The sequence below is a fragment of the Suncus etruscus genome, chromosome 7 (genome assembly GCF_024139225.1).
Source record: "Suncus etruscus isolate mSunEtr1 chromosome 7, mSunEtr1.pri.cur, whole genome shotgun sequence".
NCBI lineage: Eukaryota > Metazoa > Chordata > Mammalia > Eulipotyphla > Soricidae > Suncus > Suncus etruscus.
Genome location: NC_064854.1, coordinates 70,547,352 through 71,124,067, shown reverse-complemented (window position 1 = coordinate 71,124,067; position 576,716 = coordinate 70,547,352). Strand labels below are relative to the sequence as shown.

General features: G+C 35.5%; 2 protein-coding genes and 1 non-coding gene across 3 annotated transcripts; 1 reads left to right on the top strand and 2 right to left on the bottom strand.

Moving 5' to 3' along the window:
• Window positions 1-9,786: 9,786 nt before the first annotated feature.
• LOC126013799 (cysteine-rich PDZ-binding protein-like) lies at window positions 9,787-10,092 on the bottom strand. Its single transcript, XM_049777002.1, has one exon. The coding sequence runs from the start codon at window positions 10,090-10,092 to the stop codon at window positions 9,787-9,789; it is 306 nt and encodes a 101-aa protein (XP_049632959.1).
• A 41,942-nt stretch (window positions 10,093-52,034) lies between these two features.
• Window positions 52,035-52,137, bottom strand: LOC126015036 (U6 spliceosomal RNA). Its single transcript, XR_007497942.1, has one exon. It is a non-coding gene; the product is annotated as a U6 spliceosomal RNA (small nuclear RNA).
• A 59,999-nt stretch (window positions 52,138-112,136) lies between these two features.
• Window positions 112,137-545,483, top strand: COL19A1 (collagen type XIX alpha 1 chain). The gene is made up of 51 exons (XM_049777641.1): window positions 112,137-112,152; window positions 112,328-112,402; window positions 112,997-113,093; window positions 152,733-152,856; window positions 157,163-157,438; window positions 162,059-162,139; window positions 165,483-165,605; window positions 166,850-166,912; window positions 204,627-204,671; window positions 206,964-207,008; window positions 254,835-254,888; window positions 267,039-267,092; window positions 268,640-268,675; window positions 321,022-321,075; window positions 388,765-388,818; window positions 422,002-422,055; window positions 433,595-433,603; window positions 447,379-447,423; window positions 455,908-455,970; window positions 460,851-460,886; window positions 462,476-462,511; window positions 462,603-462,656; window positions 463,276-463,329; window positions 465,494-465,547; window positions 466,304-466,393; window positions 467,647-467,691; window positions 467,812-467,889; window positions 469,841-469,876; window positions 470,346-470,399; window positions 470,495-470,548; window positions 472,012-472,053; window positions 479,041-479,145; window positions 479,235-479,288; window positions 479,698-479,751; window positions 491,938-491,991; window positions 493,558-493,611; window positions 495,989-496,033; window positions 497,865-497,915; window positions 498,003-498,047; window positions 500,216-500,242; window positions 505,824-505,877; window positions 511,728-511,772; window positions 516,757-516,801; window positions 516,895-516,957; window positions 522,768-522,803; window positions 522,926-522,970; window positions 525,503-525,673; window positions 528,477-528,543; window positions 541,483-541,611; window positions 544,921-544,998; window positions 545,183-545,483. The coding sequence occupies exons 1-51, from the start codon at window positions 112,137-112,139 to the stop codon at window positions 545,308-545,310; spliced, it is 3,351 nt and encodes a 1,116-aa protein (XP_049633598.1). The 3' UTR covers window positions 545,311-545,483.
• The last annotated feature ends 31,233 nt before the right edge of the window (window positions 545,484-576,716 follow it).

Below are 576,716 nucleotides of genomic sequence, written 5' to 3'. Positions count from 1 at the left end.
TTTTAAATATTATAAGTTATATAAATTCTAAGTATTAAAATTTTGAATGTTGATATAGGTTTTTTATTTTTAAGTGAACCTTTTTTGGGGGGTAGGTAATATGGGACCACACTTGGCAGTGCTCAGGGCTTACTCCTGGCTTTAGGCTCAGAGATCATATTTGGTAGGCCTCAGGAGATCATAGGTAGTACAAGGGATTGAACTAGGAAGAACTGTGTGTAAGATAAGCATCTTAATATCGGTACTGTTTCTCCAGTATCTCAATGTGGACCCTTTCAAAGATTTTTGTCAGATTTTGAGCAATAACTTCATTGTAGTTAATGAAAAAATTTTAAAATTTGAGTCCCTCTCTCCTAAAAGTTAGAATTTCTTTTTTTATTTTCTACAAATGCAATATCCTGTTTTTTTTTTACAAAGGCAATTAATAGTAAATTGGTAAATTTGAATATTCATTCTTAAAATGCTTCTTTCAAAAGCTTCTTTCCTCTTTCAGTTATTTTTAGCTAGGTAAATATTCACAGTAAACTCAACTAGAGGACTATTTTACCTAATAGGGTAGTTGACTCTAAATGATACACATATCATTAACTAAAATGGATATTGTAAACTCTAACTGCAGGAAAACTGAAGATAATAAGAGTATTATCTGTTTTAAAATATTTTCAGAAAACCAGCAGCTGGACCATAGTACAGTAGATTATGAATATGCCTTGAATATGTTTAACCCAGGTTTATTCCCCTGCATTGCATATGGTCTCCCATGCCCCCATGCACTACCAGGAGGTATATCTGGGTGTAGATCCAGGAGTAACCCCTGAGCACAGCTGGATGTAGCCAAAACCTTTTTCATAGTTTTTTTAATGAAGATTAAAAGTGCTCAAAAGTTAAAACTTTAAGTTAAATGAAAGCTTGCATATTTTATAATATATTAATTTTACTAAAATTTTGATTGCTTCAAAAATACACTTGAGTTCATTATACAAGTTTATATATATTAAAAATTTATAACTTTCGTTAATAATCTTGGGAAAAATTTTCATAATGAAAATGTTAACATATATCAAGTATATATACTTGATATATTATTTAATTTATTCTTACCTATAGATAAATTACTTTCTATAAAAAGAAATAGATCAAATGATCCATAGCTGTTATAATTAATATTTATTTCATTAAATATGAAATCAATGATATAATTTATAGTCAATAAAAAATTAAAAGCACTAAAAATAACTTTTCTTCAATCTATAGAAAATAGATGGATGGAATGCAGTTCTAGTGTCCAAAACTAGATGGTGCTCTACCGTTGTTAGTGCTTTAAGTCAATTCTTATTATATGTTCTTATTATTATAATTACTGTTCCTTGTTTTTGTATGGAGAATGAAGTATTTCATAATTTAATTAAGAATTATTTTCAGGGCCCGGAGAGATAGCACAGCGGCGTTTGCTTTGCAAGCAGCCGATCCAGGACCAAAGGTGGTTGGTTCGAATTTCGGTGTCCCATATGGTCCCCCGTGCCTGCCAGGAGCTATTTCTGAGCAGACAGCCAGGAGTAACCCCTGAGCAACGCTGGGTGTGGCCCAAAAACAAAACAAAACAAAAAAAGAATTATTTTCAGACTCGAATCCTCTTCTTCCATGAAATTTTATGGAGATATGAGATTTACTTTTCTACTGTCTATTGTTTTAATTACTTCTTGAGCTAATCTAAAGCTCACCTATAAAATTATATAAGGCAAATTCGTGGGCACAGTGGGTAAGGAGTTTGCTTTGCATGCATCTAACCCAAATTCAATCTCTGGAATCCTACAAGATCCCCTGAGCACTGCCAAGAGTTATTTCTGAGCTCAGAAGTAACCCCTGAGCACTGCTGGATGTGACTCTCAAACCAAAAGCCAAAACAAAAAAAGAAAAATTTATATTAGATAAGAGACATATATCTTAGAAGAAAATTAAGGTAAATAGTGTTATAAAATAAAATAGTTAACTATAATTAATGGTATTGAAGCAGGTAGGGAGAAAGAAAGTACATCACATCCCTTATTCCCCATCGCCTGGCAATAAATTCTTCCTTGGATATTATGAAAGATTTTGGAATGCAATAAAACCAAATGAAGGGATTTGAAGGAATTACTCATTTTAAGATAAGAACTTTATCTGGTGCCACTGCAGGATCAGAGAAGACTGGATTCCCAACCAAGAGAAGCACCAGGCAGGAATGAAGACCTGGAAAGGAATATCAAAGTGGAACAGTAACTACCTACAGGCAACTAAACTCTTGCCTGGGTAGAAAGACCCCCATAGGGCAGGTTGAGAGAAACTCTATAAAAAGTTAACATAGAACAATGGAGTGGCACACATACGTTCCTTGGGACCATATACATGAAGCCCACATGTACAAGTCATGTGCATGTCCTCTCTTGAGAAGTATACTTTTCTAGTTTTGTGACGTATTGTGTACTACTAGGACTCTCACTCTCGTCACCTCTTTGGATAAACCTATGCTCTCTCTTTAGCATGTTACTCTCTCTCTCTCTCTCTCTCTCTCTCTCTCTCTCTCTCTCTCTCTCTCTCTCTCCCTCCCTCCCTCCCTTTCATCCTGTTCCTTTCCTCCTTCATTACCTCAAGTAAAATCTGTTTTTACTTCTCTGTTCACTTCCTCCTGAAATTTTTTTATGGAAGGGAAGGTGACTGTCTGAAAGGCCTGGCTAGATAAAGTTTAAGACTGACTTTTTTTTCTTTGTCAGAACAAGGCCTACAGTCCTAGATCTGAGGTGGGAAGGGAGCAAACAATAGATTCTCTTCTCTAACTTTTCTCTTGTAGCTGTAGCTTCCCCCTTTTTCACATAGGTCACCCCAAAGAACTGCCTCAGCATCACTATTTTACATGTAAAGAATCTGACATACAGACAGTAACTGTTCAAAGTCAGTAAATGGTAGATTAAGAGTTTTGTCACAACTTTATTCACACAAATAAGGGTATGTTGCAATTATGATTTGGTCAACAAGGAAAATGGGCATAACTTTTCTGGTATCTTTCTCCAGTGAAAATTGCATAAAATAATTTTTTTTTAGTTATTTGGTTCAGACCAATCAATGGTTAGGGTTTGCTCCTAGCCTTGTACTTAGGGTCATATCTGATAATGCTTGAGGGTCCATGCAGTACTGAGGATTAAACAAGAGTTCATCTATGCAAGAAAGAGAATTAAACTCTGACTATGTCTAACTACAAATATTTGTCTAAATGAAATGTAAATAAAATGTGTGTTTAGTGTAACAATATGTAGAAGAAATGCTATTGAGCTCAAGATAAGACCTAGACTTTCTGCTCATAGATGTAAAGATTTTTAAAATTGCCCCTTCACACTTATTTCTTTTCTGCTCACCCTTTTGCTCATTTCCACTGAAGTACTATAGTCATGTAAATGGAGGTTTTAAGTATATGTTGTTCAATGTTTTGTGTATTAGAAAAATCTCTAGTTTGACACTAATTTCTGACATCTGATATACCATAATTCAGAACTTTAGCACAGTCTATGTTATCTCAGTTATGTTCAGAAGGGCTTATTTAATGACTATTAAATTATTAGCATGAACATTCTCCTAGCCAACTTCTCCTTTTTTTAATCTCAAATTCATCACTTTATAATTCATTTTACAATAGATATTTTATAGTTTCATAAACTTTTCTCAACACTTGATTAGAGTATATCATATAATTGAAAATGAGATGTATGCTGAAATGGAAAGTTATTGTAAATATGCAACTTTTTTCATCAGAGGTATAATTTTTAGTAATTTTTTCTATGGTAGGTGTAATTCCATTAGCCTGATGGATTATAATCTATTTTTACTTCCCTTTTTAATTAGACAGATCTAAAATAGAATCTTAGAGTGAGATTCAGTAAGCAACTTTGTCTAGGGAAGTTGTCATTAAGTATGTTTACTTGATTTCTGGTCATCTTAGGTATCATGCTCAAGCTTTATTCCTTATGAAATACTAAAAGTCATAACTCATTTACTCTAATAACTTTCATCCTACCTCTATGAGATATATTTTTGACATTTTAAAGGTCCAAATTCTGCATAAAGAAATTAATGATCTGGGGCTGGTGAGGTGGCGCTAGAGGTAAGGTGTCTGCCTTGCAAGCGCTAGTCAAGGAAGGACCACGGTTCGATCCCCTGGTGTCCCATATGGTCCCCCAAAGTCAGGGGAAGTTTCTGAGTGCTTAGCCAGGAGTAACCCCTGAGCATCAAACGGGTGTGGCCCAAAAAACCAAAAAAAAAAAAAAAACCAAAAAAAAAAAAAAAAAAAGAAAGAAATTAATGATTAGCTAAGAGATATTTTTCCAGGACCCACAGCTAATAAGAACCATGAAATTGAATTTCAAAATTAGGTCTAACTCTAAAGTGGTACTGATAAATAATTATTGAACACTCATTGTGTGCTAGGCTTTGACTCTAAGTATTTTACATTAAGAAACAAACCTCATAACTGTTCTTTGCTCTAAGTATAATTTGTTCCTACTTTACAGATGAGTAAACCAAGGCAACGAGATGATAAATTATTTATCAAACTTTGAACTGTTTTTGAGTGGCAGAACCAGCTTAGAAACTCAAGCTGAACTCTACCATTATATATATACTCTGATGTATGACATTATAGTTTTGATTACAATTATAGCATTTCACAGAGATATTGTGAAAATTTAGGAAATAAAATGTATATGACTCTGTAATTTATAAGGAATAAAAATCAACTGTGGTGACAAAGTTTGGGATCAGACAAAAGCACATCTGAATTATTTTACTGAGACAAAATTCTATCAAACAAAAACTTGAATGAACATATAAATGAAGACAAAAATTCTATTTTAGTCTTTATTTTAAAAAAATAGTTTACCCACCAAGACATTTTTGACATGCTGCCTATTTGTAAATCCAAGGGATTTATCATGAATTAAAAATATTTTCTGTTCAGATTTTAAAAATTTAAAGTTTTCATTTAGATGTTTATTTTAGTTGCACTTGACATCGTTTCCATGCGTCACTGCAACATTAACAACATTTTTACATCAGTCTTTCTTGGACATTTAGTTCTGATTAAATGCAATTCTGAATTCCTAGGCCAATCTTACAGTGGAAAACTCTTTTATTTTTGCCCTGGGTAAATAGTTTATGTCCATTTATAACTCAAAGCTGCCTGGGAAATAGGGTGATTATCCAGTGAATCTGATTAATGTAAACAACCAAAGTTGGTAATAAAGGTTAAAATAACTCTGAAAAATTAAACATTTATTGCCTAGTTTATGTGGATTATTTGGATCATTGTCTGTCTTCAGTACTTAATTTAGTCTATAGATGGAGTTTAGAGGCTTCTAATAAATTACTTTAAGAAAATCATCCATTTTTTGTATTCTTAGATGGCTGCTGTGCTGATATGTCATTTATAGCTTGTCTACATAAATGTTGTTGGCTATTGTGTTTTATGAATAATATGCTTTCCAACATAGCCCATCAAGTATTAACAGGTGGAAAAAACACTTATTTCACATTTGAATTTAACTGAAAATTTCTCTAATTTCTGCTGTAACTTTAAACTATTTTTATGAATATATTTTGTTAATATATATTAGTATTTCTTGAGACATGATACAGATTTAGTAGAATGTATCATTTAAATATAGTAAGGGTTTCAAAGAAGGGATAGGAAAAGAAGAGCCCGAGAGATAAGATAGTACAGGAGGTAGGGCACTCGCTTTGCATACTGCTCACCTAATTCCATCACAGCCACACCATATAATAGTCTAAACCATGATTAATCACTGAACTCAGAGCCAGAAATAAGCACTGCTGTGAGTGGCTTTGAAATAAACAAAAAACTATATAAACATCTATTAAAAGTAGCAGCCATAATTAAGTTTCCTTCCTAGCTTTACCTTAAAAATGAAGATATCTATACAATAGATTACTATGCAGCTGTTAATAAAAATGAACTTGGGGGGCCGGGCGGTGGCGCTGGAGGTAAGGTGCCTGCCTTGCCTGCGCTAGCCTAGGACGGACCGCGGTTCGATCCCCCGGCGTCCCATATGGTCCCCCAAGAAGCCAGGAGCAACTTCTGAGCGCATAGCCAGGAGTAACCCCTGAGCGTCACAGGGTGTGGCCCAAAAACCAAAAAAAAAAAAAATGAACTTGGGGCTCCAGTGCTGGTACAGCGATACAGTATTTGCCTCGCACATGGTGGACCTAGGACAGACTTTGGTTTGATCCCCTGGCATCCTGTATAATCTTCCAAGCCAGAGCGATTTCTGAGCTCATAGTCAGGAGTAATCCCTGAACATCACTAGGTGTGGCCCCAAACAAATGAACAAAAAAAAAAATGAAGTTATAAAATTTTCTTATACCTGGATGGATATGAAGATTATTATGCTGAGTGAAATGAGTCAGAGGGAAAGAGATATGCAGAATAATTTTATTTATTTTCTATATATAAGAAAAAAATGCTATAATATCCAGATATAATAGAGATGAGGTCCAGGAGGACCACTTCGTAATAGAAAGCTCATATAAAGAGCACTGCTGGGGTTGGCAAACAAACAAACAAAAAGGGAAAAGGAGATCCAGTAATATTCTTGATGTTCTGTTTTGTGTGCTATAGCTAGTGATGATCTGTGGCCATATTGAATAATTTCAGAGAGTTTCTTAAATTGCATCCCTAAACTAAGAGAGAAATTTGGTAGGGGCTTCTTCTTGTGATGCCCAGGAGTAAAAGATTTGAGCACAGGGGTGATCACTGGTGGTGTGTACTCACATAATATGTGTCAAAGTCAGATGTATGCAAGTTGAGTGAATTAACCCCTGTACTACAAGAGACAATTAAAAACACTGGATGCTTTTGTTGATAATTAGGAAGTTTTTCCATTGTGATGATTTAATATCTATTTTGTGATTTTTCTAATTATATTAAATTTATTTTTATTTAATTTGTTAAATAATTTCTTTAAGCACATGGCTACAGAAATGTTCTTAGTTGGGTTTCAATCATTAAAAGTACCCTACCCTTCACTAGTGTAAATTTCCTGCCACCAATGTTCCGCATTTTACTCTTCTTCCACCGTCTGCCTGTCTTTGGAACAGGAATTCTACTTCTCTATCTCATTATCATTGTGATGGTAGTTGTCATACTGTTAATGTTCAAATTACACTGTGCTAAGCTTCATATCATGGGTTGGTTCTTTTGGCACTCATCCCTATTATCTCTGGATATTATTATTATACTTTCTTTTACTTAGTTTCTGCAAATAAGTAAAATTATTATGTCTATCCCACTCTCTCTGATTCATTTCACTCAGTTTATTAATCCCCAATTCCATCTATTTATAGGCAGATTTCATAACTTCATTTTTCCTAACAGCTTCATAATAGTCCATTGTGTAGATGTACCAATGTTTCATTAACCACTCATCTGCTTTGGAGCACCTGGGTATTTTCCTAGAGTCTGACTAATGTAAACAGCACTGCAGTGAACATAGGAGTGCACAGTAAGTTTTAGTATTTTGTGTTCCTAGGTTAAATCCCTAGGAGTGGTATTTGCTGGATTATATGGGAGCTCAATTTATAGGTTGTTTTTGTTTGTTTGTTTTTGTTTTTTGAGGAATATCCAGACTGTTTTCCAGAAAGGCTGGGCTTGCTGGCATTCCTACCAGTAGTGAAAGTAGTGAATGAGAGTTCCTTTCTACCCACATAGACACCTGCATCAGTTATTCTTTTTTGTGATGTATGCCAGTCTCTGTGCATGAGATGATACCTCATTGTTGTTTTGATTTGATCTCCATGATTATTAAGGATGTGGAGCATTTTTTCATGTGCTTTCTGGACATCTATATTTCTTCTTTGGGGAAGATTCCATTCCTCTCTTCTTCTCATTTTTGGATGGGGCTAGATGTTTTTTATCTTTTTCAGTTCTGTCAGAAACTGGATGTGTGTGGGCCATTTTCTAAATACTCTAGATTATTCTATTGAGGTGAGAATTTGTCTTATTCCAATAACATGGTATTTTAATAATAACTATTACTTTGTATTACAATTTTAAATTGGGAAAAATGATGCCCATCCTCTATTTCCTAAGAGTTGCTTTAGCTATAGGAGGGCATTTATTGCTCAAAATGATTTTCAGGAGTCTTTGCTCCAATTCTGTGAAGAATATTATGAGTATTGTTAGAGAGATAGCATTAAATCTGTACAGTGCTTTGGGAAGTACTACCATTTTAATCATGTTAATCCTCCCATTCCCTAAAATGTTTCCTATTTCCTTGTGTCCTCTTTTATTTCTTGAAGCAGTCTTTTGTAGTTTTCATTGAATAGGTCCTTCACTTCTTTAGTAATGTTGACTGCAAGGTATTTGAATTTCCATGGTACTATTGTGAATGGGATTATTTTAAATAGTCTCTATCATTATTTGTATAGAGTAAGACTATTGATTTTTGATTGGTAATTTTTGTAGCCTGCCACTTTTTATAAAAATCTATTGTTTCTAGAAGCTTTTTGGTAAAGTATTTAGGATTTTCTAAATATAGTATCATGTAATCTGCAAACAGTGAAGCTCAACTTCTTCCTTTCCTATCTGGATACATTTGATATATTTTTCTTACCTAATTGTTATGGCAAATACTTCCAGTAGTATGGGGAATAGGGGTGACATCTTTGTCTTGTGACAGATTAAGAGGAAACGCTTTCAGCTTTCTTCATTGCATATATTTGCAGTGGCTTGTGGTATATGTCATTGATATACTGAGAAAAGTTCCTTTTATTCACATCTTGTTGAGCATTTTTATCATGAACAGGAGTTGGACATTATGAAATACTTCTATGCATTTATTGATATGGTCATATAGTTTTTATTTTTTATTTTGTTGATATGGTGTATTTTGTTGATTGACTTGGGTATGTTAACTATCCTTACATCACTGGAATGAATCCTACTTGGTCATAGTGTATGGCCTTCTTGTTGAAACTTTGGACCCTATTTTGTAGAGATCTTTGCATTTGTGTCCCACAAGGTTATTGGTCTGAAGTTCTCTCTCTTTTTTATTTTTTGGCATCTCTGCTTCTGGTATCAGGGTCATATTAGCTCTGTAAAAACTATTTGGGAGTGTTTTCTGTTTATTCAATTTCCTGGAAGAGGCTGAAAAGAATTGGTAGCAGCTCTTCTTCACAGGGTTGTTTACTAGTGTTTTATCTCCAGGTATTAAATTATTTTCTCTGTGTCTGTTTGTAACTCATTTATAATTTCAATTCTGGCATCTGAGAAGGTAGTTCGTACCATTTTATCCTTTTGATTTTATGGAGGTATGGCTATGCATGTTGTCTATCTTGAAGAATGACCCATGTGCACTGGAAGAGAATGTGTACTCAGTTTTCTGGGGCTGGAGAGTCATATATATGTCATATATTTTTTATCTGCTCTCTTTCATTTCTCCCTTCAGAGACAGTATTTTTTGTTAGGTTTGTTAGGTTGCCTGGTTTACCTATATAGGTGTGACAGGGTGGTGTTTAAGTTTCCCACTTTTATTGTGCTGCAATTGATACCTTTCTTCAAATATATCAGCAATTATTTTAAGTATTTTGCTGGGTATGTATTGGGTATGTATTTATTTAGGAGTGTGATTCTTCCTGTTTTCATATTCCTTGTTTATTATGAAATGTTTATCTCTATACCTTCTAATCTTTTTAAGTCTAAAGTTTGCATCATCTGATAGTATGGCTACTCCAGCCTTTTCAATACTAGATGGATGTTTGCTTGTAGTTTTTGGTATCCAAAACCTTTTTTCCACACATTGCACAGTTGCCCTTCTTGTATGCACAGCCCTGGCAGTAATGAGAGCCAGGCTGGTGAACTGAACTTTTACAAATTCTGCAGGTGGAAAACTTGTTCTTTCCATATGGATCAAACCTTGCCTTTTTTGAAGTCAAAGTTTTATTCTCTTTCAGCTTTCTTCCACCACATTCCATGGTATTGCGAGCACCATCCTTCCATGTATCCGGGGTAATGACTATGCCAATTTCCTTCTCACACTTCTCACAAAACATCGTCCCATCCAGAGGCCAACTCGGTTGGGGGATACCTGCGCATCGCACTCCAGCCTTTGTAAGGGCATTGTTTACTTGCATGATTTTCTCCAACCCTTGACTTTGAGTCTATATTTGTTCTGACTATTGATTCATATGTGTTTCTTGTAGAAAACAGAACGTTAGAGTCAGATTTTTTGATGAATTTTCCCACTCTGTGTGTCTTATCTGGTGAATTTAGTCCAGTGATGTTGAGAGAGATGATAGTCATGGGATTTAGTGTCACATTTATGTAGACGTATGGAGTGCCTATTGGTCTGTCTTTTCTTAATGTAGAATTTCCAGTTTGTATTTTAAAATATGTTTTGATATGTAAAGTTTCTGAGCTTTTGTTTATCCATGAATAATTGGATTCTTGCTTAAACCTAAATGCTAGACTGACTGGGTAAAATACTCTTGACAAACCATACATTGAATGAGACAAACTCATTCATTAAGTTTTGTCGTTATATCCCACCATTATTTTTGGGCCTTGAGTTTTGTTTTGAGCAATCATCTGTCAATTTCCTTTGTATACAATTTCCCTTTTTAATCTTGCACCCTCATTATTACTTCCTTATTTGTGGTATCCATCATGTGGCTATGATATGTCTTGGGGTGCTTTCCTTTGATCATTTTTAGCTGGTACTCTTTGGGCATGCAGGATTTGCTTGCATGCACTATTTTGTTCTGGGAGTTTCTCTGCAATGATATCCTTGACTGTTAATTCTTCTTAGACATTTTATTCCTAGGATCTTATATTGTTTCAATTGAGCTTATCTTCTATTTTTGTCTGTTCACATACTTTGAAGATATTTTCATTGTCTGATTAGGTTTTTTTTTTAAGGCTCTTTTCCAATTTCTTCTCTTGTATGGAGTTGTTATGTATCTACTCTTCCAGTTCACTCCTTTTGTCCTTTTTCATGGGTACACTCTCAAACAGTTTCTGTGAAGATACTATCACTCTAGTACCTAAAGCAGACCACCAAAAAATTTACAGGTCATTATCATTGATGAACATAAATGCAAAGACCCTCAACAATATAGTAGTAAATTTAACCTAAAGTTTCATCAAAAAGGTCATACAGCTTAACCATGCAGGAATCATCCCAGAGATGCAGGGTGGTTTAACATACGGAAGTAAGTAAACATAATTACACCATATCATTAAAAGAAAAAAAAATAGAAATCACATGATCGTAGCAATAGATGGAGAGAAAACATTTGAGAAGTTCTAGCACCCATAAAAACTTTCAACAAGATGGGAATTGAAGGCACATTACTCAATATAGTCAAATACATTTACAAACAGGCCAAGGTAAGCAGTATACACAATGGGAATAAAAACCTGAAAATATTTTCTCTAATATAAGTCACAAGACAAGGTTTCCCACTCTCACCTTTTCTATTCCGTATAGCACTAGAAGTACTATCTAGAGCAATTAGGCAAGAAAAAGTCATCAAGGGCTTCCAGATAAGAAAGGAAAAAGTGAGGGGCCAATGTGATAGCATAGCCAGTAGGGCCTTTGCCTTACACACAGTCAACTCAGATGGACCTAGGTTCAATTCCTGGCATCTACGGCAATATGGTCCCCATAGCCTGCCAAGGGCAATTTTTGAGTGCAGAGCTAGGAGTAATCTCTGAGTGCCAGTGGGTGTGGCCCAAAAAATCAAAAAGAAAAAAAAGGAAGTCAAACTCTCACTGCATTATACTCTATTTAGAAAATCCTAGACTCTCCAAAAGTGCTTCTAGAAACGTACATTTGACAACTAAAGAGGCAGGATACAAAATTAATATGCAAAAATTCCATGGCTTTTCATATACAAATATTAATAGAGAAGAAATAATTATTAAAAAACAATCCCATTTACAAATGTGCCTCAGAAAATCAAGTTAAGTAAAATGATGAAGGACATATACAAAGTAAATTTTAAAAAATCAAAGCAATTTCTTTTGTCTAGACATGAATGGATATGGGGAGTACATATTATGCTGAGCAAAATGAGTCAGAGAGAGAGAAGTAGATATAGAGTGATCCTACTCATTTGTGGTATATAAAAAAAGGAAAAAAATAGTCTTATCCAGAGATAATAGAGATAAGGGCCAGGTGGACCAATCTGGGTAGGAAGATTGCCACAGATAACAGAAGATTGCAGTTAGGGAATAAAAGAGAATACTGTGACAATACTAGTTGGAACTGATCACTGGACAAAAATCTGGGTGATAAAATTAGATAAAGTGATTTCTATGAAAATATATAAAAGAAAATTCAAAGGAAGAAAGAGGGATAAAGAGAGAGAGGAGAAAATATTTGCCACAGAAGGCAAGAATGAAGTCATGAGGTTAGATTAAGGGAACTGGGGACATTGGTGACCAGAAATGTGCACAGGTGTTGTACATTGTATTACTAAAACTCAATTATGAACATCTTTGGAACTGTAAAAGAACTATTATTAACAATCTCGTAAACCACAGTGTTTAAATATGTAATTTTTAAAGTTTATTCACAATAGCAAAATGGCCATGTTTTCTTGGGAAGGTGATTTACCTAAATGTATTTGTGGTAACTGCTAATTTAGCATGTTATTGCCTCACTAGAACATAAGGTAATTTCACAAATTATTCTCAAAATTTAAAACTCCCTACTTTATTTATGTTGAATTGCCAACCTTCCCCAAAAGGGAAGGGGGTCTCTTCTCAGAGTATTTCTTTTTTTTTTTTTTTTAATTTTTATTTGACCAAAGTGCATTACAAATCTTTCACTGAATCATTTATGGTACAAAGTGACAATGAATGAGGGGCATTCCCACCACCAGTGCTGTCCTCCCTCTACCCCTGTTCTTGACATGTGTCCCATATCTCCCTCCTTTACACCCCAGAATGCTAGTGCAACTGGTCTCCACTTTACAGCTTGTTGTAGATTGAGCAAACATTCCACCGTCATTGGAGATAAAAAGGATAAGAAAAAAGGGAGAAAAAAATTAGGTAACAACTACCAAAAAAAGAAAGAAGAGAGAGAGAAAAAAAAAAAGAAAAATGGAAGTAAAAAAGAAAAAAATGCACCTGGCAAATAAAAATAAATAACCAAATAATAACACAAGAGTGAAAAAGAAAGAGAAAAGTGGAAGAAAAAAGAGAAAGAAAATAAAGTTAAAAACTAATCAAAACAAAACAAGAAAAAGTAGGGGTGCTGGAGTGGCAGGGTTTGGAGTTCCCCCCAATTTTTTTTCTAGAAAAAAATTTCTCATAGGGCAAATTCTTAACATTAAGACTGGTTTTCAAATGTTAATGTGTATTAAAATCATCCAGAGAAGTTGTTAAAAATCTATTATTCGATCTACTTCCAGAGTCTATAATTCAGAAAATATGGGGTAATATAAGAAAATAATTTACTTTCCTAGACTAGCGGGTATTACAACCAGCAGTAAAAGAGTCTCTTTCTGCATCCATGCCACCACAGATGTTCTTGTTCTCTGTGATGTATTTCGGTCTTTGTGAGAATATATCTCTGAGATATCATCTGTGATATCTGTTATTGTTGTTTTGATTTACATCTTCCAGGTGATTAGTGATTAAAAGTATTTTTAATGTGCCTTTTGGTCAGTTGTATTTCCTCTTTGGCAAAATATTTATTTATTTGCATTTTTGGATGAGGTTATATTTTGGGGGGGGGTTTACTTGTGTCTTGTATATCTTAGACATTAACCCCTCATCATATGGCTAAATAGTTTCTCCCATTCTGTGGGTAGTCTTTGTATCCTAATTACCATTTCCTTTGAGTTGCAGAAGCTTCTTAGTTTAATGCAGTGCTTCTCAATTATTTTCTGTCATGCCCCCCCCCCCAGGAAGAAAACACTTTACATGTTCCCCGCGCGACTGTAAATAGTATCTTTATTTAAAAAATTTTTAACCTGCAAAACAAAAATATATAAAATAATTTGAACTGATTTTTTAATCAGAGGTGATGTCTGGATTAATGGCTACAATGAGCACATTTTGCAATGCATAGCTTTTCGAAACGGGGTTTGAAACAGGGCACAGCAACTCTCAGCTCCAGAGATATACAAAGACATAAACATGGGGCTTAGCTTGTTATGACAGTGTTTGCCCAGATCAAACGTACCCTCCTTTAAGGAGCCTCGAGCGCCCCTGGGGGGCAAGCCCCACGATTTGAGAAGCACTGGTTTAATGCATTCACATTTGCTTATCTTTGCTTCCACTTGCTTGGTCAGTGGTGTTTTATCCTTGAAGATGCCTTTTTCTTCAATGTCTTGGAGTATTCTGCCTATTTTTTCCTCTATGTATCTTATGGTTTCAAGATTAATATCAAGGTTGTTAATACATTTTGATTTGACTTTTCTGCTTGGGAAAACTGGTTAGCTACATGCAAAAAAGTGAATTCAGAGCACTATTTAACACCACCCTTCACCCATGAATATTTCCTGCCACCGAAGTTTCCCTTTCTCTCCAACCCACCCCTGCCTGCCACTGGGGAAGGCATGAAATACTTTACTTTATATTGCTTATTTACAAATAAAGTTGTAATGGAATTATTAAAAAATAAAACCCTTCAGCAAAAGAAAATTGTGTGAAAATTATTATATCTTACAATGGAGAATTAAGACAGAAGGTTTACTTAGTTGTTTGTTACTGGGCGATTGGTCTGTTATTGGTCTTATTTCTTAACCTTATAGTCTTAACTTTATTGTTAAGAAATGGTGGTTTCTATGCTACTTTGATATCTAATATGGTATGTTCCTACTATTTTAGTTGTATTGAACATTTTTAATGTATTTCTCAGGAATTCCAAGTTCTTTAGCGGACATGACAGTGTCTGTAGAATATATCCATAGTTTCCAGGTCTTTTGAAAGTACCAAAGGGCAAGGGTTGGGAGATGGCTGCTTATATTCACTTTGAGAAAACTTTATATTTCTCTGCCCCAATTCTGGTATACCTGGAGTTTTGGACAGTTAGGTATCTCTACAGAAATCAATGCTATTTGTTGGGCCTTTGGTATGACAGTGAATGTGCATTGTTGGAGCAGATGCAAAGTCTTTGCAGAGTGGGGACTTATTATGTCCTTCATTTCCAGCTAGAAGCTGATATACCAAATATACTATCAAAGATATTATCCATTCCTCATCAAATTTCTTGTCAAATATTAGTTGATCATGTAAACAGGATTTTTTCTGGCTCTGTATTCTGTTACATTTATTTATGGTTATCATATGCTGATATATTAATTTATACTGTTATTAATATGGGTTGAAATAGGGAAGTGTGATATACCCAGCTTTGATCTTTCTCAGAATTAATTTTCTACTTGAGACCCCTATTGGGTTTAATCTAAACTCTAAAATTTTATTCTTATTTCTGTGAAAAATGGCATTGAAATTTTTGGACTCTCAAGAAATGACAGGTGTGATATTTATTCTGAATTTGGTTTCATAAAAGTCATTCATTGTAATATTCTTTATATGTTGCTAATATTTGTTAGTTATTTTATAGATTATATTCTTTGGAGTCCTTTATTTTGCTTTTATGTCACAAATACCTCCTCTGTTTTTATTTTCAATATTTTCATGAGGTGGCACTTCGCTCTTGATAGTTCAATTTTTTTTATTCTCTACATATTTACTTGTATCAATAAAACTGGTGTCAATTATAAATGAAACAGAACTTGTCTATAGCCAAATCGTTTTTTGTTTCACATATTGATGGGACTAACTTTTTTTAATCATTCTCCCAATGCTAAAGGAAAGAATGTAAGAAATGATCAATAAAATAGAATCTTGAGATAGATTTTGTTTGTTTGTTTTGGGGGGACACATCCTGTGACGCTCAGGGGGTTACTCCTGGCTCTATGATCAGAAATTACTCCTGACTCTCCCAGGACCATATGGGATGCCAGGGGATCGAACAGTGATCTGTACTGGGTCAGCCGCTTCTAAGGCAAATTCCCTACTGCTGCGCCATCGCTCCAGCCCCTTGAGATAGATTTTCTAAATAGACTTTGTCTGCTTATATACTTACATTTCCTTCCTTCCTTCCTTCCTTCCTTCCTTCCTTCCTTCCTTCCTTCCTTCCTTCCTTCCTTCCTTCCTTCCTTCCTTCCTTCCTTCCTTCCTTCCTTCCTTCCTTCCTTCCTTCCTTCCTTCCTTCCTTCCTTCCTCCTCCAAAACGTCCCTCCCTCTCCTTTTTCTTCTTTCTTTCTTTCTTTCTTTCTTTCTTTCTTTCTATCTTCCTTTCTTTCTTTCTTTCTCTCTTTCTTTCTTTATTTCTTTCTTTCTTTCTTTCTTTTTCTTTCTTTCTTTTTTTTTTCTTTCTTTCTCTTTTTTCTTCTTTTTTTCTTCCTTTCTTCTTCCTTCTTTCTTTCTTTCTTTCTTTCTTTCTTCCTTCTTCTTTCTTTCTTTCTTCTTCTTCTTCTTTTCTTTTCTTTCTTTTCTTCTTTCTTCTCTTTTCTTCTTTCTTTCTTTCTTTCTTTCTTTCTTTCTTTTCTTTCTTTCTTCTCTTTCTTTTTTCTTTCTTATCTTTCTTTCCTTTCTTTCTTTCTTTCCTTCTCTCTTCTTCTTTTTTCTTTCTTTCTTCTTCTTTCTTTCTTTCTTTCTTTCTTTCTTTCTTTTCCTTCCTTCCTTCCTCCTTCCTCCTTCCTTCCTTCCTTTCCTTCCTTCCTCCTTCTTCTTTCTTCTTCTTCTTCTTTCTTTCTTTCTTTCTTTTCTTTCTTTTTTCTTTCTTTCTTTCTTTCTTTTCTTCTTCTTTCTTTTCTTTCTTTCTTTCTTTCTTTCTTTCTTTCTTTTCTTTCTTTCCTTTCTTTCTTTCTTTTCTTTCTTTCCTTCTTCTCTTCTTCCTTTTTCTCTTTTCTTTTCTTTCTTTCTTTCTTTCTCTTTTTCTCTTTCTTTTCTTTCTTTCTTTCTTTCTTTCTCTTTCTTTCTTTCTCTTTCTTTTTCTTTTCTTTCTTTCTTTCTTTCTTTCTTTCTTTCTTTCTTCTTTCTTTCTTTTTCTTTATTTCTTTATTTCTTTCTTTCTTTCTCTCTCTCTCTATTTCTTTCTTTCTTTCTTTCTTTCTTTCTTTCTTTCTTTCTTTCTTTCTTTCTTTCTTTCTCTATTTCTTTCTTTCTTCTTTCAAATTCTTTATTTACACTTTATAAAAATATCTTTAAGCACCATGTTTGTAGTTGGACATTAATTATACAAAATAACATCCCCCTTCATCAATGCAACCTTCTCACCACCAATGCCCTCCATTTCCCTCCTCCCTCACCCCTTGACTGTATTCGAGACAAGCACATTTGACAGAGATTACACTGAATGTATAGATAGCTTTGGGTAGGATATTTTTTGTAGCTTTATTTGTATAGTGCTTTGTAGTTTTATTTGGATATGTCTTTCTTTTCTTTAGTTAAGTTGATTTTAACTTGCTTTTTTTGCTATTTGTTTATTTATTTATTTTTATTCAAGTGTTGTCCTTAAACCACGTGCTTTATTACCTTCAAGTTTTTTTAATAATGTAAGAATGATTCAAGTGACCTTCGAAATAGCTATAAAAGCAAGTTAGCTGCTGAAATAGTCAATCTAAAAATAATTTTTTGAAATTAGTTGTTAGAGAAAATGACACATGTTTTAGAACATTTAGCTTTTTAGTTAATCGCCAGAATAATAAAGCATGACATTTAATGTAATGCCAGAGCTCTAATTATTTTCTATGGTGATCAGAGCCACTCCCTACACACCAGTTGACACACATCTACTAAATAGTCCCTAAAGAAATGCGCACTTTGTTTTTCCAGAGTCTCTTCTTATATTGTACTTTTAGCTCAGTTTAAAACCCTTTTTACTCCCCTACCCCAATATATATATATATATTTTTTTTTTTTTTTTTGTGAACAGCAGATGGTGCTCAGTAATGCTCAGTAATGCTAGAGAGAGGGTTAGGTACCTAAATACATATTTTACCATGGGTTGTTGTGCTTGATTTAGTAAAGTAGCTGATGAATATTTACAAGAGCAATGAGCCAATACATAGTCTACATTAAATTTTAAAAACGTGTTTGACAAAAAATAGATAGAGATTCAGCAAGTTGAATACTTGTTGAATTCGAATTAAAATGTTAATTAAAAAGGAAAATACAAAGAAGTTATAAAAGATCACAATTATTTAATCACTTACTAAAAAACAGGTGTTGAATCTGTTAGTTGCAATAACTGAAATGTTAAAGATAAAAAACCCAAGTGAAGCTCAAAAAGCATAAAAAACTGAGTTAAATTTGCCTTACCTATACTTTCTTAAATCGAATATTTAATACCTGCATCACTTAGTACAGAAAAAAAGATAAAATGAAGGGTACTAATGTATATTAACAAGAATAGAGAAGAAAAATGAAGCATTAGCATAGAGCATATCTTTTAGAATTGCTTTCCTCAGATCTTTAGTCCTCTGTGTAGTTGTACTGTACAATGTATAAAATAATACTATTTATTCTATTGTTAAAACAAAAGTAACAAATCATGCAAATGCTCAGGTGTACATATAGTCTAACACCTTAAGCTAGGAATCTAAGACACTGAAAATTTATATAGTTTATCCAATGTCAATGACTTGTAAATGACATTGTGAACTTGGCTGGACTCCTTATTCCCTGTTCACTTTTTTTGTTTTTGTTTTTGGGTCACACTCAGCAGCACTCAGGGGTCACTTCTGGCTCCATGCTCAGAAATTGCTCCTGGCAGGCATGGGGGACCCTATGGGATGCTGGGATTCAAACCAGTGTCATTCTGCTTGAAAGGCAAACTCCTTACCTCCATCCTCTCTCCAGCCCCTTCACTTTTCTTGATACAAACTACTTTCTTTTACAAATATTCTAAAAGACACGGGCATGTTAGAATTCTCATTCTTGAGAATGACACAAAATGACTTATTTTCATATTTTTATTTACTGAAAACTGGAAAGAAAGTTTGAAATGTTTGGTAATCAACAATATGCATAAAATGCCAGGCAAGACTGTGGTTTTCTATGGCAGCACATGCCTCTAATAGTTGGTGTGGTACAATCTGCCATATATCTTGGTTGAAAACTTGTTAAAACCTACACTACAGGAAAAGCATCCCTGTATAAAACCAACATATATAAGTGCTGCTCTACAAATAATAAAATAAAAATAATTTCAAAAGCCAGAGTAATACACAGTAAGTAGGGTGTTTGCTTTGCATGTGGCAGACCTGGTTCAATATCTGGTATTCCATATGATTTCCTAAGCCTGCCAAGATTAATTTATTTTTTTTGACCTTTATGTAATTTTTATTTTTTTATTTAAACAACTTTATTTCATACATGATTGTGTTTGGGTTTCAGTCATGTATAGAACACCACCCATCACCAGTGCAACGTTCCCATCACCAATGTCCCAAATCTCCCTCCTCCTCACCCAACCCCTGCCTGTACTCTAGACAGGCTTTCTATTTCCCTCTTACATTGTCATTATTAAGATAGTTCAAAATATAGTTATTTCTCTAACTAAACTCATCCCTGTTTTATGGTGAGCTTCATGAGGTGAGCTGTAACTTCCAGCTTTTTTCTCTTTTGTGTTTGAAAGTTATTATTGCAAGAATGTCTTTCATTTTCTTAAAACCCATAGATGAGTGAGACCATTCTGCATATTTTTCTCTCTCTCTGACTTATTTCACTCAGCTTAATAAATTCCATGTCCATCCATATATAGGAAAATTTCATCACTTCATCTCTCCTGACAGCTGCATAATATTCCATTGTGTATATGTACCATGGTTTCTTTAGTCATTCATCTGTTTAAGGGTATCTTGGCTGTTTCCAGAGTCTTGCTATGGTAAATAGTGCTGCAATGAATATAGGTGTAAGGAAGGGATTTTTGTATTGTATATTTGTGTTCCTAGAGTATATTCATAGGAGGGTATAGCTGGATAGTATGGGAGCTCGATTTCCAGTTTTTGGAGGAATCTCCATATTGCTTGCCATAAAGGTTGAACTAGACGGCATTCCCACTAGCAGTGGATAAGAGTTCCTTTTTTCTCTCCACATCCCCGCCAACACTGCTTGTTCTCATTCTTTGTGATGTGTGCCAATCTCTGGGGTTTGAGGTGGTACCTCAAAGTTGTTTTGATTTGCATCTCCCTGGTGATTAGTGATGTGGAGCATTTTTTTCATGTGTCTTTTGGCCATTTGTATTTCTTCTTTGTCAAAGTGTCTGTCCATTTCTTCTCCCCATTTTTTGATGGGATTATATCTTTTTTTCTTGTAAAGTTCTGTCAGTGCCTTGTATATTTTGGAGATTAGCCCCTTATCTGATGGGTATTGGGTGAATAGTTTCTCCCACTCAGTGGGGGGCTCTTGTATCTTGGGCGCTATTTCTTTCGAGGGGCAGAAGCTTCTCAGTTTAATATATTCCCATCTGTTAATCTCTGCTTTCACTTGCTTGGAGAGTGCAGTTTCCTCTTTGAAGTTGTCTTTAGTCTCAATGTCCTGGTGTTTTTACCTATGTGTTGTTATATATATCTTATGGTTTTGGGTCTGATATTGAGGTCTTTCATTTATTTGGATTTAACCTTCATACATGATGTTAGCTGGGGGTCTAAGTTCAATTTTTTGCAAGTGTCTAGCCAGTTGTGCCAACACCACTTGTTGAAGAGGCTTTCTTTGCTCCATTTAGGATTTCTTGCTCCTTTATAAAAAATTAGGTGATTGTATGTCTGGGGAATATTCTCTGAGAATTCAAGCCTATTCCACTGATCTGAGGGCCTGTCTTTATTTCAATACCATGCTGTTTTGATAAGTACTGCTTTGTAGTAGAGTTTAAGTTGGGGAAAGTAATTTCTCCCATATTTTTCCCCAATGATTTCTTTAGCTATTATAGGGTATTTATTGTTCCAAAAGAATTTCAAAAGTGCCTGATCCACTTCTTTGAGGAATGTCATGGGAATCTTTAGAGGGATCGCATTAAATCTGTACAATGCTTTGGGGAGTATTGCCATTTTAATCCTGCCAATCCACGAGCAGCGTATGTGCTTCCATTTTCGCGTGTCCTCTCTTATTTCTTGGAGCAAAGTTTTATAGGTTTCCTTGTATAGGTCCTTCACATTTTTACTCAAGTTGATTCCAAGATATTTGAGTTTGTGTGGCACTATTGTGAATGGGGTTGTTTTCTTAATGTCCATTTCTTCCTTATTACTATTGGTGTATAGAAAGGCCATTGATTTTTGTGTATTAATTTGGTAGCCTGCCACCTTGCTATATGAGTCAATTGTTTCTGGAAGCTTTTTCGTAGAGAATTTTGGTTTTTCTAGGTAGAGTATCATGTCATCTGCAAACAGCGAGAGTTTGACTTCTTCCTTTCCTATCTGGATTATCTTGATATCTTTTTCTTGCCTAATCACTATAGCAAGTAATTCCAGTGCTATAGAATGGTGAGAGAGCACAGTCTTGACTTGTGCCAGAATTTAGAGGAAAGGCTTTCAGTTTTTCTACATTGAGGACAATATTTACCTCTTGCTTGTGGTAGACCGCCTTAACTATATTGAGAAAGGTTCCTTCTATTCCCATCTTGCTGAGAGTTTTGATCAAGAATGGGTGTTGGACCTTATCAAATGCTTTCTCTGCGTCTATTGATATGATCATGTGATTTTTATTTTTCTTGCTGTTGATGTTGTGGATTATGTTGATAGATTTATGGATGTTAAACCATCCTTGCATTCCTGGGATGAAACCTACTTGATTGTAGTGGATGATCTTCTTAATGAGGCATTGAATCCTCTTTGCCAGGATTTTGTTGAGGATGTTTGCATTTATATTCATCAGCGATATTGGTCTGTAATTTTCATTTTGGTATCGTCTCTGTCTGGTTTAGGTGTCAAGGTGATGTTGGCTTCATAAAAGCTATTTAGAAGTGTTCCTGTTTTGTTTTGTTTTGTTTTTTTTTTTTTTTTTTTTTTTTGATTTCATGAAAGAATCTTGCCAGGATTGGTAAAAGTTCCCCTTGAAAGGTTTGAAAGATCAACAGACGAATGGCTAAAGAAACTGTGGTACATATACACAATGGAATATTATGCAGCTGTCAGGAGAGATGAAGTCATGAAATTTTCTTATACATGGATGTACACGGAATCTATTATGCTGAGTGAAATAAGTCAGAGAGAGAGAGAGAAAAACGCAGAATGGTCTCACTCATCTATGGATTTTAAGAAAAATGAAAGACACCCTTGTAATAATAATTTTCAGACACAAAAGAGAAAAGAGCTGGAAGTTCCAGCTCACCTCAGGAAGCTCACCACAAAGAGTGATGAGTTTAGTTAGAGAAATAACTACATTTTGAACTGTCCTAATAACGAGAATGTATGAGGAAAATGGAGAGCCTGTCTAGAGTACAGGTGGGGGTCGGGTGGGGAGGAGGGAGACTTGGGACATTGTTGATGGGAATGTTGCACTGGTGATGGGTGGTGATCTTTACATGACTAAACCCAAACACAATCATGTATGTAATCAAGGTGTTTAAATAAATTAAAAAAAAGAAAGGTTTGAAAGAATTCATTAGTAAGTCCATCTGGGCCTAGACTTTTGTTTTTGGGCAGACATTTGATTACTGTCTTAATTTCCTCAATATTGATGGGTGTGTTTCGATATGCTATATCCTCTTCATTCAACTGAGGATTATTATAAGAGTCCAAAAATTTATCTGTTTCTTCCAGGTTTTCATTTTTAGTGGCATAGAGTTTCTCAAAGTAGTTTCTGATTACTCTATGGATCTTTAGCATATCAGTAGTGATCTCTCCTTTTTCATTCCTAATACGAGTTATCAAGTTTCTCTCTCTCTTTCTTTGTTAGTTTTGCCAGTGATCTATCAATATTGTTTATTTGTTCAAAGAACCAACTTCTGCTTTTGTAGGCCTTTTGGATTGTTTCTCGGGTTTCCACTTAATTGATATCTGCTCTCAGCTTTGTTATTTCCTCTGTCTCCCTATTTTTGGTTCCTTTTGTTGAGTACTTTCTAATTCTACAAGTTGCATCATTAAGCTATTCAGGTATGCCCTTTCTTCTTTCCTGATGTGTGCTTGCAAAGCTGTAAATTTTCCTCTCAGTACTGCGTTTGCTGTGTCCCACAGGTTCTGATTGTTTGTGTCTCCATTGTCATTTGTTTCTAGGAAAGTTTTGATTTCCTTTTTGATTTCATCTCGGACCCACTGATTATTCAGTATTAGGCTGTTTAACTTCCAGGTATTAAATTTTTTCTTCTGTGTTCCTTTGTAGTTCACATATAATTTCAGGGCCTTGTGTCAGCGAAGGTAGCCTGCATAATTTCTATCCTCTTGATATTATGGAGGTATGTTTTATGTGCTAGCATATAGTCTATCCTGGAGAATGTCCCATGTACATTAGAGAAGAATGTATATCCAGGCTTCTGTGGGTGTAGTGTCCTTTATATATGTACTAGGCCTCTTTCTTCCATTTCTCTTTTCAGGTCTAGTATATCCTTGTTGGGTCTCAGTCTGGTTGACCTGTCAAATGTTGACAATGCCGTGTTAAGGTCTCCCACAATTATTGTGTTGTTATTGATATTATTTTTCAGATTTGTCAACAATTGTATTAAATATTTTGTTGGCCCCTCATTCAGTGCATTTATGTTTAGGAGAGTGATTTCTTCCTGCTGTACATATCCCTTGATTAATACAAAATGTCCATCTTTGTTCTTTACTACTTTCCTAAATATAAACTTTGCATCATCTGATATTAGTATGGCCACTCCAGCTTTTTTATGAGTGTTGTTTGCTTGGATGATTTTCCTCTAGCCTTTTATTTTGAATCTTTGTTTGTTCTATGATTCAGGTGCGTTTCTTGTAGGCAGTGGACAGTTGGATTGAGTTTTTTGATCCATTTAGCCACTCTGTGTCTCTTAACTGATGCATTTAGTCCATTGACATTGAGAGAAAGAATTGTCCTGGGAGTTAGTGCCATCTTTATATAGAAGTTTGGTTATCTGTTGGTGAGTCTTGTCTTAAAGTAGGCTGTTCAGTTTTTCTTTTAAGAATGGTTGAGTCTATTAAGTTTCTGAGCTGATGTTTGTCTGTGAAACCATGTATTGTTCCTTCAAACCTGAAAGTGAATTTTGCTGGGTGCAATATTCTTGGCAAAGCATTTATTTAATTGAGTTTTGTCACTATGTCCCACCACTGCTTTCTGGCCTTGAGTGTTTCTGGTAACAGGTCTGCAGTAATTCTCAAGGATGTTCCCTTGATTGTAATTTCTCTTTTTGATCTTGTTGCTTTCAGAATTCTGTCTCTATCTATGGGATTTGTCATTGTGACTAGGATGTGTCTTGGGGTGTTTTTTCTGGTGTCTCTTTTAGTTGGTACTTTTTGGGCATGCAGGATTTAATCGCATGTATTCTTTAGCTCTGGTAGTTTCTCTTTAATTATGTTCTTGACCATCGATTCTTCCTGGAGATTATCTTCCTGGGTCTCTGGGATTCCAATGTTTCTTACGTTGTTTCTGTTGAGCTTATCATAGACTTCTATTTTCATCTTTTCCCATATGTTGAGTAATTTTTCCATTGTTTGATCATTTGCTTTAAGGATTTTTTTCCAATTTCTTCTACTGTATGGAATTGTTATTCATTTCATCTTCCAGTGTACTAATTCTATCCTCAGCTGCTATTAACCTGTGGCAAAGCTCAACCATGTTTTTCTTCAATTCATCTACTGAATTTTTCAGACCTGTTATTTGAACTGAAATTTCAGTTTGGAGTTTTCTGATTTCTATCTTCATATTCCCTTGATTCTTTTTAGTGTTCTCTTCTATACTTTCTTTGAGTTCTTTGAACATCTTCTATATTGCGACTCTAAACTCCTTATCTGAGAGAGACTGACTAGTTGGTTGGTCATATTCAAGTCATCAGAGTTGCCATTGTCATTCTCTATGTTTGGCGCTGGCCTGCATTGTTTCCCCATCGTCACACTTGTATTGTGGGTTTTTCTACGTGTTGTGGTTGTATTCATTGGCTATATGTTGTGCACGGCCGGGAAGCGAAGCTGCGAGGCTGTGCTCCTCTGGCTCCACCCTTTCTGGGCTTGTAAACTGACCTCCAGAGAAGGCTCCAGGGAAGGTGAGCCATCCTCAGATGAGCCACACACAGGATGAAATCAAGCTGCAAATGGAGCACAGCATAGAATACAGGCAGATAGCGGTGCTGGCATCTGAGTTCCAGCAGAATTCAGCAGTTTCCCCTTTCTGGGCTTGTAAACTCGCCTCTAGGGAAGGCTCCAGGGAAGGTGAGCTGTCCGCAAATGAGCCACTCACTGGATGAAATCAGGCCAAAAATGGAGCACAGCACAGAATACAGGCAGATAGGGGTGCTGGCACCTGAGTTCCAGCAGAGTTCAGAGGCTTCCCCTTTCCAGGTTTGTAAGTTCACCTCCAGGGAAGGCGAGCCATCTGCAGATGAGCCACACACTGGATGAAATCAGGCCGAAAATGGAGCACAGCCCAGAAGACAGGCAGATAGTGGTGCTGGCATCTTTGTTCTAGCAAAGTTCAGTGGCTTCCCCTTTCTGGGCTTGTAATTTCACCTCCAGGGAATGCTCCCGGGGAGGTGAATCGTCTGCAGATGAGCCAGCCACACACAGGATGAAATCAGGCCAAAAATGGACCACAGTGCAGAAGCCAGGCAGATAGGGGTGCTGGCACCTGAGTTCCAGCAGAGTTCAGCGGCTTCCCCTTTCTGGGCTTTTAAGATCATCTCCAGGAAAGGCGAGCCGTCTGCAGATGAGCTACACACAGGATGAAATCAGGCCGAAAATGGAGCACAGCACAGAAGACAGGCAGATCATGGTGCTGGCATCTGAGTTCCAGCAGAGTGTAATTTTTTATTTTTGCAGTGCTGGAGATTGAACTCAGATTCTGTTGCTATGCCACTGCCAACATATTCAGTTCTTCTCACAAAATTCTTTAGCACAAAGAGGCTCCACTTCCACAAAAACATAATTAATCAGAAGATTCATGAGAGATTTAGATCAATTGAAATACAATCTCCAAAAGAACAAGAACAGACAGTGCATTCCAGAAGAAAGGAACTCTCATTCACTGCTATTGGTCCAGTGTTTCTTAAGGGTATTTGCTTCTCCTGGGTCCTTCCAGAAGCTGAAAATAGGCAGGCTTCTAGAGAGATAAAATCTTTATTTGCCCTGTCCACCACATATGTGGCCTATTATAACCATTTACGCTGGATATCTATTCAGCCCTGCATAGTACCTTCTTCCTTAGCCATTTCTTTATCTTGCTTTCTCTTCCATGCTGCATCCAGGCAAATTCCCAAGATTAATTTCTGAGCACAGAAATTACTAAATGCCCTGAGTAAACTTTTGAGGGTCACTGGGTGTGATCTTAGTACCCAGAAAAAATATTTTCAAAGAATTCAATAACAATTTAAAAATAGATTGAAGCTAATGTCAAGGAGATACACAGGGGTGTATTGTGTTAGTAGGCAAGGATTCTCAGACTCAAACTCTATGCTCTTACAAATAGTGTTCTGTAAGTGAAAGATAAAATTTTGGTATCATGAAAAAATGTGATAGACTTTTAAAAATGTTGTTAAAACATATTTAGACAAATGGATAAAGATTGATACTTTACACTTATGCTAAATTTGAACTAAAAACAAATTTAACTCAACATATTAAAATTACTTTATTTAAATATATGTATAAAATTTGTATATGTATAGGTGCCTTTTTCACAATTACAAAGTTATTCATGATAAATTTCAGTCATGTATTCACTTTACAACACCCTTCACCAGTGAACATTTCCCATCACTAATATCCCCAGTTTCCCTCCTGCCCCTCCCATTGTCTGCCTATAGGCAGATAGTTTACTTCTCATTCTCTCTTACTCTCTCTTTCTCTCTCTCTTCTTTTCTTTTGCCACTCCCAATTTTAGACACTGTGGAGTGCATCGTTACTGAGAAGTATGATGCCTATCACTTCATCTCTTTTCAGCATGTAATACTTGTCCAAAGTGATTATTTCCAAGTATTGTCACAATGGTTCCTTTTCTGCTCCCCCGCTATTTGTGGGAAGCTTTACACTATGGATTGGTCTTCCTGGCACTCATCTCTGTTGTCTTTGACATTAATAAAATACTATATATCCCCCTTATATCCCACAAATAAGAGAGATTAGTCTATGTCCATCCCTCTCCCTCTGACTCATTTCACTTAACATAATACTCTCCATATACACCCATGTATAAGCAAATTTCATGACTTTTTTTTTAACATCTGTGTAGTATACTACTATGTAGATGTACCCAGTTTCTTTACTCATTTGTTCTCAGACACTTGGGTTGTTTCTAGATTCTGACTATTGGGACTAGTACTATGATGAACAAAATGATAGGTTTGGATGGATTAACATAATTAAAATGTAAATGTATGTTCCAAAGCACTTCACAGATAGGTTTCATAGGTTATATCCCCCTTATATCCCACAAATAAGAGAGATTAGTCTATGTCCATCCCTCTCCCTCTGACTCATTTCACTTAACATAATACTCTCCATATACACCCATGTATAAGCAAATTTCATGACTTTTTTTTTAACATCTGTGTAGTATACTACTATGTAGATGTACCCAGTTTCTTTACTCATTTGTTCTCAGACACTTGGGTTGTTTCTAGATTCTGACTATTGGGACTAGTACTATGATGAACAAAATGATAGGTTTGGATGGATTAACATAATTAAAATGTAAATGTATGTTCCAAAGCACTTCACAGATAGGTTTCATAGGTTATATTCCTGCATAAGATAAGTTTCATAGCTAATATATCTAGGATAGAATTGCTGGGTAATATGAAAGTTCAATTTCTAGGTGTTTGCCTGATTTTTTTTTGTTTTTTTTTTTTTTGTTTTTTGTTTTTTTTTTTGTTTTTAGGAATATCTATATTCTCTTAAAAGTCTGAACCAGTAGACATTTCCATTGTCAGTGAATGAGTTCCTTTCTACCTGCAACTACACCAGCACTGCTTGTTCCTGTACTTTGTAAAATATACCAATTTCAGTGGTGTGAGAGGATATCTCATTGTTGTTTTGATATGCAACTCTCAGATGATTAATGATGTGTAGCATTTTTTCATGTGTCATTTGAACATCATATTTGTTTTTGAGAAAATGTCTATTAATTTTCTTTCTCCATTTTTAGATGGGTTTTTTTTTTTTTTTTGCTAAACTTTATCATTGCTTTGAACATCTTGGATATTAATCCTTTTATCAGATGGGTATTGTTGAATAGTTTCTCCCAATCTGTTGGTAGTCTTTGTATCCTAGTCACCATTTCCTTTGAGATGAGAAGCTTCTTAATTTAATACCATCCCATTTGTTTAATATTTGCTTCCACTTTCTTGATCAGGGTATTTCATCCTTAAAAATGCCTTTTGTTTCAATGGCATGGACTGTTCTGCCTACCTTTTCTTTATGTGTCTTATGGTTTCAGGTAGGGATATCAAGGTCTTTAAAACATTGACCTTTGTGCATAGAGTTGAGGTCTTAGTTCACTTTTATGCCTGTAGTTGACCAGTTTTCCCAGCACCACTTGTTGAAGAGGCTTTCCTTGCTCCACTTTGTATTTGTATTTTTGGCCCCTTTATCAAAGATTAATTATCATATACACGAGGGTCAGTCTCAGAATATGCAAGTCTATTCCATTAATCCGAGTATCTTTTTTTATCTGCATTCCATGCTGTTTTAATGACTACTGCTTTATATTGCAGCTTGAAGTTAGGAAAAGTGATGCCTCGTGTCTTCTTTTTCCCAAGGATAGCTTGAGCTATTTATGAAGATTTATTATTCCATATAAATTTTAGGATTGTTTGATCTATTTCTTTAAGAAAACTGTCATGAGAATCCTTAGAGAGACTGCATTAAATCTGTGCAGTGCTTTGGGACATACATTTACATTTTAATTATGTTAATTCTCCCAGTCTATGAGCTGGGAATATATTTCCACTTCCTAGTGTCCTCTTTTATTTATTAAAGCAATGTTTTGTAATTTTCTTTGTATAGGTTTTTCACCTCTTTAACTAAACTGACTTCAAGGTACTTGATTCTCTGAGATACAATTGTGAATGGGATTATTTCTAAGATTTTTTAAATTTTATTCATTATTTGTGTATAGCAAATTTTTGTGTATTAATTTTGTAGCCTGCTCTTTATTATAGAAGTTTTTTTTGTAGACTTCTTAGGCTTTTCTAGATACAGTATCTGCAAACAGTGAGAACTTGACTTCTTTCTTTCCTATCTGTATACATTTGCTATCTTTTTATAGCCAATTTCTATGGCAATTAATTCCAGTACTATGTTAAAAAAAAGTGGAACAAGGAAGGGGGGACTTGTATTGTGCCAGATCTTACAAGAAAGACTTTTAGTTTTTCCCATTGAGTATAATGCTTGCAATGGGTTTGTGGTACATAGCTTTGACAATATTGAGGAAAGTTTCTTCAATTCCCATTTTGTTGAGATTTTTTTTATCATGAATTAGTATTGGAAACTTGTCAAATGCTTTCTCTGCAACTAGTGATATAATCATATGATTTTTGTTTTTCTTTTGTTGATATAGTGTATTATATTGATTGATGTGCATATGTTAAACCATTCTTGCATTACCGTAATGAAGCCTACTTCATCATGGTGATTAATCTTAAGTTTTTGGATTTAATTTGATAATATTTTGTTGAGGGTCTTTGCATCCATGTTCATCAAGAATATTGGCCTATAAATCTTTTTCTCCCTTTTTTTTGTGTGGTTGTCTGTGTGCTTTTAGTGTCAGGATAATGTTAGCTTAACACTTTGGGAGTGTTGTTCTCTCTTCAGTTTCCTGGAAGTGCTTGAAAAGGATTATCAGTAAATCCTCTTTAATAGTTTGAAAGAATTCAGAAGCGAATCCATCTGGACCCGGGGTTTGGTTTTTGGGAAGCCTTTTCATTACCATTTTTATTTTCTCAATCATGATAAGTTTACTCAGGTATTCCAGATGAACTTGGTTCAAGCTTGGGAGATTATAAAATCCTCAAAGTAATCTCTGATTACCATTTGGATTTCTGCAGTATCTTGGTAGCATCCTCTTTTCACTTCTGATTCTGTATTATGTTTCTCTCTTTTGCTTGCTTTGTGAGTCTTAATAGTGGTTTATCGATCTTGTTCATTTTTTTAAAGAACCCATGCTTGCTTTTATTGATATTTTGAATTTTTTTTGAGTTTTTAGTTCATTGAATTCTGCTTTAAGTGTTATTATTTCCTTCTGCCTGCCTACTTTTGGCTCATTTGTTGATCCTTTTACCATTTTTTAATCTATGACTTTAAGTCATTTATGTAGGTCTTTTCTTCCTTCCTAATAAACAATTGCAAGGCTAAATTTTTCAATTTAACAACACTTTTTTCTTTATCCTACTAATATTTATATTTTATCACTTCATTCTCATTTGTTTAAACATAATAAGTGTTTTTGGCTGAAATATTCTTGAAGTGTTCATTTTGAGAGTTTTTCACTATATCCCACCATTGCCTTCAAACTTGAGGGTTGCTTGTGATAAATCTGCTGTGAATCTTTAGTAATCTTCTTTGTATATAATTTTCATTTTTGACCTTGTTGCTTTCAGTATTCTATCTCTATAGTTTTTATCTATAGTGCCTTTTTTTTTTTTTTTTTGGTGTTTGGGCCACATCCAGTGACACTCAGGGGTTACTTTTGGCTATGCTTTCAGAAATCGCTCCTGGCTCAGGAGACGATAAGGAACACTGAGGATCAATCCCTGGTCTGTCCTCTGTCAGACACATACAAGGTAAACGTCCTACCACTGTGCTATTGCTCTGGCCCCCTTTGGGTGCTTTATGAAGGTTTTCTTTTGCTGGTACTCTTCAAGCATCCAGAATATGAGTGTATGTATTATTCAACTCTGAGAATTTTTCAGCAATATTTATAACTATTGCTTCTTCACAGAATTTTTCTTCCTGGTCTTCTGGGATTACAATGATTCTTATGTTGTTTCTATTGAATTTATCCCAAAAGTCTGTTGTCTGTACAATTATTGTACATCTTATTTTATTTTATTTTATTTTAAGGTCTATTCCAATTCTTCTGTTTTATAAAGCATAATGCAGCTCATTTTCTAGCTCACTGATTCTGTCCTCAGGAGTTACTATTCTGCTATTTAGGCTTTCCACTGAGGTTTTCAATTCACCAACCAAGTTATTAGACTTGTTATTTCTGTTTGAAGTTTCTGATTACTACTTTCATCTCTGTTTGCCTCTTGTTGGCTGTCAATTCCATGGTTTCTTTGACTTATTTGAACACCCTTAAATTCCTCTCTAAAATATTGATGAAAATGGCTATATAAGTGACTAATGTTATTTGGGTATTCCAAATTCCATCTTCATTCATGGTGTTTTGTGGGTTCTCGGTTGCTTTTTCATTTGAACTTTATAATAGGTAGTGTTTTTTATGTGTTGTAGTAGGGTACTATTTTAGATGAAATTAACAGCCACTGAGTAGCCACTGAATAAATAGGAGTGTCTTATCTGGATTCACTCACCTCATTTTTGTCAAACCGGTGCTTTTTGTTTTGTTTTGTTTTATGGGCCACACCCGGTGGTGCTCAGGGGTTACTCCTGGCTGTGAAATCACTCCTGGAAGGCGTAGGGGACCATATATGATGCCAAGAATAGACCCCAGGTAGTTCCTGGGTCAGACGCATGCAAGGCAAATGCCCTATAGCTGTGCTATCTCCTGGTCTGAAAATGGTGGTTTTTGTCTAAGCACTGCTTATATCCTGTAGCCAGTTCTGCTGGTGTAGGTCAATAGACATTCTTTTTTCCTGGCCATCATCTTGTCTCTATTTATAACTTATTTAAAATCTTTATTTTCAATATTGTTCATATTATAATTGTTTTGACATTTTAATATTCCAACACATTTTTTCACCAATGTGAACTTCCCTCTACCACTGTCCAGTTTCCCACCACCTCCCCAAGCCTGCCTCCTTAGCAGGCACAAATTTACTTCATACTACTTGTTACAAAAAATATAGCAAAGAGAATTACCAGAAAATAGATCATTAAACATCAAATTGTGATTATTATATCTTACAATTGCATTCAGAAACTTATTGATTTTTTGCCCTTTATTTTTTGTTCTTTTATAAAAGATTAATTGATAGTATGTCTGGGGAACATTCTCTAAATACTCATCTAGTTCATTGATCTGAGGGTCTGCCTTTATTCCAAGACCATGCTATTTTAATGACTATTGCTTGAAAATACAAGTTAATGTTCGGGAAAGTGAAGTGATACCTCCCATTTTTTTCTCTAAGAGTTGCTTTAGCAATTTGTGGGTGTTTGTTCTTCCAGTAAATTTCAGGAGAGTTTGATCCACTTCTTTGAAGAATGTCATGGGTATTATTAAAGGGATTCAATGTTTTGAGAATTATATACCTACATTTCCTTGTCTTGTCTTTTATTTCTTGAAGCAGTGCTTTTTAAATTTCTTTGTATAGGTGCTTCACCTCTTTAGTTCAGTTGAATCCAAGGTATTTCACAAATGGCCAAAAGGCACATAAAAATGCTCCCCATCACTAATCATCAGGGAGATCCAAATCAAAACAATTAAGAGGTACCATCTCACTCCACAGAGATTGGCACACATCAGAAAGAATGAGAACAAGCAGTGCTGGCAGGGATGTGGAAAGAAAGGAACTCTTATTCACTGCTGGTGGGAATGCCATCTAGCCAACTTTTATGGAAAGCAGTATGGAGATTCCTCCAAAAACTGGAAATTGAGCTCCTGTATGATCCAACTATACCACTCTTAGGGATATACCCTAGAAACATGTGGGGAGCTGATAGAACCTAGAACAAAATGGTGTCTCAGAAGCCCCTGACCTTGTTGCCTACGTGACAAGAGGCACTCATGCCCTGATGACAAAGAAAATGGCCAACCTCAAAAGTTAAAGTTACACAGAGTAGCCCAACCACCACCCAGCCAGGAGAAAGTAACCAATGTAGAACAAATTGCCTTTGTGTTAGCAAAAGATTAATGTGTTTCTTTGGATGCTTTTGCCTTGACACTTTTTTACAGTTGATGTTTTATTTGTGCTTGCTGGGATAAAGTTGCAAGATCTTGCTTGACAACATTTTTTCATGACTTGTGCTTTCAGGGCCAACAAGATGTTCCTGGAAGATAATGTTTAACATTTTACATATGCTCAAGTCCCCCTTTTTACCCCTCCCTATCTCCTGCCTTTGGTTTACATAGATAGAGGTACAAAGAGTAAAAGCAAGTAGTGCCTTATTTGGAAGAAACCCTGTACTGAATGATCATTTGTACATTTAAAATATTTATAACCAATCAGCGAATGTCACAACCATGAAGCCCTTGTGCCCTGTACTGCCTATAAAAGCTAGCCACCCCTTGCAATAAACGCTTTTGAGCAGTGTGAGTTGTCTTAAGCCTCCTTCTTTCTAACCTCTCAATTTTACCTTACAGATCGGCTCTGCTTGAGAAGACCCACGAATTACTAGCGACCTCCATTCCCATACCCTTGTGGGTCGGGGGTCCCCCATCGGGGGTCGCACAAACACAAAAATACAATACAAAAATCACTTCCTTACACCTATATTAATTGCAGCACTATTTACCATAGCCATACTCTGGTAACAACCAAGTTACCCTTCAACATATGAATGTCTAAAGAAACTGTGATACATATACACAATGGAATATTATGCAACTGTCAGGAGAGATGAAGTCATAAAATTTTTCCAGACATGGATGTATATGGAATCTATTATGCTGAGTAAAATAAGTCAAAGCGAGAGAGAAAGATGCAGAGTAGTCTCACTCATATATGAGTTTTAAGAAAAATGAAATACATTCTTGCAATAATTTTCAGAGACAAAAGAGAGCTCACTTCATAAAGTTTACCACAAAGAGTGATGAGTGTAGTTAGAGAAATAACTACATTGAGAACTATCCTAACAATGAGAATGAATGAGGGAAGTAGAAAGCCTGTCTAGAGTACAGGTAGGGGTGGGGTGGGGAGGAGGAAGATTTGGGACATTGGTGATGGGAGTGTTGCACTGGTGAAGGGGGGTGCTCTATACATGACTGAAACCCAACCATAATCATGCTTTTAATCAAGATGTTTAAATAAAGATATTTAAAAAAGAATCCAAGGTATTTCAGTTTCTGTTTTACTCTTGTGAATATAATTGTTTTTGAATGCCTATTTCTTCTCTATCGTTATTTGTATATAAGAAGTCTATTAATTTTTGTATTCTAATTTTGTACATTGCCACTTTGCTATATAAATCTATTGTTTCTTGAAGCTTTTTGGTAAAGTCTGATACTCTGTTGAAGAGACTTTCCAGTGAGATTCTCATTTTACCTACCACATTTTCAGTCCTGGTACTTAGTTTGGAGTTTTCTCATTTATACTTTTATATATTTTTTATTTTCATTTATGATTCATTAAATTTGTACTGTGCTTTCTTTGAGTTCTTTGTGGATCCTCCATATTTCTTCTCTAAAATTTTTATCTGAGAGGATTAATAATGTGTTTGGCACTTTTGGGTCATCAGAGAGCTGCTGTCTTCATTCTCTATGTATTTTATAGGCCTGCATTGTTTCCCTGTTGTCATGTTTGTAGTGTGGTATTTTCTATGTGTTGTTCTGGGGCTCATTGACTAGAAAATGTTCAGCTCATCTCTTGTTCATAGACTCCACCCTTCTGAGCAATGTGGATCCTTACTTCATGGCAGGTCAGGATGGTATCTGTGCTAACATGTATGTGATTGACAGGGAGCAAGCTTCACTGTTTGGGGACACAATTAGCTCACCTTCATTGATGTGCATTCTGCAAGCTCTGCTCTTTGGGGTAATGTGGGTCCCAGCACCATGGGTAGATGTGTGTCTGGGTGCCTCCAGTGGATCAATATCTAATTGATATTTTTAAAGTCACAGTCAGTACATTGTGGACAAAATAAATAAATAAATAAATAAATAAATAAATAAATAAATAAATAAATAAATAAGAGTGAGAACAGAAGCTGCCTTCTCTGGAAGAAAGATCTTTTTTCAATTTTTTAATTATATATAATTTTTATTTTAATCATAGTGGCTTACATATCATTGACAATAACATTTTAGGTACATATTAACATAAAATCAGGGGAATTCCCATCACCGAATTGTTCTCCCTCCACCTCCGTTCCTGTCCTTCTTCCCATAATCTCTTCCCTTACCCCCAGCGCTGCTAGAATAAGTGGTCCCCTCTGTGCCTAGCTTACTACTTAGTGGTTTTTACACCTATTTGCTCTTGATACCTCCCTTATTCCCAATTGGAAGGCGGGACTAGATAGTTCAAGTTATGTGGTTTTGTTTGAAGAAGAGAAAAAGTGATAACCTGGAGAAAAAAAAAGAAAAAAGAATCAGATACTCCGGAAATGGGCGGAGTCCTTCTAGAGGCTTTCATCCTTGATTTGAGAGACGAAGGGGGAAAAGAAGGTGAAACACCACAACAGTACATAAAGAACTGTCAAATAAAATATCCAGTGAGCATTCCAAAACAAACAAACAAACAAAACAAAACAAAACAAAAGGGTAAGCACCATATAAAAGCCTTGGCATTGAGATAAAAAAATGTGGCAGAGTACATAAGAAAAGAAAAGTAGAAAATAAATAAATATAAATGGAGACATCCACTTCAATAGCCAAACCACAACAATGCAATCAACAAAAAAATAGATAACTAAATAATAATAAAAATTTGTTTTGTGCTTTTTTTCCCCTCCTGCAGATGCACAGTAAATATTGGGGTCATTCGAAAAGGAATTTCCTTTGCTAAGAGATACAGGGTTTCTCCACCCTTGAAGTATATTGTCATGGGATTAACTATAGACTCCTTTCAGATTCACTCTTCCCTTGGTGCTTTTGTGGTGTATGGAAGACTTCTGCTCCGTCCTGGGTGATAACATCAGACCTCTGTGTCTAGAGGTCTTGGTATCTGCACGAGTCAAGGAGTTGAACTTATGATTATGTCTTTCTTTGTGGGTCTAGAAGTTCTGTTTCCTTAGTGTCATTTTAATTCGTCTTCTGTGGTTGGCGGTCTTGGTCTTGGTCTTTGCGGTGATCCTAGGATGGGCCTGAGATAGCGTCTTTCGTTATGTTTCCAGAGATCCTCTTCCATTACAATAGTCTCAGACAGACCTCTGGAATGAGGGATCATAGTTGTTATGCAGGTTGTAGCTCACACCCTAGACTAGGGCTTTTTTATTGGTCCCAGGATACATACAGTCTGGCCATGGTTCTGTCAGCCAGTCATCTGTAAATCACGATCTTGGCATTTGGACAGACCAAATGGTGACAAGTCTTCTGATTTTATTTTATCGTTATCTGGTGAGGTAGGAGAACTTGCTCTTAGGTCAAGTTGTTCCCATTTTCCTCGTTGTCAGGGTATCATATTAGGGCTGGGACTTGTTGGTGTCCGAGCACTGTTAAGGATGTCCTGGTTGGGATTTGTTTTCTGTGGCTGTTGTGAAGAATTGTGTCATTTCTATATCTGTGGTCCAGGGTTCAAGGCTGGACAGTTGGTGTCTAATCACCTGGGGTCCAAGTTGGGTCCACATGACGTATTTTCAAGGTGGGAGTTACCCCTGTATTGTAAACAAGTATGAGTTCTTATCCCTAATAAATAAGAGCTCGTTTTTATACATAAGACTTCCCCTTTTTTTAGTGTGCCTTTGGAGGGAGAAATGGTGCTACATTATATTGCCGGTGCATTTGAGGGTGGAGAGAGAAGAAAACAAAAACATGTCACACACCTAAAAAAGAAAAAAATAGAAATAAAAAAATATGTGCTCAATATATATATATATATATATATATATATATATATATATATATATATATATATGACAAGAAAAATATTTTTTTAAGAAATGAAGTAAAAAATTAATTAAAGGAACAAGGTGATGCAAGAAAGTATCTTGCATTTGGGGAAAAGCAGGTAAAGAGGTAGTGTAATACAAGTCTTATACTTATGATGATAGTATAGGTTTCCCCATTGTCTTTTGAGATTTTCTTGTGGTGTGTGGGTTCCCGGGCACCTTTCCATCTCCCAACCTGACCTTCTTGAGATTGGCAAAAGATTTGCGGTAGGGAGGACTTGGGAAGAGTTCATTCATTGGGGAAATACTTGTAGAGCTAAGTCAGGTTTCAAGTAACAGTCTACATTAGGAAGGGTTGGTACGAAGGACCACGTAGCATGAGTCAGCAGGGGAGTTGGTTGCCTTTTCTTGAAGGGGGCGAGATGTGGATTTGACTGGTTGTCCCTTCGCATAGGTGCTGGGTACTGGTTCGCTGGGGAAGGAGGTCATTCTTGATGCCTAATGGAATAGGAACTGAGGGTGAAGAGTTTTAATGTGGGGAATCTGGATGGGATTGTGGGGTAAAAGGATAGTCAAATTTTCAAAGGGGTGAAAGGGGAAAGTATATGGAAGGGGAAGGAAAGAAGAGAGAATATAAATTAAAAAGAAAAGGAGAGAAAAAGAAAAAAAAGTAAAAAAAATAGTAGTGAGAAGAGTAGAAAAAAGAGCGAGGAAATGCTAGTTTGTTTGAGTGTTTTCAATGAGTAGGGCCTGTAATATAAGTCTATAGGTCACAGTTGCTGCTTCGGTGGTTCGGGTGGTCACGTGCTTCAAGTCCTAAATGAAGGTATTACCTAGGGATAAAGGGAACGTTTAAGAGTTTTATCGTGACATTCTCATGGTGCAAGCTGGGTATGGTATCTCGTGTGATTGAGCCCCGAGATGCAATCTTATTTTGTCCACCCTTTGTATCCAAGAACACCTGTAGACAGAAAAGCTGAGAGGTTATTTTAAGTATAGAAAGATTAAGGCATTAAAACATATTTTTATGGCATGCTTCCATTGGAGTCAGTGGTTTTCCATGGTATCCTTTGCCTGTAATCCTTTATAAGATCCCTAAAGGCTTATTATGGGCCTTTGTAGTAGAAGGCTGATTACTTAATGTTCTTTCTATGCTGCTGTTTCTGCTATAGCTGAGTTTTTTTTGTGGTATAGTGTGTAGTCAAGAGTTTGTGTTGTTCCTCTTTTCTGTGTTTTGGGCATGGCTCCCCGGTATATGTTGACTTTTACAGTGTTTGGGGTTTCTACCCTTTTAAACCCTGTTATTTGATTGCTGAATATTAATTGTATATAAGGTGTATGTTCTAAGTGCTTCAGAATAGTGCTATCATTTTGTGTTTATCTTTCATCTTCTGGCTTACTTCATTTCACATAATATGTTCTAGGTCCACTCATGTTGCTGCAAAGTCTGTGATTGTATCACTTCTGACTGCTATATAGTATTCCATTGTGTATAGATACCACATCTTAATGATCCATTCATCTGTTGTTGGACATTGAGGTTGGTTTCAAGACTTGACTATTATACTGAGTGCTGCAATAAATAGTGGGGTGCACACATACTTTGGAATGAATGTCCTTCCAACTTGGGGGTAGATACCTAGGAGAGCAATTGCTGGGTCAAATAGTAGCTCAATTCTGAGTACTTTGAGCACTCTCCAGATTGTTCTCCATAGGTGTTGGACTAGGGGGCATTCCCACCAGCAGTGGATGGGAGTGTCTTTCATGCCACATCCCCACCAACATAGATTGTTCCTATTATTTTTGATGTGAGCCATCCTCACTAGTGTAAGGTGGTACCTCATTGTTGTCTTTATTTGGATTTCCCTAATGATGAGTGAAGGTGAGCATGTTTACATGTGTTTGTTAGCCATCTTTTGGTTTTCCTCAGAGAAGTGTCTATTCATTTCATCTTCCCATTTTTTTATGGCTTTATTTGGTTTTGGGGGGCTCAGCTTTCTGAGTGTTTTGTATATTCTGGATATCTGATATGATGGGTGAAAAGATTTTTTTAACTGTCTTCTTGTGTTAAGTAGGGTTTCTTTTGCCATGCAGAAGCTTTTTAGTTTGATGTAGTCCCGTTTGTTTATGTTTGACACTAAAGTTCTTGCCATTGGTGCTCCATCTCGAAGACCTTTTTGATATGTAAGTCTTCAAGTGTTCTACCTATTTTCTTCTCTATAAACTTTATTGATTTGGGTCTAATTTCGAGGTCTTTGATCCATTTTGAGTTTATTTTTGTATAAGGAGTGAGGTTTGGATCAATTTTGAATTTCTTGCATGTGGTTTTCCAGTTCTACCAACACCATTTGTTGAAAAGACTTTCTTTGTCCCATTTTAAGTTCTTGGCTCTTTTGTCAAATATCAGTTGACTGTATATCTGGGGCTTATGTCTGGAAATCTGTTCTAACCCACTGGTCTGAGGCTCTGTCTTTGTACCAGTACCATGCTGTTTTGATCACTATGGCTTTATAGTATAGCTTCAGGTTAGGTAAGGAGACGCCACCCAGCTTCCTGTTTTTTAGTATGTGTTTGGCTATCCTGGCTCTTTTGTGGTTCCAGATAAATTTTATGATTGATTGTTCTAAGTCTTTAAAGAATGATGTCTGAATTTGGATGGGGATTGCATTAAATTTATGTAGGAGTTTGGGTAAGATGGTCATTTTGACTATGTTGTTTCTACCTACCCATGAGCATGGGATGTTCTTCCATTTCCCAAGATCCTCTTCAATTTCTTTCTGAAGTGTTTTGAAGTTTGCCAGGTATACGTCCTTCACTTCCCTGGTAAGGTTGACTCCAAGGTACTTGATGTTTTTTGATACTATTTTAAATGGAGTTGTATTCTTAATCTCTCTCTCTTCGTTATTTGTATAGAGAAATGCTACTGTCTTTTGTGTATTGACTTTGTAACCAGCCACTTTGCTGTATTGGTTTATTGTTTCTAGGAGTTTTCCATGTATAGCATCATGTCATCTGCAAAAAGAGATAATTTTAATTCCTCTTTCTCTATTTGAATTCCTATGATTCCCTTCTCTTGTCTGATTGCTATTGCTAGGACTTCTAAGACTATGTTGAATAAGAGTGGAGAGAGTGGACATCCTTGCCTAGTTTCTGATCTTAGTAGGAATGCTTTCAGTTTTTCACCATTAAGGATAATGTTAGCTGTGGGCTTTTCATAGATAGCTGTAACTATCTTGAGAAAGGTTCCTTCCAGACCTATTTTGCTTAGTGTTTTCAACATGAATGGGTGTTGAATTTTGTCAAATGCCTTCTCTGCATCTATTGATATGATCATGTGGTTTTTGTCTTTTTTATTATTGATGTGGTGTATGATGTTTATTGATTTGCATATGTTGAACCAGCCTTGCATCCCTGGGATGAAACCCAATTGGTCATGGTGTATAATCTTTTTGATGTAGTGCTGGATTCAGTTAGCTAAGATTTTGTTGAGTATTTTTGTGTCTATGTTCATTAGTGAGATTGGTCTGTAGTTTTCTTTTTTGGTGTTATCTTTGCCCTCTTTGGGAATCAGAGTGATATTGGCCTCATAAAAGTAATTGGGGGTGATTCCTATCTTTTCAATGGTTTGGAAGAGCCTGTGGATCAGTGGAATTAATTCTTCTTGGAATGTTTGATAAAATTCACCTGTAAAACCATCTGGGCCTGGACTTTTGTTCTTGGGGAATTTCTTAATTACTGTTTCAATTTCCTCCGACGTGATTGGCCTGTTTAGGCTTTCTAAGTCCTACTTTTTTAGTCTTGGAAGCTGGTATTTTTCCAAGAATCTATCACTTTCTTCTGGGTTCTCTAGCCTAACTGAGTATATTTGTTCATAATAAGTCCTCATGATGTGTTAGATTTCTTGGGGTTCTGTTGTAATCTCTCCCCTTTCATTTGTAATCCTGCTTATTTGGGTGTTTTCCCTCTTTTCTTTGGTGAGTCTTGCCAGTGGTTTGTCTATCTTGTTTATTCTTTCAAAAAACCAACTCCTGGTCTCATTGATTTTCTGTATTGTTTTCTTAGTTTCTATGTTGTTTATTTCTGCTCTGGTTTTTATTATTTCGTGTCTTCTGGTCGTGTTTGGGTTTCTTTGTTGCCGTTGTTCCAGCTTCTTAAAATGGTCCTTTAAGCTGCTAATTTTGTCGTTTTCCTCTTTCCTGACATAGGATTTTATTGCTATGAGTTTCCCCCTGATTACTGCTTTTGCTGTGTTCCACAAGTTTTGACAAGTTGTTTCTTCATTGTCGTTTGTCTCTAGGAATCTTTTTATTTCTTCCTTGAGTATCTCTTTGATTTAGCTGTTTTTGCGCAGCATGTTGTTTAATCTCCAGGTGTTGGATTTTCTTCATTGTTTCTTTTTACAGTCAATTTTGACTTCTTTTGCATAGTGGTCTGACAGGGTGCTTCTAATGATCCTTACCTTTGTGATTTTATGCAGATTTGTATCCTAAGGCATGGTCTATTCTGGAGAAGGTTCCATGTGGACTTGGGAAGAATGTGTATTCTGCTTTCTGGGGGTAGAGGGCCCTATATAAGTCTATGAGCCCTAGATCTTCTAATTTTTCATTTAGGGTTCTTATTTCTTTGTTAGTTTTCTGTCTGGTGGATCTGTCCATTGGTGATAGTGGAGTATTAAGGTCTCCCACTACTATCACATTTCCATTTACATGTTTCTCCAGTTTTGCAAATAGATGCCGTACATATTTTGCTGGCTCTGCATTAGATGCATAGATGTTAACCAGCATTAGCACTTCTTGGTCTAATGTTTCCCTGACCAGTAAGTAGTGGCCCTCTTTGTCTCTGATCACTTTTTTGAGGTTGAATGCAATTTGGTCTGATATAAGAATGGCCGTCCCTGCTTTTTTTTTTATTTCCATTGGACTGGATAATTGATTTCCATCCTTTATTCTAAGCCTGTGCCATCTTGTATTTTTAGGTGTGTTTCTTGTAGGCAGCACAAATCTGGTTTATGTTTTCTAATCCAGTTCTCTATTATGTGTCTTTAAATGGGAGAGTTTAGTCCATTAACATTTAATGAGATTATTGACAGAGAGGGCTGCTGTGCAGTTATATTGTTTAGGGTGGTTGTTACAATTGGGGGTTTGGATTGTATAATTCGTCTCTGAGTAGGTCATTTAGGGTCGGTTTTTGTTTGTGCAAACAGTACAAGTTTATTTTTGTTTGAGAATAATTTTAGTCTTCCCTCCCATATGAATGAGAGTTTTGCTGGATAGTGGACTCTAGGTTGAAAATTTCTTTCATTCAGTTGTTTAAATATGTCATTCCACTGTCTTTTGTTGAAGTATTTCATATGGGAGATCTGATTTGATTCTAATGTTCCTTCCTTTGTATGTAAGGGTTTTTTCTCTTTATTACTTTAAGTAGGTTGCTTTTCTCTTTGTTTCTTACCATTTGAATTACTATATGTCTTGGAGTTGGTTTGTTAGGGTCTATTTTGTTGGGGACTCTTAACCTCCTGGATTTGCTCAGATGTGTCTTTCCAGAGGGTGGGAAAATTTTCTGCTATTATCTCCCTGACTAATTGTTCTTCCCCTTTCCCTGTTTCCTCCCCTTCTGGTATACCTACAATTCTTAGATTGTTTCTTTTGTCTTTGTTCATTAAATACTGGATTTTTACTTTCAGTGCTTTTCCTTCTATTTCTTTGTTGGCTTCTTTGTTGTCTTTTGATTGCAGTTTATCTTTGAGTTGTACTATGTGATTCTTGAGCTGTGCGATTCTGCTCTCTGGCTTTCTATGGTTTTACATAGTTCATTTAATTCTGTTTGTATGGAGTCTTTCATATTTTGTAGGAGTTCTTGTTTAAATTGGTTCATTTGTTCATCTATTGATTTATTGTAGTTTCTGGCCAGTGTATCTTTCATTTCTTCTAGCATGGCTTGGAATTCTATTCTCATGGCTGCTTTTAGGTCTTCCTCTCTTGGGTCTGCGCGTTTTGGTGGACTTGAGAACTTGTTCTGATTTCTCTCCATCTCCTCTGTTGTTAATGTTTTCCTTGGTTTACCCATCTTTCTTTGCATTTATTGGCTTGGCTTGGAGTGCAGTGCCTTCAGGTTTCAGCCCGCTTATGCCACCTGTGGTGTGGGGCTGGGTCTCTTCTCGGGATGTGGCTCTACGTGAGTATGTTGGGTGATGTCGCTGAGTCTTGGACCTTCCCTCATCCTCAGTCCAGCCTGACCAATCACCACTCCCTTCAAGCCAGACAGTGCAGGTTCACTATCTGGCCTGTCCCTGTTCCCTTGAATGGCTGCTTTTCACCCTCCCTAGTTGGCAACCTCCTGAACCGACTCTGGCCTGTTTCAGGAGCTCAGGGTTCCCTAGAATGGCCACTTCCCCTCCCCCTGCCCTATTCGGAGACCTCCTGCACCCACTCAAGCCTGTTCCAGAAGCTCAAGGTTCCCTAGAATGGTTGCTTTCCACCCGCCCTAGTCAGCGACCTCCTGCACGCACTCTGGCCTGTTCCGGGAGCTCAAGGTTCCCTAGAATCTGGAAGAAAGATCTTATCTTATCTTACTTTGCCCTTTTATCCTAGAAAAATGTATTGAATTGGGGAATCAGAGGAGGTTCCCTACAACCTGACTGAGGAGACATAGTCAACTGGAAAAGTGAATACTGAGAAAGGCTAGACAACAAAATTAGTATAAAATGCTAACAGTAGGTAAACTGCTATAATTTATACATGTCTAATTGTGGCTTTAAAGCAATAGCTACATTCTTAAATGCCTAAATTGCACTGATTTTGTAATGCTTTAAATAAAATGATTTAGCAAGATAAACAAATGGAAATTAGTCTTTAATGGCTATCAGTTACCATACATCTATTGAATAGTATGAGATTAGCAGTACTTCTCTTCTCCAATGCCATTAAGTAATTCACCATTCTGTCTCACACATCCAAGTGCTGTCATTAAAAGAAATAGAAAGAAGAATTATATATTGATGCAAATTTATATATAATTATATATAAAATTTATTATAATATAATAAAATATAAGTATTAATAATATAAAATATAAATAAAATATAAAATAATAAAATAAAATATATTATAAAGTTTATATATATTATGTATATGATATATATTTTATATATTATATATTATATTTATATAATCCAAATTTTTTCTCTCCATGTAACTGAATGAATAATGAGCATCATTTTGCTAAATTTAGCACATCAACTCTACACTTTATTTTATTTATTTGCTTTTGGGGGGGTTCAAACCTTGTGGTATTCAGGGATCATTCTTGCTGATGCTCAGGTCATATAGGGTATTGGGCATAGAACACAAGTTGGCCAATTACAAGGCAAATGACGTACTTCATGTATTATGGCTCCAGCTCATCAACTCTACTTCTTATTGTGAGTGTATGTTTGAATATGTATGTGTGATCATGAAAAATAAATTAGTTTTAACTGTAGTCAACAGCTCTAATGTGCATAAGATATACCATATATACTCAAGTATAAGCTGACTGAGACTGAATCCCCTAATTTTACCCTAAAAACTGGAAAAACTTAGTGAATCAAGTATAAGTCAAGGTGGAAAATGCAGCAGCCACTGGTAAATTTCAAAAATAAAAATATATACCCAAAACAATTACAATGATTGAGAAATTAGTAGTTTAAATGTTTTTCAATATTTATTGCTAAGGAAAAATAATAACTTTAAAAATTTAAATAAATTGCAGAAAACCATAGCTTAACAGGTAATCAAGCTAAATCACAAAAGTTAAAATTCTTCAAAACTGGATTCCTCTTCCTCCTCATCTGTATGTCCAAACAGAATTTTAGCTGTATCTGATGTGAGGATATCAGCATAGACATTGTCATCATCACTGAGTTCACAGATATCATCATTACTGTTGTCAGTCTCATACAAAGCACAGCATATTGTGGGTAAAATAGTTCAGTGGCATATAATTCAGTTGAGCTGCTTACCTCTTCAGCTCAGCTGCTACTTGTAGACTGAAATGAAGCACCACCCCCTCCAGTAGATGGCAGAAGATGACAGGAGACTACTTGCATGTGATTTGGTGCACGTGCAAGAAATCAAATAATCTGTATGACCTGAGTATAAGTAGAGTTCAGATTTTGTGCCTTAAAACTCGGCTTATACTTGAGTATATAGGTAATTTATTTCATTATTTATATTGTCCACACATATAAACTTTACAATCCTGATTTATATATAAATAAATATATTTTAAAGTCAAATTTTATTATTTTAAAACATAACTTGCATTATTTCAAGATTATGTATTACATTGTTGATCATAACACTTTAGTTTCCAGATAACAGGAATGTAATTATTATTTTTTAAAAAATATTTTTATAATATCTTCATTTAAGCACCATGATTACAGACATGTTTGTAGCTGGGTTTCAGTTATAGAAAAAAGAACACTCCCCTTCACCAGTGCAACCATCCCACCACCAATGCCTTCCATCTCCCTCCTCCCCATCCCCTTCTTGTCTTCAAGATAGGCATTTTATTTCTGTCATGATAGTTGTTATTGTAGTTATTTCTCTAACTACACTCACCACTCTTTGTTGTAAACTTCATATTGTGGGCTGGTCCTTCCAGCCATCATCTTTATTGTCTCGGGTATTATTATAATATTGTCTCTTATTTTTTTTAAATCCCACAGATGTCTGTATTTATCTCTCTCCCTCTGACTTACTTCATTCTGCATATAAGTTTCCATGTCCATCAGCATATCTGGAGGTTTGGCTTATTTGTTGTCCTTACAAAGAGCTGTCATTTAATGTGAAGCTGGGCCATTGGCAAAACGGTGATTGTGAGTGTGGATGCTGCTGGAGTAACATAGGCAGGGCAGGGACATGGCCCACTTCCTCTCCTGAATTTGTTAACTTTCAGCTGTGAGGTCAGTGTTCCCATAAATTTTCATGGCTTGGTTTACATGATTTTAAAGAAAAAAATTGAGGCTATGGAGCTGGTTGCATGTAGATATCACCAGTGTTTGGAGAACCTATATGAAATATCTTTGGATACTAATTTTAGCTATTGATACTAGAATTAAATCAGTTAATTTACTCATAGGAATTTTCCTAAGACCCTTGTGCCATTATTAAAATTACTTATAAATAAATTTAAATGTTATTTCTAAATTTTCACCAATCACTACAGTTTTTTTTTTAAAAATATTAGCACATTTATTTATTTAATTAGTTTTAAAATATCCACAAAATAATCACAATTTTGGTACTTTGAGCAACAAAATATTTTTTTGCAAAATAAACTTTTGATAAGATAATTTTTGGCATAAAATCTATGACAATTATGCAGTGAAATGTGGTAAACTGCTGATACAATTGAAAATCATATTTTTATTTATTTGGGATCTGTGACCAATTCAGCAGTACTACAAGACAATTATTGTCATTGTTCTGGAAGTGTTCTTGATAGCTATGGGATTCATGTACCATCAGTGACCAAACAGGGCCACCCACATGCAAAGAATGTACTCCATTCACTTAATTTATTTCTGGATCTTTAATAAACATCTTTAAAATATTTAAAATCATTCAAAATATACCCTCCGATATTGTTAATAATATGAATAAAGGCAAAAATCTAATAAAGTTGCTCTTTATTCTAAGTAGGTTTAGTGAAGATTATAATTTTTTATAACTAAACCACCATGTAATGAAATAGAAACAGTGACTAGATAAGAAAGTAGAGGAAAAATTAGCAAATATAACAGATCCAGAATTAATATTCTATATTTAGTAGGTAGGTAAGCCTATTGAAAAATGGATAAATAATAGACAGGAAAAGTCAGTCAAATGTGTATTTTAGAGGAAATTTATATATTTTTTATATTTATGTATCTTCTTATTTGCAAATACTTTGTAAAAGAAAAAAAACAGGAACAGAGAGATAGTATAGCAGTTAGAGTCTTTCCTTGCTTTTAGCCAACTCTGGATTTGATCTCTGGCACCACAAATAGTTTTGAATCCAACCGTCACACATCAGGTGTGATCCAATGCCCTCAACCCCAATAAAAGAGAGAAAACCAAAAAGAAATTTGAAAAATGTTTATTTTTAATATTGAAGAATAAATTACATAAATGTTTATTAAATAAAATGCCTGTACAGAGATAGCATATCAAGTATTGCTGATAATATTTCAAATTTCAGTAAGTTAACAAGATATCCAGTCATGCAGAAATTTGGGGAACATAATTTAAGAAAATACTTCCAAATGTGCAAATCTCTAGGCTTGCAGATATCTTGTCCTTTAATAGTAAGAAAGAGGAAACCACTTAGACATCCCAAAGAAGAAAAACAGTTGATTGCATCTAACTATTGAATACTATGCAGGCTTTTTATGTATTAATTTTGTTTGGGGGGACCACATGTAAATGTGCTCTAGGATCACTTCTTAGGTTTACTGCCAGCTCAGCCTAATACAAGGCTAACGCAAGACCTTACTTGCTATGTAGGCCTTTTAAGTAAAGATTAGCAGAATCAAAACAAAGTCTATATCTAAAAAAAAAATTAAACAGATCATGTATGTAGCTATTATATATGCAACAAATATAAATTTTAATGATATTATATTGGTGGGAGTATAAGGCATTTTATTCTGTTTTTAAAGTACTCATGATGTAACCTCAAACATTTATTTATTTATTTTTTAGAAAATACTATTTTAATTTTATTATTGTTTGTTTGGGCGTCACATACAGAAGTACTCAGAATTCACTCCTGCAGGGCTTGAGATTACTTCAGAATAGGCCCAATAGGTGCAAAGCAAGCATTCAGTATCCTATTATTCCAGCCCTTTTAAATGGTGAAAAGGTGAAAGTTTACATAAACATACATATATAAAGAAAGCTTTATCTCAGATTTAAAGAAACCTGGATTCTTTTTTGGTAATGATATCAATGTTAGTAACCTACCACAAAATCAAACACTTTGAGTTTTTCACTTCAGACAACATCTAGCACTTCCTTCAAATACCTTTTTTTTGGGTTTTGGTTTTGGGGCCATGCCTTGCAGTGCTCAGGGATTACTCCTGGCTCTGCACTTGGGATTCACACTTAGTAGTGTTGGGAAGACCATATAGAATGCTGGGCATTGAACCCGGGCTGGCTGCATACAAGGTAAATGCCCTACCTGCTGTTCTATCTCTCTGGCTTCCTCAAATATCTTCTTTTTTTTTTTTAATTTTTTTTATTGTAAGAATTTATTCAAGAGACAAAATTGATTAACATAATGAAGTAAGCTAACATAACATAATATAGTGACATAACATATAATATAATATAATTGATATAATAATACATGTAAGTCAAAGAAAGTTTCTGATTAAAAACACAATTTTTTTCCATAATGGCTTACATGTCTTTCACAGTAATATTTTAGGAACATATTAACTTTGAGTCAGGGGAATACCCATCACCAACTATGTCCTCCCCCCATTCCAGTTCCCTTTCTACAACCCATATACCCCACCATCAATATCTTCTTTTAATTAAGAAAATGCATCACATAGTTTACAGTTGATAAAATACATCACATGATAGACATCGTTGATCATAATACATTTTTTCCAGATAAGTAAAAGCAAAGCTTTTTGGTTTTTTGTTTGTTTGTTTTGGTTTGGTTTGTTTTGGTTAGGATTTTGGGCCACACCAGGAGGGATTACTCCTGGCTATGCGCTCAGAAATCGCACCTGGCTTGGGGGATCATATGGGTCACTGGGAGATCGAACCATGGTCTGTTCTAGGTCAGCCGCCTGCAAGGCAATCGGCCTTCTGCTGCGCCACTGTTCCAGCCCCTAAAGCAAAGTTATTGGGAAAAAAAATAGAAAGAAAAAAGAGGAAGAAAAGTAGAAAAAAAGTACATTAGCAAGCACATTTGGGAAAATGATTGTATTTTCAATGAAGTTATTAACACAATGGCAGAAGGCTTAGTAAGCTCTTGTTGCTAGCTGTCCATTCTGTTAAATTGGGGTATTCCTTTAGGGATAACAGTAGCAAGCAAATGAAGTTGTCTAGAAATTCAAAGCACTATTACTGATACTCTGACTTTTAAGGGAGTGTACTCAGCTGCCAGGCCTCCTGGAAGAGGAAAGATATGAGGAGTGTGCCTGCACTCACTCCAAAACCCTTGATGAAATCAGCCTCCAAACCTGTGTATCTGAAGTGTAGTCAGATTAGTGTCCCCAAAGGAAACTGTAGGGTCAGTGGTGAGGTAAGGCTATTGGGGAAATGGTAATGCTGATAGAGGCAGAAAGTATGGCTTCTGCAAGACAGGGGCTTGGTCCACCTTGTCCTTACTTATCCTCCAGAGAAATGGCCAGCTTTCTGCTGCATGACAGATGTACCAATAATTTTTCACATCTTGGTTTACATGCAGTTTGATAAAAGAGTGAGTCTATGGAACTGGCCTTGTTCTAAACTGTTTTCATTTAATTTGTGATCTTCTGCCGTACAGAAGCTTCCAAATGATGTGATGTCAGTTTGTTTTATTGTTTTTTCTCCTATCCTGTAGAAATAGCATTCCCAAATACTCACTGAAATTAGTATTTTGACATATTTGTTTGTGTTTTAATCAGTAGTTTTTGTATTATTATTCTAGCTTTAAATTCAAGACTTTTATCCATTTTAAGTTTAAGTTTTGGACATACTATTAGTGGGCTAGTTTCATTTATTGCAAGTTGCTGTTGATCATTCACTATTTATTGAAGACTTTCTCTGCAGTATGATCTTGACTCATCTGTTATAAAATGAATTCCTCATAGATATATTGACTTATTTCTGGGTTCTGAATTCTATTAAATTGGTCTGCATGTCTATTTTTATTATAATTTTATAATATGTTGTTTACTATCAATTTGTAGCATAATTTTAATTTAGAACACAATTTATCCCCTTTTGTGAGTTCTAATTTTTATATTACTTTATTTAAACAAGGTAATTTATAAAGTTGATCATAATACAGTTGTTTTTGGGCATTAAATGTTCTAACACCAATCCTACCACCAGTGTAATACTCCTTACACCATTGTGCCTAGTTCCCCCCCAGAATGTTTATTTGACAAGAACAACATTATTTATTTTATATTTCTTATTGTAATTTATTGGTAACAGAATTATTGAAAGATACATCAGTAAGAGAAAATTTGTAAAAATTTTTATGTCTCACAATATGGTCATTAAGTCATTGTCTGAAGGTTTATTGAGCTGTTTGTTTATTGAGCCCTTTGTGTATTTTTGTTTATTAAACTTATTGTAGCCTACATTACTTTCCATCTAATTTAGTGTGTTCCTACTGGAGTATTAGTATTGAGAAAGTTGGAGGTGGCCAGCAACTCCAGAATCTGTGAAGCTGGTCTCATGTTACACAGAGGTAACTGTGGTAGGTGGGTATGGCTTCTGGTGATTTCTGAAGTGTCACGGTTGGGTGGAGGAAAATCTTCTCTGGGAGATGTCTTTTTCCTTGTTGTTGTTTATGTTTTGGGGCCACAACCAGCAGTGTTCAGGGGCTATTCCTAGCACTGCACTCATGAATCACTTCTGATAGGTTCAGGGGACTATAATGGGATACCAGGGATGGAACCCTGGTCAGTTGCAGTGCAGGGCAAGCCCCTGCCTTGCTATCACTCTGACCTCCAGATATCTTTTTTTTCTTAAATAAAGATTTCTTTGGTTATTTGAGGTATTTGCTTAGGTTCTACATAGATTTCAATAATATTTCTTCTATATCTTTGACAAATCCCATGAGATTTTAATAGGGATTTTACTAAATCTGTACTTTGCTTTGGGTAGTACAGTTATTTAACAATGTCAATTTTTCTGATCAATGAAATGGAATGTTTTTTATTTATTTGGTGTCTTATTTCCTTTATGTTTTTATAAGTAATCTATTTTGTTTTTAAGTTCAGTCTTGTTCATATGAAAAAGTGTGGAATTATTGCAGTGCAAAATAAAAAATACTGCAATTTACAATACTAAAAGTATACAACTTGCAATATTGAAATATTCCAGTTTTGGACATACTCCATGACTAATTGTTAAAAGAAAATGATACTATTCAATCTTCTCAGGTATAGCAGTTTGTTCTACAACTCTGAGGATTTTATGAATGGGAGCAGGTAAAATCCTTTTTCTGTTTAAAGATACAGCAGCTCAAAGTCACACCTGACATCCCCTGACATTGAAATTTCCAACTTGACAAATAATCTGAAAAGAGAAATTATGAGGTCACTACCTCATAATCTGGGGACAGAGTGACCTCTGCCAGGGCAACAGTCCCTTCAGTAAGCCTATGGGTCAGCCATTCCACCCCTATCATGCTCAGATAGGTGGGTTCTAGAGGGTGGGTGGGAAAGGGAACACTAGTCAATGACCCTGCTCACTGGGCAGGACTGAGCAGTCTAGGCAGCCTTACAAAAGAGCATTTCCCTCATCGGTCTTCTTTTTGTTGTTAGTCTACCATGATACCATAATGCTCATGATTATAAATTGTCTCTAGAAAAGGGTGTGCAAGACCCGCTGGATAATATTACATGGTATATATTTCCTATACAATGTTCATTACCATATCATGTATTTTCCAGAATACTCTATACACAATCTATTCCAGGTAGCCTTTCCCCAGTAAAGTAAAGATTACCCTCACCAAACAGGGTTGGACCAGACAATGGAAAACCTTTGCTGCCTTTAATTATTTCTTCTTTCTCTCTCTCCTTTTTTATTTTATGTTCCATTTCACCTGGGTCTGCTTTTCAACTGTAACCCATGAATTGATCACATGAGTGTATATGTTCACCATATCAATGGCAGTCTAATGTAATGAATATAATATCAATTTCATGGTATAGTCTCCCCATACAGTGCTCATTACCATGTCACTTGTTTTTTTTTTATTTTTTTTAAAATATGGAACACGTCACAAATTTGCATGTCATCCTTGCGCAGGGGCCATGCTAATCTTCTCTGTATTGTTCCAATTTTAGTATATGTGCTGCCAAAGCACACTTGGTTTTTTAGACTTAAAAACTCTGATTGTTCTTAAGAATTCTCCACACACAACTTAAGCTATGAAGCCTTTCTTCAGTCAAGTTCACCTTTACCAAACATGATAGGCCTAAAAGAATGTGGGGGGAGGGAAACCTTTTACAACAGACTTGCCAGCTTTACATTTATTTATTTATTTATTTATTTATTTATTTATTTATTTATTTATAGCTTCTCGTTAAGTGTTTTGTCTCATATCACCTGGGAAAGATTTTCAAATGTAATCCATGAATCTTTCCTCTGGCTGCTGATGTAGGTGCATGAGTGTGTGTGTTCTCCATGCCAATGTCAATCTAATCTCAGTCTGTAATAGAGTTAATGTCTATGTAGTACAGTGTTCTCCCCTCTATTATCAATAACCCTTCCTCTCCCCTTTTTTGTCTACTACCTTACAAACCCTTTTTGAGCCCTTCATGTTATTTCTCCACATTTAACCTTTTTTTTACTCTCAGTCCTTAGCTCCACACAAAGCAGAACATTCTCTCCAGCCCAGCCAGATGCCAATCAGCTCCCAAAGTGAAAAAGATAGATTCTCAGCATGAGAAGAAACCAACACCGTGTTTCTGTTGATTTGCTCTTGGTGGCCTTTCTTCCTTAACCTTCCTTCACTGTGGACTTTTGCTTGGTACCACATTTGGTTCTTGAGAAATCCATTGCTTGAGGACAGCCTGATATGGGACTGTTAGGAGTCACTTTCCCTAGACTCCACAAAACCAAATCACAGGTTGAAACTGCGCCCCCCCCCATCTTACCCCTGCTCCACCTATTTCAAAAGATTTAAAGAGGACATATAAATATTCTTTGAATATTTCTTTTAGATACATTCTTTTAGATACATAACCTTTTTCTAATACCTTCTTATGTAGCAGCAATTTCCTCTATCCTCGGAATCCATTCACTATGGAATACTATCAGTCTCTGTCTTTGTTCATGTAAAAGTTCATGTAAGCAAAAGGTTCTGGGACTGCTGGTCTTGACAACTAGGCCCCCCAAATGCACTAGGAACACCTGTGCCATTGTCCCTTTTTGCATAGGCACATTAAAATGAGAAAAGATAACAAATGCAAACAAGTTTTTATTTAAAAGAGATAGGAACACAAGATTTTTATACTGCAGTGGGACCTTATACTCTAAACATTTGGCATAGTGACTTGGCTTAGACTCTAGTTGATTGAACATTGACCACTTACCCCTAAACTATGGATACCACCTACGAAAACAAACATGGTTTTCTATACCAGAACCAGAAACATAAATTCTACCAAAGAAGGCCCTACAACCGCCATGGCACTGACTTACTCCAAAGACAGTTCTTATGTCACCCTGACAAATGGGCAACAGCAAAAGTCTGCTGTTAGGGCAGGATTCCCTGAAATGCTAACTGATGGTGAGATGGAACCAGAAGGCATTACATACCACCTGGACTTCAACATAGAACCTGTACAGAAACTAGGATCTATAATTACAGAAACCTGACAGCAACAACTGTGATGGTAAAGAGCTGATACTGGGACCACCAAGAATGACTATGGGTTTGGACAACCTAGTATGCCTGGAGTCTTGAGTTGGTCTTATGCCAAAATACTTTGGGGTGATATTTCTGTTTTTTTAGGCCAAAGTTCTTTCGAATTTCTTCCATATTTTTCTGTGCCTATGCAAACAACAACTTCAAATACACAAAAAATGTGTGTATCTCCCATCTCTAAAGAAAAAAATGGAGCACACTAAACTCTTCAGCTATTGAATTGACAATATTATTGGTGATACAATAATTTTCACAAAATGTAACTGCTAATGAACTCTCTCCTCTTCTTTTTCTGTCTTTTTTTTAATTCTCCATTTTATTTCTATTTTTCTTTAATAACTTTGCTTTCTGTCATCCTGAAACAAATGTATTATGATCAAGTATGTCAACTATGTGATGCATTTTCTCTAAATAAATTAAAAAAAAGAATGACTACATTGCACAATCATTGCCATATACACAATGTCCAAATTTTGGAAACTCTGGACTAATCTCATAGGATTTCATCATGTGCAAGATGATGAAAATTTTAAGTTCATTAGTTTTTGTTGTTTTGGGTCTATGCCCAGAAATGGTCAGGGCTCACTCTGGGCTCTTACTCTTATTTATTCTTACTCTGTACTCAGAGATCACTGCTGGTGAGATAAAAGGACCATATTGAATGTTGCAAACTGAACTCAAATTGGTCATGTGCGAGGAAACTACCCTACCCACTGTACTATCACTCCAGTCCTATACACCAGTTTTTGGATTTAAAACTTAGGAGTCTTCTTGGAACCAGAAAGGACAGGAGTTTCCCTCCTCTTTCTACTGATGGAAGCCATGGAAGTCACACCCACATCCCATAAGCACCACAATGTAAACAATGGCCCAGCATCAGAACTTCATGACTAATCTTAGAAGAGATGTAAGTCAAGCCAAGCCATTGAAACTCATTTGACCAATTCTACGGATCATGAATTTTCCAGAGTGCACAACTGTATATGCAGCTGTGTGATAACTTTAAATTCCACAATACTGACAGCCCAGTAGGAGCATATCAGATTAGATGACAGAAGGCTCAAAGAGCAAGAAACAGTTTGGTAAACCCTCATATAATGACTTAAATGACTACATTATTAGATATATCAATTTTCACAAATTTTATTTTACTGAAGTATATCTCATTTTATTGCAACAACAAAAAAATATTTTGTGCTAGCTAAGGGGACAGGCTTGGAGGTGGATGGGAAATTGGGGATAATGGTGTAGAAAAGGTCACGCTGGTGGTGGTTTTGATGTAAAGACATTGAAAGCCCACAAATCTTTGTAAACCATGGTGTTTTATGTGCCCAGCATGTTTCCACAGCACCACTCTGGGTGTTTTAATAAAGTTTAAAAAATATTAGCTTTCCCTCCAAGATGTGAAGAATTATTAAACAAAACAAAAATGTAAACAAAAATGTAACGAAACTAGTACTAGAAAATATAAAATAGCTAGTATTGTCCCATTGTTTGCTGTTTGACATTATAGGGTTTTTTGTCATTTACATAAAACAAAAACTAATGACTGTTAATATTACATTCACTACTGGTTCAGCCTTGTCACATTCCTAAGTAAATTTTCTACTTTTTTAGAAAATTGATTGTACATGTTAACTTAAATAATAAAATAATCCAAGATTCAAACAACTAGATAATTTTAATCATAATTTTTTATCTCAGTAAACAATTGAAGTTGATTCTATAGAAAACCTAAATAGACAATTGATACAAAAATTTTAATTTTAATTTGGCTCATTTCACCAGTTCATAAAACTTGGTATAATTTTTCATTTCTGTATATATTTAAATGTCTGTGTTCATAATTGTGTTTACAATTCATGAAAAGCAAAAATGTCTGTCACTTATTCTTCTAAAATACTATTCTTTCTTCCAGTCTCCAATCTCCTTTTCTTAATTTATCCAAGATTTTATGTGAGCCATCCAGGATTATAGAACTTCAGTTTACAAGGTCAAAGATAAAAAAGAACTTTTAATGTCAGACTTTCTTGTGGGAAAACAATTGGATTATTTATTTATTTATTTATTTATTTATTTATTTATTTATTTATTTATTTATTTTGGAGACCTGGTTGCCTTCATCTTTTCAGTCTTTAAGAAGCTGATACAACTTGTGTCACTTCATCTATTTGTCTATTTTCCTTCAGATGGGACAGCAAATTACTTGGGAAGGTTAATACTCAATTCTTAGTACTATATTATAATGGCTGACACTCTAATACAAATTGAAACACATTTCTCAACTTTCTAAAGAGTCTTCAATGACCAGTCTAACAACTGGTGTCCATCAGTAGGTGTAGAAAGGTCGGAAACTATTGGTCTATCACCATCTTAATTATAGCTGCCAATTTTTGAACCTGTATGCAGGAAGAGTACTGGTATTCAGGTGTAAAGAGTTTGAAGAGAGTTGCCCTAGAAGATAAGTATGTGAGAACCAAAAAAACCTTTATCTTTTTTTAAAAATAATTTTATTGTGATCAAAGTGAATTATGTCTTTCACAGTAATATTTAAGGTACATAGTGACAATAAATTAGGGCCATTCCCACCACCAGTGTTGTCCTCCGTCCACCCCTGTTCCCAGCATGCATCCCATACCTCCCTCCTTTGCCCCTTGCTAGTGTAAGAGGTCTCCTTTGTATATGTCTTGCTGTAGATTGCATATCAATTCTGGTGTTGTTGACCATGGGTTTGGTGCTTAAGTCTTAACATGTTTGATTTCCACTCAATGTTCATACAACTTGTTCTTGGTACCATCCACTTTATGAGGAAGAACCAGGTGATACAAGTTCTGTAGTTCTGTTGGAAAAGGAAAAGAGAGAAAGAAGAGAAAAAAGCACTGGGGGGGGGGGGGAATCCGTCTAGAGGCTATAACTGTCAGTTCATTAGAAGAAAGGAAAAAAAGGAAAAGCAAAATCCAAAAAAAGAAAACAAAAACAAAACAAGAAATGACAAAAAACACATCATCAGCAGCAGCAGCAAAAAAACAAAAAACAACAACAAAAAATCACCAAAACCACAAGCACAAGAAAGAAAAGAAAAGAAAAAAATGAAGGTCTGGTGTGGCAATGCTTTGTGTGTTTTTTTGTTTGTTTTTATTTCTTTTTGCATAGGCACAATAAATATTGGGAAGTTAGAAGGAATTCTGTTGAATTAGGAGGTACAGTTTCTCCACCCTTGAAGCTTACTGTCATGGGAGCAACTACAGATTCCATACACACTCTTCTTGAACACCAATGTCGTTTTATGATACCAGAAAACTTTCTGCTCAGTTGTGGATGACAAAATCAGTTCTCTGTAGCTAGAGATCTTGGTATTTCAACATATCTAGGATAGAGTCTTTTATTGTTTAAAATGGCACTGGGATCTAAGGAGATAGTTCAGAATCAGAAATGCATGTCTTATGTTCAGGGGTAAATTTTTCATGCTGGGGACTGCTTTCACCCCTCCCCCAGTTAGTGATTGTTTCAAGTGATTTTAAAAAGTATCTCTTTTGTCCTGATATAGTTTTTTCCCTGTGATTCTGTTTTCCACAACCACTACCTATAGTTTACTTTTAGTTGTGCTAAAGCCATCTCAAAAATGTGGTATTAATTTGTTTACTTCTTTTCTTTTCAAACTAATATTCTTCTAATATTAGCCAGTGCCATCTCCTATCTGGGTACAATAGTGTTCAGAATCAGTAATTTATATTTATTCTTGTTTTGATATAATTTTATGCACCAGAGAAAAATAAAACTGATATTTTTTTTAAACAAATCAGTTCATATCATTTCCTAGCTCAATCCCTCTAATTCATTCTAATTTTTTATAGTATAAAATGTAAACTCTTTACTGGAACCTTCAGGATCTGGCCCTATACTGCCTTCATCTTTTACCATAACCTCTTTGGCTCATATTCTCTTGGACATGGTCATAGTCTTTCTGCATTCAGCTCTTTAGAGACTCAGCTCTACCTTTCTACAGCTTTTGAATAACTTGTTCCTTCCTCTGATCTTTGCAGACTAGCTCCTTCTTGGAGTTTAGATCTAAGTTCTATTACTACCATCTGCTAGGGACCTCTATTTTATCTGTAATCATACTTCATGTTTTTCTTTAGTAACCTTTTGTCATCTTCATCAACACATTTCTGGAAAAAGATAAAAAAAAAGTTGTAAACTCTTCCACCACCACCACCACAACCATCACCACCACCACCACCACCACCACCACCACCACCACCACCACCACCACCACCACCACAACAACAACAACAAAAACAACAACAACAAAAGTTTAATTCCCAAAAGTCAGGTAAGAAAGGAAAAACATTTCTCTACCTTATCTTCCAAATGGCTTAATTGTTTTGTCATTCCAAATAAACAAGAGCTGCAAAGGAAAGAAAATATTCTGGAAGAAAAACAATTGAAGAACTGATCTAATCAATTGAAGAATTAATAAAGAACCTCTTCTTACCCCCTTGAGGATGATGTAGTTATCTTATTTGCTTTGGTGGCTAATGAAAATATTCACTTCTTTCTGAGATTTCTGAACATGGGAAACTTAACAGTAGTTCCTTGTACAGTCAGGCCATGTGGAAATTATAGTGCACAGTTTCTGAGGAAAAGGGTAGGCTTATAATACCCATTCTCTGCAACACTGAAGAAGAGATAGTGAAGGAGCTCTTCAATTCCCTTGATCCCAAATGGTTGGAATTAGCTAAAAGCTAGGGTATGGATAGCTGCACTAGAATTTCAAAAGGAACACGGATTCAGATGAGAATATGGGAGGGGCTGAACGAAGACTCCATTTGTGCATTCTTACTACAGAAAGTTACAAAAGTTTCTAAACGTTCTTAAAAACCAAAGTGCCCTTTGTAATTTTTCTTTAAAACTTCTATCAATGAATAGAAGTTAGACTCTCATGACTATGTGACTTCTTTAACAATAGAGTGTAGTAGAAATCAGTAGCTATGTGTGTCTAAAATTGGCATGGTGGAAGAAAAGAAGAAAGAGATGGGGAGAGAGGCAGAGAGAGGGAAGGAGGGAGGGAGAGATAGAGATGGAGAGAGGGAGAGAGAGACAGAGGGAAAGAAAGGGAGAGAGAGGGAGAGAGACAGTGAGAGGAGAGAGATAAAAAATGTCTGCTATAGAGGCAGATAGGGCTACAGGAAAACTGAGGACATTGGTGACAGAAAACGTGCACTGGGAAAGGGTGCTGTACATTGTATGATTAAAAATCACAAACAATTTTGTTACTGTGTATCTCATGATGATCCTATTAAATTATTTATTTAAAAATAATTCTTAAGAAAACAAAAAACCTTTATACATATATTCCTTTATACATATCTGACTTTGAAGTCCCTAATTCTGAATTTTATAGGTGAGAAAAAATATTTTGTAATAGTTTTAACAATTTAGACATTTAATTTCCATAGATATAATAGTAAAATAAGTTTACTACTTTTTTGATGGAAATTTGAGTTTTAGCTAACTTGTCATTGAAATATTGTATGTTCTCTGCTACTTTACTTCTATTGGCCTCATTTCAAAAAAAATTTAAAGATTATATATAAGAATAATGTATTAGATCAGTGGTCTCAAACTCACAGCCTGTGGGCCGCAAACTGCCCTCCATACAACATTTTGTGGCCCTGCCCTAGAGGAATCTTTTTTTGTTTTGTTTTGTTTTAGTTGTTTGGGTCACACTCCCCAATGTTCAAGGCTTACTACTGACTTTGCACTCAAGAATCACCCCGACTTTGCCTCCTGCAGCCCCCAGGTAAATTGAGTTTGAGACTCCTGTATTAGGTGGTTTGAATAATTAAAAAATAAGACAAAATTCAAGATCTCATAAGTATTCAAATCATGATTAGATGACTAGATGGAAATGCCTGGGTTGGAAGTAAATTGTCATTAAATAAGAGCAATCCATCAGATTGAAGAGATAGTGCAGTCAGTAAGATATTTGCTTTGTACACTGTTGACCAGGCTTTGATTCCTGGAATACCTTATGGTTTTCAGGTGTGAACCCTAAAACCAGGTCCTTAATGAAACTGAAAGTGTTCTGCATAGATAATATATTATTATTAAAATTAAGGAGAATGCCTTGTGCTTGGTTGACATGGATTTGTCCCCAGAGCTCTGCATGCTGCAGAGGCCCAAGGCTGCCAGGGCCCCTGGGGACCCTAGTGCCCACCTAGGGACACCAACATGTAGTGACAGCCTGCCTGGGACTGAGAAAAGAGAAGAGAGAAATTGAAACTAAGTAGACTTTGATGGAAATTCACCAGCCAGAAGTGACAGGAGAGGGCTTGGATTCAAAGAAAAAAGAAAAGGGAATAGATACAAAGCAGGCAGGATCTGATGCTTTATCTCTGGCCCCCACAGACCAGCAGGCCTGCTCTAGTCACCATCCTTAAAGCATGATCCTTAAGAACAGAACCAGAGTAAGGTATAAAGGTATAATTGCCTCAGGCTATTTCCTCTCACCTTGCCCCCTCTTTTTGACATACATAAAGAAACAAGGAAACAGAGGAGAGTAAGGTTGGGCTGTTTAGGGCCTCAAATTTCATGAAGAGGATTTGCTTCATTAGAAAACATGAAATTTCATGTTCCTAATCTAAATAAGAAAAAAATAAAATTGTTTTTGATTGTTGCTTAAAAAAATATTTAAAAAACTGGGGCCAGAGCTGCATAGTGAGTAAGGAGTTTGCCCTGCTTGCAGCTGACCTGGCTTCCATCCAAGCCTGCCAGGTGTAAACCCTTAGCATACACCACCTGGTGTGGCCCAAAAATGTGTGTGTGTGTGTGTGTGTGTGTGTGTGTGTTTATACTTGACATATATAACAGTAAATGTGTAATCTCACAAATAATTACTTGCTCAAATGTCCAATGAGTTTTTTAGTATTAGACTCCATAATGAGTTACAATTATATTCTGAATGCCACATACAAATACAAATTAAAAAGTAAAAGTACTGAAATGGTTCTTAGTTCACTGAAATTTTAAACCCTAATACTTCCTTATGTACATTTAATTTGCATTTCTTTGAACTCTCCCAAGTATTTTATATATACCTTTATTACTGCATTTTATATTTTTACTTTACATTATTATTATATATACATGTTTTTCTTTGTATGCTATACAGTGCTCACTTTAAAAAGGCTTTTAAAAGTGAGGGTTATATGAAAATTTTGATTGCATATACTTTCTAGTTAAACCACTGTTTAATTACTTTAAATTACGGACTAATTATCACCTGTAAGATTTGCTGAAAATAATTGAAAAACAGAATTTGAAGGCATAATTTTTAGCTCTCTTAACAACAGAGCTTTATTAATTTGCTACATATATATGGCATGACACTTGTTCGTTATATTTTTTATTCATAGCAATGCATATTAAGGTGTTTATATAATGCAGGAAAGCAAAAGGAAGAAATCAAAATATTCTATAATCTGAACTTAAGAAATAACCACAGTTACTGTTAAGAGAAGTGGATTGTGAAAACTATATGCTTTTTAAAGAACATCTAATACACATGGCTAATTTGCCTTTTAGAAAGACCAAATTATTTTGTGCTTCTTCTAGAGGTGTTGAGAATGCTTCTCATTTATGCTCACACTGCATATAGTCACTAATCGTAAATGAATCCTAACAAAATGCATAGGGGAAAATGGTTCCTTATAAATATGCATTTTTGTTATACTGATTAAATTGTTTCATTTTTATGTTTATTGCCCATTTGCATTTCCTTTATAAGTTTCCTTTTCACACTTTACCTATTTTTCAACTGGCATATTTTTCTCTCTATCTCTTTTCTAAAAATAAGTTTTGACTTGAATGTATATTAATAGATATTTCTCCTAATCAGGCATTTGTCTTTTACCATAGTTTCTTTCAGAGTCACCAATCCCTGGGAAGTGGAATAGAATCTAAAATAAGTGAAAGTCATATCTGTGAAACATATTTCTGTCATTTCTAAACTGTACAGATATTTAGGAACTAGAAAATTTCCAGGAAGGAAAATAAACACAAAACAATCAGTGAAATGTCATTTTCTTTATGAGAATTATATTCAGAAGCAATGATAAAAAATAACACTGAGCATTTAAAAATGACCCAACTTAATTTTGATGATTATAAAATCTTATTGCTAATTGAGTACATATTTTTACTTTAAGAATATCGTCCTAGTCTAAAAAGTAATAGACTAGGAAATACATGCTAGCAAGAATCACAAGTCAGATTCAGTAATTACCACTAACAGTAGGTCTGTTAATCTACTATTGATGCATTGAAATATTCCCATGGAATATACATGGAAACCATATATGGCCATGCCCATAATTTCAATCAAGATTGAGCATTCTTATGGGTTGGTAATAAGTTAGCATGGGGGCAATGCTGAAATTCTTTTCTTTTTTTTTGGTTTTTGGGCCATACCTAGTGACACTCAGGGGTTAGTCCTGGCTATGCACTCAGAAATCTCTCCTGGCTCGGGCACCATGTGGGATGCCAAAGATTGAACCCAGCTCCTGGCTCAGAGCACCATATGGAATGCCAGAAATTGAACCCAGGTCCGCCCTGGGTCAGCTGCATGCAAGGCAAATGCCCTATCGTTGTGTTATAGCTCCGGCCCCTGAAATTCTTTTTTTTCTTGGAAAATCAAAACTATTGAAGGAGGAGCAAAAGGGAAACTATTGAAGGAAAAAGAAAGTTAAATTATAAAATGGGGAGGAAAAAAGTAACATGACTGAGAATACATAAGTATAGATAAAGAGAGGAGGAAGGAAACTATATGACAGAAAAGACTGAGAAGTAAGGCTTAGAAAAAAAGTTTTTTTTTTTGTTTGTTTGGATTTTGGGCCACACCTGGTTGACATTCAAGGATTACTCCTGGCTCTGCTGTCAGAAATTGTTCCTGACTTGGGGCCCCTGGGAATCGAACCTCGGTCCTTCATAGGTCAGCCACGGGCAAAGGCAAATGCCCTACTGCTGTGCCACCGCTCTGGCCACAAATAAAGATAATTCTTTAAATTTATTGTGGTGCAACTATCGGAAATGTTATTTAAATAGCATTACAATTATGTAACTGGGGCATTATAAACATGGAACTTTTTTAATGCATTAAAAAAGTTTATGCCTCATGGCATAAAAATAGCTTAATGTGTCTTTCATGGTACTTAAGTGTTGATCGCAGTTTCTTTAATAACATTGTTTTTGAAGTAAGCACATGCAGATACAAACTTGGGCACCAGAAGCCGTGAGCACTGTTGGAATTAAAAGTCCTATATAAGAGCATATTATTTTTAGTTGTTCATTTACCAGCTAGAGCTTTAGGCACAAATCAATTTTAGTGAAAAATTGATCACTTATAATGGTATTTAGTTTAGTTAAGTGAAAAGTTTCTTGGGCCCAGGGGCGCTTTCTACCTAGTCATATTTTTAATTAACTAAGTCATTGAATAAACAGCCTAAACCAAAAGTTATACTAGTTTGTATGATCATAAAAGTAATTTAGATTTGAACTTCTTTCTGAAAGAAAAATAGTTATATTATTGACCTAGTGTATTGGTGTATCTAGGAATAAAGTAAGAAATAGACAATACTCAGACGTTTTATTTCTTCCCTTTTAATTTCTCCTCACTTTATAAGTAAGGGAAGTGGCAATTTGATACAGAATTTAATATAGATATAGGTAATTTGATATAAAAAACTGAGTTTGGCTATTAAAATATCAAAGTATCAAAAAATATCAAAAATGTTATGGCATTATTCACATTTCTTAAAAAGAATGCTGAAAAGAAGTTGTTTTACCTTGAAAAACAAAAATTAGAGGCAAAATTTCAGGCTTTCTGTGAAGTAGCTGAAGGCTATTTATAAAATGGTACCAATGAAATGTAAATAGGTGCTTTAATAGTCTCTCAGGGGAATAAAGCCTTTTTGTTTTTAGTTTAGTTTGAAAGTAATTAAAAAGTAAAAAAAGAAAAATCCAAACAGGACAACACTTTTTTAAAATTAGGGAATGATCACTGAAAACCTGACACAACTTTGATGAATCATGCTTTCAAATGGCCTCTTGAGCTGCCTGACTTGTAATAGCATTTCTCCTTGGCGACTTCCCATAGTCCACCAAAAATGAGTGATGAAAATAACATGGAAGGAAACACATCAGGAAGTTTAAAATCCTGACATGTAAATATAAATTGCATCACTTTAAATGCAAGGATCTAAAATGGCAGGTATTTTAATTACAATGAAAAGTTTAAAAATTACTAAAGAATTAACACTAGCGATACTTTCATTTCAATAAAAGCAACAGTGAGCTCCTGAAAATTTCTTTAACTTCTTAATTTTGTTGTCAGTTTAATTTTTCTTATATTTTGAAGCATGACTTCTAGTCTGTGAAGCTTATTTCTATAAATTGAGGTAACTTTTAAACTTAAATGATTTGCACTATTTTATTAATTTACCCTATCTCCCCAACCGTGAACTAAAACACATTAAACCAGTTTATCTGTTTTCTAATGCCTGGCTCACTCTTATGTATTTGCTAATGGTTTTGCTTTTCTTCCAAATACTTGTGTACAGAAATATACAGTAGGCCCAAGTTGAATTAAACATCTACACATGCGCCTATTCTATATGTACACATGTGAATAATTTGTACACACAAATACATCTCAAAGATGTATTTTTTTTCAAAAAAGATCCCAAAGAGTTTAAGTTTCATAGCACCAATCCAAAGAAAGATACCAGATTTAAAATCAATGAATGCTTTTTGAGAACTCAGAGAAGCCAGGCCACACAAATCTATTATGCTCAAGAGCACAAGTGGGACAGGATCTCTAGAAATATTTGATAGAAACTCCTGACATAGAGGCAACACACCAACCATTCATAATACCCCCCCTTTTTTTTTTAGCTTTAATTGTTCGATAGCCAATCATCTACCTGTGAACATCTGCCAGAGAACAATACTTGAAAGACCTTTGCTAATCACAAGTGAGAACCTCAAAGCACTTGCCTATGCTGCGGTCTTTCTATTTGTGAAAGTGCTAACAACACAGAAAGCTGAAAGGTAAGGTATCGTTCGAAGTTCAAGACGTCCTGGCTGTCTTGGAGGAAAACCTGGTCCTGAATTTGAGGAGTCCTGTCTCCCCAGTCCTCCGTCCTCCGAGAGGGGGAGGGTCACGTCGGGAGAGACTAATAAGGGCAGAGATGCGTCCCCCTTCCCCACTCGCAGGGAGCTCGCTCGGGCCACTCCTCGCGGTGCGGCAGCCCGGCCGGGACGCCTCTGCGCTCTCAGGGGCGCAAACCCAGACTCAAGGTAAGCTGCGGGGCTCTGCCGCCCGCCCCAACCCTCGACCTCCCGCACGCGAGTGGGGGACGTGTCTCCAGCTTCTGCCTCTGCGTGCAGCCGCTTTTCCAGCAAATGCGGAAACTTGTTTTCCTCCTCTGCCTGCGTTCGTTCGTTCGGACGGCTGGTTACTAACGCTCACCTGCCATCACGCATTCCCATGGGGAGCCTTCCGAAGGGCCCGCACACACAGAGGGGTCCAGTTTAAGGAGCTCGCGATCATCGAGTTCTGGCTCGTCCGCTCACGTCATGCAGGCTTCAGGCTTTAGACTCGAGTTCTAGGTGGGTGTTCTATGTGGAGGTCTGTAAAGCAGAACTGAGCACTGCTGATGCGGTCTGTGCGGATGCACGGACCTCCGAGATAGGAAGAAATCTAATCTAAGCCCCGCATGGAGAGACACAACAAATGAACTCAACATATATTCGGGCCGATTGGATATATCCATATATCCATATATATGTATATCCATATTATAGATATGATTTCATTGATGTCTGACACGACTCGCCTCCTTCTTCCCCCGCACGGAGAAGACAATTAAAGGGTTTAAACTGGGAGACCCGGGGTTACCTGTTAGGACCTGCAAGCGTTCCCCAACCCCCAACCCCCAATGCGGCGGGAGAGTGGGGATGGGATGGGGTGCGCTGGGAAAGGGGGACTGAGAGCGATGGGGTGCATGCAGCGGTGGGTGCGGGGGCCTCCCGGCTCTCCCCTCCTTCCTGGCCCCGAGCTGTCCCCCGCGCGCCCGGCCCTGCTCCCTAATTACCCTGCAGCACGCGCCGCGGGGCCGGACCACGCGCGCCGTGGTCCCTGCAGTCCACGCCGCCGCCGCCGTGCCAAATCCCGGTCCCGGCGCTCGGAAAACGCGGCCGCCACCCAGCTGCGGCCGACGGACTCGGGCGCCATGGGCTCCAGCTGGGGGAGAAGAGGGAGGCGCCTCCAGCCCGGCTAGGGCACTCGCTGCAGGGTCCCGAAGAAGTTTGTTGGCGGCTGACCAACAAAGCCCGGGGCTGGCGGGTTTATTCCGAGCAAGCGGGCTTGCAAGCAAAACCTGCCCGCTGCTGGTTCTGGCGGGAGGCGGGAAACTGGCTCAGGAACTGCGGGGCGACTCCAGATGCCAGGAGCCCAGGGGTTCTAGTTGGTGACTAGGGGGAGAAGAGCAGGGGAGCAGAACGTTTGGCCAGCCTGGGAGGAGATGAGCCCGGGGGATGGGGAGGATTCAAAGAGAAGGATCCAGAATCATGGAAAGGGAGAGAGGGATTTTGGAGGGGGGGGGGGTATTTTGGATACTCGGGGCTTCCATCTGGCTCTGAGCTCAGGGATCGTTCCAGGTCGACAATGTGCAATTTCTAGCCTAATGCAAAAGAGTTTTAATAGAACTATCCAGAAATTACAAAAGTATGTCATCATGAGACAGTTTGAGGTCCGGGAAAATGGAAGCAAAGGAAATCATTATCTTGTCTCCTATCAACAATTCTGAGACCACCGCTTCGTTCCAACTTCTGCCTGGAGATGAAGTCTTAGGAGACTCATAATGAAAGAATGTTCAGAGATTTAGGGAAACTTTCTTCAGTATTGTTGATGTAGGGGGTGAAATTAAACCAAGCAAAAGGTCTTCCCATTTTACCCCTAAGAAAAATAAATGCGAACGAATGGTACCATCCTCTTCTGACAAAACAAATCACCGTTGTTACTCTTTTTTTGGTCTCTCTCTCTCTCTCTCTCTCTCTCTCTCTCTCTCTCTCTCTCTCTCTCTCTCTCTCTCTCTCCCTCCCTCTCTGTCTCCCTCTCTCTCTCTCTCTCTCTCTCTCTCTCTCTCTCTCTCTCTCTCTCTCTCTCTCTCTCTCTCTCTCTCTCTCTCTCTCTCTTTTAACCACACCCGGCGATGGTCAGGGGCTACTCCTAGCTTTGCTCAGGACTCTTCCTGGCATGCTCAGGGGGCCATATGGGATGTTGGTGACCTAACTCAGGTCTAGTGCGTGCAAGGCAAGCGCCCTACCCGCTGTTCTATCGCTCCAGCCCCTTGTTACACTTTTTAAAAATGTATTTGTATAAATAAAATTTTAATTGAATCACCATGAGATGCAGTTACAAAGTTGTTCAGGACTGCGTTTCAATGATACAATGGCCAATATCTATCCGTTCACCATGTACATTTCCTGCCACCAGTGTCCCCAGTTTTCCTCCAACCCATTCTGTCTACAGACAACTCTCTTCTTTCACTCTCTCGCTCTCTCTGCTCTCTCTCTTCTAGCTCTCTCGCTATCTCTCTCTGCCTTCAGTTTCTTTCTCTTCAGAACTATGTTTTGGAATATCGTTATGAAGAGCTATCATGCATATCCCTTTCATCACCCAGTTCTTGTCTGGAATGATCATTTTCCACTATCATTGCCATAGTGGTCCCTTCTTGGTCCTAACTACACTCCCTTGCTATTTCTAGCAATTTTTTTTTTTTACCATGGACCAGTCTTCCTGGTCCTCATATCTTTTGTCTCTGGGTATTATTATCATGCTATATATTTTTATATACCACAAATGAATGTAATCATTCTATGTCTATTCACTATCCCTTTGACTCATTTTGCTCAGCATACTGCACTCCATATCTATATAAGCAAATTTCATGACTTCATTTTTCCTAACAGCTGCATATTATTCCATTGTGTAGATATGTCAGTTTCTTTATCCACTCATCTATTATAGGATATGTGAGTTGTCTCTAGATTCTGACTTTTGTGAATAGTCGTGCAATGAGCATAGAAATGCAGATTGCAAAATGTCTTTTCTGCATTGTGTTTTTATGTCCCCAGAATATATTCCAAGAAGTGATATTACCGGGTCATATGGAGTTCATAAGGTATTAAAAGCCCTGTCTTGAGGAAGGTTGACTTTTTGGGTAGGAATAAATTTCATTTCAAGAGTGAAAAGGAGGATGGAAACCTGAAGAAGGGGATTGGGGCAGGCAGAGTCATTCTCTTCTAAAGTCTAGAAGATGGAAAACATAATAATCAGTTTCTATTACTAAATGATGCTAAGAAATCTAATTGAATTTCCCTGGGGAAGGAGGCAGAAGGGGTTTGTATAAAGTACGAGGTGAAGTTGAATCTAAACAGGTTAGGGAAGAACTAAAAGGTGAAGAAAAATGAAGTGTGATTATTATCAGAGTTGGGGCAGGATCATTGATACAGATTCATTGTGATCTAAAGAAGATATCTAGAATAGATGGAATTTAAAATATTCTTCATAAATAGGATATTTTCATCTACTTTCTACTTTCTGATCCTCCCACTTAGTCTCTCCCACTGCAATTTGTTTTCCCCAAGCAGGCAGGAATGCCCAATGTTAATGGGTAGGGATATAAAGAAAGAAACCATGGTTGTATGGCTAATGGTGTTATAAATACAAATTCAACTGAAAGACTTATCAGTGCAAATAGATCATATACAGTATATATCCTGATATATTTATTTTTGTAGATTGGTGTACATGTAAATACATATTTTTTCCAACCTCCTTTCCAGGAGCAGTGGAAAGTAAGATGGAAAAGAAATAGAATGAATGAGATTGGTGTTGGATTATTTGAGGTAGGCCATATGAAGATGTATGTGTTAAGGAAGCAAAGAATAATAAAGCATCGCAGAAGAGAGCAAGTGGGCAAGCATTCCACGCAGAAGGAATGGCATGTGTGAAGGCTTAGAGGTGGGAGTGAATAGTCATGTGCCTGCTAAGACAGAGAATTCTAGCTAGGGTGAAACTTGAGATGAGAACAGATAGCATGTCAAAGAGATTGGAATGAAGAGGCTGAAATGCAAGGGTCTTCTTTGGCAGTTTTATTTGTGAGATAATTATGTGAGGAAGTTTGCATATAAAGATGGTGAAAGCAAGATGGGAATGGTAGGTCTCTTAACCATGCTTAGGTGTGAAGTTCAGAGGGTCTCTCTGAACTTTTTCATTTTTGAGATAAATTAGGGATATTTATATAGGATTTTAAGAATGTCTAGGGTAGAAAACTAATACAGCTATTCAAATGAAAACATGAGTTGATAAGATAAAAAAAATAAGCATAATAACTTAATGTTTAACTGATATTGCATTATTTGAAGAGATATTTCAGTGGAAACAGCAGATAATTGATTTCAGATAAAAATTGTGGGTTATTTGTGATAGCTGAAATTGATAAGAATATTTTAAAAGTTAAGAAAGTCAGAAATTGTTTAGAGAAGTAAACAATATCCTTGAGAATGGGGAGAAATGATTAAGCACACTCAAAGGAACTTGACATAGTGACACTAAAACAAGAATTAGTTTTGAAGTGACAGGAGAAATAGTATAGAACTTTTTAGTCATTATCAAATTTGGAGCAGAATAAACATTAAAAACAAGAGAATGTTTCCTATGACAAAAGAGCAATTTTAGTAGTGTGTTTCCTTTCTAAATAAATACAATCATGTCCACTGAGCTTTCTTTCCTTGTCTATAGGAAATCTTCATATACAGGTGATTCCTTCTCTGAGTTTGTATTTTAGTACTTTAGCTCTTATGAAAAATATATACTAGTACTTGTCTCCAAATCAGAGAGGGATTTTGCTTTTACACCTAAAGGTAAAAAATCTTGTTTTCAGTATTGGTTTTCTGGAGCCACTATAAAAGTGACACAACTCTGAGCATATAGAGGTCTAATTAGCTCTCTCCCTGAGAACTGTTTTATATGAGTTGTGTATTTTTCATATAATTCCTGTGTTTAACTATGGTCACACTACTTAGGCTTTTTTTAATTTATTTTTTATTTTTTTAAAATATTTTTATTTATTTAAACATCTTGATTACAAATGATTGTGATTAGGTTTCAGTCATGTAAAGAATACCCCTCATCTCCAGTGCAACATTCCCACCACCAATGTCCCAAATCTCCTTCCACCCCATCCCCCCACCTGTACTCTAGACAGGTTTTCCAGTTCCCTCATTCATTCTTTTTTTTTTAATATATATTTTAAGTAACATGATCATATTTGGGTTACAGTCATAACCAGAACACCCCTCTTCACCAGTGTAGCATAACCCCTTCCCCCTTCCCATCCCTCGCCTGTATTCAAGACAGGCATTCTATTACAATTGTTTTTAAGTTCAGTAAGTTGTATTTTTTTTCCTTAAAGAATAAAAGTAAAAAAAAGTAAAGGTGTGATAGTAGCAAGAGCTGTTGTTTGCATAGGTCCAAAAAAATGGGGAAAATGGAAAAAAGTCCTTGACCTGATTACTAAAAAGGCCTCACCTCAGTTTATTGGCATAAGATAGACTCTGGGTTCCAGGCAAACCAGACCGTCCAACTCCAGTCATTCTCAAGGTCCCGGTGAAACTTTTTCACACTTTAGCTGTTGTTGGTATCAGATTCTTATATTTAAAGACTCTGGATTCTGTGCATCTCTTTCATCGATGTCAGGCTGATGTGGAGCATCCTCTAGTTTCAGCATACCATGCATGCCCTGCATGCAGACTGTTGCTGAGTCGTCTGGGTGTTGGGAGCACTCTTTGGAGTAAGTCACTGACAAAGCAGTGGTAGGTCTTCCCTGGTAGAGGCTTGGATCCTGGTAATGTTGAAGACAATTGTGGTTATTTCCATAGATGGTATCCATTGTTCAGGTGTGTATGGGCGATGCCCATTCTTATGAGGCCTGAGCCAAATTATTATGCCAATGTTCAGGGTAAAAGGCCTAATTACATTACCAAATTTGTGTCCCCATCTCTATTAGATAAGAACTTGTTTGCATATGTATTATTTCCCCATTTTAATGTGCCTATGCAAAAGAGAAGCAATGCCACAAGATATTGTTGATGCATCTGGGGGGCTGTTACATTCCCCGTAACTTGGTACAAACATGAAATCTATACAGCGATACTCTTCTACCAGTATTGCTTATAAAACAGATCTCAAAGGGGGAAAATCAAACAATCAAATAACAAATCCAGTGGGCAAAATTGTCACTATATGAGGATATTCGAAAAGAGTTATAGATGTTAATGGAATACATCTGAGATATACAAAGAAGATACACGTGACCCTTTTATGTTTTAGAAATAGTCAAGAGGAAGGGGGTGTTTCTAAGACACCACTTTGGTCTGTGATTGGACAAACGAAGAGAGCATGGAGCCATGTCCTCCACTCGTTGTCTGCTGAAGCTCCTGACTCCCCGAGAGGCTTTTGCTTCTGAATTGCTGGAAGTTGACAGTTCAGCAGTCCCCTCCCAGCCCCTTGAATGAACAAGGAAACCTGGGGTCTCTTTTAAATTGCACCTCACTGGAACCCACTTGCTGGGACCCTGAGCAGGTGTCCAGGAATAACCATGGGACGGCGAGGAAGGAGAGAGAAGGCTGTGGGGGGCGACCGAGGCTGCATCTTCACCTTATCTTGGCCAAAAAGCCTTCAGCATGAAACCTTGCCATGACGCATTGCCTGCTGAAGCTTCAGACTCCACCCAAAAATTACTGTGAAAGATATGTAATCCACCTTGGCCAAAACAAAAATCATTAGTACAGAAAATGGTTAAATGTGTTGTAACAAGAGATGGGAGTGAGAGAGTAAAGGAATAAAAGGAGCACATGGACAATGTTCAGAAAATGACTAGCGGATGAAACACAATGCTATCCATATATTTCTTAAAATGTTCCGCGTGCCCGCGCAGTTTCGCAATGAACAGGTTTAATAAGGAAACTTCCCTGATAAGTATTAATGCCAGAACCTATTGTGACCCATGTCCCGCAGACCCCCTCCCCCAGACCCTCCCTTTGAGATGGGAGGGAAATGGGGCAAGACTAGGAACACCCACAAACTCCTCCAAGAGACCCACCTCGCTGGTTTGCCCCGCCATGTGGCCAGCAAAGCCCTGGAGTACCGGAGGAAGGAGGTACGGGGATACTGAGGTGACCCATGTCCCGCACCCCCTTCCTAGGCCTGGTTAAAGCAGCCTTTGGCACTACTTAGGTTTTTAAAACAATTTAAATGCGTAACACTGTAGTCTAAAAAGTCATAGAATTTTATATATGAACTATTCCAGTACCTCACCCAGGTTGGGGCTTCTTCCTCCATCAGCCACCTTCTCTACCTCTCTGGTAAGCTTACTACTGAAAACAAATTCCCAGTTTCTGTTGCTTTTGTGCATCTGTCATCTCCCTATTTTGTTTCTTTATATGCTGCACACGAGAGATATTTTATGCCTGTCCTTTTACTTTTGACTTCTCCTTCATGACTGACTTCACTTAGCATATTTTTCTCCACATCCATTATCCACATGACAGAAATTTTCATGATTTCATTTTTTATTACAACCGAGTAGTACTTAACTGTGTATATTTACTATGATTTCTTTATCCAATTATCTGATCATAGGCACTTGAGTTTCTTACCTAATTTTTGCTATTGTGAATAGTGCTGCAAAAATCTGAATAGAGTTATAGATTGATGATCACAAGTGGAATGTCTGGGTCATAGGGAAGCTCAATACATAGAGTTTTTGAGAAGTATCTATATTGTTTCCAAAAAAGGTTGGGCCATTTGACATTTATACCAGGTGTAAAATTAGGGCAACTTTTTCTCCTTATCTACATTCGCACTGACTTTTGTTCTTTATGATGTGTGGCAGTCTTACTGATGTGAGATGATACACCATTGTTGTTTTGATTTGAATTTCCCTGATGATGGAACAAAAAAATATTCATATGTATTTTGGCCATCCATATTTACTTTAGGTTTCATTTGATAACTTCTGGGCCTGGAAACACTAAAAATATTTTCTGTATGATTAATAGCAAATGAGTTTTCACTTTATACCATTTTTTGTAAAGACTACATAAAAATGTATTGGATAGTAGTGGGAGCTTTATTTCCTCTAAATTTTTTAAACATTGTATATAAACAGGCATATAAGTGTAGGGATTAGAGAGATAATACAGAGAATAAGATAGTACAAGGTTTATTCATGCAGCCAAGTTTTTTTTTGAATCCCTTGTGCTATATGGTCACTTGAGCCTTACTGATATGGCTTTGAAATGCCCTTCAATATCACTGGTATGGCCATAGACATACTGCAGCTCCTCCAAACCCCTATGCCCCAGTTTCAAGTTGGCAGCTCACTTAATCTTGAGCACTCCATGGGTTCCGTAGTACTTCACATCTTCTAACCCTTGCATTGAATCTCCTGACAAAATAGCCAAGAATCACCAGAAGGGAACTCTAAGCTCCTAAATATCATGGGGGAGGCCATCCCCACAATTTTGTTGATGTTGAATTTATATCTCAATTCTACTAGAATTTCAGCATATTACTTCTTTAATTTTAGATCAAATAGATTTGCCTTTAACCAGAAGTTCCTTACTTGATCTATACTTACTTGATCTACCACCACCTTTACAGAAAAAAAACACACACACACAAAACAAACAAACAAACAAAAAAACATCACTCAGTACTGCCTGAAAAATTGACTTTATTTAAACAAAACAAAAACATGAATCAGAAATTGTACTTCAGCTTTATGGGAGGCTAATAGCGCAAACACAAACTCAAAGTCAAATGTGGGAAGACAATCATTCAAGCAAATAACACCTTTAAAAAGGATGGTGAGCATAGCTGGTTAGAGATAGAAAATAGGGCTAGAATTTTAGAAAGCCAGTATTTCTTTTTTTTAATAATACATTTATTTAAACACTTTGATTATAAACATGATTGTGGTTGGGTCTCAATCATGTAAAGAACACCCCCCTTTACCAGTGCAACATTCCCATCATCAATGTCCCAAATCTCCCTCTTTCTTACCCCACCCTCACCTGTACTCTAGACCGGCTTTCTACTTCCCTCATTCATTCACATTGTTATGATAGTTATAAATGTAGTTGTTTCTCTAACTGCACTCATCACTCTTTGTGGTTAGCTTTATGTTGTGAGCTAGTCCTTCCAGTCCTCCTCTCTTTGTCTCTGAAAATTATTGTAAGACTGTTTTTTAATATTTTTAAAAACCCATAGATGAGTGAGATTATTTTGCATTTATCTCTCTCCTTCTGACTTAAAGCACTCAGCATAATAGATTCCATGTACATCCATGTATAGGAAAATTTCAAGATTTCATCTCTCCTGACAGAAGCATAATATTCTTATATTTCTTTAATTTTTTTTTATTTAAACACCTTGATTACATACATGATTGTGTTTGGGTTTCAGTCATGTAAAGAACACCACCCATCACCAGTGCAACATTCCCATCACCAATGTCCCAAGTCTCCCTCCTCCCCACCCAACCCCCGCCTGTACTCTAAACAGGCTCTCCATTTTCATCATACATTTTCATTATTAGGACAGTTCAAAATGTAGTTATTTCTCTAACTAAACTCATCACTCTTTGTGGTGAGTTTCCTGAGGTGAGCAGTAACTTCCAGCTCTTTTCTCTTTTGTGTCTGAAAATTATTATTGCAAGAATGTCTTTCATTTTTCTTAAAACCCATAGATGAGTGAGACACTCTGTGTTTCTCTCTCTCTCTCTCTCTGACTTATTTCACTCAGCATAATAGATTCCGTGTACATCCATGTATAGGAAAATTTCATGACTTCATCTCTCCTGACAGCTGCATAATATTCCATTGTGTATATGTACCACAGTTTCTTTAGCCATTTGTCTGTTGAAGGGCATCTTGGTTGTTTCCATAGTCTTGCTATGGTAAATAGTGCTGCAATGAATATATGTGTAAGGAAGGGTTTTTTTTTATTGAATTTTTGTGTTCCTAGGGTATATTCCTAGGAGTGGTATAGCTGGGTCATATGGGAGCTCAAATTCCAGTTTTTGGAGGAATCTCCATATTGCTTTCCATAAAGGTTGAAATAGACAGCATTCCCACAAGCAGTGGATAAGTGTTCTTTCTCTCCACATCCCCGCTAACACTGTTTATTCTCATTCTTTGTGATGTGTGCCATTCTCTGTGGTGTGAAGTGGTATCTCATCATTGTTTTGATTTGCATCTCCCTGATGATTAGTGATGTGGAGCACTTTTTCATGTGTCTTTTGGCCATTTGTATTTCTTCTTTGTCAAAGTGTCTGTTCATTTCTTCTCCCTATTTTTTGATGGGATTAGATGGTTTTTTTTTTTCTTGTAAAGTTCTGTCAGTGCCTTGTATATTTTGGAGATTAGCCCCTTATCTGATGGGTATTGGGTGAATAGTTTCTCCCACTCAGTGGGTGGCTCTTGTATCTTGGGCAATATTTCCTTTGAGGTGCAGAAGCTTCTCAGCTTAATATATTCCCATCTGTTAATCTCTGCTTTCACTTGTTTGGAAAGTGCAGTTTCCTCCTTGAAGATGCCTGTAGTCTCAATGTCCTGGAGTGTTTTGGCTATGTGTTGTTCTATATATATATTATGGTTATGGGTCTGATATAGAGGTCTTTAATCCATTTGAATTTTACCTTTGTACATGATGTTAGCTGGGGGTCTAAGTTCAATTCTTTGCAAGTGGCTATCCAGTTTTGCCAACACCACTTGTTGAAGAGGCTTTCCATGCTCCATTTACAATTTCCTGCTACTTTATCAAATATTAGGTGATTTTATGTCTGGGGAATATGTTCTGAGTATTCAAGCCTATTCCACTGATCTGAGGGCCTGTCCTTATTCTAATACCATGCTGTTTTGATAACTATTGCTTTGTAGTACAGTTTAAAGTTGGGGAAAGTAATTCCTCCCATATTCTTTTTCCCAATGATTGCTTTAGCTATTCTAGGGTGTTTATTATTCCAAACGAACTTCAAAAGTGCCTGATCCACTTCTTTGAAGAACGTTATGGGTATCTTTAGAGGGATCAAATTAAATCTGTATAATGCCTTGGGGAGTATTGCCATTTTGATTATGTTAATCCTGCCAATCCATGAGCATGGTATGCATTTCCATTTCCACGTGTCCTCTCTGATTTCTTGGAGCAGAGTTTTATAGTTTTCTTTGTATAGGTCCTTCACATTTTTAGTCAAGTTGATTCCAAGATATTTAAGTTCGTGTGGCACTATTGTGAATGGGGTTGTTTTCTTAATGTCGATTTCTTCCTTATTACTATTGGTGTATAGAAAGGCCATTGATTTTTGTGTGTTAATTTTGTAGCCTGCCACCTTGCTATTTGAGTCTATTGTTTCTAGAAGCTTTTTGGTAGAGTCTTTAGGGTTTTCTAAGTAGAGTATCATGTCATCTGCAAACAGTGAGAGCTTGATTTCTTCCTCTCCTATCAGGATTCCCTTGATATCTTTCTCTTCCCTAATCACTATAGCAAGTATTTCCAGTGCTATATTGAATAGGAGTGGTGAGCGAGGACAGCCTTGTCTTTTGCCAGAATATAGAGGGAAGGCTTTTAGTTTTTCTCCATTGAAGATAATATTTGTCACTGGCTTGTGGTAGATGGCCTTAACTATATTGAGAAAGGTTCCTTCCATTCCCATCTTGCTGAGAGTTTTTTATCAAGAATGGGTGTTGGACCTTATCAAATGCTTTCTCTGCATCTATTGATATGATCATGTGGATTTTTTTTGTTGTTGTTGTTGATGTTGTGTATTATGTTGATAGATTTAAGGATGTTAAATCATCCTTGCATTCCCGGGATGAAACCTACTTGATCATAGTGGATGATCTTCTTAATGAGGCATTGAATCCTATTTGCCATGATTTTGTTGAGGATATTTGCGTCTACATTCATCAGTGATATTGGTCTGTAATTTTCTTTTTTCGTAGCATCTCTGTCTGGTTTAGGTATCAAGGTGATTTTGGCTTCATAAAAGTTACTTGGAAGTGTTTCCGTTTGTTCAATTTCATGAAAGAGTCTTGCCAGGATTGGTAGTATTTCCTCTTGGAAAGTTTGAAAGAATTCACTAGTGAATCCATCTGGACCTGGGCTTCTGTATTTGGGCAGACATTTGATTTCCGTTTTAATTTCATCAATGGTGATGGGGGTGTTTAGATATGCTACATCCTCTTCCTTCAACCATGGAAGATTTTAAGAGTCCAAGAATTTATCCCTTTCTTCCAGGTTCTTCTTTTTAGTGGCGTAGAGTTTCTCAAAGTAGTTTCTGATTACCCTTTGAATCTCTGTCATATCAGTAGTGTTCTCTCCTTTTTCATTCCTAATACGAGTTATCAAGTTTCTCTCTGTCTCTTTTTTTGTTAGGTTTGCCAGTGGTCTATCAATCTTGTTTATTTTTTCAAAGAACCAACTTCTGCTCTCGTTGATCTTTCAGATTGATTTTGGGCTTCCAATTCATTGATTTCTGCTCTCAGCTTTGTTATTTCCTTCTGTCTTCCTATTTTTGGGTCCTTTCTAGTTCTATTAGCTGTGTCATTAAGCTACTCACGTAAGCTCCTTCTTCCTTCCTGATGTGTGCTTGCAAAGCTATAAATTTTCCTCTCAGTACTGCTTTTGCTGGGTCCCATAGGTTCTGATAGTTTGTGTCTTTATTGTCATTTGTTTCTAGGAAAGTTTTGATTTTCTCCTTGCTTTCATCTCGGACCCACTGGTTATTCAGTATGAGGCTGTTTAACTTCCAGGTGTTAAAGTGTTTCTTCTGAGTCCCTTTGGAATTCACAAATAATTTCAGAGCCTTGTGTTCAGCGAAGGTAGCCTGCAAAATTTCTATCCTCTTGATATTATGGAGGTATGTTATATGTGCCAGCATGTAGTCTATCCTGGAGAATGTCCCATGTACATTGGAGAAGAATGTGTATCCAGGTTTCTGGGCATGGAGTGTCCTATATATATCCACTAGGCCTCTTTCTTCCATTTCTCTCCTCAGGTCTAGTATATTCTTTTTGGGTTTCAGTCTGGTTGACCTATCCAGCATTGACAAAGCCGTGTTGAGGTCCACCACAATTATTGTGTTGTTATTGATATTATTTTTCAGATTTGTCAACAGTTGTATTAAATATTTTGCTGGCCCCTCATTCGGTGCATATACGTTTAGGAGAGTTATTTTTTCCTCTTCTACATACCCCTTGATTAATATAAAATGTCCGTCTTTGTCTCTTGCAACCTTCTTGAGTATAAAGTTTGCATTATCTAATATTAGTATGGCCACTCCAGCTTTTTTATGGGTGTTCTTTGCTTGGAAAATTTTTCTCCAGCCTTTTATTTTGAGTCTATTTTTGTTCTGACTATTCAGGTGCGTTTCTTGTAGGCAGCAGAAGGTTGGATTGAGTTTTTTGATCCATTTAGCCACTCTGTGTCTCTTAACTGGTGCATTTAGTCCATTGATGTTGAGAGAAAGAATTGTCCTCGGATTTAATGCCATCTTTATATCGAAATTTGGTGTGTCTTTCGGTTAGTCTTGTCTTAAATTAGGTCTTTCAGTTTTCTCTTAAGACTGGTTTTGTGTCTGTAAAGTTTCTGAGCTGTTTTTTTGTCTGTGAAGCCATGTATTCTTCCGTCAAACCGGAAAGTGAGTTTTGCTGGGTATAGTATTCTGGGTGAAGCATTCATTTCATTCAGTCTTGTCACAATATCCCACCACTGCTTTCTGGCATTGAGTGTTTCTGGGGAAAGGTCTGCTGTAAATCTCAGGGAAGCTTGCTTGAACATGATTTCCCCTTTTGCTTTTCCTGTTTTCAGAATTCTGTCTCTATCTGTGGGATTTGTCATTGTGACTAGGATGTGTCTTGGGGTGGTTTTTCTGGGGTCTCTTTTGGTTGGTACTCTTCGAGCATGCAGGATTTGATCACATATATTCTTTAGCTCTGGAAGTTTCTCTTTAATTATGTTCTTGACCGTTGATTCTTCCTGGAAATTTTCTTCCTGGGTCTCTGTGACTCCAATGATTCTTAAGTTGTTTCTGTTGATCTTATCATAGACTTCTATTTTTACTGTTCCCATTCTTTGACTAATTTTCCCATTGTCTGTTCATTTGCTTTAAGTTTTTTTTTCCAATTTCTCCTGCTGTATGGAATTGTTATATATCTCATCTTCCACAGCACCAAGTCTATTCTCAGCTTCTGATACCCTGCCCCAGAGCTTATCCATTTAGTCATTCACTTCATTTACTGAGTGTTTCAGGCCTGTTAGTTGACATGTTATTTCAGTTTGGAGTTTTGTGATTTCTGTCTTCATATTTTCTTGGTTCTTTTTAGTGTTCTGTTCAACTTGATCCATGGTTTTTTTGAGTTCTTTGAGGATCTTCCATATTGCTAGTCTAAATTCCTTATCTGAGAGGTTGATTAGTTGGTTGATCATTATCTGGTCATCAGAATTGTCATCTTCATTCTCTATGTCTGATGTTGGCGTGCATTGTTTCCCCATTGGCGCACTTGTATTGTGGGTTTTTCTACGTGTTGTGGTGGTATTCATTAGCTATATGATGCAGGCAGCATACTCCTCTGGCTCCGCCCTTTCTGGATGGGCCGACTTTCCTCTAAGGGAGGGGAGTCCTCCGTGGATGAAGCCTCACACAGCATCAAATCTTAGGCCTGAGCACACAGCAGAGAAGACAGTCCAGAGAGAGTTGCTTGCTTCTGTGATCCAGCACAGTTCTTAGTGTGATTTTTTTCTTCTTGTTGCGATGGTGTTCTTTTCTTAGAAAGAGTGCACAGCCAGGTAGTGAAGTGGAGCTAAATGCTCTGCTGGAGCCTCTTTTGGGCCCACTCCCAAGAGGTTCATGCAAGAGGACAGTAGACAGACACACACAGGCAGCACTCACAGTTTTTCACATTCGGGCCCCACTGGGCAGGTGTAGTTTCATGGATTTTCCCAGCCTGACATCACCAGCTGCATAATATTCTATTGTGTATATGTACCACAGTTTCTTTAGCCATTCATTTGTTGAAGGGAATTTTAGTTGTTTCCAGAGTCTGGCTATTGTAAATAGTGCTGCAATGAATATAGGTGTGAGGAAGTGATTTTTGTATTGTATTTTTGTGTTCCTAGGATATATCCCTAGGAGTGGTATAGCTGGATTGTATGGGAGCTCAATTTTTAGTTTTTGGAGGAATCTCCATATTGCTCTCCATAAAGTTTGGACTAGATGGCATTCCCACCCGGAGTGGATAAGAGTTCCTTTCTCTCCACATCCCTGCCAGCACTGCTTGTTCTCATTCTTTGTGATGTGCGCCAATTTCTGTGGTGTGAGATGGTACCTTATAGTTGTTTTGATTTGCATCTCCTTGATTATTAATGATGTGGAGCATTTTTTCATGTGCCTTTTGACCATTTGTATTTATTCTTTATCAAAGTGTCTGTCCATTTCTTTTCCCCATTTTTTGATGGGATTAGATTTTTTTTTTATAAATTTCTGTCAGTGTCTTGTATATTTTTGGATATTAGCTCCATATCTGATGGGTATTGAGTGAATAGTTTCTCCCACTCAATGGGTGGCTCTTATATTCTTGGCACTGTAGGAAGCCTGTATTTCTTTATTGCATGGAAGTGAGAAATTAGTTACACATAGGCTGTTTGAAAGAATTTTGTTTTTATTAATTTATTTTTGTCACCAAATTTTTCTTGCCAAAATGTTGCTAGATTTGGTGCTGGAACCAAGCCAGAGATTGGCTTTCATCCCTCAGATGGGAGAATGGTCTTTTATTTTTTTATAATATATTTATTTAAGCACCATGATTACAAATATGCTTATAGTTGGATTTCAGTTATAAAAAGAACACCCCCCTTCACCAATGCAACCACTGTACCACCAATGACCCTCATCACTATCTTCCTTTACCCGCCCCTAGTATTTAAGACAGGGATTCTATTTATCTCACTCACAACCATTGTCATAATAGTTGTTAGTGCAGTTATTTTCCTAACTGTACTCACCACTCTTTGTGGTAAGCTTCATATCGTGCACCGGTCCTTCTAGCCCTCATCTCTATTGTCTCTAAGTATTAATACATTACTATCTTTTATTTTTTTTTAAATCCCACAGATGAGTGAGACTATCTGTGTCTATCTTCTCCCTCTGGCTTATTTCACTCAGTGTAATAGTTTCCATGTCCATCCATTTAGAGAAAAATTTCAGACTTAAGTCTGAAAGATTTTAGAGTTCGCATAAACTCCAACAGTGTTATCTGCAAAGACCATCTGTTCTAGCATGCTAGCAATTAAGACTTTGATACTTTGTAGCCCTAGAAGTATCTTTCTTGTGCCAGTTAGAAACCTAATAGAGAAGAGCAATATAATGGAAAGTATATAGATAGGTATGTCTCACACCTTGATAGTAAACATCATACAAAGTCTTTCAATTCAATAGACCTTAAATTGAATCCCAGATTATACAATTTTCTTTATTGTCTTTATTATTTTATATTTGTAGAGTGGGCACCCAATGCTTGTCTTCAGCACCATCATTAGACCTTGGACAGAGAGTTCTTACTTTCCTTACTCTCACTTCTACATTTTAGAAGGCTCAATATGGCCTTGTTCTACATATGCACAGGGTTAGGAATACATATATTGTCTGAACTTTTCTTTTCTTTTCTTTTGTTTGTTTGTTTTTTTTGTTTGTTTTTTTGGGTTTTTGGGTCACACCCTGCGGTGTTCAGGGGTTACTCCTGGCTGTCTGCTCAGAAATAGTTCCTGGCAGGCACGGGGGACCATATGGGACATTGGGATTCAAACCAACCACCTGTGGTCCTGGATCAGCTGCTTGCAAGGCAAACACCACTGTGCTATCTCTCTGGGCCCTTGTCTGAACTTTTCATGAGTGAATATGATTCTGAAATTCTCTACCGAATTTGGACATCTTCCCAAGGGAAAGTCAACCAGTGGTATTAAAATTTTCACGTTCTGGAAAACCGGCTAAGCTTTGCAAAAGCTGGCTCCCTGTGTGTGACACCAGGTGGGGAAAATCCGCGAAAGTACACCGGCCCAGTGGGGCCCAACTTTGAAAAACTGTGAGTATGATCTGTCTATGTCTGTCTACTGTCCTCTTGTGTGAAACTCTTGCGAGTGGGGCAAAAAGAGGCTCCAGCGAAGCACGGCCGCTCTGCTTCGCTACGCGGCCATGCACTCTTTCTAAGGAAAGAACTCCATTGCAACAAGAAGGAAAAATCACACTAAGAACGGCGATATATCACAGAAGCAAACTTTTCTCTCCAGACTGTTTTCTCTGTTGCATGCTCGGGCGTAAGATTTGACACAGTGTGAGGCTTCATCCACGGAGGACTCCCCTCCCTTAGAGGCAAGTCAGCCCATCCAGAAAGGGAGGAGCCAGAGGAGTGTGCTGCCTGCATCATATAGACAATGAATACCACCACAACACGTAGAAAAACCCACAATACAAGTGTGACAATGGGGAAACAACGCAGGCCAGCATCAGACATAGAGAATGAAGATGACAATTCTGAGGACCAGATAATGACCAACCAACTAATCAACCTCTCAGATAAGGACATTAGACTAGCAATATGGAAGATGCTCAACGGACTCCAAGAAAACATGGATAGAGTTGAACAGAACACTAATAAGAACCAAGAAAATATGAAGACAGAAATCACAAAACTCCAAACTGAAATAACATGTCAACTAACAGGACTGAAAAAGTCGTAAACAAAGTGAATGACAAAATGGATAAGCTCTGGGACAGGGTATCAGAAGCTGATAATAGACTTGGTGCTGTGGAAGATGAGATATATAACAATTCCATACAGCAGGAGAGATTGGACAAAAAACTTAAAGCAAATGAGCAGACAATGGAAAAATTAGTCAAAGAATGGGAACAGATGAAAATAGAAGTCTATGATAAGATCAACAGAAACAACTTAAGAATTATTGGAGTCCCAGAGACCCAGGAAGAAAATTTCCAGGAAGAATCAACGGTCAAGAACATCATTAAAGAGAAACTTCCAGAGCTAAAGAATATATGTGATCAAATCCTGCATGCCCGAAGAGTACCAACCAAAAGAGACCCCAGAAAAACCACCCCAAGACACATCCTAGTCACAATGACAAATCCCACAGATAGAGACAGAATTCTGAAAACAGCAAGATCAAAAGGGGAAATCACGTTCAAGCAAGCTTCCCTGAGATTTACAGCAGACCTTTCCCCAGAAACACTCAATGCCAGAAAGCAGTGGTGGGATATTGTGACAAGACTGAAGGAAATGAATGCTTCACCCAGAATACTATACCCAGCAAAACTCACTTTCCGGTTTGACGGAAGAATACATGGCTTCACAGACAAAAAACAGCTCAGAAACTTCACAGACACAAAACCAGTCTTAAGAGAAAAACTGAAAGAACTAATCTAAGACAAGACTACCCAAAAGACACACCACATTTTGAAATTAAGATGGCGTTAAATCCCAAGACAATTCTTTCTCTCAACGTCAATGGACTAAATGCACCAGTTAAGAGACACAGAGTGGCTAAATGGATCAAAAAACTCAATCCAACCTTCTGCTGCCTACAAGAAACGCACCTGAATAGTCAGAACAAACATAGACTCAAAATAAAAGCTGGAAAAAAATTATCCAAGCAAACAACACCCATAAAAAAGCTGGAGTGGCCAAACTAATATCAGATAATGCAAACTTTATACTCAGGAAGGTTGTAAGGGACAAAGATGGACATTTTATATTAATCAAGGGGTACGTAGAGCAGGAAGAATTCACTCTCCTAAATATATATGCACCGAATAGGGGCCAGCAAAATATTTAATACAACTGTTGACAAATCTGAAAAATAATATCAACAACAACACAATAATTGTGGGGGAACTTAACACGGCTTTGTCAACACTGGATAGGTCAACCAGACTGAAACCCAACAAGAATATACTAGACCTGAGGAGAGAAATGGAAGAAAGAGGCCTAGTGGATATATATAGGACACTCCATCCCCAGAAACCTTGATACACATTCTTCTCCAATGTACATGGGACATTCTCCAGGATAGACTACATGCTGGCACATAAAACATACCTCCATAAGATCAAGAGGATAGAAATTTTGCAGACTACCTTCGCTGACCACAAGGCTCTGAAATTATTTGTGAACTCCAAAGGGACTCAGAAGAAACACTTTAACACCTGGAAGTTAAACAGCCTCATGCTCAATAACCAGTGGGTCCGAGATCAAATCAAGGAGGAAATAAAAAGGTTCCTGGAAACAAATGACAATAAAGACACAAACTATCAGAACTTATGGGACACAGCAAAAGCAGTACTGAGAGGAAAATTTATAGCTTTGCAAGCACACATCAGGAAGGAAGAAGAAGCTTACCTGAGTAGCTTAATGACACAGCTAATAGAACTAGAAAATGATCAACAAAAGGACCCAAGAATAGGAAGACAGAAGGAAATAACAAAGCTGAGAGCAGAAATCAACGGAGTGGAAACTCAAAAAACAATCCGAAAGATCAACGAAAGCAGAAGTTGGTTCTTTGAAAAAATAAACAAGATTGATAGACCACTGGCAAACCTAACAAAGAAAGAGAGAGAGAGAAACTTGATAACTCGTATCAGGAATGAAAAAGGAGAGATCACTACTGATATGACAGAGATTCAAAGGGTAATCAGAAACTACTTTAAGAAACTCTACGCCACTAAAAATGAGAACCTGGAAGAAATGGATAAATTCTTGGACTCTTATAATCTTCCACGGTTGAAGGAAGAGGATGTAGCATATCTAAACACCCCCCTCACCATTGCTGAAATTAAAACAGTAATCAAATGTCTGCCGAAAAACAAAAGCCCAGGTCCAGATGGATTCACTAATGAATTCTTTCAAACTTTCCAAGAGGAACTACTGCCAATCTTGGCAAGACTCTTTCATGAAATTGAACAAACAGAAACACTTCCAAATAGCTTTTATGAAGCCAACATCACCTTGATACCTAAACCAGACAGAGATGCTACCAAAAAAGAAAATTACAGACCAATATCACTGATGAATGCAGATGCAAAGATCCTCAACAAAATCCTGGCAAATAGGATTCAATGCCTCATTAAGAAGATCATCCACTACGATCAAGTAGGTTTCATCCCAGGAATGCAAGGCTGGTTTAACATCCGTAAATCTATCAACATAATACACAACATCAATAATAAGAAAAATAAAAACCGCATGATCATATCAATAGATGCAGAGAAAGCATTTGATAAGGTCCAACACCCATTCTTGATCAAAACTCTCAGCAAGATGGGAATGGAGGGAACCTTTCTCAATATAGTGAAGGCCATCTACCACAAGCCAGTGGCAAATATTATCCTCAATGGAGAAAAACTGAAAGCCTTCCCTCTAAATTCTGGCACAAGACAAGGCTGTCCTCTCTCACCACTCCTATTCAACATAGCACTGGAAGTACTTGCTATAGCGATTAGGCAAGAAAAAGATATCAAGTGAATCCAGATAGGAAAGGAAGAAGTCAAGCTCTCACTGTTTGCAGATGACATGATACTCTACTTAGAAAACCCTAAAGACTCTATCAAAAAGCTTCTAGAAACAATAGACTCATATAGCAAGGTGGCAGGCTACAAAATTAACACACAAAAATCAATGGCCTTTCTATACACCAATAGTAAGAAGGATGAAATGGACATTAAGAAAACAACCCCATTCACAATAGTGCCACACAAACTCAAATATCTTGGAATCAACTTGACTAAATATGTGAAGGACCTATACAAAGAAAACTATAAAACTCTGCTCCAAGAAATAAGAGAGGACATACAGAAATGGAAACGCATACCCTGCTCATGGATTGGCAGGATTAACATCATCAAAATGGCAATACTCCCCAAGGCATTATATAGATTTAATGCCATTCCTCTAAAGATACCCATGACATTCTTCAAAGAAGTGGATCAGACACTTTTGAAATTCATTTGGAACAATAAACACCCTCGAATAGCTAAAGCAATCATTGGGAAAAAGAATATGGGAGGAATTACTTTCCCCAACTTTAAACTGTACTACAAAGCAACAGTTATCAAAACAGCATGGTATTGGAATAAGGATAGGTCCTCAGATCAGTGGAATAGGCTTGAATACTCAGAAAATGTTCCCCAGACATACAACCACCTAATTTTTGATAAAGGAGCAGGAAATCCTAAATGGAGCAGGGAAAGCCTCTTCAACAAGTGGTGTTGGCACAATTGGATAGCCACTTGCAAAAAATTAAACTTAGACCCCCAGCTAACATCATGTACGAAGGTAAAATCCAAATGGATTAAAGACCTCGATATCAGCCCCAAAACCATAAGATATATAGAACAGCACATAGGCAAAACACTCCAGGACATTACAGGCATCTTCAAGCAGGAATCTGCACTCTCCAAGCAAGTGAAAGCAGAGATTAACAGATGGGAATATATTAAGCTGAGAAGCTTCTGCACCTCAATGGAAATAGTGCCCAGGATACAAGAGCCACCCACTGAGTGGGAGAAACTATTCACCCAATACCCAGCAGATAAGGGGCTAATCTCCAAAATATACAAGGCACTGACAGAACTTTACAAGAAAAAAACATCTAACCCCATCAAAAAATGGGGAGAAGAAATGAACAGACACTTTGACAAAGAAGAAATACACATGGCCAAAAGACACATGAAAAAGTGCTCCACATCACTAATCATCAGGGAGATGCAAATCAAAACAACGATGAGATACCACCTCACACCACAGAGAATGGCACACATCACAAAGAATGAGAATAAACAGTGTTGGCGGGGATGTGGAGAGAAAGGAACTCTTATCCACTGCTGGTGGGAATGCCGTCTAGTTCAACCTTTATGGAAAGCGATATGGAGATTCCTCCAAAAACTGGAAATCGAGCTCCCATACGATCCAGCTATACCACTCCTAGGAATATACCCTAGGAACACAAAAATACAATACAAAAACCCCTTCCTTACACCTATATTCATTGCAGCTCTAGTTACCATAGCAAGACTCTGGAAACAACCAAGATGCCCTTCAACAGACGAATGGCTAAAGAAACTGTGGTACATATACACAATGGAATATTATGCAGCTGTCAGGAGAGATGAAGTCATGAAATTTTCCTATACATGGATGTACACGGAATCTATTATGCTGAGTGAAATAAGTCAGAGAGAGAGAGAAAAACGCAGAATGGTCTCACTCATCTATGGGTTTTAAGAAAAATGAAAGACACCCTTGTAATAATAATTTTCAGACACAAAAGAGAAAAGAGCTGGAAGTTCCAGCTCACCTCAGAAAGCTCACCACAAAGAGTGATGAGTTTAGTTAGGGAAATAACTACATTTTGAACTGTCCTAATAATGAGAATGCATGAGGAAAATGGAGAGCCTGTCTAGAGTACAGGCGGGGGTCGTGTGGGGCGAAGGGAGACTTGGGACATTGGTGATGGGAATGTTGCACTGGTGATGGGTGGTGTTCTTTACATGACTGATACCCAAACACAATCATGTATGTAATTAAGGTGTTTAAATAAATTAAAAAAAGAATTAAAAAAAATTTTCACGTTCTAAGGATGATAATACATGGCTATATGGACAGGGTTCATTAACCTGTTGCATGGTACCAAGGGTGTGGGTGAGACTTCAGGGTGCTGTCAAGCCAGAAATTGAAAAGATGAGGGGTGAATAGACAATTTTTTATGAAGACTGATCTATTTAATCTGAACTTGAAATGGGATTTCAGGTCTCTGTGAAGATACCATGGTAAAAGAAGAAAACACATAGGCTTATCCTCTCTTTTCAAGAGTCCTCTTTGTATGCACATAAAACCTATTTACATTAGTATCTGTTTGCTTCTGAAAAAAATAAAATAAGAGCTTTTCACTTTCATGACACAAGATACAAAGTGAAACTGAATTTCATGGCCTGTCAGCAGATATTATCTAGTAACACATCTTTGAACTGTGAGAGCGCCCAGTTATGCTCCTTTACTTACAGCTACTTTAAACTGTATGTTTATCATGACATTACTGTTTGTACTATGTTTGTGCTATTTTACATTTTGTTTGATATGATTTGGTCATTTATTTGGGGGTATGGGAATATTCAACAATTTTTTTCTAAATTAATAGTAATTTCTTATTTTAAGTGATTTAAGCCTTTTCAATTTCTGAGAGGTTTCTAGTAATATTAGACTTTTATGTATAAATGGGAAAGCAACCTACCTATATTTTAATCTCTTTTATATTTTTATTTTAACTTGGAATTACTTAGACATATGATATAGTTGGAGTACCCTATACCTGCTAATATTAAGGGCAGAAATGCTTCTCAAGTTATTATGAACATTCAAGTGGCATATATAAAAGAAATAATACTTTAACTTTATTTAAGAGGGGTATTGGGTCATACCTGACTGTGATCAGGGCTATATTACAGACCCTTTCACGGATCACTCTTGGAGGTGCTCAGAGGGCAATATGCTTATAGATCCTTCCAGATAGAAGATCTGCTTCTGTGACCCCTATCATATGATTTTATTTTTCTTTATATTAATGTAAAGTCCTCTAAAAGTTTATGACAGGTGGATCTGGGTCTGGATTTCACTGCCGGTGAAACTCAACCTGTTTGACCAGGTGATTTACTGCTAGATTTCAGGGCAATGGCACTATTTTTCTTGTGCAATCTGGGAACCAATAGGACCTCCCAGTCAGTATTTAGGGCCTTCAAGGCTTATTTTATAGTTCTCAGGGCATCATGTGAACTACTGTTTGTATTCAGATTCTATCTATATATACAGAGATCTGCCCTCAGATAGGGTTATCTCCTGGCCCCAGCATATAAACTTTAAAAAGTTATTTTTTTGTTTTGTTTTGGGACCACACCTGGCAGTACTCAGGGGTTATTCCTGGCTCTGTGCTCAGAAATCACTCCTGGCATATTTTATAAACCATATAGGATGCCGGGAATCAAATGCAGGTTCATCCTGATTCAACCACATACAAGACAAATGTCCTACCACTGTGCTTTCTCTCCAGTTCTCCAAATTATTTTTACATTGTTATTCTATCATGTTGATTTCTGTAGCTTTCTTTTTTTAATTATCTTTATTTAAACACCATGATTACAAATATGATTGTAGTTGTATGATTTCAGTCATATAAAGAGCACCCCCCTTCACTAGTGCAATATTCCCACCACCAATGTCCCAAATCTCCCTCCTCCTCACCCCACGCACACCTGTACTCAAGACAGGCTTTCTACTTCTCTCATTCATTCACATTGTTGTGATAGTTCTCAATGTAGTTATTTCTCTAACTGCACTCATCACTCATTGTGATGAGCTTTATGTCATGAACTTCACCTTCCAACCCTCATCTCTTTTGTCTCTGAGAATTATTGCAAGAATGTCTTTCATTTTTCTTAAAACCCATAGATGCGTGAGACTATTTTTCATCTATCTCTCTCCATCTTACTTATTTCATTCAGCATAATAGATTCCATGTACATCCATGTATAGGCAAATTTCATGATTTCATTTCTCCTGATGGCTGCATAGTATTCCATTGTGTATATGTACCACAGTTTCTTTAGCCACTCATCTGTTGATATAACTTTCTTTCAGTTCTATAGCTTTCTTGCATTTCACTCATAGCATCTCTGCTTTATTCAGTCTACTGAATATATTCTACTCTATATTCTTCAGTACTGTTACTATATGCATCAACTATGTAACTTTGGATCTTTAAAATACTCTCACTAGAGGAGGGAGATGGGGGACATTGGTGGTGAGAATGTTACACCAGTGAAAGGGAATGTTCGTTATATGATTGAAACTCAACTACAATCCTGGTGCTTAAATAAAGATATTATTTAAAAAATATTCTCACTATGTTTATCCAGTCTTCATCTGAATTTGGTATTCTTATAATTATCACTTTGAACTCTTATTGGTTAGTTGGTTTATTTTCATTCCAGTAGTAATTATTTTCATCTTTATTAGTTTGAGGCATGTCCCTCTGCTTCTTCTACATTCTACATAGTTCTCTGTGTTTGACTTTGTTTATAGACTAGGCAAACTCTATTGGTGATATCCTGTGAACTATGGAATATAATTGTTTAACTACTTGAGTTAAACACTCAAAAGTGCCTTTTCTGAATGGGCTGTACTCTTCAGATTGCTCTACCTAAAGGGCACAACCATTGGCTTGTGCAGACATTGGCTTTACTCCTTTGCAATGTTGGGCTTAATCAATGTACATACTTGTGATACAGTATATATAAATGTATCATACATACATGCATGAGTAATACACATATATATGCCTGAGCATATACATACATGTATATATAAATGCATAAGTGTATATACACACCTATATGCAGTTCTGAAAGTCTGACCCAGCCTGAGATGTTACCAGTACCTATAGGTGAATAGTGAATGGCTTACATGAACCAACAAATGACATGGTTCTTGCAGTCTTGCAGCTTAGAACCTTATTTTTCAGTTCACATTTAGAATATCTGCACACAACTTTACAGAGCTTTGATACACTATTATATTACATTTATAAGGAATTCTCCCTGAAAACTCCCTCACAGATTCTAGTAGGCTATGAGGAGAGGATTAAAATAGAGACATAAATGATAGTATTAGTAAGTCTGCTAAAGATTGCCAAAATGGTGCCTGCTTTCTCTCTATTTGGAATCATCTAATCTTCAAAGCTCTCTTTTTCTCTCCCAGATACTGTAGGGAGTATGTTGGTCACTGCACCTGTGATTGAGGTACCATTTGTATCTGTATCACTTTTCTTTTTCTTTTTTTTCTTGGTATAGTGAGTCTTTTTGCGAGTCTTTTTTGGGTGAATTTTTCATTTGTTTTAGTTCTTTGGTTCTCAGGAATGTATATCTCCGACCAATCTTCAATGTTAAAACTACCAGGACCTTTCTTAATCTAGATAAGAAATTAAAATTATTGATGAGGTATTTAGCCCTTTACCTTCTCTCCAGGAAAAATACTTCACCTTCAGAGATCATCCCAAACATGAATATTCAAACCCTTGCACAATAGGCTGTGACAGTGATGGAGGCATCAGTGATGGTCAGGCTGGTGTTACTTCCTATCACTGTCATACTTATATTAGTGTTGTTTTTATACTCTGGAAGCACTATTTTATGACTTTCATTTTGTCACCTTGAACTGAAACCTCATTTAAACATTTTTGCAGTGTATTGGATTTATAATGGGAAATCATTCAGAGATGAAGAATAAAGGTGTTGCATGCTAACTTTAGTTTATTTTCCTTCTTCCCTTTGTTGTTTTTGAATGTCAGTTAGCCATTATTTTGGTGACCTGAGACTGCACATGTCTAATTGTAGCACTCACATATTCAATTATGTTTCTCACTGGAGTTCATATACTTAAGTTTCATGGTTTGCACATGTGTTTACCAGGATCTTATGCATATAATTGTATCACTTGTGAACATTCTGACTGTAGTGTTCATCAGTTGTGTTCTGGTTGTAACCATATTTTGCACTCCTGACTACAATACTTGTAAATCTTTTTTTACTTTCAGTGCTAACCAGAGTTTGCACAATTTAGTTGTGGTGGTTTCATATACATGGCTATGTGCTGAAGAGCACACATTCTATTGCACAATGCAGGATATCAGTGATCAAGTCTGTTAAGATAGCCTTTAATGAATACAAGTGAACCAGGGATCAGATTCAGGATGTCTTATTTAAAAACAGGCACTTTTAGCTCTGATCCATTTAACAGAGCCCAGCTTTAAGTTTGAAGGGAAATCTACTAGTACAATGGAGAGAATGAATTTGAACAGGAGCTAATAATGGGTTGGGGAAGTTAGTAAGGATGATTTTAGATTTAGTTAGAGAAAACTGAAGCAGCATAGCAGTCCAAGAATGGAGAAGAAATGGCTGAAATTTAAAGGTAACACTGATATGATCTGATGGTTTAGATGTGGGAGATAATGAGTAGGAATCAGAAGAGTCAATGGGGTGCTTGAGTTTCTAGTGTGAACATTTTATCAATGCTAACTATTGATGGTAAAGAACATGAGAATATTAAGATGTGTTTGGAAGTGTTTTATTTAGACATATTAATACAAAAATACTGAAGAAAGTTTAGGGTACTTGTCTTGTAAGCAAGGGACCAGAATGTGAATCCTGCTTCTTGAATGTGATTAAGGAATCAACTGTGTGATCTCAGTGAACCATAATCAAGTGTGTGAAAACACCTCAACTAAAGTTTGGGAGAGCCACAACAAAATATTTGCAAGTACAGAAAACATGTAAGCTCATCTCATTACAACCACGATTAGAAAAGAAAAAGGCAAAGGGAAGAAAACATAGTATAAACTTATGTGATAGAGTGAGTATTGGCTATGTAACTGGGGAGATAATCTAAACTTTAAAGAAGGGAATTAGATTGGATTGCAGATGTGAATTTTATTTATTAATTATTGATTTTGATGCCATATCTGAGAGTGCTCAGAGGCTATATGTGGCTCAATGCTTGGAGGACTATAAATTGCCAGACTTTGAAGCTGTTCTCACTGCATAAGAAGCATGTTCTCCAGCTTGTTGATCTATCTCTCTGGTCCAGGGTAAATTTCAGGTTCATCAGAAGACAGTATTTAAATCCAAGAGGATGCTGAGATCACCTAGAGAGGAGACATTCTAAGTTGACAGATGAGGAGGGATCACTGATAACAATATTAAAAAATCAGTTAGAAAAAAACCCAGGAAGACAATTTTGAAGAAAATTCTAAAGAGTATGGAGAATGAAGGTTTCAGAAAAGAGATAGTGTACAATCGTTTCAGTGATTGAAAATGTTGCCCATTAAATTCTTTGAAGTTCTTGCTGAACTTGGTAAGATATGTTTCAGTAGACTGGTAGAAGGACAATTATTTTTTAGTATCTGAAACATTTGATCAGTAAACTATCCTATCATATTCTTAAACAGTTTGGATAAATTTGAAGCTAAATGTCATACCTATGTGGTTGGAAATAAAAAAATCTCAAATTAAATTTTTTGCATAATTTAATAACTGTATGGTTATTTGTTATTTGAATAATGACCAAAGTTTCAGTGAATGTGCTTTATTATTTACTTTGATGTTAAGATATCTGGAGTAAAATAGAAATGCAATTATAATTTTTACTAATTTTCACTTAGATATAAGTGAAGCAAACAATTATAATAAGTGCTTCACTTGAATACTGTGTTCAGGTTCTATAATAAATACTTTCTGTGGATTAGATAATTAATTATTGTTCACTATTTTCAGATGAATATCTGAATATTTAGTGAATTATGTAAGTTCTTAAATGATAGAGCTCAAGTATGAAGCCATAATTTTAACTCATCTATTGTACACCACTGCTAATTTTTAACAAATAAAAATAACTAGTTAAAAATACAACCAAGATTGGAAATGCAATATTTCTGGTAATTTGATAAATATTTTGAGCTTATTCATTTGAAACATGATTAATTGATTCAACATTTACACTCTGACTTGAGATAATAGCTAGGATAAGTTTGCAAAGTCACATGAGGATTAGGATTATAACCAGATGAGAAACTTCAAAAAAATTAAGTCATAGCCAGCTGTTTGATATTTAGAAACACACATATGATGTTAATATTGCAATTGTTACTTCTAGCTATTTATCTAGAAATATAATAAAATCTTGAATTAATTTGAAAATGCTGATTTTATGATATTTGGAACACACACAATACCAAAAATTTGATTTTTTCTAGAGAGTGTCTATTGACAATATTTAGGCATTTTTTAATGTGATAACTTCTATATTTGACTTGAGTTGACATCTGTATTTGATTTGAGTTGATGGCAAAGAAGAGATATAACAGTTTTAGATTTAGAATTTTCAGATTAGCTATGATAGTAATACAGTAACTGTCAAATTCATTGAGGAAATAATTATATTCTCTTGGGATTTATTTTCATGTTAGTTATTTCACTAAAAACTCATTACAATAGTACAGGTTCTTTATTATAGAAATATTAAGTATTGACTATTTTTTCAATAACTATAGAATATTTATAGAGTTATGGAAGATTATAGATTAATATTAAATATATTGCCTATCAATGAGAAGTGAGAAAGGAGAATCAAACTGGTGGTTTGTTGAATTAAATAATTAACGATGGGGCTGGATGGTGGAGGATGCCATCCAGCCCACATGGCTCTGCAACCTCCATGCAGCCGGCGAGTTCCAGGCCCAGGTGAAATTACTCACTCACACGCAGCCATCAGGAAGAATCATCTTTATTCATGCCCTAGCCACCACAGGTGTGTGGCCTATGTCAACCTTTCAAGCATTCAGCAATATTTTGCTAGCCCTGCATCTTATCTCCTGTTAGCCATCTTCCCTTTGGGCTCCATGCGGCCCAAAGATCCAAAAGCCAGGAAACCAAGCTGGGCCAAAAGAGAAACGGCAAAAGGGCCGAATCCCCTGGCTCAGAGGTTTATCTATCCTTTTCCAGACCCCTCCCAGAAATGGGAGGTCTTGCAGGTAGTTACACCTATTATCCGGTTCCCAAAACTCCTCCCAGATATGGGTGGGTCTTGGGGTACACCACATTTCCCCCTTTTTTAAATATTTTCATGCACCAACGTAATAAAGTGAAAATTAATATACCAGCCCTTTTCAAAAACATATTATTTGCAAAATATACTTTACACCTGTAACCTAAAATTCTATTAATGCTTTTTTACCAAGCACTATTTTGGAACTTTCATGTTCCTATACTTTTAAACTATATTGGGGGAACTTCATTGTTCCTATAACTTTTCTATACACAAGTACTGCAGCATACATGCATAACATACATTTTAAAAACAGGCTAAGTACATTAAAATACACAGTAAAACATTTTTGCAATTGAAAATATTAACTTTGAAAGACAACAAAACACATTTAAATCATAAAGAAAATGACTAAGACAAAGATGCAGGTGGTTAGAAATTAGATGTTAAAATGGGCTAATCTGTATTACCTCCCTTATATTTTTATTTTTTAACCACTAACTAATTAAAACTTATTCCATCACCAACTATGAGTAAAATATTACTACCCACTAATTTTCTACACCTAAAACCATAGTTTAGATTAATTTGTCCCACGCTGATCTCACCACGTGGCTTTTGTAAACTTTTAAAGTTCAGATGTTGGTTTGTCCCACGCTGATCTTACCACGTGGCTTTCTTCCGTAGTTCCAGGCTCCGCTGCCAGTTTGTGATCTGGAGCGAGGATTCCAGGTTTTTCGCTTTTCCGGGCAAAGCTGAGCCCAGCCAAGCCGATCCCAGCTGAGATTCCAGCCGAGCCGAGCCCAGCCGCTTGGAGCTTTTCGCAGCTTTTTTTTTTCTTTGGGCGCACTTTGCAAGCAAGTTTTCGGCCACTTTTCTGATGCTGGAGGGGCTTCACCGCTGCCTTATTTTTCCCTCCGGGCGCACTTTGGAAGCAGCTTATGGATGTTCAGAGTTTCAAGTGATTTAAACTAAAAGTTCAGTTCGAAATTTCCAAAGTCGAAATCCAAATTCAAGCCAAAGGTCATTTTTAGAAAATCAGTCCACTTTAAATACAGTCTTTTTTCTCCTCCGTTTCCAATTTAGACTTTTAATAAGTTTTTGAAGAGGCCAAGGTTTTTGGTTTTTGTAACAAAGTTTTAGTTCTGGGCCTTGGCCAGAGGTGGTGCAAGCTTTCACCTCTCTTGTTTTAATGGCCTTTGAACCCCCAGATGGGGTGTCGGCCATTTTTAAAAATGGTTGCACGTGGCGCAGGGTTTTGGGCTCAGTGCACCCGACAAGAGCCAAAATTAAACTGAAAAGCAGAAATGTTACCATTGTTGCTGGTTTCTTGGGTCCAGGATTCAGGTCAAAGTTCGGAGCGCCAGATGTTGAATTAAATAATTAACGATGGGGCTGGATGGTGGAGGATGCCATCCAGCCCACATGGCTCTGCAACCTCCATGCAGCCGGCGAGTTCCAGGCCCAGGTGAAATTACTCACTCACACGCAGCCATCAGGAAGAATCATCTTTATTCATGCCCTAGCCACCACAGGTGTGTGGCCTATGTCAACCTTTCAAGCATTCAGCAATATTTTGCTAGCCCTGCATCTTATCTCCTGTTAGCCATCTTCCCTTTGGGCTCCATGCGGCCCAAAGATCCAAAAGCCAGGAAACCAAGCCGGGCCAAAAGAGAAACGGCAAAAGGGCCGAATCCCCTGGCTCAGAGGTTTATCTATCCTTTTCCAGACCCCTCCCAGAAATGGGAGGTCTTGCAGGTAGTTACACCTATTATCCGGTTCCCAAAACTCCTCCCAGATATGGGTGGGTCTTGGGGTACACCACAGTGGTTACATAGGGAATATGGGATACTTTAGTGGTATAACTTATATGAAAGTCAACATTATTGTAAACATGTGATATATGCTTAAACTATAATAAACTAAAAGAATGGATTTTCTAAGAAGAAGGGATGGAAGCTAGGGGACGTAATGTGAGAGTTGGAATTAGAACATTATATACCTAAAACTCTATTATTAATAGCTTCATAAATTATAGTGTCTAAATAAATTTTTCTTTTTAAATTAATATATTTGTTTAAAAATCATGATTGCAAGCATGTCTGTAGTTGGATTTCATTTATTAAAAAAAAAGAACACCCCCCTGCACCAGTGCCACATTCCCAACTCCAATACCTTCCAATTCTCTCCTCCCCCACCTCTTGCCTGTCTTCAAAACAGGAATTCTATTTCTCTCACTCATTATCATTGTCATGATAGTTGTCAAAGTAGTTATATCTCTAACTGTATTCACTATTCTTTGCGATAAGCTTCATATCCTGGACCAGTCATTCCAGCCCTCATCTCTATTGTCTCTGGGTATTATTACAATAATGTTTTTTCTTTTTTTTTCTTTTTTTTTTCTCAAAGCTAATATTGTTTTTTTTAAGGTAATAAAATAATTATACATTTATTTTAGGTAATGCCAGAGGTTGAAACTCAAGCTCATATATTCTTTTTTTTTTTTTACACCACCCATCACCAGTGCAACATTCCCATCATCAATGTCCCAAGTCTCCCTCCTCCCCACCCGACCCCCGGCTGTACTCTAAACAGGTTCTCAATTTCCCTCATACATTCTCATTATTAGGACAGTTCAAAATGTAGTTATTTATCCAACTAAACTCATCACTCTTTGTGATGAGCTTCCTGAGGTGAGCTGGAACTTGTGTCTGAAAGTTATTATTGCAAGAATGTCTTTCATTTTTCTTAAAACCCATAAATGTGTGAGACCATTCTGCGTTTTTCTCTCTCTCTCTGACTTATTTCACTCAGCATAATAGATTCCGTGTACATCCATGTATAGGAAAATTTCATGACTTCATCTCTCCTGACAGCTGCATAATATTCCATTGTGTATATGTACCACAGTTTCTTTAGCCATTCGTCTGTTGAAGGGCATCTTGGTTGTTTCCAGAGTCTTGCTATGGTAACTAGAGCTGCAATGAATATAGGTGTAAGGAAGGGGTTTTTGTATTGTATTTTTGTGTTCCTAGGGTATATTCCTAGGAGTGGTATAGCTGGATCGTATGGGAGCTCGATTTCCAGTTTTTGGAGGAATCTCCATATCGCTTTCCATAAAGGTTGAACTAGATGGCATTCCCACCAGCAGTGGATAAGAGTTCCTTTCTCCCCACATCCCCGCCAACACTGTTTATTCTCATTCTTTGTGCTGTGTGCCATTCTCTGTGGTGTGAGGTGGTATCTCATCGTTGTTTTGATTTGCATCTCCCTGATGATTAGTGATGTGGAGCACTTTTTCATGTGTCTTTTGGCCATGTGTATTTCTTCTTTGTCAAAGTGTCTGTTCATTTCTTCTCCCCATTTTTTGATGGGGTTAGATGTTTTTTTCTTGTAAAGTTCTGTCAGTGCCTTGTATATTTTGGAGATTAGCCCCTTATCTGATGGGTATTGGGTGAATAGTTTCTCCCACTCAGTGGGTGGCTCTTGTATCTTGGGCACTATTTCCATTGAGGTGCAGAAGCTTCTCAGCTTAATATATTCCCATCTGTTAATTTCTGCTTTCACTTGCTTGGAGAGTGCAGTTTCTTCCTTGAAGATGACTTTAGCCTCAATGTCCTGGGGTGGTTTACCTACGTATTGTTCTATATATCTTATGGTTTTGGGGCTGATATCGAGGTCTTTAATCCATTTGGATTTTACCTTCGTACATGATGTTAGCTGGGGGTCTAAGTTCAATTTTTTGCAAGTGGCTACCCAGTTGTGCCAACACCACTTGTTGAAGAGGCTTTCTTTGTTCCATTTAGGATTTTTTGCTCCTTTATCAAAAATTAGGTGATTGTATGTCTGGGGAACATTCTCTGAGTATTCAAGCTTATTCCACTGATCTGAGGGCCTGTCCTTATTCCAATACCATGCTGTTTTGATAACTATTGCTTTGTAGTAAAGTTTAAAGTTGGGGAAAGTAATTCCTCCCATATTCTTTTTCCCAATGATTGCTTTAGCTATTCGAGGGTGAATAATGTTTTTTCTTTTTCTTAAAACCCATAGATGAGTGAGACTATTCTGTTTCTATTTCTCCTGCTATGACTTATTTCTCTCAGCATAATAGTTTCCATGTCAATCAATGTATAGAACAATTTTATGACTTCATTTTTTCTTGAAGGCTGGTTAGTTTCCATTGTGTATATGGTCCACAGTTTCTTTAGCCACTCATCTGTTGTAGGCATCTGGGTTGTTTCCAGATTCTGGCAATTGTGAATAGCACTGCAATGATTATAGGTGTACAGAAGGCATTTTCGTGTAGTGTTTTTGTGCTCCTAGGGTATATACCTAGGAACGATATGGCTGTATCATATGGGAGCTCAATTTCTAGTTTTATGAGGAATATTCTTATTGTTTTTCATAAAGGCTGAACTAGAGCGCATTCCACCCGACAGTTAATGAGTTTATTTCCCCCCAGATCTTTGCCAATACTGATTGTTCTTGTTCTTTGTGATGTGTGCCAGTCTCTGGGATGTGAGATGGTACCTCATTGTTGTTTGATTTGCATCTCTCTATTAATTAGTAATGTGGAGCATTTTTTCATATATCTTTGGCCATTTGTATTCTTTGACAAAGTGTCTCTTCATTTCTTCTTCCCATTTTTTGATGGGGTAGATTTTTTCTTATTAAGTTATTAATAAGTTCTGTCAGTACCTTGTATATCTTAGATATTGGCCTCTTATCTGATGAGTATTGAGTGAATAGTTTTACCCATTCTGTGGGTGCCTTTGTATCCTAGTCACTATTTCCTTTGAAGAAGCTTCTCAGCTTAATATTTATTTCTGCTTCCAGTTGTTTGGAGAGCAATATTTCCTCCTTAAAAATGCCTTTGGTCTTAATATCATAGAATGTTTACCTATATGATCTTCTATATACCTTATGGTTCTGGGTCTGATATAAAGGTTTTTAATCCATTTGGATTTGACCTTTGTGCACAGGGTTATACGGAGGTCTGAATTTGCTTTTTTGCATGTAGCTGACCAGTTGTCACAGCACCAGTTGTGGAAGATGATTTCCTTGCTCCACTTTTTATTTCTAGACCATTTAGATCAAAGATTAATTGACTGTATGTCCGGAGGACATTCTCCAAATACTCAACTTTATTCCATTGATCCTAGGGTCTGTCTTTATTCCAATACCATGTGGTTTCAATGTGTATTGCTTTGTAGTACATTTTAAACTTGGGGAAAGTGATGTCTCATATCCTCTTTTTTTTTTTTTTTCTTTACGATTGCTTTAGCTATTTGTGGGTCTTTATTGTTCCAAATGAATTTCAGGAGTGTTTGATTCACTTCTTAGAAGATTGTCATGTATCTCTAGAGTAATTGCATTAAATCTGTACAATGCTTTCGGGAGTATTGCCATTTAATTATAACAATCCTCCCAATTCATGAAGAGAGTATGTATCTCCAATTCTTTGTGTCCTTTATTTCTTGAAGCAGTGTTTTGTAGTTTTATTTGTATAAGTCCTTCACCTCTTAGTTAAGTTGACTCCAAGGTATTGAGTTTGTGTGTCACTAATGTGAATGGGATTTTTTAAATGTCTATTTATTCTCAATCATTATTGGTGTATAAGGAGGCCATTGCTATTTTTATGTTTATTTTGTAGCCTGCCATTTTGCTATATGAATCTATTGTGTTTAGGAGATTTCAGGTAGTCTTTAGGGTTTTCTAAATATAGTAACATGTCATTTCCCATCTTGATGAGAGGTGTTTTTTTTAATCAAGAATTGGTGTTGTTATTATATTTTTGTGTTCCTAGGATATATCCCTAGGAGTGGTATAGCTGGATTATATGGGAGCTCAACTTCCAGCTTTTGGAGAACACAAAAATACAATATAAAAAACCCTTCCTCACACCTATATTTATTGCAGCATTGTTTACAATAGGCAGACTCTGGAAACAGCCTAGATGCCCCTCAATAGATGAATGGCTAAAGAAACTGTGGTATATATATATATATATATATATATATATATATATATATATATATATATATATATATATATATATATATATATACAATGGAATATTATGTAGCCATCAGAATAGATGAAGTCTCTGTGGTGAGCTATATGTCGAGAGCTGGACCCTCCAGTTCTCTGTTTTGTCTCTGAGAATCATTACACAAATGCGTTTCATTTTTCTCAAAACCCATAGATGAGTGAGAACATTCTGTGTTTATCTCTCTCCCTCTGACTTATTTCACTCAGCATAATAGATTCCATATAAATCCATGTATAGGAAAATTTCATGACTTCAGATTTACTACTGCACTGATAGTACTATAAAATATAGATCTGAAACAAATTTGGTTATTTGGGAGTTTGATATGGTTATGTTAAGAAGCTGAATCTCTTCTGGCAAAAGATGTAGGATATAGCATTGGGCTGCTTAGTTTGTGTAGAAAAGAAAATTTGTCCCCACCCTTTCTGAAAGTCCCTCAGAAATATCAGCCCAAAGGGGATACTTGGTATTATCAATGGCCATTATTTTCGTTCGAGCTTGTTGCAGGAGCTAGACTGTTTTTCTGCCCAGAACATGGTGAGTAAGGTGGGTAAGATGGTAGGTTTTCCAGTTGTAGGGTAGACATAGAGGGGACCCTGCCCTTTGAAAGCAAAGTCCAAGAGTTTTTAGCTCTGCAGATCTGAGAGTATTTAGCTGCTCATATTATTTGTTTTCAGTCTCAAAGTTTGTCTATTTTTGACAGAGGATGTAGACTGTGGTGTTAGGCTGCTGTAGTTCATTCAGAAAGGGAAATTTGCCCCACCTTTCTGAGAATCTCACAGAAGTATCAGCCTGGAATGGTCAATTATCAACTTGGGAATTATCAGTAATTATTCTCTATTTTAATAAATTCTGTTTTTATACATGTGTTGAAATATTATTCAGCCTTAAAAATGACATTCTGACATACAGATGAATTTTAAGATAAGAAGAGTAAATATTGTATTTCAAGAGAAGAGTTACATATGGATTGTAGTGATGAAGAAAAATACTACTGAACTAGATACTTAAAATGGCTAGTATGATATATTTTATGTTATGTATTCATCAAAATATTTTCAATGTGTAAATGTGTAAATAAATGCTGTGTCTTAAAAATCATTGAGAAAAGATTTATGACACAAGGTTATTCATATTTTCCAATTGTCATAGACATATTAGTATGTAATTATACATATAACCATATCTAATCTATTTACAATTATACAATAGTAAAATGCATTGTTTCTCATTGTCAAATGATGAAAAGAACTACACACAACAAACTCAATTAGATTTTCTTTTTTTTTACAGATCTGTGTTAATTTGTTCATATGGTTTGGAGGCACAATGAGGCTCATTGGTCCTTGGAAACTTTGGCTTTGGGTAGCATTTCTACCATTTCCTGCTTCTACTTCTGTGACTATCAGAGATAAACCAGGTATTGAAATCACATATTTATCCAACTGTCAAATATTATTTATAGTCTTTAAAATATATTTAATATTAATTAAAAAATCTTGTTATGAGTGAAGAGACCATAAATTAAATCTAGGTAACAGAAAATAAATAATAATTGTTTTGCCCTATTGACTTTCACATATAAATTACCTTATTGTTTCATGTTTGTTATATTAGTACAAATGATCATTTCTATGTATATACATATTTTTGTATACAACAGTGTATTTTCTCCTTTTTTACTTTAGTTATGTGATTCATATTATTTAAATTATAAGTATAGAGACCCATCACTAATTAGGACTTAGCAGGAAAGATAATTGATCTTAATAAAAAGGGAAAAAATTAGGAAATATAGAAAGAAATGATGTTTAATTATATGTAAATATATTGCCTCAGTTGAGGCAATTGAGGCACACAAAAGTTTAAAAGTGAAAGCACATGTAAAAACAAAATAGATGTTATTTATTAAATATTTAATATTAAATGTTTATAATTAAATATTTAAACTCAATCTTCTCATAAATATTTTTAAAGCACGTGAAGACAATTTGGGAAATTTATAACCTCCTCTGATTAAAATATCAAACCATGGCTTATTTGGAAGCCTTTCCTTGAATATTAATTGCACAAAACTGACCTAGATGTACTTCATACTATGCAGTTGACAGAGACATGTTGAAGACTGAATTTTATTATGCTATGCTTTAGATATATCTTTAATATTTTTTTTGCAGATTGGGCATAAGAACACTATAATTTAGAGTTTGAAACATAAACACTTAAAAATCTTTTATAAAGATATAATAAGCTTTATGTGTTAGGAAATATTTATTTTGACTAGTTATTTTTCAGGAGGTATATTTTTTTTTAATTTTTTTTTTTTTTTTGGTTTTTGGGCCACACCCGTTTGATGCTCAGGGGTTACTCCTGGCTAAGTGCTCAGAAATTGCCCCTGGCTTGGGGGGACCATATGGTACGCCGGGGGATCGAACCGCGGTCCGTTCCTTGGCTAGCACTTACAAGGCAGACACCTTATCTCTAGCGCCACCTTCCCGGCCCCAAGGAGGTATATTTTTTAAAATAATTTTCCATAAAAGCTTGACTATAAACCATTGTATGTGACATCATATGGTATCATAATTTGGGGGGATATATTTCTTTACTAAGAAAAAATATCAACAGAAGTGATCATGAAAAAGTACATAAATCAGGTGACTATTCTTCTATTTCTCTTTTAAGAAACAGTGGGTAATGTCATTTGCAACTTAATCAAGAGATATGACATTCTTTGTTTAAATAAATAATAAAAATGTATGATGCAGTTTTTAGAAGAATAGTAGTGTATTTATTATAGGTATTTTTGAGGATAACAAAGGAGAACTTACATAATTTTTTTTCTAGTTTTAGTATGAAAAAGAATCACCTGAATCATTGATTGAGTGTCCCACTTAAATAATCTCATTTCAAAATTGTACTAGTGTGGAATTAAGTACTTTAAATCTTTAGGTTTGGAGAGAAAGTACACAGGTTAAGGGTCTTATCTGCAGCACACCTCTGAGTTGCCCAAATCTCTGGCACTATATGAGCACTGTTAGTAGTAGCAATTGAGTACAAAGCCAGAAAGTGACTTTTGATTATGGACAGATATGAAACCCTCCTTCAATTTTTTTATTTAACAAGCTTCCTGAAAAAAATCTAATGTAATGTATCTTAGGAAAACACGAGAAATATCTCCATTTCAGCAAACTATCATTTAAAATAAAATCTCTATTCTTTCTCTCTTTAGCTGTTTTTTTACTTTAGAAAATAATTTTTATTTTTAAAATTTTGGTGTAGCGTACAAATGTTTGAGAGGGACACCCTCCATAAGTAATTTTCCCCTGTATAGATCATCTCTCAACTTTTTAATCTTGCTGCTCACAGTATCAAGTTTATTTTATATTTTGTTATTTTATTTTTTTGCCATTAGTAATTTTTTGTTGTAAGAATATTTGACAAAAGGCCTACTACCATCAAGAAAATTTTGCGTATATAATAAAGTAATGCTAATTCTGGGAACAACATTGTACAGCCTCTCTCTGGAAATTGTTACCTTGTATCTCTGATCCATCCATGTATTAGGCTGCCCACCCGTTTCCATTTTCTGCCTTTTTAGTTTTAGTGTCTCAATTCTGTAGCCAAGTTATAGTGTATGTAGGACTTCTGAGAAGTGTATCCAATTCCTTTTTCATATTTAACTTTCTGAAAGATTTTTCTACGAGTCTAAATCCAAAACTAATTTGAATTTAGGCAAGATTCACATAAATGAAACACTAGCTTCATTCGTCAAATTGTTTTTAATCTTATCATTTGGCAAAAGTGCTCATGTAGCAGCACTTATTGAAAATTTGTAGAAATTGCTTAACTTCAATTATCATTTGCATTAATTGTAAATATCAGCGCAGGAGTGTCATAGATTATTAAAGAATATGACACACTGGACATGGCCTGACAGGGTTCTTCTTGTGTCTTGTGTATCTGATTCACAGCACGTCGTTCCCGTTTTAGTTTTCTCATGGGCAGACCTGTGCGTGTGGTCACTAACCATTTACCGGAGGGAAGTGACTACATCTAAAAATAAAATATAACAAATCTGAGTATGAGGCTAGGGTTTCAATACTGGAATCTGTGAGTTGTCAACAGTCTCCTGTTAAACCTAAATATATGAAGAATAGATTGAAACTTTAATTTCATTATATTAGCTCCGTGATGTTTTACAATTATTTGGAGTTGTGTCCTAGTTGAGACAGAATTGATAAACAGTAGAAATTTAGTAGGTTGGTTTGTAAAATAGTGAAGCTATGAAGAATTGAATTATTTCATACTTTTCAGTTTTACTATTGTATTGGTATTATGAAACATTATTACATAGTTCATATGATTATCAACTAATGTTGAGTGTTGCAGGTTCAACTTAAATGGTCAGAAGTGAGTGACAATTGTAAAGCTTGTATGTTATATTTATAATCTTGAAACTTACTTTAATCAATTACTTTCATTACTTAAAATTTTCCTCTGTGATTGAAATTTAGCACATTTTAGAGGTTCTTTTCTTCTACTTGTCTTAATTTGCTCTAGGCATTAGTACTGATTATCAATAGATATAAAATATAGGTTAAGTATAAACAATAGAAAATATAGACTAAAGATACATTGAATGATATTTAAATAACAGTTTTCCTCTTATTTACAGTGTTGTCATATACTGCACTAATAAACTCAAATTAGATAGTATGTTATATCTACTAATTTAAATAATTACTCATGTTCAATCTGATTAGTGAGTCCTACTAACACATGCTTCTAAATTCTTATTTATTTTGTGGTGGCTGTGGTGATGTCATCCATGACCAAGTAGGATTTATCCCAGAGATGCAAAGATGGTTTAACACACACAAGTCAATCAATAGAATACACCATATCAACAAAAGAAAAAATAAAAACTAAGGATCGTATCAATAGATGCAGAGAAAACATTTGATAAGGTCCAACAATAATTTGTGATAAAAACCCTCAACAAGATAGAAAAGGAAGGAACTTTTCTCAGTAATACACTGCTAGTGTAACCAGTCCCCTTTGTATGTAACTTGTTGTAGATTTGTTGCTCAACATAGTATGGGGAATTCTTACATAGAAAACAGGCAAAGAAAAAAAGATATCAATGGCTTTCAGGTAGGTAAGGAAGAAGTCAAGCTCTCACTGATTCAGATGACATACTATATTTACAAAAATGTAAAGACTCTTGCAAAAAGTTTCTAGAAACAATAGATTTAAATAGGTTCAAATCTCGGCATTCCATATGGTCTACCATGCCTGCTAGGAGCAATTTCTGACCAGAGAGCCAGGAATAACCCCTAAGCGTTGCCAGGTGTGGCCCAAAAACCAAAAACCAAAATAAATAAATAAATAAAAAATAAAAAAATAAAATAGAAACTTTATAAAAACAATCCTATTTGTAATTGTGTCTAGAAAATCAAGTACACTGGGACTACATTAAACTGAGAAGCTTCTTCACTTCAACGGTAACAGTGACTAGGACTGAAAGGCTACCCATGGAATGAAAGAAACTATACATCCAATACTTATATGATAAAGATTTAATATATAAGTTAAATAGAATACTGGTAGAACTTACGAAAAAAAATTTAACCCCATCCAAAAACGAGAAGTAATGAACAGACATTTCCTCAAATAAGAAACAAAGATGGATATAAACCATGAAAAAAAGTTCCACATCACAAATCATCAGGGAGATGAAAATCAAATAAACCAATTGTCCCATCCCACAGAGAATGGATCACACATCACACAAAACAAGAACAACTAGTGCTGGCAATGATGAGGGAAGAAAGGACTCTTATTTATTGCTAGTAGACTGCTGTCTGTTCATCTTTTCTGGAAAACAAAATAGATATCACTCAAAAAACTGAAAATTGAGTTTCTTATGACCCAGAAATGCCACTCCAAGGGATGTATTCTAGAAACACAAAAACACAATATAAAAATGTCTTCTGCATTTCTATATTTATAGCAGCACTACTTACATACCAACCCAGATGCCCAGCAATCGATGAGTGGCTAAATACACTATTGTACATCTACTCAATGGAATACTATGCAGCCATTAGGAAAAAAATGAAGTCATCAAATTTGTTTATATATGGATGGAATTGGAGATTAATATTCTGAGTAAAATGAGTCATTGGGAAGGGATACATATAGAATAATCTCACTTATCTGTGGGCTATAAGGAAAATAAAAGGCACTGTGAGGATGATATCCAGAGACAATAGAGATGAGGTTTAGGAAAACCAGTCCAGGGTAGGAAGTTTACCACCAAGTGCCAAGAGTGCATTTAGAGTAGAGATGTGTCTACAATGAAAGTGATAGTTGTAACTGATTAATCTGGACAAGAACTGGGTATTGAATGGGGATAAAGTGATATGCATGACACATCTTTATTAACAAATAAGTAAAACAGTTTGAGAGAGAGAGAGAGAGAGAGAGAGAGAGAGAGAGAGAGAGAGAGAGAGAGAGAGAGAGAGAGAGAGAGAGAGAGAGAAACGTGCCTATCCCTGAGACAGGCAGGAAGTGTGGTGGGAGGAAGAAAGGGTGCAAGGGAAACTGAGGACATTGGTAGCAGGAAATGTACAATAGTGTGGGTGTTGTATATTGTATGACTATAACTCAATCACTAGCAAATCTATCTGTTAAAAATAAACTTTATGGGGCCGGAGAGATAGCACAGCGGTAGGGCGTTTGGCTTGCAAGCAGCCAACCCAGGACAACATTGGTTCGAACCCTGGCATCCAGTGTGGTCCCCCGTGCTTGCCAGGAGCGATTTCTGAGCACAGAACCAGAAGTTGTGTGGCCCAAAAACAAACAAACAACAACAAAAAACTTTACTATGCACAACCTTATAACCACAGTGTTTCTTTATTTATTTATTTTGGTTTTTAGCCACACACGGTGACGCTCAGGGTTTACTCCTGGCTATTCTCTCAGAAATTGCTTCTGGCTTGGGGAACCATATGGAATTCCAGGGGATTGAACCTTGGTCCTTCCTAGGTCAGCCGCGTGCAAGGCTAATACCCTACTGCTGCACCACTGCTCTGGCCCCACCACAGTGTTTAAATAAAGAAAAAGAAAAGAAGGTTTTCAATCATTGTGATTTTATAGTCAATTTTAGCCTTTAAAAATGAAATATCCCATTAAAGCTTTTCTCTTGATCCATTTATGAAAGAAAAGTAAAATAGTTCCCTTTCTGTGGTGAAGTATTTCTATTTTAGAGACAGATGTTACATGCTAAGTTTTATCACTAAAGATAAAAATAAGTGTTATCTTTAAAGTATGGTGGAAAAGCATAATGGTAAATAGAACTTCTACAAAACTAAATGTATTCTGACTGATCTTATTGGTAACAATAATTTTATAATATTTATATACAATTTTCATGGTATGAAGAAATATGAAGTATAGGGAGGAAAACGTACAAGAGAAGAAAAATTGTGCAATTTTTCAAGAAGTAGAACTTGCCCTCTTCTCCTTCATCTAATTTTCTGTGTAAACTTATTCATCCCATGGCTCTATATAGGGCATATATGTCAGTCACATCAGCTTATTTCTCAATCTTTTTTAACTTCCCTTTGTTAGTTATACATGCAGTTCAAACTCCTTATTTAATAACTTTACTATGTGAATTTCTTAATGGCCTCATGAATTTAATGTTTCTAACCTTTCCTCTCTTTCACAAAAGATTAATTTACTCCTTGCCAAATCTAATTTTCTTCCTCTAGTCGAATACATTTTAGTAAACTAAACTTTACCCAGCAAAGTAACCCAAGTCTCCCTCCTTTCCTACATGTAATTTATGGTCATATCCTGTTGACTCTTGTACCTCAACTCTTCTATTACCCCAATTCCACCATTAACTTCTTTATTAAAACTTCTATCATATGTGATCTCAATGGGATGAACATATGAATATGTTTCTAGAAAACAAATTGGACTTTAGTCAACTTAAAGTTTTGATAAATAATATTTTAAATATAAGTATGTTCCAAATATTGCACAGGATATACTGAAAATATTTTTGTAATTTATGTGATGTTAAAATTTAATTTAGAAACCTCTTTTCTTTTTAGCTACATTTGTCATTTATTGTGATGTGAAGACAGGAGCAGTGGGTTTACTGTTCGGAGGGGTCAGGGAAGACATGAGGGTAACTTTCAAGCAGAAAGGAAGAATGTGAGAGATTGCTATGTTGTAACAGCCACAAGGCAGTACACAGCACCGGAGGGAAGAAAAGACATGCTTAAAATACTTGAGAAAATAACAAGAAAAGTCCAGAGACCATATTTAGCTAAGTGAGAAGGATCATATCTAGATGGGGTCCAAATGCGATTGAGAAAAGGTTCAGTGCATTTCTCATTGCCAAAATCTCTTCTAAACCTACATGATCAAAAGGTGGAACCTGGACTCTAGAAAATACACTAAATACCTAGTGTATGTGAACTCTTAGTACATAGTCAATGTGTCCTCAGGGACTATTATCAGAGAGAATGTAAATAGGTAGGCCACAATTTTATCTTTTATTAACACACCTTTAAAAACAGTGCAACAAGACTTGTTTCATAGTTAACTGAATGTTGTAATATAGTATTGATATTACATTATTTAAGAATAAAGGTATGGAACGTGTATTCTTATCAAATTTAAATTTAAATTCTCATGCATTTTCCCTGATAATAGTAAGTAGTATGTAAATAAATAACATTAAGAATGCTTAATAAACTCTAAAGAGATAGTTGAATATTTATATTTATTTTTATAATGAAGCATTTTTATTAATTTTTATAAATCTATAAGGATTGACTCACTTCTGACTTTTTCTAAAGTCAGATGCAGAGGCTTTTATGGCCACAAAGCCTTGTGTGAACATCAAACATATACACAAATCTTTGTATTATATTTTTTGAAAAAATAAAAAATTAACAGCATATTTTAAATGGTTTGGGTTTCCTAGCTAAAAAAAGAAGTATGGAAATTCAATATTTTTTCACTGAATAGCAAGGAAAAATAGTGAAAAAGAGAGACCTTAATATGACTTGAGTGTTTATAATAAAACAAGGATCTTTAGATAAGTGGGTTTAAAAACAGTAGCAAAATAATAGAAAAAATGTATTTCAGAAGACATCTGTTCTCAACACTATACAATGCCTAGCAATACAATAGGCCAAGCTATTGAGTAAGAACATAGTGGAGGAGTTCAGAGGTGAGGCTGGAGAACTGAAGAGCTAATTTGCATGCAGGAGGTCCTCTTTCCCTCTGGTTCCCCTGAGCCTTGTCAGCAGTGACTCTCCAAGCACCAGGCTGGGATTATTCCCTAAATATCACTGGATGTGGCTCAAAAATCAAACATGATTTAGAGATTATTTGAACTCATCATTATTTTTCACTACATGTTTCAATTAAGTGAAAAAGAAAACATGTATCAACCAAAGATTGAGAATACTTTCTTAGTATTCCTGTTTTGTTTACATATTATGTCAATATAGAGATTTAAAAAATAAATTGAACAATAGCAAATATGGTTTTGTTTTGTTTTAGCTTTTTATTAAGTTACTTTGTAATTTGAGAGCTACCCTTGCATGTTTGGTTCTCTAATGCCTCTCTTACCCTTTTTGCCCCAAGGTAAGCTTTCTACTAAAGACCAGTTCTCAATAAACATCAGAAAGTTTAAAATGACTCTTCTGCAATGATTCTCCTCTGTCTCTGGCAGAAATTTGGGTATTTAGATCTTATTTTTACGGTGCTCATGTGTTTTCACAAAAAAAAGTTTTACTATACATTCATATTAAAAATGCAAATGTCGGGGCCAGCGAGATAGCATGGAGGGAAGGTGTTTGCCTTGCATGCAGGACAGTGGTTCAAATCCCGGCACCCCATATAGGAGTGATTTCTGAGCATGAAGCCAGGAGTAACCCCTGCGCGCTGCCGGGTGTCATCCCAAACAAAAAACAAGACAAACAAGGCAAACCTAAAATAATCAAAAAAGGGGCCGAGAGAGGATTGCATGAAGGTAGTTGTTTCCCGTGAGTGCAGAGGTCGGATTGTTCGAAATCGCCAGCATCCATATGGTCCCCCCGAGTCTGCCAGGAGACGATTTCTGAGCGTGGAGCCAGGAATGAACCCTGAGCGATGCCTGGTGGTGACCAAAAACTAAAAACAAAATACGCAAATTCAGTGTCATAAAAAGTGGGTAAATCCAGATCTTGTGATGCTTACATCCACTTGTGCTGTTTTAGGCAGTGAGTGCCAAAGACTCATGTATACAGATTATTGGATCTTAAATCTTACCTTCAAAATAATTAGCAACATTTCATTTCTACTTTTAACTTTTCACTGGAAAGTTCATATTCCGATGACATGACTTACTTCATTTGGTTTCATTATCAAAGATGTTAATGGAAAACTACTTTTATAAATATTCCTGGAAATATTGGATTCCATTCATGTCAAAGTGGCAGGTTTATTACTTTGACATCATCATATATTCATTAAATCCTTGGTAGAATTTAAGTAAGATATGTAAGGTTTCCAACTTGGCAGCAGGCCAAGGGATTTGTTTTGCTAATCACCTATTAGGACTTCTCTTTAAGTTGTGAAAATCAAATTTCAAAGCTTAAAATTATCCTAAAAATTGAATGTATTTTACCTGAAGCTATTTTCTACAGATGTATGGTTTTCCTCATTTTGCTGAGATATTTCACACCCTAAAGTTTCATATCTTTAGATAACAGTGCAATTAGTTTTTATATCTGTATTTAAATATCTGTGTTGCTACTTATTCAATAAAAAATATGTAACATTTCCAGAACCATAGGTGTTTTTCATACATTCCCCGTTGAAACCTCACCAAGCTAACCAGTACAATTTTGCCAGTTTATTATTAGTAACTGCAAACTTAAACTTCATCCAGACAATTGGATGTTTTTCATTTTTATATCTTCATTTATGTCACTATATTCATTTTATGTCATTCAATTTTTACTGCTTTATAATTTTTGTCATATACTTTCTGTGGCAACATTCACAGTATTTTTTAAATTTATGGTATCCATGTACAGAAATTCCTCCATCTTTCCAAAGTGCTTACAACCCTTCCTACTACCACAGCAAATATTCAAAATATTCTGAAAGGACTATTTTACTTCTTTTTTTTTTTTGTACTTAGTTCTCTTGAGCCATTGGATTTTCTGAGTTCTAGAGTTCATATGTCTAAAATTGGATGTTCCTAATTGCTTTTCTCATAAGCTATGTTCTCCATTTTCTATATGTCATGGGCACTTGATTTTGTCAGTTCTTTAATTTTAGCCCATACATGATATTCCATAGTGATTTTACTTTGCCTTACATTTCAAAATATGAGCTTCAATATTTTACTAGATTTTGTACACTTTTGGTAACTCTCGATATAAAATATTATTAAATATTTGTATTGCATATGTATTCCCTCAATCTATGACTGCTCTACTTAGCCATATGTGATCCTCAAATGACTTATCAAGTCAGTAATATTCTTATACTTATTTTTGTCATTCAACTTATTCTATAGAGAGTTAGCACTATGGATTAAGTTATTTACATTTTATATTTATTTTAATTTTATTATGTGATTCAAATTTATTTGAAAACAAATGAAAAATGTATTACAAATTCTCAATATACATATATTTTTTTAAATAGACAAACAGTGTCCACTACTGAGGACAGAAGGACATCACCTGATACAAGACAATAAAAAGAAACCTGAATTTTCAGGTAAGCATTTTAATTCTTTCAAGACAACACTTTTTTAGAAATTATTAATTAATTAATTAATTAGATTTTAGTTTTGTTTTGTTTGATGAGGCACTTCCACCGGTTCTCAGGGCTTACTATTGGTTCTGTACTCAAGAATCACTCCTGGTACCTCTGGGACCATGTGGGATGTCAGTGATCAAACTCAGTGCTGATGGTGCTTAAAGCAAGTAACTTATTTATTATATTATTACTTCAGCCCCTATAATTCTGTACTTTTAAGGGAGAAAAAATGAATCAAAATTTATTTGATTTGATTTGAACTAAATAAGTTCATATAAAAATAAAAAAGAAAATATTCTTTTTTGGGGGGCACACCCGTTTGATGCTCAGGGATTACTCCTGGCTAAGTGCTCAGAAATTGCCCCTGGCTTGGGGGGACCATATGGGACACCAGAAGATAGAACCACCTTGCACTTGCAAGGCAGACACATTACCTCTAGCGCCACCTCTCCGGCCCTAAAGAAAATACTCTATTTGAAAATCAATGCATCTGATAGAGTCTACTCAGTTTAATGAAGACTGTTAATTTAAATCATTTGCCACATTTTACAGGTTTTGATCTAGGAGAGAGCTTCACTCTGAGACATGCATTTTGTGAAGGTGATAAAACCTGTTTCAGGTTGGAAATGCACTTGATTAGAGATACAATGTGAGTAAAATAACAATATATTAATTCATTTTTTTGATATTATTGCACAGTTTCTAAGTTGGAGGGCATTGTAGTGGGACTGTTTGCACTGGTGAAGGGGGGGAGAGATCTTTTATAATTGAAACCCAACTACAAACGATGTTTGTAATCATGGTGCTTAAATAAAGATAATTTAAAAAATAAAGATACCTTGAATTAAAAGGAGTTAAAATTAAATCTCAGCCAGTCTGATCATAATATCCCAAGAAAAAATTCTGTGGTAAATATGTTTAAAGTTTACATAATCAACATAAATTTTTAAAATGTAAGTTTTTACACATTGTAAGACAATGTACACTTAGAGATGAAAGATGGATCAATTTGCTTCTCTATTATTATATGCTCGCATGATAAATTGATTGAAATTTACAATAGTTTTTCTTTATATTTTTGAGTGCTGAGTACATAGTAAAGAAAAATGGCTTTGAAGTTTCACTTTTGGGTTTGATACTGAATTCATTTCTTAATTATTTTATGCCTATAAACATGGAATTAAAAGTAAAAAAATAGTTTTTCACTTAGAATCTAGAAATCAATTGGTCTGCAATTAATGCATGGCAAAATTATTTTCCCATGTGGTTGGCTATATGCTGAGGACAGATGGTTAGTATGTTGAAAGCTGAGTCACCAGGAAGGTAATCATAGCATATCTGGTCATAATACTCCTTTTGTGTCTATAATGGGCATTCCTGGTATCAAAAACTTTGACCTCCTCCAGCAAACTCCTCTCCATCCCCATGTTACACACTGTCAGCAACACTATGCACAGCAAGGATTGAACACTACTGGGTGAGGCTCATATTTTTTTTAACTAAATCACCCTGAGATACAGCTAAAAATTGTTGACAGTTGAGTTTCAGTCATTACAATGTTCTAAAACCTATCTTCACCATTATTTTTTTCGCCTATCAATTTGGTCACAGTTTCCCTCCTGTTTCCTTGCCAATTTCCAGCCTGCCTCTATGATAGATACCCTTTTTCTCCCCACATCCCGCTGTTTTGCAGTACTGTTTTGCAATAACTGTTGCTTAAGGATATCTCTAAGATTACATATCTAAGATTAAGAGGGATATCTCTAAGATTACCTTTTAGCACCCAGTTCTTTTCCAGAGTGATAGTATTTTCACTAGTTGCATAGTGGCCCCTTTTATGTCCTAGACTGCACTCATTCCATTATTTCTAGTGTCTCTAAATATTGTTTTTCATACTATTATTTAATCTTGCAAATGAGATACTATATTCTAGCCTGTCCCCTCTCTCTGTGACTACTTTTAAAGGCTCATAATATTTTTAGATTATTACTACTTCCAGAAAAAAATCTCATTTCAGTGTGTGTGTAAAGTAATTCTTAAAAATAAGAATTTTGCTTGACATTCTATTCAGATATTTGTGTAAAAACATATTTTTCTCCTTCAGATGGGTAATGTTATATTTAACAAACCTTATGAGTGATTAAAAATCTTCAAGTTTGAATCGTCCAAAGGGAAACAATTAAGCATCTCCTTGCCTATCCTCAGATGCTCCTTATAAACTAGATTTGTAACTCACTTTTCCCTGGATAACCATTCCTTTTAAACCTTCTACTTTGATATATTTTGGATATTTTTAGTTTAATGATATGTTTCCTTAAAAGTAAACTGCTCATTAATTTGGCAAGAAAGAAAACTGTAAAAGAAGAGAGTAATTTGATATTTGTAGATGTAATGGATGATTGTCAGGAAGGTCACTACAGCAGATAAAACTATTGTGGGCAACATTGAAGTTCTCCTCTTTGAGGCATTAAATATTCAGGGCACCACAGTTCCTTCCATATTGGAAAATTTATATTTAGTAAAGAAAAATCAGTATTTATCTCATATGAGCATGACTTAGATGCTTCTTAAATAATGGTAATTAACTTTAATGAATTTCAGAAATATAATCAATTATCTTTTGAAAACAAATTTCAAAAATTAAAATCCAGTTTTTTCTTATATCTTCTTCCTAATACCAAATCTATGCCATTCTGGTTTAGTGACAAAATTAAAAGGAACACCTTTAAAAATTTACCTAACTTGTATATAAGATGACTTAGCTAAAGTTTAAGAAGTTACTTTGGAAGACTACTGCCATAGTGAGACAATAAGTACTGGGCATAATATAAAATTTGTTTTCAAATATTTTTTCTAAATCACTGCCAAATCTGTATGCATCCAATGTAAGTGAATTCTCTGGCTCTGCAGAGCAGAAAACTTGTACCCACTACAGGAAACTGGAAGGTATCTGGTTAAGCTGACTTGTGTCAGTGGAGTGTCAAGTGGCTTGGCTCATCTCCACTTACATTTCATTCATTGTGCCAAGTATGCTAGGATGCTTCTTTCGCATGATGCCATTTTGATTTTTCAATGAGACTGGAGTAAAGTTGCAGCTATTTATATATTTGTAAATAAGCTGCCTTGCAAAATCAGCATGGGAAAAAGCAGATGCTATTTTATATGGAAAATAAAACCAATATCTAGTTTGAGCTTGTTTTTATTGGTTTGTTGTCTTCCAAGTGAGATTCATGAGAAAGAAATCTAATGAAATTTTTGGTAGAATGGCAATTTCTTTCCCCCAAAGTTTGCTCTGGCATGGGCCCTCCAAGATATGTTTTTTTTACACTTAAAGATGGCATGGATTTAGGGAACATAAGTGGTTCTTTATATGTTTAATTAATTTTAAATTTATGTCTATTTCTTCACTATCCTTTGGGATGAAGAATAGTAAAAATATTTTGGACTTTGAGAAACAATAATTTATATATTTTTTTCCTTTGGTTTTTGGGTCACACCCAGCAGTGCTCAGGGGTTACTCCTGGCTCTACGCTCAGAAATCGCTCCTGGCAAGCTTAGGGGACCATATGGGATGCCAGGATTTAAACCACTGTCCTTCAGCATGCAAGGCAAACACTCTGCCTCGATGCTATCTCTCCAGTCCCAATTTATCAATTTTTATATGGTGAGATTTTGACATAGGTTCTTAAGGCAATATCTTATCAGTAGAAAATAAAGCTAAATGTATATATCAAGGAGTACTATATATTTTTGGTATAGCATAGTCAATTTATTTCATTAGTAGCTTTCATATGGCATATTTTAAAATAAAATATCTTAGTACTTTAGAAGTTGATGAATATTAAATTTATATATACTGTTGATTTTGAAGAGAAGGCATACCTTTATTTTACTGACCAATGAAGAAGTTAAGCTGTTATTTGTAAAAGAAAGTTTTTGCTTTAGTCTTGAATACAGGGATGGTAAAATCACTTATCTCAGACTTTATGACTAATAACTACTTATGTAGAATATTGTAGTAGGTAAGATTCTGAGACTATACATGGTTCAGCAAATTAGAATGCTGTGATTTATTAGAAAAAAATTTATCCTAGGATAAATGCAAAAACCAAGACCACTAATTACAGAAGACTGATTATAATAACTGTGATGGAACAGAACTTCTAGAACCATAAAGAAAGACTCTATCCTAGACTTCATCCTATGACTTGTGCAAATACCAAGATCTCTAGCTACAGAGGACTGATTTTTATCATCCACAACTGAGTGGAACATTTCCTAGCCCCATAAAAAGATCTTGGGGTTCACAGGGAAGATATCCACGAAACATCCAGGTTTGTCTATAATATTACCTGGAAGCAATCCTCTACCATGGAAGACCCTACCACTGCTCAGACATCGACCTACTCAAAAGAGACTTCCCTTAACACTGAGAAGACTTAACAACAATGACCTGCTTACAGGACAGGGCTTCCTGCATTGCCCTTTAATGGTGAGGTGAAATGAGAGGATGACCCACATACTGACTTCAATGTAGGATATGCAGATTCCAGGATCTTTAATACAGAAACATGATACCCACAACAGAGACTGTGTGAAAAGTGTGTTGGCACTACGGACAATGTCTTGGATTGGACGATCTAACTTGCCTGGAGCCTAGAGTTGGTCTTATGCCAGAAAACTTCAGGGGTAGTGTTTCTTTGTATTTAGGCCAAGGTTATTCCTTTCCATGCCTCTCATATTTTGGTGGGCCTATGCAAACAACAATTGCCACTCTATCACCATTTTTACTGTGCTCCTTTGACTCTAATCCTTAAAAAAAAATCCACTTAAAATTTGAGGTTAACTTAAGCTAATATGCATGTACATGGAAATGTAAAAAATACTATGCCTCTAATGTTTAAGGAGTTACGTAAGTTTTATGGCTCTAGATTGCCTTGTGTGCTGTTAAGAAATATTATAATGGGGCCCGGAGAGATAGCACAGTTTGCCTTGCAAGCAGCCGATCCAGGACCAAAGGTGGTTGGTTCAAATCCCTGTGTCCCATATGGTCCCCCGTGCCTGCCAGGAGCTATTTCTGAGCAGACAGCCAGGAGTAACCCCTGAACATCGCCAGGTGTGGCCCAAAAATAAAAACAAAAACAAGAACAAACAAAAAAAATATTATAATGTGTTACAATCTGGGGACTTGAGGGACAAAGTAATTGTACATGGATTCTGTTTTATTTATCTTAATGTTCTTTGGCTGAAAGTTCAAAGTTAAGATATCAGCAAGGGGACTTCTTCTGAGAATTATGTTATGAGTGATTGACCTTCCACTGTAACTTTACCTTGTCCTCTTTCTTTGCATCTTTGTTCTCATAATTAAAAATTAAAAAAATTAAAAAAAAAAGATCTTGGGGTTCAATAATGAGCATGTACAAAGCCTGTAGTTTTTTCCCATGACAGTATGATTCAAGGGTGGAGAAATTCTGTATCTCGTAGGCCAAGGGAATTCCCTTTCTAATTTACCCAATATTTACTGTGCCTATGTAAAAAAAAAAAAAAAAGGCACAAAACCTTGCCACACCAGCCCTCCTTCTTTTCCTTTTTTCTTCTTGATGATTTTTATTTCTTGATGTTGTTTTCTTGTTGTTGCTTTGTTGCTGTCATGCTTTTTTGTAGTTGCTTTTATTATTTTTTGTTGTTTTTTTATTATATTTTTCTACCCCCCTTCTTCTTTTAAATTGATATTTGTAGCCTGATGAACTCCTTCAAGCTTTTTTTTTTCCAAACAGAATCATAGAACTTGAATCATTTTGTTTTGCCTCATAAATTAAAGGGGAAAATGGATGGTACTAGGAGCAAACAGTTTTATAAACATTGACTAGAAATAAAAAAAAAAAATTATGGCCCGGAGAGATAGAACAGCGGCGTTTGCCTTGCAAACAGCCAATCCAGGACCAAAAGTGGTTGGTTCGAATCCCGGTGTCCCATATGGTCCCCCATGCCTGCCAGGAGCTATTTCTGAGCAGACAGCCAGGAGTAACCCCTGAGCACCACCGAGTGTGGCCCAAAAACCAAAAAAAAAAAAGAAAGAAAGAAAATCAGACTTAAACACCAAACCCAAAGTCAAAGACAACAGAATTGATACCCAAGCTACAACAAGCTGTACACAGAGGGGATCAGTTATACTAGCAGTCCAGGGGATAAAGAGAGGGTAAGATATGGAATGCATGCTGAGAACAGGGGTGGAAGAACAACAACATTGGTGGTGGGAATGGCCCTGATTCATAGTCACTATGTATTTTAAATATTACTGTGAAAGATTTGTAATTCACTTTGGTTACAATAAAATTTATATCTATATCTATGTATATAACAGCATATGCTGAGCAGGAGAGATAGCACAATGGTAGGGCATTAGCCTTCTACATGGCCAACCCAGGACAGCCTTGAGTTTGATTCATGGCTTCCCATCTGGTCCCTGAGCCTTCAGGAGCTATTTCTGAGAGCAGAGCCAGGAGTAATACCTGAGCACTGCTAGGTGTGCCCCCCTCCTCAAATAAAAAAGAGCAGCATATGTTGCTTGTGCTGATATCAGCATATTTAATAATGATCAAAATATGCCAAGAAATTCAGAGGGGCAATATATTCTTTAGATTATGAAGGGATTATTTTATATTCAGTCACCAGTTTTTTAAACTGTTGGAATGATGCAGTTAAGTGGTTTTCCTTGCATGTAGCCAATCTGAGTTTGATCCCTACCATCTCCAGGAGTAATTTCTCAGTACAAAGCCATAAATAAGCCCTGAACATCACTTAGTGTTCCCCAAACCCCCCTCAAATAAAATTAAATAAAAAATAGTTTAGTCTTTCACTCAAAAAAGAAGAAAAAAGTGGAGGCTTAAGGTGTTTGCTATGAACCAATTTATCTCTATCTATCTATCTATCTATCTATCTATCTATCTATCTATCTATCTATCTATCTATCTATCTATCTATCTATCTATCTATCTATCTATCATCTATCTATCATCTATCTATCTATCATCTATCTATCTATCATCTATCTATCTTTCATCTATTATCTAGTGAACTGATAGGTGATAAGGCTATGTGTAAAAAAAATAGCCACACATTAATTTTCACAAGATTTCGTGAGCTAAACCAAGTGATAAAATTGACAAATGTGGTTCCTTTAACTTTAGTTTCAAATAAATCTTTAGCAAAGAGGCATCTTCTTGCTATGTCTATTTTATAAAATGTATGGTTTGCTTTCTGGAATAAAGGTTGTTTAGTTCCACAGTTTTACATTATAAAAACAAAGAGCTGACAGGAGCTATTTTTGTTTGTATTTTTTTTATAAAAATATTCCTCAGAAAGTGGAAAAACATACATTTTTATTTTCAAGGTCACCTGACTGGACAGAAGCAGAGTATCTGGTAACCACAGAGCCTCAGATCAGTGACCTCACTTTTTTTTTTAATTTTTTTTATTTAAACAACTTTATTACATATATAATTGTGTTTGGGTTTTAACTAAAAAGTTGTAGCGATTTGAAGTAAAATTTTGTAGCTTATTATATTAGTATATTAGGTTTTCTGAAATATTTTTGTTCTAGTGAAGGGTAAATGAGAGCATATCTCAATGAGAGACTAAAAAAATACAATTTATCCCAGCACTCATCTATTTACTTAGCAGCATTTACTTTTACTAAATTTATTTTGCATTTTAAAATTCAGGTTATATTGTCCTTTTAAAAAATGTGTTTTAGAGGCACATTGTATATGCAAACATTTCATGAATAAACACTTTGCTAAGCTCTTATTGAACTGTTAAAAAATTGTCTAATTTTGCTTTCCTAGAGTGTATTGGAGAGATGCACTGTTAAGAAAAAAAAGTAAATTTCTTAACCTTGACCATATGCATCGCTTTCTATCATTTTATCATAGACTACAGGACTGAAATTCAACCCCTACTCTCATAAAGAATAAACTTCGTTTAGGATCACCCACAGGCAGATTTTCATTATTTTCATTCCTTCCCTAATACGGTCTGTTTTCTAACCATGTTTCATTTTTATTGCTCTTCTTTGGGACTTCTCCAAGTTCTTGATTCTGGTTAAATTCTAAGGCTGAAAACTATGTTCAGAACTTTGGTACTGAAGCTTCTAATTGCTGAACTTTATGAGAGATTCCTTCATAGTTCCACAAAAATATAGAGAAAGACCTTAAGAATCTGTTGAGTTCTTATGTGATATAGTCTATCATTTTATATAGCTAGGAAGTTCCTATATAAGGAAATGTGACTTAGAAAGTTATCCTTCTGGTTTCTATGACTTGACTATGACATAATTATGTGATCAATGTATTTTCTTAAATATAATTTAGCATGTCAAAATGTGATGTGAATCATCAATCATATATATTATTTTTTATATACATTTTATTAAAACAACTTGATTATATACATGATTGTGTTTAGGTTTCAGCAATGTAAAGAATACCACCCATCACCAGTGCAACACTCCCATCACCAATGCCCCAAATCTCACTCCTCCCCACCCTACCCCCACCTGTACTCTAGACATGCTTTCTATTTCCCTAATACATTCTCATTGTTAGGATAGTTCACAATGTATGTAGTTATTTCTCTAACTAAACTCATTCCTGTTTGTGGTGAACTTCATGAGGTGGGCTGTAACTTCCAGCCCTCCTCTCTTTTGTGTCTGAAAATTATTATTGCAAGAATGTCTTTCATTTTTCTTAAAAACCCATAAATGAGTGAGACCATTCTGCGTCTTTCTCTCTCTCTGACTTATTTCACTAAGCATAATAGATTCCATGTACATCCATGTATAGGAAAATTTCATGACTTCATCTCTCCTGACAGCTGCATAACATTCCATTGTGTATATGTACCACAGTTTCTTTAGCCATTCATCTGTTGAAGGGTATTCTGGCTGTTTCAGTGTCTTGCTATGATAAATAGTGCTGCAATGAATATAGGTGTAAGGAAGGGATTTTTGTATTGTATTTTTGTGTTCCCAGGGTATATTCCTAGGAGTGGTACAGCTGGATCATATGGAAGCTCAATTTCCAGTTTTTGGAGGAATCTCCATATTGCTTTCCATAAAGGTTGAACTAGATGGCATTCCCACCAGAGTGGATAAGAGTTCCTTTCTTTCCACATCCCCGCCAGCTCTGCTTGTTCTATAAATTTTCCTCTCAGTACCGCTTTTGCTGTGTCCCATAGGTTCTGATAGTTTGTGTCTCCATTGTCATTTGTTTCTAGGAAGGTTTTGATTTTCTCTTGGACCCACTGGTTATTCAGTATTAGGCTGTTTAACTTCCAGGCATTAAAATTTTTCTTCTGTGTCCCTTTGTAGTTCACATATAATTTCAGGGCCTGTGGTCAGTGAAGGTAGCCTGCAAAATTTCTATTCTCTTGATAGTATAGATGTATGTTTTATGTGCTAGCATGTAGTCTATCCTGGAGAATGTCCCATGTACATTAGAGAAAAATGTGTTTCCAGGTTTCTGGGGGTGGAGTATCCTAGGCCTCTTTCTTCCATTTCTCTTTTCAGGTCTAATATATTCTTGTTGGGCTTCACACTTGACCTATCAAGTGTTGATAATGCCGTGTTGAGGTCTCCTACAATTATTGTGTTGTTATTGATATAATTTTCAGATTTATCAACAATTGTATTAAATATTTTGCTTGCCCCTCATTCAGTGCATATATGTTTAGGAGAGTGATTTCTTCCTGTTGTACATATCTCTTGATTAATACAAAATGTCCATCTTTGTCTCTTACAGCTTTCCTGAGTATAAAGTTTGCATCATCTGATATTAGTATGGCCACTCCAGCTTTTCATGGGTGTTGTTTGCTTGGATGATTTTCCTCCAGCCTTTTATTTTGAGTCTATGTTTGTTCTGACGATTCAGGTGTGTTTCTTGTAGGCAGCAGAAGGTTGGATTGAGATTTTTGATTCATTTAGCCACTCTGTGTCTCTTAACTGGTGCATTTAGTCCATTGAAATTGAGAGAAAGAATTGTCCTGGGATTTAGTGCTATCTTTATATCAAAGATTGGTGTGTCTGTTGGCCAGTCTTGTCTTAAAGTAAGTCTTTCAGTTTTTCTTTTAAGACTGGTTTTGAGTCTATAAGTTTCTGAGCTGTTGTTTGTCTGTGAAATCATGTATTGTTCCTTCAAACCTGAAAATGAATTTTGCTGTGTGCAGTATTCTAGGGGAAGCATTTATTTAATTGAGTTTTGTCACTATGTCCCACCACTGCTTTCTGGCCTTGAGTGTTTCAGGTGACAGGTCTGCAGTAAATCTCAAGGATGTTCCCGTGAATGTAATTTCTCTTTTCAATCTTGCTGCTTTCAGAATTCTGTCTCTATCTGTGGGATTCATCATTGTGACTAGGATGTGTCTCGGGATGTTTTTTCTGGGGTCTCTTTTAGTTGGTACTCTTCGGGCATGCAGGATTTGATCACATGTATTCTTTAGCTCTGGTAGTTTCTCTTTAATGATGTTCTTGACCGTTGATTCTTCCTGGAGATTTTCTTCCTGGGTCTCTGGGACTCCAATGATTCTTAAGTTGTTTCTGTTGAGCTTATCATAGACTTCTATTTCCATCTGTTCCCATTCTTTGAGTAATTTTTCCATTGTTTGATCATTTGCTTTAAGGCTTTTTTCCAATTTCTTTTGCTGTATGGAGTTGTTATTCATCTCATCTTCCAGTGTACTAATTCTATCCTCAGCTGCTGTTAACCCATGGGAAAGCTCATCCATATTTTTCTTCAATTCATCTACTGAATTTTTAAGACCTGTTATTTGACCTGAAATTTCAGTTTGGTGTTCTCTCATTTCTATCTTTATATTCTCTTGATTCTTATTAGTGTTCTCTTCTATACTTTCTTTGATTTCTTTGAACATCTCCCATATTTTGACTCTAAACTCCTTATCTGAGAGACTGACTAGATGGTTGGCCATGTTCTGGTCATCTGACTTGCCGTGTTCATTCTCTATGTTGGCGCTGGCCTGCGTTATTTCCCCATTGTCACACTTGTATTGTGGTTTTTCTACGTGTTGTGGTTGTATTCATTGGCTAAATGATGTGTGTACCTCTGGCTCCTCTCTCTCTGGGCGTATCAACTCACCCCCAGGAAAGGCTCCAGGGAACGCTAGCCGTGTGCAGATAAAGCCACACACTGTATGAAATCAGGCTCTAGAGAAGGCCAGCCATGCACAGATGAAGCCACACACAATATGAAATCAGGCCAAGAATGTAGCACAGCACAGGAGACAGAGATAGGAGTTGGCATCTGATTTCCAGCAGATTTCAGCGGCTTCCCCCTTTACGGGCATATCAACTCACTTCCAGGGAAGGCTCCAGGGAAGGCTAACTGTGTGCAGATGAAGCCACACACTGGATGAAATCAGGCTCTAGGGAAGGCTAGCCATGCGCAGATGAAGCCACAGGATGAAATCAGGCCAAGAATGTAGTACAGCACAGGAGACAGTGAGAGATAGGTGCTGGCATCTGAGTTCCAGCAGAGTTCAGCGGCTTCCCCCTTTCCAGGCATATCAACTCACCTCCAGGGAAGGCGCCGGGGAAGGTTAGCCATGTGCAGATGAAGCCACACACAGGATGAAATCAGGCTAAGAATGTAGCACAGCACAGGAGACAATCAGAGATAGGTGCTGGCATCTGAGTTCCAGTAGAGTTTAGTGGCTTCCCCCTTTCCGGGCGTATCAACTCACCTCCAGGGAAGGCTCCAGAATCATATACATTCTTAAGTTGCAAAGAAAGGCCTGTTAATTTTACAATTTATGCATTATTTATCTTACAATTTCACCAAATTATACAATTTGGACAAATTTTAAGAGTGTCTATATATACATACGAGTGAAAATTTTACTTATTCATTATAAGACCCTATCTCAAGAAACCTACTTACTTTTTGCTCTATAAGATTTAGGGACATTAAATATTTCAATAATATATTACTTTCTGAAGAAATGGTTAAAGAATTTAATGTCAATTTAATATCAATTTAGTATTTCCATTGATGTGTTTTAGAAGCATATTATTACAATAAATTTAGGTAAGTCAATATCATTTAGAGAAAGTAAAAAAAGCATTAAGTAAATGATCCTATGTGTGTAGGTTCAACAAAATTTATGTCATTTAATTTTATATGATTTTATTTAGTTAACTTTGGAAGAAGCACTTACATTTACTCTTTTAGCAAATGTTGATATATATACACAATATATGCATATATTATGTATACATATATTCATAAATGTTGACATAATAGGTGCAATGTAATATGGCAGAAATTTGGAACTTGGTTAATATACTGCAAATTATATATAACTATTTTACCTAAAATATCCTTATATTATTTGCCTTGCGAGTTGTGAGTTACCACTTAAATGTACAACTTAAAAGTCTGGGAGATAGCTCAGAAATCACTAGGGCATGCTTAGCATAAGTGAAGACTCAAATTTAATCTCTGGCTTCATTGCTGAATTCTAGTTTTGAACCATTCAAGCTGATTAAGTATTGCTGGTAGTGTCCCTTTGAGCACTGCATGGGAGCACCCTCCCCAAAGTCATATTAAAGCAAAGTTTACAATAAGGTTGTAATAAAGCAAAAATCACTATATTTTGGTAATTTGGGCTATCCTGTCAACAAACATTGATTATTCTACTTTTGTTAAATTACGTTTTGTTTCATCGCTTAATTTAAAAGCTAATGAATCATATTTTATAAGGAATAGCAGGGCTTTTGTTTGAATGATTGTATGTATATATTTGTAAACAATATATTGCAGGTTCTTAGAATGTACAGAAGGAAGAGGCAAATATATGTTATTTTAGTCACTTCTAATTTTGTTTGGTCCATTAAAAATGCTTTGAGAATTAGTTTTTAACATTAGGTAGCTTCAAATGTATTAATTTTATAAGAGTTGTAACCTAAATTTAAGCATATCCTTAAATGTATGAATTTGCAAGAGTTGTATTAATGTATGGTATTTTGTAACTTATGAATTTAGGAATCACTTTGTAACATGAGACAGATTTTTTCGGAGATTGATGAGATATTTATGCTTCAGAAAGTAGTATAGGATAGTTTAATTCTTATTCTCAGACACACCATCAGATAGTAAGATATAACCATGTTTTTAGTGATAAATTTTGAAAAATACATTAAAATTTGAAATTTAAAAGCTATTATGTCATCTAACATCATTAATTTATCATCACCATTATCTCAATTTAATCATACAAATCAGAAAATTAGTATAACCCCAAGTTGCTTATTATTTATGTAATAACGCATATGAATGTAATATGTCTTGCCTATTGCTTCAGTTATATTTCCTAAAATATATTCTTTTAGATTAAATGACATCTTTATAATTCTAGATTAACAAGTAATGTAGACAAATAATTGAATTTAATAAGTCTTTGAGAAGACCTCTAATTATGTCACTTAAAAGCAGTAGCATGTTCAGTACAAATTTTAATTAATATGGATATGCATGATAATGGCATGCAGAATCAACATCTGGTTAGTTGAAAATGAGATTGAATTGACCAGATGTCTTATACCCAAGTTATTCCTCTTATTTGAATGAGTTCAGTTTCATTTTCACCTCAGAATTTCTTTGCCTCAGCTGTCCTCTCCAGAGGCAACCCTTCTGCTTTCAAAAGTTAACCCCATCATTTGTGCTTTTAATTGTCATCGAGCCAGCATCCTCCAAGCCTTGAGCTAATGTGTGTTGTTAATGTCCTTTTCGTGTCATCCAGACTTCTTAGTCTACATTTCAGTCCTTCCTTGTTAGAAGCATTTTTTTTAACAACCCATTTCATTTTTCACTTTTTATTAAGTTTTGTAAAATTATTTAGATAATTTTCGTTTATAATACCATTAATGTTTGTGTTTTTGGTGTACAAAGTTACTATACCTTCACATAATGCCATTATTCTCATGTTTTGCATTTATTGGGCTCAAATGATGTCATTAACATCTGCTATCTACTCTCACAAGTAGAACCTTAGCATCCTCTGCAAAGTAATTCTTATTTTGAGATTTCCAAGTCAGTTTCACATACGTTTGGGATCAAAAGCAAATATACTCTATTCTAGCTTTCCAATCTTGTTAATACATATGTTCCCCCCACCCCTACCCTGCCTCTGCCTCTGCTGCTTCGGGGAATCTTCTGCTTTTATGAAAAAGTTGCTCCACAGGACCTAGTCAAGCTTTATTCATATCTGTTCAAGTGCCAGAATTGCACTGTGGCTTTTTTTTTTTTTTTGAATTTTGTTTTGTTGTGTTTTTAGCCACAACTGGTACTACTGAGGGTTTACTGCTGGCTCTGTACTCAGGGATCACTCTTAGTGGTGCTCAGGGAATTATGTATTTTATCAGGGATTGAACCTAGGTAACTTTAACTATTGTATTGTCTCAAACACCAAACCCCTATGCTCTGTCTTATGACTGAACATGTGTGTGTGTGTTTTCTGTAAATACTTTTAAGTGGTGAGGACTATGAGTTCAATGACCCTGTCTCGAATTTCCCCTTATGTTCCAAGACAATGTTTCTTGGGCATAATATGCTTGAGATGTATACTTCAACAGACTGTTGATATCTCCTCTCTAGGGACAAAGTTTCAGAACTTTCCAGTATAAAAAGAAGAGAGTCTTCTTTGTTATCTTCATAGTGACTACTTCTTTTATGAGTAACTCACAATGACAATGCAAAATTCCCTTTGCAAGTGAGAGTTCTAAAGAAAAAAATAATGATATATTGTTGCTATATTTTTTAAGTTTATCTTTGATGTTAACCATCAAAGAAATTCTTATAAAGTATTTTATAGCATTCCCAAATAATAGCGAAAAATATGTTGGCCAAGAACTGCAGCTCTGTGGATGAATAACATGGTCCTTACCATCAAATTATTTCTGTCTGGTAAGACTTATATGTCAACATTTATCCTTTAAGAAAAATAGTAAGAGCATTTAGATATATTTATGACAAAAGCTGGGTGAATAGGTAACATCACTTTGAGAGAGTCAGGAGATTTGAAAAGTAAAACCTTGAAGAATAAGGACAATTTTTTTTCTAGGTGAGCCAAGACCTGGTATCTGGTATTCAGAAGAAACATAACGCTTCTTTTAAAGGTCAAGGCAACTTGAAGAATGGTGAGAAATTCTGTGCTATTAGAAACATAGTAAGGAGTGTCAGAGGGTAAAGGTAGCTGGAGGTCCTGAAACCAGAATATGTGCCAGAATAAAGGGTATAAACTTAACTCACGAGAGAGAGAGAGAGATAGAGAGAGAGACAGACAGACAAACAGAGACAGACAGACAGAGACAGAGAGACAGACAGAGACAGAGAGAGAGACAGACAGACAGACAGAGAGACAGACAGAGACAGAGAGACAGAGACAGAGAGAGAGAGAATGGCTTTTGTTACCTGAAGAGAAACCAGAGTATATCAATTATCCTTTAGACAGGCTCTTTAAGGGAGCTGGAGCGGTGGCAGTAAGGCACAGAGCGGTAAGGCGTCTGCCTTCCCTGCGCTTGCCTAGGAGGACCGCGGTTCGATTCCCCCGCATCCCATATCCCCCAAGCCAGGAGCCATTTCTGAGTGCATAGCCAGGAGTAACCCCTGAGCGTCAGTGGGTGTGGCCCCAAAACAAACAAACAAACAGAAAATTCTTTAAGTGGAAAGTGTGGAAGTATATGCCAATGGGTAAATTCACTACTTTCAACAGATGTGAAAACTTCTAGACTAATTCTGATACAGAGGCAGACTCAGTAAGGTCAATTTAGAAGACCTTTCAGACAGCAATTGTGTTTTCACAAGAATTGTTTTATACTTGTTTAGTTTTGTTTTATTTTGTTTGTGGCCGCACCCAACAGTGCTCATGGATTACTCCTGGCAGGCTTGGGGGACCATATAGGCTACCTGGGTCGACCAAGTTCAAGGCAAATACCCTACTTGCTTTGCTATTGCTCTGGCCCCCAGGTATTATTTTATTTTGGGGGTGGGGACTTTTGAAAAACCTAACCTTTTGGGAGCAATTTCTCTATTACATACTCAAATGTTCTTTTAATGTCATCTATTAGAAACTTTTTTTTTAAGGAGCAGTCATTTATAATGCCGCAGTGAACAATCATAATAGTTGTCTGATGACTAGGTGTGAGATTAGTCATGTATGCTTTGTTTTCCCATTAAAAAACCTATCTATCTCAGTCCTCTGCCCATAGGCTAAAAAAAATTAAGAAAAGAAAAGAAAGAAAAAAATTTCAAGAGTTTTTGTGGCTAAGAAAGTCAACATCTTCATCCATTATGGGACTAAGGCATTTCACACAAACCCTCCAGGCCCAGCTAGCTAAATTGCTTATCACTTGACAGGTGATGGTGGATGTCAGCTGTGAAAGAAATGACTAACTATAAAATCCGAGTATCTCTCACTTCTCTCTCAGGAAATGTAACTTGTATCATGTTTCACTTCCTGGAAGATATTCAGCAAGTCAAAAGCTCCACTGATACTTATATATACGGAAGTTCTTTATAAACCTGGCCTCATGCTTATTTAGAATACAAGAATTTGGAACTAGTTCTTGATATTTAAAAATAGATATTTTTCCATTTAGCCATTTAATCTTATATGCAAGAAATAAAGGTTACTCTTACTAAATATGATCTGGAAAATTCACTCAGCAATTTCAAAATAGTTCCCTTTGTTTTCTCCCGAAAAGAAGGTTTTATGATTCGAATCTAATGCTAAAAAGTATTACCCTCATAACCATAGTGATTCATAACCACTTAAAAAAACAAACTCTTCTATTTAAATATATATTGCCTTGATTTTTTAAAAAGCCATTTAGAAAATAAAGTTTCTCTAGGGTATACATAACCTCTCTTCATTTGATAAGTACCTAGACTGGGAGCATTTGTTAGTCTTAAAGATATATTTTTTTTTTACATTTTATCTCCTGTATTACATTATTATTTAATTCACTGAGAAAACAAAAAAGAATTTGGTAGTTATTATAGTGTTTTTATTTTTTGCTTATCTTTTACTTCTTACTTTGGACTGTTCTTTATTTCTTCTTTACACAAGACAGATGTTGCTGCTTTGCAAACTATTGTTCTTTTAGCAACAACAGAGAAATATATCAGGCTTAACTATCTGCACAATAAAACTACCAAATCATCAGTGTACTCATAAATAAATGTATGAGCTTTATTATGGTCTTTCTTCTTCTCAACCTACCAGGTCTAGTCACGATATCATTCCATCTCTGATTCCATCTTTCTCAACATAAAATTTTAATCAATAAATACTTGCATATAGTTTACAAGAATAAAACATGTTTATGTTTTATGATTTAATTTGCCTTAGCTGTATTTTCAGAGCTCCCCATTGGAAAAGTATCTGAAAACTTAAGTCTTTTCTCTTAAGCAATTCTTAACTAGCTTTTTCATTAACTGGACAGTCAAAATGTGCACTATTTATTCAATTGACAACCTCTGTCCCTAAGAAACAAGACTACCTTCATTAAGTTACTTTGTTTATATTAATGTCAGGCATTGATTTCATACTCAAGGGATAAGAGGAATGGAAGCTTACATTCAGCCCTGTGCCAGGAAAGCATTAACATGGGATATGTGTTGAGTATTTTTCCATAATCATTTAAAATAGCTATATTTATGATAATTATTTTCACATTTTAAGGAATTACTTGTCTTTTAGTTAGGTCGCAAATATAGTGGTATACTTCTTAACTAGTATAATACAAATATATTACTTTGATCCAGGGAAACAAGTTACTTTTTTGTCACAATTCTTTATATATTTCTTCATATTACAGTTATTGGTAAATATCCTGTTCTAATTATTTTATTATCTTGAAAATAGTCTTCATTCCAAGATAAGCACTTGCTTAAGTAACCATCATTATTCTAAGAAATTATATCGAAGGCAAATAGACAAAATGATTCTAATTGTCTATCATCTTAGTAGTACAAATATCTCTTCTAAAACCCAGCAGTCAGTAATCCCAATTTTAAACATAATGTGAGGTTTCTAAGCTTCCTGTTCTTGTGATCAAATTACCATTTTTTACTCCTGGCCTTGTGCTCAGAAATTGCCACTGGCAGGCTATGAGACCATATGAGATGCTGGGAATCAAACTGGGTCCCTACTTGGTTGGCTGCATGCAAGGTAAATGCGCCACTGCTGTACTATCTTTCCAGCCACTCAAATTACTATTAGGAGAAGGAACTACTATAATAATGATGTGAAAATATCATAGTGAATACTTAGCTCAGAGTTCAAAATTGATTTGTCATTGTTGTTCATATTAGTTATATTATAAATATATTGCATTATAAAATTATTTATGTTTATTTATCTCGTATTTACACCCTATCCCATCAGAAGAATAAATATTTTTATTTTATATATTACCCAAATACTACATTTAAGTCACATCAGTAAGGGTGAGGGCAAAAATGTTCTTAACCCAGAGACCACAAACAATTTAATATATTGTTAAATAAATAACTGAGCTTGGAATTAGGAGTCCTGAGTTTCAGTTTCCTCCTGGAATCTGTCTGACTAAATACTGGTGGAATAGTTCTTTCACTCCTATGGCTTTATTTCCTTTATAGTTTCTATGCTATGTTTTTTATCAGTTGAGATAATTGATTTAAATCCCTGTTTTTGTTCTTTTTAGTTTTAGGAAAAGAGAACCATGTGACACAAATTTGTGTGCTTTCTTCTAACTAAAACATTTCAAAGTGCTGAAATGAAAATTTGTAGCATGCCTGTCTCAGATACAGGCAGGGGATGGGAAAGGAGGGAAATGGAGGACATTGGTTGTGGGAATATTGCTCTGGTGATGGGGGATGTGTGTGTTCTTTTTACGACTGAGACCCAACCACAAACATGTTTGTAACCATGATACTTAAATAAAGATATTTAAAAATCAAAATAAATGAAAAAAAGACAAAACAGTAAAAAATTGTAGCATCTATTTTATTATTTATAATGTAAAGAGATATTAATTTTCATTGAATTTAAGAATATTCATGTTTTGTTTTAAACCTTATGATGAATTTTTTTTAGAAACACATAGGGCTTGGTTTTACCTTTTGAATGTGGTAAAAAGTACATTTTCATAATACCTGATATTTAAACATTATAAAGGCAGGCATAGATCTTTGTACTGAATACAGTGTTTATCACTTACTGGCATTGGCCAAAGGCATTATTATGAACTTTTCTTAAATGGGACAAAGTTTGTTTAGAGTACCAAGACTGACAAGTACTTTCAGGGAGATCACACTCTTGTGGTGGTTGGACATAGGCAAGAAATATGTAAATCAGTTATTTTTTAAAAGACACATGTATGGGGTGCAGAGCCTTGCATGTGCTAGCCTAACCAGTTCAATCCCCAGGCATCCCATATGGTCCCCCAAGCCAGGAGTGATTTCTGAGCACAGAGACAAGAGTAACCCCTGAACATCACCAGGTGTGGCCCCAAAACAAAAAAATAAAACAAAAGACACATCTATAAAGACAATAACACAAATAAAATTTATTCCAAATTAAATATATTGTAAAAGTAATTACAATGCAAACACTACCTAAATAATATCTTCTTACTATTGTTTCTTCTATTAAGGCAGGTTCTCAGTTTTTGGGGAGCTGGGTTTTAGGGGAACCTCCAACCAGAAGTATTTAAAGTTAGATCTCAGTAAGTCTGCTGTGTTCAAGGAACAAAGTTTAGATCATTGTGACTGATACCTAAGCTCCACAGAGACTTGAACTAGATATGATGTTTCAGAAAAAGGCAGGTAATAAAAGATTAAAAGCCTGCAAGACATGATTGGGGTATTCATTGAATATTTGGAAAATGGAATATTATTAGAAAATTGTAAGTAAAGGTGGCACCTGATTTAATTTTTATTTAAAAGCTAAATCTAGTTACTGAGTTTGGGCTAGATTTACTGGGGAGAAAAATGGAGTCTTGTGAGAAAAGTATAATAAGTGAGGAATGATAGTGGCAGGTTGGAGTAGGATGTTAACATGGGAGATAAGGATTGGACCAAAATCATGCTCTTAGTGACAGAAATAATACTTGCTGACAAGTTGGATAGGGTTAGGAATAACAACAGAAAGGCAAGAATCAAAAATGACTTCTAGGAATTTGGCTAGAATATCAGGGTGAAGTGTTCTGGCCTTAATTAAGATATAAAATCCTTGTATACATGTATGTGGTAGGAAACAAAAATAATAATTTTAGATATTTAATTAGTGTCGTATTTAGTCAAGTGGAGATGTTTAGTAGACATTTAAGTATGTGAGTCTATGATATAGATATGATAAATAGTCTAGGTTTTTCTTGGCTTTGTCTCTACCATATCACATAACCTTTTTTGTTTTGAAACTCTCCTCTCTATCACAGCTATATGGTGACATTTTGCTCTTCAGAATTCAACATAATGCATTTCATCATGTTCTGTTTTACTATATATTTAGTCCATTCTTTCCAAGTTGAAAATTAATTGATTTTTTAATATATTTTAAAAAAAATACAGTGGCTTGTTGGAATTGTTACCGATAATTGTTATTTTGTCTATCCTTTAGACTTTCTATTCTTATTGAAGTACCTATTTTTTCATTGAGGTGAATATCTGACAGTACTGAAATTATCTTGGAACTATTTTAATGTTAACAGAGCATTTGTTTTATAAACAAACATTTTCCATAGATGAAGAATAGCAGGCATTTGGCTTGCCAATGAAAATACTGAGAAAATGAAAGAAAGTAAAGGAGAAAAGTAAGTAAAGCATCTTAAAAAGAAAACGACAAAAAAACAAAAAGAACATAAAACATTTATGAATTCATATCACATATAAAAGGACAGTGGATGCAGAATTCTATTAGCAACAATTATGTGGGGCCGGAGCGATGGTGCAGTGGAAGGGCGTTTGCCTTGCACACTGCTGACCTAGGGCTGACCTTGGTTCGATCCCCAGCATCCTATATGGTCCCCCAAGCCAGGAGTGATTTTTTGAGAGCATAGCAGGAGTAACCCCTAAGCATCAATCAGTGTGGCCCAAAAGCCAAAAACAAAACAAAACAACAATTATGCATATACAAAGTTATTAAATGTTTCAGCCATCTCATGACAAGTCCTTTCTTGTACACAGATGTCTTTTAGACATTATTTTGTTTTTACTTATAAATTTATTTATAATGATTAGATTTAATTTTGAACACAAAAGTTCTATTCTTTAATTCAACGAGAAAGATTTGCTGAATAGATTAAATACTATTCAGACAAACATCATTTTATCTTACTCCAGAAATGTGTCCTCTTCTACAGCAGTCACTCCCACTATACTTGCTTTATTGTTCCCTTCCCTGATCTATGCCCCAACCTCCAAGTGATAAGCTTCTTATTGAAGACCAGTTCTCATGCAGGCTAAAATTCATATACAATGAATTACTTTATGGCTAATAAATGTTAATATAAGCTCAAAAATGTATGTACTAATACTTTGTAATGTTGTTTTAATTATATGCTGTTTAAAATATATGAAAAGATTGCAAGCATTTTATATTTGAAGATTCATTGATTTTATTTTTAATGCTGCAATGACTTGCTCATTACAAAGAATATTTGGTTGGAAATGATAGACTTTTATAAAATCTTTCTGTTTCCCCTAAGAACATGCATTGTATTTCTTTCCCTTTTCAGTTTGTAAAGCATGTGCTTCACCATAAATGTATTGCTAATTCTAGTCTTTATATATATGCATTTTTGGTGGTCGGTGTTATTTCTCTCTTGACTCTAATTTTTTTGTAAAAATTAATCTAAGATTAGGCTATACAACTCTGTAAAGGTTAGATTTTTTTCAAACTGTAAATATATTTTATTCTTTTTAAAATATAAATTACTTTATATAAAGATCATGAATTACATAGATGACATAGATGATTCTTCTGTTACTTTTCGTTTTCTTTCCTTTCTTTCTTCCTTCTTTCTTTCTTTCTTTCTTCCTTCCTTCCTTCTTTTCTTTCTGTCTTTCTTTCTTTCTTTCTGTCTTTCTTTCTTTCTTTCTTTCTTTCTTTCTTTCTTTCTTTCTTTCTTTCTTTCTTTCTTTCTTTCTTTCTTTCTTTCTTTCTTTCTTTCTTTCTTTCTTTCTTTCTTTCTTTCTTTCTTTCTTACTTCTTTCCTCCCTTCTTCCTTCCTCCCTTCTTCCTTCCTTTCTTCCTTTCTTTTTCTTTTTTCTGTCTCTCTTCCTTCCTTCCTTTCTTCTTTCTTTCTTCCTTACTCCCTTCCTTATTCCTTCCTTTTGTTATTCCTTCCTTCCTTTTTTCTTTTTCTTTCTTTCTTCTTTTTTCTGTCTTTCTCTTCTTTCCTTCCTTTCTTCTTTCTTCCTTCCTCCCTTCCTTCTTCCTCCCTTCCTTATTCCTTCCTTCCTCCCTTCCTTCTTCCTCCCTTTCTTATTCCTTCCTTCCTCCCTTCTTTCCTCCCTTCCTTCCTCCATTTCTTCTTCCTTCCTTCCTTCCTTCCTTCCTTTCTCTTTCTTTCTCTTTCTTTCTTCTTCCTTCCTTCTTTCCTTTCTTTCTTTCTTTCTTTCTTTCTTTCTTTCTTTCTTTCTTTCTTTCTTTCTTTCTTTCTTTCTTTCTTTCTTTCTTTCTTTCTTTCTTTCTCTTTCTTTCTTTTTCTTTCTTTCTTTCTTTCTTTCTTTCTTTCTTTCTTTCTTTCTTTCTTTCTTTCTTTCTTTCTTTCTTTCTTTCTTTCTTTCTTTCTTTCTTTCTTTCTTCTTTCTTTCTTTCTTTCTTTCTTTCTTTCTTTCTTTCTTTCTTTCTTTCTTTCTTTCTTTCTTTTCTTTCTTTCTTTCTTTCTTTCTTTCTTCTTTCTTTCTTTCTTTCTTTCTTTCTCTCGTTCTCTTTTTCATTTTCTTTCTTTCTTTCTTTCTTTCTTTCTTTCTTTCTTTCTTTCTTTCTTTCTTTCTTTCTTTCTTTCTTTCTTTCTGTCTTTCTCTCTTTCTCTCTTTCTTTCTTTTCTTTCTTGCGTTTGGGCCATACCCGGTGATGCTCAGGTGTTACTCCTGGCTATGAGCTCAGAAATTGCTCCTGGCTTGGGGTACCATATGGGATGCTTGGGGATCAAACCGCGGTCCATCCTAGACTAGCACAAGCAAGGCAGAGGCCTTACCACTTTTTCCACTGCTCCAGCCCCAAAAAAGTCTATTTCTATCTGTTGTTTTTTTTTTTAGATTGTTTTCCATCTTCTATTTGTTTATTTGAAACTTCCTTTTTGTAAATTTTCTGCTATTGTTAGAGATGTTATGTAGCTCATGTTCCTGTTCACTGATTCTGTCCTCAATATCTTTTATTCTGCTGTAGAGTCCTTTCAGTGAGTTTTTCCTTGTGCCTACTAAGTTTTTCAGTTCTGTAATATTTTTTTGAAGTTTTCTCATTTCTACTTTTATAGCCTCTTTAGTTTTACTGGTTATCTGATCCCTGGCTTTTTTGAATTCCTGGAATATCATTAACATTTCCTCTCTATAGTTTTTATCACAGAGCATATATAGGTGCCTGATACTAGTTGGATCTTCAGAACTACCATCTTTATGCATGAAGTGTGGTGGGGTTCTCCATTGCTTTCTCACCTTGACGTTTGCAATGTGGTAGTGTTTTTTATGTGTTGTGTAGCTCATGAACTGGAACAAATGCACAGCTGCAGAGTGAAGCAGAATCTGTCTTACTTGTTTCTTGGCAATGTGTACTGCGTAGATCCCAGCTGTAGTGGCTGAAAGACCATTTCTTTTTTCTTTTACTTCAATTTCTCTTGAGGTGCACTGACCTGGGTATGAATATACCCCTTCTGAGTTATAAAGAGGACTTGCTGCTGGTCTGCTATCTTCCTCAGTTTCTTTGGATTTTCAGTTTGGTAGTTTCTTACAAAACAAAATATGCACTTACTATAAAACACAACACTTGTATTTATTATTAATAGCTTAGGGAAACTCAATACTTTGTTCACAGAAAAAATATTCATATCAGTGTATATAGAAGTTTTATTAATTATCAAATCTTTTAATGGCCAAGAAATCTTTAAGGCAGTGACTATAATTAGTAGTACATGTTAATGACACTTATGGGGTCATATAATGTAAATAGTTAAAAATAGTTTTATTACCATATAAGCACTAATTATTTGATTTTTATACATTTTATATATCAATGGAAATGTTTAAGAATCTCTCACTGTTCCACTTCTTGACATCTACCCCAAAGACCCAAAAATACTATTTTGAAAAGACACTTGCTCTCATAAGTTCAATACAGCACTATTTACAATAGCTAAGATCTGGAAACTACTTGAGTTTCAAGAAAAAAAATTGAATAAATAAAGAAGTCATCGTGTAAACTCAGAGTGGAATACCACTTAGCTATAGGAAAGAATGAAATCAAATTATTTGACATAATGTAGATGAAATTGTAGAGTGTCATGTTGTGTTAAATCAGAAGGAGATATGGTATTATGATATTATGATATTCCTCATAGCTAAAATATAAAGTATGGGACAAACAAAGGTTCATAGACAACTGAACCTGTTACCAAGACTTACAGAACTGGGAGTCTGATGCAGAGAGGGACATAAGGTGGCACTGGAAATAGTGGTGAGTGTTGTGTGGCAGGAAGATATTGGAAGGTAACCTGAAACAATGATGGAGGCTGTGATCTTAGGGATTCTTAGCAAAATACCCATTATTTATTGAAAGTCATGGTGTTTCAATTAGTAAAATGAAATGTATAACATAAACCCTCTCTTATATAGAATGAAATATTATCAAGATTAAGATAAAATGAGATATCGAGCCATGAAAAAATGTGGAGAAATATAAAAGGAATATTACTAATGAAAGAGATCAATTAGAAATGGCTGTAATTTTCCTGTATGATTCCACCAAATTGACTTTCTGCCAATAGGAAAAAGGTAAATGATTGCCAGAGAGGAGAAAAAGATAAATAGGTAGACGATAAAATTTTTAGTTCAATGAAACTATTCTCTATGACAATATGATTGTAAATTCATATAATAGATGATATTCAGTGAGATTGAACTCTAATGTAAACTCTGGCTCTCAGGTGGTTATTTTGTATAAATTGATCAATTTTAATATTAGTTCTCTTAACTATGATCAGGAATGCTTTCTGAACACAGAACTAGTAGTAAACACTGATAATCATCAACAGATGTTACTAAATTTTATTGAAGTATTGTTGTAGTTTTACATATTAGTTTCACATGTTCATCATAAAAACAGATGCATATTTTAATGCATTGCAATAAGCTTACCACTAAAGTACAATACTTTCATTTTATTTTTTTGGGGGGTGGATAATTTTGGCTACACTAAGCAGAGCTCGGAGGTTTCTCCTGGCTTGCACTCAGGAATAATTCTTGACATTGTGCATATGGGATGCCTGGGATTGAATCCAGCTCAATTACATGCAAGACAATCACCCTACCTGCTGTACTACCTCTCTTCCTCCCTTCTCCCCAATGTTATTCTTTAGAAATATACAGTTGGTTCATATTTCTTCTCTTCTTCCCCCTTAATTTCTGGTAACTATTTGATAATATAATCCAAACTATTATTTTTGGTTTTGCTTTTGCTATGTATATAACATTGAATTAAGTTATATAGTGTTTGTCTTTTTGCCTTTTTTACATAAGCAAAATACTTCTGAAGTCTCTTCATATTGTAAATGGCAGCATTTCATCTCTCATAGCTGAGCTATATTCCCTTATACATAGATACCACAGGTTCTTTATCTAATCTAATTGATCAATATTTGTTTGAAACTCTTGGTTATAATCAAAATGTAAGGTTCAGGGCCCGGAGAGATAGCACAGGGGCGTTTGCCTTGCAAGCAGCCGATCCAGGACCAAAGGTGGTTGGTTCGAATCCCGGTGTCCCATATGGTCCCCCGTGCCTGCCAGGAGCTATTTCTGAGCAGACAGCCAGGAGTAACCCCTGAGCAATGCCGGGTGTGACCCAAAAACCAAAAAAAAAAAAAATGTAAGGTTCAATTATCTTGGGATTTTTTATGTATTTGAATTTCCAGAGTCTATTCTATACTATTTTTTCAAGTAACTGACTGCATTAATTTAGATACCTACCAACAGTACCCAAGAATTTCTTCTCTTTAACATTTATTATTTAATGTATGATGGATAATATTCATTCTCTCTAGCATGGAATAATATTTCCTTGTTATTTAAATTTGCATTAACCTAATAATTTTCACCTAATTTTTCACATTGTCATTTTCCAATGACCATTGCATGTCTTTTTTGGTGAACTATTCCCTCAGTTGTGACAGACCCTTTACTGTGCTATTACTCTTCTTGCTGGAGGGCCTCTGTGGGGAGAAACTATTTACAATGTTTTAAAATGTAGGTGTGTGTTGGTGACAGTAGATCTGAAGATGATTGTTTAGGTTCTAACCATGAAGAGGTGACATTAAGTAAGAAGAGCTCATGCAGGAGTGAGGAATTGCAGCCCATTTAGCCATAAAATACCTGTGAAATAGTTTCATCTGGCCTGTGTATGTGACAGGAGAGGCATATATGTTTATTGGCTGCCTGCTGCTACCCACAGCTTATTCACCTATAATTGGTGAATGATGTTATACATATCCAAATGACCTTTGGTAGAAAAATGCTCCTCACATTTGATAGAGACAAGTGAGTTGAAGAATGTGTAACTGCAACAGAAAAATGAATTGCATGGAACTTAAGGGGATTGACATACAACTTGGACTCAGAACTCTATATGACTCCACCTCTTTTTTTTTTTTTTGAATTTTGGATCACACCCATCAGCACTCAGGGGTTACTCCTGCTCTATGCTCAGAAATCGCTCCTGACAGGCACGGGGGACCATATGGGATGCCGGGATTCGAACCACCATACTTATGCATGAAAAGCAAATGCCTTACCTCAATGCTATCTCTCCGGCCCGATTCCACCTCTCTTTATCTAGCTGCTGTCATTTTCTCTGTGCTGTTAGGATTTTCTAACATCTACTATTTGACTGTTATAACAATTATACAGTAGTACTATTCCTAACAGACTTTCCATTCACAAAATTTAGTTCTAATTTTGCCCATCTGCAGTAGTTTTCAATTATTCTAATTTATCTTTTATATTGTCTGTGCTTCCCTTTTTCAACTGATTTTTTAAAACAGATTGAGAATATGGAAAGCCTTTTTCATCTTTTTAAACTATATAATACTCTAAACATGGTAGATTCCAGCAAACAATTTGGGAAATCTGTGTTTGATAACCAACATATGCTGGCTTTGTTAGTTTTATACATTGTTGGCCCATTTTATGATTATAAAAACATAAAAAATTGCCAAAATTATTTAAGATTAACATCTTAATATTTGGCTTCTCTTGAAGCCAGAAGAGTGGTGGCCCAGGCCATCATTAGCACCCAATGGCCTAAGCAACAATTCAGCCTTAGGAACTGGCATTGAATTGCTTTCCTAGCTGGCTGAGAGTTGCCAATTTCAGGCACAATAGACCCACATTCCCATATGGTAGCAGTTGTCTGAAACAAAATGGCATCTGCTCTCTGTAGATGGACTCTGAACTTAGTTTCCTTTATTTCATACTTGTATCTTCTCTATGAAGATGGATATCAGTTGCTGCTACTATCTTGCTTTCTATACCTTTCTATACAAATTTTAGGAGCAAAGTGAGATTTTCTTATTTGCATATTTCTATCTAAAAATAAAGAATGCTATGTGGTTGTAATTCTTTATTTATATCAATATAGAATGTCTCTCAGTGTTATAAACTTTATAATTAATATGAAAGAGGAATGAGAAGCAGTAAATTATTTGATTGGTAATGCTTTAGGCAGTGGTCCTCAAACTACAACCCATGGGCCACATATTGTATTTGTTCCCATTTTGTTTCTTCACCTCAAAATAAGATATATGCAGTGTGCGCAGGAATTTGTTCATAACTTTTTTTTAATATAGTTTGACCCTCAAATGGTATGAGGGACAGTGAACTGACCCCCTGTTTAAAAAGTTTGAGAACCAATGCTAGAGTATAGGAAGGGTAAGAACTAAATGGATGCATATAGTCATGTTATATGTTCAGGAAGTTTGGTAGAGAGATGGGAGTAATAAGTAAAAAAGTGTAGCAAGATTGATGAGAATTTTGTCTGTAATTATCAAGGAAGATATGCATTTATTTGTAAACAAAGACAAAAGGGGCAGTAAAAACAGAAAGCTCAAAATTTTAAGTTTCAACTTCCAAAAATGTAAAAGTTGTTATAGAGAATGAGATAAAAACATCAAAGAATGTAATAAAATAATTGATTTTGAAATGATAGAAAAAAGAAGTCATAATCAAGTCAACAAATAGTAACAAGCTAGGTTGGTGTGGGGTTGTGGTGAGAGAGGTAGGAATGCTATTTTGTTCAACCTCCCTGGAAATCAATATGGAGATGTTTTTAGAAGTAAAAAGATAACTTCTATATGATACACATATACGATTTCTTGGACTCTACCCCCAAAACACAAAAACATTAATTTGAAAGAATATATACTTGCCTATTTTCACTGCAGCAGCTGGAACAGTAATCTCAATATGAAAACAACAAAATGCTCAAGTACAGATGAAATGGGTCAGAGTTGTGGAATACTCTGCAGATGTGAGAAAGAACAAACTCATGTAATTTGCTGTTATATGGAACTAAAGGTTGTTATGCTAAGTATTGTCAGTCAGAAGTAAAAGAAAAATATAGAATGTTATCACATGTAGCATTGAAAAATAAAAAGTAAGGGAACAATAAATTACCAAAGAGGAGAATTGGAGCAGTGATGCACGGAACTGAGTTTGGGATGTGTGTGTATGAAAGGCTTTGGGTAGGGAAGTGGGTACTCTGGTGGTAGGTGGTATGTTGGAATGACATACGCATGAAATCATAACAGAGCCTCAATAATTTAAGTAAGAACCTGTGTTGTTGTAAAATGAAAAATACTAGTGATAACTAGTTTTGTTTACCTCATTTGGACAGTTGAGAAACTCAACAATAGAAAGAAACAGACTCTAAGAAACTTGTGAAAACATATGTGTGCATACATGCAAACATGTACTGGTGTGTAGATACACTTGTGCCTGAGAGACAAATGGGGGTGGGCAATGACCTGCTCTGGGTTTAGGCTACCTTTGTGAAAGTAGCTTTGAGGCAGCTAACTCATTTTAATTGTCCATTTGAAAGGAGTTTTTTTGGGGGGGTTATTCTCACCTAAACCCACTTTAAGACTTCCTTTCAGATTTATAGGTGGTCCTAAAGAGAATGGGACGAATGGTAGGAATCAAAATTTGGCTGATTTTTTTGCATTTTAATGAATATCATTGCTAAAATTAATACATTGATTGCTATTGTTAAATTTAATTCAATATAAATTACCATATTTTCCAGCATATAAGACGACTGGGTGTATAAGAAGACCCCTTCTTTTCCTGTTAAAATATAGGGTCTGGGCTATATTTGCCATATAATACTACCTCTCTTTAACACACACCAAATAGAAATTAAAAAACATAAGATTTAATTTCAACATGAAAATTTTAATAATTTTTTTGAAGCTGAAGAGAGAGTACAGCAAGTACTTGCTTTACACATGGCCAACTTGGGTTCAACCTCCAGCATCCCATAAGGTCCTCACACACTTTTCTCTAAAAATATGTTTATTTAAGCACTATAGTTACATATATGTTCGTAATTGGGTTTCAGTCATAAAATGTACACACCCTTTACTAGTGCAACCTTCCTGTCACCAGTGTCACCCATTCAGTAATAATTTTTGTGTGTAGAGGCCAGAGTTACCCTTGTGTATCATTGGGGCTGGTATAGAAATTAAAATAAAAGCTCTTCTTTCCTTCCTCCCTCCCTCCCTTCCTGCCTCCCTCCCTCCCTCCCTCCCTCCCTTCCTTCCTTCCTTTCTTCCTTCCTTCCTTCCTTCCTTCCTTCCTTCCTTCCTTCCTTCCTTCCTTCCTTCCTTTTTCCCTTCCATCCTTCCTTCCTTCCTTCCTTCCTTCCTTCCTTCCTTCCTTCCTTCCTTCCTTCCTTCCTTCCTTCCTTCCTTCCTTCCTTTCTTCCTTCCTTCCTTCTCTTTCTTCCATCCTTCCTTCCTTCTCTTTCTTCCATCCTTCTTTCCTTCCTTCCTTTAAACTTTATGCTGGTTTTTCTTGGTGGGGGAACAATACCTGCTTGATGCTCAGAGGTTGCGGTCCTTCCTTGGCTAGAGCTTGCAAGGCAGACACCTTACCTTTAGCGCCACCTCACTGGCCTCAACTGGTTTGTTTATTTTTCTTTTATACTTTTATATAAAAGATAAAATAAAGTTTCATAAAATGCATCAGACTCATAGAACAAAGTCAATAAAGAAATTGGATCATATCGCTAATCAAAAATTATCTAATAAAGATAAGCCCAAACTAGGTTTCACTGTGACTTCTAATGCTAACAAGTGTTTCAAAAGAAACACTCAGGCATCATTCCTAGTGATGCTGGAGAGGGGAGAAAGCATGTGTGGTGGTGTGGACTGGACAATGTTAATAATGTTTTTTTCAAAATAAATTAGGAAATAAATTATTTACTATTAAGTTTCTCACTTAAGAGGTAATATAATAATATAGAAAAAATAATGCAAGTTGTCTTTATTTTTTCTACATCCTCGAAGAATTAAAATACAGGCACTCCTATCACTATTTTTAAAAGTATTTTTAATTTTCTTTATTTATACTAACATTTATACTAACATATTCTTTAGTATTAATTATTAAAATTTATATAATACCATAATTATATATAAATGCATAATATATAATACAAAATATAGTATACTTATAAAATGCATATAATATAGTATTTAATTATTTGTACTTATTTAACTAATCTTTTTTATTTAAACAACTTTATTAAATACATGATTGTGTTTGGGTTTCAGTCCTGTAAAGAACACCACCCATCACCAGTGCAACATTCCCATCACCAATGTCCCAAATCTCCCTCCTCCCCACCCAACCCCCGCCTGTACTCTAGACAGGCTTTCTATATCCCTCCTACCACTTGGTCCAGGCGAGCAAGATTTCCCCCACACCAGGCAGGTCTTCAGGGCCATGCCTGGTTAATCGGGCCCTGGGGGGAGGGGGTAAGAAATTCCTCCCTAGGCATCCAAAAACTACAGAAGCTCGGCTGGGCTCAGAACACTCCACATGCCAGGATTTCGTGTGCCTTTGACTGGTATGATGGGGGCTCTGGGCAGGACATCTAGCCATAGAACCCCTGGGCTGACCACTTAGTCCAGGCGAGCAAGATTTCCCCCACACCAGGCGGGTCTTCAGGGCCATGCCTGGTTAATCGGGCCCTGGGGGGAGGGGGAGAGAAATTCCTCCCTACGCATTCAAACATAATTCATTATTAGGATAGTTCAAACGTAGTTATTTCTCTAACTAAACTCATCCCTGTTTGTGGTGAGCTTCATGAGGTGAGCTCTAACTTCCTGCTCTTTTCTCTTTTGTGTCTGAAAGTTATAATTGCAAGAATGTCTTTCATTTTTCTTAAAACCCATAGATGAGTGAGACCATTCTGCGTCTTTCTCTCTCTCTGACTTATTTCACTCAGTATAATAGATTCCATGTCCATCAATATATAGGAAAATTTCATGACTTCATCTCTCCTGACAGCTGCATAATATTCCATTGTGTATATGTACCACAGTTTCTTTAGCCATTCATCTGTTGAAGGGTATCTTGGCTGTTTTCAGAGTCTTGCTATGGTAAATAGTGCTGCAGTGAATATAGGTGTAAGGAAGGGATTTTTGTATTGTATTTTTGTGTTTCTAGGGTATATTCCTAGGAGTGGTATAGCTGGGTCGTATGGGAGCTCGATTTCCAGTTTTTGGAGGAATCTCCATATTGTTTTCCATAATGTTTGAACTAGACAGCATTCCCACCAGCAGTGGATAAGATTTCCTTTATTTCCACATCCCCGCCAACACTGATTGTTCTCATTCTTTGTGATATGTGCCAATCTCTTGAGTGTGAGGTGGTACCTCATTGTTGTTTTGATTTGCATCTCCCTGATTATTAGTGATGTGGAGCATTTTTTATGTGTCGTTTGGTCTGTCCATTTCTTCTCCCCATTTTTTGATGGGATTAAATGTTTTTTTTTCCTGTAAAGTTCTGTCAGTGACTTGTATATTTTGGAGATTAGACTTGTCTGATGGGTATTGGGTGAATAGTTTCTCCCACTCAGTGGGGAGCTCTGGTATCATGGGCGCTATTTCTTTTGAGGTGCAGAAGCTTCTCAGTTTAATATATTCCCATCTGTTAATCTCTGCTTTCACTTGCTTGGAGAGTACAGTTTCCTCTTTGAAGATGCCTTTAGTCTCAATGTCCTGAAATGTTTTACCTACGTGTTGTTCTATGTATCTTATGGTTTCGGGTCTGATATCTAGGTCTTTCATTCATTTGGATTTAACCTTCATACATGATGTGAACTGGGGGTCTAAGTTCAATTCTTTGCAAGTGGTTATCCAGTTGTGCCAACACCACTTGTTGAAGAGGCTTTCTTTGCTCCATTTAGAATTTCTTGCTCCTTTATCAAAAATTAGGTGATTGTATATCTGGGGAACATTCTCTGAGTATTCAAGCCTATTCCACTGATCTGAGGGCCTGTCCTTATTCCAATACCGTGCTGTTTTGATAACTATTGCTTTGTAGTACAGTTTAAAGTTGGGGAATGTAATTCCTCCCATATTCTTTTTCCCAATGATTGCTTTAGCTATTCTAGGGTGTTTATTGTTCCATATGGATTTCAAAAGTGCCTGATCCACTCCTTTGAAGAATGTCATTGGTATCTTTAGAGGAATCGCATTAAATCTGTACAATGCTTAAGGGAGTATTTCCATTTTGATGATGTTAATCCTGCCAATCCATGAGCAGGGTATGTGCTTCCATTAGCACATGTCCTCTCTTATTTCTTGTAGCAGAGTTTAATAGTTTTCTTTGTATAGATCCTTCACATTTTTAGTCAAGTTGATTCCAAGATATTTGAGTTTGTGTGGCACTATTGTGAATGGGGTTGTTTTCTTAATGTCGATTTCTTCCTTATTACTATTGGTGTATAGAAAGGCCATTGATCTCTGTGTGTTAATTTTGTAGCATGCCACCTTGCTATATGAGTCTATTGTTTCTAGAAGCTTTTTCGTAGAGACTTTAGGGTTTTCTAGGTAGAGTATCATGTCATCTGCAAACAGCGAGAGCTTGACTTCTTCCTTTCGTATCTGGATTCCCTTGATATCTTTTTCTTGCCTAATCAGTATAGCAAGTACTTCCAGTGCTATGTTGAATAGGAGTGGTGAGAGAGGACAGCCTTGTCTTGTGCCAGAATTTAGAGAAAAGGCATTCAGTTTTTCTCCATTGAGGACAATTTTTGCCTCTGGCTTGTCTTAGATGGCCTTACTATATTGAAAAAGGTTCCTTCCATTCCCATCTTGCTGAGAGTTTTGATCAAGAATGGGTGTCGGACCTTATCAAATGCTTTTTCTGCGTCTATTGATATGACCATGTGATTTTTATTTTTCTTGTTGATGTTTTGTATTATGTTGATAGATTTAGAGATGTTAAACCAGCCTTGCATTCCTGGGATGAAGCCTACTTGATTATAGTGGATGATCTTCTTAATGAGGTATTGAATCCTATTTGCCAGAATTTTGTTGAGGATCTTTGCATCTGTATTCATCAGCGATATTGGTCTGTAATTTTCTTTTTTTGTAGCATCTCTGTCTGGTTTATGTATCAAGGTGATGTTGGCTTCATAAAAGCTATTTGGAAGTGTTCTTGTTTTTTGTTTTTTGTTTTTTTTTTTTCATAAAAGGGTCTTGCCAGGATTGGTAGAAGTTCCTCTTGAAATGTTTGAAAGAATTCATCAGTTAATCCCTCTGGGCCTGGACTTTAGTTTTTGGGCAGACATTTGTTTACTGACTTAATTTCCTCAATAGTGATGGGTGTGTTAGATATGCTACATCCTCTTCATTCAACCATGGAAGATAATAAGAGTCCAAAAATTTATCCGTTTCTTCCAGGTTTTCATTTATAGTGGCATAGAGTTTCTCAAAGTAGTTTCTGATTACCCTTTGGATCTCTACCATATCAGTAGTGATCTCTCCTTTTTCATTCCTAATATGAGTTATCAAGTTTCTCTCTGTCTCTTTGTTAGTTTCACCAGTGGTCTATCAATCTTGTTTATTTTTTTCAAAGAACCAACTTCTGCTTTCGTTGATCTTTTGGATAGTTTTTCGGGTTTCCACTTTATTGATTTCTGCTCTCAGCTTTGTTATTTCCTTCTGCCTCCCTATTTTTGGGTCCTTTTGTTGAGTACTTTCTAATTCTATGAGCTGCGTCATTAAACTATTCAGGTATGCCCCTTCTTCTTTCCTGATGTGTGCTTGCAAAGCTATAAATTTTCTTCTCAGTACCGCTTTTGCTGTGTCCCATAGATTCTGATAGTTTGTGTCTCCATTGTCATTTGTTTCTAGGAAGGTTTTGATTTCCTTTTTGAACATCTTGAATCCACTGATTATTCAGTATTTGGCTGTTCAACTTCCAGGTATTAAAGTTTTTCTTCTGTGTCCCTTTGTGGTTCACATATAATTTCAGGGCCTTGTGGTCAGCAAAGGTATTCTGCAAAATTTCTATCCTCTTGATATTATGGAGGTATGTTTTATGTGCTAGCATGTAGTCTATCCTGGAGAATGTCCCATGTACATTAAAGAAGAATGTGTATCCAGGCTTCTGGGGGTGGATTGTCCTGTATATATGTACTAGGCCTCTTTCTTTCATTTCTCATGTTAGGTTTCAGTCTGGTTGACCTGTCAATTGTTGACAATGCCGTGTTGAGGTCTCTCACATTTATTGCGTTGTTATTGATATTATTTGTCAGATTTGTCAACAATTGTATTAAATATTTTTCTGGCCCCTCATTTGGTGCATATATGTTTAAGAGAGTGATTTCTTCTTGCTGTATATATCCCTTGATTAATACAAAATGTCCATCTTTGTCCCTTACAACTTTCCTAAGTATAAAGTTTGCATCATCTGATATTAGTATGGCCACTCCAGCTTTTTATGGGTGTTATTTGCTTGGATGATTTTCCTCCAGTCTTTTATTTTGAGTCTTTGTTTGTTCTGGTTCAGGTGCATTTCTTGTAGGCAGCAGAAGGTTGGATTGAGTTTTTGATCCATTAAGCCACTCTGTGTCTCTTAACTGGTGCATTTAGTCCATTGATATTGAGAGAAAGAATTGTCCTGGGAGATGATGCCATCTTTATATTGAAGTTTGGTGTGTCTGTTGGTCAGTCTTGTCTTCAAGTAGGCCGTTCAGTATTTTTTTTAAGAATGGTTTTGAATCTATGAAGTTTCTGAGCTGTTGTTTGTCTGTGAAACAATGTATTGTTCCTTCAAACCTGAAAGTGAGTTTTGCTGGGTGCAGTATTCTAGGCCAAGCATTTATTTCATAGAGTTTTGTCACTATGTCCCACCACTGCTTTCTGGCCTTGAGTGTTTCTGGTGACAGGTATGCAGTAAATCTCAAGGATGTTCCCTTGATTGTAATTTCTCTTTTCAATCTTGCTGCTTTCAGAATTCTATCTCTATCTGTGGGATTTGTAATTGTGACTAGGATGTGTCCTGGGGTGTTTTTCCTGAGGTCAATTTTAGTTGGTACTCTTCAGGCATGCAGGATTTGATAGCATGTATTCATTAGCTCTGGTAGTTTCTCTTTAATGATATTCTTGACAGTTGATTCTTCCTGGAGATTTTCTTCCTGAGTCTCTGGTACTCCAATGATTCTTAAGTTGTTTCTGTTGAGCTTACCATAGACTTCTATTTTCATCTGTTCCCATTCTTTGAGTAAGTTTTCTATAGCTTGATCATTTGCTTTAGCTTTTTTCCAATTTCTTCTGCTGTATGGAGTTGTTATTCATCTCATCTTCCAGTGTACTGATTCTATCCTCAGCTGCTGTTAACCCATGGGAAAGCTCATCCATGTTTTTCTTCAATTCATTTACTGAATTTTTTAGACCTGTTATTTGACCTGAAATTTTAGTTTGGAGTTTTCTGATTTCTATCTTTATATACTCTTAATTCTTATTAGTGTTCTCTTCTGTACTTTCTTTGAGTTCTTTGAACATCTTCCATATTGCGACTCTAAACTTCTTATCTGAGAGACTGACTAGTTGGTTGGTCATGTTCAAGTCATCAGAGTTTCTATTGTCATTCTCTATGTCTGGCGCTGGCCTGCATTGTTTCCCCATTGTCACACTTGTATTTGGGTTTTTCTACATGGTTGTGGTTGTATTCATTGGCTAAATAATGTGCATGTCTGGGAAGTGAAGTGGAATGGCCGTGCTCCTCTGGCTCCACCCTTTCTGGGCTTGTAAATTCACCTCCAGGGAATGCTCCAGGGGAAGGTGAGCCATCCTTAAATGAGCCACACACAGGATAAAATCAGGCCAAAAATCGAGCAGAGCACAATATACAGGCAGATAGGTGTGCTGGCATCTGAGTTCCAGCAGAGTTCAGCGGTTTCCCCTTTCTGGGCGTGTAAGCTCAGTTCCAGGAAAGGCTCCAGGGAAGGCGAGCCATCTGCAGATGAGCCACACACAGGATGATTTCAGACCAATAATGGAGCACAGCACAGAAGACAGGCAGGTAGGGGTGCTGGCATCTCAGTTCCAGCAGAGTTCAGTGGCTTCCCCTTCCTGGTCTTGTAAACTCATCTCCAGGAAAGGCTCCAGGGAAGGTGAGCTGTCTGTAGATGAGTCACACACAGGATGAAATCAGGCCGAAAATGGAGCACAGCATAGAAGACAGGCAGATAGGGGTGTTGGCCTCTGAGTTCCAGCAGATTTCAGCCTCCAGCGCAGTTCTTAGTGTGATTTTTTTTCTTCTTGTTTCAATGGTGTTCTTTTCTTAGAAAGAGTACACGGGCGCTCCACTTCGCTATGTGGCTGTGCTCTGCTGGATCTTCTCTTTGGCCTACTCCCAAGAGGTTCAAGCTACAGGACAGGAGACAGACACACACAGGCAGCACTCACAATTTCTCATGGTTGGGCTCCACTGGGCAGGCGTAGTTTCATAGATTTTTCCAGCCTGACATCACAAACAGGGGACTTGACTTCTGCAAAGTACTGCTTGTAGCCAGTTTTCATGTTGTGAAGCAGTTCCTTGGTGTGCCCGCCCTTGAATGAGCCTCTGGGAGAGCGAGTTTTCTGGAGCCTCTTTTTGGCCCACTCCCAAGAGGTTCAAGCTACAGGACAGGAGACAGACACACACAGGCAGCACTCACAATTTCTCCAATTATTTATACTTTTAATTTAGCAATGTATAACCTGTTAAGAGAGTTTTTAATAAATTATATTAACTTATTGATTTTGTGGAAATTCAGGAGTTTAGCTTTATTTATCTATATGTGTGTAGGTTTCATCAGCTCTACAATAATAATAGTAATAATAGTAATGATTATATTAATAATAAAATCTCTCAACATGTTAGGGAAAATCAAAGAAATCAAATTGCAGCCACACAGTGGTGGAAGAGAAAAAAGCTTATTTGCACACCCTAAGAGTTCATAAAGCCCTGAAAACTCTCTGTCCTGAACAAAATATCCAATGCGTTTTTTATACCTTCAAAAGCGAAATCTAAGAAGTAGACAAGCAAATGGGTTTACACAAACTAAATTGCAGTTAAGGCTGATGCGACTTTGAAGATCAAAGGGTCTGGCACTAAACCTGTTTGCTCAGTTCTATGACTAGGTGATCGGGGTATCTAGACCCATACACTTCTTCCTACCTTGTTTTTGCCTCCTTCGTTTGACCATAAATCTTCAGCACCCTTGTTTTTCTCTTTGTGATGCTTGATAATTCCTTGTCAGCTGTTTTCACTCCCCCTGTTATCCTCAATTTCCCTCAAACTGTGTGTGATTTAATAAAACATTAAAACATGATAGAAAAGCAAAAAATGTCCAAAGTCATCAAAATAGGATTTTGTCTACAGAACTAAGCTTACAGGAATGAGAGAGGATGGGTGGGAGGATGGGGAATTTGGATGGTGGGTGGTTGGTGAGGAGGCTAGGAAGGCTGGAGTGACTGGGATAACTGGTGGAGGGAAAATAGGTACTCTGGTGGTGTCGGTGTTGGAATGACTTTATGTATACAAGTATTATAATATTATATATTATATAATGTTATATATTATATAATATAGGAATATATCATATACATAATTTATAATATATAAACAGTTAAAAAGCATAGCATAAAGTATTGTATACATACATACATAAATAATATTTTATTTCTGAACAAGTAGAAATAAGAACTTTACTCCAGAAAATATTTTCCATAATTTTTTTCTTATTCCCCCGAACACATTTGACCTCTCCAAAGCCCAAAGACTAAAACAAAAATTCAAAATTGTCCATGAAAGTTTTGTCAGAATAAGTTGGTTGGTGCCCAGTTTCAATAGACCCTATCAAATATTTCAAAGAATATTTATCATTTCAATTATTATACTATTTATCTAAACAAATTCTCCAGTGTATGTTCTTCGAGATAGTTTTTTACTTACATTTCCTAAAATTTAAAAATTTTTAAAAGTATTTCAAGATTTTTGCCTTGCAGCACTTTCAGATTGTAATGCAGACGGACTTTTAAAAAGTAAGCTTACACGTAGTTTTATAATGAGTGTCTAAATATAAGGATATGTTCATTGTAAAAATTCCCTGAGCTTCTTCTGGTTCCAATGAGACTAGTATTTGAGAGAAGAAAAAAGAATTGGAAATATTTTTTGTGCTTTTTTCTGCAATTTAGGAAGAGTTTTCCTTTTTTGTGTGTCTGGTGGGAATAAAGAATAAAGGGGAATAAAGGTCTGTTATATTTAGTATTGGTCCTTAAATTGATGCTAAGAAATAAGTATAGAGAAAACTCATTTGTAGAAGCTTGGAAAAGGTATTTACTTATTTTCAGAAATCTTTGAAATTTTTTTCTCCACCACTTAAACTAGGGCATTCTTTATTTATTCATCATGTACAATCTACTGTTTGTCAGTGTGATTAAATCTCAACATTATTTTTCTTATAAAGGTGTATCACAGACACAACAATTTAACCTTTTCCTTACTTTTCCACAGTCCCAAGTTCTAACACCCACCTACAGAAAGTCTAGAAAAAGCAAGGTGCATAAAATAAGCCCTAAAAACTACCGGCCTGATCACCTCTGCAAAGAAAGTCCTGCCATCACAATAGGGCAGCTATTGTTACTGTATCTTATACTTACTTGATATTCCTGCATAGGAACTAATCTCACTACTCTGGGTAATCAGGGGGCCCCTGGTTCTGAGAGTCAAGTTTATATACATTTCAGGAAAAGGAAAAGTCAGTCTCAACTTTACTAGATTATTGTGTCTCCTTGCAGAAAAGAATTTTAGAAGATAGAATGGCTAAATATATTTATTAATGGAGGATATTAATTCTAAGGAGGATGTGGTTTTCTCTAGAATGCCAAAGTAAAAGAAATAATGGGCTGGAAACAAAGGCACAGACAACTCCAGAATTGAGTACCATAAAGTAAAAAGGAGAAATTAAGCACCCAGCCTTGGGATGTGAGCAACTTGAAAATGGAGTGCCCCAAACTACTGGGAGTGGGGAGAAAGTGATTGTATATTGATGTTTTCTCATGCTGTTTTAGCTTGTTTCTTTTTCAGATAAGAATAATTGCTAGATAGGTGCCTAAAGAGAAGGATTTTTAGTTCTGGTGGTCTCTGCTTGCCTCCAGTCATATCAGGGCATCATTCTTGCCTATGAACTAGATTCAGCCTTCATCCTAAACTAGCAACAGAATGATTCCTTTTCAGAAGATATTTTATCTCTAAACATTTCTTGGTATTATAGTTTCCTGAAACTGTAGTAATGTAGACCTGGTGGCTCATCCATTATATAGATTACTTGAAAATCAAAAGGTATTATGAAGTCATTGAGAAAAAATTAGCTCAGATGTGCTATATAGAACTTTGTATTTAGATTTGCTTTCTGCATCATCTTTAGTTTTCTTTTAAAAGTTCATTGCTTTCCTCGACAGTAAGATATTTCCCAATGGCCTTCCTGACGAATATGCTATAGTAGCCATGTTTCGAGTAAGAAGAAATACCAAGAAGGAACGGTGGTTTCTATGGCAAGTTTTAAACCAGCAGAATATGCCACAGGTAAGAAAATATGAGACCTGTTCTCATTAGTTGTTTCTTCCTTGTCCACTTTGGATTAGATTGATTTCGAAATTAACTATGTGCTCAACTTTGGGAGTAGAGCTAATATATAAAAATTCTCCTTCAAAGTTATCATCTTTGGGGAAACAAATATTTTCATAGATAAAATTCTCATATTGATATAATTAATATGTAATATGAAAGTATAATAATTAAAATGACATTGATATTTTGTTTAAATATGATCAAACTCCCTTTCTTTTTTTAATTTTTGGTTTTTGGGTCACACCCGGCAGCACTCAGGGGTTACTCCTGGCTATCTGCTCAGAAATATCCCCTGGCAGGCACGGGGGACCATATGGGACACCGGGATTCAAACCAACCACCTTAGGTCCTGGGTCAGCTGCTTGCAAGGCAAATGCTGCTGTGCTATCTCTCTAACCCCCAAACTCCCTTTCTTTATTACTGATTTACTGACACTAATAGCACCTTTTAAGTAACTTATTTATCTCTTGACATTCCTGGCATATATATATATATATATTACTTTAAAAGGTCCATTGTTTTATCTGACAATCCTTAACAAATTGTGAGAGTACGTATACATATGATTTTGCCAATAAATCATATTGAACACCTAGGTATTAAGGTTTTTCAGAAATGGATAAAAAACATGCAATTTTCAACTACAAAAATGAAATGAGATTATAATGCTAGTATGTTAGTCAATAGAAGATTAATAGATACATAGTGTTCTCTGTGGGATTTGGAATGGAGCAAAAACAATGGCTAAAAACAAGCAGAACCAGAAAGTTGGTTCCACAGAACTGAGTTCATGAAGGAGGAATTGAAAGAAGACTTTAGGACCTTGGTGAAAAGAAGTAGCTATTTTGATGGTGTACATGGTGTTGGGCTGATATATGCATGAAACCATCATTAACAGTATTGTAAAACATAGTTCCTCAATATTTTTAAAATATAATTTTTAGACTTACAGAAGATAAGGTCTCAGGATATAAGATCTAGAAAATTGATGTAAATTAATTAATTAAAACATGACAAGAGTGGTAGAGGAAATAGAGTTATGTGGGAATATTGGTGCATAGAAAGAATAGTTTATCCAAACAAAGGCACAGGGAGAGCAGGAATCTAATGTTATTTATGGGAGATGGAGAGGATGTAGATTCTACAGAAGTGGGAAATAAATCTAAAAATTATTTTTGACAGGCTTCTTTTGTAAGGTACCATTTGTATAAGATGCTTCTTCTTTCATTGCGCATTTTAATTTTTAATATTATGCACTGTTTTATGATGGAGATGGCTAGGTTGAATTAGTATATTCTCTATTATTAAGGTCCAGTATCCAAAAGATCACACAAAATATGAGCTTTTTATTAAAAAATTTATTATGCACAAATCACAAGTCTAACAAACATTGAATCCTGAAGCTGACCAGTCAGGGTCCTCCCATTTAGGAGAATGATCTCAGCCTTGGGCAAGGGGTTTCCTTTTAGGCTTTAAAAGGGCATAATTTTCTTATGCCCTTTCCAATGATTAGGTAGATCCATGTGGAGGTTATATTGTTCACCTTCTCTTGAGAACTATCAAACCACCAGTTTCTTCCTGCTTTTTGATGAATTAGCACTTTGTTCAGGACATAGTTGGGAGGTTTAAGATATGGTGGGGAGGTAACTGAAAGGTCAGTCCAGAGAGGGGAGAGTTTCAGAACATGGTAGTGTTTTAAATGGCTGATATAGTAAGATGGAGAAACTTAGGCTAAATCATAATTCAGGATGAAATGTATTTTGTTTGAAGCCATCAAAATGTCAGTTTAATGATTTATTTCTATGTTAATAGAAATTAATTATTCTTGAATTATTCACAATTATATAATTGTGCATATATGTGCATATTTGCATAGATTGACATGCATAGTCTTTGATGTTATCCCCAAAATGGAGCATAATACATTCACAAGACCAAAATAGTTTTGACAAAGGAGCCAAGAACTTGAGATGGAACAAAGACAGTCTCTTTAATAAATGGTGTTGGAACAATTGGATAACTATATGTAAGAAATTAAAGATAGACCCATATCTCACACCTTACAAAAATTAATTACAAGTGGATTGAAGACCTTGAGATTTGACCCAAATCCAAAAAGCGTTTTGAGGAAAACATAGGGAAAAAACCTCCAATATTTATACTTCAAAGAAGTCTTCAATGATAGTATAGCAATGGCAAGGACTATATATCAAATATGAATAAAAAAGAAGCACATTAAACTAAAAAGTTTTCTGTATGACAAAAAACACAATCAACATTTTGGACTAAAACTAAAATACAGCTAATTTAGTGGGAGAAAAATTTTACACTCAATACTTCAGATAAAGATTTGATATCAAGGATACACAAAGTACTCTAAAAGCCACAAAACCTAAAAACTCCACAAAAATCCCTTCCTCACACCTATATTCATTGCAGCACTATTTACAATAGCCAGAATCTGGAAACAGCCTAGATGCTCCTCAACAGATGAATGGCTAAAGAAACTGTGTTATTTATATACAATAGAATATTATGCAGCCATCAGAGGAAATGAAGTCATGAAATTTTCCTATTCATGGATGTATATGGAATCTATTATGCTGAGTGAAATAAATCAGAGGGAGAGAGATAGACTCAAAATGGTCTCACTCATCTATGTGTTTTGAGAAAAATAAAAGACACTTTTGCAATGTTTCTCAGTGACAAAAGAGAGGAGGACTGGAAGGTCCAGCTCATGACATCAAACTCACCACAGAGAGTGATGGGTGCAGTTAGAGAAATAATTACACTGAAAACCATCATAGAAAAACGTGACTAAATGAGGGAAGTAGAAAGCCTTTTCAGAGCACAGGTCGGGGTGGGGTGGGGAGGAGGGACACTTGGGACATTGGTGATGGGAATGTTGCACTGGTGAAGGTTTTTTTTTTTTTTATAAAAAGAGATAAAAATAGACTTTACTGCTAGAGAAATAAAAATTAAAATTAATGAATCAGCAAAAATAAAAAAAAAACCTCCACAAAAACTAAAGTTTGGGGAGAGAAAATGAACAGACACCTCTATGAGGAAGACCAGCAGATGGTCAAAGGGCACATGAAAAAAATGCTCATCATCACTTATATTTAAGAAAATCCAAATCAAGACAAAAGTGAGATATCTTACACCAATGAGGATGGCACATATCAAAAATACTGGGAAAAATATGTGTTGTCAGGGAAATTTGAGAAAGAAATTCTCAACTACTGTTGGTGGGAATGCTGCCTGGTCCAACTCCCATGGAAAACAGAATGGAGGATTCTCAGTAAACTCAAAATTGAGCTGCCATTTGACCCAGCAATTCCACTTTTGGGTATCTATCCCCAAGAATACAATTATTCATCCAAAAGGATGTATGCACACTTCTACTAATTACAGCACTCAGCACAATAACTAAGACTTGGAATCACTGTAGATGTCCAACAAAAGACAAGTGGATCATGAAGATGTGGTACACATATACAATGGAATACTACATAGCTGAAAGGAAAGATGGAATCATGCAATTTGCAGCAACATGATTAGAACTAGAAGATATTATATTAAATAAAGTAAGTCAGAAGAATAAGAATAAATACAGGATGATATCACTTATATGTGGTATTTTGAATAGCTGCATGAAGAAATGAAATTGTTTAAATAAAAGTTAACTCAAACACCCTTGGCCTGAAATATAGCAAGGAGAAGAAACTAAATTGAGTAGAGGAGGAGAAAAAAACAAAATGAAAGGATGGGCAGGGAGTGCAGGTGAAGTGATCTCAAGTGCTTTGAGGGATAGAGCTGAATAAAAAGGATTGAACTATATATCCAAACAAAAGGCAACAAAGATGAAATCAAGAGACCCAAACTTTAACACTCTAAACTTTAAATGGGCCTGTTATATTGGCAGGCTTGGGAACTGGGGCTGATGATATGGGTTGCAATCAAGGAACATTGATGGAGGGAGGTGGTCACTAGTGGTGGGATTGACCCTGATTCATTGTATGCCTGAAACCCAACTATGAATTACAATGGTTTCAATAAAATAAAATTAAAGTTAAAAATGTTGTAGCTTTTATGTTAAAGAATGGTGGCTACAGTTGTTATCTAAACTTTTCCTAAGTTGAGATACAAGCATATGATTTTTAATTTAATTAAAAAGCATATTTATTTTTAATTGTTGTGCTTTAATGATGATTTTATACATAGATTTAAAAATCTTTAAAGATAATTTACAATTTTGCAGGTTTCTCTTGTTGTTGATGGAGGAAAGAAGGTGGTTGAATTTATGTTCCGAGCTCCTGAGGGAGATGTATTGAACTACGTTTTTAAAAATCGAGAAATCCGACCTTTGTTTGATCGTCAGTGGCATAAACTTGGTATTGGTATACAATCTCGGAGCATTTCACTCTACATGGATTGTAATTTAATTGCCAGTCGTCATACCGATGAAAAGGATACAGTGGATGTTCATGGCAGAACTGTGATTGCAGCTCGTGCATCAGATGGCAAACCTGTGGATGTGAGTTGTTAAGTTTTTGTGAAGAAAAACTAGTAAAAACTTTAAATTAAAACATATTATCTTTCTAAAATGTTCATTCTTCAATTACTGCATTATGCATTCATTTCCCATCACTTTAAATTATTATGCCAATGACTGTGTGAAGGATAGCTATGTATTTCCAACTGTATTTTGGCATATATTATTTTTGTTGTCATTCCATTTCTCTAGCTTGTGAATTTGAAAAATAAAGCTATTAAAATTAAATTTAGTAAAATTTGAAAATCTGATGCAGAAAGTATGCTTGGTTTAAGTTCATATGTTTTGAATAGCAATGACTAGAAAAAGATGAACTTTAAATTAAGTGGTTCCAGATTATCTCGTTTTTCATTCCAAAACAATAGGCTATTTATTCATGCTAAGAATTAAAATTATTTTGTATTGCATATAATTTTTCATAATATTGTAATTGTTTATTTGCTATCCTATTGAACTGAAACATCTTCTAATTATATACGTAGAACATATAGATGAGAATAGCTAGACAGTAAAACATTTCAGGTGAACAGTTTTATAAAATCAGATTTAATATTCCGATGCTGTAGATTTATTATTGATTTCACCAACTGAAAAGGCATATAACCTTTAAAAGTAAGATACATGGGTCTGGAGCCATGCATAGTACAATAGGTAGGGAACTAACTATTAATGCAGTTGACCTGAGTTTGGTTTCTGGCATCACATATAGTTCCCAGAGCATTGTCAGAGTAGTTCTGAGCACAGAACCAGGAGTAAACCCTGAGCACCATGAGCATGGTCCCCAAAAAGCCAAATAAATAAAAATTTTGATATTTCTACATTGATGATTGCACATTTTCTTTTGAGTGAAATTATGGGAAAAAATTAAATAATCTGAATTTAGTGATGTGAACAAAGGCAATTAACAATGCAAGTATTTTAAATGCAAAATTCTATACAGCTACATCTTCTACCAGTGTTCTATTTATAAGTTTTATTGAAAGAAATAAATATATAGTTATTTAATATAATATTTTAAAAACTGTCTCCTTTAGAGACAGTTAGCAAATCATAACTAGGGCCTATTGATGATCAGCAAAATAATCTTGATCATAATCCAGTCTAGAAATCAAAACACCAGGGCTTCATTGAAATATCGTCTGGATAAAATAGATTAAACTTTAAATCTAGTTTATCATCTTAACTGTTACAATCAGCTAATTTAACTATTAAGCTGTTTGTTTTATTATTTTCAATTACAAAAATAATGTTGATAACATTATTAATATAAGTGTATAGAGTATGTATACAGTTGTATATTACGCTTTGTACATAGCAGTCTGTAAATTCTTATATTTTTCCATGACATTAAAGAGTGGGAGAGAAAACCCAAACTTCTTCTTCTGTTCTCAAAGATCTTGAATTGTAATGGAGGGATTAAAGATGATGACTATAAATTGTGACTGTCAGAAATAATAAATGATAGAATTAGCATCAGTACTAACAAACAACGCTTCAGAAGGTCTCGCCAAATACAAAAAAGGAAGTACAGTGAACTGAAAAAAAAAAAAAAAGAGGATTGAATTTTTGAAGTTGGTGAAAAGAAGATAGATAGGTAGTTGGGCTTCAGAGAATTTTTTAATGCTTTTATTTTGTTTGTTTTGTTTGTTTGGGGACCAAACTTAGTTGTCCTCAGGGCTTACTCCTGGCTCTATACTCAGAGATCACTTCTGCCAGATTCAGGTCACCATGGGGGTGCTGGGGCTGAAACCTGGTCAGCTGCATGCAAGACAAGTAAACACCTTGGGCAAGATATTATTGCTACAGCCCCTTGGCTTCTTGGAATTCTTAGCTACAGCAGTAAGGAGTGGTCGGCAAACTTGTTGCAAGTACAGAATTTTGGGACTAGAATCTAGTTCCCCGAAAGACTAATGAGGGGAGAGACTGCAAGGAAAGAATGGCAAGTTTCTGCATGTGTGTGGTCCAGTCTCAGTGCTCAATTTCTGAAGGTTCAATCGTTGTGTCTTATTAACTTCTGATTGAGGAGATATTAGTCCCAAGTTGAAGCTCAAAGTATCAGATTCATCTTCGTGAAAAACCCTGATATGATCATTTTAATACTACAGTATTTCACAGTTAAACATGGAGTCATTTTTCATTTGGAGTTAAAATTAAAGGCATGTGACTGTCACCAACTTTTTTTGGGGGGGATAATAAATGAAACAAATACAGCACGTTTACTTTTTTAATGGTTCTTAATCCTACTAAAATTCCACTGCATTTATTTGGGGTGCAATGATGGGAGAGACCCTACTCAGAAGTGTTTAGGCGGCCCAAAACCCCTTTCAAGAGCTTCTCAGCCAACTTGACTGGTAGTTCAATGTGAGGGACCATAGCTATTTGCTTGTTTGTTTATTGTTTATTTGTTTGGGGCCACATTAGCTATTCTACTCCTGGCTCTGGCAGCATGAGGGTTGAATGTGGTGCCAGGCATGAAACCAGGGATAACTATGCAAAGCATATTGTACCCCCTATTTTATCTCTCATGGTCCATAAAGCATTTTTTAACTAGCAAATTCTATGTGAAATATCAATATAGACTTGGGCTTTAAACATTCTTTTAAAATACTGTGTTGGTAATGGTTTTGAAGTTTCTAAAGATAATTTAGACCTATTTTTATTAGATTATAATTCATCAAATATTTGTAATCTCTCTTCTGTTCAGTAATGGTTCATAGGAAAAGCATAGTAAATGAATAATATATGATATAATTTCATATTTATTGTCTAATTAAAATATTTCTTGCCACATCTGGCTCTGTTCAGTGTCTTATACTGCCTCTTATTTTACGGATCACTATTAATGGTGCTCAGGGGACCATACTATATTTCAGAGATTGAACAGGTCTCCTAGGTTAGCCACATACAAGACAAGAACCGTATCTTCTGTATTATGGCCACTGGAGTTCTTTACATGGATTTAGTTTAATTTTGTTATCTCAGAATAGCTTAACTGTTATGGCTTTTTCCCCACTAATTTTTTACCCTTTTTTGTTGTTAGATATAGTATTCTAAACTAAACACTTATTATGCTATTGTGGGATAATGGTTATTATTTATTATAGCTTTTTTATAAGATATCTTATAAATATAAGATATATTTACATATATAAGATATATATGTAAATATATAAGATATATATTTTATAGAAAATAAAAAGTATTTTTCTATAAAAAGTACTTATGGACCTCAAAATAATGCCTATAGCATCTTTGTTCTACTGAAAGAGAAAAGAGACGATATGTAAAATTACAATTATTAAATTATAAAATTTTGTCACAAACTTATTTCAGATAGTGTAAATATCTATCATAAAACTGTCCAACAAATAATACTATTCATTTTCTCATATTTTATCTCATATTTAAAGGTATTAATTTTAATTTTGTGACCAAGTCTCAAAATATGTTAGTCAAATTAGCAAATTGAAGGAGAAAATATATTATTTTAGAATAGTGTTCTCAAGTTTATTTTATTATAATATCAAATACATTAAATATTCATTAAATACATTTTCCATATTGAAAAACATGATTTATTTCTGTGCTTAAAATAGAAATTGGAAAGTTTTTTATATCAAGTACTTATTCTTTTGACTCAATTTTTTCTTCATAAATTTTTTTAACTTTTATTTTTATTACTTTATTTAAACACTGTGGTTACAAAATTGTTCATGATTTTCATTCATACAATTTATATCACTAGTATACATTTCCCACTACTAATGTCCCCAGTTTTCCTCCCACCCTCTCCCCTGCCTGCCTCTGGGACAGACATTTTACTTTTCCTCTCTCACTCTCTCTCTCTCTCTTTCTCTCTCTCTCTCTCTCATTGTCTGCTTTTTTCCTTCTTAGACACTGTGGTTTGTACTATTGTTAATTAAGGGGTATCATGCATATTACTTTTTCTTATTTCATCACCTAGTTCTTGTCCAGAGTGATAAGTTTCAATTGGCAGAGTGAACTCTTCTCTACCCTAAATGCACTGCTTTTCTATTTGTGGCAATTTCCTACTATGGACTGACTCTTTTGCCCTCATGTCTATTGTCTCTAGATATTATCACCAAACTATCTTTTAGTTTCTTATACCCCACAAATAGGTGAGATTATTGTGCCAATTCTCCCTCAACTCATTTTACTCAGCATAATGCTTTTCATATCTATCCATGTATAAGCAAATTTATGGCTTCATTTTTCCAAATGCTGCATAGTATTCTATTATGTAGATGTATCACAGTTTCTTTCAGAATTTTTTTAATTTAAAATAATCTAAATTTTGTGGGCTTGCTTTATTTTAATATATAATACCAATCTTTTTACAAATGCATCTTTTTGTTCTTTAAAACATTGGTCAAAACTTGTATTCATTACCTGATTTGGTTATTAACTCAAATGCTCCATAAAATAATGAATCCTAAATTACATTGTGTATCAGAAATTGAACTACTACTATTATTTTTATTACTTAAATTGTCATAGTTTTTGCACATAGGATATATATCATGTATGCACATATGATTTCTAGAAATCTAATCATGTGTCTTATTGTTAATTTTTAAATAGATTGAACTTCACCAACTTAAAATCTACTGTAACTCAGACTTCGTAGCTCAAGAGATATGTTGTGAAATATCAAATATTAAGGTAAGGTAATTTTCTGTGCATGTAAAGAATATAAAATATCAATAACCTTTTCATTTCCCAGAGCAGTACAGAGTAACTTTTGTTGAAACTAGGTAGTTTTGTCTAAGAAATTACTGCTTTCTGATACGTTCCTTTTGCAAAATAAACACCAAGGTATTATTTATCCTCACTTTATATGCAATATAAATAAAAGAGAACTAAGGTCTTTCTCTCAAAATTATATTTTGATATTAGCATCTTCTAGTTATAAAGATTTTAAGTCTAGGATCATATCTCTATGTCTTGTTCCTTCTAGCCTGTCGTCATCATGGATAGTATATTTTATCTGCATTTTTCTTTTTCCTGTTACCATGTTATCTTCTGCCTATATTGTTATAATACTCACTGTCTTTCCCATCTCTCGTTCATTCTATCCCAGTATAGCATTAACAAGTCTCTAAATTGTGTGTTCACTTCCTTTCTTCCATTAAGCCTTATTCAAAAACATTTCTCTTCTGAACTATAGGATAAGGAACAGGGCTCAAAAACATAAATAATATGCCTTCATGCCTTTTCATCTATTTTTCAAGGACTTTTTAATTTAGACTATCAGTAAAAGATAAAGCTAGTTTCTTAGCTTCTAATTATTAATACTCCTAAACCTATTGTACAACTATTAGTTTCTTATATCTATTCTTACAAAATTAAATGTCTAATTTTATAATTTCTATATTCTTCTATATGTAATAGTTACGTACATTATTATATTAAATGTTAATATATCTGGAAGAGTTCCTGAACTAATTCCAATGTGAGTACATATAGAAGATTCCCAACATCAACAAATAATTCTTATATTCTTTACCCAGAATATCCCAAGGCTGTTCAAGTTATCAACCACTCATGGTACCCTCTCTTAAGATGAGAGTTATAAGCAGGCTGTTATCTGAGTTTCTCCCTAATAGATGATAATTAAGGGTTCTCAGGATCCCTTCATCAGATTCAGATAATTTACTATTGTGGTTCCAGAAATCAAGAACTCACTCTTTTCTACTGCATTAATTTATTATAAAGGATATTTTATTAACAACCAGTTAGAAGAAATGCATTAGGACAAGATAATGAGGAGAGGGAATAGAACTTTCTTGTATTTTCCAGGTATGCTATTTTCCTAATGGTTAACCACTATGAAGCTTATTTAAACTCACTTTGGTTTGGTTAGAAGATAGGATTGAACATTCCTTATATTCCAATGATTTGTTCATAGAAGAGAGCCAAAGAATCATAACTTGACTTATTGACATATACCTAACAGAGTAGAACTTGTGGGGAAAAGGCATTTTAATAGAGATAGTTCTATACACTCCTATAGAAATAATATAAAAAAGTTAAATATATATGGAGATCATATTTGGGGGAACATAAGTATATATTTTTTAAAAATTTGATTGATAATTTTTGAAATTCTCTTTAGTATTTAAGTGACTAAAAAATAATTTAAGTGACTAGAATGATTGTGAACTAGGTAAGGTGCTTTATTTGCATGTGTCCTAAATATGTTTTATCTGTGACACCCTAAGTGCTGCAAATGTGGCCCAAACCAAAATAAGACCAAAATTAAAAACAATTTAAGCTTTTATTGCTCATAATTTGGTTTTTGAATAATAATGTGACCAGCTGATTTAACAAATATAAATTACATATAATTTAAAAAAATTAAGTAGTATTTTTAAAAACTTTATAAAGTAAAAATGTAGGAATTAATCATTGTCTGAAAAATAATAATGACAGCTTAATTCCCTACTGAAAATTACATTGGGAACATTGTCATTTCCCCTAAAGAAGAATAACAAGAAATAGAAACATGTTGTATTTTAAAATGGGAAAATATTGTTTGAAAGATAATTATTTAAAAATCATTTAAATGTATCTACTACCATTCTAACACTGATATGGGATTGTATTCCTCTAAGTTGTAGTTTAGAATTTTGAAATGACAAATACATGTACTTTCACATTCAGAATTGCAAACCAAGCTAATAAATAATTCTGCTACCTGTTTTTAAAATAAAAAATACACTACATTTCGGAAGATTTTTGGTAATCAATGTTTACTACATATTGTCTAGCATGTTATAAACTTACAGGATGCATATACACATTCATCATCTAGGGACCACAGATAGTACACAGGTTAAGACACATGAAAGGATTGATCTCCTGGACTACATGGGTTCTAAGTATTACTTAATCTAATTTAAGAATACCCCTCCCTACTTTCTCCCAAGAACCACTTGGTGGCTCTGGTGGTCTGTGACACAATATTGCCTTGACACACCACATTATCAGACTCTATAGCAAAACACTGGTCTTAAAAAACAAGAATTTCTAGCAATTAATTAATATCTTGAGCTCTACTCGAAGCTTCAACCCTCCAACTAAAAGAACACCAACTAATTGTTAGAAAGGAGATTTTTATTGATTGATTGATTGATTGATTGATTGATTTTTTTTTTGGTTTTTGGGTCACACCAGGCAGAGCTCAAGCTTCTGGCAGGCTCAGGGGACCATATGGGATACGGGGATTCGAACCACTGACCATCTGTATGCAAAGCAAACACCTTACCTCCATGCTATCTCTCTGGCCCCAGAAAGGAGATTTATTTTTTTACAAATAAGTGAATGAAATATACTTCAATTAAGTATATCGCACTTTATATTCTAAAATTAATTTCTATAGGGTAGGGAATTTGGTCACCTTTGGTGCTCAGGGACTATTCTTGACTCTGTACTAAGGAATAACCCCTGGCAATGCACAGAAAATCTTATATGGTGTTGGTGACTTAATTTGGGCTGGCTTCATGCCAGGCAAATGGTTTACCTCCTATATTATCTCTGTCTTCAAGAATTATTTTTGGGTCTTTATCACCAACTTGTTGAAGTAAATGATCTTTAAATGTTTAAATTATAATATTTATAATTATAATTATATAAATGGTTAAATTATAATATTTATTTAAATTCTTCTTTTCAAAAATACTTATACAGATGTTAATTATACAAATTATTTTATTCTGCAACACAATTATTATCAACATTTATTATTAATATACTTATATTCATCTCTAATAATTCAAGAACTTATTGCTCATAATTTTAATTAAAATGATTAATTAATGCATTTATAGAGAGACTTAAAAAAACTATAGAGGTGGTCAATTCAAAGAACAAAGGTGTGACAAATATTCATTTCATACTGTCAACCTTTGGTTAATTAGAAGATAGTTTCAGTTTTCCCTAATTTGGTGTGTCAGTTTTTAATGTTGGAATGTTCACATTTTCTAAATTTTTCTTTGATTTTCAGTGTCCCAAGCAAGATGACTTCAAAAGTACTGCATCCTCATTGATACCCTCTATAACCAGTAAAATGACTGCATATCTTCCAGCAAAGGAACTTAAAAACCAATGCCAGTGCATTTTAAACAAGGTATGTTTTAATTTCTACCCACTAAAACACCGCAGCAATTTAGGCCCCTAGTGGTCTTGGTTCAGGAACTTTGTCTTAGTCTTTAGTGCTAGTTATATCAAAGAACTAAATCATTATGTTATTGGGCACATTAGAATAATATTGGAAATAAGATGTGTTGGATATTTTTAACCTGAACTCCTTAGTCAAAAAAAAGTGACCTGCATTTTATAATGTGAATGAGAATCAATAGAAAGATAAAGGGAGGAACATCTATATAACAAAAACTATTACTAATTAACATGTAGCTGAATATTGAAGAAATTGTTAACATTGTTGAAGAAACTCTGTCCACACATACACATAGATACTCTACAAAGCATTTCTTTGTTGTGTGAAGACTCTGTTGGGATACCCGAAGAGCCAACTTTCTAAATTTGTCTGGTACAAATTTTATTGGACTATAAAAAAGACTCTTATTTATCAACAAATTTGTCTCACTTTATCATTAAACTCCCTGTGCAGGGAAGCTTGGTGCAAAGACTGTTTTTCTGTTTTGGCGCCACTCTTGGCTATGCTCAAGGGTTACTCCTGGCTCTGTACTCAGGAATCAGTTTTGGCAGTATTTGTGGGACCATATGGGATGTTGAAGATTAAACCTGGGTCAGCTGCATGCAGGAAAAACATCCTTCCTCTGTACTATCTCTTTGGTTTTGTGCCTCTTCTGTTGTTAATGGCAGTTATAAGACCAGCATTAACAGTGCTCAGTTATCTTCTGATGCTTTTCCTCTGCATTTATTTTGAGGAAAGTGGAAAGGAGCACTTGCATTATTTCCCTGAACAGTGCCCCCTAGGCCTGTAACCTACCTAATTCATGCTTTTGAATTTACACACAGTGTTCTGACTAGGGAATGACAAGCACTGTAGTTATGATGAAAGATTAGAGGAGCTTTGCATTCATTATCAATTTACATTGTCTAGTAAACTCCTTTAGAAAGGCAGGTATATGTTTCATGTCTGTAGAAAAGCAGTTACATGTTCCAGCCAATGATATTAGCATATCACTGAGAACATGATGATAATGGCTGCTTAAAAGAACTACAAGTAGTACATCTCATCAGCAAGAATGTATTCCAGTGGAAGAATCACACCAACTTTGAGACAAAATGTTTATCTTACTATTATCAACTTCATATTTGTAAAATCTTTGTTTTTAAATCATTGTGGTTGAACAATTGATAACATGGAAATTTATTTTTGTTCAGGGAGAAGCAGGGTATCCAGGAGTTCCAGGCTCACCTGGTCAGAAGGGGGATAAAGGAGAACCGGTAAGACACTACCCAACATTATTGTGATATAAGAGACATAAAAAGGTTTAAGCATATGGACATGTTCCATACAAATAGTTGATTCTATTAAACACTATCCATAATTATGTAAAATAAGAAAGACTGTGTCCATATGAGGTCTGTTTTTAGATTCTTCCTAGCATTTGGAAAGACCTGAAAGCCCAAATACTTATATTTATTCCTTTATTTTCTATTTCTATTACATTCACTAGCATTTGATTAAAGGAGTATAACCATGCTAGTAAACAAGACTTCAGTTAATTTCGGTGATTAATGTGTTCAGCCTTCCTGACACTTATAATAATCATAGATGCATTGTTTTAATTTATGGAGTTGATGAGAAGTTTATTCCTGTTTTGTTGTGTGGTGTATAATGTCTAATAAATAAAGATGGCTTTTCTGGTATATAATTTTATCAAAACTGGTAATAAAATAGTGTCTTCATAGACTGAAGATGTAAATGTATTTTTCTCTAGATATGCTGAATAGTTATTCCTTTAAAAAGACAAGTGCAGACTTACATAGGGAAGTAGATGCTATTTTCGAGATATTTTTCCCCTTTTTTGTATGAAGATCAAAAAGTTAAGGTGGGGAGAACAATATATTTAATATATCAAGAGCACCATCAGTTTGGAGTCTGATTATTTGGAGTTAAATATTTTCCAGCTTTCACTTGTTTTGAAATGGTCTTTATTAATAGTATTTAGCAGTGTATTGTGAACAAGAAATAAAATTATATATATATATATATATATATATATATATATATATATAAAACAGTAACAGAAACTGGTAAGTATAGTATGTTTATAGTTTAGAGTACATTGTGTTTTAAACTCAATAAGTATGCTTATTCGAGTATGTAGTATTCTAAACTCAATAAATATGTTTCTCTGTTTTACTACACATAATTTAATTGCTCCATTGTTGAGGGATAGTTGTAAATAGTTTTTTAGTTTCAGTTTGGTTTCATGTTTGACATCCAAAAACAAAGAAATTTTCATTGTAAAGTAATGCTTTAGAAATTGTAACTAATTCAATTATTTATTATATTGATGAAATAGTCAGCATCTTATGATGTTTTTACCAGTTATAATAGTAAATTTGATAGTTGATTTTATCAAAATACCTAATAATTTAAATTTAAAAAATCAAATATATTTATTACTCCTACTATTATTTGACAACATTTTGCAGATATAGTGATTTGGGTTTTTTGGTTTTTTGAATATAGTTTTTGATTTGGGGGTTACTTCCAATTGTGTTCAGTATTGCTCCTTTCATTATCTTTCTATAAATATAAAGCATGTGCTGAGCCCATTAAGTTTTCTCTGGCTTATGTAGAAAAGCTTTATTTATTTACTTTATTTAAAAAAATGTATTACACAGTTGACATAGCTGACCAAAATACCATTATTTTAGATAAGTGAGTGCAAGTTTAATAAATAAAAACAGGAAGAAAAATGAAAAAGAAAGAGATGAAAGAAAATTTTAAAAAATTACAATGAGAAAAATTTGTGATAATTATTTTATCTCCACTGAGAATGTTAGGAAATATAGTTGCTTTCATATAAGTGAGAGCAAAGTTGTTTAAAAAAGAAAAAGAAAGAGAAGAAATAAAATTTTAAAGAGCAAACGAAAGAAATAAAGTACAGTGACAAATAAATTAGTGAAAATTATTGTAGCTCCAATGAAACCATTAAGACAATGACAAAAGTTTAGCAAACTCTTGCTAGCTGTGCATTCATTATTTCATTTGTTCCCAAATGACGTCAGCTACACATTGGAATGTAAATTGGTGTGTATTTATAGAAATAACAGCATCAAACAAATGAAGATGTTCAGGAATTCAAAGCACTGATACTGATACTGTGGCTTTTGTGAGTCATGCCCTCAGCTAAATAGAATGACTGTATGGAATATAGGTGGGGAGGAGGAGAGAAAAGAGATGGAGCAATGGTGGTGGGAAGTTTGCACTGGTGAAGGAGAGTGTCCTTTTTTTATGACTGAAACCCAACTACAAACATGTTTGTAATCATGGTGCTTAAATAAAGATATTATTATAATAAAGAAAAAGCTGGTGATATCAGCCCGAATACTCTCATACTTGAAGTTTGGTCAAACAGGTGGCTCTGAAGAAAATTGTAGAAGAGTCCGTGAAATTGAGCCATCTGCAAAGCAGTGATTATGGGTGATAGATGCAACAGGCATGGCTTTGATAGGATGGGGCTTGGCCTGCTCTCTCTTGAGATTATCAGCTTTCAGTTGTGTGGCTGGTGTACTCTTGATTTTTCATGGTGTGATTTACATCTTTTCAAGAAAAGAGTGAGTATATAGAACTGGTCCAGTGAGAACATCCCAGTTAGAAAAGGTTTTGAAGAGAATTTTTTGCATGATTGTGCTTATTAGGGACCTATTAAAAACAACTTTAATTTACTTTTCTCATTAAACTTAAGAGACTATATTTTCAGTATTTTTGGTCATCTTTGAGAATACAACTTCAAAATCACATTCTAATTCATGTAATATTCATTAATATATTTCTTTTTTAATAAGTTTTCTTCTAATCAAAGGAGCCCTCCCCCAAAGTATTACCTTTTTTTATTTAAACATCTTGATTACAAATATGATTGTGATTAGGTTTCACTCATGTAAAGAACACCCCCTTCACCAGTGTAACATTCCCACGACCAATGTCCCAAATCTCCCTCTTCTGCACCCCACCACCATCTGTACTCTAGACAGGCTTTCCAGTTCCTTTATTCATTCACATGGTTATGGTAGTTCTCAGTGTAGTTATTTCTATAACTGCACTCACCACTCTGTGGTGAACTTCATGAAGTGAGCTGGAAGTTCCAGCCCTCCTCTCATTGTCTCAGGATTGTTACAAAAATGACTTTTATTTTTCTTAAAACCCATAGATGAGTGAGATTATTCTGCATCTCTCTCTCTGACTTATTTCACTCAGCATGATAGATTCCATGTACATCCTTGTATAGGAAAATTTCATGACTTCATGTCTCCTGACAGCTGCATAATATTCCATTGTATATATGTACCACGGTTTCTTTAGCCATTCATCTGTTGAAGGGCATATTGGTTGTTTCCAGAGCCTGGCTATTGTGAATAGTGCTGCAATAAATATAGGTGTTAGGAAGGGATTTTTGTATTGTGTTCTTGTGTTCCTAGGGTTTATCCCCTAGGAGTGGAATAGCTGGGTCGAATGGGAGCTCAATTTCCAGATTTTGGACGAATCTCCATATCGCATTCCATAGAGGTTGGACTAGAGGGCATTTCCACCAGCAGTGGATAAGAGTTCCTTTCTCTCCACATCCTTCCTAGCACTGATTGTTCTCATTCATTGTGATGTGTGCCAATCTCTGTGGTGTGAGATGGTATCTCATCGTTATTTTGATTTGCATCTCCCTGATGATTAGTGATAAGGACATTTTTTATGTGCCTCTTGGCCATCTGTATTTCTTCTTTGTCAAAGTGTCTGTTCATTTCTTCTCCCCATTTTTTTATGGGATTAGATGTTTTTTTTTCTTGTAAAGTTCCGTCAGTGCCCTGTATATTTTGGAGATTGGCCCCTTATCTGATGGGTATTGGGTGAATAGTTTCTCCCACTCAGTGGGTGGCTCTTGTATCCTGGACACTATTTCTTTTGAGATGCCGAAGCTTCTCAGTTTAATGTATTCCCATTTGTTGACCTCTGCTTCCACTTGTTTGGATAGTGCAGTTTCCTCCTTGAAGATGCCTTTAGTCTCAATGTCATGGAGTGTTTTACCAACATGTTGTTCTATATACCTTATGGTATCAAGTCTGATATCAAGGTCTTTAATCCATTTGGATTTTACCTTCGTACATGGTGTTAACTGGAGGTCGATGCTCGCTTTTTTGCAAGTGGCTAACCAGTTCTGCCAGCACCACTTGTTGAAGAGGTTTTCCCTGCTCCACTTAGGATTTCTTGCTCCTTTGTCAAAGATTAGGTGCTTCTATGTCTGGGGAATGTTCTCTGAGAACTCAAGCCTATTCCACTGATCTGAGGGTCTGTCTTTATTCTAATACCATGCTGTTTGATAACTATTGCTTTGTAGTACCGTTTAAAGTTGGGGAAAGTAATGCTTACCTTACTCCTTTTCCCTAGGATTGCTTTAGCTATTCGAGGGCGTTTATTCTTCAAGATGAACTTCATAAGTGTTTGATCCACTTCTATGAAGAATATCATGGATATCTTTAGAGGGATCACATTAAATCTGTACAATGCCTTGGGGAGTATTGCCATTTTAATGATATTAAACCTGCCAATCCATGAGCAGGGTATTTGTTTCTATTTTCGTGTGTACTCTCGTATTTCTTGGAGCAGGGCTTTACAGTTTTCTTTGTATAGGTACTTCACGTCTTTGGTCAAGTTGACTCCAAGATATTTGAGTTTGTGTGGCAGTAATGTAAATGGGATTGCCTTCATAATGTCCATTTCTTTCCTATCATTATTGGTGTATAAAAAGGCCATTGATTGGTTGGGAAAATCCACGAAATTACGCCTGCCCAGTGGGGCCCGACTATGAAAAATTGTGAGTGCTGCCTGTGTGTGTCTATCTACTGTCTTATTCCATGAACCTCTTGGGAGTGGGCCGAAAAGAGGCTCCAGCAGAGCACGCTTCACAATGCGGCCCTGTACTCTTTCTAAGAAAAGAACACCATCAAAACAAGAAGAAAAAAATCACACTAAGAACTGTGCAGGATCACTGAAGCCCAGCATTTCTCTCTGGACTGTCTTCTCTGCTGCGTGCTCAGGCCTAAGATTTGATACTGTGGGAGGCTTCACCATGGAGGACTCCCCTCCCTTGAAGGCAGGTCGACCCATCCAGAAAGGGCAGAGCCAGAGGAGTGTGGCTGCCTGCATCATTTAGCTAATGAATACCACCACAACACATAGAAAAACTCACAATACAAGTGTGACAATGGGGAAACAACGCAGGCTAGCATCAGACATAGATAATTAAGATGACAATTCTGATGACCAGATAATGACCAACCAACTAATCAACCTCTCAGATAAGGACTTTAGACTAGCAATATGGAAGATGCTTAACGAACTCAAAGAAACCATGGATCGAGTTGAACAGAACACTAATAAGAACCAAAAAAATATGAAGACAGAAATCACAAAACTCCAAACTGAAGTAATATGTCAACTAATAGGCCTGAAAAACTCAGTAAATGAAGTGAATGACAAAATGGATAAGCTGTGGGACAGGGTATCAGAAGCTGAGAATAAACTTGGTGCTGTGGAAGATGAGATAAATAACAATTCCACACAGCGGGAGAGATTGGAAAAAAAACTTAAAGCAAATGAACAGACAATGGAAAAATTAGTCACAGAATGGGAACAGATGAAAATAGAAGTCTATGATAAGCTCAACAGAAACAACTTAAGAATCATTGGAGTCCCAGAGACCCAGGAAGAAAATTTCCAGGAAGAATCAACAGTCAAGAACATCATTAAAGAGAAACTTCTAGAGCTAAAGAATATATGTGATCAAATCCTGCATGCTCGAAGAGTACCAACCAAAAGAGACCCCAGAAAAACCACCCCAAGACACATCCTAGTCACAATATTGAGTCCCACAGATAGAGACAGAATTCTGAAAATAGCAAGATGAAAAGGGGAAATTACATTCAAGTGAGCATCATTGAGATTTAAAGCAGACCTGTCACCAGAAACACTCAAGGCCAGAAAGCAGTGGTGGGATATTGTGACAAGGCTGATTGAAATGAATGCTTCACCTAGAATACTGTACCAAGGAAAACTTACTTTCCAGTTTGACGGAAGAATACATGGTTTCACAGACAAAAAACAGCTCAGAAACTATACAGACTCAAAACCAGTCTTAAGAGAAAAACTAAAAGACCTAATTTAAGACAAGACTAACCAAAAGACACACCAAATTTCGATATAAAGATGACATTAAATCCCAGGACAATTCTTTCTCTCAACGTCAATGACTAAATGCACCAGTTAAGAGACACAGAGTGGCTAAATGGATCAAAAAACTCAAACCAACCTTCTGCTGCCTACAAGAAATGCACCTGAATAGTCAGAACAAACATAGACTCAAAATAAAAGGCTGGAGAAAAATTATTTAAGCAAACAACACCCATAAAAGAGCTGGAGTGGCCATACTAATATCAGATAATGCAAACTTTATACTCAGAAAGGTTGTAAGAGACAAAGATGGACATTTTATATTAATCAAGGGGTATGTAGAGTGGAATAAATAACCCTACTAAACATATATGCACCGAACGACGAGCCAGCAAAATATTTAATACAACTGTTGACAAATCTGAAAAATAATATCAATAACTACACAATAATTGTGGGAGACTTCAACACGGCTTTGTAAACAATTGACAGGTCAAACAGACTAAAACCCAACAAGAATATATTAGACCTGAAAAGAGAAATGGAAGAAAGAAGCCTAGTGGATTTATATATGACACTCCATCCCCAGAAACTTGGATACACATTCTTCTCCAATGTACATGGGTCATTCTCCAGGATAGACTACATGCTGGCACATAAAACATACCTCCATAATATCAAATAGATAGAAATTTTGCAGAATACCATTGCTGACCACCAGGCAATGAAATTATTTGTGAATTCCAAAGGGACATGAAGAAAAACTTTAACAACTGGAAGTTAAACAGCCTCATACTGAATAATCAGTGGGTCCGAGATGAAATCAAGGAGGAAATCAAAAGGTTCCTGGAAACAAATGACAATAAAGACACAAACTGTCAGAACTTATGGGACACAGCAAAAGCAATACTGAGAGGAAAATTTATAGCTTTTCAAGCACACATCAGGAAGGAAGACAGAGCTTACCTGAGTAGCTTAATGACACAGCTAATAGAACTAGAAAGTGCTCAACAAAAGGACCCAAAAATAGGGAGACAAAAGGAAATAACAAAGCTGAGAACAGAAATCAAGGAAGTAGAAACCCAAAAAACAATCTGAAAGATCAACAAAATTAGAAGTTGGTTCTTTGAATAAATAAACAAGATTAATAAACCACTGGTAAAACTAACAAAGAAAGAGAGAGAGAAACTTGATAACTCGTATTAGGAATGAAGGAGCGATAATTACTGATATTGCAGAGATTCAAAGGGTAATCAGAAACTACTTTGAGAAACTCTATGCCACTAAAAATGAGAACCTGGAAGAAATAGATAAATTCTTGGACTCTTATAATTTTCCACGGTTGAAAAAAGAAGATGTAGCATATCTAAACACCCTCATCACTGTTGATGAAATTAAAACGGTAATCAAATGTCTGCCCAAAAACAAAAGCCCAGGCCCAGATGGATTCACAAATGAATTATTTTAAACTTTCCAAGAGGAAGTACTACCAATCCTGGCAAGAATCTTTCATGAAATTAAGAAACAGAAACACTTCCAAATAGCTTTTATGCAGCCAACATCACCTTGACACCTAAACCAGACAGAGATGCTACGAAAAAAGAAAATTACAGACCAATATCGCTGATGAATACAGATGCAAAGATCTTCAACAAAATCCTGGCAAATAGGATTCAATGCCTCATTAAGAAGATCATCCACTATGATCAATTAGGTTTCATCCCAGGAATGCAAGGATGACTTAGCATCCGTAAATCTATCAACATAATACACAACATCAACAACAAGAAAAATAAAAACCACATGATCATATCAATAGATGCAGAGAAAGCATTTGATAAGGTCTAACACCCATTCTTGATCAAAACTCTCAGCAAGATGGGAATGGAAGGAACCTTTCTCAATATAGTTAAGGCCATCTACCAAAAGCCAGTGGCAAAATTATCCTCAATGGAAAAACACTAAAAGCCTTCCCTCTAAATTCTGGCACAAGACAAGGCTGTCCTCTCTCACCACTCCTATTCAACATAGCACTGGAAGTACTTGCTATAGCGATTAGGCAAGAAAAAGATATCAAGGGAATCCAGATAGGAAAGGAAGAAGTCAATCTCTCACTGTTTGCTGATGACATGATACTCTACTTAGAAAACCGTAAAGACTCTACCAAAAAGCAACTAGAAACAATAGACTCATATAGCAAGGTGGCATGCTACAAAATTAACACACAAAAATCAATGGCCTTTCTATACACCAATAGTAATAAGGAAAAAATGGACATTAAGAAAACAACCCCCTGGGGGCCGGGTGGTGGCGCTAAAGGTAAGGTGCCTGCCTTGCCTGCGCTAGCCTTGGACGGACTGCGGTTCGATCCCCCGGTGTCCCATATGGTCCCCCAAGCCAGGAGCAACTTCTGAGCACATAGCCAGGAGTAACCCCTGAGCGTTACCAGGTGTGGCCCAAAAACCAAAAAAAAAAAAAAAAAAAAAAAAAAAAAAGAAAACAACCCCATTCACAATAGTGCCTCACAAACTCAAATATCTTGGAATCAACTTGAATAAAAATGTGAAGGACCTATACAAAGAAAACTATAAAACTCTGCTCCAAGAAATAATAGAGGACACTTGGATATGCAAACACATACCCTGCTCATGGATTGGCAGGTTTATCATCATCAAAATGGCAATACTCCCCAAGGCATTATGCAGATTTAATGCGATCCCTCTAAAGATACCCATGACGTTCTTCAAAGAAGTGGATCATGCACTTTTGAAATTCGTTTGGAACAATAAACACCCTAGAATAGCTAAAGCAATCATTGGAAAAAAGAATATGTGTGAAATTACTTTCTCTAACTTTAAAATTTCATACAAAGCATTAGTTATCAAAACAGCACAGTATTGGAATAAGGACAGGACCTCAGATCAGTGTAATAGGTTTGACTACTCAGAGAATATTCCCCATTTTTTGATAAAGGAGCAAGCAATCCTAAATGGAGCAAAGAAAGCCTCTTCAAAAAGTGGTGTTGGCACAACTGGCTAGCCACTTGCAAAAAAATTGAACTTAGACCCCCAGCTAACATCATGTATGAAGGTTAAATCCAAATGGATGAAAGACCTCGATATCAGACCTGAAACCATCAGATATATAGAGCAACACGTAGGCAAAACACTCCAGGACATTGAAACTAAAGGCATCTTCAAGGAGGAAACTGTACTCTCCAAGCAAGTGAAAGCAGAGATTAACAGATGGGAATATATTAAGCTGAGAAGCTTCTGCACCTCAAAGGAAATAGCGCCCAGGATACAAGAGCCAGTGAGTGGGAGAATCTATTCACCCAATACCCATCAGATAAGGGGTTAATCAGAAATTTACAAGAAAAATGCATCTAATCCCATCCAAAAATGGGGAGAAGAAATAAACTGACACTTTGAAAAAGAAGAAATACAGATGGCCAAGAGGCACATGAAAAAATGCTCCACATCACTAATCATCAGGGAGATGCAAATCAAAACAACTATGAGTTACCACCTCACACCACAGAGAATGGCACACATCACAAAGAAGGAGAATAAACAGTGTTGGCAGGGATGTGGAGAGAAAGAACTCTTATCCACTGCTGATGGGAATACCGTCTAATTCAACCTTTATGGAAAGTGATATGGAGATTCCTCCAAAAACTGAAAATCGAGCTCCCATACGATCCAGCTATACCACTCCTAGGAATATACCCTAGGAACACAAAAATACAATACAAAAACCCCTTCCTTACACCTATATTCATTGCAGCACTATTTACCATAGCAAGACTCTGGAATCATCCCAGATGCCCTTCAACAGACGAATAGCTAAAGAAACTGTGGTACATATACACAATGAAATATTATGCAGCTGTCAGAAGAGATGAAGTCATGAAATTTTCCTATACATGGATGGACATGGAATCTATTATGCTGAATGAAATAAGTCAGAGAGAGAGAGAGAGAGAGAGAGAGAGAGAGAGAGAGAGAGAGAGAGAGAGAGAGAGAGAGAGAAACGCACTCTTCTATGGGTTTTAAGAAAAGAAAGACATTCTTGCAATAATTTTCAGACACAAAAGAGAAAGAGCTGGAAATTACAGCTCACCTCAGGAAGCTCACCACAAAGAGTGATGAGTTTAGTTAGAGAAATAACTACATTTTGAACTGTCCTAATAATGAGAATGTATGAGGGAAATGGATAGCGTATCTAGAGTACAGGCAGAGGTGGGTGGGGAGGAGGGAGATTTGGGACATTGGTGATGGGAATGTTGCACTGGTGATGGGTGGTGTTCTTTACATGACTGAAGCCCAAACACAATCATGTATGTAATCATTTGTGTGTTAATTTTGTAGCCTGCCACCTTACTATATGCATCTATCATTAATATAGTTCTAAAGGTAGTAAATTTTAAAAATCTTTCTGTAACATGACAACTTTATAATCTTTATAACATAACTTAATAATATGACTTCTATTTGTGTTTATATATAGTATAATTCTATTTACCTTTCACTATTTATATCATCTTTTACTCTCTTCTTGCTAACTATAGATCAGGTTAGAAATATATCACATCATTTAAATTTTTGCTCTGAAATCATTTTAAAATAGAAAAACCAATTTTTACATCACTATAAAAGTGTTTTTTTTAATGAATATTGGTTGTTAAATTCTCTTGCTACTCTTGTGATATCATTAGTGGCTAATTGCTCCTGGTATACTGCTATTGGTTTTATAAGCTACTTTATTTTCATATGTTGACAGTTAAGTCATCATAATATGTTGAACCCTTAATCTGCAAAAATGTTAACCCCAAACTTTTTTTATCTTTAGTTATATCACATAAATATACACCAGGATATGAGATGAGGGTTCAGCCAGTAATATAAAAGATAAAGGAAGAAAACAAGATCAAAATTAGACCATTACTAAAAAATGATGCAGAAACACCAATCAATACTGATCAATTGTTTTCCAGCCTTTTACTTATTCCAGGTTATAACTCTAGTTTATAGATGGAGTTCAATTGATCTCTTTTAAGCAGCAGGAAGTTAGGTCTTGTTTCTAACCCATCAACTACTGTGTGCCTTTTGATAGAGCAGTTCAATCCAGGAACATTTAGAGAAATTATTGACATAATATTTTATTGTCATTTTTCTTTTTTTAATATAATTTTTATTTTGATCATAGTGGCTTACATATTGTTGACAATAATATTTTAGGTACATATTTACATAAAATCAGGGGGGGATTCCCTACACCTCCATTTTTGTCCTACCTCCCATATCCTCTTCCCTCACCCCCAGGGTTGCTAGAATATGTGGTCCACTCTGTATCTAGCCTACTACTTAGTAGTCTTGCACCTGTTTGGTCCTGGTGCCTCCCTTATTTCTCTCTCTAACTGGGGGGCAGAACTACCTAGTTTAAGTTACGTGGTTTTGTTTGAAGAAGAGAAAAGTAATAAACTGGGGTAAAAGTCTAATACGCCAAAAAATAAGCAGAATTCTTCTAGAGGCTCTCATCATTGGTTTGAGAGACGAAGGAGAAAAAGAAGGTGAAACACTCCACCAGTACAAAAAGAAGTGTCAAATACCCAGGGAGGACTCCAGCAATAACGATAAGCACCACACACACACACACACACACACACACACACACACACACACACACACACACACACACACAAAGACAGAAAAGAAAATAAAGAAAGAAAAAAAATGCCATGGTCTTGATATAAGAAACATGGCATAGCACATAAAGAAAGAACAGAAAGGAAGAGAAAAAATAAGTATAACTGGGGACAACAACTTCAATAATCTCACCCAAACAGAGAATTGTCATTTTTCTATAAGGATTTTTGTCCTTTATTTCTTTATATTTTCCTTATTTTTTCCTCTTGCACTTTGATATTGACATTTAGTGTAGTGACCAGCTTTCATTTCTCTCTTCTTGTTAGTGTCTTAGTATTTTTGCTTTAAAGTTACCATGCTGTTTACATCACAAGTTCTAAGTTTATTCTACCCTTTACAGTTAAAGCAAGTTGAGTTGATTTTGGGAATCCCCTTTATTACTTCCTTCTTTTCTCCATTTTAAGCTTTTTGGTGTATTTTTATGGTTTTGCATGGGGTTTCTTAAATGTTAGTAGAAAACCATTTAGTATCCTTGCAGAGCTGATAAAGGATATCTGTAGCTGTTGTTTGTCTGAAAATGTTTTTTAATCACTTTTACAAATTTGAAATAACTGGGGAGATTAAAGATTTCATGTTTATAAGTTTCTCACATTCAAAAGTTTGGATACCATTAATTTGTGTCCTGTAGTACTTCAATTGAGAACTGTAATGTGACTCTATGAGGGTTCCTATGTGAATCATTTTTAGGACTCTCCTCTCTCTCTCTCTCTCTCTCTCTCTCTCTCTCTTTCTCTCTTTCTCTCTCTCACTCTCTTTCTCTCTCTCTTATTCCTGACACGGAATACACTGTGTCTTGATGCTCTTCTGTTAGAATTTCTTTTGAAACTCTGACCTTTCTTTTCCACCTCTATCTACTTACTTTTCTCAACACTTTTATTGTCATCAGTCATGTTATCATTAACTTATACTTATTTCTGCAGTAAAATATGAGTTCTCTGGATATTTTATATAAAATAACATAATATGAATAAAAATTTATTTAACAAATAAATTCTATATCTTAAGTGTGACTTGTTGACTAAACAATTTATTGAGTCTATAAATTTTATGTTTAGTTTCTGGGGACCCTGTTAAGTAGGATAGACAAGTTTAAACATGTAGTTTTATAAGCCAATTTAAAAGAGGACCTACTTTATTACTATTGTCCTATTATATTTTTTTACTTAATAGAAGCTTTGGGCTGGGAAATATTTCAGGAGCTCTTAGTATATGCTGCATTTGGGGGCCCCAGGCTTCATCTCCAGAAGTACAATGGCACTACTGGGAATGGCCTCAGTACAACATAGTAAATGGATCCTGAGAATTGTGTACTTGCGTGTAATAATAGGAAAATAAAGAATCATTTTTACATAGTGACTTGGTTAGTTTTTTTCTTTTTTTGCTTGATTTCACCATTTGCTTAATGAAGAATTCAAAACATTGGGGTCAAGAAAGACAGTTTAAATAGATAGAACACTTGCAAACTATGTGCAAGTACCAAGTTCAGTCACTGTTATCATGTTATCATATGATTCCTCAAACACTATTGGGGGAATGCCTGAAGTAGCAGTTGAAAACTGCAGGATCTCTCCACAAAAGCACAAATATTTGAGGGGAAAGTCACTCATTTTCACATGATGTGATGTTCACCTTATTTTTTCATCAGTACTGAGAAGCTTGTTAAGTAACTTGAGTCAGGCCATTTTTCCCCTATAGAATTGATTACCCTTCTCATATTGTAAAATACTTTGAAATTTAATCACTTCCACTTCAGTTTATATTTCTTGAAGTGATCAATAGTCTGTATCCAGGCACATAATCAAATAATTCTAATCATGCTCTCTGCCTCAGGTTAAACATTCTGTTTGACATGATTTGAAATTATAATTAATACTTTTCTTTCATTCAGGCTCAATTATTATAATTTTTGGAATTTTTAATCATTTTTAAGGATGGTTATAAATCTAATTACTTAGCAACTGTGTTAATTTCTCAATTCTTTAAGACCCTTACTAATATCCTAACTATCTTTAGAGTTGAAATTCCCTCAAATTTAATAAAATGGCAGCTCAATTTTTGTATTCCTTAACCTGGGAGGAAGTGTGATCTGAGCTCTATTTTGGGAAAAGTTTCTACTTTATTTTTATATTATTATCTTCCATGTAGTCTGTTAATTCTCTTAAAGTACTAGCTTAATGAAATTAATTTCTTGCTGATATACCTTGGGAGAAATGAAAGTCAGATGGAATGTTAACTAGCTTGACTTTATTGTTAAAATTTTTGATATTGATTTCCTATTTTCCAATCTTATTATGAAAGTTCCCATTTGGAATTGTTTAATGCCTTATCCTAGAAAGCACTAGTTAGTTCCTCTTTTTTTCTTTCCAAACTTTTGTTATTCATACTGTAGCTAAACAAAATCATTAAAAAAAATCATTGTGTTAAAATATGTTCATCATTTTTGTTTGTTTGGGGGCCATACCCAGCTGTATTCAGGGATTACTCCTGGTTCTGCATTCAGAAATCTCTCCTGTCAGGCTCAGGGGACCATATGAAATGCCAGGGATCAAAACCGGGTCCGTCCTAGGTCCACTGCATGCCAGGCAAATGCCCTACCACTGTCCTATAACTCTGGCCCCTGTGTTCATCATTTTTTAAAATAAAAAATAATACCCTACTAATAACTTCACAGAGGTAGAAATTAATTTATGGGATGGTTTTGCCTTTTCTTTTTTCTAATTTTTTTATTTTTATTTTATTGAAACCATTGAGATTTACAATTTCATTTATATTTCAATTTTAGATACGCAATCAGGGCCATTTCCATTCCCACGTTGATCGCCCTCCACCAATGATCCCAGAGTGCATCTTATATCACCACCCTTTGCCCCCTATCATGACAGTATAATAGGCCCATTTAAGTTTAATCGTTAACGTTTAGGGGTCTTGATTCTATTGTTGTTGACATTGGTTTAGATATTTAGTTCTATCCTCTTTTTATCCACCAATGCAACAAAGACCATTTGGCCCCTTGCTCCCATCCTTTCTTTTTTTCTTTCTTCTAAATTTTATAGAAAAGTGCTGAAATATGAGAAAATACAAAGTATTCTGTGTCCCAAGGTTCTATGAAAAAGGCGAGACCCCTATTTTAAAGATAAAAAAGAAAACAAAGGGCTGGTGGTGGCAGTTTTTTGCAAAGACGCAACAAAATTTGGGGAAAATACAAAGGAAAAACTTTTGGCTCAAAAACAAGGGGACCCTGTCTGCCCGTGTTTCTGAAATTCCTGAAAGTCTACTCAGAGGCCTAGGGAGCGCACCCCCAAAAAACTGCAATTTGAAGCTGTCCAGTGAGTAGATTCTGGCTATGGGGATTGCCGTCCATTAGGCTGGGCTCTCTGGCCTGCAGAGGCTCCGCCCTGCTGTGCCTTTGTTCACTATGAGGACTTCAAGGGAAACTTCTCCTGCTCCTGTCTGCCTGTGTTTCTGAATCCCTGAAGGTTTCCTCAGAGGCCTAAAGAGCGCACTGCAAAAAACTGTCAACTAGAGGCAGCAGAAGAGCGGCTTCGCTTCATGGCCTTGCACTCTTTCTAACCAATGAACCCCACCACAACACACAGAAAGAACCACACTACAAGCGTGACAATGGGGAAACCTCTCAGGCAAACATCATGCACAGAGAATAAAGACGAAAGCTCGGATGACCTAATAAATTCCAACCACCTGATTAACCTCTCGGATAAGGAACTTAAAATAGCAATATGGAAGACGTTTGAAGAACTCAAAGAAAGCATAGCTCAATCTGAACAGAACACAAAGACAGAAATCAGAAAACTCCAAACAGATCTGAAAAACATGTTAGCTCAACTGAAAACCTCAATGAATGGCCTCGCCAGCAGGGTATCAACAGCTGAAGAGAGAATCGGAGTACTGAAAGATATGATGCAGAAAAACTCAACACAACAGAAGAAATTGGAAAACAACCTTAAGACAAATGAACAGGCAATGGAAAAAATACTCAAATTGCAAACAGATGAAAATAGAAGTCTTTGATAAACTCAACAGAAACAACATAAAAATCATTGGAGTCCCAGAGACCCAGGTAGGACATCTCCAGGAAGAATCAACTGTCAAAGATATCACCAAAGAGATACTCCCAGAGTTAAAGACTACATGCAATCAAATCCTGCATATCCGAAGAGTACCAGCTAAAAGAGACCCAAAGAAAAACACCCAAGACACATCGTTGTTACAGTAGTATATCCCACAGATAGAGATAGAATACTGACAGCAGCAAGATCAAAAAAGGAAATTATATTCAAAGGAGCATCCCTGAGACTTACAGCAGACATGTCACAAGAAACTCTCAAGACCAGAAGACAGTGTTGGGATATTGTGACAAGACTGAATGAAATGAATGCCTCACTGAGAATACTGCACCCAGCTGACTCACATTCAGGTTTGAAGGAAGGATACATAGTTTCATGGATAAACAACAGCTCAGAAACTTCACAGATGATAAACCAGCCTTAAAGGAAAAACTGACAGGTCTACTCTAAGACAAGAGAGACCAACAAACACAGTAAACTTATCTAAACAGATGACATTAAATTCTATAACAATCATCTCCCTCAATGTCAATGGACTAAATTCACCAATTAAAAGGCAGAGTGGCAAAATGGGTCAAAAAAGATGAATTCAACCTTCTGCTGCCTACAAGAAACACATCTAAATAGTCAGAACAAACATAGACTCAAAATCAAACACTGGAGGAAAATCATCCAAGCAAACAGCACCCTTAAAAAAAGCTGGGGTGGCCATATTAATATCTGATGACACCAAATTTATACTCAGAAAAGTGATAAGGGACAAAGATGGACACTATGTACTAATCAAGGATATGTGCAACAGGAAGAAATCAGACTATTAAATATATATGCACCCAATGAGAGACCAGCAAATTATCTAATACAATTACTGACAAATCTGAAAGAAGACATCAATAATAATACAATAATTGTGGGAGACCTCAACATGGCTCTGTCAACACTTGATAGGTCAACCAAACTAAACCCAACAAAAACATACTAGCCCTGAAAGAAAAAAGGAAGAAAGAGGACTAGTAGACATATATAGGACATTCCACCTCAAAAAACCTGGATACACATTCTTCTCCAATGTACATGGGTCATTCTCCAGGATAGACCACAGGCTGACACATAAAACATACCTCCATAAAATCAAGAGGATAGAAATCTTGCAGGCTACCTTTGCTGACCACAAGGCTCTGAAATTAGATGTGAACTACAAAGGGACACAGAAGAAAAACTTTAACAATTGGAAATTAAACACCCTGCTACTGATGTTTTGTATTATGTTGATAGAGTTACTGATGTTAAACCATCCTTGCATTCCTGGGATGAAACCTACTTGGTCATAGTGTATGATCTTCTTGATGACACATTGAATCCTATTTGCCAGGATTTTTTTGAAGACCTTTGCATCTGCATTCATCAGGATATTGGTCTGTAATTTTCTTTTTGGCAGCATCCCTGTCTGGTTTTGGTACAAGGTAATGTTGGCTTCATAAAAGCTGTTTGGGAGTGTTCCCGTTTTTTTCAATTTCATGGAAGTACCTGGCTAGGATTGGTAGTAGCTCCTCTTGAAAGATTTGAAAGAATTCATTAGGAAATCCATCTGGGCATGGGCTTTTCTTTTTGGTCAGATGTTTGATTACAGTTTCAATTTCTTCAGTAGTGATGGGGTGTTTAGATATGCTACGTCCTTCTTACTTAACCGTGGAAGGTTATGTGTCCAGAAATTTTTCTATTTCTTCTAGGTTCTCATGTTTAGTAGCATAAAGTTTCTCAAAGTAGTCTCTGATTACCATTTGGATCTCTGAAATAACTGTCATGATCTCCCCCTTTTCATTTCTAATACGGGTTATCAGGTTTCTCTCTCTTTGTGAATTTTGCCAATCTTGTTTATTTTTTTTTCAAAGAATCAACTTCTGCTTTCGTTGATCTTTTGGATTGTTTTTTGGGTTTCCACTTCATTGAGTTATGCTTTCAGCTTTATTATTTCCTTCTGTCTCCCTATTTTTGTTCCTTTTTTTGGTCATTTTTTTAATTTTTTGAGCTGCATCATTAAGCTATTCAGGTATGCCCCTTCTTCCTTTCTGATGTGTGCTTGTAGAGGTATAAATTTTCTCTCAGGACAGCTTTTGCTTTGTCCCATAGATTCTGGCAGTTTGTGTCTTCATTATCATTTGTTTTATGGAACATTTTGATTTCCTTTTTGATTTCATCTCAGACCCACTGGTTGTTCAGTAGCAGGGTGTTTAATTTCCAATTGTTAAAATTTTCTTCTGTGTCCCTTTGTAGTTCACATCTAATTTCAGAGCCTTGTGGTCAGCAAAGGTAGCCTGCAAGATTTCTATCCTCTTGATTTTATGGAGGTATGTTTTATGTGTCAGCCTGTGGTCTATCCTGGAGAATGACCCATGTACATTGGAAAAGAATGTGTATCCAGGTTTTTTGAGGTGGAATGTCCTATATATGTCTACTAGTTCTTTTTTTTCCTTTTTTCTTTCAGGGCTAGTATGTTTTTGTTGGGTTTAGTTTGGTTGACCTATCAAGTGTTGACAGAGCCATGTTGAGGTCTCCCACAATTATTGTGTTATTATTGATGTCTTCTTTCAGATTTGTCAGTAATTGTATTAGATAATTTGCTGGTCTCTCATTGGGTGCATATATATTTAAAAGTCTGATTTCTTCCTGTTGCACATATCCCTTGATTATTACAAAGTGTCCATCTTTGTCCCTTATCACTTTTCTGAGTATAAATTTGGTGTCATCAGGTATTAATATGGCCACCCCAGCTTTTTAAGGGTGCTGTTTGCTTGGACAATTTTCCTCCAGTGTTTGATTTTGAGTCTATGTTTGTTCTGACTATTTAGATGTGTTTCTTGTAGGCAGCAGAAGGTTGAATTCATCTTTTTTGACCCATTTTGCCACTCTGTGTCTTTTAATTGGTAAATTAGTCCATTGACATTGAGGGAGATGATTGTTATAGAATTTAATGTCATCTGTTTAGATAAGTTTACTGTGTTTGTTGGTCTCTCTTGTCTTAGAGTAGACCTGTCAAGTTTTCCTTTAAGGCTGATTTATCATCTGTAAAGTTTCTGAGCTGTTGTTTATCCATGAAGCTATGTATCCTTCCTTCCCAATCTGAACCCGAGTCAGGCTGGGTACAGTATTCTTGGTGAGGCATTCATTTCATTCAGTCTTGTCACAATATCCCAACACTGTCTTCTGGCCTTGAGAGTTTCTTGTGACATATCTGCTGTAAGTCTTAAGGATACTTCTTTGAATGGGAAATTTCCCATTTTGTTCTTGATGCTTTCAGTATTCTATCTCTATCTGTGGGATATGCTACTGTAACAACGATGTGTCTTGGGTGTTTTTCTTTGGGTCTCTTTTAGCTGGTACTCTTTGGATATGCAGGATTTGATTGCATGTAGTCTTTAACTCTGGGAGTATCTCTTTGATGATGTCTTTGATAGTTGATTCTTCCTGAGGATCTCCTACCTGGGCCTCTGGAACTTTAATGATTCTTACGTTGTTTCTATTGAGTTTATCAAAGATTTCTCTTTTCATCTGTTCGCATTCCTTGAGTACTGTTTCCATTGCCTGATCGTTTGTCTTAAGGTTCTTTTTAAATTTCTTCTGTTGTGTTGAGTTTTTTTTCATCTCATCTTCCAGCAAATTGATTCTTTCCTCAGCAGCTTTAACCTACTGGAGAGGCTATCCACTGAGTTTTTCAGTTGAGCTACCATGTTTTTCAGATCTGTTATTTCAGTTTGAAGTTTTCTGATTTCTGTCTTTGTGTTCTGTTCAGATTGATCTATGCTTTCTTTGAGTTCTATGAACATCTTCCATATTTTTATTCTAAACTCCTTATCTGATAGGTTAATCAAATGGCTGGAATTTTTTGTGTTGCCTGAGCTATCATCTTCATTCTCTGTGCATGGTGTTTGCCTGCAAGGTTTCCTCATTGTCACAGTTGTAGTGTGAGTTTTTCTGCATGTTGTGGTGGGGTTCATTGGTTAGAAAGAGTGTGTGGCCATGAAGTGGAGCGGCCACGCTTTCCTGCAGCCTCTAGATGACAGTTCTTTTTTGGGGGTACGCTTCCTAGGCCTTTGAGGAGAGCTTCAAGTATTCAGGGAAGACAGACAAGCAAAGCTAAGAGTTTCCTTCAAGTCCTCAGTGTCATCCAAGGCACAGCAGGAGGGTGGAGCCAGCCAAGAACTCTCTAGGAGGCAGGATCTCTGACAGGAATGCTGATGAAATCCAGTCTCAGGTGGCTGGAAACACCATGGCCCAAGATGGCTTCTGCGCCCTTTTGACACCCAGCAGAATCCAGCAGGATTCAGTGTGTATATCAACTTTTTTTCAATCTTAGTGCAAGAGCAGGGAAATTGTCAAATTGATAATGGAATTGATCCCCATTTCCAATTTTCGGTTTTTTTCCTGAATATTACAGACAGGAGGAAATTTTAGAAAGTTAGGAATACAAAACATAATACAAAAATAGGAATACAAAAATAATGATGGGACATTTAGAACCTAAAATTTTGTGACATATATAATTTGAAATTATTGGTAAGATATAGTTTTTAATAATTTTTAATTAATTTTTATAGAAGTTGAGTTAAAACCAACAGACTCATTTCATATATATATATATATATATATATATATATATATATATATATATATATATATATCATAAGTATTTCAGTAGACAAATTTATATCCACAGAAGATGTGGAATTAGAAGAAGCTATTAGAAGAAGTCTTGAGAAAATTAATTACAGATATTATCATCACAACATCAAGTGGCCTTGAAGAGACTCAGGATAATAAATGTTTGAATTTGTTTCATAAAGTAGTCCATAAATCTGCTAGTAAAAATATATTTAATACTTGCTTTTTGGCTTGTCCATCATAAAAAAATATGATATGTGCTTTGTATTTTAAATCTATTTAAAAAAATTTGCACATGAATAGAATACCTGCAAATATAAATAGAGCATCTAAGAGGCAGTTTCTTTTTTTTTTGCCCTTTTTTTAATAATTTTTATTTTGACCATATTGACTTACATATCTTTCACAGTATTATTTTCAGCACATATTAACATTGAATCAGAGGAATTACCATCACCAAATTTGCCCTCCTTCCATCCCCGCTCCCATCTTGCATCCCATATCCCCCACCCTCACCCCCAGGCTGCTAGAATAAGTGGTTCCCTCTGTGTCTAGCTTACTATTTAGTGATCATATTTCTGATTGGTCCTGGTACCCTCCCTTATTTCCTCTTCTGTTTGAGAGGTGGAACTAGATAGTTCAATTTATGTGGTTTTGTTTGAAAAAAGAAAAAGCAATACAGTGGAGTAAAAATCAATTAAGCCAAAAATGGGTGTTGTCCTTCAGACTTTCAACCTCAGTTTGAGAGAGGACAGGAAATAAGGAATTGAAATACCATAACAATACAAAAAGAAATATCAAATAAAATATCCAGTGAGCACTAAAGCACTAAAGGCAAGCACCACTTAATAGTCTCGGTCCTGGAATAAAACCATGCCAGAGAGCAAAAAGAACGGAAGATGAAATAACATAAAATAAGATTAGGGACGTCAACTTCAATATCTACACCAAAACACAGAAGTCAAAAAAGATAAAAATAAAAAATAAATGGCCAGAGAGATAGGATGGAGGTAAGGCATTTGCTTTGAATGCAGAAAAATGGTGGCTCAAATACTGGCATCCCACATGGTCCCCTCAGAGCCTGCCAGGAGTAATTTCTTTTTTTTTTTTAATTTTTTACTTTTAATTATGAGAACAAAGATGCAAAGAAAGAGGACAAGGTAAAGTTACAGTGGAAGGACAATCACCCATAAACAGAATTCTCAGTAGTCCTATTGCTGATATCTTAACTTTGAACTTTCAGCCAAAGAACATTAAGAAAAATAAAATAGAACCTATGTACAATTGTTTTGTCCCTCAACTCCCCAGATTATAGTACATAATATTTCTTAGCAGCACACAAAGTAATCTAAAGACATAACACTTAAGTAACTCCTTAAACACTGAAGGCAAAGGCAAAGTACTTTTTTACATTTCCATGCACATGCATATTAGTTTAAGTTAACCTCAAAAGTTTAAGTGGTTTGTTTCTCTTAAGGATTAGAGTCAAAGGAGTACAGTAAAAACGGTGTTAGAGTGGCAATTATTTTTTGCATAGGCCCACCAAAATATGAGGGATAGAACGGAAAAGCTTTGGCCTAAATACAAGGAGACCCTACCCCTGAAGTTTCCTGGCATAAGACCAACTCTAAGCTCCAGGCAAACTAGTTTGTCCAGTCCAGGTCATTGTCTGTAGTGCCAATACACTTTTATTTTTTACACAGTCTCTGTTGTTGGTATCATGTATTAAAGATGTATTAAAGATGTATCATGTATTAAAGATCCTGGAATCTGCATATCCTATATTGCAGTCAGGATGGTGCAGAGCATCCTCTCGTTTCACCTCACAATTAAAGGGCAATGCAGAGAACCCTGTCCTGTAAGCAGGTCGTTGTTGTTGTCAAGTCTTCTTAGTGTTAAGGGAAGTCTCTTTTGAGCAGGTCGATGTCAGAGCCGTGGTAGTGTCTTCCTGGTAGAGAATTGCTTCCAGGTGTTTTTATACAAAATCCTTGGATGTTTCATAGGTACCTTCCTTGGTTCAGGGGTAAATGAAGGATGCCCACTCTTCTGAGGCCTGCACCAGGTCATTATATCAATGTTCAGGGTGTAAGGCCCCATTGTACTACGAGATTTGTGTGTTCCGATCTATAATAGATAAGAACTTATTTGTATGTATAGAATTTTCCCATTTTAATGTACCTATGCAAACAAGGAACAATGCCACATGGCATTGTCAGCTCATATGGGGGCCATAAGAACAAGTCCAACAATCCCCATGACATGGTTCAATCATAAGCATTAAACTGAGGGACTCTTCCACCAAAATTCCTTATTGAACAGCTCATAAAGATAAGACAAGATAAACAGTGGATAGAATCGTCACAGTAAAAGAATATTTAGAAAGAGTTATATATTTAGAAAGAGTTATAGCTGTTAAAGAAAATACACAAGGTCAGAATCTGTTGGAGAAGAAGGCTGGTCTTGGTGCCTAACAAATTAAAGACCTGAGGGTAAAGAGGGTTAATTAAGGGGAAGATAATGATCGGGATTGGGATATGAGGGAGTAGAAGAGGCTCTGTGTGGAGGAGGGGAAATATATCAGAGGGGTTATATACATTGTATAGATGAATTGTTTATGGTCAGGCTTGGCAGTCAGAGAGGACCGACCACTGAATAGGAACTTATGTCTACATATACACTGATTTAGAGACCTATTTGAATATTATTCTCCAAATCTAGGGAATTCCATTTTTTTTCTTGAAACAGTCGAGAATTAAGAATATTTGTGGGTATTCAAGCCTATTCCACTGATCTGAGGGCCTGTCCTTATTCCCATACCATGCTGTTTTGATAACTATTGCTTTGTAGTAAAGTATAAAGTTGGGGAAAGTAATTCCTCCCATATTTTTTCCCAATGATTGCTTTAGCTATTCTAAGGTGTTTATTGTTCCCAACGAATTTCAAAAGTGCCTGATCCACTTCTTTGAAAAATGTCATGGGTAACTTTAGAGCAGCAGTCCTCAAACAATACCCCACAGGCCACATATTGTATTTGTATCTGTTTTGTTTCTTCATTGCAAAATAAGATATATGCACTGTGCATAAGAATTCGTTCATAAGTTTTGTTTTTACTATAGTCAGACCCTCCAATGGTCTGAGGGACAGTGAACTGGCCCCCTGTTTAAAAAGTTTGAGGACCCCTGCTTTAGAGAGATTGCATTAAATTTGTAAAATGCCTTGGGGAGTATTGCCATTTTGATAATGTTAATCCTGCCAATCCATGAGCAGGGTATGTGTTTCCATTTCTGCGTGTCCTCTCTTATTTCTTGGAGCAGAGTTTTATAGTGTTCTTTGTATAGATCCTTCACACTTTTAGTCAAGTTAATTCCAAGATATTTGAGTTTGTGTGGCAGAATTGTGAATGGGATTGTTTTCTTAATATCAATTTCTTCCTTATTACTATTGGTGTATAGAAAGGCCATTGATTTTTGTGTGTTAATAGGCTTGAATACTCAGAAATTGTTCCCCAGACATAAATCACCTAAGTTTTGATAAAGGAGCAAGAAATACTAAATGGAGCAAAGAAAGCCTCTTCAACAAGTGGTGTTGGCACAACTGGCTAGCCACTTGCAAAAAAATTGAACTTAGACCCCCAGCTAACATCGTGTTCAAAGGTAAAATCCAAATGGATTAAAGACCTCGATATCAGGAAACTGCACTCTCCAAGCAAGTGAAAGCAGAGATTAACAGATAGGAATATATTAAGCTGAGAAGCACCTCAAAGGAAATAGCACCCAGGATACAAGAGCCACCCACTGAGTGGGAGAAACTATTTACCCAATACCCATCAGATAAGGGCTAATCTCCAAAATATACAAGGCACTGACAGAAATTTACAAGAAAAAAACATCTAATCCCATCAAAAAAATGGGGAGAAGAAATGGACAGACACTTTGACAAAGAAGAAATACAAATGGCATAAAGACACATGAAAAAATGCTCCACATCACTAATCATCAGGGAGATGCAAATCAAAACAACTATGAGGTACCACCTCACACCACAGAGAATGTCACACATCAGGTCAAGAATTCTTACTGAATAATTTCACTAGAGCACAAATGCATTTATTTTTTTATATTCTAAAGCTATTTTGTGCTCTTTTGTGCTCTCTGATAGCAGTAGGTGATTGTGGGAGAAATCATGTTTTGAAAAGACAAAAATAATAACTCTGTCCTCCTTTTCTTTGGGAGGGAGGTTTGGACCACTCAAGAAATGCTCAGTGCTCACTCCAAGTTCTGTCCTTAAGGATCACACCTAGTATGTGTTGTTGGTAATTCAAAGTATGGTCATGTGCATGTAAGGCAAATAGTTGCCTTATTTCCAGTACTATCTTTCTTATATACCTTTGTAGAAAAATCTATAACTTAATGTTAGTCATTATTCTAATACTCTTAAGTATGTTTACTTTATTAATTTTCATGATACATTATGTTAATAAATGTTTTACTTAAACATAATTAACAGATTTTTAAAATATAGTGTTGTATAAGATACTTTAAAATTAAAGTTTCAAAAATATTGGAATTCATCAGAATATTATATAGTATTATCTCCTAAACTGTCGATTTAATGTTGGCCTCTCTAGTTTTGTAAAAATAGTTCTCCAAAAAGATGTAAATAATTGCCATTAACACATTGGGAATATTTTAAGTGTTCCAAGACCCCAAAATAGCTGAAGTTTTACTGGTAGGAACATTAATAGGAAATACAGAAATTATCAGACACATGTTTATGACTCTTAACTATGTTTATGACATCTGATAATTACATTCATGTAGCTATTTTTTTGTTTTCCAGTGACATATATAATTGATTTTCATCCTTTAACTCTCAGTCTGTGCCTAGCCAGAGCTTTTAAGTGTGTTTTTGAAGGCAGCAGATTTCTGGTTTTCGTTTCCTAATCCAACCCTCTAGTGTGTGCCTTTAAGTGGGAGAGTTTAGTCAATTGACATTTATGAAAATTATTGTCACGGAGATTGTTGTACAATTATAATGTGTACGGTGTTGTTGTTACAATGAGGGATGTGGTTTGTGTAATTGATCTATAAATAGTTCATTAAGTGTTGGTTTGGTAAATGCAAATATTGCAAGTATTTATTGTCTGAGAATGTTTTTAACCCACCTTCCAATGTAAATGTGAGTTTTGCTGGGTAGTGGACACTAGATTGGAAGATTCTTTCATTTAGTAGTTTAAATATGTCATTCCAATGTCTTCTTGCCGGAATTGTTCCAAATGTAAGATCTGGTTTGATTCTTATGTTCCTTCCTTTGTACTTGAAGTATTTTTCTCCCTTGCTTTGAAGAACTCTCTCTCTCTCTCTCTCTCTCTCTCTCTCTCTCTCTCTCTCTCTCTCTCTCTCTCTCTCTCTCTCTCTCTCTCTCTCCCTCTCCTGAAATTCATCTGGAACAATAAATACCCGTGAATAGCTAGAGCAATCCTTGGAAAAAGGAGTATTGGAGGCACCACTTTCCCCAACTTTAAACTGTATTACAACGTTTGTTTTTAAAGTGGTCTGTTTAATTGTTTAAGAGGTGATTGGAGGTATATCTCTTTGGGGGGTTATTTTTTTAGGTGAGAGGTTGTTCAAGTATGAAATAATTTTTGTACACAGTTCGGTGGGTTTTTCTTCTGGTTTTTGGGCTATTTTATTTCTGTGTGAGCTTGGTGCTTCTTGTGTTGATAGCTGGGAGTTCCGGACTCAGCAGGTTGGTGGAGGGGCTGTTTTGTACATTTGAATTTATAGGATGACCTAAGGGTTTCTTCCCACCGCCCCTGCCAAGCTAGGGTCTGCATGGATATGGTTTGTGGGGAGTAGGGGATAATCTCACCGATCATTTTGTTCCAAGCTGACTTGGGGCTTTTGTGATGGTGGCTAGGAATTCCCTGTTAGATTATTTTTTAAAACTTCATTTGTGGCACTGTAATTTTCAGTACTATTATTTATATATCATGCATAAAATATCTCATCACAAGTTTACTTAGGTGGTATTTTCTTTTTGAGATCCAGGATAAATAATAGCACACTGAACCGCTTTTTATATAAATATATGTGGTAAAGAATAATAGAGTTTGAGGATGAAAAGGTATAAATATGTTATTTTGTAATTATAATACTTATCAAGTTTTCTCTAGGCATTCTAACTCAATAAATATAACCATAGTGCCAGTACACCCCAGAAAAAGAGCTGCACCTTTACATATAGTCAGCACAGATAAAATTTTAGGCAAGGTATTCGGTAAATGTTCAATTATAGATTCAGAAGTGAAAAGTTATCCATAGAGATATGAATCTGAGATCTCTGGAGAATAAAATCTCCCTCAATTTCCAAGTAACAAATACTGAGGGGCAGATTTGTATCTTATTCCTAGAAATCCATAGATTGCATATTTACCTTACATGTTACTTTATCTGAATATTTCCTCACCTATCCAAAAGTCTTTTCCAGGGACATCTGAATTTCATCTTAAATTAGTTTTCATGCCATCTAGAAAGGAAACTCTGTAAAGAGATTCTACATTTAGTTCAAAGGTCTAAATATATCTCCATTATATGTCTCTTTAACTGTATGATAACTTAAATTTTACTTTGATTTTAAACTTTCCAGACTTCCTATCTGTCCTATCTTCAAGCAGATCTATTTTATCTTAATATCTAATTGAGAATGTTCTCTTTACATTCACCACCAAATGTGAAAAAGACAGTGTTTATTTTATCAAAATCTAAAAATGTTAATACAGTACTATCTTTATTAAAAATACTTACTTAATAAGTACATACTCATTAAGGTATTTAAAATATATTGAGTAACTATCTTCATTATGAGATGCTTTGTATAATGTGTCTTTTCCCTTTTAATTCTGAAGCCCTCATACTTTGCATTAAAATGAGGTTGAATAGAGAATATATATTGTTCCTTAATTGTCATTGTTGATTTTTTTATATTGGAAAATGAAATGACTGTGATCTTTGAATTCTGGTTTTTCATTTAAAAGACATTATGAGGAGATTGGATGTAGAAAATGAAGATAGATGCTGTTAGAATTTATGAAAGCACAGAGAAGGCTGATATAAACATGGCATTGTTGTGAATTATAATGGACTGTATGATGTCCTCATATAGATGTATTATTAATATCTCAGAAATTCAGAAAAATTTAGGTAATTAGTGAAAAATCTAGAAAATATTTTGAAGTTATTTATTTTTCTCTCTCTTTTACCTAATTTCACCACATTTTCCATTGAATTTTAGAATAAACATTAATTTCAGAGTTGCTACAGAATTTTCCAATGGGGTGTGCTGGCACTATGGTTATATTTGTCGAGTTAGAATGCCTAGAGAAAACTTGATAAGTATTATAATTACATAAATGACATAAAGTATTTTCTTATTAATTTGTTAAAACTTCTTATAGGAGTTGACAAACTAAATTAGATTGAAAAAAGATAACCCAGTTTTGTTCTGATGACGGTTATTTCTTTCCAGTGGCATTTTTTTAAGGCATATAAAAATAAGTCTAAGAATTAGATTGGAGAAAATACCCCTTAAACAAAGAATCATCTATATCCTTGTGTAGTTCAGAAGATTCTGCAACTAATGAAGATTTAGTTAAATCTGAACATAGAGTATAGCTTTTTACTATAACCAGTATGCATAGATAACTTTCTCTGATGAACCCTCTACTTGAAATTGCTTATTACAAGAATGTTACTTGGATTATCAGTGAAAAATTACTGTCTTTATCTTACTTAATTGTTTTATCTGTAGGCAGTATGGTGATATAATGTAACATTAAGTTGAGCAGAAACTTGAGAAGGAAAAAGGAAACAGAAGGACAGGAAAAAGAGAAGTAAACTTGCTCACTCTGCAGTAGATTTTATGTCTTAATGGTTTCTTATTCCCTTCTAATGCCTTCCACTCACACCCCAAGTAGAACAGTTGGCAGAGAACATAACAGATGGATGAAAAGCTCAACACATGCAGTAAATCTGGCACCAAGGCACTTGACTTTTATTTGCTAAACAGTTAGCCAGATTTTTAGAATAGAGTTTGCTAATGTTTCTATTTGGTTTTTCGCATTGTGACAATCTAGAATGTAAATATAAAAGCATTGTCATAAAAAGACAATGTTTCTCTGCCTTGTTTGTTGAGTAATTATTGCATTCATAATTTTGATTGATAACATATACAACAATAAATTTAATATATTATTAATTATTTTATAGACATTTATTTTTTAAGGTATTAGAATAGCTCTTTCTAAAGGAGTAGGTCTAAGTTAGTCAAGCCAGGGACAGGCAGGAGATTTAAAGTAATGAATTAGACAAGAATTGACAAGAATGAATGAGTTGAGAGGAGGATCTCAGACAAAAAATTTTTTCTTTCCTACCACCATTACTACATTTTCAAAGATCACTAAATACAGCTCAATTACAAGTTCTAGTTTTCATTTAAGTCTCTATGACCATAGACTTTAATTAATAGCCTTTTCACATGGTCACATTTTATTTTATAATCAATGTTGTTTGTATTATGTTTTCATCATGAGTTTCTGAAGACAAGGACTTACTGTCTTTTTGATCTCTATATCCTAGAACCTATGTCCATATAGCTCCTAATTGCTTCTGGATAAATATTTCTTGAGTTCAGAACTCAAATGAACTTAATTGTAGACTTGACATAGAAAGAGAAATAGAAAGCTGCTTTTAGAAAGGGTGTGGATGTTGGGAGGAAAAGGACCTCAAAATGCTTCAGTGCCAATTGTTTTCCATAATTATTATTTAGAGAAATAAAGTAGATCATCTTTTATTTACTCCAAAAAACTGTAGACTACTCAAATTTAAAACAAATGGAAGAGTGCATAGTTCCACATTTTTTTTCTTTTTCTTTTTGAGAAACTACTCTTTCTTTTATTCTCACAAAATATCTTTTGGTTATCTTATTGTAAAGTATCTCTTGATTTTCTTACAATATTGCTAAGGTATGTTCTTTCCCCATATTCTAATAATTAGCTTACCTTAGGGAAAAAGATAAGTAACCAATGGCTTTAATGCATTTACTCTCTGGTAGAAGTAACTGATATGGAGGTGGACTATAAATTACTCATCACAAGAAATCTTTAGACAGGAAATAGTTTACTGTCATGCATATATCACTGTCATTAATTAGGAGCTACTTATGACACTATCCTCTTTATATCTTAAATTATCTTTCACTTATTAGAATCCTTGAATCACATCTCAAATATTATACCATAAATAACTAACATCAAATGTTTTGTTTCCCTAATATTTTCATGGAGTTTAAAACTCATTTATGAAAGCTGTATTGTAGAAAACCTCACATAAAATGAAAAACCCTAACACTTGTTTTTGACAGAGTTCCCTTTTAAAAATAGTATTAAAGGAGCCAAAGAAATAGCATAGTAGGTAGGACTTTTGCCTGGCACTCGACAGACCTGGGTTCAATCCCCAGCATCCCGTATAGTCCCCCAAGCCTGCTAGGAGCGATTTCTGAGCACAGTAACTCCTGAGTACCACAGGGGATGATCCAAAAACAAAACAAACAAAATGAAAAAATACTATAAAAGAGTCCTAATTGTGTAAAGGTTCTGCACCACTAACTTGGGCTTCTCAGTTGCCCAGTTTTATTTCAAAAAACACTTGCCCCTTGAAATTATTTCAAAATTAATTTCTACTTTTATTTAAATGATTAACATTTTATTCAATTTTAAAAATTTTATTCAATTTATTATTTTATTTAATTATTGTTCAAATATTGTTAAATATATTCTCTTTAGTAGTTTTAGGAATTGTAAGCTCAGCATATACATAAAATTTTTTGCTTAAAGACAATCTATATCAGTAGAAGTCTTGTATAATATTGAGACAAGGTGTGTGTGTGTGTGTGTAAGAGAAGAGAGAAAGTTCACTTCCTTTTCTGTGTGAGTAAGGTCATGTCTAAAGTGATATATTGGTATATATTATGTAAAATATCAATATATAAAAGACATATTGATTGTTTATGGTAAATTAATCAACTCATGTTTGACATTTCAAAGACTGGGTTCAATTCCTGGCCGTTCATGGTTTCTACCCTCACCCAGTGACTTATAAGCACTACCACGTAGGAAAAACACTGTCTGACTGAACAACATTGTGTGACTGAGCATCAAAACTTCAGACCTTACTACCAGCAAGTATGTCCAGGAATGCTCCTTGGCCTCTACAAGAATTACTGAAGGAGGCCTTTATTTTGAAAAGAAAAAACTTACTAGTTGAACAGTGTGTGCACAAAGTATAGTGACTTAGATAATAAGGGACTTGGAAAATCATCTGAAAAATAACTATTATACTTACTATAGTAAGAACTATACAACTTTTACCTAAATAAAATAATGCCAGGATAGAAATTTCTATAAAAGGTAATTGGGGTTTTAAAAGTATTATTCAGCAAATAGAATTTTTCACGCTTTGTATTCCACAATAAAAAATTGAATAGAAAAAGCGATTAACTTAAGATGCTTTTGGAAGAAACCCCTCTCATGAATGCAGTTGACATGTATGCATTCAGCCAGTTCTATAAACTCACTCTATTCTCAACAAAACGTGCATTCAAAACCATAACAAATAATGGGCATTGTTCTGACCAATTCCTCCTGGGTCAGCTTTTCAACTGTGACCCATGGATCTATCCTCAGTGTCTGTCAATGTGTGTGCCTGAGTATATTTTTGTGTTGGTCACCTCAATATCTGTCTAATGTCTGTTTGTAAAAAAAAAAAATATATATATATATATATAAATAATGTCTATGTTGTATATTGTTCATCCCCTTGTCATATATAATTTCTCCTTACTCCCTTTGCTTATCACCTTACAAATTCTTTTTACTATTCATTTGCTCTCTCAGCCCCAATTTGTTATTTCCCCCCATTTAACCCTTTTTACCTTAGTTCTTAACTCCTTAGGAAATGGAACATTTCTCCCCACCCCAGCCAGCTGCCAACCAGCTCCCAAAGTGAAAAGACATATTTTCAACCCAACTTGCCCCACCCCAAGAAGAAGCTGCCACTGCCACTTCTGCTGATTTGCTCTTGGTGGCCCCTTTTCCCTCTCTTCTCCTCTTTGTGGATTGCTGCTTTCTAACAGATTTGGTTTCTGAGAAACTCCTAGTTCAAGAACATTTTCTGATATGTGACACTGGGAGCCATTTTTCAAACTCCATAAGACTATATCACAGGCTGAAGCTATGATACAGATTTTATCCCTCACCACCAGACTGTTTTAAAAGACTTAAAGGAGTCATGTATATATCCTTTTAATATTTCTTTGGATGTATTTAATGGTATAACTCTTATTAACTATCTTCTTATGTAATGGCAGTTTTCTCCATTCCTTTTTTTGGGATCGATTTAATAAGAAATTCTAGTAGAAAAGTTTCTCTAGTGTTCTGAGTTTATGTTAAAACCATGTTATCAGGATTGTTTAGCTGGTTATATTTACCCCCATATGCACCAGTAGTACCATGTGGCATTGTTCTTTTTTTATAGGCACATTAAAATGGAGGAAATATTACATGTGTAAACAAGTTCTTATCTAATAGAGATAGGAACACATAAATTTTATATTGCAGTGAGATCTTACACAGTGAATACATGTCATAGTCACTTGGCTTAGGCTTCAGAAGATTGGACATTGGTCATTCAACCCTGAAACTTGGATTCCATCTATGGAGCCAGCACAGTTTTCTACACCAGAACCAGGATTCAAACTTCTACCAATAAAGGCCCTAATGCTAAGCTGGCATCAACTTACTCCAGAGTGGGTTCATATGATACCCTGATGACTTGGTAACTGGAACAACCTGCTTTCAGGGCAGGGCTGTCTTCATTGCCACCTAATGGTGAGATAAAACCAGAAGACTCTCAGTGTCACCCTGACTTTGACATCAAATCTGTACAAAAACTAGGATCTCTAGCTACATAAACCTGACTGCAACAACCATGATTGTGAAGAGCTTTTGCTGGGACCACAGAGAAAGATTTTGGTGTTAGACAACTAATTTTGCCCAGAGCCTATAGTTGATCTTATGCCAGTATGTTTCATGGGTAAGGTCTCTCTGTTTTTAGGCCAAAGGTTTTTCCTTTCCATTTTTCCCATATTTTGCTGTGCCTATGCAAAACAAAAACAAAACAATTAAAACACTAAAAAAAACTTGCCAACCACACACCTTTTTATTATTTATTATATTTTTGTCTCTTATTTCTTTTAAGTTAGGCTTCCAACTTTTACATAGAATCTTGGGACACAAATTACTTTATTTTACCACATATTCAGCATTTGTTTATAAAACTAAGAGAAAAGGATTAAAGAAAGGTTGGGGGCCAGGGGTCAAGTGGTCTCGGATGCATTGGCAGGGAAATATAAGAGGATAGAACTAAATATTCAAGCTGAGGTCAATGATAATAAAATCAAGAGACCTAAACTTTAACAATCTAAACTCACAGGGGCCTGTTACCCTGGCTGGCCAGGGGGCAGATGGTGGTGGGATAGAATACATTCTATATTCATTGATATAAGGAGGTTGACACTGATGGTGGGAAGGGAGCTAACCCATTGTATATCTGAAATTTAACTATGAAGAACTCTGCAGATCACAATGTTTTCAATAAAATAATTTTTTAAGAAAAGAACTATATTCATAACCAATACATTTTAAATAATTCCTGCCCTACCACCAAATCAAAATAAATGCTAAAACTCTAAAAAAACAAAAACAAAAAAACAAAAAAAAAAAACAATGGCACATTGGCTAAAAATGGTAATCTTGGGAGAAGAGAGTAGGCCAAGTTCCCACTCTGCCTAAGCACACCAACTGAACCTTTACCAATACCCAGCTTCACTATTCAACCATAGATCTCTGTAGAGATGCCAAACTGATCAAAACTCCAGGTACGATGGTATTTGAGGTGACATCTTTAGACTTTTGAAGGGAGTGTTGATACTCTTCCCCCACCTTCATGTACTTCCAGAAACCCTGGAAGCCAAAATCCATGCCCCATAATAGCTGCAATATTAACCACAGAGCTTGAATTTCTTGGATCACATGAGCAAAAATGCATGATAACTCTTTTTTTCAGTATTGTCATCCCAATAGGGAAGACACCAATTTTGACATCAAAATGGATGCAAAACCACCTAATGTTCAGGAACAAAACAACAGAAAATCAACTAAAACAAATTGATTAGTAAACCTTCTGACAATTATTTAATGACTTTACTGTGAGATACATTAATTTTTCAAAGAATTCTCATTGCAATACCTTTTAAAATAATTTTATACCATTGACTTATAAACAAGCATTAGAAAATATATTACTTTGTGTCTAAAAGGGAATAAAGATGGAGAGAATTTTACATTAGTGGTAGGGTTTACTTGGAACAAATATTTTATGAGAAACTCTAATACATGAACTTTAAATAAAGTAACTTAAAAAATTAAACACATTAGCAGTACCAAAAAAAGATGCTTTTTGGGTTGGAGCTGTTGCTCAGTAGCTGAGCATAAACTTTACATGTATGAGACTCTGGGCTTGATCCTTGGCACTGCAGTGAAGTAGCTCAGCAGAATCTTGGTGAATTTAAATGTAAATTTCTATGTGTAACTATATTTACTATTATTCATCTTGCTTGTTTTTCTTTACTGTTCATAGTTGTATATGCATACAAATACATACTCTCAGAATAGTAGAAAATGAGATGGTAGGTAGAGTTCTATCACTACTAATTACCTATATATTTACAGTACTATGATTAAGTCAGACCTGTATCCACCATATAGTTCCTTGATGGATTGGTTTTTATCTACTAAATGATCCATAGTTGAATAATTATGAAATTGTATTCAGTTTATGTTAAGAATGTTTTTAGCTGGAAATTGAATTAAAAACAAGTTAAAAACATTCTTAAGATAAATTGAATAATGGGGCCAGAGAGATAGCCTGGAGGTAGGGCATTTGCCTTGCATGCAGAAGGGCAGTGGTTTGAATCCTGGCATCCCGCATGGTCCCCTGAGACTGCTGGGAGCAATTTCTGAGCGTAGAGCCAGGACTAAGCCCTGAGCACTGCCAGGTGTGACCAAAAACAACCCAAAATAAAACAAAAAGATAAATTAAATAAAATTTGACAAAGAGGTTCCTTTGGATTCTGAGAAGGGTAACTCAGAACATTCAGTAAAATTGAAGAATATATATAACAAAGACAGCAATATTATCAGCAAAGTTTTATTGTGCTCTACTCTATATTACATATTTCTTTACTTGTCCATCTGTAGCTTGAATTTGTAACATTAAATGGAACAATTTATTTTATTAAAAAATAAAATTACAGTAAAATTCATGACCTTGGAAATAAGTATTGAAATATATGATACCATGGGAAATATGAATTGCCATTTTCTTTTGGTAAGGATCTAAAATAATGATTGGAAACCTATAGTAAAGCATTTAATTTCTTCATTATATTGAGAATAGAAGAAATTCAAAAATAAATCAATATACATTAACTTAGGTAAGTCTAGGTGAACATTTAATTATTTATTTTGCAAAAGCTTTACATTTGTCTCAAAGCTTTATGACGCTTCAGAACTTTGAAGCTGATTAAGAGTAAACATAACAAAGGGGCTATTTTGCTGATGTAATATAAATTTTAGATAAAGCCAACAGAAATATCATAGTTCTTTTAATTCATTAAGCTCTTTAGATAATTATAGTCTCTAGTTTTCTGTAAATTAATAAATTTCCATTTTGAGGAATAAAAAGACCTGCTAATTTATTCCTCAGGCCCTAAAAATGTTACAAATTATTTTGAAATAATTAGAAATTTTAAATAATTACAAATTATTATTAAATTTAAAAACAACTTTAAAGTTTCTAATTATATTGGATCAGGCCTTTGTCTTGCATGTGATTCTGAGCTCATATAGTAATCTGAGCACTACCAGAACTAATTCTTGGACACAGAACTATGAGTAAGCTCTAAGCACAGCATAATGTGTTCCTAATTTACCCACACCAATTCTTAAAATACATTTATTGCAGCTTTGAAGAAAATTGTAAGAAGTAAAAGATTTTTTAACATAGAAGTTGCTCATTCTCAGCTTTCAAAGTATCTACAATATCTCCAAATCTTCCACACCTTGGCAAGTCAGGTGAAAATGAATCACTTTCTATTGGTGGCTTCCACTGGGTTTTAGAATTTTGGACTTAGAATTATTCTTTACAAAGTGAACTCTTTTAGGAAACAAGACATTAATATTTATCACAAGAAAGCAATATTTTAGGAGCAGGAGCCATAGCACAGAGGTACGTCATTTCTTTGCATGCAGCCGACCAGGGACAGACCCAGGTTCCTCTCTCAGCATCCCATATGGTCCCCCTAATATTCCAGGAGTGATTTCTTTCTTTTTTATTAATATCTTTACATAAACACCTTGATTACAAACATGACTGTAGTTGGGTCTCAGTCATGTAAAGAACACCCCCCTTCACCAGTGCAGCATTCCCATCACCAGTCCCAAAGCTCCCTCCTCCCACCCCTCCCCCACCTGTACTCTAGACAGGCTTTATACCTCTCTCATTTATTCACATTGTTAGCACAGTTCTCAATGTAGTTATTTCTCTAACTGCACTTATCACTCTTTGTGGTGAGTGTCATGTAGTGAGCTGGAACTTCCAGCCCTCTTCTCTTTTGTCTCTGAAAATTATTTCAAGAATGTCTTTTATTTTTCTTAAAACCCATAAACAAGTGAGACTATTCTGCATCTATCTCTCTTCCTCTGACTTATTTCACTCAGTATAATAGATTCCATGTACATCCATGTATAGAAAAATTTTATGACTTCATCTCTCCTGACAGCTGCATAATATTCCATTGTGTATATGTACCACAGTTTCTTTAGCCATTCATCTGTTGAAGGGCATCTTGGTTGTTTCCAGAGTCTGGCTATTGTAAATAGCACTGCAATAAAAATAGGAAGGAATTTTTGTATTGTATTTTTATGTTCCTAGGGTATATTCCTAGGAGTAGTATAGCTGGATCATATGGGAGTTCACTTTCCAGTTTTTGGAGGAATCCCATATCTTTTTTCAGAAAGGTTGGAGTAGACAGTATTCCCACCAGCAATGGAGAAGAGCTCCTTTCTCTCCACATCCCTGCCAGCACTGCTTGTTTTCATTCTTTGTGATGTGCACCAATCTCTGTGGTGTGAGACACCCAGGAGCGATTTCTAAGCGCAGAGCCAGGAATAACGTTACCCTGAGCACAGCAGGGTGTGGCCCCCAAACCAAAAACCAAAAAAGAAAAAAAAACAAACAATATTTTAATGGCAGCATTACAGTAGAGGAACATTGACAACATCATAGTTTTATAGATTGTTTTTGGTACCAATAAGCAGAGTTTTGCATATAGTTCTAACCTGGCATTTGCAAGTGGTAAACTTTTAGGTGCCAGTACTCAGAGCACATAGCTCATAGAAATAAGCCAAGAGCAAAGAAAAATAGAATTAAGCCATCATTTTTATTTTTTAAAAAGTGCTTTTGTTCATACAATATAAGCATTATTTACTAAATACATAATTGTGTATAACTTATATTGTCATAAATTTATATAGGCTATTGAGTATATTCCTGCTTTTTTTGATTAGTGGACATAGCTTTGTGATGAATAAAAGAGGCTCAATTTCTATAAAATGTTCCTTAGCATCAATTAATTTTAGTTAATGTACTTAATCAAATTAAATGGAAAATTTCTAATATATTTGTGAGATACCTGACATCTATTTTTTATATTTTGAGTGATAGTATTTTATTACATAGATAAAGCATATTTTGTTAACATTCAACACCTAATGTTATTTAGCAGCAAAGTTTTGCTTTAAGTATATTTTGTAATGATGGTAGTTTTACTGTGGAATACTTGAAAATAATATGTGTACCTGCATATATGGTAAAAAATGACTAAAATTTCCTAAATGTATTCGTAAAATATAAATATATCAGGGCAGAGAGATAGTTCAAAGGAGTGTATCTGGGCTCCCAAGAGTACAATAAGGATAGATGGAAAGTCTCTACATGGAAAGTCTCAGTGATAGATGGAAAGTGAGAGTCATTCAATATTAGTTTACTTTTTCTACACCACAGTTTTCCTAGAGCTGGTTGTTAAGGACTGAACATTATTTTTATGGCTCTTTAGTTATTGTGTACTTCTTTTAGGGTGAAGCTGGGTTAGACGGAGATCCAGGCTTACCTGGTGCAAAGGTAAAGAAACATTTTTTTTTACTTTCTTTGATCTTTATTAGCTGCATATTGGTCTCTCTACTTTATTTTATTTTATTTTAATGTTTAATTTTATTTTAACAACTTGAACACTGATTTTTCACATAATATAGTGAAATTTTAGAAAATTTACTTGATGAAACTGAGTTTCCCCATCAAACTCTTAAAAAAAAACTCAGAAAGAGTTTTCTCAGAGTTTCAGCAACACACTCCTCTAACAAAGAGAACAGACATGCTTTCTGGAATGTTCATGGCACCTCTGGGAATTATTTCACAATTTCATTGGCCTAAAAGTTTCACAGATTTTACTGTTTTTGTATTTGATTATTTTTATCAAGTGTTGTGTGTAGCCCAAATAGAGCTAAGTCTACTAGTAATAGTGGCATAAAGTATTACTAAGATACTACAACAAATTCCCCCCAAAATCCTCATTATAAAAATAGGTTTTACCATTGCTTGTAATGATTCTTTCTGTGTCTTAGATTTTTCCTTAGTAATGAGAACTTGGCAATTAACCAAGGAGAGCTTCATTGTCATTTGTGTCTTTTACTCTTGTCCATAGGCTACATTGTCCTTCTGGGAAGAAATTACAGTTATATGTGATCAATTACTGGAAACAGTTTCACTAATGTAGTAACTTACTGGAGGAATAGGGAACCCATTCAGATGAGGTCTACTGTAACATTACTATCACACTAATTCTACTACAGACATTGCTGTACTCTTAGATGGCTCTTAAGGCGGAGCATATAATTGTTGTGCTCTAAAGAAATTTTACAGGTTTTAGCAACAAGACATCAAAGTCATTACTAAATCTGGGTGTTTCTTTATATATAAAAATCAATTTTAAATGAAAGATTCACTTGTTTTAAATTATAGACTTTGAAAAATATCTCTTTACTTGACTTGAAAAAGATAGAACAAACTGGCAATAATGCAATGGCCAAGTTGTGAATTTCTCCACAGCAGTTCTAACAAGACCCATTGATGAAGCATTTGTGGCATCTGTGAGTCAAGTTGTAAGCCAAGGAATATGCAGATTTAACTGCTGGGAAATACTTTTGAACTTTCCAGCAGCTGTTTGTGGTGACTGTATCATGCTGACGTTGTGGCTGGTAACGAGGAGTGTTTAGTGATTTTGAAGTCAGCTTAGCAGATCACGCTAAAGTTTGTGAGGAGAAATGCTAGAGGAAAAAATAAGGCAAACATGCCCCCAAATAATCTTTCTTTCCTAGTACTTTTTTGAGGTAAAATATTTATGAAATCTCAGTGCATATTATATATATATATGCACTTATATATACTTGATTTGTATTTGTATATATATATCTCCTAAGCTTATAGAAAGACTGACATTTTTACTATACATATACATTTTGATAATCTAAGATATTACAGAAAAGCATTGTAGACAAAAATGGAGATAAAACCTTATTTTTTTTAAAGAAATGTGTACTGAGTGTATTGTGTATGTTCAGGGATATGAGTATTACTCATCCCAAGACTGTATATTTGTTGTAATGTGATAAACACTTGACACAAGGGAGAAATATAACAAATAAATAAGTCATGTTTATATATTGAAAATTAATACTACAAACATAAAAGCAGATGGGAGTGAGAGATCGCTAATTATATCAGAGAGTTGAAATAGAGTTTCAATTGAAATAGAACTGTTTATGATGTAAAATTTTAGATCATAGAGTTGATCACTGTATTTTAAATTTTATTTTACATAAATATAGTGATCAGGAAGCAACAATCAGACAGTTACCACGCTCTTCTATAACTGAAAGGCAGGTGATCTGAATCATAAATAGCCTGGTGCTGGAGCCAGAGCTCTAGCTTTCAAATCTGAACATAATTTTTCAAAACTGTCCCTAGAATGTTATTTCCTAAAAGTTAGCAAGAGAAGACTGGTTTTTTTAGTTTTTCTGCTTAAATGAAGAGTAATAGTGCTAATAATAACAATGATTGCTTCAGCTAGATGTGGATGCTTTAAATTCTTTCGACACCTATGAGAAAGATACTATATATGGTGAACTTAACTTTATGGAGATTAAACTGCATTGCTTTGACAGAGTAAAATCACAGATTTATCCTAGAAAATTATGGTTTCAATATTTACAGTTAGCTCTGGTGTAAATTAAAAAGATATTATAAATATTTGTAAATTCAATTATTAATTTTTATTGTTGAAATATTATTATTACTGTTCTCTTGCTGTGTTAAAATAATCTATCTATTATTATGTATATCATTCCTTTTCTACAGGGAGAGCAAGGTTCTGAAGGCAGCAAAGGAGAAATTGGTGAAAAGGTAAAATCTCACTTGACATACTCATCTGTAAAAATAAAATAGTATCTTGAAGTATTTTAAAGTGAAATATTACATTGTTTGTGCTGCTCAAGTTCAAAATATAAACCATTTTATACTTTTTTAAAGAAATAACTAAAATCATTTTAGGGTCAGAGCGATGGCACAACGGGTAGGGCATAAGCCTTGCATGTGGCCAACCTGGATTTGATCCCCAGCAGCCCATATAGTCCCCTGAGCTTGCCAGGAGTGATTTCTGAGTACAGAGCTAGGAGAAATGCCTTAGAGTCACCAGGTATAGTCCCCAAACCAAAAAAAAACAATAGACAATTTAGAAAAAAAATATAGTGTGTAGGGCAATTGCTTTGCATGTACCTAATCCTTCATATGATCTCCTGAGCAGTGCCAGGAGTGATTCCTTAGTGCAAAGCCAAGACTAAGCCCTGAGTACTATTGGAGCTATTCCCCACAAGATCAAAACAAACAGGATAGATAATGTATTGATAATTGTCAGAAGTCTTTCTAATTTGTATGGTAGCCATATCTAGACATTTCTAATTTAGTACATCCCATTGACATAAATTATTTCAACATAGATTAAACATTACATTTTTGTACTATGGGGCTGGAGAGAGAGTACAACAGTTAAAGCTCTTGCCTGGTACCAGTCAACCTGGCATTCCATATAGTTTCCCTAACAATAAGGGGAGTAATATATAGGAGTAATTCCTGAGTCCAGAGCTGGAGTAACCCATGAAAATCAAAAAGTGTGTCCCCACTAAACCAAAAAATTTGTGTTGTAACATCACTGATGCATTGTCTGGATCTCAATAACTTTCTTATATATTCTACTGATTTATTAGTTCTAGAAAAAAATAACTAACAGTAATAGGATTCAGTAGAAAGGAGAGGACACAACTCAATACAGAATAGATTGAAAGAGTTTAATAACTACAAAGAGTTGAATTAAAAATTGTTTTTAAGATATAGGAAATTTGGCCTTCTTTCCGTGGGAGGCAGCCCAAAGACACCAAGGAACATAATCTCTCCAGGACCCACACCCGGTAAGATGTCCCCACCCAACCAATGTGGGGCTGATTCCCGCTGTGGCACCAGAGCCATTATAATTGACTGCTGCCCTGCTCCCTGCCTTCTTTCTATGGTAGGTAACTCAGCAGACACCAAGGAATATAATCTCTCTAGGACTCAAGTCAGAGGAGCACGCTTCACTCTGCGGCCACGCTCATCTTTTAACCTCTGAACCCCCCTTCTGCACATAGTAAAAAGCAGACTACAAGCTTCACAATGGGGAAATTTTTCAATACCATCAAAATGGGGAGAATAAATGGACAGACAAAGAAGAAATACAAATGGCCAAAAGGTACATGAAAAAATGCTCCATATCAATGATCATTAGGGAGATGCAAATCAAAACAACTATGAGGTACCACCTCACACCCCAGAAATTGGCACACATCACAAAGAATGAGAACAAGCAGTGCTGGCGGGGATGTGGAGAGAAAGGAACTCTTATCCACTGCTGGTGGGAATGCCATCTAGTTCAACTTTTCTGGAAAGTGATATGAAGATTCCTCCAAAAACTGGAAATTGAGCTCCCATACAATCCAGCTATACCACTTCTAGGAATATACCCTAGGAACACAAAAATACAATACAAAAATTCCTTCCTTACACCTATATTTATTGCAGCACTATTTCCATAGCAAGACTCTGGAAACAACCAATATGCCCTTTAACAGATGAATGGCTAAAGAAACTGTGGTACAAATACACAATGGAATATTATGCAGCTGTCAGGAGAGATGAAGTCATGGAATTTTCCTATACATGGATGTACATGAAAATTATTATGTGGAGTGAAATAAGAGAGAGATAATGATGCAGAATGTTTTCATTCATCTATGGGTTTTAAGAAAAATGAAAGACATTCTTGCAATAATTTTCAGAGACAAAAGAGAGGAGGGCTAGAAGTTACAGCCCACTGCATGAACTTCACCACAAAGAGTGATGAGTTTAGTTTGAAAATAACTACATTGCGAACTATCCTAACAATGAGAATGTATAATGGAAATAGAAAGCCTGTCTAGAGTACAGGTGGGGGCGGGGAGGGGAGGAGGGATATTTGGGACATTGGTGGTGGGAATGATGCACTAGTGATGGAGAGTGTTCTCTTATTTGACTGAAACACAACAACAATCATGTTTGTAACCAGTGTTTAAATAAAAAATATTATAAAAATATATTTTCACTTCACATTAGTCAATTTAATTCACTTTTTATTGTAGTAATTTAACATACATTTTATTTGAAAAATTAAAACTGTACTATAATATTTAAGATACTTAAGATATATTAAGATGTGAAGAAAATAGCAAGTCTATCTAACATGCATAAAACATTCTTCAGAACAATATGAGTATAGTACATGGGTCATTCAGCAGAGAACATGCATTCCTATTTTGTGAAATACTACTCCAAAAAGAGTCTGGAATTCTTGACCTTTTATTTAAAACTGATTGTTACCTATCATAGAATAAGTAGATTATCATATTTTTGTTTTCAATGAACCAAGTTAGCTCTGCTACAATAGGTGGTTGAATTTAGATACCTTTGCTTTGTTTGTTTCCTATGAAATAAAGATATCTAAATCATTATATGTTGCTATGAATTGAAATAAATAATTAGTAAATGATAAAGTACCAAATAAGTGTTAATAATTCAATAGACAAAATAATAAACATATACTTTTATATCTTTTGAAAATTGAATTTTTTATATTTTATAATTACCTAATATTCTTTCATAATTTTCTTCTACAGAAGTAAACAAAGAACACAAAATATGTGTTTTTTTAATTTATTTATTTAAAGAACATGTATCACATAGTTGACATATTGATCATAATACAATTGTTTTAGGATGACAGAAAGTGAAGTTATTAAAAATAAGCAAATAGACAATCTCAAAAGAAAAAAGATAAAAAGGTAAAAAAGAAATGGCAAAAGAAGAGGAGAGTTCATTGGCAGTTACATTCGTGAAAATTATAAAATATGTGTTATTTAATTACTGGACTATAGTAATGGGAACCAAAGTGTCCAGAAAAAATTGAATTAGTTTTTGATGACTGGATAGAACGAGTCTGCAACTGAGACTGTTTGTAACTCTGGTTATTTGCCTAGATTTACTAATACGTCACTTCTTATCTGCTCTAAATTGTTAATTGAAGATTTTTTTTGCATTATAAAATTGACACCCAACAATTATCCTAGATTTGTTCTGAAATTAGGGTCCAAAGGCAAAGGTCCAAAGAGAATCAACAAGTGTCCTGATACCCTCAGTTCAGCACTATGATGCTATCACTTCTGTCAATTGTGCGGCCAAAGTAAGTCTCACAATCAGCCCAGATTCAAGGCAATAGGAATTTAGATTTTTTTTTTTTTAGATTTTTTTGGCCACACCCGTTTGATGCTCAGGGGTTACTCCTGGCTAAGCGCTAAGAAATTGCCCCTGGCTTGGGAAGAATTATATCAGACGCTTGGGGATTGAACCACGCGGTCCTTCCTTGGCTAGCGCTTGCAAGGCAGACACCTTACCTCTAGAGCCACTTCGCCGGCCCCGGGAATTTAGATTTTATTTCTTTGATGTAAGCTGCAAAAACATATTGTAAGGGTTATGAATGAACTGAGAATAAACATAACAAATTGAACACCAATGAGATGGAATTATAAAAAATATTAACATGACAGTTGAATTCTACTTCAGCAAAAAGTTTGAAAGGTTTAGCAACTTCATTTCACTTCATTCTGTCACTTCTCCAATAAATTTTAGTATAGTTTTCAATTTTCCTTTTCTTTGGGAAAGGGAGAAGGAATGGAAGAGGAAGAGAAAGGGAAAGAGAGAGGGAGGGAGGGAGGGAGAGGGGGAGAGGGGAGAGAGAGAGAGAGAGAGAGAGAGAGAGAGAGAGAGAGAGAGAGAGAGAGAGAGAGAGAGAGAGAGAGAGAGAGAGATTTCAATTTTCTTGCTTGCTTTGTTTGGAGCCCACACCAAATGGTGTTTTAGAGTTTACTCCTGGCTCTGTGGACATTATTCACTTCCACAAGGCTTGGTGACCTTGGTGACTATATGTTTTACTGAGAATCGAACTTGAGCTGACCAAGTGCAATGTAAATGTCTCACCCACTGTACTATCCTCAAGCTTCTGATTCAGTTGTCAAAGGTAAGTTCATACACCTGGACTTTGGGATTTGGGGAAATATTTTTATATATAATTGTGTTCGGGCTTTAAAAGTCATGGGAAAATATTATAAAATTAAATTCTGAATAAGAATAGGGAAATACAAGTATCAAAGTATTAAACAAAGGAAATGCAGTGCTTTTAACGTATATTGTGTTTGCTAATTAATTTTATCAAGTAAATACCAACCAGGAAATTATTAAAATGTACTTTAGGGGCCAGAGAGATAGCATGGATATAAGGCATTTGCCTTGCTTGCAGAATCACAGTGGTTTGAATCCTGGCATTCCATATGGTCCCCAAGCCTACCAGAAGTGACCCCTGAGCAATGCCAGGTGTGACCCAAAAACCAAAAAAAAAAAAGTACTTTAGAAAATAACTATTAAAACTTTGAAAATCAGATCAAGAGGTCCCACAGAGCACACAGGAATGATCTTCTAGTGAAGAGCCAGAAGTAGTAGACAATATTGCCATATGTAGTAGCCCACCTCCACCCATGAACTTTTAAAATTAATATGAAAATAGAAAGAGAAAAGTAATGTCTGCCATATAAGCAAGCTGGGGGGTACAATTGAGAGGTAATTTGGGGAAACTAGTAGCAGGAAATGAACACTGACCAAGAGCTGGGTGTTGGAATATTTTGAGAGTATAACTTAACTATTACAACATTTTAACTCTATGTCACAGTGATTTAATAAAAATATTAAAATACTGTTCCCAAAATATAATACTTTCACAATAAAATCTGAAACTTGGCTTATCTCTTGGACTCTTTTATAGACTCTTACTGAATATTCACTTAATAAAGTTCTTTCATTTACATTAATAACATGTAAAATTTCTACACTTTTAGGACTTATTTGGTTTCACAGCTGACTTGAAAAATGAGAACAGATGGAGTAGAATAATAATTATAATTTCAAAAATAACTGTAATTTATCTGTGGACAATTCCAACTGGTATGAGAATAACCATGCCAACTTTCAATTAGCCATGGCAGTAGACAATTGAGTTTTATAATATAGTAATCCCATGGCCATGCTAGAAACTGAATGTTGGTCATTGCTGTTATTATTCCTAATTTTTTACCCTACTTTAACTCTAGATTTTGTTTTGTATATTTAATCCCCTGTTGCTGTATTTTCTAATAATATTATATGGAAAATTTTGTAGAATATTAACAAAATGCAAAAAAGAGAGTAACAATCAATTAAGTAAATTGTTTTTGAAGTTTATTGTAACAGTTGCATAATATTTCACCATAGTATAAATATAATATTTTACTTGTCCATTTCCTCACTAAAATTTATCTTGCATATTTTGTGTTTTAGTTAAAACACATGGAGTGTTCAGTATTCTTGATACATATACTACAATAACTCGTATTTAAAATGTTTAAACCAGGGCCGGAGAGATTACACAGCAGTAAGACATTTGCCTTAGATGCAGAAGGACGGTGGTTCAAATCCCAGCATCCCATATGGTCCCCCGAGCCTGCCAGGAGTAATTTCTGAGCATAGAGCCAGGAGTAACCCCTGAGTGCTGCCAGGTGTGACCCAAAAAACAAAACAAAAAACCAAAAAAATATTTAAACTAGTTTAAATTTATATAAAATATTGCAGTGATTTCATTTTTTAGAATTATTTACTTAATGCACGAATCCGAGGAGATAAATGCTATTTTTTCCATAATTATAATTTATATTCCAATTGGATAGTTTTTGTACAAATGTTCTGGAAGCTTCCAAGTATCAACTAACTCTTGAATTCGCAAACTAACCACTTTCATTGTTTTTCTCTTTATAATATTCAAATTCAACTTTTTTAATTTAAATTCCATCTCTTGAGGCGGGAAGGTGGCGCTAGAGGTAAGGTGTCTGCCTTGCAAGCGCTAGCGTAGGACAAACTTTGGTTCGATCCCTTGGCATCCCATATGGTCCCCCCAAGCCAGGAGCGATTTCTGAGCGCATAGTCAGGAGTAACCCCTGAGCGTCAAACTGGTGTGGCTTAAAAACCAATAAATAAATAAAAATAAATTCCATCTCTTTATAAGTTAAAATACCATTAAGAATTACAATGAGGGGCTGGTGAAATAGTACAGTGGGCAGGACATTCACCTTGCATGTGTCTGATTCACGTTCACTCTTCAGCATCCCATGTGGCTCATTTTTATCACAAAGGATACACCTCTCTAGAAAATACACATATTTAAATCTATGGTAATTTGTAATCACTTTGGTATTCATGAGTGCTGCATCTTTATTCTATCTATTCTCATCAACATTATTATATCTTTAATTTTTATCAATTTTAGTAATAAATGCTTTGTGCGTGAAAATGTGTTTAATCATTCTTCAAATGGATTCAGGGTTGATTTTAAATCATATTTTTATTTCATCATTCTGGCATCTCTCACACAAAGTCAGAATGACTTCAATTAACAATAGTTAATAAAATAGGAAGGTGAACATATTTTAATGTAATGGGAAAAATACATTGCTAAGCACAATCTAAATTAGTCTCTAATATAAAACATAATGATGAAATAATGTCTCATGTTTTACTAGACATATTTCTCATATAAAACCTGGACCTACTAGTCCTGATACAGGTCAATATTATATTCTCTTCCTCCTTTTGCTCTTTATCTGTCCACTCTCTTTCTCTTCTTCTTTTATAATATATTAAAACAGACATGTTCTCAAAGTTATACTGGAGTGAGTGGTTTGAGCCACTAAAGCAGAGGAAAGGGCAAAAACTTCTATCTTCATATCTGATAAAACAGACTTTCAATCCCCAAAAAGGTAATAATAGAAAAATATGGATATTGCATAATTATTAAGGGGTAAATGTCATCATAATAATGATGATAAATCATGGCATACCCAAATATATAGATATGTATGTATATGGTGATTATTAAAAGACATCAAGAAATACCCTAATATACCAGTAAAATTAGGATATCTAATGCACTATTTATAGCAATGAACAGATCATCCTAACAAAAATTAACAAGGAAGTAAGTGACATTAAATGAACTAATTAAGAGATGGACTTACAGATATTCCGAAATGTCCACCATCAAAGAAATAAAACATTCACCTCAAGTACATAAAATCTATTCAAAAGAGTAGATGAGAAATTGGGAAAGATACATGATGTTGATAAATATTTTAATATTGAAATTTAATTGAATATCTTTTCTTGTCACAATTGTATAAAATTAGATATAAACAACAAAAAGAACATGGAAAATCTCTAACATGGAAATACTAAGCAACTATATTTTTATATTAATATATTTATTTAAACACATTGATTACAAATATGATTGTATTTGGGCTTCAGTCATGTAAAGAATACCTCCCTTCACCGGCACAACATTTCCACCATCAGTGTCCCAAATCTCCCTCCACCTCACCCCACTGCCACCTGTACTCTAGACAGGCTTTCCACTTCCCTCATTCATTCACATTGGCAACTATGATTCTGAGTAACTTTAGAGTCAAATAAGAAATCAGAAGAAAAAATTTAAAAATTAGGAAACAATAAAAATCAGACAAATGAACTATCAGATCTCATGGGATGCATCAAAGGCAAAACTATCCTATACTGGCCACATCAACTTTTTTCCATCATTTTGATTCACTGATTTCCCTTCTCTTCAGAACTAATCATTAGTTCTCCTACTACTTGACAATATTTTTTCTTTTACTTTATCACAATTTAAAAATCATCTATTAACTCATCACATCTTAAAAGTAGTTTTCCTGGAGAAAATCTTTATGCTCTTCTAAACAATATAAATTCCTTGTTTTAACTCTCAATTAAATCTTCAATACCAGACCACACCTTTATAGTATTTATTATGACTTAAAAATATAAATTTATTGAGTAACATTATTTCCCCTAGTAGAATAAATGTTTCATGAGAGTTTTATACTTTTCTTACGTGTTGATTTCATTAATTAATTGAAGTCTACCTAGGGATTTCAATGTGCTCTAGATAAATAGGTATTCTCTCATAATTTATGAGGTAAGAACTAGAGACAAAAAATTTATTTTGTGAAACCAAGATTACTAATTACAGAAGACTGACTACAACAACCATGACTAAGCAGAACTTTACATGGGACAATAAAGAATGACTCTATCCTAGACTTTGTCCTAGGATCTGTGCAAAATCCAAGAGCTTTAATTATATACGACTGACTTTAACAACCACAACTGAGGTGAACTTTTTTTGAGACCCTAAAGAAGGACCCTGAGGTTTGACAACATGTCCAGAGCCTGTAGTAGGTTTCCTGACCTGTATCTCTTAGGCCAAAAAAATTTTATTCCTAATTTCCCAATATTTCCTGTGTGTATGAAAAAAAATACCCTAGCCACATCTTCACCCCATATTTTAATTTTTAATTTTGTTATTTTCATGCATTTCTTTATTTTCTTCTTTCTTTTTCTTTCTTTCATCTTTTACTTTTATATATATTTATAGCTTCTAGACAGGGCCTCTTGTCCACTGTTTTTTTTTTTTAACAGAACCATAGAACATAAATCATCTTATTCTGCTTCATATTTCTTTTTTTGACTTGAAAACTTTTTTTTAATTTAAACAACTTTATTACATACATGATTGTGTTTGGGTTTCAGTCATGTAAAGAACACCACCCATCACCAGTGCAACATTCCCATCACCAATTTCCCAAATCTCCCTCATCCCCACCCAACCCTCACCTGTACTCTAGACAGGCTTTCTTTTTCCCTCGTACAATCTCATTATTAGGATAGTTTGAAACTTAGTTATTTCTCTAAATAAACTCATCCCTGTTTGTGGTGAGCTTCATGAGGTGAGCTCTAACTTCCAGCTCTTTTCTTTTTTGTGTCTGAAAGTTACTATTGCAAGAATGTCTTTCATTTTCTTAAAACCCATAGATGAGTGAGACCATTCTGTGTCTTTCTCTCTCTCTGACTTATTTCACTCAGAATAATAGATTCCATGTACATCCATGTATAGGAAAATTATATGACTTCATCTGCTGACGGCTGCATAATATTCCATTGTGTATATGTACCACAGTTTCTTTAGCCATTCATCTGTTGAAGGGTATCTTGGCTGTTTCCAGAGTCTTGCTATGGTAAATAGTGCTGCAATGAATATAGGTGTAAGGAAGGGATTTTTGTATTGTATGTTTGTGTTTCTAGGGTATATTCCTAGGAGTGGTATAGCTGGGTCGTATGGGAGCTCGATTTCCAGTTTTTGGAGGAATCTCCATATTGCTTTTCATAAAGGTTGAACTAGACGGCATTCCCACCAGCAGTGGATAAGAGTTCCTTTCTCTCTACATCTCCGCCAACACTGCTTGTTCTCATTCTTTGTGATGTGTGCCAATCTCTGGGGTGTGAGGTGGTACCTCATAGTTCTTTTGATTTGCATCTCCCTGATGATTAGTGATGTGGAGCATTTTTTCATGTGTCTTTTGGCCATTTGTATTTCTTCTTTGTCAAAGTGTCTGTCCATTTCTTCTCCCCATTTTTTAATGGGATTAGATGTTTTTTTCTTGTAAATTTCTGTCAGTGCCTTGTATATTTTGGAGATTAGACCCTTGTCTGATGGGTATTGGGTGAATAGATTCTCCCACTCGGTGGGGGGCTCTTGTATTTTGGGTGCTATTTCTTTTGAGGTGCAGAAGCTTCTCAGTTTAATATATTCCCATCTGTTAATCTCTGCCTTCACTTGCTTGGAGAGTGCAGTTTCCTCTTTGAAGATGCCTTTAGTCTCAATGTCCTGGTGTGTTTTACCTACGTGTTGTTCTATATATCTTATGATATCAGGTCTGATATCGAAGACTTTCATCATTTTGGATTTAACCTTCAAACATGATGTTAATTGGGGGTCTAAGTTCAATTTTTTACAAGTGGCTAGCCAGTTGTGCCAACACCACGTGTTGAAGAGGCTTTCTTTGCTCCATTTAGGATTTCTTGCTCCTTTATCAAAAACTAGGTGATTGTATGTCTGGGGAACATTCTCTGAGTATTCAAGCCTATTCCACTGATGAGGGCCTGTCTTTATTCCAATACCATGACGTTTTGATAACTATTGCTTTGAAGTAGAGTTTAAAGTTGGGGAAAGTAGTTCCTCCCATATTTTTTTTCCCAATGATTGCTTTAGCTATTCTAGGCTGTTTATTTTCCAAATGAATTTCAAAAGTGCCTGATTTACTTCTTTGAAGAATGCCATGGGTATCTTTAGAGGGATCTCATTAAATCTGTACAATGCTTTGGGGAGTATTGCCATTTTGATGATGTTAATCCTGCCAATCCATAAGCAGGGTATGTGTTTCCATTTCCGCGTGTCCTCTCTTATTTCTTGGAGCAGAGGTTTATAGGTTTCTTGGTATATGTCCTTCACATTTTTATTCAAGTTGATTCCAAGATATTTGAGTTTGTGTGGCACTATTGTGAATGGGGTTGTTTTCTTAATGTCCATTTCTTCCTTATTACTATTGGTGTATAGAAAGGCCATTGATTTTTGTGTGTTAATTTTGTAGCCTGCCACCTTGCTATATTAGTCTATTGTTTCTAGAAGCTTTTTCATAGAGATTTTAGGGTTTTCTAGGTAGAGTATCATGTCATTTGCAAACACTGAGAGCTTGACTTCTTCCTTTCCTATATGGATTCCCTTGATATCTTTATCTTGCCTAATCAGTATAGCAAGTACTTCCAGTGCTATGTTGAATAGGAGTGGTGAGAGTGGACAGCATTGTCTTGTGCCAGAATTTAGAGGGAAGGCTTTTAGTTTTTCTCCATTAAGGACAATATTTGCCTCTGGCTTGTGGTAGATGGCCTTAACTATATTGAGAAAGGTTCCTTCCATTCCCATCTTGCTGAGAGTTTTCATCAAGAATGGGTGTTGGACCTTACCAAATGCTTTCTATGCATCTATTGATATGATTATGTGATTTTTCTTTTTCTTGTTGTTGATGTTGTGTATTATGTTGATAGATTTACATGGATGTTAAACCATCCTTGCATTCCTGGGATAAAACCTACTTGATTGTAGTGGATAATCTTCTTAATAAGGCACTGAATCCTATTTGCCAGGATTTTGTTGAGGATCTTTGCATCTGCATTCATCAGCGATATTGGTTTGTAATTTTCTTTTTTTGTAGCATCTCTGTCTGGTTTAGGTATCAAGGTGATGTTGGCTTCATAAAAGCTATTTGGAAGTGTTTCCGTTTGTTCAATTTCATGAAAGACTCTTGCCAGTATTGGTAGTAGTTCCTCTTGGAAAGTTTGAAAGAATTCATTAGTGAATCCATTGTGCCTGGGCTTTTGTTTTTGGGTAGACATTCGATTACCATTTTAATTTCATCAATAGTGATGGGGGTGTTTAGATATGCTATATCCTCTTCCTTCAACCGTGGAAGATTATAAGAGTCCAAGAATTTATCCATTTCTTCCAGGTTCTCATTTTTAGTGGTGTAGAGTTTCTCAAAGTAGTTTCTGATTACCCTTTGAATCTCTGCTATATCAGTAGTGATCTATCTTTTTTCATTTCTAATACTAGTTATCAAGTTTCTCTCTCTCTCTTTCTTTGTTAGGTTTGCCAGTGGTTTATCAATCTTGTTTATTTGTTCAAAGAACTAACTTCTGATTTTGTTGATACTTTGGATTGTTGTTTGGGTTTCCACTTTGTTGATTTCTGCTCTCACCTTTGTTATTTCCTCTGTCTCCCTGTTTTTGGGTTTTTTTTGTTGAGCACTTTTTAGTTCTATGAGCTGCATTATTAAGCTACTCAGGTAAGCCCCTTCTTCCTTCCTGATGTGTGCTTGCTTAGCTATAAATTTTCCTCTCAGTACTGCTTTTGCTGTGTCCCATAAGTTATGATAGTTTGTGTCTTTATTATCATTTGTTTCCCCGAACCTTTTGATTTCCTCCTTAGTTTCATCTCAGACTCACTGGTTATTCAGTATCAGGCTGTTTAACTTCCAGGTGTTAAAATTTTTCTTCTGTGTCCCTTTGGAATTCACAAATATTTTCAGAGCCTTGTGGTCAGCGAAGGTAGCCTGCAAAATTTCTATCATCTTGATATTATGGAGGTATTTTTATGTGCCAGCATGTAGTCTATCCTGAAGAATGACCCATGTACATTGGAGAAGTATATGAATCCAGGTTTCTGGGGATAGAGTGTTCTATATATATCCACTAAGCCTCTTTCTTCCATTTCTCTATTCAGGTCTGGTATATTCTTGTTGGGTTTCAGTCTGGTTGACCTATGTGTAGCATGAAATAATTAACGATGGGGCTGGATGGCGATGGATGGAGGCCTTTGTGCTTAGGCCCCAGCCACGTGGCTTCATTCCCATCCAGCCGGCCGGGTCCCAGGCCCAGGTAATCGGCGTAATTAAGACTCACTCACAGGCAGGCTTTAGGAAGAATCATCTTTATTCAGGCCCTCTTCACCACATGTGTGTGGCCTATCTCATAACCTTTTAAGCACTAGTTATTCTTGGCCCTGCATCTAAACTCCTTTCAGCCATCTTTCCTTTGGGCTCCATGCGGCCCCAAGATCCAAAAGCCAGGGAGCCGAGCCGGGCCAAGAGAGGAACGGCCAAAAGGCAAAGAGCCAAAAGGCCCGAATTCCCTTGGTCCATGCCTTATCTACCTATTTCCAAACCCCTCCCAGGAATGGGAGGGGCTTGCAGGTAAAGTTACACCTACTATCCGGTTCCCAAGACCCCTCCCAGAAATGGGAGGGTTTAGGGTCTCAAATGGGTACACCCACACTATGCAGTGTTGAAAAGCCGTGTTGAGGTCCCCCACAATTATTGTGTTGTTATTGATATTATTTTTCAGATTTGTCAACAATTGTATTAAATATTTTGTTGGACCCTCATTTGGTGAATATATGTTTAGGAGAGTGTTTTCTCCCTGCTCTACATAACCCTTGATTAATATAAAATGTCCATCTTTGTCCCTTACAACCTTCCTAAGTATAAAGTTTGCATTATCTGATATTAGTATGGCCACTCCAGCTTTTTTATGGGTGTTGTTTGCTTGGATAATTTTTCTTAGTCTTTTATTTTGAGTCTATGTTTGTTCTGACTATTCAGGTGTGTTTTTCTCGTAGGCAGCAGAATGTTGGATTGAGGTTTTTGATCCATTTAGCCACTCTGTGTCTCTTAACTGGTGCATTTAGTCCATTGACATTGAGAGAAAGAATTGTCCTTGGATTTAAGGCCATCTTTATATAGAAATTTGGTGTGTCTTTTGGTTAGTATTGTCTTAAATTAGGTCTTTCAGTTTTTCTCTTAAGACTGGTTTTGAGTCTGTACATTTTCTGTGCTGTTTTTTGTCTGTGAAACCATGTATTCTTCCATCAAACCAGAAAGTAAGTTTTGCTGGGTATAGTATTCTAGGTGAAGCATTCATTTCATTCAGTCTTGTCAGAATATCCCACCACTGCTTTCTGGCCTTGAGTGTTTCTTGTGACAGGTTTGCTGTAAATCTCAAGGATGCTCCCTTAAATGTAATTTCTCTTTTTGATCTTACTGTTTTCAGAATTCTGTTTCTATCTGTGGGATTTGTCATTGTGACTAGGATGTGTCTTGGGGTATTTTTTCTGGGGTGTCTTTTCATTGGTACTCTTTGAGCATGATCACATATATTCTTTAGCTCTGGAAGTTTCTCTTTAATGATGTTCTTGACCGTTGATTCTTCCTGGAAATTTTCTACATGGGTCTCTGGGACACCGATCATTCTTAAATTGTTTCTGTTGAGCTTATCATAGATTTCTATTTTTATCTGTATCCATTCTCTGACTAATTTTTCCATTGTCTGTTCATTTGCTTTAAGTTTTTTTATCCAATCTTTCCCACTCTATGGAATTGTTATTTATCTCACCTTCCACAGCACTAAGTCTATTCTCAGCTTCTTTTACCCTGTCTCAGATCTTATAAATTTTGTCATTCACTTCATTTACTGAGTTTTTCAGGCCTGTTTGTTGACATGTTATTTCAGTTTGGAGTTTTGTGATTTTTGTCTTCATAATTTCTTGTTCTTATTAGTGTCCTGTTCAACACGGTCCATGGTTTCTTTGAGTTCTTTGAGCATCTTCCATATTGCTTGTCTAAAGTCCTTTAGACAACCTAAAGTGGTTGATTATTTGGTTGGTCATTATCTGGTCATCAGAATTGTCATCTTCATTCTCTATGTCTGATGCTGGCCTGCGTTGTTTCCCCATTGTCACTCTTGTATTGTGGGTTTTTCTACGTGTTCTGGTGGTATTTATTGGCTAAATGATGTACGCAGCCACACTCCTCTGGCTCCACCCTTTCTGGGTGTATTGACTTGCCTCCAAGGGAGGGGAGTCCTCCGTGGATGAAGCCTCTCACAGGATCAAATCTTAGGGTTGAGCACGCAGCAGAGAAGACAGTCTGAAAAGAAATGCTGGGCTTCAGTGATCCAGCACAATTCTTAGTGTGATTTTTTTTCTTTTTGTTGCGATGGTTTTCTTTCCTTAGAAAAAGCACATGGCTGCATAGCAAAGTGGAGTGGCCGTGTTTTTCTGAAGCCTCTTTTCAGCCCACTCCCAAGAGTTTCACATGACACGATAGGAGATAGACACACACAGGAAGCACTCACAATTTTTCAGTCAGGCCTCACTGGGCAGGCATAGTTTCATAGATTTTCCCAGCCTGACATCACCAACAGGGGACCTGACTTCTGCAAAGTACTGCTTATAGCTGGTTTTCACGTTTTGAAGCAGTTCCTTGGTGTTTCTGCCCTAGAATGAGCTTCTGGGAGAGCGAGTCTTCTGGAGCCTCTTTTCAGCCCACTCCCAAGAGGTTCATGCAGCAGTACAGGAGACAGACACAAACAGGCAGCACTCACAATTTTTCACAGTCGGGCCCCACTGGGCAGGCGTAGTTTCGTAGATTTTCCCAGCTGATGTCACCCTGCTTCATATTTCCATGTCTTCCTACGAACTGAGAAAAAAAATGAATGAGACTCAGAGGCCAAGCAGTCTCAGAAGCTCTGAGTGGAAATAAAAAATAGTCAAACCCAAATACCCAAACCAAAGTCAACAGCAATAAAATCAAGAAGCCCAAACTATAATGAGCTATACATAAATGGGCCTGTTAAACTAGCAGTCTGGGGGGCTAGGAGTAAAGTATTATGGGAAGCATGCTGGGAACTATGGAGGAGGGAGGTCAACACTGGTGGTGGGAATGTCTCTAATTCATGGTTACTATGTACCTGAAACACAACTGTGAAAGAATTGTAATTCACAGTGGTCTCTATAAAAATTATTTTAGAATAATTTTGCAAACATAAATCTTGAACTTGTGGTATTATAGTTAATATATAACCAGCACATTTTATAATGTAAGAAAAGTGTAAGGGAGAAATTATATTTCTGTTTTTTTATTGTTTGCTAAGTTTAATGACTTTGGCAGATACTGGTTGGCTCTTTATTGTATAAAACAAAATAATATTATTCTCTAAATGTTAGTCTTACAATATCTTTTTAACTTAATGGTAGTGTGAAAGGGTATCTATTGATTCTGTTATAAATTTTAGTTGCAATTACAGTGCAATTTTAGAACTATTGACCAAATGACCTTAGGTTATCCTGTGCTAGAAATTTATTCAGTAACAGTTTCATGTAATTTAAAGCAAAGAAACATGGAAATTTGTGGTTACATAATGATAAGTAGAAAAGGCATGATCCTTATTTGTAGTATGATTAAGACAACTTGCCTTGTAATAAGTGCTGAACATTCTCAAAGGGTGACTTACAGTTTGTCTCAGTTTTACTTTTATTTTGACCTTTTTTCTAATAATTCTATTACTTTATTCCCAGCTTTGGGATTGTATCTAGATTTACCTCCTTTATTTTACTTCTGCTTAATTTCATTTCTCAGGATATGCCTGTCATCTTCTCTAATTTTCACTTTTCCCCTTTTCCTCATTATAACCCCTTTGCTTTCTTTCCTGCTTGTTTCTACTTTTATTTAAGTCAAGCCCTATTTCTCTTTAAAATTACTTTCTGGGACCAGAGGGTTAATGTAATGGTATGGCGCTTGCTTTGTATGTGGCTGATTCAGGATGGACCTCAGTTCTATCCCTGGCTTCCCATATGGTCCCCCAAGAGCTATTTCTGAGTGCATAGCCAGGAGTAATCCTTGAGCATCACCGGGTGTGGACCACAAACAAAAAAAATTCAATTTCAAACATCTCTAAGAAGAAAAAAAACATTTAACATAAGTATATGAATTCATGAACAGGTGATGAAAACTGTATTACAAGAAATGAAAAGCTATTATTGTAGTTCTTCCTGCTCATTTTAAAAATCCTCAATGAGACTGTGTTAAATAAAAAGTAGTATGAAGTTAACTCTGGGGGGGAGGGAAGAACAGTGGTGCAAGCTGTAAGATGTCTGCCTGTGTGCTAATGTAGGATGGACTAAGGTTCGATCCCTGGGATCTCATACGATCCCTCAAGACAGGAACTCTTTCTGAGTGCATAGCCAGGAGTAACTCCTGAGTGTCACCGGGTGTGGCCTAAAAACCAAAAATAATTAAAATAAAAGATAACTCTGGTATATGTTTCAAAGTAACTTTAGTATATCAAGTTGTTCTGACTTTTAAAAATTAAATAGTTAAATGGATTTTAAAAGGGACTAAAGAGGTAGACACCATGCTTGAGACAGCATACTTGTCTGCGGGAGACCAGGTACATTCTGTGAACATCATCATGAGTAATCAAGAGCCAGAGTAGGTCTTGAGCACACCGGGTAAAGACCAGTGTCCCTCCCCAAATAAATTTTTTAAATTATTTTAGCAATTGCTCCCCTTTAAAGTAATCATTAATTACTAATGCTTTATTACTTTTCACTGAACTTCAGAAAATGCATGCACTTTACTAATCAATTTTTGGATTTGTATTATATTCCAGAGGGTAAAAAAATAATTCAGAGTCACCAACTATTAGATGACAGCTGTATTGTTTTTATTTAGAGACCATTGGCATGGGGCTGGAGAGGTAGCATGGAGGTAAGGCCTTTCATGCAGAAGGTCATCGGTTCGAATCCCAGTGTCCCATATGGTCCCCCGTGCCTGCCAGGTGCAATTTCTGAGCATGGAGCCAGGAGTAACCCCTGAGCACTGCCGGGTGTGATACCCCCCCCCCCACAAAAAGAAACCATTGGCATGTGAACCTCTTTCAACTCAGTGTAAACGCACTTAACTATATAGTAATTGCTGAACAGTTGCACCCCACTAAACTAAAATAGAAGAATTCCACAACGAAGATTGAGGTGTTAGTGCAGCTGCTGTTCTGAGTCAATGTTGTTCAGGGAAGGCCTATGTGACAAGTTATTGTCTGGGCTGATGAACATCTGTTGCCTTTTAGCTTAATATCTAAAAGAATTACTCTTGGTTCTTATTTTTCCTTGCTAATCTTCACAATCCCCTCTAAGCCATGTAAGTGACTTCCCTCAATGATCTGCCACAATAGCTGTCAAGGATGAGTAAGAAAATAAAGAGACAGCAATTTGCATTTTTTCTAGATTTTCATGATGTTTATTATACTCTTATTAATAATTTACTAGATTATTGGGAAAAAACAAAAAAGTAATTTATTAGAGCGATTTATTTAATGTTATTTTAAGTACCTGCACTTGTTTAGCCATGGGGAAATGTGTGGCAATGCAGTTGGATTTATCCACTGGCAGTATTCCAGGAGCTTACTGACTGATCCTTTCTCCTATTTAAGATTTACTTGTGTATACAGATGACTCATAAAATAGACTTCTGGATAAAAGAAATTCACAAAGTTGTGTTGTACAATAGCACCCAATAGATTCAATTCAAATTAATGATTATTAGTTTAGAAGAATTTGAGGAGATCCTCTAGGTTGAAGCTCTTCTACAATTTTAACCTTGACAGATAAATATGAAGGCACTTCAAATGTTGATACCAGTCTTTTCTGCATTTTTAACATCAAAATATTTTTGACCAATTTATGCCAGTACCAAATGTCTAGAAGAATTCATTCTCATATTAATTTTTCTTCCAAATGGCTGATAACATATTTAATAATTGAAGATAATGCATTTTCTGAATATTTCAAAATTAGTACTTCAGGCTTTTTTTCTGCTTCATGGAATGAAAGTATGCCTCATAGTCTTTATTTTAATGCTATAAACTGAATGCACTGAATGTGAATAAATGTGAATATGACTATACCATTAGTGTAATATGCACAAATGGACAAGTTCTTCAACTATTAACTATCAACTAATTAATAATACTGACAATAATGCAAAATAGATTTGAGGAATTTGGACTTAGTAGAACTAATTTCTAATTCTAAGTACAACTCTAGCTGACTTTATACCTATGAAAAGAAAGGCCTAAGCAAGACTACCTCTAGAATCACAGAATTTTAGAGTTAGAATGAACCTCTAAAAAGGATCTGTGTGACTTTAAGCTGTTGTTTTTTGAACAACTAGGCATTTATTTTGGTATGTGCTTTTATTTGCATGAGGGTGTTGGTGAGAGTTTCAGTCTTGTGTTCCACTCAGCATTAACATTTATTATAATAATTAAATATTTTTTAGTTTGGTTAAGGTATGAATTTTATAGACATGAATTCAAATCTTTAAGAAGATGATATAAATATTAAAGCACAACTAAAATAACACTGTAACACACTGGCATATATTTTATGTGATTAAATAAACTATAAATGATAAAATTAATCTTTCTTTAACCACTTACTGACTTAAATAACTTCAATTTAACCAATGTTGAGCTAACAAATCCTAAGAACTTTTGTTAAATGTATTGCTGAAATAAAATAATCTGTTTTTCTCTACTATTTGCAAGTTTTTATCTATAGACATAATATTTCTTCTGGATAATTAATAATCCTTCATTTGATGACTTAAGACCAAATTGTTTAATCATAAATTTCATAATTTTCCAGACATATACATTAAATTCACTCATTTTTAATGTATATTTTAGGACATATTTTGAGGAGTACATGCAGTGATGACAATTGTCAGGGATCATACCAAGGAAAATTCTCTCCATTTGAGCCACATCCTAGCCCATATATTTTCTAAATAAGGAAACATTGTTCTAGGCCTTTCCTTCCTTGAGATTCTCAGATATTTATGGTAATGGCTAATTTTCATGAGCTCTTAGTTATCTGTCTTTGATCTATAGTCATATCCAAATGCCTATCTTGTTCTTAGGGTGGTTTAGTTGAATTAGAAAGTTCTAAATTTGGGGATATAAATAGAGCAGCAGAAGGCACTTGTCTTGTATGCAGGCAGTCTTGGTTTAATCTCTGAGTACTACCAGGAGTGACCTCTGAAAACAGAGCCAGGTGTGGTTGTTGAGCACATTGAATATGCCCCCATAAAATCCCTTAACTTACTTTCAAAGCAGTTTCATGTCAACTGTAACCCAACAAAATATTGATGTTTTTTTCAAAATGCAAGTTATATTTTAAGTATGTTTATTCAATCATGCATGTAGTTACTACCTTCTTCATACTCAATGGTATGTTTAGAACTAGGATGCTAGAGATGAAAAAGATAAATATATTCTAAAGAGCATATATGAAGTATTTCAATTTATTGAAAAGTGGTAAAAGAAAAAAAGATAGAATATTTAAATCTGGCTAGCTTTAATGAGTTAGGTAAGATTCGTTAGTGCATTCTGAAGCATAGGGCTCAGTTTTCCAGTAAATGGAATGGTTTACTTAAAGAAATAGAGTAGTGGAAAATATGAAATATATGAGGAACAAGATTGAGTTCATTATGTAACAAAAAATAAATTGGATATCATAACAGAAAAAGGAGGAAGAATCTTTATTTTCAGCCACACCCAGTGACGCTCAGGAGTTACTCCTGGTTTTGCACTCAGAAATTGACCTATATATACACAGAGAATTTAACTGATTTAGGTCTAATATATTTTATACATTTTAAATTTATTTTCATGCAACACATCATGAAATTACATTAGTTTGGTATGCAACTAACTTTTTTGTAATACATTTGTTGAGAGACTTTTTTCTTCAGTTTCTTTCCTTCTATTAGCATATTTATTGTATATAAACTGCTCATACATCTGAGGGTTTACTTTAGACCCTCAATTCTACTTCATTGGTATGAACATCTAACTTCATTCCTATACAATACTGTTTGATTACCATAGTTCTAGAGCATAGATTAAAGTAAGAAAGTGCAATATCTCCTATGTTCCTTTTTCTTAGACTTGTTTTTGTGATCAACTGGCAATGAGCATTGGTATATATCTGGTCTTTAAAGTTTAATAATTTTATTTATTATTATTATTATTGTTATTTTTTGGTTTGGGGGCCACACCTGGTGGCACTCAGGGGTTACTCCTGGCTCTGTGCTCAGAAATCACTCTCGCTTGGGGGACCATATGATACACTGGGGGATCAAACCAAGGTTTGTCCTACATCAGTCACATGCAAGGTAAATGCCATATCACTACGTCACCACTCTGGACCCTGGTTTTATTTTTTTTTATTTGAGTAAATGCCTAGTAGTAAGACTTCAGGTTCACAGGGGATCTCTAGTATTAATTTTTGATGTCTCCAAACCACTTTACTTTTATTCTTTTCTTTTTTCTTTCTTTTCCTTTTCTTTATTTTTCCTTCTTTCTTTCTCCCTTCCTTTCTCTTTCTCCCTTTCTTCCTCCCTTCCTTCCTTCCTCCTTTCTTTCCTTCCTTCCTTTCTTCCTTCCTTCCTTCCTTGCTTCCTTCCTTCCTTGCTTCCTTCCTTCCCTTCCTTCAAAAATTTTGTTTTGGGGTCACACCTGATAATATTTATGAATTATTTCTGGTGGTGTTATCAGGGATCACTCCTGGCAAGGCTCAGGATCGATTGTATAGGATGCTAGAAAATGAACCTGAGCTGGTCATCTGCAAGGTAAAGTCTTTCCAAATCTATCACCCAAAACCACTTTTTAAAGAGGCTGTGCCAAGCAACTGTCCCATCAGCCGAGAATGAGTCCTTTTTTTCTTTTTTGGCCATATTAATTTTAGCACTTACTATTTCAGGTATTTAAATGCAGACCATTGCATAATAAATTTGTTATAAAATGAATCATAAACGAATTAATATATAATCACGAATACTAATACTAAGTATATTGTCTGTACCAAATATGTTCTAATAAAACATAAAAATTTATACTAAAATAATTTTGTGATTATATTAGGAACATTATATATATTTTGATAAAGTTTTAAACTAAAAGAAATCACAGTAAAATGAATTAATTATAATAAATGAACTTAGTTATGTACTAAAATAATTATTCATGGGGAAAATAAAAAGTAATGGCTCCTACTACTTCCCCAGTAGTCTGAACTGAACTGGCTGATACCTTGGTGTCATTATCAGAAAAGGGTGGGGGTGAGATTATCCTTCCTGCATTAACTACAGTAGCCAAAAACTTTTTATAACCTCTGGCAGAAATAGCCCAGTTCATGACTTAAGTTTATGAGACTTATAAGCCACCAAATTTGTTTTAGATTTTTAGCCAAGTGACATCTCAATATTTTCTGGTAGAGTCATCCCACAGGTGGTCTGATGGAAAAGTTCCAAAGTAATCTGCCAACCTCAGTGAGCATGAATAGTAACACAGAAGACTTCATAACTAGCACAAAACATAGCCTAGTAAATCCTTAGACTTTAGCAACATCATGGAGAGATGTAACAATAATTTTAAATTGACATCTGGAGATCTAAGTTTTGATCATTTTGTTTGACATTCTGTTGTAGCATGCAATGTGAAGTAAATTTGTTCATATCTGCAAGGAGGCATACTATAGTCGTGGGTGGGAGATTGGAGACACTGGTGAAAGCGAGGTCACGGTGGTATGGGATTGCTGTTCGAACATTTAATGCCTGAAATAACTGTATCATGAAAAATTTAGCAAACTGTATTATAATAAAAATTAGAAAAAATGACATTCAACTAGGTCATTGAGGTGATAATGGCAGTATCAGATAGCACAGTAGTAATTTAGAAAGAATAAAAATTTAAAATTACAAAAGAAAAAATGATAGGGAGGAAAGAATGTTTCTGTTCATTTCTTCTTCCCATTTTTGATGGGGTTAGATCATTTTTCTTGTTAAGTTATGGCAGTGCCATATCTTAGGTATTAAAACCTTATAAAGGTGTTTCTCCCAATCTGTGGTCATTCTTTGTCTATTTGTCACCTTAACAATGAAATGCAGAGCTTTTTAATTTAATGTTGTACCATCTGTTTATCTTTTATCCACTTGCTTGATTAGTGGCGCTTTATCTTTGAAGATGCCTTTAGCTTCAATGTCTTGGAGAGTAATGTCTACATTTTTTCCTATGTACCTTAAGTTTTCAGATCTAATACCAAGATCTATAATCTATTTTATTTTATTTGAGGTCTGAGTTAATTTATTTGCAAATACCTGATCAGATTTCCTAACTTGTTTAAGAGGCTTTTCTTTTTCCATTATATATTTCTTACTCCTTTATTAAAACTGATCACATATCTGAGAATTTGACTCAATATATTTAAATTTATTTTATTGGTTTGAAGTTTTGTCTTTATTCTAATTTATTCTAATTTTATGAAATTTTAATAATTACTGGTTAATAATGCAGTTTGAAATTGGGCATAGTGATGCCTTCCATCTTTTCTCACCAAGAATTTCTTTATCTATCTTATTGATTTTTGAATTTCAAAAGTGTTTAATCTATTTCTTTGAAAAATACCATGACTATTGTTATAGGGATTGCATTAATTTGTTTAATGCAATTGGGGTGTATTGCCATTTTAATGATGTTAACCCTGCCAATCCATGAATAGGGAATATGTTTCAATTTCTTTAGAAAACTCTTTTATATTTTAATTTGTATAAGTTTTTTATGTCTTTATTTGGGTTGAGAACAAGTTCTTGATTTTCTGAGTCACAATTCTAAATGTGGTTGTTATTTAATATACTTTCTCTTATTATTTGTATATAGAAAACCCATGAATTCTTGCATATTAATTTTGTAGCCTATCACTTTACTATACAAATTTATTTCTAGTAGCTTCATCTAAAGTCTTTAGAATATTTTAAATATGGCATCATTTTCTCCACAAATAGTGAGAGTTTGACCTCTTCCTTTTTAAGAGTGGATGACCTTGTTATTTTGATATGCTTTTCTTGCCTAACTGCTATGGCAGATTCTCCCAGTAACATATTGAAGAGAAGTGGTGAGAGTGGGTAGCATTGTCTGCATCAGACTTTTAGAAGGAAATATTTAAATTTTTCAACATTGAGTATAATGCTTCTGTGGGTTTGTGGAAAATGGCTTTAAATATACTGAGAAAAATTCCTTCAATTCTTAATTTGTTAGATTTTTTTATCATGAATTGGTGCTAAAACTTGTCAAATGCTTTCTCTATTCTATCATTACCATATGATGATTATGATTATATCATTATTTACATTTTTATTTTGTAGTGTATTATATGTATCATTGACTTATCTATGTTAAACCATCCTTGCCTCCCTGCGATGAATATATAATATTTTAGATGAATTGCTGGAATCTTTTTGATAGTACTTTATTGACGATCTTTTCACTTAAGTTCATCAAGGGTATCAGCATACAATTCTATTTTTCTGTGTTTTCTTTATCTGTATTTGTTATCAGGATGATTTTGTCTCTAATAGACACTATTTGCGAGGTTTTCTGTTTATTTAATTTCCTTTATGAACTTGAAAAAATTGCAGTAGGTCATTTTTAATTGTTTGAAGGAATTTATGACTAAACCCATCTGGGCTCAGGTTTTTGCTTTTGGGGAATATTTTTTATTATCATTTCACTTTCCTCAATAGTTATAGGTCTGTTTGGGTATTCCAAATAATCCTTGTTAAACTATCAGAGGTTATAGGAATCCAAGAATTTTTTCACTTCTAAGTTCTTTCATTTCTTGGCATAAAGATTCTCAAAGTGCTCTTATGATCCTTTAAATTTCTATGATGTCTTTGTGACACTGCCCTTTATTTCTAATTCAGTTCATTAGGAAACTCTCTCTTTGTGAGTCTTTATAATAGATTAGCAATTCATTTTATTTTTTCAAAGAACCAACTGTTGCTTTCACTGATTTTTGGATTATATTTTGGATTTACAATTCATTAACTTCTTCTCTATGTTTTATTATTTTCTTTCTCCTCCCAAGTAAACTCATATGGTCAATATAAAAAATTTTTAATGTACAGTTGCTTGTGTAGTTCATTTCTTTCTTCCTGATGAATGTTTGAAATGATATAATTATTTTAATACTGTTTTCACTGTCTTCCACAAAATTGATAGCTCATGTCCTCATGCACATTTTCAGTAATCTTTTATTTTTCTCTTGATTCCTCTCTAACTTACTGATTCTTTAATATTTACTTGTTTAATTTCCAGGTGTTAAAGTTATTTCTCCATTTCTTTTTGTAATTCACTTCATAGTCTGTAATGATGTGATGTAATTCACATCATAGTCTGAGGAAATAATTGATACAATTTCTATCCTCTATATTAAATGGAAGCATACTTTGTGGCTCAGCATGTGGTCTGTCTTTGAGGATATCCCTTGTGCATCAGAGAAAAATTAGTATTTACCTTTAGGGGGATGAAAACCCTATATATTAACTAATCCCCTCTCTTTCATTTCTTTCTTTAAAGCCAGTATACCTTGTCAAAGTCTCAATCTAATGTTGTGTTGCTATTGTTTATTTCTTGAAATCTATTAGCAGGGTTTTAGGTATTTTTCTGGCCTTTCATTGAGTACATACATTAATAGCAGTATAATTTCTTTCTGATGTATTTGTCCCTTGATTATTATGAAATGACATTTTAGCTCTTATAACCTTTTGAGCCTGAAGTCTGTGTCACCTGATGTAAGAATAGTCACCCTAGCCTTTTTAAGGGAGTTGTTTATGTGAAGGATTGTCTTGCAACCTTTGACTTTGAGTGTCTATTTGCTCAGACTATTTAAATATGTTTCTTGAAGAAAGAAGAATGTTGAAATTTATTTTGCAAACTATTTTTACTGTGTTTCTTAATTGGTGCATCTAGTTAGTTTATTAACTTTGAGTGAGATTATTGTCATGGAATTTTATGCCACCTTTTTGTAGTAAAGTGTTGTGTTTGTAGTTAAGGTTTGTTTTGCCTAAAGTACCCCCTTCAGTTCTTTTAAGGTTGGTTTTGAGTCTGTAAAACTCCTGAGCTCTTATTTATCTGTGAAGTTGTGCATCCTTCAAATTTGAGTAAGAGTCAGGTTGGATGAAGTATTCTTTGTGAGTGTTCATTTCATTGAGTGTTCTCACTAAAACCCACCACTGTCTTCAGATATGGAGGGTTGTTTTTGATAAATTTTCAGTGAATATGAAGGATTATCCTTTTGCTCTGCCATTAAGCAGCACAGCAGTGATGTTCAGGACTTTCTTCTGTCTCTATGCTCAGGGATTACTCCTGGCAGGGAGTAAGGGACCATATGTGAATTTAGAGGATCAAACCAGAGTCAACCATGTGCAAGAAGTGAAATGCACCAGCAAAAAAAAAAAAAAAAAGAACTCCTTAGGGCACATCAGCAAGGAAAGCTGTCTATGACCAAAGGGTAGAGGCAGATACCTGCTGAGAGCGTTGGCACAAAGGAGACATTTTAAATGACCACTGCTTTGCTTCCTGTTTGGTTTCCTGTTCCTTGCTTTCCTCATTGAGGAAGCTGTGAAAGACATCAATGAAAGAAACTCCTTAGGGCACATCAATGAGGTAAACTGCCTCACCCCAGGAAGGAAAGAGCCTGATACCTGCCATGTACAAGACATTTTAAATGCTTGATGCTTTGCTTTCTGCTTGGTTTCTGAAGCCTGCTTTCCTCCATGAGGCAGCGTGAAAGACACCAGTTAAAACAAACACGTCAGGTACATAAGCAAGGTAAGCTGTCTTCACTCATGAAGGGTAGAATCAGAGGAGCCTAGACATTCCACTTTGCATCATGGTTGCAAGCAACTCTAGCCAATAAATTCCACCAAATCAAAAAATAGAAAAAAAAAACACATTACAAAAGTGACAGTGGGGAATCAATGCAGAAAAACACCATGTATAAATAATGAAGAATGTAGATGGCAGACCCTATGACTGGAGAAGTGCCAACCACCAATATTTTCTCTCAGATAAGAGTTTAGAGAAGAAATATGGAGGATCCTCATAGAAATCAAAGAAAGCATGGATTGTTCAATTGGACCCATAAATAAGAATCAAGAGACTATGCAGATAGAAATCAGAAGACTTCAAACTGAAACAACAGAACTGAAACACTCTGTAGATGAAATGAAAATCTCAATGAAAAGCCTCTTCAATAGAGTAACAGCCCTGAGGACAAAATCAGTGAGGTCCAAAACAACAAAAGACAATGAAAAAAAAATCTTAAAACAAATGATCAGGGCCCGGAGAGATAGCACAGTGGTGTTTGCCTTGCAAGCAGCCGATCCAGAACCAAAAGTGGTTGGTTCAAATCCCGGTGTCCCATATGGTTCCCCCGTGCCTGCCAGGAGCTATTTCTGAGCAGACAACCAGGAGTAACCCCTGAGCAACACCGGGTGTGGCCCAAAAACAAAAACAAAAACAAAATCAAACAATGGGAAAAAATCTGGAAGAAAGTGAACAGTTGAAAATAGAAGTTGTTGATAAACTCAACAAAACAACATAAGAATCATTGGAGTCCCAGAGACCCAGGAAGAAAATCCCCAGGAAGGAAAAAAAGAAAGGACAACAATGCAGAGAAACTCCCAGAGCTTAAGACTGTGTGCAACCAATTTCTGCATGCCTGAAAAGTACAGGCTAAAAGAGGACAAAAAAAAAAAAAAAAAAAGCATCCCAAGACACATCATAGATACAATGATGAATCTAAATGATATGGAAACTATACTGAAAGCAATAAGATCAAAAAGGAAATTACATTCAAAGGAGCAGCCTTAAGATTTACAGCAGACCTGTTATAAGAAACCCTCAAGGCCAGACGGCAATGGGGAAACACAGTGACAAAATTCAACAAAATGAATGCTTCGCCTAGACTATGCACCCAGCCAGACTCACATTCAGGTTTAAAGGAAGTATATATAGCTTCACAGGTAAACAATAGCTTAGAATATTTTCAGCCTCAAAACCAGGCTTAAAAGAAAAACTGAAAGGTCTACTTTAAGACAAGACATAATAAAAAAACACACCAAAGTCCTACATAAAGATGACAATTATCACTCTCAACATCAATGGATTAAATGCACCAGTGAAAAGACACAGAGTGGCAAAATGGATTAAAAAATAGCTGAATCTAACATCTGAATTGTCAGAACAAATGGACTCAAAATCAAAGGTTGGAGTACAAACATCTAAGCAAACAATTCTCTTAAAAAAGCTGGAGTGACCATATTATCAGATGACACAAACTTTGTACTTAGAAAAGTTATAACGGACAAAGTTGAACATTTTGAAATAATCAAGGGATATGTACAACAGGAAGAAATCATGCTCCTAAACATATATGCACCCAATAAGTAACCAGAAAAATATTTAATAAATTTATTGACAATTCTGAAGGAAGACATTAATAGCAACACAATAATAGTGGGAGACCTCAACACCACCCGGTCACCCCTTGAAAGACAAGTTAGAATGCAGGGCTAAATAAAGATCAATGGTTATGGTAGGCCACACATGTTGGCCAGGTCCTGAATAAAGATGATATACTCTGAAGCCTGCCTGTGAGTTTTCTACCTGCCGCTATTCTGGACTTGCGGACCCACTGGCTGGAGAGAGTTGCAGAAACACGTGTCCTGGACTGGAGGAGAAAGGCCCCTCCATCACCATCTATCTCCATCCACCAAAATCCAAGCCCATCCAAAGGGCTATAATGCAACACCTGATTAGAAATGAAGAGGGAGAAATAAAAAGGGTAATCAGAGACTACACTGAGAAACTCTATGCCAAAAAACATGAGAACCTGGAACAAATAGATAAATTATTGGACTCATAATCTTCCATGATTGAATCAGGATGATATAGCATAGCTAAAAAGTTCTATCACTGTTAAAAATTACAATGATAATCAAAATCTTCCTCCCCCCCAAATAAAACTCATTTCAGGTGGATTCACTAATGTTTCAAACATTTCAAGAGGAAATATACCAATCCTTTTCATGCTTTTGCAGGAAACTGAAGAAACAGAAATACTCCCACATATAGTTTTTATGAAGCAAATTTCACCCTATTACCAAAACTGGACAGAGATGCTGAAAAAAGAAAACTACAGACCAATATTACTGATAACACAGATGCAAAGTTTCTTAACAAAATCCTAGCAAATACAATCCAAAGCCTCATCAAGAAGGTCATACACCGGGACCAGCGAGGTGGCACTAGAGGTAAGGTATTGGCCTTGCAAGCGCTAGCCAAGGAAGGATCGTGGTTCAATCCCCTGGCATCCCATATGGTCCCCTCAAGCCAGGGGCAATTTCTGAGCCCTTAGCCAGGAGTAACCCATGAGCATCAAATGTGTGTGGCCCAAAACACCAAAAAAAAAAAAAAAAAAAGGTCATACACCATTACTGAGTAGGTTTTATTCCAGAAATGCAAGGATGGTTTAACATGAGTTAATGATTCAACATAATACATCATATCAAAAAAGAAAAGATAAAAACCATATGATCGTATAATAGATGTGGTGAAAGCGATAAAGTACAACTACCATGCATGATAAAAAAAAACTCTCAAAAATAGGAATGGAAGGAATTTTTTCAATATTGTCAAGACCATTCATCACAAACCAATGGCAAATATATTCTCAATGGAAATAAACTAAAAAGTCTTTTCACTAAAATCTGGTACAAGACAAGGCTGTCCCCTCTCCCCACTCTTATTCAAAATAGTACTAGAATTACTTGGCATAGTAATTAGACAAGAAAAAGATATCAAGGGCATCCAAACAGGAAAGGAAGAAGTCAAGATCTCACTGTTTGCAGATGACATGATATTATATTTAGAATACCCTAGAGCTACCAGAAAGCTTCTTGAAAAAATAGAATGTTATAGCAAAGTGGCAGACTACAAAATTAACATAAAAAAGCAGTGGCCTTATTATACACCAATAATGATGGTGGTGAAGAAATGGACATTAAAAAACAATTCCATTCACACAAACTCATATCTTGGAGTCAACTAAAGTTGTGAAGGATCTATACAAAGAAAACTACAAAACACTTCTTCAAGAAATAAAAGAAGTAACAAAGAAATGGGGGCACATAACCTGCTCGTGATTGGTAGGAGTAACATCATTAAATGGCAATATTCCCCCAAAGCATTGTACAGATTTAATGCAAGTCCTCTAAAAATACCCATGACATTTTTATAGCAATGAATTAAGCACTCTTGAAATTTATTAGGAACACTAAACACCCACGAATAGCTAAGCATCCCTTAGGAAAAAAGAAGATGGCATGTATCACTTTCCTCAACCTAAATTATACTACAATAAAATAGTCATTAGAATAGCATGGTATTGGAATAAAGACAGATTCTCAGATCAATAGAATAGATTTAGTATTTAGTACTAGATTTAGTATTCAGAGAATGTTTCCCAGACATACAATCAATTAATCTTTGAAAAGGGGAAAAGAAATGCAAAATGGAGCAAGGAAAGTCTCTACAACAAGTGGTGCTGGACAACTGGTCAGCCACATGAAAAAGTAAACTCGGACCTCCATCAAACACAATGCACAAGGATCAAATCTAAAGGCTTTGATATCAGACCCAAAAATCAGAAGTTATACAGAAGAACACTTATCTAATACACTTCAAGACATTGAGACTAAGGGCTTCTTCAAACAGGAAACACCACTCTCCAAAGAAGTGGAAGCAGATTTAAGCAGATGGGACTATATTAAGCTGAGAAACTTCTGCACTTCAAAGGAAATGGTGACTAGGATCCAAAAGCTAACCACCGAATGAAGAAACTATTCACCAAATACCTATCAGATAAGAGGCTAATATTGATTATTATTAATATTCTGTACAGACAGAAATTAACAAGAAAAAATTAGCAAGAAAAAAATATCAATTCCTCAAAAAAAGAAATACAAATGGCCTAAAGACACGTGAGAAAATGTTCTTCATCACTAATCATCAGGGAGATGAAAATCAAAAGAACAATGAAGTATCATTTCACACCACAGAGACTGGAACACATCACAAATAATAAGAACAATCAGTGATGGCAGAAATGTGGGGAGAAAGGAACACTCATTCACTGCTGGTGGGAATGCCGTCTAGTCCAGCTTTTGTGGAAAACAATATAGAAATTCCTTAAAAACCTGGAAATCGGTGGGTGGGTAAAAAAAAAAAAACCTGGAAATTGAACTCCCATATGATCTAGTTTTACCACTCCTAGAGATATACCCTAGGAACACAAAAACACAATTAAAAATGCATTCTGCACAGCTATATTCTTTGCACTGTTACTTACAATTGCCAAAATTTGGAAACAACCCAGATGCCTAACAACAGAAGAGGAGCTAAAGAAATGTGGTACATGTACGCAATGGAATACTATGCAGCTGTCAGAAAATATGAAGTCATGAATGTTTTCTATACATGAATGAACATATCCAGTGGTCCTCAAACTATGGCCCGTGGGCCACATATTGTAGTTGTATCTGTTTTGTTTCTTCATTGCAAAATAAGATATATGCAGTGTGCATAAGAATTCGTTCATAAGTTTTCTTTTTTCTATAGTCAGACCCTCCAATGGTCTGAGGGACAGTGAACTGGCCCCCTGTTTAAAAAGTTTGAGGACCCCTGATATATACTATTATGCTGAGTGAAATAAGTCAGAGGAAAAGAAATAGTCAAAATAGTCTCACTCCTCTATGGTTTTTAGAAGAGCAAATGACATTATTGTAATAATATCCAGAGACAATACACATGAGTGTTGAAAGGTCTGGCCTATGATATGAAGTTTACCACAAAGAGTGATAAATTCAGTTAGAGAAATAACTACAGTGAGAACTATCATGACAATGGTAGTGAGTGTGAGAAATAGAATGCCTGTTTTGAATACAGGAATGTGGTGAGGGAGGAGGAAAATAGAGGGCATTCATGGTTGAAATTTTGCATTGGTGAGGGGGGTGTTTTTTTAATAACTAAATCTCAACTACAAGCATTCTTATAATCATGGTGCTTTAATAAATTATTTTTAAAATGGGATGTCCTTTTATACATAATTTCTTTTTTTTTTAGCTGGTCACTTTCCTTTTCTATCTTTATCTGTGGTTCTTGTCATTATAAGATGAGCCTTTGAGTATTATTATTAGTGTCACTTTAAACTATTCTGGGCATACATGTGGTTGCATGTTCTCTTCAGCTCTGGGAACTACTTGGTAATGATATATTTGATTGTTCTTTCTTTAAGAAAAAAGGTTTTTATTTCTTGTGCTCTGGGACCCAATGATGCTTATTTTATTTTTGTTAAATTTTTTGCAAAACAATATCGTCATTTTTCTTTAATATTGAGGATTTTTCAACATTTTATCTTCTTTCCTTCTTTCTTTCCTTCCTTTCATTTTTCTTTCCTTTTATACTTTCAATTTCTTGCTGTTTTCAGGAGTTGCTATTCAATTTCTCTTCAAGTTCATTGATTCTGTCCTCAGAGCAGTTTTAACTCTGCTATGGAAGCTTTCTATTATACTTTTTTATTTAGATTACCAATATTTTCAATTCTGACATGTCTGTTTGTATTTTTATAAGTTATGAGTTATTGTCAGTTATTTTCTTAAACTTTCCATGTTTTACTAGCACTAAATTGTATTGTTTATTTTAGCATACTAAATATTCTAAACATTTCCACCTTCACCTAAAATTCAGAGAGGTAATATAAGTGTTGCTACTGATTGGGTCTGCAATATTCACACACAAGGCATGGTGGGATTTGATCTGCCTTACTATCATAATTTTTCTAGTCTCAGGTTGCTTCTTTCTAAATCACATGTTTTTTATGTTCTTTCCTCACTACAAAGGAGGACTTAGGGGAATTTTATGTAGGTAAGAGATTATCTTGAGGCCATGTAATCTTTGATCTACTTGTGAAGCCACACCACTAAGCATGGTGTCTACCTGAGTGAACATGCCAAAGTTCATTCTTTTGCAGGTCTGAGCTGCAGACACTGGGCTGGTCAGGCTTGGAGGACGTGTGCCTCTCTATATTATTATTTAAATCCAAAAAATATTGAAGAGTTAAATTTTTTATTTACAAAATCAATGCTTCTTGAGCATGAGTATTTATAGCATTTACCTCAAAACTGAAATTTTTTTTTTTACTAATTATTAGCACTGTTCTTTTGCATACAGCTACATTTAATTTCTGTTTTGCCCCTGCTAGGCACAAGAACTTAGACCTAAATTATTAAATGATACTCCTATTCAATTACTTAATGATTCCCTTGTTAAATAGACTTATAATTATTTAAGTTTAAGAATTTATTGTGAATTATATTGCTCATTGGATTTCAGAAAATATGTTAGTATTTATATATATATTTATTTAGTATATATAAGTATAGTTGGATGAATTTTCCCCAACCATATTTTAATAAATAAAATAAACTATACACTTTATAAAACTACATCATCTAAAGTCAAATCATCTAAAATCAAAATAGAACAGAAAACTGTCTTGTATATATAAATATGTATTTTATCTGTAAGTTGAGCATACTAATTATATATGTTTCTGTAACTCTTCATATTTATTTATATAATGTCAAAGATTAGAGTAATTTTCTCGTATAAAAACAGTATAGTTATAACTTTATGTATTTATAATAATTCAGCACATGTTACACTTTTAACAAAACTAAATGACTCTTAGGAATAGTATAGAAAACACTTCTCACAGACAGCAATTCAATAGATAGATAGAAGATATTATTAAGTCCAGTATATTGATAAAAAATAACCTGTAGCTCATCAAGTTGCAATTAACTATATGTTAGATTTCTCGCTTTGTCAACTCTAAATACAAATGAATAGAAAAAATTAAAATATTTAAGCCCAGTGAAGCAATGTATACACTATAAATTCTATATATCCTGGCCAGAACCAGAAAAAATTTGAAAGAGCTATGGAACAAATGAAAGTCATGTGAGATTGGTTGAAATTTGCCTGTGATTACTGTTAAGTTTATTTCTAGGTATGACATTCTAACTGGATTCCAGGCAGTAAATGTGAAAGACTGAATAAAATTAAAACAGAAGTTTTGCAAAGGGTCTGAAATATCTTTACAGACTTGGTCATAATTTGGTCTTTATGCACAGATGATTTGAAAGTTTTGAGGATTCATTCTAGGATGTACCAACACTTCCAAGTAAAACTGGAAGATTTTTTATTTAAAATGTCATAAGTTTCAGGACAGACTAATAATATATCAGGGAGAGCAACTGCCTTGCATATGGCTGACTCAGGTTTGAACTTTAAATCCCACATGGCTGCCCAGAGCCTAACAGGAATGATCCCTGACTGAGTACAGAGCCAGGTGTAATCTCTGATTACTGCTGAGTGTGGTACCCAAACCCAATAAATAAATAAATAAGTAAATAAATAAATAAATAAAATGCCATAATTTTACTTGCAATTAATCTTATTATTAACACTTATAGGAGACTTGAACTGAGCTTTAGATTCTCTTAATCCTAAATAATAGAGGGCATTAGATCATAAGATTCTTGAGCAATTTGGTTTAGCAAGTTTTAAAAACATATCATGTATATATTTAGCAATTTGTTACCAATTTAAATTCTTTATGATCAATAACAAAAAAGGAATAAAATTAATATTTCTTATAAGCTATATTAAAGATGTAAGTCATGTAGGTGGAAAGGAAAGGGCAGAGAGAAAAGAGAAGGGAAGAGAGAGAAGAGGAGGGGAGGAAAGACAAGAAAACAAAAGAGGAGAATGGGAGGGGAGGGAAGGAAAGGAAATAATCACATTTAAAAATGTTGGTATATTAGAATTAATAACTTAATAAATGCTAAAATATCTGCCTTTATAAATAAATCCATTATAATTGTCAAAATTATTAAAGTATTTAGGAATCAACTAAAAAGAACTAGGAGAAAGATATATGTCAAATTCAGGTTAAAAGAAATAGAAGAGGGCTTCATGATTCCTACAGGAGGCTGCTGAGGAAGATCGCAGAAAACGTAATCCCATCAAGGGTTGCCGGCCAGGAAACTGGGAAGCCGGGAGGAATGCGGCCTCTCCGCTTTGCTATGCAGCTGCGTGCAACTCCTAGCCCATGACCCCCACCACTATAAGCAGTAAAAGCCACATTTTAAGCATGGCAATGGGAAAACAACGCAGGACAACAGCATGCATAGAGAATGAAGATGGCAGCTCTGACAACCCAAAAAGTACCAACCACATAGTTAACCTCTCAGAGATATAATCAAAAAGAAATCAAACATTTCTTTTCTTTTTCTTTTTTTCTTTTTTTAACTGAAACCCAACTACAGACATTTTCATAATCACAGTGCTTAAACGAAGAAACTAATATAAGAAAAGAAATTTAAAATAAGTCTTCAGTTCATTTTCCTTTTTTCCCCTTTCTTCTTTTTTCCTTTTTCCCCTTTCTTCTTTATTCTTTCTCTTACTCTTCTTCTTTTTCTTCCTTCTCCTCTTCTACTTCTTCCTCTTCTTTTTCTTTCTCCTCCTCTTCATTTGTTTCTTCCTCTTCTCCCTTCTTCCACTTGAAATTCTTTACTCTAACATTTTTATTAACTTTGGTTCGTTAATATTAACATTTAATAATATCTGTGTTTCACAATTTGCTACTGATTCAATTTACTAATTTTTATAATAAACTGATTTTGTTGAAGGAGGAGAATAATTCTTTGCAGAGATTTCAGACCACCCAGAGAAGCCATGTTCTTTTCAGAACTGGTCCATCTGGGGAGGAATCTGGCTGCTGTCTTTTTTTGGGTCACATTTGTTCGCCTGAAGGACACCTGGAATAGGGTTGAAATTTGGAAGATGAACTTTTTATCCAGGTCACTTTTTTCACTTTAAAACAGTCTCAAGAGTGGAACTTATTGATATATCAAAGACTACAAAGGCACCATCAGCTTCTTTGTAGTATAGTAGAGTCATGTTGCCAAACTGCTCTGGCGACGTCACAGAGCTGCAGGTACACGAGCTTGTGTGGGTCCCTGGTGAGCACCTTGAGTGCGAAGTTAGCATGGTAATGCTGCAAGAAGAGCTGATGCACATAGCGCTGGATCATGCTTGTCTTGCCCGTGCCCAGCTCACCCACCACCAGCACCTTCAGAAGGTGCTCGCAGGGCTCGCCCATGGATGTGGCCATGACCAAGGCCAGGTGCCTGACTGTGGCCGGGTGCGTGGCCACCGCCACTGCTGCTGTGTCTAGAAATCAAACAATTGCAGAAACAAATAACAATGAAGACACAAATAATCACAATTTATGGGACACAGCAAAAGCAACACTAAGAGGAAATTCATTGTTTTACAAGCACATATTAGAAAGAAAAAGAAAGAAGAAAGACACAAATAGATTAATGACACAGCTTTTACATTTAGAAAATGACCAAGAAAGGGATCCAAAAATATGTAGGCAGAAGGAAATAATAAAGCTTAAAGGGGCTGGAGATAGCATGAAGGTAGGGAGTTTTTCTTGCATGCAGAGGGACAGTGGTCCGAATCCCGGCATCCCATATGGTCCCTCGAGCCTGCCAGGAGCAGTTTTTGAGTGTAGAGCCAGGAGTAACCCCTGAACTCTGCCGGGTGTGACCCAAAAACCAAATAAATAAATAAATAAAGCTAAGAGCAGAAATCAATAAAATGGAAATTAAAAAAATAATTAGAAAGATTAATGAAAGCAAAAGTTGGTTCTTTGGAAAAAATGAACAAGATTGATAAACCTCTAGCAAAATTCACAAAGAAACAAAAAGAAAAATAATAAATCTAATTAGAATTGAAAATGGTGAGGTCACTATAGTAACTGCAGAGATTCAAAAGGTGATCAGAGACTACTCAGAGAAATTCTATGCCACAAAACAAGAACCTGGAAAAAATCAATTAATTCTTGGATTCCTGATTCCATAACCATACAGGCTTTTGCAAGAAAAGAAAACTACAGACCAATATCACAGATGAATATAGATGCAAAGATCCTCAACAAAATTCTGACAAATAGGATCCAATGCCTCAAAAAGAAGGTCTTACACATGACAAATGAGTTTTATTCCATGAATGTAAAAATGTTTATAACATACATATATCAATTGACATAATGCACCATATAAACAAAACAAAAAGTAAAAATTATATGATTATGTCAATAAATGCATAGAGCATTTGATAAGGCCCAACACCCATTCTTGATAAAAACTCTCATCAAGATGGGAATGGAAGGAACTTTTCTCAATATAGACAAGGCCATTTACCACAAACTAATGGCAAGTATTAGTCTTAATGGAGATGAACTAAAAAGCCTTTCCTCTAAAATCTGGTAGAGAAAAGGCTGCCCTCTCTGACCACTCCTATTCAACATAGTGCTGGAAGTTCTTGCCATAGGAATTAGGTGAGAAAAAGACATCAAGGGCATCCAGATAAGAAAGGAAGAAGTCAAGTTCTTACTGTTTGCAGTTGATATGATAGTAATCCTAAATCCTAAAGACTCTACAGAAAAGCTTCTAGAAACTATAGTTTCTAGAAATCTATTGTTCTAGAAACAATAGATTCATATAGCAATGTGGCAGCCTACAAAATTAAGTCACAAAATCATCGGCCATCTTATACACCAATAATGATAGAGAAGAAATGGACATTTAAATAAAAAACAACCCCATTCACATTAGTGTCACACAAACTCAAATATTTTGGAGGCAACGTAACTAAAGAGGAAAAGGACCTCTACAAAGAAAACTACAAAACCCTGCTTCGAGGGGCCTGGAGAGATAGCACAGCGGCGTTTGCCTTGCAAGCAGCCGATCCAGGACCAAAGGTGGTTGGTTCAAATCCCGGTGTCCCATATGGTCCCCTGTGCCTGCCAGGAGCTATTTCTGAGCAGACAGCCAGGAGTAACCCCTGAGCACCGTCGGGTGTGGCCCAAAAACCAGAAACAAACAAAAAAAAAGAAATACAAGAGACCTCAAGAAGTGGAGACACATACCCTGCTCATGGATTGGCATTAAAATGGCAATACTCCCCAAAAGCATTTTACAGACTTAATGCATTCCCTCTAAGGATACCACCCATGACATTCTTCAAAGAAGTGGACAAATACTCCTGAAATTCATTTGTAACAATAAACATCCAAGAATAGCTAGAGCAATCCTTGCGAAAATGAGTATGGGAGGCATTACTTTCCCTAACTTTAAATTGTATTACAAATAAATAGCTTTTTAAAACAGCATGTTATTGGAATAAAAACAGACCTTCAGATCAGTGCAATAGACTTGAGTATTCAGAAAATGTTCCTCAGACATACAATCAATCAATCTTTGATAAAGGGGCAAGAAATCCAAAGCGGAGCAACAAAAGCATCTTAAACAAGTAGTTTTGGTGCAACTTGTCAGCAGTTTACAAAAAAGTGAACTGCAGACCTCCATCTAACACCATATACAAAAGTCAAATCCAAATGGATTAAGGACCTGGATATGATACCTGAAACCATAAGGTGTATTGAACAAGATGTAGGTAAAATACTCCATAACATCGAGAATAAAGGCATCTTCAAGCTGGAAACAGAATTCTCCATACAAGTGGAAACAGAGTTAAACAGATAGGACTATATTAAGCTGCGAAGTTTCAGCACCTCAAAGGAAATAGTGCCTAGGATACAAAGCCATCCACAAATTGGAGAAACTATTCACACAATACCGATCAGATAAGGAAATAATATTGAAGATATACACAATACCAATATACGATATACAAGTTACTGACAGAACTTAAAAAGAAAAAAATCTAACCTCATCAAAAAATAGGAAGAAGGGGAAGGAGAGATAGCACAGAGGTAAGGCATTTGCCTTGCATTAAGAAGGTCAGTGGTTCGAATCCCATCATCTCACATGTTCCCCTGAGCCTGCCAGGAGCAATTTCTGGGCACATAGCCAGGAGTAACCCCTGAGCGCTGCCGGGTATAACCCAAAAAACAACAACCAAAAAAAAAAGGGGGGGAGAAGAAATGAGTAGACAATTCCTCAAAGAAGAAATACAAATGACCCTTCCATGAAGAAGGACGGTGGTTCAAATCCCGGCATCCCATATGGTCCCCCAAGCCTGCCAAGAGCAATGTCTGAGTGTAGAGCCAGTAGTAACCCCTGAGCACTGCTGGGTGTGAACCTCCCAAAAAAACCAAACCAAAAAAAGAAAGAAAGAAAGAAATACAAATGGCCAAAAGGCACATGAAAAAATGTTCCACATCACTATCAGGGTGATGTAAATTAGTACAATGAGGTAACATCTCACACAACAAGACTTGCACACATCACACACACACACACACACACACACACAAAACCCAAGAAGATTAAGTGCTGGTGAGGATGTGGGGAGAAAAGAACTTTCACTCACTGCTGATGGGAATGCTGTCTAGTCAAGCCCTTATGGAAAACAATATGGAGATTCCTTAAAAAAAAAAAAAACTGGAAAATGAGCTTTCATATGATCATTTTCTACTATTCCTTGTGATGTACCCTAGAAGATTAAAAAAACATAATACAAAAATCCCTTCTTCACACCTATGTTCATTGCAGCACTATTTACAATAGCCAGGCTCTAGAAACAACCAAGATCCCCCCCTTCAACAGATGAATGGCTAAAGAAACTGTGGGTCATATACACAATGGAATATTATGCAGCTGTCAGGAGAGATGAAGTCATAAAATTTTCCTTTACATGGGTAGACATGCAAACTACTATGCTGAGTGAAATATGTCAGAGTGAGACAAAGAATAGTCTTGCTTATCTATGGGTTTTAAGAAAAATTACAAACATTATTGTGGTGATAATGCTCAGGGATGAGAGCTGCCAAGACCAGCTCACAATATGAAACTCACCTCAAAGAGGGGTGAGTGCAGTTAGAGATATTATATACTAACAAACACCATGACAATGTTAAGGAATGGGAGAAGTAGAATGCTGGTTTCAAATATAGATAGAGGATGTGGGAGGAGGGAGATGTGGGAATTGGTGGTGGGAATGTTGCACTGGTGAAGGGGGTTCTTTTGGTGACTGAAGCCCAACTACAGTACTTTTGTTATCATGGTGTTTAAATAAAATTTAAAAAAACAATAAAAAATAGAAGAAAACCCTAGGAAATAGAAAGATATTCCATGTTTATGATTAAAAATTAGAATTAGCATTATTAGAATTAATAAAGTGACCATCATACACAAAACACTTTCTTACTTCAACAAAATCCCTATTAAAAGTCCAATGTCTTCATGCTGGAGGAATGGTCACACTCTTTTCTTGCATGAGGCGGACCCTGATTCAAATATTGGGTAGAAAAAGTGTAACATGCTTTTGCTACAGAATAAACATTATGTCACCATAATCATTAGACAATAATCTAAACATTATATGTATATTGTAAACTCTTTGTAATCTGTTTCATTTACCCTAAACATACATTTAAAAAGTACTCATTTCCTCTTTGATATGATTCTTGGTAGTTAACAGAAATCAGAAAACTACTTATTCTTTTTTTTTTGTATATGGATTCTTGCTAGTAAACTATTAATTGCAAAAGTACAACTTCATTGTTCATTTACTATTATACCAAAGGGCTATAATGAAAAAAGTGCAGATATAATTAAAAACCAAACACACCTGTAGCCTACACAATACTTGATAACTGAATAAAATATTATTACTTATTCTACCAGCTTGGAAAAATTATTATTGTAAAATATTCTATCAGCTTAGAGTAAGTAAGGTATGCTCCATCAATTCTTGTTTTAAAGCAAGGGGCAAAGGCACACAGTCTGGATTTTTTATTTGTACTCGACATTGTTAAATTTCATCATACATTAATGTTCAGTAAGTTCATGGTTGCTATCTTGCCAAGTGTTAACCTAAGACACATCTGGCCTTTTCTCAGCAGTGTCTTTCAGGAATTCACCCCCTTTGTCAGGTGGGAGGCTTGGCCTGCACCCAAGAGCCCTGCTGGAATCCAGCCATCATGCCTGTAGGCCAGGGACTATGATAGTATAGAATGTTAATAATTGTACCTTAATAAAGATGCTTTACATTTTTAATATTTTAAATTATCATTTCAAAAATAAAAAGCCAGCTGATTGCTGTTGTATGCTTTGAAACATGGCAGAAATTCTGAAATCTAGCTTCTTCTCTGTTCTCCTGTGTCCTGGACTTTGATACTCTCTGCCCATTGTTCCCTGGTGGCACTTTTTCAGAGATGAGCTATCCCACACACAAAAAGTAGAGCTGATTGCTGCTGTATGTTTTAAAATATGACAGACATTCTGGACTCTAACTTTTTCTCTATTCTCCTGTGTCCTGGAATTTGATACTCTCTGGCCATCTTTCACTGTGGGCACTTCTTCAGAGGTGAGCTGCCCTGTCTACAAAGACTGGAGTTGATTTCAGCTGTGTGCTTTGAAACACAGAAGAGATTATGGAATCTACCTTCTTCCTGCTCTCCTGTGTCCTGAATTTTACTATTCCCCATATCGTTTCCTGAGGGCACTTATTCAGAGTTGAGCTTTCCCACCCACAAAGGGTGGAGCCAGAGGAGCATGGCCACTATCCTTTCTTTATATCTGCACACACCTTCTAGCCATGAACCCCACCATAACATGTAGAAAAGAACCACACCACAAGTGTGACAATGGGGAAACAACATAGGCCAACACCATGCAAAGAGAATGAAGATGACAGCTCTGATGACTCAAAATGTGCCAAACACATAGTTAGGTTCTCAGATAAGAAGTTTAGAGATTAAATATGGAGGATGTTCATAGAACTCAATGGAGGCATAGATCGAGGTGAACAGACCACAAAGATAGAAGTCAGAAAACTTTAAACTGAAATAACTGGACTAAAAATCTCGGTAGATGAAGTGAAAAACTCAATGGAAAGCATCTCCAACAGAGTATTAATAGCTAGTGACAGAATTAGTGAGCTGGAAGATGAAGTGCAGAATAACTAGCAGAAGAGAATAAATAGAATAAATAGCAGAAGAGACTGTAAAAGAATCTTAAAGCAAATGATCAATAAAAAAATACTCATAAAATGTGAAAAAATGAAAGTAAAAGTCTTTGATAAATTCAACAGAAACAACATAAAAATTCGTGGAGTCCCAGAGACCCAGGAAAAAAATCCCAGCAAGAATCAGTAGTTAAGGACATCATTACAGAGAAACTTCCAGAACTAAAGATGGTCTGAAGCCAAATCCTGCATGCCTGCAGAGTACCTAGAATACTGCACCCAGCCAGACTCAGATTCTGGCTTTAAGGAAATATACATACCTTCATGGATGAACACCAGCTTAGAAACTTTACAGGCTCAAAAGCAGCCTTAAAAGTGACAAGTCTACTTTAAAATAAGACAGACCAAGAGACACACCAAGCTTCTGCTCAAAGATGACACTAAATCCCATGACAAATAAAAAATGCAATCCTAGATTGTTCTGATGCTCCTGCTGATAGAGCTGATAGACACGAGATGATACACAACTGGTTAGAATGAACACCCTCCATTTTCTTGTGGACTATACGTAGACTGTGGATGGAGGGTTGGGCCAAACTGTCACCCCAGAGGTCTCTCATAAACTTTGCTTACACAATTTGTTTGAGGTTTCTGATTATGTTACACAAAATATTTCTCACGTGTTTTATTCAGGCTTGTATATGTGCAGTTAAGATGATTGTGCTAAAGTCCCATTAGTTAGGGATGGGGATGGAGGGACCTCAAAGAGAGACAAAGATTTGAGTCAGGTCCAAGAGAAGAGGATGGAATGAGAAGCCTAAAGAAGAAGGGACTCCTTCAACCTAAAGTTAAGTTTCTGTTTAAGGCTAATAAGTTTCCATTTAAAGGCTAAGTTTCTATCCCAACAACAATAACTCAGATCCCAAGGCCCTATAAACCACAATATACCACCCTTGTCATCTATCCATGAAAGGATATAATGAAACACCCTAGAAAACAGCCAGTCAACTTAAAGGTCAAGACTTCCTGTTTCTAGCCCTATATAACCTGGCTTATGACCCCCTGGTGGGGTCACCACCTGTAAGGTGGCTTGATCAGTTTATGGCTTGTAGGTTTGTAGGTTGACAGAATAAAGCTTTGCTTTACTTAAAAAATAAATAAATAAATAAAAAAAATGCAATCCAAAAAGTTAGCAAAAGCAAAAGTTGGTTCTTTGAAAAAATAAACAAGATTAATAAACCACTAGCAAAACTCACAAAGAAAGGAAGAGAAGCTTAATAGACCAGATTATAAATTAAAAGGGAGAGGTCATTACAGATACTGCAAATATTCAAAGGGTAATCAGAGACTAATTTAACAAACTCTATGCTATGAAACATGAGAAAGTGGAAGAAATAAATATATTATTGGAATCTTATAATCTCACACAGATAAACCATGATGATCCAGCATATCTAAACAGACCCATCAATACTGAGAAAATTAAAATGGTAATCAAAAGTCTTCCCGAAAACAAAAGAACAACCCTAGATGGATTCACTAAGAAATTCTTTCAAACCTTTTTACTACCAATACTTTTCAGGTTCTTTCATAAAATTGAAGAATCAGGAACAATCCCAAATAGTCTTTATGAAGCTAACATCACCATGATACAAACACCAGAGATGCTTCAAAAAAAGAAAATTGCAGACCAAAATTCCTGATGAACACAAATGCAAATATTTTAAACAATATTTTGGCAAATAGGATCCAATGCCACATCAAAAGGAACATACACCAGAACCAAGTAGGTTTCATTCCACAAATGCAAGGATGGTTTAACATGAGTTAATCAATCAACATAATACACTATATCAAAAAAAAAAGAAAAAGAAAACCCATATGATCAAATCAATAAATTAAAGAGAGAGCAATAGATAAGGTCCAACATCCATTATTGATAAAAAAAAAAACCCTCTCATCAAGATGGGATTGAAGGAAACTTGTCTCCATATAGTCAAGGCCATCTACCACAAGCTACGGCAAATACTATTCTCAATGGAGATAAAATAAAGCCTTCACTCTAAAACCTGGTTGTCCTCTTTCACCACTTTTATTCAACATGGTGCTGGAAGATACTGCCATAGCATTTAGGCAAGAAAATAATATTAAGGGCATCCAGATAGGAAAGGAAGAAGTCAAGCTCTCACTGTTTGCATATGACATATTATATTCATAAAACCCTAACGACTCTACTAAAAAGTTTCTAAAATCAATAGATTCATATAGCAAGGTGGCAGCCACAACACTGCCACATGAAAAACAATGGCCTTCTTGTACACCAATAATGACAGAGAAGAAATTACATTAAAAAACAATCCCATTTACATTAGTGTCACAAACTCAAATATCTTGGAGTCAACTAAAGAGGTGAAGGACCTCTACAAAAAAAAACTACAAAACCCTGCTTCAAGAAATAAAAGAGAACACAAGGAAATGGAGACACACACACCCTGCTCATGGATTGGCAGGATTAACATCATTCAAATGGCAATACTTCCCAAAACCATTGTGCATATTTAATGCAATCCCTCTAAGGGTACCCATGACATTTTTCAAAGAAGTGGATCAACACTCATGAAATTCATTTGAAACAATAAACAACCTGTGAATATCAAGAGCAACCCTTGGGAAAATGAATATGGGAGGCATCATTCTGCCCAACTTTAAATTGTATTACAAAGTGATAGACATTAAAACACCATGGCATAGGAATAAAGACAGACCCTCAGAACTGTGGAATAGACTTTAGTATTTGAAGAATGTTTTTCAGACATACAATCAATTCATCTTTGATAAAGGGGCAAGAAATGCAAAATGGAGCAAGGAAAGCCTCTTCAACAAGTAGTGTTGGGATAACTTGGTCAGCTACTTGCAAAAAATGCGAACTTCAGACCTCAATCTAACAACATGCACAAAGGTCAAATCCAAATGGATTAAAGAGCTGGATATCAGACCCAAAACCATAAGTAAATGAGAATAAGTTTACTGACCTTTTAGAGTTATTAGAATTAAAATGAACTTTTACTCTAGAAATACTTAACAGATAATTCAGTGTATATTAAGAAATTTAGAAGAGACATTAGTATATTTTTTCTTAACTGAATTGTTAATAACATTCATAATGGTTTGCAGTCTTGAGTAATTAATTCAAGCTGCTTGAAAGAATTTTATTTTTATTTTTTTTTTTTGGCTTTTGGGTCACACCCGGCAGTACTCAGGGGTTACTCCTGGCCCTATGCTCATAAATTGCCCCTGGCAAGCAAAGGGGATCATATGTGATGCCACAATTCAAACCACCGTCCTTCTGCAGAAAAACAAGCAACTTACCTCCATGCTATCACTCCGGCCCCAGAATTTCATCTTTTGAGTGTATTATTTCTTATGACAATGCATTGCATTTTAGTTTGAAAATATTAATTCTGGATAATGTTTTTAAATTTGTTTCATCAAAGACTAGGTATTAAAAACATTTTACATGTAACATAATTCTCATTTATCCTCTTGCCTTTGGTTGGAACTGTATTTTAGTTTCAGACTAGAATAATCTATTGTATTTTCCAGAAAATAACCAGAAATACCTAATTCAATTTTATTTTAAACATAAAGAAACAAGGGCCGGAGTGGTGGCACAAGCGGTAAGGCATCTGCCTTGCCCACATTAGCCTAAGATGGATCACGGTTCAATCCCTGGCATCCCATATGGTCCCCCAAGCCAGGAGCGATTTCTGAGTGCATAGCCAGGAGTAACCTTGAGCATCACCAGGTGTAGCTTAAAAGCAAAACAAACAAAAAAGCATATAGAGAGAATGAGAAACAATCTGAGTTATCTGTAACATTCGATTCTGTATTTCTAGATTAAATCCGTCATGTCGTTGTTTCATATTAATGGTTTTCTTCTCAATGGAAATAATAAAAGGGAAAAGAAGCTGCTGGTTCCTGATGTCCAGTTTCTCTTGTAGATGTATTAAACATTCACACTTGAGTGTCTTATTTTCTTCATCTAAATACCAAACAGCAACAGACTTCTCCCCATAAAAAATAGGATTTATAATAGAAAATATTTAGTACCCACCTAATTCTAATGTCTCATTTAAATACTCATAAGATAGTAGAGAATATAATAAAATTTCTTATAGAATTTTGTTCATCCCCTCATTGTAACATTTTATATCATGAACCTAAACATTTACACATTATAGATATCACTGGTTCTCAACTGGAGATAGTATTCTTCTATAGGAAAATTTTGTATGTCCATATTGAGAGTAGGAAAGAGATCAATTGTTGGTCTCTAGAAAACAGAGAAATGACTATAGATATAAGATATAGTACAAATCTTTTCCTCACAAAAATATTGTCATATGTTAATAATGCCAATATTAAAATACCTTGACAAAAGAGATGAAGAGTAGAGGCAGATATTGAGAGTAATCCACTGAGTAACATTCTTCTGACAGTTATATCACTTGTATTTAGACACATATGGTAATGTTAACTTGCCTTATATATACTCTGAAGGTCATTGTAAGAGATTTTTGTTTTATATTCTCAAAAATAGTACACACTGTATTTTTAAAATCACCCTAGTTGCACAAGCATATTATTACTACTGCTATGACTACTACTACTTGTAGTATTTTACTCCTCCCACTTCTGCTGCGCATATATATATATATTGGCATGCACATAATGTATTATAGATTGATATTTGTATGAATATGGTGGTTTTCTTTAATATATTTTACTTAGTGAATTTTTAAATTTTTTTACTATATCGATCAACTCCTTTTACCTTCTGTTTATTGATTAAACATATAGTTTATCATTTAAAAAGTATTAAGGATGGTGCCACAGTGATTGTATAGTGCCTTGCACATGGTCAACCCAGATTTGTTCGCCAGATTCCATATGGTTATCCAAAATCATTTAGGAGTGATAGCTAGTGCAAAGCCAAGAGTAAGCCCTAGCTATTACTAGATTTATTGTCCCCCAAAATAAATAAGTAAAATTAAAAGTAAAACTATATAATACCTATATAAATACATAAATTCCCACTTTACTTTTTACAGTACTGTTTCTAAGATCTCTAAGATTAATTCACAGATAAGCACATCCATAGATAATTAAGCAGACAGGCATTTAATTTAGTTTTTATTTATTTAATGGGGTTATACACATATATCTACTTATATGTAAGTATATATACTTATATACATCTTTCAAATTGTATACAAGAAAAAATGTATCCTACTCTGTGTAGTATGGTATTCATACATTATGTGGCTGCAATGGTATTAGTGATTATTTTAAACATTTATTATTTTAAAGTGATAAAATAAGCATTGATTTACATTAATTCACTTCAGTTTGTCAATCCATTATTTATTCCCTATTCTTTTGTTTTGTTTTCTTTTTCAGCCACACCCAGTGATGCTTATGGGTTACTTTTGGCTATGCGCTCAGAAATCGCTCTGGCTTGAGGGACCACTTTCCCACTGCTCTGGTCCTAATATACCCTATTATTTTTATCATGAGTCTTTTACTATGAGAAATAAAATTAAAAAATTATTTTAATGGTTGTATCATATACTATATATAACATAATTTATTTAATGGGTTCTATATTATTGAATATGAATGTTGTTTTCCTTTTCACTACTATAAAGAGAATTTTATTCTTCATTTTACTATGTAATGATTTTCTTCTTAAGTATTCCCTTAGATATATGAGTACAAGTCAAATCACTGGTCAAATGAAACTTGATATATGTTCAAATATGTTTGTCAAAGTTGTCATTTAGTAGGTATTTTACTGTAGATGAAAGAAAATAAGTAACTCATATTTTATAAATACATGTTAATCTTTTAGGTAGTTCTTTTTTGAAACTTTAAACTGTTTGGTTTTAGAACTCAGAATTTTTTAAAATAGTGGTTTTTTTTTGTTTTTTTTTTATATAGCAAAGTGTTTATTTTGGCTTTTATGTTTGTTCATTTGCTTTATTTCTATATATTTAATGTGAAGTAACAAAATATTTGTTCATGTGACATGCCATCTACCAAAATACATCAAATTCTATCCATCTTGTAGCAAAGGCAGTTTGTGAAATATGTTGTAATAAGTATACAAACAATAATGTATAACTAACACTTTTATTAGTAATATTTTTAAATGTAACACTTTTAATTGTACAAATTATTTGTCCCTAGGGTCACCAAGGAGAAAAGGGAGATCCTGGTCTGGCTGGCATTAATGGTCAAGATGTAAGTCTAACATTTTAACCTCCTAATATTCTATTTACATTTTTTTCTGTAATGAATTATCTAATACTATTAAGTTTTTACTGTCCTTAGAAGGACTAACCTCAAAGAATGAGGTATTTTTTCATATAACTTTGAAGAAACCCAGTATTTTTGTTTTTCTTGGGTATTTCCCTGGCTATTATGCATGCACTCATACTTAATAGCTTCTTCCTGTTTGTACTAATTGGGTTGAAATTTTTTAGTTGCTTTTTTGAGTCACCATGAACAACAAAGTTACAGTTTTGTTCAGATTATCAGGCTCACAATGTTCCAACACCAATCCCATCACAATGTTCATTTCTCTCCCTTCACTGATGTCCCCAGTTTCCCTCCTGACCACCACCCCATCTGCCTGTCTGGAAGTCACTACCCCCCCCCCCTTTTAACACTGTGGTTTACAATAATGCTACTGATAGATTACCATGTCTATCACTTTGCCTTCTTCAGGACCCCGTCCTCACCAGAGTGATCACTTCTATCGTTGTTGTGGTGGTCTCTTCTGACTTAACTTTTCCTCCCCAGTGGCGAATTTCCAACTAAATGTGATTCTCCTGCTCTTCATCTCTATTGCCTTTTGGCATTTTTCGCTTTCCTAATATGTCCCTTTATGTCCTATAAATGTTCTGTAAATAAGTTCAATCATTTTTTGTCACTTTCTCTCTGATTCATTTCATGCAGCATAATATTCTCCAGCTCTATCCATGAAGCAGTAACTTGCATGACTTCATCTTTTCTTCTGGCTGAGTAGTATTTTATTGTGTACTTGGACCAAAACTGCTTTATCCAGTCATCTGTTCTTGGGCTTGAGTTGTTTCTAGATTTTGGCTTTTGTCAATAGTGCTTCAATGAACATAGTAAAACATGATGAATATACCTTTCCTGCATTGTTTTAGTGCCCTCGGGTTGAATTCCTATGTGAAATATCTGAGTTATATGGAAGCTCAACTCCTATTTTTTGAGTAATGTCTATAATTTTCATCCAAAAATATTGGACCAGTGAACAATTCCTGCAGCAGTTAATGAGGGTCCCTTTCAGAAACTCTTATCTATGATTCCTTCAACTAGTAGTCCTTCATTTTAATCTCTTCAGGGACACTGATGAGTGTTATAGACCCTTTAGCTTTTTTTGTATATTCAGTGTGGCCTGGGTTTTTACCCAGGACTCACCTTTTTTCTTTATATATTGTAGGATATGTAAGTAATATTATAGATCTAAGTAAAAGAAGAAAAAATGTCCAATGTGAAATCAGTATTGACAAACTTCTCTTGTACCAATTCTTCTATTTCAGACATATTCTCTCCTATAATGTATTCAAATCCTAGCATCTCTTCTTTTCCATAAGACAATTATCCCTCCAGAACAACATTTTGTATCATGATGAAAAATGAAGAATGATTTAAGTATGGACTTTACACTGAAATGTCAGTTGATCTTTAGATCATTAAACAACATTTACCAGACAGAAACTAACTATACTAAGGGAAGTGCCCACAATTCAATTATTTTGCTGTGGTTTCCTTTTTTGATTTGAATAAAAATATTTTAGAACAGTTGACCACTCTACTTTCTTAGTGAACAATCCCGTGGGAATCTGATAGTTAAAATCCTAGAGAACTGTGGTCAAAGTATTAAAGAGTACCAGTTGGAGATTCCCAATGGAGAACTAATCCAGGAATAAACTCTAGTAGTTGATGATAGCAAAGAACCTGACCTCTTCCACATTATTATTATTACTTACCTAAAACCCCCATTTAAATCATGCCACTTTTGTGGTTGTGTGTTTTTCAATGCTAATAAAACCTTATTCTAAAAACTAAAATTATTCATAATTTATAGCAGTTTACTTTGACTTTCAATAAGTGCAGGTACGGGGGCCAAAGAGATAGCATGGAGGTAAGGCATTTGCCATGCATGCAGAAGGACGGTGGTTCAAATCCTGGCATCCCATATGGTCCCACGAGCCTGCCAGGAGCGATTTCTGAGTGTAGAGCCAGTAGTAACCCCTGAGCGCTGCCGGTGTGGCCCAAAAATAAAAAAAAAATTAAGTGCAGATAGACACTTCAGGAAATAAAGGGTCTTACTATAGCTTTTTCAATTTAAATTAAAGTAAGACCTAGTGAGTATTATAATTTCAAAACCATTCTGGTAGAATAAGTAGTAATGAACTCAGTGGACCAATTTACTCTGTATACTTTCCAAATTAGAGAAAACTGGAAAAAATGTATATAGCTAAATGAAATAAAAAACCTCTTGTATAGTCTTTATACTTGAAGATTACACATATATTGATGTAAATGTATATTTTAATAATTTCTTCTGCGTCACATTTTTCTCAAATTGGGCAAATTCCATTTAGAAATTGCAAATCTTATTGAAAGTACAGTGTTTACATACCCTACTCATGGATTGGCAGGATTAACATCATTAAAATGGCAATACTCCCTAAAGCATTACACAGATTTAATGCAATCACTCTAAAGGTACCCATTACATTCTTCAAAAAAGTGGATCAAACACTTCTGAAATTCATTTGGAACAATAAACACCCTAGAATAGCAAAAACAATCCTTGGGAAAAAGAATGTGGTAGACACTACTTTCCCCAATTTTCAACTGTATTACAAAGCAATAGTTATCAAACAGCATGGTATTGGAATAAAGAAAGACCCTCAGATCAGTGGATAGGCTTGAGTACTCAGAGAATGTTCCCCAGACATACAATCACCTAATTTTTGATAAAGGAGCAAAAAATCCTAAATGGAGCAAGAAAAGCCTCTTCAACAAGTGGTGTTGGCACAACTGGTTAGTCACTTGCAAAAAAAGTGAACTCAGACCCCCAGCTAACATCATGTACCCAAATGGATTAAAGACCTTGATATCAGACCTGAAACCATAAGGTATATAGAACACCACATAGGTAAAACACTCCATGACAATGAGACCAAAGGCATCTCTAAGGAGGAAACTGTACTCTCCAAACAAGTGGAAGCAGAGATAAACAGAAGGGACTATATTAAGCTGAGAAGCTTCTGAACCTAAAAGGAAATAGTGCCCAGGATACAAGATCCACCCACTGAGTGGGAGAAACTATTCACCCAATACCCATCAAATAAGGGGCTAATATCCAAAATATGTCTAAAACTAACAACTAAAAACCAACAATGATTTCTATTTATTAGAATTCAAAAATATGCTGTTGTCTTCCTAAATGTTTTCTTGTCGGTATGTATATATAAATTTTGACTTATCTTCCAAGGTTTTGGAGAAGTAGACTAACAGTTTTGAACTAAAATCATGTCAATATTCCCTTGCATTTTAAATAATGCTTACCATTGATTGAAATAGTTGAAAAATTTAATTACTAAAAGTTAGCAGCGTTTGCAAGACCTTAGGTTTACAAATATTTTATCCAATCATTTAAAAGTTTTATTATAATATATTATAAAATTACTGAAATATATAATCATCTTAAGAGGAAGTCCTACAAATTTGTTAACTTTAGGTTTTTAGAAGCCAGACTAACATGACTTGGTTTCCAGTTCTGCCACTACCTTTCTGCTTACTTCTTAGTACATCACCTTTTCCTATTGTCATATAGTATTATTCTTCAGTATTTTTGGTTGCTGTAGGATTAGAGAGTTATTATATCTGGATCATTTAAAACTGTATCACTTTTTAAAAAATATAACGCATTTATAATGATTAAAAACCTAGTTAAATAAATAGATTTATCTTTGCCTGAGATAAATCTTCACTTATTTTTGTGTAGTAGCATTAATTAGAGAAATATTTAAATTGTTGACTTTAGCTTTTATCTCTGCATCATTTTTATTGTCTTCAATTTAAAAAAGGCCGTACAAAAATATTGGAATCACAAAACAGAGATATCAACTGGTGACAGCTAGTGCAATTGCTAGAGAATAAGACTATTAAGTACAACATAGGGCAAAAATTATTCATTAGTTAAAATAAGAGCATTTTATACTATCTGGTATTTGAAGATATTACATACTATGAGTCTTTTTCAACATGTTTATTTTTAAAATAAAATTAATTTATCATCTACTCGATTCATAATATTAGCTGTAATACTGTTCTTCAGAATTCATCTTGCCTTTAGATGAGTTCTTGTCTCCATATAGCAGGCAAAGTCAATTAGAGTGCTGTTAAAAATGTTTATACTCCTAAATTTTATTGAAAACATTGCTAATAGATGTTCATCTTAATATGGAATTCAGAGTCTGCTCTATTTGATTCATTATGGTGAGTGCTGTCTTTTTCTCCCCAGTTTTTAAAAACATTGATAATATCAGTGTGACATAAGGAGAAAAATTGCTCTTGATAAAAACATTACTGATCTGTTTTGTAGAACTGATCATAACGCCATGACTTTAACATTTTATTTGTCAGAAAACAAGAGTTACATTGCCTCACTTTTATGGCCATAAAAGTAGAAGCATGACAAGTGAAATACTGCTCTATTACACTTTATCCTATGTGAGTTGAAACACAATTCTTACATACCCATCAAAAGAGCACAAACTAAGCAAACTATTATCTCTTAAACTGGGAAGTAAAAAAAAACACATTAAGTATCTACCCCATACTAAGTATTTTTATGACTTATTGTTCAGAACAATCATTCAAGGTAGCTATGATTTTATGCCTACTTTATGGAGAATGATGAAATAACTTACCAAATATTATACATAAATTAATTTTCCTTTTCAGACTCTCTTCACACTCCCTTACCTCTAAAGATTTGAGCATGTCTAACAGAATTAAACATATCAGGGAACTATTAGATTCACATTACTATATATTTTTTAGTACTATTCAATATTCAAATCTATCTAGTTAAATTGGTTTCATTATTGCCCAGCCCTTAATGGCCACTGGCAAACAAATAAGGATAATTAACTGACTCAACTGCTAATAATTTTCCTATAAAGGTTATAATTAGAGTTAATATAGGAAAGACTGTTTTACTGTTCTATTTATACACAATAATATTTAATAATATATAACATGATGATGAGGACCTCGTCACTGAAACTTGAAACACTATTATGTTTTGAATTCAGTATTTTCATGCTCAGACCAGAATTATTTTCATGACATGAAATGTTTATTTACTTTTTAATTTATTTTTATTTTAGTGAAACAATTGTGATTTACAAAGTCCTGCATACTTGAATTTCAGTCATACAATGAATCAGGGCCAATCTCACCACCAGTGTCAACTTTCATCCACAAATTTTTCAAAATTCTATCCCATACCACTGCCCTTTGCTCTCCAGCCTACTAGTACAACAGGCCAGTTTAAAGTTTAGATTGGAGAATTTAGGTCTCGTTATTCCAATTGTTGTTGACTTTGGCTTGTATATTTACTTCTGTCCTTTTTATAAATCTCCACCAATGCACCTGAGACTGCTTGGACCCTGGCCCCCATCGTTTCATATTTGTTTCTCCTCCTCCACTCCATATCTTTCCTTCTCCTAGCTATATTCTAAGGCCAAGGGTGTTGAAGACAACTCTCATTTAGACCATTGTATTTCTTCATGCAGTCATTACAAATACCACATATAAGTGATGTGATTCTGTATTTATTCTTCTTCTGTTTTACTTGATTTAATATATCTTCCAATTCCATCCATGTTGTAGTAAATAGCACGATTCCACAATTCCTTACAGCTATGTACTGTAGTATTCTATTGTATATATACCCACATCTTCAAGATCCACTCATGTGTCATTGGACATCTAGGTTGATTCAAAGTCTTAGCCATTGTTCTGAGTGCTGTGATGAATAGTGGTGTGTTTACATACAAATGGATTAATGTTTCTCTTTTCTAGGGATAGATACCCAAAAGAGAGATTGTTGAGTCATATCACAGCTAATATTGATTTTATTAAGAAACCTTCATACTGTTTTCCATAGGGATTGGACTAGGCAGCATCTTACCAGCAGTGGATGAGAGTTCCTTTCTCACCACATCCCCATCAAACTGATTGTTTCCAGTTTTGATATGCACCATCCTCACTGGTGTAAGATCATATGATTTTTTATGCTACTGCTATTGATGTGGTGTATGATGTTAACTGATTGGCATATGTTGACCATTCTTGCACTCCCAAGATGAAACCCACTTGGTTATGATGTATAATCGTTTTGGTGTGTTGTTGGATTAGCTTTGCTAAGATTGTAGATTTTTGCATTAATGTTAATTGGCATGTATGTTTCTTTCTTGGTAGTATCTTTGTCAATTTTGGGGATGAATGTAATATTAGCTTCATGGAAAGTATTAGGGAGGATTTCTGTCTCTTCAGTATTGTGGAAGAGTTTAAACATCAATGGTAGTATCACTTCTCTAAATGTTTGATAAAACCCATAAACCCATCTGATCTTTTATTTTTGGGAATATTTTTAATTACTGTTTCAATATCCTTTCTTGTAATTGGCCTGTTTAGGTTTTCTATTTCTATTTTCTATTTCTTCATCATTCAGTTTTGGGAGATTATGTTTCCAGAAATCTTTCCATTTTTCTATGTTCTCGAGGTTTACTGTACAGTTGTTAATAATATGTTCTAATGATGTCTTGGATTTCTGGGGGGTTGTTGTAATTCTTCCCCTTTCATTTCTGATCCAATTTATTTGATAATTTTCTCATTTTATTCTGAGGTTTGCCAGTTGTTTGCCTATCTATTTTATTCTTTAAAAAACCAATTCCTAGTTTCATCATTTCTTTGTATTGTTTTCCTTGTTCCTATATGGTTGATATCTGCTCTGGTTCTTTTTATATTTTTTATTTTCTTTAGTTTGAGTTCCTTTGTTGTTAGTGTTTTAGATATTTAAGATGTATCTTTAGGTTATTTGTTTTGCCTTTTTCTTCACTCTTTAGTAGAAATGTATCACTGTGATTTCTGCCTCATTACTGCTTTTGCTGTGTACCATAGATTTTGGTAATTTATTTCTTCATTATCATTCATCTCAAGGAATCTTTATTACTTCCTTGATTTCTTCTTCGACCCAGTTGTTGCTGAGCATTATGTTGTTTAGTCTTCAGGTGTTATATTTTCTCCATATCTTTTTTTACTATCAAACTTGATCTCTGTGGCATGTGGTCTGATAGAGTGCATGGTATAATTTTTATGTTTGTGTAAATTTTTTAATTTATGCATGTGTTCTAATATGTTATCTCTCTTAGACAATGTTCTGTGTACACTTGAGAAGAATGTTTATTCAGCTTTTTGAATATGAAAGGCCCTTTATAGGTCAATTAGTTCCAAACCTTGTAGTTTCTCATATAGTATTTGCAAATATTCTGCTTCATGGATCTAGCCAGAGTGGCATGTTGAAATCTTCCTCTACTCTCATGTTACTGTACATATGTTTCTCTAGGTTTTTGAGCAAAAGCCTGACATACTTTTCTGATTCTACCTTTGTTGCATGTATATTGATTAGGGTTAATACTTCTTGGTCTATTGTTCCATTTATTAAAAAATAGTTCCATCCTTGTATCTAAGTGGAAGTAGTGTCCATCCTTGTACTTAAGTATTTTTTGAGTTTAAATACAATTTGGTCTGATATAATATGGTTATCTCAGCTTTATTGTTTTCCCCAAAATTGAATAATTGTATAATTTTTTTTCATCCTTTTACTGTAAACCTGTGTCTATCCTGAGATTTTGAGTGTGTTTCCTTTAAGCAGCAAACGGCTGGGTTTTTTTTCTGATCCAATACACTACTTTATATCTTTTATTGGGAGACTTTAGTTCATTGACATTTAATAAAACTATTAACAGAAAAGGCTGTTGTGCAATTATATTGTATAAGACTTATATATTATAACACCTATATATACGACTTATATATTGTATAAGACTGTTGATGTTATAATTTTGTTTGCTTTATATAGTTGATCTTTGAGTAGTTCATTTAGAGTCAATTTGGTTAGTGTAAATGCTGCATGTTCTTTTTTGTCTGAGAACTTATTTACTCCTCCCTCATGAATATATGAAAGGTTTTCTGGGTAGTGGACTCTAGGCTAAAAAAATTTTTACTTAGTAATTTAAATATGTCATTCCACTCTTTTTTGTTTTGTTTTATTTTGTTTTTGTTTTTTGGGTCACACCCGATAGCGTTCAGGGGTTACTCCTTGCTCTATGCTCAAAAATCTCTCCTGGCAGGCTTGGGGAACAATTTGGTATGCCACCATCCTTCTGCATGCAAGGCAAACTGCCCTACTTCCATGCTATCTCTTCGGCTCCTATTCCACCCTTTTTTGCGAGGATTGTTTCAAATGAAAGATCTCTTTTAATTCTTACGTTCTTTCTTTTATAAATAAGGTTTTCTCTTACTGCTTTAAAGAGTCTATCTTTGACTTTGATTTTTGCCATTTGAATCACTCTATGTCTTGGTGTTGTTCTTTTAGGGTATATTGTGTTTGGCACTCTTTTTGCCTCTTAGATTTGTATAGCAGCCTCTTTCCAGAGATTGTGGAAGTTCTCTGCTATTATGTCTCTCCCTACTTGTTCTTCCCCTTTCACATTTTCCTCCACTTCTAGTATTCCTTTAAGTCAGAGTTTATTTATCTTTTCTTTCTTCATTATTTTGTCTCTCCCTTCCTTTTTGATTTATTTACCAATGCTGGCGTGTAAATTGTCTTCAACTTCATTTATATGGTTCTCCACCTGTATAACTCTGCTATAAGGCTCGCTAACATATTCTTTAGTTCCTTCACCCCCATTTGTATTTTCTCTCATCTAAACAGTTCTTTGAGTTGGTTGAATTGTTCATCTATGAATTGCTTAACTTTACCAGCTAGCACTTCCTTAATTTTTTTCTGCTAAACTATTAAGTGTTGATTTTAGGTACTAATCAATAAGGCTCAGGTATTTTGGTGGGCTTGGAAATTTGCCCAGGTTTCTTTTCATATGACCATTTGCCGTTGTCCTCTATAATTTCTCCCATTGTTCTTTGCAATTATTAGGTTGAAATAATGGAGTTTCAGGCTCCCCATTATTTACTAAAGTGTTTTATTGAATTGAGTGTATAAAAGATTTCTAGAAGTATATATGCTTTGTAGGTTATTTTCCTAATTATGAAAAGTATCCCAGTATGCTAGGTAAAATTGCCAACTAATTAATTGGTTTGGTTGACTTAGTTTTGAAGCTGTATATTTTCTAAATTAAGATGTGCTGGAACCAATCTTCCTGGAAACATTAGATATAAATGAAAGTGTCTTCACATCTGTGCCATTTGGAAAGAGGGTGGTAGATGGGTGGGATTAGGTCAGCAGCCAGCTGAGAGAAGTGATTGGTTAACTCTGGTGGCAGGAAAGTTTTGGTTGGTAGCAGACACAAAAATCTCCTTCACTTGGTAAATACACCTGAGCTAGAAAGGCAGATGGGTGGGAATCAAGATAGCAGTTGACTGAAGGAAGTGTTTTGGAAATGAGATCGCTGGTGATACAGGAGTTGAAGAGGGTCCTTGTAGTAGCAGGGACAAAGAATTCCCTCAGCCAGATGTTATAACAGTTCCATTTTAAGTTTATATTGTTAAAGTTTAGGTCTCTTGATTCCATTGTTGTTGACTTTGGCTTATATATTTACTTCTGTCTCTTTTTTTTTAATATCTCCACCAATGCACCTGAGATCACTTGCACCCTGGCCCCCATCCTTTTATATTTGCGTTTCTCCCCTTCCACTCAGTTTTTTTACTTCTCCTCACTATACTTTGGGACCAAGGGTATTTGAGACAATTCCTATTTAGACCGTTTCTTCATGCAGTTATTCTAAATAACACATATAAGTGATGTCATTCTGTAATTATTCTTCTCTGGCTTACTCTATTTTACATAATGTCTTCCAGTAACATTCATTTTGGTAAATGATTTTCTTTCATGGGGTTGTATGGCAGTTCAAGTATGGATTTCCTGAAAACCCTCCACACTCTTTTCCACAAAGGTTGAACCAGGCAGCATTCTCACAAGCAGTGGATGAGAGTTTTTTTCTCATCACAACCCCACCAAAAGAGATTGTTTCCAGTATTTTTGATATGTGCCATCCTCACTGGTTTAAGATGATATCTCATTGTTTTCTTAATTTAGATTTTCTTAATAGGTGATGATGAACATTTTTTATGTGCTTGTTGGCCAGCTGTTGGTCTTCCTTAAAGAATAATAAGGTATTTAAATAAATGGATACTTAGAGTCCTTTTAGTCATTTTGTGGATATCTTTTATCTGGATAGTTTAGACTTAAGAAAGAGAAATCTGCTCTAAATTCACTCCCACACAAGCTTCATACCATGGACTGGTCCTTTTATCCCACTTCTCTGTTGTCTCTGTATAATATTACCTTATTCTCTTTTAGTTAAATAGCTCACAAATTATTAAATTATTAAATTTAATTATGATATAAATTAAAATTTAATTAATGAATCTATCATAATATAATATGAATAACATGATATGATATGATATAACATAATATATAATGATCATATAACAATACATTAATAATTAATAAATTAAAAGCAATTAAAATTTATTATTTAAATTTAATTATTACATAGACACAAAATTCTGTGTCTAGCCCTCTAACTCTAACTTATTTCACTGTACATAATATTCACCTTGTCCATCCACTTATAAGCAAATTTATGACTTCATGTTTGATAACAGCTGTATAGTATTCCATCGTGTATAGAATACTGTGAGGGGTTTGTGTTTTTGTTTTGTTTTGTTTTTTGCTATCCACTCCTATTCTTGGGCACTGGGTTGTTTGCAGATTCTGGCTATTATGAATAGTACTGTGATGTATATATTCTTGATTGAAGTAGTGTTCGGTAGAGTTTTTGAATAAGTCTTTCACCTCTTTAGTTAAGTTGATTATATGTAGTTGATTTTCTAAGGCAAATTGTGAATGGACTTTTTTAAAAATATATCTTCTATTTCATTATTTTTATATAAAAAATCCATGGACTTTTGTATAATAATTTGGTAGCCTGCTACTTTACTATACAAAATCTATTGTTTTTAGAAGCTTTTTGGTAGTGTCTTTAGGATTTTATAAATATATTATCATATAATCTTCAAATAATAATAGTTTTGGAGGAAATATGTCCTATAAACAAAGATGGATATTAGCCATTGTGTGATAAAAACTCAATCATGACAACCTTGTAACTATTTCAAAGTGATTCAAGTTAAAAATTATTTTTAAAAATTGTTTTTTTATTCTTTAAATTCATCTCTAGATCTGTTTTGAATGTTTAACCAATGTATTTTATTAAGACTGGAGAATATTTTCTATTTGCCAATAAGTCAGGATGTGTATATTTAGCTTTCTATTTTAACTATGAATACCTTCAGTTGTAGAACTAATTTTCTACACTGGAATCTAAGGAAGTATTCCTGAAATTTGTAATTTCTGAGTCAGGTTATTAATACATATTAAAACACTCATTATTCCAGAAGATTAAGGAATATGTTTATCATATATACTGTCTTTGTCTTGTTTTTTATTTGATAACTTTATAAATCCAAGTTAAGAAAAAAGGAGAGAATCTAAAGCATGCTTTAAAATAAGAGATTATATTTAAATACATTTCTGTGAGTGATCGACAAAGACCATGTCCCTCATTTCCTCCATTCTCCCCCACTTATCACAATCATATTTCTTGATGGAAACATAAAATGTTTTGACTTAACTCGACATTTCTGGCAAGCTTTATAAAGGCCAAATCAATGCTAACTCAGAGGTATTTACAATATCCACAAATTTAATCCAAAGTGGGTACTTAAAACCTCATATAGACTAAATGATGTTCTCCCAGATGGTGAATTAATGTCATTTTAGCAGGAAGCAAAGTTGCACAAATATGCAGTATTGAGAACTTGCACTGATTTAATATTTTGCACCCACCACAGCACAGATGTTGCTTATCATTTTAGAGCCAATTTTCTCTATTTCTCTGTGCTACACATTGAGGAATAAGATTTTAGATTTCAGTACATTCTGATTTAGTTTGTGACTAATACTTGTTAGAATTTAAAGCTTTTTGTGATCTATGTATAGAAATCACATTGATTGTATTCTTTGTACAGGGTTTGAAAGGCGATTTGGGTCCTAATGGTCCACCTGGCCATAAAGGAGAAAAGGTATTGTATTCTCCCAGTGAAGTGCAATTGTTTCAAGAAAATCTTTGTGGTAGCATTTTATTGATTCTGTTTAATTAGCAAAATTTAATTTTTTGAAAATTAATCAAGGGCTATTCCGTTAAAAACATTTGAATAGGAAAAGCTTTTTTTGATTCATTTAGTTAATCTTAAAGAGTCTAAATGCACAATTACTATTTTACATTATTTTGTATTTATAAATTTTACCAATTCTTTTTCTTGTTAAATAGTATTAGGTATTCTTTCACCACATTAGCAGCCATACCATCTATCAAGAAACTATGCTAATAGTATTGAGTTACTACTACAATGAGGAAGCAGCCAAATTTTAGGGGAAGAAAATGAACACTATGTCAGTCTTTGTCCAGTTACTGAATTTCCTTTAATTTCTCTAATACGACATTTTATAAGTCAATGTTAAAGTGTCTTAAAATATTCAAATTAAGTTGCATTTTGAGTAAGGTCATTGGATAATCCCAAATTGATAATTACTGTATTGTATGTGTGTGCAATTTCCATGATATCTTATTCTTGATTTTAAAATCATTTAGCAATCATTGTCTATCTCCAATACTTATCTAGTTTATCTTGAAAATAAATCCCCAGTGACTAATGTAAACTACATCAATGTTCTTTAAAGCTATTGATTATTTTATTCAGTTGTTACAAAAGATAATAATTAAGTAATCTTGTCTTAAATTTCAGTTAATTATATTAGAAAAGTTAAAATTATTGAGATACTTTCAAGACCAGAATACAAAATCTCTATGTCTCATGTCATAGAATAAATGGTCTTCAACTTGTCCATTATAATGTCCACTCAAAGCAGTGATCTTGAAATTAATAAACAAGAGTTATAACATAAATGAGGCAGGGTGGAGATAGTATTAAGTAATAGTTATATATAAAGTGAAAAATAATAAACCTTTTTAAGATGAGTCATTATCAAATATTTAATAGTTTCTTAACTTATCTAGTTGGTGATCTATTTTTCATATGTCAGCAAAGCAATTATAGTATTTTAAAACTACATAAATATAGGCAAAGCCTCTCAAAATTGTAGCAAGTACTATGCCAATTCAGCAGAGCTTTGGAAGAGGCAATAGGACTTTATCTTGCAGCTGGGAAGTTGGAGTGAGGAGATCCACTTATTATTTCTGCTGATCCTCATGCTAACTTTGTCAGAAAATGTATCTGTCATCGTGACACTCCCCAGCTGCTCCATTGGCAAGTAACTGTATTTGAAGAAATAGACTTTCTAATTTTGTATTATTAGACAAAAGAATAGAAAATTAGATTATATTAGTTTTGCAAAATAAATTCTGTGACTGCACAGAGGATAGAGTATATAATATGATATTTATATGATGAAATAAAAGCACATAATAAATTTACCCTTGTACAGACTTTTATAATTATGAATTCTATTTTTCTTTTATTTTAGTTATTGCTTGTATGCATTCAAAAATGTATGAATAGTGTGCAAAACATAATGTTGATAATAATATATTTCCAAATATATATTTTAGGGAGATGTGGGACCCCCTGGACCACCAGCCCTAATTGTAAGTATTCTTGAAAACAAGATTCAAAAATGAAAATTTGTCATATTTATTATTCACACTATATTATGACTAACCCACAATTTAAGCAATTAGGTAATCTTAAAAAATTAAAAGTGACTGTAGGACAACTAGAATCATAAAGAAAAACTCTATCCTAGAGTTCGTCCTAGGATCTGTGCAAAAAACGAAGATATTTAACTACAGAGGACTGACTTTGACAACTACAACTGAGCAGAATACTTTCTAGCACCATAAATACCTTAGGGTTAGACAATGAACAGGTCAGAGCCTGTACTTGATCTCATGACAATATGCTTCAACAGTGGAGACACAATGTAACTCTTAGTTCAAGGAAAATTTCTTTCTAATTTCCCCAATACATACTGTGCCTAGGCAAAAACAAAATCAAAAACAAAAACAACAAAAAGAAAACACCTTGCCACACCAGTCCTTTTTTTCTTTTTTCTTTATTTTTAAAAATTTTATATTTATAGCTTGAAAGTGACATTTCAAAAGATCTCACCAAACTTCCAGGTTGTAAATAGTCAGATATTTACAATTGCAAAGTAGTTATCTCAAGGTCTTAAAGATAGTTCAGACAAAATGCTTTTTTTTTTTTTTTTGGTTTTTGGGTCACACCCGGCAGCACTCAGGGGTTACTCCTGGCTCTATGCTCAGAAATCGCTCCTGGCAGGCTCGGAGGACCATATGGGATGCCAGGATTCCAACCAATGACCAACTACATGAAAGGCCACAGCCAAAATTCTTGAAGGAGTTCCTTTTCTGAGTAATTTTCTCTCCTTTCCAATTACTCATAATTTTGTTTCTTAATGTTTGATGAGACAATCATTTGGGGGGGTTGGTTTTGTTTTGTTTTGTTTTGGGGGGGGGGCTAACACCCAGAAGCACTCAGGGGTTATTCCTGGCTCTGTGTTCAGAAATCGCTCCTGACAGGCACGGGAGACCATATGGGAATGCCAGAATTCAAACTGTTGTCTGTTCTGGACCGGCTGCATGCAAAGCAAACGCCTACTGTTGTGCTCTCTCTGGCCCCAATTAGACATTTTATTTTTTATTTTTTTCCCTTTGCTCCTCAAAGGCAGGAAATGAGGTGTGACAGGAGGTTGGGGTTCCAAGAAAAATTAAAAAACAAAAGGTATTTAGATTCATTATTACATTTTCTGAATCCTAAAAGGTCGATGTTACTTTTCTCCTGTAATTTTCTTCTTCAAGAGTTACTAATGATAAAATGACAATATTCAATAACAGATTAATAAGGAAAAGTTTATGATGTACATATAACCATGTATTATTATAAATTCAATGTTTTATCATTTATTAAACACTGAATCATAAATATATAATATCTGTTAGAATACAATTTTTGTTCCAGATTTTCTTCATAAATCATTAAAGCATACCATTTTGCTTAAAGATTTGGTCTAAGAATAAGTTTTAGGCTTAAACAGAAAGAGGATGATTTTTAAAATAATATTGTGTTTAGTTTGAGGTCTATTTAATTTTATGTTAGAATATCTAAATACATAAATTATTTATATGATCAATTTGATAAATCTGTACTGATATTAGAAGGTCAGATTTAAGTAACTTTTAAGTTTGACTGTAGTTTTTCCCTAAGAGTATCACAGGAATCTTAAAGGTTTCTTGCTTTGATAACATTAATTTATTTATGATACAATATATAATTATATTATATTATATTATTATATTTCTTAGTACTTGAATTTTTCATTATGAAATTCCAATGTTAATTTAATAAATAATTCTGTCAGTAATCTTTGAAATATTTCCTACTTAAAGGAAAACATTACTACACTTTAAAAAACTTGAATCACCATGAATTACAAAACTACAAAGATATTTATGACTGTTTTAAGCATAAAATGTTCCAATACCCGTCCCTTCATGAATATCCACTACCCTCCTTCAAAGTCCCTCTTTCCCTCCCACCCATCTCTGTCTGTGGTAGGCACTATTACTCTACACCAAATCCTAGTGTTCCTTTCTCAAACTTACCTCCCAACACGGCTCCAATGGAAAACTTCCTTTTTTGTTCTTGGTTTCTATTGCCTTTGGGTATCATATTCCCCTATGAAGTTTCTTTATATCCTCCATTTGAAAGAGATAGTTCTGAGCCTATTCCTCTTCCTCTGACTGTTTTCAAGCAATCTAATAATCCTTGTATCCATTCATGTAGCAAGAAATTGCATGGTTTATCTTTTCTTATGGCCAAGTAGAATTCATTTGTGAATATGTGCCTGGATTTTTACTTATCCAGTCATCTGTTGTTGAATATTTGATTTTTTTCATATTTTGGGAGTTGTGAATAATGCAAAATGAACATCAGAGTGTGGATGTAGTTTCTGCATTGTGTTTTTGGGACTTTGGGATATATTCTCAGGAGTAAAATCATTGGGTCATATAGAAGTTCAACTGCTAAGCTTTTTTGAGAGATTTACATATTGAAAACCCATTTGCAATTATTTGGTTGAAATATTGCCCTTTCAAAAGGAAAATACAATTGGACTATATCCATTATAATTATTTTTTTTTATTTTGGGTCACACCTGCCAGCATTCTGCACTCAGGAATCACTCCTGGCAGGCACGGGGAAGCAAATGGGATGCTAGATTTGAACCACCATCCATTCTGTGTCAGCTGTGTGCAAGGCAAACACTCTACCGCTGTGCTATCTCTCTGGCCTTTTAAATATTTTAATGACAGCTCATATTTTCTGGTCGAGAATGCACATTTATTTGTACTGTCCACATGGCAGACATTATGAAAATGTAAGGTAAATTTTATATGATATGATATGATAAATTAAAACCACTCTTAAATAAAAATTATTTTATAAAATAGGACATTGAAGTTACCCAGATGCTATCATTTATATCATTAGCATTGCTTTATCAATGTGATAGCAGTTGTTAAAATTCCTGCACACTAAATTATACTGGTAACAACTTAAAAAAATGTCAATGATAAGGGGTCAGAGGGATAGATAGCACAACAGTAGGGAATTTACCTTACAAACAGCCAACCCAGACTGACTCCAATTTGATTCTCAACATCTCATCTGGTCCAACAAGCTTGCCAGGATCAACTTTTGAGTACAGAGCTAAAAGTAACCCGTGATCACCACAATGTGTGACCTCAAAGAAAACAAAAAACAGAAATGTCAATATTGGATCTTTATTTTCAAAATTACATTTCAGTAAGTCTGCTGTATATTTTAATAAATCCTCATGTGGTTCCTCTTTTTCTAGTGGGTAGCATTATTTATGGATATTTTAATAGAACAGCTTTCATTCTATTTAGGAAATTTCTTTGAATCTTTGAGGGCGTGTGACATTCATCTGATATCCAACTTGTTCCATGATAATAAAACCATATTACATGCATTTTTCAAATGCATATTTTATTTCCTGAATCATAAGTGAGAACCTGAAAGTATTTCATGCTTATGAATTGGAAGACTTAATATTGTCAAAATAATTCCCTACCTAAATTACTATCTTGATTAAATGTATTCTCATACAGTCTCAGATAATATTCTTCAAGGTTTTAAGAGCCAATAATAAGATTTGAATAGAAACATAAAATATATAAAATAGCCAGAACAAAACCAAGAAAGAAGAAAATGGATAGTTTCTCATTGCTTCACTCTAAATTATATTATAAACTAATAAAATATGTGGTGCTGAAATAATGATACACTCTGACCTATGAGTTAGAATTCAATACCCAAAGGCAACTGCCCAGCTCTATGGTCAATTAATTTTCTATGGAGAATATAGTGACATGAAGTGGAATAAAGAAATCCTGTTCAATGAACATCGCTGGGAAAAGTGGATAACCACATTTTTAAAAAAGAAGCTGAATCCTATCTCATACCTTTCACAAAAGTCAATTCAAAGTGAATCAAAAACCTTGAGATTAGAGCAAAATTCATAAAATGCATTGAGAAAAATATCATTAGAAACTTCAATATTTTGACCTTATTAATGAAACTTCACATTTCTAACAAGAGGATATACATAGGAATGTTCTGATTAAACACTGAATCCCAAGTATTTAACCATTGATCCTTAGGTACATTGAAAATTTGTGGTCTAATTCTAGTGGTTGTAAATTTTCACTTCCACAGCACATTGAAAACACCTCAGGGGTATTTAAAAACTTGAATTTTCAGTCTAAACTACATGCTAATAAAATAAGAATCTCTGAATTAGGACTTAGAGACATTATATAAACTTTTTGCAAGAAATTTCAAGAAGCAGCAAGTTCAAGAACAAATGCTTTGAAAATCATGTTGAATATTTGCTCTGCTTCTTTCTTTTCCACAAAGGAGCAAACATTTTGAATTACTGATTACATCACTGCTTATATAAAATGTCCAACCTTTATTACATTAAGAATTTTTGAGGAATATCCAGATCCTCCATTAATACCTGTTTTGATTATATTTTGGCCATAGAGAATGAACTTGCATCTCCATATTTACAAACTACTAGCAAGATAATGAGTATCTTTGTCTTGAGCAGACTGCAAGCAGCAGCCTCTAATGTACATAGCTTAACTAAGCATAAGTGGCCTCATTAAATCAGAAACAATGTTAAACACTTTTCTCTGGGTTTTTTTTTTTGGGGGGGGGTCACACCCAGTGATGCTCAGGGATTACTCCTGGATATATGCTCAGAAATCGCTCCTGACTTGGGGGACCATATGTGACACTGCAGGGATTGAACCATGGTCCTTGCTAGGTCAGTCACATGCAAGGCAAATGCCCTACCGCTGCACCACCACTCCAGGCTCTAAATACTTTTTTTTATAAAATATTCTTGCTCTGATTTAGTTTTCTAAATTTGCTTAATGATAAATTAAAATTGTACTATGTTTCCATTTTTTGTACTTGTCGTAATGAAGAATTAAAAGAAGTAGTAGTTGAGCACACTAAAGCATTGAATTTACAGATTCTTTTTGCAGAACGTATTTTGAAGACATTGGGTTTTTTTTTTTTGATCGCTGCTTTTTCTATTTCCCTTTGATTGACCAAATTTGTCAATTAAATTTTTAAAATCCCTGGGGCCGTGAGGTGGCGCTAGAGGTAAGGTGTCTGCCTTGCAACCGCTAGCCAAGGAAGGACCACAGTTTGATCCTCCGGCGTCCCATATGGTGCCCCCCAGCCAGGGGCAATTTCTGAGCACATAGCCAGGAGTAACCCCTGAGCACCAAATGGGTGTGGCCCGAAAACCCCCCCCAAAAATTTTTTTTAAATCCCAAAGAACCATTTCATAAAAGAAATTCAGTACATAGGATTCTACATCTTTTTTTTTTACTAAATGCTACTCTTTTCTCTTTTTTATTCTTTCTTTTAGAGCTGGTTGTATATGATTGGGTATCAGTTGGAAAATTGGTAACAGGTAAAGAGTTAAACTGGAGGGAATAGTAGAAAACACAAACCAGTGTCCTAGAAAGAGTTTTTGTTTTGTTTTGTTTTGGGGCCACACCCGGTGATGCTCAGGGGTTACTCCTGGCTGTGAATTCAGAAATCACCCCTGGCTTGGAAAACGATATGGGACACAGGGGGATCAAACTGTAGTCCATCCTAGGTCAGCCATATGCAAGGCAAACGCCCTACCACAGTGCTACTACTCCAACCCCCATAGAAAGAGTTATTAATTAAATCAGCCAAATGCATTTTGTTTATTCTACCTTTTCCAACTCAGTACCATGAGTAAGCAACTTTCATGACTTCATATATCCTAAAATTTAGCTGAGTATCCATGGTATATGAAATATCCATGCCATCATTTTAATCCACTTATCTGTTTTCAGACATATGGTTGTTTTCAGATTCTGGCTATTGTGAATAATGCTGCAATGAATGTTGGAGTGCAGTTACCTTTTATACATTGTGTTTTGAACCCCTTAGGTATATTCCCAGGAGCAGTATTATTGGGTCATATGGAGTTCACTTTATAATTTTTGAGGAATGTCAATATTGGTTTTCAAAGGCTAGACCAATCTACATTCCCACCAGCAGTAAATGGGTCTTTCTACCCATATCACTGCCACCATTGGTTTTCTTGTTTATTGTTTTGTTTTGTTTTGTTTTTATGAATGCCTGTCTCTGTGGTGTGAAATGTCTTATTTTTTATTTAAATCTCTTGGAAGATTAATTATGTGGATCATTTTTTATATGTCGCTTGACCACCTAAATTTATACTCTAAAGAAGTTTCTGTTCATATTTTCCTCCCCACTTTTGATAGTTTAGGTGACTGTTTATTCTATTGATAGGGCCATATAATTTTTACTTTATCTTTTATTAATATGGTTTACTATACTAATTGACTCGCATATTTTAAACCATCCTTGTATGCCCAGGATGATAAAATTTATTTTGTGTGTGATTTTTTCTTTTTTTTTTTTAATTTTGTGACATTGAAGCAGGGGTATTCCAACCACCAGTGCTGTCCTCTCTTAACTCCAATTCCCAGAATCCCCCTTCCTTGCCCCCCGGAATGCTAGTATAACTGGTCCACTTTGTGTCTAGCTTATTGAAGATTGGCTATCAATTCTGTTGTCTTTGACTTTGGGTTTGGTGTTTAAGTCTCATCCTTTTTTATTTCTTCTCAATGTACATATAACTTTTTGGTTCTGGTATCATCCATTTTCCCCCCTCAATTTATGAGGCAGAACAAGATGATTCAAGTTATGCGGTTCTGTTTGAAATAAAAAAAGAATAAGGACAAAAAAGAAATAAACAACAAATAAAAATGGGAGGAGTACTTTTAAAGGTTATAAATATCAATTTAAAAAAAAGAAAGGAGAAAAAGAAGAAAAATATAACAAAAATACAAAAAAAACCTACAACAAAAACAAACAAAACAAAAAAAAGGAAGCAAATATCAAACAAAAGACCAAAACCAGCAACTACAAAAAGCACGGCAGCAACAAATACAATAACCAAACCATAACGATGAGAGAATAAAAAAGAAAAGAAAAGAAAAATGGAAGGAGGGCTGGTGTGGCAGGTTGCTTTTTGATTTTGTTTTTGTATTTGTTTTTCATAAGCACTGTAAATATTGAAGAAATTAGAAAGGGAATTCCCTTGGCCTAAAAGATACAGGATTTCTCTACCCTTAAAACATACTGTCATGGGAATAACTACAGGCTCCATACGCACTCCTGTTTCACACCCCAAGGATGTTTTATGGTGCCAGGAAACTTTCCGTTCATTTGTGAATGATAGAATCAGGCCTCTAACTAAAGATCTTGGTATTTGCACAAGTCATAGGATGAAGCCTAGGATAGAGTATTTCTTTATGGTTCTAGCAGTTCCATCACTGTTGTTGTAAACAGTGTACTGTAAATGGTGGCCTTAATTTTTTCACAGATCCTAGGATAAAGCCTAGGATAGTCTTTCATTTTGTTTCCAGAAGGTCTGTTTTATTGCAGTTGTCAAAGTCAGCCCTCTGGAATTAGAGATCTTGGATATTGAACAAATTCTAGGCTGAAGCCTAGTCTAGGATCTTTCTTTTTGGTCCCAGAATAAGTTCTGCCTAGTCATGGTTGTCAAAGTCAGTCTTCTGTAGTTAGCAATCTTGAGTTTTGCACAGATCAGAGGATGACATTTCTTCTGATTTTATCTTACCGTTAGGTGATTAGATAGGACAACCTGCTCTTAGATCAAGCTGTTGCCATTTCCTTGTTGCCAGGATGTCATATCAAAACTGGGGCAAGTTGGTTCTAGAGCGGTATTAAGAATTTCCGGGCCCGGAGAGATAGCACAGGCGTTTGCCTTGCAAGCAGCCGATCCAGGACTTTGGTCCATTTTCCAAATGGTGGTTGGTTCGAATCCCGGTGTCCCATATGGTCCCCCGTGCCTGCCAGGAGCTATTTCTGAGCAGACAGCCAGGAGTAATCCCTGAGCACTGCCGGTGTGACCCCCCCCCCCAAAAAAAAAAAAAAAAGAATTTCCCAGGGGTAGTTTGGTTCCTGGTGCTGCTGCAGGAAACTGTTTTATGTCTGAACTCTAGGGCTGGGGATTGGACAGTCACTCTCTGATCTCATGGAGCCTAAGTTGGGTCCACATCACAAATGTTCAGGGTGGGAGGCGCCCCTGTATTATAAAATGTATGTGTTCTTATCCCTAGTAGATAAGAACTTGTTTCTGTACATAAAATATCTCCTTTTTAGTATGCCTTTGCAAAATAAATGGTGTCATGTTATATTGCTGGTGCATTTGGGGGTAAGAATGCCAGGCTTGTATGTGATTTTTTTATGAATTATTGGATACTATATGCTAATAATAAATTTTAATAAATAAATTTATTAAATAAATTTAATTATTAAATTAAATTTAATAAATTTAATAAAACACTTATTTAAAATGTTTGAATCTGTATTTATTAAAGATATCAGCCTATAATCTGTTCTTATTATGTCTCTGCTTTTGTTATTAAGAAACTTTTGTTATTGTAGAAACTGAGAGTATTCTGTTACTCAAATTCCTGGTAGAACTTAAAAACAATTGGCTGTAGGAATGCTTTAAAGGTTTGAAGAATTCACTCATGAATCTGGCCTAGGCTTTTGTTCTGTGGAATATTTTTGCTTACCATTTTAATTTATTCAGTTTTTATAGGCATATTCAGGTATTCCAAATCCTTTTTTGTTGTTGTTGTTTTAAAGCCACACCCAGTGATGCCCAGGGGTTACTTACTCCTGGCTATGTGCTCAGAAATCACTCTTGGCTTGGGGCTTAATTTATTAGGATTTCTCTCTCTTTTAGTGTGTGATCTATTATATTCTTTCCAAAGAACCAACTCTTGCTTTCAAGACAGAGGAATGTTAGATTAAATTATATTAAGTTTTCTGATTCATTTTGCCTGCCATTCTGTGTCTCTTGGTGAATTGATATTGAGAGAAATTATTGTCATGGAATTTTGTGTCATCCTTTTTTCAGAAGTTCAATGTGTTTTTGAAGTTGTTTTGTTTTAAAGTGCCCCCTCCAGTTCTTCATTTAAAGCTTTTGTTTAAAATTTTAAGGTTGGTGTTGAGTCTGCAAATATCCTGAGCTGTTGTTTAACTGTGCAGCTGTATATCATTTCTTTAAATTTGAATGAAAATATGATTATGTGAAATATTCTTGGTGACAATAAACCCCAAAATAATCTGAGAAAATAAAAAGCTGGAGGTATAATCATCTCAAAGCAACAGTACACCAAAGTGTATAAAATTATCACATAAATAACAGACATACAAATAAGGATCTCAAAATAAAATAATGCATATTTGATCAATTAATATTGGAAGGGGAGCCAATAATAGTTACAAAGAAAATAGCCTCTTAGATAAATGATTTGGGGAAAATTAAATAATCTAATGCCAAAGAATGCATATGCCAAAAATTGCTCACCTACTTTACACAATTAACAAAAGATCTTACTCATAAATTCTTTTTTTGTTTATTTGTTTTGTTGTTATTTTGGGGCCTCACGCAGTGACACTCAGGGGTTACTACTGGTTCTGTGCTCAGAAATAGCTTCTGTCAGGCTTGGAGGACTATATTGGATGCTGGGTATTGAACCCAGATTGGCAGCATGCAAGACAATGAATGCCCTACTCATTGAGCTTTCACTCCAGCCCTCTCATCAAAGATAGAAATATATACATATACTTTTAAATTCCATTACAAATGGGACAAGACCTTAATGGGTATCTCTTCAGAGAAACACATACATGATTGCCAAAAACAGAAAAAAAATACTAATCATCTCATTATTAATGAAGTGCAAATCAAAAGTGCAATGAGATATCACCTGATATCTAGTATTGGCTATTCTCTAAAAACTAGAAATACATTTTGGGAATAAAGAAATCTATTCTCATATGACTATGTAAATCTTATTGGAAATCCATAATTGAAAATTATTGGATGTCAGAATTCTATTCAGTCCATGTATTTTGATCCTGGATATTCGCTCAAAAATTAAAAAAAAATTTCAATGAGATATTTGAACTCCGATATTTGTTGCAGTATTTCTACAATAAGTAAGTACTTGAGGGGCCAGAGTGGTGACACAGTGGTAGGGCATTTGCCTTGCATGCTGCTGATGTAGGACAGACCACGGTTTGATCCCCTGGCATCCCATATGGTCCCCCAAGCCAGGAGTGATTTTTGAACGCAGAGCCAGGAGTAATCCCTGAGAATCACCGGGTATGTCCCAAAAAACAAAAACAAAAAAAATAAATAAATAAAGTAAGAACTTGAATCAATTAACTGATTCATCATTAACTGATGAATAGAAGGATATTTAACATATATAAATATGTATATATCATTTACCATATATAATAGAATACTATTTTATTCTAACAAAAGATAAAATTCTGCAATTTACAATATGTAAACAAACTTTAGATATTTATGGTATCTCTATAAGCTAGACATAAAAAGTACAAATATAATTTTTTCACTTTCATGTGGTCTATATGTAAAATGAACATGAAGTAAATAAAACAATGTAGTCTTAGCTATAAGACCAATCAGTGACCGTCAGGGAGGTAATCTGGGTACCAGAGTTCATAGCTTTCATGCAGAAGTCTCTTTTCAATCTCCAAAACACATGACTTGTGGAAAGTAACCTATGAGCATAGTTTTTGCCTTTCCTCTGTTTTGCATTTGAGATGTGATCCAAAAGGGAAAAATAATTACTACTGGTTTATGGAAGTGTGGAGAAGACAGTGAGGCAGAAAGCAGGGCATAATTCAAGACAAAAGGATGCACATACTGACTTTTTAGTGATACAGACCTGAAATATACATATTATAATATAATCTTACTTGAATAAAAACAGCAACTGAACTTTAGTGGTGATCTTAATATAGTTTGTACATATTGACTTAATGATGCAGATAGCAAAGCATTTTATTATTAATGTAGTGTTATGTTATTATAAAAAGACGAAATATCTCCTTGCAACTTAAACTCTGCATGGAAGGTGTTTATTAAATGAGCTTGGAAAAAAAACACTAAGGAAATCTTTTGTCTCAATAACAACCAAATTCCTTTTATCAAGCTATGATTTTTAAAAGTAGCTTTATATATAAAAACCATGTATCACATAGTTGATATAGTTGGTTGTAATGCAATTGTTTTCAGATAAGTGAGAACAAATTTACTTTTAAAATAATAGAAAGGATGGGGCTGGAGTGATAGCACAGTTGTAGGGTGTGAATGCAGCCTATCTAGGACGGACCTTGGTTTGATCCCTCGGCTTCCCTCAGCGTCACTTGGATAGCCAAGAACTATTTGTGAGTACATAGCCAGGAGTAACCCCTGAGTGTCACAATGTGGCCCAAAAAGAAAAAAAATTAATAATAATGGAAAGGATAAAAAGAGAAGAGGAAAAAAAGAACCATTAGAAGCAAATTTTTGAAAATTATTTGATCACCCATAAAGTCATTGTCAGGAGGTTTAGTTATAATTTGTTGCTAGCTGTTATTTCATTTGTTTCTAAAGGTTAAGTAACTTCAATTATATATTGGCACCCAAATTGGTGTGTTCCTGTGGTGATGACAGCATTAAACATAAAATGAAGTAGTGGTGGCTGGAGCAATAGCACAGCAGGTAGGGCATTATTTGCCTTTCATGAAGCTTACCTGGGTTTGCTCTCTGGTATCCAATATGTTTCCCCTGAGCCTGCTAGGAGTAATTTCTGATCATAGACCCAGGAGTAATCCCTGACTATCGCTAGATGTGACCTCTGCCCCCTAAAAAGAGGTTGTATTTCTGCCAATAATGTTATTACTCTATTCAGAAATTTAAAGCTTCATTGCTGACTCTGCAGATTTTGTGGGTGTTATTTCAGCTGCCGGGGCTTTTAGAAACATAAAAAGGCAAAAAGGAAGAATGCCCACATTTAGCCCACAAAAGTCCTGGTGATATCATCCCAAATACCAATATACTTAGAGTTTTGGTCAGATTGACATCTCTACAGACATTTGTTGAGGAGTGGTGAAGCATGACCATAGGCAAACTGCTGCAAGTGCCTCTGTCTTGCAGTGCCAGTGCAATTTTGGTGAATCCACTTCAGGGAGAGTGGGTTGCCTGGGTAGGCATATGGGGGAAATATAAAATATGAAATAAATGAAACCACACACAGTATGTGGGGACAACACATCTTCTGGCAAGAGTGCGACAAGTTTTCCAAACAGGGGGTTTTACAGGGATAAGCCAGTCACAGGTGAAGAATAATTATAATCACAAAGCAAATACAACAGTAACAATACCTAAGTTAAGGGTGTGCCTGTAAAAATTCTAAGTTACAAAGGAGAAGGTTACAACTCAAGGTAACTCTTTGCAAGCTTACTTCAAATGCAAAATCAGGATTAGGAGGAAGTAGGAAATATCTAGAAACTATATCTTCCTGGGCTGGACTCTATTGTTTTAGAGGTCAAGTAAAGGAAAGAGCCAATAGTCCAGGGGTCTGCTCTCTGGCTTCACTTTTGATAACCAGAAACTGCAGCTGCAAGGACATATTTGAAAAAGAGAAAAAACATTGTCTTTTCTTTTAGGTGTTAAATATTATCCAGAAAAGGGGTTCTCTTAGTAATCTTTGGTGCTGGAATTTCTGAGCCAAATTTTTTGATAGAGGCCACAATTTTGCATGAAATTTACAAAGGAGAGCTAGCCAAATAATGACCAAAAATGTAATGCCAAGCATCTCTTCGGAAATTCCTCAACCATCCACGCAGGGGAAAAGGCGTACACAGCAGGCCTTTTGAGGAACCTGGTGGATTTTATTTCAGTTATCCCCACCAACAAAATCTGAGGATATATCTGGTGGGCTGAGCTCTCCTAAAAGTTTATGTATGTGTGGCAGCAAACAGCAAGTATAGGTAATGAGTACAGCAGGTATGATTTCAGCAGGATGAGGACTTGGCTCATCTTCTCCAGTGATTGACATCTTTCAACTATATGGATGATGTACCCATGATTTTTCACAGGGTGGTTTCTATCTCTTTCGAGACAGAGTCCCTATTGCTGGTCATATGTAGATTTGGCAACTAAGTTTTTGGGCATAGTCTTGGCTGCCAGGTCTTCCATAAGTACAATATAGTGGTATGGGGTAAGATACCAACACTCACTCAAATGAAGTTCTGGTGGTATCAACCAAAAAAAAAAATACCTGGTATAAACACTAATGGCAATTCTTAGCTGTATTATATAAAATAACCGGTATTTTGTCAGATTGGTGTCTCTACAGAGAGTTGTATAGAAGTGGTGAACAGGGTCATAAGCAAAGCATTGATCTCAAACTATAATTTTTAAACTCATGTAGCAAATTTGTATTCAAAGCAAATTCTGATCAAATAATCTAAATCATAAATCCTATATGTTAGCTTAAAGAATTTTTTGGTCTTTGAAGGATATAATTTACATTAACTATGTTTTACAAAACCCATTGTATATACATCCTAACATTTAAATATACTGGTGAAAATAGAGATGATTTGGTTGTAACTTTTTATTAAAATGCTAATCTAATTATAGTGTGTGTTTATATAGAGATGCTTTAAAATATTGTATATGTCCTATATCTTATTCTTGCCAGATTATCTTCTATTAACAACAAACTGCTATTTTTTTTGTTTTGTTTTGTTTTGTTTTTTTGGGTTACCCAAAAGTGTGTTGATATAATAATTCTAGACCCTAAGATTTTCCAATTGGCCTTTTAATTTCAATCACATATAATTTTCCACTAATGCTTCTGCTCTATATGAAATTCCCTGTAGTTAGGTAGCAATAAAGTGTTCAATAGTATTTTGGAATTTGTAAAAAAAAAGTTCAGCTTAGTACTTTTTACATTTTTATTTTACAGTTTTGTTTTGTTTTGGTTTGGTTTGGTTTTGGTTTTTGGGTCACACTTGGTGGTGCTCAGGGGTTACTCTTGGCTGTCTGCTCAGAAATAGCTCCTGGAAGGCACGGGGGACCATATGGGACACCGGGATTCGAACCAACCACCTTTGGTCCTGGATAGGCTGCTTGCAAAGCAAACGCCGCTGTGCTATCTCTCCGGCCCACAAACTGCTATTTTAACAATATAGTTTTCCCAAATACCTGAGGATTCAAGACCAAGATCGGGGCTATCTTTTAAACAATGCTAAGTTTTTGCTTCCTTATTTACTCTCTGGTTTTGTTTTTTCATGTCAAAAATACAGGTGAAGGAAGATAAAACAGTAAATTTTCATGTAATATTTCTGTTAATCTTATTTCACATGAAAATAACTGTTCCTTGGAGAGACATGAAATTTTCCAGAGAGGACCAAAAATTTGCACAAAAGACAAAGTTTAGGTCAGTCAATAGCTGTCTTAGATGTGCTCATTGATTTTTTTAAGTGTCTTTGCTTTAGAATCAAAAAGAAGATACCAAAAAAAAAGGAACATAAATTTTATCCTATTAAAGCTACCTTAATATATCATAAGTAACTGAAAAGAAAATCTCAACATGTCATTTCTAAATTTAATGACAGTCATATAAACAAATAGGCCTATTGCATAAAAATCATATAGTATTCATGTAGCTAGAAAACATTTAATTATTTTTCTAAATTAACATTGACAAAATATAATTTCCGTAGTCCAGTAAATTCTAGAATCTTTGTTCTATTTCTCCCTTAAATGCTTACCTATTTACTTGTTATAATATAACTGTAAATACTTGTTTACTTTAAGTACATTGAAGGGTTTTTGTTTGGTTTGTTTTAGGACCACACCCAGAGTGCTCAGGGCTTACTCCTGTCTCTGCTCAAAGAAACCACTCCTTGTAGGTTTAGGGACTATATGGCAGGGATCAAACTCTATTGCAAGGCAAGAGCCATATCCATTCAACTATCTTTCCAGCCTTAAACAATGTATATTTGAATCACAGACTCAACTACTAAATAATGCTTCATTTACTAGAAAAGTATAGTATATACTTAGGATTTAATACATTTAATACATAGTATTAAATGCCCCAATAGAGTGATTTATCCTAGTCTGTTGAAAACATGTTTCATAGCACATAAGTACTATATTTTATAATATATAAGTATTATACATATTCATATGTGTATATGTATGTATACATATATATTACAACACTCACTAGAGAATTCGATCTGTTTGCTTTAAATTCTTTATATATTTGTGCTATATGATTTTTCCATAGTCAAAAGCTTATTTAATACCATGAATCTAACATGTTGTATAATTTAATGTTTAATTCATCATTAACATTTAAAAGTGATAACTCAGCTCTGTATTGATATTTTAGAATAATATTAGAACAGTATAAAGAAGACAGTTGAATATATTTAAGAATCCTTTCTTAACATGTAAATAAATGAACAAATAGATGAGTTGATTAAATATGAGGTATTTCTAAACATTCTTTATTGATCCTGTGCAGAAATATAGGGTAGCTGATATTTAAGGACTAGAAAGATTTATGTTTACCCTCAGAGAAGATTTATGTTTTGCAAAAACATGCCTTCAGCTTATTTGACAGGGAGATGATTTATATACCTTTCATTATATTTATGGTTTGAGAATAGTTACTTCTGCCTTTGTGTATATAATCTTCAGTTTCAAAAAATGTTTCAAATTGTTTTCATGAAAAAGTTAAAGTATGTATTTTAAAATTGAACAGTAATTTTTTTCCTAAACATGCTGTACATAGCACTTTGATAATGTTATGAAAGGGTTGTCTTACTTTTTGTTGAGATATTCAGCAATTTAAAAATAAACTTTTAAATATATTTCAAATGCCATTAAAAATTATAAAATAGACAAGCCTTTCTAAACAGTGTATGTATAGAATTATGTATTTAAGTCAAATTTATGCAATAATATGAATTAATAAAATTCTATTGTTTTAATAACTTAATTTTGGGGAAAATTTTAGGTGATTGATTAGGGGAGTACAAAAATGATTGCTGACTTAAAGGACCACAACAGTATTGTTTTCAATGAACTATTCCACTATTTTAAAGAAACAATGTGTAAAAAAAAATGTTATGAATTATATAGATTCTTTTTGTTTGTTTTTACGGGCCACACCGTTTGATGCTCCGGGGGTTACTCCTGGTTAAGCGCTCAGAAATCGCCCCTGGCTTGGGGGAACCATATGGGAGACTGGGGGATCGAACCCTGGTCCTTCCTTGGCTAGCGCTTGCAAGGCAGACACCTTACCTCTAGCGCCACCTTGCCGGCCCCATGAATTATATAGATTCTGTGCTCATATTACCTAGGCTTGATATGTTACTTGACTTTTCTTTGCCTTAGTTTCATAATCCATAAAATGATGTAGTAATAATCAAATTAATACATATAGTTTTTAACTTTGCACCACACCCTCTGGTTGCTGAATTTACTCTTGATTCAATGCTCAGGGACAACTTCTGGGTGCCTTTGGATACCAAAGTTGTGCCACCATAATTGAACTCATAATGACTGTATGCAAGGAAAGACTCCCCCTCTGTACAGTTTATAACAACGTTTGTATACTATAAAATATATTTAGCTTTCAGCAAATGTTTTCCTTGTTTTTACATAATATTCAGTATTTAAAATATTATTAAGGAAATATCTCTGCTCCACTCTGCAGCTGCACTTCTCCTAGTCCAGATAAAAGACCCCAACCCACCATCAAGAACTGAGGCAAAAAAAAGACTCTGTTTGGCAATGACCAAAAAGTGTGACCAGAAAAACGACTCTCCCCACAAAACACAGAGACAGACAGGAAAATCAGCTTGCCACTCAGAAAGTGCTCAGATTCAAGGCCATGTGGTGTGCTGAGGTTCACCACACTGCAACCACAGCAATAGGGAAAAAAAACAAAAGCCTCTACTATGCTTAAAGAATGAAGATGGTAGTTACAATGACCTGAAAAGTACAAAACTCCTATTAAGCCTGTCAGATAAGGTCTTTATAGAAGAAATATGGAGGATGCTCATAGACCTCAAAGAAAATGTGGAATGAGCTGAATGAAACATAAATAAAAATGTCCTGGATTCCACCCTCACAAGAATATCCCAAAAGACAATGGGGAAGCCTATATTTCCTTTATAAGTTTAAGACCTTTATAATACTACCTCTTAATCTATTTATCGTCAAATAAAAATTAGCATCTTTTATCACTTTGTTCCCTTAAGTACCTTTTTTATAACTCATTTTTAATTATTTTTATATATGTGAGTATAATATATACATATACATATATATACATATATATATATATTCTTGTTTTTCTTTTCTTCTCTCCCTAACTTCACCTGTTTTGGTTCTGCTTAGCACAAAAGCCTACAAAAAAAAGTTTTGCCTGGGATAAAATCTCAGGTCAAAACCAGGTCACAAAGACGATGGATCCTCATCCCCAAATGCACCAGCAATATAATATAGCACCTGGGTTTTTTTTTGTTTGTTTTTTTTTTTGCAAAGGCACACTAAAAGGGGAAATTTTACATATAGAAACAAGTTCTTATCTTCTAGGGATAAGGACTCATACGTTTTACAATAAGGAGCAACTCCCACCCTGAACATATGTCATGTGGTCCTAACTTGGTCTCCATGTGATTATATTGCAACCGTCCAACTCTGAACCCTAGATCTCAGACAGAACACAGTTCTCTGAAACAGATCCAAGTACCAAACTCCACCTGGGACATTCTTAATACTACTATTACACCAATAGGTAATAGATTTGATATGATATCCTGACAATGAGGAAAAGGCAACAACTTGTGCGACCACCCAAACCTGCCCACAGGGACGGGGGGTTGCCAGTTATTCGTGGGTCATGAAGAGGACTTAACCTGTAAAAGAATTGGGGAGGGGAACAGACATGACTCAAGACAAGATTCTGATCAAGAGCCGTTTATTGCAAAGTTCACAGAGCTTATATAGTACCAAGCCACAAAGAGGCAGGAGGTGGGCCTGCGGAAAGAAATGTGTACATGCCAGATAACATGAAGGCATTTACCGTTAAAACATTTACAATTACTCAATGTTCTTAATAAACATAAAGTTAAACCTAGATCTTAACTCATGCTTGAAAGATCAACAGGAACAAGGCTGGCAACATAGTTTAGCAAACCTCCTCAGGCATCCTGTTTGGTAGCACAATTTGTGCTAACTTTGTCTTGTTTTACTCATTTCCTAAGCCCGGGGTGGGGGGCCTCGAGGGCAGCTATACCAAGAAGTTCTGCAAAGCATCAGCAAAAGCAGACCAAGGGTGTTCGGCTGTCAGGTCCCTGACAAACTTGATCTAAGAGTGCTTGTCTTACCTCACCACCTAAGGATAAGATGAAATCAGAAGATACATCATTCTTTTCTCTGTGCAAAAGCTAAGATCACTAACTACAGAAGACTGTGACAACAATGACTGGGCAGAACATATCCTGGGACCAATAAAAAAAGATCCTAATCTAGGCTTTGGCATATGATCTGTACAACAACCAATTACAGAGGTTTGACTTAGACAACTGCAACCAAGCAGAACTTCTGGAAACATAATAAAAGATTATATCCTAGGCTTTGTCCTAGGATTGGTGCAAAAACCAAGACCACCAACTACAGAAGACTGATTAAAACAACAGTGATGGAACAGAACTTCTAGAACTGTAAAGAAAGACTCCATTCTAGGCTCCATCCTATGACCTGTGTAAATACCAAGATCTCTAGTTACAGAGGCCTGAGTTTATCATCCAGGACTAAGTGGAAAGTTTCCAGACACCATAAAAGGACCTAGGGGAGAGTCAAAGAATATCTACAAAGCCTGAAGATATTCCCATGACAGTATATTCAAGAGCAGAGAAACCCTGTATCTCTTGGGCCATGGGAATTACTTTTCTAATCTCCCCAATATTTATTGTGCCTATGCAAAAAAAGGAAGCACCAATTAATTTTTTAGTTGTTATTGCTTTTTTGTGCTATGTTTTGTTTTTATTTCAGGACTATGGTTATTGTTTGGTGTTGTCTTTATTGCTGTGGTACTTTTCAGGTTATTTTTTATAATATCTTTATTTAAGCATCTTGATTACAAATTTGACTGTGATTAGGTTTCAGTCATGTAAAGAACACCCACTTCACCAGTGCAACATTCCCACCACCAATGTCCCAAATCTCCCTCCATCCCACCCCACCCCCACCTGTACTCTAGACAGGCTTGCCAATTCCCTCATTAATTCACATGGTTATGGTAGTTCTGGGTGTAGTTATTTCTATAACTGCACTCACTCTTTGTGGTGAGCTTCATGAAGTGAGCTGAAGGTTCCAGCCCTCCTCTCATTGTCTCAGGATTGTTGCAAAAATGACTTTTATTTTTCTTAAAACCCATAGATGAGAGACTATTCTTCACTTCTCCTGATGGCTGCATAATATTCCATTGTGTATATGTACCACGGTTTCTTTAGCCATTCATCTGTTGAAGGGCATCTTGGTTGTTTCTAGAGCCTGGCTATTGTGAATAGTGCTGCAATAAATATAGGTGTGAGGAAGGGGTTTTTGTATTGTATTCTTGTGTTCCTAGGGTATATCCCTAGGAGTGGAATAGTTGGGTCAAATGGTAGCTCAATTTCCAGTTTTTGGAGGAATCTCTATATCGCTTTCCATAGAGGTTGGATTAGACGGCATTCACATCAGAAGTAAATAAGAGTTCCTTTCTCTCCACATCCCTATCAGCACTGATTGTTCTCGTTCTTTCTGATGTGTGCCAATCTCTGTGGTGTGAGATGGTATCTCATCATTGTTTTGATTTGCATCTCCCTGATGATTAGTGGTGAGGAGCATTTTTTCATGTGCCTTTTGGCCATTTGTATTTCTTTTTTATCAAAGTGTCTGTTCATTTTTTCTCCCCATTTTTTTGATGAAATTAGATGTTTTTTTCTTGTAAAGTTCTGTCAGTGCCTTGTATATTTTGGAGATTAGCCCCTTATCTGATGGGTATTGGGTGAATAGTTTCTCCCACTCAGTGGGTGGCTCTTGTATCCTGGGCACTATTTCTTTTGAGGTGCAGAAGCTTCTCAGCTTAATGTATTCCCATCTGTTTCTCTGCTTGCACTTGTTTGTAAAGTGCAGTTTACTCCTTGAAGATGCCTTTAGTCTCAATATCATGGAGTGTTTTACCTACATGTTGTTCTATATACCTTATGGTATCAGGTCTGATACCAAGGTCTTTAATCCATTTGGATTTTACCTTTGTACATGGTGTTAACTGAGTGTCTATGTTCGCTTTTTTGCAAGTGGCTAACCAGTTCTGCCAGCACCACTTGTTGAACAGGTTTTCCCTGCTCCACTTAGGATTTCTTGCTCCTTTTTTTGTATTGTTGTTATTTTTTTTCCATTTTTCCCTTTCTTCTCTTAAATCAATATTTATAGCCTCTAGGACTCCTCCTATTTTTGCTTGTTTGATTCTCCCCCCTTTATTTTCTTTCTTTCCTTCAAACATAACTTGAAACATCCTGTTGCACCTCACAAATTGAGGGAGAAATAATGAAGGGTACCAACATCAAACAGTCATATGAACATCGAATAGAAATTAAAAAATGATCAGACTTAGGTTTGTAATCCACTTTAATCAAAATAAAAAACTATTAAAAGGGAAAAAATCAAGAGGAAATGAAAACAGAAATGAGAAAACTTCAAACTGAAATAACAGGACTGAAATCTTGGTAGGTGAATTAAGCCTCTGCAACAGAATAACAGTATCTTAGATATGAATCAGTGAGCTGGAAGATGAGATAGATAAAAACTCAATACAACAGAAGAGGTTGGAAAAGAGCCCTAAAACAAGAAATAGGGCAATGGAAAAATATCTTCAATGAATGAGAACAGATGAAAATAGAAGTTCTTTGATAAATTAAATAGAAACGACATAAAATCATTGGAGTCCCAGAGACCCAGGAAGAAAATTCCCATGAAGAATCAACAGTCAAAGACATTATTGAAGAGAAACTCTCAGTACTAAAAAATTTTATACAACCAAATATAGCATGCCTGAAAAATACCATTCAAGTGAGATCCAAAGAAAGGCATTCAAATAGCATCCTAGTCACAATGATAAATCCCATGATAGGGATAAAATACTGAAAGAAGCAAGATCAAAAAAGAAATTAAAAGGACCATCCTTAATATTTACAGAAGATTTTTTTCAACCAAACCTCAAGACCTGAAAGTGTGATATAGTGACAAAATTCAATGAAATAAATGCTTCACCAAGAGTACTTCACCCAACCAAACTTACATTCAGGCTTGAAGGAAGGATACACAGCTTCATGGATAAACAACAACTCATAAATTTACAGACTCACCCAATACCCATCAGACAAGGGTCTAATCTCCAACATATACAAGGCACTGACAGAAATTTACAAGAAAAAATATCTAATCCCATCAAAAATGGGGAGAAGAAATGGACAGACACTTTGACAAAGAAGAAATACAAATGGCCAAAAGACACATGAAAAATGCTCCACATCACTATTCATCAGGGAGATGCAAATCAAAACAACTATGAGGTACCACCTCACACCCCAAAGATTGGCACACATCACAAAGAATGAGAACAAGCAGTGTTGGCGGAGATGTGGAAAGAAAGGAACTCTTATCCACTGCTGGTGGGAATACTGTCTAGTTTAACCTTTATGGAAAGCAATATGGAGATCTCACCAAAAACTGGAAATCGAGCTCCTGTACGACTCAGCTACACCACTCCTAGGAATATACCCTAGGAACATAAAAATACAATACAAAAAAACCTTCCTTACACCTATATTCATTGTAGCACTATTTACCATAGCAAGACTCTGGAAACAGTCAAGATACCCTTCAACAGATGAATGGCTAAAGAAACAGTGGTACATATACACAATGGAATATTATGCAGCTGTCAGGAGAGATGAAGTCATGAAATTTTCCTATACATGGATGTACATGGAATCTATTATGCTGAGTGAAATAAGTCAGAGAGAGAGAGAAAGACGCAGAATGGTCTCAGTCATCTATGGGTTTTAAGAAAAATGAAAGACATTCTTGCAATAATAATTTTCAGACACAAAAGAGAAAAGAGCTGGAAGTTACAGCTCACCTCAGGAAGCTCACCACAAACAGGGATGAGTTTAGTTAGAGAAATAACTAAGTTTTGAACTATCCTAATAATGAGAATGTACGAGGGAAATAGAAAGCCTGTCTAGAGTACAGGCGGGTGTTGGGTTTGGAGGAGGGAGATTTGGGACATTGGTGATGGGAATGTTGCACTGGTGATGGGTGGTGTTCTTTACATGACTGAAACCCAAACACAATCATGTATGTAATAAAGTTGTTTAAATAAAAACATTTAAAAAGTTACAGACTCAAAGCAAGTCTTAAAAAATGAAAGGTCTACTTTAAGAAAGACAGATCAAAGACACGCCAAACTCCTACAAAAAATATGACTCTAAATTGCATAACACTTATTTCTTTCAATGCCAATGAAATAAAGGCACCAGATTGCCAGAGTGGCAAAATAGATAAAAAAAAAAAGATGAATCCAACTTTTTTTGTCCACAAGAAACACCTCTAAATAGTAAGAACAAATATAGACTTAAAGTCAAAAGTTGGAAGACAATCATCTGAGCAAACAACTTCCATTAAAAGGCTGAAGTGATCATACAAATATCAAATGACACAACTTTTAGACATAAAAATGTTATAAGGACAGAAATGAACATTTACTAATAGTAAAAGGATGTGTCCAATAGGAAGATACCACACTCCTAAACATATACACACCCAATGAGTGACCAGAAAATTATTTAAAACAATTGTTGACATATTGAAGGAAGACATCAGTAGCAACACAATAATAGTAGGAGACTTCAGCACTGCCCTTCACCACTCGACAGGTCAACCAGGCTAAAATCTAACAAAAATTACTGGCTCTAAAGGAATAAATGGAAAAGAATAGTTTATATACCATGTACACTCGAGTATAAGTCGACTCAAATATAAGCCGACCCTTCTAATTTTACTCTAAAATCTGGGAAAACTTAGTGTCTCTAACATAAGCCGGGGTGGAAAATGCAGCAGCCACTGGTAAATTTCAAAAGTAAAAATATGTACCCAAAACAATTACAATAATTAAAGAATTAGTAATAAATACATGATTACATATACAATACATGATTGCTTGACATACTGTATACCATTAACATACCACATTAACCCATAATATTAAAGGCAACTTTGATAAAGTGTATAAACCATTGAAGACAGTAAAGCATTATAAATAAATGGTTAAAAATCCTGATTCCTAGCCTCATAAATTGAGAGAGGAAAAGGATGATACCAGGACCAATCATATGAACATGTAGTGAAAATAAAAATGATCAAATTTGAGCACCAAATCCAAAGTCAATGACAACAGAATAGATACACAATCTACAACAAGCTGTAAAGTGGAGACCAGTTACACTAGTATTCTGGGGGGTAAAGGAGGGAGATATGGGATACATTCTGGGAACATGGATGGAGGGAGGACAACACTGGTTGTGGATATGCCCCTCATTCATTGTCACTATATACCATAAATAAATCTGTGAAAGATTTGTAATGCACTTTGGTCACAATAAAAATTTATTTAAAATAAATCCTGAATCCTTATACTCTAAAACCCTTGATAATAAGGATTCAGGATTTATAAATACTTATTTAAATGACTTTACTGCCTTAAGTGGGTTTTTCGATTTTCATGTGCATGCACACTGAATGAAATAACCTGTATGACCAGAGTATAAATCAAATTCGGGTTTTTTGGCACAAAGTTTGTACCTATACTCAAGTATATATGTGATATATAAACTAGTAGATTATATATATATATATATATAATCACTCTCCACCCTCAGAAAACTAGATACACATTCTTCTCCAATGTACATGGATAATATATCTAGAATAAACCATAAACTGTCCAATAAAATATATTTCCAAAAACCAAGAGGATAGAATTTGTACTAACTTCTCAGATCATAATACAATGAAATTAGAAATAAATTACAAACAGACATAACAACTTAACACCAGAAAATTAAACAGCTCACTGTGTTTAATCATTTAGTGTTTAATCACTAAATGATTATTTAGTCAGAGACAAAATAAAAAAAAAGTCAAGGGGCCGGAGAGATAACATGGAGGTAAGGCGTTTGCCTTTCATGCAGAAGGTCGGTGGATCAAATGCCGGCATCCCATATGATCCCCCGTGCCTGCCAGGGGCGATTTCTGAGCGCAGGACAGGAGTAACCCCTGAGCCCAGCCGGTTGTGACCCAAAAACAAAAACGAAAAAAAAAAGAAGAAAGAAAAATAAAACAAGTCTAAATATTTCTTGCAACAAATAAGATTGAAGACACAAATTATCAGAGTTTGTGGCAGACAATACATATAGACTAAATAGAATATTTTTCATTTCCATTTAATGTAATCTTCTTGAAAACAACAAAATTACATATTTCATATTAATCACCTAAAGAGAGACAAAAAGTACTGTTCCATAAGTTGAGTAAACAAATATTTTACTTATAAACATTTCCTCAAAGTATAATACTAAGTAATGAAGTAAAAATACAGGTAAAAATAAATTTATTAATTTGAACATTATAATAAGAATCAAATCTTTACTTTTGACCTACCAAAGCAAATAAATTTAAGAAAGGCAATGTACCTATCACATTAAACATTTTCTTTCTTTTTTATCATATCTTTATTGCTGTTGCTCACTTGGCCTGATCAGATTGCAGAACTTCTTTGAATTTCCTCAAGGAGAGTGGGTTCACAAATGGTGAAATATGAAAGAAATGAAGAAACACACAGTTTAAGTAGGAGAACAAAATATTCTGACTTTAATGTTAAGAATCAAGGGTATATATTTGGGGATTTTGCCAGTTACAATGTTTTCTATGGTATGAAAACAATGCTTTCTTTAGTTAAATCACAACAAATCTCTCTTGTTAATGAAATTTCTGCAAAACAATTTCAGATGGCTCTAGGTGGTATGCAGAACTGATGAATATATACATTGCAAGAAACAATCCAGAATTAAAAAGAGATGATAAATTTTAACATCTCAAAGCAGCTCCTGTTCAGCTAGGCCCTGGATGTTGATGCTAAGGTAGATTAGGGAATTTTACAAGGAGCTGATTTTTCCGACCAAACTTCTTTTTTGTGCGGATATAAGTTTTATTTTAGGGGCTAATACAGATAACTCCATCCTAAGTTCTGACTAAGAAAAAGTTTTTAAATGAGCAATTACCTGATAGAGATGTAAATCTTTACCTGGTAAATATTTTCTCAAAAACCCAATGCTTTTGGTTAATACTGGCCGAACTTTTTATGTAAATTCTGAGGCATGAATTAGTTAGTAAATACATAAAGTGCTTCACAGATGTCCCCAAAACAGAACATTCCTTTCTGCTTAAAACTGCAAGGGCATTCAGAAGACAATGAGAAATAAAGTTGTTTTTAAGTGTCTTTGAGGCTGAGTTTTCCAGGTAAAGAGAAATTTAAACAAGGCTATATTTGCCTGAATAAATCCTTATCTTTGGAAGTAAAAAAGCTCAAATATATACACACTTAATACAGCATAAGGGAGATTCATATATAGGCCAAATAAGTGTTTGTTACTAAGCATGAAAGATATCACCTTCACTTATTATAAATGTTGACAAGTCATCCATGCTGAGGAAAGTTTTCTCAGCAGACCTTCTAACAAAACATTTATTAGATTGTGGTGGAGAAAATTTATTTAAATACCATGGTTACAAACATCTTTGTAGTTGGGTTTCAGTTATTAAAAGTACACCCCACTTCATCAGAGCAACCTCCCCACCACCAATGTCCCCCATTTTTCTCCTCCCCGATGCCCTGCCTGCCTTTGAGACAAGCATTCTATTTCTCTCTCTCACTATTAATGCCATGGTAATAGTTAGTGTGGTTATTTCTATAATTTCATTCACCACTCTTTGTTGTCTGTTTTATATTGTATCTGGGTATTATTATCATACTGTCTTTTATTTTTCTTGAATCCTACAGATGAGTGTGACCATCTCTCTCCCTCTGACTCATTTTTACTCAGCATAATAGTTTCACATCCATCAGTGCTAGGAAAAATTTTATGGCTTCATTTTTCCTAACAGCTGCATAGTATGCCATTGAGTATATGTTGCACAGTTTCTTTAGTCACTCATCTATTGTCAGGCATCTGGGTTGTTTCCAGTTTCTGTCTATTGAAAATAGAGCTGCAGCGAACATAGATGTGCAGAGGGCATTTTGTATTGTGTTTTGTGTTCTTAAGATATATCTAGGAACAATAAACATTTTCAACAATGACAATTGTAAAATCCTTTGTTATCCTTGATTATTTATTACCTAAAAGTCATGGATTTTGTGCTCTAAATGGATTTATCTCATAGACAAATTTTATCATTTGGATAAATTTCTATATTTTAATTTTTTGCATTCTCACTTTTTAAATAAACCTTAGAAAATAGTTATTCTTTGTCATCCCTTCTCTATACTGCTCCTTTATTTAGCTATTAGTCAATTTTAATAATATAGTCTGAGGCTTTGCAATTTATACTTCTCTTCAGCCTGTATTTTTGAGACAGAAGGGAATTTTAATTTCTTCTAGATTCCTTTTGCATTTTCCAACAATCTTTTAATTTATTTATATAATATACCTTGAAAAGTTTTCATGTTTTTCATGTATCAAATGCCAGGAATGAAGCTGTGTCTTCTATCTAACTCATTTGACATATTCCCCATTTTGTGGTTGAAATATATATATTTCTTTGAAGTCAATTTAGAATATAAGGGAAAGAGAAAAAATTTAGAATATGAGATACTTGAATTTAGACCTCATAATCTAATTATTTTCTGTAAATGTTTGCTATCTTATCTATAAAATGATAAATTTCTATTTCTTACAAGTTAGAATTAAACAAAGAACATGTGTAAAATAGATTTTATACACACTAGCAATGGGCAATAGATTTTAGGTTTTTTTCACTTTCTAATTATTATAGAGATGATAAAATAATTTATTGAAATTATGATGTGTTGTATAAGGCTTCTGTGCCATTATAAAAATTTGTGTTGTTTTTGTCTGATCATTTAGTATTGTGTATATGCTTACCACTGATATACTTACCAAATTATTTTTATTTGCTTACTTTTATACATTACTCTTTCTTACAAAAACTTGGGAGTCACTTTCTGATTCATTGATTTCATTGAATTATATTATATATATATATATATATATATATATATTATATTTACTTTCTTGCCAAGTTTTTAGTAACCTTTGAAAGTAAGAGCATTTCGAGGATTTGATATCATTTTACTCTAGTTATTTAGAAAATACATAATTATGACCCTGCAGATTGAACAATGACACAGAACAATGTCCTGAGCTCTATGTGACAATTTTTTGACTAATCTTTAATGCAATTTGCTTTAAACTAGAGTTACACTGACATGATCTTAAAATAGTCAGCTATAAAATCCTTGTAATTATGTGGGTTACATGAAAGTCTTACACCACTTTGACAAGGTTGTACTTAAAGAAACTTTTGTATATAGATTTACTTGTACATTGATCTGCAATATAATTATACAAAACATACAGTAACTCTCAAATGTACTTAATTCTCAGAGTTCTAACTTTTGCATTGATCATTTTTGCCAATACAAACAAGTCCATATTTTCTCATTGAACACTATAATAAGCTAATAATTAAACCATATGACAACTTTTAATTTTAGTTAATGTACCAATTATTTAAATGGTCATATTGTTCATTCTCAATCATGAAGAATCTGTCACTGCTTGTTGTGAATTAAAAATTTGCTATTTCATTTGGGATTTGCTTGGTTGGGTTTGCTATACATACCCTCTACCCCATACCTCCAAATGTGAAGCTACTGCTCCCAAGTTTCACTAGGTTAAGCACCTACCAGAATGGTTCCAGAAGATGATGAAAATGAGGAGGAGGAGGAGGAGGATAACGAGGTTCAAGATGGTGGTGATGATGATTTGTGAGCCATGTCTACCTATGCTCAAGGCTTATTTCTAGCTGTGAACATAGAAATAACTCCTGGCAGGTTCAAGGGACCAAATATGGATCCAAGCTGGTCAAGCACATGCAAGGGAAGCATCTTACCTGCTGAATTATTTCTCTGGTTCCACAAAATTAAATGTTCTAGAGAAGTAATTAGTCAAAAATAGTCACCCTGGCACTTTTACATATAGTTTTTATAACTAACAAGATTTGATTAATCTGAAAAAATCATCTAATTGTATCTACCACCAATAAGAGATTATTAAAGTAATATTCATTAAATTGTCAAATTAGTGGCAAACTATCAGAATTTGAGAACAGCTGGTATAAACACTAATGTCAATTCTTAGCTGTATTTTATAAAATAACTTGTCATATAAAAGTTAGGGTAGTTCCTTGCTATTTTGGATGCTAAATTTGAGTATGTGCAATAAATGAACTTTGAAACTAATTTATTTGCTTTAGCATATTAAGTTTTATGAGTAAAATTTAGAGCATTTTTTATTTTGGGACCACACCTGGAGATGCTCAGGGGTTACTCCTAGCTGTGTGCTCAGAAATCACTCCTGACTAGGGGACCATATGGGATGCTGGGGAATCGAACTGCAGTCTGTTTTGGGTCAGCCATGATAACACCTTGCCACTGCACTATTGCTCTGGCCCCAGTTCTGTCTATTCTTAATACTTACCAATGCACCTGAGTCACCTTGGCCCCTGTCCCCCATTATTTCACGTTCTTTCTCCTCCATTCAATTTTTTATCTTCTCCTCACTATACTCTGAGGCCAATAGTATAGTATTGGTTCCAAGTGTTCTATGAAATGAAGCAAAGTGCACTAGTCAATCCCATTTAAACCATTGTATTCCTTCATATAATTATTATAAATGGCATATATAAGTAATACCATCCTGTATTTATCCTTCATATGGCTTTATTTTATTTAACATATGGAAAACATAAACCAACAGACAGTGAGAGAGCAGGTAGGGGGCAGGAAGACTGCAAGCTTGGGCCTGGGCAAAAGGAGAATCAGCAGTCTGATTATCTTTCATCAGAAGAATCATGCACCAGACAAGTGGCCCCACAAAAACAGTGAGCCCTGAGTTTAAACCAACTGACTGCTGTAAGAAGAGTGCATCAAGAGCAACAGGAAGACCATGGGCATGGGTGAGAATGCCAGAGAATCAGTATCCCAATCAGCTTAAATCAGGGAAGTGACTCGCACCAAATCAGTGGCCTTTAAATATGAGCAGGTGTGTTAACTTTTTTCCATGGTCAGGCATCCCTTCAAGTTAATGAGCCCCAGCACATTACAAAAAATCACCGAAGTGAAAAAGGTCACAATGGAAAAGCAATGCAGAACCCAATCATGTTTTGTGAATGAAAATGGTAGTTCTGAAGAACTAGTAACAGCAATTTATATAGCCCTTCTAATAAGAACTTTAGCGAGGAAATATTAAGGATTCTCAAAGAACTCAAAGAAATCATGGAACAAACAGCCAAAAAGATTTAAAAGGATAGATAGTAGAAGTGTGATTTTAAGCAGAAACAAGATAATTGAAACTTGATAGGCAAAATGAAAAAAAAATTTACTGGAATATCTCACTTGCATAAAACTGCTGTTGGTAACAAAATCAGTGAGCTGGAAGATGAGCTGCATAACTCTTCCATAAAGTATACAAAGTTTGAGAAGTGCCTTAAAATAAATGAACAAAAGATAGAAAATAAATTTTTAAACGAAGTGAACAGACAACAAAAGAATTCTGGAATAAATAAAATAGAGATAGCATAGAATCTTTTGGGTCCCAGAGAACTAGAAATCAAACCTCCTTGAAGAATCAATAGTTAAATATATTGCTGAGAAGCTCCCCAAACTGAAGTATGCACCCACATACTGGATGCCCAAAGAGTACCTGCTAAAAGAGACACAACTATAAACAGCCAAGGCACATTCTAGACACAATGGTGAAAATTATTAAAATAGGCTATTGAAATCAGCAAGAGAAAATAAGAAAATAACATACAAGGAAGCATTGTCCTAACTATTTACAGCAGATTTATTGCAAGCAAAGTTCATAATAAAAAATCAATGAATTGAACACCTTACCATAAATACTTCACCCAGCCAAACTTTTATTTAGATTTTAATGAATAACACACAGCTTTAAGAATAAATTGCAGCTCAGAAACTTTACAGATTCAAAATAAAACTACAAAAAAGAAATGAAGGATGTATATTAAGGAAAGACAAATGCCAAATTACCAAAATTTTACAAAAAGATGCACAAATTGTATAAAAAGTATCTCTCTCAATAACAAAAGACTAAACCTATTAATCAAGATAAAGTGTCAAAATAGATCAAAAAATTAAATCCAACATTTTGCAACCTGCAAGAAACGTATCTGAATAGTCAGAGCAAACACAGACTCAATGTTAAAGAGTGGATAACAATCCTTCAAAAAACAACCCCCAAAATGTCTGGAGTCACCATCCTAATAGTAGATGATGTAGATTTCATATTTAAAAAGTTTATAAGTAACATAGAGGGTAATTTCTTAATAATCTAAGAAAATATACATCAGGAAAAATCACGCTACTAAACTATGGGCTAGCAAAATACTAAAACAACTGCTAATATATTTGAAGAAAAGCATCAGTAACAATCGCAGTAGTAGTTGGAAATTACAACTCCACACTATCCTTGCTTGATAAATCAACCAGGCTAAAATTATACAATAATATATTGTATTTTAAGAAAGAAATGTAGAGAGGGTTTAATACACACACACACACACACACACACACACACACACACACACACACACACACACACACATATATATGTATAAACATATATAGCTTTTTTTTATCCCCAAAAGCTGAATACACATTCTTCTCCAATGCATATGGGACATTCTCCAACATAGACTACATGATGGGTCATTAAAAATACCACACTAAAATCAAGAGGATATAAATTATATCAACTACCTTCTCAGACCCTGAGGCACTGAAAATATAAATGAACTACAAACAAAAATAGATAAAAAAAATTTTAACAATGGGGAGGGAGCTCACTACTGAACAACCGATTAGTCAGAGAGGAATTAAATAGGAAATTAAATGATTCCTGATAACAAATGAGAATGAAACCATGAATTGCAAGAATTAGTGGCACACAGAACAAAGATAATAAGAGGAAAGTTCATAGCTTTTCAAAAATTTATCAGAAATAATAAAAGGTCAGACATATATCACCTAAATACACAACTTAAAAAAAATTAAAAATGACCAACAAAATAAGCTGAAGAAGGGAGAAGGAAAAAAAAATTAAACTTAGAGTATAAATTAATGAACACTACAAAAAATCCAAAGCAAGAGTTGGTTCTTTGATTAATAAACCATTAACAAGATTCACAATGAAAGAGAGGGGAGCTTAATAAACCAAATCAGAAATGAAAGGGGGAATATCACAACAGATACCACAAAAAATCAAATGGTAGCCAGATTACGTTGAGGATCTTTATTCCACAAAACAAGAGAACCTGGAAAAAAATTGATAAACTCTAGGACTCTCATATCCTCCCAAGGTTGAACCAAGATGATGTAGATGATCCACGATGAATGACCTATCACTATTGAGGAAATTAAAAATAGTAATCAAATGGTTTCTTAAAAAAGTACAGGCCCAGATGGATTCAGTTGTGAGTTCTTTCTATCCTTTAAAGAGGTCCTACTGCCAATCCTTTTCAGGCTCTTTCTGGAAATTAAAGAATCAGAAACAGTACCAGACAGTTTCTTTGAAAATAACATCATCCTGATACCAAAAATAGAGACACCACAAAATATTGAGAATTACAGGACGATATCTTAAAGAACACAGATGCTAAGATCTTCAACAAAATAGTAGCAAATATAATACAGTTATATTTATATATAGTTCATCAATTTCATACATCATGACAAAGTAGAATTCATTAAAAGATGGTACCATAAGCCACCTGTCATATGGACATTGAATGGAAATAAAAAATGATCAGACTTAAGCACCAAACCCAAAGTCAACGACACCAGAATTGATATCCAATCTACTACAAACTAATCACAAATGAAATCTCTTACTCTAGCAGTCCATGGGGCAAAGGGGAGAGGTAGGGGATGCATGCTGGGAACAGGGGTGGAGGGAGGACAACACTGGTGGTGGGAATGGCCCTAATTCATTGTCACTATGTACCTTAAATATTATTGTGAAAAACTTGTTATTCACTTTGATCACAATAAAAATTATTTAAAAAAATTAGGGGCTGAAGAGATAGCATGGAGGTGGGGCATTTGTCTTGCATGCAGAAGGATGGTGCAGAAGTGCACCATCCCATATGGTCCCCCAAGCCTGCCAGGAGCGATTTCTGAGCATAGAGCCTGGAGTAAACCCTGAACACTGCTGGGTGTGACTCCCCCAAAAATAAAAAGAGATACAAGGGTGGTAAAAAATACACAAGTCAATAAGTATAATACACCATGTTAATAAGAGAAAAAATAAAGCCATATGATTATAGCAATAGATTCAGGGAAATAATTTAACAGGTTTTAGCACCTATTCATGTTAAAACATTTTCAACAAGAATGGAATTGAAGTAATATTTTCCTTAATATACTCCTCAATATAGTCAAAGCATTTTTACCACAAGCTCATGACAAGCATCATAATCAATGAGGAGAATTAAAAGCATTTCCTCTAAAACCTGGCACAAGATTTGTCTCCTCTTGTCACTTCTACTTACATAGTAATAGAAGTACTTGTCACAGCAATTAAGAAATAAAAGGCTACTGAGGGCATCCAGACAGGAAAGAAAAAAGTAAAGCTCTCATTGTTTATAGATGACAAGATCCATATTTAGAAAATCCTGAAGATTCTAACAAAAAGCTTCTATAAACAAGAGATTTGTATTTTAAAGTGGCAGGATACAAATTTAACACATAAAAATCTATGCTTTTCTACATGCAAATAATCGAGAATAAAGGGATATTTAAAAAAAAACACTCAGTCACTATTTTTGCCTCAGAAAATCATATACCCTGAAATCAACTTAACTCAAGAGTAGAAAGACCTTTTCAGACAACTATAAAGAAAACTAAAAAAAAAAAAAAAAAAAACTGCTTCAAGACGTATAAGAGGACAGAAGGAAATGGACACACAAATCTAGTTTTGAATAGGGAGGATTAACATCATTATAGGGGTAATACTTTTCAAAGCATTGTATGAATTTAATGCTATTCCAGAAGAATACCATGACAGTTTTCAAAGAAGTGGAGAGGAACTTCTGAAATTCATATGGAACAATAAACATACACTAATAGATAAAGTAATCCTTGGGAAAAAAAGAAGAGAGGAAGAATCACTTTCTCCAACTTTAAATTGTACTATAAAGCAATAGTCATTTAAACAACATGGTACAGGAATAAGGATGCTTAGATTAATTAACAGAATTAAATAATCTAAGACTGACCCTAAGTATACAATCAATTTATCTTTGATAAAAGGCAAGAAATACAAACTATAAAAGGAAATCCTATGTAACAAGTGTTGTAGGAAAACTGGCCAACTATATACAAAATATTAACTCAGACCTTTATTTAATGCTATGCATGAAACTCAAATTAAAATGGATGAAAGACATTATCAGACCTGAAACCATAATACACATATAGAAAAATATAAGCAAAAAAACTACATGACATTTATTCTAAAGGCATATTCAAGGAAGAAACACCAGTGGCCAAGCAAATGGAAGCAAAGATAAACAAATGGAACTATATTAAAATGAAACTTTTTTTGTCTCAAATGAAAGTGGTGGGGACACAAAAACATTCCACAGAATGTGAGAAACTACTCACCAATGCCAATTTGATAAGAGGTAACATCAAAGATATACAAAGCACTGATAGAACTTAGAAAAAATACTAACCCCACCCAAAAATGGGAACAGAAAATGAACAGACATTTCCTCAAAGAAAAACTAAAGATGTCTAAATAACAATTAAAAATGCTTCACATTATTAATAACCAGGAAGATACCAATAAAAACTAAAATGAGATATCTCATACCATAGAGACTGCCACACATCACAAAGATAAAAAGAAAGCCATATGATTACAGCAATAGATTCAGAGAAATAATTTAGCAGGTTTTAGCACCTATTTGTGTTAAAAACTTTTAACAAGAATAGAATTGAAGTAATTGTCCTGACCTGCAGAACTCTGTAATTCGTGGTTACGTGAGGGGGTCCCAGCCTGAAAAATAAAGAGAAAGAAATGGGACCCAAGACAAAGAATGTTCTGATCAATGGTCAAATTTATTGAAGCAGATGACCGGTTTATATACTACAGCAGAGCAGCGGGGAGAAGAGGGGAAATACAAGAACAGCCTTTGTATTACAGATGACTTCATTTACAAGGTACAATTTGATATTTTCTCAAGAACATTTTGTGGTCAACTTAGACAGGTCAACTTAGACAGGTCAAACCTGGAGCATACTATTCAGACATTCTGTAGCCAACATCTGTTTCTCATAACTTTTGACAGGACAATGTGCTGTTTCCATACTTAATTTCTATAGATGTATTCAACTGTCACAAGATCTCAGAACTTGTATATGTCAGAACTATTGTAGATCTGTGCTGTTTCCTGTGACTTTGGAACTGGGCAAATGCCTCTTGTAAAAGGTTAGGCACGTATGCATGCCACACAAAAGCAAAGTTCATGCTGTGGGAAAAGAAGGCAGGCCATACAGATTCCATCTGAGTCTGCCCCTGACAAGTAATATTTTCTTAATATATTTCTCAATATAACCAAAACATTTTAACACAAGCTCATGACAAACATCATAATCAATGAGGAGCATTAAAAGCATGGGGGTGTTCTTTACATGACTGAAACCCAACCACAATCATGTTTGTAACCAAGGTGTTTAAATAAAATATAAAAAATCATTTCCTCTAAACACTGCAGGTGGGAATGTCTAGTGTACCTGCCTTTTTATAAAACAATAATAATATTTCTCAAAAACTAGAAATTGAGCTTCCAAATGTACCAACAATACCACACCTATTTTTTTTTATTTTTATTTTGATCGTAATGGCTTACATATCTTTCACAGTAGTATTTTAGGTACATATCAACATTGAATCAGGGGAATACTCATCACCAAATTTGTCCTCCCCCCATCCCAGTTCCCCTTCTGCAACCCATATAACCCACCATCACTCCCGGACTGCTAGAGTAGGTGGTCCCCTCTTTGTCCAGCTCACTATTAGTGATCATATATCTGTTTGGTCCTGGTACCCTACCCTGTCTCCCCCTCTATTTAAGAAGCGGAGCTAGATAAATCGAGTTATGTGGCTTTGTTTGAAGGAAAGAAAAGCAATAGATTGGGGTACAAAATAAGAGGGAAAAAACGAAGTCAAATATGCTGAAAGTAGGCAGAGTCCTTCCAGAGGATTTCAACCTCAGTTTGAGAGAGGATGTGAAAAAGGCAATTGAAACACCACCACAATACAGAAAGAAATATCAAATTAAATATCCAGTGAGCACCACAGCAGTAAAGACAAGCACCACACAACAGTCTTGGTTCTAAAATCAACTCATGCCTGAGTGCAAAAAAAAAAAAAAAAAAAAAAAAAAGGAGAAAGGTAAGATAAAATAAAATAAAATAATATTGGTGACATCAACTTCAATCTCTACACTAATATAAATATGTCAAAAAAATCAATCGATAAATAAATATGTGAAAAAATTATTGTTTTGTGCTTTTTTTTTTCCTTTTTCCCCTGCATAAGCACAGTAACTATTGGGGATATTATAGAGGGAATTCCCTTGGTCTAGGAGATACAAGGTTTCTCCACCCCTGAAGTGCACTGTCATGAGATTAATTATAGACTCATTGCATGATCATTTACTCTCCCCTCGGTGTTTTCGGGGTGTATGGAAGACTTCTGCTTCGTCATAGATGGTAAAATCAGACCTCTGCATCTAGATATCTTGGTGACTGTGCAGCTCAAGGAATGGGGCTTATGATGAAGTCTTTCTTTGTGGTTCTAGCAGTTCGGTTTCTTCTTTAATTCATCTTCTGTAGTTGGTGGTCTTGGTCATTATGTTGCTCCTAGGATGGAGCCTGGATTAAAGTCTTTCGTTACATTTCCAAAGACCTGTTCAGTTGCGGTTGTCTCAGTCAGACCTCTGGAATGGGAGCTCTTGTTTGTTGAACGGATCGTAGACCAAAAGCTAGGCTAGAGATTTTTGTTGCTGTTGTTGTTGTTGGTCCCTCCACACCTATTGATATAACCTTGGGACCCAAAATTACAATTACAGAGAAGCCTTCTCTATTGCTGTATTCATAGCAGCATAATCTATGATAGATAGAATCTGAAAATGAGAACAGATGAATGGATAATGAAGCGTGGTATATCTACCTTAAGGATACTATGCAGCTATTAGAAAAAAATGAAGTCATGAAATTTGCTTATATGTGGATATATATGGAGACAATTATGCTGAATGAAATGCATCAGAGGGAAAGGAATAAACATACTCATTTGTGGTGGATGTAAAAATTTGTAATATTGCAATAATATTTAGAGACAATAGAAACGAGGACCAAGAGGACCAAACCATGGGAGAAATCTTGCCACAAAAAGTACTGAGTTCAGTTAGAGTAGAGAAGGGACTATGATGACAATGATAGTTGATACTGATTACTCTGGAATAGAACTGGGTGCTGAAAGGGGATGAAATGATATACAAGTTAGTCCTTCATTAACAATAGTGTAAACCACAGTGTGTAAAAAAAGAAAGAGAGAGAGAAAAGAAAACTCTCTCGTCTAGAGGCATGCAGGGGGAGAATGGATATAAAATTGGGGACATCAGTGGTGGGAAATGTGCAAGGTTATGGGTGGTGCATTTTGTATGACAAACTCAAGCATGAACAACTTAGAAAAAATGGTGTTCAACATATATAGTTTCTGCTACATAATAGAAAAATGTTCTGGATATTTGTTTGACAATATTATGCCTAAAATAATATTGTAGGTACAATAAGATTTATATCTTATTAAATAAATTATACAGAAAATTGAACTTAGGCCCCCAGCTAACATCATGTAAGAAGGTTAAATCCAAATGAATGAAAAACCTTGATATCAGACCAGAAACCATAAGGTACATAGAACAACACATAGGTAAAACACTCCAGGACATTAAGACTAAAGGCATCTTCAAAGAGAAAACTGCACTCTCCAAGCAAGTGAAAGCAGAGATTAACAGATGGGAATATATTAAACTGAGAAGCTTCTGCACCTCAAAAGAAATAGCTCCCATGATACAAGAGTCCCCCACTGTGTGGGAGAAACTATTCACCCAATAACCATCAGACAAGGGGCTAATCTCCAAAATATACAAGGCACTGACAGAAATTTACAAGAAAAAAAATCTAATTCCATCAAAAAATGGGGAGAAGAAATGGACAGACACTTTGACAAAGAAGAAATACAAATGGCCAAAGGACACATAAAAAATGCTCCACACCACTAATCATCAGGGAGATGCAAATCAAAACAAATATGAGGTACCACCTCACACCCCAGAGATTGGCACACATCACAAAGAATGAGAACAAGCAGTGTTGGCGGAGATGTGGAGAAAAAGGAACTCTTATCCACTGCTGGTGGGAATGCTGTCTAGTTTAACCTTTATGGAAAGCAATATGGAGATTCCTCCAAAAACTGGAAATCGAGCTCCCATACGACCCAGCTATACCACTCCTAGGAATATACCCTAGAAACACAAACATACAATACAAAAATCCCTTCCTTACACCTATATTCATTGCAGCACTATTTACCATAGCAAGACTCTGGAAACAGCCAAGATACCCTTCAACAGATGAATGGCTAAAGAAACTGTGGTACATATACACAATGGAATATTATGCAGCTGTCAGGAGAGATGAAGTCATGAAATTTTCCTATACATGGATGTACATGGAATCTATTATGCTGAGTGAAATAAGTCAGAGAGAGAGAAAGATGCAGAATGGTCTCACTCATCTATGGGTTTTAAGAAAAATGAAAGACATCCTTGCAAGAATAATTTTCAGACACAAAAGAGAAAAGAGCTGGAAGTTACAGCTCACCTCAGGAAGCTCACCACAAACAGGGATGAGTTTAGTTAGAGAAATAACTAAGTTTTGAACTATCCTAATAATGAGAATGTACAAGGGAAATAGGAAGCTTGTCTAGAGTACAGGTGGGGGTTGGATTGGGAGGAGGGAGATTTGGGATATTGGTGATGGGAATGTTGCACTGATGATGGGTGGTGTTCTTTACATGACTGAAACCCAAACACAACTATGTATGCAATAAATTTGTTTAAATAAAAAATTTATGTTGCTGTACATGGAGAGAAATGGGGAAAAATACATACATTCTCAGCAGGAATGTCAAGAATTCTTGCTGAAAATTCTCAGGGCCTAAGAGATAATGCAACAGTAGGGTGTTTGCCTTGCATGCAACACACCCAGTACAATTGGTGGTTCAATTCCCAGCATCCCATATGATCTCCCAAGCCTACCCGGAGTGATTTCTAAGGTTTCTAAGGTCAGATCCAGAAATAAAGCCTGAGCACCACTGGGTGTGACCTAAATGCCAAAAAAAGTAAAAATAAAAAAAAAGATGTATTCCCCAACTTAAGTTATATTACAGTGCAATAGTCATTAAAACAGCATGGTATTGAAATAAAGACAGACCCTCAGATAATGAAATAGACTTGAGTATTCGAAGAATGTCTCCGAAACATACAATTAATCTTTAGTAAAGAGGGAAGAAATGCAAAATGGAACAAAGAAAGACTTTCAACAAGTAGTGTTGAGACAGCTGATCAACCACATGCAAAAAAGTGTACTGAGACCTCTATCTAACACCATGCACAAAGGTAAAATCAAATGGATTAAAGACCTTGGTATCAGACCCTCAAACATAAGTTACAAAGAAAAAGTAGGTAAAACACTCCATGACATTGAGACTAATGGCATCTTAAAGGAGGAAACAGCACTCGAAACAAATGGAAGCAGAAACAAACAAATGGGACTATATTAAGCTGAGAAGCTTTTGCACCTCAAAGGAATTAGTGACTAGGATACAAAGACCATCCCCAGAATGGGAGAAACTATTCAACCAATGCCCATCAGATTAGGAGCTAATATCTAAGATATACAAGGTACTGACAAAACTTAATAAGAAAACACATCTAGCTCCATCAAAAAATGGGGAGAAAAATGAACAGACACTTCAACAAAGAAATACAAATGGCCAAAAGACACATGAAAATGTTCCACATCGCTAATTATCAAAGAGATGCAAATCAAAACAATGAGGTACCATCTCATGCCACACATCATAAAAAACGAAAGCAATCAACTCTGCTGGGGATGTGGGGAGAAAGAAACTCTCATTCACTGCTTGTGAAAATGTCATATAGTCAAATATTTCTGGAAAACAATATGGATATTCCTCCAAAAACTTAACAGTGAGCTCCCATATGATCCAGCTATACCACTCCTAGGAATATACCCTAGGAACACAAAAACATAATACAAAATATTTTCTGCACATCTATATTCATTGCAACGTTATTTACAATAGCCAGAATCAGGAAATAACCTAGATGCTCTTCAACAGATTAGTGTCTAAAGAAACTTTTGATAATATACACAGTGGAATACTATGCAGCTGTCAGGAAAAATCAAATCATAAAATTTTCCTATTCATGGATGGACATGGAAACTATTATGCTGAGTGAAATGAGTCAGAGGGAGAGAGACAGACACAAAATATTTTCACTCATGTAAGTAAAATAAAGGACATTATTGTAATAACACCAAGAGACAATAGAGATGAAAGTTGGAAGGATGGACCACAATATAAGCTTACCACAAAGAGTGGTGCATGCAGTTAGAGAAATAATTAAATGAACAACTAACATCACAACAGTCATGAGTGATAGAAGTAGTATGCCTTGTCTATAACATCACCTGGAAGCAATCCTCTACCTCGGAAGACCCTACACTGCTCAGACATCGACCTGCTCAAAAGAAACTTCCCTTAAAACTGAGAAGACTTAACAACAACAACGACCTGCTTACAGGACAGGGCTCCCCTCATTGCCCTTTGATTGTGAGATGAAACGAGAGGACGCTCCACATCCTGACTTCAATGTAGGATATGCAGATTCCAGGATCTTTAATGCAGAAACATGATACCAACAACAAAGACTGTGTGAGAAATAAAAGTGTGTTGGCACTACAGACAATGTCTTAGAATGGACAATCTAGTTTGCCTGGAGCCTAGAGTTGGTCTTGTTCCAGGAAACTTCAGGGGTCAGGTCTCTTTGTATTTAGGCCAAGGTTATTCCTTTCCACGTCCCTCATATTTTGGTGGGCCTATGCAAACAACAATTGCCACTCTAACACCGTTTTTACTGTGCTCCTTTGACTCTAATCCTTAAAAAGAACCCACTTAAAATTTGAGGTTAACTTAAGCTAATATGCATGTACATGGAAATGTAAAAAAATACTATGCCTGTAATGTTTAAGGAGTTATGTAAGTTTTATGGCTTTAGATTGCCTTGTGTGCTGTTAAGAAATATTATAATGTGTTACAATCTGGGGACTTGAGGGACAAAGTAATTGTACATGGATCCTGTCTTATTTATCTTAATGTTCTCTGGCTGAAATTTCAAAGTTAAGATATCAGCAAGGGGACTTCTGAGAATTATGTTATGGGTGATTGTCCTTCCACTGTAATTTTATCTTGTCCTCTTTCTTTGCATCTTTATTCTCATAATTAAAAATAAAAAATTATAAAAAAAAGAAGTAGTATGCCTATGGCAAATAGAGTCAAGGAGTGGGGAGGATATAAATGGGGGGCATTGGTGGTGGAAATATTGCAGTTGTGAAGATGAATGTTCATTTTTTATAATTAAAAACCAATGACAAACATGCTTGTAGTCATGGTGTTTAAATAAATGTATTATTACAAAATAAAATAAAATAAAATAAAAGTTATATTCCAGAATATGTATGTGATTGGTTAATAGAGTTTAGTACTATTTTTATTTAGACAAATTAAAATATTCAACCTTTTTGTAATAGATCAGATTGATATTTTCAGATATCAATTGAGTAGTATATTTTCTTCTTGAACAGTGTCATTGATTTTGTTTTTTTTCTGGCACTTATAATTGTCTTTTTTAGTTTCTCATGTGATTAGCTTTCCATTTTATTCAATTTTCTCACTGAGTCATTTATTTCTTGAAATTCCCAATCATACATACTGCAGTATCCTTGGCAAGTGGTTACTTAGACCACCAATATAATTATTATTCTGTTTTCTTTTTCATTTTCTTTTGGCTAATTCCTGACTAGGCTACTACTTTTTTCTGTTTCTTTGGCTAAATCTCAAGCAGTTATTAAGAAAATGTGAAAATGATATATATATATTATGAGAAGTTTACATGTTGCAATGCTGTAAATCCATGTCTGTAAAATTCAAGCATTATTTCTAATTCCAAAGAAAGTTTGAGGACTAGCAATTAGGGATGTGAGGTCTAATGTTTTCATTTTAAGGAAGGAGATTCAGTGTTAGTTAGCTGGTTTGTGATTGACTGCACCTAAGTTTTTGAAGAAGTTTTATAAAGTAATCAACACAGAGACAAAGCAAAGCACAACCTGTGTGCAATACAACCTTGAGAAAAATCCACGGATTAAAAAAAAAAAGATAATTTTATATGTACAAAAGGTTGTGATAACCACCTCTTGGTCTATTTCTGTTCTCACCCTCGGATTTCCAGTCGAGACAGTTCCCAGGGCTAATTCTGGCTTTTTTGCCCAGAGGGTCAGATTTTCACTTCGTTTTTCCTCACACATGCCTAAAATTGTTTTATTCTACTATCACACTTGATTTATGTTGTGCCTTCGTACAGAATTCTAGTTTTAGAGACCAATAGATAGTTTCAACAGGTGAAGTCATATCTTGCAAGTGAAGAAACCTGCAAGGTTCCAGCATGCAAGCCTCCAGCATTACAGCACCTGGTTGAGCACAGAATTGTGAGGCCAAGTCTCTCTAGGAAGAGTCTCTTGCCCTCTGAACACTGCTTTGATTTGTTTCCCAAATATCAGGTTGAAAATTATTTTCATTGCAAACAGATTATTTTCTATTATTTTCTGACAATCACTATGGTGTGCTACAATCGAATGCCTTGGGGGATTTCTGGATCCAAAAAAAAGAGAGCAAGAATACTTATTCACTGACTGATTCACCATTCTCCTAACACTCTACTTTTTTATTTTCTATTTACACTTTGGTCGAACTGACTTAAATCTGTACCTTCCCTTTCTCTTATTGACTCATGCTGAAACTAGGAATGATGAAAATATCTCGAGATATATGGAGATGAAATACTTGATATTTACAAACACTTTATTGTTTTTGGACCACACTTGGTGGTGATCAGGGATTACTCCTTGCTCTGTACTTAGAGATCACTCCTGTAGTGGCTTATTGGACCATATGTGGTGTTTGTCATGGAACCAGGTTGGCCATGTGCAAGACAAAAATTGTACCTACTATACTATATCATTTCAGCCCCTATTTAGAAATACTCTTCTCCATGCTGGAGCACAGGCAGGGTGCTTGCCTTATACACAGCCTATTTGAATTCAAGCCTTGGCACAATACATGATCCAATGAGTACTGCAAAGAGTGATTCATGAGCACAGAGTCAGGAGTAAGCCCCCGCTCTGCCAGCTGAGGCCCAAACACAGAATAAAAGCAAAAAGAAACACTCTTGTCTCATAAAAGATAATTTTCAGACTTCTTTCTTTGCGAATTCTACAATATTCTCTACCTTATCAAAATTACTATCATTCTTCTGAAAACGGTGGATACCTGTGGTAGAGAGAAGGATCAGTAAGTAAAAATTTAATTCCCACCAATTTATCAATTCTAGCTGCCCTAACTTGGTATTTTATGCACCATTTCCAATTATTTATTATAAAAATCTAAATCTTCTGAGAGTGACTCCTCTGTTCACCACTGAGAAGCACCTTCCAAAAAATCCTAGGTTTTGGTTGAAGCAATAGCACAGTGTTTGCCTTGTATGCAGCTGGCCCAGATTCTATCCCTGCAGGCCATATAGTCCCAGAGCCTGTCAGGAGTGATTCCTAAGCACAGAGCCAGGAGTAACCCCTGAGCACTTTTTTTCACTTTTTTTTCAATAAAGTAGTTAATATTAACCAATATATAACAAATATATAATAGAAAACTTTTAAAAATCAAGTTCTGTGTCTTATTCAAATGAATGGCACAAATCCAAGTAAAATTGTTATTTTGCAATACTACCATGTGAGAATTAAAAATAACATATTAATATAAAGTATAATTTGGTGAATGAAAAATATAAACATTCATGTCAAAATGTTTATATTTTGTCCATTAGTAATATCACTATTAAAGAATCAGACCCATTCATTAACATAATATCTAATTCGTGCATTGTGCTAAAATGCATTGCAAGATGGAAAGAACTGAAAGTAAATATAATTTTTAAGTGGAAATATAATGATTGGAGCAAAAGTTTGTCCTTTAAGGAAAGTCCTCATTAAAGTACAGATGTTTCTACAGATTCACAGACTGCATGTTTTGTCATATAATTTAAAATTTTAAAGGACTTTTAGACAGAATTATAAAAAACATATATAGAATCTGTACCATTAAATACGTTATTTCTGCATTCAGAAATCTATTACTATTAAAATGTATCTTTACAAATAGGTGTAATGACCATAACTCATTTCTCCTGACTAAAATGTTGCCAGAGCTTTTAGGGAAATTAGTAAGATTTTGAAGTTACTACAAATGATGTCCATTTCATCAACTGCTAAGAGAGGATAAAATTGTCCATCCCTATGAATATTCATCAAAATATTCCTGGCCACACATCTATTTTCTATCATATACTTATAATTGTCTTAAATAAAAAATAACTCTTCTTTATATCCTATTTTTTATTGGAGCAATAGATGGTCTTAATATTTACTATATCTGGTCTGATGCTTCTAGAGCTTGAGGAACAGTGGGTTATCAGAATACATATAGCACCATGGATTAATGTTCCAAGGGATTGATCTTGTAAACTTGCACCATGTAAGAGATACACTCCAGCTCTTTGAACTATCTCCCTGGACCCAAAATTCAAGTTATTGATTTTGAGAAAAGTTATACACAGTCAAGAAATTAGATGTGTCATGATAATGATTAAAAGTGACATTTAATTGGTCATAATTCATTACCATAAATATTAGAAAATATCACATCTCTAAAATAATGTGAAATTCACTTCCATGAACTGGAATGCATAGGTCCACTAAATTATTACTTAGTAGCTTATTGTGTTTTGTTCTGAAGGCTCCAACTTATACAATTATTCTCATTGTTCTAACGTACAAAAACGTTATAAATATTCTATAAGGACAGGTAAACTTCTATATATTACATTTTATAATTGCTTTATTTAAGTACCATGGTTACAAAATTGTTCATTGTTGGGTTTAGTCATATTATGAATTTCATCCTTCACCAGTGCATCCTTCCTGGCACCAATGTCTCCTGTTGTCTTCCCACCCTCACATCTGTCTTTAAGACAGGCAATTTACTTCACTCATTCATTCTTTCTCTCTTTCTCTCTCTCTCCACTGCACTGTTGTTAATAGACGAGCAAGTTGGAGTCACTTTCTCTCTTTCTGCACAGATTTTCTTGTTTTTTTTTTTTGTTTTTGGTTTTTGGGCCGCACCTGGTGACGCTCAGGGGTTACTCCTGGCTATGGCGCTCAGAAGTCGCTCCTGGCTTGGGGGACCATATGGGACGCCGGGGGGATCGAACCGCGGTCCGTCCTCCTAGGCTAGCGCAGGTAAGGCAGGCACCTTACCTCGAGCGCCACCGCCCGGCCCCACAGATTTCTTGTTAAGAGTGATCAGTTCCAACTATCATAAGTCTAGTAAACCTTTATTTTTACACTAACTACACTCATGGCTCATTGTGACAAGTTTTCACCCCTACACTGAACCTCCTGACCCTTATTTCTATTGTTTTATTATTATTATTAATTATTATTACCATACTATCTCTTGTCTTTCTTATATCATTCAAATGAAATAAATCATTCTATTGCTATCCCTTTGCCTCTGGCTCATTTCACTCAGCATAATAGTCATCAGGTCCTTCCATGTACTGGCAAATTTCATAACTTCATTTTTTTTAATGTTTTGTAGCATTAGACTGTGTAGGTGTACCAAAGTTTCTTTAGTCACTCATCTGTTGTTAGGCATCTGGGTTGTTTCCAGATTCTGGCTATTGTAACAGGAGTGCAAAGGGCATTTTATATTGTGTTTTTTTTTTTACCTGAGGTGTATCCCAAGAAGTGATATTACTGGATCATATGGAAGCTTAAATTCTAGCTATTTTGAGGAATGACCATATTGTTTTTCAAAAATGCTGGACTAGTCTGCATTCCCACCAGCAGTGTACTTTCCATTTTAATACATTCTATTTGAAATATAAGTGTGGATAAGTGATATCTTAAGAATTTATGCAAATTCTTCTTAATCCTATGCTTCAAATATATGAAGCTCTTTTACCAAGCAATATTCATAACACTTAAAATATATTTACTTGCATAACATTTTTGTTGATGTGGATTTTAGTTATAATAAGTTCTTCAACATTCCTAGTAACGAAGAGCAAATGACACTTTAAAATGAAACTTTCCTATTTTATTTCATATTTTTCTGATAGAAAAAATTATAAGCATATCTTGTTTTGTGTATATCTTCAAAAATAAAAATGTATTCCAATACAATTAGTCTACCCTATCAACTCTGTTAAATATTATGTTGTATTTGTTAAACATTTCAAAATTTGTTCTGAAACAGTTAATTCTAAGTAATTTCTCAGTTAAATATTTACTTGGACTTCTATGATGGCAAGTTCTATTCTGACTTAAATAATCAGCAGATTGTTCAGAAAAAGCTGTGAGGAATGCAGCATGCTTTTAAAGCTATCCCTTGAAACCTAAAATGGTTTGACTGAGTTAAACAATTTTGTACATATTTTTATCCTAGACAAAAGAGGTAACAGTCTTATGAATTCCTTTCTTTGTCAACATTTTTAATGCCCAGAATTTCACTTTAAAAAAAGCAGATGATGTACAGAAATATGCAGATGTTTGCTTCATGAATAATCTAAAATTATTCTTAAATTACCTTTCAGAAAAGCAATAACTATTTGTAAAATTTTAGGAATACAATTTAGTTTTTTATAGACTAAATAGATGAAAAAGAAGAAAATTGATAGAAATTATTCTTTGACAAATTAAGAAAAACATGAAAAATTTTAAAAATGTATGATTATCCATATATGCACAAAGATGTGTACAAAGATATTTAAGAATGAGCCTTAAATTAGAAAAAAAAGTTGAATATTTTATCTGTATGATATAAACTAGTGGTCATATATACAATGTAATTTCTCTGTATAGAATGCTATTAATGATAATTGGTTAATGCTTAAACTATAAAACAATTTTATTCAGTGATCAATGATTCAAAATGATCAATACAATAAGAAATACAGGCAGACTCAAACGTTTTCTTATTTTGTTCAAACATAGTTTTTTTTTCTTTTATATTGGGAGAGGGATTATGGCCAGACCTTAACTCCTGACTCTGTGCTCCAAAATCATTTGTAACAGGCTTAGGGACCATATGGGATGTCAGGATAGAATCCAGCTTGCAAGGCAAGCTCCCTACTCGCTGTGCTATCACTCCAGCCCCAAATTCATTCCTAATTTTAATTGTAGAGCAAAAACCTGTTTTCTACCATAGTCACCTTAGATTGTACTAAAGCAATATTTTTATGGCCCAATTTACTATTTTGTATTAAGTCTGTTCTCTATTTTCTGGTTAGAATATAATGAGCCTCTGTCTTCTAAAATCCATAGTCAACTAATAAATAAATAGAAAAATGTATATGGCATTTACAAGGCCAGATAGAGTAAGAAAGAATTGCGAAAATAATTGTGAAAGAGTTCTGATGCAATGCCTAAAACTATTCAAGTTTGATTTATACAAGTTGGTGCATAGGTATAACTATGATTTTCATAAGTGGTATATATGATTATATTTGATATATATAAAAGTAATTGTTTAACTTTACTACATGAGAATAATGAGCTAAATAATTGTAATAATGAATCACTTCTGGAGCCAGAGAGATGGTACAGTGAATATGCTTTTGTCCTTCACGTAGCTGCCCTGGGTTCAGATGATGAATCCATAAAGGGCCACCTCATATATTCCCCCTGCCGGGAATAATTCCTAAGAGAAAAATCTTTGAGCAACACCAGATGTGACTCCAAAAACATTAAAAAAGAATTATTTGAAAGTTAATTAATTAGTTTAAGAAGACTATGCTTTTTTTGTATTTGGTTTAACTAATGTTTTACTGTCAATATTATATTTTAGCAAATGTCAGTTAATATTTAAATAGAGATGAAAATATTATGAATATCAATGCACACAATTTTAAAATTTAATTATAGATAATTCAAGTAGTGAGTAATCCATTTTCCTATTTTTTGACAAATTTCTAGCTGGGTGCTAGAATCATTAAAGATGAATGAGAAATTCAGAAATATGAGTAGACATATTAGTAAATTTATTTGTACAAGTATACTAAATTATTCTATTTTGTTGTTCCACTATTTTTAACACAAATGATTTTTTCATGCAGTACATTCCAATTGAAATTTTTGCATTATATTGGATTTTTATATAATTTCTCCAACCAGTGAAAGTAGTGGAATTTTCATTATTTGTCATGAAAAATTTATTGTGCTCATTTAATGTTTTGTGTTCTAAAACTCATGTTTAAGAACACTGAAAAAATGACATTTGGAAAGATATCAAAAAAGTTGTATGAAAATTTACTATTCATTAAATGATAATAGTTTTCCTAAGAGCAAGAGAGAAGACTTTAATCCAGAGCCAAGGTTTTTTCAGTCTTATTAAAAACGACTGTATCCATATTAAAATTAATATTTGGTATGTTTAGATTTCTGTAATTTTTATAATTTTTGAACTTATTGTCCAAAAGTTGGCCAACCTAACTAACTTTTCATACATGTTTTCATGTGCTTTTTTTTTTTGTAACAAACGAAACTGATCACATTTTTTATTTTGGTGTTCACCACTACCTAAATCATAAAAAAGTATATAAAAACTTCATAACATTAAACTGTTCCAAAAGTATATAAATAAATTAAATTAATAAATATATTAATTTTATTGGTTATTTTTTGGAGGAATTGGAACAATTAGGAAGACTATTGAATGCTATTATATATGCAGATTTTGTATTAGTCCACAACTTAGGGGATATTAATTTATATTAAATTCTGACAATATTAATCAAATGAAAGCTATCTAAATAAGAATTTAAATGTATCCTGGATGAGAATATTGTATAGTGCATAAACTATATGCCGTGCATATAGCTAGGCACAACATATGGCCTCTGAGCACTTTCAAGAGTCATCACATAGCATGTAGCCAGTAGTAAACCTTGGGCACAACTGAGGAGGTCCTCTAATTACCCCCCAAAATAATTTTTAAGTGTTTATATTTTAATTATAGTAAAATTTCATGACAAAATCATGTGCCATGACAATTTTATAGTGTAGTTTCTATAAAAAGGAGATAAATGACCATTAGAATGGGAAAAAAAAAAAACAGAAGGAGGGCTGGTGTGGCAAGGTTTTGTGTGGGTTTTTTTTTTTTGTTTTGTTTTTTGTTTTGTTTTGTTTTTGCATAGGCACAGTAAGTATTGGGAAAATTAGAAAGGGAATTTCCTTGGCCTAAAGATACATACTGTCATGGGAACAACTACTGGCTCCTACATGCTCATTTTCACACCCCAAGGTCTTTTTATGGTGCCAGGAGAATTTCCATCCAGTTGTGGATGATAATATCAGGCCTCTGTGGCCAGAAATCTTGGAATTTGCACAGATCATAGGCCGAAGTTTAGGATAGAGTCTTTCTTTACAGTTTTAGAAGTTCTGTTTCATCACTGTTGTTGCAATCAGTTTCTGTAGTTAGTGGTCTTGATTTTTGCATAGATCCTAGGACTAAGCCTAGGAGAGAGTCTTTAATTATGTTTCCAGAAGTTCTGCTCAGTCGCAATTGTCAAAGTCAGACCTCATTCTTGTGGTTATTATTTGGTTATTGTTTTTTTTTGTTGCTGTTGTGCTTTTTCTTTGTACTTGCTGAGTTTGGTTTATTGGGTTTTTTTGTTTTGCTTTGTTGAAGGGATTGCTTGTGTTGTTTTTCTTCTTTTTTCCTTTCTTCTCTTAGGTTGATATTTATAATCTCTATATGGACTCCTCTCAGTTTTGTTCTTTTCTTTTTACTTTTCCTTTTTTTCCCAACAGAACCACATGACTTGAATCATCTGTTATGTCTCATAAATTGTGTGGGTGGGCCTAAGGAGAGAAATTTGGAATGCATGCTGGGAACAGGAGTGGAGGGAGGACAATACTGATGGTGGTAATGGCCCTGATTCATTGTCACTATGTACCTTAAATATTATCATAAAATATTATTATTAAATATTATCATTAAATCATATCTATAATTAGATTATCATTAAATATTATCATGAAAGATTCATGATTCACTTTGGTCACAATAAAAATTATTTAAAAAAATAAATTAATAAAATAATAGAGATAAATATATAACATAAATAATTGTAAGCCATCACAAGCACATTTAATATTTTATTTGAAAAGTAACAATGACTATAAAGTAGAGTTATATAAAAATTAATCTTTAAAAATCATAACAATAAAATTAGATTTTATCCATATAGCAATGAATTGTATGATTACATCATTCTTTTTTTATTTTTTTATTTTGAATTATGAGAACAAAAGATGCAAAGAAAGAGGACAAGGTAAAGTTACAGTGGAAGGACAATCAGCCATAACATAATTCTCAGAAAAAGTCCCCTTGCTGATATCTTAACTTTGAACTTTCAGCCAAAGAACATTAAGATAAATAAAACAGAATCCATGTACAATTACTTTGTCCCTCAATTGTCATTTTAATTGTATAAATGTACCCCATTTCATGATCTACACATCTGTTTTTGGACATATAGGTTGATTCTAACTCTAAGCCATTGAGTGCTGTGATGAATGATGGAGTGCATAGTTCCTTTTGAATGAATATTTTTCTGTGTTCAAAAGAGGAATTGCTGGATCATATGATCATATATTTTGTTTCTGAGTTTATTGAGAACCCTCTATACTGTTTTCCATAGGCGTTGGACCAGACAGCATTCCCACCAAAAGAAAATGAGATTTGTTTTTTCCCCACATCACTGCCAACATAACTTGTTTATAGTATGATACGTGCCACCCTCACCAGATTATAAGATTATAGCTCATTGTTGTCTTTATGATGAGCACATTTTCACATGCCTGTTGGACATCTCATACCTTTCTGAGAGAGGTATCGCTTCATTTCCTCCCCCTTTTTTGATGTCATGTTTGATTTTGGGAGGTTAATCTTTGTGAGTACTATATATATCCTAAATATAAACCTTTTATCATATTGTGTGTGAAAGTATTATCTCCCACTCAGTCTATTAGTCTTTTAGTTTTAATCCATATTTCTTTTGTCATACAGAAACTTTTGAGTTTGTTGTAGTTCTGTTTGATTGTGTAGCCTGTGCCATTAGCATCGTGTTTATGAAGACTCCCTTGAGATATAGGTCTTGGAGCATTCTGGCTCTTTACCTCAATGCACTTTATAGATTAAGTTTGATCTAATGGTCTTTGATCCACATTGAGTTGACTTTCATGTAAGATGTGAGATATGAATCCAATTTTAAATTATTTTATGTGCTTATCCAATATTCCTAACACCATTTGTTGAAGAGACTGTATTTCATTTTATGTTCTTGGCTCCTTAATCAAAAATTCATTGACTACATACTTGGGGGTTTGTTGATAGATACTCGATTCTGACCCATTGGTGGGAAAGTCCATTTTTGTTTCAATACCATGCTGTTTTGATAACTATGGCTTTGCAGTAGAGCTTCAAATTAGCTAATGAGTTGCCTCCAGTTTCTTATTTTTTAGTATGGTTTTGACTATATGGGGGTCTTTTAAAATTCCACATAAAGTTTATAATTACCTGTTATAAGTCTTTGAAAAATGTTGTCTAACTTTGGCTGTGGCTTTCATTAAATCCATTTAATAGTTTAGGTAAATTGTTCATTTTGATAATATTCATTCTTCTGATCCATGAGTATAGAATGTTTTTCCATTTTTTTTAGATCATATTCAATTTCTTGAAGTGTTTTTGAAATCTCATACTTATTTAAAGTTTAGGTTGAAAAGGAGTAAAAGTAAAGCCTTAAGATTGTGGAAACCAGAAATTACTTCTGAAGGAAATTTTAAAAATAGTAATATCACTTTAAGTTCCATTGTAATTTAACCATGAAAATTAACAGACTTGATTTATGAATTAAGAATCCTCAGATTTGAAGAGGTATTTTATTATTTAAAAAAATACAATTATTTATCCTGCCACATGACTATAATAAGACTATCTTAAAGAAATGCTACAATTTTTATGAAAAAAATATTTGTAATTAATGGAAAAAATCATGTGTTCATACTACTCACATTCAAATTTTTATTTGTATTTATAATTTATATAGAGAAATCTATTTTCCCATTTATAATATTATTTAACATGTTTATTGAAACATGGGTCCAATTAATTTGAATATTTACTGGTCCTCACACCTTGTTTGAATTCCTTTTCATTTCATTCCAAATACTAGCAATTTATCATCATTGTTAATGTATTACATAGTCTAACTTTGGGAAGGCTCAAAGAAGTTTTAAAATTTTCCTTAATAAAAAAGTGGATATTATTTCTCACATTTTTAAAGCCTGTTTTAAACAGTCTAGTAACATATGTTCTTCAATTCTCATAGGGTTCCCGGGAAGTGCCAGGTCCCCAAGGTCCACCTGGAAAAGAAGGTCAGAGGGTAAGTAAACTTGAACAACTGGCAGCTATTACTAGCTCAGAGCTAACTTATTCCTGAACATTAAAAACAATTATAAATCCAAGTATAGTAGACATATAGACATGAGAAATATATCAACTATCTGGAAGCTGAAATTTGTAATTTGATATTTTGATAGATATTTTGTAATTCAGAAAATTCTATATATTTTTAAGATTGGCATAAAAAATGTAACCGATTCAAGTAACCTGATCATAGTTAAGGGTTTGGAATTAAGTTGATAAGTATATCGGTATAGTTCCAAACCATTTGTGAAATATTAGCTTAATTCCTTAGTCAAGTCAAAATTATTGTTAATCCCTTGCAACTTTTCTTTTATTACAATTCTTTGCCTTTAAGATAAAGTACATAGCAAGATAATAACATTCTTGTAATAGAGAGTAATAATTTTCTTTTCTACCTTACTAATGCAATTTTATCCCCCAGTAAAGAAAACAATACAGTGATAGTAAGTTGTTCTCTAATAATTTTATTAATAGAGTGTTTTTCTTGTGTTTAATGTCATTATTAAGTTTGTAATACATTTACATTTTATTTTATTAAACATTTTATTTAATTAAAATGATTTTAAATAATTTGATAGTTTTACAATATTTAAAAACCTCAAAATATTTTATTATCAAATTTTCGTATTACCAAATTCTGTTTACTTTTAGAAGATTGCTTGACTTAAAGAGTTTTGAGTTATTGTCTAATACCAAGAGACTAGTAGAAACAAATTCAGTGCTTGAAGTTGGAACTCCTGTATTCAATATTTATCCCATGCATTCAATATTGCAGTATACTTACTGTTTGCATGCAATTAAAATTATTTAAAGTATTTTGTGATTTACAAATAATTTATTCATAATTGAGTCTTAGACATACAATACAATTGTTTCAGAAACAATCCCAACACCAGTGTCAACCTCCCTCCACCAATATTCCCAGAGTCTATCCCATGCCACTATGCCCGTCCACAGTTTTAACAGGCACCTTTTTAATTTGGGTATCATGATTTTATTGTTGTTGGCTCTGGCTTGGATACTTAGTTCTGTCTTTTGTTGACAACACCAATGCTCCTGAGACACTTTGGCCTCTGTTCCCCACGATTTCACATTCTTTGACTTCCCCTACACAATTTCTTTCCTTCTCACTATATTCTGGGGACGAGAGTATTCTAGACAATTCCCATATAAGCCATAGCATTTACTCATGCAGTTATTCTAAATACCACATACAAGTGATATCTTGTATTTATCCTTCTTCTGGCTTACTTCATTTAACATAATATCTTCCAGTTCCATCTATGTTTCTGAAATTGCATGATTGCATCATTTCTTACAGCTATTTAATATTTCATTGTATATATGTACCACATCTTCATGATCCACTCATCTGTTGTTGGACATCTAGGTTGATTCCAACTCAAAGCCATTCACTGAGTGCTGCAATGAATAGTGGTGTGCATACTTCCTTTTGAATGAGTGTTTTGTTGTTGTAGATGCACTGGGGATAGATACCCAAAAGAGAAACTGCTGGGTTTTCATATGGAAGTTTGATTCTGAGTTTACTGAGAACACTCCATACTGTTATACAGAAAGATTTGGAGTAGGCATCATTCCCACCAGCAGTAAATGAGAGTTCCTTTTTCACCATATCCTGCCAATACAAATTGTTTCTAATATGTTTGATATATGCCATCATCATTACCAGTGTAAGATGATCTCATTGTTGTCTTGATTTGTATTTCCCTAATAATAAATGATGGTGAACATTTTTTCCATGTGCCTGTTGGTCTTCTTGAGATAGGTTTTTATTCATTTCTTCTCCTCATGTTTTAATGGAGTCTTTAGTATGCATTTTTTAAATTTGTTAATCCCATTTATGTCCCAAGGCAATTAAATCCATTACCTTAAGTACATAAGCTCTTTAAATATTTGAGACTCAATGGAATATTATACCAAAGTTTACCTTTCAATAGGTTAATAATGTCCTATTGGAATGTTTTCTGATATGACTATGCTGATAGTCTTTATTTGTAAGGAAAAAAAACTCAAGAATAGTTCTGTTTTTTAGTACTGTTTTTGGTGTCACAATGATACTTGATTTAAAATAAGATAAATTATATCTATTTCCTCAGTTATTAAAACACTATTTAGTTTTTATTTCTAGTTATTTTTAGTGTATGTAAAAGGGAACTTAATTGTTATGGAAAAATTTGGGTGCAGTAACTTTGTACATCAATATCATATATGTTAACACCATTAGAATCATGTACCTGAATTATAATAAAAATAATTATAAAAAGAAATAAAATGAAACACTGTGAATAATACTAATTTTTATAGACTACATACAATGTTAAATGCTTTATTTTATCTTATAAGGACATGAAAAGAAAATTTTTAGATCATTATTAGAATAAGTCTTTGAATTATTAACAATGAGAATCCATTTGTAATGTTCAAATTTGGTAAGTTCTGTTATAATCTTTAGAGAAACTGGGCTTTTAATGCAATTTGAGTAGTATAAATTGCTAGTAAATGAAACTATTCTGAGATTTTAAAGTTATTGTGAAATATATTTTGACTTCATTCTGAATATCTATATGCAATTTTGTAGTACTTCTTTAGCTCTATATAAAGGTTTATTAATCTACCTGTATCAAATTTTAATAGTGGTGAAAAAGTAAATTACTCCAGAAAATATGTACTTTGAAACTGTTTTTATATTTATTTGATGGGATTCAAAGATATTTTTCAATTTCAATGCTTCTTATTTAATTTTTCACAATGAAGGTCAATATATGTAATTCATCTAAGATGTGTTTCTGAATTTATTATGTTCTCAGCATTCAGCAAATATTTCCCTTAATAACTACTTTTTTACTAGAAACTGAGTGAAACCTAAAAACTAAATTTGAGTCCCTCATTAACATTTAAAATATATTAGAAATAAAGTTATGTAGCAAAAAATCCCAAATTCAAAAACCCAATTTAAAAATGAGTAAAGGTGGGCAAAGAGATAGTACACAGGTAGGTCATTTGCCTTTCACATGGTTTGCCCAAATTCAATCCTCAGCATTCCAAATGGCCCCCGTGCCTGGCAGGAGTAATTCCTGAGCACAAGCCAGGAGTAATCCCTAAGCATTGCCAAATGTGGATCCCCATAAAAGTGTGGGAAAGGCAAAGGTCAAATAATATTCTTTAACTTTTATCAAATGAGACATATAAATGACCAACAGATATATGAAAAGTGTTCACAATTAAGTTTTTCTGAAGATGAAGTAGAGAATTTTCTTCCCAAAATTAAAAGTGCTACTATGATTCCTCAATGTCAATTCTGCCTATATTATTTTTAAAAAGAAACTTTCATGAAAAATTATCTTTATTCTCATGTTCATAGCAACATTGTGAAAAACTGCTAAAAGATGAAAACTACCTAAATATTTATTGACTCACGAATGGGTAAATAAAACATTATTTGTTGGTTGGGTTTTGTTTGTTTGTTTTGGGGTCACACCCGGTGACGCTCAGGAATCGCTCTTGGATTGAGGGATCATATAGGACGCCGAGGGATTGAACCACGGTCCGTCCAAGGTTAGCACATAGAAAGGCAAACGCCCTACCACAGGCCCCACTGCTCCAGTCCCCAAAGCATGCTTTACATAATGGAACGTTAGACTTCAAAATGAAATGCTGCCATTTGTAACAACACGGATAATTGGGTAGACATCATGCTAAGTAAAACAAGTTCTCTTCAGTTTTGAAAGTAAGAATCTATAGTGAAAATTGTTCTTTCTATTTTTTGCTAAAGAATTGATTTTAAATATTTTATTAAATAAAAGATATATAACTTGGGCCGGGCGGTGGCGCTAAAGGTAAAGTGTCTGCCTTGCCAGCACTAGCCTAGGACGGACCGCGGTTCGATCCCCCGGTGTCCCATATGGTCCCCCAAGCCAGGAGTGACTTCTGAGTGCATAGCCAGGAGTAACCCCTGAGCGTCAAACGGGTGTGGCCCAAAAACCAAAAAAAAAATATATATATATATAACTTATATGATGCAAGTTATATACGTTAATAAGCTTGACTGTGGGGAATATGTCATTAAATTTTATGTCATTAATTTTTATATTTTTTATACCTAATATATATAATTTTAATCATCAACTCTATTTCAGAAATTTTCATCTATAGATGGGGATGGAAATTATAAAATTAAATAAATGAAACTACATGAAAGGTATAATGTCTAAGCTGTGTCCCATGAAGCAAAGCTTTGTTTGTTTGTTTTTTTTTTGAGAAATTTTTATTTTTATATTTACCACAGTGAATTAAAAATCTTTCATAGTAATATTTTAGGTACATAGTGACATTGAATCAGGGGTATTCACACCACCAATATTGTCCTCACTCCACCCCTTTTTCCAGCCTGCATCCCATATCCCCCTCCTTTGCCCCTCAGGCTGCTAGTAAAAAAAAAGTCTAATAATAATGCTTAACAGATTTATTTACACTTTGCAATCTTACTAATAAAATAGTTTACCAATAAATATTTTATTATTAGTTTAACAAATAAAATTTCACGAGTTCACTTTATTGGGGGGTTATTGTTTATTTTAGATAAACCAAAAATGTATTAAATGAAAGTGACATTTGATCACAATCTTGCATTATACTTACTGGACACAATTCATAGCATTGTCATTAAAATCTTCCAGTATATCATTTGAATAAACTTTCAGCACATATTTGAAAATAGTGTTGGTTCTATATCTATTTGCTGTTTTAATAACATTTTAAATCCAATATTTTATAAAGATAAGAATTATTTTTGTAGTTTTTCTTAGATATTTGTTTTATAGATAAGATATAAATAATAATCAATATGCTCCATATTTAATTGAAAATTTGCCTTGTAAAACCCCTTATTTTAATACCTGGTGAGAAATAAAAATTCTCTATTCAAACACATTAAAACAGACAATAATATATCTACACTCATTCATTGTGTGAGTTTCTCAAAGCAAAACAGAGGCAAATTTTGTGCTTATGTGTGGACCAACTCATATAATTAATAACTGGTTTTAGTTTTCAGAAAATATGTATGTATATATGTATACACACATATAAAAATATCTCAATGTAGTTTAAAGAAACATATGTTATATAATTTATAAGCAGAGAAGTGCTAGGTGTTTTATTTTATATATTGTACTGGAAGAATATAAAATAAATGACTATATTAGTGTTGCAGTTCACATTCCATCAAAATACATAATATTTTGTATATTTTGCATGAAAAACCATTATATTTCCTTTTATTCCAATAAAAACTCTTGACAAGTAGGATTTTGTGCATCTTGATGCTTTTGAAATCACAGAATAGGAATGAATACTTAGTGTTGCTAAATTTCATCTTCTGGATTATAGATCTTACTACTACAGTATTGTTTTTAGTTCCAGAAAAATAACATTCAGATTTATAGAAAATTAATGTTTGAGAAATTTACCCTGCATGTCTTCATTTAAATTAGTGATAAATATAGAACAAATTAGAGTTAAAATTTTTATATACCACCAGCAAAGTCTGCCTTATTATCTACCTTTGACATCCTTATGTTTTGGTGTAAGCAAATCATATGCAAGTATATTTGAAATATGTACTTCTCAGACACATTTCTTTTTGTTATTTAATATCTTTATTTAGGTACCATGATTATAAACATGTTTGTAGTTAGGCTTAAGTTATTAAAAAAGAGTAACCCCCATTTGCCATTTCACCAGCACATTTCTACCACCAATGCCCCCAATCACCTTCTCCCCACTCGCCACATTTATTAATTTGGCTTGTAAGATAGTTATGAAAGTCTTTAACTAATACTAGCTCAAAAGAACAAGTATTCAAATAATGCTCTTTAAAAATAATGCTTAAAATGGAAATTTTATGCTGTCAAATCTTGCATTTCAGAGAAGGTAAGCTAAAGAATAAATTATTCTTATGTATTCTTCATAATTATTGTAGAATTTATTTAAATTACAAAGTTCAACCACATTATACAAATTTTTCATTTATAAATATGTATAGTTCACATAATTTTATATTGCTTTCATTTTATTTTATCTTTGATAAATAGTAATAGTGTCAGAAACTAAAAATAGTAATAGAACTTCACAAATGCTTTTAAGCATTGATTTTCATCATTACTATAATATGTCACAAATGTTATATTTATCAAGGAAAAACTAGAGCAGATATTATAGACATTATCCACACTTTTATATAACTATTTCTGTATACTTAGTCATTTATTCTGCTTTATAATTCACTTGAAAGATAGGAAAATTAATTCATGAAATGGGCATTCTTACGATTATAGTTAGGCTCATTTTAGTGCCTTCTTTGCTTAAAAGTTCTTATAGAACATAACTATATTGATGTATTTGTATGTGCATATACATACAGGTGTGTATATATATACGTTCATAATAATGTACCAGTTATTTTTCATAAACAATAATCAATTCTTGTGAAAAATCAACAAAAAATATTAATTCAGTTTTGGAATTGATATTGATAGAATGACTGGCATCTTAACAGAAAGAAATTATTTGTCAATTTTACTGTAGAAACATAAAATAACTAGCTAGTTTAATGTATTTAATACTGCATACAATGCCTTTAAGGAAAGTATAATGATTAATTTTAGACTAATACATTATCTTTTTGGTGTATCTTTATATCAAATAGGTAGAAGCTTCTACTCTACCAATGTCTCCAAAATTTAGGTAGCAATATTATGATGAATTTTAAATATGAGTGTCACATGCAAACATACTTAGAAAAATTCCAACAGTATATCACTTAATATTATTACTGTTATTATTTACTGAAGTGCAAAGACTCTGATAAGTTTCTTTAAATTTTAAACTATTGGTGTAGTGTTTTATTACAAACACACTTAGAACATTATTTTTTCATTAAAAATTTCTCCCTAAAAGTTTTGATAAGTGTTTTATTCATTTTCTTTTGGAATATTAAATCTTAGACTATAAACTATACAGTTAGAATAATATAATATTAGTCTGCCCATCATCGTTTGCTCTTTAACATCAGTAATTCTAAATTTTAACCACCTGATTTTCTTCTTTGAATTTGTATATGCCATTCTCTTTTTTCCTTAATATTTTTAAAAACCCTATGAATAAAACATTTGGTTAGCAAATTTCTGAACCTAAATTTCTTTATGAAGTAACAGCTTTTTTGTAATTCTATAGTATCTGAATAATGAGCCATAAGTCAAGGAATGTAATAGAAAATAGTAAGGGAGAGGAGCACAGAGACCTACATAGAGACCTCAGGATACTCAGTCCATACTGAGAACAGAACTAGCTTTCAGAACATTGCAGTTCTTAGAAGTCAAAAGAGAATTTCAAGATTCACGAAGGCTTCAATTGGATCAAATTTTACAACAGAGAAGGATAGATGTTAGATACTAGATTTGGTGCTAGCAGAGAAAGAAGTTTCAGTTGAAGAGCACTTAGGACAAAAATTGTAAGAAAATTAGTAAAAAGCATTATGAGGGTAAGCTATGAAAAAGGTTATGAATAATAGGAAATAGCTGGCACAGGGACAAGGACAGATTGAACTGAAGACCAGAATGTATTTTAGGAAAAAGTATTTTTATGAAAGTTTATATGGCAAACCTTAGGGGGGAAAACTGGCATATGAAAATTTCCTCTAAAATGTGTATCCTTTATTAGATTATAAAATGTACATATGTAATTTAGCAAATTAAACAATCTAATAATATCAATGTTTTAATCATTTAAACCCTGAAACTTGGAACTACCACACAATTTTTTTTAAATTGCCATTCTGAAAAAAGAATTGATAAGTTAGTTACTGTCCAAAAAAGGTTTGCTTTATTGGGCCAAGATGATACTCACTCTTACACTCTTGTTTATGCTTCTAAATCTAATACAAAAAAAATTTTTTTTCTAAAATCTTTACAATATTCTCTTTGTCTTGATTTCAGCCTACCTTTCCTGCCTATACCTGTCCCTTATTTATATTTTATTTTTCCCTCAAGGCAAGCACCCATAGAATTACTTCCAACAGATCTGTGCAGATTTTACTTTTAATTTTTCCCTTGAAGTGTTGGCTTCAAGCTGCCTTTGAAGCCTGTGCCTGGTTGAGAATTCCTTGCATTCTAAACAGGACAGAGAAACTGATCTTACTTAGTTCCTATCTCATCAGGATAAGTAACTTTAGATCAACCCAGACTTGATAGGAAAAAACTGATCATATTTCCTCAACAAAGTGAGGAATTGAGAGTCAATCTTACAAAAGGGAGAATACGTTGGATTTAATTCTCAGCAATGACCAATATGTGATTGAGAAAATTTATTGAACTATGTGTCATAGTGAAAAAAGCTAAGTCATATCATGTAATGAATTAAATGATAATAATTCTATATGCATGCATGTTCTCTGGTATATGGTATATATGAAGGACTATATCTACTAGGAAAGCTAAAGTTCAAACATTTCACAGTATCTGTATCATTTTATATCACAAAATTTGTACCCTGACTATAATCGAATCCTTTTAAATGTATCTTAAATTATGTGTGTATATAAATAAGTAAATATAAAAACATCTATATTCTTATTTCAGCATAGTTTAGTGATTAAATTAAAAATCAGCACAGGACAAAATAATAAAATAATAGCTTCTCATTTTAGGTATATAATACATTTCTCAGTGCAAAAATACATCATTCAATATTTTGCAGATTATCTTTCTGAGTTTGTCCAAACTGATTAGTCCAAAATAAAATGTAATTGTTTGATTTATTTTTATTTTATTTTATTAAAACCATTGTAATTTACAGAGTCCTTTATAGTTGGGTTTCAGACATACAATGAATCAGGGCCAATCCCACAAGTGTCGACCTCCCTGCACCATGTTCCCAGAAAGCATATTTTTATTAATCCTGTGACTTCATCACAAATTATTTTGCTTAAGAATGTGATTTCAAGTGTGATAATAAATTTAATTATATATTTGTGAATTTTATTGCATTTTAGGATTATTGCCCTTTAGGTTTTCTATTATACTGAATTATGAATTCAAAAACCCTGGAAGAAAGTTTATAGAATGTTATTGGTCAATTCTAGCTAAGATATTCTTACTAACCAGTTTTCCTCCAGTATCTAGCTATCTAGATATTTCTGCTTATTGTATCTTAATAACATCCCCGAACTGCATAAAATATAGTTGCTGAAACATGATCAGATTAGAATTTGGGATAAAACTAATATATATTAATACCAACTAAGTATTCAAAATGAGGTAGCTACATAGGAAGAACAAGAATCCTCCACTTAACCTTATATTCTGTGACTTCTAAGCAAAGATAAACCAAAGGAAGATGACATTGGGAAATAATTTTACCTTGATCTCAATTGAAAAAAAAGTGAAAAAGAAACATATAAGTTGAATCCCGACATTGTAGGGACAGGGCAAGCCTCAGATAAAGTTGAATAATAGCTCTGATTGCTCATAAGTGTTTTCCTTACATCATAGTCAACTTTACTCAAAGTCATAAACATTAATGCTATTATTAAAATAATAAAATATGGATTGCTTTTTTATATTAGTTAACCAGGATTTTCTTAGGGAAAAATTTGGCAATCACAAATATAAACTTGAGTTACTTATTTCTACCTTGAGGACAGCTGGGAAGACAAAGTAGGTCAGACAGAGGAGGCCACCTTAGAAGAGGTAGGAATTAAGATACTATAAATGTTTATTTCATACATAAACTCTTTCAGTAAAGTTAGATTTTATAAATATTTTCTGTTTATAATAAACACTGGTCTCAAATCTTCTTATTAAGTAGGTAGATGGAGTAGTGCCTTGGGAGAAGAAAATATTTTTGTTTGTTTGTTTGGGAGGTATGCATTTCAACTATACCCTGTGTTATTAGACATCTGGCTCTTTGTTCAGGGGTGGGTAATATCAGGGATAAACTGCAGTCATTTGTATTCAAGGCAAGTACTTAAATTCTTGTACTATCTCTCAAACTCAAAAAAAGATTTACATAGCAATTTCGTAGTTTTGCTAGTTCTTCAAAGCAGCTCATAAAATGTATTCCTTTCATTTTGCCCTTCTGCCTATACATCTCTTTTCTGTTTTTAATCACTAGTGATATCTGTTATGAGCATATCTGTTATCAGCTGTTTGAACTTGGGGTTTTTTTTGTGTGTGTTATAAACCTATTTTCCTAGGACATATTTCCAATTTAAAGGAAAATTTTATTTTATTGGAATAATGTAAATGATGTCACAGTCTTAAAAAAAAGGCCAAAAAAATTTTTCTATCATGATTGCTTTAGGCAATTTTTACCATTTATATATCTGCATTTATACTATAAACTTTTATATTTTCTCAAATGATATAAAATTTCTAAATTATGCTAATTTAGTTCAATATCCATACTACAAATGACAATGGTTTGCTATAATAGCCTCGCCTTGTACCATTTTAGCAATAATAAATCTTTGTAGTTGTTACAAATTTTCAGACTATATTGCTCATTTGCTGTGGACTTAAAACCTTTTTCATTGGGATTCTGAGAGAGATAAATTGATCAATTTCTTTGAAGTAGTTACCATAGAGATAAAAATGTTTTTAAAGAAAAATGGGGTTGACATAAAAATTACTAATTCAAAAGAAGTTATGCTTCTAATATAATATAGAAAAGAATTCACACTCACCTATTTTATTTTATCAAAATTGCATGATAAGTGTATCTAATATACCTATATTAGATCATTTCTAATATAATAAAAACCAGAGCAAGAAATAAGAGAGGCAAATTTCCACAGAATTTACTAGAATAAGACTTTAAAATTTAATCTTATTTTAATACAAAACTTTTTTTTTTTGGTTTTTGGGTCACACCCCAGCAGTGCTCAGGGGTCAATCCTGGCTCCATACTCAGAAATCACTCCTGACAGGCATGGGGACCATATGGGATGCCAGATTCAAACCACCGACCTTCTGCATGCAAGGCTAATGCCTTACCTCCATGCTATTTCTCCGGCCCCTACAAAACATTCTTTTTTTTTCCTACAAAACATTCTTAATTAACTATTTCATGCTCCATATCTATACCTATTCTTTATTTTTCCCATGTAAATCTAAATATCTATAATGATATTTCAAAATAGTGTATTTATTTTTCTTTCTGCCACTTTATTTTCAACAACTAGATACATTTTAACAATAGTAAAATCGCATATATGAACAAATTATAACTATTTCTTTGGATCTTGTTAGTGCTCATATCAGATTTTGAAAGCTTTCAAACTTGAAAAATAATATTCAGATACTTTTGGAAAATATTTTATGGCTGAAAACTACTTTAATTAATAAATATCAATTTTATTGTTACATAAATGCCTTTATTTTCACTAAATAGTAGAATGAATTAAACTGATTTAAGATTTATGATTAACTAAAAATTAACAAGACTCTAATAGATGATGCAGTCTCTAATAAGACAAGAAAATAAGAATAAAGCCAGGGAAAAGATATTTGTTCTTAGTTGCACTTTTCTATAACCAAATATCTGTTTGCTTTTTCTTAAGCAAAGACTATTGTCCACTTCATTTAAAGAATTTAAAAGAAAGTAGAAAAATTCTCATAAAAAACATTGTAAAATTAACCATGAAATGTGATATAGTTACAACCCTACTTAAATAATCAAGTTCAGTGAGAGAACAATGAGAGAACAAAGTTCTATCAGATGAGCTTTCGAGCAGAAAGTAAATCTTTAGACTCTTTTAGAACAATTTAACATTGCTCAGTAACCTAAGCATTGATTGTTGAACTAATTTAGAACTGGCTGTGGATGTGTTGGGATGTCATGACTCTTGGAGAGTCATAAAAATTGCCTACAAGTCATGAACTTGAAATTTCATGTAACATGAGCCATTTAAAACTTATTCTATCAGGGGTTATAGAGATAGCATGGAGGTAGGGCATTTGCCTTGCATGCAGAAGGATGGTGGTTTTAATCCTGGCATCCCTTATGGTTCCCCAAGGCTGTCGCGAGCAATTTCTGAGTATAGATCCAGGAGTAACCCCTGAGCACTGCCGGGTGTGACCCAAAAACAACAACAAATAAAGATTATTCTGTCAACTATCCTCTACAAAGATCTGAAAAAGAATAATTATTTATTTGCATAAATAATTTATTTATTATGAATTTTCAATCAAGTTGAAGAAGTAGATTTGTATTATTCATATTTAACAGTCACCACCTAATGGCAAAGCAAGCCACATGGAACTCTGTATGTTTTCAATAGATATATACTTATAGAAACAAATGTGAAAGAGTTTGCAAAGAAATAAAGAGCAAGAAAATTAACACTAGTTTCTTGAAAAGTATGATTATACATATGCTAAGCTTAGTTATTGGTGTTTTATTATTAAGTCATAATATGTTACTTGTAACAATATGCTGTCTTTTTAAAAATATTTTATTAAGGGGCCCGGAGAGATAGCACAGCGGTGTTTGCCTTGCAAGCAGCCAATCCAGGACCAAAGGTGGTTGGTTCGAATCCCGGTGTCCCATATGGTCCCCTGTGCCTGCCAGGAGCTATTTCTTAGCAGACAGCCAGGAGTAACCCCTGAGCACCGCCGGGTGTGGCCCAAAAACCAAAATATATATATATATATTTTATTAAAACCATTGTGATCAACAAAGTTCTTTATAGTTGAGTTTCAGACACAAAAACACACAATGCATCAAGGCCATTCCCACCACTAATGTCAACCTTCCTCTACCAATGCGCCCAGAGTTTGTCTTATGTCACCATTCCTGCCTCCAGCAGCTTGCCAGCATTACAGGCCCCAGAAATGTGCTGACTTAAATAAAGGACATAAAATACAGGGAAAATAATACTTAGAAGATATGTTATTGAAAAATAACATCAAATATTGGAAATGCTGAGATAAATGAAAAAAGTTTAATTGTACATAATATCAAATTATAGAACAAATAAAATTCTTAAAATATGTTTTCTGTGCCTTGATAAAAAATATACAGTTTTGCTCAGTTGGCAAATCTTTCATTGTATCTGAGATGGTAGATGATGGTTATATAAGGAAATACTTTCACTTGAGTATCTTTGCAAGAAAATATGACTAGCTCTGAGCTGTAGAAAACTTAAAGTGATTACATTGTTAATAATATTCAAATAGCACAGAATAATATTAGAATATAATTATAAGTTATAATTATAATAAATTAAAATAATAAATATTCTAATAATATTCTAATAGAAAGGGAAACTTTCTATAGTAGTTACCATATCAGGGAGACTATGCCAAAATATAGACCAATATACTGCTACCTATTGAAAAAAGGATTTTGTAAAGATTAATATCCTAAATCAGGGGTGGCGAACACGTGGCTCTCGAGCTGCATGTGGCTCCTGGCCAAAATGAATGCAGCTCTTTGCCTCTTCTCATTATTTTGTATACTGTGGCTCTTTGCCAACTTTGGATTTTGTTCTGCTGCTTCTGAGGAGGGACCTCTGAGGAGAGATCTCCGAGCGCCGCGTCCCACCCCCAGACTGCATCGTCCCATCTCCCATCCCTCAGAAACAACTGAAGGAAACAACCCGTGTGTCACATGTTGGGTCACATCTTGCCGTTAGTTCTTAGTGTGGAGGATGCAGCACACCCTCACCATCACTGCAGGATTTTGACCCTCACTCAAAATGGCAAAATGCAATATGTGTGACTATTGTTAAAAATTCTATGTTTTTGTGGGAGTGTTTGTCTGTTTGGGCAGGTCACTGTGTGGTGTGGCTCTCTAACTCTCACAGTTTAAAATTTTGGCTCTTGGTGTCAAACTTGTTCGCCACTTGGTCCTAGATTGTATATTTTATAATTCTTAAAAACATATATAAAATGATCAAAACAACTATTTTTGTACATTGAGTATAAATCTATGTCTACTAAATCCAGCAATAAACATAAGGGTCTATTTATTTTTTTTCTAATTCAGTTTTACTAGATTCACAACAGTATTAATCAACAACAAATTGGAAATTTTAGAAATTATTCTTTCACTATTGCAATAGTTAGAAATCACTCATTTAATGAAGTTAAATGAACTATACGCTAAAACTATAACAAAGATTTTCCACCTGCAGAATAAATTACCTTTATTATTTATTACTAATTAAGTTTAAAAAATATTTTAACCTTAATAATACTCAGAGACAATAGAGACAAAGGTTAGGCATCAGCCCAAGGTAGAAAGCTTGCCACAAAGAGTGGTGAGTGTAGCTAGAGTAGAGAAGGGTCTACTAGGACAATGAAAGTTGCAACTATCATTCCAAGTTGGACAAGAACTTGGCGCTGAAAGTAGAGAAACTAACAGAAAAGGTATCCCTCCATTAACAATAGTGCAAATCACAATTTCAAAAAGGAGAGAGAAAGAGAGCCCTAAAGCAATGTGGAGATAGGAGAGAGAATGGGAGGGTGGGAGGGAAATGGGAGACACAGGTGACAGGAAGGGTGCACTGTGTACAATGGTGTACAATTTATTACTATAACCATGCAGGTTAAATAAAGCAATTAAAATATAATTTTGGTTTTTTTTTTTTTGGTTGGTTGGTTGGTTTTGGGCCATACTCGGAGATGCTCAGGGGTTACTCCTAGCTATGCACTCAGAAATAGCTCCTGGCTTGGGGAACCATATGGGACACCAGGGATCTAACTATGGTCAGTCCTAGATCAGCCACATGCAAGACAAATGCCCCACTGCTATGCTATCGCTTCGACCCACAATTAAAAATATTTTAACTTTATAATCCTGGTAGATAATGTTCAGAATTAGGGCATATACTTTGCATGTTTCCCACCAGGTTTGATACTCTTTGCCATTGTTGGGTGTAACCCACAAGACCTCAAGTACTGAGTACTGCAGGGATGGCCTGGTAATCTCTACCACTGCATCCTTGGATCTTAACATTTGGCCTGGATGGTAAAATAACGCCAGGAGTGGCCTCACTTTTCCTGAGTATCACTAGGCCTCCCTATAATAAAACTTTAACTTATAATAATTAAGAGAAATCTTCACTTATCGGAGTCAACTGTAAGAATTACCTATTAAAATAAATAGTGAATCAGCTCTTCAATATATACTAGAAATACTGAGAAAATAGACAACCAATGTCTATATAAATTAACGTATAGCATAGCATAGTGAGTAGAGCATTTGCCGCTCATGCAGCTGACCTGGGTTCAATCCCTGGCATCCCAGATAGTCACCCAAGTAATTTTTGAACACAAAGCCAGAAATGTGAATGCTACAGGTATGGCCAAAAACTAAAAAAATGAGGGGTATGTGTTTTTCTGTTTTGCTTTATTCATGATTTTTTATATTCCAGTTCTTCTGAAATCTATATGTAGTTCAGGGCAACCAGTGAAGTTGAAAGTGAATTTGTAAACAGAAACTAGCTCTCTGAAAGAAAAGAGCACTTTTATCCCTATTTCTTGGCTTTCTCTGTGGGAAGAAGATAAATAGAACTTAATGAATAAAGAGTAAATAGCAGTCTTACTTCCTTTTTAAGATCTAAGTCTATTCTACTCTGACATTTTAAACATCTGGTGCTTAGAAAAAAGGACAAGTATGTGACATATTGTAGTCTCTAGACAGCAAACAAGGTATAGTAGAGAGTATCAGAGAAAGGGTCAATAAGAATGACTCTGCAGGACTGAGCTTAAGATCACTAGTTAATTGACAAAAAGGAAAGCCACGTTTGATTATTTTCATGTCAAAAGTGACTTAGTCTCAAAACTGTAGATTTTTGTAATATTAGTTGTGGGCACTATATAATAATATAATAGAAGAAAATATAAAATATTATGTATGGTTATGCTTAACCATGATGGCTACTCTTACTCATTGTTGACTCTTACCTTCACTTGACAATGGGGATATACTGAGACTCAAGGTGGAAAATGACCTGTTCAGGGCCACAATGTTTTTAGTGGTAGTGACAAATACTAAGACTAATCTAGTCTATTATTAAATTCTGCTCCTGCAATAATCATGCTTTTCAAATTATTTTATAGTCAATTAACAGGTTAAAAACAACTTCATGGGATTTAATCAAAAATATTTATGTGTAATTAATAAATAAATGCAATATAAGTATATGCAATAGTTTCAACAAAGTAGAAAAAATAGATTCTATCAGGGCCCACTACTGGCACTCTGCTTTCTTCCAGGCTCTTCTCACGATGTGATTGTGTTGGCTAATTTTCATATTAACTTTGTCTTTCTATCTTTTCCCAAATCTACAGCTCTGGCATTGGATATGACTGATGGCTCTCTTCTTCCTCTAAAGTGGTATTAGTGATGGTACAATAGTAGCCTACAAAACTTTGCCTTGGAACCATTTATCATTTGACTGTTTTATTAGCAGAAAACTTAACTTTGTGTTTCATTCTGTGAAATCCCATTCAATGAGTATTTTGATGAAAACCTTTTTCCTTGTATTTTTATTTTAAAATGCTATGCTCTGAGCCAAAGAATAGCAGAATAGTTGATGAACTTGCTTCATATGTCATTGACATATGACTTTAATTCCCAGCACTATTTCTTGTTCCTTAAGCACCAGGAGGAGTGATCTCTGATCACAAAACTAGCAGTAGGTCTTGAGTTCGGGGGATGCCTGACTCATAAACAATCAAACAAATAAAACAAGTTTAGGTTCTCCATCATTTCAGTAAAAAAAAAAGGTCCTAAATAGTGCATACAGACTACTAAGTGACCTCTAGTTTTATGACCCAGAAAATGTTACAATGTCTATAAGAGTCTAAGTCCTCCATGACTACAGAGCTATATAACTTAAAGTTATTATTATAAGTCTATCTGTATAGAATTGCTGCAGTGCAATCATATAACAGGGCTTAGTATCTACTAATCATGGCATCGTACTTACATTTTTAATTTCCCAGTATTTGAGCACATTAAAGTTCTCTAACACTAAATTCACATAAAACAAATTAATGGCTCTCAAAATGTTAGTTGTGTTTTGGTTCTGGATCTCTACACACACACACACACACACACACACACACACACACACACACACACCATATATACTTACAGTCACTTAAATGCACACTTAAAATAATTAAAATGCAGGTCGGAGAGAAAGTAAAGCTCTTAAGGTGCTTTTCATACATGCAGCAGATTCTGTTCAAACACAGCACCCTCTATGTTGCCCTGGGTTCTGCCAATATTGATCTCTGAGCAGAGATCCTGGAATTAAGACTTGAGCACACCAGAAGGGGCCCCCAAGCAAACAATCAAAAGTTGAAATGTTATGTATTAGTCATCCTTGCATGTGTTCCATAAGCCTCTGAATATACTAGAGAGGTTCAATTTCCCATTCATGGAATGGTATTCATGGAGGACATTGTAACATTCTCTGGGTCATAAAACTAGAGGTCACTTAGTAGTCTGTGTGCACTATTGAGGACTTTTGTTACTGAAATGATGGAGAACGTAAACTGGTTCTATTTGTACCTCTGATAGTATTATAGAACAAGTTTGAGAGGTACTTCTCTTTGTCATTCAGTAGGGTTTTGTAAAAACCCAGCAGCACTTCTGTACCAAACTATAACAAAGTATTTTACAAACTTTTTAAGAATCATCCCTTTTCTTCTGCTTCCATTTCTTGATGGTATAAACTAATCCAAAGACCTTTTAAGGTCAGCATCTATCTAGTTTTTTGAAAGCTTAGACTCTATTTCAAAGCTATTAAAAAAGAGTTTTGTATTAATATGCCCAGATATTGTTTAATCTTTTTCAGTTTAAATTCTATTTTAAAATATTTTTCTTTTTTTCTACCAAGGAGGCCATTGTGTGATTTCTAGTTACATGTTTTGTATGACTCTTTAAGATATGTGTGTTTTAAAATGTATCTGAATAAATTAAAATATTAAAATTGGTTATGTTACTACAACATCTACATATTTTGACAGTTAATTACTAGAGAGTTAAAATAAACTAATTTAAATTTTACAAATTTAAGGTTTGGTATCAAGAGAAAAGTATGTTAAATTCCTGAAGTGCTTTGTTTCATTAGTTCTTTCCTTCACAAAATATGTCAAAAACAAAAGACACCCTGAAAATAGAAAACGTAAAGGGTACTTCTTTTTACTTTTTGGGGAGGGAGGGGTCACACCCAGCAGCACTTAGGGGTTACTCCTGGCTCTATGCTCAGAAATCGCTCCTGGCAAGCTTGGAGGACTATATGGGATGCTGGAATTTGAACCACCGTCCTTCTGTGTCTAAGGCAAATACCCTACTGCTGCGCTATTTCTCAGACCCACTTCTTTTTACTTTCTATATTTTTATTTTCTTTTTAAATACTTTAAAATATAGTAAATAGTGACATTATTAATTATGTGAGAAAATAATAATTTGTTATAATTGAGAGCCTAATTTTTGTCAGATACTATTGGAGACTAAGAAGTAAACAATATACTAAGAAAAAACTATGGCTCCTCAGTCTTAATCTGGCTCACCACAAATTCTAAAAATAAGTTTTATGGGGACCTATTTGTATTTATTTGTTTACAATCTATTTACAACTACTCCCCAATGACAGGGTATTGCACTGTTAAAATATTTACAATCTTACCCTTTACAGGAATAATTTGCCAACCTTTTCTTTTTTCTTTTTTTTTTTTCTTACTTCCCCATCAGAAGTGGTCTTGATACTTAATAAAAGCTTCAGTTCTGATAGGCAGTGCTCTCTCTCGCTCCATGAGGATGAAAGCTCCCTGGCCACACATGTTTTACCTTCTTAAGCTTGGGCTCATTTATTTCATGAGGCAACCCCTACTCCAGACCCATTTCCGTAGGGTGGGATTATGGCATGTGGAGCCTAATATCAGCTGTTGGAGGATTTTTTTTTTTAACACCACCCATCACGAGTGCAACATTCCCATCACCAAATGTCCCAAGTCTCCCTCCTCCCCACCCGAACCCCGCCTGTACTCTAAACAGGTTCTCAATTTCCCTCATACATTCTCATTATTAGGACAGTTCAAAATGTAGTTATTTATCCAACTAAACTCATCACTCTTTGTGATGAGCTTCCTAAGGTGAGCTGGAACTTCCAGCTCTTTTCTCTTTTGTGTCTGAAAGTTATTATTGCAAGAATGTCTTTCATTTTTCTTAAAACCCATAAATGTGTGAGACCATTCTGCGTTTTTCTCTCTCTCTCTGACTTATTTCACTCAGCATAATAGATTCCGTGTACATCCATGTATAAGAAAATTTCATGACTTCATCTCTCCTGACAGCTGCATAATATTCCATTGTGTATATGTACCACAGTTTCTTTAGCCATTCGTCTGTTGAAGGGCATCTTGGTTGTTTCCAGAGTCTTGCTATGGTAAATAGTGCTGCAATGAATATAGGTGTAAGGAAGGGGGTTTTGTATTGTATTTTTGTGTTCCTAGGGTATATTCCTAGGAGTGGTATAGCTGGATCGTATGGGAGCTCGATTTCCAGTTTTTGGAGGAATCTCCATATCGCTTTCCATAAAGGTTGAACTAGACGGCATTCCCACCAGCAGTGGATAAGAGTTCCTTTCTCCCCACATCCCCACCAACACTGTTTATTCTCATTCTTTGTGATGTGTGCCATTCTCTGGGGTGTGAGGTGGTATCTCATCGTTGTTTTTATTTGCATCTCCCTGATGATTAGTGATGTGGAGCACTTTTTCATGTGTCTTTTGGCCATCTGTATTTCTTCTTTGTCAAAGTGTCTTCATTTCTTCTCCCCATTTTTTGATGGGATTAGATGTTTTTTTTCTTGTAAAGTTCTGTCAGTGCCTTGTATATTTTGGAGATTAGCCCCTTATCTGATGGGTATTGGGTGAATAGTTTCTCCCACTCAGTGGGTGGCTCTTGTATCTTGGGCAATATTTCCTTTGAGGTGCAGAAGCTTCTCAGCTTAATATATTCCCATCTGTTAATTTCTGCTTTCACTTGCTTGGAGAGTGCAGTTTCTTCCTTGAAGATGACTTTAGCCTCAATGTCCTGGAGTGTTTTACCTACGTATTGTTCTATATATCTTATGGTTTTGGGGCTGATATCGAGGTCTTTAATCCATTTGGATTTTACCTTCGTACATGATGTTAGCTGGGGGTCTAAGTTCAATTTCTTGCAAGTGGCTAGCCAGTTGTGCCAACACCACTTGTTGAAGAGGCTTTCTTTGTTCCATTTAGGATTTTTTGCTCCTTTATCAAAAATTAGGTGATTGTATGTCTGGGGAACATTCTCTGAGTATTCAAGCTTATTCCACTGATCTGAGGGCCTGTCCTTATTCCAATACCATGCTGTTTTGATAACTATTGCTTTGTAGTACAGTTTAAAGTTGGGAAAGTAATTCCTCCCATATTCTTTTTCCCAATGATTGCTTTAGCTATTCGAGCGTGTTTATTGTTCCAAATAAATTTCAAAAGTGCCTGGTCCACTTCTTTGAAGAATGTCATGGGTATCTTTAGGGGGATCGCATTAAATCTGTACAGTGCTTTGGGGAGTATTGCCATTTTAATGATGTTAATCCTGCCAATCCATGAGCAGGGTATGTGCTTCCATTTCCGCGTGTCCACTCTTATTTCTTGGAGCAGAGTTTTATAGTTTTCCTTGTATAGGTCCTTCACATTTTTAGTCAAGTTGATTCCAAGATATTTGAGTTTCTGTGACACTATAGTGAATGGAGTTGTTTTCTTTTTTTTTTTTTTTTTATCCTTGGAATCAATTGGCTTTATTCCCTCACGGCTTTTTCTCTGCCATGTGCAGACTCTGTGCCATGTCTGCCTCATCCACCTCTTTCTCTCAGGAGCTCTCTTTGTCTCCCTTTCTGCTTGTCTCCATGGTTCCTTGCTGCCTCTCTCTCCCTTTTCCCCCAGGCAACACCTTTTATTCTTTTTTTTTTTAATTTTTTTTATTTAAACACCTTGATTACATATATGATTGTGTTTGGGTTTCAGTCATAAAAGGAACACCACCCATCACCAGTGCAACATTCCCATCACCCAAGTCCCAAATTTCCCTCCTCCCCCCCCAACCCCCGCCTGTACCCTAAACAGGCTCTACATATCCCTCATACATTCTCAATATTAGGACAGTTCAAAATGTAGTTATTTCTCTAACTAAACTCATCACTCTTTGTGGTGAGCTTCCTGAGGTGAGCTGGAACTTCAAGCTCTTTTTTCTTTTGTGTCTGAAAATTATTATTACAAGGGTGTCTTTCATTTTTCTTAAAACCCATAGATGAGTGAGACCATTCTGCGTTTTTCTCTCTCTCTCTGACTTATTTCACTCAGCATAATAGATTCCATGTGCATCCATGTATAGGAAAATTTCATGACTTCATCTCTCCTGACAGCTGCATAATATTCCATTGTGTATATGTACCACAGTTTCTTTAGCCATTCGTCTGTTGAAGGGCATCTTGGTTGTTTCCAGAGTCTTGCTATGGTAAATAGAGCTGCAATGAATATAGGTGTAAGGAAGGGGGTTTTGTATTGTATTTTTGTGTTCCTAGGGTATATTCCTAGGAGTGGTATAGCTGGATCGTATGGGAGCTCGATTTCCAGTTTTTGGAGGAATCTCCATATCGCTTTCCATAAAGGTTGAACTAGACAGCATTCCCACCAGCAGTGGATAAGAGTTCCTTTCTCTCCACATCCCCGCCAACACTGTTTATTCTCATTCTTTGTGATGTGTGCCATTCTCTGGGGTGTGAGGTGGTATCTCATCGTTGTTTTGATTTGCATCTCCCTGATGATTAGTGATGTGGAACATTTTTTCATGTGTCTTTTGGCCATGCGTATTTCTTCTTTGTCAAAGTGTCTGTTCATTTCTTCTCCCCATTTTTTGATGGGGTTAGATGTTTTTTTCTTGTAAAGTTCTGTCAGTGCCTTGTATATTTTGGAGATTAGCCCCTTATCTGATGGGTATTGGGTGAATAGTTTCTCCCACTCAGTGGGTGGCTCTTGTATCCTGGGCACTATTTCCTTTGAGGTGCAGAAGCTTCTCAGCTTAATATATTCCCATCTGTTAATCTCTGCTTTCACTTGCTTGGAGAGTGCAGTTTCCTCCTTGAAGATGCCTGTAATGTCCTGGAGTGTTTTGCCTATGTGCTGTTCTATATATCTTATGGTTTTGGGGCTGATATCGAGGTCTTTAATCCATTTGGATTTTACCTTTGTACATGATGTTAGCCTGGGGTCTAAGTTTAATTTTTTGCAAGTGGCTATCCAATTGTGCCAACACCACTTGTTGAAGAGGCTTTCCCTGCTCCATTTAAGATTTCCTGCTCCTTTATCAAAAATTAGATGGTTGTATCACTGGGGAACATTTTCTGAGTATTCAAGCCTATTCCACTGATCTGAGGACCTATCCTTATTCCAATACCATGCTGTTTTGATAATTGTTGCTTTGTAGTACAGTTTAAAGTTGGGAAAAGTAATTCCTCCCATATTCTTTTTCTCAATGATTGCTTTAGCTATTCGAGGGTGTTTATTGTTCCAAATGAATTTCAAAAGTGTCTGATCCACTTCTTTGAAGAATGTCATGGGTATCTTTAGAGGGATGGCATTAAATCTGTATAATGCCTTGGGGAGTATTGACATTTTGATGATGTTAATCCTGCCAATCCATGAGCAGGGTATGTGTTTCCATTTCCGTGTGTCCTCTCTTATTTCTTGGAGCAGAGTTTTATAGTTTTCTTTGTATAGGTCCTTCACATATTTAGTCAAGTTGATTCCAAGATATTTGAGTTTGTGTGGTACTATTGTGAATGGGGTTGTTTTCTTAATGTCCATTTCATCCTTATTACTATTGGTATATAGAAAGGCCATTGATTTTTGTGTGTTAATTTTGTAGCCTGCCACCTTGCTATATGAGTCTATTGTTTCTAGAAGCTTTTTGATAGAGTCTTTAGGGTTTTCTAAGTAGAGTATCATGTCATCTGCAAACAGTGAGAGCTTGACTTCTTCCTTTCTTATCTGGATTCCCTTGATATCCTTTTCTTGCCTAATCGCTATAGCAAGTACTTCCAGTGCTATGGTGAATAGGAGTGGTGAGAGAGGACAGCCTTGTCTTGTGCCAGAATTTAGAGGGAAGGCTTTCAGTTTTTCTCCATTGAGGATAATATTTGCCACTGGCTTGTGGTAAATGGCCTTAACTATATTGAGAAAGGTTCCCTCCATTCCCATCTTGCTGAGAGTTTTGATCAAGAATGGGTGTTGGACCTTATCAAATGCTTTCTCTGCATCTATTGATATGATCATGTGGTTTTTATTTTTCTTGTTATTGATGTTGTGTATTATGTTGATAGATTTACGGATGTTAAACCAGCCTTGCATTCCTGGGATGAAACCTACTTGATCGTAGTGGATGATCTTCTTAACGAGGCATTGAATCCTATTTGCCAGAATTTTGTTGAGGATCTTTGCATCTGCATTCATCAGTGATATTGGTCTGTAATTTTCTTTTTTGGTAGCGTCTCTGTCTGATTTAGGTATCAAGGTGATGTTGGCTTCATAAAAGCTATTTGGAAGTGTTTCTGTTTGTTCAATTTCATGAAAGAGTCTTGCCAAGATTGGCAGTAGTTCCTCTTGGAAAGTTTGATAGAATTCATTAGTGAATCCATCTGGACCTGGGCTTTTGTTTTTCGGCAGACATTTGATTACTGTTTTAATTTCATCAATGGTGATGGGGGTGTTTAGATATGCTACATCCTCTTCCTTCAACCGTGGAAGATTATAAGAGTCCAAGAATTTATCCATTTCTTCCAGGTTCTCATTTTTAGTGGCGTAGAGTTTTTCAAAGTAGGTTCTGATTACCCTTTGAATCTCTGTCATATCAGTAGTGATCTCTCCTTTTTCATTCCTGATACGAGTTATCAAGTTTCTCTCTCTCTCTTTCTTTGTTAGGTTTGCCAGTGGTCTATCAATCTTGTTTATTTTTTCAAAGAACCAAATTCTGCTTTCGTTGATCTTTCGGATTGTTTTTTGAGTTTCCACTTCGTTGATTTCTGCTCTCAGCTTTGTTATTTCCTTCTGTCTTCCTATTCTTGGGTCCTTTTGTTGAGCATTTTCTAGTTCTATTAGCTGTGTCATGAAGCTACTCAGGTAAGCTCCTTCTTCCTTCCTGATGTGTGCTTGCAAAGCTATAAATTTTCCTCTCAGTACTGCTTTTGCTGTGTCCCATAAGTTCTGAGAGTTTGTGTCTTTATTGTCATTTGTTTCCAGGAACCTTTTTATTTCCTCCTTGATTTCATCTCGGACCCACTGGTTATTGAGCATGAGGCTGTTTAACTTCCAGGTGTTAAAGTGTTTCTTCTGAGTCCCTTTGGAGTTCACAAATAATTTCAGAGCCTTGTGGTCAGCGAAGGTAGTCTGCAAAATTTCTATCCTCTTGATCTTATGGAGGTATGTTTTATGTGCCAGCATGTAGTCTATCCTGGAGAATGTCCCATGTACATTGGAGAAGAATGTGTATCCAGGTTTCTGGGGATGGAGTGTCCTATATATATCCACTAGGCCTCTTTCTTCCATTTCTCTCCTCAGGTCTAGTATATTCTTGTTGGGTTTCAGTCTGGTTGACCTGTCCAGTGTTGACAAAGCCGTGTTAAGGTCCCCCACAATTATTGTGTTGTTGTTGATATTATTTTTCAGATTTGTCAACAGTTGTATTAAATATTTTGCTGGCCCCTCATTCGGTGCATATATGTTTAGGAGAGTGAATTCTTCCTGCTCTACGTACCCCTTGATTAATATAAAATGTCCGTCTTTGTCCCTTACAACCTTCCTGAGTATAAAGTTTGCATTATCTGATATTAGTATGGCCACTCCAGCTTTTTTATGGGTGTTGTTTGCTTGGATAACTTTTCTCCAGCCTTTTATTTTGAGTCTATGTTTGTTCTGACTATTCAGGTGCGTTTCTTGTAGGCAGCAGAAGGTTGGGTTGAGTTTTTTGATCCATTTAGCCACTCTGTGTCTCTTAACTAGTGCATTTAGTCCATTGACGTTGAGAGAAAGAATTGTCCTGGGATTTAACGCCATCTTTATTTCAAAATTTGGTGTGTCTTTTGGGTAGTCTTGTCTTAGATTAGGTCTTTCAGTTTTTATCTTAAGACTGGTTTTGTGTCTGTGAAGTTTCTGAGCTGTTTTTTGTCTGTGAAACCATGTATTCTTCCATCAAACCGGAAAGTGAGTTTTGCTGGGTATAGTATTCTGGGTGAAGCATTCATTTCATTCAGTCTTGTCACAATATCCCACCACTGCTTTCTGGCATTGAGCGTTTCTGGTGACAGGTCTGCTGTAAATCTCAGGGAAGCTTGCTTGAACATGATTTCCCCTTTTGATCTTGCTGTTTTCAGAATTCTGTCTCTATCTGTGGGATTTGTCATTGTGACTAGGATGTGTCTTGGGGTGGTTTTTCTGGGGTCTCTTTTGGTTGGTACTCTTCGGGCATGCAGGATTTGATCACATATATTCTTTAGCTCTGGAAGTTTCTCTTTAATGATGTTCTTGACCATTGATTCTTCCTGGAAATTTTCTTCCTGGGTCTCTGGGACTCCAATGTTTCTTAAGTTGTTTCTGTTGATCTTATCATAGACTTCTATTTTCGTCTGTTCCCATTCTTTGACTAATTTTTCCATTGTCTGCTCATTTGCTTTAAGTTTTTTGTCCAATCTCTCCTGCTGTATGGAATTGTTATGTATCTCATCTTCCACAGCACCAAGTCTATTCTCAGCTTCTGATACCCTGTCCCAGAGCTTATCCATTTTGTCATTCACTTCGTTTACTGACTTTTTCAGTCCTGTTAGTTGACATGTTATTTCAGTTTGGAGTTTTGTCATTTCTGCCTTCATATTTTCTTGGTTCTTATTAGTGTTCTGTTCAACTCGATCCATGGTTTCTTGGAGTCTGTTGAGCACCTTCCATATTGCTAGTCTAAAGTCCTTATCTGAGAGGTTGATTAGTTGTTCAGTCATTATCTGGTCCTCAGAATTGTCATCTTCATTCTCTATGTCTGATGCTGGCCTGCGTTGTTTCCCCATTGTCACACTTGTATTGTGGGTTTTTCTACGTGTTGTAGTGGTATTCATTGTCTATATGATGTAGGCAGCACACTCCTCTGGCTCCTCCCTTTCTGGATGGGCTGACTTGCCTCTAAGGGAGGGGAGTCCTCCGTGGATGAAGCCTCACACTGGGACAAATCTTAGGTCCGAGCATGCAACAGAGAAGACAGTCCAGAGAGAAATGTTTGCTTCTGTGATATAGCGCCGTTCTTAGTGTGATTTTTCCTTCTTGTTGCAATGGAGTTCTTTCCTTAGAAAGAGTGCACGGCCGCGTAGCGAAGCGGAGCAGCCGTGCTCCTCTGAGCCTCTTTTTGCCCCACTCGCAAGAGTTTCACGCAAGAGGACAGTAGACAGACATAGACAGGTCACACTCACAGTCTTTCACAGCTGACTGGAGTTGTTTTCTTAATGTCCATTTCTTCCTTATTAGTATTGGTGTATAGAAAGGCCATTGATTTTTGTGTGTTAATTTTGTAGCCTGCCACCTTGCTATATGAGTCTATTGTTTCTAGAAGCTTTTTGGTAGAGTCTTTGGGGTTTTCTAAGTAGAGTATCATGTCATCTGCAAACAATGAGAGCTTGACTTCTTCCTTTCCTATCTGGATTCCCTTGATATCCTTTTCTTGCCTAATCGCTATAGCAAGTACTTCCAGTGCTATGTTGAATAGGAGTGGTGAGAGAGGACAGCCTTGTCTTGTGCCAGAATTTAGAAGAAAGGCTTTCAGTTTTTCTCCATTGAGGACAATATTTGCCTCTGGCTTGTGGTAGATGGCCTTAACTATATTGAGAAAGGTTCCTTCCATTCCCATCTTGCTGAGAGTTTTGATCAAGAATGGGTGTTGGACCTTGTCAAATGCTTTCTCTGTGTCGATTGATATGATCATGTGATTTTTATTTTTCTTGCTGTTGATGTTGTGTATTATGTTGATAGATTTACGGATGTTAAACCAGCCTTGCATTCCTGGAATGAAACCTACTTGATCATAGTGGATGATCTTCTTAATGAGGCATTGAATCCTATTTGCCAGGATTTTGTTGAAGATCTTTGCATCTGCATTCATCAGCGATATTGGTCTGTAATTTTCTTTTTTCGTAGCATCTCTGTCTGGTTTAGGTATCAAGGTAATGTTGGCTTCATAAAAGCTATTTGGAAGTTTTCCTGTTTTTTCAATTTCATGAAAGAGTCTTGCCAGGATTGGTAGTAGTTCCTCTTGAAAGGTTTGAAAGAATTCATTAGTAAATCCATCTGGGTCTGGGCTTTTGTTTTTCGGCAGACATTTGATTACTTTCTTAATTTCCTCAATAGTAATGGGTATGTTTAGATATGCTACATCCTCTTCATTCAATCGTGGAAGATTATAAGATTCCAAAAATTTATCCATTTCTTCCAGGTTTTCATTTTTAGTGGCATAGAGTTTCTCAAAGTAGTTTCTGATTACCCTTTGAATCTCTACCATATCAGTAGTGATCTCTCCTTTTTCATTCCTAATACGAGTTATCAAGTTTCTCTCTCTTTCTTTCTTTGTTAGTTTTGCCAGTGGTCTATCAATCTTGTTTATTTTTTCAAAGAACCAACTTCTGCTTTCGTTGATCTTTTGGATGGTTTTTCTGGTTTCCACTTCATTGATTTCTGCTCTCAGCTTTGTTATTTCCTTCTGCCTCCCTATTTTTGGATCCTTTTGTTGAGCACTTTCTAATTCTATGAGCTGCATCATTAAGCTATTCAGGTATGCCCCTTCTTCTTTCCTGATGTGTGCTTGCAAAGCTATAAATTTTCCTCTCAGTACTGCTTTTGCTGTGTCCTATAGGTTCTGATAATTTGTGTCTCCATTGTCATTTGTTTTCAGGAAGGTTTGATTTCCTCTTTGATTTCATCTCGGACCCACTGATTATTCAGTATGAGGCTATTTAACTTCCAGGTGTTAAAATTTTTCTTCTGTGTCCCTTTGTAGTTTATATATAATTTCAGGGCTTTGTGGTCAGCAAAGGCAGCCTGCAAAATTTCTATCCTCTTGATATTATGGAGGTATGTTTTGTGTGCTAACATGTAGTCTATCCTAGAGAATGTCCCATGTACATTAGAGAAAAATGTGTATCCAGGCTTCTGGGGGTGGAGTGTCCTGTATATATCTACTAGGCCTCTTTCTTCCATTTCTCTCCTCAGGTCTAGTATATTCTTGTTGGGTTTCAGTCTGGTTGACCTGTCTAGTGTTGACAATGCCGTGTTGAGGTCTCCCACAATTATTGTGTTGTTATTGATATTATTTTTCAGATTTGTCAACAGTTGTATTAAATATTTTGCTGGCCCCTCATTCGGTGCATATATGTTTAGAAGGGTGATTTCTTCCTGCTGTACATATCCCTTGATTAATACAAAATGTCCATCTTTGTCCCTTACAACTTTCCTAAGTATAAAGCTTGCATCATCTGATATTAATATGGCCACTCCTGCTTTTTTTTGGGTGTTGTTTGCTTGGATGATTTTCCTCCAGCCTTTTATTTTGAGTCTATGTTTGTTCTGACTATTCAGATGCGTTTCTTGTAGGCAGCAGAAGTTTGGATTGAGTTTTTTGATCCATTTAGCCACTCTGTGTCTCTTAACTGGTGCATTTAGTCCATTGACATTGAGAGAAAGAATTGTCCTGGGAGTTAGTGCCATCTTTATATTAAAGTTTGGTGTGTCTGTTGGTAAGCCTTGTCTTAAAGTATGCCGTTCAATTTTTTCTTTTAAGAATGGTTTTGAGTCTGTGAAGTTTTTGAGCTGTTGTTTGTCTGTGAAACTATGTATTGTTTCTTCAAACCTGAAAGTGAGTTTTGCTGGGTGCAGTATTCTAGGCGAGGCATTTATTTCATTGAGTTTTGTCACTATGTCCCACCACTGCCTTCTGGCCTTGAGTGTTTCTGGTGACAGGTCTGCAGTAAATCTCAAGGATGTTCCCTTGAATGTAATTTCTCTTTTCGATCTTGCTGCTTTCAGAATTCTGTCTCTATCTATGGGATTCGTCATTGTGACTAGGATGTGTCTTGGGGTGTTTTTTCTGGGGTCTCTTTTAGTTGGCACTCTTCGGGCATGCAGGATTTGATCACATGTATTCATTATCTCTGGTAGTTTCTCTTTAATGATGTTCTTGACTGTTGATTCTTCCTGGAGATTTTCTTCCTGAGTCTCTGGGACTCCAATGATTCTTAAGTTGTTTCTGTTGAGCATATCATAGACTTCTATTTTCATCTGTTCCCATTCTTTGAGTAATTTTTCCATTGTTTGATCATTTGCTTTGAGGCTTTTTTTCCAATTTCTTCTGCTGTATGTAATTGTTATGTATCTCATCTTCCAGTGTACTGATTCTATCCTCAGCTGCTGTTAACCTGTGGAAAATCTCAAACATGTTTTTCTTCAATTCATCTACTGAGTTTCTCAGACCTGTTATTTGATCTGAAATTTCTGTTTGGAGTTTTCTCATTTCTATCTTCATATTCTCCTGATTCTTTTTAGTTTTCTCTTCTATACTTTGTTTGAGTTCTTTGAACATGTTCCATATTGCAACTCTAAACTCCTTTTCTGAGAGACTGACTAGGTGGTTGGTCATGTTCAAGTCATTAGAGTTGCCATCTTCATTCTCTATGTCTGGCACTGGCCCGTGTTGTTTCCCCATTGTCACACTAATACTGCGTGTTTTTCTACGTGTTGTGATTGTATTCATCGGCTAAATGCTGTGCACCGTCGCGAAGGGGAGCGGAGCAACCGTGCTCCTCTGGCTTCTCCCTTTCTGGGCGTGTCGACTCACCTCCACGGAAGGCTCACAGTAAGGCAGGCTGGCAGATGGGCCGCACCCAGGATGAAATCAGGCCAAAAATGCAGGACAGCAGAGTAGAGAGGCAGAAGTGTACTGGCATCTGAGATCCAGGAAGTTCAGTCCAACCTTTTCAGTAGACAGAAAACCCTGCACTCTGTCAGTTATTGCAAATACAGAAAGCCAATCTGTGCTAATACACTCATCAAGCTGAGTTCCCCTTGGCAAGTTCATCAAAATCTTAAACAGACAGTTAAATATGACTCTTGTTTACAGTAAATTCATTCAAGAGAGCTTATGCTGATTCAGAAACAAAACTATTTTTACAAATAATTTCCAGGAGTTTAAATATTTAGACCAGTGTGGCAAATATAAAAGTTATAAATAAATATATAAATAGGTAAATAAAATAAAATCAATCAAAATAATAAAATATAGTATTTACACATTCTGGGAAAATCTGGGGCAAATATAATCTGCAAAGCGTGAGTGAAAGATTTTAGTCTCACACTGAAGAAAGCCTGTGTGATTGGAAGCAAAAAGTAGAGAATCTGTTAAGCTGACATCAACAGGCCATAGAACCAGTCTAACTTTTAACCATGATTGGGACCCTACTATGTTTTTTGTAAAATCAAGACAATTTACTTCATATAGAAAAGGAGACAACTGTTAACAATATCGCTTTGTTGGCCTAATAGATATATAGGCTATATTTGACAATTGTTTTCAAATAATACATCCTATATAAGACTTTATTTAAAATCAATAGATTAAACCAGGGGTGTTCAAACTATGGCCCGCAGGCCACATGCGGCCCGCAGAGGAGTCTGATCTGGCCCGCTGTTTGGTTGCCAAGATACCTGCCAGCATATACAGTCAGTGTCACGGTTTCTCAGGGATGATGTCAACCGCCTCCACCCACGGCATGTTGTGTGCTGGAAGGGTGGGCGTGAGGGCAGTGTTGAGAGGCACACTGATGCACCCTTGCACCTGGCACTTGGTGCAAGCGTTGCTGATGATGTCACTGGAGGGCACCGGACGCCACGTGGCAAGGAGTACCACATGTGAGTGACTATATGATGTAAAAAGGCGCCTGCTACACCCCAGGCCACATGGTGTCTGTGTGCTGTGCCTGCCTGTCAGTGAGGCTTTCCTCCACTCCCTCCACTGCCAAAGGTCGGTCAAAAGTGCCATAGAAATCAATTTTTGCCAGATGGGGGGTTCTGCCTGACTGGGCTGTGGGTGACTCATATGAAAATTCCCCTTTGGGGGTGGTGAGGCATTCAGTGCTGAAATCAAAGTTAGGGGGTGGGCGGTGGTTGGGAGGTTAGGGGTTTGGTGCTGAATTGCCCATATGGAAAATTAGGGGTTTGATGCTGAAGCATTTTAAAGGGGTTACATTGAAAATTTTATATGCATTTTGCAATTCCTTTTCAGTGTTCACATGCTGATTCCAAACATATCAATTTGGGCATTATATAGGGAGATATAACTGAACTATCAGGGACTGAGCTGGTCTGCTTAGAAAAGCCTGCAAGGGGTAAGTGTTCACATCAGGGATAATGGGGGTTCATACACTGTGTGTATATATACACACATATTTGTATTTCACTAATATCAGTTTGGAATCTCTAGGAAACAATGATGTCAAGAAAAAGAAAAATTGACAGCTAGTGTAGGATATTCAAAGAACAGTGGACTTAAGATTACTTTTTTATGCAGTATAAAGAAAAAGCTGTGTGTCTGATATGCCAGAATATAGTTGCTGTGTTCAAAGAATACAATTTGCGATGCCACTATCAAACTCAACATAAAGATAAATATGATTGTTTGGCTGGAGAAGTGAGAAAAGATAAAATATTACAACTGAAACATACACTGACGACTCAGCAAAATACTTTTGTGAAGCAGAAGCAGTTAAATACTTCCTCACTGCGGGCAAGTTTTCAAGTTGCCAAGCTAATAGCATGCAATGGCAAACCATTTGTGGAGGGAGAATTTGTTAAAGAATGCCTTATTTCTGTTGCCAAAGAGATGTGTCCAGAGAAGGCTGATTTATTTAGTACAGTGAGCCTTTCAGGAGTTACAATGACATGAAGGATTAAAAATGGGAGAAAATTTGCTGCACCATTTGCAAAACTCTGCAAAGAAACTTTGCTATTTTTCCTTGGCACTCGATGAAAGCAATGATGTTCGTGATTCTGCCCAACTTCTCATTTATATGCGTGGGACAAATGAGTATTTTGAAGTCACAGAAGAGCTTGCTGCACTGCAAAGTATCAAAGGTACAACCACAGGAGTGGATATATTTGAAAAGGTTTGCCAAACTGTGAATGGTTTGGAGCTGGACTGGGTTAAACTAGTCATTGTAACAACTGATGGTGCTCCTAGCATGGTGGGGTCTAAGAGAGGAGTAATTGCTCACATTACACAAGAGATGGACAAACATAACCATCCTCATCCAATTGCCATACACTGCCTCATCCACCAACAAGCGCTGTGTTGTAAATCACTGAAGTGGAATTCTGTTATGAAAATTGTGGTATCTGTGTTAATTACATTAGAACTCAAGCACTAAACCACAGAAAATTTCAGGAATTTTTATCTGAGGTAAATGTTGCCCATGAAGATGTTCTGTACCACACAGAAGTCCGTTGGCTGAGTAGAGGGAGAGTTTTGAAACGTTTCTGTGACTTACTTCCTCAGATTACAGCTTTTCTATTTTCAAAAAAACCAAGAAGTACCAGAGCTCAATGATGCAGAATGGAAATGGCACCTTGCCTTTCTGACAGATATATCAGAGCTACTCAACAGTTTCTATCTGCAACTTCAAGGCAAGGGGAAGCTCATCTGTGATATGGCATCGCATGTGAACACATTTGAAGTAAAAGTAGGCCTTCTCATCAAACAAGTACAGGAGGAAAACTTCAGTCATCTCCCAACAACTCAAAACCTGTCAGCGGACAAACCATTGGTTGCATTCCCAAAGGAAACATGTCTGGCTTCACTAGAATTGTTGCAAAAGGAGTTTCAATTTAGATTCAAAGAGCTTCATCTCCATGAACAGGACATACAGCTTTTTCGTAACCCATTTTCTGTTGAGATTGAAAATGTACTTACAATTTACCAAATGGAACTGGCTGAACTACAGAATTGTGACTCTCTGAAAGACGCATTTAAGTCAAGTAACCTTTTGAATTTCTATGCATCTCTCCCCTCTGAGACATATCCAAATATCAGGAACCATGCACTCAAAATGGTAACCATCTTTGGTAGCACTTATGCCTGTGAACAGACTTTTTCAAGAATGAAACATCTGGGGCCCGGAGTGATAGCACAGCGGCGTTTGCCTTGCAAGCAGCCAAAGGTGGTTGGTTCAAATCCTGGTGTCCCATATGCTCCCCCATGCCTGCCAGGAGCTATTTCTGAGCAGACAGCCAGGAATATCCCCTGAGCACCGCTGGGTGTGGCCCAAAAACCAAAAAAAAAAAAAAAAAAAAAAAGAAAAGAACGAAACATCTGAAATCTCCAAACAGATCAAGATTAACTGATGCCCACTTGCATCACTTGTTACGGCTGGCAGTGACATATATGGAATCGGACACTGACCATCTCATTAGCCAAAAGCAGGCCCACAGTTCCCATTGAAATACTGGTGTGTGATCTGTTTATTTATAAATGGTTTTCATTTTATTTATATATGCGCAGTGTGAGTAGAAATTAGTAGCTCATATAGTCCGGCCCACCAGCTCTCTAAGGGACCATAATCCGGACCCCACTTTAAAAAGTTTGAAGACCCCTGGATTAACCTCAATAACATATTTCAAAAATATATAGGCGTAGTTTTCCTTGATATTTTCCAAGAAAGTAATCAATATGCTAAATATATATATTATATATATTTATATATATATTATATATATATGAAAGTGTTGGGTTATCTTATCCATGACCCCATCAAATTAATTTACCTGTAAAAGTCAGGAAATTCTTTCTTATAGACAAATGGTATGAAATAATGCATGGCCTGCTTGTTAGTGCACACCATTTCTGCCTTCAAGGACTTTAATAGTCTTAATAAAACACAGTTAAATATATTTAATATAAATTGTTTAATACTGTTCAAAATATATTAAAATTATCTATGTTGTATTTTAGAGTATAGTTTTTGGAAAACAATAAATATTTTCTATATAGTTTTTGAAAATTGTTCAATGTTAAAACTGGATAAATGTATCAAAGTGAAAGAAATATATTGTGTATCAATTAAGAGTAAATATTGATTATAATTACTTATCTATTATGACTTTCAGCTTGATTTTGATGTGTGTATTCAATTTGTATGTATATTCAAGGGAAATATGTAATGCATGTAGAAATTGGCATGCATGAGGAAATAAATATCTTAAAATTAAAAAAAATAATGAGGGAAAAATTGTAGCAAACTCTTGTAAAAGTTAACTATTTCTCCTAAAGCAAATCCCTCCCAGATGTTGAAATCTCCTAGTACACTGTTTTTTAGCAGTTGTGTTTTAGTTCATCTTTGAAATGTGCAACAACAAAAATTTTAAAGATTAGATAGGTTGTACAATTTTACTTAGATAATGAATATGAGGAAATGTCTTTGGTTTCTTAATACAATAATATAGACTTTTAATACTATGCACTATCTTGTTTTTATTATTGACAATGTTAAAGTTTTTTATAAATATATTCAATTGAATATATCTTAATGTAATATAAAACATGGTCATAGATAAGCACACCATGAATTTAAAGTTTGACAATAATAACCTAATCATGCAGTACTTTTGTAACCAAGTTTAGTGAAAATTCAAATTGTTTAGAGTAATGCTAATCTTTTCTTATTGGAGAGATCATACTGTAAAGTACTCGTAAGCTACTTCTTGTGGTGCTTATAGATGTTTTGTGCCAGAGATTGAGCAGTTATTCTCATAATCAAAGCATGTACTACAGTTCTTTAGTCATTCCCTAGCCCAGTCTTATTACTATTACCTTGTATCTCTTTAAGAAATCTTTATTTTTGCATAAAAATAAAACATATGAAGAACAGAAATTAAATATTATGATAATGGATTGTGTCTCTCTAGTTTAAGATTTGTGTCTAAATTCCTTTCAATCTTTAATAATCAGTATGCAGTAGGATCTTAACAAAGGCACAACTACTTATCATTGGTATAATATCTATTTTCTTACCTATTTGTGTTCATCACCCACAGTTGACTTTCTGTTATTGTAGAAAATAATCTGTATTTCAATTTAATCACCATAAATTAATATATTGTTTATTATTACATTTCAGATATATAAAATTTAAAGGTTTTAATATCAGCTGTTATAGTTTTATTTATTGATGTTTCTAGAAGGTTCTCTTTTATTATCTCAAAGATCCAGAAGAATATGCAAACATTACAAATACAGTTTTTATTCAAACCAATAAACAACTGATTGTATTTTCTTATCAGGAGATCTTTATATCAAATATATGCTATTATATTGTTCTCACTTTTGAATTTAGTTAAATTATTATGATATATAAATAAAAATCAAGTAAAGATATCTTAACATATAAAGTAAATGTAATAACTATAAAATAAATATTTTTCTCACTATTGATATATTTATCAATCATGATTCAGTAATTGGAAGTTGTTTGTTGAGCCCTTTGAGCATCTGTTACTTTAAGGCATATTTCTTTTTTTTTTTTTTTTTAAAGCTGAACAAAATTTTAATCTGTCCATCAACAGCCCCAAAACTGACCAGTCAGGATCATCTCTAGAATGATATAAATCCTGCCCAAGGTCATGAATAGAATTATATAGGGAAGGGATATAGGGAGGTTCTAGCTAGCTGATGATCTTTTTTTTTTTTTTTTAATATAATTTTTATTTTGATCATAGTGGCTTACATATTGTTGACAATAATATTTTAGGTACATATTTACATAAAATCAGGGGGGATTCCCATCCCCAAATTGTCCTCCCTACACCCCCGTTTCTGTCTTACCTCCCATTTCCTCTTCCCTCACCCCCAGGGCGGCTAGAATATGTGGTCCCCTCTGTCTCTAACCAACTACTTAGTAGTCTTGCATCAGTTTGGTCTTGATGCCTCCCTTATTTCCCCCTCTAAGTAGGGGCAGGGGTAGCTAGTTCAAGTTGCGTGGTTTTGCCTGAAAAAGAGAAAATAAATAAACCGGGGTAAGAGTTTAATACCCCGAAAATGGGCAGAATCCTTCTAGAGGTTCTCATCATCGATTTGGGAAATGAAGGAGAAAAAGAAGTTGAAACACTCCACCAGTACCAAAAGAAGTGTCAAATATCCAGTGAGGACTCCAGCTATAACGATAAGCACCACAAAAAAAACAGATAAAAAACAAACCAAAACAAACTAAAAACAAACACAAACAAACAAAAAACACGCTGTGGTCTTGAAATAAGAAACATGGCGTAGCACATAACGAAAGAAAAGAAAGGAAGAGAAAGAAAAGAAAAAAAAAAAAGAATAATTGGGGCCAACAATTTCAATAATCACATCCAAACTGAGGAATCGACCAAAATAGCTAGGTAGATAAAAATAATAATAACAATAATAAATGAAGGTAAGATATATATATATATATATATATATATATATATATATATATATATATATATATATATATATACACATAACCAAGGTTTTGTGTTTTTTGTATTTTTTTTCCCTCCTGCCCTGGCACAGTAAATATTGGGGTCATTCGAAAAGGAATTCACTTGCCCTATAAGATATGGGGTTTCTCCGTCCTTGGAGTATACTGTCATGGAATCAGCTCTAGTCTTTGCTCAGAATCATTACTCTCCAGGTTGTGGTTTTTTTTTTTTTTTTTTTTTTTTGGTGTGTGGAAGGCTTCTGCTCTGTCCAGTGTGATACCGTCAGAGCTCTGTGTTTAGCAGTCCCAGTATCTGTACATATCCTGAGGTGGGACTTATGGTGAAGTCAGTCTTTGTGAATCTAGAGGTTCTGTTACCTCAGTGCCATTTTAATCCATCTTCTGTGGTTGGTGATCTTGGTCTTTGCGCTGAACCTAGGAAGGCATCTAGGATAGCGTCTTTCTTTGTTCTTCCAGAAGCCCCTTTCCGTTACAATTGTCTCTGCCGGACCTTTGGGACTGGGGATCATGCTTATTGTGCAGTTCTTAGTTCAAACCCTAGACTAGGGCTTTTTTATTGGTCCCAAGATGTATACAGTCTGGTCGTGGTTCTAGTATCCAGTCATCTGTAAATCACGATCTTGGCTTTTGGACCTACCAAAGGGTGCCGCGTCTTCTGGTTTTGTCTTGTCGTTAGCTGGTGAGGTAGGCTAAACTGCTCTAAGGTCAAGTTGTTCACATTTTCCTCATTGTCGAGATATCATGTTAGAGGTGGCCCTTGTTGTTGACCCTGCAGTAATAAGGCTGTCCCAGATGGAGATTGTTTCTTACAGCTGTTGTGAGGAGCTGTGCCGTTTCTATGTCTGGGATCCAGGGTTCAAGGCTGGTTGAATGGTATCTAATCACCTGAGGTCTAAGTTGATTCCACTTGACATATTTTCAAGGTAGGAGATAACCCTGTATTGTAAACAACTATGAGTTCCTATCTCTAGTAGATAAGAGCTCTTTTTTTTTTTTAAATATGTAAGATTTCCCCTTTATTTAGTGTGCCTTTGCAGGGGGAAGTGGTGCTCCATTATATGTCGGAGTATTTGGGGTGGACAGAGTGGGTAACAGAGATAGGTCACATACCCAAAGACGATTAAAAAAAAAAAAGGAAATAAAAGTGTATGTGCCCACAAATGTATATGTAAGGCAAACATTTAAATAAATAAGTTAATTAAAAAAAAATAAAAAAAATAAAATGAGTTAGCGAAGTTTTTAAAGGACCAACGTGGTGCAAAAGACTACTTTGCATTTGGGAGAGAACAGGTAAAGAGTTGGTGTATTACAGGTCTTATGCCTATGTTGGAAGTACAGTTTTCGCATTGTCTTTTGGATTTTTCTTGTGGTGTGTGGGTTCCCAGGCATCTTCCAATCACACACCCTGCCCCCCTTCAGATTGGTAAAAATTTGCAGCTGGGAGGTCTTGGAAGAGTTCTTGCATTGGGGATACTATTGGACCTAAGTCCGGTTTCAAGAAACAGTCCATGTTAGGGGGAGTTGGTAGGGAGGGTCTCGCAGCATGTGTCCACAGGGGAGTTGGCTGTCTTTTCTTGCAGGAGACGATGTGTGGGTTCGGTTGGGTGTCCCCTCGCCTGGGTGCTGGGTACTGGTTCATTGGGTAGGAGGTCGATCTTGATGCCTAAAAGATTAAGGACTGAGGGTGGAGAGTTTTAATATGGTGGGAGATCTGGATGGGATTGAGGGGTGAAGGGATAGTTGGATTTCCGGGGGGGAGAAAGGGGAAGGTATATGGGAGGGGTATGAAGGAAGAGAAAAGAGAAAATACCGTAGAAAGGGAGAAGAGAAAGGGAAAAAAGTAAAGAGAAGAGTAGAAGAGAAAAAGAAAAGAGAAGAGAAAAAAATAGAGAGAAGAAAGGAGAGAATAGCAAGGGAATGCTGGTTTGGTTGAATGTGTTCGATGACTAGAGCCTGTAGTTTAGGTCTGTACATCGCAGGTACTGCTTTGGTGGTCTGACTGGTCACGTGCTTCGATTCCTAAAAGAAGGTTTAACCTAGAGATAAAGTGTATGTTAAAGAGTTTTCTCGTGGCCGTCTCATAGTGCAAGCAAGGTATGGTATCTCGTGTGGTATCCCGAATTGCCATCTTAGTTTGTCCGCCCTTTGTATCTAAGGGCGCCTGTGGAAAGAAAAGCTGAGAGGTTATTTTTAAAATATAGTAAGGTAAAGGGATTAAAACGTAGTGTTATGGTATGTTGCCATTGCATTACGTGATTTCCCGCGGTGTTCTATACTTGTGTTCCTGTTTACGATCTCTAAGGGATTATTGTGGGCCTTTGTTGTAGGAGTCTGGTTACATACCTGTTCTCTCCATGTTGCTGTTTCTGTTGTTGCTGTTTTCCTTGTGGTATAATGTGCAGTCAAGAGTTTGCATTGTTCCTTTTTCATGTATTTTGGACACTGCTCCCACGTATATGTTGACTATTACAGTGATCGGAGTTTCTACCCTGTTAAACCCTGTTATATGATTGTTAGGTATTAGTTGTGTATAAAATATATGTTCTAGGTGTTTCAGAATAGTGCTACCATTCTGTGTTTATCTTTTGTCTTCTGGCTTACTTCGTTTAACATAACATGATCTAGGTCCATCCACGTTGCTGCAAAGTCTGTGATTGTATCATTTCTAACTGCCATGTAATATTCCATTGTGTATATGTACCACATCTTAATGATCCATTCATCCGTTGTTGGACACCTAGGTTGGTTCCAAGATTTGGCTATTATACTGAGTGCTGCGATAAATAGTGGGGTGCATACGTATTTTGGAATGAATGTCCTTCCATCTTGTGGGTATATGCCTAGGAGGGCAATTGCTGGGTCAAATGGCAGCTCAATTCTGAGTTCTTTGAGCACTCTCCAGACTTTCCTCCATAGGTGTTGGACTAGGGGACATTCCCACCAGCAGTGGATGAGAGTTCCTTTCATACCGCATCCCCGCCAACAAAGGTTGTTTCCATTATTTTTGATGTGGGCCATCCTCACTGGTGTAAGGTGGTATCTCATTGTTGTCTTGATTTGGATCTCCCTGATGATGAGTGAAGGTGAGCATGTTTTCATGTGTTTGTTGGCCATCCTTCTGTCTTCCTCAGAGAAGTGTCTATTCATTTCGTCTCCCCATTTTTTTATAGCTTTGTTTGGTTTTGGGGGGCTCAGCTTTCTGAGTGCTTTGTATGGTCTAGATATCAGCCCTTTATCTGATATGTCGAGTGAAAAGTTTTTTTCCCATTCTGTTAGCTGTCTTCTTGCGTTAAGCAGGGTTTCTTTTGCCATGCAGAAGCTTTTTAGTTTGATGTAGTCCCATTTGTTTATATTTGATGCTAACGTTCTTGCCATTGGTGCTCCATTCTCAAAGACCTTTTTGATATATAGGTCTTTGAGTGTTCTGCCTATTTTATTCTCAATAAACTTTATGGATTCGGGTCTGATTTCAAGGTCTTTGATCCACTTTGAGTTGATTTTTGTATAAGGAGTAAGGTATGGGTTGATTTTCACTTTCGTACATGTGGTTTTCCAGTTGTACCAACACCATTTGTTGAATAGGCTTTCTTTGTTCCATTTCAGATTCTTGCCTCTTTTATCAAATATTAGTTGGCTATATACCTGGGGGTTTATGTCTGGGAATTCTGTTCTGACCCACTGGTCTGATGTCCTGTCTCTGTTCCAGTACCATGCTGTTTTGATTACTATGGCTTTATAGTATAGTTTCAAGTTAGGTAAGGAGATGCCTCCCAGCTTCTTGTTTTTCAGTATTTGTTTGGCTATCCTGGGTCTTTTGTGGTTCCAGATGAATTTTGTGAATGCTTGTTCTAATTCTTTAAAGAATTGTGTCTGGATTTGGATAGGGATTGCATTAAATCTATATAGGAGTTTGGGTAGGATAGTCATTTTGATTATGTTAATTCTACCTATCCATGAGCATGGGATGTTCTTCCATTTCTTTAGATCATCTTCAATTTCTTTCTGGAGTGTTTTGAAGTTTCCCTGGTATAGGTCTTTCACTTCTCTTGTAAGGTTGATTCCTAGATACTTGATATTTTTTGATACTATCTTAAATGGAATTGTATTTTTAATCTCTCTCTCCTCAACTTCATTGTTTGTATATAGAAACGCTACTGTCTTTTGTGTATTGACTTTGTAACCAGCCACTTTGCTGTATTGGTTAATTGTTTCTAGGAGTTTTACTGTGGACTCTTTAGGGTTTTCGATGTATATCATCATATCGTCGGCAAAGAGAGATAGCTTGTGTTCCTCTTTCCCAATTTGAATTCCTTTGATTTCCTTCTCTTGTCGGATTGCTATTGCTAGGACTTCTAAGGTTATATTGAATAAGAGTGGAGAGAGTGGACAGCCTTGCCTAGTTCCTGATCTTAGTGGGAATGCTTCTAGTTTCTCACCATTGAGTATAATGTTGGCTGTAGGCTTTCCATAGATAGCTGTAACTATCTTGAGGAAGGTTCCTTCTAACCCTATTTTGCTGAGTGTCTTTAACATGAAAGGATGTTGGATTTTGTCAAATGCCTTCTCTGCATCGATTGATATGATCATGTGGTTTTTGTCTTTCATGTTGTTGACGTGGTGTATAATGTTGATTGATTTGCGTATGTTGAACCAACCTTGCATTCCTGGGATGAATCCCACTTGATCGTGATGTATGATCTTTTTGATGAAGTGCTGGATTCGGTTTGCTAATATTTTATTGAGTATCTTTGCATCTATGTTCATTAGTGAGATTGGTCTGTAGTTTTCTTTTTTGGTAGTGTCTTTGCCTTCTTTGGGAATGAGTGTGATATTAGCCTCATAAAAGGAGTTGGGGAGGATTCCTGTTTTTTCTATGGTTTGGAAGAGCCTATGGAAAAGTGGTAGTAAGTCTTCTTGAAATGTTTGATAGAATTCACCTGTAAATCCATCTGGGCCTGGGCTTTTGTTCTTAGGGAGTTTTTTAATTACATCTTCAATTTCCTCTGAGGTGATTGGTGTGTTTAGGATTTCTAGATCTTCCTTTTCCAGTCTTGGAAGAGGGTGTTTTTCCAAGAATCTATCGATTTCTACTGGATTCTCTAGCCTAGTTGAGTATAGTTGTTCATAATATGATCTCATGATATGTTGTATTTCTTGGGGTTCTGTTGTAATCTCTCCCCTTTCATTTGTGATCCTACTGATTTGGGTGTTTTCTCTCTTTTTTTTTGGTGAGTTTTGCCAGTGGTTTGTCTATCTTGTTTATTTTTTCGAAAAACCGACTCCTGGTCTCATTGATTTTTTGTATTGTTTTCTTGGTTTCTATGTTGTTTATTTCTGCTCTGGTTTTTATTATTTCTTGCCTTCTGGATGTGGTTGGACTTCTCTGTTGCTGATGTTCCAATTCTTTGAGGTGATCTTTTAAACTGTTGGTTTTGTTATTTTCCTGATTCTTGACATAGGCCTGTATTGCTATGAGTTTCCCCCTAATTACTGCTTTTGCTGTGTCCCATAAATTTTGACATGTTGTCTCTTCATTGTCATTTGTCTCAAGGAATCTTTTTATTTCTTCCTTGAGTTGTTCTTTGATCCAGCTGTTGTTGAGCAGCATGTTGTTTAATCTCCAGGTATTAGTTTTTCTCCATTGCTTCTTCTTGACCTCAATTTTGAGCTCTGTGGCATAGTGATCTGAGAGGGTACTTCTAATGATCCTTACCTTTGTGGTCTTATATAGGTTGGCTTTGTATCCTAATATATGGTCTATTCTGGAGAAGGTTCCATGTGGGCTTGAGAAGAATGTGTATTCTGCTTTCTGGGGGTGGAGGGCTCTATATAAGTCTATTAGCCCTAAATCTTCTAATTTTTCATTCAGAGCTCTTATTTCTTTGCTATTTTTCTGTTTGGTGGATCTGTCCAGTGGTGATAGTGGAGTATTGAGGTCCCCTGCTATTATCACATTTCCCTTCATGTGTTTCTCCAAGTTTGCCAGTAGTTGCCTCACATATTTTGCTGGCTCTACATTAGGTGCATAGATATTGACCAGGGTTAGTGTTTCTTGATCTAATGTTCCCCTGATCAGTAAGTAGTGACCCTCTTTGTCTCTGATCACTTTCTTGAGGTTGAATGCAATTTGGTCTGATATAAGAATTGCTGTCCCTGCTCTTTTTTGTTTTCCATTGGCCTGAATAATTACTTTCCATCCTTTTATTCTAAGCCTGTGCTTATCCTGCATCTGTAGGTGTGTTTCTTGCAGACAGCAGAAGTCCGGTTTATTTTTCCTAATCCAGTTCTCTACTATGTGTCTTTTAATTGGAGAGTTTAGTCCGTTAACATTTAGGGAGATTATTGAGAGAGAGGATTGTTGTGTAGTTGTGTTGTGTAGGGTGGTTTTTGTTACAATCGGGGGTTTGGATTGTGTAATTCTTCTTTGAGTAAGCCGTTTAGGATCGGTTTTGTTTGCACAAATAGTTCAAATTCGTTCTTGTTTGAGAATGTTTTTAGTCTATCCTCCCATATGAATGTAAGTTTTGCTGGGTATTGGACCCTAGGTTGGAAATTTCTTTCATTCAGTCGTTTAAATATGTCATTCCATTGTCTTCTTGCTTGAATTATTTCAAATGGGAGATCTGGTTTGATTCTTATGTCCCTACCTTGGTACTTGAGGTTTCTTTTCTTCCTTATTGCTTTAAGGAGTTCTTCTTTCTCTTTGTTTTTTGCCAATTGGATTACCATGTGTCTTGGTGTTTGTTTATTGGGGTCTATCTTATTGGGAACTCTTTTTATTTCCTGTATTGGCATTGCAGTATCCTTCCAGAGGGTGGGGAAGTTCTCCGCTATTATCTCTCTGACTACTTGTTCTTCCCCTTTCCCTACTTCCTCCCCTTCTGGTATACCCACAATTCTTAGGTTGTTTCTTTTGTCCTTGTTCATTAGATACTGGACCTTTCCTTCCAGTGCTTTGCCTTTTATTTCTTTGTTGGTTTCTTGATCATTTTTTGTTTGCAGTTTTCCTTCGAGTTCTTCAATGTGTTTCTCCAATTCTGTGTTTCTGCTTGTAAGGCTTGTTACTTTGTCTGTTAATTCCTTCACTTCTTTTTGTATGGAATCTCTCATGTTCTTTAACATTTCTTCTTTAATTTGGCTGATTTGTTCATCCATAGATTTCTTATACTCGATAGCTAGGGTTTCTCTCATTCCTTTTATTAATTCTTGCATTTCCTTCCTCATGGCTGCTTTTAGGTCTTCATCGCGTGTATCTGTGCGTTTTGGTGGACTTGGAAGCTTGCAAGAGTTTGTCACCATATCTCCAGATATTAGTGATCTCCTTGATTTACGCATACTTCTTTGTATTTAATGGTGTGTTTTAGAGTGCTGTGCTTCTAATTTTCACCTGTTTTGATCCCCTGTGGTGTGGAGTTGGTTCCCTCCCTGAGGGTGGTTCTAGAGGGACTTTTGGGTGAACTCGCTGAGGTTTTGATCCTCCTGTACTCTTTATGTGGCCTGGTTAGTTGTTTTCCCCTTTTGTTGGCAGCTAGTACTGGCCCTTTCCTGACCACAGTGGTGGGGGGGCACTGTTTCTCCTCTCCTTTTTCTCCTCTCCTCTACTACTTGGAAGTCAGTCTTCCTCTTAATTTCTGTCAGCAGGTGTAGTTCCGCTTCTGGCCACACTGGTTGCGGGCGCTGTTGAGCCTGACTCTCTGTTCCCTCCCTTATCTGGGGGTCAATGAAGCTCTGCTCCTCCGAGTTACCGCGGAAGAAATTCCCCCAGTCAAGCCCTCCCGGTAGCTGCTCTCAGCCCTAGGGGGGGTCTCCGGTCCACTCTGGGGCTCGGGGCTAGGTTGCTCTAGGTTACCTAAAGGTCCAGGGGGCAGGCCCAAGCTCACCTAGTCTATTCGTCCCACCTGTCCCAGCTGGGCAGGTGACTCCGGCCCACTAGGTACTAGGGAATGTCCTCCCCAGTCTACGCTCGGGTCAAGTGGGATGAACTCTGGGGCCTGGAAGTTGAGGCAACGGGTGGTGTGGTCTCTGTGCCAACCAGCCGGCCTCTGCAGTCTATGGGGGGGGGTCGCGCGCAGGGTGGCTGGCGGCTGCAGGTCGTCCACGTGTGAGCGCCCTAAAAGAGTGCACTCACCATGGACGCCGGGGGTCCCTACTCCCCGTTGGCGCGGCTGGCCTCTGCAGTCTATGGGGGGGGGTCGCGCGCAGGGTGGCTGGCGGCTGCGGGTCGTCCACGTGTGAGCGCCCTAAAAGAGTGCACTCACCATGGACGCCGGGGGTCCCTACTCCCCGTTGGCGCGGCTGGCCTCTGCAGTCTATGGGGGGGGGGTCGCGCGCAGGGTGGCTGGCGGCTCTAAGGCATATTTCTTTTCTTTTTTTTTTTTTGCTTTTTGGGTCATACCCAACAGTGCTCAGGAAGTACTCCTGGCTCTACACTCAGAAATCGCTCCTGGCAGGCTTGGGGGCCATATGGGACGCCGGGATTTGAACCACTGTCCTTCTGCATGCAAGGCAAATGCCTTATCTCCATGCTATCTCTTCAGCCCCAATGCATATTTCTGACTATAATTCTGCCTTTTAAAAAATGCTCAAAGTTTGCCATTATTTTATAATCAGGACCAATTTACTGCTTAATCATAAATATAACAGGGAATGCTAAGCTATATTTAAATATGTCTGTGCATTTATTTAAATATATTTCCCCTGGAAAATTATTCACATTAGGCCATCTAACTGACATGTTGCTCATTAATCATACATATTAACTTGAGTAGTTAAAGCTACAAAATTCACCTTATCATTCTGTCCACAGAGACCACTTCTTGTTTCTAAATGTGATGACATATGCTTCAGACATTGCTAATTAAGTCTTTCCCTTGAAAAATTCATCCTGACATGCTTCAAAAATATCATTTCCCCTTGAGTACAAGTTCATTATATTATTGGTATTCTTATAAATGTCTTGTAGAATTACTTAAACAATGAAACTTTATCTATTTTAAAACTATAATTCACAGTGAGGGATGAAAAAGATCTGACTTTCTTATATTTTTATTTCAGTTAACAATAATAGATTTAATAAATATCAGAAAGGGCCAGAGAGATAACAAACAGTAGGGCATTTGCCTTGCACATGGCAGACCCAGGACAGACCTAGGTTCAATTCCCAGCATCCCATATGGTCCCCGAGCCAGGAGTGATTTCTGAGTGCAGAACCAGAAGCAAACCCTGAGCATCACCGGTGTGGCTGCCCCCAAAAATAAATAAATATCAGAGAATAATAAATATTATATTCAATAGCATGTCATTAAAAGATAAAAACATTTTATAACTATATGGATTAGACTATATACAGTTACACTTAGTGCACTTACATTTAGTAGACTACCTACTCCATAGAAATAAAACCAGTAGAGTATATATAAGCAGAGAGAAAAATGTTTATTTTAAATAATTGAACTACACAAAATGATAGTTTACTAAATCCAAAATTTGTAGTCCAGGCAGACTTGCTGGTTATCCAGTAATGAGACAAAATTTAAACCATAGACAATCAGCTGGTAAATTTCTTTTTGTCAGAAATCAGGGTGGTAGCATTGTGCTATTCAGCCCTTAAACTGATTGTATGAGACCTTTCAACATACGACAAAGTACAGATAATCTATTTTAATTGAAGTAATTGAGTGGAAGGTCTAGAGAGTTAGTATAGTGGGTAGGGCTCTTGTCTTGCAATCAAGCTTTCCTGAGTGCAGAGCCAAGAGTAAGCACTGAACATCACCAGGTGTGGACCAAAAGCAAAGTTATTCAATATAAATGCTAATGATATCTTTTTTTCAAGATTCAGATTAACATCCTGATAAATCTTTGAGCAAATATTTGGACACCAAGACCCTGTCAGTTTAACCCATAACATAACCCATAACCCATAACGGATGTGTTGTGCAATGAACTTGATTGAGCAAAAGGAAAGAATCGTTGTCATCAATATTTGAATCAGATAATTTAAAATCATTTTTATTTAATTAAATAATTTTGCAGTGGTTTTCTCTTTCTGGTTTTTATTTACATGAGCTTATGCTCAGATTTACCTATGCTTGATTACGTTTTTAACTTTAATTTTATTTTTCACTTTGGGGGTCACACCAGATATCCTTAGGACTTACTCATCACTGTACACTTGAGGATCACTCCTAGTGAGCTTGGAAAACCATATGTGGTATTGGGGATCAAATCCTGGGTCAGCAGTGTGCAAGGCAAGACTCCTATCTCCCATACTTTTTCTTCTGTTCTTAGATAAAATTTTAAAGACAAAGCATGTGAACTGGAAAGAGAATTTAAGAACTGAGTGCACATTTTGCATATGCTCAATCCTCAGCAACTCATGATTCCCTAGGCTCTGAACTGGGGATAATCCTGAGCACCACTAGATATAGCCGCCCCCAAACAATCCCCCAAAATTAAAAAAAATAATGTTTACCATCACAAATCTATTATGCCATCATCACAATCTAAAAAACCCTGGAGGTTGGAGGGACAAAGAATTGGTTAAAGCACTTTGCCTTGAATACATCAGAGCCAGGTTTGATTGCCAGCACTGTATTTGGTCTTTTTAGCCCCAGGATAATTGATTGCTGAGCACAGCGTCAAGAGTAATCCCGAAGCATAGCTGAGATTACCCGAAATTCAAAAATAATTATTATTTTTAAATCAGAGTAATATCACCCTATAAACACTCACTTGTTTTGTTCTAGTCATCTGTATTTCTTTTACCTATGATTTTTGTTCTAATTTTATTTTATTTTTACAGGTTTTCTTTAAATAAAATTTTTATTTAAGCACCTTGATTGCAAGCATGATTGTATTTTGGTTTCAGTCATAAACAGAACAACCCCCTTCACCAGTGCAACATTCCCACCACCAATGCCCCACTCTGCCTCTATGTTAGGGTGACCCCTGGTGGTGCTCAAAAGGCCATGTATGATACTGGGAGTTGAAGTAGGGTTGCAGATGTAGCTGCCTGTAAGTTCAAGTGCCTTAGATCCTGTACTGTCTTTCATGAGCCACCTGTAGTTATTGCCATTCCTAGTACAAGCATATTCAGAGATTTGTTCTTGTTTTCCTTTTAATGGGTATTTTATTTTTATGGGACATATCTCATACTGCTCAGTGCTGTTGGGAGGTAACCACTAGAGCAGTTGGTAATGCTACTGGAAGAGGAAATCATGTGATTCCAGGAATTAAACCCAAGACCTTACATGCAAAAAGTATGTGCTTTACCATTTGAGCTACGACTTGTCCTTCTATTAGACTTTCTTTCTCAAACTTTGCATGGCCCATGAATGGTTCAGCTCTCCGCTAATTTTTTTTTATCAAAAGTGTGCATCTACTTATATAATTCTTTATATTTCCCTTTTGGTTAATTTTTGTAAATTCCAGCACGATGCAAAATTTATAGCTTTATATAGCCTTATGATCAGAGACAATACAACCAAGTTGCTTTAATTCAGGGCCTAACTTTTCTGCTTCCTAATTAAATCTTTGCTATTCAAAAGCCTCATTTAAAAAACAGAAATACCATAGAACATTTAAGAAAGAACTATATATAAATAGATTTAACTTGTCTTCAGCACAGAGTTAAGCCCATATCTGAGTTATAACTGTTATTGTCTACACTGAAATATAATCACTATGAACACAGAGTCAAGGTACTTTCCGAGCATAATAACTGTTCTAGGACAAAGTCAAATTGATTAAATATTTTGTTAAATGAATCTAAGCACAGCCAGATGAGAATGAGGAAAATAATATAAAAACTGGGAAAGGAGGTAGGTAAGCAAATTAAGAGGTTGAAAGTCATAATAGTTTATGCAATTGAAAAAGCTAAATAGATTAGATATTATGTATTTTTACTCATATCTTATATATAGTACTACTGCATGTAATAGCATGCAGGGAACAAGAGGCAGCTAAGATTCTGCCTGTAGGACAGGTCTTTGAATATGACAGAAAAATAAAAGTAAACATATTAAGAATGCAGCACATGACATAGCCAGGGCTGATAGAAATATCCAGGATTCTGCTTTTACAGGAGGCCTAATATTAAAGAATGTAGTTTAAGACAATAAGACTCTGGAGAGGACAGGCACAAAATAGATTTTCCCCCATCAAAGCAACAAATTAATGTGCAATAGAACATACTGTATATCTTGTTTAAGGAAATAAACAGTAATGTACAAATTAGTGATTCCCAGTATTTGTATAAAAGAATGGCTACATGTGTTAGTTTTAGAAGGTAATCATTTTATTTTCCCAACACTTAAATAAATTGAATAAGGAAAAATAATTTTGAGCATACCTATCACCCATTGAACAAGTTTATCCCAAATATGAGTATACAAAAAACTCCTCTTTCCTCATAACTTGAAGGAAATTTTCAGACTTCTTCAGCCTATCATATTTTACCCAACACCACAGTAAATTTTTTTCTAAATAATCTTTTTGAAAGTGTTTGATTCTGAAGTCAATTTTTAAATATTTAAGCCCAATTTCAACTTTTAAACCTTATCTTCATTAACTGAGAAATTTACACTGAAAAGTTCTTCACTTTGAGAGGGGGGGTATTCTGTTTATGGACTGAACCCCAAATACAATCAATCATGCTTGAATCATGGTGCTTAAATATTTTATATAGAGAAATAAATATGTAAATAAAATTAGATGAACATTGGAGCCAGAGAGAGCACAGCGATGGTGGGGCGTTTGCCTTGCATGCGGCTGACCTGGGATGGGCCCAATTCTCGGCATCCCATATGGTTCCCCAAGCCTTCCTGGGCGATTTCTGAGTGCAGAGCCAGGAGCAGCCCCTGAGCGCTGCTGGGAGTGGCCCAAAGACCAATTAATCTATCAATCGATAAAAATAAAGTTTTGGGGCATGAATGATAGAACAGCTGTAGGGCCTTTGGCTTGCATGTGGCCCATCCAGGACAGACTTTGGTTAGATCCCCAGCGTCCCATATGGACCCCCAAAACCAGGAGTGAAATTTCTGAGCACATAGCCAGGAGTAAACCCTGAGCGTCAAACCGTGTTGTGGCCCCAAAAACCAAGCATAATAATAATAAAATTAAATTAAATGACATGGGCCAGAGAGATAATATAGCAGTGGGGAATTTGTCTCGCACATAGCTGACCTGGATTTGATTCCCGACGTCCCATATATTCCCCTGAGCACCACTAAGAGTGATCCCTGAGCACAGTGCCAGGAGTAAATCTTGATCATGGCCAGGTGTGGTCCCAAAACAAACAAATAAATAAATAAAATTAGGTGACCTTTATAGTTTTTACTTATGAGGCCTCTGAAAATTTCTTTTGTTACAACACAGTTTATTGAGCTGCGGGAAAAATGTACCCTATGAATTAATTTTACATTATTCAGTTAAGCCCTGGTGTTGAAGATACAAGCACACATTTTAGCCCTTTAAAGCAGTGCTTCTCAATTATTTTCTGTCATGCCCCCCTAGAAAGAAGAAAACATTTAATAGTATCTTTATTTTAAAAAAAACCTTTAATCTGCAAAACAAAAATATATAAAATGAAATAATTTGAGCGGATTTTTTAATCAGAGGTGATGTCTGGATTAATGGCTACAATGAGCACGTTTTGCAATGCATAGCTTTTCCAAGCGGGGTTGAAGCAGGACACAGCAATTCTCAGCTCCAGAGACATAAACATGGGGCTTAGCTTGTTATGACAGTGTTTGCCAAAGTCAAAAGCGCCCCACTTTATGGAACCTCACGCCCCCACCCCAGGGGCGCTCCCCACTATTTGAGAAGCACTGCTTTAAAGTAAGTAACTCAAAAGTGCTGGATAAAAGGGGGAGTGGAAGAAAGTCTTATAACACACCTTTAACTTCTCTGAAAGTAGATACAAGATGTTACTCTTCATTTATTTGTCTGGGTGCTAATCGGTAAAGCTCTTTGCTCCAGTTTTCACTGGCCTATATTCTGACCTTTCTAAGGAATCCCAATTGTCAGTTTCTGTCAGTTATTTTTCTTCTCTATGCATACTGTTATCATACTTTAAATTGAAAAAAAAGTAAGTCTCTGTTTTAAAAGTTGAAAGGTGATATTTTGCATTCGTGAGTCACTATGGAAATGTGTGAGAAGATGTGGAAGCCTCATGGCAGAATTCTTAGACAAGTGTGAAGGCATGTAAAAGCTCAGTCTTGTCACTAGAGAGCTCCTTGCTGTGAACGTTCAAATATGAAGACTATTTCACAGTGCACTTCCAGAATACACCGTTTGTTGTTTTTTTTTTCAATTGAGATGCCCTGAAGTGCTCTTCATGATAGGATTTTTTTTTTTTTTTTTTTTTTTTTTGGTTTTTGGGCCACACCCGGCGGTGCTCAGGGGTTACTCCTGGCTGTCTGCTCAGAAATAGCTCCTGGCAGGCACGGGGGACCATATGGGACACCGGGATTCGAACCAACCACCTTTGGTCCTGGATCGGCTGCTTGCAAGGCAAACGCCGGTGTGCTATCTCTCCGGGCCCTCATGATAGGATTTTAAGCATACAGCATTCCAACACCACTGGCTCCACCAGGTGCCTACTTCTTTCCACCACTGCTTCATTGCCTCCTCCCATCCCCATCTTGTTCTCTCTCTACCCTTTATCAGCTCTCAGAGTCTGAACATCCAGCCTCTTAATGTGGCACAAAGGTGGTAAAATATATCACTCATATTCAGGAAATAGTTTGGTCAAGCCATGATATTTCATTATACAGATGATATCTTGCTCACGATGAACAATGAAACAGATTTATAGGACATATACTCTTATGTTATTGACTGTTTACAAACATCAGGACTAAAAATAGCTTTAGAAAAAATACAGATAATGCCACCACATCAATATTTGGGTTTTATTTTGGACCAGACTACAATACATCCACAAAAAATTTCTATCAAAAAAGAAAACCTCAGAACGCTTAATGATTTTCAGAGACTTTTAGGTGATATAAATTGGCTCCGCCGTGCACTAGGAATCCCGAATGCAGAGTTGTCTAATCTGCTTAAAACGTTGGAGGGTGACCCTGCTTTAGATAGCCCAAGAAACTTAACAACAGCTGCCAAAAATAAATTGGACATCTTCTTGAGCAGATTACAAAAATATTTTCTCTTTAATATTCATCCTGGGAGAAAGGGTATTTCTGTTAATCTTCCCTACTATAGAAACCCCCACTAGGGCCTTGATGCAACAGTCAGGACTGAGTGTATTTACATAATAAACAGCCTCACTCAGTTTTCCCCTACTTGCAACTGATTTCAGAGATTATTATCAAGGCAAGACTCAACTCTATGTCTTTCTAGGTTTTGACCCAGATATAATAGTTTTGCCAATACCAAAAAAGGAAATTGAGTCAATATTGCCTCTTAATAAATCTCTACAAAGGGTCCTCTCAGATTTCACAGGAGAAATTTCCTCCCATTATCCAGCAGGAAAAACTTGGGACTTTTTAAAGAAAACTCAGTTTGTTATTTCTTCAATTGTTTGGGATTCCCCTATTCCCAATGCCAAAGTTTGTTTTTACATCGATGGATCCCAAAATGAAAAAGGAAGAATAACCGGAAACAACATTAATATGACCATAGATACCAAATATAAATCTGCACAGAAATTTGAATTAGCAATGTTAATTTACCTATTAGAAAATGTATCTGAAGCCATGAATATAATTTTTGATTCTTTGTATGTGGTAAATCTATGTCATGTAATAGCCACTGCTTCCCTTAATTCTAATAACCCGATCATACAGAACTTACTTAAACAATTACAGAAGCTTCTTCAAAAACGAACTGAGCCTATCTTCATCACACATATTAGAGCCCACTCAGGTCTTACAGGACCAATGGCTCAAGGAAATAATACTGCTGAATGGCTAGCAATGCCTATATTTAAATCACCTGTAGAGGAACATTCAGCCCAACACACAAATGCTCGTCGTTTACATGTGAATTACCAAATTCCATGGAGGCAAGCTAGAGAAATTGTAGAAAACTGCAACATATGTGCACCGTTAACAAAAAAGACTCACATAGCAGGAGCAAATCCAAGAGGCTTCAGTCTAGCGAACTTTGGCAAATGGATATAACTCAAACAGATTTATTTCCAAGAAAACTTTATCTTCATGTTGTGGTGGACACTTATTCTTGGTTTATGTGGGCAATTCCTATGTCTTTTCAAAAATCTAAGGCTGTTTGTAGTTTTCTTTTACAATGTTTTTCTGTGATGGGTATTCCATATTCTATAAAAACTGATAATGGGCCAGCCTATGTTAGCAAAACTTTTAGATTTTTTTGTAAAGAATGGCCGATAAGACATCTGAAAGCAATTCCTTACGGTTGTAGGGGACAGGCCATTGTAGAAAAGACTCACAGAACCTAAAAAACTCAATTACAAAAAAATAGAAAAAGAGGTTTATCACCAACGGATTTGCTATCTTTGACTCTTATCACACAAAATTACTCAAACTTAGCCCAAGGGTAAGGTTACACTGCAGTAGAAGGATATTTTAAAGAAGATATTCAGAGACAAGAAACAACCTATAAACCTATTTGGATCAAGAAGGATGAAAAATGGATAGCTAGATATCTTCTCCTGAGAGGAAGGGGTTATACCTATGTTTCTACAAATGACAACCCTCCTAAGAAATTTTGGGTTCCATTACGCCTTGTTAGAAATCAGGCTAGCATAAATGATCAGGTTCAGACTATAAATTCCCCTTCAGAGCAAAAACAGAATACTCCAGACACTAACAACAATAATATTGCTGAGGTATCTGGGGCAGGGAACAAGGATTTAGCTGTCACACACTATACATTGAGCGAGACTGACGGTAGTGATAAACCCTTACACTCTGAGATGCAAAAGGAAAGACAGTAACGTGTCTTAACTGGGCTCCAAAATATAAGAAACTCTTGCTACATGAATTCAATATTGCAATGCTTGTATAATATTTCAGACTTGACTCAGTATTTTCATCAAGATCATTATAAAAAGGATATTAACAAGAAAAATCCAATGGGGCATGAAGGTAAATTAGCCAAAGAATTTGGTCAGCTCATCAAAACCATGGGAAATGTATTTCATAGATATATTAACCCTGAAAGCTTCAAAGTAACAATTGGTTTACTTAATGACCAGTTTGCTGGACACAATCAGCAGGATCTACACAAACTACTGATGTTTCTAATAGAGGAACTACATCAGGACTTGCTTACTGTAAATCTAATGACAGATAAAACTATACATCTTATGGAAAATGAAAATTATGAACAATTTAGTCCAGAACAGCATAAGGCTCACAAATCTATTATTTATGATCTCTTTCAAGGACAATTCAAATCTATACTACAGTGTCTCACATGCCACCAAAAGTCTGAGGTTTATGAGATATTTGTTCATTTGTCTCTGGCTGTTACATCTACAGATAAATGTACATTACAGGAATGCCTCTCTGAATTTTTCAAAGAAGAAGAGTTAAGGGATGACAACAAAGTTCTGTGCAACAGCTGCAAAACTAGAAGGGATTTTTCAGAGAAAACGTACTTATGGAAACTGCCACCAGTACTTATAATACACTTGAAACGTTTTGCTTTTGATGGCAAACAAATAAAATAATTGCACACTTATGTGGATTTTCCTTTAGAATACCTCAATTTAGTAGAATTCACTTCAGAGAATAAAAGCAAGATTAAGAAATACAACTTATCATTAGTGTCAAACCATTATGTTCAAGTTCACTATGGACACTGTACTTCATACTGTAAAATTGCTGCAAAACAACACTGGATCAATTTTGATGACAAGAAAATCAAAAAAGTCTCTAATACATTGGTGAAATCCACAGCAGCATACATCCTGTTTTATACTTCTTAAAGATCTAAAATGAACACCAGATAATCATTTCACTTCCTTATCGGTTACTATTAATGCTCTAGGATTCTTTCCACAGGCATGATCAATGAATATGGATTGAAAACCATGGACCCCCAATGTGTTTTCTTGTATGATGGATTTATGTCTTAATTTCATTATTGCTCTAGGTCTCAGTTAATCATGAAACCTTACAATTTAATTTAGTCAAGGTTCACCTGAAAGAAAAATTTCTCATCATTTTAATGTTGTTTTTTTTTCTAGATATACTCATTTAACGACTTTCACTCTTTTTATTTTAACATCATTGCTTTATTTCCCTCAATTTAGGTTTTAAGACGCTGACATAATGATAATTTTTAGGTAAACTTTCTTCACAGTGCTTCTCACCTATGATTGATTATCATAGAGTTACTGTTATACAATAACTTTGTATATATACTGTTATACACTTATAGTAGAGTTTTCCATGTTTGTATTATGCATGAAATTCTCTTTCAGATCTGCTCTGCTCTGCAATAAAATTTTTTTGTTGTTTTGAATTTGAAATGATTCATCTAAATAGTTGCCGGCTATTACATTTTAAAGCACTTTTAGTTGATTCAGCGGAGTTCTTTTTTCTTTTGCTCTATTTTTGATCCTTTCCAACAAATATTTTTTAGTATGAGTGAGTGTTATGGCCATATTTTTTGTGAAGTCTGTATGTGTATGTCTTGTTCAGTGTCTGTCTGTTTTGCATATTTTGTATATAGTTCCCTTTTTCTTAACTTTATCTTCCCCAATTTAGTCTTCCTTATCCTTCCTTCTCTCTTCCTAGTCCTTAACATTTAATTTTCAGGATTCCCTTCACATGTGCAACTCATCTCCTTCACCCACAACTACAAGCCTCCTGATCTCGGCCTGAGGAAGAAATCCATGACTGTTGGAGTTTTGTACCATGTTTGCTGCAAACTTGTTGGAAATAAAGCCACCTGAAATTTGTGCCACAATATAACTCCAGAGAAAAGATCCATGGATAAGACCCATAGTTTCTGGATCCCAGTTAAACTGTGCTATCTAAATTTTTGGTTTTCCATCCACGTACACAGTGCTATTGTTGACCATTTCTACAATGACTACCCCAACATTGCACTGATTCCAAAGGAAATATAGAAGCCCAACCAACTCATGATGGTAATGATGTAATGCTTGGAATGCCCCAACACATGGATAACAGTACTGGCTTTCCTTCTTCATTCAGCTAGATGTTATCTTCTGTACAAGACTTTAGCCTGCTTTTCCAGACCCATCAAGTGTTTTTTGCCAGTCTTTTTGGCGTTCCAGACCCCTCATCTCTACAGATTTGTATTGGACTCTGTAGAAATTTCACCTTTTGTATTTTTCTTATAATTGTAATCCTTTGAATTTATATTTGGTACTACACTTCTTTTGACTATTGTAATTAGTGTTTTTCTATTTTAGTTTTTAATCTTAGGAATTGATATTGTATTACATTAGGGTTTTGCTTTCTTGACTTTAGGTTAGTGGGTCAGATATTGTTGTCTATAATTTCCTAAATGTTATTTTTGTCTGTTCTCAGGGTTTTTTGCATGGGCACATCATAGGCAAAATACTAGGTTTATAGGAGGTTCCATCATTTTGGACGGATCCTCAAGTTGTTTATTTACACAGGGAGGGTCTCTGCCTTAAACATTTTGTTTTGGTTTGTGAACTAAGCACCCATCTATAAATAGTCGACCATACTGGTACATCAATTTTGGACATCATATGGACTTCAGCCTAGATTAAGAACTTGGATTAAGTTCAGAAGCCTATTGATCATCATTGCAGTGGCCAGGAGATATATGCTTCTTCCTCAAAAATAAGGGCCTAATTCAATGCCCTCAAAGATGGGCTTTCTGGTCTACCTGGACTTGAATGAAAATGGGTCTGGAGAGATAGCATGAAGATAAGGTGTTTGCCTTTCATGCAGAAGGTCATTGGTTTGAATCCCGTTATCTACCGGGAGCGATTTCTGAGCGTGGAGTAAGCGCTGCCAGGTGTGACCCAAAACCAAATACCAAAAACCAACAACAACAACAAATAAATAAGTAAAAGTTGTTTCTTCTCGCCTGCTACACAACCTTTCTAGCATCTCTTCGAAGGATCTATGTTCATCTTAGATTTATCTTCTCAGGAGCTTGTAGTTAATTTCTTGATACATGTTTCTGGTTTTAGACACTCTGTGTTTAGGTTAGAAGTATTTTTACATTTTTCTGTGATGCACTTATGCAAACAACCACTCTTTTATTATTGACTAGTTTTTCCTTTAATAATTGTAGACAATATTGTTAGCCAGCAGTTAGGAAGAAATTCATATAAATATAAATGGAAGACTATAGTCAATTAATTGACAAATAATTGACTAACCTACAGAAGTCAGGGTGAAACAAGAAACCAGAATAAATCAAGAAAGCAGATAAAATTTAGGGTGATCCAAATTTCAGAAGGCAAAGTAACAAGCAAATGGGAACATTGAAATTCTGGCTTGCCTATGAGAAAGCAGGGACATTTATAGTGACCAAAATAGTGGCTAATTAGGTTATCCACCAAGAAAACTTTAATCCTGCAGATTATGGGTCTTAGAATGAAACATACTTGGAGTTCACTGTTAACCCCACTAAGAGGACAGTGACTCAGAGCTAGATGTTAAGCCTCTATAAAATAATAATAGCACCTACTGATAAAATTTTGAATGGGGGAAAATTAAATCATGTAAGATATGGTTAGCACTCAAGAGTTGTTCTAAGGCAAGTATTTTTTAAAGACTATTTTTTAAAGACTATTATTTAACAAAACTGAGTCAAAATTTTCTTATGTCTTATGGTACTATCTGGGCAGGCAACTCAAAGCACAGAAAGGAATCTGAACATTAGTCAAGACCTCAAACCTTGACCATACTTCTGTTCATGACCATTTAAGCAACATGTTAGCTTGTTAGTAAACCTAAAAAGGACTGTAAATATTATTGACCACAGAATAATTTGACCCAATCCAAGCTGTAAATAAAATGTTTTCTTTTTTTTTTTTTTTTTTGTGATTTTTGGGTCACACTCGGCAGTGCTCAGGGGTTATTCCTGGCTCCAGGCTCAGAAATTGCTCCTGGCAGGCACGGGGGACCATATGGGATGCCGGGATTCGAACCGATGACCTCCTGCATGAAAGGCAAACACCTTACCTCCATGCTATCTCTCCGGCCCCAAATAAAATGTTTTCATTTATGAATTGTATCTGAGGGAAGGGAGCAAATGTCTCAACTTCTAATTTGTTTTGAAAAATAACAATAGATGCTGATGGACTTCATCTAAAGAAAACTAAAGAAAACTATAGGATGATAAAGTTAAGATTCCCATCTAAGGTCAGAAAGATAGTACAGCAGTAGGTTCAATCCACAGTACCTCATATGGCCCCTGAACCCCATATGACTTGCCCCTGGGCACGGAATCAGGAGTAAACCCAGAACTACTGAATGTAGCCCCAGAGCAAAAGTAGAAATAATAAAAAGATTCCAACCTAAATTCTGAAGGAGGTATTAAAATAGTTGCATTGTACAAATTCATCTTTCCTTAGTCTACTTCAAACTGTTTGTTCATGATGAATTATATTCTTTCCCCATTTTCTTCCAAGTATCATTTGTCTGCTCCCTGAAATAATGAGATTATTATGACTGGCATTGTTAACCACCATTGCTATCATAGATGTCTTTTTAAATATCTGTTAAGAAATAAAGAATGCTTAAGATCTTGCACATTACTTTTAAAAGTATTCTTTTCCCATTTTTCACTTATCATTGATTTTAAAATGTGGTAACTTTTTACAACATGGTTCATAAATTTTATTTCCATTCACACTGTGAAAAAAAGACCACGCTTCCCAGATAGTTGGAAAGGTTTTCCTGAGTACTTAACACCTCCTTCACAGTTGTGGGTGCCAGTCAAGTATTGTCTCCTCTCCCTTGGCATTTCCTTGATACCTTTTTAGGCTGAACTGATGGCTAAGTGCATTCTAAATACACACACGGGAAATATTTGAGAGGAACTGTATTAGTAAGATCTGACAATTTAGAAAGATTACTTATACACATGTCTCCTCTGTGGGTTAGGAGTCTGCATACCATACTTTATTTAAGTCTGATTACTGCTATGACCTTGCTTTCATCATCATCATCTTCATCAATAACGAAGGCCATCTGTGAGATAAGCACAAGAAGTCCATTATTTGCATTCTTTTCTTTTTAATACTCCCTAGAGAGCCAAGTGTTTATAAATCAAGTGACTAATTTAAGATACACATGCTTTTTTCCTGCAAGTTATTCTGGCAGCATGAAGTTATTTTTATAGTTGAAAATTTGTAGATGTCATGTATTTAATACCCATTAGTTTTTTTCTGACAGTAGTATCTCTCTGTTAGTGGCCTTGTATAGAGCAGATGTGGATGAGTAAAGCCATTGGCTAAATCAAATAAAATAATTTTATGGTTAAAATCTGGATTTAGTCTTTAGTATTTTATTAAAGGAAAATATACATTTATAAAAATTTATTTATCATAAAGATTGATTTTGGTGACTTTTCAAAAATAGAATACACCCATTTAACCAGAACATAGCTCAAGAAACAAAACATTCACCTCACCAGCTTCATAAACTTCTCACATCTCTCAGTTATTTGCCATTTCCACATAAGAAACCTCTTCTAATTTCTACCAGCAAACACTAGATTTTTCTGTTCATATTTCTTATTTAAATTATGAACATTGTACTTGAAAGATTAATTTACTTTAATTTCTATATATTTCATTCATTTTCTTCTCTTTAGTATTTAACTATATGTTACCCACAATTTAACGTTTATATATTTTATGCTTAATGAACATTTTACTATTTTAGACACTAAAATCCCCTTTGTGTACTTAATATATTGTTACATTTTATTGGATTTACAATGCATGCTTTTGAAAATTTCTTCAAACATTTTTAAGATCAATACTTATCACCAAACTTTTTAAATAAAATAATGAAGCACTATATAGAGGAGAGTGAAGGGCAAGTAGGAAAGGAGCTAATAATCATTACTACTATCATTATGTATCACACATTTTGATAGGAGTGTCTTTTTTCTATTGTGATTTAAAAGCTAAGCTAAAATGACCATCTTAACTATTATTTAATGTGCAGTTTAGTAATGTTAATCATAGATTGATGTGAATTTTATAGTTTCTAGTCATACAAATCTATAACTATTACATAGTAAACAAGAACTCCCTTTGTCCCTACCCCAGCCGCTGGTAATCATCATTTACATTGTTATGAATTTTATTATTTGAGTATTTCATAAGATATTGAGTATCATATACAGTATGTATATTTTATTTCACTATAGTTTTGACTATCATAATGTTATCAAGATTGTCCATATTATATCATATTATAGTATTTCTTTTCCTTTTAAGGTTTACTTATGAGTCCATTGTAAGACTATACTAAATTTTATTTATTCATTCATCTGCTGATGATCAGATTGGTTCCACTTCTTGGCCATTCTAAATCAGGCTGCAATAAACCTAAGTTTGCAGATTTCACTTTGAACCCCTTATTTCAACTTGTTTGATTGACTATATGTCCCAGAAATGAGAATATTGGATTGCATATTGTAATTATATTTTTAATATTTTAAAGAACTACTTTGCTCTTTTTCACAGAGGCTGCACCATTTTACAATTTTATCAATAGAACATAATTGTTCCAATTTCTCTACATCACAACCAACATATATTTCTTTTTGTTTTTTTAAGAAATTTTTAAGAATGCATTGTAGGAATTTTACATACATTTGTTTATTAACCTTTAACACAATATAAATACCAACTTCATAGCAATAACATTTTGACTTCAGCATTTCCATGGGAGAAAATGTAGGGATTCTATTTCAGGTGATTCTAAATGTGTTATTCTCTAAGTTCCACAACAACTTAAACCCAAAGAAGATCATTTTTGTCTGAAATTTTTTGTTATAACATCATAAATTATCAAGTTGTTCATAATACAGTGATTTCAAGCATTAAATGATATAGCACCAATCCCACTACCAGTGTGACCTTCTCTTTAAAAATGTCCACAGATGGGGCCAGAGAGATAGCATGGAGGTAAGGTGTTTGCCTTGCATGCAGAAGGTCATTGGTTAGAATCCTGGCATCCCATATGGTCCCCCGAGCCTGCTAGGAGCGATTTCTGATCATGGAGCCAAGAATAACCCCTGAGCACTGTCGGGTGTGACCCAAACCCCCCCCTCCCAAAAAAAAAAAGTCCACAGATTTCTACCCACCTCCCCAGTGCTCCCTTAACAGACACAAACAAATTTATTTCATATTGTTATAACACAAGTTCAAGTTCAAATTAAGTTACCTAAGCTTGAATCAATAAAATTCAACTGTGTTTATTGTTATATCTTATATATGGATATATATTATATAATATATTGACATATATTATATAGACTTATATATTATATATTAAGACATATATTAATATATATCTTATAAATATATAAGACATATTATATCTTATGGAGACTCACTATGCTAGTTGGTACTAGTAGAGCCTTGAATATTATTTTTTAATAATTTTTATTGTGACCAAAGTGAATAACAAATCTTTCACATAGTACATAGTGACAATGAATCAGAGTCATTCCCACTACTAGGGTTATTCTCCCTCCACCCCTTTTCCCAGCATGTGTCCCATATTTCTATCCTTTGCCCCCCAGAGTGCTAGTGTAACTGTTCCCTCTGTGCATAGCTTATTGTAGATAGGGTGTCAATTCTGTTGTTGTTGACTTTGGGTTTGGTGTTTAAGTCTGATCATTTATTATTTCCACTCAATGTTCATATGGCTGTTTGGTCCTGGTACCATTCATTTTATTTCCCCCTCAATTCTTGAGGCAGAACAAGATGATTTAAGTTGTGTGGTTCTGTTGGAAGAAGTCAGAAAAAAAGACAAAAAAAAGAAAGAAAAAGAAAACCGTAACAAAAAAAAAACAACCAACAAACAAAAATTTTAAAAAAAAGAGGCAGTAACTACCAAAAGGGAAAAAAGGCACCCAGCAACAACAAAAATGATCAAATAAAAACCACAATAGTGAAAAAGAAAGAAAGAAAGAAAAAGAAAAAGAAAGAAAAAAACGAAGGAATGCTGGTGTGGCAAGGTTTTGTGCTTCCTTCATTTTTTTTTTGTTCTGTAAGTCAAGATGTATGAGTTAGGTATTCTACTGGATTATCTGACTTTAGATATGAAATAATAAACTGAGGCTTGTGCTACTCAACATTTGGTTTCCAGGCCAGTAATAGCAGTATTACAGAGAACTGTTGGAAATGCAAATTCTCAAATGTCACCCAGACCTACTATATTAGAAACTTTGAACGTGGGCACAAAGATCTGATTTAATTAGCTCTCCAGACAATCCCGGAGACGTTTGGTTTAAATACCACTGTCATATTACTAAACTATAATCTAATAGCCTTAATACTATGTTCAGGCAGGAAAATAGTATGTGTTAAGCAATTTTAGTTTTATATTGCAACATGATATGGAAAATATGGAAAATTTGTGTCTTGTGCTTTATACTCAAGTTATCAGAACAGTATATACTGCCCAATTATAATGATACTAAAATATATGACAGTTGGAGACTCTGTCCAATTTTAATTTACCAGAGAAATGAAAAATGACCTTCTGACACTTGTCATTCTGACCAGGAAGGTTATTCCCAGCCCCACATTCAGCTGCTGTCTGCTTATTTCATTACCATCCATGGCTGTCCACTATTGACCTTTCTGTGGAGTGTGTCTGTAATGGCAGGACCAGCACAAAAAGAAATGGAAGTGAAAGCAAACTAGAAATTACTGTTCTTTCAGTATCATAAAGCTACTTATCTTGCATTCACCAGCTGCAAATTCTCCCCAGAACACTAGAAGAAAAGAAGCAATATCTATAGGTAACACTTTCCTCCCAAAACATAAAAGATTCTCGTTTTAGTTTGAGGATGAGAGCTATGATTTATGTTTTTTATCATAGTAACGTTATTAAAAGTAAGATACCTTTTAAATTACCATAATGATAAATATAAATAAAATTATATAAAATATATTTATATAAATATAAAATATATAATATTATATACTTATAAAATATAATAAAATTCTTTCTATCTCCAATTTACTGTTATTTCTTGAGCTGATATATTTTTTAATTTTCCTACTTATTTTAAGTGAAAAAGGGGAGGGGGTATCTTTCAAAGGAACAGAAGGCTAGAAGTCTATATTCAGCACACCTGGGGCCCTAGAGCAGAAGGGGAAAACATGCAGGAATTAAATTCCCAAACTCGTTGGGAAAAAATAAAGATGTTTCGGTGTTTGGATTTGAACTGTTGTAATATATAGAAATAGGACTTTTTACCTATTTATCTATAGCAGGGGTGTCGAACAGGACTTTTATCCTCACTCAAAATGGCAAAATGCAATATGTGTTTAATATATTATTGTTAAAATTAGATGCTTTTGTGTGAGTGTTTGTCTGATTTGGCAGGTCACTGCGTGGAGTGGCTCTCTGACTCTCACAGTTTAAAATTTTGGCTCTTTGTGTCAAACTTGTTCGCCACCCCTGATCTAAAGCTTTCAACCCCCCTTCTTCACCTTCTATATCCTGCCAGAACCACACCCCATTTCTTAAAGCTCACTGAGATTTAGTAGTTAAGCTAATTTCTATCCCCAATAGATTATTGGAAGTATGTCTAAGAAAAATGGTTAACTGTTTTCCTTTGTAAAACACATCTTTAAAAAAATATTCAAGTCTACTTGAGGGTGTTTTCAGAAACTCTAGCCTAGAAATCACATTTAGACTGAAAAAATGTGCCAGCTAAATTTATTTCCTCACAGCATATTCCAAAGGTTTAACAAACCTAAATATTTTTCCTGCAGGTCCACTCTCAGTAAGAATACATAAGCAAATCAGCAGTCCTCTTGCACTATTCCAGATTACACATCAGTACATTCTGGTGATTGCAAGGCTAACTTTAATGATTATATAAAATCAGTGATATATAAGCATTTGATTCCTCATAAATTACTGATTCGTGCATGCATTTTATTATTTATTTTTAATACTATAAGTGTTATGTTACAATATCTGACAATTGGTTTGTCTAACTAGGGGTTGAAAATAGATCAATAGTGAGTCTCATTTCCCAATTCCTACCCAAATCAATATACATGTCTCATTAAAGGAAAATACACACAAAAGTTAATTGTGCTTTGTAATTTAGCAAATTAAAAGAGAGAATAATTCAGTTACATTGATGCCAAATATTTTGCTTATTTATAAACCAATACTGCAATATATCTACTTCCGAAGGGAACATTTTATCATTTATTAATCCTCAAGGACTAGCTGAATTACATTTTCTGAAAGATCCAATATATTGATTTTGTGGGGCCAGAGTAATAGCGCAGCAGTAGGGCATTTGCCTTCCACGTGGCTAAATCAGACCCAGAATGGATGTCGGTTCCATATGGCGTCCATATAGTCCCCCAAGCCAGGAGTGATTTCTGAGCACATAGTCAGGAGTAACCCCTGAGCGTCACCGGGTGTGGGCCAAAAACCAAAAAATAAAATTAAATTTGTAAATATAAATTGCAAACCTAGAAAATGGAGCATCTGTATAAACTTCATTAGGTATACATAAAATTGAATTATATATTAAATTCAATTGTACAATATCCCAAAGGTATACTGTTTAGATTTCTAAAACAAAGTGTATGAAAACAACACAATTTATTCTTTAATAAAAAATAATTTAAAACTCATTCTATAAATGTTAGCTAAGATTTTTTTTATAAAGACTACGGATCTTTTTGTTTTGTTTTGTTTGTTTTGGTGTGTGTGTGTGTGTGTGTGTGTGTGTGTGGTTAGGGTCTATACCTGGCTGGCTCTTCTTGAGCTTACTTCTTACCCTGCATTCAGGGATTTTTCTTGGTGTCCAGGGATTATGTGTTACCAGGGATCAAAATATGTGCAAGGCAAGGCCCTTATCTGCTATCTTTTTGGCCCAGCAACTATTCCTTAATATGAAGTGCTTGGTATGCACTCAACTAATCTTCAGCAACAGTGGAAACATTTCCCATCTAATCACAATGTATATTTGTTTTCTTAAGTCCCAAATTGCATGCTGCTATTCAATAGAAAACTGGACTTCTTACCTCTCCCCAAGCCTAGATAAAAACTAGAGGCCTAACACTTTCAGAACAATAAAATGAACTAATAAATTTATAGGTATAAGTTACTTATACTTGTAAATCTTCTAAAATACATTCAAAGGTCAGTCTAAGAATTTTACTATGCAAATTATAAGCCTTAGTATGTATTCATACATATTCATTGTGCATAGGGTAATAAAGCTGTTAGCAATAATGAAATAGTAGCCATATTTATACAACATGTTTAGAAATACTATTTCAAAAATATTTTAAAGCTTCCTTCTGTTAGAGGGGGAACACATTAAGAAAATGAATTTGTGGGCCAGAGCAGTGGCACAAGTAGTAGGGCATACGGCATTTACCTTGCGTGCACTAACCTAAGATTGAGCGCAGTTGGATCCCCCAGCATCTCATATGGTCCCCTAAGCCAGGGGCGATTTTTGAGTGCATAGGCAGGAGTAACCCCTTGACGTCACTGGGTGTGGCCCAAAAATAAAAAAAAAAAGAATATGAATTTGCAAAATATTTAATTATCTTGTTTATGGTTTCTTAGAGATTTAAAGATAATTTATTATATAAAACGCATTGGCAGAGCTAATAAGAAACAAACATCTAACTACATCAAAAATGTGAAGAATGAACAGAAATTTTCTCAAAGGAAAAAATATTGTTGGCCAAAAGGCAAATGAAAAAATGCTCTAGGTTATTAATCCTCAGGGAGATGCAAATCAAAACAACAATTAGATATCATCTCACACCACAGAGACTGGCACACATCACAAAGAACAAGAAAAACTAGTGCTGGCACAGATGTGAGGAGAAAGCCTCTCTCAATCATTGCTAAGGGAATTGCCAACTGGTCCAGTCTTTTTGGAAACCTATATGGATGGATATTACTCGAAGATTTATAAATTGAGCTTCCATATAACCCAGCAATGCCACTCCTAGGAATATAACCTAGGAGCCCATAATCACATTGCATAAAAGACATCTGGCCTCCTCTGAGCATGGCAGCACTATTCACAAGAATCTGGGAACAAATTACGTGCTCAAAAACTGATGAGGGCTGAAGAAATTGTGTTACATCTACTGAATAGAATACTATGTAGCTCTTAGTCTTCATAAAATCATGAAATGTTCTTATACATGAATGAATATGGAGAATAATATGCTGATTAAATGAGTCAGAGGGAGAGGAATATACATAAGATGACCACACTCATTTGTGAAATATAAAAAAATAGGGAAAGGGATATACATAGAATGACCACACTCATTTGTGGAATATTAAAAGAATAGTATGGTAATACAAGACAAAGACAATAGAAATGAGGACCAGGACCAGTTCATGGTAAAAAAAACTTGCCACAAATAACAGGGGAGTGGGGTGAGTTAAATCAAAGACACCACTATGACAATGATAGTGGGAAATTATCACTGGACAAGAATGTTGTTGAAGAAAGATAAGGTGGTATGCATGATGCCCTTTCAGAAACAATATTGCAAATCACTGTTTCTAAAGGGCAAAAAGGAGGAAGTGTGAAAGGAAGAGAGAAGAAAAAACAGACAAGAAGAGGGAAAATGGAAGGGGAACATTGATGTCTGGAAATGTGCTCTGGTGAAGGGTATTTGGACATTACATGAATGAAATTCAATCATGAACAACTTTGTAACTGTATATCTGATGGCGATTCAGTTAAAGAATTGACTTTTTAAAAAAATTATAATCTTATTTTTCTGACTTCTGCGATGAAAATTTAGCTATTAAACTTGAGAAAATTCACACTCAATTAAATCATGATTGAAGAATGAGAAGCATGTATTTAATTCACTTATAAAACATGTTAACTATTTAGTGAGAAGAAATAGCTCATTTGGATCTAAAGTGATAGCACAGCAGTTAGGGCATTTGCTTGCACTCAGCCTACCAAAATTTATCCTTGACATCTCATATGATCCCCTCAGCCTGCCAGAAATAATTTCTTTTTTTGTTTGTTTGTTTGTCACACCTGGTGGCGCTCAGGGTTTACTCCTGGTTCTGCCCTCAGAAATCGCTCTGGCTGGCTTAGTAGACTATATGGGATGCCGGGATTCAAACCACCTTCCTCCTGGATCGGATGCGTGCAAGGCAAATGTTCTACCACTGTTCTATCCCACTAGCCCCAGAAATAATTTCTGAGCTCAGAAACTGGGCTGGGTGTGGCCCAAAAATCAAAAGATAAAAAAAAGAAAGTAGCTCATTAATATTCTTTATACAGCATATGTAATTATGATATGGCTTAGAGAAGTACTTCCAAACTTTAGTAAGCATAATTCTTACCCAGAGTGGTTTTGAAATGCAAATTCTAACCCACAAATCTAAGAAGGACTCCAGGAATAGCAAAGGATCTCATCTTTGTGTATCTGCTATAAAATTAGAGCTCAGACCACTCTGAGAAACATCAATTTCATTGTTGTTCACAAACTACATAATTTTTAGATAAAATGCCAATCAGAACATCTTAGAGTATCTTCCAGATACTTTATATTGTTTCATCAGAGTAGCATCTGAAGTAGCACCTGCTCACAGCAAAGTAAAATTCACTTATTATTAGCACTGTTTTTCTAATATTGTTTATTTTTATTAACCTATAGATTTTTATTGACTTTAAAGAGCTTATTGATTTTAAATTGTTTTTATTTCAATTTTGCCTAATTTTAATCACACAATTTTAATATATATCTAATCTTAAATAAAATGGAATAACAATATTTATTAATTTTCTTTATGGTTTCAAGGGAAGACGAGGAAAACCAGGTCCTCCAGGAAAACCAGGACCCCCAGGACCACCTGTGAGTAAATAATAGGAGCCCAGTTGCTCCAGAGAGTTCATTTTTGTGTGTTTATTTTAGACATTCTTTTACTTCTCTAAGATAAACATGTTCATTTTTTACTTATAATTTAGAATGTCTTTTCCCCTCTTCTCATTATCACTGCTTTAGATGAAGGCCTTATAGATTCTTATTCATAGCTTTTTACCAATATCAGATTTATCCTTTCATCTCAAATTTGGTCTGTTATTACAGCTCTGACTATAGATCTTTGTATTAAAGTACTTTAATGGCTTCTGATACATTTAAAATAGATTTCAAAAATCCTGTATGCTATTCAGGGTTCTTTATAGTTTGCTTTTTACCTGATTTTGTTTGTCCTCCTCTATGCTAATCTTGTTTTGTTTTAATCTTGTAGTGTAATATTTTCTTATTATTTCACAGTCTGATTCACACATTTTCCTGAGGCCTACCATAAGAAAGTGTCTCTCACTACTTATGACTCAGCTCATTACCATAACATCTGCATTAACATATGTTACTGCTCCCACATTTGGGCCAATATTTTCCATGATTCTTATTATCTGAGACCACCAACATACTAATCTAACACATTGTTTTTCTAACTGTTCATAGCACTGTTCATTTTTTAACCCTATCTATCACCATCGCCTAAGATAGTTCTAATACATGCTTAGATACATGCTAATCATATAGCAGATAATTATTACTTAATGAATGAGTAAATAAATAAATACTTTTATAAATATGAAAGTCCAGCCTTTTGGAAAACTATATAGATAGACATTTTCAAATAATTAGAAATTGAGCTCCCATATTACTCAACAATGTCACTCCTAATATACCCTAGGGGCCCAAAAACACAATACTGAAAAGCCCTCTGTACTCCTAAGTTTATCACAGTACTATACAATACAATAGCACTTCCAATAAGCAGAATACATTACAATAGCCAGAATATGTAACTAGTCCAAATGCTCAAGAACAGATGAATAGCTAAAAAATCGGTGGTGCATATACACAATGGAATACAAAGCAGCTGTAGGAAAAATGAAGTCATGAAATTTGCTTATAAATGTTTGGATTTGAGAATGGTGTGCTGATTTAAATGAGTCAAACGGAGAGGGATAGAAATAGAGTAATCTAACTCATTTGTGGGACATAAAAAAATTAAAAGATAGTATGACAATAATATCCAGAGACAATAGAGATGAAGGCCAGTAGGATCAGTTCATGAAGTTTGCCAAAAACAGTGGAGTAGTACAGTTAGGGTAGAGAAGGAACCTCTATGACAATACTAGTTTAGAACTGAGCACTCTGGAAAATGAGTGTTGATGGAGATAAAGTGATATGCATGGTAACCCTTTATTAAACAGTGCAAACCACTATGTCTAAAAGTAAAAGGGAGGGGAGGGGAAGAGAAAGAGAGAGAGAGAAGAACATAAAATGCCTTCCCCAGAGGCAGCTTGGGTTAGAGTGGGAGGAAAAATGGGGACATTGGTGGTGGGAAATGTTCATAGGTGAAAGGTGGAGTACATTGTGAGACTGAAACTCAATCATGAACAACTTTTAATCACAGAATTTAAATAAAAGAGAAAAACTATTTTAGAACACCTTAAGTGAAAATAAAATCATAGAATACCATTCACTGTAATTTGAAAGCTAATATGGTTTTTTATAAAGGTAAGTGAAATCTAAATTACTTGTAATATAAACTGAAAGCATGTTTGGACTTTATTATGGCTGCATTTTATTCAAAATTATAATTAATAATGCAAATAGAAAGAAAGTAAAGACATGAATGTGTCTGTTTAAAGGTTACAACCATCCTATAGCCTCCCACAAAAAAATGTCCCAGACTTAGAACCTGAGAAACTTTTAAGGTAAAGTCATGTGACAAATTGAAAGTCAAACTCTCCCATCATTAATTTCATTTCATCCACTTTAGCCATTCAAGCAAGTTATTCTCCTATCCATGTATGCATTTTTGAAGATTTTGATTATAAAAATGGGGAGTCATAATAAGTTGGGTATCTTGAAATCAAACCTTTAACAAAATTAACTTTGTTGATATTTATTCTGTATTGCTGGAAAAACACATAATACATTATTGGATTTTTAGTTATTGTCTTGCTATAAATAAGAAATGCTAGTGAATGCTAACATGTAATATTAGAGCTTCACATGTTTTTCTAAGTATGTGCTGCTTCTTTCAAAAAAGAATAATTGATGTTATCTCAGAGGATCAAGTTGAATTATGAAGGCCTTAATGACCAACTTGCCAAAAATTTAAGAGAGAAGATGATTACACCAAGTTCTGAGATTAACTCTCAACTATATATCAAGTGAGTTTACTAAAGATGATAGAAAATTTAGAAATATATGACTTTATAAAATAATTTATAATCTTCAATTCCACAGGTTTTAGTGTAATGCCAAAGAGTTGGAAAGATTAGTATTCATTTTATTTTGATTATCAGGATTAAAAAACAGCTATGGTTTTGATACATAGTGGTCATTAAATCTTGAGCACACACTCTTTAAAACAAGACTAGTTTATTACCTTTTGTAATGTAATGAAATAACAATTTGTGGGGCCAAATAAGGATAACATCTATGCCAAAGGGAAAGGTTTCTATTTAAAGGTCTGCCTTTGTTTAGAATAAAAATGATAAGTGGCTTGCTCTTCAAGCTCATGTCCTCCCTTCAACACATATTTCACTTCCTTGTCTTTGTTTTGTTTTTGTTTTTGTTTTTGTTTTTTCGGGTCACACCATTTGATGCTCAGTGGTTAGTCCTGACTAAGTGCTCAGAAATTGCCCCTGGCTTGGGGGAACATATGGGACACCAGGGAATAGAACCTCGGTCCTTCCTTGACTAGCACTTGCAAGGCAGCCACCTTGCCTCTAGCGCCACCTCACCAGCCCCCTAGTCTGTGTTTTTTACCTGCTTATTTCCAAAGTTGAAATGTCTGTGATCACTCTTAAACATGCATTTCCCTCTCTTTCTTTCCCCTCATATCGTTCTACATAAATGAATAAAAATTAAACCAAAAATAAATAAAAATATATTTAAAAATTGATAAGTAAATTTTATTATATTAATAGCTAATTTTCTGTTTAAAAATTGTGGTCTATAGAAATTATCATTTTGATGCTAGGATAATTTCTCTAGTTAACTAAAATATATCTTTTCTAATACAGCCCATTTTTGAGCTCACTGATTCTGTCCTCACCAGCTGTTACTCTGCTGGTGAGGCCCTCTAATGAATTTTTCATTTTGCCTAGCAAGTTTTTTAGTTCTGTCATTTTTGTTTGAAGTTTTCTCATTTCTACTCTCATATTCTCTCAAGTCTTATTGATTGCCCATTCCATGGTTTCTTTGAGTTCTTTGAATTCCTCAATATTTCCTCTCTTTAAAGAACTTGTCAAAGAGGCTGATACTACTTGTGTCTTCAGAACTACTATCTTCATTTTCTAAGTGTGGTTGGGTTCTGCATTGCTTCCCCATTGTAACCTTTGCAGTGCGGTGCTATTTTTTTTTATGTGTTGTGATGTGGCTCATTGACTATAAGAAATGTATGAGCATAAAGCAAAGCAGAGCATCCTCACTCTTCTCAGGTCACACTTGATTTGGGGTGAAAATGGCTCTTCTGAGTCACAAAGAGTATCTAACTGCTGGTGTGTCGGTCTGCCTCAATTTTTTTTCTTTTCTTTTTTTTCTTTTATTTTTTGAGGGGCCACACCCGCTGATGCTCAGGAGTTACTTCTGACTATGCACTCAGAAATCGTTCCTGGCTTGGGGGACCATATGGAAGACTAAGGTATCAAACCTCGGTCCATCCTAGGTTAACATATACAATGCAAATGCCCTTCCACTTGTGCCACCACTCCTCCCTCAGCCTCAATTTTTTTAAGACTATCACTGGGGTGGTTGGAAGACCACTCCCCTTTTCCTGCTATTTCTCTTTCCTTCAGGATACACTGATCTGGGGGTGATAATGGCTTTTCTGATTCACAAGGAGGACTATGTTGCCTATTTATCTATCTGCCTGTTTCTTGGGCTGTTGCTTTTGTAATTTTTGAAGTTGATCAGATGATAGGCTTGATCAGTTAATAGTATACCATCAATAGCATTGATGAAATGCATTCCAGAATGCTAAAAAAAAATGCTGTGAAGCACCTATTCAACTTATAGGAAGCATTTAAATGCAGTACTGAAGAGGAAAGGAAAGTAAAATACCTTGAATTTCCTTCTGCCACCCTGGTATTTAAGTATACTAAACATAGAAACTTTGGTAAGATAACTGTAGTTTCCCAAATAGAAATGAAGTGTTTTGAATTCTATCCTTTGACAGTTTTATTAGCAAATATTAAAAGAATATAGGCTCATTAAAAATTAAACTGTGACACCAAAAAAGATAAGCACTGGCCTTGAACTTTAACCTAGGTTCAATCCTTGGCTTCACGTATGGATACCTGAGCACAGCCATTGGTGATGCTAAGTTAAAGACAGGTGTGGCTCTAAACAAAATCAATAATAATAATAATAATAATAATAATAATAATAATAATAAAAACTGTTCTGGAGCCAAAAAATAGTACAGCTGTAATGCATTTGCCTTGCACATTGTAGACCAAAGTTTGACCTAGAGACCCCATATGGCCACCAATACCACCAGAAATAAGCCCTGAGCAATATTTAGATTGACCTCCAAACAAAAAAGTTTGCTCCTTAATGAGATATTTAGTAGCCACAGAAACATTTACTTAATGTCTTAGTATATGTTGCTGTTTGAGAAACAGGAAATTAGTCAAGTTTTAGCAACTATTACACCATGAGCTTTGTAGTTCCAGAACATACATTTTTACAGCTCAGTGTTCATTTGGAGCTTCAGAAGTGCAATTCTTCAAACATAGACCCAAGAAGCCCTTGAGTTTGTATCCAAGTAACTAAGTATAAAGCCATGTTTCTGTTTGATATAACTCATCACTCTTCTAGCGCTAGGCTTGAAACAATATCGTCCTTGGAATAAAAGTTCAATTTGTAGAAATGTGACCAGAAGAAGAGAAATTAGAAAACATAAGTGTTAGGATGGTTTTCTTTGGCTATTGACAAGTGAAGTTTTAAAAAACCTTAAAAAAGAAGAAATTTCTACCAGTTACAATAGTATACATGAATCTAAAAAAATAGTATACACAGAGAAATAGTCAGAGAAGTACAAAGACTATGCGATTCTACTTATGTAAGATTCTAAAATAGCTGAACTCATAAAACAGAGATAGAAATAGTGGCTGTCATGGACTATGGGGGTTAGAGGAACTTTATTCACTGAGTATAAAATTTCATCCAAGCAAAATAATAAACTATAGTGATCTACTGAACAACCTAGTCATATAGGTGACCATGATAGATTTTTCAAATATGCTTAACGGTATATGTCATACTTAGTATTCTTACTAGAACTCAAACAAAATTAAATTTAAAAAAACTAATGAACACAAGGTGGCTCTGTACGCTACTGGATATGTCAATTTTCTTGTTGTGATGGTATCACAATTGTGTACGTATATCTGAACTCACTAGATACACATTAAATGTATGGAGTCCTTGGTATATTAGTTTTACCTCAGTGACACTTTGGGAGAAAAAAAATGAGACTTTTTCAGTATGAAAAGAAAAGAAAGAACAAACTAAGAATTACTGGCAGCAAGGCTGGAGTGATATTGCAGTGGGTAAGTCTCTTGCTTTGAACATGACCAACATGGATTCAATTCTCAGCACCCCATATGGTTCGCGAAGCAACTTAAAGGGATCCAAGTGTTTGAGTGAAGAGTAAGCCTTGATCACTGTTGGGTGTGCCTCTCCCCCTGAAAATTTTAAGAATTGCTGGCAAAAAAAAAAAAATAGCTCGAAACAGAAAGCATAGTACTGACTTTGCATTGAAACATGGAACTATGGGCCAGCACCAACTGTCAAGCCCAAATAGGATCTTGGTAAATATCATGTGAAGCTGCAGTAGTCATGCAAAGCCATGGAAATGTGTGGAGTCCCACATGACTAGCTTTCTCTGCCAACACTCTCCAGCAGCACAGTTGGGCTCAATTGTTAAAAGAGTATGCAAGTTTCATTGCAGCTATTGTAATGTTTATCATTTGTATCATATTGTATGTGATGTTTAGCATTTTAGGTATAAGTAAGGAATATTTTTATATCTGTAAAATACCTGTATTTTATCTTATATAGAATATATATAAGTGCAGCCTCTCTTTAAAATCTTTCAGTTATTTGAGTAGCATAAGCAATGGAAAATTGTAGCTTTGTGTTATGATAATGAGACTTGAAAAATCCCAAGTCTTGAAATACCTTCATTTATTTTGAAGAATTTGGGCTCTTATTTTCTTTAGAAAAATGAAGAAAGCATTTGGAAATGAGGCGGAGCAGGAGGGAAGGCAGGAGAATTTAACTAATGAGCCATTAAAGGAAGTATGTACTAACCCACCATTTAACATTAACTTTACTTCTCTTTCATCAAAATCGTAAAAAGCATTTATTAAAAACCGCATTCATTATAAAAATGTGTTATTTTTTTCCCTTACAGGCAAGTCTCTTGATTTCCATTATTTTTTCCTCGTATTGTTTCTGTGCATTGTTTCATTATTGCAGTATGAGAATTGAGCAGTGGGCTCTAACGTGTCACATTTCAGTGCATAGCAATTTATGTTGAAAATGGAAAGTCTAAAATTTTTGAACATGAAGCAGCAGCTCCCTCTACTGTTTCTGTTTGAAAAGGCATTTTTGAAGGATGTCCAAGACCTGCACACTTTTTAGTTCTAAGGATTTAACTATAAGTATGTAACGTTCTCAATATTTATGTAAGCATTTTATTGCATGTGATACCTATACTGTGCTTTGAATACAAATAATTTTTCATTAATTACCATTGTCCGTGTCAACTTGATGTTCTCTTTGAACAAAGCACAGCTTATCACAAGCATTTCAAAGTGTCTTTTGTACAATGCTAACAAAATTCAATCTCAGTTTTGTGGGAGCAATAAAATTTATGCTTCTTTGCTAAAATTTGTGAGTTAAATACAATCATTGTAAACAATTATTTCTTTCTAATTAGGTTTAACTTCATATAGAAGCATGGATCAATCATTGCACAGTCCTAAAAGTTATGGAATATACCCTTAAAAAAGTCAACATAGACTGTGAAATTTAACTTATTTATACAGTAAATACTTATTTATCTCCTACCATGCTGATCATTAAAACATGAGGGCATCATGATTTAAAAACATAGAAACAGACTAATTACAGATTAGTTCTCTGACTTCAGAAGCTTACATTATGAGAAGTAGAGTAAAAATACAGGAGTTAAAGAGCTTGCCTTGTATTTCACTGATCTGTTATGAATGTATGATATTAATATCATCCGTGTTACCTACAAGAAATCAATTCTTAGCATGGCTAAAGAAATGGCTTCTAAGTACCACCTGGTTTGGCCCCCAAAAAAGCAAAAGCCAATACATCTGTACAGAAATTTACATGATGATGTATGTAGGGAAGAAATGACACAATTCAATCAGCAGAAAAAAACTATTTTGATTTAATATAAAGTGTTGTAGGGAAGTGAACTGGGTAGTGTGAGGGTAATTTGAAAGGAAAAATTGTTGGCTTTTGTTAAAATTGTCTAGGTGGTATCTTCATATATAATATTACCTGAAAAGAAGCTGGTCAAAGTAAAAATTTTCAACCAGAAAAATAAAACCAAAGATGGTAAATAGCTTGCTGTAGTTAATAAACATAAAGGATAAGAAATTTAGGGAAACAAAGTGCCAAAAATGGTTTTGCAACTGAGTAGTTTTTATCAAATAGGACTTTCTTGAGTGGAAGCAGTGGTGGGCTAGGAAAAACAGTCCAGTTACTTTTCCTGTTTCTAAGTATTATTATATTCATTTTTATTTGCAGTGGCTTTTATTTCTTTTTGTTAAGATAAAATTACTGTCCCTACTAATAAGTCTAAAGGTTATATAAATTTTTGTTTTTCTTTGCATAGAAACATATAGATTTGTTTCCTGAAATATTTACAAAGCTTTGGTTATTATCCTGTTCTATTTTCAATTGTCTGCCACAACTTGATACTATTTGTTCTTTAAATATATACCAAAAAAGGCCTTTCTTTTTCCCTACTATTAGAGCTGATGCTCTATAGGTGATGCTATAGGTGATCTATAGGTGATGCTTTCCTATAGGCTAAGGTGATTCAGGTGAACAATTGTAATAAAGAAACTGCCTTCAGACTATGGCACTACGACTTCCTGCACCTACATTTTTACCCAACTGTAAGGGTCCACTTGTAATCCAACCCCAGGAGAATGGGTCTGAAGCAGGGTTGTAGCAGAAAATAATAAACCAAGATACTCATATGATAGAAAACCATGGAAATAGGGTGGCTTCAGCCTCATGGTCTTCACTCTCCTAAACCACATCTCTATTAAGTACTTCAATTCACAACCATGTGGGAGAAAGATAGTGATAGATAAAAGACCTATATTGAGCTAGTCCAGTTTTGGTAGGTCTTTTACATATAAAAAGGGGTAATGAAAGGGTATGAATGCTTGAGGCTAGAAAAATTCTTTGTTTTGAGTAATACAGGATGTAATCCCACACCAATTTTATGTCTTTCAGCTCCATCTTTATTTACTGTACATTAAGAATTCAAAGTGCAAATTTATTTTCTTCTTCATATTGCTCACATCTAAAATAAATATATAAATAAAAGCAATATCCCAAACACATTATTTCCTAAGTACTGAATAAAACAGATCACAAAATATTTGATTAAAATGTTTCATCTCTTGTTAAAACTCCTTTATGTGAATATTTGCATTTTGTTTTGGGGGATTTTTTTGTATAACGTTTTTATTTAGACCATGATTATTTTGGATACCTGACAACCTAGAGATTTTCATCCCCTTTCATTTGAAGCTCATCATGTCTTAGAAAAAAATCTAATTCATATTCTGAACATCCCCTCTAGAAGCTTTGAACTGATTGGGGTTTTGTAATGTTTCTCAGTTTTCCTTTTATTCATAAAACATCTCTTTGTTAAAATGACTAAATGCCATGTGCTTTAATGATAATATCTTCAATAGAAAAATGAACATAAGCATTGACTTGAGCCAATGAGAATAGTAATTTTATTCATCAATAAAAATAAGATGACTTCCTCAAATTTAAAAATAAAGATGCATAAGACCTATAACATGGAGACATATCCAGTTAATCATTGTTATTGCCACTTGTGCCCCCTAGGGTCATGGTCCCAGACAAAACAGCTGTTGCCAACATTGCTAAAATTCCGGTGTCACCTTGTGTGGCCAGGGAATACACAGATATGCATGTGAGGCAGCTAGGGTATCAGGTTGAGAATTTGAAATGTAGCACTTGGGTTTAACACTTTATTTCTCTTTTTCTATTCCTGCAAACAGCATCAGAGGTCCAATATTAGTCATTTTCTAACTTCCTAAGTTCTTTATAGTTATGTCTAACTGTGAAAGAGATAATTTTATCTTCTTACAGTTTTGTACTACTTTCTTATCTTAGGTTATGTTACTCAAACCAATTAAAATATCTGAATTAACACTCATTGTTTAGCAATGATAGAACAAAATATTTTAATATTTACTATCTGGTCCCCAAATTCATTAGAGTTGGCCAGTGAATTAATTATACACTGCTCCTGTGTAATGGGTAAGCATTAACTAGTTCTAATACACCTGATTCTATTTTGAGCAAATATTCAAAGGAAAAAATATTTCCTAAGTACTTTTAGTTTATAGTTGATTGTATAATTCCTGACAGTTTTTCAATACAATATTTAATTTTATTCCTTCAGAACTCTGTATGATAAACCAAAAAGTTATATCTCCATTCTAAGAATGTTGTGGAAAGTAGAGAACTTAATTAATGTAGTGTCTTATTTTTTACACAATTGCAACTTGATAGTCAACTACTTTGATTAAAGGAGTGATTAAAACATATGCGATTAGAAAAGCAACAAATTTTCTGAAATATCTGAGAACCCTGAAACATAAAGGAAAGTGTAAAAATATTTGAGGGAATTTTAACTATATCTGTATTTTCAAGAAATGTTGAAAAAATATTAAGTGAATATTGCAAAGGGTTATAAACACATTAGATTGAGGGTTCAAGGAATATAGTGTTATTTTCAATACATTAGAGCATGCCTTAAATACTCCAAACTTTTTTTTTTTTTTTGGTTTTTGGTTTTGGGTCACACCCAGTATCAGGGGTTACTCCTGGATCTGGGCTCAGAAATAAACCAAATTTATTTTTAATAAACAAAAAACCATCTAATGGGATTAGAAAATATTACTGTCACTAATTAGAGAAAACTCGCTCTCCCAGAGGCCAATTACAGGGCGGGACTCCATAACATAAAAACCGGCTAGGTTTTGCAGAAGCCGGGTCCCCTGTTTGTGACTTCAGGATAGGAAAATCCACGAAACTACACCTGCCCAGTGGGGCCCGACTGTGAAAAACTGTGAGTGCTGCCTGTGTGTGTCTGCCATGCGCTCTTTCTAAGAAAAGAACACCATCGCAACAAGAAGAAAAAATCACACTAAAAACTGTGCTGGATCACAGAAGCAAGCAATTGTCTCCAGACTGTCTTCTCTGCTGCGTGCTCGGGCTTAAGATTTGATCTTGTGTGAGGCTTCATCCACAGAGGACTCCCCTCCCTTAGAGGCAAGTCGGCCCATCCAGAAAGGGCGGAGCCAGAGGAGTGTGCTGCCTGCATCATATAGCCAATGAATTCCACCACAACACTTAGAAAAACCCACAATACAAGTGTGACAGTGGGGAAACAACGCAGGCCAGCATCAGACATAGAGAATGAAGAAGACAATTCCGATGACCAGATAATGACCAACCAACTAATCAACCTCTCAGATAAGGACTTTAGACTAGCAATATGGAAGATGCTCAAAGAACTCAAAGAAACCATGGATCGAGTTGAACAGAACACTAATAAGAACCAAGAAAATATGAAGACAGAAATCACAAAATTCCAAACTAAAATAACAACTAACAGGCCTGAAAAAGTCAGTAAACGAAGTGAATGACAAAATGGATAAGCTCTGGGACAGGGTATCAGAAGCTGAGAATAGACTTGGTGCTGTGGAAGATGAGATACATAACAATTCCATACAGCAGGAGAGATTGGAAAAAAAAAACTTAAAGCAAATGAACAGACAATGGAAAAATTAGTCAAAGAATGGGAACAGATGAAAATAGAAGTCTATGATAAGCTCAACAGAAACAACTTAAGAATCACAGGAGTCCCAGAGACCCAGGAAGAAAATTTCCAGGAAGAATCAACGGTCAAGAACATCATTAAAGAGAAACTTCCAAAGCTAAAGAATATATGTGATCAAATCCTGCAGGCTTGAAGAGTACCAACCAAAGGAGACCCCAGAAAAACCACCCCAAGAAAATATTACTGTCACTAATTAATATTTTTAGTTTGGTCTAGATCTTTTTACCTAAAAATCCTGCATAGATGCAAGAGAAAACTTAATTTCACATGCTCAAGATGAAAGTCAAGACTACCAAGACACCCCTGCAAACCCTAAAGATTGTCTATTTGCTTTTTTATTTAAAACTGTCACAAATATTCTAATTTCGCACATGATCTTGGCTTTTATGTGACTTTGCAGTACCAATCAGTGCTATTAGCTGGGTTGTTGCAAGCCCCTGCAGTTGACCTTGGAAATCATGTTTTCTACACAAAAAACATTGTCCTTTGACCAGAACCTTTAAAAATAGTGCAAGTTATCATTTCATTATAGCCAATAGAAACTCAAAATCTTGATCATTGGATGCTATAGAAGCCTATTTCCCTCCTGATTAGGTTCTCTGATTAAAAGGCTCCTGAACTCAAAGGGTAGGAGCATATTTGTTCCCAAGCTTAGTTTTTTTTTTTTTGATAGTCAGTTTAGGGAGATATCACATGATACAAATAATTTAGTTCTCACATATCCGTTATTACTGCTTTTTATGCCCTGTAGTTTTACCACTTGTGGTGGGTCAATTTTATGGAATATCAAAGACATGCTCCTGATTCCTGCTGCTCCTTACAGTGTGGAAATCTGACAGATAGTTTCTTTTTCGTTTTGCAGAACGTACTGAGGAGAAATGAGTATGAAACATTTTCTGGATGAATAAGCAGAATGACAATAAGGAATTTTTTTTCTTAACTCAATGTCATGAAAATCAGTCACAAATATCTCAATATCAATGTAGAAAACTTTATGCCAATTTGATTGATTCATTGCATAAAACCAATGAACACAGTCTCTTTTCAAATTATTATATTCTTCCTAGGACAATAAAGTATTAAATATTTATGATATTCATGGCATAATTAAGAAAGCCTTCTTTATGAAATGGGTTAATTATCCCTCACTGAATGTGTTTGCTGTCAGAGTCTCATCCTTCCCCTGATCCAAAATGACAAGGAATACCAGGGACTGTGCAATTTTAGAAAACAATCAGGTCATATATTGAGTATTTTGCTTATTCATACAACCATAAACTGCCTATGCTTGAGTTCCCTCAATTACACAGCTCAGTATGCAAGCCTGAAGAAACAAGCCCAGCTCAAGTGTGCACTTCCTGGAATACACAAAGGAGTAAGTTTGAAAAATGGCCAAAGTGGCAGATGTGAAAATTTTTTATTCAAAATCCAGAAGCTGCTTTTTGCTGCAATCCCTCACCTGTTAATTGCACTGCTTCTGGACTTCTGAACCAAAAAAAATGGCAATATCTTATACTGATTCATTTAGGATCTCTCTACATTTCAAAGTATGGTATTGATATATATCACACTGAGGTATTTATCAATAAATATATGGGTATATGTCAATACCATGAATCACAGGACTCCTCAGAATTTCCAGAGATTCATTAAGAGTAAGTGTGAGAAATGTTTGTATATTGAATCCTAACAACAACAACAAACTATTGCATTTTGTTTTGCTTTTGTTTCACTTTATTTGGGGGGGGCAAAATTGGCTCTGCTCAGGTTTACTCCTGTTGGGCTCAGAAAATCATATAAGGTGCTAGTATTTAAGTATTCAAGGTGCCAAGTCAGCATGTGCAAGGAAAATGTCCTACCCTTTGTACAATCTCTCCAGCCCAGCTACTTCATTTTTTAGATGAAGTCCTATTAAGATGCCCTTAATAAATTAAATGTTTAACCTAGTGTTTTCAACCATTTACTTCTTTTGGATACTAATACACAATGCTAAGACACAAATTGATCCTCCATAATAATTACAAAGGTAATTTGTTATTTTGTTTGAAGAGCATTTTATTGTCTCTAATGAGTGTGACTACTTTTAATTAACTGTTCTTTACTACAATTTTATGTTCATAGAACATCTTGGCTAATTAGACTTTTTTTTTGCCTCATTTAGACATTTCTTTTTTTTTTTTTTTTTTTTGGTTTTTGGGCCACACCCTGTGACGCTCAGGGGTTACTCCTAGCTATGCGCTCAGAAGTTGCTCCTGGCTTCTTGGGGGACCATATGGGACACCGGGGGATCGAACCTCGGTCCGTCCTAGGCTAGCGCAGGCAAGGCAGGCACCTTACCTCCAGCGCCACCGCCCGGCCCCTTTTTTTTTTTTTTTTTTTTTTTTTTTGGTTTCTGGGCCACACCCGGCGGCGCTCAGGGATTCCTCCTGGCTGTCTGCTCAGAAATAGCTCCTGGCAGGCACGGGGGACCACATGGGACACCGGGATTCAAACCAACCACCTTTGGTCCTGGATCGGCTGTTTGCAAGGCAAACACCGCTGTGCTATCTCTCCGGGCCCATTTAGACATTTCTTATTGTTATTTTTTATTTTGGTTTGAGGGCCACACTTGGTGGTGCTGAGAAATCATTTCTGGCACACTTCTTTGGGATCATACCTGATACTGAAAATCAAACCCAACAGCCACTGTACAATCTCTGCCCCTAGTTTTACCTTTTCATCTGCCATTTTAAAATTTCTATAATCTTTTAGCCTTTACATTAAAGACGTTTGTTCTGAAGAAATAGTAGAGATTAAGATACTTTGCGTGTGGCCGTCTCCTTAGTACTACCAGGTACAGCCCAAATTCTCTCTCATACTTTCCCCACAAACAAAAAAATTGGTATAAACGTCATAAGATGATGTTGTCTAAGATTGGTAGCTGTTTCTACTTTCTCTTTCAATAGCTTTATTTCTTGGGGTCGAAGCAATAGTTCAGCAGGTAGGACAATTGCCTTGCACACAGCTTACCCAGATTCAATCCCCAACAGACCATATGGTTCTCCAAGCACTGCCAGAAGTGGTTCCTGAGTGTGCAGAGTCAGAAATAGCCTTTGAGCATTGCCAGAAGTGGCCCATAGATGAAAAAAAAAGTTCTTTTTAATCTAGTCCTCCATGATCAACATTTCTCTATTTCTGAGTGATCTTTCTCTTTCTTATCCTTATTCTCCCCATTTTTTCACCATCCTCATGATGTCTGCATGCATTAAAATCTTTGAAAATATTTGTCTACCCCATGTGCCAGCACTCTTTTTTCTTGACTTTCATTGTTTTGATTCCTCATTTGATCTTTTCATCTTTTATTTATTTTTTATCATGACAAGTTTTTAATATATAAAATCTTCGTGGAAAATTAAAATGTAAGCAAGATTCACATACAATTGTAACATATGATTACAATTATTTTTTTTAAATTTTACCATTGTGATCTATAAAATTCTTCATAGTTGAATTTCATATATACAATGAATCAGGGCTATTCCTACCACTAGTGTCAACCTCCTTCCACCAATGATCCCAGAGTGTATCCTATATCGTACCACCTTTGACCCAGGCCTGCAAATATAAGAAGTCATTTAAGTTTAGATTGTTAAAGTTTAGCTCTCTTGATTCTATTATTGTTGACTTTGGCTTGAATATTTAGTTCTGTCCTTTTTTCTCCACTAATGCACCTGAGACCACTTGGCCCCAGCCCCAAACTTTCTTTTTTCTTTTCTTCTTAGAAAAAAAGCAAAATTGTAAGATAAAATAAAATAATCTGTGTCCCAAGGTTTTGTGTAAAAGGCAGAGGTCCCTATTTAAAAGATAAAAATGAAAAAAAGGAGGTGGAGATTCTTTCGTCTTTTATTCTTGAAAGTTCTACTTGATTAATTTTTCATCCTTTTTTCCATAGGGTGTATAAAGGAAAGATTTAATAATTACAATGGTATAAATAAAAATTGCTGACTACTGTGGCTAGCTTTTGCCTGGTTACATTAGAAAACTTCTTTAAATTCCCCCTAGGAGATTTGGGAAACAGACAGCAAAATATGAAGAAAATGAGGGACCACACAAGAGGACAAGATGGGAGGACAAGATGGTCTGATTTAATGTGAAGAATCAGGGGTATATATGGGGGATTTTGCCAGTCACAGATATGAAAAGAAAGCTCACATTTGTTTCTATGCAAAATACAACATATCTCTCTTGTAAATGTATATGTATATTATATCATATCAGATTAGTATACATAGTTTGAGCTACAAAACACTTCACCTGGCTTTAGGTGATATGCAGACCTGATGAATAGACACATTTTAAATAAAAGTCCAGAGTTAAAAAGAAAAGATGAATCTTAACATCTCAAAGCAGTTCCTGTTTGATTAGTCCCTGGATGTCAATACTGATGCAGGATAAAGTTTTTGCAAGGAGCTGGGTTCCATATCAAACTTCCAATTTCTGAGGTAAGAAGTTGTTGCATTAGGGTCAAATAAAATAGACAAATTTATCTGAAAGAGTTGCAAATCTATACCTGGTAAAAATTTTCTCAACAGTTTAATGCTGTATCCTGGTCAAACTTTTTGAATGTTAATTCTGAGGTAAAAATCAGTTAGCAAGTATTCAAAGTCCTTAGGGATCTCCCAAAAGCAGAACATTCCTTTCTGTTTAAAACTGCAAGGGCGTTCAGAAGACATTGAGAAATAAGCTAGTTTTAAGTATCTTTTGGTGATGAGTTTTCCAGGTAAAGAAAAAATTAATCAAGGCTATATTTTCCTGTATAACTCCTTATGTTTGGAAGTAAAAAGCTCAAATATATACACACTTAATACAGTGGAAGGGAGTTTCATAGGTAGGCCAAATAAATGTTTTGTTACTAAGCATGAGAAATATCACCTTTGCTATCAAAAATCTTGGTCAGTCAACCACGCTGAGGAAATACTTCTCAGTGAGTCTTCTGATGAGATTTTTATTAGATAGTAGGGGCTGATATTTGACTATCATTTAAAAGGAAGTTGTCGAGAACCCAAGTATAGTGAGGAGCAAGAAAAAAATTGAGTGGAGGAGGAGAAATACAAATATGAAAGAATGAGAGACAGGGGCCAAGGAATTTCAGGTGTATTGGTGGTGTTAAGAAATTACAAAACTTTGAAGCTCACCAGAAAGAGTGGTGAATGCTGTTAGAGAAATAATTACACTAACAACTAGTATGACAATGTTAAAGAATGAGAGAAGTAGAATGCCTATTGTGATATAGGCAGGGATGGGGGAAGGGGACATTTGTGGAGGGAATGTTGCACTGGTGGAGGGTATTCTGTTTATGACTGAACCCAATTATGAACATGCTTGTAATCATGGTGCTTAACTAAATATTCATATTTAAAAAAAGAAATTACAGAACTAAGCCAGAATCAACAACAATAAAATCATAAGACCCAAAATTTTACAACCAAATTTTAAAATGAGCCTGTTATGCTGGCAGACTGGGTACTACAGGGTCGTGGTATGGGATAGAGTCTGGGAACATTGATACAGGGAAGCTGACACTGATGGTGGGATTTTGGTTCTGAAGCACTCTATGTCTAAAACCCAACTGAAGAACTGTTTGTATGAAGAACTGTTTAAATCCCAATGGTTTAAATAAAATAAAACAAAAATTAAAGCATTGCAATTATTCTAAAACCACATATAAGTATTATTATTTTTTTTTTGGTTTTTGGGCTACACCTGGCGGTGCTCAGGGGTTATTCCTGGCTGTCTGCTCAGAAATAGCTCCTGGCAGGCACGGGGGACCATATGGGACACCGGGATTCGAACCAACCACCTTTGGTCTGGATCGGCTGCTTGCAAGGCAAACGCTGCTGTGCTATCTCTCCGGGCCCCACATATAAGTATTATTAACCTATATTTATCTTCTGGCTGAGTTCATTTAACATATCTTTCAGTTACATACATGCTGCAGCAAACTGCATGATTGCATCATCCTTACAGATATGTAGTATTCCATTGTGTATATGTACCACATTTTATGATACACTCATCTGTTATTGGACATCTAAATCAATTTCAACTCCTATATTCAAAGCTAGCATAGATATTTGGCATGCATTAAATAGTTTCATTTCTCATACACTTGTGCCAGAAGTAAAAATACTGGTCCTCACAGTGGATTAGAAAATAGTTTTTAGGGTGTTCTTTCTCTTTCTCTGTACTCATTTTCTCTTTTTGTTCTCTCTTCTGCCCTATACTACAAATATCATCTTTCTGTTTTACTTTTCCAGTCATTTTACTCAGGAAATATTTAATAAATGTTTTATAGGCATACATCAGACTAGAAAAATCCTTAGATATGTTTTTTCTCACTTGTATATTATGTGATTTGGGGGGATCTGTTTCTTTGTGTTGGTTTAATAATAGAATAATACTCCACTTATTATGGTAATCAAATGAGATAGCATATTTTGTCACAATATTCTGCCACTCAGAAAATTCAAAATAAAAGCACTCATAATTATCATGTACTATATAAACATAAAGTATTTGTTTTCTTTTTAAATTTTTATTTTTAATTATGAGAACAAGGATGCAAAGAAAGAGGACAAGGTAAAGTTGCAGTGGAAGGACAATCACCCATAACATAATTCTCAGAAGTCCCCTTGCTGATATCTTAACTTTGAAATTTCAGCCAAAGAACATTAAGACAGAATCCATGTACAATTACTTTGTCCCTCAAGTCCCCAGATTGTAACACATTATAATATTTCTTAACAGCACACAAGGCAATCCAAAGCCATAAAACTTACGTAACTCCTTAAACATTACAGGCATAGTATTTTCTTACATTTCCATATACATGCATATTAGCTTAAGTTAACCTCAAATTTTAAGTGAGTTCTTTTTAAGGATTAGAGTCAAAGGAGCACAGTAAAAATGGTGTTAGAGTGGCAATTGTTGTTTGCATAGGCCCACCAAAATATGAGGGACATGGAAAGAAATAACCTTGGCCTAAATATAAAGAGACCCGATCCCTGAAGTTTCCTGGCACAACACCAACTCTAGGCTCCAGGCAAGCTAGATCGTCCAATCCAAGACATTGTCTGTAGTGCCAACACACTTTTATTTTTCACACAGTCTCTGTTTTTGGTATCATGTTGCTGTATTAAAGATCCTGGAATCTGCATATCCTACATTGAAGTCAGGATGTGGAGCGTCCTCTCCTTTCACCTCACAATCAAAGGGCAATGCAGGGAGCCCTGTCCTGTAAGCAGGTCGTTGTTGTTGTTAAGTCTTCTCAGTGTTAAGGGAAGACTCTTTTGAGCAGGTCGATGTCTGAGCAGTGTAGGGTCTTCCGTGGTAGAGGACTGCTTCCAGGTGATGTTATAGACCAGCCTGGATGTTTTGTGGATGGCTTCCCTGGTTCAGGGGAGAATGGAAAATGCCCTTTCTTCTGAGGTCTGTGCCAGGTCGTTATGTCAATGTTCAGGGTGTAAGGTCCCTTTGCACTACAAGATTTGTGTGTTCCAATCTCTATTAGATAGGATCTTATTTGTATGTATAGTATTTTCCCATTTTAATGTGCCTATGCAAATAAGAAGCAATGCCATGTGGTGTTATTGTCGCATATGGGGGCCATAAGAACAATTCCAATTATTCCCATGATATGGTTCAATCATAAGCATTAAACTGGGGGACTCTTTCACCAAAATTCCTTGTTAAACAGCTCAAAAAAAGAAGATATAAAGTGGTTAGAATCGTCACTGTATAAGACAACATTTCGTAAGAATTATAGCTGGACTTCAGAGCATAAAAACCGGCTAACCTTTGCAAAAGCTGGCTCCCTGTGTGTGACACCAGGCGGGGAAAATCCGCGAAAGTACACCGGCCCAGTGGGGCTCAGCTGTGAAAGACTGTGAGTGTGACCTGTCTATGTCTGTCTACTGTCCTCTTGCGTGAAACTCTTGCGAGTGGGGCAAAAAGAGCCTCCAGAAACCTCGCTCGCCCAGACGCCATTTTCAGGGAGGGACTTCAGAGCATAAAAACCGGCTAACCTTTGCAAAAGCTGGCTCCCTGTGTGTGACACCAGGCGGGGAAAATCCGCGAAAGTACACCGACCCAGTGGGGCTCAGCTGTGAAAGACTGTGAGTGTGACCTGTCTATGTCTGTCTACTGTCCTCTTGCGTGAAACTCTTGCGAGTGGGGCAAAAAGAGCCTCCAGAAACCTCGCTCGCCCAGACGCCATTTTCAGGGAGGGACTTCAGAGCATAAAAACCGGCTAACCTTTGCAAAAGCTGGCTCCCTGTGTGTGACACCAGGCGGGGAAAATCCGCGAAAGTACACCGGCCCAGTGGGACTCAGCTGTGAAAGACTGTGAGTGTGACCTGTCTATGTCTGTCTACTGTCCTCTTGCGTGAAACTCTTGCGAGTGGGGCAAAAAGAGGCTCAGAGGAGCACGGCTGCTCCGCTTCGCTACGCGGCCGTGCATTCTTTCTAAGGAAAGAACTCCATTGCAACAAGAAGGAAGAATCACACTAAGAATGGCACTATATCACAGAAGCAAACATTTCTCTCTGGACTGTCTTCTCTGTTGCATGCTCGGGCGTAAGATTTGACACAGTGTGAGGCTTCATCCACGGAGGACTCCCCTCCCTTAGAGGCAAGTCAGCCCATCCAGAAAGGGAGGAGCCAGAGGAGTGTGCTGCCTACATCATATAGACAATGAATACCACCACAACACGTAGAAAAACCCATAATACAAGTGTGACAATGGGGAAACAACGCAGGCCAGCATCAGACATAGAGAATGAAGATGACAATTCTGAGGACCAGATAATGACTGAACAACTAATCAACCTCTCAGATAAGGACTTTAGACTAGCAATATGGAAGGTGCTCAACAGACTCCAAGAAACCATGGATCGAGTTGAACAGAACACTAATAAGAACCAAGAAAATATGAAGGCAGAAATGACAAAACTCCAAACTGAAATAACATGTCAACTAACAGGACTGAAAAAGTCAGTAAACGAAGTGAATGACAAAATGGATAAGCTCTGGGACAGGGTATCAGAAGCTGAGAATAGACTTGGTGCTGTGGAAGATGAGATACATAACAATTCCATACAGCAGGCGAGATTGGACAAAAAACTTAAAGCAAATGAGCAGACAATGGAAAAATTAGTCAAAGAATGGGAACAGACGAAAATAGAAGTCTATGATAAGATCAACAGAAACAACTTAAGAATCATTGGAGTCCCAGAGACCCAGGAAGAAAATTTCCAGGAAGAATCAATGGTCAAGAACATCATTAAAGAGAAACTTCCAGAGCTAAAGAATATATGTGATCAAATCCTGCATGCCCGAAGAGTACCAACCAAAAGAGACCCCAGAAAAACCACCCCAAGACACATCCTAGTCACAATGACAAATCCCACAGATAGAGACAGAATTCTGAAAACAGCAAGATCAAAAGGGGAAATCATGTTCAAGCAAGCTTCCCTGAGATTTACAGCAGACCTGTCACCAGAAACGCTCAATGCCAGAAAGCAGTGGTGGGATATTGTGACAAGAGCTGAATGAATGCTTCACCCAGAATACTATACCCAGCAAAACTCACTTTCCGGTTTGATGGAAGAATACATGGTTTCACAGACAAAAAACAGCTCAGAAACTTCACAGACACAAAACCAGTCTTAAGAGAAAAACTGAAAGACCTAATCTAAGACAAGACTACCCAAAAGACACACCAAATTTTGAAATAAAGATGGCGTTAAATCCCAGGACAATTCTTTCTCTCAACGTCAATGGACTAAATGCACCAGTTAAGAGACACAGAGTGGCTAAATGGATCAAAAAACTCAATCCAACCTTCTGCTGCCTACAAGAAACGCACCTGAATAGTCAGAACAAACATAGACTCAAAATAAAAGGCTGGAAAAAAGTTATCCAAGCAAACAACACCCATAGAAAAGCTGGAGTGGCCATACTAATATCAGATAATGCAAACTTTATACTCAGGAAGGTTGTAAGGGACAAAGACGGACATTTTATATTAATCAAGGGGTACGTAGAGCAGGAAGAATTCACTCTCCTAAACATATATGCACCGAATGAGGGGCCAGCAAAATATTTAATACAACTGTTGACAAATCTGAAAAATAATATCAACAACAACACAATAATTGTGGGGGACCTTAACACGGCTTTGTCAACACTGGACAGATCAACCAGACTGAAACCCAACAAGAATATACTAGACCTGAGGAGAGAAATGGAAGAAAGAGGCCTAGTGGATATATATAGGACACTCCATCCCCAGAAACCTGGATACACATTCTTCTCCAATGTACATGGGACATTCTCCAGGATAGACTACATGCTGGCACATAAAACATACCTCCATAAGATCAAGAGGATAGAAATTTTGCAGACTACCTTCGCTGACCACAAGGCTCTGAAATTATTTGTGAACTCCAAAGGGACTCAGAAGAAACACTTTAACACCTGGAAGTTAAACAGCCTCATGCTCAATAACCAGTGGGTCCGAGATGAAATCAAGGAGGAAATAAAAAGGTTCCTGGAAACAAATGACAATAAAGACACAAACTCTCAGAACTTATGGGACACAGCAAAAGCAGTACTGAGAGGAAAATTTATAGCTTTGCAAGCACACATCAGGAAGGAAGAAAAAGCTTACCTGAGTAGCTTCATGACACAGCTAATAGAACTAGAAAATGCTCAACAAAAGGACCCAAGAATAGGAAGACAGAAGGAAATAACAAAGCTGAGAGCAGAAATCAACGAAGTGGAAACTCAAAAAACAATCCGAAAGATCAACGAAAGCAGAAGTTGGTTCTTTGAAAAAATAAACAAGATTGATAGACCACTGGCAAACCTAACAAAGAAAGAGAGAGAGAGAAACTTGATAACTCGTATCAGGAATGAAAAAGGAGAGATCACTACTGATATGACAGAGATTCAAAGGGTAATCAGAAACTACTTTGAAAAACTCTACGCCACTAAAAATGAGAACCTGGAAGAAATGGATAAATTCTTGGACTCTTATAATCTTCCACGGTTGAAGGAAGAGGATGTAGCATATCTAAACACCCCCATCACCATTGATGAAATTAAAACAGTAATCAAATGTCTGCCGAAAAACAAAAGCCCAGGTCCAGATGGATTCACTAATGAATTCTATCAAACTTTCCAAGAGGAACTACTGCCAATCTTGGCAAGACTCTTTCATGAAATTGAACAAACAGAAACACTTCCAAATAGCTTTTATGAAGCCAACATCACCTTGATACCTAAACCAGACAGAGATGCTACCAAAAAAGAAAATTACAGACCAATATCACTGATGAATGCAGATGCAAAGATCCTCAACAAAATCCTGGCAAATAGGATTCAATGCCTCGTTAAGAAGATCATCCACTACGATCAAGTAGGTTTCATCCCAGGAATGCAAGGCTGGTTTAACATCCGTAAATCTATCAACATAATACACAACATCAATAACAAGAAAAATAAAAACCACATGATCATATCAATAGATGCAGAGAAAGCATTTGATAAGGTCCAACACCCATTCTTGATCAAAACTCTCAGCAAGATGGAATGGAGGGAACCTTTCTCAATATAGTGAAGGCCATCTACCACAAGCCAGTGGCAAATATTATCCTCAATGGAGAAAAACTGAAAGGCCTTCCCTCTAAATTCTGCACAAGACAAGGGCTGTCCTCTCTCACCACTTCCTATTCAACATAGCCACTGAAGTACTAATAGCTATAGCCGATTAGGCAAGAAAAGGATATCAAGGGAATCCAGATAGGAAAGGAAGAAGTCAAGCTCTCACTGTTGCAGATGACATGATACTCTACTTAGAAAACCCTAAAGACTCTATCAAAAATAGCTTCTAGAAACAATAGACTCATATAGGCAAGTGGCAGGCTACAAAATTAACACACAAAAATCAATGGGCCTTTCTATATACCAATAGTAATAAGGATGAAATGGACATTAAGAAAACAACCCCATTCACAATAGTACCACACAAACTCAAATATCTTGGAATCAACTTGACTAAATATGTAAGGACCTATACAAAGAAAACTAAAAACTCTGCTCCTAAGAAATAAGAGAGGACACACGGAAATGGAAACACATACCCTGCTCATGGATTGGCAGGATTAACATCATCAAAATGTTCAATACTCCCCAAGGCATTATACAGATTTAATGCCATCCCTCTAAAGATACCCATGACATTCTTCAAAGAAGTGGATCAGACACTTTTGAAATTCATTTGGAACAATAAACACCCTCGAATAGCTAAATGCAATCATTGGGATAAAGAATATTGGGAGGAATTACTTTTCCCAACTTTAAACTGTACTACAAAGGCAACAATTATCAAAACACATGGTATTGGAATAAGGATAGGTCCTCAGATCAGTGGAAGAGGCTTGAATACTCAGAAAATGTTCCCCAGGACATACAACCACCTAATTTTTGATGAAGTGACAGGAAATCCTAGAATGGAGCAGGGAAAGCCTCTTCAACAAGTGGTGTTGGCACAATTGGATAGCCACTTGCAAAAAATTAAACTTAGGACCCCCAGCTAACATCATGTACAAAGGTAAAATCCAAAATGGATTAAAGACCTCGATATCAGCCCCAAAACCATAAGAATATAGAACAGCACATAGGCAAAACACTACAGGACATTACAGGCATCTTCAAGGAGGAAACTGCACTCTCCAAGCAAGTGAAAGCAGAGATTAACAGATGGGAATATATTAAGCTGAGAAGCTTCTGCACCTCAAAGGAAATAGTGCCCAGGATACAAGAGCCACCCACTGAGTGGGAGAAACTATTCACCCAATACCCATCAGATAAGGGGGCTAATCTCCAAAATATACAAGGCACTGACAGAACTTTACAAGAAAAAAACATCTAACCCCATCAAAAAATGGGGAGAAGAAATGAACAGACACTTTGACAAAGAAGAAATACGCATGGCCAAAAGACACATGAAAAAATGTTCCCACATCACTAATCATCAGGGAGATGCAAATCAAAACAACGATGAGATACCACCTCACACACCCCCAGAGAATGGCACACATCACAAAGAATGAGAATAAACAGTGTTGAGCGGGGATGTGGAGAGAAAGGAACTCTTATCCACTGCTGGTGGGAATGCTGTCTAGGTTCACCTTTATGGAAAGCGATATGGAGATTCCTCCAAAAACTGGAAATCGAGCTCCCATACGATCCAGCTATACCACTCCTAGGAATATACCCTAGGAACACAAAAATACAATACAAAAACCCCCTTCCTTACAACCTATATTCATTTGCAGCTCTATTTACCATAGCAAGACTCTGGAAACAACCAAGATGCCCTTCACAGACGAATGGCTAAAGAAACTGTGGTACATATACACAATGGAATATTATGCAGCTGTCAGGAGAGATGAAGTCAATGAAATTTTCCTATACATGGATGTACATGGAATCTATTATGCTGAGTGAAATAAGTCAGAGAGAGAGAGAAAAAAACGCAGAATGGTCTCACTCATCTATGGGTTTTAAGAAAAATGAAAGTCACCCTTGTAATAATAATTTTCAGACACAAAAGAAAAAAGAGCTGGAAGTTCCAGCTCACCTCAGGAAGCTCACCACAAAGAGTGATGAGTTTAGTTAGAGAAATAACTACATTTTGAACTGTCCTAATATTGAGAATGTATGAGGGAAATATAGAGCCTGTTTAGGGTACAGGCGGGGGTTGGGGGGGGAGGAGGGAGATTTGGGACTTGGGTGATGGGAATGTTGCACTGGTGATGGGTGGTGTTCCTTTTATGACTGAAACCCAAACACAATCATGTATGTAATCAAGGTTTTAAATAAAAAAAATTATGCATTAAAAAAAAAAAGAATTATAGCTGTCAGAGAAGAAACACAAAATATTCTAAAGAAATACGTGTCCATTATATGTATCTTGAAACAGTTTGGGGTTGTCATACACAATGCACAGTTTTGGACTGTGATTAGGATTGTACACTACTAAAGTTAAAAAGAGTAATGTAGGTTAGTGACGTTTGGGAGGGGGTTAGAGAGGTTAAGGAGTAAAAAAGAACTTCGTATGGGTGTGGGAAAGGGCAGAATGCAAAATGAACATTCTGTATATGCAAAAACATAACAAAAGAAAAAGAAATACTTTTAATACATGAAGTATTAACCGCCCCCGCGCCCGGTTCTGTAGTTTTTGGATGCCTAGGGAGGAATTTCTCACCCCCTCCCCCCAGGGCCCGATTAACCAGGCGTGGTCCTGAAGACCCGCCTGGTGTGGGGGGGAATCTTGTTCGCCTGGAGTAAGTGGTCAGCCCAGGGGGCCTATGGCTAGCTGTCCTGCCCAGAGCCCCCAACATACCCAGTCAAACACACCCCAGAAATCCTGGCATGCAGAGTGTTCTGAGCCCAGCCGTGCCTCTGTAGTTTTGGATGCCTAGGGAGGAATTTTCCTACACCCCCTCCCCCCAGGGCCCGATTAACCAGGCGTGGCCCTGAAGACCCACCTGGTGTGGGGGGAATCTTGTTCGCCTGGACTAAGTGGTCAGCCCAGGGGTCCTATGACATAAAGTATTTGTATTACATTTTCCAAAACATTTGCATTTGAGTATTTGAATTGATAAACCTTTTTTGTAGGGGGGGGGTTATAAAATCTTTATTTAAGCGGCCAGAATGGTGGCACAGAGCAGTAAGGTGTCTGCCTTGCTGGCACTAACCTAGGACAGACCGTGGTTTGATCTCCCGTATGGTCCCCCAAGCCAGGATCGATTTCTGAGTACATAGCCAGGAGGAGTAACCCCTGAGTGTCACCTGGTGTGGCCAAAAAAAAAAAAAAAATTTAAGCACCATGATTATAAGCATGTTTGTAGTTGGGTTTTAGTCATAAACAGAATTGATGAAACCTGATACCAAGTTGTTCAACATTTCTTTATAAAATTTTAGACAAATATAATAAAGTAGATTTAAAAAACTGTAGATGTAACATAAGCAATAAACTTTCCCCTGAAACCCTCAAAATTTTTAGGTAACTAGAGATATAAAAGATAAACACTTGCAGGTTTGATCTCCATCATCCCATTTTGTCTCTGAGTTCCACCAGAGTAAGTCCTGAACACTGTTCTATGTGGCCCCAAAACAAAACAAAACAAAACAAAAAGCTCAGAAATATTAGCTTTGAAGTTTGAGAATTTTCATTCATTTGAGGTTCAGAATAACGAAAGACTAGCATTAGGCACTAAGATGAGTAATAAAAATATCTCAAAATAAATTTATTACAATTTTTACCATATCTTTATTTAGTTAATTCCTAAGAACTGGCGGATAGTTTTTCATTTAGAGTGATATTTAACAAATAAAAGAATCTGTGACTAAAGGAAAAAGAAATTGATTTACTAAATGTTTTCTATCTAAGGAGTATTATTGATTTTTTTCTCAGTTAGTATACAACTTTCTATGTTGTAACTCTAGTTTTGAAAATACCAATAAACTCTTTTCTACTTAACTGTAGTTCACTACTGCTTTGTTTTTAATTATTTAGCCAGAATCTTAGATTAATCTAAATCTGTTGGCCCTGTCTTCTGTAAATTTAGAAACAAAAAGACCTCTGCTCTGTTTGCTGCCATTTCAAACTGAAACAAAAACAAACATGCAAGAAATTGACTTTCTTTCAACATTTTTCTTACAAAAGTAACGGCTGCGAATTCAGCAAACATTTGAGAAGAGTGGGAAAGACTATAAATGACATGTTATGGAATAAAATAAAATATGGTATAAAATAAAAATAGAAACTTCTTGCCTTCAAGAAATTTTCACTCCAATGAAGATACATAGATGTACACAATTATATAATGAGTATCAGTATTCTTTATCAAGTTGTGTATAATAAGTTTTGATGGAAATATATTTAAAGGAAAAACCCACTGTGACCCTAGCTCTTTTAATGATTGCTATATGTTGAAATATACTTCATTTAACCATTTCTATAAATGACATTAAGCTTCCTAATGACACACTCATAATACCAACAGGAAAATAATTACCAATCTCTGAGCCTTATATAAGCTATTAGGAAAATAAAAATGTTTCTCAAAAATAGCTCAAATGACTTTCCAATAACATACTTTCTATTTGTTCTCACAGCAAAGCAATTTTTAGCATGATTTGAAAAGTATTATTAGCACAACTTTCTTCACAGAGTTTTTGTGTTGCAAAGGTTGTTACTGAAGTTAATTGAAAAATCACAAGACCAGAGGCAGTCTGTGTAACCTGAAAATATATTCTTGCTAATTCTGAAAAAGAAGCACCTAATAAGAGATTGAAGAGCTACCATGTGTGGATACTAGTGGCAACTGGATGACTCAAGAAGACTTATTTAGTCAGCATTTAGAAAAAAAATAAAGACTCTTTTTTGAGAAAAAGAAAGGAAGGAAAATCATTCAGGAGAAAGAACTAAAGAAGGAGAGTTATTGATAAAGGACCTCAGAGATACGAATTCAGGTGTCCTAAAGCTGGATCAGAAGGCCTTTGCCTGCTTAGCCCAGAAATTATATAGCAAGGGCACATAAGGGAAAACAAAAGACAACAGTAGCGTTGACTGAGTTAAGCAGACTTTAAATTTACTGAAAGATGCAAGTCAGCATGAGTATGGGTAATTTTAAACAAAAATTTCTTCCTATATTTTACACTATAAAAATCTATTGCCAAAAATTAAATCTACTAAGTGGTTGGTAATGTAACAGCTTATCATTTTCATACTGTTTATCTCACGATGCTAGTGGCAGCCATAATATCTCCGTTTTCCACCATTATTAAGATTTTTCAAGGGCCAGTTAGATAGTATAGTGAGTAGCTCATCAACATTTTATTTCTGGTACCCCATATGATACCACATGCCTAAAAGGAGTGATCCCTGTGTGCAAATCCATGAATAAGCCTTGAATTCTACTGGACATCACCCAAAAATCTAAAGGAAAAAATATTTGGGCTAGAAAATCTTTTATAAATGTCTCAAATTATTTTTGAGAGTGTATGCTCCCAAGTTAATGATAGCTTTAATTTACTTTATCACATCACGTAAGTTCTTTGCAGTTAAGAAGCAACATTAGAAATTCTACCCCTAGTAGCTTACAATCTGAATAGGTGTGTTTTCCTGGGGCTCACAAGCATTATAAACTATTCAATAACTGTGTATTCATCAAGTAATGGAGATACCCTTGTCTCCCAACCCAACAAACAGAATAAAGGACCACTACATAAAGATAGACATTATTTGCTGATAATTTTTGTCCGGTCACATTGGGATCACTATCATGGGCAAGATTTGGGGACATTTTTTCCTTTTCATAAATCTTCAACAAAGTGTCCTAGTAGAGTTTCCCAGTAAAACGATGTATTTGGGAACTCAACACCTTAACTATAAAGTTGAGATGCTTTTCAGAGAAAACCTCTCCTCTGCTCCTTACCAAACTCATCAACATATATCCTTGATGAATCCGTGTCAATATAAAACATAGAGACTGTTTCACCTTCTTTTTCTCCTTCGTCTCTCAAACCGATGGCGAGAGCCTCTAGAAGAATTCTGCCTATTCTCGGCGTATTAGACTTTTACCCCAGTTTATCATTTTTCTCCTCTTCAAACAAAACCACATAACTTGAACTAGCTAGTCCTGACCCCCAATTAGAGGGGAAAATAAAGGAGGCATCAGGACCAAACAGGTGTAAGACTACGAAGAAATAGGATAGGTACAGAGGGGACCACATATTCTAGCAGCCCTGGGGGTGAGGGAAGAGGATATGGAAGGTAGGACAAAAACGGAGAAGTAGGGAAGACAAACTGGTGATAGGAATCCCCCCTGATTTTATGTAAATATGTACCTAAAATATTATTCTCAACAATATGTAAGCCACTATGATCAAAATAAAAATTATGTTAAAAAAAAAACATAGAGAAAACCTCTAAAGTTCCCTGAAGTTCTCATAACATCATGTGATGCTCAGGATCTGAATCTGTCACTTAACACAAATCAACTTCTTCCTTAGAATTGAATGATAATTTATGACTGACAACTCTTGCTAACTTTGGAAATGAATGACTTCTTGGATCTTCTCCAGCCGTGCTTTGTACCAGAATAGAAAATAGAAAAATAGCATATTTCTCAGAAAAATGACTTTAAGACTCCAGGATATGTATTGTTTTCCTAACAGTAAATGGTTGCTGTTGGCATTAATATGCAAAGTGTTGCTTTGTGCCATTATTCATATACTGATGAAGGCTCTTGCTTTCTGACAGTTTTAGGACAAGCCACGAGTCATTGCAATTTGAACTGTAATCTAGATTGATGGCCCAAGGCCTTTATTCTGGGGTGTTCTTTCAGCCACTGTAGATTTCTTCAACCGTCTGTGAAAGGGTTGTATACAGTATTGCCCATAGTGCAAGATATTAGCTTTAAACATTTAATATATTAAGACTTATGTATTTGAGACTTATGATACACAAGGTATCCCAGTAACTAAAAGAACACAAAATTTTAAACTCCATTATAAATTCTCATCAGCAAATTAAACAGCAGAACACAAAATATCAAATTGACCCAATTTGGAGCACTACTTTGTGAATATGGCATTTATAGTAAGAACAGAACATATAGAAATGTAAAAGTAAATCTTAGACTTACTAATCTTTTAAATATTTGAATAATACTGTTCAAAAATTTTTATTGACCTGTGACTTTATTCTATGAGCTATACTCTGATTGTAATTTTTAGAGGGAGGAGAGGCATTGAACATTCCCAGTGTTATGATCAAAGCAAGATTAAGATTCAAGATAAAGAAACCAGAGAAATAGTAGAAATTAAGACATTTGCCTTAGGGGCCGGCGAGGGGTGGCGCTACAGGTAAGGTATCTGCCTTGCAAGTGCTAGCCAAGGAAAGTTCGCTACTGTGGTTTGATCCCCCTGCGTCCCATATGGTCCCCCCAAGCCAGGGGCAATTTCTGAGCGCTTAGCCAGGAGTAACCCCTGAGCATCAAATGGGTGTGGCCTGAAAAACCAAAAAAAAAAAAAAAGACATTTGCCCTGCATGAGGTTATGTCTGGTTCAGTCTCCAGCACCATATATAGTTACCAACCACTGCTAGTAATAATCCCTGACTACTATGTATGCTCTGAGCACCACCTTATATGACTCAAACATACTACCTAAAACATTCTAGATCATAAATAGATGCATTATGTGATATGGACTATAGCTGCTCTCTCTTTGCAGTCTATAAAATATTGAGCCAAATTTTACCTCAAGTTTTAATTATTTATCACCATTTCAAGTCATCACCATTTCTTAGTCATATGCTAGGCAACCATTAAAAGACTAAACAAAATTCTCAACCAAATATTTAATAATGTATCAGCATCTCATATCATCACTACTTTTTTTTTCCCCGCCCCATCATCACTACTTTCTATTGTTTTTACCCACATGATACCTATTCTGTGTCATGTAACCCTACCATTCCTGTTTATTTTTCCTCAGTGTCTTTTAACGCCTTTTGGGGCACTCCCATGCCTTGTATCTATAGACAACTTTCTCTCCCAGCTTCTGCAAACTTAAGGTGCAATTTTAGTTCCCTTGAGAATTTGAGAAAAATTACTTGGGGTATTTAGGCATAATTTTTCTATTATATGTTAATTAAATGTATTTAAAGAGATGAAACTCATGGTGAACAGAAGGGTTTCTCTCTGTTCTCTAGTAAGATTGTCTCTGAGCACATAGTATTTATTTCCTCCCCTCCTGAACCAAGCCCTCTTCTGAATAAGAATTTTTAAGTACACATTTTGACAAATTTTATTTTTCATTTCTGTATGGTGAGTTGAATATAGAAGTGTGATTTCCTAGCATCCTGTAGGCACAGTCAATGTGATAAAAAATATGCATTGCTGTAAGATGTGTTTTAGTATGACTCAGTTTTTAAGTTATTAGTAGGCTGGACAAAATGAGAACTGAATGACTAACTTGACTTTTAAAATACTAGTCAATTGTGTAGCTTATGCCAGATAAAATTTCTAGTACTTTTTTGCTTTGCCTTTGATTTGGTTATAGTAATAGGATATGTCTCATGCTATCAGTGTAGTAATTGAATAATTAATTCATAAAGTGCCCAGCACTCAAGAAATAGTATATAAATGGTTTTACTATTATTTGACTCCTTTGTTCTAATTTTGAGGGACTGTATTATGGATTTTAGGCTATATTTGGTAACCTTCTTTATTAAGACTCACTTTAAAGATGCATACATGTATTAAGAGATATTTGTTCACTCATCACTATTTTTTTAATCTAGTTGGTCTTATTGTCAGCATACATCCACCATTTATCAAATATTTATGTACTCCTGAGCTATCTATTGATATTACTAGATTATACTGTCTTAAATTCATGCTTGTGCCATTCTTGACTACTGAGTTTTAAGAATTAGTCAGTACCTTGTAACTCCATGGCTAGTTATTTTGTTAAACAACACCCCTACTCACTACCCCCTTATTATTCTATCTAACTCCTATAATATTTATAAAAAGCTAGTTGATGGAGAAAGAACATGACATTTTCCATGAGAAAATTTTCTGACACTAGCTCTGTTTTTATTTCAGCAAGGTAACAGTATCATTTATCTTTCCAATTACAAGCCTACTATTTTCTCAAGCATTGTACCAATGTGCTTCCACACATTTATCACCCATTTCTGTGTCTTCTATATTTAGTGCTACAGTGCAAAGGTTTCAAATTAAAATATATCTCTAATCATAAATGGTCATTAAAAACGTTTGTCTTAAATGTTCGCCAACATTAATTTTTTTAGTGAATCTCAGGTTTACTTATTTCAATAAATACTGCTAGCAATTATGTTTTAAATTTTTTTTTACTTTATAGCTTTCAACCTTTACAATGCAATCTTTCTATTGCAGTAATGTTTACTTTTCTTGGTCATATTTATTCTGTCTTAAAATGTAAAGAACTTTGTATTTATATATTCTTTCCTCCTAAATTTTAAGATATGGATGAAATAAGCAATCTCTTTTCTGAGATAGCAGAATCTGGATTTGCCTGAACTATTTCATTTAAAATGAAGTTAAAGTCTGTGTTTTCGTATGGTCCTCTCCCCAGAATGTAATCTCTGAAATATTCAGAAATCCTCTCTTTCTCTTTTCCTGGAAGTTTAAGTGACAGAAAATATCTTTACTTCTTTCCCCTTCGCCCAGTACTAGTTTTTACTGAATTGAAAACTACAAGTATTTAAATGGTTTAAGACTAAGCAGACCTCTTTTTCTGACCCAAATATCACATTTCACCCAGCTTATTCTAAAGAGAAAAGCTATTTTAAAAAATGAGTTCTTGTATATTTTCTAGGAGACATATTTTTATAACCCAATAGTATTATCTAGCATAAATTGAAGCTATTCACTTCCCTGGAGAATTTTTATGGGCATAATTCTCTTAGCAAAGAATATGCTTACATCTGACCTTCAGTAAAATGTTATTCATTTTCTCTTAGGACCTCTCTTTATTTTCATGCAGGAATAAACTTAGAAATACCTTTAAAAACCTAACAAATTAGGGTTTATATAATTATTAATTAGAATATTTAACTAAACAGAGACTCCCTTTTCCTAGAGTAACATTTCAAGTGTGCTTAGTTGTCTTATTTAAATATGCATATTTTGTTAATGTTTGCATTTAATCTTTGGTTTCTAATACAGGGACCTCCTGGCATACAAGGAACACAACAGACTCTGGGTGGATATTATAACAAGGTATGACATCTTTTACATATCACATATAAACAAATTTTATATAAGAGCATTTTTGGAAAATAAATAATTTCAGGTTTTACTCCTAGCTCCGGGCTATAAAGTTATTACTGCCAGTGCTCCAAGGATCAGGTGACAGGGTTAAACCAAAGCCTCCTGCATCCCAAGAGCAGTACTCAACGAACTATCTCTCTGGTTCTTTCCTAACACTTTTAAATAAGTTTGTTTGGCTAAAACACTGCCAACACAATCATCTGAGTGGCAAAAGAAAGACAGTCTTATTCCCAATTCTTCAAGAAAGCTCATCAGAATTGGCAAGTAATATTGGTAATCATGTAAGACTCAGAGACCTGTGTGATAGCATTGACTGACTATTAAATATTAATTATAAAGTCCTGGTGAAGCCTGATGGATGGAGAGGTCTTTCTCAGTCCAACCTGGTGCCTGCAGTCTCTTTGGCCTTGTGGGTCTGTAGTTATCAGGGGAACGGCAAGGAAATGACCCACAGTAGTTAGATGAAGTTCAGGAGCTTTATTAAGGCCCTAACCACCATGTGCATATCTCACATGGCTTCTAAGCTAACCAGCTTCTCTGCATCCAAGCTGTCTCTCTTCTCTTCCTGCTGCATCTCTCTGCTCCTTTTTCTCCACTCTCCCTCTGAGGCAACCCCATTGTTACCAACCACAGACCCCTCCCATCTGGCTAAGATAGACAGGAAGTTGAGGGAGAGGTTACAATAACTATTTGTGATCACTTTGTGGGAAGCATTCTACTCATTTCCTGGAATCCCATAACCATAACCTCACTGATACCCTGTGACAAACTGGAAACATTCTCCTTTATCTTTTTCTCTTATGTCCTCCGTTTCCCTCCCTATAAATTCCTCTAATTTATGTCATTCATTTCTGTCTAGAAATTCCAGAGATACTCTGTACCAGGATAAACATTGAAGTTAAAAGGTGCTCAGAAAAAGTTGCAAGATAAAAAAATGTTTAAATCACAATTCTTTTATGCCATTAAACTTAATGTGCATGTCTAGATAATCTATAGTTTATACTTTAAAATTCAAAAAGTTCATGTTTCCTAAGTAATCCTATATAAATGTTCTGATTTGCCTAGATTTTTCAAGGTAGTATTATATTAGAAAGTATGTTTGCAAGATAAATATTTTTTTGCTTTTGGGCCTCATTCATTGGTGCTAAGAGGTTACTCCTGGTCTGAGCTCAGAAATTACTCCTTGTAGGTTCAGGAGGATGGATATATTGTATCCTGGAGATTGATCTCAGGTTGGCCACATGCAAGGCAAATGCCCTACCCTCACTGCAGTTCCATATTTTTTTCCTGTATGTGTGCTTCTGAGAATTAAATGCAGAACCATACATATTCATGGCCTTACTATTGAGCTATACTTCCAACCGTATTCTGACTTCTTAGTAAACATTTTCTGAATACAGTATATTACAACTGCCTCTGCTCCTGCCCTTTACTGGGAGAGAATTCCGGCCAGCAGCTTTTTCTCAACCGGGACAGAAGGCAGAAAGCAACTATAAATAATTCGCGAGTGTTAAGCTCTTTTGTGAACACCTAAAAAATTAAGCTGCAGAAGTTAGTAGAACGCTCAAGGTGTGTTCCAGTCAAGAGGTTTATTGAAGGGAGAAGCAGGGTTTTTATGCCCTGCTTCTGTGGGAGGAGTAGTAACATAGGATTGAAACATAAGCCAATCAGATTTGTACAAGTACAACAATTTTAACCAATGGGAGCATAAACACATTTTGATGGCGGGAAGGATAAAGAGGAACCTGGCAGGATGGGGGAGGGGAAGCAAATCCTTAAACAAATAGCTAATTGATATTTACGCAAATACAATTTTTGTTTAGCCTATTTTCCATTTAAATCTTTCTTTTGTGCAAGCAATAAGGATCATAATTTAAACTTTACAAAAACATATCAATAACTACATGCTTGAGAGCAGTTACAAAAACAGGTTCCATGGAAAGGTTAAGGAATCAGGTTAAGCCAGATTCTGTGTGCTGGGCTAAATTTATTTGCAGAGTTTCCAGTTGGCTCGGGGCTAAGCAAACTTTATGGCTTGAATCAGGCGGTGGAAAATTCATTCAGAGTTCCTTTGATATGTGGGATGCTCGGTCTCCCACATCTCCCCCTGTTTAGTATACAATATGGAAGGGACAGACGTGCCTTGGTGGACTGGCCACACTGGGTGAAGAGGTGTGGGGCTTCCAGTCACCGCATCTGCTACCCTTCAGTCAGTCGTTTCCAAAGCTTGGCAAGGCGCGAGCGCACAGATTGAGGTCTATGCGCCAGCTCCTCAATAACTTCAAACTTAAGTGGCGGAGAGTTGGCAGAAGGGGAGATGTCAGGCGTCAGCTGGTCTTCTGAGGTGCATAGTTGTTGGTACAGAACTTTTGAGTCCTTTCTGGTTGCTTCATCCACTTGATTCTTTACGAAGGTGGTGAGTTTGCGAAAAGCCCAAGGACCAAAGGAAACTAGCAACATGAAGCCAATGAAGGGTCCCAAAAAGGCTGGGAGCACTGTTATTATCCATGGAGAGGTAGAAAACCAATTTTTGTACCAGCTCTCACTCTGCTCTATATCTTTTTGTCTATTTACTAAATCATCCTCTATACGTTGAATGCTATCTCTAACTAAACCTGTTTCATCCTTAAAAACACAACATTCTTCTTTAAGGGCTACACAGACCCCCCTTTCTTCAAAAAAAGGAAACCAAATTAAACCACGGTGGTTTTGCTGCACTATCTTTGCTAGGGATTTAACAGTGTGCTCTAAGTATTGTAAACTTAGTTTAAGTTTGTAAACATTTTTAACAACAGTTATACTTAAGGCATTAACAGATTTTAGAGTATGAATTAATGAATAAATTATTGTGCCAGCACCAATAATACCCCGGCCCATTAATAAGGCAAGGGTAAGAGCAGTAACTGGTTTCCTCCTGCGGCAGGAGAGAGACACAGAGTTATTTTTAAGGGGTAATAAATTAGTTTCAGGTCTAACAGTCAATTTAGGCATTAAAACAACCAAAACACAGTAGTTCTTGGACTGAAAAAACAAATGTGAAACAATGTGGGGAGATAAACCAGTAGAACAGGCAAGAAACGTTAAATTGGGGGCAATCATGAACTGAAAGGAGAAATCAACGACAAGAATTTGATTACAATTTTAGGGGGAATCATATTGGGTACCAAAAGGCAAAGTTCAAGTCTCACCACCTGTGCCAAGGTGATGCCGAAGTGAGGCTTGGGGCTGGATCGCAGAGTGAAGGGGTCAGAGATAGGCAGGGGGTCGCCAAAGCAGAAGGGCGGTTGAGATGAATAGCAGATAGGCAGGGTCAGTGATGGTGGAGGTGTTGACCATCTGCAGGATGAGGTTCGAGGTGGAAACTGGACCAACAGGTTTGATGGTTAATCTAGGCATTAACAAAGCTAATAGTCATGATAAGCAAAAAACATTTCAGTAGCAATATGGGGAGAATGTCCAGTGGAGCTGGGGGCTTCAATGAAGATGGAAGTGTTATTAACCACAATGGTTTGATTGCAAATGTCTGATAGTTGGACGGGGGGGGGGGGCGCATATATGGTCCGAGTAAGCAAGGTTCCACGCCCATGACCTGTGTTAAAGGTAAGCCGTGGTGCGACTCAGCTCCCCATCAGAGGTTAGCAGGGTCGTTGGTGGCAATTCCTCTGTAGAAGGGCTGCCAGGCAGAGTATCAAATCCAGCATTCCCCCTTAGGCAGAGTCAGTCAGAAACAGGTCCGGCAGGAATGGTGGGCTAGCAGGAGGGGTGACAGGCTCTTTTGAAGTGAATGAGGACAGGACTGCGGGAAGCTGCAGGAAGTCTGTAGGAAAATAGCTTGGCAGGAGGTAAAATGGTTATTTTTGAATGCCACGGGAATGCCTTCTGACTTCAGCATTCAAAAAAATTTTTTTATAATTAACAATTGCCAATTGTTCAAAACTTTTAAACTGAACTTAAATAATTTTTTTTAAACTTGTTAGTTATTATTTTAAAGCTAGATGCTATTTTTAGTTACAAATTCATATTCTATAGGCCTTAACTTACACATAGCAGGAAAGCTGGGGATTGCAAAGTCCAGAAATTCTCCAGGGAAAAGTTATCCCTGATGGCCATTTGAGAAATTTGGGGTTTACTATCCCCTACTTTTTCTGCCATGCTGATAGGACAAAGCTAGCTTAGCAGGATTTCCATCAGGATTTTACAGTTTGTTAGATGACCAGACTAAGCCAGGTTAAAAAAGATTAATTGAAATTTCAAAAATGGATAAGGCTTTAAAAATTGTATTTATCATGAAATGCAAAAATAACAAATAAACAGACAGAACAAACAACACGAAACACAACATTGTGGCCACTTTCACTCATAACACACACACATGAACAGACAAGAGGATTCATTCAAAACTTGCATTAGAAAAATTAACAAGCGCTTTTAAATATTTAGCTGGCATGTTTGTAAAAATTGTTAACGTAGCTGGAGTGGAACTGCTGAAAATAAACCTTAAGGTTTAGCTTTAACACAAAACATTTTTAAAACAATTGTAATTTAAAGTTGAAAACATGAAGTAAAATGTTAGCAGTTAAAATTTTGTTAAGTAAATTGCTTAGTGAGCACTGTAGAAGGAGTTTGCACTCTGAAGTATGATATCATTTGCTGTAAAGAAACAGATTTTCTTTAAATTAGTTTAACAGGAAAACAGTGAGGCAGCTGCAATAAAGTGTTAAAATTTTTAACAACTGTTTTTACTTTGAAGACTTTAAGTGAATAATTTGTAAAACTTGTATACCAAATTAAGAAGGTTAAGTACATCATTTTTACCTTATTTTTTAAATACCTTAAGAATCAAAATAAATTTTCTAATAGAAATATAAAAAGACTCAGATTTTAATACTTGTGTGTACGATTAAATTTTTAAAACACCAAAAAGTTTTTCTTTGAACCAACTACCTTTGGTCCTGGATCAGCTGCTTGCAAGGCAAATGCCGCTGTGCTATCTCCCCGGGCCCGCTGTGCTATCTCTCCAGGCCCGCTGTGCTATCTCTCTGGGCCCTTATGTATAAATTTTTAAAACACCAAAAGGTTTCTCTTTCTTTTTTTTTTTTTTAATCCTTGCAGACATGAATTTAGAAGGTTTTTTAATTTCAATGTTTTACTCATTACTTCACAACACCCAATTACACAAATGCTTTTAGAAAAGGCACACTTATGCCACATAATTTAATTCACAAACTTTACATTTGAGGCATTTTATGAGACGCAACAAAATTCTACCCCCGCCACTTTGTGCTACAAACACTACCTATGAATAGATTAAAGGGCTTATTATAACATTTTTGAACACTTTTAAAACTTTATAATTTTACCAACTGTGGCCTTTATCTTAGAAAAAACATTTTAACTCAGGCATCCCAACTCAGGAGAAAGGAACATTTGTTACAACAGAGAGACAACCATAAAAACCTAAGGGAAGATAGGGCTGCATTTCTTTTTTTTTTTTTTTTTTTTTTTTTTTTTTTTTTTTTTTTTTTGGGCCACACCCAGTAACGCTCAGGGGTTACTCCTGGCTATGTGCTCAGAAGTTGCTCCTGGCTTGGGGGACCATATGGGACACCGGGGGATCGAACCGCGGTCCGTCCAAGGTTAGCGCAGGCAAGGCAGGCACCTTACCGGGCGGTGGCGCTAAAGGTAAGGGCTGCATTTCTATTCTAAGGGATGGGGGGGTTTCCGCCCTGCTCGCTGAAATTGCTGAAGCGGCTGCCTGGCCAGGAGAGGGGGTGGGGTAGCAAAAGTTTGTTGCCACGTGTGGAACCGGGCTTAAGCTGGGACCTGGAAAATGTGCACTGTACCTTTAAGGCGAAGTCAGCTATAGGAGCTCAGAGATTAGAATCTCTGCCTGCATGCCTGAAGGACTTTACAGCGGAGAAAAACAGTTAGCTTCCCAAGAGACAAAGAGTTCAGCTTTAAGCGCCCTGTAGACAATATTGCATCATTCAGTGGGGGAGACAGCGTCGCCCCCCAATAGATTTCAAGCAGGAGAGCGTGTAAGGGGCTTGGGGTCATAGGAGGTTACGGCTTGAAACAGCTCTCTGAGGCTTTTTCCAATTAAAGGCTTTGTGCTGTTGCAATTGCTGGCTAATGAGGGGAGGGTGGTTGCAGCGAAGGAAGAGTTGGAGTAACTAGTTAGGGAAGTGGCAGGCTGTTCAGGATTTTTCACAGAGGGCTCAGCGGCAGAAGTGAAGGTGAAGGGTCAGAAGAGGAAGGAAACTGAGAGATAGAGTCAGAGCGAGAGGGAGCCCAGGAACACTAGATTTCTGGCAAACATCATAAACAAAACATTAAGAAATTACAAATATCTTTTTTGGTAACTTCTATATGTCTGCGTTTCAATTCAGACTGAATATCAGTAATGAATTTGGCTTCTGTGCTTGAGGGGGTTGCCCATAGTAAAAAAAAGCACAGGAGTCCCAAAAGCCAATTGCGGGACTATGAGGTCGGCACAAAATGAAAGTGTGCACACAAGGAAGGCTAACTACTATGCATCGTCACCCCTGATGGGGGCTTGTCACCCCTGATGGGGGCTTACCCGACGTATTAATGCACAAGCTCCTGGACTCGCCGCCTCCAGCCGACTGGATGATCACGTAGGATTGAAACACTCACGTGGGTGCCATTTATAACTGCCTCTGCTCCTGCCCTTTACTGGGAGAGAATTCCGGCCAGCAGCTTTCTCTCAACTGGGACAGAAGGCAGAAAGCAACTATAAATAATTCGCGAGTGTTAAGCTCTTTTGTGAACACCTAAAAAATTAAGCTGCAGAAGTTAGTAGAACGCTCAAGGTGTGTTCCAGTCAAGAGGTTTATTGAAGGGAGAAGCAGGGTTTTTATGCCTTGCTTCTGTGGGAGGAGTAGTAACATAGGATTGAAACATAAGCCAATCAGATTTGTACAAGTACAACAATTTTAACCAATGGGAGCATAAACACATTTTGATGGCGGGAAGGATAAAGAGGAACCTGGCAGGATGGGGGGAGGGGAAGCAAATCCTTAAACAAATAGCTAATTGATATTTACGCAAATACAATTCTTGTTTAGCCTATTTTCCATTTAAAACTTTCTTTTGTGCAAGCAATAAGGATCATAATTTAAACTTTACAAAAACCTATCTATAACTACGTGTTTGAGAGAAGTTACAAAAACAGGTTCCATGGAAAGGTTAAGGAATCTGGTTAAGCCAGATTCTGTGTGCTGGGCTAAATTTATTTGCAGAGTTTCCAGTTGGCTCAGGGCTAAGCAAACTTTATGGCTTGAATCAGGCGGTGGAAAATTCATTCAGAGTTCCTTTGATATGTGGGATGCTCGGTCTCCCACAGTATATCTGTACTAGCTATTTCCAAAACATTAGAAATTGGAACAGGTAAAGAAAAAGAGAAAAGACAGCAAAGTATATTGAGCATTAAAATGCAGTGTTTTTAATAGTGACATCTACTGTTACAAAATTGGATTTATCATACATGTTTCAAAATAATGAGTTGGCTCTGATGTCACAGTGTCAGCTAGAATATCTTAAATAGCATACTTTATTACTGTAATTCCTGATATAAAATTTACCAACCTGATATTCAGCTACTAAAATATTTGCTATCCCTTGCAAAACATTTTAATCTAATATTTTTACAGGTCTCCCAACACTACTTCCATAGAGAGAGGCATATATAGAGAGTTCATTTTTGCCCATGATCCAGTTTTTCATTAAATGAAGATATATAGAATATTTATATTTCAGAGACTAAAATTGAGAATCTAATTTGTAAACTTTAAGGTTATATTTCTCTAAATGGTAGCTAACCAGAGTTGTCAAGTGGATAGTCTGGCCAGTAGCAAAACAGTACTTTGAACTTAATGTTTGAGTCACCCACACAGAAGAACCCCAAATGCAGTTATATCAGGCATTACAGATCTGAGGCTTATAGATATTTAGGCTGCAAATGTGCAAATTACAACTTTAGAGCTGGATGAGTATAGATAAATAGGAGACAAAAGAGCTTTCCTTCTACCAAATATATATTGACAACTTAGCATCCTTTAGGCATCTGGTAATTAATAAAAGGAAATTAATAAAAGGAATAAAAGAAATTAATAAAAGGAAATTTCCCACAATTTATTCTCTTTCTCAGAATAGTAATTTGTGGCATTACACTGAGGTCCCATAGGACCTCAGTGTAATAATAGAAAAGGCAGAGTCCACTCTCCAGTATCTACACCATAGTATCCTGTTTATCTCTTAAACTCATGAAGGAAGGAGTTAAATGTGCTATGATGAGTTTTATATATACATACACATATATATATATGTATATATATGTATATATATGTATATATATAATGTTTTCACTTGGATTTGCACTACCCACTCCCACATGGTTTTGGAGAGTCTAGTGGTTGCATTATGTCTTGCATGCCTGTTGGTCTGGCTGCATGTAGCAAATGAGCAGAGAGGGGAGGCCAGGCCCTGAGAGAAACTTTGCTGCATATTAAATAATGAACCACATATTGAGACATACAAAGTGATATTCCAAAGCTAATGTCTGCACTTGAGTCCCAGACTCAGGTCCTCAGTTCACAACAGCACTAGCAGTTTGCACACTGAGCCAAGCATCAGATTTTCCTCCCCTTTATAATAAAAGAACCCATGGTTCATTCTCTTGTTCCAGGACTCTTCAAAGGCAAAATAATTGTCCTTTGACCCCAGTACTGCAGTTGATTTTTCCCCTGAAATATTCCTTGTTCTTTAGAGACAGATGCTCAGGGATATTAAAAAATTTCCCTTCATTCCACAAATTAAAAAGATATGAGAACGAAAACAAAGGGAGAGAGGAATAGGCAGAGATTAAGACATAAAGTCTGGAAGATTATTTGTGCATTTATATGTATTTTTGCATGCCCACTTGCGATAAAAGGTTAATTTCTTCCTTCATCACAAAAACAATTTGGCAACCAGCTGCTCCCATTCTGCAAGATTGTCTGCAAAGAAAAAAAATTGAGTATTTTCTTCCCCTTAAGGAAAATCTGTTCACAATTCAGCAAACAGTCTTCATTGTCTCAAGCTCAGGGGATTTTAATAAAAATTTGATAGGTCTGTCAAATACTAAAACCATCAGATCCAGTGCTATATATCTAGAATGAAAAGTAAAAGGATTATTGGTGGAGAAAGTGTCTTGGTGTATATTACATTTGGTGTTGTTTTTAAAATTCCACATTGAAAATGCGTATTTGCGTTATCTTACATCACCTTATTGTGCAATTTACAGAGAATCGGTCTCAGCTCTTGGAGATTGATGCTGCATCTCCCAGCAATTAATTCTAGTATTCTTTTTTCCAAATTGTTGATCCCAAAAAACAATTTGCTAGCAAAATCATCTCATTTTTTCTTTCAAGTATCAAATTTTAACTTCATTTTAATAGCCATAAAGTGGAAAAGACAGAAAACTTGTTTCCAAAATTAGATATTCAAAATCTTTCCAAGCAGTGAGTTAAACTGAAAGTAAGGGCTTCCTTAAAGTTACAGGAGTTATCTCTTCAGGGTCTGGAAGATTCAAAACAAATATTTAATTCCTGAATATATTTCCTCATTTACTGTGTCACAGAATTCAGCATCTTTGGAGAACACAATGGATTAAAGGACAGGCATACAAATTTTTGGATGTTGTTTTATTAGAGTTGTTTGAAGTTGATTTGGGTGTTCCCAACTTCCTTCCACACATGAAATTGGTTAAATGTTTTATGGCAGATAGCTGAGAGATTAAATTTAGTCAGCTCTAAATCTTATTGTCAAATAAGCATAACAGTATATTATACTAACATTTTAGAGCTGTTATAACATATATCACAAACTGAATGCTTAAACACCCCAAATTTATTATGTTTTGATAGCTTATAAACATATAAAATGGTGTATCTGTAGTAATATATGTACATATACATGCATATACACATATGTATACATATATACATATACATATATTGTCTCTGGAAGTTCAAGACAAGTGTTCTAGACTTTTCTCTGGCTTCTAGCTTCTGGTCCTTCCTTGACTAATAATAACACACCCATATTCTCTTGGGACTTTCCAAATTTTATTTTATTCTTATTTATTTTTTGATTTGGGGGCCACACCTGGCAATGCTAAGGGGTTGCTTCTGGCTCTGCTCTCAGAAATAGCTCCTGGCAGGATCAGGGGATAATATGAGATGCCAGGAATCACACCTGTATTAGCCAATTGCAAGATAAATGCCCTACCTACTGTGCTATCACTCGGCCCCATCAATTTTTATTTTTATAAGGGCACAGCCATATTGAGTTAGTAAGTCACCCTACTCCAGTAGTTCATCTTAATTAAGAATGTTCACAAAGGTCTTATCTCTAAATATAACATTATCATGTATGAGGGTGAGGAGTTCATTAACAATGTAATTTGGAAAAAATAAAATTAAACAGATAATAAGTAACCTGTTGTTTATAAACCTTATTCCCAGTGGTTCTTAGGACTTCATAGCAAGTTCTCCAAGCACTGAGCTGGGGAACTTTTAATTAACCCATATCCTGGAAGTCAGTTTGTGTCATTTATCTCTTTTATTAAACTAAGTCACAGAAAATTTCTGATTTTGAGTCTGTAGTCCACAGAGATGGTCCTCTCAGTGGTTTAAATTACACATGACCAAATGCATTTTCTTTTTTTTTTTTAGAGAATAGCCACTTTATGACAATTCTTAGAGTCTTTTCACTTGCCTAACTATAGGTTCTAAAGGTTCCATTTGCAATTTTTTATCAGAGTACCAAGAAAATTTTCTAATTCTTAGAATATTTAGAATTCTTAGAAAGGAAGATTAAAATGCCCAAATACACACACAATACTATCCTTAACAATTCACCTCAATAATTTTATATAAATATGTTAAAAATTTACAATTATGAAAATTATTCAGTTTTTAAAAAATTTAAAAACAGCATAAAGATTCAAAATGAAATAGTAAAATTAGAATACTTGTTGAAGCAGAACTTCAAGACCCAAAATTAAAAGGTCTGTCTCTTTTAATTTTTGTAAAGCCAAATAGTTATTGAAATTAATTTAAAGAACATAAAAATAGTCTCATATTACAATGAATAATTCTACGATAGTTCAGTTTCATGTCTTAAGTATTGTTAATCCAAAAACTAGAGGAAAGATCCAGAGTCCTGAGTGTCCTTAATTGGGTAGATTGTTGTCTAGCTACTTAGTCAAACAAACATACGGCGCTTGGGTTTACAATAAATATTCTTGCTTTCCTATGTGTGAAGCCAACCCAAAACTACATTTTAAAACAATATAACATATGACTAAACTATTATGAGTGCTGGAGATGCATTTCTTCATCTCTACCACATTTCTGCCATCACCAGCATTACACAACTCTGGATTTCTCTGTAAGACATAAAAGATTAATGCATAGATTAGTAGAAGAATAAGGTAAAAATATATTTATATGAAGAATTTATATGGTTTTAAATTCTAAAATAAGTGAGAAAAAATATGAAGATTTTTATTCTGAACTTAGAAATGTGACAGGATAGCCCACACTGCTCAGGTAAACCAAGGTAGTCTCACAAAATGAGGAAGTGATATCTCCTATGCTGGGACTAAATGCTTTAAGTGTCAATCATCCTTAAATTCTCTTTTCTGATTGCAAAAAAATTAAAAGCTGTTTGTGAAGATGATCCTATTTCTGGATAGTCTTCATTCTTTAGGCTATAACAATTTTGATTGTTCTTAAATTCACATATCTGTGCCAAGGGTGTTATATATTAGAAGTCTGTTCTAGACATCCTGAAACAAACATGCCATTCTGAAAACATTTGAGTTATTCCTAAATCCTGTATCTTGTTTTTTGTTTTTTGTTTTTTTTTTTTTGGTTTTTGGGCCACACCCGGCGGTGCTCAGGGGTTACTCCTGGCTGTCTGCTCAGAAATAGCTCCTGGCAGGCACGGGGGACCATATGGGACACCGGGATTTGAACCATCCACCTTTGGTTCTGGATCGGCTGCTTGCAAGGCAAACACCGCTGTGCTATCTCTCCAGGCCCATCTTGTTGTAGGATAAGGATCATTATATGGGAAGATCCCAATGGGAAGGTCCACAATTGGAACCTTTTATCATCAGAGGGATGGAGAGATGCTGCACAGCAATAGGACATTTGCCTTGCATGCAGCTGACCAGGGAGGGAACTGGTTCGATTCCAGCATCCCATATGGTCCCCAAGCCTACCATGGGCAATTTCAGAGTGCAGAGCCAGGAGTGACCCCTAAGTGCCACCAGGTGTGGCTCAAAAAAAATAAATAAATAAATAAAGTTAAAAAAAGATAAGTATTTTAAAGGTTATTCTTAATTTTGCAATCTAAGAACATGGATCTACTCAAACCATACTCTATCTAGGCATTTATATCATAGACAAAATGTTTCATATTCCATAAAAATGTGCTAGAATAATCATAGTCAAAGAGTGATATTCATGGGCTGTACATATTCAGGCACCTTTCCAAATGACAGCATTTTCAGAAAATGCATAAAATTTCTCATTGTCTGAGTTACACCCAATCAATCTACATTTCAAATCTGCTAACTCTTTTTGTATGTGTACATGTGCATAAATTTTCATATTAAACTTTTAAATAATTTCTCGATCAGAATTTTGAGGCAATTATTTTTATTTTATATATCTCAAATCAAAGTTAAATAGTAAAAATGAGATATCTGCCACAAGACCAAAAGTGCTGGTAATTATAAGCTACTTATTTTTTATTAGGATGTGACAAAAAACACATTTGAAATCTGAAACCATATAAATATTTATCTAAATGGTACCTTTGTGAATTTTTTTTGTTAAACATTCGTTTTTTTAATTTTTTTCATTTTTTTCTAAATCACATGTATTTTTGTGTATGTAGTGCCAGATCTCAAAACTATTAAACATGAGTGAGGCTTGCACTCTACTACTGAGCTAACCCCCCCCTGCCTCTTTGTTTTTAATTTTTAAACTTTAATAGGAAAATATGAATTAAAATTACAGATTTATTAATTTAAGTATTATTGGATGTTTTATATATATATACCTAGCCACACTAGGACAGATATTTAGTTTATCATAGAACTTATTTTCTAGTATAAAAGATGAGAGAAAATAAATTATATAATTTAAAATCCAGTGATACTATAATTGGACAAATTGAAGGAGAATTGTTAGGAGAATCAGAAGTAAATGACTTTTTTTTAATAATTTTTATTGTGACCAAAGTAAATTACAAATCTTTCACAGTAATATTTAAGGTACATAGTGACATTGAATCAGGGGCATTCCCACCACTAATGTTGTCCTCCCTAAACCCCTATTCCCAGCATGCATCCCATGTCCCCTTAACATTCCCCCCTACTGCTAGTATAACTGATCCCAATTTGTATAGCTTGATGTAGATTGGGTATCGATTCTGTTATCACTGACTTCGGGTTTGGTGTTTAAGTCTAATTACTTTTATTTCTACTCAATGTTCATACAACTGTTTGGTCCTTTCTTTTCTCTCAATTTATGAAGTAGAATAGGATAGTTCAAGTTATGTGATTCTGTTCGAAAAAAGAAAAGAAAAAATGGGAGGAGTTTTGTCTAAAGGTTATAAATATCAATTTAAAATAAGAAAAAATTTAAGAAAAACATAACAAAAATAAACAAAACACAACAAAGAAACACAACAAAGAAAACGAAAATCAATCTAAAGACCAAAACCAGCAACTACAAAAAGCACCATAGCAACAAAGACAACAACCAAACAATAAACACAAGAACTAGAAGAAAAAAAAGAAAGAAAAAGAAAAAAGGAAGTAGGACTCATGTGGCAAGCTTTTATATTTTTTGTTTGTATGTTTGTTTGTTTGCATAGGCACAGTAAGTAGTGGGGAAATTAGAAAGAGATACAGGGTTTCCCCGCCCTTGAAGCATACTGTCATGGGAACAACTACAGGCTCTGTACACATTCATTTTCACACCCCACGGTCTTTTTATGGTGGCATGAGACTTACATTCAGTTGCGGGTGATAAAAATCAGGCCTCTGTAACTAGAGATTTTGGTATTTGTACAAGTCATAGGATGAAGCCTAGGATAGAGTCTTTATGGTTCTGGAAATTCTGTTCCATCACTGTTGTTGTAATCAGTCTTCTGTAATTGGTGGTCTTGGTTTTTGCACAGATCCCAGGACAAAGCCTAGGATAGAGTCCTTCATTATGTTTACAGAAGTTCTGGTCAGTCACAGTTGTCAAAGTCAGAACTGTGTGATTAGAGATCTTGGTTATTGTATAAATCCTAGGCTGAAGCCTAGGCTAGGGTCTTTCTTTTTGGTCCCAGAATAAGTTCTACCAGTCATTGTTCTCAAAGTCAGTCTTCTGTACTTAGCACTCTTGGTTTTTTCACAGATCAAAGGACAATATGTCTTCTGATTTTATCTTACTCTTACTGTTAGGTGATGAGATAGGACAACCTGCTCTTAGATCAAGTTGTTGCCATTTCCTCATTGTCAGAATGTCATATCAAATTGGCGCAAGTTGGTGGTAGAGCAGTATTAGGAATTTCTCAAGGGGCGTTTGGTTCCTGGTGCTGTTTCAGGGAATTGTGTCAGTTCTATATCTGGGATCTAGGGTTTGGGATTGGATGGTCACTGTCTGATCACATGGAGTCTAAGTTAAGTCCACATGACACATGTTCAGGGTGGGAGGTGCCCCTGTATTATAAATATATATGGATTCTTATCCCTATTAGAAAGAGCTTGTTTCTTTTTTTTAATATAATTTTTGTTTTGATCATAATGGCTTACATATTGTTGACAATAATATTTTAGGTACATATTTACATAAAATCAGGGGGGATTCCCACTGATTTGTCCTCCCTACACCTTCGTTTTCATCCTATCTCCCATATCTCCCTCTCTCACCCCCGGTGCTGCTAGATTATGTGGTCCCCTCTGTACCTAGCTTACTACTTAGTAGTCTTGCACCTGTTTGGTCTTGGTGCCTCCCTTATTTCCCCCTCTAACTGGGAGGCAGGACTAGATAGTTCAAATTATGTGGTTTTGTTTGAAGAAGAGAAAAGTAATAAACTGGGGTAAAAGTCTAATGCGCCAAAAATGGGTGGAATCCTTCTAGAGGCTCTCATCATCGGTTTGAGAGAAGAAGGAGAAAAAGAAGGTGAAACACCCCAGCAGTACAAAAAGAAGTGTCAAAAATCTATTGAGGACTCCAACAATAATGATAAGCACCACAAAAAAATCCATGGTCTTGAGATAAGAAACATGGCAGAGCACATAAAGAAAGAAAAGAATAGAAAAAAAATAAGTACAAATGGGGAGAACAACTTCAATAATCACACCAAAACAAAGAAATCTACAAAAAGTAGATAGGTAAATAAAAATAAAAAATAATAATAAATGAAGATAAAAAATAATATATAAAAAGTAAAAAATGTATTGTGCTTTTTGCTTTTTTTCCCCTCCTGCACTGGCACAGTAAATATAGGGGTCATTCGAAAAGGAATTCACTTGGCCTAAGAGATATGGGGTTTCTCCACCCTTGGAGTATATTGTCATGGGATTAACTACAGATACTTTTCAGGTTCATTTACTCTCCCGGTGGTGCTTTCATGGTGTTTGGAAAACTTCTGCTCCATCCTGGGTGATAAAATCAGACCTCTGTATCTAGAGATCTCAGTATCTGCACAGGTCCAGGAATGGGACTTATGATGAAGTCTTTCTATGCGGTTCTAGAAGTTCTGTTCCCTCAGTGTCATTTTAATCCATCTTCTGTAGTTGGTGGTCTTGGTCTTTGCACTGATCCTAGGATGGCACCTAGTATAGTGTCTTTCATTGTGTTTCCAGAAGCCCCATTTCGTTGCAATTGTCTCTGTCAGACTTTTGGAACTGGGGATCATGGTTGTTGTGCAGGTCATAGTTCAAACCATAGACTAGGGCTTTTTTATTGGTCCCAAGATATATACAGTCTGGTCATGGTTCTAGCAGCCAATCATCTGTAAATCGCGATCTTGGCTTTTGGACCTACCAAAGGGTGACAAGTCTTCTGATTTTGACTTGACGTTAGCTGGTAAGGTAGGATAACCTGCTCTTAGGTCAAGTTGTTCCCATTTCCTCATTGTTAGGATATCATATTAGAGCTGGCACTTGTTGGTTACCCAGCAGTATTAAGGCTGTCCTGGATGGGATTTGTTTCCTGTAGCTGTTGTGAAGAACTGTGTTGTTTCTGTCTGGGATCTAGGGTTCAAGGCTGGACGGATGGTGTCTAATCACCTGAGGTCTAAGTTGGGTCTGCATGACATATTTTTAAGGTAGGAGATATCCCTGTATTGTAAACAAGTATGAGTTCCTATCCCTAAACATAAGAGCTCTTTTTTATATGTAAGATTTCCCCTTTTTTTTTAGTGTGCCTTTGCAAGGAGAAATGGTGCTACATTATATTGTTGGTGCATTTGGGGGTGGACAGAGAAGAAAACAGAAACAGGTCACACACCCGAAAAAGATAAAAATAGGAGTAAAAATATATGTGCTCACATATGTATATGTAGAACAAACATTTTCTTTAAAAATGAATTAACAAAGTATTTAAAGGAACAAAGTGATGCAAATGACTACCTTACTTTTGGGAAAAAGCAGGTAAAGAGGTGTAATACAGGTGTAATACAGGTCTTACACTTATGTTGGAAATACAGGTTTTCCTATTGTCTTTTGGGTTTTTCTTGTGGTGTGTGGGTTCCCAGGCACCTTTCCATCACACCCCCTGACCTTCTTGAGATTGGCAAAAGATTTGCGGCAGGGAGGTCTTGGAAGAGTTCTTGCATTGGGGATACTTTTGGTGCTAAGTCTGGTTTTCAAGTAACAGTCCACAGTAGGGGGAGTTGGTAGGGAGGGCCACGCAGCATGAGTTTGCAGGGGAGTTGGCTGCCTTTTCTTGCAGGGGATGAGGTGTGGGTTTGACTGGGTGTCCCTTAGCTTGGGTGCTGGGTACTGATTCGTTGGGGTAGGAGGTCAGTCTTGATGCCTAATGGATTAAGGACTGAGGGTGAAGAGTTTTAATATGGTGGGAGGTCTAGATGGGATTGAGGGGTGAAGGGATAGTTGGATTTCCAAAGGGGGGAAAGGGGTAAGTATATGAAAGGGGTAGGAAGGAAGAAAAAAGAAAATACATTAGAAATAAAGGGAGAAGGGGCCGGGCGGTGGCGCTGGAGGTAAGGTGCCTGCCTTACCTGCGCTAGCCTAGGAGACGGACCGCGGTTCGATCCCCCGGCGTCCCATATGGTCCCCCAAGCCAGGAGCGACTTCTGAGCGCATAGCCAGGAGTAACCCCTGAGCGTTACCGGGTGTGTCCCAAAAACCAAAAAAAAAAAAAAAAAAGAAATAAAGGGAGAAGAGAAAATAAAAGTAAAAAAGAAAGTAGTGAGAAGAGAGGAGAAAATAGCAAGAAAATGCTAGTTTGCTTGAATGTGTTAGATGAGTAGGGCCTGTAGTTTAAGTCTGTAGGTTACAGTTACTGCTTCGGTGGTCTGACTGGTCACGTGCCTCATTCCTAAAAGAAGTTATAACCTGGGGCCGGGTGGTGGCACTAAAGGTAAGGTGCCTGCCTTGCCTGCGCTAGCCTTGGACGGACCGCGGTTCGATCCTCCGGTGTCCCATATGGTCCCCCAAGCCAGGAGCAACTTCTGAGCACATAGCCAGGAGTAACCCCTGAGTGTTACCGGGTGTGGCCCAAAAACCAAAAAAAAAAAAAAAAAAAGAAGAAGAAGTTATAACCTAGAGATAAAGTGTATGTTCAAGAGTTTTCTCAGGACCATCTCGTAGTGCAAGTTGGGTATGGTATCTCGTATGACTGAACCCCGGGCTACCATCTTAGTTTGCCCACCCTTTGTATCCAAGAATGCCTGTGGACAGAAAAGCTGAGAGGTTATTTTAAATATAGTAAGATAAAGGCATTAAAACGTAGTGCTATGGGTTGTTTCCATTAGAGTCAGTGATTTCCCATGGTATTCTTTACCTGTGATCCTATATACAATCTCTAAGGAATTATTATGGGTCTTTGTTGTAGAAGGCTGATTACATGCCTGTTCTCTCTATGCTGCTGTTTCTGGTGTTCCTGGTTTCTTTGTGGTATAATGTGTAGTCAAGAGTTTGTGTTTTTCCTTTTCCATGTATTTTGGGCACTGCTCCCGAGTATATGTTGACTATTAGAGTGTTTGGAGTTTCTACACTGTTAAACCCTATTATTTTATTGTTGAGTATTAGTTGTGTATAAGATGTATGTTCTAGGTGCTTCAGAATATTGCTATCATTTTGTGTTTATCTTTTGTCTTCTGACTTACTTCGTTTAACATAACATGTTTTAGGTCCAATCCACGTTGCTGCAATGTCGGTGATTGTATCATTTCTGACTGCCATGTAGTATTCCATTGTATATAGATACCACATCTTAATGATCCATTCATCTGTTTTTGGACATCGAGGTTGGTTCCAAGACTTTGCTATTATACTGAGTGCTGAGATAAATAGTGTGGTGCATACGTATTTTGGAATGAATGTCCTTCCAACTTGGGGGTATAAACCTACGAGAGCAATTGCTGGGTCAAATGGCAGCTCAATTCTGAATTCTTTGAGCACTCTCCAGACTGTTCTCTAAAGGTGTTGGACTAGGGGGCATTCCCACCAGCAGTGGATGAGAGTTCCTTTCATACCACATCCCTGCCAACAGAGATTGTTCCCTTTATTTTTGATGTGAGCTATCCTCACTGGTATAAGATGATATCTCATTGTTTTCTTGATTTGGATCTCCCTGATGATGAGTGAAGGTGAGCACGTTGTCATGTGTTTGTTGGCCATCCTTCTTTCTTCCTCAGAGAAGTGTCTATTCATTTCATCTCCCCATTTTTATGGCTTTATTTGGTTTTGGGGAGCTCAGCTTTCTGTGTGCTTTGTATGTTCTAGATATCAGCCCTTTATCTGATATGTCGAGTGAAAAGATTTTTTCCCATTCTGTTAACTGTCTTCTTGTGTTAAGTAAGGTTTCTTTCACCATGCATAAGCTTTTTAGTTTCATGTAGTCTCATTTGTTTATGTTTGATGCTAAAGTTCTTGCCATTGGTGCTCCATCCTCTAAGACCTTTTTGATATATAGGTCTTCGAGTGTTCTGCCTATTTTATTCTCGATAAACTTTATAGATTCGCATCTGATTTCAAGGTCTTTGACCCATGTTGAGTTGACTTTTCTATAAGGAGTGAGGTATGGGTCAATTTTCACTTTCTTACATGTGGTTTTCCAGTTGTACCAACACCATTTGTTGAATAGACTTTCTTTGTTCCATTTCAAGTTTTTGCCTCTTTTATTAAATATTAGTTGGCTGTATATCTGGGGGGTTATGTCTGGGAATTCTGTTCTGACCCACTGGTCTGAGGTCCTGTCTCTGTTCCAATACCATGCTGTTTTGATTACTATGGTTTTATAGTATAGTTTCAAGTTAGGTAAGGAGATGCCATCCAGCTTTTTGTTTTTCAGTATGTGTTTGGCTATCCTGGGTCTTTTCTGGTTCCAGATGAATTTTGTGATAGATTGTTCTAATTCTTTAAAGAATGATGTCTGAATTTGGATAGGGACTGCATTAAATCTATATAGTAGTTTGGGTAGGATAGTCATTTTGACTATGTTAATTCTACCTATCCATGAGCATGGGATGTTTTTCCATTTCTTTAGATCCTCTTCAATTTCTTTCTGAAGTGTTTTGAAGTTTCCCTGGTATAGGTCTTTCCCTTCCCTTGTAAGATTGATTCCTAGATACCTGATATTTTTTGATACTATTTTAAATGGAATTGTATTTTTAATCTGTCTCTACTCGACTTCGTTGTTTGTATATAGAAACACTACTGTCTTTTGTGTATTGACTTTGTATCCACCACTTTGCTGTATTGGTTAATTGTTTCTAGGAGTTTTACTGTGGACTCTTTAGGGTTTTTGATGTATATCATCATATCGTCTGCAAATAGAGATAGTTTGAGTTTCTCTTTCCAAATTTGGATTACTTTGATTCTCTTCTCTTGTAGGATTGCTATTGCTAGGACTTCTAGTGTTATATTGAATAAAGTGGAGAAAGTGGACAGCCTTGCCTAGTTCCTGACCTTAGTGGAAATGCTTCTAGTTTCTCGTAATTAAGTATAATGTTGGCTGTAGGCTTTTAATAGATAGCTGTAACTATCTTGAGGAAGGTTCCTTCTAACCCTATTTTGCTGAGTGTCTTTAACATGAAATGGTGTTGGATTTTGTCAAACGCCTTCTGTGCATTGATTGATATGATCATGTGGTTTTTGTCTTTCTTGTTGTTGATGTGATGTATAATGTTGATTGATTTGCATATGTTGAACCAACCTTGCATTCCTGGTATTATATATGATCTTTTTGATGAAGTGCTGGATTCGGTTTGCTAAGATTTTGTTGAGTATCTTTGCATCTATGTTCATTAGTGAGATTGGTCTGTAGTTTTCTTTCTTTGTGGTGTCTTTGCAATCTTTGGGAATAAGTGTGGTGTTAGCCTCATAAAAGGAGTTGGGAAGGATTCCTGTTTTTTCAATGGTTTGGAAGAGCCTATGGAAAAGTGGTAGTAAGTCTTCACAGAATGTTTGATAGAATTCACCTGTAAATCCATCTGGGCCTGGACTTTTGTTCTTAGGGTGTTTTTTAATTACATCTTTAATTTCCTCTGAGGTGATTGGTCTGTTTAGGCTTCCTAGTTCTTCCTTTTCCAGTTGGAAGATGGTGTTTTTCCAAGAATCTGTCGATTTCTACTGGGTTCTCTAGCCTAGCTGAGTATAGTTATTCATAATATGATCTCACAATATGTTGTATTTCTTAGGGTTCTGTTGTAATCTCTCTCCTATCATTTGTGATCCTACTGGTTTAGGAGTTTTCCCTCTTTTTTGGTGAGTTTTGCCAGTGGTTTGTCTATCTTGTTTATTTTTTCAAAAAACCAACTCCTGGTCTCATTGATTTTTTGTATTGCTTTCTTAGTTTCTATGTTGTTTATTTCTGCTCTGGTTTTTATTATTTCTTGCCTTCTGGTTGTGGTTGTATTTCTCTGCTGCTGTTGTTCCAATTCCTTGAGGTGATCCATTAAACTGTTGATTTTGCCATTTTCGTGTTTCTTGACATAGGCCTGTATTGCTATGAGTTTCCCCCTAATTACTACTTTTGCTGTGTCCCACAAATTTTGACATGTTGTCTCTTCATTATCATTTGTCTCAAGGAATCTTTTTATTTCTTCCTTGTGTTGTTCTTTGATCCAGCTGTTGTTGAGCAGCATGTTGTTTAATCTCCAGGTATTAGTTTTTCTCCATTGCTTCTTCTTAAAGTCAATTTTGACCTCTGTTGCATAGTGGTCTGATAGGGTACTTCTAATGATCCTTACATTTGAGGTCTTATATAGGTTGGCTTTGTATCCTAAGACATGGTCTATTCTGGAGAATGTTCCATGTGGGCTTGAGAAGAATGTGTATTCTGCTTTCTGGGGATGGATGGTCCTATATAAGTCTATTCACCCTAGATCTTCTAATTTTTCATTTAGAGCTCTTATTTCTTTGCTATTTTTCTCTTTGGTGGATCTGTCCAGTGGTGATAATGGAGTATTGAGGTGCCCTACTATTATCACATTTCCCTTCGTGTGTTTCTCCAGGTTTGCGAGCAGATGTCTCACATATTTTGCTGGCTCTACATTAGGTGCATCGATATTGACCAGGGTTAGTACTTCTTGATCTAATGTTCCCCTGATCAATTAGTAGTGACCCTCTTTGTCTCTGATCACTTTTTCGAGGTTGAATGCAATTTGGTCTGATATAAGAATGGCTGTCCCTGAAGAGCTTGTTTCTATACAAAAAAAATCCCCCCCTTATTTAGTATACCTTTGCAAAAAAAAGGAATGGTGCCATATTATATTGCTGGTGCATTTGGTGGTAATTGTGTCAGGCTATATAAACTCTGTGGCCAGATTTTGACCTGAGATTTATCCTAGGCAAGACTTTTTCTTGTAGGTTTTTGTAAGAAGCAAAACCAAAACCGATGAAGTTAAAGAAAATATATATGTCTCCTGCCTGTGTTTGGGTTTCTTTGCTGCTGTTTTTCTAGATCCTTAAGGTTTCCCTTTAAACTGCTGATTTTGTTATTTTCCTCTTTTCTGATGTAAGCCTGTATTGCTATGAGTTTCCCCCTAATTACTACTTTTGCTGTGTCCCACAGATATTTACAATTTGTCTCTTCATTATCATTGGTCTCAAGAAATCTTTTTATTTCTTCCTTGATTTCCCCTTTGACCCAGCTGTTGTTGAGCAGCATGTTGTTTAATCCAGGTGTTGGATTTTCTCCACAGCTTCATTTTACAGTATATCTTAATAACTGTTGCAGAAGCAAATGTCTTTTAAAGATTCTCCTTGATCCGAGAATAAGTGTGTTTTTATGTGTAGGTGTGCATTCATATATTTGTGTATATGTATATGTGTAATAAAGTGATTGTAGATGACCTATTGCAATGACCCTGACATGACATAATGGTGGCCAAAGTGAAAACAGATGACTTGAACAAGAGATTTCAGAGAAGGTGGAACTGATTGATTATGTTATATAAATTGAGAGGATGGTAATATTCAGAATAAATTTAAGCCCTCACTAAAATTAGACTCCTGTCATTTCTCAGACAATTAATATTGTATGATGCAATGATGATTGCATTTCAAAGGGAAGTCTCCCAGGCATTCCTTAGTTGTAAAACTGACAAAAGTACTTTTATAAAGATTTATTTTTGAGGGGTCAGAGTGGTGAAGCTAGAAGTAAGGCGCTTCTGCCTTACAAGCGCTAGCCTAGGATGGACTGCGGTTTAGTCCCCAGGCATCCAATATGATCCCCCATGCCAGGAGCAATTTCTGTGTGCATATCCAGGAGTAACCCCTGAGCATCACTGGATGTGGCCCCAAAACAAACAAACAAACAAAAAAAACCCTGAAAATAAAAATTCCCATGGTCCAGTTATCTTAATGTGTATTTGACCCCCAAGTACAAAACACAAAACAAAAAAAAATCAAAGAGATATATGGATTCCCATGTATATCGCAGCATTGTTTAAAATAGTCAAGATTGAGAAACAAGCTAAGTGCCCTTCTGACTTAGGGCACTTAGGGTAATGAATAAATATTTTGTAGCTATACCCAAGAGAATACGACTAAGCTATTACAAAACGTAAAATTTTGTCATTTGTAACAACATGCAAGACCTATAAATTGGCATTCTTGATTAAAATGTCAGATGATTTCAATCAAATATGGTAAGTATATAAAACAAACAAACTAAATGATATAATAAATGTTGGTATATCAGTTAGAGGTTACTAAATGAAAGGGGAAAAGGAAGAATAAATTGGAACACATTTGGTGAATGACAGAATTGGACTTTCAATAGTGAACTTAATGTAGCATATATACAAGTTAATTAACTATGGTCTCCTAAAATTATATAATTTAAAACCCATTTTTATAAAAGGAAAGACTATTGAAAAAGGAGAGTGGGAAGGATATGGCCTACTGTTCATATAAGGCATGCCTGCGGTTTATTCAAACTGAAGGAAGCCACCTTGGTCAGTGAACACCAGTAAGCATTAGCTGACCTTTGGGGAGAAAATCGTCAACAATTAGAAGATATTGCTGGAGTTATACATATGCCCAGAGAGCAATGTGTTTGGTTGTTTGTAAAAGATAGACTGGGCTATAAATCTAAGAAATTTTGAAATTGGAAAATTTTAGCTATTTTTCAACAGCTTAGGCCAGTTTAACCAAACAGTAATAGGTGATCTTAAAAAAAAATCTTCTAAGAAGACCAAAAGCACATGAAGCAGAAAAATGGTGGCAGAAACAACCTCTCACAAGAGAAGGGACTGTCAATGGTGATAGCCATGTGTGCATACCAGAGATGGTAAGTTTACAGGGCGAGTGGAGTCAGAATTAGTGTTCAGGAAACAATAGAAAAACAGTTAAGACAACAAAGAAGAACTGGTGGTAAGTGATTGGACTGAAATTTAAGTGGTGAAATTAATGTAGTATGAGCACATGGAAGGGGAAGTAGGCAAGAAAGATGCTCTGCAGCAGGGCTGGCGAACAAGGTCGACACAAAAAGCCAAAATTTTAAACTGTGAGAGTCAGAGAGCCACACCACGCAGTGACCTGCCAAAACAGACGAACACTCCCACAAAAGCATATAGTTTTAACAATAATCTATTAAATACACATTGCATTTTGCCATTTTGAGTGAGGGTAAAAATCCTGCAGTGATGAGGGTGTGCTGCGTCCTCCACACTAAGAACTAATGGCGATATGTGACCCAACATGTGACACACGGGTCGGCCCACCCCCACACACGGGATGACACAGCCTGAGGCGGGACTCCGCACTCGGATCTCTCTCTTCAGAGGTCCCTCCTCAGAAGCAGCAGAACAAAATCTAAACTTGGCAAAGAGCCACAGTATACAAAAGAATGGTAAGAGGGCAAAGAGCCGCATTCATTTTGTCTGGGAGCCGTGTGTTCGCCACTCCTGCTCTGCAGCATCCCACAGAAGCCCCTACTGAAGTCACCATGTGCCATTTTTTTCTTAAATCATTCCCGAGGAAAGTGACACAAAAAATTGTCTAAAGTTAGCATTTTTCAGAAATATTTAACAGGGGTCCAAGCAGTGGCGCCTTGCCCACGCTAGCCTAGGACTGACCCCGGTTTGATCCCCCGGTGTCCCATATGGTCCCCCAAGCAGGAGCGATTTCTGAGCGCATAGCCAGGAGTAACCCCTGAGTGTGACTGGTTGTTCCGCCACCCACCCCAAGAAATATTTAACAAGAGGTGGAAAAAGGCAGAGGGATTCAAGTACTATCTATTAAAAAAAAAAAAAAAAAAAAAAACTATCTCAGGCAGGAGGGATAGAACAGCGGGTAGAGCATTTGCCTTGCAAGTGGCCAACCCCCAACCCAGGATCCACCGGGGCTGCCAGGAGAGTTTCCTATGCTATATAATACGTTTCCTGAGCTATATGAGAGGCCCCAAAACAAAACAAAACAAAAAACCACCTGCGTTTCTAAAAGTTGTGACTAAATGCATCAGCCAATTAATAGTCTTATTTTGTTTTATATTTACCTAGGGAAATCTTAATGAACATGGAGCTGGTGGTCCTATAGGAGAGAAGGTAATATGATTTCCGCAGTGAATGGAAACAGCTGGGATCCTAACCCACACCACATTCATACTCCAAGGACAACACTGTGGCATGCAGGGCTTCCTGGGGAGGGGGCACCAAATTGCAGGTTGAACGCTCCCTTCCTCCTTGATCTGGCACAAGGATTGGAAAGTGCTGTAGTTGTCACTCTACAGGGAATTCCACTGAGGGACAGTTGGCTACAAAGAAGGCAACGAATGAAGGATAGTTTTAACAAGGAAAAGGGAATTAGTACAATTAGTACACAATTTTTCCATACAGGCGGGGGTTGGGTTGGGGAGAAGGGAGATTTGGGACTTTGGTGATGGGACTGTTGCACTGGTAATGTGTGGTGTTCTTTACATGACTGAAACCCAAACACAATCATGTATGTAATAAAGTTGTTTAAATAAAAAAATAAAACAAACAAACAAAAAAAATCAATTAGTACACAAGTTTCTTTCTAGTCCCTTTAAAGGCAAATCCATCTGAAGACCCCTTTTGCAAGATGCTATTTTCTTGTCTTATTAAGTACCAAACATACACTATGGTAAAGGAATGGAGGTGGGGCTGTGCCCTCGTGGTTTAACCAATTAATTATTTCAAAACACATTTAAAATTACAGCTCTGATGAATTTCCTTTGCATTTTAATTGTCACTATTCAAAGGTTTAATTATATAAGCTATGAAGATGATAGATTCCCTTGCCCCCTCACAAAAAGATGAATCACACTGGTGATTATAAAATTGTCATGGCCATGTAACTGCACCATTTTCAGGGAGAAAAAAAAACGATCTATAGCTATAAGTAGATTTGAAATACTCTGGGAAAATACAGCCTTCATTCATTCACTGAGTAAATATTTTCTTGATTGAATAAAGGGTATTTTAATATGAATCCAAGAATATATGACTTTTGTTCCTTATAAATCAGTACAATCATCTACTCAAAAGATCACACATCCATCACCAGAAAATACAGTTAAATGATAGTCAGATAGTCACAAGAAACTAGGAACTACTTATAGATTGAAAATAAAATTTTCTGCAATAAATAAATTAATAAATTCCTAACATTCTTAAAAAAGACATCCAAAGAATTTGGTATACTGCAACATAAAGTGAGTTAAGTGCCAAGTACATTAACATTATTTTCTGTAACCCAAGAGTTTACATAATATTCACAGATCCCTAATGAGTACATTACACTTTAATCAATTACTATAGACTAAAGCATGCTAAAGGGGGAAATATTAATAACTAAATAAAAAGAGTCACAGAATTTGTCACATAGAACAACTGAGCCAAGAATAGAATTGTGACACTTATAAAGTATTTAAATGATGATTTATTTCTTGAAACAAAACAGCTGGCTTCTGTTTTGCTATGCTCATTTGGAAACACATGTTACTTAGAAATTCTTAAGACCCTAATGATGAGAAATTTGATTCTGTAAAACAGGTGTATTTCATACTCTAAGGACCTTTTCTATTACTAAATCTTTTCTAATTGCTTTAGGATCTTAAGTGGAATTAGAAAAAAAATTTAGTAGCATAACTGTTCCCTCTTCCCACACAAATAAATTACCTAGAAGAGTTTCCAGGGAACATAATGTTATATCTGATATAAATATTTATGTGAGATAATTTTTTATTTAAAGCATTGTGATTTACAAAGTTATTCATAGTTAAATTTTAGACATACATTGTTTCAGCATCTATTGCCTCTTCAGAGTCATCCTCAGTCCAACATTGTTCCCATAGTTCATCCTATACCACCATATCCTGTCCCCAACCTACCAGCATTACAGGTTCCTTTTAATTAGGTTGGTAAAATGGGCTCAATATTTTATTGTTCTTGATTCTTGGCTTAGATATATAGTTCTGTCAATGCTTTTTTTATTTTTGTTTTTTGATTTTGAGGCCACACTGGGTGGTACTCAAGGATTGTTACTCCTGGCTCTGAGCTAAGAAATTACCCCTGGCAGGCTCAGGGGATCATATGGAATGCCATAGGTCCAGGTATTGAACTCTGGGAGGCCACTTGCAAGGCAAATGCCCTAATTCCATCATTTCTTTTTTTGTTTGTTTGTTTGTTTTGTTTTCTGGGCCACACCCATTTGATGCTCAGGAGTTACTCCTGGTTAAGCGCTCAGAAATTGCCCCTGGCTTGGGGGGACCATATGGGACGCGGGGGGATCGAACCACGGTCCTTCCTTGGCTAGCGCTTGCAAGGAAGACACCTCACCTCTAGTGCCACCTCACCGGCCCCCATCATTTCTTAACACCACCAATGCAGTTGAATCAATTTGACCCTTGTCCTCCAATATTTAACATGTATCTTTCTCTTCCTCCACTCAATTTATTAACTTCTCCTTACTATAGTCTGTTGACAAGAATGTTCTACATAATCCCAGTTAAATCATTGCATTAGTTCGTGCAATTATTCTAAATACCACATATAAGTATATCATCCTGTATTTAATTCTTCTTCTGGCTTATTTCTTTTAACATATCTTCCAGGTCTATACATAATGAAGTGAATTGCAAGATTTCATTATTCTCAGAGCTATTGTAAAAATATTCTAATTTAAAGCAGTATTCTATTGTGTATGTGCACCACACCTTTTTAAATATATTTTAAATGCTTTATTTAAGCATCATGGTTATAGAATTGTTTGTGATTTTTTTGTCAAGAATGTACACCACTTTCACCAGTGAACATTCCTCGATTCCCCTGCCTGCCTGTGGGCAGATATTTTACTTCTCTTTCCCTCCCTTCAACCCTCCCACCCTCTTTTGCTCTCTGTCTCTTTCTCTCTCTTCCATTTTTCTTCCTTTTGGACACTGTAGTTTGCATCACTGTTAATGAAGGGGGTTGTTTCATTCATGTCACTTTAGCCCCTTTCAACACCCCTTATGTGTCCAGTGATCAGTTCCTACTTTCCTACTTTTCTTTTAATAGTAGTTCCTTCTCTACCCTAACTGCACTGATCTTCTATTTGTGGCAAGCTTCCTACCATGGGTTGGTTCTCCTGACGCTCATCTCTACACTCTCTGCATATTATTACCAAACTTTCTTTTATATTTCTTATACCCCACAAATGAATGGGATTATTCTAGATCTATCCCATTTCTTATGACTCATTTCACTCAGCATAATAGTCTCCATGTCCATCCACATATAGGCAAACTTCATGACTTAATTTTTCTAACTGCTGCATAGTATTGATTTGTGTAGATGCACCATGGTTTCTTTTGCCGCTCATTTGTTCTTGAGCAATTAGGTATTTTCCAGATTATGGTAAATAGTGATGAGATGAACAAAGGAATGCAGAGGACTTTCCTGCAAGATGTATTTAGATTCCTAGATTATGTCCCTCAGAATGGTATTGCTGGATTATATGGAAGCTCAATTTCAAGATATTTGAAGAGTAGCTATATTTTCCCTATGTTTGTTAATTTATTTTAAGGCTTTTTTTTTTCAGTCTCTTCTGCTGTATAAAGATGTGATGGAGCTCATCTTGCAGCTAACTGATTCTGTCCTCATCAGTTGATATTCTACTATGAGGCCTTTCAGTGAAATTGTTTATTTTCCCCACTTTTTATCTTTTCTCCTCTGTGAACTGTTCAATAAGGTATTTTTGTGAAAAAGTCCCTCTCTGTCTTTCCTTTCCTTTGTTGTTTGTTAAATAAGGAAATTTGTAGAAGTGTCCCTCCATTTAACGTTTATATAAGAACCAAGTCAATTGGATTGTTGGACTTGTTCTAGCATCCCCATAGGCACCAATCTCGCCATGTGATACTGTTCTTCCTTTGCATAGGCACATTAAAATGGGAAATTATATACAAACACATTCTTATCTTATAGAGATGGGAACAAATAAATTTTCTTAAATGGTGACAATTGTGTCCACTGTCTTAAGTTAGATTGTTTATTTTCTCCACTTTTTATCTTTTTTTCTCTTTGTGAACTGTTCAATAAGGAATTTTGGTGAAAGAGTACCTCAGTTTAATGCTTATGTTTGAACCAGGTCATGGGGATTGTTGGACTTGTTCTTGCGGCCCCCTTATGTGTTGATAACACCAGGTAGCATTATTCCTTGTTTGCATGGGCACATTAAAATATATACATACAAATAAGTTCTTATCTAATAAAGATAGGAACACACAAATCTTGTGGTACAATGAAACCTTACACCCTGAACATTGACATGATGACCTGGCACAGGCCTCAGAGGTTTGGGCATTTTCCAGTCACCCCTGAACCAGGGAATCCATCTATGAAACATCCAAAGTTGTCTATGACATCACCTGGAAGCAATACTCTACCAGAGAAGACCCTACTGCTGCTCTGACATTGATTTACTCAAAAGAGTCTTCCCTTAACACTGAGAAGATTTAAACAACAACAATGACCTGTGTACTGGACAGGGCTTTCTGCATTGCCCTTTAGTTGTGAGTTGAAATTAGATGCCGCTCCACACCATCCTGACTTCAATGTAGGATATACAGATTCCAGGACCTTCAATACAGAAACATGATACCAACAATAGAGACTGTGAAAAATATAACTGTATAGGCACTACAGACAATGACCGGGATTGAACAAACTAGTTTGCCTGGAGCCTAGAAATGATCTTATGTCAAGAAACTTCAGGGGTAGGGTCTCCTTGTACTTAGGCCAAAGTTCTTCCTTTCCATGACCCCCATACTTTGGTGGGCCCATGCAAACGATAACTGCCACTCTAACATTGTTTTTACAGTGTTGCTTTGACTCTAAACCTTTAAGAAACCACTAGTAAAAATATATGGAACTGCAAAAGAAATGGTTTACATTAGTGTTAACATATATGCTTTTAGTTACACTAGAATTCTGGGGGATAAAGGAGGGAGACAAGGGATATATGCTTGGGAACAGGGATGAAGGGAGGTCAACATTGGTGGTGGAAAGGCCCTCATTTATTGTCACTGTGTAAGATTTGTAATTCAATTTGGCCACAATAAAAATTAAAAAAAAGAAAGAGATTTCCATTTAGCCCACCAGGTTTTTCAGTTTGAAGTTTTCTCTTTTCTACTTTCATATATTTTTTGTATCTTGGTGTGGTTCATTTAGTTCTTTCCATACTTTCTTTGAGTTATTAGAACACCCTCGACATTTTTTTTTGACAGTCCTTATTGGAGAGGTTATATAGGTGGCTGGCACTTGTCAGGTCATCAGAGCTACCATCTTCATTCTCTAAGTATATTGGAGTTCTGAGATGTTTCCCAATTGTCACCTTTGCATTTTGGTGTTTCTTATTTATTATACTGGAGTTCATTGACTAGTAGGAATGTACAGCTGTGGAGAGCAGTGACCACACTGATCTCTTTTTGCCAGTCTCTTCTCTATGTCTTGTCATAGGGCTGGGGCTGTGCTCAGTGGTGGTGGCACTGGTCTTTTTCAGGGGATATATCTGGTGACAAGGGTCTCTGTATCTCTGTATCCCATCATGGGATAAGGGCCACACTGAGTGGCGGCAGCTCTAGTTTCCAGGAGCAGTCCATGCTCAGTTCACCTGGTGACAAAAGTTTTCATCTTGCTGCATCCAGTCATGATGGTAGGGCCATGATCCAGATTTTATTCAATTTCTTAAGATTTTTGAAGCTTGTGTGTTATAGGTCTCTCACCTCTTTTGTTGTGCTGATTCTAGATACCCGATTATTTTGATACCATTTTAAATGGTATGGACACTTTGGTATCTTTCTCTTCTGACTCCTTATTTGTATAAAGGATATAAATGATTTTTGTGTATTGACTTTGTAGCCAGCCACTTTGCTGTATTGCTTTATTGTTTCTAGAACCTTTGGGAACTTCAATGAATATCAAGGACTAATAATAAAATTGGCTGTGGGCTTTTTATAGATAGCTGCTACTATCTTGAGAATGGTTCCTTCTACCCCATTTTGCTGAGGGTTTTAATCATGAGTGGGTTTTGGGATAATTTATATTAGATGTATTCTATATTTTCTTTACTAATATGGTGTATGATGTTGATTGATTTGCAAAAATTGAACCGTTTTTGCATATCCAGAAAAAAAATCACTTGATCATGACGTTTACTTTTTAATGTGCTGTTGAATTCGGTTTGCTAAGATTTTGCTGAGAAATTTTGCATTAATGGTTATCAGTGAAATTGGTCTGTACTTTTCTCTCCTGGTAACATCTTTCTTAGCTTTAGGAATCAGCATAATGTTAGCTTCATAGAAGATGTTATGAAGGGTTTCCATCTCTTAGACATTGAGAATCTGTGTCACTAATTCTTCTCTGGATGTTTAATAAAATCTCCCTCATCTGTGCCTGGACATATATTCTCATGGAGATTCTTAATTATTATTTCAATTTCCTTGCTTAGAAATGGTAATTTTAGGCTTTCTATTTTCTCTTCATTCCATTCTGGGAGATATTTCCAGAAACTTCACCATTTCTTCTAGGTTCTCCAGCTTAACAAAACAAAGTTGTTCATAGCAAGATCTAAAGATGATTTGGATTACAGGGGTTCTGTTGATTACTGTGGATCTCTCCTTTCATTTCGGATATTATTTATAAGAATACTTTTTCTGTTTCTCCTTGTGAGTCATGCCAATGATTTATCTATCTTGTTTTGTTCTTTAAAATAAAAAGCTACTGGGGCCGGTGAGGTGGCGCTAGCGGTAAGGTGTCTGCCTTGCAAGTGCTAGCCAAGGAAGGACAGTGGTTCGATCTCCCGGTATCCCATATGGTCCCCCCAAGCCAGGGGCAATTTCTGAACGCTTAGCCAGGAGTAACCCCTGAGCATCAAATGAGTGTGGCCCAAAAAACAAACGAATAAATAAATAAAATAAAAAGCTACTATTTTCACTGATGTTGCTGGTGTTCTTAGTCTTGAGTGAGTTCCAGACCAAGCCGTGAATGTTTAATATATGATTTAATATATCTATTGTTTCTATTTATATAGTAAAGTATAAACATGAACTGGAAATAAATTACTAAATTCCTGATTTTTCCCTCTGGGACAAAAAAATGAAGAAACATAATTTAAACGTAATTATAATTTATTATAATTTTTAGTTTTTTCATTTTGGGTGCTAATACTTGGAAATTTGACATAATTGACATTATGTATTTGTATATTTTAAAATAAACATAGGCAAGTGAGCAGATTGAGAAATATGCCCAAAATTGCAATGTTGAACATCCTTTTGTAAAATGAAAGCAAATCAAAAGCATCAATATCACATACTTTTTATTGACCTTTTAGTTTAGAGATTACATGATATTCAAGGATTTTTGTAAAGCTAAAAGAGGCACTACACTAAGATTCCTCTGAAGCTTCTGATTAGTGGATTTGTTTCCTTTCCACAATTATTATTTCTAAAATTCAACTTTTGAGAGCAGTCATTATTTTCACATATAAATCCTCCTCAAGTTGTCTAACCAAAACATCTCAGACATTTGTAAGCTGGTGCTGCCATCACATCAACAAGAATGACCTTCTTGTTCACAGATAATCATTCCAATGGCAGTAGCAGAGCTGGGAATTGCTGAGAGACTATTTACTTCATAGGACTCTCTTTCCCCAATTATCTTCATCTTAAAAATAAAAATAGACATTTCTGGGGCTGGAGTGGTGGTTGACATAGGACAGACCTAAATTCAATCCTCTGCATCTCATAAGGTCTCCCAAGGCAGGAGCAATTTCTGAGCACATAGCTAGGAGTAACCTCTGAGTGTCCCTGGATCTGGCCCAAAAACCAATAAGTAAAGAAATAAAAATAAATAAAGACATTCCTGAAACAAAGTTAATTTAAATTGAGAGTGCCAGTTAAACAATCTGATGTCTTTGGAATCACAGAAAATATTTTGGAGGACAGAAAAACAAAATTGTAATGTTTTTCTCTAGATGTTCTTCTTTTAAAAATATTAAATATTACTGTGAAAGATTTGTAATTTACTTTGTCCACAATAAAAATTATTAACTTTTGGGGCCAGTGAGGTGGCGCTAGAGGTGAGTGAGGTGCAGCTAGAGTTAAGGTGTCTGCCTTGCAAGTGCTAGCCAAAGAAGGACCACGGTTTGATCTCCGGCGTCCCATATGGTCCCCCCAAGCCAGGGGCAATTTCTGAGCACTTAGCCAGGAGTAACCTCTGAGTATCAAACAGGTGTGGCCCCAAAAAAATAAACAACAAAAAAAGACCAAAAAAATTATTAACTTTTGTTTTACATTAATTTTAATATCACAATGAACATATAGATTTCTAAAAAAAAACCCGGAGGCATTATAAAGTGCTGAAAAACACATTATAATTCAAATTACCTAATGATGCAAAATGTCCTATATTCTACTGGATGATACAAATTTCATAGTCAGAGCAGTACAACAAAATCTTTGAATCCAACAGTCACAGCACTGCTCATGTGACCTCATACAAAATATCTCTTCATTTTTTACTTAATAGGGTGAAACTGGACAACCAGGAGTTCCAGGGCCTTTTGGCACAAAGGGCCAAAAAGGAAAATCTGTAAGTATTTTAACTTGGATGGAAGAATTTTTAAAAAAAAAAAATTAAAATTTCTTTTCTTTTACTTTTTTTTCTTTTTTGTTTTGTTTTGTTTTGTTTTGGGGCCACATCCAGCAGCACTCAGGGTTTTCTCCTGGCTTTGCACTCGGAAAACACTCCTGGCAGATTCATGGGACCTTATGGGATGCCAGAAATCAAATCTGGGCTTGTTCCTAGTCAGCTGTGTGCAAGGCAAATGCCCTACCACTGTGCTATCTCTTCGGCCCCTACAAATTCTTTTCATAAACAAATCTATTAAATCCTTAAAAGGAAAAAATTCATTTATCAAGAATCCCTTTCTTCTGAAGAGGAGTGAATAAGAATTATTAATTTGCTGGGGAGAATGAATAAAAATGTCAAAAAATGCCTGGTTGTCAAACGAGAGAAATGTTAAAATTATTCAATACTTAGAGACAACTCAAGTCTGAGTATATACTTTGTATGTTGGATCCTCAACATCACAATCCTTGGGATGATCCCCTAGCACATAGCACCTGAATATCATTAAATGTGTCCCCCAAAATTTATTTAATAGAAGGACATCTGGGAAAGCACATTTCTATAATGTTTGAGATCCCCATTTCAATCACCCAACACTACATAAAGCCCAGTCTTGCTGAGTGAGCTGCCAGAGTATTCTTACTTATGGTATTCCCACGTCAGTACCAATGCATAAATCCCTTATTAAAATATATAAGTATTTAATATTTAAAAGCCAACATTTTCCTGTACTTCAGCTTTGAAAAGTGAACATTTTTAACCAGAACTTGACTGTTTTTAATCAGAGCCATTACCCAGGATGAATTGTTCTTCTGTCTTAAGAACTCCTCTTTGCACTCAATTTCGCTTTGTGACTGCAGGAAATAACATTCTTTGATGGGCTTCTCCACCTGTGTATTTCCCACAGTGTCTGGAAAAATGTCTATGTTCCACAAATTCATCCAGGGCTGGCTGCCCCTTCTGTCGTCCATTCACCCTCTGATCCATACTTATCAGCATCTCTTTAACCTCTAAACTGCCTCTTAGAGCTCCTATGTCTCCGCTCAAATCTAAAACTAATACTCAAGTCTCTTGATTGCCATGTGAAAACAACAGGCCCAGCAGTAAGATTTACTAGATTTGGTTTGTAGTACAAAAAAATGGACACTTTTAGTGAATTAGATCATGTATCTCAAGCATGAATGCTCCTTGAGTCAACTTCAGATCATTCTGAAGATACTGATTCTCATTCTGTAAGTCTGGGGAGGGTCTTAAGAGGCTGCATACTCAATAAAATGTTTTATTGAATACCAAGATTTATAATACTGTTAACTATATTTTAATGTACATATAATTTCAACACCTCATGCATCATCAAAAAGCCCTTTTCCCACCACCAATAACTAAGGACCTCTTCCAAACCTCCCTTCCATGTAATCTCAGTTCTACAGAAACAATCTTCATTTCCATGACTTTGATCACTTTGTTCCCTTACATGTGTCCTTTTTTACCCACATATATGAGGCTGCATTTCTCACAAGCTTCTAGATGGTACTTCTGATGCTGGTCAGTGTACCATGCTTTGAGCAGCAAGGTTTGAAGGATTTCACAGCTCCTGGGACAATCCCCTTGGCTTTCTTTTCTTCTATCGGTGTTTGAACTCTGAGAGTAGGGTAGGTGGGAAGGACTGGGTGACCAGGCTGCTGCATGAAATTCTTTAGTTTATCTTTCTATTTCAGAATAAACTGACCTCTTTCCTCTAGCTCTCCCTGCTAATTTCTCACTTAATCTCTTAATTCTCATATCTCTCTGACATATGCTTCCCTGCCTTTCTCCCTATTCTCAGAATTTAAAAATAAATTTATAGCATCACATAGAACAGTTTAGCTCATTGTGGTCTCATCTTTTCTATTCCAGTACCAGATCTGGAATTAACTTTGTAAAATAATCAGAAGTCTCAAATAAAACTCTCTTTATATAAAATTTAATTACAAAATAAAATGCTGATTTTCAAATAACAGTTGGTCTTCTACTGAAAGACATAAACTTAAGCACATGACTATATATGTAGCATATCAAATTAAAATTTCTGAATAAATTATCTAGCAATCAGTGTTTCTTTTAATGGGCAGTTACTACATACCCAGGAGGCAGTGAAGTGGAGAAAAATGCTTCTTTTAATGGGGTTTGACCCAAAAACCAAAAAAATAAAATAAAATAATAAAATAAAATAAAATAATGATAGATTTCCATGAAGGCACTGAGTATTTTTTTTTCCTGAAAAGGGGATGGAAAGCCAAATAAATTTGAAAATATCTGATTTGCACCCTAGGATTTTATATATAAAAAATGAGAGACTCTAAAATGCCCATAACTCAGGTTTAGAGATATAGAACAGTGGCTAGAGTTGTATGCTATTGACCAGGGTTCAATTTCGGGCACTTCATAAAGTCCCCTGAGCACTGTCAGAGTGATCTCTGAGCATAGAGCCAAGAATATGTCTTGAGCACCACCAGATGTGGCCCATCCCACTAATCCCAAAAGAAATATATGACTTGAGTAAGAGTAGTAGTGAGAATAAGACTAATTATCAGTCTCTGGAAATCAGGCTCATGTTTCTGTGTTTATTTTCTTGTGTGTTTCCACCAGTTACCTTAATAGATGTATATTGATAGTAACTTTGAAAAAGCTATAACATAAATAATGTGGTAGGAACAGCAGTTATGTAACATATATATGTGGATATGTTTATAACTTATAGCACATAACTAGGTTAACATCATCTCAAATCCCAAAATTCAAATCAAGTTTTATAATTAAGAGTGAAAAGAAAAAATATCAAAATCCTCATCTAATATAAAGAAACTAACCACTAATACAAGATCTGACTATATTTGAGAATCATGAAGCATATTAGTCCAAAGGTTAAATTATGTTAAAACTTACTTCAGGGGCCAGAGAGATAGCCTGAAGAAAAGGTGTTTGCCTTTCATGCAGAAGGACGGTGGTTCGGATCCCGGCATCCCATATGGTCCCCTGTGCCTGCCAGGAGCGATTTCTGAGTGTAGAGCCAGGAGTAACCCTTGAGAGCTGCTGGGTGTGACCCAAAAACCAAAAAAACAAACAAACAAACAAACAAACAAACAAACTTACTTCAATCCTGAAATTGAAGGGACTTGACAAAGAAAATTGTCTCTCACTCATACTGAATGCCCGCATGATTCTGTTGGGATGAAAGAGTACTATACACCACCAGGTAGCTCTGATATGTGATATGTACAACCATCTCATTTTGTACTGTAGAGAAAAAGTGGGATGGAAGAATCATGAGTGGGCTTTTCACTAACTCAATTTGCAAGTTACTCTCAGTAGTCAAGATTGATTTATTTTATAGTTACACATAGTATATAATCAATATAGTTTACAGTCAAGATAAGACACAAATGAATGCTATTTTAAGGAAAATAACTCAGTTATTCAGACACTTACACAGTCTCTTCCCTTGGTTTGAAATAAGACATTTTTCCTCATGGTGTTATTGCAGGATTAATCAGCTTATGTACATGAAACATCAGCAACAGAAACTAACAGAATAAAGTTTGTGTGCATGCACACATGTGTGCCCATTAAGACTAAGATGTGTTCTTAATGACAGTGACAAAATGATATTTAATAAGAGATATTCTCATGAAATTTATATCTACCTCAGGGACCTCTACACACACCTATATTCATTGTAGCATTATTTACTCTAGTCAGATCTGGAAACAACCTAGATGCCCAACAACAGATGAGTAGCTAAAGAAACTGTGGTACATATACACAATGGAATACTATGAAGCCATCAGGAAAGATAAAGTCATGAAATTTCTTACCCATGCATGGACATTGAAACTATTATGCTGAGTAAAATAAGTCAGAGGGAAAGAAATAGACAGAGAATAGTCTCACTTATCTTGGGATTTACTATCAAATAAAAGATAGTATGGTAATAATACTTAGATACAACAGAGATGAAGGCTGAAAGGACTGGCTCACAATATGAAGCTTACCACAAAGAGTGGTGAGTAAGCTAGAGAACTAAATACACTAACAACTATCATGACAATGGTAGTGAGTGAGAGAAGTAGAATACCTGTCTGGAATACAGGCAGGGGGTGAGGGAGGAAGAAGATGGGAACTATTGGTGGTGGGAATGTTGCACTGGTGAAGGGTGGTGTTCTTTATTATGACTGAACCCAACTACAAACATGTTTGTAATCATGGTGCTTAAGTAAGGATATTATTTTTTTAAAAATAAAAGAATTCTTAACAGTTTGACAGACTTAACTATTATTTAACCCCCATAATTAACACCTTCATGCCATTGTTATTAAAATGACAGTCAATTTAGTAGAGTACTTTATAATATTATTTTGGATTTGTAAGCACTAATTTTAACACTGACTTAACTGAAAGAATTCAAACAAATGTTTCTTCAATGGAATATTTCTTTATCATCCCATCCATTTTGTTCTGACTCTATGTTCTTCTTTGGTTTTCTGGTAAACCATATAAGAGGAAACTTTAGTTTCAGAAAGACTTCCATGCTGCCATCCACAGAGGATTCTCAAAATAACATTAGAATGATTAACCTGTTGTTCATATGGGAATATGAAAGAATTTGTAAAAAAAAAAATGTTCAATTCAGTTCCCTTTAAACTAAACAGGAAGTCTGTGCTGATGCTGGACCTTTTAGAGGCTTCTTTGGAATGGAGGTCTGAATGTGGTTTGTATATTTAACCATATTTTGTTTTAGAGAGTTGCTATCCCAGTGTTTATAAGTATTTACAATTAGTTCTGCTTTCTATCTACTTTCCTAGGGGGAATCTTTTATAAAAGGTGAAAAAGGAGATAGAGTAAGTAAATGTTTTCTTACTTGGGTTTCTATTTCATTGAATTCTTTCTCTTTGATTTCTGATATACATTCTTTGTAGTCTAAAAGATTTGAAAAAATAAGATCTCTGGGCATTTGTTTTCCTATGAGAATTTTGACTTTTTTATTTTGATAAAGGAGAAATGTTAAATCTTTTGAAGCTTTGTCCTGTGAAAATACCTATCACTGATTTGAGTAGTTTTCATTTTACTTAATTCATTACTACTTTCAATAAGAATGTTATAAAATATATTCATTTAGAATATCTAAAACACAAAATTAAATTATAAGAAAAAATTTTCCCAAATTCCATTAGTAATATAGTAAGCCTGATTATTCTATCAAAGTGAATGACACTATCATAGAAAATAAGAAAAACAAATTCATTTGTCACCAATATTGTATAGTCATTATATAACCTTAATTTTTTTAAATTCATATATGTTAGTAAAATGCATATCAGCTTAATTCCACTCTTTCTCTGCCCCTCACCTGAAGTCCTAATTCTCTGAGTTAAAAGATTAGCTGTTGGTAAATCATAGCAATGTCAGTGAAGTTGAGAACTCAATGATTACTAAGAACATGATCATTACAAAATTAGAGAAAAGCCTTTTAAAAACAAAATCAGAGATTGTTTATTATTATTTAGGGGGGCACTTTAAATACTCAGGACTTAATCCTGGCTCTTTGTTCATGAATCACACTGGCAGTGTTCATAGAGAAATGTATGTAGTACTAGAGATTAGAAGCAGGGTTGGCCACATGCAAGACAGGTGGCTTATCCACTATATTGGCTTTCTGGCTTCTTCAATACTTTTTTAGAAACCTAGAATTACAAAGTTGTGTATGACTGGATTTCAGATATACAATTCAAAGCCAATCCCTTCATCACCTCCTTCCACCGATGTCCTCAGTTTCTTTTCCACCCACCAATCTGCCTCTATGATGTGCTCTTTTTTTCTTAAATTTAAGACACTGTGGTTTACAGTAATGTTACTAATATAGAGTTTCATATAAAACACATGACCACCTTTCAGCACCCCTCCTTCTCCTGAGTGATTACTCTCTCTGCCACTGTCATAGTATTCTCTTTTCTATACTATCATGACCCACCCTTCAAGTAGCATCACTTTCTTCTGAAAAACATGTTTAGAACATTCTTCAGAACTTGTTCCCATGTTCTTCATTTATACTGATTTTAGGAATTTGCAGTTCCCCAACTATTAATATTTTAATTCGTTCTTTATAATGAACTCTATTTGAGGGAGATGGTTTTGGCTACACCTGGTGACGCTCCGTGGTTACTCCTGGCTCTGCACTCAGAAATTGCTCCTGGCTTGGGGGAACATATGGGATGCCAGGGATAGAACCCGGGTCTATCCTGTGTCAGTTGTGTGCAAGGCCTTACCTGCTGTACTATCACTCAGATTTCTAATGAACTCTTCTTAAAGTCATCAAGTTTTCCCAATTTCCTTTAAGTGTGTATTAATTAATAGAAATTTAAATGAATTAAAAGAGGTGTTCATTATCTGAATTCAATAATTACATTTGTGCCAACCATTTTCTTTACAGGGAGAACCTGGGGTAATGGGATCACAGGGAATCAAGGTAATCAGACATTTTTTAGTTGCATCTTCATTATAATGAAATTATCAAAATTAAAGCAACCTTTTTGTTTTCTTTCTATTTATCTCTTTAGGGTGAACCAGGAGAACCTGGCCCTCCTGGAAAACCAGGAATTCCTGGACTAGAGGTATATAAATCATCACTGAGTAGAATTAGGAAATAATCTTGAAATAATAGTCTTTTTTATGTAAAACAATGTGCACTGGTATGCTACACAGTTTATCTTCACTGATGTTCTTAGAGGCTTTATCATGTTTCCATGGTGATTTCCACCCTACTGGCAGCATTTTACACACACAGTAACTCTCCCTTTATGTTCACAATAGAAATTTTTTTACTGCATTCTCAATAGCATGCTTAGAAGCTCTTAAGAGTAAACAATATAAGATTATTCTAAGACCTTGAGCTGTGTTCATGAAGTGAATAGGATTCAAAATTCAATTTCTGAGCCAACATTATGCAGTCCCCGTGCAAGGTTCTGCAGATTTCTTATAGGAGGGACAGTGGGTATACTTCCAAAAATTAAAAGGGCAAATTAAAAAGTCATAACTGCCAGGTGAGTATAAGCAAGTTTACATAATGGCTTAAAATTGTCTATACGCCCAAAACATGTTTCAATAGCATACAGAAAAGATGGAATAAAAATCAATCTTCCCATTGATAAAGGCCAAGCCATGTTTTACATATATCCAGGATAAATTTAATATTTTTAGCAAAGTTAAGGTACACATTGCCTTCTATTTTAGGGTCAACAAGGACCTGCAGGTTTAATGGGACCAAGAGGACACCCAGGAGATATTGTATGTATAATATGTATGATTGTCTTTACTATTTTAAAATTAATTGAGATAGATATGTCATAAGGAATGTCAATATCTAATCATAGTGTTAACTGTGCAATATTTTTCAAAAACTTGGTTAATCTCTACCACTAAAATTCATCTCACCTGATATCCTGATATAGGATCTATTGGGAAGAATCTTATTACATAAGCATGGGTGTTGCTTTTTTCATATCTTTAGCCAAATAAATCATCTCTTTTATCTTAAGTTAATCATTTCTGATGGGTGTCAGGATAATACCTATAATAGAGGGAATTGGCAACACCATAGAAAAAAGAAAATCAGACAAGAAAGTAAGCATTTTCATTATGCATGGCTTTTGTTCAATTCTCCATCAAAGTAAGGCATTTCCAAAGTGTCTGTCATTTCATTTTCTTGTGAGAGCCTCCAAGACAAATTCTTAGGCTGAAATTATTTTATGATTCAGTTGAATAAAGGTCTTGCTCAGATTGCATTGTAACAAAATTTTTTTTATTTATCTCATTTTTCCTTCTCATCTTTTGTTGTTGTTGTTATTTGTGTTTGGGGGGTTTGTTTGCTTGTTTTTCTATGAATTGCAGTCATACCTGGTTGTGGTGTTCACACACTTCTTTTTCACATTCCAAAGCTGATACATTTGTGACTCTGAGGATGTCAAATGACAGTTTTACTAAGCACATTAGATTGTGCTGTGGGCCTCTTACTTACAATGCAGGGGCTCTAAACTGAGCTGTCCACTTGTTTTATTGAACTTCTCACTTCTTCTGTCCTTTGCTCTCTTATTCTCTTATTCTTTTTCTCTTCTTCCCACCCCTCCCATTTTTCCCCTTTTCTCTCCTTTCTTTCCTCTCACTGTCCCTTTATTCCCTTCCATTTCTTTTTCACTCCCTAGACCTTTTATCTCTGTTTGCCACTCTTCCCTTTCTCACACAGGAATTCAGATTTTCTTAGTACATTTTTTCTGTTCATCTCTCAGGTTATCCTTCCATTCCTTGGCCCCTTCCAGATCCTAACCTTCTGATAGCTTGTGAATAAAATTCACTCTCAGTCCACACTGAAAAGAAAGCTTGATAATAGCTTTGTAAGGACTGACTCTGGATTATCTGATCACAATTCATATATCCTCTATGTACATTTTAGAATATTTCTCTCTTTTTTTTATCATCTTAAAAACACTTCCATTACCCTTTTCTGTGTTCTCCATGCTCTAGAACTAAATCTACAAGTATTTATGTTTCTTCTGTGTGCTTAGTTCACAGAACAGTTTTATTGTTGATCACTCAAGCAATGTAATGAGCACTATCTCAGTGTAGCTTGCATATGGATTTTACTATAGAAGAGGAAATACTAGTGGCACAAGTAGTGAGTGAATATAAGACGCCCAAGTAGTGAAGTTGGATTTTTAGTTTTGGTTTTTGGTTTTTGGTCACAAGAGCAGCGCTCCTGGCTCTGCACTCAAAAATTGCTCCTGACAGGCTGGGGGAACCATATGGGATGCAGCTTGCATATGGATTTTACTATAGAAGAGGAAATACTAGTGGCACAAGTAGTGAGTGAATATAAGACGCCCAAGTAGTGAAGTTGGATTTTTAGTTTTGGTTTTTGGTTTTTGGTCACAAGAGCAGCGCTCCTGGCTCTGCACTCAAAAATTGCTCCTGACAGGCTGGGGGAACCATATGGGATGCCGGGAATCAAACTGGGGTCCATCAGGGGTTGGCTGCGAGCAAAGCAAAAGCCCTACCACTGTGCTATCAATTCGATTCCCCAACTAGTGAGTTTAAAGTAGAGTTGCTAGATAAAATAAATAGTAAAATCAAAAGAGAAAGAGTAATAGTTGCTAATATATAATAAATATATATTTCTACATATTCTATTGTTCTTTAGCATAAGTTATGTTATGATGCAACTAACCACCATTCTTTTAGCCTTTCTTACAAAAAAATGTGGATGAAGCATTTGATTTAACTCTCTTTAGTTATTTTTTCATCTTATGTAGTTGACTCAAAATAAAAACATGTATTTTCACTGTTTTCCTCTAGAATCAGTTCTATTCTATTAAAGATCCACCAATAGATATTTTCTTTTTAATGATAATAGTTGACGTTATAATTATTGCTTTTATTTGAATTTTTAATTTTCTAGGGATTACCTGGAGAACATGGTATTCCAGGGAAACAAGGCCTTAAAGGAGAAAAGGTATAGTTTTCATTTCACTCATTTGCTACTAAATAGCTCTGTTGGAGAAAGATACAGAGTAGCAGCACCTATAGGCATTGAGAGAGAGAAAGAATGGTGTCAGTAGTGTGCAAAATTCTGATTTAAGTGTAACACCCTTAAATAGTACATTGAAGCAACCCTTTTTCTAGCATAGAAACAGATTACATAATGAATTTAGAAATTTAGATCTCCAACCACAGACAGCCTACTTTAGATTTAGCTACTAACTCTATGTAGAATTAAGAAGTCATAATCTGGGGCTGGAGAGATAGCATGGAGGTAGGACGTTTGCCTTGCATGAAGAAGGATGGTGGTTCGAAGCCCAGCATCCCATATGGTTCCCCAAGTCTGCCGGGAGTGATTTCTGAGTGTAGAGCCAGGAGTAGTTCCTGAGCGCTGCCAAGGTGTGATCCAAAAACCAAAAACCAAAAAAAAAAAAAAAAAAAAAGTCTTAATCTTTCAGAACCCAGTCCCTGAATAGTATGATTATTGATCCATGACCTTGAAATAACATAAAGAGAACATAAATAACTTTAACAATAGTTATGCATTTTTGCATAGGTTTATGCCAGTGTAAGTATTCCTTGATAAGTTATTGAATAATATTATGAATGAATGGGGGAATGAAGCTTGATTGCCTATGATGACCACTTAAAACAATGGAAACAACTACCTCTACAGATCCATTATAAAACTGAGCAATGAAATACCTATAAATTGTATCTTTTTTTTCAGGGGGAGTCAGGTGGAATTACAGGCTCTCCTGGACTTCCAGGTCCAAAAGGTGAAATTGGTCCTCCAGGGAAAAGCTTGCCAGGGGAACCTGTAAGTAGGGTATTTTTAAATTAAAATTTCTCTTATAAGTGTTTTGTTACTTTTTTATGTGTTTCTGATATTATATTATAAGAATAATAACCATGTTAGGTTTGAAGAAAATAAATATTCATTTATTCTTTAATCAAAGATATAACCTATCTGAAAATATGGCGCAAGATAATTCTTTTGGACTGTGTATAATACACTCACCATTTAATATACAGTTTTGTAAGATTCAAGCCTCATAAATTTTATGCATCTATTCTTTTTTTTTTTTTTTTTTGGTTTTTGGGCCACACCCGGCGGTGCCCAGGGGTTACTCCTGGCTGTCTGCTCAGAAATAGCTCCTGGCAGGCACGGGGGACCATATGGGACACCGGGATTCGAACCAACCAACTTTGGTCCAGGATTGGCTGTTTGCAAGGCAAACGCCGCTGTGCTATCTCTCCGGGCCCGCATCTATTCTTTAAAGATATACAGAACCTAGTAAGATACACTAGTTGTTAACAATGCACTATTTTAGGACTCTGTGTTAAAACAAAAGAATTCCCTGAAATTTTTCTTCTAAAAACTCTTCAGCTGTGAACATAGGTACAGAAAATGTTTCATCAATAGAAAGTGTTATTGTAGTCAAGGCTACTTCACAGACTGAGAAAACTGGATAGGTGAAAATCTTAATCAAAATGTCTCTTTGATGTGTGTTTTTTCTAATCCCATTGAATGCTTTTTAGTAGGTATCAATAACAGTGTTCAATATCATATGCCCCTTATATTTTTACAGTAACAAAGTTTTAAAAGTAAATATACTTGGAGCAAAGCAATAGTAAAGCCAGCAGAACACTGAGTGCAGAACCAGGAGTAACCCCTAAGTACTCATAGAGAGTGGCCCCAAACCAGGAGTAACCACTGAGTACTCATGAGTGTGTGTGGCCCAGAAACAAATAAACCAACATTAAATAAATAAAAATCAAAGTAATTATACAATTATGACAACAGTAAAATTTTTATTTCCTATTCCTTATTCCTTTATGGAAAAGATTCTCAAGTTAGATGAAGAACACTGCCTTTTATTATGTTTATTGAGATAACATGGTTAAAATGATGTAATGTTTATGCTTTTTCTGCACAAAGTTATTGTACCTCCATCATAGCCAAAGTCAGTTATAGTTTTAACTTTTTTTGAAATTTTTGAGCTGCAATTTTTATGCTATTCTTAACCTTTTATGAAAATCATTCTATTTGCTTTCTTTCTGATCTTTTAGGGTTTAGATGGAAATCCTGGAATACCCGGTCCACGTGGACCAAAGGTATAAAATACAGAAGATTTTTTAAAATATATATATTTATAATAAAACACAAATAAAATTAAAAACTCAATATTTGGTGTTTCTTGAACCATGAACTAATAAATGCATCTCATTGCACAGGGGGAGAGAGGACTGCCAGGTGTTCATGGTTCCCCAGGTGATACAGGTCCACCAGGATTAGGGATTCCTGGTCGAATAGTAAGTACATAAATAGATTTCCTTGAATTCTGTTATTTCCAACATAGTGAAATGAATTCCAGTGAAAAATTTGAATAAAGAAACAAGAGCAGAAATATCAGAGCAAGAGACATAAGTGAATACTTGTCAGAGGGAGATAAGTAATGGACTTTTATAGTCTATCACTTAGCACCAGAGAGCTTACTCCTATTAATCCACTCCCAATTGCTGACCACACATACAACTGATTTAATATTAGATTATGTAACTCTTTATACTATTCTAGTTTACATCAAATGCCTATGTGAATTATAATGCAATTATTAGAATGCTTACCTTAGGGCATTATAATTACTATTTGTTGTTATCCATCATAAAATAAGTTTATATAAAGTGAATAAAAATGTATGAACTTATTTTTTAATCCGCAAGTTTTATCCTAAAGAAAAAAAGAAGAGGAAGATTTTATTGGTTTAGACAAAAAATAGATTTTTTTTTTTTTTTTGGTTTTTGAGCCACACCCATAGGCTCTTGGGGTTACTCCTGGCTCTCAGCTCAGAATGGCTCTTGGCAGGCTCAGTGGACCATATGGAATGCCAGAGATCTAACCCAGGTTTTCCTGGGTCGGCCATTTTGCAAGGCAAATACCCTACTGCTGTGCTATCTCTCCACCACAGGAATGGATCTTTTAAACATGTGTTCTGTCTAAAAGAACAGAACCTTTAACACTTTCTAATAATGGTGACCTATAAGGCCGACTAATCACCAAGTATTTAACTGAATAGTACTGAGATAAAATTTTATTATAAAACATGATTTTTAGATAAGAGAATTGAAAATAAATTGCTATTTTAATAACATTAAATGGAGAAATTTAACTTGTAATTAAGTTATCATGAAAGTTAGAAGAAGGTATAAGTAGTGAACGGTTATGTTATATGTGACTGGTATTTGATTTTCAAGGGCACAAATATTTATAAAAATTACAGTTGGGGAATTAAACAAGGTGCAAAAGTAATCAGCAAATGATTCGTGGGGCCGGAGCAATAGCACAGTGGCAGGGCATTTGCCTTGCGCAAGGCTGACCTGTGTTTGATCCCCAGCATCCCATGAAGTCCCCTGAGTCAGGAGGGATTTCTGAGCGCATAGTCTGGAGTAATCCCCTAAGCGTCACTGGGTGTGTCCCCCCCCCAAAAAAAAAGGAAGATAGAAAATGATTCGTGAAGGAGTTCCAATCAAACAAAACATTGCTAAAATAACTAAATGATATGGTATAATTGATTGAAAATGAAGCAATAAACAGCTTTGACAATAACAGTTGTATAAATAAAGTTCAAAAGTAGATATTTGAGGTCACTGCTGTGAAATCACATGTTACAGTCTTGCTTAGTCATTTCAGCATTCCATATGATTAGGTGGGGATCGAGGTTCACCTATAATCATAATCTCCCAGTCTCATTTTAATTACCCCAAATTCCAATGTTCTAAAATAGAAGTAAATAACAGATGGATTTTTTTACCTTCTTTCTCCTATCACTGAACATCAAATATGGCAATTTCTTCGATTGATATTTTACTTTCAAATGACATCTGTTCCTGTTCTTAATTATTGTTTTTTGGTAAGTGGCTCAGAATAGGAAACAGAATGGAAAGGAATTCCCGAGTGAGTTACACTTGTGTGGGTAGTTTCTGAACTTATAGAAATTAGCTACATTGTCTGTGTATTCATGACAGTGGAGAGGCAGATAATGGAAATGTTAATAAATATTTTAGAAAAATCATCTTGGTATTTTCTGCAACCGTATTTAGGTAAGTATTTAGCTGTCACCCCAAATTTGACTGACTGCAGAGTTTTCAGAGTGTACACAGTGATTGCCACAAGATAAATTGCAATTTTTAGCTCTTCATCCCTTTTAGATAATTTATGAACTTTTCTGCTAAACTTCTGATCTTTTAATTTCATTCTACTCAGGGATCTCAGGGGCCAGTTGGAGAGCCAGGTATTCAGGTAAGCTACTTAACCAATTTATTTGCTATTACCGAACCAGCAAGTTTATTGGCTTTTTCCAAGATCATGACTTTTCTTGGACATGTATCTCTCTTTCTTTCACATCCCATCTCATCTCTCAATTTATTTTGATAAAATTATATTTTTGTTTTTTCTTTTTTTAAAATAAGTTTTATTGTGACCAAAGTGAATTACAAATCTTTTACAGTTATATTTAAGGTACATATTAACAATGAATCAGGGGCATTCCCACCACAAGTGTTGTCCTTCTTCCATCTCTGTTCCCAGCATGCATCCCCTATCTCCCTCATTTGCCCCCCAGACTGCTAATGTAACTGCTCCTCTCTGTGTATAGCTTGTTGTAGACTGAGTTTGAAAAAATTATCTTAATTAACTTTTTAAAAAGTACATTTAAGAACTGGTTTTATACATTGATCTCAAAAGTAAAAAAAAATTATCCTTTTTCCAGGGTCCTCGAGGTCTCCCTGGTCTCCCAGGAGCTCCAGGGACCCCAGGCAATAATGTAAGGAACATCTTTACTGTTCCTCCATCCCTCTCATGATAATCATATATCTGTGCAAGTGTGCAGAGATTTTACAGTGATGCTTCTGTTTTCAGGGAGCCCCAGGAAGAGATGGAAAGCCAGGTCTGCCAGGCCCCCCAGGTGACCCGGTATGTCAACAAACTATGCCTGATTTATGTATCTTTAATACACCCCGAAGCCAAATAGCCTACCAAGCAAGTTTTGCTGTCCAAACTAATTATAATGCTCAGTGAATGCTTGGTGATTTTGTTTATCCCCATTATTTTGTAGAGAGGGGGTGAAAAATTCAAACTGTGTCAGCATTTTTGTGTGCGTGATGAATACTTATTTCCTAAGGGTATAATTCAGCTGTACAATTTTGCCCCAGGTTGAGTCATGGCATATAATGTCTCAATCCCATGGAAAATTGAGTTAAAATATATAGCCACAATTTCTATTCTTTCCTAATACTGGTTACTAAATGGTTTCATTTTTCTAAATGAAAGCTTGCAGGTAAGTTACCTATATATGTCCACTGATTCTATAATGCTGAAAATGCTGAAAATTTTAAATTTAAAAAACTAAATCCAGTGGCTCTTAAAAGTGGATTTAAGGACTAAATATGTGTTCAATGGTTTTATTTTAGGTTAAGTCTTGCTTTCACAATCAGCAGTTATTATTTGAGAAGCCTATCGTACATGAAATCATATAGAGTTTCATATTATAAAATCCAAATTTTAGCCTGTTCGTTCAAATTATCCTCACAAACTCTTCTACCACCCACTCTGGCTTATGTGCCTCTCTAAATTCAAGTAAAGGTATAGTTTGGCTTACCTTTACTTCCACTGCTGAATAAATGCTGTTTGTAGCATCCAGAATCTTGTAAAATGTTATTGGGGTACATAGCATCTCTCTCAAAGGATATTTTAAGGCATGAGGTCAGAAACCTGCAGGAGCCCTGTTTTACCCAAGGTATAAGTAATCAAACTCTTAAACATCAATAAAAAATAACTTTGTAGGGACTGGAGAGATAGCATGGAGGTAAGGCATTTGCCTTTCATGCAGAAGGATGGTGGTTCAAATCCCGGCATCCCATATGGTCCCCCATGCCTTCCAGGGGCGATTTCTGAGCATAGAGCCAGAAGTAACCCTTGAGTGCTGCTGGGTGTGACCCAAAAATCAAAAAAAAAAAATCTTTGTAGAATCTTATACTATTATTTTCATATTTTTTGGCAGAGGAGTGATTTTCTTTTAAAAAAATGACAACTTTGTGTAATATTTAAAAGCAATAATATACTAAGTTTGACATTAAATTTTCCATGTCATTAAAATGTAAAATACAAATGAGAATTAAAAGTAACATAACATGTGTTTGCATGTGGAATTGTGTTTCTGAACAATAGTTATGAATTCTATCAACATCAGACATTCATGAATATTTTCATATGAACCATTGTTAAGCTACCTTTCTAACAATGAGACCTTTGAAGCCACATCTCAACTGGTTTGACATTTTGAAAAACTTTACATTGTATTATGTGTTCGTATTTTTTATATTTTTATGTAGATGCATATATACAGTATTTGTCTTGTTTTTTTTCTTTAACCGCAGATTGCACTGCCTCTCATGGGAGATATTGGTGCTTTACTCAAGGTATGCATTATATGCAATAAATTATTTGTTCATTTATTTTCAGAAAAAAATAAAAATATTTGCCATACTGAGCTAGTTCATAGCTAGTTCAAATTTGTTTTTAAGTATAAGAACATATTTAAAATAGATTAAAAAAAACATATTCATCTATTTTGTGCCATTTATACTAATCTCTCTACCCTTCCCTTACTTCTAATACTGAATGTGATATAAAGACTGATAGGAATAATGCAATTAATATTCTTGACTAGATAGATGATTATATCCTCTGGAAGAGAGTTTTTTTCTTAATGGTGTTTACCCACCCTGGATCACCACTGCAAGAGCTTATCCTTCTCTCTGACCATTCCCTGACCAGTCCCAGGATAGAAACCAGTGCTGCTCAACAAACAGCTTGCTTGCAAGGCTGTTTGAATGTCATGGGATTTTATAAAATGAGCTGTAAAATTCCAAAGCTCACAATTGGCCTAACACCTGTTAGTCTGTTAAATTAAAATTATCTCTACCAATTATCCTTCACATAGGGAATTTGTCTAGCTACCATATTTTCTCTAATCCTTTATATTATTCATAAAATCGATCAAGAAGAATAATAAGAGTACCACTAAACTGATGAATTTACATAGTCTTGGTTTGCTAATATTGACTGAATTCAGATAAAATTTATCTTTTACATAAAACTCATACCTTAGTGTTTTGCTTGGCTTTGTATGAATGGTAAAAAGTATTTGTGCATACACACATATGTAGGCTAGATTGTGTGTGATTTGTTTTATATTTGGTCCAGTGATCTGCACAATGAGTTGAAGTAATATTAATTTTATCTAATATTTGATTTTTTGAGAGCTTTTCTTTGGTGGGTATTGCTTAGTGCTTAGTGCTGAGAGTTGGCTCCAGTAGTATTTGGAAGACCGTGCACTGCCATGGTCAATTGCCAGGGCATGCCTAAGCTTTTAGGGGGGCTCAGCCCACCAGATGTATCCTCAGATTTTCCTGGTGGGTAGAACTAATTTAACCCCCTGGGGTTACTCAAAAGGCCCGCTGTGGATGCCTTTTTCCCCTGCGTGGATGGTTGAGGAATTTCCAAAGAGACTCTTGTCATTACATTTTCAGCCAGCATTTGACTATCTCTCCTTTGTATATATCAGGCAAAATAATAGCCTCTATCAAATAATTTGGCTCAGAAATTCCAGCACCAAAGTTTATTTGAGAACCCCTTTTTCTGGATATAGTCAGCCCTAAAAGCAAAGACAATTTTTCTCTCCTTTTCAAATATGTCCTTTGCAGCTGCAGTTTATGATAATCAAGGGCGTAATCAGAATACAGATTTTGACTTTTGACCCTCCTTTAGAAATAGGGAAGCTCATTCCTGGGGATTTGGTACCTCCCTTCATTTAACCTCTTCTAAAACAATAGAGTCCAACATAGAAAGACGAAGTTTCGGAGATATTTCCTATTTTCTCCTAATCCTGATTTTGCATTTAAAGCAAGCTTGCTAAGAGTTACCTTGAGCTGTGACCTTCTCTCTTGTAACTTAGAATTTTTTAATATAATTTTTATTTTGATCGTAGTGGTTTACATATTGTTGACAATAGTATTATGGGTACATATTTACATAAGATCAGGGGGGTTCCCATCACCGATTTGTCCTCCCTACCCCTCCGTGTTCGTCCTACCTTCCATATCCTCCTCCCTCAGCCCCGGGGATGCGAGAATATGTGGTCCCCTCTGTACCTAGCTTACTACTTAGAAGTCTTGGTCTTGGTGCCTCCCTTATTTCCCCCTCTAACTGGGAGGAAGCACTACATAGTTCAAGTTATGTTGTTTTATTTGAAGAAGAGAAAAGTAGTAAACTGGGGTAAAAGTCTAATATGCTGAAAATGGGCGGAATCCTTCTAGAGGCTCTCATCGTCTGTTTGAGATATGAAGGAGAAAAATAAGGTGAAACACCCCCACAGTACAAAAAAATTTGTCAAATATCCAGTGAGCACTCCAGTGATAACGATAGGCACCACAAAAAAAGCCATGGTCTTGAGTTAAAAAACATGGCGGAGCACCTAAAGAAAGAAAATAAAAGAAGGAAAACAAACAAACAAAAACCAATATAAATATAAATGGGGACAACAACTTCAATAACCACACCAAAACAAAGAAATCAACAAAAAGTAGATAGGTAAATAAAAATAATATTAATAATAAATGAAGAATAAAAGATATATAAAAGATAAAAAATGTTTTGTGCTTTTTGCCTTTTTTTTCCCCTCCTGCACTGGCACAGTAAATATTGGGGTCATTTGAAAAGGAATTCACTTGGCCTAAGCGTTATGGGGTTTCTCCACCCTTGGGGTATATTGTCACAGGATTAACTATAGACTCCGTTCAGGTTCATTTACTCTACCGGTGGTCGTGGTGTTTGGAAAACTTCTGCTCTGTCCTGGGTGATGAGTCAAGACCTCTATATCTAGAGATCTCAGTATCGCACAGGTTCAGGAGTGGGACTTATGACGAAGTCTTTCTTTGTGGTTCTAGAAGTTCTATTCCTTAGTGTCATTTTAATTCATCTTCTGTGGTTGGTTGTCTCGGTCTTTACACTGATCCTGGGATGAAACTTAGGATAGGTAACTTAGAATTTTTATAGTCACACCCATAGCTTAGGTATTGTTATTGTTATACTAGGCTTTGTGATTACAATTATCCTTCACCTGTGGCTAATTTTCCCCCTATAAATTCCCCTGCTCAAAAAATTAAACTGCCAGAAACGTGTTGACCCCACATTCTCTATGTGGTTTTATTTATTTCATATTTCATATTCGGCCACTCGTGCTCCTGCTTTCCTATCGTGTAGTGGTATGACCCACGAGAATTGCTGAGACGCAGGACATCCATGGCAGTCAATCTGTCTACCATGTTCAAAACATACACTCCACATATTTGAGTTTTTCCTTGATACTATTGAATTTAACTTTCAAGACTCAAGAATGCTATTATAGATATTTTTATAGTATTGGAATATTTAGAAAAATATTATTATAAACAAATTCATGAGAAGCTTATATGCCTTCAAAGCTAATTTTTGTGTAAGAAAAGAATATTAGGGGTGTTTTATGGTCATCTTATAACTATGATTTACAATTACATGCCAGGAAATGTGTTGCTTTTCTTATATTATTTTATATTAATGTTAATCTTGAGTTTAGAATGAATTGTCTTTATTCTATAGAGGATATACTGGAGTTTTGTGCAGTAAAATTGTTCACAACTAAGCAGCTTGGAAGTATAACATTAATGAAAAATTTAATTCAGGTCAAATACATTCTAGTCATATCAACAAATTGCATACATTCATCTGTCCTTAAAATTGAGGAGTATTGGGGCCAGAGAGATAGCATGGTGGTAGACTGTTAGCCTTGCATACAGAAGGACGTGGTTCGAATTTCTGCATCCCATATGGTCCCAGAGCCAGCCAGGGGCGATTTCTGAGCGTATAGCCCCGAGTAACCCCTGAGCACTGCTGGGTGCGACCCAAAAAAAAAATGAGGAGTATCCCAATGTGCATAGTACCATAGTTTCTTTATCCACTCATCTGTTCTTGGACATTTGGGCTGTTTCTAGATTACTAGATATTGTGAATAGTGCTGCGATGCCAATGTCTTTTGAATTGTTTTTGGGTCCTCATGCCAATTGTGCAATTACTGAATGCAATTACTGAGTCATATGTCAACTCAATACAGTAACATGTAGGATGCATTTTTCAACCTTTTTAGTGAAACGCAAAAATGCAATCATTCTGAGTTCATAGAATTTTCTGTCATTTCAAGTTGGCTTTATTTTCTTTAGGATTAATATATAATAAAGTAAAGGAAACTGGACTTTTAAAGGTTCTTAAAAATTCTTACAATATTATGGAAAAGACTAATTCACAATCTCATTAAAAGAGTGAGCTAACTTGTGGTTAATCCATAGAAGAATTCATTTGAAGGATTTCATGTTTGTCTTGAAACTATGTCAGTTCTTTTAAAAACATTATTATATTGAGACAGGCATTCTATTGGTGGTGGGAATGTTGCACTGGTGAAGGGGGGTATTCTCTTTATGACTGAAACCCAACTACAATCATGCTTGTAATCATGGTGGTTAAATAAAGATTTGATATATAAAAATAAATAAAAATCAATTAACATTGTTAGTCAAAAATTCAGACCAAATGTGAGACTCATAATATACTAAGAATAATAAGCTGCATCAAGAAACACATTCTCTTTATACACTGAGATTGCAACAAAATTTAACACACTTTTTCTGCATATTTTTTTTATTTTCCTTTTGTATGTTCTTCTTACAATGTGTACTCATGTAGACAACCTTCAAGATATTTGGGGTAAAGAGGAAATATCCAGACATGCATAAAAAATATTAAAAGATGTTTTGCAAAGCAACAGAAATATCTTTTTAAGGGAGTGTAGTTTGACATTATCTTCAATTCATCTTCAATCTGCCTTATACCCAGAGATATTTTCAAAAGATTAGGAAGAAGTCTTCTTTTTCTGGTATGAAGGAGAAAGGCAGAAAGAAGAAAGGGAAGATAATGGGGAAAATGAAGCCATATTTAGTGTGTAAAATATATACCAGTGAAAAATTCACCATAAGATCATTTCCATGAGAATATGAATATTGTCTTCACTGTTTATTTCATATAGATTAGAATCTAGCACACTCTAGATACTGAACACAATATATTTTGGGAAATTAAGTGTAGTGTACTTGGATTTGAGAGATTTGGGTTGCTATAGGACAGAGGTGGGGCATTGGTGGTGGGAATGTTGCACTATTGAAGAGGAGTTGTTCTTTTTAGGACTGAAACCCAACTACAAACATGTTTGTAATTATGGTGAATAAATATATTATTTTATAAAAATAAAAAATAAAATAAAAACATTATTATAGCTAAAGATTTTTTAAACAGAATGTAATATTATCAAGTTTTCTAAAGACTCAAGACAGAATCAATGTGCTGGAAAATAGGATCAGGAAAGTAAAATCCATGCAAATTGATGCTATGTGAATGGAGAGTATCATGCTGATGCTCTTCAGGCATGCTGATCATGCCTGAAGTTATTAAGAAGTAGTACAGCTGCAGAATGACCTTTCTCACATGTAGAAAGTAGGGTATATAAAATGCCAAAGGAAGCAGAATCAAAAATTGGTCTTCAGTGGAAGTTTATCATTAAGATTGGGAACATATGGAAGCACTGAGACAGTGGTGGAAGAAAGCAGACACTCCACTCTGGTATAGGGTGAGGTACTGGCATGTGTTATGCATGAAACACTACGATAAGCACTTTTGTAAACTATGGTTCCTAAAATAAAAAAAAATTAAAGAAGCAAATGCATACAGTGACATAGATCAGTATCACAAATATAATGATAATATATTGTTACTATTTATATAAGCATGATATACTAATCTATACCATGCATGTTGTAAAATTCCAGTTACATAAAGTTTTAAAGCTGATAAAAATGTTTTGTTGTATGTTGATATGTCACATTAGTATGTCTACTGATAAAATAATGCATCTTCATATTTTTTAACATATGAAAACATTTTGGTTCTCACAGGCATGTCTTTATACATCTCCCATCTGTCATTAAAAGTGATAGTTCTGGGCCCGGAGAGATAGCACAGCGGCGTTTGCCTTGCAAGCAGCTGATCCAGAACCAAAGGTGGTTGGTTCGAATCCCGGTGTCCCATATGGTCCCCCGTGACTGCCAGGAGCTATTTCTGAGCAGACAGCCAGGAGTAACCCCTGAGCACCTCTGGGTGTGACCCAAAAACAAAAAAAAAAAAAAAGTGATAGTTCTACAACTATATACATCTTTTGACTCCTTTATCAACACTATAGTTCTATGGAAGGGTTCTGGTGCTAAAAAAAAAAAAATTAGTTTGGAATATAATTTCACAAGTTCCCTTCAATATATCACAGTTTTTAAAAGGACCAATATAAAGAGAACACTTTAACTCATCACTTAATACAAAATTAATCTTCTAAAGAACATATATTTGAAATATGACTTGTGCATATATTCTGTGTTCAAAATACTTAATTTGAAGTGCATCATCTTTCCAATTGCTCAGCAAGAGCAAGTTTTAGTTTTCTTTTTATATTTAAAGATTCTTTCCTTCAGAAAAAGAGATGGATGAATAGAAGTTTATATTCCCCTATCATCTGTCAACCATTAAAATTAAATCATTTCCTACAACTCAGTGGTTCCTATTCTATTTCTTTCTTGATCATGTTCTTATTATAATGATTTATTTAAAAATAAACTTTTATAGGGCTTTTTAGACACTTTTTCTTAGCTGTGTGATAAGAACTTTATCTTGTGAACTCAACCACTTAAATTCAAGTTTTTCCTGTTCAGCTAGAGGTTATAAAGAAGACAATGGAAAAGCAATTTCACTTAGATATTCTATCTGCACTTGGATTTGACATAGAAGTTAAGTAATAATTTATCATAGAGTGCTTTCATGGCAAATAAAATATGGGTAAATTGTAAGATAGTTCTCAACTAATTTTACCCTCAAAAGGCAAACTCTTTTCTATACAATTCTCTCTTCTTTTTGTCTTTTCTAATACAGTATTATTATATGAAATATAAGTAATGTTGCTAGTTATCTCAGACTTTATTACCACTTCCTTGTTCAAATATACTGCTCTTGATTTATGTTATTTTATTACCTTTTCTATATTTACTTGAATTTTACAATGTAAATAGCATCAAAAACTTCAGAAAATAAACATATCTTAAACAAATAACATTTATTAATTTCACCAATGATTTTAATTTATGAAGGTAGTCTTTGCACATACCAATCACATTATCATTAATTGGGGACAAAAAATCAAATCAATGATCAAATCAAAATTCACTTAAATAAATTATTTTGAAAACTTTCTCAAGTACTTTTGTCTTTATACTCATTAGAATTTCTGCAGCAACTGTCAATGCAGTGTTCCTGGGCTGACAAGCCAAAAAATTGAAGAAGGAAGTGCTGGTGGGCCTGGAAAATATGATTCTATAGCCCAGAAGGTAAGAAAATAGGCTGAGTATTGATGATTCTACAGATTATACATGGTGCCTTGCCTTCTATTAAGTTTTGTTGTTGCTCTGTTCTGTAGGGTGATATAGGGCCACGGGGCCCTCCAGGAATCCCTGGCAAAGAAGGACCAAAGGTAAGAAAATATCTCCTCAATGGACTTTTTAATTCAATGTGATAAAGAAAAAATTTTATTGGAGTAGGTTTGAGGTCACACTCAGCAATATTGAGGAGCTACTCCTGGATGTTTGCCCAGGTATCTCTCATGGTAGTGCTAGGGGGTGGAGGGACATCTGTGGTCCCAGGTTTAAAATTATACAAAGCAAGCACTTCACACTTGTAATTTTTTCTGGCTCAAAAAAAAAAAAAGCATTTTAACTGTAAATATTCCCAAAAAAATACTTCAGAAAAGTGGTATGAAAGCCACTTGTGATATCATGTGTATATATACAATATCCTTTGTTCTTTTGAAATTTTCTTGAATATTTTTATTATTTCTAAACATTACAAAATAATTGCATTCACTGAATTTATTATCTTTTTAGGGAAGCAAAGGAGAACGGGGCTACTCTGGAATACCAGGAGCAAAAGGCGATGAGGTACAAATTCTCTGTTAATACCGTTCTATTATTGATTCTCTTTACATGCCTAGAAAGAAAAAGCCCATCAGTTTTTCTAGAAATCTGGTTTAGTCTAATATGAAGAATATATATTTCTATATAGATCTTTAATTAACTACATAGTTCTTTAAAATATTAATGTAAGTGAAATTGTAATATGTTGATTTTTATTAGGAGTTGAGGGACAAGAAAGTAAAGCCAAATTACATATGAATTACTGTTTTTTTCTGTTTTTATATAGCAAATAACTATTTCGTCTCTCTCAAAATTAAAGCTAGAAGAAGAGATTTACTGAAAATAATCCAAAACTAGTTTATAGACTTAAAGGTATGATTGAACAACCAGCCTAGTGTAGCTTCAGAATTTAGCAGAACTTCCTCCAGAACATGTTTGTAAGGTGCTTTAATTTCAATGACCTTGACTGGTCAACTTTCCAAGCATGGGCAAAAAAATTTTAGATGCATCTATTTGGATCAGCCTCCTACCTATTCCTGCACTAAGATTCAAAGTCAAATGCACTTTTGAGACGATGGCATAATTTTATGACTCTTAACCATGGCAATACTAGTTTCATTCTTTTCCTGCATAATTCACATTGACTCTTAGAAAAACCAATTAAAATGATGAATTGATGTTGGTTTAAACAGTTTTGTTACTAATAATTCCTTAATGAAAGTAAGTAAGCCATCTGGCATATATTAACCTTGATGTTAGTGCAGAATATCATAACAGTATAATGGTAACTGTTTGGGGAATATGAGTTATATTTCATATTACAAATTATCATCATGTGTTATTGTTTTTCATTAATATTGTTTCTAATCTAGAAAAATGACTTTTTGATGCAAGGTAAAATTTAAGTACAGAGAAAAAACTTTCATTTTTATTCATAAACCAATTAATGATTTTATCTATAAACCAGTTTATTTTATTTTCAAAATAAGTCAGTTTTTAAAATTTTGTTTCTCATGTTCCACAGAAAAGTTCACTGAAGTATTAACATAGTATCTGATTTGTAGATTCTAAAATTTTTAACTGCCTAAATTCAAGAGGTAGGCTATAGAGACATTTGGCAAGGAAGTAAAAAAAAAAATGGGGAAATAACCTGAATTCATATTATAAACGTCTGTAAATTAAATTAACAATAACTAATTTTTATTGATTTTACAAGGGCTTCACTTGGTGAAATATTATTATTATTTCTTCACAATTTTGATGTGCTCTTTTTAATATTTTGTTTCTTTCATGCTATATATCGATTTTTGTATGTCTTATTTTAGGAGAATTTTAGAAAGTTCAAAAGAAGATTCTTTCGATTTCTTCATATCACATGAATTACACCAATAAACCTATAGTAGTTAATTGACATATCTGTGATTTAACTTAAAGATATGTCACTCATATAAGCATTTGTAAGGGATGTATAGTGCAGATTTTCTCTTTTAAAAGATAGAAGATAGTGATACCATTTGTCTTCTTCTTGGTCTCAGATAACACCTGAAATTATTGTTTGACGTATTCAAATAAATAAAATTTGAACCAAGAAAATATGCACTTCAATTGGTCAATAAATTAACCTATTTTAATACAAATTATCTAAATCAACAAAATCCCAAGAGGTTGTGATCCTTTAAGTGAAAGTTTTAGGAAGACACCCTGTATCTTTGTGGCCTTTTAATTATATATTTCTTTAATCTTTTTTGGAACATAAAAAGAGAAGTTGCCAGTTTGTTATTGTTCTTTGGAAACTTAGATTTTCCTGTACATTTTTGCATCTGGCAGTAACTAGTATATCCCAATAATTCACTCTCATCGAGTGAATTCATACTTGAAGGCAGAATTTTACAATATTTTAAGATAATGATAGATCACTTAGGAAAATTATTGTCAGCCAAACTATACCAATAAAAAAATAAATACTTTTAGTAAAATATGAGGTAAGATTTTCAAAATAAGAACACAAAGAAGGGAAATCACAAGGTTCTAATGATCCTTGAATATCTATGCGATAAATTTTAATTTGTATTTTAATTTAGCACTATATGCTAAATTGACTATCCTACTCTTTAATATGAATGTGTCTTCTTTAATAACTCTTCATGTTCTAAAATTATCTTATTGCCCTTTATGCATCCATAGTAACTATTACTCTTACTACAAAATTTCAGCGTGTTCAGAGAAAGACTGCTGAGAATGATTTTTTTTAATTTATGATGCGAGGATTATTTTAAAGTTTAATGTAGTCATCAAAAGTTAATGAGCCCTAAGCTTATAAATTAGACTATCTAAAGACTCACTAAGCATCTTTATATTGTTTCGTATTGATACTAAAACTAGCAAAAAAAATAATACATATATACACACATATTATACATGTACATATATAATTTTATGGACATGTAATTATTTCTAGATAAAAAAATTTTTATATAGCTTCTATAATACTAGATATATAGAGGTGTCATTCACAAGTAACTGTGTTTGTTCCCTTTCCACTTAAACTCACAAACAACTTAATGGAGATGTTGGGGGTAAAAGATCCAATAATGATATATGTGTGCAAACACACACCCATCTTTACACAGAACTGTAAGTGAGGAGTGTATCTTGATATCTTGAGAAAAGAATATATGTAGTCTATTTAACATAAGCATACATAAACTTACCCAGTAATTTTATTACATAAGAAATCTAAGTATGATAGGGGCCGGAGTGATAGTTCGGAGGTAGGGAGTTTGCCTTGCATGTAGCACACCTGGGACAGACCCGGTTCAATCCCCGGCATCCCAAATGGGTCCTGAACCTGCCAAAAGCAATTTCTGAATGCAGAGCCAGGAATAACCCCTGAGCACCACCGGCTGTGGCTAAAAACAATAACAAAAGAAACCTAAGTATAATAAAGGAGATTTTCCCAACATTTCTTTAGATAATATCAATTACAAAAAACTTAAGTAACATATAGATCACCTGAAGTAATGTGTAGGTCACAATAGGTCTACAGAAGTGTGATTCCTGATCCCATGATGTTAAGAACTTGGTCTTACAGTATTCTGAGAAATAAATATGCAGTAACTTTACTGCATATTGCTTCACCTAATATTTGAAATATGTATGAAATGTAAATTTCCATATTTGCATGACATACATCAGACAAATAAATAATAAACAAACTATATGAAGCACTTTAAAACTCAACAATAAAAATAATTCAAAAGTAACAAAAAACTCAAAAAGTAGGGAGAGAAGAGGGGCTGAAGGGGTAAAGTAAGGTGTTTGTATTACATGCAGCTAACCTAAATTTGATCCCCAGCAATACATATGGTCTCCCAAGTCCAACAAAAAGTAATCCTTAAAAAGAGCCAGAGGTAAGCCTTAAACACAACAAGTATGCTCCCCCTATAAAAGAAAAAAAAGCAGAAAAAACAAAATGAGGAGAGCTGCTGAACAGAAATTTCTTCTAATACAGCATAGCCAATAGACATATAAAAACTATTTGATGTTGCTAATTATTAGTGAACTAAAAATTATAATGAGATACAATTTCACATCATTTAGAAAATATGGAAATAGCCAGTGATTATAAGACTGAGATGAAAATAAAAATGATTAAATTGAGTACTAAGTGAATTGAGATTCACTACTAGTAAGATTTTAATTAGTTCAACTTCTTTTGAAAAAAAATATGGAGAGCTGCTTTTCTGTGTGAGGCAGCCAAGAAGATGCCAGCGAACGTAATCTCTTCAGAGCCCAACACAAGGTAAACTGTCCCCACCCAAAAAAGATAGGTGCTGATTTCTGCCATGTTTTGGGGCACAAGAGAGCCATTATAAAGGACTGCCTTGTTCCTTGCCTGTTTTTCTGCATGAGGCAGCCAAGAAGACTCCAGCAAACATAATCTCTTCAGGGCCCAACCCAATAAAAGTGGAGCCAGAGGAGCGTGATTACTCTGCTTTGCTCCGTGGCCATGCGCATCTTCTAACCCATGAACCCACCACAGCATATAGTAAAAACCATACTACAAGCATGGCAATGAGGAAACAATGCATGACAACCCCTAGGTATAGAGAATGAAGATGGCAGCTATGATGACCAGAAAAAGTAGCACCCAGCTAGGTACCGTCTCAGATAAGTTGTTTAGAGAAGAAATATGGAAGGTGTTCACAGAGCTTAAAGAAAGCATAGATCAAGTTGGATGGAATACAAATAATAATCAAGAGGAAATGAAGATAGAAATTAGAAAACTTCGTATAGAAATAATAGGTCTGAAAAGCTCAGTAGATGAAATGAAAACCTCAATGAAAAGCCTTTCCAATGAAGTAACAGCAGCTGAGAACAGGGTCAGTGAGCCAGAGTATGGGATGCAGAACAACTCCATACAGCAGAAGAGATTGGAAAAGAACCTTAAAGCAAATGATCAGACAATGGATAAACTACTCAAAAAATGTAAAAAGATGAAAATAGAAGTCTTTGATAAACTCAGCAGAAACAACATCAGAATCATTGGAGTTCCAGAGACCCAGAAAGAAAATAATAACAAGAGGAGTTGGAGGAAGAGTAAGAAGAGAAAGGGGAGGAAAAAGAAGAGGTAAAAGGGGAAGAGTAAGAAGAAAAGGGGAAGAAGGAAGAAGAAAAAGTAAGAAGAAGAAGAAGAAGAAAACGAAAAGAAAAAAAGAAGATAAGAAAAGAGAAGGAGGTTAGGGGTGTGGTTCAATTTGTAGAGCAGATGACTTACAGATGTTAATGCCTAGATTTGATCTCAAATGATCTCGTGTTCATTCTCTAATATTTTCACAACTTGTATGAATTTGTGTATATCTGTATGTATAAAATATGTGTTATACTTATGCATGCTTACATCTAATAAAACAACTGTAAAAAACAGCAAATCTAAAGAAAAAGAAAAGAAGCTGCTGTGTGTCTTCACAAAAGAACTTATTCCAGCCGTAAGAAACTATGAAAGTAAGGGCTGAAGTGATAATGCAGCGAATAAGGCCTTTGTCCTGCACACAGCCAACCCAGGTTCAATCTCCCATATCCCCTAGGGTCCCCCAAGCCTGCCAGAGACGATTTCTGAGTACAGAACCAAGAGAAAGCCCTGAACACTTCTGGATGTGGCCAAAATACAAAAAAAAAAAAAAAAAAAAAAGAAAAGAAAAAAAGAAAGAAAGAAAAACATGAAAGCATGCAAGTGTCACTGTGTGGACAGATCCAGAGGGTGTTCCACTAGTCAAGTTAGGACAAGAAAAAAAGAGTTCACTCATATATGGGTCATAAAAAAACGTGGTATGGCAGGTTAGGACGGAGATAGAGGATATTGGTAGAGGGAATGTTGCACTGGTGAAGCGCTGTGTTCTTTTTATGACTGAAACCCAACTACAATTATGCTTGCAATCATGGTGTTTAAATAAAGATATTATTTAAAATATGTGTGATATTTGGGATTGATACATGTGATATATGGATATATATCCAATCAAAATATATGATATATGTGACAAAAATATATGATATATGTCAAAAAATTAAAATTAAGGATAAGAGATAGTACAGTGGTTCTGACCCAGGTTTAGGCCCCTGTATGACATGTTTCTCCAATTATCACAATTCTGAAGACCTTCAAACATGAACATGCTAGTTCATGTAATTTATGATACCATGAGATTTTCATGGGATTATAGGAGCAGCGCCACATTCTTAGGTTCTGTATTGAAATACCAATTGGATTGGTTGAAAGTTGCCATTGAGATAACCAGGCCTCCTGAACACAATTTGAAAGACAAAATTTGAACTGCCATATAATCCAGTAATTCCACTTCTTAGTGCCTATTCCCCTAAACACAAAAATAATAAAATAAAAAATGTGCTTGCCCATATTCAATATGGAAATAGCCCAAAAGCAGGTGAAAATGTTAAGAAATTGTATCATATACATATGCAATGGAATTCTACTCAGCTATAAAAGAGAAAAATCTTGTTTTTTGTTACATCAATATAAGTGGAGATTATTATGCTAAATTAAATTCAAAAGAGAAAGATAAATACTGTAATAGTTCAGAAATATGTGTGATATAAAGAAACTAAGCAAATAAATAAATAGTGATCAGTGAAAACAAATCTTTAGACTACCAATAGATCCAGAGTTACCAACCATGGCAACTAGAGATACCAAGAGTATAGGGGATATAGAAGGCACATTTGGAAGTGTCCTAGGGATAGGAACAAATGAACGCTGAGATTTTGGTGTTTAATATAAGGCTTTATAATCTTTATCATTCCCACATTTTACAAAATATGTGTATATAAATTACATGTTGGTGTTACACCTGGCAGTGCTCAGGGCTTAATCCTGGCTCTAAATTCAGGGACATTTCTTGGTGGTACTTGGAGAGCCAGAGATCAAACCCAGGATGCTTGGTGTGCCAGGGAATCAAACCCTGGGTAGCTGCATGCAAGTCAAGCTCCTTATTCTTCGTACTATCACTCCAATCCAAAGTTTTGTGGAATTATTTTTTATTTTTTATTTAAACACCATTGGTAAAAGGTTGCTCACAATACTCTTTTTTTCCACAGATAAAGTTGAACATGATTGAGTAACAGTCATACAATGTACAACAACCTTCAACAATGCACATTTACTGCCACCAATTATCCCAGTTTCCCTCTCACCCTCCCAGATGCCCTCTTCCCTCACATCTACCCTCCCCTGCCTGCCCTTGGGGCATGATTTTATTTCTCTCTATACTCTCTCTTCTCTCTTCTCTCTCTTCTTTCTCCTCTCTCTCTCTCCACTGTGGCTTGCACTACTGTTAATAAAAGTGCTATTCATGTCACTTTATCTTCTTTCATCACCAGTTCTTATCCAGAGTGGTCAGTTCCAGCTACCACTTTAATAGTAGACCCTTCTCTAATCTAGCTGCACTCTCTGCACTTTGTGACAAGCTTCCTACCATGGACTGGTTCTCCTAATCCTCATCTCTATTATCTCTGGTTATCATTCCCACACTGTCTTTTATTTTTCTGTATACACCACAGATGAGTGAGATTATTCTATGTTTATCCCTCTCCCCCTAACTCATTTCACTCAGCATAATAATCTCATCTCCATCCATGTATAAGCAAATTTCATGATTTCTCTTTTTCTAATGTAGATGTACCACAGTTTCTTTAGTGACAATCTGTTGTCAGGCTCCTGGGTTGCTTCCAGATTCTGGCTATTGTAAATAGTATTGCGATGAACATAACTGGCAGAACTTAACAAGAATAAAACATATAACCCCATCAACAAGTGGGGATAAGAAATGAACAAATATTTTCTTAAAGAAAAAATACAGATGGCCAAAAGGCACATGAAAAGTACTCCACATCACTAATAATCACTGGGATGTAAACCAAAATGTCAATGAGGTGTCATTGCACACTACAGAGAATAACACACATTGCAAAGAATAAGAACAACCAGTACTAGAGTGAATACAGGGAGAAAGGGACTCTATTCTCTGCTGATGGGAATGTCATCTACTCTAGCCTTTCTGAAAAACAATATGGATATTCCTTACAACCTGGAAATTGATCTTTCTTATGATCCAGCGATGCCAGTCCTAAGGTTATAACCCAAGAACACAAAAGCACAATACAAAAATTCCCTCTGCACTCCTATGTTCATTGCAGCACTTTGCAATAACCAGAATTTGGAATATTTTAATTTATTCCCTTAACTTATTTTAATTGTGTCAACATGAGGTAAGCAGTTACAAAGTGTTAATTCTTGAGTTTCAGTCATACAATGTTCCACCATTTATCCCTTCACCAGATTACCCTTCTGCTACCAATGCCCCAGTTTTCTTCCTGCAGCCCCCCAGCCAGACTTTATAGAAGACCCTTCTTTTTCTCATCTTTTCTTTTTTTATTCAGCCACACTCACTGATGCTCAGGGGTTACTTTTGGCTATGCACTCAGAAAGTGCCTCTGGCTTTTGGGACCATATGGGATGCCGGGGGATTGAACCATGGTCCATCTTAGCCTAGAGCATACTGCTTGCGCCACTGCTCCAGGCCCTATTCATTTTAGGCACTGTAGTTTGCATATTGTTACTGAAGGGGTATCATGCATATCACTTTACCTTTTTTCAGAACCCTGTTCTTATATAAGAATGGCTGTCCCTGTTCTTTTATGTTTTCCATTGGCTTGAAAGATCGATTTCCATCCTTTTATTCTAAGCCTATGCCTGTCCTGTACTTGTAGGTGTGTTTCTTGCGGGCAGCAGAAGTCCAGTTTATGTTTTTTAATCCAGTTCTCTACTATGTGTCTTTTAATAGGAGAGTTTAGTCCATTAACATTTAGGGAGATTATTTACAGAGAGGGCTGTTGTGCTGTTGTTGTGTAGGGTGGTTGATGTTACAATCAGGAGTTTGTATTGTGTAGTTCACCTCTGAGTAGGTCGTTTAGGATCGGTTTTGTTTTCACAAATACTGCAAGTTCGGTTTTGTTTGAGAATGTTTTTAGGCTACCATCCCATATGGGTATTGTACCCTAGGCTGGAAATTTCTTTTATTCAGTCATTTAAATATTTTATTCCACTGTCTTCTTGCTTGAATTGTTTCAAATGAGAGATCTGGTTTGATTCTTATGTTCCTTCCTTTGTACTTGAGGTTCCTTTTTTCCCCTTATTGCTTTAATTTTTGTATTGTGCTTTTTTTTGCCATTTGGATTATTATATGTCTTGGTGTTGGTTTATTAGGGTCTATTTGATTAGGGACTCTTTTCAGTTCCTGAATTTGCACGAAGTCCTCTTTCCAAAGGGTTGGAAGTTTTCTGCTATTATTTCCCTAACTACTTGTTCTTCCCCTTTCCGTTTTCTCCCCTTCTGGTATACCTATAATTCTTAGATTATTTCTTTTGTCTTTGTTCATTAAGTACTGGACTTTTCCTCCCACTGCTTTGCCTCTTAATTCCTTGTTGGTTTCTTGGTCATTTTTGGTTTGCAGTTTTCCTTCAAGTACTTCTATGTGCTTCTCCATCTCTGTGATTCTGCTCGTCTGGCTTTTTACAGTGTCTGTTAATTTCTTTAATTGCTTTTGTATGGAGTCTCTCATAATTTGGCTAATTTGTTCCTCCATGGATTTCTTGTACTCAGTGTCTAGCGATTCTCTCATTTCCTGTACCATGGCTTGCATTTCCTTTCTCATGGCTGTTTTTAAATCTTCATCTCTTGGATCTGTGCATTTTGGTGGACTTGGGAACTTCATAGGAGTTCTCTCTGTATCTCCAGCTGTTAGGGTCCTCCTCAGTTTACCCATGTTTTTATGCATTTTATTGGTGTGGCTTGGAGAGCAGTGCCTTCTGATTTCGACCTGCTTTTGCTTCCTAACATGTGGGGCTGGGTCCCTTCTCTGGATTGCAGCTCTAGGTGGAACTGTTGGGTGGGCTGGCTGAGGTTTGGCCTCTAGCGTGTCCTCTAGTGGGAGCCTGGTTAGTGTTCCCCCCTCTTGCTGCCAGCCATTGCAGTACCGCTCCTGGCCACAATAGTGGGGGGCGCTGTTGAGCCTGGCCCTTTGCCCTCCTCCCCTATCTGGAAGTCAGCAGAGCTCCGCCTTCTTCAGTCCTCTGTCAGAAAACCCTCTTGTCTATGGTACCTAGCCCATCCCAGCTGGGGGCGCTAGAGACCTCGGAGATATGGCCGGGGGCTGGGCGGAGGCAGTGAAAAGTCCCCTGTCCAATGCCGCCCCAGGAAACCTCACAGCCACGACAGGGGGGAAGGGCGGAGGCAAAGGAAGGTCCCCCACATGGTGCCACCTCTGGAAACCTCACAGACGGACAGGGGGAGGGGCGGAGGCAAAGGGAAGTCTCCCACCTGGTGCCAATTGGAAACCTCACAGATGCGATGAGGGAGAGGGGCAGAGGCAAGGGAAGTTCCCCCACCTGGTGCTGCCTCTGGAACCTCACAGATGTGATGAGGGAGAGGGGCGGAGGCAAAGGAAGGTCCCCCACCTGGTGCCACCTCTGGAAACCTCATCAGAACCAAGTTCTTATCCAGAGTAATCATTTCCAATTATCATTATCACAGTAGTCCCTTTTCTGTTCTAACTGCAATTTCCTCATCCCCCACCCCTTTGTGGCAAGCTTCCTACCATGGACTCGTCCTCCTAGTCCTTGTTTCTATTATGTTTGGGTATTAATCTTTTACCATGTTCTTTTTTAATATTGTACTATGAGTACAATCATTCTATGTCCCTATTCCTCTGACTCATTTTACTCAACATGTTACACTCCATATCTGTCTATATATAAGCAAATTTTATGACTTCACTGTTTCTAATAGCTGCCTGGTATTCTATTGTGTAGGTATATCATTGTTTTTTAATCCACTCAGCTATTCTCAGGCACTTGTGTTGTTTCTAAGTTCAGGCTCTTGATAGTAGTGCTGCAATAAACATAGGAGTGTAGATTCCTTTCCTGCACTGTGCTTTGGGCCCCTAAGTTATATTCCCAAGAGTGCTTATTGCTGAGTCTAATGGAAGCTCAATTTCTTTTTTCTTTTTTTTGAGGAAAAAGTGTTTGTATTGTTTTCCAAAAAGACTGAACCACATTCTCTGGTGCACCAGTGAATTAAGGTCCCTTTCTTTTTTTTTTTTTTTTTTTTTGGTTTTGGGTCACACCCGGCAGTGCTCAGGGGTTACTCCTGGCTATCTGCTCAGAAATAGCTCCTGGCAGGTACGGGGGACCATATGGGACACCGGGATTCGAACCAACCACCTTTGGTCCTGGATTGGCTGCTTGCAAGGCAAACGCGGCTGTGCTATCTCTCCGGGCCCAACGTCCCTTTCTTTATATCTGTGCCAGCACTGGTTTTTCTTGTTCTTTGTGATGTATGCCAATCTCTGTGATGGTATCTCCTATGTGTTTTGATTTGCATCTCCCTGATGATTAATATTGTGGAGCAACTTTATGTGCTTTCTTGTCATTCATATTTTTTTATTTGAGGAAGTTTCTGTTCATCTCTTCACCCCATTTTTGATAAGGTTGGATATTTTATTCTTGTTACATTCTACAAGTACCTTATATATTTGTTGACTAAATAATCTCTCCCATTCCACGGGCAGATTTTGTATTCTGGTCATTTTGTATCCTGCACCTTTGAGGCGCAGAAGCTTCTTAGTTTAATGTGGCCCCATTTACTTATCTTTGCTTCCACTTATTTGATCAATACTTGAAAATATCTTTAGCTTCAATGTTTTGCCTGTGTTTTCCTCTATGTAAATTATAGATTCAGGTCTGATATCAGGGTCCTTAATTCACTTTTTAATTACCTTTTGTGCATGGCATTAGACAGAGATATAAGCTCATTTTTTTGCATGTAGTTGACAGGTTTTCCAACACTACTCCTTAAAGAGGCTTTCCTTGCTCCATGACCAAATTTTGAACTATACATCTTATAATATTTTTTATCTATAATTTGATCAAACATGATTTAATAATTTTAATGTTTTTATGAGATGAACTTTATGTAATTTATTTGATAACATCTTATTATTAAAATTTTAAAATGAATAGAATTAATCACACATGTTACCAAATAATCGTGTTAGTTTTTCCTTAAATATATAATTTATCAGCATCTTAAGCCCTATGCATTCTAATTAGCAATATTCTATAAATCTGAGAAGGGAAATAGGGGAAATTCATTCTTAATCATTAGTATATTAAAGGTTTCCAAATTTAAATTCATTGATGAGCCAAATTTCTTATTACAGACATGCTGGTTGAAATAAATATCAGAATATAAATTATATTTTACTAGTTGAATGAATGAATATTAGTGTAATCATATATTTCTTTGATAGCATTCTGCCCATCTGAAATCTGCATTTTCATCTCCGTTTTTCTGAGTTTTTCTGGATTCTTAGTAATTCTGAGGTTGATTGGTAACTCTGTAAAATCAGAAATATTCTATAAATCAAAAAATATATTAAATTGTGTTTGTTATTGATTCTATGTCATAGCATTTTAGCACAATATCCTGACTCTTGAAATGGGTATCTGCATATGACCTATATACTTAATTCACTGGAAGAGATGTTTAAATTCTATTAATAAAAATACTTGATTTAGCAAAAATGTTTTGTTTCTAATGATAAGATATTTTATGATGATAACTTCGTCTTCTAGGGTTTTCAAGGAATCCAAGGCATTCCAGGTGCTCCAGGCCACACTGGACCTCCTGTAAGTATTTGGAAATTCAGTTCTAGTCACAGTTCATATATGCTATGACACCAGATGATCTAATTTTTCTCACTGTCTTTGATTTTCTTGACTCTCTGTAGACCTTTCAGCTGTGACTAAGAATATAGATTCATCCAACATTTCAATTTTTTTATTTTACTGTTTTGTAAGTCAGCAGAGGATTGTAGTAATCCACCATCAAAGTTCTAACAAGGGTCCTCAAACTTATTAAACAGAGGTCTAGTTCACTGTCCCTCAGATCATTGGAGTGTCGGGCTATAGTAAAAACAAAAATTATGAACAAATTTTTCTGCACACTGCATATACCTTATTTTGAAGTGAAGAAACAAAATGGGAACAAATATAATATGTGGCCCGCAGACAGTAGTAGTTTGAAAACCACTGTTACCAGAACAGAAAGTGGTTTGTGATTAATCTTATCTGTTTAAATAGAGGTTTGGTGAAAAATAGCATTCTATATTTTAGTTATAATTTTGTTATTAACCTTTGGATAGTCAGATTGTTATATAATAATATTCATAGTTACCATAAGCAGATCATTTATTTTCTAGAGGAAAAGTAGGTCAAAGATCATACACTTATTTTTATTTACTTATTTATTTTTATTTTTTATATTATTTTTATTATAATTCCCTATTTATAGATTAAAATGTGTTCTACATTAGTTGAATCTTATTTTTACTACCCCTCAAATACAACATGATAATATTTTTTGGTATTGGTCATCTTGTTTTCCTAAAACAGAATATTCTAATATCTTATGTGAATGGATATCAAGAAATACAGACAAGCTGTTAAATTTTAACTTCATATTACCAGCTCATTTTAGTGTACTGTGTTTTTGTTTGCTAAATCTAACAAAACTCCTCTCAATTTCTCCAATTTCTGCCTTTTTAGAGGGGCAAATAGTATTACCCATAAAAGTAAGAATTTAAACATGTTCCTTAATGATTTGAATAATAATTTGCAATAATAAAATTGTTATCATTTTACATTCACAATTACATAGAACAAACCTAGCTTTTTATATATGACTAAATTTACTGAAAGGGAAAATGTTGTGAAAGGAACTATAAAAATGATAGCTAATGCTAATCACAAAAAATAATTAAATTTAAATTTTATTTTCCATTAGTAAAATGCAGATTGCATAACTCAGTATGCATTGCTAAATCTGCCCTGTCTTGAAGTATTTAAAATGTTGATCACTACCAAAATTACAGCTCATTTAGGAAGGTGTAATGTTATGTAAATTGCCATTTAAACAGCAAGTCTAAATTCTTAAATGTATCAAAAGGTTCCAATTAAGGTCATTAAATGTGGTTGGCCAAGGTGAAAAGCGACCACAAATACAAATTTTACCCTTGCAAAGGCTTATCAGCAGGATACAGCTGCTGTCGCAGCCTAAAGAAATATAAGCTTGTAGGACTGATTTAATTAGGATCAAATAACCTTCAAAATCTATCTGTTTTAGCAATGAACTTCCAATACCCTTTGGCCATTTAGTTGTTGCTTCTATAATAAACTTAGTTGTGTGCTTCACAGGGCTTAATGGGAAGAACTGGACATCCTGGTCCTGCAGGAGCAAAGGGTGACAAGGTATAAAGAAAAAGTCTCATTGACTAAATGGGGATTGGGAGAGGGAAAAGAAAAGACCATTACAAAGAAATTCATAAAATCAAGCAAAGTATGAAAGCAGGAAATGCTCTTTTGGAAGAACAATTTTAAATCTAAAAGGGCATAAAAATTTATGTAAATATACGATACCCTACAGGGGGATGAATTAAGTATTTGAGCAATATAGTAATAATGCTGAATTCAGGAACCTGGGCCCATATGAGCCTCTAGAGTGAGTTCTAACCTGAATTGACCAAACTCCACTAAAATGACTTCAAGGAGCAAGTGAATCTCCCTTAATTTGAAAAGAAACAATGTGCTTACTTCCAAATACTTACATGAGGTCCAGTGGGGCCTGGAGTACCTGGAATATCTGGGATTCCTTGAAAACCCTAGAAGACAGAGTTACCATAATAAATTTTTTTGGAATAATAGCCTCATGAAAAAACATGTTTCAGCATGTTTTTTCTGATAGAATCCCCAAAACTAGTCCAACCCCACCATCCCACATATATCCCTGTAATGTTCCCTTTGGAAATTATTCTGTCTTTTGAATTTAATAGGAATTTCACACTGAGTTGAGCCTTGGGGCATTATCAAAGATGAAAATATGACTTTTAATTGTGCTAATAAAAAAAGCCTTTTCAGTGGGCACATATTTTTCCATATTTGTTGGTTTGTGAGAGCTATGACATAATTTCCTGAAAGACACTGCCCGAACTCAGCAGAAAATGCCATTTTGCAGAGAGAGCCACCATCAAAGCAATTAGGAAAAGTTACAATATCCTGTTGTTTCCTTGTATCAAGTATGTTGCAATAAAAACAGTGGTGGTACTTTTATTGATAATGGTACAAATGAAAAAAAATCTTAAGCTTATTATTTTTGAGCTGCCATTGGTGTGTAGAAATGTAACTGTTTATATAGTTAAGATAATGTTAACCACACCATATTGACATCAGTCTATCTAGACCCATTTCCCAAATTGGTATCACAAATCTGTTATCAAAATTTAAATGTCTGTTTTTAATTAAATTTAAAACGCTGATGTTTTGTGTTGTTATAAAACATGAAGATACTGGAATGAAACTCTTCAACAAAATTATCAAAAAGAACTGAAACCCCTCAGACTTTTAGGACATAGTAATTCTGGGTTTTATTCCTGCTGAACATTTTTTTTGGGGGGTGACACACATGATGGTACTCAGGAGTTATTCCTGGCTCTGTGTTCAGAAATAACTCCTGGCAGGCTTGGGGGACCCTATGAGATGCCAGGGATTGAACCCGGTTTGGATGCATGCAAGGCAAACACTCTATGCACTGTGCTATCACTCTGGCCCCATTGCTGGGCATTTTTTTTAAATCCTTTCTTGCTTTTGTCCCTGATATAGAGGAATTTAATTTTTTCATGAGACTATTATTCCAAAAAAAAAAATCATAGTTACACAGAGTACTGGCTAAAAGTTCTCAAGGGACTATAATACCTCAGCTTATTATGGACCAATAAATATTCCATGCTTTATAAAAATAAAAATAAAACTCATTCTCAGTTTTCAACTTACTTCCATTTTCAGTTAGTGTTTTTTTTCTATAATTAGAAAGGTGGCTGTTTAAATTATATAAAATATTTCCTTGAACAGTGCTGTATCACAGTCAATATTTTTTCAGTTTTCGACTATGAAATGAATTTAATAAGTAGAAAGAAGTTTTTTTTCTGCTGACTTTCTACGAAGCTGTGATTTTCTACTCTTGTCACATTATGTGGATGCCCCAAAAGATGAAAATGGGGGCTAAGAACCAGAGAGAGTACAGCACATTGGTCACCTGCCTACCTACCAGAGCTGACCTGTGTTTGATTCCCAGCATCTCATACGGGACACAGAGCCAAGAGTGATCCCAGAGCAAAGAGCCGGGAGTAAAACCTGACTGCAAATGAATGTGTTCCAATTCACCAAGGACACACACACAATAGAGTGAGGGCTAACCCAGGAGCCTAATATGAGAGGCAGTCCCTTGTTGCAAGGGTCTCCGCTTTATACCCATATCACCCTGGAGGAGCTACCCCTATTGTACTTGAAGTTCAAAAGCAGGATTGTTTGGCTCCATCTGAAAACAAGCTTCATCCCTAGAGTTGGCACAGAGAATATGAATGGATGTGGAAGAAAAAGGTTACCTTTCTTTGATATAAAAAGATATTTCCCCCAAGTGAAGCAAAGATCCAGGACAAATAAGACTTTGCAAAATTAAAATAAAAGGTATATATTGAGTTCAGAATATGGCTCACTAAAGCTAGATAATCTAGGCTCATAAGCCTAGGACCAAAAGGTTCTATGTCATTGATTCTGACTTATCTCTTTTCAGGGCAGCGAGGGAGCTCCTGGGCTACCTGGACCACCTGGTCCACCTGTGAGTTATTTCAGGTGTCAAACTGAAATTCACACCTCTACATAGGGCTGGCAGCTCAGAGGCTTTGAAACTCAGTCCCAAAATACAATGGACATTTGCACCTCAGGCCCCTCCTACCCCTCCCCCCACCCCCACCCCCGCTCTAATGAGACCTGGACGTATTCTCCAACTGGACTATACTTTTTGCCTGGAGTGGTCAGGGAAATTCATTTACTCTCAGTGAACCCCATTCAGAAACAAGAAAGGAGGGCTGTAATTGGGGGAAGGGAGAGGCCAGATGAAGTGAAAAGAAAATCCTTTTAAAGAATCCAGTTTGTTAAAGAGACAAACAGAGATAATTCTTCCCAGCAATGCAAGTTAGTAGAATAATTGGTTTTATGCTATCACCCAATATGTCTGAGATGCAGAAAAATTCTATCATCCAGCTCCTTGTGAACAAGAGACATGGATGTTTTCTGCTCTTCTTATGATGGCTGTATTCATTGTCAGTGAGATGGTAGCAGTCTCTCTCCATCTCTCTATAGCAAGTCTGCCCTCATGTGGGGCCAAGCTCAAATCGCAGCACAGCCTCCATCCAAGCCAAATGTTCTTTTACATCTTACTTTGTCTATGGCTTTCAAAAGAAAAGTTTATTCCTTTGTGTGCAACTGCTTGTTTTCTGCATTTAATTGAAAATATTCACAGTTTTCCTAAACCTGTTTTTTTTTATCTTTACTGGCTTATCTCCTCAAGTAAAGAGCTCAAGTATTTGGGACTCAAATACTAAAATTCTCTTCCTTCAGTAGACATGTATAATCATGCATACTATGAGATTAGTAAAAGGACCTGTATTTCTTCCCCTTCACTCTGAATTCTCTGAAACTATTCATTCACAAAATAAGTCATATATTAAATCCTGTCTTTTCTGGCGAACCTTCCCTAAAAATCACAGACATGTAACAGATCATTTCTTCAGGATTTAGTACTTCAAAATATACTAAATATTTATCATAGTAAAATAACTAAAGATAAAGCAAAGCAAGTAAATCAATGGATCAGTTTTCCTTCCATCACTAGTACCTTTAAGGTGCATCCAAACCACATTTACCAGCTGAGTAACAGCTGCCCCATGTCCAAAATCAGTGAAGATCATATTTTCAGATTTTTCACATTTCTTGAGGAGAAAAGATTCTAAAATTTCTAAAATTTCCATATACAACTTTCTCTTACATGACCTTACATAATGTTTTTCAAATTTTCAAATTAGTTCATTTTAATTGTTAATTTCTCTGGCATTTTCCACACACATTTCAGCTGTGTGTGTATGCTCTTGTTTCTTACTGTTCTGAGGAATAAATTTTTGTAGAGGCAATTGACTCAGGGTTGTAACATTATCTCCTCAATTTACCTTAATTTTCTATGTTGTATGAAAAGATGTTAGAAAAAAATTACCTTTCAGCGGGCCAATTGTTTTCTAATCACATCTTTACCAGCACTGCCATGTCATAGCCCTCAGGTCAGCAGGCTGTAAACAGTAAGCATAAATTGGCAGTTCCAAAACTGAATTTAATGAGCAAATAATGTTTTTCTCCAAATGCATTAGCATCTCATCTGTCAAACCTGAGCATTAATCACTGAAAGTGTCTGTGTGATGCACGTGTATAATACATTCCTTTTCATTCTTTTTCCCTGCCTTTGACTTTAGAAAGCCCCAAACAGAAATATCATTATTTTATTTATAGTACTAAACCTGCTTTCTAAAACAAAATTTGAAAAATATAATTTGGGAAAAATAGAAAAGTTAGAAATGTTATCTTGAAAAGAATAATTCTATACCTTATTTCTTCCCAAGGGGGTACCATTTAATGAAAGAAATGGAATGAGCAGTTTATATAAAATCCAGGTATTTGCTTTCATCATTCTGTTAAATCGTTTTCCAGATATGAATTATTATAAAATTCTTCACAACTTTCTCTCTTTTCTTTTAAAGGGAGGTGTGAATGTTCCCAGTTACCCAGGACCACCCGGTCCCCCTGTAAGTTCAGATGTTTATCACCATGCACAGTTTAGCAAAACAGTTCCTAGAGAAAATGGAAAAAAGTCTAAGTCTATAAACAATATATAACAAATATAACCAATATCTTATGCAAAGATAATAAATAAAACCAATTATAATACAATTGAGAAATTATACTGTCATTTCATGTGCCTGTGTTTCTTGAATACCTGAAGCTCTCCTCAGAGGCCTAGGGAGCGCACCCAAAAAAACTGCATTCTGAAGTTGCCCAAGGAGTGAGTGAGTAAAGTGATCAACCAATAAGCTGAGCCCTCTGACCTGCGGAAGCTCCACTTAGCTGTACCTTTGATCACTCTGAGGACTTCAAGAAAAATCTTTCCTGTGCCTGTCTGTGTTTCTTGAATACCTGAAACTCTCCTCAGAGGCCTAGGGAGCACACCCCCAAAAAACTGTCAACTAGAGGCAGCAGAAGAGCATGTTCACGGCCACGCACACTTTCTAACCAATGAATCCTACCACAACATGCAGGAAAAAACAATACTACAAGAGTGACAATGGGGAAATCTAGCAGGCAAACACCATGCACAGAGAATGAAGATGATAGCTCGGATGACCTAAAAAATTTCAAACATCTGATTAACCTCTCAGATAAGGAGTTTAAAATAAAAATATGAAAGATGTTCGTAGAACTCAAAGAAAACATAGATCGATCTGAACAGAATTTCTGAACAGATTTCTGAACAGAAATCAGAAAACTCCAAACTGAAATAACAGATCTGAAAAACACGTTAGCTAAACTGAAAACCTCAGTGGATGGTCTCGCCAGCAGGGTAAGAACAGCTGAGGACAGAATCGGCGTACTGGAAGATGAGATGCAGAAAAACTCAACACAGCAGAAGAAATTGGAAAAGAACCATAAGACAAATGATCAGGCAATGGAAAAAGTACTCAAGGTATGCAAACAGATGAAAATAGAAGTCTTTGATAAACTCAACAAAAACAACATAAGAATCATTGAAGTCCCAGGTAGGAGATCTCCAGGAAGAATCAACTGTCAAAGACATCATCAAAGAGATACTCCCAGAGTTAAAGACTATATGCAATCAAATCCTGCATGCCCGAAGAGTACCAGCTAAAAGAGACCCAAAGAAAAACACCCAAGACACATCCTTGTTACAATGACAAATCCCACAGGTAGAGATAGAATACTGAGAGCAGCAAGATCAAAAAGGGAAATTACATTCAAAGGAGCATCCCTAAGATTTACAGCAGACATGTCACAAGAAACTCTCAAGGCCAGAAGACAGTGGTGGGATATTGTGGCAAGACTGAATGAAATGAATGCCTCACCAAGAATACTGCACCCAGCTCAACTCACGTTCAGGTTTAAAGGAAGGATACATAGCTTCATGGATAAACAACAGCTCAGATACTTCACAGATGAAAAACCAGCCTTAAAGGAAAAACTGACAGGTCTACTTTAAGACAAGAGAGACCAACAAACACAGCAAACTTATCTACAAATATGACATTAAATACTATGACAATCATCTCTCTGAATGTCAATGGACTAAATTCACCAATTAAAAGACAAAGAGTGGCAAAATGGGTCAAAAAAATGAATCCAACCTTCTGCTGCCTACAAGAAACACACCTGAATAGTCAGAACAAACATAGACTCAAAATCAAAGGCTGGAGAAAAATCAACCAAGCAAAAATGCCCTTAAAAAAGCTGGGGTGGCCATATTAAAATCTGATAACACCAACTTTATACTCAGAATAGTGGTAAGGGACAAAGATGGACACTATGTACTAATCAAGGTTATGTGCAACAGGAAGAAATCAGACTATTAAACATATATGCACCCAATGAGAGACCAGCAAACTATCTAATACAATTACTAACAAATCTGAAAGAAAATATACAGTCAAAATAAATTAAAATTATATTTTGCATAATGGAAGAACTTTTTATTATAAATCTAAGAACTAAATCTTGTGTTCAAGCAATCGCTATCAAAGAAAAATTTATCACCATATATTTAGTCACATTATTTACATTTAAACTAGCAAGAAAAAAGTAAACCTTTTGTGTACATTAAAACAAATTGGGTAAAATTGCTTTATATTTTATCACTTTATTTCACTTACTATATCTAAACCTACTTTTCATGTTTTTTATCTAGGGCCCAAAAGGTGATCCTGGTCCAGTGGTATGTATATTTATATAGTTCATGCTATTTAGAAAATAAAGGAAAATCTGGCCAAGATAATGTTCTTAAGTTCACTTTAGAAGTTCATAACTCAGCATATCAGAGAGAGCAGATAGGTCACCAGAGAAATGCCATCAATGAATTCTTTATTTTAAAAATGTATATACTCTAATATTGTCAATCCCCTTGACATTTGCCTCTTTCTGTGAAGAGAAGGCACATGTGATGCATAAGAAATAGGAACTGAACTGACTTTTAATGACACTCTTTTTTTATTGATTGATTGATTGATTGGCCTCACCTATTGGCACTCAAGGGTTAGTCCTGGCTCTGTACTCAGAAATCACTCCTGACAGGCTGGGGGACCATACAGGATGCTGGGAATCAAACCGAATCCCTCTTGGTTGGCTGCATACAAGACAAAAGCCCTACCGCTGTGCTATCTCTATGACTCCTAAGGTCACTCTTAAGTACAGTGTAGAAAAAAAATATTTACTGTAAAGAAATTTTTTTTTAATTATGAGAACAAGGGTGCAAAGAAAGAGGACAAGGTAAAGTTACAGTGGAAGGACAATCACCCATAACATAATTCTCAGAAGTCCCCTTGCTGATATCTTAACTTTGAAATTTCAGCCAAAGAACATTAAGATAAATAAGACAGATGTATGGTCAATTTGTCTGCCTCACCAAAAGATTTACTTTGAAGATTTTTCGTTTTGTTTTGTTTTGTTTTTGTTTGTTTGTTTTTGGGCCACACCCGGCAGTGCTTAGGGGTTACTCCTGGCTGTCTGCTCAGAAATAGCTCCTGGCAGGCACGGGGGACCATATGGGACACCGGGATTCGAACCAACCACCTTAGGTCCTGGAGCGGCTGCTTGCAAGGCAAACACCGCTGTGCTATCTCTCCGGGCCCTGAAGATTTTTTTTAATAATTTTTTTTTGTTTTTTTTTTTGGGGGGGGTCAAACCCGGTAGCGCTCAGGGGTTACTTCTGGCTCTAGGCTCAGAAATTGCTCCTGGCAGCCTCAGGAGACCATATGGGATGCCAGGATTCAAATCATCAACCTTCTGCATGAAAGGCAAACGCCTATCTCCATGCTCTCTCTCTGGCCCCTACTTTGAAGATTTTATGGTTATTCTCTAGGAGATACAATTTACTGTCATAACTCTGCTCATTGGTAGGGGACCATGTCAATACCACCATGCAGCTCTTCATATATATATATATGAATATGTATATATATATATATATATGAATATATATGTATATATATAGTATCTTATTTAAGATACATATTGGGGCCGGCGAGGTGGCGCTAGAGGTAAGGTGTCTGCCTTGCAAGCGCTAGCCAAGGAAAGATCGCGACCGCAGTTTGATCCCCCAGCGTCCCATATGGTCCCCCCAAGCCAGGGGCAATTTCTGAACGCTTAGCCAGGAGTAACCCCTGAGCATCAAACGGGTGTGGCCCAAAAACCAAATAAAAAAGATATATATTATATTATATATATTATAATATATAATGTCTTATTTAAGATATATATTATAATATATCTTATTTAAGCACCATAATTACAAACATGTTTGCAGTTGGGTTTCAGTTCTAAACAAAACACCACGCATCTCTTAAGAATAGTTCATCCTGAGAATTACACACTTGCAATGGGGAGAGTTCAATTCCTTCAGCCACACAGAGTGAAAATTGTTCTTGAACTTCTCAACCATAGGCATAGACTGTGCAAGTTATGCCAGATGCAATTAGAATTTCTTGTTTCCTTGACAATGTTTCCTGTTAAGTTTTCACTGGTGTATATTTAAACCTTCATATTTCACTCATACATCCTTTTCAACTTTGTGTGTAGATTTGCAACTTAGATATAACTGAAACTGAAATAAAATGTTAAAGCACTTTTCACTGTACCATCAGGAAAATTTAAGGCCCTTTAGTTACAATACAGTTTGGTGAAATAGATTCATAAACAAGGATAATAATAATCTAAATACACTATTCTTTCTGCACCAAAATATTTTCAAAAAAGCACTCAAGATTTTATTTTCTATTTAAGGACACATATACTTAAAATATTTCAAAAGATATTTTTGTTAAAGAGGTGAATTTGGTTTTAACTATAATTTTATTCAACTGATTAATATCATATTCTGAATCCTAAATATGAAATTTAGAAGTTTTCCTTGAGTTATTATTCATGCTGTCCTTTCTTTATTGGTAGCCTTTATATCATATTTATTAACAACTTTAAAAATCATATCCCTCATTCAAATTTTAACTTTATTTTATCTTGTTAACAGCAGTCCTCCTTGTTTTTTTTCTCTCATTAAACAATCCCTCTGAACCATTTAGAAACTAGTCTTTTCACTGAATATACTGAATTCTTTCAACTTCTTATATGAATAAGCTTTGGTGAAAGTGATAACTTAGTGAGGGGAGTATACAAAGACAAAATTTAAATCATGAAGTAAAATAATGCATACACCTTTAGGGTTATCTACATGGAGCTCTGAAATTATTCTTTTGAGTCTTGTGTTAGCACCATCATACAATTTTTTCATATTTCCATACTTTTGCAATATGGAAAATAGTCTTATCTATAAAAATAAACCAAAAATGATAGTATTGTGAATCACAGAGTTGAAAGAGAAAATGCCATTTTGAGGTAGATGAAGGTGAATTTACTCTTCAAATATTCTTTAGATATCATAATACTAGATCTATATCATTGTCAGTAATACATCCAGGAAGCCTTTACAGATTAAAGAAATTTCCTATTGGATTTGTTTTCTTCTGAACTATTTCATCTCATTCTTTTAGTTTTCTGTTTATGAATGGCTATTTTTTAGAGAAGTAAGATATTTAAACTTATTTAGAAAAGTGTGAGGGGAGAAAAAAGGGAAAAACATGTGTTCATGAGAGAACACAGAATTCTCCAGAGTAGAAATAGCAATCAATGAAACAAGCAAGGAAGCATCAAGCAAGATATGTATTCAAGGGAGAACATTGACTTGAAGAGAAAGCCTATGAGTAGCTTTTAATTAAATATTTAATTTTAGATATGTTCAAGTAAATACTGATTAATTGATGGAAAATATTTCTTTGCCCTAAATATTGACATTATAAAAAAATCAAAGTATCTATTTTCTTTCATTTCTATTTTCAATGACACAGAGTGACCCAGGATTCCTTTACATAGCCTTATGCATAATAAAGTCCAACATTTTTTCTGATTGACAAATTATACAGTAGTGTGAGGAGGCAGAGTACAGAGGGTAATGTGTGCCTTGTACATAGCAGAATAAACAAATGAGATTACATTAAACTAAAAAGCTTCTGCACTTCAATGGAAACAATGAGTAGAGTAAAATGGTTACCCATGAAATGGGATAAACTATTCCTCCAATATCCATCTGACAAGAAGCTAATACCAAAGATACACAAAGAAAAAACATATGACCCCATCAGAAGATGGGGAAGAAATAATGAACAGACATTTTCTCAAAAAAGAAATACAGAGGGCCAAAAGACACATGAAAAAAAAATGCTCCACATCACTAAGCATCAGGGAGATGCAAATCAAAACAGTAAGTTATCTCACACCATAGATACTAACATACATCACAAAGAAAAGATCAACCTGAGCTGGCATGAATGCAGGAAGAAAGGAACTCTCATTCACTGTTCGTGGAAATACCAGCCATTCTGGAAAACAAGATGGATATTCTTCAAACAAACAAAAACCAAAACAAGCAAAAAAAAAAAAAAAACTGAGCTCTCATATGATCCAGCAATACCACTCCTAGGAATATATGCTAGAAACACAAAAGCACAATACAAAAATGCTCTCTGCACTTCTATGTTCATTGCAGCTCTATTTACAATAAGTAGAATCTAAAACACATCCCAGGTGCCTGACAACAAATAAATGGCTAAAAAAAAAAAAAAAAAAAAAAAACCTGTGCTACAGCTACACAATGAAATACTATTCAGCTGTTAGGAAAAATGTAGTAATGATATTTTCCTATAAATGGATGGACATGGAAACTATCATGCTGAGTGTAATGAGACAGAGGGAGAGGGATGAAATAAAATAGACTCACTCATCTGTGGAATATAAGAAAAACAAAAGACAGTACGACAATAATACCCAGAGACAATAGAGTTAAGGGCCAGTAGGACCAGCTCATGATATGAGTATTGCCACAAAGAGCTGTGAGCATAGCCAGAGCTCTAACTGCACTGACAACTACCATGACAATGATAGTGAGAGAGAGTAGAATGCCTGTTTCAAAGGTAGGAAGTGCAGGAGAAGGTAAATGGGGAACAATGGTGGCAGGAAAATTACTCTGGTGAAGAGTGTGACTGAAACTCAACTATGAACATTTCTATAACTACAGTGCTTTATTATTAAAGAAAAAAATTTTCAAGGCATAAAATGTATTGGGTCATCAAATATTATGCTGCCATTACGTATTCAGTAATAAGGACTCTAGAAAAATAATAGGAGTTCAATATTGGTTTTTTTGTTGGTTTTTTGGGGTTTTTTGGGGGGGGGCCACACCCGGTGTTGCTCAGGGGTTACTCCTGGCTGTCTGCTCAGAAATAGCTCCTGGAAGGCTCAATATTGTTTTTGAAGCATATAGAACTATGCATGCAAAAATTCTTTTATAGAAACTAGTTTGGAAGCTCCTTTTCTGTTAGAAATTAAAGAAAGTATTTAATGTTAGCATTAATTAATTGAAAAGAAAATATCAAACCTTTATGACTGAAACCCAATTACAAACATGTTTATAATCATGGTACTTAAAGTTATTATTTTAAAAAATTAAAAGGCAACCTTCTGAATGGAAGAGAAATGAAGAAAGTATTAAACAACTATCTCCTTTCCCCTTGATTTAAAAGCCCTGTTGTTTATTTGTTTACAATTAGAAGCTTGCATTATCATAATTTTTAAATATTACTCTTTGAGAATGTATATATGCTAAATTATATATATAAAGATTTTTTATACCTCTTCTTATTGGTTCTTCAACTTGAGCAATTACTTTTAGAATCATCTAAGATCATCCTCTGAAACAGTCAAAATTCATCTCCAACTGCAGAGAACATTAAAGGATAATTAATTTTATTGGGAGTTCCATTTTCATCTATTTTAATGTGCATAGTATTTTTTCTGGAACATAGAAGCCTAGATAACTCACAAATTAGCAAATTTTAGCCTAGATAACTCAAAAATTATTAAACTTCAATAAAAATTTGCCTTTTCTTCTAATTTTTATTGAAATTGGAATTAATGTTAACTAGAATGATAATTTTGTTAGATTATTAACTACAATGAAAATAATTAATTAGAAAACAGCCTCATTCTTCTTTAGGACATAGCTTCATACTCAAATTACTTCCAAATACCAAGCACAAGAATACAAAAATTTAAAAATATAACATACTTCCTAAATTTCAAATGCTTGAAGAGGCAATTTGAAAGGCAGAAATTGTTCATTTTTTCTTTTTAAACCAATGCTTGAAAACCTTTGATTATTATTTATGCATTTTTATGTTAATATTTAACAGGGAGAACCTGGTGCAATGGGATTACCAGGACTAGAAGGATTTCCAGGTATTAAGGTAGGTACAGAAGTTATAAATTATTTCCTATTGAATGATTTGATATTAAAAATATTTACTAGCATATAGTCTGAAGTCAGGAACAGTTTAGATTTGGGGATTAAAAATAGACCAAAATTTATTCCTTCATGGGTTATATTCCAAGTAGATATATCTCCTTCCTGGGCCTCTGGGACTCCAATGATTCTTATGTTATTTCTGTTGAGTTTATCAAAGATTTGACGTTCCTTGAGTACTTTTTCCATTGTCTGGTTGTTTGTCTTAAGGTTCTTTTCCAATCTCTTCTGCTGTATGGTGTTGTTCTGCATTTGATCTTCCAGTTCACTGATTCTGTCTTCAGCTGATGTTACCCTGTTGGAGAGGCTGTCCACTGAGTTTTTCAGTTGAGCTACCATGTTTTTTAGATCTGTTATTTCAGTTTGGAGTTTTCTGATTTCTGTCTTTGTGTTCTGTTCAGTTAGAGCTATATTTTTTTTGATTTCCATGAGGATCTTGCATATTTCTATTCTAAACTCCTTATCTGAGAGGTTAATCAGATGGTTAGTATTTTGGGAGGTCATCAGAGCTATCATCTTCACTCTCTATGCATGGTGTTTGCCTACGAGGTTTCCCCATTGTCACACTTGTGTGATTTTTTTCTGCGTGTTGGGTGGAGTTCATTAGTTAGAAAAAGTGGGGCCTACAGGAGACAGTTTTTTGGGGGGGGCTTCCTAGCCTTCTGAGGAGAGCTTCAGGAGATCAGAAAAGAGAAACACGCAAAGCCAACAGGTCCCTTCAGCTTCTCCCAGTCGCCAATCTCACAGCAGGGCAGATTCCTCCACAGACAGAGGAGTCAGCTCTCTGCCTGGCGTCCCTGATTGCTGATTTTTACTCACTTTGTCTTTCTTGGCCTTTCGGCCTGAGTGGCTCCCAGAGACAGTTTTTTGGGGGCCCCTCCTAGACCTCTGAGGAGAGCTTCAGGGGATCAGAAAAAAGCGAAATAATATTTTTTATTCAAGCAAATGTCATAAAGGGATGTCATCAAACAAAATGAGGAAAGCTAGATGTGGAATTTATTTGGAGTAAGAAAAGATGATTAAGAACTTAATTTCAAATATAAGCCCAAATTTGAAAGTATCTACTAGATAGCAAAGTGTAGGTTTTGAGTAAGAAAATGTTAAGAAAAACTTTAATGAGCCTATTAAAAGACACAAATTAGGGTATCCAAAGCCTATAAAGGCTTTGAAAAGTCAGGAGACTAGTTAAGCTTAAAAGCAGAGGCTGTTCATGTTTGTCAAGAGTCCCCAAAGTACTGCTTTTTTATTTCCCACAATATTGTGCGATGTTGCTCAATAGTCTAGGAGAAAGTATTTAATAATAATATCATTTAATAATAAATATTAAAGCATTTCATTTCCAGTGATATTATGCAATATTCTAGGAGAATGAAGAGTTCAGGGACCAGAGAACTTGATATCTATGCAACCCAAGGTTCACAGTCATGGATTGAAAGGACATCAGTTAGCAATTGCAATTCCCACAATATTCATTTCCCATAATACTGAATACAATAATAATACTGAATACAAGAATAGTAGGTCTATTCTCTGCGGCCTTCTATTCTGCAAGCAAGAAGAGTCAGTGCTTAATCTTTAGGTTGGTGGTGCTTAAGGCCACTGAGACTACACTTGGTGCTATTGAGGGGTACATATAGTCTCAAGTATCAAACTCAGAGCTATTATCCTGACATCTGGAAGGCTTGTTTTAAATAATAAGAATAAAAATAAAAAAGAGACTTAAGTATCAATAATTAAGTACAGAGATGCTCCAATATTGCAAAATCAAGAAAATAAAGGATAAACAAGATGAAAAAGATTGAAACAGAATGACCAAGGAGATAGGAGAAAAAATATTTGTCATGGAATCCAGGTGAAAATAATGTTTGTAAAAGTAAAGATAGTGTTTCTAGAAGAGAATGAGCTCCTGTTTCAGATACTATAAACTGATTGAGTAGGATTATGTTGGAATCATGTAGTCTGACCTATTGGATTAAATCTATTTTTTATATTTTTAATAGAAATTTAGAAAAATTTTATTTAATTTTAATTTATATATATTTTAATCTATAAAATCTATATTAAATATATGGATCTAAATCTATTGGATTTAGCACTAGAGGTCATCATGCATTACTTTAACAAATATATTAATATTGTTTCATTATATCAGTAGGATATACTGCTGCACTTAAATGAATTTAAAAGTGAAAGAGCAGGAAAGAAATTAAGATAGAATATACAAAAAAAAATTCAAGTAGTTTTTCTGCAAAGGAAAGCAAAAAAAATGAGCCAGCAATTATGAGAGGAAGTAGTTTAAGGTTTTATAAAGAGAATTTTAAGTTCATAAAATACCATAAAACAGTTTTGCTATAAAAAAAGGAAAGGAAATGATGTTATAGAGAATGAATGGGGGATTCTGGCACAAAGCATACTTACATAGCTAACAAGTAGAGTCCTGCTACATATATGGAGAGCTATGTTCTGGGACAGTGTCTGAATAGTTATCTGTGTTAAAAGATGAGAAAATCCAAGTTAGGGATTAATCAATTGAATTCTCTAGTTACTGTCTGTTTGCTTTAATGTTAAGAAATGAAGGAAGAAAAGTGAGAGTGAAGATTTAAGAAAGAGACATATTCTAGGAGAAAGAAGAGGCCAAGGACTCCAGGAATGTGATGGCTATGGAACCCAAGGTTCACTGTCATGAATTAAAGGAATATCAGTTAGCAAAATTACCTTTTTCTAGCTATATACACTTGGGTTAAAGCCCAGAAAGGGAGAGAAATTGGACTTAACAAGACTTTGGCTTTTATAGATGAGTATTAGAAACAATAATTAGAAACAACAATGGAGTAAGACAGTTAAAGGTAAGCATAAGGATGTGATAAGAAGAAAGTATCATGGAATTTAATTTACATAAGGGAGAATGTCCATTTAGGAAGTAAAGTATAGAATGAAAACTTTGCACCACTGTGGGTTAGATTTGGTTTAATTTAAATACTATTTAAAACATTAGAGTACTTCTGAAATCTGTTACATTACATCTATATGCTACTTAATTTTATTCTATTATTCATCATTTTAAATATATAACTGTTACATGTTTAAATATTGTCATTACTAATCTTTTTCATTCATATTTTAGTTTCTTGTATCCTTTCAATCATGTACTTTTAAAAGTATCTTTAACATATTTGATTATGTATCTTAACAAATGATCTTTTTATATATTTGATTAAGTTGCGATTTTGTAAGAGTTTCATTAGCTTAGTTAATTAGTTTTAATAGCAATGACACCTTTACAACATTTGCTTGCCTTTCAAGAACAAAACATATCTATCCATTTAATCAGGTTTTCTATTATGTCCCTGAGTGAAATAATGAAGTTTATGTAGATTCTATTCCATACATCATCATTATTATTTTTAGAATTCTTAGGTTTATCTAAAACATTAAATTGCCTTTGTAAAATGTTAAATCACTGATGTCCAGGGAAATTCAAGAATATCATGATTGATCTAGTGAGGATTATAGAATATTTTGGTCTAAATATTTTATATTAATATCTTACTATCTTTCATGACTAATGTTTACTAAAACAAATATAGGAAATACTTTTTTTTTTGATTGGTTGGTATTGGTTTGGGGCCACACCTGGCAGCACTCAAGGCTTGTTCCTGTCAGGCTCGGGGGAGGGGACCATCTGGGATGCTAGGGATTGAACTTGGGTTCGTCTTGGGACAGTCACATGCAAGGCAAGTGCCCTACTGTTGTGCTATTACTCCAGCCCCAATGTGCTTCCTCTTTGAAGAAATAATAATGAATTAATTCTGACTATACAAAACAAAATATATTGGTTAACTATAAGCATGATTATACTTCTATTAGAAATAAGACATAGATGGCCTGGGGGCATAACTCTCAAAAATCAAGTGCTTTGTATGCACAAGACCCCATTTTCAACGCCCCCGACCTCGAAAATAAAGAAGTTTATTGCCTTACTGCTTCACCTAAAACAGTTTCCAGGGAAATGTCTAGAAGGATCAGGACTGAAAAGTCAGCCAGCAATCCATACATGATATAAATGCTTATGTCTCACCAGTTGTAATAAGCAATTGTGTCTACCACCTGACTTTTAGGAAAGCAGTGGAATTCAGGCTGGAGCAAGGAATTTGCTTTTTAGAGTAAAAGAAAAAGTCAGTTCTCAGTTCTGCCCAGATTCTTTCAGGCATGTCACTTGCCCTCACAGAAAAAAATTTCAGGAAGGAGAAGAATGGTGAGGTAAGATAATTTTATATGGGAAATAGGAGCTAAGAGAGAGAGTTACCTACTCATTGGAGAATACAGACTGCCCCAAAGCTAGAGTTTATACCCCAAGTAGAGATATGGCTGACCCCAAGATGGTAAAATATTCGCCTCTATTCCTGCTTTTTATAAAGTTTTTTTCCAAACTGTTCTCAAAATGGAATTTATTCTTTTTCAGTCCTGTTAGTTGACATGTTATTTCAGTTTGGAGTTTTGTCATTTCTGCCTTCATATTTTCTTGGTTCTTATTAGTGTTCTGTTCAACTCGATCCATGGTTTCTTGGAGTCTGTTGAGCACCTTCCATATTGCTAGTCTAAAGTCCTTATCTGAGAGGTTGATTAGTTGTTCAGTCATTATCTGGTCCTCAGAATTGTCATCTTCATTCTCTATGTCTGATGCTGGCCTGCGTTGTTTCCCCATTGTCACACTTGTATTGTGGGTTTTTCTACGTGTTGTGGTGGTATTCATTGTCTATATGATGTAGGCAGCACACTCCTCTGGCTCCTCCCTTTCTGGATGGGCTGACTTGCCTCTAAGGGAGGGGAGTCCTCCGTGGATGAGGCCTCACACTGGGTCAAATCTTAGGCCCGAGCATGCAACAGAGAAGACAGTCCAGAGAGAAATGTTTGCTTCTGTGATATAGCGCCGTTCTTAGTGTGATTTTTCCTTCTTGTTGCAATGGAGTTCTTTCCTTAGAAAGAGTGCACGGCCGCGTAGCGAAGCGGAGCAGCCGTGCTCCTCTGAGCCTCTTTTTGCCCCACTCGCAAGAGTTTCACGCAAGAGGACAGTAGACAGACATAGACAGGTCACACTCACAGTCTTTCACAGTTGAGCCCCACTGGGCCAGTGTACTTTCGCGGATTTTCCCCGCCTGGTGTCACACACAGGGAGCCAGCTCTTGCAAAGCTTAGCCGGTTTTTATGCTCTGAAGTCCCTCCCTCGGAATTTATTCTTAACTTTAACAATCTAAACTTAAAATGGACCTGTTATACTGGCTGGCTGGGGGTTCAGTGGTATGAGATATACTTGGGGAATATTGGTGGAGAGAAAAGGCAACTGGTGGTGGGATTGGCCCCAATTCATAATATGTCTGAAAACCAACTTTGTAAAGGACTGTGTAAATCACAATGGTTTCAGTAAAATAAAATTGTAAAAATATTTGTTGCTAGAATATTGTCCAGAGAAAGATCTGGGAATGTTTAATGACTTTCTTCATTTTTTTTTAGCATTCTTCTTTCCTGCTCTAGCCTCTCCTCCAAGGAGGTCAGTCAGCCTAACCTTAATAATTCAGTGGGCCTCAGTCTTCTCAAAACACTTCCTGCATTTTAGGAGCTTCCATGCCTTTGGGACAGTTTGGTTTGAAGACATGACACACTTTATCACAGTTTTACCCAACATTCCTGCAATACTTAGAAATTCCAGAGAAAAGTTTTCCCTCTTCTAACTGGTAATTTAAGCACTTGTTTTATAGGTACAAATCATAAGTAATTTTATTTTTTATTTCAACAGGGAGATCAAGGCCCAGCAGGTCCCCCAGGAACAGCTGGAATATCAGTGAGTCCAGAGCATCTCCGATTATTAAGACACCTGTAGCTGATGAATTAGAGCAGAGGAATATGTGGTGATTCTAAGAACATTTTTCTTGAAATTTCAGTTTTAATATAAAGCAACCTGTTCCTCTCCCAACTCCCAAAATAGCCAGTCTTTTTTCTTTCCTTTTTCCTTTTTTCCTTTTTTTTTTTCCAATTCATGTATAGATAGGGGAAGTACTGGAGAGACTCTAATTACAGAGAGGGACACATTAAGATATGCATAATATATCATGTATCCATTACCAGATAATACAAAAATATACTTTTGGGAGTTTGTTTTGTTTTTCTATTCTTGTCATATTTCAAGTTTTCTTGAGCCTGAAAAAGCCAGGTACTTATTCTCAGTTATATACTTTAACTTCTTTTTATTAAATTGCAGTCTGTCATGAGTTTTCCCTCAGCTCTGTGTTAATAGCTAAGCTTTATTGCAGTTAATGTTTTCTCATAAACTAGCCTTTCAATCCTCTCAATCATTTTTGTTGCTCTCCAGTGTTAACTGATTTAATCTCATCGAAGTCTTTTTAAATTAATAGAAAGTGCCCCAGGAAAGGTTGAAATCATTTCCCTGAGCCCTAAGGACCATTCTGATCTTCATTCATAATACTCTAATTAAAATTTTGTACTCATACTTTATAATAAAAGGCTATTCATCTTTTTGCTAGGTGCCCGTGAAGGGTAGGTCTAAACAACAAAAGTGGAAACCATGTGCTTAAATGAGGAACATGTGAAAGACAAGGCCTACTGCCACCATCCAGTGACATCTGCTAATAAATACCTCCCCATTCACCCACCACCACCCCACTCCTCAAAAGGCTAGTAGTTGTTAAACCATTGATAAATAAATATAATCTCACTGCTAATTGAATCCATAATATGCCTAAAAATATATTTTATAAAGGATAATAAAGTTGTTATACTGTTGCTAAATAAATATAACCCAACTGCTAAATGAATCCATCATACTGCTAAAAAAATACCTTTTATAAAGGATAACATCCCTGTTCTAACCCTGTTAAATTTTAGGCTGACTGTGAACGTAGCTAGCTTCTTTTTTTTTTTTACTTTATTAAAATAATCATCACATAGTTGACATAGTTGACCATAACATATTTACTTATATTATATAAGTGAAATCAAAGTTATTTAAAAGAAGAATAGAAATAAAAAAGAAAAAGGAAGAAAGGGAGCTGGAGCGATAGCACAGTTGTAGGGCATTTGCTTTGCATGCAGCTGATCCAGAATGGACCTGGGTTCGATCCCCATTCCCATATGAATCTCCCAAGCCAGGAGCAATTTCTGAGCGCATAGCCAGCAGTAACCCCTGAGCGTCACCAGGTGTGGCCCAAAAAATTAAATTAAATTAAATTTTATAAAAAAGGGGGCCAGAGCAGTGGCATGAGCAGTAAGGCATGTGCCTTGCAGGCGCTAGCCTAGGGCGAATTTAGGTTTGATCCCCCGGTGTCCCATGTCCCCCAAGCCAGGAGCGATTTCTGAGCACATAACCAGGAGTAACCCCTGAGCCTCACTGGGTGTGGCTCCCCCCCCCAAAAAAAAAAAGGAAGAAAAAGAAGGAAGGAAGGAAGGAAGGAAGGAAGGAAGGAAGGAAGGAAGGAAGGAAGGAAGGAAGGAAGGAAGGAAGGAAGGAGGGAGGGAGGGAGGGAGGGAAGGAAGGAAGGAAGGAAGGAAGGAAGGAAGGAAGGAAGGAAGGAAGGAGGGAGGGAAGGAAGGAAGGAAGGAAGGAAGGAAGGAAGGAAGGAAGGAAGGAAGGAAGGAATGTAGGATGGAAGGTAGGAAGGAAGGAAGGAAGGAAGGAAGGAAGGAAGGAAAAAAGGAAGGACGGACGGAAGGAAGGAAGGAAGGAAGGAAGGAAGGAAAAAAGGAAGGAAGGAAGGAAGGAGGGAGGGAGGGAGGGAGGGAGGGAAGGAAGGAAGGGAAGGAGAAGGAAGGAAGGAGGGAGGGAGGGAGGGATAGGAGGGAGGAAGGAAGGAAGGAAGGAAGGAAGGAAGGAAGGAAGGAAGGAAGGAAGGAAGGAAGGAAGGAAGGAAGGAAGGAAGGAAGGGGAGGTAAGGGGAGGAAAGGGGAGGGGAGAGGAAGAGGAGGGGAAGGGGAGGGGAAGGGAAGGCGAGGGGAAGGGGAGGGGAGGGGAAGGCGAGGGGAAGGGGAGGGGAGGGGAAGGCGAGGGGAAGGCGAGGGAAAGGCGAGCGAAGGCGAGGGGGAAAGGAAGGGAAAAGGAAGGGAAAGGGAAGGAAGGAAAGGGAAGGAAGGAAAAAGGAAGGAAAGGAAGGAAAAAAGAAGGAAAGGAAAAAAGAAGGAAGGAAGGAGAAAAGAAAGAAAAAGGAAAAGAAAGTTTTTAAAAAGAAATAAACAAGAAAAAGCTTAGTCGTAATACATTGTGAAAATGATTGTATCTTCAATGAAGTCCTTAATACAATGGCAGAAGGATTAGTAAGCTCTAGCTGTCCATTCTGTTAGATTGGTGCGTTTCTCTGGGGATGAAAGCATCAAACAAATGAAGTTGTCCGGAAATTCAGTGCACTATTACTGACACTGCAGCTTTTAGTGGCATGTTCCCAGAATATGGGAAAGGGCAGGGGTAGTGGAAGGGTACCAGCACTTGCTCCAAGGACCCTTATGATATCAGCCCAAATACTGGCACACCTGAAGTTTAGTCTGATTGGTGCTCCCAAAAAGAATTGTAGAGGGGTTGTGAGGCAGGGCCATCAGGAAAATGGTGGTTCTAGGTGATAGCTATAGCAGGCTTGGCTTTGGCAGGAAAAGGGCTTTCTCCTTCCATAACGGTCAGCTTTCTGCTGTATGGCCAATGTTCCCATAATTTTTCAAGACTTGGCTTATATCTCATTAAAGCAAGGAGTGAATCTATGGAGGCTGGCCTGGTTTGAACATGGTGACTGCATTCATGGGAGTGGTTATGGCTGCCAGAGTTCCTGGAAGAAGGAAGATATGGAGGGAAGGTATCTGTACTCACTCAAAAAAAACCTGGTGATATAAGCCCAAATACCAGCATGACTGGAGTTTTATCAGATTGGTGTCTCCAGAGGAAATCATAGAAGATCAGTGATCAGGGTCATCAGGAAATGGTGATTCTGAGTGACAGATGAAGCAGGCATAGCTTCAGCAGTGCTGGGACTTAGCTCACCATCTCCTCCCTAGATGACCAGCTTTTTGCTGCATGGCCAGTGTACCCATGATTTTTCATGGCTTGGTTTACTAATCATTTGAGCAAAGAGTGAGTTTATGGAGCTGGCCCAGCTCAAGATCATGACTGGGTTTGTGGGCATGATTACTGTTAAAGCAACTAATTTCTTTACTTCTTTAACTTCTTTACTAAGCATTTTAGAGATTTTATACAAGAAAGTATTCATACTTAATCTCATTGCATTTTCTTTGCCCGATCTTTCATTCCTTTTACTATAAGTATTTGAATCTGTTTCTAGAATTCTAAGTCCCTGATAATTCTCCCTAAGTCCCTGTTTCTAGAATTCTAAGTCCCTTCCTCATAACACAATAGAAAAACTCAATAGTAACTCAATAGTAACTCAAATATGACAAATTACTTTTGAAAATACCCTACATTAAGTCCACTTTCAAAATATATATAGGCAATCACTGGAAGAACTTAAAAGGTCAATGACAAACTCAGAAAGAAACCCAAATCCTAAGAACATTGATGGAGAATGCCACATGACTGAATAAGGAGTATTCTGTACTTACTTGGTAGTCAAGGCTTAATATATTTTCTTTAAATATATAAAACATTGACTTTAAAGAAAACTACACTTTCTTTATGAAAAATATGTTTACCAGAGAGAAAAAGGAAGAAACGTGGAAAGAATGGGTGGAGAGGGACTTTGATAGTGATAAACCATCTGGAATCTTGGTAGTAGGATTTGTTAAGCATATACATTTATTGACGTATAAAGCTCTTGTATCAATTTTTGTAGTATTATAAAATGATAGTTAAGCAATATACTGTGCTTTTACAAATTAAAAAAAGATTTCTATCTTATCCTTAAATGGATTAATGATAATAACAGAACTATAGAATGAATGAAAGGTTTACACACTGCAAATATACAACTGTTTCATTTAAAATGCATGTAAATTTAAAATTCAAATAAAATTTAAATGCACATAAATTTAAAATTACATGAAATTTAGGTCTTCATGCATACAAAGCATGTGCTCCATCACTCAAAGTATCCCTGACCCCATAAATTGCATTTTAACACAGTTGTATAATTGCGTGTACAAACCTTTCATTTGTTCTGTAGTTATGTTATTACCATTTAAAATTCCCTGTTGTCTTTCTCAACCACAATATCTCCTGACCAAGAGGCAGAAGGCAGCACCTTCTCAGTGGAACCTCTTCAACTGTGGTCTTATTTCTCCACTTCCTATCTCTACTGATCTCTACCTCACTATGGCCTCTTTACTCAGAAGCTCTCTACTCTCAGTCCAATATGCCACAATATTTTCTAACAAAGAAATCTTTCCTCTTCCCTTCAATCAAACATGACTTTTCAAGTCAACCGTATTTTCTTTCAGGCAATAAGCTTTAAAAACCCTGTTGAAGGTCCCATGTCTAGAAGAAACGTTTTGAAATTCTTATACCCTCCCAACCCGAAATAGAATAAAAACTCCAAACAAGCACACATGAAATACTCAGTTGTGACCATGTTCATTAATTTAATATTTTCAAAAGTTTTATTCTTTCCACACACCCTTTAACCAGGCATACCTGTGTGCACTTGGAGATATGTATAACAGCCTGTTCCTCACATACTGCAGGGCCAAGCTCCCCAGATTCTCTCCACAAGGAACTGGGATTTAGTGTGGAGAATCATGTGATGGGGCACAGTAAATCATAGGGTGGGAGGGAAAGGTAAGCAAGCTGGCTAACATTGTTCTCTGATTTGATTTTCCAGGGAAAACCAGGAGCCCCCGGACCTCCAGGAGCTCCAGGGGAACCAGTGAGTTGTTCACTTAACCCTGGTATTGTATTTTTGCATGCACTTTCAGAGCTTCTCTTGACAATCTATTTTTGTCCATACACGTGTCTGTAGGGTGAGAGAGGACCTGTTGGAGACATAGGCTTCCCTGGGCCAGAAGGACCCTCTGGAAAGCCAGTAAGTACTTTTCACTGTTTAAATTCATCAATTTTGAGGAAATTTTCTAAGCATTGCTGCTTCACTTATCTCCTCATAAAATCAAAAATTTGAATAAGTGGTTTCCAAAAAAGTTAAGATTAGGTTTCACAAATGGATTTTTGAAAATGATGTGTTTCTCACTGAGAGTCCTTGCACTTTATGAGATTTCTTTTTTATCTCAAATAATGATGAGGTAGGCGAGATTTTGTTTTTCAGTGTCAGGAAATTAGGCCCACTAGTTCCAAAGCCTAGGGTTCTCAGTGGAGTTAAAAATAAAATGGCCTATTACATCTTAAAGTAAAAGAAACCAAAGACTCACAGAAAGTAACATTTGTGTATTAAACTATACAAGTAGATGACATTAATCTATTAAAGTAGATTCCATTTTCTCAGATTTCTTCCCTCATTAATAGATAAAAAAGTAATACTATTTTTTCTTACTCTTATAATATTTGCTGCCAGATTTGTCATTCCCTTGTGTCCTAAAGGAGGTCCCAGTTATTGATATTTATATATTGCTGACATTAGACCAATCATTTCTTTTTTTTTTTTTTTTTTGGTTTATGGGCCACACCCATTTGATGCTCAGGGGTTACTCCTGGCTATGTGCTCAGAAATCGCCCCTGGCTTGGGGGGACCATATGGGACGCCGGGGGATCGAACCGCGGTCCTTCCTTGGCTAGCGCTTGCAAGGCAGACACCTTACCTCCAGCGCCACCTACCCGGCCCCCAGACCAATCATTTCTATTAATTCAGTTGAATCCAATTCAGTTCAGTTCAACATATATTCACTGACTCTACTGCTTTCATTGTTGTTGTTGTTGTTGTTGTTGTTGTTTTGGACAACACCTGGTGATGCTCAGAGGTTACTCCTGGCTATGTGCTCAGAAATTGTTCCTGGCTTGAGGGACCATATAGGACACTGGGGATCGAACCGAGTCCATCCTGTGTGCAAGGCAAACACCCTACCACAGTGCTATAAAGAAGCAACAGTCAAAAACATCGTTGCTGAGAAGTTCTCATACAAAAGAATGCATGCACCCACATCCTGGAGACCTGAAGAGTACCACATAATAGAGACCCAAAAAGCACTCAGATATAAACCTCTTCCAGCCATTACTTCTTTGAAACAGTGTCTGTCATCCACAACCTACCCAAGACATATTTTTCTTGTGTCATGCACTTTATACAATTCTAGTTAAATTATATTCTGACATTTTACTATGCTTAGATCATATTCTACTTAAAATTATATGTGCATGTGAAGTTGTCTGAGTCCCTGTACTAGAATAAAAAAAAACTAAGTTGCTAGCACCCAGAAGAGTGCATATAGTATATAGTAGATTCTCAAGAAATATTTGTTGAATGAACAAATTGTTTTTTGCACAGTCCTCAGAAACCCAACTGGAATCATTTTAAATGATGCCTACAGAATATGTGGAAAGGGTCTAAGTAAAAGAAGGTGAAAGGAAAGGGAATAAAACTATCATGCACCATCTAGAGCAAGTACTGCAAATGTTGACAATATGTCAAGTTACTAAGTGATTAAAAATCTCTCTGAGTTGTAATTCAAACCAAGATCATCCTGACTTTAAATTACCAGTGTTTCTCATTTTTATATTGCTTTCTCACTGTATATGACAAACAAAAAATGCAATACCGCCAAAGATTCCAGATATGCTGAGGCAGTCTCTTGACTTCTGTGAGGCTTCTTCATAGGGTTTTCTTATTGACTCTCTGGGACCCCAATGATTTTTATGTTATTTCTATTGAATTTATCCCAAAGACCTATTGTTGTCTGTTCACTTATTTTGAGGATATTTTCCATCTTCTACTTATTTTAAGGCTTTTATCCAAATTCTTCTGTCATATACAGTTTATCTTCCAGCTCATTAATTCTGTTAGCAGCAGTTTCTCTGCTAATGAGGCCTTCCAGTGAGTTTTACATTATGCCTACCAAGTTTTTCAGTTCTGTCATTTCTGTTTGAGGTTTTCTCATCTCTACTCTCATATCCTCTTGAGTCTTATTGTCTGTTTGTTCCATGATTTCTTTGAATATTCTCAACATATCCTCTCTAAAGTTATTTTCATTCACCAAGCATGTTGGGGTTCTGTGTTGCTTTCTCATTGTGTTTTTGCATTGCAGTGGTGTTTTTATGTATTGTGCTGGGACTCTTTGACTAGAAGAAATGTGTGGCCACAGAGTAAAAAGGAGAAGCTGTGCCCTTCTTGGGGCACACTGACATGGGGTGAAAATGATTCTTCTGAGTTAGAAAGTTAGAAGCCTGCTGCCAGTATTTCTAGCAGAGCCCAGCTGGAGAGCTAGAAGACCCCTCCTTTCATCTTATTACTTCTCTTTCCCATAGGGGCGCACTTAACTGTGGTGAAAATGGCTCTTCTTAGTCAAAGAGGAGCCCACTACTAGTGTTTCTGTCTGTCTTGTGGCCATATTCTTCTCTGGATATACTAATGTGAGTTCAGAATGGCTTTTTTTTTATAATCTGCTACTGCTGCTGGTGGTCACAAGTCCTGTTTTTATAACAGTCATGCTCTTTTTTCAGAGTGTGAGCAGGAACACCATCCACTCTCTCCAAATATCCACTTGTTCATTCTAATTAGCAACATTTTTAAGTGTCACTCTGTTTACTATCTGAATATATAAGACATTTGGGTGCGTGGTGGAATAAAGCAGTGAAGAATTGCCATATTCCCCTTGAGAAATAATAATAGTAAGATCGGGTACATCATGAAGAGTAGTTATTCAGGATGTAGCTGGAGGAGAAATTTAGCTGATGAATTGCTGATGGACTATATGTGGCATGTGAAAAAGTTATAGCTTGAAGTCGTTGCAGCAGCTGATAATGATCTACTGGTTAAACATAAAAGATTGGAGATAGTGAGTTTGAGAGGTAATGGACACATTTATTTTGAATAACAATTAGATATGTAAGTGAAAGTATAAATAAAAGCAATGGATACAAGTCTAGAATTGCATGTCTTCACAAGATCAGAACTAGAGAGACCCATTAAACCTCAATGAAATAGTCACTGTAGTGTTTCCCCACTGTTGATTAGAATCAACAACATTAAATGTTAGGGAAAAAAGACCTACAGGAAGTTAAAGCTAAATTAAATTAACTATAACTAACCTTTATTATTTTACAAGGGCTTCACTTGGTGAAATATTATTATTATTTCATCACAATTAAAGCTAAGAAGATATTAAAAGAACCAGAAAAATTATGTTTCCTGGATATCAAAAGAACTAAGTATGTTTTTTAAATATAGTTAATAGATATATTTAGATGCATATAATTTAAAAGCTGATAATTCTGTAACAGAATACCTTATTTAGAAATTTGGAGACCATGAGAAATATTATAAATGTTACTGTTTTGTTGAGAATGATCCAATTGGAGCTAGAGTACAGTGGGTACAATGTTTCCTTTGCATGAGACTGACCTGGATTCAATCCATGACCCTATGTGGTTCTACAAGTATTACAGGAGCAATCACTAAGGCAGAGTTAGAAGTAAACCCTGAGCTCTTCTGGGTCTGGTAAAAAAAAAATAAGAATGATCCATTTGGTCGGGAAAATTTGACAGCACATCTTGTACCATCACATTTTTACAATTTGAATGGTGATAATGAGTTGTGGAAGAAAGTAGGATTACATTCCCAGCAGGTATAGCTCTTAGCATGGTATAGGGTAAACTCATTTTTCTTAAAAAGAAGGTGAGGTAGAGAACAATGCATTTGGGTTGGTGGAGAGCACTGTCTGGTGAAGAGATGATGAGGTAATTATCTCCTTATTGCCTCAGTAAAAGGAGAATAAAAACATCACCTAAACACAAGGAGGAGGATAGTGATATTAGAAACCTGAATAGAAAAGAAATTATCGAAGAGTAATATTGGAGAATAGAAAAGGGACTAGAGAAAGTTGTCCAAAAATGCAGAGGAACTGGTTATATTTCACTATTTAACACTTGGATCAGAACAAGTTATTAGAAACACTTTTTTAAAACATTCAGTTAACTCCTCAGAAAAATATTGTGCTAGACACAGTGTTGGTTATGCCAAGGAGCTGTATTCTTCCAGATAAGTGAAATAAGAGAATTGAGAAGAAGAATACATGCAGGTACTTATAAAAAAAATCTCTGAAAGCAGTACTTCCCTACAGGAAGCAATTTAGTCATGCTTCATAGAGAAAAGGGAACACATATTGAAGTCCTACATGAATTTCAAGAGAGAAGAAAATTATGGGTGGAGACAATATAGGGGTATTTCTTTTATTCTGTTGTTACCAAAGCATGACTATATTTTATAATAGATTTATCTTCTTTTATTCAAGTGATACATATTTTGCATAGTCTTTCCTCAATCAGTTTTATCATTTTAATATGTTTCTGGATATAATAAATTCCTTAAATTTTATGCTTCATGTAATGTCTTATGTTAAAATACTCTAGATAATTCCCAAGATGCTTCATAGAGGTTGGGAGACTTTGCTTAGGTTTATCGATTGTGACAGCATTTAATGTAATTTACAGTAGTGAAAACATGGCAATTATTTCCTCTCAGCATTTATCCCAGAACAGTTTAGTCTCCTAGGATTTTCAGATGAGTATGTCCATGATATTGCCTCCTGACTAAGAAATAATACCTCTCACCTTGATCTCTGTCTTCAAATCAAATCTCAAAAATACATTCTCTGTTAGACTCTAGGTATTTGATTTGGCCCCAAGTGCTTTTACTTTTTCTTCTTACATCTCTTAGTCAATAGTTCTCCAGACTTATAACTCTCTGAGCAGGACTAGACTTTATTGCCAACTCCAGAACTGCTTTGTAAAGCTCAGGAAACCTCCAGTTTTCTAATAAAAAGACACTGTTTGATACTCTCATAAAGCTATGATTACAGATTTCTTCTTATTCTTTCATATTTTCACTGAAAAATAACAATTGTTCTCTGGCTGACAGTTTATTTCATAGTAGGATGATGGTTTGGCCATGTTATGAAATTTCCCTAGTAGCACTGAGATCATTTGCTGAAAATGATTCTCTGCTGGAAAAAGGCAATAGTAAATGCCATGCACCTGATACCAAGCTCCTTTGGACACCTTTTTATTGCTCAATAAGTACCTAATAGAATAAGTAAAGAAAATAACCCTAGTGACTATTTAAGACATAGGCATTTTCTGTTATTTAACTAAATTTAATTTTTTCCAGTTCCTGAAAAATAATTTTATTGCTTTTTTAATTAATATCTTTATTTAAACACCTTGATTACAAACACGATTGTGGTTGGGTTTCAGTCATGTAAAGAACACCCCCCTTCAGCAGGGCAACATTCCCATCTCAATTTCCCAAATCTCCCACCCCCCCACCCCACCCTGCCTGTACAATAGACAGACTTTCTACTTTCCTCATTCATTCACATTGTTATGCTAGTTCTCAATGTAGTTATTTCTCTAACTGCATTCATCTCTCTTTGTGGTGAGCTACATATAGTGAGCTGGAACTTCCAGCCCTCCTCTCTTTTTTCTCTTTGTTATTAATATATATGTGAAGAAGCCAATTTTATGAAGGCTACATTAAATTGCCTGAATTAAATAGAATTTTTGACAGAAACTTTGGGTTCTCTAATTCTAGTTTCTTTTTCATTTCACCTCTCTGCATCACTAAAAGTTCAGTAGAAATAGAATTAAGCTCTTTAAACTTTACCTTTTATCGTGTTTAACAATGTCTGTGAATGAAGAATAAGAAATTACAATTATTTCTTGTCTTTCTAGGGAATGGATGGAAAAAATGGATTACCAGGTGCTCAGGTAGAGAAAATGCATTTAAAATAAATACTCTTTTATAAAATTGCTTCCAAAACACCTGATCAAACAAACTGCTAAACAAACATGAAGAGCAGGCAATTTCATTGTTCACATCTGTGTTTCAGGGTATTATGGGGAAGCCTGGAGACAGAGGACCCAAAGGAGAACGTGTATGTATAGTACTATTATGATCCTTGTTTTAGTTATTCTGTTAAGGTCATCTCATCAGCTAATTACTCAATTACATATGGATAACTATAAATTTCAGTATAAAAAGGTCAGGTTGTATTTGACGTATTAGAATGTGTCTAGGTGTAAAATATAAAAATTATCGGACCTCGGAGCCAGGGAGATAGCACAGAGGTAGAATTTGACTTGCACGCAGCCAATTCAGGATGAACGGTGGTACAGAGAATTTGACTTGCACGCAGCCAATTCAGGATGAACGGTGGTTCGAATTTCATATGGTGCCTCGTGCCTGCTAGGAGCAATTTCTCAGCACAAAAGCCAGGAGTAACCCCTGAGCGCTGCTGGGTGTGACCCAAAAACAAAACCAAAAAAAAAAAAATTACCAAACATCATAGCAAGTCATGTGACAAGTAGCCCCACATGGTTGACCTTTTCTATACACAAGAGTATTCTAACCATCATCCATCTAACTTTTACCAATCTCATTAGATTTCTCCATCCTGACATTGTTGATATTTGCGAGAGATAATTATCTGATGTAGGTGTCCATCTTATATTCCAATATGTCAATAGCATTCCTGGTTTCTGTATACACTAAATACTTTAACCACACTCTTACTCCAACTATAACAATGAAAACTGTCCTACATCACTAAAGCTTCCTAGGGAAGCAAACTATTTTTTGCTAACCCTTGACTTAGTGGAATATTTTGTGTGTGTGTGTGTGGTTTTTGGGTCATACCCGGCACTGCTCAGGGGTTTTTCCTGGCTCTGTGCTCAGAAATTGCTCCTGGCAGGCACGGGGAACCATATGGGATGCCGGGATTCGAACTGATGACCTTCTGCATGAAAGGTAAACGCCTTACCTCCATGCTATCTCTCTGGCCCCGACTTAGTGGAATATTAAACCAAATAAAAGAGAACCTGAGAGCAGAGAGAAATGAAAATGAGGATAAAAAACAAATTTCAATTATTAGTAATTCTGATTTCTTTGTATGTTTTATTGTTGAGGTTCTTATTGCAAATTCCATAATTTTCTTTAATGAATATTAAAGAGTTCTTATAAAATTGGAGTCATTTTATTGTGGCAGATTATTCAGGTCTATTAGTAAGTGAAATTCTAGTAAGACTTATTACATTTGTATCAAGTTTATGTGCATGGATACATGCATACAGGCAACAGACTTTGCTAGTTGAAATGAACATGAAAATGGGAATAATAAAATTAAAAGAAAAAATCTCTCTAATTTTATAACCAATATTGCCATTTAGTGATATATTAAACATATTTTATCTCTGCCACTTCTTGGGCTAATATACACATATATCTAATGTGTCATTGTAATTGAATGTATAATTGTTTAAAATGGGTTTATAATATTTTGTAATTTTTTACTTAATAACATATAATGATCACCTATAATGGTAATTATAGATAATGCAGCTACATTTTTGAGGGTTCATATGAATCCTTTCAAACAGCGTTCAGAAAGCATGGACTCCACTGGCATTTTGCAAGGGCCTGAAGTGTTGCTCAGGCCAGTAAGTCTGGGGGACCTCCAGCACTGCATCTGTCTGTACTCAAGGGACTCTCTGGTGCTGAGGTTTGAACCCATGACAGGTGCAGGCCTAGGATGTTTGCTAATAACCATACTATCTAAGACCTTGAATGGAAATATGTTATTCCACAGTTTAGACACATCTTTTTCTCTTATGTAGTGCTCTTTCTGCTATTTAAGTTCTACCTATTTTTCCTACGAAACAACACATCCTTGGGATTTAATTTACAAAGAGTATTCATATGTAAAATCTGTGCTTATTTTTTTACATTATCAGAGTATTAATCAAAATGTGTTAGCATTTTGTGTGAGTGAAGACAGGGGTGCTTGAGGTCAACACAGGACCTCACACATACTACAAGACATACTACTGACCACATTTCTAGTCCTGATTTTTTTAATTGTTTTTATCTGAGATAAGTTCTCAAATGAGTTAAGCCCATGTACTTATATGCAATGATTCAGTAATACAGGCATTAGCACTGGTACTGTGCTTGTTTTGTCTATGTGGCTTTTTTCTATGTCTCTTGATTTTATGATCAAATAGATCTCTGTAATTGGTTTAATTATTTTGATTCAAGAGAAATAAAACTATTTGCAGAGTCACAAATAGTCACAAACAAATGAATAATATGAGATACAGGACCTCCTCAATATACTATTTCATCATATTTTGTGTAGACATTCTACACAAGAAACCAAATACACCAATTCTTTTCACTAACTTTTTATAATAAGCTTTTAATGTTCTAGATGTGGTTCTAAAAATTATCTTTGCATTATTTTTTAGGCATCACCCCACTTTGTGGATACTATTAATACCCCCAATTAGGGGGAGAAGGTATTAAAGCACAGAGTTTAAATCACTTATACAGTGCTAATAAGTATACCAGTAGGAGTCCAAAACCACATGATTCTAGAAGAGATAATTTTTAGTCATTTTTTTCTTAACAGGGTGATCAAGGAATTCCAGGAGACAGAGGCTCACAAGGTGAAAGGGGAAAACAAGGCATCCCAGGCATAAAGGGGGCCATAGGCCCTATGGGTCCCCCAGGAAACAAAGGTTCTGTAGGATCCCCTGGACACCAAGGTCCTCCAGGACATCCAGGAGTCCCTGGAATGCCGGTAAGTGGTACCAAGATCTCCAGAGGCTTCAACTAGAGTGGGTCTCTCTCATAGCCAAAGTGTTGTAATGCTTTTAGATAAAGTAAAATGAGCTTAAGTTGGCCTCCTATGATAGCCATAGTTGTAATTTACTTTAAGATCCTTTGATCCTCTGACCAGAGAGAGCCTCTGCTGAGCACTGACCAGTTAATACTTCACTAGATCCTCATAACTTATTCAGGATAGATGTCTTTTTTTATTCAACTTTTACAAATGCTTAACCGACTTCCTTGGCTAAGATTAGAGGTATTTGGCATATCTGATTGGCTCCAATGTCTTGCTATTAAGTACTATCAATAATGTTTCTTTTTACTATGTGGAAAAAATTCTTCTGTTTTATAGTAAGACTTTTAACAGTTGATTGGCAGAGCAACAAGGCTGCCAAATTAGTGCTTTAAAGTGGACCATTTGGACCAAGAAAGAGTGTTTGGATAAGGAAGACATGTGTTTAATAAAACCCTCATGGTAGAAGTCCACTCCACAGAGAAATTTAATTTAAAAATGTCTATATTAGGAAGAAAGAAGAGATCTGCAGTGAATCCAGAGTCTTAACATATTTTCTTGAGAAAATAGCTAATACTAAATAAGTCTGAATTGAGTCTTCCTGAAATATTGATTTTTCTTCTTTATTTTTGCTACTCTCCCAAGAAATACTTAAGTAAAGTCAATATAATGAAATTTCAGTGTTGTGTCAATAATTGGCATCAGTTAAATTAATTTATATTCATTTGTCCCAACACATTGAAAATAAAATATTAATATGTGGCATTTTTAACTAGCTTGCCCTATAAAAATCATCACTCTGTGAACCTACTACTTTTTTATTTTTAAGCACTATGACTGGAATAGAATTAATGTATGTCTTTGGTTCTGTTTAGTCACCTCTGTTTAGTCACCGCCAATACAAAGAAAAGTAATACAAGATTTAAGAATACTAACTATCATGAAAAGTTCTGGCTCACTTTAAAAAAATTTCAAAATACTGCCTTTCATGCAGCTAATCCTGGTTTGATATCAGGTACCACTAGGAGTCATCCCTGAGCACAGAGTCAAGAATTAGCGCTGAGAAATGCCCATTGTAATCCACAAATGGTATAGTGATATTTCTAATGTTATATTTTTTATCAACAAGCTAAAAACTCAATTGACATTAATTTACCTACTTCCTTTTATCAGATAAAACATTTTCTGTTACAAAGAAAAACTTTTAGGAGTGGGAGCAGTGATGCAGAGGTAGGGTGTTTGCCTTGCACACGGCTGACCTAGGACGGACTGCGGTTCAATCCCCCTGCATCCCACATGGTCCCCGAGCCAGGGGCGATTTTTGAGCACAGAGCCAGGAGTAACCCCTGAGCATCACTTGGCGTGGCTCAGAAACAAAAGAAGACGAGGAGGAGAGGGAGGACGAGGAGGAGGGGGGAGGAGGAGGAGGAAGTGGGAGGAGGTGGTGGAGGAGGGGGGGAGGAGGAGAACAAGAAGAACTTTTAGCTCGGATATTTTAATATGTAAAGTATAGAATAAACCTTTATATGAAATGGATATAACAGTAAATTTATTTCATCCATGAAGTATTTCAAAGGCTCATCTAACATACTTAAAATCTGTTTTTATTTTTTTTCCTTTGAGATACATAGTTTTGTGTGTGTGTTTGGTTTTAGTTGTTGGTTGTTTGGTTTTTTTGTTTGTTTGTTTTGCTTGTTTTTGGTTTGGGGGCTATACCTGGAGGCACTCAGGGGTTATTCCTGGCTCTGCACTCAGGAATTGTTCCTGTCTGGGTCCAGGGACCATCTGGAACCCTGGGGATTGAACTGGGTCTGCCTTATAGAAGGCAGACTCCCTACACGGTGTGCTACTTGCTTTGCCCCCCCCCAACACACACACACATTTTCTTTTTTTGAGATACATAGTATTAATGAACAGGTCAGGGTGCTACTTCAGGGATTAGACAGTTGATCCTATTTTGACCCCCGCCCTACACATGTTCCCAAGCACAACCAGGGATCACTTCTACAAAGCCAGAAATACCCTCTGAGCACCACTCAGTATGACCCAAAATAAAAACAAAAACAAACAAATAAAAAAAACCAGCATCTAATCAACAGTTACCTGCTGACTGTAGAAGCTAAGGGGCTTAGTTTAGAGAGTTACCACTCTGTGGTAGAGCCGATTGTAACACTTTATCTCCAACAAAGAAGTAAGGAAAAGTTAGTGTCTGAGTTCTAGAAATATAACACTTCAAGTTCTGTAGCTTGAAAAAAAGACTAGACTAGAAAAAAGACACCCTCTTCATTTGTGTGTGTGTGTGTGTGTGTGTGTGTGTGTGTGTGTGTGTGTGTGTGTGTGATGGGCCACACCTGATGGTGCTCAGGGGTTACTCTTGACTCTGCTTTCAGAAATAGCTCCTGGCAAGCTCCAGGGACTATATGGGATGTCAGAAATCGAACCCACGTGTGTTCTGGGTCGACCACGTGTAAGGCAAACACCCTATCACTGTGCTATCTCTTTGGCTCCTTCATTTTTTTTTAAAAAGTGTTCATTTTTCAGTTTGTTCTTATTCCAGTGTTTAAAGCAATTATGCCTTCAACTTATTCCTAGAAAGTGATCAAAACAAACGATATTTATTGCCTAAAATAATTAATTTCCAAAAGCATTTAACTTAGCATATGAATCTCTATGGAAGTTTCTAGTAGCACACCAATCAGTATTTCTATTTTTTATTCATATAGATTGGACTCTATTTTAATATTATTATTTTCTTCTGTAGGCTGATGCAGTTTCATTTGAAGAAATAAAGAAGTATATTAATCAAGAGGTCATAAGGATTTTTGAAGGTTAGATTTATTTCATAAAAATTTATTAATTTCTCCCTATCTCCTATTCACTATGGGAATTTTATAAATAATATTCTAAAAATATGTTCATACAACACCAATTTCAAATGGTAACCTATCTGATAATGAGGTGCTCAATTTGATGTAAAGGACTTTCTTTTGCTATGTTAAAGTTTTCTCTCTATATCTTTCTCTATCACTGGTCTATTACACAGTACAGATAACATACTTTTCTTCATCTGACAGACCTTAGAATATTTTTCAGTCTTAAGGCAGAATAATAGTACAGTGGGTACACCCTTTGCCTTGCATGTGACCACCTTGGATTCAATCTTCAGTACCCCCATTAGTCCCCTGAACACCACAAGTAGTGAATCCTGAAAGAAGAGCCATTAGTAATCCCTGAGCACTCCTGGGTGTGGCCCAAAATTAAAATAAAGAATATTGGTCTCTCACCTGTTAGAATTATAAACTAGAATTTCATTGTTCTGAAATATTCTTTTGAATGTTTAAGTAAATATCAGAAGTAAACCCATCTGGACCTGGATTTTTATCCTTGTTTTCATTTATCTCTTGTATCCTTTTGTTTTTTGTTGTTGGCCATACTCGGTAGTGCTTAGAGAGGTTACTCATAAGCCTGATCTCAGGAATCACTCCTGGTAGGTTCATTTTTTTTGCTTGTATTGTTTTGTTTTTTGGTTTTTGGTTTTTTGGTTTTTGGGTCACACCCGGCAGTGCTCAGAAGTTATTCCTGGCTCCATGCTCAGAAATCGCTCCTGGCAGGCATGGGAGACCACATGGGATACCTGGATTTGAACCAATGACCTTCTGCATAAAAGGCAAATGCCTTACCTCCATGCTATCTTTCTGGCCCCCTCCTGGTAGATTCAAAGGACCATATGAAGTGCCAGTAATTGAACTCGAGTTAACTACAAGCAAAGTAAAGTCCTGCCTACTGTCCTATTTCTCTGGCTCTCCTTGTACCATTTTTAAGTCTATTTCATTCATATTTTTATTAATTTTTATTTTTTTTCTACTTACATTAGGACTAACTTATTGTTCTTTTTCTAGGTTCTCAAGAAGTGAGGCTAGGTTATTTATTTCAGCTTTTTCTAATTTCTGGTGAAGAACTTTTCACTTTTAGCCCTTTTCGCCCTACCTCTTTATCTAATTTTTAAACAGTTAAGAATGTTAAAGAATATAACAAACACTATCAGAAAAATATGCATTAAGTGTTAGGAGGTGTGCATATTTCAAACCATTGAACAGTAAATAAAGGCATGGCCCCTGCTGGCCTACTTTGTACCCTGGTTACTGCCATCTGGACAGTGTTGCCCACTCCTATTTCATTCTGGGCTTGCTTCCAGGAAGTGCTGTCAAGTCTTCTGAGAAGGTATGTTAGGAGAATTGAACCTATATTGATTCTAGAATAGGCTCACTTTCTCAGAAGCTTTTTCTTTGTGTTCCTGCTCTTACTTTTTCTCTCAGAACTGTTTTCTATCTTCCCTAAAACTCAGAAGAACACTTTTGATTAAGGTTGGTTTAGAGTCTGTAAAGTTCCTCAGTCGTTGTCTATCTGTAAAGCTGTGTATCTTTCCTTCAAACTTGAATGTAAGTCTGGCTAGATGAAGTATTCTTGGTGAAACATTCATTTTGTTGAGTTTTGTCACCACATCCCACCACTGTCTTTGGGCCTTGAGGGTTGCTTTTGATAAATCTACTGTAAACTTTAAGGATGCACCTTTGTATATAATTTTCCTTTCCTTTCTTATATTATTGCTTTCAGTATTCTTTCAATATCTGTAGGATTTGTCATTGTGACTAGGTGTGCCATGGAGTAGTTTTTCTTTGCATCTCTTTTAGCCAGTACTCTTGTGCCATGTATTATTTGGTTGCATGTACTCTTTGGTTCTGGGAGTCTCTCTACAATAATATCCTTGACAGTTGAGTTTTCCTGAAGATTTTTCTCCTGGATCTCTGGAATTCTAATGGCTCTTGTGTTGTTTCTATTCAGTTTATCACAGACCTCTATCTATTCACATTCTTTGAGGATTTTTTCCATCATCTGATCATTTGTTTTAAGGCTCTTTTTTAATTCTCTTCTGTTGTATGGAATTGTTATGCATCCCATCTCACTGATTCTGTCTTCAGCAGCTGTTCCTCCGGTGGTGAGTCTTTCCAGTGAGGTATTGATTTTGGCTACCAAGTTTTTCAGCCCTGATATTTTGGTTTGGAGTTTTCTTATTTCTACGTTCATGTCCTCTTAATTCTTATTTGTGGTTCATTCAATTTGTTTCATGGATTCTTTGAGTTCCTTGAACATCCTCCAAATTTCCTCTCTTTTCTCAGAGAGGCTATGTAGGTGGCTGGTATTTGTTGGTTCTTCAGATCCATCATTTTCATTCTCTAAGTATGATGGTGTTCTGCAATGCTTTCCCATAGTGTGCTTTGCAGTGTGTTTTCTTCTATCTGTCGTGCTGGAATACACTGATTAGGGAATAAGTGCAGCTGTGGGGGTGCTTTTCTGCTTTTGCTTCTCTCAGCAGAAGAAGCCTCAGTTCCCTTGAAGAGGAGGGTCTTCACCTCTCAGCTTAAATTTGTCCTTTGAGAAAGTGGGCATTCACCCCTCTGTTTCTCAGGACTTCTGCCAGCCTCTACCCAAGTTGGGGTTCCTGCTGTTTTTGTGTCTCTGGTAGGCATTTCCTGTGTTCTTTTAGCCAATTTTTTCTTCATTAAAAAATGTAATGGGGCAATAGCCATCTGGGTGTAGGGTAGGACGTATCTGGGTCTAGGGTGTAGGGTAGGACGTATCCTGAATGTGGCTCATTCAGGTTCAGTATCCAGCATCCAAATATGGACCCGTGAGCACTACCAGGAGTAATTCCTGAGTTCTAAGCCATGAGTAATCCCTGAGCATTGCTGGGTATGATTCCAAAACAACAACAACAACAACAACAAATTAGTAAAATAAATACAAAAAAATTAAAAGGAAAAATAAATCACATGAGGCCTTTACTACTCTGAAGAAGACTGTGTTTTTTCTTGAGCATATACTTCTCATTCTTCTCATATTTCTCTAAGCAAATTTCTTTAAATAAAACTATTTGGGGGAGCCAGAGAAACAGTGCCACAGATAGGATGCTTACCTTGCATGCTGCCTACAGGGGTTCAATCAGAGGTATCTAATATGGACCTCCAATTAACCACAATGTGTATTAGTTATATTTGAAAAATGAGTTTTGGGGTAGCATAAGGACATACATTTTATACTAAAAGTTTTATTAAAATATCTTGGGAATTAAGTTCTACTTTTATTAATTTGTTAATCTTATTTACATTATTAAAATTTAAAAAGAATATGGAAGTTTTAAACAAACCTGCCTTTACAATTTAAATTAACTGAACTTACTGAAAAGATTGGAGAACATTAAAGTAACTTTTAGGCAGGAGATTTTAGGCCACACAGTGGTGCTTAAGACATACTCCTGAATCACTTCTGGTGGGTTTTGGGATCATGTGGGATGCTGGGAATTAAACTCAGGGCAGCTACATGCAGGACAAGTGCCTACCTTATGCACTATTGCTCCAGACTCCTGAATTAACTCTAAAAAGTTAAAGCCTATCTAATTTGGAAGCTATAGTTTTTAGGGTCTGTCATTTCTTCCATCTGTACTTGCAAATCAAGCACTAAATTTAGCAGTAAGAATATATAAGGAAAATTTGTTTGCACCAAACATATGCTTAAATATTACACTAAATAATAACTTTTTATTAGATAAAATATATTTTTGAAAAGTCGTATGCTTTGGTTTTACAAATAAAATTATTTAAACTTATATTTTTGAAAATGTAGAAGTAAAAAAATAATATATTTAATTTTTGTCATGATAAGAATATGGCCTCCTTAATTTTCTATCTTAAATGTTGTTGTGCATATTTAATATATTAAATGCAAGATAAACCAAACAAGCTTAAATATGAATTAAATGATAATATTTATAATAAACTTTAGATGAATTTACATTAATTATTTTAACAAACTTAATTCTAAGACTAGTAAAAGATGGTATATACGTTTCAAGTAAAATTTAACCAATGATTTTAGACTAATAACTAAAGATTTTATAATTCTTGGTTAATATATAATTATCAAGTAATATAATTCTTCAGTGTAATCTAGGAATAAACATTCAAAAAAGTATTTCTGAGAATTTTCTTTATATCACATTTCTAATCATAAAACGTATTATTATAAATAATCATTATAGTGTATGGGGATTATAAAAATGTGGATAAATGTTCTTACTAATGCTCATATTTTATTCTTTTTGGGCCACACACAGTTATGCTCGGAGTTTACTCCTGGCTTTACACTCAGGAATTACTCCTGGTGGTGGTCGGGGGATCAATCACATGGGATGCCAGGAATTCAACCCTGCTCAGCCTCATGCAAGACAAGCACCTTACCCTCCATGCTATTGCTCCAGCATCATGAAACTCTTAGATTCTCTCTCTCTCACTAATTCCTAACAAGAGTACTTGTATGATGTATGACATGCCTAATATAGGGTCCTAATTATAGAGTAACTTAGTTCAATTAATAATTGATTTATTTAGAGGAATTTATTTTAGAGCAAAATGCTTATTTACATGTTACTCTTTACTTTTTCTTTGAATTTTCTTATTTTCTAGATTCTATGAATTTCACACATTAATACTACAAAAGTTCTGCAATTTATAGTCTTACCAAATTCATTGTTGACTCATGGATAAGATTCATAATTAAAAGTTGTATACCAACTGTGCCATCTCTAAAGAGATTTTTATAAGCTCACCTTGAGGAGGTGCCTTTAACAGGTCTTTGTTTCTCCCCTTAATTACTTTCTTTCAGACCATATGTTAGGTTTCAAGTAGTTTGGTATAAGAACAAAAGTACCAAAACAGTGATGTTTCCTGAGAATGGTATAATGCTTGTTCATGAAGTTACTTGATTCATTGCTTGCTCAGTTATAAAGTTCGCATTAATTACATCACTTTTTCACTTTAATATTTTAGCTATTTTAAGTGTCCTGAAATGTGTGTATATAGATATAGAAGTTATTTTTTAGGTTCAGCATTCAAGTATGATCCCTTGAGTAGTTCATATAAGAAAAGTAAGAAAAAAGAAGGTCTGAGTAAAATAAATAATAATAATAAGGGTTTGAAATAAACTTCAGTTTTAAAACCAAATATTAGGTTGTGGCTAAAATACAATATATGACCATAAAGATTAAACAGTGTCATCTTAATAAATATGAAACCAGTGGTCATCTTTTTAGTAAATAAAACTGTGTTTACTATGCTATGTCCAAGAATATCAAATGAAACATATTAGATATCTATTGCTTGAAAATGAAAATATCTCAAAACTTTAATGTCCTGAAATATAAACATTTGCTACCTCACATTTTCTATGAGTCAAAGACTTGAAGAATTGCTTAATGTTTTATTGCAACTTGAGGTCTACAGTGTATTCAGGGTTATGGTGTTAGCTGAGGCTACAATCATTGACTGGGCAGAGAATTCACTTTCAAGTTTATCCCCATTACAATTGATACAAATCTCACGTGAACTTTGAACTATTTCCTTAGGACTTCTTGAGTGTCCTCACTTGCAGTACAACTGACTTCCCCCAGAATGAGTAATCTAATAGAGAGGGGAGCCAAGAATCCACGCTGTCTTTAATCCACACTTCCCTTTGACTTAGTCTTTCCTTGTTGGACTCTGTCAATTTTGCTTTTTTTCTCTATTCATTATAAACAAAAAAGATGGGCCAGAGCAATAGTAGAGTAGGCAAGATGCTTACCTTGCATACGGAAAACTCAGGCTAAATCCCTATATCTCATATGAACTCCAATCCTGCCAAGAGTGATTCCGGAATGCAGAGCCAGGGTGATACCTGAGCACCACTAGTTTTGGCCTAAAGTCTCTTCTCAAAAAAAAAAAAAAAAAATGTAAAAAGGAAGACTAGTCTATACCTAAAAATAAGGAAATAAACTTCTACTTCAAAATAACAATTCAAGAATTTATGAATATATTTTAAATCATCACACACATTTATAACTTTGTTGAAAAATGGTTTGAAACTTACTTTTAAACCACTTTTTAAGTATGATTTAAAATTTTTTCCAAATTCATTATCAGAGGTTAATTAGATCCCAGGCTATATGCTGACTGGACTTGAATTATCTCTGAAGCCCTGAAAATTCACAGACCCTCTGATAGACACAGGTCAATATTTATAGTCAAACAATTTTGGCAATATTTTAATTTGACCAAACAAAAAAATTATTTCAAATAAGACAGAGAGAAAATATAAACACCATATGATTTTGCTTATATGTTTTATATTAGAAAATAGAAAAACTATGGGACTGGAGAGATAGCATGGAGATAAAGAGTTGGCCTTGCATATAGAAGGACGGTGGTTTGAATCCCAGCATCCCATATGGTCCACTGAACCTGCCAGGAGCGATCTCTGAGCATAGAGCCAGGAATAACCCCTGAGTGTTGCAGGGTGTGACCCAAAAACAAACAAACAAACAAAAAAAGATAGATAAACTAATAAAACAAAAATAAACTCTTGGACTACAGAGCTAAGTAGTGGTTGAAGAAGAAAAGGGGTAAGAAAGCATAATTAAACCAGACACAATGGTCAATTACTATTACACAATGGTCAAAAATTACTATTTTCAATAGTGAGGTTAATGTATTATGTACAGATAATCATCTATAATAACATACGTAGGTAAAATAATATTGCAAAGTTATGTCAACAGAAAGTATGAGCCCCTGTTGTGACATCAGGCTGGGAAAATCTATGAAACTACAGCTGCCCAGTGAGGCCCGACTGTGAAAAATTGTGAGTGCTGCTTGTGTGTGTCTATCTACTGTCTTGCCACGTGAACCTCTTGGGAATGGGCCGAAAAGAGGCTCCAGCAGCACTGCTCTGCTTTGCCATGCCGCCGTGCGCTCTTTCGAAGAAAAGAACACCATCGCAACAAGAAGAAAAAAAATCACACTAAGAAATGTGCTGGATCACTGAAGCCCAGCATTTCTCTCCGGACTGTCTTTTCTGCTGCGTGCTCGGGCCTAAGATTTGATCCTGTGTGAGGCTTCATCCACGGAGGACTCCCCTCCCTTGGAGGCAGTCAAACCATCCAGAAAGGGCGGAGCAAGAGGAGTGTAGCTGCCTACATAATTTAGCCAATGAATACCACCACAACAAGTAGAAAAACCCACAATACAAGTGTGACAATGGGGAAACAACGCAGGCCAGCATCAGACATAGAGAATGAAGATGACAATTCTGATGACCAGATAATGACCAACCAGCTAATCAACCTCTCAGATAAGGAGTTTAGACAAGCAATATGGAAGATGCTCAACGAACTCAAAGAAACCGTGGATCAAATTGAACAGAACACTAATAAGAACCAAGAAACTATGAAGACAGAAATCACAAAACTCCAAACTGAAATAACATGTCAACTAACAGGCCTGAAAAAGTCAGTAAACGAAGTGAATGACAAAATGGATAATCTCTGGGACAGGGTATCAGAAGCTGAGAATAGACTTGGTGCTGTGGAAGATGAGATAATTCCATACAGCGGGAGAGATTGGGAAAAAAACTTAAAGCAAATGAACAGTGGAAAAATTAGTCAAAGAATGAGAACAGATGAAAATAGAAGTCTATGATAAGCTCAACAGAAACAACTTAAGAATCATTGGAGTCCCAGAGACCCAGGAAGAAAATTTCCAGGAAGAATTAATGGTCAAGAATATCATTAAAGAGAAAATTCCAGAGCTAAAGAATATATGTGATCAAATCCTGCATGCTCGAAGAGTACTAACCAAAAGAGACCAAAGAAAAAATACCCCAAGACACATCCTATTCACAATGATGAATCCCACAGATAGAGACAGAATTCTGAAAACAGCAAGATCAAAAAGGGAAATTACATTCAAGGGAGCATCACTGAGATTTGCAGCAGACCTGTCACCAGAAACACTCAAGGCCAGAAAGCAGTGGTGGGATATTATGACAAGATTGAATGAAATGAATGCTTCACCTAGAATACTGTACCCAGCAAAATTCACTTTCCGGTTTGATGGAAGAATACATGGTTTCACAGACAAAAAACAGCTCAAAAACTTTACAGACTCAAAACCAGTCTTAAGAGAAAAACTGAAAGACCTAATTTAAGACAAGACTAACCAAAAGACACACCAAATTTTGATATAAAGATGGCATTAAATCCCAGGACAATTCTTTCTCTCAACCTCAATGGACTAAATGCACCATTTAAGAGACACAGAGTAGCTAAATGGATCAAAAAACTCAATCTAACCTTCTGCTCTCTACAAGAAATGCACCTGAATAGTCAGAACAAACATAGACTCAAAATAAAAGGCTGGAGAAAAATTATCCAAGCAAACAACACCCATAAAAAAGCTGGAGTGGCCATACTAATATCAGATAATGCAAACTTTATACTTAGGAAGGTTGTAAGGGACAAAGATGGACATTTTATATTAATCAAGAGGTATGTAGAGCAGGAAGAAAAACTCTCCTAAACATATATGCACCGAATGAGGGGCCAGCAAAATATTTAATACAATTGTTGACAAATATGAAAAATAATACCAATGACAACACAATATTTGTGGGGGACTTCAACACGGCTTTGTCAACACTGGATAGGTCAACCAGACTGAAACTCAACAAGAATATACTAGACATGAGGAGAGAAATGGAAGAAAGAGGCCTAGTGGATATATATATAGGGCACTCCATCCCCAGAAACCTGGATACACATTCTTCTCCAATGTACATGGGACATTCTCCAGGATAGACTACATGCTGCCACATAAAACATACCTCCATAATATCAAGAGGAGAGAAATTTTGCAGACTACCTTCACTGACCACAAGACTCTGAAATTATTTGTAAATTCCAAAGGGACACAGAAGAAAAACTTTAACACCTGGAAGTTAAACAGCCTCATACTGAATAACCAGTGGGTCCGAGATGAAATCAAGGAGAAAATCAAAAGGTTTCTGGAAACAAATGACAATAAAGACACAAACTATCAGAACCTATGGGATACAGCAAAAGCAGTACTGAGAGGAAAATTTATAGCTTTGCAAGCACACATCAGGAAGGAAGAAGGAGCTTACCTGAGTAGCTTAATGACACAACTAATAGAACTAGAAAGTGCTCATCAGAAGGACCCAAAAATAGGGAGAGAGAAGGAAATAACAAAGCTGAGAGCAAAAATCAATGAAGTGCAAACCCAAAAAAACAATCCAAAAGATCAACGAAAGCAGCAATTGGTTCTTTGAAAAAAATAAACAAGATTGATAGACCACTGGCAAAACTAACAAAGAAAGAGAGAGAGAAACTTGATAATTCGTATTAGGAATGAAAAAGGAGAGATCATTACTGATATGGCAGAGATTCAAAGGGTAATCAGAAACTACGTTGAGAATCTCTACGCCACTAAAAATGAGAACCTGGAAGAAATGGATAAATTCTTGGACTCTTATAATCTTCCACGGTTGAAGGAAAAGGATGTAGCATATCTAAACACCCCATCACTATTGATGAAATTAAAACGGTAATCAAATGTCAGCCCAAAAACAAAAGCCCAGGCCCATATGGATTCACTAATGAATTCTTTCAAACTTTCCAAGAGGAAATACTACCAATTCTGGCAAGACTCTTTCATAAAATTGAACAAAGGGAAACACTTCCAAATAGCTTTTATGAAGCCAACATCACCATGATACCTAAACCAGACAGATATGCTACAAAAAAGAAAATTACAGACCAATATCGCTGATGAATGCAGATACAAAGATCCTCAACAAAATCTTGGCAAATAGGATTCAATGCCTCATTATGAAGATTAGCCACTACGATCAAATAGGTTTCATCCCAGGAATGCAAGGATGGTTTAACATCCGTAAATCTATCAACATAATACACAACATCAACAACAAGAAAAATAAAAATCACATGATCATATCAATAGACACAGAGAAAGCATTTGATAAGGTCCAACACCTATTCCTGATCAAAACTATCAGCAAGATGGGAATGGAAGGAACCTTTCTCAATATAGTTAAGGCCATCTACCACAAGCCAGTGGCAAATATTATCCTTAATGGAGAAAAACTAAAAGCCTTCCCTCTCAATTCTGGCACAAGACAAGGCTGTCCTCTCTCACCACTCCTATTCAACATAGTACTGCAAGTACTCACTATAGCGATTAGGCAAGAAAAAGTTATCAAGGGAATCCAGATAGGAAAGGAAGAAGTCAAGCTCTCACTGTTTGCAAATGACATGATACTCTACCTAGAAAACCCTAAAGACTCTACCAAAAAGCTTCTAGAAACAATAGACTCATATAGCAAGGTGGCAGCCTATAAAATTTACACACGAAAATCAATGGCCTTTCTATACACCAATAGTAATAAGGAAAAAATGGACATTAAGAAAACAACCCCATTCACAATAGTGACACACAAACTCAAATATCTTGGAATCAACTTGACTAAAAATGTGAAGGACCTATACAAAGAAAACTATTAAACTCTGCTACAAGAAATAAGAGAGGATACACGGAAATGGAAACACATACCCTGCTCATGGATTGGCAGGATTAACATCATCAAAATGGCAATACTCCCCAAGGCAATGTACAGATTTAATGAGATCCCTCTACAGATACCCATGACATTCTTCAAAGAAGTGGATCAGGCACTTTTGAACTTTGTTTGGAACAATAAACACCCTATAATAGCTAAAGCAATCATTGGGAAAAGAATATGGGAGTAATTACTTTCCCCAACTTTAAACTTTACTACAAAGCAATAGTTATCAAAACAGCATGGTATTTGAATAAGGACAGGCCCTCAGATCAGTGGAATAGGTTTGAATACTCAGAAAATGTTCCTCAGACATACAATCACCTAATTTTTGATAAAGGAGCAATAAATCCTAAATGGAGCAAAGAAAGCCTCTTCAACAAGTGCTCTTGGCACAACTGGCTAGCCACTTGCAAAAAATTGAACTTAGACCCCCAGCTAACATCATGTACGAAAGTTAAATCCAAATGGATGAAAGACCTCGATATCAGACCCGAAACCATAAGATATATAGAACAACACATAGGCAAAACACTCCAGGACATTGAGATTAAAGGTATCTTCAAAGAGCAAACTGCACTCTCCAAATAAGTGAAAGCAGAGATTAATAGATGGGAATATATTAAGCTGAGAAGCTTCTGCACCTCTAAGTAAATAGCGCCCAGGATAAAAGAGCCCCCCACTGAGTTGGAGAAACTATTCACCCAATACCCATCAGATAAGGTGCTAATCTCCAAAACATACAAGGCACTGACAGAACTTTACAAGAAAAATATATCTAATCCCATCAAAAATATGGGAGAAGAAATGGACAGACACTTTGACAAAGAAGAAATACAAATGGCAAAAAGACACATGAAAAAATTCTCCACATCACTAATCATCAGGGAGATGCAGATCAAAACAACCATGAGGTACCACCTCACACCACAGAGAATGGCACACATCACAAAGAAGGAGAATAAACAGTATTGGTGGGGATGTGGAGAGAAAGGAACTCTTATCCACTGCTGGTGGGAATGCCGTCTAGTTCAACCTTTATGGAAAGCGATTCGAGATTCCTCCAAAAACTGGAAATCGAGCTCCCATACGATCCAGCTATACCACTCTTAGGACTATACCCTAGGAACAGAAAAATACAATACAAAAACCCCTTCCTTACACCTATGTTTATTGCATCACTATTCACCATAGCAAGACTCTGGAAACAACCAAGATGCCCTTCAACAGACGAATGGCTAAAGAAACAGTGGTACATATACACAATGGAATATTATGCAGCTGTCAGGAGAGATGAACTCATGAAATTTTCCTATACATGGATGTACACGGAATCTATTATGCTGAGTGAAATAAGTCAGAGAGAGAGAGAGAAAGAGAGAGAAAGAGAGAGATACGCAGAATGGTCTCACACATCTATGGGTTTTAAGAAAAATAAAAGACATTCTTGCAATAATAATTTTCAGACACAAAAGAGAAAAGAGCTGTAAGTTACAGCTCACCTCAGGAAGCTCACCACAAAGAGTGATGAGTTTAGTTAGAGAAATAACTACACTTTGATCTATCCTAATAATGAGAATGTATGAGGGAAATGAAAGCCTGTCTAGAGTACAGGCAGGGGTCGGGTGTGGAGGAGGGAGATTTGGGACATTGGTGATGGGAATGTTGCACTGGTGATGGGTGGTGTTCTATACATAACTGAAACCCAAACACAATCATGTATGTAATCAGGTTTAAATAAAAGATATAAAAATAGTCCTGAAATATTATTCATATATATGTTTTTCATATTATAGGTTGGCTTTGGTGGAAAAATTTGAGGGAATATAGTAATATATAATAGAAATATGAATTTATACAACTCACCTCATGAAGCTCACCACAAACAGGGATGAATTTAGTTAGAGAAATAACTACGTTTTGAACTATCCTAATAATGAGAATGTACGAGGGAAATAGAAAGCTTGTCTATGTTGGGTGGGGAGAAGGGAGATTTGGGACATTGATGATGGGAATGTTGCACTGGTGATGGGTGGTGTTCTTTACATTACTGAAACCCAAACACAATCAAGTATGTAATAAAGTTGTTTAAAAAATAAAATAAACAAAGAAATATGAAAAAAGTATGAATTAAAAATCTGTCAACTATACAACTAAAGTAGATGTGGTTAAATTCAAAATCAATTTGGTGTTTTAATAAAATTATATTCATAATGGAAAATATTATTTTTCTTTTAAAAATCAAGAGAGAATGGCTGCATTCTTGTCTCAGCTTAAGCTACCAGCAGCAATGTTGTCCGCACAAGCTCATGGAATGCCTGGGCCACCAGGAAAAGATGGACTTCCTGGACCACCAGGTGATCCAGGACCTCAAGGTAAGCCTTTAGGTACAAAATTTGTTTACATTTTTATAATTTGCAGAGTTTAGAACATTTTAAACATAGATATGCTCCTATACTTATATATAAAGAATGTTATTTATGTTTATAAAATAACTGTGTGTATATAATTATTTGATATAGACTATCTTAATATTTAAAACTGTAGAAGAATTTTTGTAGGGAAGAGTTTGGGCGAGAGCCATCAGAGCTTAGGAACTCCACCTGAAAATATTTATAAGTCCATGAAATTTATATGGGGCCTCTGCATTCAAAGACTGCACTCAACAAGTCAAGCTCTCTTATTGAAACTAATTTGGGGAGTGTCTTGGGGACACACCTGTATGTGCTCAGGGATTACTACTGGCTTTATATTCAGGGTTCACTTAGGTTTATGCTGAGGGGAATTAAAACCAGGAATTGAACGTAGAACAGTCACATGCAAGACCAGCACCCTGCCCTCTGTACTATCTATCTGATCTCTGAAGACAACTTTTAACTTTACCTATTTCACATTTAAATTAGGATATAGTCTTCTACTCATCAAGATGTATTCTGATAAGGTCAATAATTTTGGGGGCCATTCCCTGCTTCCCCAACACCATTTGGGAGCCACCCTCCAAAAGAGATGTACCGTGTCTTAAACCATGTGAAGGAAAAGTATGGATAATACTGGTGGAAAAACCTTGAGCAGATGCAGCAGCATTTAGTTCAAGCATTGTTAAAATTAGTGACAGGTTATAAAGAAAAGAACGGTGAAAACCTGAGAGTTCAGCACCCAAGACTAGTGGTATTGAGAGCTACATGCTACTGAAGCTCTCAAGGAGTCATGCATTGCTGATATTGAACTTGTATCCTCAAGCAAGGTACTCACCCCATACCTTTAAGCTACATCTTCAGTCCTAATGTATGTAAATTATACAACAGTGTCAAGAAGATACTGAGGAAATATATAGCCTCTTTTTAAAATTTATTTAAAGATAATGCATCACTTAGTTGATATACACCATAATACATTTGTTTTCAGAGAAGTAAAAGCAAAGTTATTGAAAAAATTGAAAGAAAACATAAAAGGGAAGAGAAGTTAAAAAGGAAAAGAAAAATACAGTAGTGAGCACATTTGTGAAAATTATTGTATTTCCAATGAGGTCATTAATACAATAGCAGAAAGTTTAATAAACTCTTGTTAGTTGTTTATTCTGTTAAAATGGTGTGTTCTTCATGACGACATTAAACAAATACAGTTGTCCAGAGATTCAAGGCACTATTACTGATAGTATGACTTTTAGGGGCATATGCTCAGCTGCCAGGCCACCTGGAGAAAGGAAGATACAGGTGGAGGTTGCCTGAACTCTTTCCAGAAGCCCTAATGATATCAGCCCAAAAACCCAGCATAGCTGAAGTTTGGTCAGATTGGTGTCCTTGAAGGGAATTTTAGAGGGTCAGTGATGAAGCAGAGCTATCAGGGAAATGGCGATTCTGGGTGATGGAGGCAAAAGGCATGGCTTCAGTAGGTCAGAAGTGTAACCCACCCTCTCTTCTCGAGGTGACCAGTGGAGGCTGTGTAGCCATGATCTTTCACAGCTCATTTTATATTTCGTTCAAAAGACTGATTCTATGGAGCTGCCCCAGTTCAAACATGGCGACTGCATTTGTGGGTGTGATTATAGCTGCCAAGATTTCCTCAAAGAAGGAAATATAGGGGAGTGTGTCCAGACTCGCTCCAAAAAGCTCTGGTGATATCAGCCCCACCAAACTGGCGTGCCTATATTTCCATCAGATTGGTGTCCCTAAAGGGAATCACACTCCTGCAAATGTGCAGGCAAACCTTAGTCGTGGTGCTTTTACACACCTATCCTAGAGTTTGCACATCTACTGCAGTGCCAGTGATTCCAATTAGCAGAGTCCTGGCCACAGAACGGCATCTCCACAAACAATAACTGTGTGGTGGTTGCATTGGTAATGTTATTTGAATAATAATATATGATCAAGTCCAAATTGAGTGAAAACAGAAACTTAAAGCTGATATCTAATTACCAGCAGTATAGAGAAATAATTTTCTTTGCATATTTCTAATGCAGAGCACAGCTATATTACAACCTTCTATATTCTTCTGTGTATTATCTCTTCTATTTATTATACTCTTGTATTTATTATCTTTATTTGTGTCTATATTATCCTTCAAGTCACCTCTATTCGTAAGGACTAGAAGCAATCTTTTTGTTGCTGTTTAAGTTGAAAAAAATGAAAATTAAAACACTTTACAATGAAATTCTTATAACAGCAAGACTTTTAATTCTAATCCTTACACAAAAGTCAATATTTAAAAACCAGATAAAAGTATTTTGTGTTATTGTAAGTGTAGGAATAAGAGCTCCCAGTGGCACAAATTATTCTGTATTCTTGTAGCTTGAGCAACAAAGAGCATAGTCAAGAATGACTTTACCTTATACCTTATACCCTATTCCTACTTCATTTTTATTAAAGTGTTAAAGTATTTTACATTAAAGAAATGATGTTGGAAAAATTACTCAATATTTCTTCTTTCTTTCAAGCTTTGTTGAAGGTCGTTGTCCTTTATGGTTACAAACTGTCAAGTAAAAACATAGGGTTTTAACTTTAAAAGACATAAATAGTGGTATACTCAGCAATGGATGTAACAACCAGATTAGACATCTGATTCCTGAATTTCACATACCATATTTTTCGCTCTATAAGACATACTTGACCATAAGACACACATAGTCCCGTGCTCTCAGGCATTCAGCTTCAGGCTCCATTTGCTCCATACAATGCACATTTTCCACCTCCCATCTTTTGTGGAAATAAAAGTGTATTTGATGGTATAAAAAATATAGTATATTCTCTCTCTGTCATTTGTTGAAATCCTAGTTTTTGTTTCTTTTATTTCCTTAAATGCTCACACTTGGCACTAAATTTATTGTCATATTATTGAGGGCATGTACCATGCAAATTATTTTATATTTCTTATGTAGAGACTGTGCATAGCCACTAGAGAAAACTATCAAAGAGTGTTCACACATTTTGTCATGAAAGAAGACATAAATTATTTATTTATATATGCTTTTCATTATCAAGTGTTTGACTAGTGGGAATTTTTCTATTTCCTTTTTTTCTAAGATCCTCATTATCTATTGCACCTAGTCTGATAAGTTTAATGTCACTAATATAAAACATAATATATACTAGTATATATTAGTGCTAGATAAGTGCCATACATTGCCTACAAAATTCTTACTTTATAGTCTCTTTATCTCTCTCTCCCTCTCTCTCTCTCTCTCTTAGGCTACCGAGGACAGAAGGGAGAAAGAGGGGAACCTGGCATTGGGCTTCCAGGAAATCCAGGTCTTCCTGGAAGTTCAGGTAGTAGTGGTATCACCATCAGTACAAACCAGCTTCTAAAAATATGTGAAACAGGTCTTCTCCCCTATGTATCGTATATGTGTTATAGTTTAGCTTAAATTTATTCTTTTCTCTTGAAATGAGAAAAAACAGTTATATGTAATTTGGAAATTTGCATCTTAATGAAGTCTTTTATTTTTATTAGCTCCAGGTTTACCAGGCTCACCAGGTACCCCAGGGCCCCAGGGCCCCCCAGGACCAAGTGGAAGATGTAATCCAGAAGATTGCCTCTATCCTGTGACCCATGATCATCAGCAGACAGGAGGGAAGTAAACAGACTTGAAAGACTTGATTCCTGGTGATCCTCCTTGCCATTGGAGCTGTCTTAATATTTTCAAACACTCATGACATGTTGGCCACTTTTTGTTTTATGGTATAGGCCAAACATTTAAAACAATAATTTGAGTCCTAGTTCTTTAGTAATTGTGATAATACCGTTTTTAGATTTCCGCCAATTCATTTTATGTATTTTGCTCCTCTACTACTATGATTTTAATTCAGGGTCTTATATGAAATTTACTCGCTAATCTTATCACTTGTTCTTCAAGAGAAAACTATAGCTTATTATTTACTCATGATGATGTGCATTTTATAGTCTCATCAACATGTTGCTTTTGATTTCTGAGATTTAATGTTTCAGACAGACTTGACATTTTCTTGATGTTTTATCATTGATAAAATTTTCATCAACTTTTTGTACAGTACATTGCTTCTGCTGAGCGTTTTTGACTAAATTTTTATAGCAGAAGAGTTCCTATATCCACCTTACTTATGCAAAGAAATAGGCAATAAGAGTTTTGCATTATAACATATATTTTTTGAAAGAAAAAACCCAAAAGGCTATTTTATCAGATAGCCCAACACCACCATGGCCAGCTACTTAAACAGTTCTGTTAATTCTGTATAAAGAGCTTAATTCAAAGAAATCACGATGGTGTAAATATATACTGCATGAAAAGAGAATTAAATCCAATTGTATATGAATTACAAGAAAGCCTAACACTGTGGCTTCTTCACTGAGTTTCTATTTAAAAAATAGTTAAGTTCTACTAATAAGTCTTAGGTGGCAATGGCACCAAGCTGTCATTAGTGCTCTTGAAGCTTCTGTAGCCTAGCAAGCTCTTTGGGCCATGTATCCATTATCATTCTGAAACTCATCACATTTAAAACTTAAATTGCTGGCCATCAGAACAAAGCATTGGAGTTGTTGCAATGAAAATGAAACACATTCATCCTTGAAAATTAATCTGTAGTGTTAGCACATACATGTTGACAAGGTAAAGTCCAAAAGCGCCTTACCTACATTGTTGCTCAAGAAACTGGAGCAGGAATTTTTTCCTAGGACTGAATGGGGAACCCACACTCAGACCAAAGTGTTAACACACTCCAGGGAAAGTAGCAAGCAATGCAGAGACCATATCCTCTGCCAAGATGTGAAATAATGGTCATCATTATCAAAATTACTATATGGTATTTTTTACTAAACAGTTTTAAAACAGCTGCTTTTATAGCACGCTGACTATAAAGCTGTTGTCAAAATAAAACACAGATTGGCTGGTTCCACAGATGCTGAGAGATGTCAACATCTCTGAGAACCGTGCAGATCCCAGTTCAACTGAAATAGGCTACGATGATGGCTTTCTTCTATCAATTGGATGAAGAGTTTAGCAAGGCAGCCCAAGAGAAATTGTAAAAAAACACAAACAAAAAAGAAACTGTGAATAGAATTGTGCTTGAAGCATGCCTGATTAAGGCAGACTTTTTTCAATGCACCCATGAATGAACTGCTGGTCAGGTACTTTCTACTTTCTACATGGTATTCATACCTACAAACTTTCAGGTTTTTTTTTCATATTGAATTATCCTGTATATTTTGTTTCCACTTATTTATTTTACAAGGTTATTTTATTTATTTCAAGTGTTTAATTTGCTTTTTAATTTTTCTTTTTTGTGCAATATCCATGATGGTGCTGTTTTAGGCTTTCCAAAATTGGAATATATATGAATTTTCTTATTCTAATAATCATTTATCCCCATATTGTACAGATATAAATTTGGTGCTATATGTATATTTTGAGTTATAATTTGTTGAACTTTAATTTGTAGATATGTCCAAAAGCTTCCAATTTATTCATCTGCTACTCATTAAATTACTTGAATTTTCATAGTCAAACATTTTTTTTAATTTTATATAAATTAAGACTGAAATTTTGTCTCTGCAAATTCAGAAATATCTATCTTTTAGTATTTAAATTTTCATGAGCTTTTATGTTGGCAAATATGATCAATGATAAATCTCTGATATTCTGTAATTGATTTTTTCATAGACATGAAAACACAATTCATTTTTGAGGTTCATAAAATCTATAGAATATGTCATGCATTTTTATAGTTTTGATATTTAAGAGCTGCCTCCTAAATTCCCCTGGAAATCCCATTGATCCTGTTTGAAATCTGTTGGTTTATTTTGGTTATTTCAAGAGAGGAGGATAAAAAAATATGTCATATGAATCAGATTACAAACTAGAGCTGACAATGATTCTCTTCATTTTCTGTAACTGAGACATATGATTAAATCCACCTTCAGCTTAACAGATAAACAGCCTGACTGTAGTCCTCTTGGAATGAAAATCTCAATCTGCTATTTTCCTTCCAGCACTGTTCCTGACCTATATCTGTCAGTAACATGAGGAGAAACAAAGAACAACCAAAACAGGCTGGACGCAACTAATGCAGCACAAATAAAGTGATTTCACAGTTGCCCATTTTCTTTAGAAAAAAGAAAGGGGATAATTGAGATGCCAAGTAGGAAGTGAACTTTCCCCCCAAATATCCTGGTTGTTGCCAAATTTTGTATCATGTTACTCCATTCCAAAACATTGATTTATTTCCATCTATATATTAATAATATTCACAGCTGGAAACAATTATTGAATTTTTCAATTATCTTTTGTTTGGAGGCCAGACAACATAAATGTTTCAATAATAATTATACAGCATGATGACAATAATTAAAATTGTTTGCCCTTTGAGTGTTGGAATTCAACTTAAATTTTATATCAAGATAAGTGGTTAGTTTCAGATAAAAATATTCCTATAAAAATAACAAGATGTGACTTCAGTTTATTTTTATGGAATTTGAAGTCAATCTAAAACATGAGTTTGTTCACTGTTCTTTCTAATGGGTGATGTTAACCATTCCACCCATAATCATATCAGAAACACAAGTAGTTTTAACCTCTAAACACTTTCAACTTATGTTGAAATAATTTAGTTTATGATTTTAAAGAATCCCATATGTTTACTCTGTGGAGTTTTCTTGATAATAGCCATAAAGAATTTTTATTTTTATTTTTTAGGTTTACTCTTGTTTCATAACATTGTGGAAACTTTAGGATTTTTAGTAATACATAGAACTTAAAGTAATTGTTTTAGGATATGTTGTCTTTAAAAGTTGTCAACTATTTTTGGATTCTAAATAAATATTTTGTTTTCAGAAGTTAAATAAGAGTTAACATTTCTGAAATCTTTCTTCTCTGTTGAGAATCTATGACATACTGCTTTTGTCCACAAGATGGTGTTTAAAGAATTCAAATCAGGTAACATGAACAGACTTGCAGAAATGAAAAGTCTAGAATAGTGAAGTGGGCAATCATTAAACTATACCCCTACCTTTTCACTTTTTCTTACTTGAAAAGTTTTTTCTGTTAATGTATGTTTGTTTATATATTTCCTCATTTTAAATATCTTTATGAAGCAGACACTATCATCTTTGATTACTGACATTCAATTTTATGTCTTCAGTTTGTATATGCACATACATACCTAGTTAACTTGCACATTTACTATTTATGACTAGTTTATTTCTATACTACCCTCATATTTTAAGGACTGGCATGAAATTTCCTTCCTTACCTTTTTATTTTTTTTAACTTTTTATAAAATTTTATTTTATAGAAACCATTGTGATTTTTGTTTGGTTTGGGGCCATACCCGGCAGTGTTCAGGGGTTACTCCTGGCTCTGTGCTCAGAAATTGTTCCTGGCAGGTTCAGGGGACATATGGGATGCCAGCGATCGAGCCCAGGCCTGTCCTGAGTCGGCCACATGCAAGGCATATGCCCTACCACTGTGCTATCACTCTGGGCCCTTCCTACCTTACCTTTAAGACAGGATGGATGGTACTCACTTTTGACAAATAAAAAGTATGTAGCATACTGCAAAAAGTAAATAATTTCTAAATTTACACGTGGTCTAAATTTTTATATAGTTCAAGATACTCAAAGCTTTACAATTAAACTTAATTAAATTAAATTACAATTAAAAGACATAATTTCAAGAAAAACATCACTATTTATGAAGTAAAATAAGGAACAACTATTTTCAAAATAATATTTTAATTTTTGTTTATTTGTTTTGGGGCCACACCAGTGATGCACAGGGGTTACTCCTGGCTGTGCGATCAGAAATCACTCCTGACTTAGGAGACCATATGGGACGCTGAGGATCAAACCGCAATCCGTCCTGGGTCAGCGGAGTGCAAGGCAAATGGCCTACCACTGTGCTATCTCTCCAGCCCCAAAATAATACTTTAATTTTCTTAACATTGGTAATGTTAGCATTCCCTGAGATTAGTTGATTATTCTTTCCTACTCTTCTGTTACCCAGAAGTCAATTATTTTAAGTTGTACTGGTGAATTTTTGTGCTCAGTGTGACGTGGAAGAGATTTCCATAGTCTGCAAGCAACCTCGTAGATATTTGGGCGGGAAATTATAGCATAATTCTGTAGAAGAATTGACCAGAAATAAATTATAAATCTTTTTCCATGGGTACAGTGCTAGTCTCTAGCCTACTATAATCATATGCACACTCCTCTCAGGAGATGCACTAGATGACACTTCATTCAACTTTAAAAGTGAGAGAGAGGTTTAAGATATTTCTATTTTGCTAGAGAGAGAAATTTGGTCTGATTTTATCTTTATAACTCTTTAATGATGATTTGTTTATTTTATTATTTTTCAATTTCTCAATCAAGTATTTACTATTTCTGTAAACTATTTCACTTGAATTTATGATGGAATGGTCCCATGATTTACAATGTTCTAGTTTCACATAATCTATTTTTAAGTGGTATTTTTAATATTACTTATGTTGTCTGTGGAGCTTATTATATGGCTTTGTTATATCAAGTTTGTAGAACAATGAAATTTTCTTTGAAAAATATTTTTTCATTTTCTTATAAATATAATATACAGAATCAAGAAACATATTTTGTTTTCTTTCTTTTGTTATATTTGATTGTTACTCCAGTGAAATAAAACCATGTTGCTGAAAGATGAAGCAGTATTTTGCCTTTATTTGATTATATGCCCCAGTACCTAAAATTTGACATTTATAAAAATATCATTTTAAGTAGTATCTATTTTTAAAAAAAAAGTACTTATTTCGTATGAAGAACTTTCTTCTCAGACTAGTCAAGTTAAAATTTTTCTCCTTAAGCATAATCAATAATAGAAGCATAGACATAGACTAGACATTGTATATACATATGTATATTTCCAGAAATCCAAATACATATTACATAATGATTGAGCCAAAAAAATAGGACTAAAATGTTTAACTTTCCAGAAAAATGTTGATATCAAAAATCCTTTTAGGGCTCACTCTCCACTTCATTGAGAGAATTGAATTCCATAAACTAACTGAAGATATAGACTAGTTTGAGCACTTTGCTGTGCCCTGGGACAAAGCACTGTGACATAAAATAAACATGTTAATTCTTTTTGATAGTTTACATAGATGTTGTCAAAATAGCAAATCAATATGGTTATGTAAATAATAAAAACTATCAGTATGAGTGATCAGACAATGGTTTTCTTATTGACTAAAATATAGTGCAGTAGCTGAGTTGCCTTTTTGAGATTGATAACAACATAAACAAGATTTATAAACAAAATTTATAAGAACAATATAAATCACTTTTGTACAATAAATTTTTGATTAGGAGAAAACTAATAAAACATTGAAGACAAATTTACAAACCAACCAAACTTTGGTATTCCTAAAAATCTGATAATATGCAAATATGTATGTATGTGTATGTTTTTATGTTTTTCTAGGGTAAAACTGGTAGCTTTCATTAGAACCACACACATGTATACAGAAACATTTAGATATCATCCACAAGAGAAGAGTGAGAACTTTTTAATTTCTTTGAAGAAAATAGCACTAATATTATAAACATATGCTGACATATGATACCAATAATTAAAATATTCAATACATTTTTATAAGCTCAGTAACATCTCACTTAAAATGAAAACATTTATTTAAAATATGCAAGAAGTCAAGAAACCATATTTATTTTTTTCTTTGCTATACACAAAGTGTTACTTCAAATTTTCAAAATAATCTCACCCATAAAAATCATAAATTCAGGGTATTCTTTCTGTACTTTTACATAAAATAGTTTAAGGCATTAATATATTCAGGATACAATACAGTTAATCAAGAAAAATCAGGCAAACCATGAAAACTAACATGGGCTGTAAAAAAAATTGTTACCAGGTGGCAGAGCATTCTTGCAACTCCTGAAAGAGGACATGAATGGGGATTTTTCAGCACCAATTTCATTGACTTTAGTTGAGTTTTCTCATCACTAATCTGGAAATCCTGTAAACAGCTGGAAAAAGATTTTGATAACATCTAAATAAAAATACCACAACTGAGGTAACCAAAAGTTGTTTTTGTTTATTGGCACAGTGGCCCACAATAGATCATGAATGTACAACACATAAAAATTTAAGATTCGAGGAACAAGATTCTACATTTATTGAAAGGGAGAGTTAGGGTTTAGTTAACCCACCAGTCTACTGTCATCTCCTCTATAAGAGAAAGGAAAGATTTATTGCATAGCACCATTGTTTTAAATCTGATTATCAAGTAGGATTCGTCATATTCAGCCTAGCTTCATGTTCTGTTTCTCTTCCATCCTCTGTTGTCATGCTGGAGTTATGCAGTAGCTAGGCAGCACTACACCTCTGCTGGTCTTTCACTTATCTGGCCCTTTGCTAAATGCCCGCTGACCAGCCTGCATGGTGCAAGAGGCTGGTTCACAGAAACCAGGAGGACCAGCAGGGCCTGGAGGACCAGGCACACCAGGAATCCCTGCCGGCCCTGCAGGCCCCCTCTCCCCATCACGGCCATTCCTTCCATAACTGACAGGGCCTGGATCACCTGAAACACAAAAGACATCACATGTAAGCAAGATGTGACTAAAAACTGACAGAAGACACCAGAGCCTGTGCTTAGTCATCTATGCATAGAGTTTAGTAAGTACCTATGGAATAATAAAGATGGTAAAATCCACTTGGCATTGTTTTCTTCAAAATGTTTTCATGTTTTGAGACCTCAGCATCTCAAAACCACATGTGCTATTAGCAGAGTCAGAACTATTCAAAATGATAATTTTGAATATATTTCTGTTGAACACTGAAAGGAACTAAAACCAACTGTCCTGAACTAAGTGTCAAACACAACTAAACCATGAAGGCAATGTAAAAAAATATATTAATAATTTTCATAATTGATCCAAAAGAAATGATGTTTGGGATACCAAGATGATTAGATGGATTTAAGTTGTTAAAGGTTGCTAACCTGTTGATGTAATGGCAGTTGGACTTGGACACACCCCTTGGATACTCTCACTGTAATGAAAGTTGAACCTGGACAAGACCCCTGGACATGATCCCTTTGGACACACCCCCTTGTCATGCCAGATATAAAAGAAAAAACTTGGGTCTTTGCAGGGAGGCCCAGGATAGTGACCAGAGAAGAGACTGATGGTCCACGGGGGAGGGGAGAGGAGAACTAAAGCATCGGAGAGATGCTGCCTGCTTTGTATCTATTTCTTTCTCTTTCTTTATTGAACCTGGGCTTCCCCCAGCTGGTGAATTTTCATCTATCTGTCCCTCTCTCTCAGAAACTTCTGGGCAGCAGTGGCAGGCCTCAGACTCCAGGAGGAATAAAAAATATATTTCGTTTCTCTTTCTCTTAGTCCCGGGTTGGCTGTCACTACATATTGGCACCCCTGAGTGGGACAAGGCCTCACCCAGCAGCCAAACCCCATCAGCTCCTGTGAGCCTTGCAGCACTAGGCCCTGGCAGCCTTGCAGCAGCGAGTGAATTTGCAGCTTACTGCAGTAACCTGCTGGATAATTACAAATTCTATACTGATCTTTCTTCCTAATGCAGTAAAGAAGTGGCCCATGAATTTAAAATGTTCCAGGTGTCTTACTAGAAGAAACCAGAATGAAGCTGCTGTATATATATGCTTTCTCGTCAATAGCACAAAAAATGTTGAGTAGTGGTGCAATGGGTAGGCACCTCCAGACTCAAAAATCAAACATAAACTGATAATTGAGTGAGATGAAAACTGGTCCCTGATGTACCACTTCAGTATCTGTATTGGGGACATGATCAAGAAGACTGAGACTTGTGATGAAGTGAAGTAACTCAGTTCCAGCACAAATTGCCATAGGGGGAAAGGGCTAGTGCTCCCAGAGCCTCTGGACATTTTTAAAAGGCTATACATGACTGAGTTGTTAACTGTCTCTAAATTTTTCAATGCTAACAACTAATTTAATTTAAACACACACACACACACACACACACACACACAAATTAGCCTCTCTCTCAAGCCTGAAATGTAAATAATTCCTTCTCTAACAGAAGTATATTTAAAACAAGAAAGAACTTTTGAATATTTTTCTTAATAGAGACCACACCCATGGTGCTATAAGACAGGGATCACCAGGGCTAAACGAGGAGGTGCTTAAGGAGGGGCTGCAAGGTGCTGAATTTAGTCTCATGTATGCTCACTTTGGAAACTTTTTTAGATTTTCGTGTTTTGTTCTCCATTTAAGCACATTCAGGAGACATTTTTTACTTGAAGTGTCTCTCTTTGCTTGGGGGTGGGGCGGAGAGCAGTGAGTACATATGATTATATGCATTAGGCCTACACTCAACACAGCACAGGGAAGTGGAAGGAGAAACAAGAACCAAGAGTTGGTAATGGTTCTCCTCGAATCCTTTAATAAGAATTTAAAGATATTTTTTCTGAGATTTTTCGCCTCTGGTAAGAGTATGGTGGGGGTGACAACAGAAGATTGGGTGAGGGTCAGGAACTGTCTTAGTCTCTTCGAAAAACAGACTGTTGGGTTTTGTTTTTCTGAGGAGGAATACCTGGTAATGCTTAGCGATTATTTCTTTTTGTTCAGGGATCACTCCTGGTGGGCTTGGAGAACCATATGTGCGGACCTGATCTGCCACTTATAAGGCAAATGCCTTACCCACTGTACTATCACTCCAGCCCCAACAGATTAGAGATTTTATGACTGCTGACCCTGGAGATTTATTCTCAGTGGTGTTCTGAGTTATTGTATGTGTGAGCCTAATTATTGGCTAATACTAAGTTTTTCATGAAGTCTAGCAGCAGCATTAATACCAGTAACTAAATTTTTACTCTTAAGACGAGAAAGCATAAATATCCAGTAGCTTCATTCTGGTTTCATTTTGGTTTGTTTTGGTTTTGCCCCATGACTAAGTTGTCTGTGTGAAGTGCCAACTTATTAAACAATTATCTGAAAACCAAGAACCTATAAAAATGTTAATGCCAAACTTGATTTTTAAAAAAGCATGTCATTTTCTGTATGAACACAAGAGGGCAGGCATGTTACATTGATAGAGGCCAATTCTTGTGTCTCTTGAATTAGAGAATAAAAGGGCATATATGTATATACATGCTTTAAAATAATTTTTGACTGAAAATAATTTTCAGCATTAAATACTTTTTTAATGATAAAAACACTGGCTATATAAAAATAAGCTTTGTATTGCCAAAGAATTTAATTTTTTTATTTATACTAAGCTTAGTTTTGTTGTGTTTATCATCACATATGCTTAAGGAATTAGTAAAGTGGTTTTTTAATAAGACCCACTCAGCCAAATAAAATTTCTGCAGCAATATAAACAGGATAAGTGACTGCTGCTGGATTTAAGCCTTAAATGAATGTGCTTTTGTATTGGGGTGTTTTGGTTCTACTCCATACTCATAAGTTTACAATTTGCCAACTTTGCAAAAGAAATCTGAATATTCCAGATGTCTAGCACCAAGCCAGTTCACTATATTTGAAAAGAGAAAAGCATCTCAGCTTATGAGTCATGCTGCTGATAAGAACTACATGACTGATTTGTAATTTTAATGAACTTGAATTCATGGAAACCATCAGAACCCATGTTTAAATTTTGTTTTTCGTAAAATCCTCAGAAAGCCAAAAATCTGGTTCCAAATGAACAAGTTTGGTGACACATGCATAGAGTTCTGTCAATACCCCCCAAATACCATCAAAGGCCACAGCAAAGAAACTAAAGGAGGTACACAATAGATGGTAGCATTGGGGTGCAACTGTCCCTGGAAAGTTTAATGGGAATCAGATTCTTTATTAGAGAAGCAAAATGGAATCAAGATACTATACATAAGGTATATGCCAAAGCTATATAATTTGGCTGAAAATGCACAATTATTGTATTATTGGACAGCCAGTCCATCATTTTGCCCACCCAATAAACCTGGATGCAGGAAATATAAATATCTGCTTCTAATATTTATTATCTGAATGGCCATTTTAGCTTACATGACATTTGTGTTTGTATTTGATCAAATGTAGAGGGATAACAACTATTCACAGCTGAATCTGCAGAATGCTTGCCACCGGTGCTAGCCATTATTTCAAGAGATTTCCATGGATTCTCAAGTATACATTTCCTCAAAAAAAAAAAAAAAAAACTCCACTGGCAGGGCTGTTTGTTCTTAAAATGCAGAGGGGAAAAAAGTGATATACTAAGAGATAGTGTAGCTTTAAGTAAATAAATGCATACACATTGGCAGCCTAGTTCCAGATTCCAACTTCTTAAATATCTGCCCTGTATACCACTGGCTGTAAGAACAATATTGATAATTTATAGGCACTTTTTGAATAATTGAAAACTACAGCTAAATGGTGCTCAAGGTCCAAACAAAAAAAAAACATATAACACTGAACATGGTAAGATATGGATGTGAGATAGCGAATAAAATTTGGATAAAAAATGAAATTCTAATAAGTGATAGACAAGGTACTGTTTGCTTCCCCGCCCCAACATATCAGCTTTATTAACACAATAAAGAATAATCAAATTATCTTTTACTATTAAGGATATGTAAATCCCAAATTCAAAGCCAGGGCCAAAGGTTATACACCATATTTTGTTCTCAGGCTTTTTCTGTTTAGTAAAACACACCATCTTAAAGGTCCAGGCACATTTGTGCACAAATTCCCCTAGACTCCAAAGATCTTTTTTGTTTTCTTATAAGATATGAGAAATCACATTCCTCATCATATTACAAGCTCTCCTTGAAAATTAAAAATTGGCCTGCCTCTCAATAGGGGAGAACCGTAAAATGTTACTGGAACCCTGTACTATGTGATTTGGAATAGACTGGTAGAAGCTAGTCCAGAATATGTTGATCACAGGGGAAGCATGTTACTTCTAGCAAGAAAATAAAGATGCCAGGGCTATACAAAGGTTCAGCTCTGCCACCAGCCCTTCATCTGCCAAAAAAAAAAAAAAGTCCATGTTCATTAATAATGGTACTAATAGCCATCCAAGCACCAGCTATGACCTAAGCTCTTACACATGGATTGATTCAGACGTATGCTAGAGGAATATAACATTATCACTAAATTTCAAGTGGAAACAGTAATTAATTAATTAATTAATTAATGGCAAAGTCACAATTTAAACACAATATGTCTGAATAATATCTGGAAACCAAACCAAACAGATTTTCTTATCTTTCTAAATTAAACAAGTTTCCTTTCCCAATCATACACACACATCAATTTGTGAAACATAGTAATGTGTACATGAGTCATACTTTGGAAAGGCAGTGTTTGAGTTATATCCAAATGTATTCATATTTTTTAATTTCTTAATAAGAAAGCAATCCCCAGGAGCAATGAAATGGATAATTAGAAAGCAATGTTGTTTCTGGCTGCAATCATAACCATGATTGAATATGTAAGCCTCTAGCATTATTAGAACATAATCATTTCTTTTAAGCAAGCTATTCATATCCATTTTAGAAATGTGGTCTCCCTTCCTTTTTTTGTGCATCCCCTTTCACTTTAACTCTGCTTAGTCTTATGGGGTTTGGGGAGCTTCCCTCAGTCACTGGCCTAACACTTGAAGGACTTTTCTAAATGATGAACATCATTTATACTCTTAAATTGAACTGGTTTTTACCCCTGCTGCTTCATCACCCACAATCACCATTTTCCCAATGGTGCTGCCTCTTCAGAAACCCTCTATGGTTCCTTCAGAGACACCAATCTGATCAAACTTTAAGCATGTTAGTTTGAGGACTGATATCACCAAGACTTTTTTGGCGAATGTGGACACTCCCAACCCCCACCCTACCCTGTCATATTTTCTTTCTTCCAGGATGCCTGGCTGCTGTGTGCATGACCCTAAATATCAAAAATAGTGCTAATTTCTGGTCAACTTCATTTTTTTAATTCTGTCATCTCTATAGAAACCACCAATTTAACAGAATGGAAACCTTTTGCCATTATATTAATGTCTTCATTGGAGATACAAGGATTTTCACAAATGTGCTTGCTACTGTACTTTTTCTTTCTTCTTTCTATTTTAACTTTCTTCTCTTTTATTTTTTACTTTTCTGCCTTTTTAAAAATAACTTTGCTTTCATTTATCTGTCAACCAATGTATTAGTACTATCCAACTATTTGATGTATTTTCTTTAAATAACTTAAAAAAAATTGAACTGGCTTTTTGCACATGCCTGTGGTTGGACTTGTGTGGCTTTGCCAATGAATGAGTATTACAGCCTAGACTGAATTCCATGACAGAGTAAACAGCGAGTAAAGAAAAAATAGGCCCTAGTAAGAAAATTCAGGATCTTCACACAGAGACCACTGTGTGTCTCCCAACCCACACAACTGTAATAAATAGCAGTGTCTGGCTCTTTCTTATTATGAATAGAAATATCCAAGTTTATTTGTTGTTAAGTACACATTTCTTGGTCTGGATATTTGGAAATGAGGATTTTTTTTACTGCTACCACTACCTACTATTGTTCTGACATTTTAGTTAAAAACTAACAAACTACCACGGGGGCTGAAAATAGGTAGGACTCAATTCATTCAGAATTATGTAAGAAAATCGCTGTGGTTGGACCTTGGTAGAATTTTTTTAATGAATCTATGCAAGAAATTAGTGTTTCAAGCCCTGACACTTTCTCACCATAACTACAGACATTATTTGCAGATAGTTTGACTTCATTAAAATTGATCTTAAAAAATATATGCCAATCATTACCAAGCTTCATTTGATTTGCTTAAGTAATCAAAGAGCAATTCAATAAACTGCTACCCAATTAACTTATTTGCTACCAATAATTGCTCAGGTGCACCACACTTACCTGGGAGGCCTGTAGCTCCAGGCAAACCTTTGGGACCTCTTCCTGGAGGTCCACGCTCTCCTGTTTCTCCCATGTCACCTGCATTTATTAGAGATACATTAATTTTCATACAACTTTATTTTACACCTATAAAAATTAGGTTAGCTTTTAAGTAAAGTCAAATTTCAAAAGTCAAAAATATCACTAATTTACCAAAAATATATATGTACATGTATACGTGTATGTATATGTATGTTGTGAAAGCCAAATACTGAAATTTTAGTATTAGATGCAAGAGTAAAAATAAGAAGCTAATTATAGGTGTCAAGAACACAACTAAAAATTAAACATGTATTACTGGTATAATATTTGATAAAATAAGATTGGAGGCCGGAGATTTAGTACAGTAGGTAGGTGCTCTGAGTATAGCCACATATGAACCAAAGCAAACAAAAAGAATGTTACAATCATTAACATGGTAAAATATTAATGCTATATTAACATAAAATAGTAACACAACAAAATATTAACATGATAAAATATTCTATCTGAACTCAAAAATTAAATAACTGTTTAATGGGAACTATAAAAAACAATTCCAGATAAAGCAGCAGTGAGATAGATTATATATATGTATATGTTAGAATATTATGCAACTTTAAGAAATGATGCACACAGCTTGCTAAACATGGACAGAAATGCAGAGAATCATGTTAAGTGAAATAAGTTAGAGATAGAAAGAAATACTGGACTATCTCACTCATCTGTGAAATACAAAGATACAAAGCAAAGGACTAGACAGTAATAATGAATTTAAGAATCTATTAAAAAAGTGTTGAGAAGTTAGAGGGGCATGAAGATTGTATCAGAGGTGATGTAAGGTCAGTGATAGAGGATAATAGGTGGTGTGCATTAAGTTTGTACATCATTACCATAAACTATTCATATTAACTATAATTAAAATATTAAAGAACATGATAGGGAGATAAAATAGCATTTAGGGTGCATGTACCCTATCTACGTTAAATACTCTATAGTATGTGGTCCCTTGAGCATCACCAGGTGTAGCCCGTAAGGCCCCAGACACTACTGGAGTAGCTCTGATGGTTCAGCACCATCAGACACATCCTCAGGACCTTGCATTGACCAACTGACCTGATTAGCCAAAAATAAGAGGGTGGAGAAAGGAGTGATAGTACACCAGAAAGGGTGTTTACCTTGCACTAAGCTGACCCAAGTTTGTTCCCTGGAATCATACATGATACCCCGGATTGTCAGGAGTGATTCCTGAGAGTAGAGCCAGGAATAAGAGCTGAATAGAATTGGGTTTGGCCCCAAATTAAAACAAGCAAAAACAAATAAGGGCACAGTCTCCAGATATCCTGAACATCATAAAGAAAAAGGCAATTTTCCAAAAAAGGAAGCAATTCTACAACATTATAAAGATGCCTACTTTATCACTCTTTGGTTAAATATTAAATCCTAGTTTTAGAAGATCTGAATATATCTCCTAAATCTAAGAAGATCAACTCAAAGTCTGCTAGAAACAAGAAAAGAGTAATAGAAAATAGAATTGACATATGAAATCAATGATATTTTAAGAAATAAAACATTCATTGATTTTATTTTGAGGTACTTCTTGACTTTTTTGCATGATACGTGTTTTATTATTGCACCCATTCTGATTTACAAAGTACTTCATAGTTGGGTTTCAGACATACAATGTATCAGACCCAATACTTCCACCAGCGTCAACCTCCCTCCATCAATGTTCCCAAAGTGCATCATACTGCCATCCCCTACCCCGCAGCCTGTCAGTAAAATTGGCCCATTTTAAGTTTTGATTATTGAAGTTTGGGTCTCCTGGAAATCAAGAATTTTTCGTCTAATAGCAACCAGTTATGAGCTCATAAAAAATAGTGGAAAACACTCATTTATAAGAAAAATTAAAGTGTTAAATAACTAGGAATGTGCTTAATAAGAAATCTAAAAGCAGGCCTGAGCAATAGTACAGCTATAGGGCGTTTGCCTTGCACACAGCTGCCTACTACAGATCTGTGTTCGATCCTCAGCGTCCCATATGGTCCCCCAAGTCAGGAGCGATTTCTGAGCGCACAGCCAGTAGTAACCCCTGTGCATCACCGGGTGTGACCCAAGAATCAAAAGAAAACAAAACAAAACAAAACAAAATTTGCAATCCCGCCTGAATATTTTAACATTTCTAAAAGTCCTAGGAAAGCTGAAAAAAAAAGTCTAAATGTAATGATGTCATAAAAGTTGTCAGTTTTCCCTAAACTGAATTTTCAACATGATCTCTGTTACTCCTACCCCAACTTTCTGCCTAATCTCACCTGTATGGTGAGACTCACCCACAGCTGAGAGGGGTCTGTGGTTGGTAATTAAGGGGTTGCTTAAGGGTACCGGGGTTGGAGATCGGATGCAGGATGGATGCTGTAGAGCAGGAAAGAAGCTGTTTTGCTTAGAAGCCAAGTGAGATATGCACATTGTAATAAAGCTCGATTTCTCCTGAAACTTCAACTGACTGCCTGTAGATCATTTCTTCTGCTACAGAACTGCCTGGCAGTGTTTGTTACATGGAGACACATAAATGCCACAATCCACCCTCTGGTTTCAAAGGGCTGCCTTCCTTCAGAATTTTTGTTTTCTTAATTATATTAGGCATTTACTGCTCATGGAAAATAAACAGCTGATTAAGTGCATCTACTCTCCTTTTCCTTCTGAGTAAAAAGTACTTTATCCCTGCAGCCCTGGGCAGCAGCGCTTTCCATCCCAGTGAGCCTTGACCATCTCTGCTATTGGTCACCATCATCAGTGGTCCAGCCTCCTCCTCCAGAGCCTAAAGTTCCTTCTTTCTTACAGTAGCCTCTGTAACTGTGTTTATTTTATGAATGGTATTCCTTATGGTTACCAATCTTATTAACCTTTAAGTAATTTCTGAAGTTTAACTCTTCCAAAAATACATTGTTCAAACAAGATAAAAATTGCTTTTCCAATTCTTTTAGTTATTTTTTAATTGTTTATCACCTCAGTTTATTCATGTATCCCAGGAAAGCATCTTATTCAGACTTAATTTTTAATTAATAAACATTCTTCTATTTGGGAACATACTTCCTATTATCTTTCAAAGTATGATTTCTAAAAAGCAGTAGTACATTTTCTTAAACGTGTAGACTAAGCAATTACTGTCCAATAAGCAGTTACAATAATGGTAATTTTAAAACTGTGATTCATTGTATCACTTTAAAATTTGTAGTAACTATAATAAATTGCCCTTATATATTAAAGATAAAATTATAACCATAAAAGGTGATTCAAACATTTTTATAAAAATAAATGTATATGTATAACAAAGAAAGTCAGAATTTTCATTGTCAAAGGACCAGAGAGATAGGCTAGGACTAAACTCTTGCATACAGTTGACCCCCATTCTATCCTAATACTACATATGGTTCCCTGAGCACCACCAGGAGTAATCCCTGAGCACAGAGCCAGGATTAAGCCCCGAGCACCACTGGATGTAGCCCCCCAAAAAAACAATAAAGTAAATATTTTTTAAAAAGCAACATTGACTCTAAGGTATATAAAAAATACTTTACTCTTATACCAAAATTAATGGGACTGTAGCTCAAAGAGATGAAACACATTTCTGGCATGTAGAGGACCCAAATTTGGCCCCTAGCACTACAAACACTTTTGGATAGAGCTCTGAGAACTCCCAGCATCAGAGGCCTCAACATTACCTTCAGGACAACATAGAGGAGCCACGTATCAATGAAAGAAAAGAAATCTTGGTACCCAGAGCAGTGCTTGGTAAAATCATAAACAAATAAATAACAAGGAGTCTAACAGCAAAAACGTGAATGATTGAACATATGCTAGCCAGTCTGGGGAAATACATTATTAAAGCCAGCTGATAAAAGTCTAAGTTGCAGGAACTGCACAATGGTTCAGTGTCTAGAGCACCTGACTTACAAGTTTAGTCCACATTACTACCAATCATGATCCTGGCAATTCTCTTGTTAACACCTGCAGAAGATCTTAGGTATAATATCTAAGATACCTAGCATTACAAGTTTTTTTCAGGCAACATTGCAGTCAGATTAATAAAAGCACTTCAACAAAAAGGTGGAACACAAAACCAAATGTCTGAGCACACCAAGCATATTTCTGATTCAGTTATCACAACTGCAGCAGAAGGAAAGGGAAGTGGCAGAAATCAAAAGAGAAGTGGAATGGTGAGGGAAGAATATAACATATAAAAGGAGATACCATTTTACCTAGTAATTCCATTCTCAGAGTTTATCCTAAAAATAGAGAACTTATGTTGATAACTATACAAAAATAAAATATATGTAATATGGTTCATTGCAGTTTTACTATAACAGCAAGTGCTTAGAAGCACCTAAGAGGAAAATATATTATGGTACTCTACCAAATTGAATACTATGCAACAGTAATGAAAATTTTTAGATGTTTCCCAATAAGTAGTGTCAAGAGAAAAAGATCAAGACACAGATCTCTTACTACAAGATTGTGGTTTTTGTTTGGTTTTGGGTTTTTTAGTTTTGTTTTTGGGTTACACCTGGTGGTGCTCAGGGATTACTCCTGGCTCTCTGCTCAGAAATCACTCCTGGAAGGCATGGAGGCCCATATGGGAGGCCAGGATTCAAATCATCATCCGTCCTGAATCGGCTGTGTACAAGGCAAACGCCCTACCACTATGCTAATTCTCTGGTCTCAAAACAGTGTGGTTTTTAAAGTATCAAGATAAATACATATGCATATATCTATATATCATAGCTGGTCATCATCATCATCATCATCATAATAATAATAATAGTGGTTATATAATGATGGATAAGATAAATGAAAACTGGCAGGTGGGGATAGTGGAGAAACTCTTCACTAAATATCTTTTTTATATATTTTTAAAGTACTGAAAATGTAAATTTAGTATTGCCAAAAAAAAAGAATTTTCAAAATTTAAAATGTGCTGTTCTTACAAGTGACTTTATTTCACTCATTATTTATTAAGAATATGCTTTGGATTGCAGCCAACCATATGCATTTGCAAGACAGTTGATTGAATTTGGGGATTCAGCATTCACAGAAGAAAATTTCATTTATTATCCTGGGTTCTGGAGAGAACAAAGCCAGAAAATAGCCTCATTAACCAAGTACCCTGTATCTTAGTCAACATGTCCAGAATGGCTTCTCTTGCTCCTAGTAGAAAGCATTGTTCTACTATCTCATTAGTACAGCATTATATTATCCTACTACACGCTTACAAGAAATCTTCCACAACAAATTCTATGATTAATCTTTCCGAACCATCCCTTCAGAGCCAACGTCATACAATATTGAGTCAAATTCATTAATAATTTTGAAAAGAATTTTACATGTGCACAACAGGACAAGAAAGAAGTTCTGCAGATGGTGAAATAGTCAGAAACCCCTAATTATATGGAGGTATAGTAGTTTTACTTTGATTTTAGCTATGAATGGTCCTTGGGTGAATATATTAGTATTATAATAACTTAAAAATTTTAAATACTAGTTAAGCTTGTATTTAAGTAGTATATAAGTGAAACATGTTCAGATAAGCTAATTTTGGGTTTAGAAATGTGACTTATTTTCTGAAGGCAGGAGATGAAGATTATAAATTAAAATGACTTTAAGCACATTCCAGTGTGAATCCAGCCTAACTTTAAAATATTTTGGAAGAAAACCAAAATAACAATGAGGTACCATCTCACGCAACAACGGAAACTGGCACATATCACAATGAACAAGAACAATGAGTGCTGGCAGTGATCTGGAGAGAAAGGAACTATTATTCACTGCTGGTGAGAAAGCCATTTAATCCAGCCTTTCTGGAAAACAATATTGAGATTCCTCAATTTCTTCAGTGGAAATTGAGCTAACATATGATCCAGCTATACCATTCCTAGTATATACCCTATGAACACAAAAACACAATACAAAAATGCCTTCTGCACACCTATATTCATTGCAGCACTATTTATAAAAGCCAGAATCTGAAAACAAACCAGATGCCCTTTAAAAGATGAATGAATGGCTAAAGAAACTGTGGTACATATACACAATGGAATATTATGCAGCCATCAGGAGAGATGAAGTCATGAAATTTTCCTATAGCTGAATGGACATGGAAACTATTATGCTGAATGAAATAGTCAGAGAGAGACACAGAATAGTCTTACTCAATATGGGATTTAAGAAAAATAATAATAATATTATTATTGTAATAATTATTATTATAATAATACCCAGAGACAGTAAAGATGAGGGCTAAAAAGACTGACCCATGACAATGGTAGTGAGAGGAGTAAAATGCCTGTCTTGGCAAGGGGTGAGGGAGGAGGGAGAATTGGTGGTAGGAAGGTTCCACTACTGAAGGGGATATTATTTTTATGACTGAAACCCAACTACAAATATGCTTGTAATCATAGTGCGTAAACAAAGATATTATTTAAAAATAAAATATTTTGCATAGAAAATATTACAGCTATCTTAATTGTGATTTTTATCTTGATATTTTTTTGGCCATCGGAAAACAAATTTAACATAACTACAAGACAAAACCACCCTGAAAACTGCTGGACAATAGCCAACCGTGCATGCAACACTTGTTCTGCTTATCACCATTGTCAATCTACTTCTTCAGTCCTTGGGCATATACTTCTCTGAGTTGCTTTTGTTAGTGCATTGTGTCAGAATATATACATAAACAGTTTACAAAATGGGTTTCAATTATAAGCAACTCGAATAGAAAAAAGCAACATGAGTAGCTAAACCAAATATCATCTTATTAGTCTACATTTGTTAGTTACCTGTTTTGTTTACTTAAAATGATTGATGCTTCATTTCCATGTGAGAAAATTAATACTAATTAAAGGTGTTACAGTTATGGCAGTTATTTTCTCAAGGTTTCATTTCAACATTGACACACCTATTTGATTCACACTAAAAGAGCTTAGAAATAATGTAGATTCACACTCAAAAGAACTGAAATTAGTCCAAACCATAAATATGTAAAAATAGTCTTTTTGATATCAAAGACTAACATGAAGAGAACACAGGGAAAGGTGTGGAACAAGACTGCTTAAATAAACATATAAATGTACCATCTCCCATTGAAAATGTCCCTTTGTTTTGCATCATTACCGCTTATTGTGAAGACTACATCTGACAGTGCTAGGGCCTATGTAGCACCTGGGATTAAATCTATAGCCTCACTACATGCACGGCATGTAATCAACCATTTGTGCCGGATCCCCGCTCCATGATAATTTTTTTTTATGAAGAAGGCAATGACTTGATTAAGATATAGCCTAAACTTAAAAACGAGCAAAATTACTTTTTTTGTTAACTAGTTAGCAATCTTTCAGGGGGAAAAAAATCTACCAAAGGAATTGCATGGTTGATATGTATCAAGATTTGTATCATCCCTTCTCTGTTAGGCAAAGGGAAAAGGCAACAAGAGACAATAAAATACACCTGAAGTTGACTGGTCATTTACCTTTCAAATAATAAAGTATTTATGTGGAAAGATTTTATCTATAACATTTGGGTGATATAAAAAATACATGAATTTTAGCTACTGTTTATATAGTATATATATAGCAAAAAAGATAGTTAAGCCCACCTATCAAGAATATAAATACACAGTTGTATGACATTAACTGATTTAGTTTTTCTATTTTGGGGGGTCCCCATTGGTGGTGTTCAGGGGTTAGTCCTGGCTTTGCACTCAGAAATTGCTCCTGGCAACCTCCGGGGACCAATGGGATGCCAGAAAATGAACCTGGGTCTGTCGCAGGTTGGCCGCACACAAGATAAATGCCTTACTGCTATGCTATCTCTCTAGCCACACTAACCTGATTTTTTTTAATGTGATCATTCTTTTCTGCCTTTATTCTAAGTTGAGGATGGATGAACAAAGCAGTGAAGATGCTCCTTGAAAAAAATCAATGACAAAAGAAGAAAGAATAGAGGAAGGAAGGGATAAGAGTATTAGTACATTGAATAGGGTGTTTGCAACACATATGTATATACACATAGGTGTGTTGCACATGGCCAGCATAAGTTTAGCATCCCATATAGTTTCCTGAACCTGACAAATTAATTTCTGAGTGTAGAGCTAGGAGTAACACATGAACATCACTGGGTTTGGACACCTACCCCCAAAAAAGGACTTTAGGCCTTTTTTTAGATAATAGACTAATAAAAATAGTAAGAAAAAGTTAGGAGTGGATCCTTAATAAAATAAAATATACTTATAAATTAACTTATTGCTAGAAACATTCCCAAAATATAGAAATATCTCCACTCTCTTCAAAATAAGTCCTTTGTGACAGAGAATTAAACCCCACCTAGACCTAATTCAATACCGATTATAATTTCTCAGAACATTTCCCATATTTAGTGGTTCTCATCTCTGGTTGCTCATTAAAATAACCTGAAAAATATTTTTAAATCCTGATGCTAACAATTATCATGACAATGTTAATAAGTGAGGGAAGTAGAATACCTGTCTTGAATACAGGCAGGGGGTGGGGGAGGAGGAAGATGGGGGCACTGTGGTAGGAATGTTGCACTGATGAAGGGTGGTATTCTTTTTATGACTGAACCCCAACTACAAACATGTTTGTAATCATGGTGCTTAAAGATACTATTAAAAATAAATAAATCCTGATGCCCCAACCCAATTAAGCTAGAGTCTTTAGAAAGAACACACAGCTTTTGAGAGGTTTGAAAGCAGCTTTTGTGATACCAGTGCAAAGCCCAGGCATACTCATAGCTTTAGACAAAAGCTGCTACCTTAGCAAATTGCTAGAATGGTTTTATTTCTTTAAGGAATAGATGGACCAGAATTCTGGTACTATCTCAAAGTAAAAGCTTAGCCTCAAAGATGGAGTCTTGCTTTTTAGCCAAAGTTAAGGAAGTTGTGATTTCTAGAGCCCCTTCAAAACATTTCTTTTCTTTTGCAGAATGAACATGGGAGAGTGCTCCATGCACATACATTGTACTCTAGAAGATGCACAGACAGCTAGAGACTAGTATCATAGACACCTAGCTTCTATCTTCAGGGTTTCTTTCTGATTCAGTGAGTCTAGTTAGAGTTATAGAATGAGCATTCATCAGAACAGCACAGCAGTCCAGACCTAGCCCCGTGACCAGGCTTCTTTAACCACGTAGTCCTTTGACCCTTTTGGCAACAGGATTATTGCTACCATGGTGCTATAGCACTTCCACAAGTGCATGTGCTGCTACTTTGGCTCTATGTGACCCACAAGCACCTGTGCTGGAACCAAACTAAATCAGCAAAGCTGCCAGCCCCAGCACTGAAACACCTCCAAGAATAAAAAGTGGAGGCAGGTGAAGGCTTCTATAGCAATAGGGCATTTTCCTTGCATTCGACTGACCTGGGAAGGACCTGGATTCAAGCCCAGGAATAACATATGGTCCCCCACACCTACCAGGAGAAATTTCTGAGCTCAAAGCCAGGAGTAATCCCCGAGCACCATCAGGTGTGTCCCCAAAACAAACTAATAAGCAAATGAATAAAAAGAGAGGATTACCTGGATTACCTTCTTTTTTCAATTAAAGCACAATTTCTGCATCTAGAGTCTTTTGTTTATAATCTCAAAAGCAGATTACAATTGGAGAAGAAACTGGGTGAGCAAACAAGAATAAATGAAACTAGAGAGGATCCGAGGCAGGGACCCAGAGTTGCAGAGCCAGCATCACAGAGAGAAGAGGTCAGGGTGACAGAAGTGCGATTTTGGGACCAGGAAGCTAGGTCAGCAGTGCCCAGGTGAGAAACAGAATCCAAGAAAAAGAGCCAGTGGAGCAGAGAAGCACCACTTCACTCCATGGTCAAGCCCTCCTCCTAGTCAAGGTACACCAGCACAGGACACAGAAAGCATCACAATACAACTGTGACAATAGGGCAACACACAGGTCTCCACCATGCTTAGAAAATGAAGATGTTCCAAAAAGTACCAACCACCTATTTAGCCTCTCATATAAGAACTTTAGAGAAAAAATTTGGAGAATGTTCATAGAACTCAAAGAAAGCATGGAATGACCTGAACATGCCACAAATAAGAAGCAAGAGAATCTGAGAGTAGAAATAAGAAAACTTCAAATTGAAAAAAATAGGGCTAAAAACCTTGGTAGGCAACATGAAAACCTCACTGGAAAGGCTATCCAACAAAGTAATAGTGACTGAAGACAGAATCGGTGAGCTGGAAGATGAGATGAATAAAAACTCCATACAATGGAAGAGGTTGGAAAAGAGCCTCAAAGCAAACAATCAAACAATGAGTAAAGTCCTCAAAGAATGTTAACAGATGAAAATATAAGTCTTAGGAGAGATAGCATGGAGGTAGGGCATTTGCCTTGCATGCCGAAGGACTGTGGTTCGAATCCTAGCATCCCATATGGTCCCCCAAGCCTGCCAGGAGTGATTTCTGAGTGTAAAGCCAGGAGTAATCCCTGAGTGCTGCCAGGTGTGACCCCAAAACCAAAAGAAAAAAAAAGAAAAGAAAAAAAAGAAAATAGAAGTCTTTGATAAACTCAACAGAAACAATATAAGGATCATTAGCATCCTAGAGTCACAGAAAGAAAAGCCATAAAGTCAAGGACATCATTCCTGAGAAACTCCTAGAGCTAAATATTGCATGCAACATGCTGGAAAAATACCAGCCAAAAGAGATCCAAAGAAAAGCACCCCAAGACACAACTGAGTCACAATGATGAACTCCATAGATAGGGATGGAATACTGAAAGCAACAAGATCAAAAAAGGAAAATTACATTCAAAGGATTGTCTCTAAAATTTACCACAAATTTGTAACAAGAAACCTTTAAGGCCCAAAGGCAGTGGTAAGATATAGTGACAAAATATAGTGGTAGGATATAGTGGTAGGGATATAGTGGTGGGATATAGTGATAGGGACATACTGGTGAGATATGGTGATGAAATGAATGCATCGCCAAGAGTACTTAATCCAGCCAGTCTTAATTCAGGTTGAAGGAAGGATACACAGCTTCACAGATAAACAACTGCAAGATCTACTTAAGATAAGACAGACCATACGACACACCAAATTCCTACTAGAAGATGACACTAAATCCCATGACAATCATTTTTAATAAAAAGTAAAGGAGCTATACAAAGAAAACTATAAAGGAAATAAGAAATAAAATAAATAAAAGATGACAAAAGGAAATGGGGACATATACTCTGTTCATGAATTAGGAAAATTAACATCATCAAAATAGCAATACTCCCCAAAGCATTGTACAGATTTAATGCAATTCCTCTAAAGAAACCCATGACATTCTTCAGAAAATGTAGAACAATGCATGCTCTTAAGGAGCATCTTAAAGTCATTGAAACAATAAATGCCCAAGAATAGCTAAAGCAATCCTTAAGGAAAATAAAATGGAGGAACAACTTTAAATTGTACTACAAATCAATAACAATTACAACAGCATGGTACAGCAGACCCTCAAATCAATGAAATAGACTTGAGTATTCAGAGAATAACCCCCAGATATACAATCAAATAATATTTGACAAAGAGGGAAAAAATGCAAAATGGAGCAAGGAAAGTTTCTTCAACAAGTGGTGCTAGAACAATTGGTCAGCCACATGCAAAAAAAAAAAAAAGTGGTGCTGGAACAATTGTTCAGACCTCCATCTCACACTATGCACAAAGATCAAATCAAAATGTATTAAAGACCTTGCTATCAACTATAAGTTATGTAGAAGAAAATGTAGACAAAACACTCCATGACATTAAGACTAAAGGCATCCTCAAGGAGGAAACACCACTGTTCAAACAAGTGGAAACAGAGATAAACAAATGGGATTACATCAAACTGTGAAGCTTCTGCACTTCAAAGGAAATAGGGTAAAAATGTCACCCACTAAATGGGAGAAACTATTCACCCCAACACTCATCAGATAAGGGGATAATATTTAAGATATAGAAGGTACTGACAGAACTTAACAAGAAGAAAAACTATCTAACCCTATCAAAAAAATGGCAAGAAATGAATAGAAATTTCCTCAAAGAAGAAATACTGAGGGCCAAAAGGCACATGAAAAATGTTCCACATCACTAATCATCAGGGAGATGCAAATCAAAACAACAATGAAGATATGATCTCAACACCACAGAGACTTGCACACATCACAAAGAACAAGAACAACCATTTCTTTTGGGGATGTGGGGAGAAGAAAACTCTTTCATTGCTGATGGGAATGTTTTTCAGTCTTTCTGGAAAACAATATTCCTTGAAAAACTAGACATTCAACTCCCATATGATCCAGCAATATCACTATTAAGGACCACAAAAACACAATACAATAATGCCCTCTGCATTCCTATGTTCATATCAATGCTATTTCCAGTAGCCAGAATCTGGAAACAACCCAAGTGCCTGACAACAAATGAGTAGCTAGCTAAAGAAATAGTGGTACATCTACACAATGGAATACTACACAGCTATTATTAAAAAATTAAGTCATAATGTTTGTCTATACATGGATAATTATGGAGACTATTTAATGTTGAGTGAAATAAGTCAGAGGGAGAGAAATAAACACAGTATTTTCACTCATCTTTGGGATTAAAAAATAAAATAATTATAGCAATAATACCCAGAGATAATATAAATGAGGGCTGGTGGACCACAGAGTAGCAAGTGCAGTTAGAGAAATAACTGTACTAACAACTACCATGACAATTATAGATAAAGAATACCTAATTATAGATAAAGAATACCTGTCTCAAAGACAAGCAGGGTATGGGGAGAGAAGGGAAATGGGGGACATTGGTGGTGGGAAAGTTGCATTGGTGAAGGGGTGTGTGCATTTTATAGTTGAAACCCAATTACAAACATGTCTGTAACCATGGTGCTTATATATAAGAATTATTATATTTTATGTTTGTTTGTTTGTTTGTTTGTTTTTGGGTCACACCCGGCAGCACTCAGGGGTTTCTTCTGGCTCTATGCTCAGAAATCACTTCTGGCGGGCTTTGAGGACCATATAGAATGTCAGGATTCAAACCACCGTCCTTCTGCATGCAAGGTACATGCCCTACCTCCATTCTATCTCTCCTGGCTCTTAGGAGAGCATTCCTGGAGGGGCTTAGGTGACAATTTCATGGTGCTGGTGATCAGGCTAAGGGCTGGTGCATTGCAAAGACCTTAATCCCTATACTATCTGTGTCACCAGTGTCACTATTTAAAAGAAAGTGGAGCAGCTTTAACTCATGTTATTTTTCTTAAGCCTTGGTAACAAATTCTATTAGTTTAAGTAACAAACATTCTAAGGTTAATTGCCATCTTGAAAGAGTTCCACAGTGCCTTTAGTACCTCAAAATAATAAATTGCTGACTGTACTTTCATCAGATCTGAGCAATGTCTGGGATGAAGTGTAATGGAAAACATCAGTGCTAAAAGTGAAGGGACCATCATTCTGGTGGTACTTTAGATCTACTCTTGTTATACACCCAGTTCAAGCGAATATCATGCAATTGTGCTTGAAGGACATGTAGGATTTGAAAAGTACAGGCTATATTCTTTCATTCCCATCTTCACAAATGTCTTACCTTTAGGACCCCTCAAACCAAGAGCACCTGGTGGGCCTTTAATGCCTGGAAGGCCTCGAAGGCCCATCTGACCTGGGAAACCATTCTTTCCAGGAGGTCCAGGTGGACCTGGGGGACCAGGAATCCCAGGAAGACCAGAGGCTCCTGTGTCAGGACGCTTGAGACTAGCAGCCATCTCAGCAAGATGCTCTAAAAATAACCAAACAACCCAGAAATGTCAGAAACATGAAACTAATTCAAAGAGAAGTATTTCAGGGGCTTTTTAGTGTGTCACTAGGATTTCAAAACTGATGAAGGGAAATGAAGAAATGTCAACTTATGCCCTCCTTTTTTTGCCAGAAAGCCTCAATGTGTTATTTTATACCACTCCCCCTAGATATATTTTTGGCCCTGCCAGTTTTGAGACAAGCAGAGAAAGATAAAATAAATAATTATTATTATCCCTTCAACTACTGATCTTTGGAGTGAATAATGTCTTTTAAAAGCTGAGTGTATCTCCTGAATCCTAGCTGGTTTCCTGAAAATCCAAGATAGAAAGAAAATGAGCTTCTTCACAATGCACATGTAGGTGTCCAGACGCTTTTTAAAGCCAATAACATTGTCCAGAATTATTATCGAGATACCACTTAAGAGCTAGCTTCCCATTTTAGTTTAAAAATTTTAAGCAAGCTGAAATATCCTGAGAATTAATAACTTTCTTTAAATTCTTCCTTTTAAAAGTTCCTTTAAAGCTTGTAATAGACAACATACATTATAAATACCCTGCTTCCAGAGAATAACCACAATCCATCTTAAAAATGGATAACTAAGCTTTTTCAGAATTATTAAATTGAATTTAAAAATAACACCAAAACCACAGAGAAAAAGAACTCTTCCCATTAATACTCTAAGGAAATGTTAAATGTAAGTTCTAATGTGAAGGAGAATATGAATTTTAAAAATATTTCAAAATAACATTGTAAAACTGTTTAAATCCAAGTATAAAACTTATAGGTATGTGGGAATTGGCAGAAAAACAATAATTTTCTAAATATTTAATGTCTAACATTTAAATATCCTTTCGAGATAAAGTGTCTATATGATTGACTTTCAAGTGAATTTGCTCATAATAAAGTTGTTTCCAACAAGAGTAAGATAATATTTGTCAGAAAACTCAACATTAAGAGTATCAAATATTTGTTTACAGTTTCTGTGTTGATTTAGATTGAAACAACAAAGGCAAATAGCAATTGTAAAGCTACAAATAAAATTAGAAGAATCAAAAAATATATTATTTTGGTAAAATACTATTTATTGATTTTACCCATGTGGTTCATAATATGCCTACTATATATACTGTCTGTCCATCACCTATCATTTAATTTATAGAGAGAGCCTAGCTAAGTGCTAGATATACTCTAAGTGGCAATGTTAATAGAAAAGGATTGCTTAGATACTCAAGAGAGAGAAAAGTATGTGTGTGTATGTGTGAAAGAGCGAGAGCAAGAGGCAGAGAGAGAGAGAAAGAGAGAGGGGGGGAGGGTTCATTTTAAGCTTTCTTCTTTCAGGCTACCCTCTCTTTGTCCAACAGAATTGAATAAAACAGAGTTGTCATTGTTATTTAAAAAAATATCTTCCAACTTTAAAGCAGCATCCAGCCATTATGATTTATTTACCTTGCATGACTCTTAGGCAAACCTGCTTAATGTGCTGATCTGTTGGTGCTCGACCCTGGAATAAAAAAGAAAAAGCGAATTTATCCCATAAAGAAGCCTTTGTTAGACAGCAATTGACCAGACTGGGCAAGGAACCAAGTGACTTTAAAGAGATTTTTGTGGCAAGCACTGCTGAGAAGCTAAGGTTGTGGACTCTTTCCCAAATCAAAGCAGCCCCTGACTCCCACCCCATTTCATCCCCTTCTGATGCTGGGGGATGGACACTGTAGAAATGGAGCACAGAGACTACCCACACTTACCGGAGGACCCTGGATGCCAGGAAGGCCAGTGGTGCCCTGTTCTCCCTGTACTCCTCTAGGTCCAGGTGGTCCCCGAAGTCCTTCTACTCCAGGAAGTCCCCGACCTCCCTCAGGGCCTCGCAGGCCAGGCTCTCCAGGGTTCCCCATCTAAAACAAACGGCCCACTGTCAAACCAGGACTCAATGCAATGAATGTTTCTATTTAATATGAAGCCATGCTCTTACAGGAGTTTGGCGATTTACTACATTCTTATCTGCTAAGAAGTATTCATTCAAAGATTAGAAACTATCAGCCTAATTCTTATACTTTTAAAAAAGTTTCTTTCTGTTTAAGAATTATTTCAAAATATTAATTATAATAATATGTTTTAAAATCATAATCTCATACTTTAAGTCGCTTGCTAACAGTTTAAAAACTGCTTATTAATTTTTAAATCTTTTGCTTATTTTTATTTTCCCCTTATTAAGATACTATCCTTCTTTATATGTTTTGCCTGTAAGTCCATCATCTGTAACATTGCAAATATTTTCTCTCATTCTATATCCTGCTTTTTCAATTTTCTTTTCTTTATTAATACCTTTATTTAAACACCTTGATTACAAATATGATTGTAGTTGGGTTTTGGTCATATAAAGAAGCTTAACTTTTTCTAACTACAAAAAGGTCATGAATTCATACAAGACACATACATCACCAGTAAAAGAAAGAATAAACCAAGATGTTTCCAAAAAAGTAAATTATATTGTTGTTAAAACTTCCCTTGGAGAATTTAAAGATGTCAAATGTATTTAACATAAATTAAATAATACATTTAAAATGCCATATGTACAATGCTTCAAGTTCACACATTTAAAATTCTGGAACAAAAATCAGTTAAGTTGGGTTTAGGGCAATTAAAATATAAATACAAAAACACAAATAATAACTTCTTAGCATTAAAACATATACAACCTAGATTTGAGGGGATTTTGGTTCACACCTGGCAGCACTCAGGGGTTACTCCTGGCTCTATGCTCAGAAATCGCTCCTGGCAGGCTCAGGGGACCATATGGGATGTCAGGATTTGAACCACCGACTTTCTGCATGCAAAGCAAATGCTTTACCTCCATGCTATCTCTGCGGCCCCTACCACCTAGATTTTTATGACACAAGTCATTAAAAACATTTTTTTAATAATCGGGCAATAACTGCTTTAAAAAGAGACTCAATTAATTTATTTTCTGTTAAACTACCTCTCTTGGAATTTGACATAATACTACAACATGTTGTTTGTAGAATAACAATGTGAATTATAAAGGACAGAAGCAGCAAAGAAATCCTAATGTTCAAGATCTGAATGTTCATAAAGCAACCTAATTCTTCTTCTTTTTATATACTACATTTCTTTAGAAAGACCTAATTTGTTCAAACAATCAAGTCTTTATATGCAGGTAAGAAGGTGATGAAGCAAAGATTTCACCAGACACATCTTTAAAAGCTCAGCTTGTGCTTTTTCTAATTTTCTTCATGCAAAAAATTGATATTCATCTAAGTCAATCTGTCAAAATTGCTTCTATGAGGAAATTATAGTTTAACAAACTTCTTAAAATACAGTTAATAGAAAGAGGTAAGGATACACTATGGAAAGTTAACAATAGTCAGGAATCTAGCATATAAAAAATATTTTTTTCTTTTGCATTGCATTGCTGGGATCAGACCCAGAGCCCCCAGACATGCAAGGAATGTGCTCTACTACTGAGACACTGCTGAACCCAAACATAAAACAACCCAGGAGTCAAAATTAATTCATAAATGTCTTAAGAACTGGCAAAATAACAAGAGACAAAAAATCAAAGTACATTTTTCTTTCTGGTAATATTTCTAGAGTCTGAAAAATTGTTAGAGCAAAGAACAAGAATTTTAAAATAAAGAGATGAGGATATCATATGGACCCTTGGGCCTTTGGGAAAGAATCCCTCAGTTAGGTATTTTGTGTTATTTTGATATAGAAACTTGATACAGACTTCATTTACTTACCAAGTATATATGTGCTAACCTTGTGGCAGAAAAATGAGAATCTTGGGTCTAAAGAGACCGTACAACAGGTAGTATGCTTGACTTGCATGCAGATAACCAGAGTTTAATAGCTGGCACTCTGTATATCCTCTAGCAGGGGGTCTTCAAACTACAGCCCGCGGGCCACATATTTTATTTATTCCCATTTTGTTTCTTCACTTCTAAATAAGATATATGCAGTGTGCATAGAAATTTGTTCATGATTTTTGTTTTTACTATAATCTGGCCCTCCAACAGTCTGACCATTGGAGGATCTGACTATAGTAAAAACAAAACTTATGAAAGAATTCTTATGCACACTGCATATATCTTCTTTTGCAATGAAGAAACAAAACAGATACAAATACAATATGTGGCCCACGAGCCATAGTTTGAGGACCACTGTGAGTGCCAGGTGTGATTCCTAAGTGCAAAACTAGGAGTAAGCTCTGAGTACTGCTAGTTGGGGCTCCCTGTCCTAGTCCCCCACAAAAA

Bases quoted from the DNA above. Each gene is read 5' to 3' on its own strand.
- LOC126013799 (XM_049777002.1), bottom strand. From the start codon at position 10,092: ATGTTTTGTGAGAAGTGTGAGAAGGAAATTGGCATAGTCATTACCCCG.
- COL19A1 (XM_049777641.1), top strand. The intron at 467,692-467,811 runs GTATAAAATACA...CTCATTGCACAG, and splicing joins CCGGTCCACGTGGACCAAAG to GGGGAGAGAGGACTGCCAGG. The intron at 525,674-528,476 runs GTAAGTGGTACC...TTTCTTCTGTAG, and splicing joins CAGGAGTCCCTGGAATGCCG to GCTGATGCAGTTTCATTTGA.